The sequence below is a fragment of the Camelus dromedarius genome, chromosome 3, assembly GCF_036321535.1.
Source record: "Camelus dromedarius isolate mCamDro1 chromosome 3, mCamDro1.pat, whole genome shotgun sequence".
In the NCBI taxonomy this organism is placed as follows: domain Eukaryota; kingdom Metazoa; phylum Chordata; class Mammalia; order Artiodactyla; family Camelidae; genus Camelus; species Camelus dromedarius.
The window spans coordinates 60,827,615-61,404,330 of NC_087438.1; the positions used below are offsets into that span (position 1 = coordinate 60,827,615).

Below are 576,716 nucleotides of genomic sequence, written 5' to 3' on the forward strand. Positions count from 1 at the left end.
TTTGTAGAAAGTTTTCTGACCCCTGGCATAGAGGTTTAAAACTAGTTTTATATATGTTTCCTGTTGAGTGTGACACAGTCACAGGATGGTTAACTCAGGTCCAGAGGTCACTGGGAGCCCCTGGCTGTTCTGTGAGATAGGACAATAAGCAAGCCCTGGAAACCAGAGCAGGGTGAATGTGACAGATCTGTTAGAGCCAAGAAGAAAGCCATGTTGATGCAATCCAGTAATCTGGCCTCTCCCTTCTCTGAACCGTCTTTGTATCTCTCAGATGGTCACATTGTACTTTCTATGATCACGATTTATTGTCTTTCTCCTATTCGATATGGACTACATGAGGGCAGAGACCATGTTTTGTCCATGTTCATATTCTGAGGGTCTAGCCATACTTCTGGTTAAATAGATACTCATTTAGAAGATGTGTCATGGCTCGCAGGATTATGGTGTTATGAAAAGGAGAAAAAAGCAAGGTCCGACAGCTCAGAGGCAGAAGGCTTTTATGTATCAGTAAGCAAGAGATTAATTAAATGAAAATCAGTTTGGAGAAGAGTGTTCAAGGAAGTGGGAGCACCAAGGGATAGCTCTGTGTGGGAGAGAGTTTAGGGAATTGCTCAGATTTTCTGAGGCTTTTTATTTCCCAAAAGCCCAAGAGTATTATTTGTCTTTTACTGACCTGGGAGCAGAACCTCAAGCTTAAAGTATTCTCAGTGATTAAATGGATTCTCTGATCCTTTTGTGGCAGAGAATGATTTCCCTTGGCTCACAAAATGAAATCCTGGGTCTGACAGTGGGGCCTCCTTCTCACATATTTGTCCAGTCACATCACTCATTCAACAGACGTTTAATGAGCTACTACAATGCACCAGGCCCTTTGACAGCTTGGGTTTAAGCTCTGTTTGTTTTCTCATTATGAAGTGCTAAGATGATAAACACTAAAATTTATTGAGAACTCTATGATATATTGGGGTGAAAGAGAGGAAAGTCAGTTGACTAGATGCCTAGGTGGGTCCAAACCTAGGAATGGGGAGAGAAAGAGTCCAGGTGTAGGGCAAACTCCTGACAAGTCTTCATTTTTCCCTGTCTGGGCCCAAAGCCTCTGGCAGACAGATTGGGGTACTCTTTTTTTTGTTTGTTTTTTTGAGGGGGGAGGTAATTAGGTTTACTTATTTATTTTTAGAGGAAGTACCGGGGACGGAACCCAGGACCTGTGTATGCTAAGCATGCACTCCACTTGAGCTATACCCTCCCTCACCAGGGTAATCTTGAAGTAACATCTTGCATCTGCTTTTTTGGAGGGGAGGGGAAGTAGAGCCTGCTTATGCTTGGTTTTGTTCCTTTGAAGAAATTCCCTTATGCATACTTAAACTTAGATATCCAAACTCAGCATGTCAAGTATGAGAAATACCTTTTTCAAGGATCTAAAAAATCTTTAGAAAAGATTTATAAGGCTTACTTAGTATGCAAGACTAACTAAATTGGAGAAGGAAGAAAAATTGTGTGACATCAGTACTTTTCTTATAGGGCTTAAAAAAACTACTAAAGTGTGAAATTTAGAGTTATTGAATTGATTTCATCAAGATTACTATAGGGAAAAAGGTTTACACTCCATCAGTGCTGCATTTAGGCAGAATTGAGAATTAGGCCAGCTTGCTTTCAGAAGTTTCAACTTTCCTTTCAACAGCCCTCTCTCTCAGCGGCACCTGCCACCTCCCACCTCCAGATGCCTAGTAATCCTCTTCCTTTCTGTTTTCCTTATCAAAACATGACTTGAAGAACAAAGTCCCTCTAAGCTACAAATGATTGAAGAAGTTTAAAATCTCTCCGATTCAGGCATATTTGTATTTTAACATGGGATCAACTCATGTTTTCTAAAGTTGGATTTTGAATTATTAGGAAATAAGCTCTGGGAATCTTTTTGATATGAGAGCCTCCAGGTTCTTCACACAGTCTTCCTGTACAGGGCTTTTCCTCCCTCCCCACCGCCCTCCCATGTGCATTAACTTTCTACTATATTCCAGAGCCTATTCTAGCTACTGGGTATAGAGCAGCAAATGAGAGAGACATGGAAACTGCCTTCTTGGAGCTTTCATTCTTACAAGCAGACAAAAACACATAAAAAGCAAGTAAGACCTTTATTCGGGATAGGGCAGGGGGTGGGAAGGGACAGACTGGGATTTCAAAATGTAGAATAGATAAACAAGATTATACTGTATAGCACAGGGAAATATATACAAGATCTTATGGTAGCTCACAGCGAAAAAAAATGTGACAATGAATATATATATATGTTTATGTATAACTGAAAAATTGTGCTCTACACTGAAATTTGACACAACATTGTAAAATGACTATAACTCAATAAAAAAGAGATCTTTATTCGGGATAAATAAGAAAAAGAAAATCAAACAAGGTAATAGGTAAGAGTGCCCACAGAAATCATCAGACACCTCCAAGAAAGGGATAGTTGAGATACCCCTCAAATGAAGGTGATGGTAGAAGGAGCCAGCCTTATGCAGATCTCTAGCAACAGTGTGCCAGACAGAGAGGAAAGCTTGTGCAAAGGTTCTGAGGCAGGAATGATTTTGATGTGTTTGAACCAAAGAAAGAAGGTCAGTGTGATAGGAATACAGTGAAAAGAGGGAGAATGATCCAAGATGAGGCTTTAGAAGAAAAGAGGGAGAGAATCATGTGGTTCTTTTAGTTCACGTGAGGAGTTTGTATTTAAGTGCAATGGGCATTCAACGAATACATTCAACATTTGGTAACAGCTAACTTTGCTAAAAATACCAGCTATACTGTTTGCTGTGGTTTTTTTCAGCTCTTGGGAGAAGCTTTCAGCGCTTCCTATAATCTTTTCCTTTCAGAGCATCACTAATACTCTATGGGATGCTTTTTTTTTTTTTTTTTGCTTGGCATATTGTTTTTTGGTTCGTTAAACTTTCACCCCAGACAGCAAGTGCCACCTCAGTGAACTCAGGGTTGTGATTTAGAGATCGTTGTTTTTCTCACAGTGCCTTCCACTGTTTTCTGTTTCCTATTCAACATTAAATGTCCCTTTAGGAAAAGAACAAGACTCAATTACTGGGTTTTCTCCCCAAAAAGGAACAGTGGCATTTACAGTGGCGTACCTAGGGCGGAGTGCCCCGCTGTCTGGGGGAAGGAGAGGGGTTCCTTGTGCCCAAGACGATAAACTAGCAAGTTTAGTCGAAGCGGACGACCAGAAAGCGCAGACAGCGTACTGGATCCGAGACGCGCAGCAGCTGCTGGCCGCGCGTGTCCCGGCGCGCCGGCAGGTCAGCTCTGGCGCCTGGCTGATGGGAGAGTCCATTAGGGATGGCCAAGGCAGGGAGTTCCCGCCGCCGGAGCGCGGACCTGGCTGCCAGCTGCGCAGACGAGGGCGCGCTGTCTTGGACGACCACCCCCGCTCCGCCGGTCAGGTGAGCGCAGCGCGGAGAGTCGCGAGTCCTATTGGAGCAGACGGACGATGGGGGAGGAGGCAGGGGGCAGAGTGGGGGGGGGGCGGTGCGGCTGGAGCCACCTTCCAGACTAGACAGCGGGAGAAGGAATCCGCAACCCGGGCGAAGCGTGGGGACGCGAGCGAGAAGGCGGAGCGAGGCTGTGCGAGGGGAGAACCGGCGAGGACCGCAGGGCGCGCGCGGATGTCGGTGTCCGCGGGGCCAGGTAGGCTATGGCTGCGGGGTGGTAACGCGAGCTTCCCGGTGGCCCCGGGAGCGCTGCAGCGTCCCCCGCGGCGCGGAGTCGCTCTCCCGCACCTGTTGCTGGAGGTAGGCGGCGAGCGCGCGGCGGGCTGCAGCGAACCCCGCGGAGCTGCCCGCGTCCGCGCTGCCCTCGGCCGCGGCGGTGCGGGGAGCGTGTAGTTCCTGCCGCGCGCCCGTTCCGAAGCAGCCTGGTCTCAGAGGGGGTGAGAAGTGAAGGAGCAGAGGGAGAAGTTTCTTCTCTTTCTTCCTGTGTGAAACTCGAATCTTAGCTTTAATTTTAAAATGTCTGCCTGGAAAATAACCGATTAAGAAAGGCGCGCCGTAGATAATAAATAACGGGAAGTTGAGATAAATTTGAGTCTTATTTTCCTAAATAACGGCTACTTTGAAGAACTTTCAGGGAATTGATTTCACGGAATTTGGAATTAGCCTGGAGCTGTAGGATGTTACATATATATTTACATACGTATATATATGTTTATATAAAGTTTACACACTTTAAATGTTTTAAACACATTTTAAATGTTTTAAACTATTTTAAAATTGATTTTTTTCTTAAAACTAAAACTAAGAAATTATAGCGATGTTCATCGGGGGAAAACCGATTTTTAGGTGCAATGTTAGTTTATAATGTGTAATTTTTGTCTTAAACCAATTTCCACATTTCAAAAAATCCACAACCTTTAGAAACGTGTAATATGTTAGCTGCACCCTGTTTTAGAAATTACTGATATCGAGTCTTGAGGGTGCATAACTACTGATAATTAGGATAAAGCTAAAAAAAAGTACCTTAACTAATACATACAGCATTATATACAAATTCTTGTTGAAGTTATTACCTTAAATTACTAAAGTTCTTTTTTCTTTTCTCTGTGTCATTTATCAAAGAGCCAGATAGACCCCCCCCCCCAAAAAAAAGAAAAAGAAAAGAAAAAAAGATGTTCTATGGTCTAGTTACAATACAAATGAACACTAGCAGTTTATTTTGGGGTAATTTCCTAGGCTGCAGAGATGTGCCAAATACACCGTGAAATGTGTTTCAATAAAACATTTTAAATGCATGCAATTAGATATAACATCCTGATTCTGACATTAACTTATAGTGACTTTGGACGTTCACTCATCCTTCTTTGGCTTTTCTTCAGTCATAAAGTAAAGGGATTGGACTAACCGATTAAAAAGACTTATTACAGCTTGAAATGAAATGTCTCAAGATTACAACTTTTTTGAAAGAAGTAACCAAAATGTATACGCTAAAAAAAAAGTATGAGGGGGGAGGGTATATCTCAAGTGATAGAGTGTATGCTTAGCATGCACAAGGTCCTGGGTTCAATCCCCAGTACCTCCTCCAAAAATAAATAAGTAAACCTAATTACCCACTCCCCTCCACACACGAAAAGAGTATGATCGAAGCCTATCTCCATGTTCCTATTTCCATGGTGAATGACAGTTACCCAGTATTGAATGCCTGCTATGTAATCAAGTCTGAGAAACCCTTTATATAAAGGTTATTTTATTTAACACAACAGCACCATAAATTAAATAGTATCCCAATTTACAGATAATGACACTGAGGCATGGAAAGTTTAAGCTCCTTGTCCAAAGTTCCCCAGTTAGTAAGAGCTAATCAAGGATTTTTCCTAAGTACTCTGAGCATCTATGCTATACTAAATGTGATGATTAAAAACTGAAAACGCCCATAAACACCAGCTAAGAAATAATCTTAAACTGAAATATGAGTCCACAATGGAGTGAAGGTAAATTAGGCAACAACAGTGAGTCTTGATATCATCAGATATAGTATCAGTCAACATTTATCATATTTTAATATCAACAATTATAGTTAAATGTTGTATGTATTTTATCAAATATTGAATTCTAATTGTATTCATTGTTAGAAAATGATAAGATATATTTGGAACATAAATGCTTTTGTGGTAATAAAAATAATGATTAGAAATGATATAGGAAGTCAGAGGCTAATGTTAAGCAAAAATATTTTAGATATCTTTCCATTTGGAGATGTCCCTGCCTATGCTACGCCCAAAGAAAAAGACTGTTCACAGCAGAATCAGCTGTGACTAAACCCTTCTGTGCATATTCCCATGATGAATGATAATATTATGCCACATTTATTGAATGTCCTCTATTTATCAGAAATTCTCCTCAGGCCCTTTAAATAGAGTAGCTTTAGTTTTAATCATCAGACACTGTTACTCTGATTTGAAGGTGAAGAAACTGAGGTAGAAATATCTATGCTCTGGGAGGGTCCACAAAGAAAGTCTATTTTGATATAGATTAGGTGCATGATACTTTATTGTTCAGAAATTCATACGCTGTGAACACAGCACTGAAATCCTTAAGCCCTGGGAGGAGACTTGGAGCCAAACTAGACCAATCCTTTATTTTATATTTTGGAATCTGAAACTTAGAAACGTTAAGAGACTCCAAGTCACTTATTTCTATTTTCCCATTTATGACTTTAGTCACCTGCACATTTCAAGAAACTAGTAAGTGAAAAGCATATTAACAGGTTAACTTGGTCATTAAATGTTTGATTTATTGCCACTCAACCAAATGCTGCCTCATGTCCTTTTTAAAGTTACCCTTTTTTTGGTGGGGGAGGTAATTAAGTTTGTTTGTTTGTTTATTTAATGGAGGTAATGGAGGTATTGAACCCAGGACCTCATGCGTGCTAGGTATGCACTGTACCACTGAGCTATGCCTTCCCACTTTATGTCTTTTTTACATTGCTGTCCTACAATTCTTGAAATTTTCAAGTTGCCCCAATTAGGATACAAAATCTTTAAGGATGAGTGACTGTGTTATATATTTCTCTAGTATCTCTAGGGTTTAGCAAAGTGGTTAATACATTGAATAAATAGCTTTATTGCACATTTACCTGTAACAGGGAATTATTTTATGCACTGGGTCCAAAATCTGCACAGGGAAAGCACTGTGCCATCCCTACTTTTGACTTTATATAGAAGGTAGCTAGATAATTTATGCATAAATTATAAAGCATATTGAGCTCCTTAGATGATGATTGTGTAATTTCATTGTAAAATGTATGTTACCATGGAGAGATATGGATGGGCATTTCCCTGATTTTGTGAGAGAAAAATCACATAGCTAAGTATTACACACAGTTGAGTGTAGATTTCTTTCTCTCATTCTGACTTGCAAATAACTTTTCTTTTTCCTATTGTAAAGATAGTACAGAGGTATGTGGGAAATTCAAAAAGTCCAGAAAAAAAAAATTGACCAGGAATGCCATCGTCCAAAGGTTTTGTTGAACATCTAGCCAGAGAGATGTCTTTTTTCCCTTAACTCCTATTGAATCAGGGTGAGAGCTGAATTATTTATTGAAACAGTTTACAGTTTAAACCTCTATTTAGACTTAGTATTCTGCCACTCTCAGGCAGCTCAGACATTATATAAACAAAGATATTTGTTGAGAAATGGAAGATAAACTTACTACTAATAAGCCAGACTCTTTCCCTCTCATGCAGGATGAAGTGCACAGAAAGTTAATTTCCCCAAGCATGCATGCCTATTTTTTTCCTTCACAAGGCAGGACTGGAGGGACAGGAGGCATCTTTGCATGTATGGAGGGCTCCCTGATATGCCAGCATGTCAGGCCACACAGGAAGCCTCAGCACCCGAGCTCTTTCGCCCTGATAGAGGTGTGGCAGAGGAGGAGACGGGTGGAGCTGGGACCCAGGAGGCTGTGTTAATACAAAAGCTGTGTTTTCTGATTCCACTGTGACACACTATACACTAAAATATACCAGACCAAGTCCCTCCCCCAGCTGTTGGGCAGGTGGTCATGGAGCCCTTTCTGGTGCAGCCAGGCGTGAGTCTAGCTATACCTCAGATGATGGCAGGGTGCTGAGAGGGCATTTCTCATTCATTTATTCTGGATTCTGAAAACCCAGAAAGGATCCTCTTTCATATAAAGGGGGAAAACTGGCTGTTGAAATAGTTGTCCATAAATGAGTTTTGAACTAAGACAAAGTTATTAGTTATAAAGGGAGGCTGGGGGTCTCTTTGAGAGAGACAATGATAGCACCGTCCATATGCACTTGAATGTAATTACATTGAAAATATTCATGTTTTAACGATTATATGATTTGATTATTTTAATTTCATAGATTTATTTGTTATTCAAAATTCCTTTTCCCTAGGCACATTTTCTTGATCTGTACTATATATTTGGGAGTAGAATTCTTTCATGCTTTACTTTATTAGGGGCTTAAGATGGCTTAAATCCAACCATCTGTTCGCATCTTGGCACATCAGCACTTGGAGGTGCTGGTAGGGGCTAAATAAAGTTCCCACATCTTAAAGGTTAGGGAAAGAGCTACCTTTATGAATAGATTTCAAATGATTCTCAGCTAGACAATAGTGCAGAAGTGGAATAAAAATGCATTTCGTTCTTTGAAGCACAAGGTCCCCTGTCTATCTTTAGTTTTGCTGAAAGGCAATTAGCATTTCAACTAGCCAATTTGGTTACATGCAACGAAGTACTTGGGTTTATAATTTGCTGCTCTCTGTCAGAGGCTGTTGAGCTGCAGCTCTTATGCAGTCCTCTCCAAGTAGCCTTCTCTCCAGCATAGTTATTGTTGCTGGTCTTAAATAATCACCGGAGAGTTTTCCTTGCCTTCAACTGTAGGGTGCCATAGGGCAAGGAAAATGAAATGCCAAGCTAATAAGGGGATGATTGTCATTATTAAATAGTCATTATTGAAATGTGGCATAGGTTGAAAGATACTGAATAACTTCAAATCAAATGCAACTTCAAAAAGGTATTGTGTGGCACTCTTAATAGTTTATTTCTGCATGTAATATGTGCAGTAAATGGTGGGTATATATATTGGAATTAATTAAGATGACTCAGAAGTAACAAAGAAGAAGCAATTCTTAATTATTTATATTGACTTTCCTCCTTTCTGCAAGAGAGAATTCTGTGGGTAATAGGTGTAAAAGAAAATAATTTTTTTTAAAGTGTTATAACAAATGAACAAGTGCTCTGAGTCATATTGTGGAAATAATTCAAGGGATTGTATTTGTGTGCCAGTTGGAAATAAGATTTTGTTAGCTTCTTTAGTTATAAATTCTGACAATTAGGTAGTATTAGTACCCTTCATGTATATACTCATCCCTCTGAAGGAACCACTGTATGTTATGATAATCCATTTGTCAGGATAATTGGAATGATGTTATCCTTTAATCCATGTCATGGAGCAGTAATTCAATTTAGCTCATCTTTTAATGCAATCCTGTTTTTGCAAAGTTGTACTTATGTAATTATTTGGAAGTAAAATAATACATTTTCTCATTTTCAAATAATTTTTAACTGAAAGAAGGCATAATAGAGAGAAGTGTATTAGATACAAGCCTTGCAATTATCATTAAGCATTATAATTTTGAGAACATATATGAAAGGATTGCATTATCTTCTATATTTCCAATCTGTGATGTAAAGAGAAAGCCCTGCCTGTAGCTGTAGCTAGAATGGTTTGTGTATTCAACTAGATTCAACAGTATTGATGAGTAGGAATGAGATAAGTAGGCTTACCTGTCCTCTGGCAGACTAATCAACTAAAGATGGAAAGTGTTCTGGAAAATGTAGGACTTTATCTGGGCTTTGAAGAGAGGTAAAGCAGAGGATGTGGGGAGAGGTTGAGAGAAGGGCCTGGGGAGTATCTTGGATCAAAGCGGCAAAGGTAAGAATGATCTGGCTGTCTTGTCCCAGATGCGCATTAGATCTACTTGACTGGAACTGTTGACAGATGAGAAAAAGACAGCTGAACATGCAGGGTAGGTTGGATTTTTTTTTTAAATTGAGATATAATTCTCTTACCAAAAAAAAAAAAAATCACCTTTCAAAGTGGATAATTCAGTGGTATTTAATGTATTTACAAAGTTGTGCAATTTTCACCATTGTCAATTCCTTAATATTTTCATCACCTCAAAAAGAAATCCTGTACTTATTAGCTTTCACTTCCCATTCTCTCTGCACCCCCCTGCCCAAGCTCCTGGCAACCAGTCTACTTTCTATCCCTATAAATGTGCTTCTTCTGGAATCAACCAATACTTGGCCTTTTGTGTCTGCCTTCTGCCAGTTACTATGATGTTTTCAAGATTCATCATGTTGTAGCATGTATCACTACCTTGTTCTTTTTTATGGCTGAATAATATTCCATTGCATAAAGCTCTTCCAGTTAACTAAGACAGTTAATACAACTGACTGTGAGAAAACAAAATGAAGGAGCAATTTGCAGCTAACGACTTCTCCCTCACTGCTGGCTGTTGGTCTTCCTAAGAAGGGAAGTATGGTAGTGTCTGGCATGACTGACCTATCTAGTATATGCCAAAATCAGAAATGTGATTGAATATTATTATCTGAATTCCATTTTCCGATGACTTCTGTCTTTTTTGGTAGGGACTCATCTGAATAATGTTGGTTGAATTGGTAAAATTAGATAAATTTATTTTTTCTTCTAAGGCAAATTACAGAAGCTTTAACATTATTTTGTTAATGAGGGCAATTCAGTAAATCACTTGACTGAGAATCAGGCTTTAAGTAAAAGACTTGTCCAGTTTGCTAATATATGGTTAGTCAGATATCACTCATTCTGGTGTGTATATAGGTAGGTATATGTCTGTACATTTATGTATTTGTTTATCTGAATCCTTAACTAGTTTCTTGAAAGGGTCTGATTCACTTTATAAAATAAATTGACATTTGAACAAATTTGTCTAATTTTGCTAAAGGCAAAATATTTTAGGCTCCTTTGATAAAACCTAAAAAATACATTTGCTTAGTGCCTTATGGTATGCAATATATGTTCGTATAAATTAATTTATGTAATTTTAATAACCTCTTCATTTTTTTACTTTGTAGATGAAATGAAGACTCATAAAAATCAACAAAATTAATTAAAAACAACAACAAACCGAGGTTTTCAATTTAATGTCCAAAAATTGTCCACTCATTAATAATTTTGTTATTTTGGTGTCTCACAAGAATATTTCTATTAATTTTAGAATGAATTGACTTCCTATCTTAAATCTACTAGTATAAACAAATATGATTCATTGGGTAGCATTACATTGAAAACCTCACTATAATGAAAATATTTCCAAACCTCAGCCAGGACTGTAATTCTTTTGAACATTTGTTACCAAAATTATAAATAATTGGAAGTAATCTTTGAATACCAGTGTAAAGCAATTTGATCATTGTGTGGCAGTTTTACATAGTATTTAAATACCTTTCTTACAGAACGTCAGCAAATTTTGGAAATTATTCATGGTTTAGGTGACTAAAGTACACTAGCTTTTATGTCAGTGCTATCCCTACTACTTGAGACTTTGGAATAATATGATTAATAGAATTTCCAGAAGCTGTTTTTGCTTGCAGAGGATTTTACATCATCCTCTTTTTATTTCTCACTAATACTCATGAAAGCTGTTATATTGGAAGTTGGTCATTCATTCATTCCTTTTTAACTGAAGCTCTCTCCCATGGATTTGGAAAACACAATGATTTCTACTTACACATTTTATTATAGCTGCTGACCTTAAAATTTATTTAGATTTTAGAGTGATTTTTAATGATGTAAAATTCCAGTGATTTCATGGCACTGTATGTTCAGAAATCCTAACCCTACTCTACTGGGCAACCAACACCTTTTCCCTCCAGCCCCAGGCTCACTTCTTTCAACACAGGAGATGAATGTAGCCATGGAAAGAATTAGGGCTGCATACTTACTTCTTTCATTGCTTCTGCTCTTATTAATGTATCATGTCAGCTACAAATAAAATCTATATGACAACTAATTACCTTGCAAATGGCAAATCAGTCTGGGTGTGAAATGGTACATAATATGACTATTCTTATTACATCATTAAGCATTCGGTGTGGGGCTGTTTTATTCACCAGACTATGCCAGTGGGTAGGCTGTGCTGCCATTAAGAGGCTGAGTGTAGTAACAAACAGAATAAAGATGTGCACTTTTTATTTCATGGCATTTTTGTATGATAGGAGGTATGGAGTAGTGGCTTTTAAAATTATCTTCCCTATATGACTATTAGCAAGATTCTTTTGTTAATAAAAATTATTAATCTAGTATTTAGTTAAGAGCATAAGATCTGGACCTTGGGAGCTTGAATTTGTACTCTGGCTTTGCATTTCCACGGTGCTGTCTTGACAAATATATTTAATCCCTCCATATCTCAGGTTCCTCATCTGAAAATGAGCGTAATTATAGTACCTATCTTATATTTCACATGGGTGCTATGAGGATCAAATGAGTTAACACATGTAAAGCAATTAGAACAGCACCCAGCACTTAGTAAAGTTGGCTATTAGCTAATATTGTCACACATGAAGTCCGAATTACGGATGACTAAGGTGCCTAAGGATATCTTCTTCTTTAGCTCCTTTTGCCTCCTCTAGATCCCTGAAGAGGATTTAAATTTACCTCAAAGCTACAAGAGCTCAAGTTCCAACCTCCAATTTTTTTTTTTTTTTACTTTGTAGGTTGATTTTGGATCCTTAGCACATTAATCTTTAGCCTTTTTATTTTCTAATGTAAATACTTCCTTGACAAAGTCTTCCACGAACCCTCAAATTAGATTTTACATCATTCAGGTTCCTGTTTCCATGATTGCTGCTTTGACTTATGAGTTTTTCTAGGACTTGTTTTTTTAAAAATTTCTGAGTGACACTGTTTTAATTTTGGTTTTAGGTACTGTCAGTTTATCAATGAATTTTATTGTATTCAGAATGAAAGGTCTGTATGATATTCAATTTTTGGAATTAATTGTCAGTTTTTATAAACCTTTCCTGTGTGTTAAAAAGAACAGTGTATTCTCTGATTGTTGGGGATATATTCCGTATGCCCATCAGATCATCAGACAAAGCTTATTAACTGTGTGGTTAGAATCCTCCATATCCTTCCTGATTTTTGTGAATCTGGTATATCAACTACAGAGAGAGAGAGAAAGAGAATATGAATTTAAATTCCTCACTTCTCTTTGAGGTTCTAGCGATTTTTTTTGAAGGGGGAGGTAACTAGGTTTATTTATTTATTTATTTATTTACTTACTTACTTACTTACTTACTTACTTACTTACTTAATGGAGATGCTGGGGATTGAACCTAGGACCTCATGCATGCCGAGCATGCACTCTCCCAGTTGAGCTGTACCCTCCCCCTGGCAATTTTTGTTTTATATATTTTGAAGCTATGTTTTAGCTTATAGTATCTCCTGGTAAATTGATATTTTTGTTGTTGTATAATGACTGTCTTTATCTGTAGTAATGTTTTTTGCCTTGAAATCTATTTTGTCTGTTACTAACAGACATCAGTAATATTTCAGTAGTATTTTCCTATTATCTCATGAACTTCAGAAAGAAGGAAGTGACCCCAGAAGGGTATAAGATGTAAAGAATGTTGGTAAAAGTAGAGAGTACACTTTTGGATAAATGAAGAAAATGTGAATGCTTAAGTTCTGTAAGTCTAATGTTAAATACTGAGAGTTAAGTAAAACAAGCTGTAGCTTATGTTGTGAGCAAAATTAGCGTGATAATGGGGTTTGTGTGACAGATGATTGGGCTAAGTATTCTAAGATCCTTTCATTGTTTACCAGTAAGGTGAGGGTATTAACTTTAAACCTTTGAAAGTTTACAAGAAAAAATGAACTCTCTCAACAAAGGCATCCACAAGCACAGCAAAGGAAAGAAAGAAGAAAAAATAAAACTGTAAGAGCAGGGCAAAAAACCCTGCAAAATCATATGACAGAAAAAATTCTAAATGTAAGGTTAATTATAATAAGTGAATGAATATAAATTGAACTCTTCAGACAAGCACAGAGATTACCAGAAGAGACAAAAAAAAAATTAATTACATGCTGTTTATAAGACACACACGTTAAACATAAGGACATAGAAAGGCTGAAAGCCAGAGATTGCAAAGAGAGGTAACAGCCCCTAACAATTTTGTATTTAATTTGATGCTCTTCCTTAAAGAGGAGCCCCCAGTTATATATGCTTCAGTTATAACCAAGCACTCTAAAACTTAATGGCTTAAAATAACCACTTATTTTGCTAATGAGTCTGGAACTTGGGTGGGGCTTGGTGGGCACAGCTTGTCTCTGCTCCATGCAGTGTCTCCTGGGGCAGCTTGCCTGGGGTTGGGGATCCTCTCCCAAGGTGTTGCTTGTAATGGCTGGCAAGTTGATGCTGGCTGTGGGCTCCTTTCCATGTGGGCCACACCAAGGGGAGACTTGTACTTCCTCATAGTGTGGTGATCAGGTTCCCTGAGCAAGTGTTATTTAAGGGACAGGAGGTGGAAGCTGCCAGTGTGTTAAGGTTTGGACCTGGAAGCTAGTACTGTATTCACTTCCACTGAATTCTGTGGACAAGTGGCCACAGAGCTTAGATTTAAGAACAGGAGACATATAGCCCATCTGTCACTGGAAAAGTGTCAAAAAACTGTGGAGCCATATTTTAAAACCACTACACTGCTGTTGTTACTCATCAAAGTAGTAAGAAAAGTAGCTGTGACGAACTCCTTTGTTGAGGTGATGGCAGTTTGGCAGAGGGTGTGGTTTCTGAGTAACTTAAAAGGAAAAAAAGCCACTTCGACCTGCTGATGGCAATATATTCATGCATTTTTAAATAGGGATTTTCAACTGAGGCACCAAGAAATATGTATATCAAATGTTAAAATGAGCTGTAAGAAATTATCGAGACTCAGAATTTCAAAGAAAATAACAGAAACTAATTGCATAATTTAGGAATTTCTTCATGTAATATATATAAAAAATCCGAAAGAGTGAAGTCTGAGAGAGGGTTTTCCGAGCAGAATTTATATTGGGAGAACCGTGGAAGTGCTGTGACTAGCCCCTGTCCCATGGGTATCTGTGCCTTGTTTAAGTGTGATGAGGAGGGCTTCATTTCTCCTTGGGGAGTTTGATTTGTGGGTGAGGACCAGAGCGAAAATTTTCCTGAGTGATTCCCGAGAGAGCTAAGGTGGCCTGTGGCAGCAGGATGGAGGGATGTATCTGGGCTGACTGGCATCCCCTCCCACCGCTGCACAAAGAGAGTTGAGCCCCAGGGCCAGCTGTGGCTCTCACAATAGGGATGTCAGCCTGAGGTTGTGTTAAAGGGATCTTGCCTAAGAGGCGGCAAGGGGAGCCCAGTAATAATTTGCTGTGAGTATATTGCCGGGGCAGAAGCCAGCGGGGATCTGGATTAGCCAGCTGAAAGAGAAGCACCGCCTGCCTCTGGGGGATTTAGTTGATGGGGCTCAGCAGTGAAACCGCTGTGGAACCTGCAAAAGGATCCACAGGAAGAGCTCAGCTAGGCTGTGGAGACAAAGTCGTCTCATGACAGTCCCATCAAGTAAGAACCTGTCTCGTACCTCTCCTCAGTCCTGACTCCCGCCTTGCTCTGCCCACAGTGGGGATGGGAAACCAGTTGGCCAGCTGAGGGAGGGGTGAACTCTAGATGGACAAAGAGAAAAGGACACAGCCCCTTCACCCACTGTAAGCCACCAGCTTGCAGCAGGCCCTGGTCGGGGTAAAAGAGGAGTTAGTGTTAAATTAAGATTAAACCTTTGATTGTTATGTGGGTTTGCCAGTAAAAATGTATTATTATGAAAGCTTTCAAATATTCACATGAATGCAGAGAACAGTAAAATGAATCCCTTTATACTCACGACCCGAAATTGCCAATTTTCAAGATTTTGTTTCATGAATCTCAAAATTTCACAAAATGAAGCTGTAAAAAATATGAGTGTTTTCTTACATAACCAAAATGCTATTATCCTAACTAATAAAATTAACAATAATTCCATAGTCTCATTCAGTAATGAGTCTGTATTAACATTTCCTTGATTGTCTAAAATATATCTTTTTAGAATTTGACTCTTCTGATTAGGATATAAGTAATTCCTGATATTCTGTCTGACAGTCTCTCACAGTCTCCTTGAATCTCCCTTTTCCCCTGTACCATTGATTTGTTGAAGAAGCTCTAGGGGTAATTTGTCCCCTATAATGTCCATGTTCTGGATTTGATTGTTTCTTTCTCTTTGGACTACTTACTGTGTTTCTTTATCCTCTTTTTTTTGTCACTAGTAAATTGAGAGTTAGCTTTACAGCTGCTGTTGAATTCAGGTTTTGTTCCTTGGGCAAGAGTGCTATGAAGGTGGTGCTCTAAACTTCATGTGGTGTCACATCTGGCTCTCATGTGAGTGGCACGAGGAGTCATCAGCGAGTTCGAGTGGTGAAAGCCCAGTCCCTGCATTCACAGGTGTCCCACTGACAGCTCCCCGGACCCCAGCTTTATTGAGATACAATTGACATATAACATAGTGTTAGTTTAAGGTGTACAACATAATGATTTTATACATGTAGGTATCGCAGAATGATTATCACAGTAAATTGAGATAACATCCATCATCTCATATAGTTACAGTTTTTTTTCTTGTAATGAGAACTTTTAAGATTTACTCTCTTAGCAACTTTCAAGTATACAATACAGTATTGTTAACTATAGTCACCATGCTGTGCATGGCATCCCCAGGACTTATTTTATTACTGGGAGTTTATACTTTCTGTACACCTTCACCCATTTCTTACCTCTCCTCTCCCCTCTAGCAATCAACAATCTTCTCTGTTTCTGAGTTTGTTTCTTTACAATTCCACATATAAGTGAGATCGTATAGTATTTTTCTTTGTATGACTTATTTCACTTAACATAAAGTCCTAAAGGTCCATCTATATTGTCAAAATGACAGGATTTCCTTCTTTTTTTATGGCTGAATAATATTCCATTGTATATCTTATATTTTCTTTATCCATTCATTCATTGATGGGCACTTAGGGTGTTTCCATGTTTTGGCTAAATAATGCTGCAGTGAACATGGGAGGGAAGATATCTCTTGAGATAGTGATTTCATTTCCTTCAGATATATATATACACAGAAGTGGAATTCCTGGATTATTGGGTGATTCTATTTGTAATTTTTTTGAGGAACCTTTATCATGTTTTCTATAGTGGCTGCCCCGATTTACATTCTCACCAACAGTGCACAACTACTTTTCTCCACATCCCTGTCAACACTTATCTCTTGTCTTTTTGTTTACAGCTCTTCTAACAGTATGAGGTGATACTTCATTTTGGTTTTGATTTGCATTTCCCTGATGATTAATGATGTTGAGCACCTTTTCATGTAGTTGTTGGACATTTTTGTATCTTTGGAAAATGTCTATTCACTTCCTCTGCCTGTTTTTAATCAGATTGTCTTTTTGGTATTGAGTCATAAGAGTTCTTTATATATTTTGGATATTAACTCCCCATCAGATATATGATATGCAGATATTTTTTCCCATTCTGCAGGTTGCCTTTTCATTTTGTTGATGGTTTCTTTTGCTGAGCAGAAGCTTTTTAGTTTGATACGGTCCCATTTGCTTATTTTTGCTTTTGTTGCCTTTGCTTTTGATGTCATATCCAGAAAGACATTGCCAATACCATTGTCAAGGGGCTTACCCCTTATGTTTTCTTTTAGGAGTTTTATGGCTTCAGGTCTTAAACTTCAAGTCTTTAACCCATTTTTTGATTTTTACTAATTGCTTCATCCATGAATATCATTTCCTTAATTATTTTATTAGGAGTTGCAAACAGGTGCTTTTCTAATTCTTGCTGCATTAGTTGGAATTGGGTAAGGAAAGACTTTTTCCTTAACTAGGCTGTTTGGTTTTTCTGAAAAGGAATTTACCCAGGATATACGGGATAAATATTTAATTCTTCCCCTTTAAATGTTAATTTCAGAGTAAGGAGTTGATGCCCTAGTTGCTTTCAGTTACCCTAGTTGATCACCAATGAGATAGATTTTAGTACCCTTATAAACATAAGGATTTATACATTCATTGTGTTTCAGACAGTTGCAGTCATTACCCTTTTAGATGCCCAAAAAGCTTAGTCTTTGGCTTGTGGAACCCTTTCATGTTCCTCTTGTGCCCATTGAATGACTTCATTAATCTTCAGTGGTGTCCTTACTGGTATAAGATGTTGAGGTTCATTTTGCGTATTTCCTTCCCCTGACATCGGTTATCCCTCTGAGGAGCCCTGGCTCCTTCTAGTGGGGAATGGTGTTTAGAGACAAAAATCTGGGCACTACTGATGCTTGGTGTTACTGATTTGTCATTACTTTGAAGCATTTTTAATGGTCAGAGTCAGGGAATACTTATTTTTACAAAGAAAAAAAGTCATGAGGTGTTAGTGCTACTTCCAACGTAACTTTAACCTTATAGAGACCTTGCATAATTTCTTTGGCTTTATTGTCGTTTCTTAATTATTATTTGCTCTATCCTACAACATGGTTTCAAAATATATTCTCTACAACATATAAAATATGATCCCAAAATGTATACTCTACAGTATAAAATTTATTTTAAACATAATAATACTGATATTACCACTGACGATAAGAATATTGAATGAAGTATAAGCTTTCTTTGCAGCTGTATTTGTCCTTCGAATGTATTCTGCTAAGGGCGGACTGTCAAAATACTATGTTCTAAAGGCATTAGAAATAATTATTTTGTCTGTGTGATTGTATCACCACTTGATAATACAGTCACCTTGTTTCATTTTGTGTGCCTAGTGTATAGTTGTTTGCAAAAGAAACACTGGCAACATGATTTGAGGGCTGGTAAAAATGGTTATCTATAGGGGAAGAAAAGGAATAGGTGGATGGAAATGAGAATCCTCTAAATATGCCTTGTTATAATGTAAGTTTAAACCTGTATGCATGTAAGTGCACTATATATTCTGAAAATAAAAATTAGATTAAACAATTACCTACACCTGGAGATGTCTGTTGACTACATGAATTTGAAGTTGAGGGGAGAAGTTAGGCTGGAGATGTAAATCAGGAAGGTTGTGTTTAGAGCAGTGAGGTGAAGGAGTTCACAGTGGGAGCGAGTGCAGGTGGAGAAGAGGCCTGGGCCTGGGAACTGGAATATTCGCTCACGTAGACATTGGGAAGAAGACAGGGATCTAGCAAAGGAGGCTGAAGGGGACCTAGTGAGTATGAAGGAAAACCAGATGAATGTGGCATCAGGAAGCCACATGAGAAGGTGATTCAAGAAGCAGGAAGTTACCACTTGCCCTCTCAATCATGTTTTGTGTTGCAGTGCTTCCAGTATATTCTAAATCACAAGTGAATAAGGAGTTATGGGGGTAGCTGAACTTAGGGGAATGGGAGATATTTAGAGTGGGCAGGGATGTGCTATGATTATGGGAAAGCAAGTCCAAGTTAGAAGAGAAATTCAAGTAAGCCAGTTCTTGTAAAACTTTGACTCCTGATCTAACTAACTTCTCACGACCTCAACCCTTTCAGTTGATTTTGTAAGTTTAAATGGAAATCTGGATTTAAAATAGGATGAAGTTAAAATTTAAAGTTGGAAGAATAAGACTTCCCAATACAAAAATGGGCAGAAGAACTAAACAAGCACTTCTCCGATGAAGACATACAAATGGCTAATAGGCACACGAAAAAAATGCTCAGAATTGCTAATTATCAGAGAAATGCAAATCAAAACTACAATGAGGTATCATCTCACGCCAGTCAGAATGGCCATCATTCAAAAGTCCATGAATGATAAATAATGGAGAGGGTCTGAGTAAAAGGGAACCCTCCTACGCTGTTGGTGGGAATGTAATTTGATACAGCTGTTATGGAAAACAGTATGGTGAGTCCTCCAAAAACTGAAAATAAACTTACCATATGATCCAGCAATTCCATTCCTGGGCATATATCCAGAGGGAACCTTGATTCAAAAAGACACATGCATCCCAATGTTCATAGCAGCACTATTTACAATAGCCAAGACATGGGAACAACCAAAATGTCCATTGACAGATGGCTGGATAAAGAAGCTGTGGCATATTTGTACAATGGAATACTGCTGAGTCATAAACAATAATAAAATAATGCCATTTGCAGCAACATGGATGGACCTGGAGAATGTCATTCTAAGTGAAATAAGCCAGAAAGAGAAAGAAAAATACCATATAACATCACTTATATGTAGACTCTAAAAAAAAAAAAGACAAGTGAACTTATTTACAAAACAGAAACAGACTCACAGACATAGAGAACAAACTTATGGTTACCAGAGGGGGAAGGGGATAAGAAGGGATAAATTGCAAGTTCTAGATTTGAAGATACTACTAATACACATAAAATAGATAAACAACAAGTTTATACTGCATAGCACAGGGAACTATATTTAATAACTTGTATTAATCTATGGTGAAAAAGAATATGAAAACGAATATATGTACGTTCCTATATGACTGGAGTATTGTGCTGTACACCAGAAATTGACACAACATTGTAAACTTATTATACTTCAATAAAGAATATGTATATATATAAAATAAGACTTAAGAAACTTTGTTTTTCATGAATTGTAAGAAAACACAGAGAAAAATGATACATCTTTTTTAAAAAAAGCCAATTAATTAGATACATTTTATGATTGAAGGAAGGGACAATTATATGCTAGAAAGTGAGGGCAGAGTGGGTGGTATAACTTCAAAGTATTCTATACCCTGGACGCATTGATCAAAGGCAAAATAAAAAAAGAAGTAAGTCTGAGAGAGTCATTGCATTATCAGAAAAATCTCCCTGTATTTCAGTTCATGACACCAGATCTCCTCAGGCAAAATCAAGAGATGAAAGATACGGAAGTTTATACACACAGTGAATTCTATTGAAGACTTCCTTTTCACTCGTGAATTTTCTTCAAAGGGAAGTTTTGGGTATAAAGGATTTCATAGAAGGACGTGAAATACATGTGTGTGGGGGAAACTGTGTTCTCAAGTCATGCATTGCCCCTGGAAGAAGAAAATGGAGAATGGAAGATAAGGAAGAAAAGAGCTTAGGAAAAGTACAAAGATGATAAGAGATTTGTTTGTCGATATTCTTGTTCTACTTAAATGGTATTTCAACCTTTTTTATTTTATAAAAACACTTAGGTACTGAACATATCTAGAAGTTCCCTGTTTTGATACATTCATGTAATTCTGGGATTGTAATTCTTGGATTGTAGTTTATATCTACAGTTCTAGTGTTAGGTTGGGTGTGTTAAATGATCTTAGTTTTAGGGTTTAGTTTCAGACTTCTATTTCTTGGTATTTTGCTTTTCAAAAACAGAATCAGAAATGACCAAAGTAAAACATATTCAAATGCAATGACTTAGGAAAACATAGAAAAGGACAAAGAAACAGCACAATATCTTTAAACTTTTTTACTTAAAGTTCACCACTATACTTCCAGTACTTTTCTATGTGGACACTCACTTGTATACATAAATCTATTTGTATGGTTAGTATTTATTTTTTATGTAAAGTATTTTATTTTAGATTATCATATTACATCATAAAATTCATTTAAAATATGCTCTATGATATTTCATAATATATTCTTCATTATTTTAAATAATTATGTAATGAGAATTAAAATGACACACATTAGATTTGGGTAATTAATGTATATTAAAATGGTAGGATCATGAACAGAGATACTGAAGTTATTTATAGCTGTATACATGAATTGCCCCAAAACTTAGTGACTGAAACTAATTTATGATTATCTTGCACAACTCTGGGTTTTGAAGGGCTTAGGGGCTCTTCTTGCTTGGGGTCTACTGTAGAATTAAAGCTAGATAGTGGCTGAGGTCATTCACATGCTGGTCTGGGTTGTGATGTCATGTCTGGACATGACGGGTGGACAACTAGAAGTTGTCCAAGTATCTCTCCTTCCATGCAGCCTTTCTGTATGACTAGTTCGAGCTTCCTCAAAACATGCCATCCCCAATCAAGGGAGTCAGATGTCCTAAGTCATGGTTAGCTTCAAAAAGCATTTCAAAAAGACTGGGCAGAAGTTTCAAAACAGTTTATGACGTAGCCTCAGAAGATCCAGAATGTCACATTTCTGTTGCATTTTATTGGTCAAGCAAATCACTAAGGCCAAGATTCAAGAAAAGAGGAATTAGATTCCACTTTCAAGGAAGGAGTAGTAAAGACTTTGCATCTATCTATAACTTGTTGCAAGTGGCTTCATCCAATTTTAAAGTGGAATAATGCACTTTAATTCCAACTTGCTATAATAGTAGACTCATATCACCCATGTTATGTATTCATTTAACTACTGTTATTTGTGAAAATGGACACTTAAATATGCTATCATAATATGATATTGTATTTGTCCTACTTTTTATCTGGGAACATTTTCTCATGCCTATACATTTTTTTATAAAAGATTTTTAATGACTTCATATTGCTTTCATATATTACTTCTTAAAAAATGGGTCTTTGCACAAAGATTATCTACCATTGTTACTATATTGACAAAATAGTTTAAATTGTTCACCTTAAATTAGAGAGGGGTTAAGCAAACCAATATAAAGGGCCAAAATAACTAGAGACCTGCTGAAGGAAAGGCATACCTGCTAATGACTCATTACTTAACTAGCCATTTGGGAATTAGAAATGATTTAAAAAGTCAACTAATCAGTGACATTTAAAGTGAATTCCTGTCTTAGCTGCTAAAAATAATTTCAGTCTGAAGTCCTTCTTGATACATCCTTGTGGAGGTTATGACTTTGTTAATATGAATTGGGTGAATTAAAAATAATGCACAGTTACTGAGTAGGTACTCTCAGCTAAGCAGTGTGCTAAGAGTGTTACATATTATTTAATCTAATCCTCACTACTAGCCTTTGACATAAATGATGTAATCTCTCATTTTCATGAGAAGTCTGAGGTTTAGATACAACTGAGCTTCAGAGACACTAAGCCACTTGCCAAGCTATCGCAGAGAGTAAGGACTGAACTTGGATTTAACTTAAGCAGTGTGACCTTAAAACTAGTGTTTATAAATCTGTGTGATATACGGTTATCCCTTAGTATCGTGAGAAATTGGTTCCAGCACCCACCGCGGATCCTAAAATCTGCGGATACTCAAGTCCCCATCATCAGCCCTCTGTATTTGTGGTTCTGCAGCCATGGATTCAACCAGCCACAGGTTGTGTAGTACTGTAGTATTTATTGAAAAATCGCATATACGTGGACCCATGCCGTTTAAACCCATGTTGTTCAAGGATTATCTGTACTTTCTTCTTTTAAATATATATTAAAAAAGTATTGATCAATGATTTGAAATATGATTAGGCTCAGTGCAGAGGAGGATGCAAAGATAAATAAAGCATGACTTCCCTTAAGGAGACCAGAGAGTAGTAGATGACGGATTTCAAATCAAAGAATAATATTATAAGCGATTTATAAAAGAGAAGTGCTCAACTTGTCTCTGCTATGGGGATGCAGAGGCAGGGGACAGAGGGGGAAGGTTGGGAAGTGTAGCACTTATTTTTGATTTGAGACATGTTTGAGGGACTGGTAGGGCCTCTGTATGGAGATGCCCAGTAGTCATTTGAAAGTGTCTCAAGCTCACCATGTAGGATTGGGACTTTAACAAGGATTATTGCCTACTGTAGTCAAAACAGTTTACTGGAAACTGTGGGGTGGCTAGATGGAAGTGTCTAGGTAGTTGACAATATGAGTCTAGTTCTACAGGATGTACATAGATATCAATAGGGGAATATTGTTCTGTAGTTGTTATAGGCTTGGGAAATAATGTATTAAATAAAGTTAAGTCTCTGTTTAGGTCTTTTTGGTGCTTGTTATTTGCTTAAAGTATTTTAAATATTTAGGAAGGTATGTACAGTATCTGTACAAATTTATTTCTTACACATAATTCACAGCAAAATTCTTTAGTCTGGTCAAAATGTGGGCGTAGCATTGAGCAGAGCACACTTTGGGGAATATTGATTGGAGCTTATATGAGACTTTAGGAATTAGAATTGGGAATCTTTTATAGGAACTAGGAAACGTTGAGATCTTTCAGAGGGAAAGTTTAAATTTGATATTGAAGGAAAGGATAGAGTTGAGGGAGAAGCTTGAAGAGGAGGCAAGGCTGAGGATAGGGAATTATTTGTAGGTAAGAAGACTGCATTTGGGGCACAGGGAGGGCGGGAGAGAGGAAAGGAGAGGGGAAGGAAGAGGGGAGGTAGAGAGACTGTTAGGAGTAAGGTCTTAAAGAAACACCAAAGAATAGGGTCCAAACATATGTGTTGGATTATTCTTAGGAATATGGGCGTTCCATTTTGGGAATAGTCTGTGGTAATGAAGGAAGAGAGAATTTTGAGCAAAAGGAAATAAAACCCCTAAAGTGTTTGAAGTATAAAATTTTAAAGGTAGGCAGTTATTATTGATGGGCATTCAGATATAGTAATGAAAGCAAAGAAGAATAAACCTTACTCTAATTTTGAATTTACTAAGATGTATAATTCATTTTCCAGTGACTGTTTACACACTAGTGTAGAAGGTATAGTTGGGTGGCAAAAACTGATCTAATGAAGATTTACCTTTTCTTTACCTAGGAGAAAAATCCAAATGAAATTCTATTCTAATGTGTTGGTTTTGGTCATGTTTACTGCTGCGTGCTCAGGCCTTAGATGATGCCTGGTGCTTAGTAGAGACTCAGTAAGTGTTTTTTGAATGTTGTTGAAGGGTAAATGAATGTTAGACACACCTACAGCACATCAGTAGGGTCCACATGCCACACGTGGGTTTCCTTTAAGCTCTTTCAAACTTGTCTACGTGAATGAAAAGACTACACTCTTAAGAGGACTTGACACTAAGCCCTGTGGCTGGACGGAGCTGGTTAGGGACTCTGAGGGCTGAAGATAACACTGAAGAAGTGGTATAGTCAGCAGGTAACACTCCTCTGAAAATAATGCTGACCTGTGCCATGGCCAGGAGCTGGGGCCAACATGGCAGTAGGGCCACAGCCTGATGCAGCAGACCCAGCAGATGGAGGAGGACCAGGTGCAGACAGAGCACCAGGTTCTGAGGCTCAGGGGCAGCTGAAGCACTCGGGACTGGGAGACACCGGACCTCCTTTAAGAGTGCATAAGCACTGGAATTCTTGGAGCATATAAATAAAGGACCTCCAGGAGGTGAAACTGGACTTTTTTCCAATGTGGTACATGGAGTCTTGGATAGCATTTAACTTGGAGAAATAATGGCATGGTGATATATTTGCACACTGGGTGTTTTAAACTGGTTCATACTTGTTATATACTAAGGATCCCAAGGAATTAATAATTTTTGTCACATCAGAGCCATGAGAAAATTGTAATCACATCCAACTCCACATCCAACTCCGTTATCCTCCCAATCCCCAGCATAGTACTGAAACAAAGTTTGGGCTCCGTTTAAAACCACAAAAACAAACACTGTATTCTTTAAGAGGAAGAAAGAAGAGAACCATTTAATTTTGGAACGTGTAGGCAGTGGATCATGACCGTAAAAGCCCCAAAAGAGTGGAAATGTAAGGTAAGAGAAGAAAAAAATTAGATGAGCTAAAAAGAATGCTTTGAGAAAAGTACAGACACAGTTACACAGGATATTCATGAAAGCAATAAAGAGTAAAGTCAATATGTTATAAGGCATTTGCTTCTCTGTAAAGGTAAGTTTAAATCAGTCCTAACGAATACAGTATTTATAATTAAAAATCGGAAGACCTTGCAAAATGTTTTCTATAGCTCAGACCTATCTCACTGATCTATTAATGATAAACTTGTATAGACTTTTCCTGAATTGGACAAATTTCAGACTTTGACTTAGAATTTTGAAATGTTCTGGTAGATATTATTAACAATTTTGTCAGTAAAAATTCAGCTTGAAATGAGTTTATTCTGGCGTTAGTGGTGCTTCTGGAGGGTTCTTAACAGTGTTTAATGACCTCAGTGATGAGTATTTTAGCATTTGGAAATTTTGGTCTGCTTGATAGATATTTGTAATCTTACCAAGCATTATGGAACTTTATAAAAATGTATTTTCAGCTTTATCATGATGCTTTTTATTTGTAAACCATTCTGTGTAATTAGCCAGTGAAAGAAGCTTAATCTCATTGATTTCCTTTAGAAACAAATATATAGACAGAACATTGTAGCACACTGATGACATGAAATCTATTTCTCACGTGTTCAGTGTGGGTGAGACAGATGGAGAAATAAATTAATATTGTGAGGTCACTGGCTTCAGATTTCCTGGAATGGAGATGTTTGTCATCCAGTCTTAGGTTTTACATGTTTCAAAGTGTGGAGGATTATAGAAGTTGGGGGCAGAGTAGAAGGTGTTCGAATATTTTGGTCTCAAATTAAGCTTTTTACTTTCACATTAAAATTTTGTATAGTTCTTGAGGTGCTGTGGAAAATTTGAAAATTGTTAATTGAAGAGATTGAATATCTAAAGGGTAATTTGTTTAAATTAGAAAATGACTGCTGGAAGTGACAACAGACTGCATGTTACCTTACAAATGGGAAAGAGGAATTACTCAGCTGGTCCATAGGTAATCTTCTAGCATTTTACCTAATTTATCTGAACATTACATATTTAGACAGTGTAGTTACTTTAAAGAAACTACTTTATCTTAACAAAATTTGGGCGAGACCAAAGAACTAAATGTATTCCCCTGCCAGCTGTCGTTTCATTTTTCCTCCCTTTAGCAGTTGAGAGAACTCGAGGCCCAGAGAAGTGAGTTGATTTGTCCAAAGTCACATAGCTGGGAAGATGGCTGTGACTAGAGTGGAGCCCAAGTCTGACTCCTGAGGCAATACTAACCTTCTGCTTCAGAGGTGCCTCAGGGCTCAACACCCCCAGGGGCCCTGGCGGTGTTCAGCTAGAGGCTTCGTAGCATTTATGGCAGGAAGCCGAGGTATTCTAGGAATGCTTTCCCATTGTCCTGTAAAATAAAATTCCTGGGACTCTGCTGGGAGGCAGTCCACAATTTGCGTATGTGTGCATGCATAATATGTGTGGGCACACCCTTGTGCCTGTTTTTCCATATTTGAATGGCACAAATATAAGAAATATTTTACTTTCCTCTTTGACCCTAGTCTGAGGAGACATTGGCAGGTCCTGGAGAGCAAATACTCTAACGTTGCTGCTCAGATCCAGCCAGTTGAGGTCATGTAAAAATCTGGACTTAGATTTACCAGTTCCTTAATTTTTCAAAATAGTCTAGAAATCCATTTTTCTAAAAATGCAGAATTTTTACATTTTCAATCTTGGCAGAAATCATTTTAGTATCTTTAGAAACACAGTTTAGGCTGAAAAACACACATCCCTAGGTCTCTTTGAGTTGAAACCTCTGGATTCATAACATGAAGCTCTCTCCCTTACCTGCCACGAATGCAAATAATTCATTTAGAAAATAAAAGTGTCTCAATTCTCCATAAAAACAGGTGATATCCAGTAAGTAGGTACAGAATTGAAAGAAACCCACACAAAGTGACTGAGAGACCCCCTCTCTTTTTTTTAGGTAATACTGAATCTCAGAGGAAAGACTAGAACTAATTAGAGCTGTTTTTAGTGAGATCTCAATTTCAAGAAAGTTGCTTTTGTGATTTTTGTGTTTGAGTTCAATGGAGAATTAAAAATTGCATTTGTCTGCAAAGAGTTACAGGTGGCAAAAATCTGTCTTTAAATTCTTATGACCTCTTTTCACAATTTGAGAAATTGTTGTTTATTGATTGTTTTTGAAGATGGAGGGGTGCCATCTAATGGTGGTTCAAGAAACCTTCCTTTAGACACACGATTCTTTTATTTCAGAGGAGCGAAAAGCCAAGAGTGTCTTACTTCTTCTTGACGGAGATACCTTTCAGATCTGGCAGCTGCATGAACAAATCTTGACTTGATTTACTGCTTTTGAATTTTCTTCGAAGGATTTAGTATAGTGAATCTTTCATTTTGTGTTTTGCCAAAGTGGAGTTGAGAGAGCACGATTGAAACCCGTGATCTTTGAGAGCCCCACGTAGCTCTGGAATTGAAGCATCTGTATACTGTTCCTTCTTTTTCTCTGGTGGGCATTTTGTAGTCCGAATATGAGCATCTTGAGTGGTTTTTGTGGTCTGCTTATTTGGTGACTTATGAAAATGAGAGTACATGATCTCATGGAAAAATAAATAATTGAAAATAAGATAGAAATCAGATTTTATGTATTGTATCAGGTATTTACTTACCTCATTTGTGTTCAGTGACATGCTTCTTTTCCCGGAAATATTGGTCCAAACTGTAGGATTGTTTACTGATATGGTTATGGAACCAAAGTCCTATGTGTGTGCCAGGGTGACTTGTTCTGTCATGGTTACACTTCCGAAAAAAACAAAACAAAGCAGATTATTGTAGTAAAGTATGCTTCACAAAAGTTTATAAGCATAACTCATACAGATATAAAATAAGCATGTATCAAATATTTTATTCAACCGATTAATGAGGGAACCAGTAGGATGTTAATACTGGCTCAAAGAGCTTTTGAGGAGCTAAGTATGTAATAGAAAATTAACAAAGGAATGTTAAGATTTCTAGGTTACTTATAAAGCTGGTTAATGTCCTACTGGGCAAAAAAACTGTGACCTTTAGGTTATCTACTTCACTGGACAAAAATTATTGGCACCTTTACCGCATGAAAATTTCTGAATTTACATATAATTTCACCAAGTCTGAAACCTTTTATCAGTAGTAAACAATTGTTGAGTGAAACAAAGTACATTTCTTTAAATTTTGGGCAGATCTGTGCCCTGTATGATATTGAAAGTACAGGCCGCATGCATTTTTCCTTATCTTCAAGATTTGGATACTTTTAAAAATTATTAATATGGATAAGCCTCATGTCTGTTGCCATGCTATGAGTCTCACAGTCCAAGTTAAGACCACTGTGTTTGGTCCTGATAAAATTAAGTAAGGCAAGGGAGTTTGGAAGAGACTCTTGCTTTCCTTTACGACGCTGTATTTTCCCTGTCTTCCCACTACTCTAAAAAGATGGGTTAACTTATTCCTTCCTCGTTTTCTCATTGAATAAACATATCTTGATGACCTATTATATGCCAAGGACTGTGCTGGGTGCTGGGAATGCAAAGACATCCAAGATGGGCAAGTTCATTGTCCTGAAAGTGATTTTGTTGTAAGGAGAGAGACAGAATAAGTGCAAATTGTGATGAGTGCAATGAAAGACAAAAGGCTGAGAGGAGGATATCAGAGGACAAGTTTCTGTACGTACAGAGAATAGAAAGGTGGTGACATTTACTCAAAAAAGTAACAGATTTTAAAAAAGGGCCATGTAAATTACAGGTGGAAGAGAAGAGAGTCCTAGGCCTCAAGAGCAACCAGCCATGGCACAGATGTGGGAAAGGGCTTGGCTCATTCAAGGCTCTGCAGCACCAGTGTGGCTTAGTACGTAAGCAGGAGAGTGGTATTTGACAGAAAAGATAAGATGTGTTTATATTGGGTGTTGTGGTCCATGATAAGAAGTTTTTATTTTAAGTTCAGTTAGGAACCTTTAAAGATTTTTTTAATGAAAGCTTTTTTATTATGGAAAATTTTAAACACATGCAAAAGTAGGAGGAATAATACAGTGAACCCCCCTAAAACCATCACCCAATTGGGGACTAGATCCCAGGTACTTTGACTCCTAATGTATGATTAATGCAAAGGTAGGTGAATGATTAAGAAAATTAACTAGTTGAAAATATGAAAGTGATAAAAGTAAACCGTTGGTATCACTTAATGGGAGACTTTAGAATGTTTGGTTAAAACCATGACAGACAGGATTAAAGTCACTTTGAATATTTAAGAAAATTGGGGAAATATGAGCTTTAGGTATACACTTTTAATGCTGGGTCTATGTATATGACCTGAAACCTTATGGTAAAGGGCTTTTTTTTTTTTTTTTTGAAAAAAATTATATACACTTACACAGATAGAAGAGGAGAGATCAATAGCAGTGCAGTTTTTGAGCCAAAAGGCAGAATGGATAAGTAGTAAAAGGCAGTGGAAACTGTCGTTTTATTGATGAGATCTACAATGATGATGGTGTATAGTTAAAACAATAAACATGTTCCCCTCATGAGTGTCTACATGGACACCTAGTATCTATCTCTCTGTTAACCACTGGCTTGAAAAAATATGTTGATTCCTGTAGTCTATAGGTAGAAGAAAACAGAATTTGCTGCAGGAATTTTCTCCTATAGACATACTTCTTAATATAGGCATATAATCGTTCTTGAGAGACAGGTGAAGTTGGTTACTATAATGGACTGTGGGTGGAAGCAGCATATGGCAGGTGTGGACTGGTGGGAGAGAGACTTACTTTTTACTGTTTACTTTTTTCCTTTTTAATATTGTACCACAAGTATGTATGTTATTTAAAGATGACTAAAATAAAATATATTCCTTAAGATTATAAAGTAAGTAAAAAATATAGGTAAGAAACATTACTTATAGTCTGAATAAGGAGACCATTTTCTTTATCATTGAGAAGTATTTAGCATTTCCTCAGTTTGTAACATTAGATTATTTTGTTTTTGAGAGTTGCACATTTAAATTCTGTTTTGGTATGGAAGAAGGAAAAGGCCATTTTTTTGTTAGTACTTGCCAAATACAAATAACACAGATTAAGAATTCTTAGAAGCTGAATAATTGATGATATAAATGAAACTTCTCATGTTCCACAGGAGTAATTCTATAGTTTTAGAATGCCCTTTAGTAAATGTAATAGAATTCAAGTAATTCTAAACTTGAAAACCTTGCTCCATTAGGATCATATTTTCAGGATGAATTACCTGGTGGTTGCACCATGGGAAGATGCTTGCTGTGGCATTGGCAAGGCAACAGCTGAAGCTAAAAGGTCAATGTATCCTTTCAATAATGTTTGTCTTTTCACCTTGTCCTGTCATTCACAGAGGTTGTGCAACTGTTTATTGTGAAACTTAAAAAGACAAAGTTAACATTTAAATTGGTGAAAGTATTGTATGAAAGTTAATTACTGCAAAATCAGCAAAATCAATTGAATTCTCATGTTTTTCAATACATGTCATCTATTGGGTCCTTATTCTCATTTACTTATTTTATTCTGTTCTGTTTCTACAGACTTATTAAAAGTTAAAATAGAAGACTATCCCCTTTAATTCAGAATATACTATACTTTCTACTTTTCCTAGCGTACTTGTTAATAAGAGGCAAGATGTGAGGAAGGTAATATCCTAGATAAACAGGATTTAGAATTCAATGATTATTATAATGTATTGTTTTGGTGCATATTGTTTTATAAATGGAGTTTAGTATGTTTGTGTGCTAAGTAATACAAGTGAGGAATAAAATTAGCAAATACCACATTTTTAGAAGGGAAGAAAGCTAGGCATCCAGGAAAAAAGCAAGAGAAAGGAACTAATGCTAGGCTAATTTAAAAACGTATGATATTGAGATTCCTTATGACAATCAGATGGGCATTAACTTTTTCAGAACACTGAATCTTTGTGTTCTCCTGCCCTGCTTTGTTCTGTTGTGAAGACAGTTTTGGTTTGTCTGTGTGTCCTACATTTCCTCACTGGTCATTGTTCATTTCAAGGTACAGGGGAAAATATTATAGATGGTGGCAAAATTGCATGGAAACAGGAAAGAAAGCCAGTGTGGTGTCCTTTCACAAATGTTTAGAAAAGACTATGACTGTTTAATGTTAGAGCAGAGACAGAGGGACCTTCTACTTGGTATATCCTAACATGAGTTCACAATGTCACAGATTTCAATTTAGTGGATAAATATTGACGTTGAAAGTGACAGAATATCCAACCCAAGCTGGCTATAGCAAAAAAATTTAATTTATTGCCTTAGCAACTGAAAAGGCAAGGGTAAAGCTGGATTCTGGAACCTAAGCTTGGTTATCAAGACTTGGCTCCTCTCCACCTCTTGGCTCTGTCTTTGGCTGTGTTGGCTTCATTTTCAGGCTTCGCAGGAAACTGGCCCCAGTCAGCAAGATCCTGAATCCAGCAGTAGAGGGAATCAGCATCCTTATGTTTAAGCAAAATTCTCAGAATTGTGTCTTGTTGGCTTTGATTGGCCTGATCTGAATCATATGCCCATCCCTGTGAGTGCCCTGGAGCCAAGGACCATTTCTTGTGGATCTTTGTGTCCTCAGTGATTAAAACGAGTGTTAACACAGTGTATAGCAGGTGCTCAGTACACAGAAATTACACCAAACTGTAGGCTGCTCTTCTGAAAGCAACCAGTTTACATTGTAAGAGCTACTCTAATACATTCCTGGTTTTAATTTTGAAGTGTTTTTTTTTTTTTCTGCAGAATTATGTGTCTTGTTGCATAGGCTGAATATGATTACTAAAATCCAAGAACCCAAGACTGTGTACTATCAGAATTCTGTCAAAACTTCATAATATAATTCAGGAAACAAGAAGCAAGAGAGTAGCCTAAGTTTCTTATTAGTTTAACACGCTAAGAGATCTAAGAGATTAGAGCTCTACTGGCAAGAATAGTTTGTTTCCTTCCTTCCTTCCTTCCTTCCTTCCTTCCTTCCTCTCTTTTCTTTCTTTCTTTCTTTCTTTCTTTCTTTCTTTCTTTCTTTCTTTCTTTCTTTCTTTCTTTCTTTCTTTCTTTTTCTTTCTTTCTTTCTTTTTCTTTCTTTCTTTCTCTCTTTCTTTCTTTCTTTCTTTCTTTCTTTCTTTCTTTCTTTCTTTCTTTCTTTCTCTCTCTCTCTCTCTCTTTCTTTTTTTGAATCATACTGAAAGTGGGAGGTGTGAGGAGAATGTGGATAGCTGGAAATGAGAGGATTTGAATATTGGAATATGATGCTGTTACAGAGTAGAGGAATGACTGAGTAAAGCTAAAATTATTCTTTCACGATTGTGACAATGTGAATTAAGCACATTATGATCTTTAAACATGTGTTGTTTGAAATTCGTTTTATGGAGAAATTTTAAGTAGGTGATGGGTCATGTAAAGCATTCATTAAATCTAATAAGAGAAAAGTGACCTGAAATAGATGAATGACTTATGTTTTGTGTCAGTTACTAATACCTGGTCTTCTGAGTTTAATAAAGGGAGTTCGAAAGGCTAGTAGCTTTTTGGTATGATAGAGGAAAATGTACCTAGTTGCCCTAAAAAAGAAACTATTCAGCATTTGTGCAATTATGCCTGTCTTCTAATGCAAACTTCACTTTTAAAGATTTTTCTTTATTTTTTAACTTCTATTGAATGCCTACATTGCCTCAACAACTTTTCTTACAAGTTGAAAAGATGAAAGCAGAGGAGATTAAATTATCAATGATGTCACATAATTTGAGGCATTTCCAATCATGCTTGTTTGTTCATTTTGCATAATTTCAAAACACTGATGTGCTCCAATTTTAAATGGATTTACTGACTTAACCACAAGATCTAGGAGTTCTAATTGTCTGGGAAACTGCAAGAATGCACCATTTGAGCTCATAGGTCCTGACATTAAAAGATGCTGTTAAATATTTAAAGTAGTCAAGAGAACCATAGTTTTGGTTAAATAAATGTAATGTTTATCAGAATAATAAGGGGCAAACTTTTAGGAGACTTGTGATTGTGCAGTTTTATGGTAGTTTTGGTTATTGTGCATGAGTTTGAAATATTTAAATGCTTGGAAAAGTGTAGCATGTATAGGCTACCATATTAGTCAAGATGGGGATGTGTGACTTGTAGGAGTAAAATGTAAGAGGCAGTCTTGTGTGGTTACGGGTACAGAGTCTGGAGGGTGGATTCCTGGGTTCAAATCCTGCCTAGTTACTTAGCTAAATAACAGTGCAAATGTTAACTAATCTGTCTGTGCCTTAGTTCACTCAGCTATAAAATGGGGTTAATGATATAGCACCTTCTTCATAGAGATGTTGTGAAGATTAAATGTGTTATTGTGTGTCAGGTACCTAGAACAACACTATTTAAGCATCTGCTGTTATATAGTTATTTTCTATAGGTTATTACAGGTTTTCTTCAGGATACATGGAATCTTAAAACACTGTATAGTAATATGTAGAGAAGTGTCTGAGCAAGCCTACAGCAAGTTCAAGCATACTGCACTGAAAAACTCAGTGATTAACTTCAAGCTACCAGTGTGGTCTGTTGTGTGTCTACTCCAAGACACACCCCCCACACTTTCTCACACTCTTGGGTGGAGTATTTCAAAGGGCATCCCAAGGATCAGTTGTATTAGAATCAGTAGGACTGCCTGTTAAATGCAGATTCCTGGGCCCCACCCTAAACTCACCCGATCAGAGTTTCTGAGTTTGCGAATCAGCAGGTGAACAAATGTGGATGTTGCTCCTTATGCATAACACATTTTGAGAACTTGTGTTCCCAGTCGTTCATGATTTCCCCTTCTCATACTATAGCTCACACTCTCACTTAGAACTTCAAGTGTCTTCTTATTTCTTTCAGCTTAAGGAATTGAGATTTTGCTTTCAAAATCACGATAGACCAAAGTTGTCTTTTTTAATGCATCCAAGGCCTGGGCCTACCTCCTTCCCCCTTCCCCCTCTTCTATATTCTCTTTTTCTTCCCTAGTTTATTTCTTTCCCACTATTTGTTGTGAGATGTGAAATCATTCTGGCTTTAGAATTCCACAAAAGATCTTCTGTTGTCTCTGATTTAGCCCAGAATTCTTACTTTCCTGCTTCACCTAGGCGTTCCCGTTTTCCTTCTCTTTCTCACATCTTTTTTCTTTCCTTTCTCATAGTACACTTACCTGGCTAAGAAGTCGGGGAAGAGTTTGCAGTTGGTGAGGGAGAACTATTTTATTTCTTCTCCCAAGTCTTTTAGCTCCATGGCAGGCTTTCTTAGAGAGAGGGCCCCATCCTCCAGAATCTCTGTCCCTATTGGTCTCCATCTTTTTCCTACACTGTCTGAACTCTGCATCCCTGTCTACGGATTTTCCAGCCATAAACATGTGAGGCATCATTAAGCAATCCCAGACTGCATTGTTTGAATATACTTGACTGAGAAAATTGCCTTTTAACCCTAAAATATATCAAAACTCACAAAACTTTTGGTGGTTCCTAAATATAAAGCCATGTGAAGCCATGTGGAAATACCAGATACATGAAAATTTTATTACTTCTTGACCAAGGCAAAGATTAATAGGAAGCATTTTGGCTCATCGAGTACATAATGCAGCCGTTCTTTAAAACGCGTGAACTTGTTACGTTCGTGTGACTGATCACATAATCCTTTGGAATCTTAATGATCCGTGAGATAAATTGTTCACATTTTTAGAGGTGCATCTACATTACAAAACAGCAGATCTCTTAAAGGCCTCTGCACTGTTGTGCTTTTGAAAACATTTGAATCACGCAGTGCTGAAAGTGGGAACAATATTGACGACTCATAAACACACACACTGTACTAAGAAGAGCACAGTAGAAATTAGGAAAAGAAATAAAACACTTTGCCAAATTTGCTTAGTTTTAGAGCAATATGGACATTTTCTAAGAAGTGGTATTAGTGTTCTAGCCAGCAAAGTGGGAGAAGTCCTGGAAATTTTCTTTCAGTTTTCTGAAAGGATTAGCATTTCTTTGCAATATCTAAAAGTTTTTAAGAAGTACTCTCAAAGAAGACAAAATTAAGGAAAAAATAGAGATAACCAGGAAAGTTTTAGCTTCAGCTGCTTTATGTTTCAGGGGTTTCAGGGGTTCGCTCATGTTTGTATGATCATCAGATAGATAATCGCCCAGTAAGATTATTGATCCATTTGGTAACTTTCAGTTTTGGCTTGTATTTTACAGTTTCATTTGGGGGAAGGTGGGGCTTTAATTCAGTTTTTATGTTGCTGCTCAATTTTTTTTAAGAATAAATTGGAGGGACAAAATTTTTTAAAAACTGAATTTAATAAATAAGTTTAAGGCTCGTTATAACTACTATGTTAATGTGTTAAGTTATGGATAGTAAACAGAACCATAGAAGAGGATTGTGGTTTCTGACTTATTTCTGTGGTCACACATGTGAATTGGATGGCTTAATATTTGATGTGTTCATGTCTTAGTTGCTTATTAACTTTTCATCTGTGTTAATATCTGTAGACAGCGCAATTTAATGAAAATATATTGGGTATGTTTTGTGAAAAAAATCTTTTTTTTTTTTCCTATAGGGATGCCCTCTGCATCTTTATTAGTAAATCTTCTTTCAGCTTTATTCATCCCTTTTATGTTTGGAGAGACAGAAATAAGGTTTGCCGGACAAACAGAATTTGTAGTTAATGAAACAAGTACAACAGTTATTCGTCTTGTCATTGAAAGGATAGGAGACCCAGCAAATGTCACTGCAGTTGTATCGGTAAGAAATGACTGTGCTTCTGTTTTTATAGAAATAGATATGAAATTTCTTAGTTTCAGTGACAAGAATATTTTTAACTGTTTGAGATTCTGAGTAGTTCCATTATGATAAACAGTTTGCAGATACACTATTTATTCCTCTCATATTTCTTAGAGGTTTATAAAGTGCTCCAGGGTAGCACATATATTTGACAATAATAGCGTTTTAAAGATCTAGACTGATTATTTTAAAGTGTTCATGTATTTATTTTAAAACAAAACCCGAAAATATCAAGAAGTATTTCTAAGTAAAAGAACACGTCATTTTGGGTAATTTGGATTCTAGCTAACACTGCTCAAATTTATAATTGTGTCAAGTGGCTTAGAGACCGTATATGAAATATTTAAAAGTCGAAAAATGGCGATTAAAAAAACCCTTGGTTGTGTCAGAGAGCTCCTTTTTTAGGAGAAATTAACTTAAGTAGAAGTTAAGTAGAATTTGTTAAACTCTTGCTCTATCTTGCACACCACGTAGTTAGTGGATGGATAGTTTGAACATGTATTTGTGTCTGTGCTTAACCAGGAAGTCACGTCATATGCTGTATTTGAGGCCCAAACTACTTGGAATTTTTGTTTTAAAAAATAAGTTTTAGGGGGAAGGTATAGGTCAAGTGGCAGAGCTCAGGCTTAACATGTACGAGGCCCTGGGCTCAATCCCCGGTACCTCCTCTATAAATACACGAATAAACATAATTGCCCCCCTGCCAAAAAAATGTTTTTAAGCAATAGGTTAAATCATCACATTGGGAAACACTGTAAAAAGAGACAATGGAGAAAAACTACCTAAGAAAGAAATCCAGTATTACGATTTTGTGCATTGCATTTTTAGTTTGAGTGTATATTACATTTAACAAGCTTTTACGAATAGTTTTGATTGTATCCTAATAATTTTTTCAGGTTACACTATCATTTTCACAACTTTTCGGGATGGTGATGTCATTTCCCAATCATTTCTGAACAATTTTTCATTGAGGTTGCTTCTAATTTTTATTGTTGTAAATGTTGCTCTTATTAAACTGTTTACATACATATCAGTTTTTGCATATTTTGCATTGTTAAAGTTGTAAATGATTTTAGGGGTTGAATTATTGTGATTTTCTCTTTGTTTCAGTGGCTCTTGATATTTGATGCTTTCTGAAAGGCTTTGCCCCTTTTTATATTAAGGCATGAGTACAAGTTTTGCAACACCTTTGACAACTTACTTGTATTTCTCAAGTATTTAAAACTAAGTCTTTTTAGTAAATGAAAACTAGAAATTGACTACAGTGTCCCTATAGAGGTGCTTCATTTTTTATTTATACTAAATCATATTTTTTCTAATAGCTAAGTTATTCACTTTGAGTTCTTTGATGTAGGAAATCTCATTTGGATTTGCACAAGAAGTTGCTCCTTTAATAATTTCATAATTCCTGCCTCCTTGCGAGTCTTATCAGCAATGCTGATGTTACAGAGTGAGGTCTTAAAAAGTTTTAAGGAAAAGTTTGTAATGACTACTAAGTTTGGAATGCTAAAAGAATTGGGTCTTTATTGGTGGTGTGGGAGAATATAAATAAAACTTCAGGTTGAAAGTTTTGGAAAGAGCAGTTTCCTGGAAGCTGATAGGGAAAATCACTGATTTTCCTGATATATTTTGGCAGGCTACTTACACCTCTTCTTTGGGAGAGTTTCAGCTGCAATGTGCCTTCGTATGAGGTTTGCTGGAATCCACTTCAGATCCATCAAGAGGCAGAGAAAAAAAAATTCACATCATTACTTTCCTATATAATTATTACTTTTCTGTGTGATTCCTTTGCCTTCCAGAGCATGAACAAATATTTTTGTATAGAATCACTTTTTTAATAATGCTTTTAAAGGAGATTCTTATCAATTGTTAAATACTTGTTTTGTTCTTGCACATCTCATCTTGTAAGCATCAGTGTCACTTGACGAGTCATGTATTTTTTCTGTCGATTGCTCCAGTTAGCATCCATTTTGCTTATCCTAACATTGTGTCATGTAAGAACGAACTGTGTTTTGCATTGATAGCTGTATGGAGAAGACACCGGAGACTTTTTTGACACATATGCTGCAGCTTTTATACCTGTTGGAGAAACAAATAGAACAGTGTACATAGCAGTATGTGATGATGATTTGCCAGAGCCAGATGAAACTTTTATTTTTCACTTAACTTTACAGGTAAGTCCTCCTTTCCCTCTTAAACTTAAACTTATAAAAATCTTAGAATGCTTAAAAATCAATTTCTCTAGAGATAAGCCAGTTTAGGTGACTGGTGGTGATTTTCATAGAAGCCAGAATTGACAGTCTCTTTGGCAATTCCACGGTCTGGTTATTCCTTAGACAATCTTGTTTAGAAGATTCTACAGCTAGTTTTTGGATTAATTCAGTTTATTTAGGAATCGCCATGACAGATGCTCAGGAAAACCTTGTCTTCCCTTTGGCCCTTTTTCTCTTTTATCCCTCCTGTGCTATCAGATGCACAAAGAATGACCGTGACTTCTGAGTTCAAAGGAGAAGGATACAAAAAGCAGGCATGGAAGTGGGAGGTCCCAGTGCCTTAGAGTAGAGCGCCCCTGGGAAAAATGCTTGAATAGCCTAAGGTTTAATTGTTCTTTATGGCTTGATCTGTTAGGTTGAGGCTGCTAACACAGTGCTAGCTAATTTTTTTGAAGTGCATTGAGAAGTTTTTTAGAATGATTGTGTTGGTATGATTTTTATGAAAATGATACTTGAAGCAATCATGTTTTGCTTTTGTAAATCACTTTTTCATATTCATTTATGCTGCTGTTGAATATCAATAGAAATGCTGTAGCAAACTTTCCCCATATTTACTAGAAAAATTGTTTTAATATCTTAGGTTTAATTTTGCTCTGTGATTTATAGAATAACTAATTCTGAAGTTTCAGCACCTTCTATAGTATAAGAAAAGAATTACATTTGAATAGAATTTCATACTGTTACTTAATTCTCTGTTGTATTAGTAATGACACTAGAATAATTATATTACTCAGTGTTTACTTATTTTAACAGTCAGTGATTAATGGTTTTCAAAACTCTTTTGAAGAATTCTTGTTTGGGACTTCTTTACCATGTTGATTTAATTTGAATTTTTTTTTAATCTGTGCATTAAAAATATACTTGTATATTTATTCATATTCTGAATAATTATGTAACAACTGAAATTCTATTAAAATAATTTTTTTTATTATGTTTAATTTATTAATTTATTTTTTGGCTTTTATTTTAGAAAACTTCAGCAAATGTAAAGCTTGGCTGGCCAAGGACTGTTACTGTGACAATATTGTCAAATGACAATGCATTTGGTATTATTTCATTTAATATGGTATGGTTTCAATTTGATTAATCTTGTGGTTGCTAGATAATAGTTTATTAAATTTTCTGATTACATCTCATGTTACCTCGTATCATCCTGTCTTTTGATGTGTAAATAAAATTTGCTCTAACTCTATCCATATTCTACATTCTATAGACTGTCCTTTTGTTCTACCTAAAATGTCTCTGAAGTGAGGAGTCCTTTGAAGTGAGAATGGTCATCTCTTGCCCTGATCTTTTTCTGCTGATCATTCTACCTGATTCATTTGTTACCTCTTTTGATGGCCTCTAACCCTGATGTCCTGGTTCCATCTGCTGTAACAAAATACCATGGACTAGGTGGCTGAGAAACCACAGAAATTTATTTCTTATAGTTATGGCAGTTAAGAAGTCGAAGATCAGGGCATCAGCAGATTTGGTGTTTGGTGTAGGCCTACTTCCTGCTTCACAGACAGTTATCTTTTTATTGTGTTTTGTTATGGCAGAAGGGGCAGGAGAGGTCTCTGGGGTCTCTTTTAGAGGGTACTAATCTGGTTTAAGAAGGCAGAGTCCATGTGACCTAATCCCCTCCAAAATGCTTCCTAATACCATCACATTGGAGGTTAGGATTTGAACATGAATTTTGGTGGGAGGCACAAACGTTCAGTCTGCAGTAGATGTTGTAACCTAGTTCCTTCTGCTTGATGTCCCCAAATGCCACGTAAAAAAGCACTGTCTGTTTGTTAGCCTCCTCTGAAAATTTTGAATGACTCGAGACAAGAAAAATGTATTGAAAGAATACTGGAAAAACCAATTAAACTTACAATTGAATAGCAGACATTATAGCTCTTAAAAATTCTATAGTCAGTTCCTACCCTGAGATTTTCTTATTAATTAGTATTTCTTTTATTTGTTTTTTATGTGTTGTGGGGAGGTAATTAGGTTTCTTTATGGATTTTTAACTTAGTTTTTTATTTTATTTTATTTTTTAGTGGAGGTACTGGTAATTGAACCCAGGACCTTGTGCACGCTAAGCATGCAGTCTACCACTGAGCTATACCCTCCCCCCTTAGTATTTCTTAAAGATTAAAACTCTATGTCATCCCCCTCAGTTTTGCTCAGAAGTTTATTTTTTCTCCCTTATCACCATATTCACGTGTCACTGGCCAGACCTGTGTTCAGAGGATTTTATCTTTAGAAAAAAAACCACGCAAAATGGGTCCTTCCTTGAGATAAACTGTTTTTAGCTCTAAAATAAAACAAAATTTATCTCAAGTAAAATTGGATATTGCCAATATCTAAAGTAAGTTTTACTCTACAGTAACCTTCCTGATGTGGTCTTTTTGAATCATGTTACTAATTATCATTACTAAAAAATAATATGACACTCTCCAGTTATTTATTTTCCAGTTTCGGGTGGTGTATTTATGTCATTTTCTTAGTACCTTAAATTGTCTTTGAAACAAGGTAGGCCATAGATAAATATGATCTTTATAGTTGCAGTATCTTTATTGAAAAGGATACGTGGGTAATGACAATATCAGAGACATTTTGTAGCCTCCATTATATCAACATTTATAAAAATTAATCACTTCTATTTGAATGATAGGGGATTATTAGTTATTCATGAACCAGTCTCCCTAATTGCTTAATTTTTCTCCTTACTGCCTTTTCTCTAAACTTACTCCCAGCTTATCTCCAAACTCATGCTGATTGATTTAAAGCTTTCTTTCCTTCTTCCTTTTTTGGCATTAAATATCGTAGCTCCCTCGGAATCCTAGTCTCTCGCATTGGTCCCAGGTCCCTGATTCTTGTGTCCCAGAGCTGCCAGGCAGCCTCTGACTGAGCACCTGCCCTGTTTGATTAAAATTAAACTAAGTAACTGTTGAGCTCACTGTAGTTACTATATAGGCTGACTTTGGTACCTGGAAGGATGATGATTATACTGATGATGAAGATAACATTGATGATGATGATTGTAAGTACAGCCAACATTTGCTGGGCCCTTCCTGTGTGTCATGTACAAGGATAAGCTCTTAGACATGAATGATCTCATTGAAACCTCATCACAACCCTTTGAGACAGGCATTCCTGATCCTGTTTATGGACTGGGATACTGAGACTTAGTGCCACCTGGAGAGATGGGCCCTGCTGCCTTAGCTAGTGTGAATATGGCCACTTCCCCCTTGCACCCTGAGTTTCAGCCAGCCATGCCAGCACATTCCAGTATTTGAAGTCTTGGCTTTTTCTTCCCCTCAGTGGTCATGTCCTGAAAGTTGCTGGCAGTTGTCCGTTTTTCAGTGGCACTTTGACCAATGAGTGAATAGTGTTTGGGGGCAAGGCTGAGTGGGAGTCCCAGGGAGCTGCTCTGAGCTTAAGGCACAACTCATTTCTGTGACCTCCTGGACCACTGGGAGCATTTGAATGTTTCATCTTTGGACCAGATAACCTTTAAGATTCCTCAGTAGAACAGTTAGTTGTTGGTAGAAGTAGACCAAGAACCTACATCTTTTGCTTGACTAGTTTTGTTTCTTCTATACTATTACTTTAACCTTTTAAGCATTTACTAGCTACAGTTAATGAATGCTAGTAAACTCCACATTCTTAGTGTGCAATGTGGATTGATTTGTCTGTGGAAATTGAGTATTCCTATGTTATAGTTTGCATGACCTCCTACCTCTGATGGATCAGTGCCTGATGGTCTTTGCTCTTCCCAATAGCCTTTCTCAGTCACAGCGAGTGAACCCAGGGGCAGAAATGAATCTGTGCCTCTTATTCTCATCAGAGAAAAAGGAACCTATGGAATGGTCACTGTGACTTTTGAGGTAAGTTCGCTGTGAAATAATTTTATATGGTAACACTTTAGGGTTCATACCAGATGGCTACAAATTTAGAAATCAAGATCCTTTTATAATAAACATGACCCTTAATGAAAATGAAATAAAAGTAAATACTTCCATTATCTTTTAAATGTTATGTTTAGTATACGAATGTATTCCTTTCTACTTGAATATACTATGCTTACATGAAACACAAGCTATCATTTTAGGTACAGGATAGTAATAAACCACAAATTGAATAATAATAATCATAATAACAATAATAGTGTAAATTATATGAAATTCATAGAACTTTCATGATAAATCTTTTCAAGGATATAAATTTAAAAAATTCCCATGGGTTTCTTAGGCGTATATAAAATTACTTAATATGCAGTCTTCCCGCTTATATACATCCCACATTTAAAAAAATACACTTGATGGATGGTGTTAACAGGAGTTACCTCCAAAAACTGGAAAAAAAATTGGTGTAGAAACAATAAGACATCATCAGGTTATGGTGTTTTCAACTCTTTGTAGATGTCTGGAGTTATTTTATTGGGTCTTAAGGCTATTGTTTTGTTGAAATGATTACAGCTAACATTTGTGAAGCACTTAATACTGCCCGGTGCTGTTCTGAGTGCTTCATGCTGAATATCACTGCATGCAAACTGCACCTCTTCCCAGCACTCAGCCTCCCTCATGCCCTTTTAGATTTTTTCTCCATAGTACTTATCATCATTGGACACACATTTATTTATTTTCCATTTGTTCCCTTTCATTAAATGTAAGGTCCTGGTGATCAAGAAATTTGCCTTGTTCACTGCTATATCCTTAATACCAAGAAGAGGTCAGGCACAGAGTACTTAAAAAATACTTTTCAAAAAGTATATGATTTTATTAAATCTTCAGCTGTAGCCTGGGGAGTGGATATTATTATGCTCATTTTCAAGATAAGGGAAAAGCTGCACACAGTTGTTAAATACCTTACCCAAGATTATGCCGTCAGTGGTTGAACTGGTATTTGATTCCATTATGTAAGAGAATATACTAATTTTAAATACCTTCCTCTCAAGAAAAAGCATTTATGCTTTTCTTGAAAAGAAGTATTTTTTCCTCATTTAATATTATGGTTGAGAAGAAAAGAGAAAGCTCTTAGAAACCATGTAGTTTACTATAATTATAGTCAAGATTTATAATTATATTATAGGCCTTGACTGTCAATTAGAAAAGCAGACTTAATACAGGTTAGTATCATTCTTCTTGCAAAACCTTTTTAAGTAAATATGTCAGCTGGTATCACAATAACGCTTTCTTACTCTTGTGGAGTATTTTATATTTCTTGATGGCACTGTGTGTTTTCTTGCAGGTCGAGGGGGGCCCAAATCCACCTGAAGAAGATTTAAGTCCAGTTAAAGGAAATATCACGTTTCCTCCTGGCAGAGCAACAGTAGTTTATAACTTGACAGTACTTGATGATGAGGTACGATAGTGTTAAATGCTTGAAAGGAACAAGACGTGTTAGAGAACATTATGAAAAGTATTAAATTATGTTCACTATTTGAAATTATTCAAGAACACAGGCCTATGTAAAGTTAGTGTATTGTGGTCAATTATGCCTTAACTATTAATAGCTATTTTGGAATATATCTTGTTAATATTTACCTTATTTAATTCACATGAAATTGTGTATCTAAAGGGTGATGAACTTGAATGTAACTGGCAACCACCCTTAATACAAACATTGAAGCTTTCTGTAAACCTTGAGGATTGATTTTTGCTAGTGATTTCAGTTTTGAGCAGGTACAGTATTACTTACCCAGCGTAAATATTTTACTATAAAAGCAAAGAAAATTCTCTTACAGTTGATACTCTTTTGTTTGGATATTTTAAATGTTCACATTCATAGGAAGGCTTTTGTTCTTTTTGATTTCACATTGAAGCTACCAAGGAATGAAATCTATGACACAGCTAGTTTAACTGGTAAGGAAAGAATGAATTTGAACAATATGTACAAAGATGTCCCCCAAGAGCTAATCAAAAGAAAACTTGACTTTTAACGAAATAATCGCAGTAATATAACAGAAAAAAAGGGAATAGCTGGGAATTTATAATCATCCCTCTACCTTCCCACAAAATATCATGAAACCAAATTACAACAAATCCTAAGAGAAGAAAAAAATGAATTAGAAGACATTGTTAGAAAAGAGTATTTATCTTGAAAAAATGAAGTTATAGGTAGCATCGATAACTCAAGTTCATCTTCTGGAAGCTAACAAAAACCTTTTGTTTTTAGATCCCAGAACGTTGAACAGGTTATAATTTGGGGCAATGACTAATTATATATTTTAATTGTAAATTTAAAAGATCATCTTTTGAAGACCTGATGTGCAGCATGGTGGCTGTAGTTAATAATATGGTTTTGTATACTTAAAAGTTGCTGAGGGTAGGACTTAGGCAGTCTCCACATACAGACACAAAGAATTAACTATGGGAGGTGATGGGTGTGTTAATTATCTTGCTCTTGATAGTCACTAAGTATCTCTCTCTCTCTATATATATATGTGTATCTATATATCAAATCATCATGCTGTACCCCTTAAGTATATTAAAATTATATTTGTCAATTATTCCTTAGTAAAGTTGGGGGGAAAAGATCATCAAATATTACATTTCTTTTTTTGAGATAAATAGCTTTACTTTTTATATTGCTGTTGATGGAGGTAAACATACGTATTTTTTCACTTTCATTCATTTAGAGTGAAGGAAAAGCTCAAATAGCACAGTAAAGATTATCCCTAGGATTTCTGTGCAGTTAAAAAAAAGAAGTTTCATTTTAACGGTGTCATCATTTTGCCTAATAGTGACTCTTATGGCTTGTTCTCCAGAGAGCTGTGATGAGTATTTTGAAAATTGTATGATTTGTATCATATATTTAACTCTTGAGTTAGAAACCATTTAGAGAGAAGCAAGAATAATTCACATGATTGAAAACTAACGATTTGTGATGTTTAATGTAGTTTTTCAGATTCTTAGTTATTATTTGACCTTAATGCTGCTTCTGACCCTACCCACCTGATGAAACTATAAGAATTATGTCCATTTTAGTTATCTAAAGATTTATCAAGTTGAAAGACATTATACCAATACTTCAATACCTTTGCTTTATCTAAAACATGTTATTTACCTTTGGAAAATATTTTAGTAAATGGACACCAGATAAACCTCTTTATCTGTTTCCTTCAGTTAAAGAATCTTTATTTCTACGTATTTACATTGAAACATAGGGACTTTTTACACTATGGGTTTTTTTGCACATGTTTTGGCTATTGGTGTTTTGCCACTGTTTGTATTTCTTTGACAGGTTCCAGAAAATGATGAAATATTTTTGATTCAACTGAAAAATGTTGAAGGAGGAGCTGAGATCAACAATCCTAGGAGCTCAGTTGAGATCATCATTAAGAAAAATGACAGTCCTGTGAGATTCGTACAGAGTGTTTATTTGGTACCCGAAGAAGACCACATACTTACAATCCCAGTGGTTCGTGGAAAAGATGACAATGGAAATCTGATTGGATCTGATGAATATGAAGTTTTGATCAGTTATACTGTTATAACTGGGAATTCAACAGCACATGCAGTGCAGAATTTAGACTTCATTGATCTTCAGCCAAACACAACTATTGTTTTTCCGCCTTTTATTTATGAATCACACTTGAAATTTCAAATAGTTGATGATGCCATACCGGAGATTGCTGAATCATTTCATGTCATGTTACTGAAAGATACCTTACAGGGAGATGCTGTGCTCTTAGGCCCTTCTGTTGTCCAGGTCACCATTAAGCCAAACGACAAACCTTATGGAGTCCTCTCACTCAACAGTGTCTTGTTTGAAAGGACAGTTATAATTGATGAAGATACGACATCAAGGTAGGATTTAAATGTTGTGTTGCTACAAATACTTAAATATGTTATTCTAAGATTTAATGTTTGTGGTGTTGGATATAGTGATGAGCTGTCAAGAGTATGTGTCAATTCCTCGACTGTTGTTTCACTGTTTCCTTTCTTGTTTGAGGAGTGATTTAAAGATGCAAGTGAATTCATGTTATGGTAGTTTCCTAGGACACATCTACATCTCTACTCCTTCATATTAAAACGATCATTCTTTATGATTTGGATTCTGCTTTTACCAGTGTCTGATGGCCAACTTGATATGAAAATACCTATTTGAGGGAAGTAGAATGTATCGTGTGACTGTATATATTTCTTTAAAAAAATTCTAGATTTGAAGAAATAACAGTGGTTAGAAATGGTGGCACTCATGGGAATATTTCTGTGAACTGGGTGTTGACGCGGAATAGCAGTGATCCTTCACCGGTAACAGTGGATATCAGACCAAGTTCTGGAGTTCTCCGTTTTGCACAAGGGCAGATGTTGGCATCGATTCCTCTCACCGTTGTTAATGACGATCTTCCAGAAGAGGCGGAGGCTTACCTACTTCAGATTCTACCTCATACAATACGAGGAGGTGCAGAAGTGAGCGAACCAGCAGAGGTAGATCTCTTGTTACATTTTACTTGGGTGACTGTTTCTGTGCTATGAAATAGCCAAAGAATTTGATCACATAAATCACATTTCTGTTTAGTTCACTGTGACAGAAAGAACACTGATTTTAGAAATGATAGTTGCTTCCCTTTCTTGAGGTTTTTCCTTCTATAAATAAAAAGTTTGCTGTTAAAAAAATTCCACAAAGTTTGCTAATGTGTTTTTGATTCATCGTTTACTCTATTACATGTAAGAGTGATCATTTTTAGATGTGGTACATAAATAAATATTACAAATCAGAATAGTCTTAGAAAATAAACCATTTGGTAATCTCAGATGTGAGAATTCTATAACTTTAATATTTTATTCCTTTATCTGCAGCTTTTGTTCTATATTCAGGATAGTGATGATGTTTATGGCCTAATAACATTTTTTCCTATGGAAAATCAGAAGATTGAAAGCAGTCCAGGTGAACGATATTTATCCTTGAGTTTTACAAGACTAGGAGGAACTAAAGGAGATGTGAAGATGTTTTATTCTGCACTTTATATTCCTGCTGGAGCTGTGGACCCTTTGCGAGCAAAAGATGGCATCTTAAATATATCCAGGAGAAATAGCCTCATTTTTCCAGAACAAAAGACCCAAGTCACTATAAGATTACCAATAAGAAATGATGCATTCCTTCAAAATGGAGCTTACTTCTTAGTACAGGTACTTTAATGATGAAAATAATCTTAACTTTGGTTAAACTGTAAGTGTACCTATCTGTGTGAGAGAGTAACTAATCATTACCTTGCCCTCATCTATATTTTGGGTTCTGTTGCTCACTAGAAATTCTGTGGGAGTCCAAAGAGAGACTGTCTGCTCCTAAGACATAGAGGGATGGATGGAACAAAGGTTGTACTAAAGTCAGTATTTTAATCATGTGACAATAAAAGCAGATCAGACATGAAATGTGGGGCAGAATGTGATGGATGACATAATGGAGTGATTCATAAACTGTTTGTGGGGAAGGGCCGGGAGGGAGAGAGCAAGAGACCTGCCTTTCTTTTGAGTTGATTTGGGAAAATGCGATGTAGGGATGTGGTTTGTAGGGTAAATATGTTTTTCATGATGGATACTGCAGGGAAGGCATTTCAGAAGTAAAAAAGTATGAGAAAAAATGTATAGATACTTTAAAATAATATACTAAAAAATCTGTTGGTCTAGTAACTGTAGATAAAAATCTTTGGAGTTTTTCTACTTAAAAAGAAGAGATAAGGACCCTGTAATGTATTTTGCCATCTTATGTCTTTAATTTCTTAACTTTTATTAACCATATAATAACCAAAGCATTATTTTTATTGCCAAAGTTTGAAAATCTGCACTCACTTATGATACTGTGCTTATATTTTCCAAACGGTTGGTATTGGTTGATTCTGAAAATTAGAAAGCAAAAAAGGGTGCTTATCAAATTTTGGTTATATAAATAAATTTAATATGGAATCAGATAGTTTGAATGGATCAATAAAGGAAGAATGTGTAATCTGTGTCACCATGCATTTTGCTAACTGACATATATATCAAATGAAGTTTCATATTCCATTAATTTCTTTGACTCATGCTGCATTTAAATTTGTTTCATATTTTTGCCTAGATTGTATGTTTTATTATTGCCTTCTCTGGAGTGTCTAATTGCCCCTTTCCATATGCTGTCCTTACCACATTAGTCTAACAGCTGTCTTACATGCGTGGGATGTTGAGTTTAGCTGCAGTAATTACTTTCTCCACTTGCTTCACACCTGCTACTTGGAACTGTTTCTACTGAACTCCTGAATTTTCTTTATTTTGGACCTTTTACTTCTTGGATTGTGTTTTAGTTTTGTTGGAGTGTATCTGTCCTCTAAATACATGTGCAGGAAAGGTATGTGCAAGGTAAAATTTTGAACAACTGAAAATGAAATTTCATACTCACATTGATAGTTGGCTTGGTAGAAATTTCTAGATTAAAATAATTTCTTCTTCAGAACTTGAAAGATATTGTTGTTTAGCTTCCAGAGATGCTGATGAGAAATTGGAGTGGAAAGAAATTGTTTACCTTTGTGGTTTACTTGCTCTTTATCTCTGAAAGCTTTTAAAAAGCTTCTTGGCTTTCTGAATTTCACAGGACTGTGTCATACCTTACTCAGCATGGGGTGGGGTGGACCCTTTCATTCTGAAGACTTTTGTTTTTGAGCTGGGCCGCTGCTCAGGCTTGTATGGTTTGAGCATTAATTGAGGACTCCTAGCGGAGGTGTCTAGTCAATGACCTGTTCTCGGGATATGTGATTTGTCAGTACGTAGGGGTGCCTTTTTGCTGCGTGCCTGTCTATAGGGATACCTTTTATCAATGTCCCCAAAAGCTTTGTCCCTAGTGGTGAGAGATCTGTTCTTCATCTTTACTACTATTACTATTATTATTTTATTGTGTTTCCTCATATTGGGGAAATTATGATATGATGCATTCGCCTGTCTAGGAGGATAGCCCACTTTTGGAGGACCCTTGAATTTCTCTTTTTGGGGTGATGGGTGAACAGAACATGACATCATTCACAGTTGTGTCCGTTGCCCCTGCAGCTTGTGGAATGTTCTTGTGAGATAACTGGCTAGATGGTGGGGGATCTGGATCTGTGGAGTGGACTTGAGCAAGTGGTCAAGCCCATGGCTCTGGCCTTGTTGAGCAAGAAGTTAAAGCAATTAGAATGCTGCTGCCAGAGCACATTTAGAGATAAATTTAGAATTTTTGAAAAGCTTTCAGTTTGGCCTTATACAGAAATATGTCATAACTTACTTTTGAAAGTTGGTTCTTTTAATATATGGAAATACATACTAATTTCACCAGTTTGAACTCAGGGTAGCATATCCCAAACTTAGGAGTTCTCTGGTGCATCTGAGAGATAATAACTTGTCGAGTGGAGTTTCAGAATTTAATGGAGGTTTTTGTGTTTTGTTTTTATTTTTGGCATCAGTGCTCTCCTTCGCCTTCTCTGTTGTCAGTGTCCTCTGGCTTCAGAGCATTCTCATTAATACAAATCACTCAATCAGTTTGGGCTGCCGTAAAGACTGCCACAGACGGAGTCGCTTAAACAGCAGACGATTCCTTCTCGCAGTTCTGGAGGCTGGGAGTCTGAGATCATGGCGCTGGAATGGTGGGGTTCCAGGGAGAGTCCTCTTCCTGGTTTGCACACTTACATCTTCTTGTTGTGTCCTCACACGGTGGGGAGAAAGAGGAACAAGCCCTTCAGTGTCACTTCTCATAAGGGCACTAATCCCATCATGAGGGCTCTGCTCACATGACCTGATCACTTCCCAAAGGTCCCACCTCCAAGTGCCATCACATTGGGCATTAGGGTTTCAACATATGAATTCTGGAGGGGCGTGGGGGGAACACAAACATTCAACTTACAGCATATGTTTAAGGTTTTTTTTGTCCCTAGTATCTCAGTATTCATTTCTCCTTTGGTCTTCAGTCTTGTAGCTCACAACTCATATGAAGTGAAGGAAGGATTTCACAGGGTTTCCTTTGCTTTCATAGAAGCCCTGCATCCTGGCATTCGTGTCACAGTTGCAGCGACGTGACATGAGTTTGAGAACTGATGATGCAGAAGTGTTGATTTTGAGTTGTAGAGAATGTCTCTGTTTTCTGATTTCTTCTCTTCCTCTGCCTCAAAACAGGTCTTTACTGTAGAGACCTCCTGTATCTATGCCAATATTAGTAACCTTTGTATTAAACTTTCAGACTCTTGAAAATTTCCAATATCTATTCAAGTAGCTACAGAGAGTCCCTATGTAGACAAAACCTTATTAAGAACCTCTAGTGGGTCAGATATTAGCCTAGCTATTTTCTTTCAGCATTCTATGTGAACATGACAGAATTTACTTTTGATGACACTTGGTAAGTAAGGAAGAACTTGCAGAAGCATGTAATACCTGAATTTGGGTAATCCTGCGTTAGAAATCTGTTTATACCACTAATTCCAGACTCAGTTCTTTATCTCTCTTTGTATTCAGTTAAAAAACAAAGGTCTTGCAGTGCAGACAGTCAGTTTAACACAGTCGGAAAAAAGGGCACTATTAGTCACTGACACAGCTCCTTAAGGTTCAAAACAGCTGTAGGCTCTGGAAGGCTGGTTGGAGTCAGAAGGTTGTGTAGTTTGAATAGTACATAATGGATGAGCAGCTCACGAATAGGAGGCATCAGACTCTGCGCTGAATGAAACTGAAGAAAGGAGAATCCGAGACATGAGCTCCTCATTCTTCAGTAACTCTCTCGGCTAAATCCGTGAGTCTGAGATACAGCTTTTGGCAGGCCCGGGGTCACTAATGTGCTGTCCCAGTAGCAAACTGTCTGAAAGCAAAGAACGACTCTTTATGAATGGAGTGGTTTGATTTAGCAGATGCTTAAGGAACCCAGACAAAAAGGCTTAGAGACGAGGAAGTAAGCCATGGGAAATTAGCATTTTCCTTTTGATCAGGTCATTTCATAGCCTTCTATATCTTCTTTCTTTATGGTTTTTCAAAAATACTATACTTAGAATTAATTCTGTAACTGTTTTGATAAAAGTAAGTAAAATATGAATTTTTTTCCTTTCTTGTTGAAGAGTTTTGAACTAAAAATATATGGAGTTTTTTTCCTTGATGTTTTAAACAGTATTATCAGTTAGCTCTTTGTGAATATACAGGAATGAGAGGGTTCATTCACAAATACGTGTTTACTCACACAGGACCAGTGTCTTTTTAAAAAGTCTTCCCCTCCAGCCAATGCACACTTTATATTTATATGCCATTCACATATATATTTTTATTTTTAAATTTTTGTGCTATTTTAAAAGATAAATATATATGTATATAGGTATATATATTCTTTTTCTCTAGAAGGAATGACAGTTACACTTATGTGATTTTAATTATGTATCTTCACATTTTATTTATTTTACAAAGTAAATATGCAGTATCCTAAAGAACCACGTGTTTTATTTTACTTGCCTCAGTCTGCATACCAATATTTGGCAAAATCGACCAGTCTAATTTTTTTTTCTTTTACTCAAATGAATATTTACCAAATACGGAATTTTTGAAATCCTTCTCCTGTTTATGATTTTCAAAGCAAAGTGTGTTACTTTTAAGAAGGCATTTACTTTTACCCTTAAAATGAACATTGTTCATCACAAAATGTGAGCATCTGTGCAGGGTCAATACCAGTCCTGTCCCGCTGTGGAAAATCAACTTAAATCACAAGTCTCTAGTGATGCTTACTTAGTAGTGTTGTTTCTGTATTGCAGAGCTTAACAGAGGGAGGTTTCTAAAGAGTGGGAGGTCCATAATGTCCCATTAAGTTCACAGTTGCTTTTTAACTTAAAATCTCTGTCCTTTTTGCACTCCTGTAGTGATTATCTATTCCTACACTCGCATGAACACTGTGATATTGATAAGTTGGTTTTTGGAAAGTTAGAATATTAAGATGTTGAAGTTTTATGATGTGTCAGGATTCTTACGGTGCTTAATTTGTGTTGGAGGGATAAATCAACAAGTACTGTGTAGCTGCTGCACTTGCAGGTGTGTGCATGTTTCAGGAAAGTACTGAGAAGGACACAGACAGACCTGCAAGAGCTCTCTAGTCCTGTTGGAAGTAAAAGTCTGGAGCACATAAAATGATAATAAGCAAGCAGTAAGTGAAATTTAAGTTCTAAGTTTCGTGAGGATTCAGAAAGAGATAGGAGAAAGAAGGCTGGAGAATCCAAGGAAATCTTCACGGAAGAGATGGATGTTTAGTCTTTAAGAGCGGGTACATTTGGACTCGTAAGGTGATGAAGAGAGGCCACTCTACATGAGGAAGAACCATGAAAGTTACTCTGGAGGTCATGATTATAACAGGGACACTGTATGTTATATGTATGTTGCATTTCTTTAAAGACATATTTAGGCACATTTGGAGTTCTGAATAGTCTTCTGATAGTGACTTTTCTCTGTTAGAGAAGGGCAGTGGGTGATTTGATTGGAGGTGTGGGTCAGTGGATGAGAGGAAGGAGATGTGAGCAAGTCTCTGATATTTGGCTTTTAAGTCAGGGTAGTTGGATATCGGCAACAAGGAGGAAAAGTGGATGGTAGTATTGGTGAAGGTGGTGGTAAGAGGACATGGACCACAGCTGGTGATTTCTATTTGGTACATTCTGTTTGTAACGTGTCTCTGTGACATTTATGTCATATCCAGTGGCAGTTGATTATAAATATTTGGAATTTGAAGGAGAGATCCCAAAATGATTAGGGAGAGGGTATGAAATTATAAGATAAAGGTATTAGGAAGAACCCTGGGGAAGAATAATAATAATTGAGGAGCAGAAGGAGCCCAAGAAGCCAGTGCAGGAGGTCAAATCAGGATGACCAATGAAGAAAGAGGAAAAGGAAGTTGCCAAGTGACTGGTGGCCTTTAGCTGTGCTTTGTTGCCTCATGCAATTAAGGCTAAACATTTTTCCAAAAGCTTCTTTTCTGTCAGTTTTATGGTGTTTTCTTCGTTTATTATAGTTGGAAACTGTGGAGTTGGTGAATATAATTACCCCAATCCCACCTATAAGTCCTAGATTTGGGAAAATCTGGAATATTTCTTTAGTGGTTACTCCGGACATTGCAAATGGAGAAATCGGCTTTACTAGCAATCTTCCAATTATTTTGCACGAACCGGAAGATTTTGCTGCGGAAGTGGTAAGTAGGCTTTTTCTTATTGATGGGGTGTAATGAGTTTGAGATAATGTATAGATACTCTTTTTGGGGCAGGGTAGAATTAGTTTATAGAGTTAACAGATGTAGAAAAGCTTCATCATTTGCAGCTGAGTCTTCAGTATGTAATTTGACATATGTAACTGGTAAGTGTGTGATTTTCATCACCTTTTGCCATATTCGATGGAATAAAATTAGAATTAATTGCTTACAGCAAAAGGAGGATATTTTGATATGGCTACTTGCAGCTAGTGGCATGGCATTTGATAGAGTGAAAGCCAAGCACAATTTTTTTTATTGTCCAAGTGATATGTATCACAGGAATCCTTGACCTTTTCCATTTCTGAGCACTCCTCATACTTGCCTTGGAGGTCTTACTATGTTTTGGGGGTTTCTTTGGGTGGGTGGGTGGGTTAGATTTATTTATGTACTGCTTTATTTACCAGAGGTACTGAGGATTGAACCCAGGACCTCATGCATACTAGGCATGCACTCTACCACTAAGCTGTACCCTACCTGCCTCATGCTTGCCTTGGGCAGGGCTAGGGTGGTGTCCTGTGCATGGTGTGGAGGTGATATGGTTAAATTGTGAAACACCAAATCTTAGGAATTTTATTTTATGTATGTATTTACATATATATATAAATTTCTGCATACACACACGCACACACACACAGAGGCTTGTTCACATATATAGCACCCTTCCTGCCTCCCACCCTGACTGAATTTTCCTGCCATCTATCTAGGGACAGCTCTGACCTTTGGCCTTTCTATTCCCTGAGCCACAGTCTGTCCCTGAGACCCTCCCCAAGTCTCTCATACTTAGATTTGATTTAAATTGGCTTGTGTTTCACATCAGGAATGTGGAGAGTTGTTTTTGTTATCAAAGCCTCATGTCAAAATATAGTGACCACAACTTCCTTTGTTTGTATATTTGATTCTGTAAATTGGCAGAGAAGCTCCATTTTTCAAGATGGTTTTGATTTTTAAAATATTTTTTTTTGATACCCTGTTTTCTTCAGAAAAACTAAGAAGTATTTCATTTGTTCTGAAAGAATGGATTGTTTTAATTCATTTATCTTGCAAAGCTGTACATTTACGATTTCATGTTTTTCCCCAGAGGGAAATTAGATTCCAGGGAAAGTTTTGAGCTCTGTGAATCTGCATTCTTCCCCTCCTGGGAAATAGCAGAAGGAGTGAGAATTTCCCTTTGTTCTCTTTGTCCCATCCACAGCTTGGCCACGCCTTCTCCCTTGGGGTGATTTAAGGGCCCAGACCTTTCTTAATTTTTTTTTGTCTTTTCTAAGAATCTTACTTTGCTCACTAGTTTCCAGCCCTGACTGTTTCTAGCCAAATTAGAAGAATGGTTAGTGAGGAAAGTATCTTCCATTTTTTTCAAGATGGCCTGTGTTAAAAGGAAAAGAACAAAGAGGATTCCTTTTTTAGGAGCTTAAAAAGAATAGCATTATCTACTATTAAATATTTGTTTGAAAAAACTTCATTATGATTTACAGTGATCCTTGTATTATATATATTTAAAATGTGCTGCACTTTAATAAAACTACCAAATACAGTTTGTTTCAAAATTACTATAAAAACTTCCATTTATTTAGCTCATACTATGGAGAGACACTTTTATCTTCACCGCAAACTTGTAAAATAGGCAACTACTAGCTTCACTTCACATGTGGAAATTGAGGTCAGACAGGTTAAGTAACTTGCCCAAGGTAACACAGAGCTGTGATGTGAGTATCTGATTTTGTTTCTGCTGCATTTACTGTATTGGTTAGAAACATTTCTTATTCTTATTTATATTATTTTCTTATTTTGCCTCTTTAGGATACATTTTATGTAATTACCCTTTTCCAGATCTAATCACAGAAGTTTATTTTTCAGTTCGTATTAAATTAATTCTTTTTTCAGACAACCTCTGATGGAAATTTACTCTTTAACCAAATTGTTCTATGTTTTTCACAGTTCCTTGGCTTTTAAAATTAAGTCTTTTTCTTTAAGACAAATCCCAGGTTAGTCATATTTTTGGTTGGGGGAAATTTTTTAAATAAATTCGATTAGCAAAAACTAATATAAAATACTTTAAAATTATTGTCATGCTTAAAGAGAACCTTGTTCACTTCTCTATGCACACAGTACATAAACGAATTCATGTAACGTGTGTGCACTAACTGAAAAGCTTATATAATTTGTGAGCATATAGTTCAGAAGAAATTACTCTGTTTTTTTCTCTTTTTATGAGGTATGCATTCCCTTACATCGGGATGGAACTGATGGGCAGGCTACTGTCCATTGGAGTTTGAAGCCCTCTGGCTTTAATTCGAAAGCAGTGACCCTGGACGACATAGGACCTTTTAATGGCTCTGTTGTGCTTTTATCTGGGCAAAGTAACACAACAATCAACATTACCGTCAAAGCTGATGACATACCAGAAATGAATGAGACGGTAACACTTTCTTTAGACAGGTAATAGCCCATTTAGGTAATGTTTAGTGATGTTTATGTCTTCAAGTTCTCTGAAATAATTTTCTTTTTTGTCTTAATTCTTTCTTCCATATAAAGTAAAAACAAGAAACTAAGTAGGTAATGTTACGTTGACCTTCTGACTTTTCTGCTGTTTGTTGATGGCTTCTGGTTAGACCGTGAATATTATGACATAGTTAACTTTAACCTGGTGTTTATTGTGAAGAAACATTACATAGAGAATTTATGGAAGGTATTAGACAAATCTTAACCATAGCTTATATTTTGCTATATTCAAAAAGTAGGCAGCAAAAAATCTAAAATGTTAGGTTAGGCAAACGGCTCTGCTGGTTTCATTTTCAACAGGGGAGAGGATTAGAGCTTTTTTGTGTGAGTAGAAAGAAAGCGTTAATCTTCATATAATGAAATTCGCGCTTTACATGGAATTTAAACATTAAATAATACTTACGTTCCAGAGAATGAAAAATAATGCAGTCTTAAGAGGTATTTTTAAGTAATAATAAGGATTTACTTAACATTTCTCAGTAGGTAATTTATATTGAGAAAATATCATAGTCTCTCAAAGAGAAATTTTTTCAATAATTCAGAGAATTCTTTCCAAAAATGAAAAAAATACTGTGTTTAATTGATGTTAATTAATTTAAAAAATCGAAACCAAGATTGTCTACTACAGATACGTATTAGTAAAGGTCAGTGTGACTTGAGGGCTCTGCAGAACTCTTATTTTAGAAATGGTAAAATTCGTAGATGAATTTAATAGGTGCTATTTTGTATCATATTAATTAGGATGGAAGTAGTAATAATTATGTTTTATAACTCCCGGTCCTCTCCAGATTTTACTCTCAGACTCTTGCAGGTTTTTCTATAAAGGTGTATTGTGTAAACACATTTTATAAACCTTATAAGTAGTTTTTATTTTTATGTGAAAGAAAAATACAGAATGTAGGGAACAAATCTGTTGAATGTCTGCTGTTTGTTTTGTTTTCTATCAGAACCACATTGTGTTTTCTTCCTTTTTCTAACATAAAAATTAAAACAAAGCACAACAACAACAAAACAGGCAAAAAATCAAAAAGCAAAACCTAAATCGACACACACACAGTTTAAATGACTTACAGTTTAAATATATATTTTGCATTAAATCTTAAGAAAAAATATTTCATGTGTTGAAAAAATTTGTGAAATACAATGTAAGATAAACTGAAAATTATTATTTTTTCACTTATATGATTTTTTCCTTTAAATCAGATTTGACTACTTAATAAATCAATGGGCAATATTAAAAAAAACTTAAGAAAAAGGAACAGCAATTATAAACAAAAAATATAGCAATCTATAGAAACTTTGTTGCTCAGCTGAGAGTTTCTGTTCTGAACTGAATGTTTAAAGAATGATTTAAATTATACCTCTGCAAGTTTGTAATGACTATTCTTATTCTTTCAAAATAATCATTTTTTAACCATATGTAAACCTTTGAAATTAACTAAATATAATTTTTAAGTGTTTTTAATTTCTCTTTCTTTACTATGGGTAAAAGCTGTACACAAGTACAAACCATGGGGTAGAGAATTTCAGAAATTATCGGTTCCTCTCTTTTCAAATAGAGGAAATTAGTTCAAATTTATACTAAAATGTTTCAGTTCAATTAGTAACTAGTGCAAACTTGGATTATCTCAGTTGTGCCTGAACAAATTACATTAAAGTGTTCTAAGGCATGTTTAATTAAATAAATGTGAGAATCAAATGTATGGTTTAAAATAACATATTTTATAAAAACCTCCATCTCAATTTTGCAAATTTTTAACAAAACTAAAGGAAAGGATGAATGAATGCTAGTGTGATTAGCAAAAGTAACAGTAAAATATTGCAACAAAAAATAATTAACACTTTATTGTGGTACCATGTACAATTTTCTTTTAATGTCAAATTCGAATGAAAATTCCCTATATTTCAATTAAATATAGCTAAAAGTTGCCCTGGTACGAAACAGTTTATGATGCCGTACTAGTGAAAAATATTTTTGTTTCATTTTTCCCAGATCAGAAACAATTTCACGATGCCGATTTATTTCAGAAAAATTTGTGATGTATGTATGTAGAGAATAACTCCTTATTTATAATATTATTTGACTTTAGAAATGAAGTACTAGGACTATACATGCTGGTGCGTTTCTCGAGGCTGCTTGAAAATGTAACACATTGCGAATTTGGAAAAGTGCTTTAATTTCCTGATATAAAGTTATATTTAAGTAAGATTTGTCATAATTAAAAGATACCATGATATCATTTGGCTTCTTGAGTATATTCGTACACAAACGATGAAAGGTGTATGTTTCTTGGCTGATAGAGGTTTTAGTTTTTCAAAGAATAACTGGCTTTAGATCTGAGGATGTAGGTTTTTTATTTTTTTGAAACCTAATTAAAGCTGCTAAGTAATTATAAGTCGGGCTGAATGAAATTTGCTCAGCTGCTGTGGTTTTGTAAGCCTGCACAGTGCTTGGCAGGCTCCAGCGCCTTGAGGCAGGCCTGGAAAGGAATGTCTGCAACGGGGCTTGACATGCTGGCTAGCCATGGGGTCATCTTCCCTAAGTGGGAACTGCCAAACCTCTTGCTAGCATTTGTCAATAGCAAAGAACCGAGTGTGCAGAGTTCCCTTAAAGTGAACATGACTAGCTCGTAGGGGGTTGGGGGTGGGGAAGGCTTTCTTTAGCTTTATTTTTACCCTGCCGTTCACTTTCCAGCAGTATTGGTGAGATTTTGGCGAATAGTGTCTCTGCCTCTTTCCCCCCCTCCATACTTCTTTCTCTGTTGACAGGGTAGAAACCGAAAGGTTTGTCGTGTATTTTGGGTAAGTGTCCTAAAGAGTGCCTTGTTTTTGATGATCCAGCATTTTGCTTTGCAAGCCATTGTTTTGGACAAGGCTGCCTTTCTGCATGCCCACTGGTCTTGAGAAATTTTGCTTGTCCACCTGCCTGTGCATGCTTTTTTGTATCCTTTTATTTTCTAATGATAAGGGTAGCTTATCTGAAGGGTTTTTTGTATTAAGAGTTTTAAATTATGAATACATTTAAGTATTTGATAAAATTTTTGAGAATTTATGTAATTACATGTTTTGAAGAACTAAAAAGTTTGAACTTTCATTATAGTGTACATATAAGCAAGATAACAATTAGTGTACTTTGCTTGTGAGATTCTTAATGTCTTTTATCAATTTTGTAGCTTAACAGAGAATTCAGAACCAGTGCTCTCATCTTTTCCATTGGTTTTTGAGTTCATCTAAGCAATTTCTTGTCTATATTCTCTCAGTTTTTGTATAAAGAACTTACTAAAAATATGCTTTTTTTTAAAAGGGTGGCTTATTTTAAGAAATTTTAACAACAAATTCATTAGTTTAATGCTCAGAATGGATTTTTATATTTCACATCCTGATCCTGTTTTGTCTCCTAGTTTATATGGACATAGGAAATTTTAATTAATGAAAATATGGATGTAAATAAAATATGGGCAAACTTGCTATGAAAATCATATGACTGCATTAGTATGTAAAAAAGATAACCATCTTATTACTTGGACTATAACTTCTGTGGCCACTAGTGTGTTAGGTATTGATTATTAGAATTCTAAAAGCTGGGGAAGGGTGTTAATTCAGATTCTTTATTACACAGGATGTGTGCTCTTCTTTCTACATATTAATTGTGGCTACATTGTAGTTTTGAGGTCTGACCAGGGGTACTTCTTGATTCAATAGAAAGTGACATTTGGAAAGGTTTAGAGCAGCTTGCAGGATTGAGAATTCTCAGAGTATGCTGGCTTTTAAACCCTCAGAGCCTTACAGTCCCAGTCCCTTTGATCATTCTAATTATACACTGAACATAAAAACCAGAAATACAAAAACATATTGTTTTAATATGTTCTTTTGAGATGTTTATGGGAGTTGCTATAGCAGGTCATGTGTCTCAGGTCCATTCTTTTCCGTTTTTTTTTTTCTGTCTGTGTATGTCCCGCATTTTCTTTTATATGCATGCAGTTAAAATCAAGGTGAATAGAATCATATTAAAGATTACAAAATATTTCTAAAATCTAGTCACAATTTTGTTTATTTTCAGTCATTGTTAGTCCAAGCAGTTTTCCAACTTTTATTCAGTTAGTGTAATCTCATGTAATGAGTTTTTAAAAGAAATTCAAGTATATGCAAAGTTAAAAATTTTTTATTTAAATATATTTTTAAACTACATGTTTCAAATTAAAATTTTTTAAAACTGGAAATAGATCTATAAATTTGATGCTACTTTATAAAATATATTGAAATCTTGGATTAATGTATTTTTGATCTATGTATGTACTGTTTGGTTTCAGTCAAATATAAAAGTTACAATGAATTCAGATATAGTAGTTCTTCTATAAATGTTGTGAGTAAAACTGTTTTGATCTTCAGTGGTTTTAATACACTTAAATTCAATTAAAGTTTCAACTCCTCATAACTTTCATATTCATTATCTGGAGGTGTTATAAATATTGTAAATAAGGCTTCAGAATTCAGAAAACTATAGGTAGCTGGTGCCTTTTTTCCCTCTGACTTCTTCAGGGTCAATGTGGAAAACCAAGTGCTGAAATCTGGATACACCAGCCGTGACCTAATTATTTTGGAAAATGACGATCCTGGGGGAATTTTTGAGTTTTCTCCTGCTTCCAGAGGTCCCTATGTTATAAAAGTACGTATGAGAGAGACTTCAATCTGTTTGTACTCACAATTTAGAACAGTCTTGAAGAATTTGAACTTTGGTGTTTTTTTTTTAAGGAAGGAGATTCTGTGGAGCTCCACATCATCCGCTCCAGGGGTGCTCTGGTTAAGCAGTTTCTACACTACCGAGTAGAGCCAAGAGACAGCAATGAATTCTACGGAAACACGGGGGTACTAGAATTTAAACCCGGGGAAAGGGAGATCGTAATCACCTTGCTAACAAGATTGGATGGGATACCAGAGGTACGGGATTTTATTTTTCCCTTGTGTTTTGTGGAAAATTGATAGTACCTAGTATATTATAGATATAAATATTTTGAAGATTGGCAAGGAGATATAGGGAAGGAAGAGGGCAAGAAAGGATTGAGAAATATGTATGTTTGGAAAATTAAAAAAAAAAAAGAAGCTTAAGAAACAAAGTAAGACTCATTCCAATTTGAATGGTCCATGTTTGTCCTACATAAAGCAATAATAAACAATCTGAAACTTTCAGTGTGTAATCAGTTTTCCTCTCCTTTCAGCTTAATTTGTGTTAAAACCTTATTTTATGTATTGACTGAACTCTTAATGATAATGGTTTTGAGTTAAGGAAGTATTTGTAATACTACTCTTTTAAAGACAATAAATTTTAAGTTTTATATTAATGAAACTAGATACTAATTTTTTTTGCACACCAATGCATATACAGCTTTTTTTAAAATTAGTTTCCCAGAATGGAGAAGGTATATAAGATCATATATAACTTTTAAATTAATTTTATTAATTTATTTACTTTTCTTAGGTAAAATGACTAGATCGTCATGACAAGTTCCAGTCTTTCTATTTTAGTGTAGAATCATTGTTTACCTTTTTCTTTTATGTATAGTGTGTACTTATATCTGATATCTCTCTTAATTGATGGGAGAATGTTAAAAATTAAAAAAATGATAGTATCAGCTCTTTTGTCCTTTTAGTAAGTGGTATATTTGTAGAAAATTGGCAGTATTAATATTCTTGAATATATATATATATTTTACTTGCCCTGAAAATGTCAACTTTTCCTTTTTCCTAATTTGACATGTTCTTTTTAGTTGGATGAACATTATTGGGTGGTCCTCAGCAGCCATGGTGAGCGGGAGAGCAAGTTGGGAAGTGCTACAGTTGTCAACATAACGATTCTGAAAAATGATGATCCCCATGGGATTATAGAATTCATTTCTGATGATCTAATTGTTATGATAAATGAAAGTAAAGGGGACGATACCTATTGTGGTAATTTATTCTACTTCTTATATTCTGTTACTGTTTACTAAAAGAAGAAATCAGTCATTTTTAAATTTCTTTAGTAAATAGTTATTTTTATTTGTCTATCTGCTTTAGGGAATACATGTAGTGCAGAAATCGGTGTTTTTAAAAAGTCATATTTAAGATTGCTATTTTTATTTTTTATGTAGTATTGTGATGATACTGATGACTTCAGTTATATTTTGATTTCAATTAAATATATGCAGTGGAACTCAAACACTCAAAAGAATGAATTTAGTCTAATAGGAAGAACTTTAAAACTAAGAGTTACTGCTTGGGAACTCTTGCAGTGGCATGAAATGAGAATAGCTTCTTTTTAGAGCCATTTCTGTCTGGGTAAGGAAATCATTTTCGAGTGTGCAGTTTTCTCTAGCAAATATCCTTATAGGACTTTGTGATGAGTGTACCTAGTTAGTCACCACCATGTTCCCAATGCTAAATGACTTTTAAAATCGCAAATTGTAATAAAATAAATGGACTTGATCTTTCCTATCAATTGTATACCTACAGAGGGAAGACTAGGTTATTACATTTATATATATATATACACCTTGAGGCTGGACTAAGCAAATAATTGGCTTTTACTAGAAAAAAAACCCTTATTTTTACTTTTATTTGAGCAATTTCTTTAATCATCATTTTAAAATTATTTAATATATATTCATACGTGTTACACGCTTTTGTGTTTCACAGCTATTTATAATATAATAAGAAATCAAGGCAACTTTGGTGATGTTAACGTGTCATGGGTGGTTAGTCCAGACTTCACACAAGATGTATTTCCTGTGCAAGGGACTATTTTCTTTGGAGATCAGGAATTTTCAAAAAATATCACCATTTACTCGCTTCCAGATGAGGTAAATGTTACATGTATAACTCTCTCTTGTTGTTGTTTAATAATTATTTTTTATTGAATCATGAAGCATCTGGTAATTTATTTTGTTATGTGAGTATATGATAAAGAATTCAGGTGTAATAATGTCTGACTATGAGACAAAAGAGAAATATTATTTCTGGTTTCCTTGAAGGCATTTTTTCCTCTTAGAACTGATAGTCGCTGGTGACACCTTGTAGGTGTCAAATATCAGGGATTCAGTGGGGAGAGAGGTTAAGTGCTTGGCTTGTACTTAGGCTCTTTGAGAATAAGGCACCACCTACCAGATATCGTAGGTGCACTCTCAGAGGGATGATGGGTTCAGGGCAATAAAGAAAGGGAACTAAGTAACAGTTCTAAGTAACAAAGGGAACTGCGCTTTGAACAGGTGTGGAAGCCTGTCTTCTTTCCCTCAGACTCTTGCCTCGAGAAACGACAACACTCTTCCATTTTAGGGTGCGGAGAAGACGAGCTTACATGAATGAAGTAAGAGAGAAAGTGTCCATGGGGATTCATATAGACTCAGAGATATGGGGAACCTCACCTTATTAGGACATGGGAATGAGGTCTTTATGATGCACTTGGGTAACACTTAAATTAGGGTTTGTAAGGGGCCTTTGAGAGCTAGCTGAGCTTTTGTTACTATTATAAATTCTGTTCTAAATATGTCAAAAGTTCTTTTTCTGTTCTGTTTTTTTCCTTGAAAACAACATATATCCCATTTTTTTTTTACAGAAATAATATGAGCCATGTAGTGTTTCTATTTTTAACTTATATAAGACAAAATATCTATTTCCATTAAATTTTGTAGTGAGTCAAAATAAAGTAGCTGTTTGGGACCCGCAGACATAGTAAACAGTCTTATGGTTACTGAGGGGAAGGGGGTGAGAAGGGATAAATTTGAGAGTTTGAGATTTACAAATGATAACCACTATATATAAAAATAGATAAAAAAATAAGTTTCTTCTGTGTAATGCAGGGAGCTGTATTCAATATCTTGTGATGGCCTTTAATGAAAAAGAATGTGAAAACAAATATATGTATGTATATACATGACTAGGACACTATGCTGTACACCAGAAATTGAAACATTGTAGCTGACTATACTGAAATAAAAAAAATAAAGTAGCTGTTTGGATGAATGCACATTAAAATTTTGAGGGGATCTGAGTCCTACAGGAGTAGTTTAGCATGGTTATTGCCTTGGTAATGGAAATGAGTATTAGTACTATTATTAATAAAGCCATTCTTTTAAAAGAGAAAACTAATTTAGGAATATGTAATGGAATTATTTGTACAAATCGCCTGACTAAAACGTGTAACATTTTCCAAAAGATTCCAGAGGAAATGGAGGAATTTACCATTACCTTACTTAATGCCACTGGAGGAGCTAAAATAGGAAATAAAAGTACTGCAACTCTGAGGATTAGAAGAAATGATGACCCCATTTATTTTGCAGGTGGTATTGCTATCTTATTTAAGTGAGTTGAACAGTATAAAATATATTTTTTCAATAGTTGTTTTAAGTGAACGTTTTCTATAAACCACAATTGATGCTTGTTGAAATATGATTTCATAATTTGGGTGATCATTATTCAATCTCTTTGATAATTTAACAAATATTTTTAAGGTTCTTCTAAAGGAAAAAAAAGGGTAAGTACTATTTTGTTAGCTTTATTCTCCTCCTACCTTTAAATTCCAATGTATTTTCTTTCCTTTGTGCAAAAAGGAATACTCTTCCACATAACCTCTTCCAGGACACAGTGGAAGTCTGGGTATTATACTTAGTGAATGGTCCTATAATAACTAATATTTAATGGACATGTAATTAAGTTTTCCCCATTTTTGCCACTTTAATGCTTTCTTTAAAACTGTCTTTTGCCACATGAGACACCTTTTAGTTTTATTTGGGAGACTTAATTGGTGTCTAATTCTTTCTTAAACCATTTTTGCAAGCTATTCAATTTACAATCGTAGAAGGAATCTTTTAAACCTGTTGAATTTTTATTGATTTATATTCTTAACCTTCAGCTGACACTTACTTAGTGACTTACTCCGGTATTCAACTTTCTGCTAACTGCTGTGGCAAAAATAAAACCTAAGATATCCTATTCTCAAGGAATTCATGGTCTAAATTTGGAAATGAGGTGTATGAAACAATAGGTAGAGGATTCCAGATAGTATGTAATTCACTGACAAACTGAATGTTGAAAACAATGGATTCTGTGGGAATCAAGGCAGGAGGAAGGCCATTGACTGGAAGTAATCAGAGGAGACCTCGTGGAGGTGTTGGGAACGGAGCTGAGTGTTTAAGCAGAGACACAGTGGAGGGCATTTCTTGTTGGGGGCGGTGTGCAGAGAGAAACGTATGTGATCTGAAAATACGTAGATGGAATCAGAAAAGCTTACACGTTCCTTCTTTTCTTTGTGACTATTTCAGAACCTCGTGTAGTGAGGGTTCAAGAAGGTGAGACTGCTGACTTCACAGTTCTCAGAAATGGATCTGTTGATGTTGCCTGCGCCGTTCACTATGCTACCCTGGATGGGGAGGCAACTGCAGGAGAGGGAGACTTTGTTCCCATTGAAAAAGGAGAAATGCTTGTTTTTGCAGTTGGAAGTAGAGAGCAGAACATATCTGTACTCGTTAATGAAGATGATATCCCAGAAACAGATGAGCCCTTTTATATAATCCTCTTTAACTCAACAGGTAAATATATTTATGGCAGCTCTGTTTCAGTGCTTAAAAGATGATATTAAATACTTCACTGTCATCTGTGATTATTCAAGGGCAAGACTGTTTGTTTCATTGCTTTCTGAAGTGAAGGGGTGAAGAATATATGTGTTGAAACTTCATGTACCTGGTATGCATTGTGTCATCATTTTTAGTCTTTTTTTATAAGATAACACACATAGAAAATTACAATATTATATGAAGAATAAAAATGTTTTAGCTAAAGGTACCCTAAGGCTTTTCCAGGCACCCAAGGGCTTAGGGCATTCGCATTCTGTAGTCTCTTTCCTCCTGGCAGGGTGCTGGCCAGAGGGGCTGGGAAGCTGCCAACCTAAATAGGTGGCTGATCCCACCCGGCTGTTTGATAGTTCTCTGAAGCCACAGCCACAGTGAATGACAGTTTGCAAGGGGGCAAAGATCCACTCTTCCTTCTCCTACTACAAATGAAGCAGGATGTTTTGACTCCAATAAATGGGCCCTGAGAATGTTTTCACCCCATCTGTAGTAAATTGGAGGCGCTGTGGCTTCTTTTGATATTTGTTTTATTCTTTTAAGAGTACAAAGAGCTATTTTTTCCTTATTCTTTTTAGAGTGAGTTGAAGACATGATATTCTGTCACCCCTCAATACGAGTGACATTCTCCTACATAATGACAACATAACCATTAAAATCAGGAAGTTAACATTAATACAATCATTGCCTCAGGCCCCGTTCAAATTTCTCCAGTTTTATGAACAGTGTCCTTTCTAGCAAAATGATTTTTTCCCTCAAATTATGAATTGCATTTATTTGCTACATCTCTTTTAATCGCTTCAATCTGGACTAGTTCCTCAATCTTTCCTTGACTTTCATGACCTTCATAATATTGGTGATTACAGGGCAGTTATTTTGTAGAATGTCCCTCATTTTGGTTTGTTTGATGTCTCTTATTATTAGATTCAGGTCTTGCATCCTTGGCAGGAGTTTCACAGAAGCAATTCTGTGTTCTCATCACATCCCTTCGGTTGGCACATGAGTTTGTTTTGTCCCTTTCCTGCTGTGTTCACTTTGATCACAATTTAGGTGGTGACTGCCAGCCTTCTCTATTGTACTTTTTGTTCCTTTATAATTAATATTTTGTGGGGGAGATGCTTTAAAACTATCTGAATATCCTATTACTCATCAAACTTTAAAGTTTTTCTCTGATATCTTTTCCAGAATGGACTCGTGATTTCTGTTTAATGCAGTGGGTTATATTTTTATCATTATTTACTTTGATGGTCAGATTGTCCCAGATTTGACTCGTGGTAGCCTGTTCAGGATGATTTCTTCATCTTTTTGACATGTCCCTGTTATTCTTTGAGCATTTCCTTATTCCTGACACAGCAAGCTGTTCCATACTCGTCCTGTACTTCTCCTGGCACAACCCTGAAATCAGCCATTTCTTCAAGGAGCCCTGGTTCCTTTTAGTGAAGAATGTTCTTTGGAAACCAGGACCCTGGCACTAGGTGTGCTGATTGTTACTGAGGTTGTGACCCTCCAAGACCCTCTTACAGGGATAGGGACTGTATGTACGTATGTAGGCATTATGTACACACACACACGCGCTTTAACATCTGTAGTTCTCTATCCAGGTGTATATACTGAGGACGATAAGTTCATAACAATGTCTCTGTTTCTATCCAGTATCACAGGGTTCATTCTAGTTTTCTCCCTTTCTATATTTGTCCCTTCCTCCTCTGGTAATGGGAAATCCAGCTCCCATTAGCTTTAATATATTTACTTACTTGGTCAGTTCGCCATTTACGTGACCACTTTCTCATTGTTTCCTTTACCTTCTTCCCACATTGAGACTGCCTTCATTACTGCACTAGGGCTCTCACTTCCTGCTCTAGGCCAACCCTCTTCCCCTGTGTGGATGCCCTCCCACTCCAGCATCCATCACTGTTACCCTCAGATGAGATACTCTCTCACCCTTCGTGAGCTCTAGCCTTGCACTGGGTCCCTGTGATGCTCTGGCCCCCACTGGGGTGAAAGAAATTGTTACTGATAAAAATAACTTTGGTGAAGTGAAATTGGAAAACAGAAAGTTCTGCTGTGAGGTATAGGAAGTTGATGAAGAAATAACACTGTCTTAGAATCGTTTACTCTAGAAATAAATTCCTGATGTGGTTTATTACTTTGATATAATTATGGTGATAATTATGGTGATAATCTTTGGGGTCAAAATGTCACTGGAGTTAAACTATTGTTGATAACAAAATGTCACTATGATTAAAATAGTGGATCAAAACATCCTGAACCCCTTGTAAAGAGAATGGAAAATGACTGCAAGGAGAGGTTTAGTGAGTTTATTTTGTAAGAGGCATCACTGAGGAAATATGTATTTGATTTTGAGGGAGAATGAGAGAGAGAGAGCGGTATGTGTGTATATGTACTGCTGCTGCCTTTGACTCCAGTATTCTTCCAGAAATAGTGGCCTGTGAGGATTTAGTGACTTTAGCTGTGAAGGCGTGGCTGACAAAAATCTCTAGAATTTGTGCATTTAACATCCTTTCTTAGTTCTTTCTCTTCCTCTTCTATGATGTCAAAACACTGAGGGCTTGAGGGGATCAACCATGGGAGAGCCGGAGGGCCTGCGTCTCTGCGTGACCTGGTGCTGCCAGTGGTGTTTGCACCTGGTAGTTATTTTCACAGTCTGTGCCCTGAGACTGAGTTACTGGATCCCAGGATGTGGTCATCCCTAGAGCCCTTGTAAATACTGTCAGTTCCTCCTGTAGAAAAGCAGTATCAGTTTTTAGGACCACCTATGACATGCTGCATAACAAATGCACATGATAGCAGAACCCTCCCAGAATTAGGCTTTCTTGTTTTTTATTAGATTTGTGATATATTTTAAGTTATTTTCTTACTTTATATTGTTGGCATTTTCTATACAGCGATTTACCGCCTGTATTTTGTGTTTTTTTCCCTCTTTCCACTGGCTAGTTATCAAATAAGGTTGAGTACAACTGTCTATATACATAAATTGTTTTTAATGTGCTGGTTTGCCACATAGTTCTGTTTCTACAATTTTAGTTTTAGGTGCTGTCCTCATCTAATTTTGAAAGTTTTATTTGTATCAGTTCAGTTAACATTCATAAATAATTTCTGTGTACCAGTTACTTACAGTAAAGTTTCGTGTGTGTGTGTGTGTGTGTGTGTGTGTGTGTGTGTGTGTGTGTGTACTAATATAATGTGATCGCTATGCTAGACTGACAAAGTGTGAAGTGCTGTAGGGACACAGTGGAGATGCACTTAACTTGGGAATTCAAGGAAGGATTCCCGGAAGAGCTGGTGCTTAAGCTGGTTCCTGAAGAGTGGTAAGAGGTGAGAAAAGATGGGGAAGACTGGCTCGCAGACGGAGCAGCTGCAGCAAAGAGGAAGAGTTGTGGATCTCAGGGGAGTGATGAGAAGACACCTCATTTACAGGCTGTGATGGTGCTAACATGCTGTGGAAAGAATTGGAATGGAAAGGAATCAAGTTCAAACCATCAGGATTGCCGTGTTCCATGACCAGATCAAACTCTTCTGTCCGAAGGCAGAGATCTAAAGGGAATTGCTCAAGCCGGTGGTTCTAGTTAATATATCTTATGGAGCAATTCTTTCATTATTTTTTAATGAAATGAAGGAATCTACCTCAAAAATTTGAAATTTGATAAAGCTGTGTTTTAAATTTCTAATTAAATTATTGAAGTGATATTACTATTGCAAAGAAAAATACCTTGTACATTTTTCAGTAAAATAATTCTTCTGTAATTAAACAGTTCCTCAGAGACAACTCACATTAACCGTATTTAGACATCTCTCTCTTGCTCTCATCTATTGATAACCTTCAGTGAGGAGATTCTTGCTGGAATTTGAACTTTATTATAAATTGTTTCTTAATTTCAAAGTACAAGTTTAACAGTAAGTTAAGTGCTTTTTTGTTATTTTGACTTTTCCATTTTTAATTTAGGTGACACAGTAGTCTATCAGTATGGAATAGCTACAGTGATAATTGAAGCGAATGATGACCCAAATGGTATTTTTTCTTTGGAGCCTATAGACAAAGCAGTAGAAGAGGGAAAGACTAATTCATTTTGGTAAGCAAAGCTGAATAAGGCAAATTCAAAACTGGATAAAATAATATAAAATCTTTACATTGGCAAAAATTTGAAATTTTGTTAATCTTTCAAAATTAAAAAAATTGGTTAAGAATTGAATACTTTCAAAGTGGTAGAGTGAATGAATTGTAAACTTTTTTTTTATGCTGTTACCACTTGTTAAAAATCTTGACACTTTAGATGTTAAGCAGAAATTGTTCTCTCCACTCTCCTTACTCCAACTTCCATTCCTTGTCAGGACCAAGAGACTTGAATTCTCTGGGGTCTTCTGGACCTCTTCTCTTAAATGATGTGTGACTGCCCTCCCCTGTGCTTTGCTTTTGAAGAACTTTTGCCAGTTTTCATCTAAATATTTTTCAATTGAATTTGTCTTAAGCTTTATCTTTCATTTTGGACTTTGAAGCCAATGGTTTTTTAAAATTTGCTTCTCTTTATTATTTAAAGTTGCACTTCATTCTTCCTTTTCCATGAGATCCTTCGTGGTTGCTTAGTAAGAACTGGCTGGCTGGTTTATATTAAAGATGATAAATAGAAAAATTATATCTCTGAGATAGTACAGTAAATTCCCTTTAGAGTTAGATGCACTACTTATACATTTTTCATAAAAAGTAATTTTCTCTAATTTGTTATATAGGATTTTGAGGCACCGAGGACACTTTGGCAATGTTTCTGTGGCCTGGCAGCTGTTTCAGAATGACTCTGCTTTGCACCCTGGACAAGAGTTCTATGAAACTTCAGGGACTGTTAACTTTATGGATGGAGAAGGAGCCAAACCAGTAATCCTCCATGCTTTTCCAGATAAAATTCCTGAATTCAACGAGTTTTATATTCTAAAGCTTGTAAACATTTCAGGTGCTTTGTTTTCCCATCTATTTTATTTTACCACCAAAGTTTAATATTTTATGCTTAAATAATTAGACTGTATAGAAAATGCAGTTAATGAGATAGATTTGTGGACAGAGACTTACACCCATCCGCAAATTTGTAAATAGATTTTTCCACTCCAAATAGAGTGGGGAAACAAACAAACAGAACATTAATGGAAGTTAGCAAATACAGATTCATGGTAGCTTAAAGCTTGGTCTTTGTACCATAATTTAAACAATCAATTTTCCTAACACTTTTGGTTTTTAAGCACGGAGATTAAACCTTTCTAGTTAATAATCCTTTTTTCAGGCTCTACTGGTTATTAATGAATTTAGGCTGAACCAGAATACCTCTGAAAATGTGGTGAAAACCATGTAGTGACACTATTGTTCATTGATCAATGAGTAAATTATTTAATGAGGAGTTTGCTAAACAAATTCCCTTTGTCTTCACCTTACACTGGAAAGTATTTCAAATTCTGGTTTCTCATTCCTTATAAATTATCTCACTACAGGTGGGTCCCCAGGTCATGGAGGCCAACTAGCGGGAACCAACCTTCAGGTCACAGTAATGATTCCATTCAGTGATGATCCCTTTGGGGTCTTCATCTTGGATCCAGAGTGCCTAGACAGAGAAGTGGCAGACGATGTCCTCTCAGAAGATGATATGTCTTACATCACCAACTTTACCGTTTTGAGGCAGCAGGGTGTCTTTGGTGATGTACGAATAGGCTGGGAAATACTGTCCAGTGAGTTCACTGCTGGTTTGCCTCCAATGATAGACTTTTTGCTTGTTGGAATCTTTCCCAGCACTGTGCATTTACAGCCACACATGAGACGTCACCATAGTGGAACAGATGCTTTGTACTTCAGTGGAGTAGACGGTGCATTTGGAACTGTTAATCCAAAATATTTTCCCTCTAGGAACAACTCAATTGCCAACTTTACATTTTCAGCTTGGGTGATGCCCAATGCCAATACTAATGGATTTGTTATAGCAAAGGATGACGGTAATGGAAGCATCTACTATGGGATAAAAATTCAAACAAATGAATCCCATGTGACACTTTCCCTTCACTACAAAACTCTGGGTTCCAATGCTACGTATATTGCCAAGGCAACAGTCATGAAATATTTAGAAGAAAATGTTTGGCTTCATCTTCTAATTATCCTGGATGATGGAATTATTGAATTCTACCTTGATGGAAATGCAATGCCCAGAGGAATCAAGAGTCTGAAAGGAGAAGCCATTACTGATGGTGAGTGTCATCTTTACAATTAGGACCCTGCATTTTGAGTTTTAAAAAATTTTTGACTTTTTTTAATAATATCATTTTAAAATTTACTTACCTCTGTTATCTCACACATTCTTTTTTCTTTTCACCCATTTTTTAAATTGAAGTATAGTGACTTCTTAACAAGGCTAACAGGTATTTAAAAATCTGCTTGTGTATCGGTTTAATTTCTTTGAGTAAAACTGTGGCTACCAAGACCGTAAGTTCTGTGCTGAGTGTTGCAGAAATGGATCAGGCAAAGTGTCTGCCCTTGAAGTATCTGAAATAGGCTGTGGATCACTTCAGCACATCGTAGGAAGAAGGAAAAAAATGGTGAAGGAGGAACGTTTATGCTTGTGGTAGTAGGAGGGATGGGCATGATACTCCAGATAGAGAAGAGCAGAGGTGCAGAGATGGGAAACAGAGAATTGTATCTGGGGAATTGCTAGCTCAGGATTACGGAGGGTGGTGGGCGGTGAAGATCCTGTTAAAGAGGAATCAGAAAAGAAAATTACATTAAAAAACCCAACAATTAAAAGGGATTTATAGTTTCAGGAGTTAACCTGGTGAATTCTATGGTGTGCTTTGAAGAATCTTTGTTGTCTTCAGGCCATATCATGTGCTGTTTCCTTGAGAAACACACTGTGGGCATGTTTATACACAAATCTCAGTCATCTCTATTATGATCGCCAGTTCCCTCCCAGCTCCTCCATCTATGAAATGATTGCTTTTTATTTAGTAGGAAAGTAGAGCAGAGCTTTTATTGTTATAGCTTAACAGAGTATTTTCCTTCTGAACCTCCTGCAATAGATGTCTGGTTGTATTTCTTTCGAGTAGGAAAAAATATAGGCAAAAGAACAGCATACACATACTACTGATTGCAACCTCAAGAACTGTGCTTATAGCATTGTGTGGCATTAAGTTATTCACCTTTTCATCGTGTGAATATATACATATGTCTGTTAACATTGATTCCTTTGGTAATGACATGGTGGTAGAATGAGAATGGGAAAGACTGGGGAAAGTGAGAGCTGGTGTTTCTTTTCTCTGTTTGGCCTACTGCAAGGAACTTATATATTTTTGTCATTTGTAACTTGGAAATAAAATTGAAAAAGTATATATACTTATTTAGGTTATTAATGAAATAAAGGATATTTTATTATAAAATATATGAAAGTGTACCGATAGGTGAATTTTAAAAAAATTTAAGTTAACCATTTTTCAGCATCCCATTAAATCAGCTTCCAGATCAAGAAACAGTGTTCCAGAGGCCCCCTGGCTCTTCCCCAGTCACTCACTCACCACCATGCCCAACTACTATTGCCATTTCTAAGAGTGTAAGACTAGCTTTTAATGTTTTTAAAATTTTATGTAAGTAAAATTGAGCAGGGTGTACACTGAAGTGTCTGGATTTTGCTCGGTACTGTTTATGAGGTTCATCCACATTTTTAGATATTTCACTCTCATTGCTATATAGTCAGTCAAAAACCACTGTAGAAGGCATGGAAGCAATCCCAAATCACTGCCAAACACCCATCTTACATAAATATCTTAGCTGAGTTATTGGAGAAGGACAAAGTAAAGAAATAAGAATTGGGGAATTCCTGAAAAGGGTTATTATAATAGTAATGGAGCAATATGTTTGAGCTGCATGTTGTGATTATCATGAAAAAGTCCCTAAGACTCATACAGCGTTCCTGGGAAGGGATACTTCTTTTCCTACATGTATTACAGTAGTTGTTTAGATAAACACTTACACTTGGTCCACAAAAGCTTCTCACAACTTTATGTAACTCAAGATGAATTTGTAGCAGGTCAAGACTTGAAGTTCTCAAAGAATAGTAATACTAAAGTTTTAAAATTGTGAGTGAATTGAATTATTCCATCTGTAGATGTGGAGGGAAATTTTTAAATTTCCTGGAAGAAATGTCTATCCAAATATGAACACATACACGCATATACACAATACATACACATGGACAAAATATCCTTTGGTACAAAATATCTTAAATCCCAGTGATTACTGATTCAGTTTTCATCATAATAGAAAATAGCCTTTATTTGATTGTGTTCTAGTTATGTAAAAGTTGTACTTACCTAATAAAATCTTTCAATAAAGTCACTTTCTTAATCACAGTTGTAGTTTAGTACAAGCTAGTTGTGGATATTGTAGCATTTAAACTCATTTCTAATTTCAGGTCCAGGAACTCTGAGAATTGGGGCCGGAATGAATGGCAATGACAGATTTACAGGTCTGATGCAAGACGTGAGGTTCTATGAGCAGAAATTGACCCTTGAAGAAATTTACGAACTTCATGCCATGCCGGCAAAGAGTGATTTACACCCTGTTTCTGGATATCTGGAGTTCAGACAGGGAGAAACTAACAAATCATTCATTGTTTCTGCAAGAGATGACAATGAAGAGGAAGGAGAAGAATTATTCATTCTTAAACTAGTCTCTGTACAAGGAGGAGCTCGCATTTCTGAAGAGAATACTACAGCAAGATTGGTGATACAAAAAAGTGACAATGCCAATGGCTTGTTTGGTTTCACGGGAGCCTGCATACCAGAGGTAGGTAGTGAGCTTGCTGAATTTCAGAGTTAAAATATTCATCGTAGGTGGATTTGTTTGGGAGTGGAATTTCTTTCATTTGGTAAGGTTGCTTGAGTGTTGACTCTCGGCTCAGAAGTATGCTACAGCCAGTGGTTGCAAATGTAAGGTCTTTGCTCTTATAAGTTCACAGTTTGAATCAGAAGCTGAATGAGCTGAGAGAAGTAATAACAAGTTAGCAAATGAAACTTTAGCAGTTATCTTTAAAGTTAATGCATTTCACAGAATGCATAATTATATTCCATATGTAATTTACTTTTGGGCTAACAGCATAAGGAAATGAAAGAATATATATTGAAAGCTTCTGTGAATAATTTTAATTGAAACTCTATTAAAATATGACTTTTTGAGTTATTTTTTTACCCCACATGTGAAACGTCCTTAAGTAGTTAGTTACAACATTCTTCCATGTTGGGTGTAAATGCCTTTCTTATCACCCTTCTTGGCCAGCTTAATTCATTAAGTGGTTTTACTGTCCTTATCAGTTCTTTCCAAGTTTTCGTAATCATCTTGGTTTCCTGTTCAGTAATGTGAGAGCTCATGAAACGACTTCACAGGTGTTGTGTGTGACAGTAAGAGCTCAGTGTCCATGAAAGGATGCCAAGCAACCAGAGAGGCTTTCCCTTTGCAGGTTGATTCTTGTAGGTTTGGAGGGGTCTGTGTGTATATTGAAGCAAATTGAAGGGATTAAGAAAAACGTTAACGGGTAGAGCTTGAAAAAAATACCTAGGTCATAGGCCTCATTTTGTTCGTATTGGGGTGCTTGGCTCTCTCAAGTGTCTTATTGTGCCTTTTAGCTCTTTGGTGACAATCATAAGAGATCTTCAAATAGTGTTCTTTTTCTATACCAGAAATAGAGTATCTTAGACAAGGAAGAAAAATATTATACAAATCTATGACTTAAAAAAGAAATATGTTTATCTATATGGTACTTTCAGCTATTCAGTCATCAAAGAACTTTACATGTTAAATTTTTAATGCACCTTTCTGACAATTCATAATATAGTTGCAACTAATATTAATATTTAATCTTTCTACTTCATAGGGTTAGAAATGGCAGCTTGGAGACCTAAGAAAATAACTAACCCTAGTGGAATTAAATGGGATAGGATCAAATACCTGTTTCAAAGTGTGGCAGTTACTAGTGCTTAATAAATACTAATTCCAGCCCCCCGACTCAACCTTTTTTGCTCCTAAGATACAATGGGAAGAACTGGAATTTGAACTTACGTCCTGTGACTTCTAACCTGCTGTCTTTCCCCCCTCTATCTTTAATATTATCATCTCTTTTTTTCCCTTAAAGAGACAGGTGACTTCCTTCTCTCTCAGGTTGTGAGAACCCATTCTGGTGCCATGTAAAATAAGGTTCCCTTCTTATCCCTTCATGACCTGGCACTTGCCTATGGCTCTGACTTCCTGTGTAATTCTCCTCTTTGGTCAGTATGTTTCAGGCAGATTTGCCTTCAGTTCCAATCTCAGGCCGTCAGCACTTCTTAGCCTCTCTTATTCCAGATCTTCAGAATCAGTCATTCAAGTCTCAGCTCCAAAGACATCTTCTCAGTGAAGACTTTTTGTTTAAAGTAATCCCCCTACTTCTCCCAACTGGTCACTCTCCATCCCTTCTCCTATTTTTACATTTTTAGTAGCATTGTTCCCACTCTTAAATTTCTTATGTTATTTATAAGCCCACTTACACACTGTCTATCCCTTCCACCACAAAGATGAAAGAGCTCTGAGTATAAGAAGATTTTATTATTGCTCATTATTATATCTCTGGCACCTAGAATGCAACATAGAAGTTACTCAATAAATCTTTACTGAGCTTGTGAATGTATTTTAATATTGAGACATGAAAAGGCTCATAGTTCAGATAACAAAAACGTTATTCAGCTAAGCTGCATAAACAACCCAACTGAAAACAAAACAGAACAATACATGAAGTTTTAGAACTTGCCAAAAATGAGGAATAGTATCAAAGTGTTTCTCTGGCTTTTTGGGCCATTATAGTAAGTTCAGTGCTGGCTTGTCTCGTAAATTCCGTTGGTAGATTGTGTTGGTGTTGATTTAGCTTCACCTAGATATGCAACTTTGTTCCAGAAATCTTGGAATTAGAACAGAGCCAGTCAAGCCTTTGATTGCAGAAGAGAGCTTCCCTGTGAAAGCCACAGTACCAATACTAGTAGAACTGCTGGAAGATGAAAGAAAACATGGTTGGCTATTCTCCAAGCCCACATGAGAGAAAAATAAAATACATTTATATTGGAAAGAGTAAATTTGAGATGGTTAATATGGGAAAAGTACTATGTCTAGAAGATCAAACATTGGAATTTAATTGTCAGGAAGATTACAGAATTTTCATTCCTGAAAGTGTCAAGAATAGAAGTATAGAACTTTTACTTTCATCTTGGTGTGATTTGAAGACAGGAATAATAAGAGATAGTTGTGTCATGATGACCATCATCAATATTTATTAACTGCTTAGTGAAGTCATTCTCAAAGTGTAGCCCAAGAACTCCAAGGGGTTCCTGAGATCTTTCAGTAGATCTACAAAGGTCAAACCTAATTTTATAAAATACTGTGATGTCTTTGTCCTTTTATTGACATTTGCACTGTAAAAGCAGTGGTTGCCAAAACAGCTAGCTGCTGGTGCCTTTGTACGATTCAAAGTGGTGGCACCAAACTGTACCAGTTGTCATTGTTTTGTTTATCACAGCACACCCGTAGTTTAAAAGGTGAAAATTTCACTTCAGAGTATCTGTGATGAAGCAGTACAAAATATTAGTTTGATAAAATCTCGACTCTTGAATACCTGTCTTTCTAACATTCCATATCATGAAATGAGAAGCACAAATAAAGCACTTCTGCTAAGATAACAAAACATGGTAGTTATCATGAGGAAAAGTGCTTGTGCAGATACTAAGTTGTGAGGGAACTAGGTGCTTTTTCATGGAACACCATTTTTACTCAAAAAATGAGAAATGAAGTTTGTTTATTTGGACTTGGGTACCCTGCAGACATGTTCATGGAAACGAAGCGGGCCAGTGACTACAAGGAAAACAACTAGTAGTATTTGTTGCCAGTGATAAAAATTGAGCTTTTTCAAACAAAGTTAGAATTTTGGGTACATTTTACCTGTCAAAGTGAGCTTGTCTGTTTCCCAATATTTAAAGACTTTTCAAGTAAGATTGATAGTGATGTTAGCAAGTGTAATTTATTTATTTATTTAGTGTAATGATATGTGTCAGCATTTGGAAGATCTGTATAACTCAGTGTACCAATACTGTCCGTATAATCAATGCATATTGTTACAAAATCATGCATGGGTGACAGAATGATTCACAGTGTGAGATGGACCAGAGTATGATTTCACATTGCAACTAAACCCTAAGAAACTACCACTTGTCAAATTTTGATATAATATTGAGGAAGAGTACCCACAGCTATCTGAAAAGATGGCTATAGTCCTCCTCCTTTTCTAGTTAAATGTCTGCGTGAGGCTGGATATTCTTTATATACTTAAAATAACAAAGCAGCAGACAAATTGATTACAAAGGTGATAGGAGAATCTAGCTGTCTTCTGTTAAGCTAAACATTAAAGAGAATGCAAAAATGTAAACAATGCTCCCATCACTATTTTTTTGTTTTAGAAAATATAATTATTTTTCATAAAATACGTTGCTTATGTTAACATGTAATGAGTTTATTACTGCAGTTTTAAAATGAGTTAATGTATCAATATTTAATTTTTTTCAATTTTCATTCATAAAATGAATGAAATATCAACAGATTTCACCAACATAGCAAAAGCTCCTTGGGGTTCTCCATAGTTTTTATGAGTGTTTAGGAGTCCTGAAACTAAAATATTTGAGAACTGGTGGTTTACTTTATGCCTGGAATTATCTTCAGAGTTTAAAATATATGATTATTTGATTCATTTTCAGAAATAAAACCACTTTCACTTCTATAGATTCTTCTCCATTGTGTTGTTGCAGTGACATTGAAAAGTTAACTTTTTTTAATCCTTTCAAAAATACAGAAGGCAATGGAGATTCTTTAAAGACTTCTCTGTGAGTTATGTTACGCTTTTACATTTTCATAGATTCGTATGATGTTAATAGTAAGGTTAAAATGAAGGCATATCACATCTTAAATAATGAAAATATGCGGAAATACATAGTCTACTCCTTGTATATCACATAATTAAGTAGTGAGATTGCTTTTCATAATAATTCATAGAATTTGCTAGTCTTAACTATTTTACTTTCACAAATAATACTTAGATTATGTTTTATAAACTCATTGCTTAGGAATAAATCTAGAGATATTTTGAGAGGGTATTTGTAAAAATGAGAATATTATTTAACTTGGGCAATGTTTATTTTTAAGTGCCTGCCATATGCTGTGTGAATAGATTCCTTTAGATATAAGCGATATTGATCTAATCTGATATCACAGATCATCACCCAAGCATGAAACCAAATAAAAAATTAATTGGGTATGTAATTGTTCGACTTTAATCTTCTATTTCAGTAGAGAAAGCCAGTTCATGGCTTGGAATAATCCATTATTTTTCCTGGGGAAATTGTTAACCTTATAATTACTTTTCTGATGATCAGGGGGTCCTCACATTCCTGACTCAAAAGAGAAAACAGTTGTGGGTGCTGCTGTTTGTTGTGAAAAACTGAGTGAGGATGGTTCCGATGATTATTACTTGATGTTATGCTCCTTCATACACTGGCCTAAACTTTTGATTGTATTATGATTCTAAAGTCAATTACATAAATATTTTCATAGTAGAAAAGCATCTTTTAATTATTTATTCTCTCTGTCTTAATCATCTTCTGGTCATTACGAATTCCATCCTCTGGTCTTCTGTTTCTCTAAGTGCTGTGCGTAGACAGCCTTGGTTAGAAATGTCTAGTGCATGTTCCTGAACACCATTCCTGAATCAAGACCCCATTTCTGAGTCAGTACCTCTGACTGGGATGGGATGGGAGGCAAAATGCTGCCTTTAAAAAATCTTTTAAAGTGGAAAATATCATATGTACACAAAACAAATAAGTAGAATAGTGGAGCCCAGTGACCCATGGGCGTAGCTTCAACGTTTGTCAGCCTTTCACCAATCTTGTTTCTTCTTTTTGGGCTGAAGTAATTTTTAAAGCAAATCACAGGCATTGTGTCCAAAGTTGATAAGTATGAAAGGCAGATTTTCCAAGCATCCTATGTGACTTTTTTTATGGACCCTTGATACTTGAAGCATCTTCCCTAGTGAAAACTTTGTAGAATATACTTTATTGTATAAATTAATAATTTGTTAAATTTTCTATGAAATTTTGATAACATAGCCTGTATCTGCACACACTTGTATTGGATATGGATAGTTTTTTCCCACTTCTTTTTAAAACTGAAACTAGTTAGAAGGTGATAATTTTAGTGAAGGCTATACTAAATGAAAGTGTGGTGAGATAACTTCTCATATGATTCCTGCAAGCAAAATGCTTAGCCCCAGATGCTGCCTGGTAATGTCGTTGACTTGGTAAACAGCTGTAAGGAAACATCACATTCCTCAGTGTATCTTTGGATCTGTTTAAGCTATGCCTCTTGCATAAAGGGAAAGGTTGAACACTCACATATTGGGATTAATGGTTTATAATGTAACTCATGGAAAATATTCTGATTAAAATTTGGGGTAGGAAAGTAGAGCAGATTTTTCCCCATTGTGATAGGAATCTAAATACATGGGAATTAGTTTGTGTTTTTAATATGCAAGCATATAAATTTTTGATAAGATGAGGGAGTGTTTTATGTAGCATTTTTTGGTTATCATGTATGTGTGTCTGTATTTTAAGGGGAAGAAATTAAATTTTTTTAAAGCACTTACTGTATTAGTAGGTATCATGTAAAGTACTTATTTAATCTCCACCAAAATCCATTAGACGTTGTGATCGTCACTTGAAGAAGAGATAACTGAGACTGAGAAGGCTTGGTAAGTGATAGAGTGAAGGTGCTAAGGACTATTTGATCTTAAAGCCATACTCCTTTCACCCCACCACGGCTATGATGAAAATGCTGATGTAGATGTCTAGGTGGAAATTAAATTAGGTGCTGTATTGAGCACCTGTGTCTCTTTGCTGCTCCCTCTTCTCTCCAGCCTCTTAGGGTTGGCAGGCCCCACCTTCAGAACAGTCAGTTCTGCTGTAATGTGAAAGATGGGCTCCTAAAAGTCACCACATTATGCCAAATTGCATAATGGAAAACACAGTAAGTCAAAAAATTGGTCGGTGATAGAGAAAAATAAAAATAGGGACATAATAACAGTTTTACACAATAAGTGATTCTTAAATATGGTAATAACTATGTATATACCTTGAAAAAATCATTTGCTTGTAGAAGTGGGCATCAGAGGAAGGGCAGCTTGTATGTTATTGTGAAGTGATGAAAGGAGGGTTATCTGAAATCAGAGGGAAAGTTGAATTGAGAGACTGAGAATGTAAAGACCTATTCTAAAAGATTTTCCAGCTTCTTGCTCCATATAACTTTTAAACAGTATCTTAAAGTGTAGATAAAAATGTTTTCCACGTGAAAGAATGCACACAAGTATGTATGTATACTTACGTATATAGGACAAATACCAAAAAGATATTAAGCATGACAGCAGTGCCCTCCTTTACCTGACTGTTGTTTCCCCACCAGGAATTCCTCAAGGCTCTCCTGCTGGACACTTTATACCAGCCTCGGAATGATTTGACCAAATCCACTCTATTACTTCTTATGTCCATGCCTAGAAAGTTCTCCCTGATGTCGTGTTGCACTTTCTTCTTCTCACTTCTCTGCTGAACTCATCGTAAAATCATGAGTTTGTTTTTCTCTTTTGACTTATCCAGAGGAAGGAGTATGCTTGTTAAAAAATCTTTTGTAACCTTAATATCTAGCACAGTGCCTGACACACAGGACGTTTCAATAAATGAATTCCATGTATAGTTAATTATTATTGTTCTTGCTTTATTTATCCCTCTAAAGGAATGAGTGGGAAAACAAATGATTGTAAATACTTCTCAGCAGTCAGAGATATATCTGGAGAAATACAGAGGTCTCCTTAGAGAGTTAGAAAAGTTATAGAATTAAGTTTATGATAAAAGAATTTCATGAAAGCATTGTAGTAGTATCACGGATTTGAATCGGTACATACTTATACATAATTTATGTTCAATTTCAGATTGCAGAGGAGGGATCCACCATTTCATGTGTGGTGGAGCGAACCAGAGGAGCTCTGGGGTACGTGCATGTTTTTTACACCATCTCACAGATCGAATCTGATGGCGTTAATTACCTCGTTGATGATTTTGCTAATGCCAGTGGAACTATCACATTCCTCCCTTGGCAGAGATCAGAGGTAAACCCTTATCTTCTTTGTTTCTTTGAAAGCATCCTGGAAAGCTTTTCCTGGTCTGTTTATTCTGTAATTCATTTGCAGCTTCTTGCTTTTTAAGCAATTTAAAATTTTTAGGCGATTAGGTATATATCATATTAAATATTTTTGTATTTACTTATGCAAAATTAAGAATGTTGAATAATGTGTGTTATAGTTTTATCTGTTCTTTAACCTCAATGTAATAAAAATGGTATAGCGTGAACATTTGTCATTACGGGCTTTTTTGTTATTACTGATAGGAGAAACTGCAGAATTCTTAATGATACTCTTCCAATCAGCCAAGAGAAATTCTTATAACTGTAATCTCATTTTACTTTTAAATTTGGAAATTTTTCTTTCTTTTGAAAGTACAAGTGATAACTAGTTTTATCAAAAACTTTCTGGGAACCATAGTTGATTTCTGAATAGATGCTCCAGGAAAAAAATGATAGTTCTTATAAGTGAAATCGAGATGAGCCCTCCTCCTGTATCAGATTTTTTTTAAACATCCTTTTAGTCTATCATGTTGGAATATTCATGTCAATATAATTTTTATTAAAATATAAATAGCTTATAGATCATCAGGGATAAATACTAAAATAACATAAGATTACAAATACAATCTTTGAAGAAATTTCTAAGGGATTTAGTTAATTGGATGAAAAAGATAAAACTGAGGGAAGATTTAAAATATTCTTAAGATTTAAAGAGTTAAAGCTAAAGTAGTGTGATCAAATCTCTATAGTTTGGGGAAAGAAGGAAACAAGTTAATTTATAACAAAATTTCCTTAATAGCAGTCTGCAGATAGAGCCATGATAAATGTTCTACTGGTGTTTGGTAAAATGAGGACAATTAGGACAACTACTGAGTTTTTGTAAGGCTGAAAGCATTTAATTTAAAGGACTATATTTTATACTGATGCTGTCTTTTTCACTTCTTTTTTGGATTTAAAGTGCTCTTTCTTTTATCAAGTAATAATGATAGTGTGTGGTAATTTTTTTATGTTCCTGTTTGGGAAATGGAGTTGATTTTTAAAAATTTCTCTTGGAAAATGTACCACCTGTGAAATAAAAATATAACTGGGAACTACTGTTTTATAAAGTGGATTCATACAAATTTTGGAAGCGGTATGAGTTAATAAAATTTTGGTCAGGAAAATAGTTGTGTATACTCCTCCCAAGATTTATTTAAAATAATTTTCTTCATCATGAATAATTGACTTTTAAAGCAACAACGACATGAATATTGGGGTTGGATTATAACACGTTGCCAGCTGGATCTGTGCCAGCCTCTCAGTCTTATTAAGCCAGGGGCTGGATACAGAGATGTCTGCCAGTGCTCCGTGACTGCTTTATAACACAAACAGCAGTAAGGTGGCCTCCACTTTGCTTCTGCCTTCCACTTATACAGGGAGTGCATTTAATTAAATAGACTTAAATCACTTCTAGAAACCTAGCTGTAAGAGAGTCTGGAAAGTGTGTGTGTGTGGTGTATGTGTTGGTGCAGCACAGGAACCTACACTGGAAATGTGTTTCTCAAGTGTTTTTAAATGGCCCCTTAGTTATTAAATCAATTTAGTGAGTTATGATCAAGATTTTAAAAATAGAGTAAAAAATAGCAGAATGTAGTATGGTTAAGGTAAATATTGTCTTGTGTACTGAATCACCATGTAAAATATATTTGTGCCTTGATAGGGTCTTCAGTTTCAAATTCTTCATTTCACTGAAAGAGTCATTACTTTGGTATTTTTCAATGCTTTACAAATATTAATTGCTTCATTTTTAAAGTACATCTTGATGTTTTGGTGTTACTTTTCATAGCAACATTTGTCAGTTTACTTTCTAGGGGAAGACACTTTAAATCTTCAGACTGCTTATTATTGTTCACTTTAATTCAGCAATTAAAGTGAATTCGCTGTGCCATGTATTACTTCACTAATTAAAATTTTGATTAAAATGAACATTAAAACCAAATTCAGATTCTACCTTATGCCTATTTGAATCAAAATCTCTGGAAAAACTTCATTGAAAAGAAGCTCTTCAAATGCTTTTAGGTCCAATGACTAGTGTTTTGGATATTGAATTTGCAGTTACAATTTGTTTTCAGACTATTGTCACCCTCCTTTCTGGGAGAAACTGGGAAATCATACATCATTCCATCCTGTCCCTCACTCCCTATGTTGAGTCATTAGGCCTGGGTATTCTGTCTTCAGAACAAGTCTCAAGTCCATCCATCTTTCTTCATCTCCATTGTCACTGCATTAGTTCAGAATCTCATTATTTCTGGTCAGTCACCTCCTACCTCAACCCCTTGCATCTGTTCTTCCTGTGTCCACTCCGTTTACATTCTGCCGCTCTATTTATTCTAAAACAGAATTCTCATTTTGTGAGTCTCCTTATGATTCTTCAAGTTTTACTCTACTCCCTGTGGAATGAAGTTCATTTTAAAAATCATAGCATAAAAGGTCCCTGTGATCTTGATTCCTGATTATCTGTCCAGCCTCTTCTCCCACTCCAGCCTTAGTGGTCTATGTGCAGTTGCTCAGATGTCCTGTTCTTTCACGCTGTGGTTTCTTTTATTCCGAATGTTCTTCCTCATTATTAGTTACAACTGCAACTAATCCCTTAAGACTTGCTTCAACCGTGTCTGCTGTAAAACCTTTACCAGATAGGGTTGACTGTTTCTTTCTCCACTTTGTATGTCACTCTATTATGACATTTTTACATTGCATTTTAATGTTTTCCCATAGGTCTCTCTCCGTGGAAGACTGTGAGCCTTTTTGAGACTGGGTATTTCTAACCCTTGCAGGTTGTAGGTGTGAAAGCATGCTTGTTCAATTAATAAAAGAAGGGAGGATGTTTTTCCACTTCCGATTTTGACTTAAATTTGGAGAGCATGACTGAGTTACTGCTTCTTCTTTTCATAATTTTTTTTTACAGACTGTTTATGCCAGACTTCTAGGGCCCATTGTGAATCTGTTTTCTAGAATGCCGCTGCTAAGTGTGTCAGGCTTCCCTTAGGTAGGAACTAGACATGGATGTTCTGTCCTTTGCTACTATCCTGCCACGTCCTATCAGATACCCTGCAGTTCCTTAAATAGGAACTCTGCACCCTGAGGTTGCTGATACCACTGTCTTTGGTACAAAGAATATATGATATGGTATTGATATATCGGTATGTCATATGTGCTATTATATTTATACATGAACAGGGTATTTTTAGACAGAAAATATTACTGCTCAGCACCCATTATTTAAAGAATTAATTTCTCAGATCTCTCTCTCTCTACCTCTCTTTCTCCCTCACTCTCTGTTTTAGTGTTTCAGTTTGTGTAGAAATCTGTCATGTTAGATATTAACCTCAATGAGAAATAATTGTCTGTTTTGTTTTCTTCTGGTAGGTGGTAAACAATTTCCACATGCCTCATTGCTTAATGCCTCTGGGTTTTGTATTTATAGGTCCTGAATATTTATGTTCTTGATGATGATGTTCCTGAACTTAATGAATATTTTCGTGTGACACTGATTTCTGCAATTCCCGGAGATGGGAAACTAGGTTCTACTCCCACCAGTGGTGCAAGCGTAGATCCTGAGAAGGAAACGACAGATATCACCGTCAAAGCTAGTGATCATCCATATGGTAACCACGCCCTTTTGCAAGAATAAGCTTCCCTTCTCTGGGTGTACTTGATCCTTTTAGGAAATTAAGGGACTTTCTGCAAGTGATCGAAGTAAAACTCCTTCAGACCCTCTAACTTCCCGGCTCTTGAACTTCTAAGCTGCCTTGTTGAGGGAATGTTTATGAAAAAAATGTAAAGATCCATTTCTAAAGTTTAATAATATATTTTGAAAAGTATAAGCAGGGTTGTTTTAAATGAAAAAGTATTGTTATTCATGGCTATCATTTATTTTTAATTTTAAAAATTATCCTTCTATGATATGTTAACACCTAAGTGAAGTACTTTGTAATTTATGTTTTATTAAACTTCAAGAAGTAGAGTTATCACTGTCTATTTATATTAATTTCTTTTTTATCTTATGCTGGAAAGTGATAATTTTCTTAATTGGGGAACTATCACAGATGTCTGTCCTAGTAAGTCGAGACTGTTTTCTGCATTGAAAAGTAATAATTCTTTTGTAGGAATGAAGCAAGAACACCCAGTAAAAGCTCTGTGTAGGAAACTTGAGAGGTTCTTCAGATGTGATTTGCATAGTTAAATTTTTACAATATGTGTTGCCAAGTCCTTCAGGGTGGTGTTAATTTTATTCTGCTTCTAGTTTAAGAATCGGGGGAGGACATAGCTCAAATGGTAGAGCACATGCTTAGCATATATGAGGTCCTGGGTGTTAAACAATAAATAAACCTGATTACCTCCCCCACCCCCATCAAAATAAAAAACAATTAAATAATATGATGATAAATACATAAAATATTTTTAAAAAAGAATGAATTCTGGAGACTCAGATATGAGTAAATGTTTAACAATATGTATTTTTAAATGTCATCCATTTTCTTTTTATTGATGCTTCCATTTTAAAAAGCTTTCTTTGGACAGAGACAAGAAAAATTATCATTTTAATTTTTAACATCCTGAAAACTTACTAACATATTCCATGTCAAATGCATGTTAATCAAATCTTCACTGGGGTCTTTTCTAAATGAGAGCCCTTAGAATTTTATCCCGGTGATCAAAATAATTGTGCAGGATTGTTTCAAGTGAGTAGGAAATCCTTCCATGGATAATGGGGGCAAGAATGCTCTCTTCTCTTTGTATCGGCCAGGCTTGCTCCAGTTCTCCACAGACCTGCCTCCCCAGCCTGAGGACACAATGACGCTGCCTGCAAACAGTGTTCCACACGTCACTGTGCTGGAGGAGGATGGAGAAGTCAGGTTATTGGTCATCCGTGCACAAGGACTCCTGGGGAGGGTTATGGCAGAATTTAGAACAGTGTCATTGACAGCATTCAGTCCTGAGGACTACCAGGTAAAACACTTAATCCTTTTGAAGTGGTGTTTACACTTGTAAAAGAGACACAATCCTCTTGGAGGACTGGAAGGGACTTGGTACTGTACCTAGAACATGCTACACAAGGAAAAGAAGCACTGAGGGTGTTTCAACCTTTAAATTTACATAAATTAAAGTATTTCAGTCCATTGAAGCCTGACACTTAAGTAGCTCTCCTACGGATTCCTCTTATACCTAATTTTTGTCATAGGCTTCATTTGTATTATTTATTTTAATGTTACAGGTTTTGATCAGATATATTTAAAATTATGTTTCTTACACAATTTAAATCCTCTTGTCTGTACCCATCAAGCAAAACCATAATTGTAAAGAAATTGTATGTCCATGTCATTTCAGTTTTAACTTGTTTTCCTTTCAAGTGAGAACCAGTATGATACTGACAAAAAAAAAAAAAAATGCCTGGGATTTGGAACTGGAAAGAACTGGGTTTAAGCTCGTCTTTTAAATGTGTGGTTTTGGTAGACTCAGTCTTTCCTAACCTCAGTTTCCTTATCTGTAAGAGAGAGCTAATATCTGCTGGGCAGGATCACTCTGAGGATTGATGGCAGCTTTGTAAATGTTATGTACTGTGCATGCACACATGCAGTAACACTCAGCAAGTGTCACCTCATCATATTAAAACTAGTACTCAAATTAAATGAATGCTCATAATTTCTTCTCTGCTACACTTCTCAAGAATTATTTTATGTCCTTCAACATTTGTTTTCCCAAAGAATCTTTCTCTTTCTTTTTTAAAAAAATGTTTTATTTATTTATTATTTAATTATTTTATTTGGGGAGAGGTAATTAGATTTATTTATTTTTAGAGGCGGTACTGGGATTGAACCCAGGACCTCATGCATGCTAAGCATGCACTCTACCACTTGAGCTATACCCTCCCCCCAAGAATCTTTTTCTTTAAATTCAGTTTTTCTTGTTTTTCGTCTTCTTCCTAATAAGACCTGTACAAAGGTGTAGTGTTCAGTAATTTGTATTTTTTTCTCCTAAAGCCCAGAAACCTTGGCTAATTGAATTCAATTAATTTTGGCTGAATTTCAGTGAGAAAAATTTTCTCAGATTTCTCCTTTCTCAAACTTTTTTCTCCACATCCTTTCCAATACTTGTCATCTCTTGTCTTTTTAATAATACCCATTCTGACTGGTGTGAGGTGCTGTCTCATTGTGCTTTTGATTTGCGTTTCCCTGATGATTAGTGATGATTTGTATCTTTTCATATAGCTGTAGACTATTTGTATGTCTTCTTTTGAGAAATAACTATTCAGGTCCTTCATCTATTTAAAAATTTTTATACAATTTTTAAAGGTTACTTTCCATTTACAGTTATTATAAAATATTGACTATATTCCCCACGTTGTACAGTATACCCTTGAACCTATCTTACACCCATTAGTTTGTACCTCCCACTCCTTCAGTCCCTGTATTGCTCCCTCTCAACAGTAACCACTAGTTTGTTCTCTGTATCTGTGAGTCTACTTCTTTTTTGTTAGATTCACTAGTTGTAGTTTTTTAGATTCTACATTTAAGTGATATCATATGTTATTTATCGTTCTCTGTCTGACTTACTTCACTTAGCTTAATAATCTCCAAGTCCATTCATGTTGCAGCAAATGGCAAAATTTCATTCTTTTTAATGGCCGAGTAGTATTCCATTGTAGATATATACACCATATTGTCTTTATCTGTTCATCTGTTGATGGACTCTTAGGTTGCTTCCATATATTGGCAATTGTAAATAATGCTGCTATGAATATTGGGGTGCATGTATCTTTTCAAACTGGTTTTTGGGTGTTTTGGATATATACCCAGAAGTGGAATTGCAGATCATATAGTAGTTATATCTTTAGTTTTTTGCTAAACCTCCATACTGTTTTTCACCGTGGCTGCACTAATTTACATTTCCACCAACAGTGTACAAGGGTTCCCGTTTCTCCACATCCTCGCCAACATTTGTTATTTCTGCTCTTTTTGATGATAGCCATTCTGACAAGTGTGAGGTAATATCACATTGTGGTTTTAATTTGCATTTTCCTGATGGTTAGCAATGTGGAGCATCTTTTCTTGTGCCTATTGGCCATCTGCATTTTCTCTTTGGAGAAATGTGTAGTCAGTTCTTCTGCCCATTTTTTAATTGAGTTTGGGTTTTTTTGATGTTGAGATGTATGAGCTGATTATGTATGTTGGATGTTAATCCCTTATCAGTCATACCATTTGCAATTATTTTCTCCCATTCAGTAGGTTGTCTTTTTGTTTTGTTGATGGTTTCCTTTGCTGTACTAAAGCTTTTAAATTTAATTAGGTCCCATTTGTTTATTTTTGCTTTTATTTCCTTTACTTCAGGAGATAGATTAAAAAAAAACTGCTGCAATTTATGTTAAAGAATTTTCAGCCTATGTTTTCCTCTGGGTGTTTATAGTATCTGGTCTTACATTTAGGTCTTTAATCCATTTTGAATTTATTTTTGTGTATAGTGTTAGAGAATGTTCTAATTTGATTCTTTTACATGTAACTATCCAGTTTTCCTAGCTTATTGGAAGAGGCTGTCTTTTCTCCATTTATATTCTTGCCTCATTTGTCGTAGATTAACTGACCATAAGTGTGTGGGTTTATTTCTGGGCTCTCTGTGCCATTGATCTAAGTGTCTGTTTTTGTGCTAGTCCCATACTGTAGCTTTGGAGTATAGTCTGTAGTCAGGGAGCATGACTGTTCTCCCTTATCAAGATTGTTTTGGCTATTTGAGGTTTTTTGTGTTTCTATATAAATTTTAACATTGTTCTAGTTCTATGAAAAATGCCATTGGTATTTTGATAGGGATTGCACTGAATCTGTATATTGCCTTGGGTAATATGGTCATTTTAACAATATTGATTCTTCCAGTCTAGGAGCACAGTATATCTTTTTATCTGTTTGTATTGTCTTCAGTGTCTTTCATCATTGTCTTAAAGTTTTTGGATTACAGGTCTTTTGCCTCCTTAGGTAGGTTTATTCCTAGGTGTTTTCTTCTTCTTCTTATTTTTTTTGATGTGACGGTAAATGGGATTGTTTCCTTAATTTCTCTTTCTAATAATTTGTTTTTAGTGTATAGAAATGCAACAGATTTCTGTATATTAGTTTTGTATCCTGCAACTTTACCAAATGCATTGATGAGCTCTAGTGGTTCTCTGGTGACTTATTTAGGTTTTTTTTTTGTGTGTCATGTCACCTGCAAACAGTGACAGTTTTACTTCTTCCTTTCCAACTTGTATTCTTTTTATTTCTTTTTCTTTGATTGCTCTGGCTAAGACTTAACATAGCTATGTTGAATAAAAGTGGTGAAGAGAGGGCCTCCTTGTCATGTTCCTAATCTTAGAGGAAATACTTCCAGCTTTCCACCTTTGATGGAGTATGAGTATGATGTTAGCTGTGGGTTTGTCATATATGGCTATCCCTAATATCCAGTTGGATTATCATTTTCTTTAATAACTAAAACAAAATGAAACAAAACCTTTGTTCTTATTCTTTGTGGCTATCAGAAAGCTAATACCCTTGGGGACATTCCTGAAAATTTTCAGGGATGCTTCGATGTCTTGTTTGACAATTATTACCCCTTTGAACCATTGTCTTTGCTTATCAGTGAAAACCTGGTAACTTTCGCCTTTACCATTTCTCTATGATGCTTCTGCTCTCTCTGATCTGTGATAGCATGAATAAGATTTCCTAGGCTCTATATGTGAGTCTGTGTGTATAGGTATGCTGGAGAGGGGAGGACACAAGCTAGGAGTGATCAGGTATGGAAGAGATGGAAGAGGAGACAGCTGAGTATCAGACATCACTGTTCTTAACCTTATTCTGTATACCAAGAGGTGGTCCTCACCTACCAGGTGTTCATTTCTAGCTCTTGAGAGTGATATTAAACAACTAAGTAATGACTAAATCACAGTTACAGGAAATTTTCAGAGTTGATATTCTTGGAGAAAGGTGAGTGTTCACTTAGTCTGGGTAGTCGAGAAAGGCTTTTCTGGGAAAGTGATATCTAGGCTGAGTTCTGAAATTGAAGGAGAAACTAGCAGACTAGATGAAGTGGGGAAGAATTCCTTGAGACTGGTAAAATAGCATGAATAAATGGTAAAATGGCCCTAAAGTAAGGAAAAGCACAGGCTGTCAGAGGAACTGAAAGAAGACCAGTGTTTCTAGAATGTGGTGAGCTGGGTGTGATGATAAAACATAAGGTAGGCAAGGAGTAGATCATTCTAGGCCTTATGGGTCATGCTGCATGTTGTAACTTTTCTTTTAAAAGTAGAAAGAAGCAATTGAAAGGTATTATGCATTTATAAAAGATCATTAGACTGAACTGTGGAGAATGGATTAGAAGACACTGGATGCAACCAGTAAAGTGTCCATTTTGTGGAGCAAGGCAAGAGGTGATAATGTCTTGGACTAGGCAGCTAACGGTGTAGATTAAAAACAAGTAGGTGGGCCCAGAAAATATTTAAGAGTTAAAATGGCAGGATTTGAGGATGATTTAGGGTGGAGGATAAAGCAGAAGAGAGTGTCAAAAGTGACTTCCTTGTTCCTGGCATAAGAAACTTGCTACTCTACAATTTAGTGCTGTGGAGAGGGTTGGATAAGACGTAGATTTTAAGGGAAGATCATAAATTAAAAATTCTGACAGAACTTTGAAATAGACATTAAGATTTAAGTTTGGCTATCAATGGTTGGAGATACAATCAGACCTCAGAGATACTTCAGATTCAGTAAAGGAAATATCGCAGTAAAGACAGTCACATGAATTTTTTGGTTTCCCAGTGTGTATCAAAGTTTTATTTACTCTATACCGTAGTCTGTTAAGTGTGCAACAGCATTGTGTCTAAACAGACAATGTACATAGCTTAATTAAAAATCCTTTATTGTTGAAAAATGCTAGCTGTCATCTGAGCTTTCAGCAAGCCATAATCTTTTTCCTGATGGTGGGTCTTGTCTCAGTGTTAATGGCTGCTAACTCATCAGGATGGTGGTTGTTGCAGGTTGGGATGGCTGTGGGGATTTCTTAGAATAAGACAACGATGAAATTTGCCACATCAACTGACTCTTCCTTTCATAAGTGATTTCTCTATAGTATGCAGTGTTGTTTAATAGCATTTTACCAATAGTAGAACTTTTCCAAAATTGAAGTCAATCCTTTCACACCCTGCTGCTGCTTTATCAATTAAGTTTATATAATATTCTAAGTCCTTTTATTGTCATTTCCACAGTCTTCTTAGCATCTTCACCAGGAGTAGAATCTATCTCAATAAACTGCTTTTCTTTGCTTATCCATAAGAAGCGACTTCGCATCCACTAAAGTTTTACGCTGAGATTGCAGCGATTCAGTCACATCTTCAGGCTCCACTTCTAATACTACTGCTCTTGCTACTTCCACCACATCTGTAGTAACTTCCTTGAAGTCTTGAACCCTTCAAAGTCATCTGCGAGGGGTAGAATCAACTTCTTCCAGACTTCTGCTACTGTTGAAATTTGGACCTCCTCCAACGAGTCGTGAATCTTAATGACATCTAGAATGGTGACTCCATCAGAGCAATCACTATCTATGACAGCTATATCCTTACAAAATGTATTTCTTAAATAATAAGACTTGAAAGTCAAAATTGCTTCTTGATCTGTGAGCTGCAGAATGGACATTATGTTAGCAGCATGGAAACAATGTGAATCTCACTGTACATCTCCATCAGTGCTCTTGAGTGACCAGGTGCCTTGTCAATGAGCAGTAATGTTTTGAAAGGAATCTTTTTTTTTTCCTGAGAAGTAGTTCTCGACAGTAGGCTTAAAATATTCAGTAAACCATGTCGACAGAAGTGCTATTATTTCTGTCGGTAAGACTTGTGGAATTACTTCTCTGATGACTATACTCTAGGCAAAATTAACCACTCATTTTTCATGAGCTAACTGTGTGCCTTTTATAGCAGTTGTTTTCTATTCCATGCTGAATACTCCTTCTGGAATGTTTTCATGAAACTAGAGATTTGTCTTGGCTGTTTTTGAATCCCAAGTGTCTAAAATGGTGCCATGCATATGCTGTGTGAAGATATTGAAAAAAGTTAATAAATGAGTGATTAGTGATTGGTACTTGGGTTCCTCAATTTAGCTGTAGGATCATTAATTGCTCTACAAGATGAAATATAGTTGTCCACACAAGCTAACCCTAGAAACATTTAAACAGCTTTAAATTTCATTCTCATCACTTGAGGGCAAAATGCTTACATTCAATAATGGGAGAAAAAAAGGGCCTTAAGACTTTGAATTTAAATAATGTTTCATTTTCCTTAGAGTTGTGAACTTTTCTGATGAGGAATCTATATTGTGAATTGTGATTGCAAGTATAATCAAGGAAAGATTAATGCCCAATATATTGATATTTATTATTGCTAGGAGAAATTTTTAGAATGAAAATGCCATTATTATTGTGCACTGAGTATTTAAGTTTGTCAGTGATATAATTTGAATAGTTCTAAGTAAACTTGGTCAAGACAATTCTGTGCATCTCATTCAATCAATTCATTAGAAATTTGTGGATGTCACCTATTCAGGTTTCTCATTTTCCTTGACTGCTTTTTTGATGAATAGGCAAATAAGAGAGATAAAAATCCACCTACTTTATTTCATTGAAGAATATTTATTTAGAATTATATTGAACATTATTCATATCCACTTAAGTGTTTTCCATTTTATATTTTGCTTATGTTCATCTATTTCAGTATGTATACAATTTAGGACATAGTAAACATTCTCATTTTACACATTCATGTATAGAATAATTATAATCTAATGGATAAATCTTCTATTTATATTTCAGAGTGTTGCTGGCACCTTAGAATTTCAACCAGGAGAAAGATATAAGTACATTTCTGTTAACATCACTGATAATTCTATCCCTGAATTGGAGAAATCTTTTAAAGTTGAGTTGTTAAACTTGGAGGGAGGAGGTAAGACCAGTGACTCAAAAATATCAAATATTTGCTTGTCCATTCATCATGATAGTAGTAGATTCTATTAAAAATATGTTCCTTTGATTTAACCTATTGTTCTGGTTTCCCCCCTTTTATTACCCATTGGTCTTTTCATAAAGTAGATGTGCTTTTACGATGAAACAGTTTAAATATGCTAAATCACCAAATTATAGTTATTGTTCAGAGCAGGTGCCCCTAAATTCACCTCTCTCCCTTCTCCCTTATTTCAATTTCATGGTAGCTCCTCTAGAGCTAGCTCCAGGTGTAGCACAGGTACAGACAGGTAAAATTATTAGTCCCTTTAGGTGATCTTTTATGAGGTGGTTGTCAATAAAACAGTTAACAATACCTTATCCTCAATTCTGATATTCAGAAAGCTTCGATTATCAAAGATTTTTGGAGTCAAAAATCCGTTTTGTGGCAAAACTCACCTGCATTGAAGAATAGCTATTTATAATATTTATTTATCACTCTTAGGTTAACTATTATATATGTATTTTTGCAGAAGTATCACTGTGTTTGATTATCAGGTGCTACATGAGATGTGTGCCGTGCTACCTTTATAAATATAAGAAATTGAGCATTGGTATGGTATTCATTAGGGCAGTCTCTTCCATTACAAAACCTGATATTGTTACCTTATTATTATTTTCATGTTTTGGTGAAGAAAATCATAATACTCTATAAGCCATCCAGAGGGAGAAATTGGATAGGACAGAAACACTGTCTTCTGGTATGTAGTGAGACTTTGGAGTAAGCACGGCAAAATTTCTCCACATTTCCCTTCCCTGTGTTCCCACAGCCCAGGAGAAGGGAAAGGAGGCCAAGCCAGAGAAGTGATTATACAGCACCTCAGTATGGTGACTGCATAAAACAGTAGAAACATGCTGGACAACCTGTCTGGCAGGTGGCATGTCAAAATACCAGCCTTGCTTGTCTTCCGGAGACAAGTCTTCACATCTCCAAATCATTATTTTCATGACAAGATTTCATGAATCAAAGGTCACTATAAAATATATGAAAAGTTGTTCTTTGTATCACTTATAGCTAAAAATACCTGTGTAATAAATAACATGTTAGTGATCAGTATCTACTATTGATTAATAAGGAACATCAAATATTGTCCCAGAGTGATATTTGTGATCATGGTGATACTTGTGATTTTGTGAAGAAACTTCTTCCCATATCTCTAGAATATGCATTGTTAATTGGGCATGACTGCTCATTTGAAAACCAATCTTGCAGTTTCTAAAGTGGGCAATACTGGCAGAGAATCTGATCCTGCCCACCTTGAGTCGGGACTGGAGGTAAAGGAATCCAGACGCTGGCCTCTGGTCTTCGAGTCATAGCTGGGCCTGCCTAAGATGTGAAATGGTTTGTAGAGCTAAATTCTTTTGCGGGTCAGGGGAGAAACCCTTATTCCACACTGTTGTGTCTATAAAACCGATTTTACATATGACAGCCGCCTGAGTAGATGTTTTATGCTAACCAGAGCACTTTGGTGTTAAACCTCGCCTCTCTTTCTCACAACTTGTGGTTAATATGGAAGCAAAGCCATGCACTGGACAGTCCCTGAAATCCATTTTCCCTCTTGTAAGTCTCTAAGATAATTTCAGGTTTTGGGTGCCACAAATTCTCAAGTCTGATGTATCACAGTCCTTTTGAGGGGAGAGCAGGGCAGATCTTAAACAAGCATGTCAATCAGAGATCCCGTAGAAGGTGTGCATGTGGTCTCTCTTCTCTTAGCTCTTCTTTTCCACTGTGGCCTTTGCTGCCCTCCCTGTCTTCTTTGTTTGCAAACGCTTGGTGAAATAATGGTTGGCGTATGAGATGTATTGGAAGTGAAGTTAAAACCACTTTCTCTTTATTATAGTCTTTATGTATTGCCAGGGTACTTAATTTTCTACATTATTATTTATTTGATCTTTAGAGAATTTCTGTACAAGGCAGCAAGTGCCTTTTATAGGTAAGAAGAATGAGGCACCAAGAGGTTTAGTGATGTGCTGAAGGTTTTATAGCTGGTATCTCTTGCAGCCAGGGCTGAAGCAGGGTTTTTAGACTACTTGTCTAGGGTTCTTTCCAAAATGTCAGTGGCAAAAGGGTGATCAGATCTGAGAATGGTAAACATTGTGGGGATTTAAATGTGTGGCTGGAGGGAAACAAAGTTTTAGTTGGTTGTTGTCAGTGTTAAAGTGACTGTCACATGCGTACAGGCCTGAGTATAAGCTGTTATATGCACAAAAATATTAAAAATGTTAATACAATTTACATTGTTATAAGTGAAAATCTAAAAATAAAACCAGAGATAAATTGGCAGAAATTGGAAATGCCAGTTACAGCCTACCTGGAGTATTTCCTGAAGCTCTGAATGAAAGTTTCCTAAATTGGTTAACTTGACTAATATTGTACTGTCACCACTGAACCTGGTTTTTATGGAACAATGCATGTCATTTGGTGAATATTACTGTATTTTCCTCTTTGCTGGATATGTTTTAAGAGCTCTCAATTTTCTCTTTGTGTCAATGTATGTTGTGTGGGTTGTGTCTCTGTCTATTTTTCCTTGTGAAGGGACTGATCTCTTTAGGGCTGATGGCAGTGGTAGTGGTGATGGGGACATGGAATTCTTCCTTCCAACTATTCGCAAACATGGTAAGCAGCTGTTCCAAGGTCCTTTACTATTTTGCATTTTAACTTTTCTTTTTAGAGACAACAATACTAACCATTTATTGATACCTACTATGTGAAGGTCCATGATATATTTTCTCTCATTAACCAGTACAACAACTTTATGAAGTATTATTTGTTCCATGTTATCGTCACCCAGCTAGAAAGTGATAAAGTCAGAATGAAGTCCTTGCCTGCCTCCAAAGCCCAGACTCTTCTTTGTATGAATCTAATGCAGTTTCCTGATCCCAATTGTAATAGAAATTTTGCTTGGTATCATTTACAAAAGTGATTATTGAAAAACATTTTACATAGTTTTGAATACCTGAAAAGGAGATAAATAGAACATTTATATGTTGGTGTAAAATGTATCATACTGATTTTCTTTACAAAAACAAATGGGTCGGGTGGGAAGGGACAGACTGGGATTTCAAAATTTGTAGATACTGACAGGCATATGTAGAATAGATAAACAAGATTATAATGTATAGCACAGGGAAATATATACAAGATCTTGTGGTAGCTCACAGCGAAAAAAAATGTGACAATAAAAATATGCATTTTCATGTATAACTGAAAAACTGTGCTCTACACTGGAACTTGACACATCATTGTACAATGACTTTAACTCTATAAAAAAAATGTTAAAAAAACCCCCAAAACCCAAAAAACACAAATGGGTCTTTATATGCAGCTTTTAATCAAAACAAATGGGAAGGGAAATTAGAAAATAAATGGGGAGAATAAGTTGCCTATTAATGGGAGGAAATAGTAAAAAAAAAAGGGTGCCTTTTGAATTAGATTCATATACAAACCTGATTCAGCTTTTTATCGCAAATATTTTTTCGTATTAAGGGGGAATACATAGAATACTTATTCTCTTTAGGGAGAACTCTTTCAGACTCTCAAAAAGATTCTCTAAAAAGATTACCTAAGAGAATTCCTCTTTCCGAATGTCAGGTTTGATACTCTAGTTTCAGAACTCATGTTCCCACCCCTCTCATTCCTGACTTCCATCAGTGCCTCTTTTAACTTCGATATTTAATTACTCTCCTTCTTTTGGGATTGTTTATTTTCTTGTCTGCATCCATTAATACAACGGAAAAGTTGAACATACTTCTTAGGAAAAAGTAAAATACTTCTTTAAGTCTTGGCATCTTTTTAGTTAGAGGACTTGGACTCTTTGAGACCGGGAGATGTAGATCTATAATATAATATGATGAAAAATAGGCCTAGAATTAATGCACGCTTGGAAACCAAGAGTCTGTACAGTCAGGTTAAGGAAATCATAGGGAAACTACTGTTTCCTAAAGGTAAGAGTCATTTTGGCTCATGTTCTTCTGAGGTCAGTAAAGGTCGTGGGAGACTTTCCTCATAGACTTATGTGGGAGAATGTTCTCTTTCATAGAGAAGAAAAAGAAAAACAAGTTTTCCTTATTCATGTCCACTGCTTATGCAGCACTTGTGTATCACGTTGGTGCCAAAACAGAGAAAGGTCATAAAAGCATGAATATGTGTGACAGCCATTTGTGTCCGCCTTTTTTTCTAAAACAAATTAGAACCTTACCCAGTGAATGGTACAACTCTTTTCAGTAAGTTGTTCCTTGCTTTTTCCTTTGGTTTGTAAATTACTGATTAACATTTATTTGGAACTTACTCATGCAGCCAGTTTAGGAGTGGCTTCCCAAATTATTGTCACCATCGCGGCCTCTGACCACGCTCACGGTGTATTTGAATTTAGTCCTGAGTCACTCTTCGTCAATGGAACTGAACCAGAAGATGGGTACAGCACTGTTGTATTAAATGTGAGTACATTTTTTTCCTCCAGTCCTAGACACTTTCTGTTCTTTGAACATTGTATTATTGTGTTGTGTTGGGGTAGATTTTTTCTGTGTAAGTGGAGGGGAATGAGTCCAGTGGCACAGACAGTTCATTGATAATTGAACAGTGATTTGACATTTGTCTTTGTTTTGTTTTGCATACAAACTCATTTTATGATTTTGAGGGTTCCTGACTCTTAGGAATACAGTGGAGATGTACTGCATAGATTTATATAGTAATTCAGATAGGTGATGGGAAGAAACATTTCCAAAATCTCATTGGCTTACTACAACAGAGATTGATTTTTCACTCATGGTATACGTCCACCTTAAGGTGGCAGTCATCCATCACTCAGGGCTGAAGATTGCAGAGACTACATCTCAACTGGCTTCATGGAGAAGGGAGACGTGGATGTGGGAACTGCACACTGGCTCTTCAGCTTCTTTGTGGAAGTGATTCATAGCATTTCCATCTACCTTCTTTGGTCAAATCAAGTCACATAACCATGCTGATGTAACTGGGAAGAGAGATGAAATCCTGTCTTTTATCTCTCCCAGAGGGAAAGAAAATCCACAAAATTTGTTAACAGCAATAATGACACCCCTTTGTGGTATGTGTGTGTGTGTCTACTCTGCTTTGTTCCAGTGGAAGTTAAGTAGGAGTCGATTGTTAAATAATTCAGAGGAGCTAGAAGTTTGCTCAGCTTCCTCAGATTTTCTACAAATGATGAAGACAAATAACTCAAAATATATCCTTTCTGTACTCCTATGGCAGATCTTCTGTAAACTGTTGTGGAGTAAATTCAACACCTTTAGAAAGGATAACTAATTACTCAAGAAAGAAAAAAGAAGGATTAAGGGAAAGCATCAAGTTTTGTAAAATTCCTATCTTGAATTTTATTTTTAGCCAACACTCACATTTTAAGTATAAATAAAAATTACTTTTAGTCTGGACTTAACTTGAAGTGGTTTTTTTTTTAGGCTTTTCCTCCTTTAATATACTGTTGTTGAAAGCATTTCTTCCTTCTTAAATATATTTTATATAATCTTGGGTGAGGTTACATTTTTTGGTGAATTTGTTTTTCATATTATATTTTACATACTATTAAATATAATTTGTTTTAAAAGTGAGTTTTATGGCTAATTTTTCAGAAAACCATCATTCGTCTATTCCTTGCAATAAAGTATATACCTCTTTGCAGTAAATGTAGACATATTCATGAATGTGCTTAAATATAATATGTTGTTAATTATATTTGCTTTGTTACTAATGTATGTTATAGTTGCAGAAATGATACAGCTGTAGTTTAGTTAAAAGCTAAAAATAGTCCATATAGTAATCACTTTTTAAGTAATCACTTTTTAAGGGTCTTCAAAGATGGGTAGTACATTGTCTTTAAGAATGTTGGATTCTCGACAACAGCTTATATAAAACAATAAAAATTTAATATCCTGTTATCATTCTATATGTGCAAACCTCTTCCTTTAACATATTTTAATATTAAATATTTTAAAGATCATGAGAAGTCATGGAGCCCTGTCTCGGGTGACTTTGCTTTGGAGCATAGACTCTGATCCTGATGGTGATCTGGCCATCACCTCTGGCAACGTCACATTTGAGATGGGGCAGAAGAGCGCCAACATCACAGTGGAAATACTGCCTGATGAAGACCCAGAGCTGGATAAGGCATTCTCTGTGTCCATCCTCAGTGTCTCCAGTGGCACTCTGGGACTTCGTATTAATGCCACATTAACAGTTTTGGCTAGTGATGACCCGTGTGGGGTCTTCATCTTTTCTGAGAAAAACAGACCTATTAAAGTGGAGGAAGCCGCACAGAACATCACGTTGTTAATAGTAAGGTTAAAAGGCCTCTTGGGAAAAGTCATGGTCACGTATGCAACACTGGATGATATGGAAAAACTGCCTTATTTTCCACCTAATTTAGCCAGAGCAACTCAAGGGAAAGACTATATACCAGCTTCTGGATTTGCTCTTTTCAGAGCCAATCAGAGTGAGGCAACAATGACTATTTCAATTTTGGATGACGATGAACCAGAAAGGTCGGAGTCTTTGTTTATTGAACTACTCAACTCTGCTTTAATAGAGAAAGTACAGAATCGCCCAAGTAAGTAACCATTAGTGTGTTGCTATTATTATTAGGGGTAAGAATCCTGAAACAATAAATTAAGAATTTGGTATGGTAGAAAATTACACAAAGATAGTAAGCTCTAACTTTGAAAGCATCCTCTTACTAAAGTGTATGTATAAGGCAAATGGCAGTGGGACAGTTGAAAACATGAAATCATGTTTAAAAGTCTGTTGCATTCCCAGACTAAATTTTTAGAAGTGTCTATGTAATACAGTGTCATTGACCTCTAGTACTATTTACTGTATATCGTAGCTTCCAAAACATTCTGGAATCAACCTGGTGATTCCAAGGACAGTACTGGTAGCAAGATCCTGAGTCTTTCTTGTGCTGATCCACTCTGGAAGATTCCTTAACCAACAGTCTCTTTGTATGGGTGATGAGCACTAGATCTGGCAGCTGCATAAAGGAAGGGGGCCAGGGCCGTGTAGTAGTAAGAAGTCCTGGAAATTTTGTTGGTCATTGTGACAGCTGAGAAGAAGGCACTGGTTGGGGATAAGGATGAGGGATGGGGAAAGTAGCAGCCATTTCCACTGGGGTTGTGGCCCAGTAGCATTGTAGAGACTGGGGGGCTACTAGGAGAGAGCAGGGCCTGAGCTCGTGAAAATGAAAGCAGTGACTGCTCCACAGTTTATTCATTAGTCACATTTCTCTAAGAAGACAAAGAACTTTAGAAAGGAGTTTTTAAATAAAGAGAAAAATTTAGATTTCCTGGAATGAGATAACAAGAAAAGGAAGAAAGATTGGTGATATTAATTTAATATCAATTTAATATCAGTTTTAGAATAATATTTATAAATAAAATATATTAAATGAGTTTTATATATTGAATAATATAATAAAACCTTCTTAAAGAAATTGGAATTAAATAGTCCAAAGAGTAAGATTTTAAGATCTGCATGTGTTCTGTGTTCTGCCATATAGATTAAGGTTTCTTACAAGTAAATTTCTTTACCTTACTGTAACTGCTGGATGAATATATTGTATAGTGGGCAACGTTCTTGCCTGCAATGTAATTGTAGTCCATGGTTATAGAAGGAAATTTACTTTTTAGGACAATTGCTAACATTAAATTTTCGGGTTATAGTCCAGATTAAAATTCTTACACAATAACCCATCCATTTTTTTCTTAGCAAAATTTAGGATCAGTTATAATAATAAATAGATTGAAATAAAACCCAGTAATTAGTCTTATTAAGTAAAAAATTATAAAATATAGCCTAGTTTTCAGGGAACTCACAGTTTACTGAGTGAGCTAGAAATAAAACTGAAAGCGAGGATCACATAGAGCAGTGTCTGAGGGCTGTGGGTGCTGGTGTCAGATAACTTATGTTCACAGGTATAGTCATAAGCTGTTGCACATAAACTTTTAAAGCCCCAGTTTCCTTATCTATAATACAGAATTTATGGGACTTAAATACGATAATTATGTGTGAAAATGAATAGTGTCCTACATGTGGTAAGCATTCAATAAATGTGAACAATTATTATTAATAAAGTGGTATATGCAGAATATCAATGCACTGTGGGATGGGAGAAACAGTCCATGTGTATTTTATGCTTAATATGTTTCTAGAACCAGGCAGCATGCTTGGTGGAGTTCAGAATAGGCATAAGCTATGACGTGACATAATTAAAAAACAATTAAAAGCATTAGAAAGAAAATAATGTTAAAAATGAAAAAAAAAAAAAAGAAAAATTAAGCGCAAATTTGGGTGATATCATCTCACACTTTAAAAGGCCAGTGTAGGGCTGACAGGGTCTCTGTACTCTGTCATCACCAGCTTTCAGGAGAGCAGTGTGAGAAGACTGGTGATGAGCAGGCATGGGGCAGGAGGAGCAGTCATGGATAGATGGTTTTATCCCTGGTTTGATGAGGAATTGCATATTGGGAGCAAGGATTAGACAAACCCTTACAGAATGCATCTCAGTTGTGTCCACCAGGTCCTAGTATAATGCCTTAGCTGACCTCATCAACATCTTTGTGCCCCTGATTCCTAATCTGTGAAATGTGGACAGTGTTACCTACCACATAGAGATGCTGTGGGAAGCAAATGACTTAATGCAAGAAAGTACTGAGAATAATGCCTGTCAGATGGTGCACACTCACGAAATGTCATCTGCTTGCTCTGGGTTGCTGCTCTTTTTTTCTAATTTAGTTGAATTTAATTATGTTATATTGATTTATAGTTTATGGTTTTAACTGTGATATAATTTAGCACAGTCGGGGCCTCTGTCACTGAAATTAAATGGTGTCATTGCTTGTATTCAGATTAAATTGTCTGAAAAATGTTAAATTTTATTCATTATCACATACTTCCACATACCAACATTGTTAGAGATGTTCTAAATATGAACTCAGAATTGTGTACTTGTAATAAGAGTCTGTTGATGCTTCATTTGTGTTGAAAGTTTACTTTTTATATTGTTTTGACAAGGGTGCTGGTTGGAAATGAGTCTTGAGAATAAGTCAGGGAGAGTTTGTGAAAAGTCTTGTGAAATGACTTCAAAATAAGTTCTGCTTTCTCTACGATCAGTGGAAAGTAAGAAGGGAGTCTTAAAAGTAGGCTGTGTTGCAGGTACTCGAGGCCTGGCGGGTTCACAGACTTGGCGGGCGAGGAACACTGTTGGAGCCGTAGGTGCCTCTGACGTGTCTTTATTGCGGAGATTCCACAGGCTGCAGTGGCGGCAGCGGAGGCAGAAAGTCCCGCCCGCCAAAGCCGGCACCTAGCCAGCTACGTGAACCACGTGGGGTATCCACCGCGCTTGCGCAGCACAAGTGATTTCGTACCAATACATGGGGCCTGCGCATGCGGTATAGTATTGCTGCGTCACTGGGCACTGGACGTTCGGCGGCGGAGTCTGACCGACCCAACTTTCCTTGCACAGGCTTAAATGCATGCCCTCACAAGCTTAAGGGAGCGCATTCTATTCTGGCAGTGTTGAGGTCGCACTGAAGCCCATTCTGCTTTCTGGACAAGGTAGCTGAGTGACTTATTAACCCAAGTGGGGCAGGGAGAGAAGGTTATTGAGGGAGGGCCTTGAAGCAGGGAGAGGCAGTGATCGAATTAGTGTGTGGTGATTTGCAGCTGGCCTTTGGGGAACTAAATTACTTTCCTACTCACCTTTGTAACTGAAATGCTGTTTTAAAAATTTATAGCATGCTGGTAACTAATTAGAAGAGCATAATTTTGTAGGTTTCATCATTACCTGTTGTAATATTATGCAGAGTGATGACGAATTCTACTCTAATCATTTTTTACCTTTTGACAAATTTTCAGTGCTTATTAAAATTTGTTATCTTTGTAGGGTAATAAATACTTGTTTTAAATAAACAAACAAACAAATATTCTTTTGCTAAGGATTCTGTGATAAAAATCTCCGTAGAAGCTACCAGAGAGTTGGGACTTTCTCTTTAATCTATTTCTGTACCCCTAGTGTCTAGATTAGTGCTGGCTCATAGAAATGGATGGCTATTTTTTAATGTAAATAGTAGAGAGAAAGCACAAAATGATGATCCCATTTGGCTGCTGGATCTTGCTGAGGCTTCTTGATGACTTTTGGCCAGTTCTTAGAATTTGATATATTAGCTTTTCTTCTGTCTTTCAGTTCCAAATTCTCCACGCCTTGGGCCCAAGGTCGAAACTATTGCTCATCTAATTATCACTGCCAATGATGATGCGTTTGGAATTCTTCAGCTCTCCGTACCGGTGGTTCGAGTGGCAGAAAATCATGTTGGACCCATTATCAATGTGACTAGAACAGGAGGAACATTTGCAGATGTTTCTGTGAAGTTTAAAGCTGTGCCAGTAACTGCGATAGCTGGTGAGAAAGGACAGCTAAGGAGCAGTGGAGTGTTTAAGAGGGAAATTATATCCTTGATTAACAAAGCCACTCAAAGATGTAGTTAGAGAAGTCAACCAGAAAACAATAGTACTCTTGCATCTTTTTAAAGGCACAAATCTAGAGTTTTGTTTTGTATATTTGACATTGTTTTTGTAGAATTTGTGAAAGCTGTTGGCAAATTAAAAGCTATGATGACCCAGATATGCGCAAACCAGTGAAATTTAAAGCATTGTTAGGATTTCTCTTTTTGGAAGGAATTCATGTGTAAACTATACCAGGGAATGCAGGATAAAATGTGCAGCCATGATTGCAGTGCTTGGCAACAGTCTTGTCTCTCAGCCCATTTATCTGGATTGTTTATTTATGAAGGATGTGGTAGAGGTAATGATTAGCATTAACTGTTTTACCTTTAAGCAAAAGGATTTCATTGCCTAATGCAAACATTAGGAGACTGCCTTCTTTGGTGGTGCAGTTACAGCATGTAGAGGGAGATTTGCCTAGGAGCTGTTCAGTTAGAATCTTTCTAGTATGTACTCAAAGGACATAAGTGTGAATGGATGGGATAATATACTTGGTTTTTTGAAATAAATCATCTGCATATGATACTTGCTTGAAAACACAATAAACCAGACTCACCTAGTCTCTAAGTTGTGTGTGTGTGCGCGCGCATGCACGCACATGCAAATGCATTTGGGGTTGGAAGCCCAGAGGAATACCTATCTATAGGGGGCTTTATACACTGATAGATGGTGAGAATTGAACAGTGTTTTAGGAAATTAGCCCCCAAGCTCCTTAAGAAGCCTCTTTCCCTTTCATTTCACTGTTTGGCCAGAGACAAGACCACCCTGAGTGGTGTAGTAGCAGCTTTTAATTCAACTTTGTTGAAAAGTCCATAGTTTCCAGTTAATAGGATTGATGATGCTAACAGGTCCATCTCTGTGCAACAGTGTGATTTATCTCCTTAATGAGATCAGAATTCTAGTTCTGTTCTTTGTTTTAAAAGTATGGCATACATTTTTTTAGAATTCTGTAGATAATGGGCCATTTTGTGGTAATGAATGACACTCTGTGCATATCTGTATCCTTGTCTATGTGTCTGTGTCTATATTTGTATCATTTACATGTGTATGTAGCAGATAGAACAGATTATGTAAACGTCTTTCTAAAAATGAAGGCATGACTATATATAAAAACAGACTTTAAACCCCCTCAGATTTCTTCTGTATAGCACAGGGAACTGTGTTCAGTATCTTGTGATAATCTTTAATGAAAATATGAAAATGAATGTATATCTATGCATGACTGGGACATTGTGCTGTACACCAGAAATTGATACCTTGTAACTGACTACAATAAAAATAAATAAATTATAACAAGTTAAAAATATTTAAAAAAAAAGAAATGAAGGCATGAACTTGAATACTCAGGATGTCTTTTTCATTATTTTTGTCGTATCAAACCTATTTTTTCTTGCAAGAGAGATAAAATATTGTTTAGAATAAATCTAGTCAGTATCCTCAAAAAAGTCTTTTGAAGTATGTCCATGAAATGTAGTATGTCATAGTATTTCCCTCATATATGGGATGTTGATTGTCATATGTTAAAATAAGTCTTAGCATTTTGCTTTTTGTCTTTGTAGGTGAAGATTATAGTATAGCTTCATCAGATGTGGTCTTGCTAGAAGGGGAAACCAGTAAAGCCGTGCCAATATATATCATTAATGACATCTACCCTGAGTTGGAAGAATCTTTTCTTGTGCAACTGCTTAATGAGACAACAGGAGGAGCCAAACTAGGGGCGTTAACAGAGGCGGTCATTATCATTGAAGCCTCTGATGACCCCTATGGATTATTTGGTAATGAGACTAGTCTGTGTCTTTTACTTGTTTGCATAGATTCAGACAATGTATACTTGTCTGTGTACATTTCTTTATCTTTAGTGACTCAGAATTGATTTGATCATGTTTCCTTTTAACCTGTTGTCACTGACACATAGAACACTTGTGTACTAGCAGTGGTTAGTTGCCATTAAAAAAAGAAACCAACCTCCTAGCAAAAATCTGGAAATCACACTTAGGCTTTTAGGTCAGATCTGGCTCCTAGGTGTATTTGGTGAATCTTTAAAAAACTAATTTAATTCACAGAACTTTCTTAATTTCTGGGCTTTCTTCATAATAGAATAATCTGGCAACATCAAGCCCCCTTTCCTGCATACCATCAGTCATGGAAGCAAAATGCCAACTGCCAGGCTTGTACTATGCAGTTAGCCACAGAACTCACCAGACCCACTTCACGTTGACTGGTATATGCCTGGCCCCCGTGGGCATCTGAGTTTATGATTTCTGCTTCTGTCATAATGAAAAATAATTTGGAAGATTTGACAGGCCTGACCAACTTGTGTCACAGCATGTTTCCCTGATTTTGTGGAGTTTAGCTTCCTAGATTGCTCAGGGGACAAAAGAATCGACTATAGGATGGCAATTGGTTAGCTCTCCCTTGACTTGGTTTCACATTGTAATTGAAATTAACTCTGCTTTGCCCTTTAGGTTTTCAGACTACTAAACTTATTGTTGAGGAACCTGAGTTTAACTCAGTGAAGGTAAACCTGCCAATAATTCGAAATTCTGGGACACTCGGCAATGTTACTGTTCAGTGGGTTGCCACCATTAATGGACAGCTTGCTACTGGCGACCTGCGAGTTGTCTCAGGTAATGTGACCTTTGCCCCTGGGGAAACCATTCAAACCTTGTTGTTAGAGGTCCTGGCTGACGACGTTCCGGAGATTGAAGAGGTGAGAGGAATGGCTAGTCTAGAATGACACTGTGAATTATATCTTGTCTTATAGTGACTAGAACAGATGACTGTTACTGTGACATTTATAGAGGTGTCCAGTAAATTATTTTTGCAAGAATGTTCAAATTTGGTACTGTGAAAGTGATCCTTACAGACAACAAATGCAAGAATATTCTAGAAATAGATCTTGTACACATAACAGTTTACTAGTATAAGAATTTTTTTGGTTACGATTACATATTTTTCAATATTTTGCTTTAATGATTCAATATATATATAATCTGTCATAAGTTTTGCTGTATTGTTCCATATAAACTCTTAATTTGTTTATATTCAGACTCCCTTTTGGCTTGAGTGTGGGCCAGTCGGTCTTAATTAAGTGTAGATTTTGATTTTCCACTCATTTATTTATTCTTCAACAATTTTGAGAATTAACTATGTGACAAATACCATGCTAGATTTATCTTCCTGATATTTGCTTTTCAAGTTGAAGAAGCAAGGTGGCAGGTAGAGTCTTAGTGGGAAAATTGATTCATCACTAGCATATATTGGCTGAAGATCATTTTATTTTATGAAATTCAAGTATTATTAAAACCTAGATCTCATAAAATTATACTTAATAGCATATATTCTTTAAGAGTGTCAAATTTTCATAGAAGATAAGTCCATAAAATTTCATTTGAATGCTAATTGTGTCATTCACTTCTAAAATATTAGATATTAGTTAATACATACAAAACATTTTTCTTTTTTCTAAATTTAGGTGAATCATATTTTTTTGGTTTAAATTTTATCAGAGAATTTCCATTTATGAGAATGTGGGAAATAAAGCATAATAAATTAACTATTCACAAAACACGCATGCAGTATTTTCCCTAAGCGAAAAAAGGTATAGGATATAAAAGTGTATTATTGAAGTGATAAACATAAACAGGCATCTTAAAATTGATTGACAAGATTATATAACAGCATATTAAGAAACTTGAACAGCCTGTATTTCTTATGTGTAATCATGCTCTGTTATTAAAGTTGGTGGTGGATTATTCTGTTACATGCTGGGTTTGTAAATGTAATGGAGAGGTTTCTTTATATTGCACTCCATTTTGTTCTGTATTTGAATGGATATTATTGATTTTTTTCCTGCATCATTTTTATTCTAATTTCAGAGCCAAGATTCTGTTAAGGAAGTTTTCACTGTATTTTTAGGTTATCCAGATGCAACTAACTGATGCCTCTGGTGGAGGTACTGTTGGGTTAGATCGAGTGGCAAATATTATTATTCCTGCCAATGATAATCCTTACGGTACGGTAGCCTTTGTTCAGTCGGTTTATCGTGTTCAAGAGCCTCTGGAGAGAAGTTCCTGTGCTAACATAACTGTCAGGAGAAGGTATATGAGATGACTACTTGTGTCTGTGGGGATGATGGGAATTGTGGGGTGGTGGGCAAGGATCAGTTAAGTAATTTAAGTTTGGTAGTTTTTATGTAATGTGAATTATTTTATAGGTTATTATAGTTTGTTTAATTGAATCATGCCTCTTAATGTAAGAAGCTCATTGTGTTTATCATACCTATTATTAGTGAAATGGATTATACATCATAGGGCTTTCCAACCCCAGAAATTCATTGCTTTAATCTGTGATTTGTTTGAATTAGAGCTTAACTACAACTAGCTTCTAAGTTAAAGAACATTCAGATGCCATATAAAGTGGTTGATTTTCAGGTTCTGTTTTTTCTGCATTTCTTTTCTGAGGCAGCATACAGTTCACTGACCTCCTTCAGAAATAGAAAATATGTGGTCTTTTGACCTTGTGGCAAATAATTACATTTCCTTAAAATGTACTCCTGTTGTTATCATTGTTACTTTTTTCCAGTGAAATCTGGCAATGAAGATCCATTTTCTAATTCTGTTTGAAAATTCTGTAATGGTTATGATTTGCATATCTTCCAGAATACTTCTGTAGCTTGGTTAAAAATAAGTATTGTTTGATCAAAAACTAGCCAGGTATCCTTACATGAGAGAAAATAATGTGAAAGACAAATGTGATTAAGACACATAGTTATGCTTGTCCTAGTACTTGATACATTTAAAAAAAAAAGAGTGAAAACCACCATCAGCATTCTCTTCGCTATATGTAATCCCTAGATTGCTTTGAGTGCTTAACCTGTCTTTTAATTGTCGCTCCACGTTTTAGCGGAGGGCACTTTGGTCGGCTGCTGCTGTTCTACAGTACTTCCGACATTGATGTAGTGGCCCTTGCGGTTGAGGAAGGTCAAGATTTACTGTCCTACTATGAACCGCCAATTCAAGGGGTGCCTGATCTACATTGGAGGACGTGGGTGAATGTCTCTGCAGTGGGGGAACCCCAGTATACCTGTGCCACTTTGTGCCTCAAAGAACATGCATGCTCAGCGTTTTCCTTTTTTAGTGCTTCTGAAGGCCCCCAGTGTTTTTGGGTGACATCATGGATCACCCCAACTGTTAACGGCTCAGACTTTTGGACCTACAAGAAAAACATGACCAGGGTAGCATCTCTTTTTAGCGGTCAGGCTGTGGCTGGTAGTGACTATGAGCCCATGACAAGGCAGTGGGCCATAATGCTGGAAGGTGATGAATTTGCAAATCTCACAGTTTCTGTTCTTCCCGACGATTTCCCAGAGATGGATGAGAGTTTCCTAATTTCTCTCCTTGAAGTTCATCTCATGAACATCACAGCCAGTTTTAAAAACCTGCCAACCATAGGACAGCCAAATACTTCTACAGTTGTCATAGCATTAAATGGTGATGCCTTTGGAGTGTTTGTGATCTACAGTATTAGCCCCAATACCTCAGAAGATGGCTTATATGTCGAAGTTCAAGAGCAGCCCCAAGCCACAGTGGAGATGATGATCCACAGGACAGGGGGCAGCTTGGGTCAGGTGACAGTTGAATGGCGTATTGTTGGTGGAACAGCTACTGAAGGTTTAGATTTTATAGGTGCTGGAGACATTCTGACTTTTGCTGAAGGTGAGTGATGTTCTAAATGGATTTCAGTTCTCCCTGACAAAGTCATTATAGTCAGTTTTTATGACAATGTTCGTATGAATTCTAACTGTGTACACTCTTGCTGATATGTAAAAGTGCATGATAGTTTTGAAAAAAAATGGAAGTTAATTTGCTTGTTAATATGTATACTGATATATGTAGACTGATAGGGCCTGCCATGTGTATTTTGTAGTTTATTAAAAAGAGAAGATTTTTAGGGAATGTGTGAATTTTATCCTTTTTATTTGTGGTAGAGAGGCTTTAAGGAAATGTAGAGGCCATCTGTAAAGCAAGTTTTACTTTTGAAAAGGAAGTTACAAGAATGAGCCATGTATCTACAACCAGACATGTGGGTAAGAAGTATTGGTAGCTATGAAAATGAGTATTAACTGGGAAGCTTTTTCATATGCACTAGACAAATCAGGATAAACCTCCAAAGAGAATCATTTGTAAGTATAAATAGTATAAATTTGCTTACTTCATTCATGTTAAATTAGGCCTAGTGATAGATCAACTTATAATACTGTCCTTAGACTTGGATGGGAACACTGTTTTACATTTTCGTGAACAATTAAATTATAGAGAACTTGGACAATAGTTAGAATTAGGGTCAGATTCACTGATTCTTTTCCAAGGCTGTTTGAGTCATCTAATTCTTGAAAATTTCAAAATTTCATATATTTAATATAGTTTTCTTTGAGTAGGAGAAAGATATTTTTACTGAAATCATTGTTTAAATCCTGATTTGGGCAATTATAAATTTTATATATTTTTTTAACATACTGTTTTTCTGGTTGAAAAGTAATGTATACTCATAAAAACTTAAGGTTATTCAACAAAATGAGGAAGTAAATGTCATTCACAATTTTATATCTTAGAGCAATTCATGGCATCTTTTATCATTTAACTTTTTAATGCATATACTTTTTTGGAAACAGTAATTGGGGTCATGATGGATGTAGATTATACTTTTTGAAACATCTAATAAGCATTATATTTTACAGAAAAATTTAAAAATACTATAAAACTTTTCTATAATGGTTATTTTCTAGTAATTGGTTTTGGTAACAGTGGAATAATGATATGCTTGTTGTGGGGGAGGGATCCACAGATTGGTGATTGGTAACATTTCTCCCTATTTCAAAGGAAATAATGAAAATTTAATGAGGAGGGAGTGGAGATGAAAATTTAAAGTTAGGTTTTTTACTGACTTTGGTAACTACAAAGAAGTTATCATGTAAAATAATGGCATTATACAAATTAGTGTTACCATGAGTTGTAACTTTAGTCTCACACAAAATGGCCTATAGTTTATAGCCAACCTAAATTCTTAGATAATCCGTGCTCTCTGGAGGCACTCTTGGTCCTGCCTCTTTTCTTTAAGGTCCACAGCCTGCAAACTGGTATCTGATGGTGTCATCTCATCTGGCTTCTGGAAGACTTACCTCATTTAGGCGGGTTCTTTAGCTCAGAATTAATCATCCTGTTTCTGTTTCCCATTTTGACTGCTATTCCCTAAGCATTCCTGGTCTTTCAGGGAAGTATCAGCTTGATTACCTGAAAATCGTTCTCAGTTTTAACACCGAAATGAGAATGAGACTCCACTCTCCTAGAGGGAGCTGTTTCTAAACAGAAGATGCTTTAGAACCTCTTCCCCTACCTAGGTCATTGTTCTGGGCTAAAGACCAGGAAGTAAAACCATGATTCTTTGAAATAATTCTACCCTTTATATAATTCAAAATGTCCTTTTCACAGTCTATCCATATTAATGAAATTTTAGTGTCTTATATGTGAAAGAGGATAGAGATAAACATATAACATTTGCTTATGGTGGCAACTATATTGCTTATGATACTGAACTGTTGTAATTCACTCATGTATTTTTGCTTAACTTTTTTTTGAAAGAAGTTGTTTTGGGCCTTTATAAGTTCTCTGTTGATGATTTTTCTTACTTAGGTTTTATTCCATTAATTCTTTATAGGTGAAACCAAAAAGACAGCCATTTTAACCATTTTGGATGATACTGAGCCCGAGGATGATGAGAGCATCATCGTTGGTTTGGTGTACACCGAAGGCGGAAGTCGGATTTCGCCCAGCTCCGACACCGTCACAGTGAACATTTTGGCCAATGACAATGTGGCGGGCATTGTTAGCTTTCAGACAGCTTCCAGATCTGTCATAGGTCATGAAGGTGGGTTCCTTTTTTTGTTGTGCACATTCATTCTCTTTTCCATGGATGCCATTTTTTGTCTAGTCTTTTATAGTTTCCCATTTTAAAAATTCTTTCATTATTTTGTACAGCTGGGTTTGTTAATGTGCATGGAGCTTATTTGGGCTGGGGCTGTATGGTGAACTGTTTAACTAGATTTAGGAGCCTTGCAGATTGGTATTGTGTTCTAGCTTGCCACTCCCCACTAGTGTGATTTTGAGGAAATTAGTCAAACCTGGGATGCTCAGCTTTCTCATCTGTCAGCTGATAGGAAATACAACTTCCTTCATAGGTTTCTGTGTGTGGATTAAGTGAGCTAGTAAGTGTGACATGCTTAGCATAGTTCTGATCACATAGTGTGTGTGTGCTCAGTGGTAACTGTTGACATTAAATGGTGAAACACTGGCCCTCTGTTCAAAACAAACAGTAGTTTGTAATCAGTGAATGTATTAGCCTGGATTTTATGTTTATTTGTTTGTGTATTTTATGAACAAAGTGCCAAACTAGAAAAAATTATAAAATCTCCTTTTTTTCCCTTAAAGAAACAATAATTTCTTTGGCTCTTAATATTTTGCATCATATTTGGGTTTACATTTTTTAGGCTACTTTTTGTTTAAAACATTATAGCAGTGTTTTTGTCTTTGAATAAGTCAGTTTGAGATAAAACTCATATTTAGAGTCTGTGTTTCATTATAATTTCTGTTTAAAAAGATAATTGTACCTCAAAGAGGTAATAGATGAAAAGGACATAAATTCTGCATTTGGATTTTGATTTTACAGATGAGAAAACTGAGACACAGAGAGATTAAGTGACTGGACAAAATCACGTAGCTAGTTAGTGGCTGTGCTGGAAACTGAGTGCATTTTAGTGTGCGTCAGCTGTTACCTTACTGTACTTCCAACTTGCAAGTTTATTTAACTTAATGCAATGTCTGAGCCATTTTCCAACACTCTTTATTAATGATTTCTAATTTCATGTTGTCATAGCAATAGTGAGTAAAAGTGACTAACAAATTGCCCTAAGTCCAATCTAAAGACAGATCAGCAACTCTGAGAAAATTATTTGTAGTTTAATACAAGTAAAAAGTCACTGCCGGAGAGGTTAATCTTAATAATAATGACAACAGCAATAACATTTATTGAGTGTTTTCTGTGTGCCAGACATTTCACATCCATTATTTCACTTCATTTTAACAGCAGAGCTATGAAGTAGGTGTGATGATACACACCAGATTTTCACATAAGGAAACTGAATTTTAGAGGGACGACCTAGCATGTAGTTATTCATGGTAGAGTTTAAACCTAGTGCTGCCTGAATTCGAAGCTTATGCGCTAGGGCACCTTTTGAGAAGAAACTTTGTTTTGCCTTAGCTTGTCAACTGCAGAACCTGACAGTGCGGAAAGTTTGGGTAAATATTTCAGGATCTGAGTTGGAAGAATACTGAATTTGAGTAACAGTGTCCATGTGAGAGGAGAGCATTGGTGAGAGAACCTGACCCTATCTTCAGCTAGAGGTTAGAAACTGGATTTTTAGAGGTCATAGTTGAAATCAGGGAAATTAATAAGATCTAAGTGGAGAGAGGAAGCAAAGCAAGTTGTCAAGGGTGGAGCTGTGTGGAACACCAGACTAAGGTGCTGGGAAGGGCAGAAGGCGAAGAAGAGAGGAGCGAGGAGAGGAGGCTCTGCCAGAGAGGTGGGAAGAGACCAGAGTACGAGAGTGTTTTCATTAGTTATCAGAAGAGAAAATTAACTAGTGTATCTCGTACTAGAATAGGCAACAAGGGAGATTAGATTCCCAAATGGGCTAGAGGGAACAGTAGTAACTGCAGAGGAGTTTTAAAGGAGGACTTGGGATGGAGAGCAAATAACTAAGGATAACAAAATACAGGACCTCAAGGCCTTTGGGGCAGTGCTCCTCAGAATACTGTGCTCAAACTGACATCTGCATACTAAGTGTCTGCTCCTGGTTGGTGACAAGTTGAGCTCAAGAACGAAAGAATCTTTTCTAGAGACTTGTATAACGATCTCATTTTGCCGTGATCTCATTTTGCTGTGATCTCATTTTGCTGTGATATCCAAAAGTGATCTCTATGGGCTTATATTTTGTATGAGTTCTTTTTGCCATTTAAATTATGTAGTAATTTATTTTACTGTGTTTTACAAAAATGTCAGTCTATAATAGATCAAGAAAACAAAAAAACAAACAAAAACCCCTTGTCCTTCACTGCATTAAATGTGAGAGGCACTGCCTTAGGGGATATTCTGCTTATTGGCTACAAGAGCAAGGAAAGGAGAAAAACTGTAGAAAACAGATTAAAGCGTAGAGAACTTTGGACTTGTTTTCTTGAAGAGATACAGGGAAGAAAGTAATGTAGAAGAAGACAACAAAAGTGTTAGCGCCATGGATGGTATAAATAAATTCAGGGAGCAGAAAGGATTAGATTTAAGGAAGGACTTAAGAGCTAGACTAGGTATGTAATTTTCAGCAATAGGATGGGAGTTTTTTTTTTAAATACAAAAATATTTGAATGTCCAGGATTACTTTAAAGAGATTTTAACTGTAAAACAGCTAGTGTCATAAAGTGGATCCTGTGAGAGTCTGGGTGGTGACGGTGGTGGTGGATTGGAGGCTCTTCTGTCATCTTGGAGAAACTGCAGGCAGGGGTACCTGTGTTCTTCGCCTGAACGAATTTAACCTGCAAATCAGATTGTGGTCTTTAGTTTCCAACAGTCAAATAATCTTTAGGAAGTGTAAGGAGGGAAAATGATGAGTCATTAAAACACATGGTTAAAAATCTGCTTTATCATATCAGTCTATGAGCATGAGTTTGGTAAAGGAAATAAAACAGTGAATCGCTTTCATTAATTAGTACTCCCTAGACTCTTTACTTTTTCTAAATAAAAATTGAGAATAATTTCTATTTTTTTACTCACTTTTCTTTCCCTTTCCTCCTAAACCTTTTCCTAAAGTCTAAATTAATTTTCTTTTTTCAAAAATGTTATGTTGAACTTCAGAATTCAGTATTTTGTGTGTGTATTCTTTTATGTTGCTGCGACATTGCCCAGAGAAATGTCTATCAAGCACGTGTTTACAAAAATGAATTAATGAAAACTTCATGGTGATTCTTCACAGATAACTGCTAAACAAATGGGGTGGAAAAGTTCATGCCATGTCGCATTTTAACAATGTTAACATTGCTTTTGGCCTAGTGTTGGAGTTTCATTCATGTGATTAGATTTGAAATGTGGACTCTGCTGAACTTCTGGCTCTAGAATGCATTTTCAGTTCATGGGGAGAAATTGCCTTAATGTTTAATAATGTATTGAGTTTTCTGGAATCCTATTTCTACATTTTTGTCCAAAAGAAACTGGATAGATGCCCAGTGGTAAATATCACTTTCTTCCAAATGTAATGGGCAGAATTTAGAAATATGGGACAGTAGATTTTTACTGTGGTTACAAACTATGTATAGATGTGCTATTTCTAAATCTGTGTTGGATGTTTCACTCCACACAGCTCTGCAGCATCATAATCATTATGTCATGTTCAGTGGGTTTAAAAATTTTCCTTTTTTTGGAGGCAGCATAATTCTTTTCTAGGCAAAGATTTGAACAAGTGTGATTCTTTAATAAAATATATCAAACTGTTGTATTAGAAATACCTTTTTTTGTTAACTGTTCATATTGACAGTTTGTGCTTCACCTAATTCATATCTCTGTAATTGTTTTAAATTATTTTCTGTTGTAGAGCACAGTCCATTTGGATGTTACCTGTCTACCATGTATACATGAATCTGTTATAATATGTGTCCTGTGTTTATTTTCCATTATTTTTATACACATCATAGTTGATGTTTATCTTTGTAAAAAGAATCCTGATTTGTTTTAGAAACAAATAGACGAAACACTCTGGGTTATTAGAACGAATTTGATATTCATATTTCTTATTTGTGTTAGGCTAGACTTAGAGCCCACATGGTAGATCTTCTGCTTCGAGTTAAAATGTGCCACCACCTTTCGGTGAGCTCTAGATTTCATATCAAGGTAATCATCCAGGAGTTAGTCACACCCTCTGGTAGAGGAGGGTTCTCCTTAGGCCTTCATCCTGGGTAAAAACTAGAAGGCAGGTCAGTAAAAGTGTTTGTTACCTGAAAATTTTACCTTCCCTCTCTAGGATCTACCTTCTGTCCTTTCCTTATATTTAGAAAACTAAACATTTGTTTCTAATTTTTCCTTTTTCTTTGTTCTTTTACTCCTCCTCTAGGTAGAAGGTAGCTTTCTGGTAATTTTTCCTGGGAAGCATTTTAAATAGACCTGCTTCTTGGCAGTCGGCCTTAAAGGGGCAAAGTCAATACTCTGTTTTGACTGTTCGGAAAGTCTTCACGCTGTCCACACTGTTGACCTGATTTGCAGTGGGCTTACAAGATTTATGTGTTTAAGGAATACTTGCTGTACCTCTTATGTGTGTGTGTTGTGTTTCAAACTGTGCTTCTCGCAGTATATTCGTGCAAGTTACTTGGATGGTAACTTGTTAAATTTTCACAGGTGATACTAATTTGGTAGTATTAGACTGAGTATTTTTACATGTAATAAGTTTTTAGAAGGATTTTACTTTTTTCTCTCCTTGGCATTTTACTTTTAGTCTCACCTTTAATGGTGTAATTTTCCCAAATCTCTGTACCACCTTACAGCCACGTTTTTTACTGTGATGTTTACAGGTTCCCCTTCAACATGGATTCTTATTGACCTACACTTTTTTTTGCCGCTTGTATCCTCATTGCATTTTTAGTACTTGATCAAACTTCCATAATTTTCTTTTTGAAGTATACTTTTGTTTTGTGACTTTTTTTAAAATTCGAAAACCATGACTCTATATACCTTTTTATTTGTGTCACCAGATAGTAAAGTAGGTGAAACAGCTTAATGACTCCAAGGCTCTGTCTGTGCCTTTCAGTAATAAACGCTTGAGGAATTCTGCATGGTGTACAATAGAGACGCCAGGGTTTCCCTGTTGTGCCTTTGCCTTTGTTCATGTGAGCTGTACAAGTATAAAAACTTGAAATGGTCTGGCGATTATGGCTGCTTCTACCCATCTTTCGGTTAAATCCTAACTTTTGGACACTCTGATTCCTATTAGCAGTTCCTGTATGTTTCAAAAAAAAAAAAACCAAACCATCATCCAAGTCTCAGTCTACTAATGTAATGACAATTAAAAAAAATTTTTTTGAATTGAAACATTTAAAAATGTGTACATTAAACATTGAAGTATTTGAGGAAATCTTATTTAGAAATCTTTCTGATGTTTTTGCTTCCTTGTATTTTCTGCTGTCCCCAGATAATTTATTGCATTAAAATTATATGTGCTTATATTTAGTATGAAAATTTTATTTTGTTTTTTAGTAATTGAAATTAAGATAATCTCCAAATTAATTAATTTATGGTATTTTAATTTAAGAAACCTTTTTATTAGAAATAATTATTTAATTTTATTTTCTTCAAGAATAAAGAAAGTTCTAGCAGTTAAAAATACTTGGAAAGGGTGTTTATATTTCATTTTGTTTCTACTCTCCTTGTTTAAAAAGTGTCAGAAGTGTTTACTTATTTGGGTAACTAAGTAAAAGTGATATTTTTAATGACTATGCATGGATTTCAACTATATGTCTGTGCTCTAAAATTTGAATAAGGATGTGTTCTTTTCAGCCTTTTAAGCATCAATTCATTTATCTTTTTATAATAATTATTATTTTTAGTGATACAGTTTATTAGTATACCTTAACTTGTGCTCCTCATTGTGAAACTTTTGAATTCAGCATCTTTTCAGCAAGCCAGATGGCTACAGCAGTACTCTCTAGGAGCTTACTTTCCACTTTCAGCCATTTAGAAGAAATGACTACTAAGATTTTCTTCACTTTTACAAAGTATTACATGAGGATAAAAGCCAGGAATGGAAAGTATCTAAAATACCTCAATTACCCAGGAAGGTTAACTGTAACTTTGGAAAAGTTACAGAGGTTGATGTACAGATTTGACACCTTTCCTTTGTATTTCTTTTTATAAAACAAAATCATTGATGGTATATGTAAGTTACAATTTAAAGAAATGTGATTTTCAGGTATTTGCAAGCATTTTTATGCATGCATTGTGTAAAATCACATTGCATACCAGTGTAAGGAATTTGTGTCCTTTTGAGAAGTGAAGGAAGAATTTACTTATGTCATTACTAGTTTTGACCATGAGGACTTAATAATTTTCTTTACTTCACAGAACATTTGTGTTCTGGTGCATGTTTTGGAGTGTTTGTTTGTGTTTTCCATTTTAGCATGTGCCTTTGTAGCTTTTACATGTTGAACTTCCTGATGTTCTACTAAGTGGAAATATTTAGAAGTGGGTTAAACAATAATGTGTTAATAAACAGTAAGCATGTATAAAGCTTCTAGACAATTGCAAACAGAACACCTTTCTAATGTTTTTGGAAAAGGTGCTTCAATTGCATGTTTGGGATTTGGGTTTTGTTGGCTTCAGATGTTAAGTTCATGTTACATTAAACGTTTCTCAATCTGTACATTTCACCTGCAGGAGAAATTTTACAATTCCATGTGATAAGAACACCCCCTGGTCGAGGAAATGTTACTGTTAACTGGAAAGTTATCGGGCAAAACCTAGAACTCAATTTTGCTAACTTTACTGGACAACTCTTCTTTCCCGAGGTAATACCACCAAGAAAATGCTTTGCTGCAAATATCTGGAGGAAGCTGTGTTGTGAGGAAAATGGGAAAATTCTGATTATGTAATTCTAGGATGGAGAGAGATTGATGAGGGAGCTGCTTGCTTAGAAACCTAAAGGGAGACTTAAGGAGGGGGTTTATTTTTCTGTTAAGTACTTGGTAGGTCTCCTTTAAGGAAACAAGATGCTGACTTGGTATTTGAAGCAAGCCATCTTGCAGCCTTCCTGCCCTCCTCCCACTGTTGGTGTCACCTGTGTCATTCTGGAGATGATAAACACTGCTTGTCCCTCTTCTCTTACTCCTCTCTGTCTTGGAACTTTAAATGCACTTTGGACTTTAAATGTTTCACTCCTATGAAGCAGCAGATATAGCCCTAGAAACAAATGTCTTTTTACCTCCTGTTCACACAGTATTTTTGAAGTTATATTTAAAGGCTCTTTCTGATAGTTTGAAAGAAGACGGTTGGTGGAAAATAAGTATTTAAAAGCAGTTCTTGGATAGAAAATCAACACTACTTTATTGTAACTCTATCATCTCCTCTTCTCCACACTCACTTGATATGAATTCTTGTTTGATAATGTGTTTAATTCTTTTCTCTTCATTTCCACTGCCTTGATACTAAGCCAAACCCCTATAACCTTCTGTCTTGAGTACTACATTTGACTTCTAATAACTGGTTTCCCTTCAACACTGGTCTTATTTTCCAGACTCCAGTTTTTCCCATTCATGACTGCCTTTGAAATCTCTCTTATTTATTGCTTTGTCTGAAATTTTCAATAGTGCTATACTGCTCATTGGATAAAATCTGCATTCATTAGCTCAGCACTCAGAATCTTCCGCACTTAGTCTCTACCTATTATAAGCCTGGTTTCATGTGAGACAATAGTTTTTTATTTAATCTGTTTTTTTTAAGCCATGGAACTCTGTAAGTGAAAGTATATTTGGATGTACAATTTATAAGGCCAGTAAAAGCAGAAGGTAGTTTGTATTCAGTGACACAGAGGGATGAATTTCTTTCTGTTTGACGTAGGGGTCACTGAAAAAAACAATATCTGTGCATTTGTTGGATGACAGTATTCCTGAGGAGAAAGAAGTATACCAAGTTATTCTGTATGACATGAGGACACAAGGTAATGCAGAATTTAATTACATTTTTTCCTCTGGTATATTATTCTTTTCAGAAAAAAGATAATAGTTGCTATCTCTATATTTAACAATTAAATACATACTGATTTTTAAAATATTACTTATAGTATTGTCTGTCTCATAAAAATTTAGATCCAAAAAAAAAAAACAGCTCAGAATGGAAATACTTACCTTTATGAATTCAATTAAAGCCTTTAAAAATTTTGTTAAATATTTCTTTATGAAATAAAATACATTTCCAAAGGTAGAATTTTTCTGAAATTAATTTTATACTAGCAGATCAGTTTGAATTCTGGACCAGTTATATGGATAAATCAGATTTAATAATTGTGGGCAAATTATCTGGGTATTTTCTTCAGTTTCTACTCAGTTTCTGTAGTTCAGATGATCAGTATAGCAAATAATGATAATAATAGGCCAAGCAAAAATAAATTCATGATTTGCTGTCTAAGAAGAAGAAAACTATAAAGTAGGTACTGTTTGTCAACCTGAAGATTTCTGTTAGAGAAGTAAATGAAATAGAATACTTTCTGATTACTTTAATGTGTTTCAGAGAGCAGGGTTATAGTTTAAGTATTTAGAAGTTAATGCAAATCACTGTTTATTTCTTGTGGTCCCTGACATTCGTAGGAGTTCCACCAGCAGGAACCGCTCTGCTTGATGCTCAAGGATATGCATGTGTTCTGACTGTCGAAGCCAGCGATGAACCACATGGAGTTTTAAATTTTGCTCTTGCATCAAGATTTGTTTTGCTCCAAGAGGCTAACGTAACAGTTCAGCTTTTCGTCAACAGAGAATTTGGATCTCTAGGTTTGTGTTACTGAAGAATGAATGGCGTTTCCAGGAGGATGCTTTTTAAATGTTCTGTTTAGGGCGATGAAAGCCATTGCTAAAACAAATCAGAGACAGGAAAAAATTGTATTTATTAATTCAGAACAGGACTTTATAACTTCTTTATTTTTGAAAGATTAAAGGAATTATGTAGTTTCACAAAAGTGCTGTGTAAGAAACAATCAAAATCTCAGCAGCATGTGTAATAGGCTAGCTGTGGGTCCACTAACTGAGGCTGGGCTTGGTCAGGGATGGCTGTACTCCTATGCTTCTCATTCTTCTCGTGGAACCAGTAGAGACACAAGAAAGCAAGCAGAGACATGCCAGGCCCCCTGTGGTCCAGGCTCAGAACCACATCAGCACTTTTACCTTGTACTAGCAGCCAAAACAAGTCATGCAGCCAAACTCAGAAAGTCTGGAGGCAGGGCAGTATGCCTTGCCCACAAGGCGGCATCTCTCAGCCATTACCTATGACATGGTAAAGGCCAATGATTTAGAAAGGGGTGGGGAATTGGGGCCAGTAACACAGCTAGTGCAGGTGCTTCTAGGCAAAGTCAAAATGTTCATAATGAGATATTATTTTTAAATTTTAAATAATTATAAAATGTTTTCCCATCCAATTCAATTAGGAGCCATTAATGTTACATACACCACAGTTCCTGGAATGTTGAGCCTAAAGAACCAAACAGAAGGTAACCTAGCTGAGCCAGGTGTTGACTTTGTCCCGGTAGTTGGCTTTCTGATTTTAGAAGAAGGGGAAACAGCCGCAGCCATCAACATCACTATACTCGAGGTAAAACTCTTATTTCACTATTATTGTATTAAACCTGGATAACCAGATAAAGAGTAGATCGATTAAATATTCTGGTGCTTTTCAATCAGCCTTTTTCTTTTCGTGACTTTTTTAAAACCACATGGGGGATTCTGTTCTTGTCTAGATAGTCTGGTCTGCTGTTGTGTATTTTATTACAGAACATCTTGCTATACAGAGAATTTCCTTAGGGCAGTCTCTTTAAGATGGCATTGGCCTCATAGATTTCCAAAGGAGCATTTTGATTACTCCAAAGGATTCACTGGAATAGCAAAGCCATGTCGCTTAGCGTCTTAGTTGTTAGGACTGGTTAAATTAGAGATAGTGAGAGACTAACTAGAGGCCGATGGTATAAAATGTGATTATGGTCAAACTTAATCATTGGTGACTGAAATTGTGTTTTAAATGATTTTTCGTATTGTGAAATCTTGTTGCATTTTGAGACTTAGTGTTTCAACTATCTAAATACATTTCCAAGAGGTTTATGGAAATAGTACAAAATAGAGAAGGTAGGAGATGTTGTGTGTTTGGGGGGTTAGGGAGGGGAAGAGAGAGAGAATAAATATTGCCTTAGAAAAAAATTTTCAATTACTATGTATTTAGGGGGTTCTCTTTTTGAAAGAGATTTTTACTACAAAATTATGAGTACTGTAAACCATTTACCATCTGAAGTCAGTAATTCTTATTTTGTTGATTATCATGGCTCTGTGACCTAATATAATAATGTGAGAACTCTAAAGCTGTAAGATGAAAGGTAATACTATGTCAGTGTTTGACATAAAGATTTGATAAAACTTTAAGGTAAGTCTTCTTTCAACTATGTAGTCTATTAATGTAACTGAGTATAAATAAATGGATACTTACTCAGATATGTTAGTTTTTTTTAATAAACTTTTTTTTATTGAGTTATAGTCATTTTACAGTGTTGTGTCAAATTCCAGTGTAGAGCACAATTTTTCAGTTATACATGAACATACATACGTTCATTGTCACATTCTCTTTCACTGTGAGCTGCCACAAGATCCTGTATATATTTCCCTGTGCTACACAGTACAATCTTGTTTATCTATTCTACATTTTGAAATCCCAGTCCCTTCCCACCCCCAATCCCCTTGGCAACCACAAGTTTGTATTCTATGTTTATGAGTCTGTTTCTGTTTTGTATTTTTGTTTTTTGTTCTTTTTTTTTAGATTCTGCATATGAGTGATCTCATATGGTATTTTTCTTTCTCTTTCTGGCTTACTTCACTTAGAATGACATTTTCCAGGAGCATCCATGTTGCTGCAAATGGCGTTATGTTGTCAGTTTTTATGGTTGAATAGTTATTCCATTATGTAAATATACCACAACTTCTTTATCCAGTCATCTGTTGATGGACATTTAGGCTGTTTCCATGTCTTGGCTGTTGTAAATAGTGCTGCTATGAACATTGGGGTGCAGGTGTCTTTTTGAAGTAGGGTCTCTTCTGGATATATGCCAAGGAGCGGGATTCTTGGGTCATACGGTAAGTCTATTCCTAGTCTTTTGAGGAATCTCCACACTGTTTTCCATAGTGGCTGCACCAAACTGCATTCCCACCAGCAGTGTAGGAGGGTTCCCTTTTCTTCACAGCCTCTCCAGCATTTGTCATTTGTGGACTTTTGAATGATGGCCATTCTGACTGGTGTGAGGTGATACCTCATTGTAGTTTTGATTTGCATTTCTCTGATAATTAGTGATATTGAGCATTTTTTCATGTGCCTATTGATCATTTGTATGTCTTCCTTGGAGAATTGCTTGTTTAGGTCTTCTGCGCATTTTTGGATTGGGTTGTTTGTTTTTTTCTTACTGAGTCGTGTGAACTGCTTATATATCCTGGAGATCAAGCCTTTGTCAGTTTCATTTGCAAAAATTTTCTCCCATTCTGTAGGTTGTCGTATTGTTTTACTTACGTTTTCCTTTGCTGTGCAGAAACTTGTAAGTTTCATTAGGTCTCATTTGTTTATTCTTGCTTTTATTTCTATTGCTTCGGTAGACTGTTCTAGGAGAACATTTTTGAGATGCGTGTCAGGTAATGTTTTGCCTATATTTTCTTCTAGGAGGTTTATTGTATCTTGTCTTATGTTTTAGTCTTTGATCCATTTTGAGTTTCTTTTTGTGTATGGTGTAAGGGAGTGTTCTAGCTTCATTGCTTTACATGCTGCTGTCCAATTTTCCCAACACCATTTGTTGAAGAGACTGTCTTTATTCCATTGTATATTCTTTCCTCCTTTGTTGAAGATTAGTTGACCAAAAGTTTGTGGGTTCATTTCTGGGCTCTCTATTCTGTTCCATTGGTCCATATGTCTGTTTTTGTACCAATACCAGGCTGTCTTGATGACTGTAGCTCTGTAGTATTGTCTGAAGTCTGGGAGAGTTGTTCCTCCAGCCTCTTTCTTTCTCTTCAGTAATACTTTGGCAATTCTAGGTCTTTCGTGGTTCCATATAAATTTTATTATGATTTGTTCTAGTTCTGTGAAATATGTCCTGGGTAATTTGATAGAGATTGCATTAAATCTGTAGATTGCCTTGGGCAGTGTGACCATTTTAACAATATTGATTCTTCCAATTCATGAGCATGGGATATCTTTCCATTTTTTTAAGTCTTCTTTAATTTCCTTCATCAGTGTTTTATAGTTTTCCATGTATAAGTGTTTCACCTCATTGGTTAGATTTATTCCTAGGTATTTTATTACTTTGGGTGCTATTTTAAAGGGGATTGTTTCTTTACTTTCTTTTTCTGTTGATTCATCATTAGTGTAAAGAAATGCAACTGATTTTTCAACGTTAATCTTGTAACCTGCTACCTTGCTGAATTCTTTGATCAGCTCTAGTAGTTTTTGTGTGGATCTTTTAGGGTTTTCTATATATAGTATCATGTCATCTGCATATAGTGACACTTACCTCTTCTTTTCCAATTTGGATCCCTTTTATTTCTCTCTTTTGCCTGATTGCTGTGGCTAGGACTTCCAAGACTGTGTTGAATAGGAGTGGTGATAGTGGGCAGCCTTGTCTTGTCCCAGATTTTAGTGGGAAGCTTTTGAGTTTTTCACCGTTGAGTACTATGCCAGCTGTAGGTTTGTCATATATAGCTTTTATTATGTTGAGATATGTTCCCTCTATACCCACTTTGGTGAGAGGTGAGAGTTTTTATCATAAATGGGTGTTGAATTTTATCAAAAGCTTTTTCTGCATCTATTGAAATGATCATGCGGTTTTTGTCCTTTCTCTTGTTGATGTGTTGTATTACATTGATTAATTTGCATATGTTGGACCATCCTTGTGTCCCTGGGATGGGTTTTAAAGCAGAAAATATATAGCCACCCTTTAGGGGTCTAGTTTACAGAGTCTAGTTATATGAACACAGGGTTTTGAAGTTTCCTTTTTCTTCTCCCTTGAGCTTTGAAGCCCTTTCTGTTACAGAGTAGTGCAAGATTAAGAGGCTGCAAGCCTGGATATACAGAAATAAGCCAGGCTGGGGGTTGATAAGGGGAGAGTCACTGCACGGGGGTGGAGAACAGATGGGTTAGATGGGGGACAGTTCCTTTAACATAACTGATTCTGTAACTCACGTTAGTCCGTATGTTATATAAAATAGAGGCTGTGACCTTCATTTTCTAATTTTTTTTCACATGGGAACATATCTCCATTAAATAAAATGAAGAGACAAGTGTATGTTGTGATATTATATATTCATATAAATATATACATTGAGTTTCTATGTAAATATTGTTTGCTGTCTTGTCACTACTGATGTGGGTTTTGCTAGTCCTCATATTTTGAGTGCCCGCCTTATTGTCAGTGCTCTTGGATGGACTGGTGGTTAATAGTAATATTATATTAAAATTAACCATCACAAATATCTGTCACTTTGAAGGGACTCTTTCGAGGCCAGGCAATCCATACACATTATTTTTAATCATTATTGGAATCCCCAAAGTAGCTATTATTTCTCTCACTATAAAGATGGTAGAATTGAGGCCTTAAAGTTTAGGTACCTCACCTGAAGTTACAGAAATTTGGTAAATTTAAGGTAATTAAAATCTTTTCCTCTTATTATATTTAAGATATATTAGGTTTGTGTATTTATATATTTGGTTTACATATTATATTAGTCTAGGTCAAAAATGATATAATATTAGCAGTTTCACGTGGTTCAACCTAATAACTTACCATATATATAAGTTTAATAGTTTATTTTTTTAAATTTCAGCTTTATTGAAGTATAACTAACCAATTCTGCATGGCATCATGTAGAACCTAAAAAAATATGGAATTATAAGATATTTAAAGTGTATATTGTGTTGATGTGACATATGTACACATTGTGAAAGGATTCCCTGCATCTAGTTATTAACACGTCCATCCCCTCACTTATTTATCTTTTTGTGTGTGTGAGAACATTTAAGTTCTACCTCTCTAGCAAGTTTCAGTTTTACAGTACAGTGTTGTCAGCTGTAGTCACCATGTTTTACATTAGCTCCTCAGACCTTATTTATCTCATAGCTGAGTTTATACTCTTTTACCAATCCCTCTCAGTTTTCCCCACTGTCCAGCCCCAGCAACCAGTTTTCTACTCTTTCTTTCTGTGAGTTTGACTCTTTTTTTTTTTTTTTTTTTTTTTTTTTTTAGATTCTACATGTAAGTAATACCATGTAGTATTTGTCTTCCTCTATCTGGCTTATTTCATTTAGCATAATGCCCTCAAGGACCATCCATGCTGTTGAAAATGGAAGGATTTCCTTCTTTCTCATGGCTGAATAGTATTCCATTTTATATATATACCATGACATCTTTATCCATTCATTTGTTGATGGACACTTAGGTTGTTTCCATATCTTGGCTATTGTGAATAATGCTGCAGTGAACATGGGAGTGCAGATACCTCTTCTCTATCCTGTTTTCATTTCCTTTGGGTATATATACCCAGGTGTGGGTATGCTGGTAGTTCTATTTTTAACTTTCTGAGGAACCTTCATATTGCTTTGCACAATGGCTTCATCAGTTTACATTCCTACCAGCAGTGCACAAGGATTCGCTTTTCTCCACATTCTCACCTACACAAAAACACTTACGTTTTGTCTTTTTGATAATTGCCATTCTAACAGGTGTGAGGTGATATCTTATTGTGGTTTTGATTTGCATTTCTATGATGATTAATGATGTTGAGCATCTTTTCATGTACAGGTTGGTCATTTGTATATCTTCCTTGGAAAGATGTGTGTTCCTTTCTTCTGCATTGTAAATCAGATTATTAGTTGTTTTGCTGTTGAGTTACGTGATTTTTAAAATGTGTTTTGGATGTATATGATTTGAAAATATTTTCTCCCCTTCCATTAGTTGACTTTTTTTTGTTGATGGTTTCTTTTGCTGTGCAGAAGCTTTTTAGTTTGACATAGTTCCACTTGTTTATTTTTGCTTTTGGCATCAAATCTAAAAAAAATCTTTGCCAAGACATGTTTATTTTTTCTAATTTACATCTTTTCTACTCTATGTTTGCATTTTAAAATTTTCTGTATACTATTTAAGTACATATATTTATAAGATCATTTTAAAAAGCAGCTTGTGAGAGGTGATTACTTTGAGAGCATAATTATAGTGAATTTAATGGATGTAATTTTTGCAGGATGAAATACCAGAACTAGAAGAATATTTCCTCGTAAATTTAACTTACGTGGAACTTATCATGGCTCCTTTAACTTCATTTCCTCCTAGACTAGGTATGATGGGATTTTTGTTTGTCTCTGTTTACTCACTGCAAATGAAGTAGTTTCTTTCTTTCTTTTTTTTTTTTTGGTCAGAAGTGATCATTGTGATGTTTTTTAATCTCAGCTATATGTGAAAGTATGTTGGACTTTCAGATTTATTTTAATTTGGAGACCATAATATATTATCATTTTGTACACTGGACAGCATAAAGACATTTAAGAATTATTGTGTGATGCTTTTTAAGCATTGCAGTTTTTTTAGAACCTAATTTGTAATCTTCAAAATAGAATTAGTTCTTATGAAGGCATTTTCCTTTTAATATTTAATTTGCTAATTAATTAGCAATTAAATAATTCACTAATTTAATTTATTTTCGTTTGTTCTCCAACCTATCAGATGTTTTTATTTTCTCTTAGATTAAGCAAAACTTTTATTTGTTTATTGGTTGTGTTCTCTGCTTCTTTTTTGACTTTTTATGTTTTTCTTTTCATGCTTTAGAAAAGACTCAGTTAATTCATTACAGACTAAAAGGTAAAACTTGTACCTCAGTACAAATTTATGTAGATTACGTTAAAAAGATCTACTCCTGTTATTAAAAGACAAACTCTTGTTTATGATTTGGATGTTTGATATTGGAGATTTTGTCAGAAACTTGTAGATGTGATGGACCACTGGCGGCTGGTGGTGAATAGCACTGAGGTTGCCTGCTCCCCACCTCATGGTTAGAAGGGCTCCGGGCAGAGGGAAAATTAGTCTGGATTAAAGGGGGAGAAGCAGGGCCTAGAGCGGTGGCCTGAGCATAGAGGTTCCTCGTTTACTTCTGAGGCTCAATACAACAACTTTGAAAATAGCAGAAGGGAATCATCAGTTTTTAACTTATTATTATTATTATTATTAGGAAAGTTTCAGTTCTTTTGCAAAAGAAATATATGACTCTAATGACTAAACTGTTTACATCAAGCAGTTGTTACAAGGTAATTATTGTTCATACTAAGAAAACTAACAGAGTACATCATATTTCCCGATGCTCATATTAGAGGTAATTTGAATAGTTTAGCCATTGGTAAGTGCTGTCTAATGCCCCTGTTTCAGGTGCTTTGTATACTGGTACCAGTATTCCTTACATTTTCCCATTTTACAGATGCAGGAGCTGAGGCTAAGAGATGCTAAGTAACATGCTGAAGTCACACAGCTAGGAAATGGTGTAGCCTCTGGTTTGATGGGTACAGATACTGATTTTACATTCCTTCCTAGTCAATGTTGGTCTTTTCACTCAGAGAGAATTATACTCTCCTCACCCCTTCTTCGCCCAGGCAGCTGTCATGAGTATCGTAGAGTACAGTAGAGCCACTGAATTTAAAAAGAAAAAAAGACAAACATACTAAAAAAAAAGAACAAAACATTAACAGGCTTAGTTACTATTTCAAGACTGAATAATGAATATTGGTAACATACTGAGTGTGATGGACAGAATACAAAATAAAAAGGGAAAAGAGAAATTTAATCTTAGTTTTTATCGCACCTAACCTTCCCCCATCTTTCCCACTTTTCTCAGCTTCTGTTTGTATCCCTGTCTCTTTTTCACACCTGTTTTTCTCTGCAGTACCTCCTGCCTTTATCTCCCTCTTTCTTTTGTCTTCTCTTTCTACTCTTTGTGACCATCCCCATTTTCCTCTCCTCTTGAAATGGGTTGAAATAACAGAAATAAAACCATAACCTTAGTTGCTTGTTTTATACTGTTCTCGGTTCAGTATAGATTTCTATTAGTCAGTGGTTCTTGTTAGCAAAAAGTTTTTCATTTGAGTGTTATAAGTATTTATGTCTTATTTTCTTAAACATCTTTTGAATAACATCGACAGTACCTCTGTATTAGGAATTATATAATACCAAAGGGGTAGGCTTTAAAATTCTGAATCAAATAGTTCTCCATTAATCATTTACACTTATTTTAAAGTATGTTTCCACATTTCCTCAGATTCAGAGGGCTTGACGGCACAGATTATTATTGATGCCAATGATGGTGCTCGAGGCATGATCCAGTGGCAGCACAGCAGGTAAACCCAGGGCTGCGTGACTGCCCTTTTTTTAGGGGTTTAGATGCTTCACTGTCTACTGAATAAATGCTTATAAGGAAAAATGATGTATTCTCTTTATTATAGGTTTGAAGTAAATGAAACCCAAGAAAGTTTAACACTGGTAGCCCAGAGGAGCAAAGGGGCTCTTGGCCACGTTTCCCTGTTTGTGTATGCCCAGAATTTGGAAGCACAGCTGGGGCTGGATTACATCTTTACCCCAATGGTGAATTCATTGAGAATTATAGTGATTTAGGTTCTGTAAATAAATTAGTGTAAATATAATTAACTACTGTAATAGTCCACAGTAAATTAGAGCAAAGATTTTCAAGTGGAATAGCTCTCTTCACTATTTTAATAAAATATATAAATTGCATTTTTAGTACTGTCCTAAAGATTATTCTGTATTTCGTTTCATTCATTCACCATTTTATTGCAATATTTGATAGTGGAGAACATAGATTATTGTGTTAAAGAATTTATATCATTAGATGACCTTCCCAGAGTATTTCTTATGCTTCTTGAAAATGTTAACTCTTTCATTTCTTTGTTTTAATTTAGGGAAACACCTTTATTATTTGAAAATGCTTTTTATTTTGTCTCTTCATGTCCTTTACTGCTTAGTCAAATGTTTACTTTTCTTCCTGTAGAACTTTTACTGTTTAAACTTAATATTGTCAATTTAAATAAAAAGAGATCATGTGAAAAAATAAGGAAAAAATCCCTATAGACAGCTTATTTCATATTCACAACTACATTGTATTTGTTTCCAAGCATTTTCTAACGACTCAGAGTGTATTTAAATATAATACTGTCTACTTTACTTTTTTGACCAGATTCTACATTTTGCTGATGGAGAAGGGTATAAAAATGTTGACATCATGATTCTTGATGATGACATTCCAGAAGGAGATGAAACATTTCAGCTGATTTTAACAAATCCTTCTCCTGGGCTGGAGCTGGGGGAAAATATACTAGGTAATTGATCATTTCGTATACACAGCTCCCTCTCACTCCTTCATTTCTGCTGTTTTTGTAATATGGAGGCAGTTGTAGAGGGTTTAGAGAGACTTAAATGGATTTCTGTGCTCAGAGTGAAAAATATTTTAAGTTAATCATTTTAGAATTTCATGTCAGCGTAACAGTGCTTCTAGCCTGTATGTTTTGTGTGTGTGCGTGTATGTAAAAATGAAAAAAGTAGGTTGGTAGCAAAAATATTATTAAGTGATTTCTGCAATTATTGTACATTTTATTTAATTTGTAAATGTCTCCCCTTTGGAATTTGAATTCTGCTCTGATTTTCTGTTTAGTGGCAGAAGGAATGACAAGTTAGCAATTTCAGTGTCATCTAACTGCTGTAGTGTTTCCACATAAAGTTGAAGTGTATTGATACTTCAGACAGATGGTGGGAGCCAGAATTCTTTGGTTGGAGCAGTTTGACATTGTTAGGAAAAGTCATCCAAGGTCACTGCTTGTTAGATATCATGCTCACTGCTTAGAGAAGGTTAAAAAAAAGAGAGACAGAGGAGGAAACCTCGTAGAAGTACTGAACGTTAAGATTGAAACAGCTCTAAAAAAGCCACTTAATTCAATTCCCTGTGGTGATAGGTAAGTGGATTTAAAAGACTGAATGTTGACTGACTCTTCAGCCCCTTGTTTTAGCTATTGGCTGAGACTTTTTTGACATTCCTTTAATTTACCTTTGTATTCCTGAATTATTGACCTGTTTGTGAAAAAAATCTGATGTGTGTTAAAAAAAAAAAAAAGAAAGAATTGTGAGTAACCCAAGAACTGGTTTTTACTTTTATTGTCATACTGATAAAGTTAAGTGCTATTTCTAAGTTGCCAGAACTTTTTCTTGAGGCTGTGGCCATTGTTTCAAATTCAAAGAGGATGTTGAAAATAAACTCTTCTCATTGTTGGGGAACATAATAGGTTTGTATGTAAAGGGTTGTAGAAATGGACACTGCATTGGTTAAGAGTCTTCCGTATGGAAACAACAGAAAACCCAATTAAAACTGACTTAAATGGAGACAGTTTATTGGCTCATTTAATCTGGGAGTCGAGAGACATGTAGCTTTAGATGAGGTGGGACCAGAACTTAGCATGCCACCAGAGACACTGTTGTTTTCTGTCTCTTCTCCTTGCCTTTCGGAGTATTGGCCTCATTCCAAGGCTAACATTACTTGTACTGATGGTTGTCAGCATCATTCTTCTACATCCCGTGTAACAAAAAAAGAGAGAGTATTCAAAATCAAGCATTCCTGCAAAGTCCTAATATAATTCTGATTGGAATTATGTAGGTTACGTGCCCACTAGTATGAGTAGCAAGAAATAATATGTTGTGGGCTCTGTCAAGGTTACTTTACAGTTGTAATTTTCTATTTTTAAATATTAAAAAAATCTTCAAAACATTAAGTGCTTTGATACTAAGTAATTTCTTAAACTAGGCCCCACGAATTGACCTTTATACTATTTCCAAACTTCCATAAGTTTCGAGTAAATATCCTTGTGTACAAATCTTTGGATGTATGGGCAGTTAAGATTCTATCTGTTGAGTACCATGGGTGTTTAGTGGGAAGGACATCAGCTGCCCTCTATGTTACCTGCACTCCAAAGTGTCTGTATAAAATTGTTTATCCTTGTCTACACCAGGAATTTCTTTGGTCCTTAACATTAAAAAAAAAAAAAATCCCTATTCTAATGAATAGGAAATAGGTGATTATACTGTGTATTTTTTTCCTTTATTTCCTTGTTCATTAGTGAGTTTAATACTGGTTATTCGCTTGTTTGTTTGTTTGTTTAATTTGTGTGATTAGGTTTTTATATATCTGAATGTGCTTTTCTGTGGTTTATGCCTTTATTGGTTTATAGGAATACTTAATATATTCTGAAGTCAGTCTTCTTCTTGTGTTAAATATGCTGTATTTAACACATGTACATAATGCATGTTGTGTTATATATATTCTCCTACTCTCTCATTTATTGTTTAAGTTTAATATGGTCTCTTTTGTTATAAAATAGTTAAAATATCAAGTATTTTTGGATATACTTTCAAATTCTGTTTATTTAGATCTTTCCCACCCAAAAGCTATAAAATATTTTACTATTTTTTCTAATATTTTCATACTTTTTGTTTACATTTAATTATTTAGCATACCACGGATGTATTCACTGGTAGTAAGTGAGATAAGGATACTTTATTTTTCTTCTGAAATGTAAAATCAATATTCTGTTATCATATAGAGATGGGACATTCATTTGGTGTTGATTTTCAGTGTAAAATTTATTTTTATGTCTGTCCATTTGTCTGTGTCTGTCTGTCTGTCTATCTATCCTTCTGTCTGTCTATCTGTTTTTCCTTGGCTCTTTTCTTCTCTGTTTGCCTGTTCATGTGCTATAATAAAATAGTGTTTTATTTGCCATAGCTTTAAAGTACATTTTGTTATTTTGCAGGCCGAATGCTTTCTATTTTTCTGACTCTTAAATCATCTCATTTCAAATGGTCTCTTCCATATGAACTTTAGAGTCAAAAATTGAGTTCATTAAAAAAAACTATTTTGATTGAGTTTGAAATTTTAGATTAATTTGGATGGACTCAACATTGTTATAGTACTGTTTTTCTGTTTATAAATATATATACCTCTCCATTAATTGTCATCTTCTTTTAGATCATTGCCTTACTTTGTATTCATTCCCTCAAGAGCAAACCCTTAGACAAGAATTTGGATGGAAGTAGTTTATGTGGGAGGTGATCTCTGGAGACATAATGAGAATCAAAGACGTGAGACAGAGAGAGGAAAACTGATAGGAGATGTACCATCAGTGAATGGTACTGCTGTGGGCAACTGGGGCTCAGTCTTTCTGGGATCCTTCTTAGACACTGAGTTGAATAAAGCTCAGAGCTGTCCTACTGAGAAGGAAGGAAGCTGGGATATTCAGCCATCAATTCCTATTCCTCATTTTTTGAGGATCAGTCGTGGGTGTGTAGTCTCTGGCTTTCTGGCCTGATTCTTGCTTGAATTAATGCTCTTCTGGGGCAGACAGAAACCAGTGGGCAAACAGAGCTGCTGAAAGTGACTCAGGAGCGAGCTGAGGGTTTTGGGCGAGGCTCTGACAGCATCTGCCACAGTCACACATGAATGTTTTATAATTTTTATAAGTCTTATTTTTTTACTTTGATTCCTAGGTATTGTTGCTATTATGAACGAGGTCCCTTTTCTATTATATTTTATATAGTTATACCTGGTATATAGAGGTATTATAATAATCTTTCAGAAAGCATGCCCTGAAGCAGAATTCCTAGTGTTGAGCACCAGGCCTGCCAGGTCCTAACTTGTGAGCTTCCACAGATTGGCCCATCTGTGCTTCAGTCATCGGTTCTGTGAAATGAGAATAATAATAGAGTCAGCCCCGTAGGGTTAGAGTGAGAATTAAATGAGCTCATACAAGTTAAGCAGTTTGTAAGTTCTCAACAGTCTTAGTTGTTTCAGTTGTTATTCTTAACATTATTATTAGTGGTAGTAAAAAATAGAAAGCCCTTGATTTCTGAAGGTTACCCGGCCTATGTTTTGAACTCTTACTATATAATAGTTCTGATGATTTTTTTCTCTTGCCTTTTCTAAGAAGGCAGCCATGGTGTCTAGAAAATAATGACGGTGCTGACTCTTTCTTTTTGTTGCTTTTACACTTGTTACCTGGCTGTTAGCTCCAGGACAATGCTGAGTAATAATAGCATGATGACAGACTTTGTTTTGTTCTGTTTTTAGTGGCAACCCTTCTAATGTTTCAGTGTTAAGTTTGGTATTCGCTGTTGGCCTCTGAGAGATAACACTTCACCAGGTTGAGGAAGCTGCCTTTTATTTCAAGGTTACTATTTTTATTTATAGCATCAGTGAATATGGAATTCCATTAAATGCCTTTTAAAATTTCTCTTGTTTTTCAGATGATCTAGAAGAGAGTTGGCCTAGTTTACAATGAAACATCCACATGTTCCCCACTACTTATAACCCATTCTGTTTTCATTTATTGTTTTAATATTTTTATTTTGACAGCCTTAATTACTGTCCTTGCTAATGATGATGGCCCTGGAGTCCTGTCATTTAACAACAGTGAGCACTTTTTCGTACGAGAACCAACAGCTCTCTACATACAGGAGAGTGTTGCGATGCTGTACATTGTTCGGGAACCTGCACAAGGACTCTTTGGAACTGTTACAGTTCAGTTTGTTGTGACAGAAGTGAATTCTTTAGTGGAGTCTAAAGATCTGACTCCTTCCAAAGGCTACATTGTTTTAGAAGAAGGTGTTCCTTTCAAGGTACAGTATGAACCTTTAATAAGAATGAATGATTAATATTTACAAAATGAATTTCTCTTGGAGGAGCACCCTAGATCCTTGAAAGAAAAATCGCATCTTAAGTGGTAGGTTAAGGTATGATTAGATTACTGTGTGAAAGTGCTGTAGTGCTGTCTTGTTTGCATAACAGGCAGCTGGAGAAATTTGCTCCATTAACAGGATAGTGGAATGAGCAAATGATAAAGAAAATGTGCATGTTGCAGTTTTAAATGTTAAGTATATTCAAATGGCATACTTCACAGTATATTGTCTGTAAATCATAAACTTACAAGAAGCTCCAAACCATTCATTGCAGTTGTTAAACCGTAGCCATTCTTTTGCCACATTTTCCTGAAAGAAAATATAACTGTTTCCTTTACACTGCTTGTTTGATAAGCAAGTATCCTGTGTGAACAGGAATAGGTAATTGGAGGAAAAATGCTAGATTTGGGTTAATCATAAATATGAATTATACTTGCAGAAGTTTACCTTCTGAAACTTCTTTTTTCTGTATATTAATTTGTTTCTGCTACTAAAATTTATTTTTAAAACACAGTTTAAATTTAAAATAGCTAATTGCATTAGCTTAAGATATTTTTCAAGCCAGATATATAAAGTATAGTAATTTTAAAATTTTAAACTCAAAGTTTGAAAAAATTTTAAATTCTTTTATTTAAAAATAGTCCATCTAATAATTAAATAAGTTTGTTTATGATCAGTTTGTGTAAACTTTAGTATGTTTTAAAATTCATGTTCATTTGTCCAATTTATTCATGTTTTTTGAAGTTCAGAACCCTTAATTGATTTGTTCAAGAACACGTATCTTGATACAGATAAAAAGAATTCAGATTTGAAGTATTTTATGAATTTGCTATTGCTTTACATTCACATGCCTTTTAAAAATGTTTTGAATTTTATTTCATTTATTCAACTTTTTGTATATTTTTAGTTTATTATTATAATTTATTGTGGCTTTTTTTCCTTAAAAGACTCTTTTTCAAAGGTGCTTAAAAACTTTTCTGTTTATTATGCAAATTAAATATTAGAGCAAATTTGGATTAAATAGATTTTTCTCTCACCTACATAACTGTCTTTTTCCCACATGTTTTTATTTTGAGGTATAAAAAGTAAAATACAAAAAGTTAAGTGCATTGTCCAGTGACTTAAAAAATATGTATACACCAGTGTAACAGCCACTCAGATTAATATATGAAACATTACCATCACACGGAGGTTTCTTTCTTGTCCTTTGCCCTTCCCGGAGGAAAGGGCTTTCTGGTTTCTCTCACTGAAGCCTCATTTTGCTGATTCTTGAGCTTTTTATAAATAGAATCCTACAGTATGGATTCTTTTTGTGTCTGACTTCTTTTGGTCAGCGTCATTTTTGGTTACACATATGAGTAGTTGGTTCTTTTTTATTGCTCAGTAGCATTTCATTGAATAGGTTACTATTTATCCATTGGGTTGTTACTAATTTGTGCCTGCTATGGTATAACTGTTTTTTAAGAGTGAATCTTAGGTTAGAATGAGACTAGTGCAGTTATGTAGCTAGGGCAGGATAAAGAAGTAGCAAAATTGAAGACCTAAATTTAATTTTTCAGTCTCAGTGATATCTTCAAATGACATAAATACTTATTTTTAGACATTTCAGTGGAGTATGTCACAGTGTTGAAGATCTTGAAAGTTGTAACTTGAAACAGTTGTAACTATTACATTATAAGGACCAGTATTAACATAAAAAAGAGGTGATGTTTTCCAAACACGATGTTTTTTGTTGTCAGAAATGTTTAGCACATTACTCTATATGTGTGTTGCAAAAATACTGTATTCTAGTAACTTTATCTTTTGATTGTGTTTTCAGGCCCTGCATATATCTGCCATATTGGACACGGAACCAGAGATGGATGAGCATTTTGTCTGCACCTTGTTTAATCCGACTGGTGGTGCTAGACTAGGGGCGCGTGTTCAGACACTGATCACAGTTTTGCAAAACCAGGCCCCTTTGGGGCTGTTCAGCATCTCTGCACTTGCAAATAGGTATGGTTTGTTCAGAAAGAAATTATCACTGCTGAAGCTAAGTAGGAAATACCTTTTGACATGAAGACAATGCAAAAGCAAATTGATCTCTGACGATTGTAATGGGGACTTTTAAAACGAGCTCTGGCAGATAGATCCAGAGAGGCCATTTGCCCTTCCGTAACAGGGAGCATCAGAAACCTAAGCTTGTCCTGTGTATGCTGTCGCTAGAATTCTTACATTCTCAGAATCTACCCTTTCAGGTGAAAGCACTATTTTATGTTTTTAATATTAAAAAGTAAGGAATAATGTAAATTATATTTAGCTGCTCAAACCAAATGACTGACTCTTCAAACATATATTAACATGATTGTAGTTTTAAAATTCCTTGTGGAAACTGACAAATATTTATTTTTTAATATCTCAGAAATATTCCGATAGATCTAGTTTTATTAATATGTCAAGAATTTCCTGATTCATTTTTCCCTCTAAAATGTATTTAGTTTATGTGAGAGGAAACTTAGGAATGACAAAGCTTTATTTATTTTAGAATATGTAATGTGAATTTACTGAATTTCTGACTCGGTATTCTCTACAGTCATAGTATCAGATCATAGTGCTTTTTAAAATCTTTATAAATGAGTATTTTTGAGCTCTGGAGTCAAGTCTTGTTCCTGCATAAAATTTGTAGATGGTTCTCATCTAGACTTGTGTAAATTTAAAAATGTACTATACATACACTAGCAATGCTATATATATATATATATATATTTAATATATATTTAATATGTAGAAATTATATTCTTTTTCTGTTTTCTGCAACCATTTGTTTCTTTTAGAGCCACCTCTGTAGACACTGAAGAAGCCAACAGGACTGTGTATTTAAATGTGTCACGTACTAATGGCATTGATTTAGCCGTGACTGTGGAGTGGGAGACAGTTTCTGAAACAGCCTTTGGCATGAGTATGTTTAGTTTCTTATAACAGCAAAATTCTACAACCAAGAAAGATTACATGTATAAAATTTACATTTCCTCCATGAATTGTATCTTACAGATCTGTTGAAAATGTAGAACAGATATGTAGTTCTTTTATTGCATTCATAAATATTTATTGAATGCCTGTCCTGTGCCAGGCATGATACTGATCTCATGGAATTTAGAATTTAGGAGGAGATGGAAATAAATCAAATAAGTAAAAATCAGTGTGTAGTTTGAAGTATAATGTTTTAAAGGTGAACTAAGAGTGGTGAGACCATAAGGGAATGCTTACCAGGGTATTCATGTTTGAACTGAAACTGAATGATGAGTAGGGATTTTGCAAGGACCTGATTGGAGGAACATGGAGGAGAACGTGGAAAGCTATCAAAGCAGAAGTCTAGAAGCACAAAAAAGCATAAGTGAAGAACTGAAGAATAGACAATGGGTTTAGAAATAAAGGGGCATGTTGAGTTTGGAGAGCGAGGTAAGACCAGATCATTGAAGAACTTGAATATGTCACATGCATTAGACTTTATTCTAGGGTTATGGAAAGTCTCTGAGTAGGCCAAGTATGAGGGAAGATTACCATGTATATATATGTGGGTGGTGTGATCATATTTACATTTTGAAGATATCATTCTTGGTACCATATAAAGAACAGTTCGGCACAGGAGAAATGAGAGGATAAAGGAGACAAACAAAAGGGCAACAAATGATGGTAACTTGGACTGGGTGATGGATTGGATGTGAAGAAGTTACCTGAGATGTCTCCTAGGTTTCTGGCTTGTGCAGTTGGATGGAGAGTCATGCCATTCAGTAAGAAAGGGAGTACTGAATGGGAATGAGGTGTTATTTTGGTGAGGGGAGTAAACTATTTGCATTTGAGTTAATAACTTTTTTAAATTGAAATACAGTTAGTTTACAATGTTGTGTCAATTTCTGGTGTACAGCATAATAGTTCAGTCATACATGTATATACCTATATTCATTTTCATATTCTTTTTCATTATAGATTACTACAAGTTATTAAATATAGTTCCCTGTGCTACACACACAAACACACATATATACACATATATATAGTGGTTAGTATCTGCAGATCTCGAATCCCTAGTTTATCCCCTCCCATCCCCTTCTTCCCCTGGTAACCATAAGTTTATTTTCCATGTCTATGAGTCTGTCTAGGCTCAAAAAGATCTCTGCTGAAGAGAGAAATTTGGGAACCTTTAGCGTGCACATGGATTTTAAAGTCACAGAAATTGATGCAAACACTTGGAAAGTGAGACTGAAGATAGAGAAGGGAAGAGGGCCCAGACTGAGCTCTGAGAAGCCTCAAATTGAATGGCTAGGGAGAGAAGGAGACTTAGAAGATCTGGTGAGAAACTCAGGGAAAGGTGGGATTACGGCAGCAGCAGAAGAGCATTTTAAAAAGAAAGGAGGTAAATTGTGTCAGCTGCTGGTGAAAAATCCAGTAACAGGAGAACTGAAAAAAAAAATAACTGTTGTAATTAGCAATACAGTAGACATAAAATGGCAAGAGCTATTTGTATAGATGGATGCTAGCCGAATAACATTTTGAATGGAGGCGAGGAAATGGAGACCTCAAATATAGGCCACTAGTTCAAAAAGTTTGGCTGAGAAGGTAGGACCTAGCAAGAGTAGTGATGGAGTGTAGGATTCAGGATTTTTTGTTTATTTGTTTAGTTTGGAGAGGCCTAAGCACATGTAAATGCTGATGGAAAAGGCCTAGTAGATAGAGAAGGATGGAATATGTAGAAGAGAAAGAGGGTTAATTAATAATGGTACAATTGCCTGGAAGGCAGGAAGAGATGGAATGCAAAAAAGAAAGATTATGGTTTCTAATTTGGAGTTATCTCATTAGAGTTTGGACTCCGCATGTATTTTGTGGAAATGCTTGTGAAAGTATATGACATTTAAGAGATTCTTAAATGTCAGCAGGCATTGTTTGTTCTTCATTCACCGTCTTCCTGAATTAGAGTAGGGAAGGATTTGACCATATGGTCAGGACTTCACTGGAAAACATTCAGACTCTTAATGCAAAAGCTGTGATGTACCTTTAAAAGGTGGCAAAGCAGGAATTTAGAATAATGGGTTTCTGGGAAAGAAAATCACTAATGGATAGCACATAAAAGGCATAGACATTATGACTTTCTGAAGTGGTAATCTAAAAACGATCAGTAATTTACAAAGACCCTAGGTTTCAAGTGTGGCGTTTGTTCTTGTTGCATCATGTTCACACCACTGAAGTTGAAAAAGAACTTTCTATGGGAAACTGTCGTATAATAGAATATAGAAGATTTTTAAAAGGTGTTCTTTATTAGATAGAGTTTTTTTTTTTGTCTCCATTTAATTGTACAGAATTTTAGGACATGTACCTGTTATAGCAGGTGATAATACTTGAAAGCCATTTGTAGGAGATGAGTCTGCTTTGGCATTCATAAAATATATAACATGTAAAGCTAGAAATCATTGGATGGGGATAATTTCAAATGAATAGTGTTTAAGTTTTTAAAAGCTAACATTTAACATGTTTCCATAAAAGATATTTATTATTTTTAAATTTCTCAGTTATATTTTTGTCATCTTTATATGTATTTTAAAATTTCTCAGTTATATTTTCAAAGCTGATAAAAACCATTCTGAACATATTTTCCTGTAAGATACACATTTGCTATTTATTTATAAATATACTCTGGAAAAGTCTTTGTGAGTTTAGAGCAGGGTATTAACCATTTTTCTTGTCTTTTTAAATTGATATTTTTAGTTACTGTTTTGAAGTTCTCTAATTTGTCTCTTCTCTGTCTTTCTCATACACACATGCACATAGATCATGGAAGCATCTTTATTTGTAGTAACAAACTCACTTAATTTCAGTGTTTAAACAACAAACTTAGAATAGGTGAAGTTTGGAGAGGATTTTACACAAGCAAATCATGATTTATCTTTTCCAGGGGGAATGGATGTCGTGTTTTCTGTATTTCAAAGTTTCTTGGATTCATCTGCTTCTAGCTGGTGTTTCCTGACTTTGGAAGATTCAGTTTACGGTGTAATGTTAAGAAAATTGTCTTCTACTGTTTACCGATGGCAGGGGATTTTTGTTCCACTTGAGGTAAACATGACCTGTTTTACAGTACACAAACTAAAACACACATGTGGATTTTGGATGCCTCATGAATTACTGTTATTCCTTGTTTCCTAGGATTTAAGTATAGAAAATCCTAAAACCTGTGAGGCCTTTAATATTGGTCTTTCTCCCTACTTTGTGATTACTCATGAAGAAAGAAATGAAGAAAAGCCTTCTGTTAATAGTGTGTATACACTCACATCTGGATTCAGATTATTCCTGGTAAAAAAAAAAACAAACTTCACTTACTTTGTAGATTGCTTAATTTAAAGACAAATCAGATTCGTGAGATTGATCTGAATACAAGATAGTGTACATTCTCTGTTAATGTGAAAAGGGCTAAAAGGGCTTAAAAACAGGTTGATACACATTTTGGCAGAGTGTCTTAGTCCAGGGATATTTTTGTCTGTTTTGGAACGACACCTCAATAGGCATAGCTAGGGATCAGAAGGAGTTTTCACGTTTTGAACTTCAAATATTTACTTATACTGTTACTGTATTTAGAGCCTTTCTTAGTTAAATTTTCCTTTAAATTTTTATTCCCACTGTTCTGTCTTCCTTGCAGGTACAAACGATCATTATTTCACAGAGTTCTCAAGTAAGGTATTTTACTTCAGACAGTCAAGATTATTTAATTGTTGCAAGTCAAAGAGATGATTCTGAATTAACTCAGGTTTGATTCTTTTAAAAAGAATTTTTTTTCTTTTTGATATCACAATTGAAACACATCAAAGATGTAGTCTGTAGGTTTAGTGTAAAAGAAAACCATCATTTGATTGTGGTAAAGTAGTAAAGAAGAATATAGATATTGGTTAGTCACAGTCAGTTTTTAAATGATAGAAGTTATGAATATTATATTGTCTTCAAGAGCCAGAGCAAGTGTAATAATAAGCATGAACTTTTAATTTTAGAATTTAATTGCATTAGAAAACATTGTGGAGAAAAATCACACAACGGGATAGATGGAATCACTGATAATTCATGCTTAGCATTGCCAAAAGGGCACTCAGCATCACCCTGGAAATCCCATGTTTCTCTAGTAAACTGTATCTCACTATCCTAATGATGTTTATTTGATAATTTTTGTCATTCCTCAGACTCCCATACCTGCTTCTCATCTCTTCACTGTCAGCTCGTGACTTTGTTGAAAACTACCAGAAAGGAGCTTCCTCATCTTCCCAACACCAAATTCAGAAACCCTCTCAAAACCCAGTCTTACTCCTCCCGCCTGTTGTGCAGGAGGAAATGTTTCTCATGTGAAAGCCAGGCTCTTCACATAGGTGCCCCTCTCGTCCTCATAAGGGTTAGTTACTCTGTCTCATGCTGGCGTTCCCAGCACCTCTTTCTCGGTCAGGTTATTGCAGTCAGTGTAAATGCGGCCTCTCCAGGCTTAAAAAGTAATTTCTCTCCTGATCTCATCCCCCTTCGCTTGCTGTTTCATTTCTTTCTCCCCTCTGTAGTCAGAATCTTGAAAGAATTTTCTGCTTGCTTTGTAAACTTCCTCACAGTCACTGATGACGGCTGGCGAATATAGTGGGTGTTTTTCTGTCATTATTTTACGTTACTTCCCATCAGCACTTGACACTTGCCTCATCCTCAGATTTAAACCGTCTCTTCTCTTGATCATTGAGATACCACACAGGTTTTCATTCTGTCTCTCTGTGTCATCCTTCTCAGTCTCCTTTGCCACTTCCTTCTCCCTTTTCTGAACTTAGATACCTTGGACTTTTTCAGGTTCAGTTTTGGTTCAAAATTTTTTTTTCTTTCTCTTCACTCACTGAGTATTTTATCAGTCGTGTGGCTTTAAGTATCAGCTATAGGATGTCTTCCAGATTTACCTTTCCTCTGTATTCTAGGCTTCATAAAATAGAATGTCTCTTGGCATATCCACTTAGATATCTCTTAGGTATCTAAGATTTAACATATCCCAAACTAAACTTGAAATTGTCCCTGTGACACTTGTTTCAGGTGTTTGCTTTCATCTCGGGAAATAGCAGCCTTATAAATGCAATTGCTCAAGATAGAATGCTGGGTTACAACTTTCTTGATTTTTCTTTGTTACTCATTCACATCTAATTTATTATTAAGTGTTTCTCATTCTGTCTCCTGATGCTGCTTTGAGTACAGATGTTTCTTTTCACCTCTCCTTCTTCCTCCCTAATCTGGGTCTCCAGCACTTCCCACCGCACTAGCAGAGTACCTTCTGTTTGGTCTCTGAACTTCTCTGACATCTTCAGATCCATGTTCCATCAAGGAACTGGAGCAATCTTTTAAAAATATTAATTCATTGTTGTCCCTTATTAATTCATTGCTGTTCCTTATTTGAAAATTATTCAGTGATTTCTAATTATGTTTGGAATAGATTCCAAATTATTTAATTTGGACTGTAAATAGGATAACCCTGTCTTCTTATTGGCCCAGCACAGTACTGGATTATGCCTGTTGTCTTGACTCACTTGCTAAGGTTGTCTCCTTCACTCTCTCAAGGTTCCCTGTGGTAAATTACATGATCACCTTAACAAAAGGTACCTTGTAGTCTTACCTCTCCAGGTTTATCTTTGTTCCCCCAGTTCCCCGATGCCATCAACTTCATTCTAGCTGGACCAGTCTTCAGATTATGATACACGTCTTCTGCCTTAGAAACTGTCATGTTGTTCCTTCTAACTTTACTTCCCTAGTACACTCATAATTCCCTGTTATACCATCCTAACTGTTATCTTGAGCACTTGTCTCAATGTAATAATCAGGCATTTATTTAATTATTGGTGTGTTTATTGTTTACCTTTTCCTAGCTGTTAGTAAGATCCATAAAGGGAAAAGGCACTCTATCCGTAACTTCTAGCAAACTGCCTGGCTCATGCAAGTTTCCCAGTTACTGACTGAATAAATATAATTCTTTGGGAAATTGACCAGATTACATAAGAAATCAGACAGATTGGGGTTTTTTAAATTTTTAGTTTTAAATACACGAATACTCACCTGAAACCTTGTATGCATTGCCACCTTCAGGACTGAAACGTTAAGGTGTTTCTCTTTATATGGCTTGAGCAGTGTGTATTGATAATACAGCATTAGAATACAGCATTTCTTATCCAGTTCTAAAATTTTTGTATTTAAACTAATTCTGTCTTATTTTTGTCTTCCCTCTTCTCTTGCTGTCACCTACCCCTGCCCAGATGTATATTTGAAATTGATTTATTTCCAGATGACTTCTCTTCCACTCAGTCTGTGTGTGTGTACTCAGGCACACACACATATATGCACACACTGGCAGAGGGAGTGGGCGGTGAGAGGGAGGGTCAGTTTTGGTATTTTCTCATTGACAAAAGTATTTTTGTAACTGGAAGATAAACATCTGATATTGGCTAAATTCTCAGAAGTGCGAAGTCCCTAGTCCTGAGGGTTCTGTATTTGAACCTTCCCTGCAGGTCTTCAGATGGAATGGAGGAAGCTTCGTGTTGCATCAGATGCTCCCCGTCCGAGGTGTGCTGAGCATGGCCTTGTTCACCAGAGGAGGCGCTCTGTTCTTAGCTGTTACCCAGGCAAATGCCGGGCCAAACTCCCTGTTACTCAGGTGGTCTGGCAATGAGTTTATCAACTTTCAAGAAGTGCCCATCAGTGGGACAACACAAGTGGAAGCCTTGACTTTAGGCGATGATATTTACTTAATTTTTGCCAAAACTATCTTTCTAGGTGAGAAGATACAGTGCTTGCAAAGCATACATATCATTAAAATTATTTTGCATTATATAGTCTGTTCATATGAAAATGCTCTTGTAATAATTTTGCAGCTAATCCTTAGAATGTTTCTTGATGGACCTAAGTATTGACTGTCGGCTACAAATGGATTTTGGGAAAAAAGAAAAACATTTTATATGTTATGTCCATAATCTTGAGGTGTTCTGAACCACTACTTAAAAGATATTAAAATAAAGTTGGGGATGGGTGGGTAAAGTAAAAGATCTGTGATGATCTTACACCCAGAGTGCAAATAGGTAACTTTTTATATGACTATACTTGGAATGTCATTGATGATCTCTGGTGGTAAGAAGTAGCGCTAAGCAGCTTTTGATAAGACAGTTTAAAAGTATTCTCTGAAAACAAATATGCGTTTTTCTGTTTAGTAGAACTTTCATAGGTAAAATTTCAACATCCCTAAAAAGAAAATACCTGTTACTATTCTCTGTTTGGTATCAGGTCATGATTAGTGGCTAACCATGTATGTATTCCATGTTGTAAGTGCAAAAAGACTTTTGAAGTGCTTCCTAGTAAGTCATATTTTTGTTTAATTGAATGAATTTTGAGGAGTGTCCTACTAAATTTGTTTTTTAATTAAATTTAATATTTTAATTATAATTTTACTGTGTAATTTTGTCATTTTTCCCTGTAACTTTTGCCTTCAGATTTGACTTTTATTCTCTTATTGTAGGAGATCAGAATTCAATTGAAATTTTCATCTGGGAGATAGGAAAGGCTTCTTTCAGATATTTTCAATCCCTGGATTTTGCTGCTGTTAATAAGATCCACTCCTTCACACCAGCTTCAGGAATAGGTAAGGGCTTTTAAACTGATAAAAAATCCTAAAGGCAGAGTGGAAATCTAAGATTGTAATCTCATTGAATTAGCAGTATTGTCACATTGCCAGATTCTGGGTGTTTTAATAAGGATGTAAAATCAAGATCTTTATAATAGTATTTCCGGAAATACTAGAATTTCAAAAGGATAGATGCTTTTAAAATGGGCATTGTGCTTGAGAAGAATCAGAGTGACTAAAATATGGGTGAAAATATTAGTGAAAGTTAAATAAAGGTAATACGTTTCTTTTGTCTAGGGAATACATGAAGTGTGACATTGCAAATATATATTTAAATATGAAGGTGTTTATAAGGTGATAACAAGTATCTGCATCTGAGAATTTTTTTAAAAGTCAGAAAGTGATTGTGAAAATGCTGCTGTCCTCCTTCACTCTCCCCGCCTCCTCCTACAGTCTGAAATCCTTTCTTGGTCCTCTGTACTTTAGGTCCACATGTCAGAAATATAAGCAGTATTTTAAATCTTGATGGTTTCTGGAAACAAAGTCTATTACTGAGACCCCAAGGGGTTAATGCTATCTGGAGGCTGCAGGATTATTTCAGTGTTGGTAAGAAATTACTGGGTAGACTAGTGGCAGTAAGGTGAAGAAGCCAAGGGCAGTTGGCGTGGTGGGGTTGGTGGCTGCCTCCCAGAGCATTGATAATCAGTGTCTTCTGTTGAGGTGCCGAGAGAAACTTAGAAGCCAAGCCTGAGAGGCTCAGCAGACAAGTCTGGATGGATCAGAGTCCCACTTTTAAACTGAGGCACAGCAATTCAGCATGAATTGAACAACATTTATTAATTAGACGTTATATGTAAGTCGGTGTTTAAAGTTATGAAGAATTCCTTGCCTTCAAAGGTTTAATGTCTGATTGGAGAGGCAAGAAAAGTATTAAGATAATAATTCAAGGTGGAGTAGCAATACCATTTGCTGTGTGAGTGATAGAATTGGAGTGGTTAAGAGGTCTCAGAGGGGAGCTTGAGCTATGCTTGGGGAGATTGGTAGGAAATATTGTGGACAAGGGGGAAGGTGTGAGCAGAAGAGAAAGGCAGAAGTGTCTATGGCATTGAGTGTGCAATGAACAGACTGCAGTGAGAGGACAGAGGCTTGGACTTGGAATGTGGTGCTGGCAGGACTGGGAACCTAGGCAGAGCCTGTATGGGAAGGTCTGGAGTGTTGGGCTCTTGGGTTGAACTGTGTCCAGGGTTAGTCCAGTGGTTCCCAAACTTTTTGGTCTTAGAAACTTTTCACCCTCTTAAAAATTTGAGAACCTCAAAGAGTTTTTTGTTTGTGTGGATTCTATCTATTGATATTTATTATATTAGAAATTAAATCTGGGGAATTTAAAAGATATATATTAATTCATTTTAAAATGAAGCAATGAACTCATCACCTGTGCACATAATTAATAGGTGTTTTAATTAAAAAAAAAACCCTAGATTTTCCAAAATAAGAACTTTGTAGGAAGAGTGGCGTTGCTTTTTTGTTTTTACAAATCTCTTTGACGTCTGGTTTGATAGTTGGATCCCCATGTCTGCATCTCTGATTGAGCCCATTGCAGTAATACCAGTCATCTGGCCTGTGAGAAATCCCCCTGTGCACTCAGAGAGTGAGTGAACTGGGCAGCATCTTAGTATTGTTAAGAAAACAGTTTTGCCCTCACAGGCCCTCTAAAAGGGTCTCAGGAACTCTTAGAGATCCATGGACTATGCTCTGAGCATTACTGAGGTGGAGAAATCCTTGAAGGCATTTCAAAGGTCGGTGATGATCAAAGGCGTTTTATGCGTCCACCTGGCTTTAGTGTGTAGAATGCGCTGGGTGCAGTTTGTAGCTGCCCAGGCCAAAGTGATGTAGATCCCCTAGTGGGTGGTTAGAGGTGAGGAGCTGAGACCGGAAGATCAGTAAGAGGACAGGTCGACACATGGGGGTAGTTGAACTCACAGAAATTAAAAACCTAATATAGTTTCCTATGCTATACAGTATAAACTTGTTTGATATATTCGATATCTTGTAGTAGCTTATGGTGAAAAAGAATATGAAAACAAATATATGTATGTTCATGTATGACTGAAACATTGTGCTGTACACCAGAAATTGACACAACATTGTAAACTGACTATACTTCAATAAAAAAAAAAACCTACAGAGTAAATGCAGTTGAGGAGGGTAGAGGATTTGGCATGAATACAGGAATCTATTCTTGCATTTTTCTCTTTGGTGTCCTCCTGAGACAGGAAGAGGGCAGGGCACAGCCATTTAAGGAATAACACAGCAGTTAACACCAGAATGGCGAAATATTCAACCCTCAGTAGGCCTTGAGGCTCAAGATGGTGGGAGATTTGACTTGCAGTAGACCTTGAGCTTCATTATACGCCCATTGTAACATATTAACATAGTGAATAACATGCCCACAGGCACCCATGACAGTCCCAAGGCTAGCCACAAAAGGTCACAGTGGGAAATGGCCAACTTCCTGGGAATCCCAGCCCCTTCCCTAGGCTAGTTAGACTGGTCCTTCCACTTATTAGCATACGAAGCTACCAAGCCCATAAAAACTGGCAATACTGCCCCTCACGGCTGCCCTGCTCTCTCTCCCTCTTTGGAGACAGCCTGTGCTCTGTCTGTGGAGTGTGTACCTACTTTTACTCTAATCTGACCATCCAACCTCCACACCTTGTGGCCTTTTTCTTGCCTTTCAATATATCTCTGTAAATAAATCTACCTTTACTCAACTGTGGCTTGCTCTTGGATTCTTTCCTGTGCAAAGCCAAGGACCACACCTGGTGGGGCATGTCCCAGGGGCTCAACTGAGTCATGGGATACAGCCCTCCTCACGCCCCACATCCGTTTTCCTGCATTACTGCTGCTGCTTTCTCTCTCAGGCACTGTACCCTTTAGGCACTGCCACCTTCAGGCACTTTCACTGCTGACCAGGAATCAGAGGTTGTTCACCTCTCATTTTTAGTAGATTGTTTATCTCATTGTCCTTTGCTTCCCCATGTCCTACTCCCTCCTCCTCAGCCCTGCGTCCTCCCATACGTCCATGCCGTGTTCTCCCCACGTTCTGCGCACGTTTTCCAGCCTCCACACCAGTTCACGCTGCAGTCAGTCCTGGGTCTGTCTGCTTTGCTCATCCTCTTCTTAAATAACTTCTCTTTACATTGTCAGCCTCTGCCAGACCCGGTCTGTGATGTCACCCTATGATATACAACTCTGTGACTTATCATTCACTCAGCAGTTCATTAACTGAGTAAATCACATAGCTTTCATCAAGGATTTGTTTAGTTTTTGTCTACTTGTCTCTAATTTTGTGTCTTTAGAATTTTTGCTTCTTCTTACCTCAAGTTTTCAAGTGGACTAACTACGTCTACTTGAATCACTTATTATAATGCAAATAGTCCCTAATGAGTGTTTTTAAGGATGAAGAGTGCTGCCTGAATGGGCCATTAATTGAAGTTATAGAATTCCCTATAAAGACTTAAAAAAAAAGAGAATAGTCATACCTTCTAAAAGAATTTGTGAAAAATTCTGCCAGAGGCTTGTGACGGGACCCATTGTGAAGTCTCTATTTCTTTTGCTTCTGTGACTGGAGGATGTAGAAGTATGGAAAGATTATAGGTAATGATTTAGAATGGCTTATTATAGATCCCCTGAAAGCCAAAATTATGCATTAATAATATTCAAGGACTTTCTTATTTTGAGTGTGTCAAATATTTTATTAAAAGTGTTAGATTGGAGCCATGACTATGAGAATTACGTATTTACTCTGGTTAATGACTTGACAGAGATTTTTGGGTGGTGACTGAATTCTTTAAATGGAAGAGGAAGAATGATTATGACAAAGACTGCAGAGATGTATAAACCCATCTGTCCTTTCTCCCTTTTCTCCTTTATTATTTAATAGATATGTCTTAGTGCCAATTAGGTGCCAAGCACAATGGTAGACCCTGAGGAAACAAGGATAGGCAAAATCAGATATAGTTTCTGCCCTGAAGAAGTTAAACATCTGATAGGGAAGAGAACCATTATATATGATCACACATAAATTTTAAGCTACAAACAGATAACTGCTATGAAAGTATAAAATACTCCCATAATACAAAATGGAGAGGACATGACCTGGTCCAAGGGATGCTCAGGAAGCCTTCTAAGGAGGAAACATTTAATTGGGAACTACAAGGTGAGTAGGAGTTAATGGGGCACAGATTTGAGCACGAGGCAGCCTCCAGCAGCATGCAGAGGGCAGAGGGTGGCAGTGGGCATGTGCTTTTAGGAAAGAACCAGAAAGAGGCCAGTGTGGCAGTGAGAGGCGAGTGGTACGGGTATAACCGAAGGTGTAATCAGATGGGCAGATAGGGACTTACAGGGTTCTTGTCTTTATCCTTAAAGTATTAGGGTGCCTTTTGTGAGAATGTGATGAGGAGTTGGAGAAAGAGAAGGTTGCAGAGAGAGAAAGAGAGAGAGAGAGAAACAGACACAGAGACAGAGACTGTGTGCAGGTGTGAGTGAGTGTGAGTGTGAGTGTGTGTGTGTGTGTGTGTGTTTTAAAAAAGGAGCTTTGAGTGCCAATAGGAGAAAAACTTAGAGGCTGGTAAAAGAGAATGTCTGAACACAAGCTGGATCAGTGGACAGTTACATCACAATTCAAACCAAATATCTTGAATGTTTGAGCTTGGAAAGTGGTAGGTGATAGGGGTGCAAAATCATAGAAGTGGGTTAATTCAGAAGCTATTTCACAAGTCATAATCCAAGGGAACTGATGATAGATTAGACATGGGGGGTAGGTGAGAGAGAATGTCCGGGTTGACCCTAGTTTCTGCAACGAATGAATGGGTGATAGTCCTCTGGCCATTATGGTGATCACTGGGGGAAAAATCCAGGCTTTGGGGGACAGAGGTACTGAATTTGATTGGGATAAATTGAGATGCCTTTGAGTCATTCATGTGCAGATACTGAATAAGTGTTAACTGGTTGGAGCTTAAAAGGGAGTCCTCGACTGCAGCTGAACATTGGAGGTTTATGCATGAAGAGAGTCATTTTACTACAGACAGAGGTGAAATTGTCTACAAAGAGACTGTGCAGTATGAGAGAAGGGGCCTTCAAACCAACTTTTGCTGAATTCCACTTTTTAAAGGGCAGGTAAAGGAGAATATGTGATAAAAGGAGTCAGAAAGTATGGAAATCTGTGGCTAACGCTTGCTGAATGTTTATTATGTCCCAGGTCCTATTCTAGCGCCTCACTTTATCTCATTTAATCCTCAAAGCTCTGGATGCTGCTGGAAAAACTTACCCCTCCCTCCCTAGTACCTGAGCACTCTCAGTTTCATCAGAACTATCGCCTTTGGAAATCATGGCCTTTGGACATCACTTGTATTAATTCATCCCTTCCTTTATCCCTGTTTCATCACCCTTTAAGAAGACCAAATTCCTGGGGATAAAGAAACTGTTTTCTCCATGTGGTCTTAACATTCTTTGCACCATATGAGCCCTAATTTTCACATGAGATGCTCAACTCTAGCCTCCCCCAACTCTCCAAACCCTTCCATTATGCCCTGTGGAGCAGCTGCACTGTATGTCAAACCTTCCTCAGAATCTTCCCTTCATCTCCTTGCTCTGGAACTCAGCTCTCTCCTGAGGACGCTGCTTCCCATGCAGCCCTCCCTGGCTGCTCTGTCTCTTGCTGGTCCCTCTTTACATTCCCAGATCTCTGAACGTTAGGAATGCTTTATCTAGCACTTAGTCAGAGAAGTTCTCTTTATCTACACTTACTTTTTAAATAATCTTATCCAGTTGCCTTCCTTTGGCATATTTTTGTCTTTTTTAAATAGTTGTGCTAAATGGAAGAGAATTTTATAATCAGGACTAGTTAGAATCCTGTTCCCCAGAGTAGAGATTTAGGGAATTTTTTTCCCCGTGTAAATTCTGTGTCCCAATTTCATGATCTTGAACAAACATAAATGTCTATTTTCTGAGAAAGTAGTTTCTGCATACACATACGCAGCTCCGACATTTCCTACTCTGAATGTCTGATTGTCTATTCGCTGCCTTGTTATCCTAATATGATTGTGTGGAATCAAATAGGGTCTATCTCCAAGGGTTAAGATATATAGTCAGTGATGTTCAGAATACTTTAGTTTATGATTTTGATTTGGACTGTAGAATCAGTTAAACTTGAGAGATGCAGAGATTCATCTGAGGAGTCTGCTCTTTACTGATGTATACAGTTTCACAGAGCTTTTTGAAAACATTTGACTAGTTTTAAAAATGCAAGTTTACTAATAGCAGCCTTTCTTGATCCTTGCTATGTAACAGTTACTGAACTGAAATAGTACTTAAATTAATTACCATAAGTAAACATGATCAGTAGTTCTTGTTATTTAAGAGTAAGGATATGGACTATTCCATTTTAACCTATTGACTAAAATGTTAAAAGAGACTCATGAGTTCTGGTTCTGTGTACTCTTTTAATGCCTGGTTAATCTTATTTGATAACTTCCTATTCCGATGTGTTCTTCCAAGTACTGGAATTTGTGTATGTTTCTCTATGATTTCTCACCTTTCTTTCGAGTTTTAAGTCTGAAGATTGCTTAATGGTATGTACACAGTAAGCCCTCTTTCCCATCCTAATTTTTGTAAATACAAGTAATATGCCATTGCTTTGAATTATTGACAGCATGTTTTCCTACTAACATCTCAAAAAGCATTGACAGAATATACACCAAGATCATAAATTTGTTAATATCCTTGGACACCTTTAAGAATTTATCAAGTGAAAATAATTAAAATGATGAACCCTGTCTCTCACTAATATTGAAAAGTTAGTAAATAGCAGTAGACATCCAATGTAGGAGAATTATTAAATATATTTAAAGGTCAGCCCTAGGATTAGTGTCTATGCATTAAAATTATAAATCTGAATGTAGCAAAATATAAAACTATAATATATATACTAGAAATACAGCATTAAGCTTTTTAATTAACTTTTTAAATTTAGACTGTTTATAACTATGTCAGTTATAAATTCACGTGGATGATGACTGGAAAGAAAAATACAAAACTGAAACATTTAGTGGTGGGATTATGGGTATTTTTCAGTTTTAAAAACATCCTACCGTGGTCTCCAATAAATAAATAAATATTAAGATGAATACAAAAGAATCCAGAATCCGTTGGGTTTTATCATCCAGTGATTTTTTTTTTTTTTAAATTAAGTGGATTGTGGGTACATTGTCAGGCTGACTTGATTGTTCCACGGTATTTACAAATTATTATTTTTATCCAGTTGTTTCAGAAATTGAATCGTATTTAGTTACTTCAGCAATCAAAAAGGAACTTTGAGAGGTGGGAGGGTTTTGCTGAGCTACCCATGCAGGGAGTGTGGGATATGACATTCACATTTCATTCTCTCTGCCTTTTCTTTCCTTCCTGCAGTCCACATACTTCTTGTTGGTCAAGCTGTGTCTGCTCTTTACTGCTGGAATTCAGAGCTGAATCAGTTCTCTTTTATTCTGGAAGCACCTTCTGCACTTGAGGCAGCCTCTGTTACAGTAAAGTCCCTTAATTCAAGCAGGAATTTGATTGCTCTGGCGGGAGCCACCCACTCACACCTATACGAACTGGCCTACATCTCTGGCCAGTCTGACTTTATTCCCAGGTAGGTTCAACATTTTATGCTGAGTGTCTTTATCTCACCATAATTTTATATGATATCTAATTTCTAAGTCTCTCTTTAGTGACTGAAAAAAGATATAAAATATAAGAGTTATTTATAAGCCACAAGTTTGGTTATTATCCATTTTTAATATCTATTTTACTCAGTTAATCAGTATTATATGAACATTTTGTATGGAAATTTTACTTATGAAATGTGATTTCTGAAAACTTTCAGTAATAATGTTATGAGAGTGTTATGGTTAATCTACCATTTGTATGTCTTTAATTTGTTGTAGTTGACTTACTTATATATACTTCTTATGCTAGTTCAGGTGAATTGATATTTGAACCTGGAGACGAGGAAGCTGTAATAGTGGTGAATATCCTTGATGATATAGTTCCAGAGGAAGATGAATCCTTCAGAGTTCAGCTTAAAAATCCCAAAGGAGGAGCAGAGATTGATATTAATGGTTATGTAAAAATAACTATTCTGTCCAATGATGATGCCTATGGAGTTGTTGGATTTGCTCAGGTAAAGATCCCACACTTAGAAATCAAATGATTTATTCATTGTATTTATTTATTAGCTGCTATCAGCACTCAGTGAGTCACATTTTTAGTGTCTTAAGCCTCTCTTCTTTTCCTTTCCCTGCTTCACTCCCTACTCTGTATTATGTGGTGAATTCTATTGATGCTTGCAGTTTACAGACTTACACACTGGACCTTGGAGTCAACTTGTCTTAAACTTTTTTATTTGTACTGATCCCTTTTATAAGTTTAAGTTTGAAATATACCAGTTGGCCTTGGTCCAGGAGTTTGGCTCTGCTGTTACCCTTGTTTCCAGAGAGTAATAGTGAAGCAGATTGCAAATATAACGTACACTGCAAATATATTACTGTCGTTTGCCTTTGTTACTTCTGTGTATTGAGAAAAAGAGAGAGAGAGAGGTTTTGAAGGACAGCAGTTGACCTTGCTACCTAAACTCTTTCCCGTATGAGCCCTGTAGTGTGATCATGAAGTTGACCTATGAGGGAAATTGAAAGTGTTTGGAGAATTGGGGTGGAAGATCATTGTGCTCTAACTCGCACTTTAAACGGGCATTCTGTTCATAGAATTGACTCTAGGTTATAAGTGGGTAAGGACAGAAACAGACCAGTTGGAGACTGCTGCAATGATTCAGCAACAAATGATAGAACTGTGGGTGCAGAAATGTGCCTTTCACCAAGATACTGGCCACCGCTAGGAAGAGTAGTCTTGGGGGATAAGTGAGGAATTTTGGACTTACTAATGCCCTGATTCCATTGCTTGCAAGGTGTTGTAGGATCACAGTGTTAACTCAGTCTGTCCCATCTCTGGAGCCAAAGGCAAGTCAGCTTCCTCTGAGGCAGCTCTGCCCAACAGAAACGTAATGTGAGCCCCTGGGTAATTCTAAGTGTTATAGAAGCCACGTGAAAAAAGTGGAGAAAAAAAAAAAAAACAAAAACAAAGCCGGTGAAATCAGTTTTTATATTATATTTTATTTGACCCAGTGTATTTCATGAAGTATTATCGTTTCAGCATGCATTCAACATAGAATTATTGATGAAATATTTTCCATCCTTTTCTTCATGCTTTGTCTTCAAATCCAGTGTACATTTTTCCAGTCTCAGACAAGTCACATTTCAAATAGCACTTGAAATGGCCGGTGGCTACAATGTAGGACAGTTTAGCTCTCAGATATGAGCTGTGGGGGAGGGTTAGAAAGAGAGAAGCCTACCTCTGTCCCCACTAGGTATTCACATGACCTGTTTCCTCACTTTGTTTTCTCTCTGCTGAAATGCCATCTTACCAGAAAGCTCTTTTCTGATGAAAGATTGCAACTCCCACCATCCTACTGCAGCTTTTAATTTCTCCTTGCTCTTCCTACGGCACTTATAATGGCCTACTTTGTCTATTGTCAGTTTCTTTTTACTGAAATTGAGGAGTATGCTCCCTGGCATATTGCTTTCTTCACAGCTCTCCCTGGGCCAGAAAAGTACCTGGCACACAGTAGGTGCTTACTCTGAACCAGTCATTGTTCAGGAAAGGAAACAGAACACTCACATGGCCTTTTCAGGATCTCATACAGGTTCCTTGGGCAGGAACCCTCCTGCTCTGCTGGCTCGGCTTCACCTTCTCACCCAAAGCCTTACTGCAGATGGAGAGTACATTCTTTTCCTCAAGTATTTAAGCGTAGATCTCTCTTCATGAAGATTGTTTAATAATTGTTACGGAGCTGTGAAATCACTGTGGTTTGATCCTTGCCAATAAATGGTATCCTAGGGTCCTTCAATCCATTTGGTAAAATTCCTCAAGATAAGCCTCTTGTGTCTGGACAACCTCGTTTCAAGATGAGAGTCAGTAGATAATGAGTTTCTTGAGTATTTTCTGGCTGTGTTAAATCTTCATTTTACTAACCCTTGTTAATAGAGGGCATGAAGCCAGAGAGAGGCTTCTCATTTTAAAAGGCATTATCTTTTGTGAAAAAATTATATGCATATTTTAAAATCAAGACATTTTCTGTAGAAGTGTTTGATTGCCTTGAGCAAGATTTTATTACTATGTAACATCTGTAACAATGTGTTAAAATGCTGTGTAAAAATAGTGCTATAGGATTGGATAGATACTCAAATTAGCATTCTAACTAGAAGCTTTCATAAGCTTAAATGAAATTTTGTAATTTCATTTCAGAAATTGAGGGTATCTTTTTTTTCAGCTTAAGTAAAGGTAAGTAAAAAGAAGAGAAAAATCTTACTGGAAAGATTTTTAAACATCTTTATTGATTATACTTCAATATAAATAAATAAATCAAAAAATTTGATACTCCATATTCTTGCTTTTTTTACCTATGGATAAACCAGGGTTGTTGTAAGAAGAGATTCTCTGGAGTATTAATTTTGAGGAGAAGTTCATTAAATGGCTGGCAAGAGAAGTTGCAAGTGTTAGGCGAGGAATGTTTTAGTCACACAGAGGCAGAAATCAGTTTGGAACAAAGGAAAGAGACAAGGAAGTGTAGATGAGAAGAAGTGAGTAAGGAATTCTAACCTGAGGGAAGGGGATAGTTCTGGCAGGAAAAATAGTTGTAAAGACCACAAGCTAAGAATAAAACATCACCCATGGAAACATTACACCTGGAGAAATGTTTCAGAGGATGTGAATTTAAGGATAAGAGACATTTGTAAATAATCATAGAGAGCTCCCTGACTCTTATGATGTCTTTACATTTGGATGGGACCTTGGAGACCCCGTAGACCAAATAGTTATTTTATAAACAGGAAACAAAGACCTAGAGGGATTGCCGGAGCTTAACACAAAGGAAGAAAAAGACTTCTTTGTTCCCCTAACTCTGTCTATGACATTTCTCTTCTATGAGCTATTTACATGCTATGTATACTCCTTTAAAAAATGTGTGTGCTTTCTGAGTATAAAAATAATGTATGTTTATTGAAGAAAAATTGAAAAATACAGAACCTGGAAGAGAATAAAAATCCTGCAAGAATTTTCATTTACTCTTAGTCTTTTAGCTATTCAAATATGTTCTACTTATACGTACATGTTTAAAGTAAAATCATGGTCATTCTATATTACTGTTTTTTAAAATAGTTTTTCACTTAATATAATGTTGCTTAGTAGTGTGAAGTTTGTAAATGCATAATAGCACGAAATAGAAGTCTGCTTAGGTAATTTCAAACAACTGTTTATGACTTCCTGTGTATTTTTCAGAATTCGTTATATAAGCAAGTGGAAGAAATGGAGCAAGATAGCCTGGTAACCTTGAACGTTGAGCGCTTAAAGGGAACATATGGTCGTGTAACCGTAGCGTGGGAAGCCGCAGGAAGTATTAGTGATATATTTCCTACCTCAGGAGTGGTATGTAATTTTCAAAATTACAGGCGAGTCACTTTTAAATTATGGTTACTGTTGATGCATGGGACCAAACCCTGCCTTATGGATGAAGTATTTGAGTTTGAGATTCCTACTAATCAACATAGAGAGAGATACAATTTAAGGTTAATTTTATTGTTGTGATTCTTCTTTTTTTTCCCCCTATAATACCAGAATTATCCGTTAAAACATCATCCCTTTTGAGATTCAGTACACTGGTTAGCCAGATTATGGGTGTATTACACTGCCAGAAAGAGAAAACCAACTGTGGCTGGAAACGTGATTTCAATATTTGAGTAGCATAGAAGCAATAAATAGTGAATAAGTCCAAATAAAACAGCCTGGCATATGGAAAAGTTAACTGGGGTTGCTGAGTGATATAGGTTGAGGTTTCTATAAGTCGACTCTGAAATTGGGAGTTGTGGGCAGAAAGTTATTGGGAAGAACAGCTATAAGGAAGTGAGGAAAGCAAGCATGTGCAGAGAGAAGTTGATCCACAGGCAAGAACGCCTAAGGTTGAGGGAGTTCTGGAGCTGAGCTGATCCTTTGGAGTTGTTTCCAGTTCGGGTGAGGGGACTGTGATGTTGCATCCCTGTTTCAGCTGTCTTTCATTTCTGGTCACCTTCTGGTTGGGGCATAACCTTGGGAGAAACAGTTCTCTGCAGCTGAGGGCAGTTCCCAGTGAGAAATACAGAAGCTATTATTCCCAGCACCCAGGGGATGGGTTCATCAGCCCCAAGAAGGGGTCTGGGAAGATGACCACATTATCTACTGTTGGAGGATAGTACACAATTGTGGCACAGGTTCAAGAATGGATTCAGAATGGGCCAAAGAAGTAGATGATTCACAAAGAGGGTTCAAGTAGCCTTTAGAGCCTAACTGGAAGATGGGTTTTCTGCTTGACTTGTCTTAGGTTTCATAGATTAATCTGTGTGTTTTGCCCAAGTGCTTCTTTGAGGGATGCTTTTAAAAGACCTCTTGTGAAATTGTCTTTAAAAAAGACTGGTGTCATTCTTACTCATGTTTCTCTTCATAACTGTATGACGTTTTCTCCTTTTACTAAAAAAGACAGTTGTGTATTACGGTTCAACATTTTGAGGTTTCTGTATCATTTGAGAGGTGATTGGAGCTTCGTGTTTTTAAGAATATTATGGCAAATTTTATTGCATTTAGTATTTACTTTATTCAAGGTACCAAAACTGTAAGTTGTATTTCTCAGTTTCTGTGTGTTCTGAATTATATTTCTCCAATTAATATTTCTTATATAAGCCTGATTAAAATTATTTCTAATTTTAATGCATAATTGTACCTTAAGTGTACACTGTATTTTGGAGGAATTAATTATTTTATCCAAAGATCAGTAAATTCTGTTAAGGGCTGGACAAAAAATATTTTAGACATTGAGGGCTATATGGTCTCTTTCCCAGCTATCAACTTTGCCTTTGTAGCACAATAGCAGCAAAAGGTAATATGTTACTGAATGAGCTTTGTTGTGTTCCAATAAAACTTTATTTATAAAAACTGGATTTGGCCAAAGGGCAGTAGTTTTCTGACTCCTAATTTTATTAATAAAGCTCTTGAATTTCTGTCCTCAAGTGCCTTTCTTAGGTGGAGCGATGAGTGTCAAGAAAATAGTTCTGTAATGCTAGTTTGAATAGTTACAAATCGCTTGTAGCCATGTTACTGGATAATAAGGTATGAGATAGGGGACAGTGGGAAGTGGCATGGTCAAGAAACAGAAGCCCTATCAGAAAGGACTTCAGATGACTTTTAGCAAATTCAGATTTGACTCTTCAGGCAATGGAGACACAAAGGAGGAGAAAGATGCTGGGATTTCTATCTCTGCCTATCTTTCTCTCTCTATTTCTGCTTTAATTAATTCATTGTTAAATAATAAATCTGTTCAGAGTTTAGACAAGGGAAGTAGAATTTTTAGCAAAAATTTTTTAGAGAAAAATGTTTAAACTATGATACTTTTTTATGTTTATAGATTAAAAAAAATTTTTTTTTATTAATGGAGGTACTGGAGATGGAACCCAGGACCTTATGCATGCTAAGCATGCACGAGGTACCGGAGATTGAACCCAGGACCTTGTGCATGCTAAGCATGTACTTTACCACTGAGCTACGCCCTTCTCCCAGATTTTTTTTTTCCTGTGAATGTGAATTTATTTATTTATTTATTTCTCCCAGATTTTTATATATGGTACCTAGGACATACATTTCCAGAAAGAGATAGTATGTACTCAATATTTACTCAAATGTAGGCTTCAGGATAGGACATTTTAGCTACGTGTTTTATTAGCTTAAATTTTAGTAGTGGCTTACTTCTTTCTTTTTCCTAACAATCTTTCACTTCTCATATGAAAGACATTAGATGGACTTGTAAGCTCATATTATGTTGCTTAAATATCTCATTATGTAAGATATGGTCAGTATTAAAAGATAATCTAATCTTTGGATATTTTTACTGCACAGTGATAGCTAGAAAATAAATAAAATCTTCTTTCTTTAAAATTTTAGATTTCATTTTCTGAGGGCCAGGCACTGTCTACAATTACGCTGACTGTTCTTGCTGATGATCTACCAGAGTTATCAGAGATTGTGATTGTGACGCTCATTCGTATTATCACAGAAGGGGTTGAGGACCCATCAAAAGGTGCCACTATTGATCAGAAAAGAAATAAGTCTGTGTTAACCACTCTGCCCAATGACTCACCCTATGGCTTGGTGGGCTGGCATGCTGAGTCTCTCTTTGTTAGAGTGACAGAGCCTAAAGGTAAATCTTGTTAAATATTTTTCAGGTTCTAATAAGTTTTATTGGATAATATTTACTAGGGATGTAAACTTTTTTATATGACGTTTTTCAGTTTGACAGGTTGTACTCAATTCTTTTTACTTTTTGTTTTGTCTTTATTAAATTTTATGATCATGTTATCTATCACTCAGTGATACTACTATGTGAGATACTTCTGCTTTTTGAGACATTACTGTCATAACAGAAATGTTAATATTTTAGTATATCATTGTAGTAGAAGCTTTTGGTTTTTATTTTACTTTATTTTTTTTTATTCTTTATCTTTTCTCTTTCCTCACTCAGAATTCCCCCTTTGTAGATTTTTAGTAGTTACAGGAAACAACGAACAACACAGAAAAATTTATATGCTGCTTGAGGTGTTAATTATTAAACTCAAAGCAGTAACTAGAATAGTATTTTTTCTGTAAAGTGTAAGTGATCAGTCCCTATTTCTGTATTTCCTTTGAGTTTAGAGTTGAAATCTTTACCTAAAGAACCATTTTTATCAACTGAAGAATTAATAGATTTTTGTGGATTAAGGTCATTTGACTTATTTGAATAAAAGTTTATATAATATGTATGTGTTAAGAATATGTTATGCAAAGGCTCTATAATTTTCAGACAGGAACATGGACATCTTTCAAGGACCTCTCATTTAAATAGTTGATGGAAAAAATGACATGTAATTATACACCTGGGTCTGTCTGTCTTATATATGGGAACAGAAACAGTAGTCTTAAAATAAAATGATCTGTTCAGTTACCCATTCAACAGTTATTTCTGAAACACCTAATAAGTATCAGAAATTGTGCTACATGTTCTGAGAGCAAAGACACAATATTTGGTCACTAGGAACTTACAGACTGGTAGGGAAGATTAACAGTCATGTTTTTTTTTTCATTTATATGGCAAATCAAATTTAAAAAACCTAAGAAATGAAATAAAAAACAGATGCTTTGAAATACTTTGAGCTTTGTGATAGCCACCTCACTATAAGAATGAAATTGCTCTTTTAATGTTTAGTTATTAAACAATGACTTTTGTGTGTTTAATTTTTTATTTTCAAAGAATCGTCTTAGCATTTGTAATTATCACCTCTGCTCAACCTGCAGTTATGCACTTTCCTAATATTTTCAGTAATTTCTGTTAAGGTGCATGACTTGTGCAACATAGGAAAGTGAACTAGAGAACCAGAGGTGAGGGTTTAGAACTGGGATACGGTGCTAGCAGTGTACGGGGAGTCTCAACACAACTTTGGAGACAAGGCAGATGAAGCACAAAATACTCTTTCGGAGAGTGTATTGTTTTTATTTTACCTCTCTTTCCTTACCTGTCTAAATGCAGTAGTGCAGAGCATTCTACTCTGAGTGCTTGGAATAGCATCAGCAGCAAATAGAAAAGCTTATTTACTTGAGATGTGTCTGTCTCACAGAGAACATCACCACTCTTCAGTTACGAATTGTTCGAGATAAAGGACTTCTTGGAGACATAGCCGTTCAGTTGGTAGCTAAACCCAATTTCTCACTACATGTAAATAATCAAGCTACTGAGAATGAAGATTATTTACTACAAGAAACAATGATGGTAATGAAAGAAAACATAAAGGAAACTTATGTTAAAATTGCCATTTTGCCGGTGAGTCTTGGCTGCAGTAAATATGATGTAGAATAAAGGAAAATGCTCTTAGAGATAAAAATGTGATGCTCTTATAGGTAAAATCTTTTTTAAAAAGGATGCTCTTTAAATGTAAAAATGTGAGTCCTCTAATGTTTCTGGCCACCCTAATATTTAATAATGAATATTTTATAGCTGAAAGATAAAGATAGTAAGTGTATTGCTTGTTTTTAAACTGAAATATTGTTTGAAGGAACTTGAAGCATTGAATTTGGATTGATTATAGTGTAGTTGGATCCTCTATTCTGTTGGTTTGTTAGTTGTTTTAAACTAATGACTGAATTAATAAAATGGCCAAATCAATCTGGTTATTTTTGTTATTGGTTTCATAGGGCAATATTTTCATTTCTTGGTACGATTGCTTGAATTAAGATTAGTCTTCTGATGGTTTAGAGCTGGTTTTAGGGCTCTCGCTCTCCTGTGTCTAAGGAGAATGTGTATATGCATCTGTAATGATCCACAAGAAACTGAAATTGGTTAGTAGTATTTTAGTAATATTATATAATTAAACATTGTTTATATTACAGTACTGAATATAATAATATATATCATATACCATTAAATAAATATAATATTTTATAATGATGTTAAGTGTTACTAATAGCGATGTTAGTGGTATTAAATAATAGTGGCTTCTGGAGAGGACATTCTGGAAAGACAGGGATGGGGCAGAGCGGAGTTTTCTTTTCCTTTTCACTAGATACCCTTTTTATCTTTTGAAATTTTTACTACCTAGTGAAACGTAAGGTAACAATTTTTTGAAAAGTTAATTGAAGTGCAGGATTATAGTTAGATTTACAAGTCTAGAGCTTTCACTTCTAAGATGTATGTAGCATTTACCAGTTTCTCCTAAATTGAGAGGGTTTATATAGGTAAAATGTATTCAATAGGGTGTGATCAAAATTGCGGGATAGATTTTTAACAATTGTTTTAGTTGCTCATGAGTGTCAGGCTGCCATTGAAACATTGCTGGTAAGCTTGAATATCCCCTAAGATTCTGAAATTGTCAGTAGGAATGTATTAAAATATATAAAAGAATCTTTTCTATATTTGTAACAGAGCTGTCCATTCCCATGATCAGTCATTTATTCTTTACTGAAAAATATTATACTTCCAATGAGAAATTGAAAAATAAAATATCATCCCTCCCCTTCCCAGGATGATGCCCCTGAGCTGGAGGAAGGATTTATTGTCAACGTCACTGCAGTGTACTTGCTGAACTCTGGCTTCTCTGCTGGACAGCCAAGTGTGTGGAGGCCTGGAATGGAAATAGCAGAGATAATGATCGAAGAAAATGATGATCCTAGAGGAGTTTTTAAGTTTCATGTTACCAGAGTGAGATGAATTTTCATATATTTATAGTAATATATTCATATATTTGTAGTAATATAGTAATATAGCTTATACCTGTTGACTTGGCCAGTGTCATATTTTCTGAAAAATAATTGGCCTTACTTGTAGATATTTATAAATATCTGTCTGAAAATTTGTCTTACAGACTAATTCTTATTTCTCTTTGAACTAGACCAGATTAAGCAAGTTTATTTACATTACATTTAAATGTTAAGAGTTCTGAAGACCTATTATGCATGTTTATATCCAGCTATTGATTCCTGCTTTGAAGACAGAAATATAAGGACTTATGGAGAAATAATAAATTTAGACACTGATGGCTTATAAGAGTTACCACTGTCGTGCATTTTAACTTATATCCTTTACTTTAAGGATGTTGATGGAGTTATTACTGCCTATGAGGTACCTCCACCCCTGAACATTCTTCAAGTTCCTGTAGTCCGGCTGGCTGGAAGCTTTGGGGCAGTAAATGTTTATTGGAAAGCAATGCTGGACAGCGCTGGCCTGGAAGACTTTAAGCCATCTCATGGGATCCTTGAATTTGCAGACAGACAGGTATGCCAGTTATGGACATACTAGCATTTTTTGGTTGTACTGCAAACGTTTTATAGGCATCCATCAAATGAATGTGCAGTAGTGATTACTAAATGTATTATACTGTATAAATTTCCATGTTGAGCAAACAGAAAAATTGTTAGTTAATGTATAATTTATTAATGGATGTAGGAAGAGAACATAAATAGGCAAGAATTTCATCCTTTCCTGAACTTCCCCACCTTATTCTATTTTAAATAGGAGTTATAAAAGAAGATAATACTTGGCTTAGAGGTGCCTAAGAATGTATAAAAAACTACATGATGAACCAGACTATTCCTATGAATTGTAGGTTCTTTTATTCTTTTTATTTCTTAATGCTTATAGATATGAATATTTATTGAGGATTTGTACTAAAATTATGTACATTTATTACTAATACCCAAAACCCTTTTTACAATTAAAAAAAGACTAAAATGTTAGAAAAGAAGCCTAATAGTTAAAACTGGAAAAAATTGAAAAATGATATTGTAGATTTGGGCCAACCAATCTTAAAAACTACAAAATATTCCCTAAGAAGTGTTAAGTTTGTAAAACTGGGCATTTTGCAATATGTAAGAATAAAATATTTTCATAGATTTTTAAATCAGTAAGTGGAAAAAGCACATGAACAACCATGAAAATATTCGTAACTTCACATAGCAGTGTCTCTTTACTTGCAGTCTGATTTTGCCTGCACGGAGCTGCAGAGTGTGCATCAACATAGCAGTTGCCTTTAGGGGGTATGTGAATGCTGCTCAAAGATTAACATAGAGACCTAGATTTTCCTGCACATAAAGATCTATTATTAATATTTGAAATCATGAGTTTTTAACAAACTTAGAACTTTAAACATTTGCTACTAAAAGGAAGGGAAGTACAGATTTTTACATTAAAAATAGAAGCAGATAAATTGATTTTCATTGAAGTAGCCATCCAACTTGAGTTATGTCATCAGCGCTTTATTCTTTCCATGAAGTTCAGGCCCCATCCCATTTAGCACATCCTTAGGATCATCATTATCCTTAAAGTTAACATCCTATAGGGAAAGTATTCTGTATTCTGCAGTATAGATTTGGGGTGTAGACATTTTAATAATCTTACATTTTAGCATGTGCTTTTGTTTAGGTTTCTGTTTCTCTGAGTGTGATGTCCAGATGTCTCACTTTTTTTTCTCATTAAATTAAAGTGAATTTAGGTAGGAAAACTTTATTTTTTGATAAATGTCAGTATCATTTCCCTCTGGGTACAGAAAAAGATTTGAAATGTGGAGATACAGCTGGGATATTTTTATGACCAATAGTGAAATCACACGCTTGACCAAGTACTTATTTATAAGTTATAAAAAAACTTTTAACTTAGACCCAAAAGAATGAAGCCCTGATCATAAACGTCTAATAACAGCAAATTTGGCTTTTTTTCCTGCCTGTCTTTTTCCCTACATTAAAAGAACAATGATTTGAAACCAAGGGGTTTAGTCTAATTGCAGAAGACAAAAATAATTTGTAAGATACCATTTGATATCATACCACATTAACACAAGTATACTAAAATTTATGTTTGTTTAATGGTTATTAGAGCTTGCATGACATTTTAAATATTTTTGTTTAAGAATAAGTCTTCATTTTTTTGGTATCTATAAATAACCCTGTATTTTATTACATATATAATTTCCTTTATCTTGGAAATAGTAGACTAAATGTTTTACTTTGAAATACTGTAAATATATATATAACTTTAAAATAGTATTATGAGCATAACACATAAAAATTCCTGCTTTTTCCCTTGGTACTATGTATCTAAATTTCAACTAAAAAGTTGAAATGTATGCGATCAGAAATTGCTATTACATTATACCATCCCTCTTCTTTCTCTCCCTTCCTCCTTTCCTTCTCTTCTTTTATAGGTCACTGCAATGATAGAAATCACCATAATTGATGATGCTGAATTTGAACTCATGGAGACATTCAGTATTTCCTTAATCAGGGTGGCTGGAGGTGGCAGGCTTGGCGATGATGTTGTGGTAACCGTTGTTATTCCACAAAATGATTCTCCATTTGGAGTATTTGGATTTGAAGAAAAGACTGTAAGTGAAATATACCAGGAAGGAGGTGCCTTCCCCTAGGCTAATTTTTCTTGTAATTTATAGTAGAAAGGTATTTTTCTTTCTTTTTTTTTTTTAACTGTTCATTACTCTTCACTCATGATTTTTTCTCAAGGGTCTTTTGAGTTGGTGATTGAATTAGGGGCCAGTTCTCTCTCCTAGGCACACAGTTTGATAATTATGAGAGCGCTTAACATCAGGCAGTTACAAAGGGAAACAGATTTCTGTTACTGAGTGTAATAGACCAGGAGGTGCTTTGTGTCTGTACCTTCTGTTCTCTGCCTGCTCTGCTGCTAGACCTCCATCCTGGTCACAAGCCAGGACTCTGTCATACCCTGGTTTTACACCCCAGGATGGATTTCGCTGGGAAGGGATTTACATTATCCACCTTTCAAGTCCTCTGTCTTGATTTATATTGAACAAAACACCACAGTCACCGCCGCTCACGTCTGTCTCCTATTTCTTCTCTCTCACCTCTTACTTCTCACTGAATGCTTACTTCCAGGGCTCACAAGAGTGGGACCAGTTGTCACTGGTTCAAGCCCTGAGGGAGAAAAAAGCTTAATCATTTGTGCAGCCAGGTTTGATGACTAGTCCTAAATTATCTCTGCACCTTAAGTATAAAATATAGTGCTGTAAACTGTTTCATAATTATTATGACTTTACTTTTCAAAGGAAATTCCAAGGAGAAATAATCATAATATATAATTTCAGTAATAGGTAATTTCATATACAGCTTTTCTGGCTCCTATGTTACCATTTCCTTTATTTAATCACTTATAGATAATCAGTAATTCACCATAGATCATTTTAAATAGTAGCAAATTGTTCTAATGTCTGTTGTCTTTACTGTTCTGTGGATGCAAGGCTAGGCCTACAGTTTGCCTGTTAGGGCTGGAGTGGCCAGATGCTCCAAAATTTAAATAAACACTAATAACTGCGTAGTGATTTGATCATTGAAATACCAACTTCATAAGAAAATGGAAAACATAAAATGAACAGAGCACTTCTACTGCTGCAGCCTAATGAGACTTTTTCTTCCTTGGGAAATGAAAGAGCGAAAGTAGGTGTTTGGAAGTAGTGGTAGATTCGCAAAAGAGTAGCTGTCAGTGTTTCCAAGTCTGGGAAATACAAACTATATAAAGAAGAGAGTAAATACACCCATAATATTATCGTTCTGAGATAGAAATCATTAGCATTTTGTTGTATTTCTGTCCAGATCTTTTTTGCATATATGCAGAGAAATATTTTAATATATATGAATGTGTAACTTATTTTTAATAAAATTTATTAAATTATTAAAAATGTATTCTCTATTAACTTCTGAGGTTAAATAAAGTTTGGGGTTTAAGTAGTCAATTCTCAAATTGATGAAACTTTGTAATAATGTTTTTTGCTTTTAATTTTGTCACACATTTGGACTTAGCCATTGGCCAGTATATTTACAGGTTTCTCTCACTGTATGAAAAAATAAAGAGTTATGCTACTATTTATAAGTAATTTTTAGTTATTTATTTTATCTTAACTGCCATCATAAACTTCACTGCATAAACTTCAGTGTGTTCTTGGTCTGGGAACTACTGTATTCCAATAGCCTCAGATCTCCAACTTGTCTTGCAGTCTAAAAGGAAGATTTAAGTCACCCAAACCCTGCTGTGTTATTCTTCATAACCCTCATTGTGAGGAGTGAGTGAGTTGCTACATAAGGCATATATTAACTGGGCTTTCCACTCAATAGGTGTCAATTGCTGTTTTAATTGTTGATGATATTAGTGGTAGCTTTTTGCTCAGCCCTTTGTGGCTACTTTTCTTATATCCTATCTTTTTTTTTTACTGCCCAAGTCTCTTGATAACAGGGAGTTTATTTATTTATTTTTTAACATATATGTAAGATACACAGTATTGTGCATGTAGTGAACATTCTGTTAGCATTATTTGGCGATTCAGATTAGACTCAGAACTGAAGAACACTGAGAAACGATTTTTGGTATTAATCTGTCAAAATTAGTAAGCTGCTCACAGGGAAGTGTGCTAAGTATACCAAAGCACTGGGAATAGTAGAGACTCATGCAAATATACTTGTGAAACTGAAACTGGAATGTTACTGTCTATAGAAACAAAAAGGACTTATACATGTGGTTTGTTGATAATGGATTTCTTTTCTTTCTCACTTTGCTTTTTTCTTATTAAATATTTCTGGTCTCTGAGGAGTGGTATGAACAGCACTGGATGTGGAATCAGAACATCTGAACTAAATTCCAGGCTCCTTTTCTCCAAATATATGTATATCTGTGGCCCTCAGATTTCTTAAAGTGTCTGTGAGGCTTAAATAAGATAAAGAGAACTGACATATATTAGAAGCTCGCTAAGTATCAGTTGACTCCAAATTCCTACTCTTGGCACCAATGCAAAATCTCATGGGAAAGCAGAAAACAAAACAAGATTGTATTCTCTGCTTGTTAAGTGTCTGTCTTGAAAATGGAAAGCACTGTATTATATTTTTGTATTTACATAACAAGTATGCAGTATAAGCTCAGTTTGGACTTTGCTTCACAAAATCAGTATAGGTAACTCAGTTGAACCAGGTCTTTTAATAGTAAAAAATAAACAGTACAGGTAAATTAACAAACTGAATTTTCTTCTCTCCCTATGTTAGGTTAGTAAAGCCTCTTTTAAATTTGAAGTTGCTGAAGTTGTCAAACTGCAAATAATTCAGAGGGCAGTTTGGGTCTGTATTCTGTGAGGGGCCTGACTGCTGTAAAAAGAACCCTCACATCTCAGTTCCTTAATATAATAAGAATTTATTTCTTTTTTATGTGAAAGACTGCATCATTGTTCCTAATTGGGGTTTTATGGACATTTCTCCAACTGGCATCTCAGGCACCAGACTCTCTCCATCTTAGTCACCCAGCAGGTGGAGAAAGAGGGAATGTGGAAGATTATGTGGGAAGTTGATGGCCAGACTACGGTAACATACTTCACTTCTGCCTGTGTTCCTCTGGCCAGAATTCAGTTACAAGCTCCACCTGATCACAGGAGAGTTTAGGAAATGACAAGTAGCTGAGTGTCTAGGACAAAAAGGGAATGGGATTTGGTGAAATGTATTTTGGGGGGCATGTTTGTGACAGAGTTCTAAATTCAAACATTGCAGTGATTGTGAATAGAAGTAAGACTCTGTTTGTTTTTCCTGATTCTTTCTTTCTTCCTTTCTTTCTTCTTTTAACCTTACTGGGCTTTCTTTTTTTTCAGGTAATGATTGATGAATCCCTTTTGTCTGATGACCCTGATTCATATGTGACATTAACAGTTGTCCGGTCTCCAGGAGGAAAAGGAGCCGTTCGACTTCAGTGGACTGTGGATGAGATGGCCGAAGATGACCTCAGTCCTTTGAATGGGACACTCCATTTTGATGAGGTATAATCATCATCAGGACTTCTGTAGTTTAAATTTGTCCTTGTTTGATTTTCTTCTCCGTAGTATTGCTTATGAATTCATATGATAATATTCACTGTGTCTGGAATTTTTTGAAATCATGTGCACCGTGGGGAAAAAAATCACAAACACACACACACACACACACACACCCCTAAATATCTGAAATCAAATTTAGTTCATACGCTGTCTTCATGCTACCATTAAAACTACTCTTCTCTCAACATTTCCTCTCCTGATTGAAAGCAAAACCAGTCAGCCAAGCTGCATACCTGGTATCACCCCATCTCCACGCATTTTGTAACTCTTGCATGTATTTGATAACTGAGTTTGATCATTTTTCCCTTTTAAATACCCTTTCTGTTCCTCCTTCTCTGTCATGGCTGTGGCAGTGCATGCCTTCATCTTTCGTTTGGTGGAGTCTTTTAACTGATATTCCTATTCCAAATCTTTTCCCTTTTCTGTCCATTATCTGTGCCACTGATGAGGGTTATCTTTCCATAAGGAATATATTGTTATGCTACCCCATGCTTAAAATGATCCAGGGGCTTCCTCTTACCCACAGAAATTCAGACTCAGTAGCATGGAACACACAGCCTCTCAGAGGGAATCCTGGTGTACCTTCCTCCTTGTCTTTCTTAATTGCTTAGTTCTGTCTTTCGTGTGTTAGTAGTAGCAATCTCCGCCTTATCATCCCAGAAGAGTCTGGGTAGTTTCATAGCGCCCTCTTATCGAGTTGCTGTTTCCTCATTCTGTTGACTGCCTCTTCTCTATAGCCTTCTCTTCTGATGTTAAGCGGAGTTCAACACACTTGTGTGTATTATCACTATATCTGTTTACATGTTGAGAAGTGTACTTACCACAGGAGTTATTAGGTCAAATCATATGGAATTGGAACTGTCCGTTTTGTTGTACAAAATGGCAATTTCACATGATTAAAACTGATAGTAATTGTGTGTCTCTCCCCATACAGGAATGAGGTATCCTTTAGCTAAGGTTTACAAATAACCTACATATTTGAATCTCCATAGGCACCTTGGAGCTGTTGATTCTTGAGTATTACACACAACACGGGTTATTCTGATTCCCTTCTACAGACTCTTAACTTGCTTTTCTGGGAATAGGTGATATTAAGGAGACTTTCTTAAGGAGTGGCATATCTCTTACTAGAGTACTGAAGGTGAGAGATTTATCTCTAATAAGCTGATCTTTGCTTTATTAGGATAAAAATTCCCCTGAGTTGACGAAAACAATTTAATTTTTAGATCAGAATGACTGAGCCATCCCAGGCTAAAATAAATTTAAAAGACCCACAACTAATTTTATCTTGGGAAAAAACACATTAATTTCAAGGATAATGAGAAAAGGCCACAAGTAGTAAGACAGAAAAAAAGGATAAAGAAAAAAAAAAGATGACAAAATGATAAAATATTTCTCTTCTACAGTGAATAAAATAAGATGTTAAAAAAGTGTGATTCAGAACTTTCATACTGAGTCAAAATATCAATCACATACCATAATAACAGAAAGACAATCTCGAAATTACAAAGAGTATGAATTTTTGACAACCACATACACTTTGAAAAAATGATTAAGGTAGTGTTTCAGTCAGTCAGAAGACTGAATGAAAATAATTGAAGAATGGAAGGTGTATTAGGGTCCATCCACATGTGTCCCAGTGACAACTCTCACGGTGACAACTTTGAGGGAGGACCAAGCTCCCTTTGCCCAAGCACTTGGTTTTTATGATTCCTGAGGCTGACTTCTCCTTCCCAAGTCCTGTAGAGCAGGAGTATCAGTATTAGCTGGAGTATCAGTAAACTCTTCTGAGAATATGACTTTGCTAGTTTCCTGTGTCCACGCAGCTTCCTTCTCCTTGGCCAGCTTTACTAACCAAAAGAAGCTGGGGATGCAGCGTATGGTGCAGTTAATCTAAGCGTGAGGTTTCACTGTGAATCCAAGTAGTGTTTATCAGAGCCAACCAGAGCCAAGTAGTGTTTATCAGTCAAATTCTCAGTTCTTTTTTTCTGGAAGGAGGGATGGAGAGGTGGAGGAGAATTGACAAGCTGATTCTTAAATACGTATAGAAATGCAAAAGACCAGGAATAGTCAGAAACTCACAAAGAAGAATTGAGGGTGGTCTTCCATAACTAGATTAAATAACCTGTATCTAAGGTAAATATGACAGTGTGATATTGGGCTCTGGGATAGACCAAAGAGAAGAAAATGGGAGTCCAGATTTATCAGTCTTTTATGGTTTTTGCTTTCATGTGTGCATAAATCATTCCTAAATTAATAAAAGATGAAAGTGAGAGTGAATTAGTTAAGAACCAGAAAAACAGTAGAACTTATGAATAGGTTAAAAAAAACCCCAAAAATAACTTGACAAAATAAGAACTAACCAGAAAGAAAGAACCATTACTTTGCAAATCTAGACAAATAAATGTAAACATCTATGTGAAATTGACTCTAATATAGTAGATACAGAAAGTCTAAGCAGATGAATTTCTGTAAACAAAATAGAATAAGAAAAATTAAGGAATGGAGTAGAAGGTCCCTAAGGTGGCTTTCCAAAGGAATTTGACCAAACATTTAAAGAGAAAATAATCCCAGTGAAACATGGTCATTGTCTATTTTTTTTTTTTTTTGAGTCTGTTGACCTTTCATCTGAGCATTCAACACCAAACACACAGAGAAATGTATTTTTTTCTTTCAGTTTTCTCATAGGTAATCAAGAAATTAATCAGTGATGCCCTGTGGTAATTCATTTGCCACTTAGACATTCTGCCACTCTTTTTTTAATTGAATGAAAGATTCTTTAAATTCTGCAGTGCTTTACAGTTTTCAAGTTTCAGACGCGTGATTTCATATAATCCCATAATAACCCCCTTTTTTCTTCCCTACCCCTGGGTCCCCGTCTTCCCTTCCCTCTCCCCACTGTAACCACTAGTTTGTTCTTTGCATCTGTGAGTCTGCTTCATTATTTGTTTCATTCACTAGTTTTTTTGTATTTTTTAGATTCCACATATAAGTGATGTCACACAGTATTTGCCTTTCTCTGTCTGACTTATCTTACTTAGCATAATACCCTCCACATCCGTCCATGTTGCTGCAAATTCTGCCACCATTTTTGAGGTATTGGTTACTCTAATGGAACTAATGATCTTAAACCAGATGTTACAGATATTTCATCCACTCATTTCTTAGATTCTGATACATGATGGCTCAAGTAACATCTAGGTTGCATGCCCTAGCCCTCTGTAAGCTTCTCATTTGTCATGAGACGAATTTAGAAATTACTTTGAAATTTCTTTAAAGATTTTCCATAGTCATAATGAGCAATAATTTGCCTGGTTACTAGATTCTAATTGCTAGATCTAGTTTCCAGATGATTAGAAAGATTTTCTCGTGTTCAGCAGGACATGCATACCAAAATGACAAACAGTCTAATCTTCCCCCTACTCCGCCAGGAAGTAAGGCCATCCTTGGTCAGAGAACTGCATCAGGAGGGTGGGTTTGTGGATCCCCTTGGATTTGACCTTCTCCCTCTTCATTGCTCACCAGCCTGGTGCATTGCATGTACAACTGCATAACAGCTTTATTGTTCTTGTATCCTCAGCTCTGAAACACCTGTGTCTCCATTCTAACAAATGGTTTTGTGGCTAAGATATACAATTCAGAGCTGCTGATTCACAATGTGTGGAGAGTAAAAGGGTTGGGAGTGATTCACTGCATCCCAGGAATTATAGATTTTCCATGAGTATATTTAAAAAGGCCTTGAGGCAGGAAGTATACAGTCTCATATAAAATTTTTAAGAAGTACAGAAATAAGGGGCTATGAAGAGAGAATGGCTTGAGAGAAGAGATTAAAATAATGCTTTTTAATATTAAAACTCTCAAAAGATGCAGTTGCAGAACTGAGATGTACATGAGAAGCAATAAAACGCTGAATTCAAGCAATAGAAAGTTAATCAGTGATGCTTGGGGCAAACTGGAGTTTTGCTATCAGCATAGAGAGGAAAAAGTAAAGAGAAAAATGATTCTGTCATGGTTGTATCTCAAAGTATTAACCTAGTTGTCTTCTGTATATTTGCTTTTCCTCATTCTTTCTCTTCCAGTCTACACTGAAAGTTTAACACAAGTTGCAGGAAATTACTGAACTAAGTGTAAGACAAGAGAGGGAAGGAATACTAATCAGCACTCTTGAGACCAGCACCTATGGAAGGAAAGGGAAGGAAGCAGGAATGGGTAGACGGCAAAGTAAAAATGGGTAGCAGAAAGCTAACCTTTATAAGTATTGAACCTATGACCTTGATCTGTTTACATCATGCTGTGACCATTTAACTCTCTTTAAGTGATTGAACTTTCAATGGTTGAAAATTTTCAGTAAATTTAAAAGTTGTGTTAAAATTTCCCTCCTTTTTCCTATTAAGAACTTAAATGGGATTTATGCTCAGAGCTAATTTTAATATAGTAGTTCTCTCAAGAAGAAACCCATAATTCTAGGGGACAAAAAGGATACACTTTAAAAAATGCTTGTAAGTATAAATACTATTCTGCTAATGAGAACATTCAAAATTTAACTTTGGCCCATCTGGAAAATATGTTCCTCCTCTCATTTGACGTAGACCGAGTCCCAGAAGACCATTAAATTGCACACACTTCAAGGTACTGTGCTGGAGGAGGACAGGCATTTCACCATTCACCTGCTACCAGTTGATGAGGTAGAAATATCTCCAGTAAAAGGTGAGACAGATTGACACTTTTTGAAATTAAAAAGTAAATTTTCAGAGACAGGTAACCAAATAATCAATAGTTACAAAGATAGGTAGTGTTAGTTTTTATAATTCCTAAAATGTTTGCTTAAACATATATTATTTGCCACTCATATTACAGTTGAAGACTTTCAAAAACTAAAATTACAATTACCAGTGTTGGTAAGGTCATATGCCAAAGATTTCTACTACTTAACTGTGTGCTTTTTAAAAAATAAAGGTGTTTATTTTAGCAATGTTTATAAAGTAAACAATGAAAAATTTCCTGAACATTCAACAATAGGAGACTTGTTAAATTTAACAAAATACTATGCAACTATTCAAAACAATGTGCCAGAAAAAGCCTTACTGCATTAAAAATAAAGAATACTTAGGTGACATGAATAATTATGTTAATAAAGCAGGTTTCATAACAGCATGTTCAGTGTAATTCCTTTTTTGTCATATGCATGTCATAAATATGTTTGTAATTATTTACTTGAAATGTGGATAGTGGTTTTTGATTACTCGTATTTCTACACTATTTATGATGATCTTGTATTACTTTTGTAATAAGATGTTATTTAACTTAGCGCATGTCTCTTTCAGCCTACCTATACCTGTTTTCATCAGAAAGTAGTTACTTAGACATTTTGACATTTCAGAAACAGGCATCAGAATTCTCATTTGCCTGTGGTCCATGTGAAAATTTGTTTCTTAGATCTGGAAAGGATTAGTGGTCCTAAAATGGTTTCATTATGTTATGAAGAGTAGTAACCATAAAAAATGGCCCAGCAACTTTGATATGAAAGGTTAGTTACTGTTGACATATAGATAACAGTCTCTTTTTTGCCATGAAGAACTTCATCCTATGCAAGGGTCTCTGGCCAAAGGAGCAGAATTCTATGGCCAAGGAAATTGTCAAAATTGTAAAGAGCAGCACTGTACTCTTTACAGTTACCTAGGGTAGTTATTCTTTTTGTATTTTTATCTAGAGTGCTTTCCAGCAAGTCTGTGAATCATATCTTTGCACCATATCCTTCCATAAGTCTTAAGTCAGCTCAGTTGTCTACATTGTATTAAGTGTCAGGGTTGATGTTATGTAGACTAACTAAACACAAGAACAAGAAGATACCAGTGGGTCAAGGTAAATTGTTCATTAACATAAAAAATTCATAATATATTTCTAACTGGGATGTCCTTACACATGACAAACCACTCTTGGTCCCATTAATCCATTGCCAAAAAGTGATAGATGGTATAGTAATCCAGTCCTTTGTTTCGTGAAACCCTCATGTGTACTTCTGGAAGCAATTTTTTTTCAAGTTACTGCTAAATTATACTATGAGTCCTTGAGTTACTTGATACGGCTTTTATTTACATTTTAGCAGGAATATTTGATGCATTTTTATAAATGCTTAAAAGCAAACAGTAGAATCAGAAAATTAAAAATATAAAAGGGCCCCCACGAATTCTTGCTTTTGCCACGTAGCAAATAGTTACAGCCATGCAGCCAGTTGCAACGAGCTACCAAATGGTTACTGTAGAAGTGAATGAATGCAAATGGTAGAAGAGTACTTGCTTATCATGGGAATGATAGTGGAATTACTGTCCACTTTATCCTACCCTTTTCATGAAAATGTGTGATCTTGGGCAAGTAATTTACCTTGTGTCTTCAGTCCTCAATGTGCTTAAATGTCTTCAGTAAGATAAAGATACTATTGGTAGTTAATTTATATGATTGTCATGAGGATTAAGTCAAAAGATTAGTATGTGTAAAGCCCTTAGCACATTGCTAGGCACATACCAAGTGAACACATGTATTTTCTGCATAAGTGGTATACATATATCATCTTCCACTTAGGTAGCGCATCAATCGTCATTCGGGGAGATAAGGGAGGGTCAGGAGCAGTTGGGATAGCTGCGTCATCTCGGCACGTCCTCATTGGTGAACCCTCAGCAAAATACAATGGTACTGCTCTCATCAGGTAAGGGCTTCCTAGTTTTTGTTTGCCTAGGTGAGGGTCTTGATGTTTATTTTTATGCCCTAAATACTTTGTTCTCAACACAGACACATTCTTCAGGCATTGCCATTTTATGTATTGGTAATATCCTGTGGAGAACAGAACACATTTCTGGTGAAAACTGAAGATATACTCTGACCTGTCTCTTAGTTAGGTCATGAGATTTCTGACTGTTTCTTAGATGATTTGCACAACCCATGCCAAGGAAAGCATATTGAGTGACATCAGAAGATCTGTGCTTCCAGCCCTGTTCTGTCACTAACCATGTAAAGTGACAGTTATTTCGTCTCTGTAAGCTTGTGTGTCTTAGCTGCAGAATCACTCCTTAAAAAAATCATCTGGAGCAAAGATTTTATGAGTCTTTAAGTGTTCAAAAATTAGGGCCCATTATATATCTAAAGTAGTATGATTGTAGGCAGTTTTGATTGTCACAGGTTTTCTCATGAGGAGTGGGATAGCAGTTATCAATGCAGTAGCTGAATTTGTGTTGAGACGTTATCTTTTTGGTAGCTTTTCCATTAGCGTTACATGTAGGAAGTGTTACTGTTCTCTGGGGTATTCATATTTCATACCTTGTATATTAAGTGAAAAGTCTTTACAAACTTAAAAAAATCCTTTAAGCCTTCTCCTTGTGATGTTCAGCTTTTGCCAGTGTTCTGGTCGAGCAGATTGCACAAGTGCAGTTCTTTGGGTGTTACTCTTGGAATTGAAGACTTTCTTTTGCTTTACTGTTGATAGATGAGGCTATTTAAATCTTGAAGTAAATGAAAATTGTTTATTGTTGAAGGTTACAGCAAACATTTAGGAAAAGTTCCTTCAGTAAAAATGTGTTGAAATATACACTTGTGTATTGTTGTAGCCTCGTTCGTGGCCCAGCGATTTCGGGGGAGGTCACAGTGGACTGGAGGATACTCCCTCCTTCCGTGGGGGAATTCGCTGAAACGTCAGGAAAACTGACGATGCGCGATGGACAGTCTGCGGCAGTTGTAGTGATACAGGTACCAGTGTTCCTGATGACTGTCATGCCCTTTGCTCTGTGTGTGTGTGTGGCTGGGGTGGGGTGGTGGGAGGTGGTTAATATCACAGAGTTTGTTGTGGTTGCTTATGTGATACTTTCCTTCTAATGTTCAGATTCTGCTGCGCATGGCCCTTTTTGTCCTTCTCTAGGCTTTGAACGATGACATTCCTGAGGAAAAGCGTTCCTATGAGTTTCAGCTCACTGGAGTCAGTGAGGGGGGAGTGCTGAGTGAATCCAGCAGCACTGCCAACATCACGGTGGTGGCCAGTGACTTTCCCTACGGCCGATTCGCCTTTTCACAAGAGCAGCTTCGAGTGTCAGAAGAAGTACAAAAGGTAGAGAGTGAAGTGCTTAAAATCTTAAATATCATTTTTATTTTTGTATCGTGAGTGATCTTTAAAATGTGTTTCTTTGTTCATATTCCAAAGGTTTCACAGACTGGTTGATTTGTTCCTAATATCATTTGTACATAGAATTTATATAGTTTTAAAATTTTTATATAATTTCAGCATAATCCTAGTGAATAGAATTAGAGACATTCAAAATTAAGTCTTGTCTGGTAGGTGACTCATCCAAATCAAATGGAAAACTGCTTCTTGCGCAGGTTAACCTCACAGTCACCCGTTCGGGTGGCTCTTTTGGGCCCGTGAAGCTCTGGTGTGAGACCGTGAGCGGGACTGCAGAGGCTGGCTTGGACTTCATCCCTCCCCCCGGGCAGCTCCTCTTTGAAGCAGGGGAGGTGGTGAAAAGCCTGCATACTGAAATCCTTGATGACAGCCTTCCTGAGGGCCCTGAGGAATTTTCTCTGGTGATTACAAAGGTGGAACTCCTGGGAAGGTAAAGTGAAAAAGAGGATTAGGAAAAAGGAAAGAAAACAGAAAGAGAGAAAGGATGAGTCAAAGCTCGGGTGTGCAGGGATTACTATGGAATGTAAGACCCTCCTTTTTTGTGCTTTTTCTCGCATTTATAGGACACTAAAACAGGACATGGTGGCAAAGACTAACTTAACTGCACAATGTTCTAAATTACATTTTTTCCCTGAAAGTTGGAAGTCTGTGTTTCTGTTCTGTGCAGTCACTCTGGGCAGCAGGAGAATTGAACATGGTATGGGCTTGTAGTGATTTGGTGAGGAAAGAGAGTAACTGCTCTGTAGGTCAAAGGTCAGCTGGCGTGGCAGATTTCCGTTCTCCCATCTCTCTTTCCACATCTGTGAATGGGCTGGAGTGAGAGACTTCTTTCCCTGGTTTCTCTGAAGGCTGTATTGTCTTCCTTGTGAGTGAATGAGGAAGATGCAGATTTTAAAGCAGGGGAAAAGTTAGAGTCAAGTAGTTAATGCACCATGGTTTTGATGAAGATCAAGAATTAACCATATCGAGGCCCCCTCATTCTCTGATTTAGTGGGAGCGACTCGGTTAACAAGGGTGAGAAACACAGGTCGCCCGACGAACTACCCTCAGTTTGAGTGGCCCAAGGAGCACCTGCCCCTAGGCCTACACCAAACCTTCGACTGGAATGATGTTTGCATTTGTTTATGTCCTAAAGGAAGTTTTCTTGTGCATGAAATGAAAATGTTTTTGCATTTGTTCTGTTAATGCCATGCTTTAAAAGCTTTTTTTTTTTTAACTAAAATGTTTCACAGAGTGACTGAGGCTGAATATATATCATTCCCCCGGGAAAAATATTGTGGGCTCACAAACATTTCAAATCCTAAGTTTCCCAGACATAAATTCTGTGTCTGATGATGGGTATGAGTTTGTATTTATATTATATATTAAAATTTGAGCTGGTCACCAGCTATTTTAATCCAGTGAGTGAAGTTTGGTAAAAGTAACTCATCTTGTGTGAGATTCTGTCTGTGTTCTTAACTAAGTAGGGCTTGAAGCATTTGTCCTTTCTGCTGCCTTTTTAAAAAAGCAATTCCTACTTAAGCTTAACTCTGAGGAAACAAGTTTTTCTTCCAGATAAATTTCTAGGCTTCCTTTGATCTGAAAACGAAAGTACTATAAACCCATTTTGCCTAGTTGCTAGACAATTTACTGCTTTGGTATTAAGTTGTAGTAAGCAGCTAAACTACATCCATCTCAGGCTACTGATAACAGTTCCTCTTATCATTTAATATTTTAATCCCCAGTTTTCTAATTTTGCCTTCTATATAATCTCATTAACCAGCTTTCAACCTGTTCAAACTATGTAGGGTAAAAATACTAGGTAAATAGAATTTGGGAATTGAAGGAAGGGCTAAAATGGTTCAGTGCCATTTTTTTAGCCTGAGAGATTACAGCAGTATAAACCCTTTAAGTCAAACTTTTCTTTGATGGAAAGAATATCAACCTTAAAAAGTCTTTCTTAGCAGAAATATATTGCTGGATGAGTAAACTACCATCTGTATTTAAAGAATAGAGGCATTGATTTAATTGTCCACAGAAACTGAAATATTTTCTTGAATCTTGATGGTTTCGTTTGAAATTTCTTTAGTGGCTTCGCGCTCATGGTATCTTTAAAGTAATCTTCTCTTCCATAAAAAATAAAAAAATAAAAAATTAAGTAACCCTCTCAACCTAGCACTGGCATTCTCCCGCCCGGCTGGTTTCCATCCCTGGGTGCACTGCAGTTCACTGTGTATCCCCTTCCTTGACCGTTACTGTAGGATGTGTTCAGAGTTCATTTTACGACTTTTTCCCAGTTTCCCAATAGTTTTATTATCTTCCCACTGCCTGCGCTCCATAACTCTGTATTAATTTTGGTTTTATGAAGGCAGTGATAATTGGGAGCAGTCCAGAAACCTATTTCAAACATCTTTCAGGAAAAAAAATTTTTACTATTGGGATCTTGAAAAGGATTAAGAAGCCTAATAGAACTAAATCATAAGAACTAATAGGAGCCTTCTCTGATTCATGCCAAGCAATTATGTACTCAATTTATTTTATTTTTTATTTTATTTTTTATGACTTTGCAAGAGGGTATGATTTTACCATCCAGGAAAATGGACTTCAGGTAGATCAACCTCCCGAAATAGGAGACATCTCCATTGTCCGAATCGTAATAATGAAAAGTGATAATGCAGAGGGAATCATTGAATTTGATCCAAGGTATACTGACTTTGAAGGTAGGCTCAACAACCTTACTCGTAAATTTACCACCAGTTTCTGCATGAGAGTGCTTGAGCACGACATTGTCAGTGTAAATTCCCATATGTGATTTTTCTTGGTTTGGGATGTGTGCATGTGTATGCACATGTGTACACCTTTATGTGTATTTATAGAAGACTTTCCACGTATTTATATGTTTATCGTTAAAATATATTTTGAGTTACCGTTGGGCAGTCTTGAATCTCACTTGTGTATGGCAAAACTGTACGGTTAGGAGTGAGGCAATTAAAAACATAGGAGAACTTCTGCTTAACTTTATTGAAATGCTTATATTTCAAATGATTTGATGAATTTATTTCTAATTTATGCAATGCCTAATTTCCTTTGTGATTAGAGGTCAGTGAATATTCCCATGCTAATGAACAATCACCTTTGAAATAAATATTTTACTGGACTGCAGGTTCAGGTAGTATCTGGACTCCTCATCGTGCTTTCTTGAAACAGTTCCTAATAGCAGCTTGCCTGCTACTGTCAACTCTCCCCTCCTGTAGAAGCAAAATGCAGAATATATGGCTGTGTTTCTTCCTGTTTCCTCCTGGATAGAAGGAGGTGGCTGCCTGTCTGATTTTATTCAAAGGCAGAGTGTGAATATACATTTCAAAATAAACGTTATCTTCTTGTTGCAATTAATTTATCAGTTTCACTATCTCTGTCAAATTCTTTGGTTTTCTACCCATTTTTAAACTTCATCAGAGATCACTTTAGGAGCTGATTTATATTGATTTCATGGGTGAAGTCATGGAAGACATCACCATTTTGTGAATTTCAGCCTACAGCAAGTAAAATCAGGCTGCATTTTTACACTAAGAAAAAAAAATGAGACTTGGATTTTTTTTCTGTTTACTGATTTCTGTTTAATTCACCAAAACTTTGGAGGGTTTGGGGCAATGCATGTTTATAATTACAATGTAAGTTTGGTAATATTTAGCTCTGGCTGGTGTAAACTCAATTACGTGATGTTTTAATATACAGATCTTAACATGGCTTAAGAAGAAACGAATTTTTGAATAGAATTTTTAAGTGGAATCAAACATTGAAGATTTTTTTTGGATTTACAAGTCGGTTTTATAGGAACCAAAAGTGTAATAGAATCATATTTATATCTGGACTTTTAAAGCATTCATATGATAAAAATAACAAACAACTCAATTTTTATATTACTTATTTTTCAACTAAATATGCAGAAACAATCCAGAATGGTTTACTTTGAGTACACTTTTAAGTGTTTTTTATGTTCATCTAACATTGTCTTAAAAAGCAAGGGTTCTTTACTTGTATGTGGCACACAGGAAGAATGCCTGTTAATGATTAAATCAATGATTTAAATTCCAGCTTACACTGCTCACTATAACTTTCCACTTGTGACACACTATATTTCTTGTAAAAAATGTCATGAAATTTTCACTGATTGTTTTTTTAAAGCGATAAATGAACTATGGAAAAATTGAGTGCTTGTATTACACCGTTATATTCAGTTGTCAGTTTTGATTTGACTGAACCTTATGAAAGTTTGGTTGTTTGTCTGGTATACGACTTACATTCCGAATTCCTGTTACAGTGGAGGAAGATGTTGGGATGGTCATGGTTCCAGTGGTGAGGCTTCATGGAACGTACGGCCTTGTGACAGCCGATTTCATCTCTCAGAGCTCCTCTGCAGTTCCTGGTGGTGTCGATTATATGCTGCATGGTAGTTCAGTCACCTTTCAGCATGGGCAGAACTTAAGTTTCATAAATGTTTCCATCATTGATGACAATGAAAGGTAATTCTTTAGTGATAATTGGAAATAACGTGGACATGTGTAAAGAATGAATATCATGTTCCAGTTCATACCTGTCTTTTGCACTGATAATAGAATTTTAGATTACACATGTGCCCATTGAGAAACAAGTGAGAAACTTTAGAGGGTGCTGGAGTAGGGAAAAAGGGACTGGAAGATCATTGTGATTGAATGTCACTTTTTCTCAAATAGAGGAAGAAATAATCTTTGTTCCCCTAGATTAGAAAAGTCTAATCAGAATGTGGAAGCATCCTGCAAATCACTTTCTTTAATGCATTAAACAATTAAAAAGAGGGGAAGAAAGTCTGATAACTATCTCAGGTTGTGTATAATATGGAAGTTGATCATTTGTACCTTTAGCTAAGCACCCTCTTCCTACCAGTGGATGTGTGACTACTGTGCCTTGAATATGTATGCCCAATTTGGAAAATGAATGGTTATTTGGATTTTAGAAGCATTTTAGTATGTTTAGACTCACAGACTTGCTCCTTCTTGCTATGCAGTGAATTTGAGGAGCCGATTGAAATTCTGCTCATTGGAGCTTCTGGTGGAGCGGTCCTTGGGCGCCACCTAGTGTGCAGAATCACGATTGCCAAGAGTGACTCTCCCTTTGGTGTAGTAAGATTCCTCAATCAAAGCAAAATTTCTGTTCCTAATCCCAGTTCCACAATGATTATACCCTTGGTGCTGGAGCGGACTGGAGGACTCTTGGGAGAGATTCAGGTACAGTTATTCTTCCCATGGCTTTACAAATAATTTGATGGATTGAGTATGGTATTGGGTTTTCTTATTCCTCAAATATATTCATTTATTTATTCACATCCAATAATATTTATTAATTACCTAGTAGGTGTAGGTAGCTTCCAAACCTTAATAAGTACATGAAAATGTATAATGCATACAGCTGTCTTCAGGGAACTCTTTTAAGAGCAAGTTAAAAATTAAATGAAGGATTCCGGTAAGTAAACAAGTATTTGTTAAGTGCTTTCCATGTGCCAGGACCCTGTTGTAGGCCCTGAGAAGACACTGGTGAACAAGACAGACTTCATCTCTGTCCTCATAGAGTTTTCAGACAATAAGCAAATAAATAAGGAGAAAATGATCTGATAACACTAAGTGTTTAGCTGGAATGTAAAGTCAGGAGACATAATCAAAAGTGACCTCATGGCAACCCTTGATTGGATGGTAAGGGTGTGATATTTCAGCTGAAAGCTGAATGGTAAGAAAGAGGTGCTCTTGTAATTGTTAGAGGGATTGGCATTTGGGCAGAGGGATTAGCTAGTGCAGATCTGCAGACCTGGCATGTCTGAGGTATGGAGAGGTCTGTGTGCAGGAGTGTGGGAGGTTGGAGGTGAAGGGGTAACAGCACAACATAGGTCACAGCCAATAGCTGTGTGATCACAGAGAACTTTCTGAGCCAAGTGAAAGATGAGTCTAGGTGCACATAGGATGCCATTAGAGAGTTTTAAGCAGAGGAATGATGTCAATGTCACCAGCTTGTCAGCTCACTTACGACTTCTGTGAGAAAAATGGGTTGTCAGGAAGCTAGAGTAGAAGCAGGGAGGACAGTTAGAAAGCTCTTGCTCTCTATGGCCCAGGGCAAAGCTGATGGTGGCTCAGACAGAGGTGGAGTTGGAGATGGCTACTAGGCGCTTCAGGGGAAGGGTCAGGGAGGCAGGGGGATGTAGAGTGTGGGTTGTGGAAGTTCAGAGCTGCAGACACAGACTCAAAAGGTGTTGACACACTGGAGGCATTTGAAACTCTGCAGCCGAAGGAGTATGGACAGGGATGTGAAGGTTAGTGACCAAGCCCCGGGCTCCCAGCATTGAGAGATCTGAGGAAGGAGAGCCAGTCAAGAAGACTGAGAAGTAAAGAATAAAAACTAGGAAGGTATGTAGTGTGTAAGTATCAAGCCAAGGAAGACAGGACACAGTGTTTCAAGAGAAAGAACTGGTCAGCTGTGTCCACTGCTGATGAAAGATGAAAGAAGCAAAGAGAAGTGCCCAGTTTTCTTTCTTCATAGATCTAAAAAGTATACAATTTTAAAGCACAGAAACTTAAAAAAATGCATTTATTACAATATAAAGGTTTTGGTGCTTGTATCAATTTAGGAAAATTATTGTTCCTTTTACTCTAGGAATTTATGTAAGCCTATTTAGAAGAGGTTGCAGACCCAGCAAAGTTTTCACGTGATTTTATTGTCAGATTCAAATAGATTTTGTTTCACAGAACCTGTACACCAGCAAGACAGTTTATGCTTCTTTTTTTAAGTTTATATAAATGACCAGGTATTCAGATTTTTCTTGTTAGACATTGTTATTCATGAAAATGGATATTGTATAGGAATGGCTTATATTTGCAAATATCATTTTAAAACACATGAGTTGAAAACATAGAAATTTGTTGGAAATAATTCTAGAGTAGTTTTCACATGTATGTATGTATGTTTTTAATACTACATATCCTGCTAAATAATTCTTTGTTTAAAATTGATCATCTTTGTTTAAAATGGATCATCTCTATTGAAAAACAAACACTGTGCAGGTGAATTGGGAGATATTTGGACCCAATTCTCAGGAAGCCTTACCACCACAGAATAGAGACATTGCAGACCCAGTGAGCGGGTCCTTCTATTTTGGAGAGGGGGAAGGTGGAGTGAGAAGCATCATTCTGACAGTCTATCCTCATGACGACATTGAAGTTGAAAAGACTTTCATTATTAAACTTAAACTCGTGAAAGGAGAAGCTCAGTTAGACTCCAGAGCTAAAGATGTTACATTAACAGTAAGTCTGACTTTGTTTTTCCCGTAAAATTTTGGGGTTTTTTTTTCTGGGCTTGTATTTCTTTTGATCTGTTTTCCAATTCTTGTGACAGTATTAAGTGTCTTAATTGCTGTGGGTATAGCAATATCTTAGTAGTTGAGAGAGCAAGTCCTTCCTACCTGTTCTTCTAGTGCCTTTGCTATTTTGGGACCTTTTATTTCTACATAAATTTAAATTTTAAAAAATTTTGTGCTATTTTAATTGGTTACTTACCATTTAGCTATTACAAAATACTAGCTATATTTCCCATGTTGTGCAGTATGTCCTTGAGCCTGTCTTACACCCAGTGGTTTGTACCTTCTACTCGCCCACCCCTACATTGCCTCTTGCCCCTCCCCACTGGTAACCACTAGTTTGTTCTCTGTATCTGTGAGTCTGCTTTTTTTGTTGTGTTATATTTTGAATTTAATGGATTTTTCAGAAAATGCATTTACATTTGTTGAAACTGTATAGACTTACGATGAATTGAAAGTTATAAAACCAAATGAAGTCATAATAATTCCTGTGGGTCAGATGTTCTGGCTGTTAAATTAGTTTATTACATAGCCTGATTATTAGTAAATTTTAAAGGCTTTAATAGAGTGAGAAATACTTACTTTACACTTTTTGAGAAAGTTTGATGTTTGGGGAATATTTAGTACTTTTAGAGAAGAGGCATTTGTTACATCATTGGACATCTTTGCCATTAAAATGCATAAAAGTTAACAAGTAGTCACAAGTCAGATTGTTGGAAGGAAGGATGGTACTTGTTCCATTAGTGAGATGATGAAGTGGAACAGATCTGAATTCAGTGTATTTGGCATGAACCACCCAGTGCGTCGGAGCAGAACGTAGCTGGGGACCAAGGTTACTGAAAAAAGAAAGCCAAAAGATGCACTTTTTTTTTAAGTTTGGGAAATACTCTTGTCTGGGGTCTGTGTCAGTCAGGTGTATCCAGAGCACTGGAACTAATAGGAAATATATACATGGAGAAAGAGGAAGAGTTTTTAAGGAATTGGCTCACAAGATTGTGGGGGCTGGCCAGTCCAAAATCCATAAAGCAGTCTGCAGGCAGGAAGTCAGGAAAGAGCTGAAGCTGCAGTCCTGGGTTTGAATTTTGTGGTGCAGGCCAGCAGGCTGGAAACTCAAGCAGAATTCCTAAATTGCAGTCTTGAGGCGGAATTCCTTCTTCTCTGGGAAACCTCAGTGTTTGCTTTTTAAGGCTTTCAAGTGGTTGGATGAAGTCCCTCCACATTATCAAGGATAGTTTTCTTTACTTCAAATCAATGGGTTGTAAATATTAATCACATCTACAAGACACGTTTATAGCAACATCTAGACTAGTGTTTGACCAGACGACTAGGCACGGCAGCCTAGCCAGGCTAACCACTGCAGGGCCTTTGTCCCTCTCCATGTTATATTGTAACCAGTAGACAGAGGTTAGCTAAACTTAACTGATGCAAATATTAGATGAATAAAGCTAAATTCAGGCATTGAAGTACTATCCTTTTGAAATTCTACACATTGTAGTTTTCTGAACGCTTAATCCCATTATCCTTGGGGAATGAGAACCTCCTTGTTTTAGATAACAATCAGTATATTAAAGAAGGTTTTTCAAAATCAGGTAACCAAGTAGATTATATCTAAGTGTCATTGTTTTGTTTCTTTCGTCTCTGCAGCTTATCTGCGTATTGATGTATTGGACACTGTGATTTCCTCCATAGTTGTTCTGTATGTTTTCACTCTGCTCTCTGCTTCTGTTTCTAGGTACAAAAGTTTGGTGATCCAAATGGAGTGGTTCAGTTTGCTCCTGAGTCTTTATTTGAGGAGGCCTATTTGGAGCCGTCAGCTCTGGAAGGGCCCCTGGTCATTACTTTCTTCGTCAAAAGAGTCAAGGGCACTTCAGGAGAGATTATGGTATCATTTTGCATTTCATTTTTAAGTAGAGTAAATAAGTTGTGTAACAATTGTGGTTGAGAAGAACAGGGAAGTTGGGTGTTCTGGATAATTAAAGTTTTGATAAAATGAAATGACATATGAGTTTTCACAGAAGCTGAGCAGGTTCATCTAAGCACCTTTGGGCTCTCCCGCACCAAGCTCTAGCTGTCTTTCTAAATTCAGTTACAATTAGATGAAAAAGATCTTTCTCACACTTAATCATGAAGAGGAGTGTGACTGAACTATATTTATAATTTCTTGTTTACCATAATTTGAAGCTTTTCCTACTTAACAAGCTTGTTCCTGGTTTTTATAAATTGCTTAATATATTCTTAATATATTTCTCAATATAATTTTTCTGTTTAGCAGCTGTTCTTTAAGGGGTTGTATTTCCGTGTATATTGATACAGAACTTTGGGAGATTCTCTTGCAGATCAAGATATCTATCTAACAGATCAAGGTTTTCTGATTGCTAGCAAAACATTTTTTGTGCAATTTCTCTATAAACTTACCTCTTTTCCTATATTGAGGATTAATTGTTACTTCTTTGGTTGAAACTTTATGGTTTGAAGGAAAAAATTCTTGGAAAAATAAGGGGTTTAGGGAGGAAAATTCTTAATTCTTGAAATCTTAGATATTCTCTTTTTATTAAAAACAAACAAAAACAAATTCCAATGTGAACATCAGATTATCTACTCACTTTTTACCTTCATATACTGTCTATTGTTCACTATTGAATGTATTTGTAGAGCAGATACTTTAAAGTTAACTTGTTTTTATCTTTTCAAATTATGTTATTGTTTTAGAAGCAGGTGAAATGAGATTTCATAATCCTGTTCTGCAAATTGCATACAACAACCCAAAAGAGTTAGGATACTTCCTAAATTAACTAACTGCTTGGAGAGTTTGACTTTGAATATAATGATGCACACTTAAGGGATTTTTTTGGAGATAATGAGGAAAACTGATTTACAGGATTTTGAATCAAAATCCTGAACTATATAACTTTGTTGGATTTTTTTTCCCTTTTATTAGGTTTACTGGAAATTAACTAGTGAGTTTGATATTGCTGGAGACTTTCTTTCTACGAAAGGATTTTTCACCATTGCTGATGGAGCAAGTGAGGCACGCTTTGATGTTCTTCTGCTCCCAGATGACATACCTGAGATAGAGGAAGTTTATGTGGTCCAGCTTGTTTCTGTAAAGGGAGGAGCAGAACTGGATCCAGAAAAATGCATCACACGGTTCTCTGTTTCTGCAAATGATGATCCCCATGGGGTATTTGCTCTGTATTCAGATCACCAGTCAGTACTGATTGCACAGAATCTTAGTAGATTCATCCAAATTAACATAACCCGGCTTGCTGGAACATTTGGAGATGTGGCTGTTGGATATCGAATATCATCTGATCGTAAGGAGCAGTCTGTTGTTACTGAAAATGAAGAGAGGCAGCTGGTGGTCAAAGATGGTACCAGCTATAAAGTGGACACGGTGCCAGTAAAGAGTCAGGTTTGTGGCATTTCTTTAGTCTCCTGATTATTCCAGTAAAATTCCTTCAAGAAAGCCCTAGTTAATCTCATGATCAGTTTAAAATATTACTCAGATATTTAAGTGGAAGCATAAAAAATGCCTTATAAAATGCATAGTAATTATTGTATAATACATATACTGAAATACTTACCAGTAATAAGTAAATAAGTATATTCTTATTTAGAGATAAATATTTTTGTTTAGATAGTAGCAGGCACTTACTTAGATTACAGAGTTCCAGGAATTGTTCCAAATGCTACACACTCACACACCCCTGGTTGCTTGTTGACACACACACACACAACCCTGGTTGCTTATTGGAAGGAAGATATTTGTAGGCTTCCTTGAGTTCCTACCAAAGGGCGGTGCAATGAGAGACACTGATGTGTTCCCTGGAGTTTGGTGGAGGCTACATAGTATCTGCTTTTCTGTCCTTGAAATTCTGGAACGTGGGAAACTGGCTGTGGTTTTCTGTTGGTTTGGTAATGAGGAGAGAGGATAGCAGACTATTCTGCCAACCCTTTGGTGACAGTGATAGGAGTATACGGATTTCTGGTGGGTCATATAGATACCTAGCAGTCTTTCTCAGTCTGACCCAGTGATTTGAAAGTGATTTAAGTGACTCTTTGTCTTGATCCCCCCAGGAGGATAACTAGTGTCATTCCAGGTGCATAGGAGAGAAGGTAATTTACTTCATATGTGGGAAGCATTATAGCAATGGGGATTAGTTATCTCATGGTTGAGAAAGTCTGTACCAGAGGGTTGCCAGACTGGAGTCATCTTGATAAAGATCTGCAGGGTGGATTGTGAAGCTAGGAGACAGTCAAAAAGGGCATCAGAAGACTATATCGTTTCTGTGGAGGGATGGTGAAAACTTGAATTCTGAAGTCTTTGATGAACACCCGAATTGATTCCATGAAAGGTCAAACATTTGGATGCCTGTTGGTGTTCAGCCAGTGTTATTCAAGAAAGAGCTACAGCAGTGAGGCAAGATTTTTGTCATCCTGTCTCAAAGCCACCATCCTCTTCCCCTGCAAGTGCCAGAAGATGGATTGAAAGATCACAGGTGGGAGTGGAGGATTGAAAAATCACACCGTGATCCTTTTCCCAGCGTAGAACTTGACCCGTGGGTCGGGGAAAAACTGGGATAAACAGGGGAACTTTAACTGAATGTGAGATGTACGTTTTTATTGATACAGATCTGGTGTATACCTTCTTAAAAGTAGCAGAAGCTTTGAGATCTGCCCACAACATTGTCAAAAGGTGGTGCAAAGAAACCCCACAAAGCAGTGAGAGGAGAAAAATGAAGCAGTTTTCCTGTTATAGTCCACAAAGTTTAGCCTGCTCAGTAATTGATGATCCTACTTTCATGTAAGTGTAAGATCAATAGAAAATAGGCTGTCTTTTAGCACATTACACCAACTCGTACCTAGTATGCAACTTTTGATCTTTTGTGCACTGCGTTTTTACTTCTGCTGCTTAATAAATGGAAAACATGGAGCCATGGGTTCCATAGTTATTCTTATATCCCTAAAGCTCTTTGGGAAGTTGACTCAGTGCCATGACCTTGTTTCATCAGTTTCTGTATCCATTTCCTGTATCCCCACATTCTCAAGACTGGAATAAAGAGTGCAAACCTGGGGAAATGAGAGGTGGATTAAGGTAACCAGATTATCATTGTACTTACAAGTTAAAGGAGTTCTAAAAATACAGTTTGCTTTAAGTAGGTAACTTTTAAACATTTTCTCATACATGTCAAAATAGTATCAGCTTCTGAACACATTCAGGTTAAAATTTCTGCTAATGAACACTAGGAGGCATTCCTTTAATTTTTCTAGGAATAGTTTTGTACTATTTTATAGCAAGATTTCATTTGACAGTTAGGCATGCCACAGTGAAATTACACTATTATTTTACAAGGTAGATAATACAAATTAGTTTCAGACTGCGTATGAGAAAACTGAAGTATGTGATCACATGGAATAAGACCCGTGACCTGCCTAGCTTTTAGATTATCTCTTGCGGTGGTACCCGGGACGTTTTGAAGGTTGGTAGTCCTCTTTTCGTGTCGCTTAGAAAGCTTAGTGATATAGCTTATAAAGATACTTAGCTTTCTTACTTCCTGTTTGAGTTATCTTTGGATTTCTTTGTATCTGTTTTGAACCCTATTTTGTTTTTATCATTTCTATTTTTAACAGAGTAATAAAAGTTAACTAAGTTATGCATACATGAGACCTTCCTCTTATTTGCTCACATTAATATCTTCCATTAATATATTTAAATTTTGTGGGTTTCTTCTCTCTCTTGCATTTCAGGGTGTGTAGTCTAGACTGCACATAGATTATTAGGTGTTGCTGTGTGAATTAGTCTTCCAAGGTGGCTTTTTAGGGCAAGGTGTAGATTTTTCCAGTGGTCCCTTTCTCCCCTCACACCCTGGATATAACGCATTGCTCCTTAAAGTCTGGGGTATTAGTTATCTAAGTTACAGACAGTTCTGCCTGCTCTACCCTCCTGATAAAAGGTAAGACTTTGAACAAGTCAGCCACAGAGAAGGACCTTCAAGTGGGTCTTGAAACAGAATAGTTTCCATTAGGTTCTGAAAACTGGAAGACTCGAAGCTGGTTTAACGTTAGGACCAGGGAGTGAACAGTTACCCTCCCTGGTTAACACAGCCTTCTTTTATGAAGTACTCACTGACGATAAGGATCATTGGCATGCTAAAGAAACAAGTGTCTGCATTTAAAAGAATGTAAGTTAGAAAGCAAGATAAGATTATATTCGTGGTTGTCATTTATTCTGATATTTACTGAGCACTTACTATGTGTCAGCTGTTGTGAGAAGCCCAGCAGATGCAACGATGAAAAAGACAATCCCGGTTGTCGTGTTGTTGCTCCCGGTCGAGTGCAGGAGAAAGCCCTTTAACACCAGTTATAAAAGCAAGTGAAGGAGCAGTGTTTAAGATGTGCACAGGCTATTATGGGACTGTGAATTCTGTTTGTGCCCAGGCGCCATCAAGAATGACGGAAAATATGTAGAGTCGTATTGGTGATGTAGTCCTGGATCAGGGACATGGAAGGGCAGAACACAGGCTCAACTCCTGAAAACTTTTGTGTTCCTTTTCAGATTAGTCTGCCTGCTTTTCCTCTGTAGGCAAACCAGCGTTTCCCCAAATCCACGGTTATTCCTGTTCAATGTTAATGTTTATTTCCTGCACCCTGGGGTTCTGCCTCACCGCGCAAGTCTGTGTGCTGGATGGGTCTATGAACAGAGAAGCTGGGCAGGAAGGCAGAAATGACTGAGTGCTTTGAGCTGACATCTGGCCCTTTATGCTTTAGACAATAGGAACTAAAAAAAAAATCCTTAGCCGCCCAGCCAGTGAACCGCATGGGGATGGAGAGAAGGGAGGCACGTGATTGAAGTCAGGACACTGTGATTTGTTTCTGTTTCCTTAGCACTTGCTCTGTGCTTCATGTTCAGTGAATGTCATTTTGAAAAAAAATGAAGATTGATTGAAAAACATCTGTTCTCCTCATGTTGCATGTTTGAAACCACTATAGTACAGATTTTACACTTTCAGGAGTGTGATATGTGTTCCAGTACATTGTATTTAAAAGAAGAACAGATTTCACAGAAATGGTTGTTTTTATATTCAGTAAAGATACATGGAATCTTCAGTAATATTCCAGGTTATGGGATAACTGGGGGCCTCTCCATCATCAATAACAACATATCTGTGGAAAAACGTAATATAAGTGTCAAAAAAGTCGTTTAAAGCAAACGCAGGTTTTAGATTCAGGATTTCCTTATTTTACTGGATTCTAAAACTTTGAAAATATGGTAGTCTAATACATGGCGTTAGTAATTTTTACTTGTCCAAAATATTCAAAAAATCTGTATATCTAAATCATTATCCATTTTGAGTAAATGTCATTAGAGTTACTAGTACCTATTCCCTGAAAAGGAATGAAGTGAACTTTGCTGATTGCAGGAGCTGACACTGTTCACCAGTGAGCTCTTTTCATCCCTGTGGCGTGTGATTCCATCACTAACACTACTACGGGGGTTCCCATCATTCTTGAGGTCATTTGGGCACAGAGGGAGAATTTGCAAATTTGTGTTTTTTTTTTTAATACTCTACGACTGTCACTTTTAGCCCTGAAGTTTTCATGCTGGCTCTTTGTTTTATAACATGGGGGAAAAGTGCATATGTTGATGAAAGTGAAAAGAAGGCAAGAACTAATGACTCATGTGAAATGTCAATACTTCCCTTTGAAAATTATTTTTTACTACTAAAAAAGTTATTGATACTGTTTATTTATAGGTCTTCCTACCACTGGGCTCTAATTTCACCTTGCAACTCGTGGCTGTGATGCTTGTCAGTGAAAGTTTCTATGGCATGCCAAAAATTCTCCAGGAAGCAAAATCCGCTGTCCTTCCAGTCCCTGAGAAAGCTGCCAATTCCCAGGTAACTGGCCCTGGGTGTGGTACTATCCCAGAACCACTAGAGGGCAGCTTTTACAGGAAGGACTAAGATTCTTATAATTTCTTACGAGTCACAATTTCCTTAAACCTAAGTAATCCTGTGAATGTCAAGGGGAACATTATGGATACACTATATGAAAGTAATTTGTCAGTTTTTGACAGTGGGTGGAAAAATGTATTTCCTTTTTAACGTTTTAGAAAGTTTGGATCTTGCAGAATTTGAATGTAAGATGTAGATTTTTAAAAATAACATTCATCTAGAGTCAAAACTTGCAGGTTTTTTCTTGATAATGAATGTTTAATATTGAGGTATTTTATGCCAAATAGTTAAAATTAGAATGAAACGTCAATTAATATTTTTCATTTACTAACATTGTAAATGTTTAATTTGGGGGCTGTTTTTACAGTGGCAGGTTTGTGCTGATGTAGATGATCGCTAGTGGTGAGAGCCTGTGTCTTGGTCACACCTAAGTATTTGAATCTTCTATCTGAGTTCATTTTAGGAAAGATCGTTTCCTCCTCACTTGATAAATTCACGGGAGAAAAGCGAACACCTTGAGGGCCTGGCTTCTGGTGTAGGCCAATTCTGTCAATATATGAACAAGACAGGGCTGCCATCTCTGGCTGTGCTTATGTGTGTAATTTTTAAATCATAATGAGGTATCAGCATGCATCCTACTCCCTCAGGTGGGAGTTCCTTCAGCTTGACCAGGGCAGGCCTGGCCCAGGATGCCGGTGCCGAGTCTGTGCAGAGGAAGGGGCGGGAGTATGGGCAGACCTGGCCGCTAACGGAATGCTCTTCGGTTGCTCCCTCTGGGCTGCTTCTCCACAGGAAATGAACTTGCTTTGTCCCCTAAAGTGGAATCTACCAGCATGAAAAATAATTGAGAGGGATTGTTTTCTTCCTGTGCCCCTCTATTCAAGAGGGAATGAGGGTATAGAATTAATAATGCTCTGAAGTTTTGTTATCATCTTCTTGTTAACAGGTTGTTGTAAAAAGGATTCCTTTCAAACTGAACTATTCATTTGGTGTAGCAAACTGTTTTCTACTCCTTGTCCATACATGTTGTCATAACACTGTGTCACCTCAAAGGGCTGGATAAGGGCCAGTCACGATGTATCCCTGTCCTTGGAGTACCTCTCTGCTCCTTACCAGTATTTGTATGTGATGTGTGCGTGTGAGAGAGAGAGATGTGGCTAGGATACTTGCAAACAAGCTCTAGCCATGTAGCAGGCATGGTTTCAGATACACATTTTGGCACTTGCTAAGCAGAAATCTCACTTTAGTAGGAATCCAGGCTGGTGTCAAATGAAGTTTGTTTTGTTTTTTTTTTCTTCTTTGTGGCTTCAGAAGCTGTCCTGTGGCACCTTCTCACACTTTTCTGAAACTCTCCATCCCAATTTAAAATGGAGAGAGTGCATCTTAATAGAGAACTGTTGATCCCGTGATCTCCCAGATTTGTAGAAATTAGGACCAAAAGAGGTAAACTGAATTGTCTAAAGAACAATGTGAAGCCAGGAATCTGGTTTCATTCTTACTGTTTGACCAGAACTTATTTCGTCTATGAATCATCTGTGACTTCTAGGGTTCCCTGGGAAGGTTGCCCTTAAAACAAGATCTTGATGTGGATGAAAAAGATGTTTGAAGGTTTTTGATCCTCAATAAAAGTTATTAAATTGAATCAAATAACTGAAAAGAACCTTAATAGAAAATCTAGTTCATGGTGCTCACTTCATAAATGAAGAATTTATTATTATATCTTAGAAAGAAGTCAAATTTCAGTTATAGAGAAATCAAGTTCTATAAAGACCCATGAACAAATCATAATAAAATGTAATTTTAATCTTTGCTTTCATTTAATCATAATTACAGTTCTTTTTAGATATTGTTAATTCAAAGGTTTACATCTTGATAAAAAATAGAGCTATAAACTACAATCAGAATTATAAAGTAGAATACATTTTCAAATCTCAGATGTCGTTTCTTAAACATTACACTTTAATTGAATATATTTTAAAACAAGGAAATATATTGTGTAAATGAAGAGAGAGTTGATTTTTAACTCATTCTTCAGAAAACAAGAACCTTTAGAAAGAAAATATTCTAAGCATGTTTTTCCTTAGGTTGGATTTGAATCTACAGCTTTTCTACTCACGGACATCAGTGCTGGAACAAGCCAAGCCGTGGTTTCTAGGAGAGGCACGTATGGGTCTCTCGAGGTTTCCTGGGCGGCCGGATATGCTCTTGGGTTAGGAGTCCCCGAATTCGCTGTTGGCAACATGACCCCCAAACTGGGTGAGTTGTCGCTTTTCTAGGACTTGCCCCATAGGACTCAGAAATGTATCATTGTCCACTGATTTTCTTGGATCCTCTTACTCTGTCTGCACTCTGAACTATTTGCTTTCTAATACAATACTCTCATATATAAGTGGTCAGAATTGTACAGGCTGCTTGGTGAGAATGAGAGAAACTATTCAGTCAAATTAAAAACGTCATACCTCACCTGGAAATAGTGGCCACTAAGCAGACTAGTATGTTTATATATGAGGAGTTTGTTAAAATTATTTCTGAAAACCTAATGTGGTCCATGCAGTAATCAAAAGAGACAGACGTTTATATCCATTTGGGTCTTCATCTGGATATTTCTGACAGCAGAGCAATTGTTATTCCAGCTACTTTAGTTCTTAGTTATCCCATCAGCTCTGTGAGATGCAACTGTCAGATGGTTTGGCCTTTACCTTGTAAAGCAGACGGGGGTTGAAGGCACGGTTTGTGTGGTCTAGGGAGCCCCTCCTATAGGTTTATTTACCTCCCCCCTCCACTGACTTTAAATGTTTTACCTTTTGTAGACTGTCATAGAATTTTGGAAAAGAAAATATTTCACTACATTTTTAAGAGTTGAATCCCAGTTGAAGAGCTCAGAAATGAAACACTTCTCCCCTTTTCATGTTCCCTGTCAGGGAGTCTTTCCTTTTCCCATGGAGAAGAAAGTGAACGAGTCTTGCTGTGGACATTTCCTAGCCCTGGGCGACTAGAGGCTTTTGTTATTCACCTCTCAGGAGTGCAAAGCAGTGCCCCCGGTGGGGCTCAACTTCGGTAAGAACAGCTTGATTCTTAGCCAAGAAAGTCTCTGAGGAATATGCTGGAATTCACCAGTTGAAACAAAAAAACAAAAAAAAGAAGAGAGAGAAGCAGAAGCTTCTTGAAGCAGATGCAAAAACAGCTCTAGTGTAGAGCAACACATGGCCTGCATGCCAGAGATGCCACGGAGGGCTGACTTTCGCGAAGTCACCGCCCACTGCTTGCTTGAAGAGTTTATCACGACTGTTACCTCGAGAATGTTGGCCTGGAGTGACATCTCCTATGATAAGAACCATGATGTCTTCTGAAAGGCAGCCAGAAATACCTGATTTCCCCAAGGGATAAAGAGTAAGAATAAGACATCATAGGAGGATAATTACGTCATTTGTACCAGTAGTTCTGTTGAGTGTAATTTACGTCGGTATATTTGCAGATACACAGGTTCGGGCCAAAAGCAGTTGACCCTTCTCGTATGTGAGATGGGATTGATCAGAATACGGGGCAGATCTTAGAGCCAGACTCCTCAATTTAGTTCTGGCTCTGCCACTTACTTGCTGTGTGACTTTGGGAAAGTTCCTTGATTTTCTGTTCTTCAGTTTACTTATGGAAAATGGGAAAAATATGTTGGAAAAATCAGTGTGTGTTCAAGTATGTTTGTATACATGTTTACGTGTGGGAGATGTTGGTTGGCAGAATCAAATAAGGCTTTATACTGTACATATACCATTTAAAAAGTGTTTGGACACAGAACATATTTCAGGGTAGCAAATTCAAGTGCTTTTAACAATAGCAATAATAGCTAACAGTTTTACAGTGCTTACCCCATGCCAGGCATTGCAAAGGGTATAACAAATATATATATTTGTTTACTCTTACTCTTATTGTTCACAACATCCATATGACATAGATACGATTGCTAGTCCCACTTTATAGATGAAGAAAGTGAGTCACAGATAGATTATATAATGGACCCAGAGTCACATAGCTAATAAGTGTTGGATCCGTGATTTGAACCCAGGCTGTCTGGCCGCTATCAGAACTCTTAACCACTATTGACAGTAGAGAGTGATGAGCTCTGAGCTGTCCTCCTGAAAGATATTCAAATTTAGATGAAAAAAAATTGTTAGCCGGAGAAATTATGTCTATGGTCTGGATTAGGTTGATAGGCTACCATTGTTACTTCTAACATAACTAGTAACTCACAACAGAACTCCATACGAAAAAACTAAGAATAAATCACTCAGTCATCACCGATTCATGTATAAAATTTTAGCAAAACTTGTGTGAGAGAATAGTCCCATTACTGGCTGATAGAAAGAAACAAGGATTTTACGTCTAGTAGAGGCAACTATTGCTATTAGGTTAGATAAGAAATCTGGCTGACATCCAGAGCATCCTGAGAGTTTCTGGTTCCCGTGTGCTGATCATAAGAAAGAGCCTGGCGCTTCAGACCCTTCAGAGGGCTGCTGTGGGGTGACTGGAGAAGCAGACCAGAGCCCTGTGAGCTCTTCCCTTTGCTGACACTTGTGAGGACCCGCCACCTGCGATGACAGCTCCTGTTCTCGTGTTTCTCGTGTTCTGGTGTATTCATCAATAAGTGAGTAGGGCTTGACAGAATTTGAAAAGGCATGTCATTTTTAAGATGCCCTCACAAGCAGCGTCTTAACTGTGTGAAAGATGAATCTCTACAGTGGGATTCATGTTTTGCTTCGATTCTCTGATGGTTTAATTTTTTTTTCCAGGTCAGGTTTCACTGTTGCTGAAATTGAACCAATGGGAGTCTTTCAATTTTCCTCTAGTTCAAGAAATATCCTCGTGTCAGAGGATGCACAGATGATCAGATTACATGTACAAAGACTGTATGGGTTCCACGGGGATCTTATTAAAGTTTCCTATCAGACAACTGCAGGAAGGGCAAAGCCCCTGGAAGACTTTGAGCCTGTTCACAACGGGGAGCTGCTTTTTCAAAAATTCCAAGCTGAGGCTGATATTGAAATAATTCTGATTAATGATGAGCTTCCTGAGATAGAGGAAATTTTTTATGTTAATCTAACTTCCGTAGAAATTAGAGGATTACAAAAGTTCGATGCTGATTGGAGACCACGCCTAAATATAGATTTCAGTGTAGCAGTGGTCACAATATTGGACAATGATGACCTGGCAGGAATGGATGTTTCTTTCCCCAAGACAACTGTGGCCACAGCAGTTGACACAGCTCTCATTCCTCTAGAAGCCACCTCCTCCCCCGCATACCCTGACACCACCAAGGTACCTGCCATTCCACAGCCAACCGAAACAGAGGCATCTGGTGTATCTGCCGCCGCTGAGAGCCTTGTCACCCTTCCTGGTACATCTGCCACTTCTGAGAAGCCTGACGTGGCCACTGTAACTGCAGATGTGTCCGATCGGGGAACATTTAGTCTTGGGCCACCCGTTGTTTACGTTGAAGAGGAGGTGAAGAATGGCACGTTTAATGCTGCGGAAGTTCTTGTCCGAAGAACTGGTGGGTCTGCTGGCAATGTCAGTGTGACAGTTAAAACTTTTGGTGAAAGGTCTGCTCAGAAGGAACCAAATGCATTGCCCTTTCCTGACGCCTCTACGATTTCCAACCTAACATGGGCAACTGAAGAGGAAGATTTTCAAGAGCAAACCCTTATCCTTACATTTGTAGATGGAGAAAGAGAACATAATGTGTTGGTTCAAATTTTAGATGATGACGAGCCTGAGGGACAGGAATTCTTCTATGTGTTTCTCACAGACCCACGAGGGGGCGCGCGGATTGTGAAGGGAAAGGATGACGCGGGGTTTGCAGCTTTTGCCATGATCGTTATCACAGGTATATCTTTGGAATGATGGAGATAAAAATGAACTTTTGTGGTACAGGATTTGTAGTAAGATCATTCTGTCTTAAATTTAAGAGGGTGAATTACTTGAATCACTGATAGTAAAGCATTGAAACTGTTTTCCTATGTCTTGAACCCATGTTATGAACTCATGGTGTTGTTCTGAGGTGCCAGGCTAGAATTTAATGGGCTGTAAATGTCATGTAGCTCAGAGCCAGTGAACAATCTATAAATCTGTACTTTCACAATACAGGGTAAGCCTTGAAAATACTTAAGTTCATGTTTTTCCTCTGGAAAATAGTTAATCATCCACACATGATTGCCTATCCTGTTTAGAAACCTCATTTTGAATTTCCTAACCACTTTCGCTAAATCATCCCAAAATCTAAGATCGCATTGTCAGAAATTCTCTATATTTGTTGGAAAATAGATTTAAACTATTTTCTTCTGTTCTCCTTTTGAACCAGTGTGGTTTATATAACTTTTGTACGTGTGTATGGGTCAGTGATTTTTTTAAGAGTTCCTCATGTATGTTATAAAATTTTTTAGTGATAATTTGCAGTTTTCCTCTGAAATCATACTGTATTTCTTTAAGTGGATGAGCTCAACTTGTCAATACCTTATACTAATTAGAGTATTGACAAGGCATTGTCATGTAGGAGTCTTGCCTACTCTGCTCTTTTATGCAGACATTTATGAGTTCTACACAGTATTTTGGAGTTTCTGATGATGCTATTATAAAACAGTATAATGGAAAGAAAACTAAAAATTAGGAAGCCTATATTTTTGACCCAGCTCAGCCACTAATTAAGAGATGTTGATTAAATCATTTAGTATCTTTGCCTTATGTTTCTTTTTTTAAAAAAGGAAATTTTTAGAATAAATATGTTTATGATCCACTTTTAGGATTTGATACTTCCTAGAATTTTATTTTGGCCATTCAGTTACAATTCAGTCATAAGTTTACAATTGTGTAATTCCTTCTACACCTAGCAGTGTGCCATTTGTGTTACTCTGTAAATTTACACCAATTCGAATTTTCATTTATTTTTATTCCTCCAGTTTATCGAATATTGTGAATTCTGTTCTCCAAGTTATTTACTGATTTTGAGTCACAATAGCTTAACGCCGTCTTTGTATTTCTATTAAAATTGTTTTGGCACTGAGCAGCCTCCTCCCCCAATTCCATGACACAGATATTTCATTACAATAGCTTAAATAAGACCAGAGCTGACAGTCAAAATATTTAGCAGTTTGTTTGGCAGAGGCAGAGACCAATCACATTGGTTGCTGGAGGCTTTTGGCTGTCCCAAATATTACCCTGTTAGTTACTAGATCATAGGAAAATCTTACATTGGTTAGGATGGTGGCAGAGGGTTCTTTAGGGACTCAGGACAGCAGCTGTGGTCCAGCTGGAATGGAAGTGCTCCTCAGTCAGCTGGCATACCAGCACATACCAGTATGGCATGCCAGTACTATACCAGTACAGCATATCGGTGCCTACCCAGTTATCACCTCTGAGCCTAACTCTCCAGGCAAATTCCCATTTATCAGCTCTGAGCCTAACTCATCAGTCAGTTGAGCCTCGACGAAGTTCCCTAATGTTTACCTTCCCTACATAACACGTGGCATCACACACACAGCAAGTGATTGACTCCTCTTGGTGTCACGTGATATAATTTACCTGACAGTGTCACCAGCACTTTTGCATGTCGTGTACCCTGAGTTTCTTTACTCTGTCTGCAATGTTCCCATCATCTCACCTGGCTTTTCGTAGTGGTTCAGTGCTGAGGGTGAGGATGGGCAGTCTGGCTGAGACAGAACACACACGAGACCCCGGGATGAAAGCGGTCAGTCACGCGCACGACCCTGAGCTGCTGGCTCCATGTTGCTCACGCTTCAGACCTGTGAAGTAGGGGCTGGTGACCACTAGCTCTCCCTCTTTGGGACAGTTCAGTGGGTTTCTGTTTTCTTACAGAAGTACTGCCTACGTGAAACCTCAGGAGTTCCAGGGTGAGGGGTACAGGTGGGTTTTGAGGCTGATTGGTTTTAGGATCACTTTGCAAACCTGGGTCACTGAGAAATGAAAAGCAGCAGGAGCCGTTGACTGGTATTTCTCTCATGTGAGAAGCTCGCTTGTATGTTGGCAAGATTTTGGAGTGATTATTTCAGTGTAGTGTGGGCCCTAAGTTCATTCCAGCTTAAACTCATTGTTATACTTTCAAGTTTGTAATTCTCTATTTTTCTTTTCAGGGAGTGATCTTCACAATGGCATCATAGGATTCAGGGAGGAGTCCCAGAGTGGACTAGAGCTGGGTGAAGGAGCTGATATGAACACACTGCATCTTATTGTCTCAAGGCAGCCAAACAGGTATGTTTGAATATATATGGAAATGTAATATCCTGTGTGTCTATACAGTGTATAATTTGAATTCATAAAATGGTAGAGACAGGATGAAATGTTGATAGAAGAAGGTGGTGGGGAATTTGGCATGTCAGTGTTCAGATGCTCTAGTTCCTAATCTGTGACTTACACTTGGTTTATGAGCATAATGTAGGGTTACCTTGAACATTTTATACTTTATAAAGTGCCATACAGATGCCAGATTATGTAAGTCATCACTTCATCATATTTACTATTCTCTGATCATGCCACATATACAACCATTTTCTGTTAGGGAGAGCTGGATTACCAAAATTTCGCTTGCAACTTAGTACTGTATAGTACACATCTTCTGAATGTTCATCATGTACATGTACTTGGTATGCACACATGTACATGTATATATACTACCTTTTACAATATCTCTTGCCCTTTACTTGTAGAGTAGCAACCATTCCTAGCAGTAGTGTTTTTCATTTAGGATTCTTGTTAAAAGATAAAAGAATGTTTACTTGAAGGCAAGGTTTTCTATAATTTTTATTTTCATATTTATGTTGCATAATGAGCGTATTTCTGTTGCATAATAGGCAGAAAAATGTTAACTTCTTTTCACATTCCTGATACATAATATCAGGAATTATACCTCAATACATATTTAATCAGTATTGGATAGAATGTGGTCAAACAATGCCACGTAAACTCTGGCTTTAATTTCTTAGCTGCAATGGGGAGAATTGGTTATTTTCAGCATTATCAGTGAGAAAGTAAGTCCCGTGGTTTGGATGAAGAGGTACACTTGGGTACAGTGGTAACACATTCGGTCTTAGCTGCAGGAGTAATGCACTCTGTGACTGCATTTGCATAGGTTTTGATTTGTTCCTAGAGCTTTTGAAGATGTCAAGGTCTTTTGGCGAGTCACGTTTAACAAATCAGTCACTGTGCTCCAGAAAGATGGTGTGAACCTGATGGATGAACTTCTGTCTGTGTCAGGGGCCACGATCTGTACCAGGAGTCAAACAGAGTGCTTTATCACCATTGAGCTCAAACCAGGGAAGGTAAGAAACAATGAGACACAGTGTTGTCAACTTCTGATTATATTTCTTTAGAATTAGTAATTTTAAAGCCACTTTGTTGAAGCTTACACGTTGGTTATGTGGAGATTCTTTGTATCTCACCTAGCCATAGCATCTAAATCTCTTTGGTGGACAACAGACTTCACACTTAGAATTCATTACATTGTGAATTTTTGTAAATAAGCTCATCAAGTTGTACACCTAAAACTAATATGATGCTATACACCAACTATATCTCAATAGCAATAATAAAGAAGCTCATCAGTTTTCTCCTTTCTGTTCCTTGTCATTTCCAAGATTCTTCCTGGCCCACTTGCTCATTGTGTGAATGATCCTTTGAGTCATTTTCAGCCTAAATAGACTGAATGTTCAGTTTTTTGCTTTTATCATATCCATAGATTTGGCCACATCATGTTATATCCATAGATTTCATCCATAAAAAGAAAGTTCTCTCATTTACCATTCATTTAGAGTTTGTTTTAGTCTACCAAAAAAGTACAGAGCCCGTGCTTGGGGAGCCTTTGGATAAATTTCTGAGGGTTCATGTTGCACGTGGCACCCAGGAGCCAGGCGTGCCCCTCTCTTTCTAAGGGAATCTGCATTTTTCAAATGGTATTGGTCACCGATGACCTAGTAGAGCTTTAGTTATTTTGTAGTGGTGTGTGGTTTTTTTAAATGACTGTTCTATGATACTTTAATGCCTAAGGAGCACTCAGTAGTCCTCGTTCTTTGTCTACTGCTTAATTTCTTAAACTCAAACATTTAATACGAAAACTAGCCATTATATGATGAACGTTCAAAAGTATCATGGTTTCTTTGTACATGCCAAACACTTCAAACAGCAGAAAAATGTGTTGCACAGGTACAATTATTTCCAAACTTATGATTATATTTTAACCCATTCTAAATAACAACCCTGTAGATTTAACTCTTTTTTGAATTTTTTCTCTACTTGTTTTTTCACTTCTGAGAATTATTGAAACAGTTATATTGATCTTCTCTAAGGTTACAGTTATACATATTTTCATATGTTGCTGGAGTTGCAGTAATTTTATTGGTTCCAGAAGAGGAATAATACTGTTTCAGATCCCTGAGCTTACACGCCCTTGCTTATCACCACTTTGTTCTTTGTTGGGACCATGGGTCCTCTTTCTCTTCCTGAGCTGTTTCAAATGGGAATTACTGGTTGTCTGATTGGAATCCATTTTATGACTTCACTTGTTAGATCAGCGTGTTTTCTAAGTTCATGCTTTATAGGTTAGTTTTTTCAATACCTTGTGTTTTCCCCAGAATGAGTTGTTCTTTAAATTTTGCAGTGCCCACTTTACCTTAACCATTGCCCTGTTACTTTTGGAGCTGGTCTGTTAGTGGTATTGGAAAGACGTGCCTACCTTGTTACTATCTTGTTATATTTAGGAGGACAGCCTAGAGGCTTTTTCTCTTAAGAGATGAGATAACAAATCTGTGACCTTAGTGCAGCTCTGTGGCTCATTTCTTCTGTTACACTGGAACAAACATACAACTGCATCATCTTTCAGCTTGTGTGTGACCACCAGTACTCTCTAACTTCTGGCTTGTTTTCATCTTCATTTGTATGTGGTTTATAGGTCCTAATAATTTATTCCTATTCTTAGTACAATTCTTACTTTTTCTAGGAATAATTATCTTATGAATTTTTAAAATTAACCCTTTCCTACTTACAAAGAGAAGTTTTATCATTCCTTAGTAAATGAACATATACTTAATAAAAAACATACCTGTCTTGATATGTTAACGTTCTCCTACATATTAAAATTAATAAAATATTAAGTACACACTATTACAGTCACACTTTTGTTTCATTATAACCACTTTTTGATATACTACAATAACGTTTCTTCTTTAAGTACCATTATAGATGCAAATTCAACTAATTTTAAGTGCTTACTAAATCCTTTTCTCTTTGCCACTCAAATATTCATGTCATGGCCACTGAAAGACTTACTAAACTGATCTTTTGTCTTTTCATATTGCTTTATAAACCTCTGAAAGCTTAAGTGCTCCATAGCAATAACATGTTCTAGAGCCATCTTGATTTTTCTTGCTCTAAGACATCCAAACAACTGTTGGCTTAAGACTTGATTTCTTCTGCCAGCAAGCATTTCAGAGATCTGAATCTAGGTACTGGAGATATGCATGAAAGTTGGCAGTTCACACAGGTGGTGCTGCTATGAGCCATCTTGCTAGTGACGGAGCTAGAAAATGTGTTTTTTAAAATATTGAGTTCCCACTGATTTTTTGATAATGTGTTATATTATTTTATTTTACATTTCTTGAGTGGCAGTTTCATTAGCAACTAATACTTTCTATTGCACTGAAAAAAAGGAACTGAAATTTCAATATTTAAAAATATTTGGCTGTGTAATTCTACTTGAAAACACTTAAATCCTCCTCTCTGCATTTGTCCAAATAATCTTATGCCTTCCTCCACCTCCACAACTGCACATTTCTTAACTCTCCCTTAAAGACTGATCAAAATACCACTTCCTCCAGTATGTCTCCCATGATATCTTCAGTTAGAATTCTTAATTCTCTAAGTTTTTGAAGGAAGTGTCTGTACCTTTCTTGTGGGAGTTACTGGTTATATGCAGGGTTAAAACTAATTGTGCATATTTTATCTTGACTGTTGGACTCTCAGCTGCTTGAAAATTAGAACATAGCTTTGTTCATCTTTGCATTCTTTCTGTCATCCTCCATAAATGTGTTGCATACATGAGTAATTGAAAATTCTGTTGTTTTTGTTAGTGTTTATTAATTTATCTCAATTTTTGTTGAATTAGAATCTTGGACAGTTCTCACCAGACCTAACACATTTATCTCATACAATGGATGTTAACCTTAAAATTGTAGGAAGTCTTTTGAGGTCAAAGTCAGCTCAGTCCTATATTGCTAGTTGAGTAAATGTTTTTATCAATCTTTTGCTGACCTGGTTCTTGTAAAGTGAGACTTTATGTACGTATGTGTTAAGGGATGGAAACAATTTTCATAGAGTGGGAATACCTTATTGGTAGAGCAGCCAGGTACAGAGGGTAAAGATCCTGAAAGATAAGGAAGCTGCACATTGATACTGTGTGGAGGGGTCTCTACCTGCTGGAGAGAGAGAGAAAAGAGGAGAGCCAAACAGGGGTGCTCTTGGACAGGCTGGAAGGAAGGAAAGGAGGAAAGTTAGAGTGTAGGTGGGAGAAGAGATTGCTTCCTCTGAGCTCACTCTCCTTGCAGGAGACTACTAAGAATTCCCAGGTACCAGAGGTCTTATAATTAAAGAATAAGAGAATGTGGTAGGCAGTCAGAGGATGCTAACTGTGTATTTTCTTTCTCCTAACTAGGGAAATGCTACTGAGCCCACATCCCGATAGTTTCAGTTAGGCGGGAGAAAGAATTTGGTTTCATCTCTTTATTTCTCCTTCTAATTTAATGTTTAAATCAGAGAGTTGAGTTTTCTTCTGCATCATGAGAAACAGCTAATTTTCAAGGCTTTTTGCTCTCATTGTCTTCCCAGCTGTTAAAAGGTAAGGTATAGACTAGAGTTACCCACATTCCAGTTTTAGTAAGAGGAAATTTCAAAAGAGGCAAGAGATCGTAGTCTTCTTTTCATGTCTGATAAACTGGTACTTAGGGATACACCTGTGGCTGGTTCTGTGTCTGCATTCTTTTGTAGTGGAATTTGCGAGATTATTTGGACATCCCAGCAGAGCAGCACAACAGTGCTCTTTGACTTTTGACCTAAGAACCATCTCTTCATTTTTTTAATCAAAGGAAGGACTTCAAGGATACTGACCTTATTCTGGAAAATACAGTATGGTGGTTAAGAGCTTGGGCTCTGATGATAGAAGACCTGGGTGCAAATCTTAGCTCTTCCACTAATTAGCTGGGTGACATTAGACAAGTTGCTTAGCTTACCTGAGCTTTCCAGATTTGATGAGGTTGGTAACAGGGCTGTTAGATTAAATGAGATAATAAATGAGAGATGTTTTGCATGGTGCTTAGCGAGGAGTTGGTCCTTCCTAAGAAAGGGTTGGTATTAACTATTCAGAATGGGTGGGAATAGAGCCCAAGACGGTTCAGTGACTTGAGTAGTAGCACATCAGCAGCAGTGCTGGGGCGTTACAGCACAACAGCACAACACAGCAAACACAAGGCTTTTCGCCATAGACTTAACCACTGATAATATATGGTGGTTTCTCCTAAATTCAGTGCAGTCTCCAGATGCTCAACTTGAAGTTTTTCTACTGCCTCATGTCTTAAATTATCATCCCTATAGTTATTCAATACTTTTATTTTTTCCCCTTTTTAAATTGAGATATGTCAGTTACAGTGTGTCAATTTCTGGTGTACAGCATGATGTCCCAGTCATGCATATGTATACTTACATACATTTTCGTATTCTTTTTCATTAAAAGTTATTACAAGATATTGAATATAGTTCCCTGTGCTATACAGAAGAAATCTGTTTTTTTTTTCTATTTTTATATGTAGTGGTTAACATTTGCAAATCTTAAACTCCCAGGTTTATCCCCTCCTACCCCCTTTCCCCTGGTAACCATAAGATTGTTTACTATGTCTGCGAGTCTTTCTGTTTTGTAAATGAGTTCATTAGTGTCCTCTTTTCTTTTTCTTTTTATATTCCACATATGAGTGATATCATATGGTATTTTTCTTTCTCTTTTTGACTTACTTCACTTAGAATGACAATCTCCAGGTCCATCCATGTTGTTGCAAATGGCATTGTTTTATTCTTTTTTTTTTAATCACTGTGCAGTATTCCATTGTATAAATATACCACAGCTTCTTTATCCAGTTTTTATTTTCAAGTTAGGAAGAATTTAAGTAACTTTCCCAAGTCAATTACTCGGCAAAGATTAGAACTCGTCTTTTGAATTCCAGTCCATTTGCCCTTTCCGTGGTGGGGAATCTCATGGTTCTATGGGTTCTATCTTGCGGTTCTATATTAGCAAAATATATAAAGGTCATAGTTAATTAACTTAAGATGCACTTCTTAACCCACGAAGTCTGTTTACTAGACAAATTGTTTAAAATTTGTTGCAAATATTTTGAAAAAATATTAAAGATATTGTTTCATGATTACCTTGCTTCTGAGCAGATCCGGGCGCAAGAAATATCGTTTTATCTTGGGCAAAGATCATCTTGGAATGCTGCTGGCCTAACTAGGAAAGGAACTTGAATTCTTGTGAAGTCTACAGTCAGATTTAGATCTAGAGAGGTTCAGATGTGATCTGTAAGTTATGCCTTCCCAGGATACTTCAGGCATATTGTTTGAATAGAGTATTTTGTTGTGAGACTGGAAGATTCCTTTTGTCTCTTCTAATTATGTGTTGGCACCTAATCTACACACTGTTCAATTTTAAATGGTTCCTTTCTTAGATTATAACATATTCTTTTGACTCAAAGTGTTTAATGTTTTAATCATCATCACATTGAGAAGAAATATTATACTGAAAAATATAAGAATCTACGTTGGATTGTAATATACTGAAATCCTTAGTTAAATAAAACTACTGTGAATTCAGGCTCGTTGGTCATTAGGGAATAATAGTTCTTGAATATAGTTACCTACACTTCCCTAGTGCTTCAGTTCATTGTATTTGCCAAATTTAGCTTCTTAAAAGCAGAAAGAGTATGTTTACCTTTATTTCAATATTCACTGAGTGGTGATCAGCAAAAGTAAAGAATAATATATACCCCAGGAAAGCTAAGTATGTTTCTTCAGACAATAAAAGGAGATTAAATTCATTCACTGTGCTACTAAGATATGACTCATTTTTGAATAATAACAAAAGAGTTTGTTGGATTGCTTCAGGACATAAGAATTCTCATTAAAATGATCACAAAACAAGTAATGAATAAGGCCCCCTTGCTGATAGATTAAAAATGATGCATTGTATCACATTAGACAGTGACGCATGCAGTTGAAAAATCCATCAGCTTAGCTTCTTTGAGTTATGCTAGGAAGCTAACAGTGCTGCTAAATTCTTAGGTTATTGTGTCAGAGCAAACAAGTAGAAACAGGTGATTGAAAGTATTTTATAAATTTGAATTCAGGCTTCAGAAAATAAATTATTTGAGATTGTTGTGGAAGAACTGAGGTAAAACATGAGAAAATTATATCCAACAAACTAGATTTCTTTGATACTAAAATTCGGGAAATTTTGCAAAATACATAAAATTACTAAATTAACTGTTATCAATATTTGGTCATATTTATGGAAATCAAGCCTTTTGAAAATAAAACCTTACAAAGCTGAAGCTCCCTTCCCCTCTTATCCCCAGTGTTTCTCCAGCTGCATGCCCTGCCCTACCCTCACTGCCACCCCTTCACCTGAGATCACTTCTGTCATGTGTTTTGTTTTCTTTTCAACTTTTTAAATAAATATGTAGTCCATTAACAATATGTCATAAGCTTTATGTAATTAAAAATTTTACATTTATTATATCATGCCATTCATATCCTCATACAGCTTGAATTTTTTCACTCATTATGTTTTCAGATCCATCCATGTTGAAAAATATTGAAATAATTCATTCCTTTTGACTACTAGATAACATTTCACTGTGTGAATTTTATGTAGCCTTTTATTTATTTATTGACATATACAAAGATCATCTCCTGACACTGATTTTCTAATAAGCTCACCCAGAGAGTAAAGGTGTTCTTAAAGAGACCGAAAAAATAAATCTCATGGTAATCTATCAGAATTTAATTCTGTAATTATACAGAATGTATCTCTAGATGTATGTTTATTTCTATAATAATGCATATGAATAATACTATTTCTTGATAACAGAATTATCTTAAAATAGAAATCTGTTAGTAATCATCCTTTATTTTTTTCTGTTAGTAATCATCCTTTATTTTTTTCTTTTTCCTCGTTGTCAGATACCTCGAGTTGAAATGCATTTTTTTGTGGAACTGTATGAAGTAACTACTGGAGCAGCCATAAACAATAGTGCCAGATTTGCACAGATTAATTTCTCACAGAGTGATAAACCTCCAAGCCTCGTGTATTTCTCTGTGGGTTCTCGGCTGCCAGCTGCTCATAAGAAGGCCACTGTAATCAGTTTGCAGGTGGCCAGAGACTCTGGGACAGGACTCATGATGTCAGTTAACTTCAGTACCCAGGTAAGTGTGCACGATGTATTAACACACAGTAAGGTTTTCTTCTTTAACTATAGCATGTGTAATGAAGCAGAGAATAACTGATACATAGGGGGAGGGTATAGCTCAAGTGGTAGAGCACATGCTTAGCAAGCATGAGGTCCTGGGTTCAATCCCCAGCATCTCCTCTAAACATAAATAAATAAATAAACCTAATTACCTCCCCCCACCAAAAAAAAAATGACTTCAAACGAGAATAACTGATATATTATTTTCTGAGGATACCCTCATAAATCACATTATGTTTGTTACATTGAACTTTATCCTTGAAACAGTTCATTTTTTTAACTTAAATTATGTTTTAAAATGGTAGCTTTTTGTTTTTCTCTTCCTTTTGGAAAAGTTGATTATACAATGCAAAGTGTCTTACATAAATCTGTTGTATAAAATCTCTAGAGAGTTAAAATTTCTTCAGAATGTAGCTGTATAAGACCAGAAACAAAAAGCGTGGATCTTTGTTCTGGTTTATACTTGAACTAGTTGAAGATATTCTTCAGGACTTCAGACACTAACTGATTTTTATGTTTCTTTAAATCTGTGAGCTTATGAGGTCTCACTGCCCCTTTCATGTCCATTCTTTTGGGTGATATCAAGTGAAAGAGAGCGAGCAGGTGGGTATCCAGGGACTGAGCAGCAATACTACAAAACACTAAGTGACTAGAGCCTGGGGCTGGTCCACACAGCACCCTACACCTTCTCAGAATTGTGGCTTAAAGTTTGTTTAGTAGACAGACAATGTCTGTCTACTCTGCTTGAAGTATGATTGTAGAGATTGGAGCTTGCCCACCTAAGCCTTCTCTTTTTTCCCCTTGACTCATATCCTCCAAGAAACCCAGAGTTTGAAAACTCCCATTCTGAACCAGTGCTGCCATTTCCCCTGTTTCGAAATTTCAAACTTGGTGACACTCTAGGTCTCAAGGTTTCCAAGTTGTTTTTTATTTTTTAAGCAAAGTGCTGTTTAGTATGTGCTTGGTCATGTCGCTATTGAGTGGCTCAAACATATGGACCCATTTGTGCATAAAATACAACATATGTGCAGCCAATTTGCTGCAGCAATCATGTGAGTCAGGGATGGGAAGTTAGAACTGGAGCTGTGGGTCGTGAGCTGTCCGGAAGTTTGCCAGGCAGAAAGCTTATCCTTATGATCGAGTCCTCAGCTTGGCAAGCAAGAAGACCGAACTATCGTATGAGACTCTAGAAATAAACTCCTTCTGAATAGCCCTGAAATGGCATGAACATGGAAAGAAGTATTTTGATTCATGGTGGGGAGATTTTAGCATTTTTGCTTTTAAGCATTTGAGATGGTAAGAGAGATGGTAAGAGAAAATGTGTGCTTCCTCCCATGAAATATATATCATCATATGCTCGCTACTTTGTAGAATGGAAGAAGGAAGAAGTGATAAGAAGACTTGAGGCACATTTTAAACTAGTTCATATACTCAGTTGAAAGGGGAATTGAAGATGCCAAAATAAGAACCCGAATGCCAGTATCTGTGTCATAGTCATTTATATTCTTCCTGAATTATTCACACATGATTCCTTGCAAAACACATGCTGTCACCAGCCTGTAACTCATAGCATTTTTATAACACTATAAAATCAACATAGAGGAGACCCACAATGATGAAAATTTATCTTGACTGTATCAACATTGATATCCTAGTTGTGACATATTATAGGTATGCACAATATAACCAAGGAGAGATGTTGGGTAAAGGGTACAGAAGACCACTCTTTATTATTTCTTACAGTTGCATGTGAATCTGTAAAAATTATCTCAAAATAAAAAGTTTTATTTCAAAAATTAGAAATGAAAGTTTCCCCTCTCTGGTATGATTTTATTTTCCTGTTGCTTCATTGTCCCTGCATTTTCTCTCTCTGAATACTAGGCAAATTGCTGGAAGAGAAAGTCATACAATTCTATTTTCCAATAGCTGGCAAGGATGAGAAAATAATTATGGATCAAGTTGCTATTCTGTTGTAATGATACCAGTTTTGATTTTACTTAAAATAGAATTTAATGACATAGTTAAAACAGTAGCTGTAGCATACCTGTTGTTTGGTAAGTCAGCGTTCTCAGTACATAAATACTACAGTCTTAGCAGAAGTTCCCTTCTGCCTACGTGTTTGTGATCTAAAGGTAAGGGAGATAAGGATTTGATATAATGGAAATGTCGCTCATTCCAGTTATCTTTAAATTAAGCCTATAACTAAGCCAGATTTGAAAACCAATTCCAGATACTTTCATTTGTATATGTGCACACTAACCCAAAGCCCACAAGTTCAAGAAAGAACATGACTTTCCTTCCGATTCTCACATTGCTTATTCTGTCAAAGGCTGTTTCTATGTTAATCTTCATTGTTGCTTTTAAATTGCATAGTGCTTCTTGGTGTTTGTTATATGTATTTTATAAACACAATATTATCTCGATTATTCCATTTCCTTTAAATGTCTGAATTGTGAAATAAATTCCACCAGAAAAACAGTGACCAGAGTGTATATATGCACTTTACAGTAATAAAATCATCACCACCTAACTTTATCAGGATCCTAAAACTAGCTGCCGTAAACCCTTCTCTGATGCCATCTGGCTTTTTCCTTGCAGGATAACCTCTCCCCATCTTGCAGATAACTTCTATCCTGAATTTCATGTTGAATTATTACCTTGCTTTTATTTATAGTTTTGCCCCTAACCATAAGCTGTGTAGGTTTACCTGTTTTGGAAATTTTACAAATGAGATTCTTCCAATGGTAGTGTTTTATGGTGTGCTTTTTTTGCTCAACAATATGTTTTTGAGAAATACCTGTGCTGGTGTGTGTAGTTCTTTCACTTTTACTCTTGTGTGATATTCAAACTTTAATTTATCCATTCTGAAGCTAGTAGAATTTTGTGTTGTTTCCTTCAGTGAGGCTTTTTCTACCACTAGGCAGATGCTCATGAAACCCTTTATCTTCCTTGATTTTTCACTTTTTTGTCAGACTTGGTCCTCCTTCTGGAAGTGTGCTGTTCCCCTTTGGGTGTCTGGAACACCACCCTTTCCTGCTCTCAGCCTTACCTCTCTGGCAGCAACTTCTTGTTGCCCCTGTTGGTCGTCCTGACCAATGAATACTGGGGTCTCCCTGGACTCACTCTCTCTGCTAGACCGTCCACACATGTCCTCTTTGAATATCATCTATAAAATGCGAACTCCTGAATTTTTATCGCTAACCTCTTCACCACCCCTGATCCAGACTCATCTATCTGATTGCTGTTATTGATGTCTTCGTTTGAATGGTTTAAAAGGCATCTCAGGCTTAATGTATATGATAAATAACTGGATTTCTCCCGTAATGATATTTCCCTCAGTTCACTGCCATTCATCCAGAAAAACAGCTAGTAGTTTCCTCTTTCTCCTCTTCCTTTCCATCCAACACTGAATTAATCAGAAGGTCCTGCTGACCCTATGTTCAAAATATCTTCCCAGTCTGAGCGCTTCTCACTTTTCTGACTCATAAAACCTAAGCTATCATTTTTTTAATCAATTAATGTAAAAACCTCCTATCTTTTCTTCCTGCTTCCATCCTTATCCCCTGCTGTAGCCTAACAATCTACAAGGGCAGAAGTACTCATGAAAATATGAAATAACATGTGTCCTTCTGCTGGAATCCTGCAGTGTCTTCCTGTCATACTCTGTGTCGTGAATGTACATGATCTGACCTCTGGGCATATATGCCTCTGAATATCTTCACAGTTTTAGTATGCTCACAATTGAGAAATTCTGTGAGGCATTTCTTTCCTAACTCTCTTTCTTGGTCTGTTCTAAGGCATCAACCCTATCACTGTAAGATGTGTATTTTTCTCTCTAATTTATCTTAGGGGATTAGAAAAAAGTATAAAATGCCCCGTTTTAATAGTAATGTTGTTGTGGCCCATCAGATCGTTTAAGAGAAATAAAATTTGTTAGGATAGGATCAAGGTTTTATAGTTTCACTTAGATGGTGTTGTTTAATTTCTAGGAGTTGAGGAGCGCGGAAACAATTGGTCGTACTCTCATGTCTCCAGCTATTTCTGGGAAAGACTTCATGAGAACTGAAGGCACCTTAGTCTTTGAACCTGGCCAGAGAAGCACCGTATTGGATGTGATCCTAACGCCAGAGACAGGGTCTTTAAATCCATTTCCTAAACGCTTCCAGATTGTGCTTTTTGACCCAAAAGGTGGTGCCAGAATTGATAAAGTGTACGGGACGGCTAACATCACCCTTGTCTCTGATGCGGATTCGCAGGCCTTTTGGGGGCTTGCAGATCAGCTGCAGCAGCCCCTGGATGGCGACGTTCTCAACAGAGTGCTTCACAGCATCAGTGGGAAAGTGGCTACGGAGAACACGGACGAACAGCTCAGTGCTGTGATGTATTTGCTGGACAAGGTAAGAAGCCCTTGCAAAGTATTAGCAGTTGCAACATACATTTTTAGAGAACAATAAACCACATACAGTTATAATGTCAGTTATCATGGATGTATGATAGAGTTAAATTTCTGAACATAAGAATGAAATTCATCATGTCTGACACTGTGCTTTTGATTGGATATGACTGATGCCTGTTTGGAAACTTCAGTCTTACGCTGACAGAGTGATGAGTAATTTATTGCAGCAGTGAGGATAGTCCAGGGTCTGAAAGGAGACACCTAGTGTCAGAAGCTCCAAGCTCTTTCTGATTCTCCAGAAACTGGATAAATATCTTTTGAGATTCCATCTCAGTTTTTTGGAGTCCATAAAAAGAGGACTTGGACTGGATTACTTAGTTCTTCCAGCTTAAATGCCATGAAACAGGAGCTAGTGCCCTGTGCTTGTTCCCTAATCTGGATACTGAAAACTTCCACAGATAAAGAAAACTAAGGAATGACGTGATGATTTCAGGCATTCAAATTGGTGTGGACTCCGGCCAACTAGGTTTTGTTTTGAACCTATTTGTTTACATTTCTGTAAATTAAGAAATTAAATGGAGATAGGAGGTCCTAAGAATGTAAATGAAAGAAGATATCTAAAAAGAGTTTTACTGAAGGAAAAAACTTGTGGCAGTTTATTTTGGGCTTTCTTATCAAGATATTTCTTATCAACATATTCATACACAAAGGAAAAAAGTTTTGAATGCATCCACAGTAGTTTATAAATACTGTATTTCTTACACAAGATCTTTAAATACCTGAGGTGTTTATGGTGGGGTTTTAGATTATCATGCCTATTTTACTTCTTATGATATCTCTTAAAATGCAATGCCTAAAGGTTAGAAAAGAAAATTATACAGTACATGGTCAAGGAGAGGAGGCCTTGCCAAGTAGCTTGTAAAGCAATAAGAGGTGACTGCTGTTTCATGCAGAGAGAGTTCTAGGGGTGAGAATTTACTCTGGGAAATGATGTTAAAGTTTCTAATGATGAAATAGTATAGGACAAAAAAGTTTGATTTTGGCCGAGTAGAGTGAAAGACTGTACAGTAGCGACATTTTAGAAAAGAGAACTTCTTTTTGTGTAATTTATAAAAGATATAAGGACATTTTGTTGCTTTCTTATTTCTCAGCAAGTTATGTAAGAGATCATTAAAAAACATTCAGAAGTCATGAAGGAAATGGCTGATAAACTTGACCACATAAAGTGGTCAAACAAAATTTCTCTTTGCATATACCACAAGCAAAGTCAAAAGACAACAAATGATTGTATGTTGATTATATCTCAGTAAAACTGAGGGAGGCAAGAAAAAAAAAGACAGCTAAAAGGTCTGGGGAGTATTTGTGCAAATACATGTATAACAAGAATATTTCAGCATTACTTATAATAACAAAAATTGGAAAAAATAGCCATTAAGAAAGATCTGTTATATCCATAAAATGCAAAAAATTTTCATGATTTAGACAAATTTATAATAATGAGAATAAGACAGCAATAAAACAAGCATTGAAAATATAGATAATCATATGGTAGGGTTGATATTTTAACAATAAGATACAGGATGCCCAATTAACTTTGAATTTCAGATAAACTGAATATTTTTTAGTATATGACAAATAAAAAACAAATATTTTTATTTGCATGTGCTATTTGGGACATACTTATATCAAGCAATTATTGGCTGCTTACCTGAAATTCATACTTCATCTGGGCAGAGTCACCCATACTTCATCTGGCAACCACTCGTATGTCTCCTGTGTACTTCGTATGTTCTCTAAGATATCCTCAAAGTCAGGAGTGCAGAATAGAACTTCCAAATACTGAATAGAACGTCATTTTATAGGGTCTCGTATTTTAAGTGAGATTGTTTCTTATTTGTAAGTTTTAGTCTTCCCCAGATTCTAACTTCTTTGAAACAGAATCTGGTTTATACTGTATATTTCTTTATAGGAAGAGCTCAACAAATCTTAATTATTGTTGAGTTAGTAGTAGAAGTGACTGCTTATTTATGTTCAGAAGAAACAGATACTGTGCTAAGAGCAACAGCCTTAAATGACTCACTGTAAAGGTGGTCTGAATAAAACCCAGCTGTGTGGCTTTGGGCCAGTTTTTGCCATGACATAATATTCTGTCTTTTGATTTTCTTAGATAGAGGGCAATGAAAATTATTCAAAACACTGTCAGTTGCTTTTGTAACAGTGTCTGTCCTTTAAGACTGTTGGATTTGATATGCAAAATTTAAATTTCATTGGGTTTTGGTTTCCAGGTTATTGAAGCTTGGTGAAACACAGGTCAAGGGGCATTGCCTCTGATTTTGTGTCCTAGAACACTCAGAAGAGTACAGGAATAACTTCTGTGAAAGTTTGGTAGGCTCTCCTCCACCACAAAGTCCCCTTTTACTTTCTCTCATGACAGTTTTAAAGCTCTCCCTGTGGTCGATTCAGGTTTTCTACCTTTTTGTGAGCCAGGTTTGGTAATTTGAGGGGTTCTTTTTTATTGTTGTTTATGTAAAATGGCTTTTAGAGCCGGTATGTTTCTTTTCATCATGTACTTTTGAATATTGTATCTTATATTTCAGTAGTTATTTTTTTACATTTGATTAATTTTGTAATCATACTAACAATGATTTAAACTTAGCTCTGTATTTTCCTACCTGGTTCTGTATTTCATGCTTGCAATAATTTTGACTGACTTGTCTGCAGACTGAGTCAATCTGTGTTATTTTAGGACAAGCCAGTGGGAGGATGTTTTGAGTCAGGGCAGGATGGCTGTCACTTTTGCCTTGGAGGACTGGCTGTTCATCATCTCCTTCTCTGGAAAAGTTAGGCGTCCTCTTTCTGCCTCAGTTTCCTTACCTGGAAACAAAACAGAATAACAGTAACACCTCCTTGACAGAAATGTTGTGAGAATTAAGGAAGTTAGTATAGTGTGCTGCGAACAGTACCTTTACAAACCAAGGGTTATATGAATGGCCTTCTTGTTTTATTTTTTGTGTGCTTTACTAAAGGAAACTTTCTGTTGCCCTTGAATATGCATGAAAGGTTGGTTCTAGAATTCTTGGATCACTACCTTTAATTCTTAAAACTGCATATGTTGCTCTGCTGGCTTCTGGCATTTCATATGCAAAGAATTCTGACGTCAAACTGAATTTTTGATCCTCTGTTAGTAATTTTTTTTTCCTGTCTGATTTCTGATATGTTTTCTTTTAACTCTTGAAATAATATTTAAAAATCACCCAAATACTTCTGGTGGTGTTTCTTTTCCTAATTTTCTTTGCTATAAAGCAAGCTTGCATTTTAGACATGAGTTTTTCTTTAGCTTATCAAAGATCTGTGTTGCTTTTCTCTAATACTTGCTGTTTTATATGCTTGCTGTATCTTATGGGTTTGTCCTGTTTGTCTGTAATATTTTCTCTGGGTTCTGGGAGCATTTCTTGAGCTTCTTTTTCAATTAATGTATTCAGTTTAATTGTTTTAATAGCAGTGGGCTGTTCCCTGTCTCCATTGTAGTTTCATTTCATTAAATTTTAATTTTGTACCTTTTATCTTTTCCCTATGGATTATTCTCCATTCTCCCTTATTGTCTTTAGGATGGCTACTCTTATAAACTTAGATCTTGAGTTTAGGCATCAGCTTGACACTGTATAGATTACAAAGCTATTAAAAAATATGAGGAACATCGAGCCACTTCCTCAATGAGCTCTGCTAGTGGGAGTAACAGAAAAATCATTTCAACACTGCCATGAGTTCATTAGTAAAGGTATGTGCAAGTTGCAGAAGGAGTGATGATGCATGTCGGCAGGTGGGACATAGCATAGCAATCACAGTGATTACTAATTTGAATTCTGAAGAATTAGTGGGGACTTCTCAGGTGTCTAAGAGTGTAGTGGAATAATAAGTCAATGGCTTCACACCCGTGCGTAGTCTGACAGTAAAGATAGGGTTCCCATCATTCTGGCAAGGGGAAAATTAAATCATGAAGACGGCTTTTCCTCTTACTCTCCTTGTCCCTCAAACAACAAATAACCCAGTCCTTTCAGGTAGGAAGGTTCATACTTACCAGTAAAGGCAAGAGTGAGAGGAACTCTTGACTACTCTTGGTTGAAAAAGGATTTTCTCATTTGATATTTGAGAAAGTTAGTGATATGTGGTGGCTTCTGTCCAATGAAAAACAGATAATTAAAAAGGATTTTACTTCTATTACAGACAGATATTCTTGTGCTTATTCCCTTAGTTGTTGGTCAAAATAAAAAGAATCTTTGGGGTAGATGTAAAAGTGAGGTTAATTTTGACTCCTGATGTTAGATGTTGTTAAAATTAAGTGACCCATGCAACTGTTTTGGGCTTTATGTAGACACTAAATAGAAAATATTTTGGTGACTATGCCTTTCTTTATAAATGAGTATTTATGCTTTTAAAGTATAAATGTATTTGAAATATGATTTTGATACTTATTTCTCTTAAATTCTTAATAGATTCACCCTCATTTTGTTAATGTTACTAACTGATATACCATACATATCATTTAAGCAGTTTATTCTTGAAGATGTAATTTCATACTTGGATTTTTTTTTTCCAGATAACCATTGAAGGAAAAAAAGAGGCATTAAGCATCGTAAGCCGAAATCTTTTCTATGAGATTCTTTGTGCTCTTGTTAACCCAAAGCGCAAGGACACTAGGGGATTCAGTCACTTTACTCAAGTGACTGAGAATTTTGCCTTTTCTCTACTGACTGATGTTACCTGTGGCTCTCCTGCTGAAAAGTAAGTATCTTTTAATTTAGTAGTGGTACTTTATGTATATTCTTTCACAGTTTACAAACCAATATGCAATGCAAATTGACATTTAGATGATGTAACTAAGGATTATACAATCAATGCATTGCACCTAATGGACAAATTAAGTTAATTATTTGAAGGAAGCGTTGAAACTGCACCACAAAATCAGTTTATACTGTGAAGAATATATTCCTCTTGTTTTGCAGGCTCTTTTAAGAATAAAAAGTCTTATTGCTTACTTGTGTTTATATAATGAGTAGAAGATAAATTCTGAATAGAATAAAAGGAAGGCGATTCCCACGTTTAGACGTGTTTTAATGCACTGTTAATTGTGCTTCCCCCTGGAGTCCTGGTTCAGTTTCAGCCATTTGGAGGCAGCTCCCTGAATGTTGCTGAACTTCAGACTAGTTGTTTCATGACTGGAATTTCATGGCAGAAAGCAAGCAAGAAGAGAAGGAAAAAAATTAAATTCAGCTTGTGTTCATTATTAACTGTACAATTATTTTTGTACTTATATGTTAATATTCTCCAGAAGTCTGGTTAAAAGTGTTGTTCGGTGAAGTCAAATAGTTCATAGCTTTGCGTAGTCCCAGTTCTTTCTGTTTGTTTTTCTATATTTTGGCAAGAACTCTGGGATATCGAGATAGTGTCACATGTGAACCATCTACCCTGCTATGAATGTTGGTTCCCATATCTGCGCCCTCAAAGGCCTGGCGAGGACTCGGGAAAGTATAAGGTGCACAGAAGGAGTGGCTTTTTCTGTCTTGTTGCCTAATGTATACTCAGGATCAAGAGCAGTGTCTGGTACATGGTGGATAATCAGTAGTTACGGAATAATGAGTGAATAAAATGAGTAAGTGAATCATTGTGTTTTCTGCCATGTACATCCTCCCTATAGACTTATCTCTCCTTCTCAGTTGTTTAGGAAGAGGAAAACAGCATGTATAGTGGCAGTTTGGGGAAATTATCAATTGGAAAGATCTTCAACCATTAGAGATTGGATATAGAATAAGTTAGGTAGGGTGTGTGTGTACGAATCAGACTTAGAATTTTGGAGCCATCAAATTGAGGACACCGTTAAAGATTAAAGAACAGGATAAATCCATAAACACGATGACTACATAGGAGATAATTGTTCAGGGAAGAGAAGGTGTGGGCTAAAAGTGAGGCAAGGATGAGAGGAGGATGGCACCTTGAGAGTAATTAGGTGGTAGAATTTAACGTATAGGTGACAAATTAAAAATAGAAAATAAGAGAGATCAAGACTGATTCTTTCTTTACTCAGAAAACTCTGAAGATGTTGACCCTTCTCATATGCATTATTTATACATTGTCTTACACGGGATTCAAGGGCATCTACTGAGAGTGAAGGGTTTGAGAACAGAGCAGGGATGTTGAGAGAAATAACATCTAGAACAGTCATTTGGAAGCCAAGTGAAACCAGTGTCAAGGGGCATTGAGGGTCTGACTGAGGTTGGTCGCTGTGGATTTGTAGTGGTGCCAGTCTACATGTTAATATGGGTTTCCCCCACCTCACTTCAGTCTGGGTGTGAAGCAAATCTGGGGATTGATCATAGTGAGTACAATTGGAAGGACATGGATGTAGGAGGTTGAAGGTCAGGGAGAGTGTAGTCACCGTCAGGTAAGAGGGACCAGGAATTTGGCACACTGGTGTCATGGTTGGATAGAGTACCCCTATACGTGTTGTGTTGGTCTCAGAAGGCCAGCATAGTGAGTCCATGATGGTGCTGATGGGATAAATCTCAGTAGTGGGTATGCAGCTATATGGCTGAGGTTCGCTGGTCTCAGGTACATTGTACCTGGTAGGACTGGGCGAGGGGGAGATCTGCAGTGATAGCCTTTAGCTCAGAGTCACCAGTGAAGATACGGGAGTCTAGATGGGGAAATTAAGAAATGAGTTTCTCATAAACTGTTGTGAAGGTGCAAGTGGCCCATGAAGATTGAGGGGTTCTAACAGCAGTCTTGGACACAGGGGTCCAGAGCCTGTATGAAGGGCTGGACTAAATAGATGGATATTTGAAGGCACTAATTCAAATGTGGTAGTTAAAGATTGTTTTAGAAAGGGTATATTAACTAGAGGGAAAACTTAGCCCTTACCATTTCCTTTTCTTTCTGAAATCTTCTATTTAAAATTCTCAGCTCCATTTCCCAGGTTAGGGGTCTTGACAAGGTATTTGTCCCTACAGTACAATCATACATACTCAGCATCTCTTCTGGCCCATTTAACTTTTACATTTTAGTGCATAATTTTTACCCTAATATCCTAATAGTCTCCCTCCTTTTTCAGGCAGGTTTCAGTTTTGATTCATCTTTGTGTCTCTTCATTGTTTGCAAACATGATAGGTCCACAGGAAAAAAATGCATCAGATTTTTTGGAGGACTGGTTAACAAATAGTTTCATAGAACCTCCAGCCTCCCTCAGGCAAGGATTCTAATTTAGTAAGAATGGGATGTGATCTAGACATCTGTATTTTTAAACAAGCTTCAAAGTGATTTCAGTGCCCACTGAGGTTTGGAAGCAATTTCACTGAGCACAGGATCTTATGCCTGGGAGAATGTTCAAACCAGAATTGTTAAATGGATAAAGATCACTGTTCAGGGCTGTTTCTTTTACCAGTCACATGGCTGAATTTGAAATGCTCTGATGAGTTAGAAAGGAATGAGGTAACTTGATGAAAACATGGCTCTAGATATATAAGATTTATAATATTCTTAAATATAATGCAGAGTGCTTCAGTTTAGTGGTGCATCCTTTCCAGCCTAGACCACCAATGCTGATGTGACTGACGCAGAAAAATACATTTAACAGCCACTGATTCTACGTGGTGTCTGTGAAAAAGCTTTCAAAAACCCATGTTTTAGGTTATAAGGGGGATCAAGCAAGAGGACACAGAAAGTTGTGTGCCAAAAATCATGACAATTCACCATAAAAGCACTGAAAGCACATTCTCTTTACTGCTTCTAGGTGGGTAGTGTCATGTTTATACACAAAGAACAGAGCCCCAGTGTAATGAATTTTAACAAATATAAATGGATATACATATACAAGTACATGCCATTTTAGCAGAATCTGCTTTTCTGTCACAGAAGCAAAACCATCCTTGACAGTTGCCCATATTTGTCCATACTGGCTCTTCACTGGTATCCTCAGCAAATCAATGGGCACAAGTTTGAAGGAAAAGAAGGCGATTATATTCGAATTCCAGAGAGGTTATTGGATATTCCAGATACAGAAATAATGGCTGGGAAGAATACATGTGAATTAGTCCAGTTTACAGAGTATAGCAGCCAGCAGTGGTTTATAACTGGAAACAGTCTTCATGCCCTGAAAAATAAGGTAATCTATCATTTGAAAAATTATGTGGTTGGAATTTGATTTTTCCTTAGCAAACATTCTCCTCAGGATGCACTGAGTTGATCAGATTTGTGGTAAGTGCTACACGTGGTGAGCTAATTATGAAACATCCCATCTTAATGATCCATTTGTAGAATGTTTAGTCTTAAAAATAGTTAGAAATATTTTCTTCATGTTTTATTGAGTAACATATATATAAAAGTGGAGAAAGTGAAAAAATACAGCTTCTGCTAATACTGTGTGGTGTTACATATCCCACTCATGGTGAAGTCTGACAATGAAAGTGAGCATCGTCAGCTGCTCAGTAACTGAGGTGGAGGTAGTGCATTTACTGTGGAAAACCAATCAAAGGCCTTGCGTTCTTAACTCTGTATAGCTGACTGTACAGCCGCAGTCTGCAAGTGACTAGAAAAATGACATAAAGCTCAGATTGGGAGATTCAATCATGACATTAATTTGAAAATATCATTAAATTTTCTATTCTTTGTGGCGTTTTAGGTGTTATCTTTGAGTGTGAAAGGTCAGAGTTCACAACCCCTGACCCACAACAACGAGGTTCTCTACAGGATTTACGCTGCTGAGCCTAGAATTGTTCCCCAGACGTCTCTGTGTCTTCTCTGGAATCAGGCTGCTGCTAGGTACTTGTTAATAACTCTTAAAATCAGAATTTGCACCTTCCTCATTCCAGGACCATTGAGCCCAGTTTTTTGCACTGACCGTACTTGGTCTCAGGTTAGACTTTAGACTGGAGAACAACCTCTATAAAGAATGAGATAAAGCAGCATAGGAAGTGGTCTAGCAGGTGGCAGATGCAGCCAAACAATTTAAATATGGGTTTAACACATTATTTAGTCCTTCATTATTACTACTTCTATGGGACTTAGTCTGAGTTCTGCTCAATTCACATAACCTTCTTGTGGTTATTGGTTAATTTATTAAGCAGTGGAGGAAATTCTTTTGACCCCTTCCATCTGGGCTAGTCCACATATGGCTTGGGGTACCTTTTGGGATTAAAGCCATGCACAGGAATGGGAAGAGAGTGATTCTTTCTGTGAATCTTCTTGGCCTAAGACCTCATGTCTCTAAGCAGTACTGTCACTGGGAGCTCAGTCAGTGATGTAGGGTCAGGCATTGCTGGCCTAGAGGGTTTAGGGTTCAAATCAGTCACTAGATTCTGTTTATTACTGACTTTCAGCCACACAAACTAAATTCCAAGAAGGTTTAACAGCTTAGTTGAGTAACCAGCTGTCCTCCAAACACCAAAATTCTAGTTAGTCTTTTTGTGAGAAAGTAATTCTTAATTGAAATTCCTCATGCTTTAGGACAGTTCTTAAACCTAATATATAGATGCTCTACAGTCTTGAATATATAATTTATAATGAATATTTCAAGCTTGAATCTGGTTAAGAAGTTTTATGTCCTTAGGAAAGTAAAAGTATCAAAAGGAGCTAGAAGGCAAGAAGCTCAACCAGCAGTCACTGAGGAAGGTGTGACACTGTATTTGCTATAATTATGAGAAAGTTCTTATGCTAAAAAAAAGCCAGGTTTTATAGATGTAAACACCTGAAAGAACCCTGGAAAACGATTATGTAATATAACTGAATCAAAATCTAAAACAGATGAGGAAGGAAACTTAGAAAAGCATATAAGCAACTTACGTGGTTCAAAACACAAGAGGTGTGAAAAATGAGGAAGGGTGAACATTGCACATTTGATGTCTATGTTGACGTTTGGGCATTTTTGAATGCTTGGGAGGAGTACTGTCTGTTTAATTCCTTGGATGTGTTTGCTTGAGATTAGGTAGGGACTGGTACTGCTCTTTTGAGAGGACCAGCTTGTTTGGTATTGGAATGCTTTTGCAGGTTTGGTTCGTATTTTGGCTCTTTCCTAAGGTATCTGTGGGACCTGTTGTGTCAAGTCTTGGACAAGATGTTCCCACCATTGTTTCTTCTTGAAAATGTGGTCTGCTTAAGTCTTGAGTAAAGATCACTAGGTTCAATAAGTTGTTTTTTCTTTAAAAGCCATCTCAGCACCTTAAGTATTGATGAAAGAGGAGTACTGACAATTGTGTTTTGGCCCTAGCTGGTTGTCTGACAGTGAGTTTTGCAAAGTGGTTGAGGACGCTTCACGCTACGTGGAATGTGCCTGTTCATACATGTCCGTGTATGCCGTCTACGCCCAGACTGACAACTTGTCTTCATACAATGAAGCTTTCTTCTCTTCTGGATTTATATGTATTTCAGGTGAGTTATAGTATTTTTGAGTCAATAATTTAATATATGTATGAGAATAAAAGCCTGTTTTCCCATAGTCCTTTTATATATGCAAGATACAAACTTACTGTAATTCATCCGCACCAGCAGGAAGTAAACTTTCCCATGGTCTTACTCATTAATTCATATAGTGGTTATTTATGGAGGGTCAACTTTGTACTGAGGATAAGGAAAAAACCAGACATAGTTCCAACTCATCAGTAATATAAAGTACAGTGTAGGGTAGAAGCTAGATAAAAAGGGTGTAATTGATAAGGTTGTGGTTTAAAAAGCAGGTTCTGCAGTAGAACATCAAGACTGTGTGAGAAAATATAAACAAAGCATTTTGTGTTTTTGTTAAAAAAAAAACCTCTCTCATTGGATTTGTATTCTTCACTAGAAACCCTAAATATGCTCAACTACTGTGTTCAAAGAGAGGTTGTCTTTCGCCTTCCACGTCTAGGTCCTGTTTCTGGCAGGAATAGGAACTTAAATTGTATTGATGTCTGTCACGCTATTTACCTTTAACTTAACTTAGAATAACTATAGAATTATTCTCATCTGTTGTTTTGATTTTATGGTTGGGAGTCTGGGAATTCCTTAAATTATATTTCTGTCCCTGCCCTCACCCATTCTGTGCCCCGAGTCATCTTTTCTGGCTGCACAGCTGCTTCAGTGAACAATACGCTATACAGAGAACTGGGTAAAGGGTAACTCTGGAGCCAGGCTGCCTGGGTTCACATCCTGGTCCTGCCACTGGCTAGTTGTGAGACCTGGGACCAATACCTCAGTTTCCTCAGTTTAAAAACATAACATATGTTTTTAAATTGTGTTAACCTAACAGAGTGGTAGATATATTAACTCAGACAGTCTGCTTTAGTGATATTTGTATGTAAATGTGATTATCATTGAATTCATGTCTTTTATTTGGTGTGCGCACAGTCCCCTAATAGTCTTTATCTATTAGGAAAATTTCGTGGAGGTAGAAGCATGTAATTAATGACTCTTCTTAGTCCTGGTTGTTAAAATCTTTCCACTATAATTTCAATTTATAAACTTATACATTTTCCTTAATGCATCTTAATTCTGAACCTAACTTAGATTCAGTGGCAAAAGTTAATCTCTTATTCTTAATAATATCTTCCATAAGGATGGTGTTACTTGCTTAACAGATTCTTCTAGGTACACATAGTTCCAAAATCAAATGGAGACATCCTGTTTTACTTTGATGCTAATATATTTACAGAAATTTCATAGACTGATGAAAAGGAATCTAAAGGTAAAACATTGACATGAAATCTAGATGTCATTTTACATATTTCTATAGAGACATAAATCTAAGTGGTGATATGACCCACAAAAATCCCTTGCTTATTCTAAATACTGAACATCAAAGGAAAGAGTTTTAAAAACTAAAGCAAGAATGTTATGTGATTTTTTAGAAGACTTAAGCAGGACTATAAAATATTTCCTTAAAGAATTGTTAATAAATGTTTGTTTTTTGCAAATAGTTCTAGGATAGATTTGCTCGTGTATTTGAGAATCAACACTCAAGTATCAGTATCTACTTTTATTACTGTTGACTTGGCGTCACCTTTGAAATTATTGGTTTTTTTCCCTCTATCCAGGACACATTGTAATATGCATTGCATGTTCTGTAGATCGAGAGACTTAAAGTTTTTGTCTTTGTGCTCATTTTTAGCTTTAGGGGAGGATGAAGTCCCTCTAAAGGTCCCCAGGAATCAGAGAAGAGACTTTTATATATCTTATGTACATATTCTCTAATTTGTCAGTCCACGCCGAATATCCCTCTGAATTTGGAAGCAGTCTGACTAGCTTTTGTTGTAAAACGTGTTAACATACAAATATAGACTGGAATTAAACCTTTTAATTTAAATCAGGATAGATCACAGTGTATCTTTTCCAATTCTAGTTTTCAGTTCTGATTACTATACAGAGCAGAGCAACTAAAGTCATCCAAGTGTGTAAAATGGGCATGTAGGCCAAGAAGTTTAGTAATCCTCAGCTGAGAAAGGCGAAAGATTAAGGTGTGCACCTGTGACTTTTTAAAATTGTAAACCAGTTTATCAAATTCCAAGAAATTAAGCTAAGGTCATCCCTTGAAGCTAAAATGATGGAAAGAGAGGACAAGTAAAGTGTGCACATCGATGTAGCACTACGGAACTCACCTCAAAGGTGACTTGGAAGAAATACAGCCTAAAAGAACTTTAGATGATAATACCATAACGTTATAGTATAATTGTTAAGAAATCCAGGCATGGTTTGCGATACTAGTGCTGTGTGGAGGGTAGTGTCAAAGAAACCTACTTTGCTTCCCATAACTGTTGATACTGATGTATCAAAGGCTGAACACTGGATTGGAATCATCCTGATTTTGACTCTGAATACAGTCACTGTGAACTTACGAACTTAATGAGACCCTGTAACGTTCCGTAATCCACTTCAGTTTTAACATCAATACATGAACTGGGTCATGTTTGATGTACTTGTGGGTGAGTCTTCTATTTCGAAGTGCCTTTATGCTGAGATTGGAAATGGACCACAGCCTGCATATCTGTTTCATTTGTTCTTTTTTTGTTCTCTTATGGTGGAGTAATCCTTTAGTCAAACTAAAGCTTTGCCTTTTAAATGGCTAATGGTTTTATTTACTCTACAGATTACTGAGTCTATAAATGCCAAGACAATGTCATTTTTATAGTAAGTAACAGGAAATAATTGTCTATAAATTGGTAAATACTAAGACTTACAGGATAAGTAAATCAACGCAATCCAAATTCCTTTGAAGCATACTTATTCTTTTGTTCACATTTATTAAGCTGCAAGATTATTCCAGTTATGCCTTTTATATTTTACAAGCTGATGTTCTGATAGTTTTCCCAGGGAGAAAAGTCTTTATCAGATGCTACCCATTTATTTCAAATTATTTTTAAAGATAAGAGAAGTTTTCTAAAATTTTATGTCAGATTCTTCTAAAATATCAAGTTCATATTCACAGTAATCATTGCCTTAGATAGCCACTAAAATTATGGGGAAGGTTTATCAAAACAGTTTCTATCAAATGGGGAGTTGTTTACAAGAATAGGAGAAAATACGTAAGAACTTTTAAAAAAGTAGTTTGAAGGGATAACTGCAGGTGATAAAGGTGAGAGCTTAGACTAATTCTAACATGGCATAAAAATGTTAGATTTCTCTTGCTTTGTACATGTGGGTATATTGTTTAGGGAGGCCTTGGCTGCAAGTAACAAAAGACAAGTCAAATATCTTAAGTAAGCAGATTTAGTTCCAGGGTTTATTAATTCAGCACCTCAGTGGCATCATCAGGGGCCCAGCCTCTTCTCATTTTTCTGTTTTGCTCTTCTCAGAGGTTTTATGTTGTTTTCTCAGCCTTGCCCCTGCATGGTCTTGAGCTGGCTGCAGCGGCTCTAAGCATCCCTCAGCTATGTCCAGGCTTGCCAGTGGAAAGGCACTTACTTGGATCCTGTTTTAAGAGCAATGAAAACTTCCCTGAAAACCACCCAGAGTGTTTTCCTGCACTTCTCTTTGACCAGAATTGTCATAAACAGTCTCCGTCTGGGAAAAGATACAGATAGAAATACAGAGACAAATAAAGGGAGAGCAGCAAGTAACTCTCCTTTGAATATTGTGTCTCTGTCACCCAACACAGCCCCTGACATACAGTAGTTTTTCATTGGCTGCTTGTTAAATTAATAAATATATGAGTATACAGTGTTGATCTGACATCCTCCAATAATGAGATGTACCATTGGCTAGTTCAGGTTCATACTTTTAAGTCCTGAACCATCTCGTTTTAGCCATTTTTTATAAAAATTTTTCTGAGATACACTCTTTCTTGCTTTCAGTTTGGACAGTTTAACACAGCACTCTCCAATAAATCTTTTTTCGGTGATGGAAATGTTCTCCCCTCTTCAGTGTGGTGGCTACTAGCAGTGTCTTGTTGAACCCTTGAAATTGGGCTGGCACAATTGGGGCCCCAATTTTTAATTTTATTTAATTTTAATTAATTAAAACTTAAATAACCACTTGTGGCTATTGTATTGAACCTCACAAGTTACCTGGAGGCTGGTCTCCAGGCCACCTCGTCCCTCTGCAATCAACCCTTCTCTCTAAAACAGAACGTACATACTCTCAGGAGTTTCATGTTGACTTTTGTTTCACCTAGAAAACTTTTCAGGATTGACAATTTTGTTTCCCTGCCCTTGGCTCATTAGTAACTGTAATCAAGAGGCACGATACAGAGGGAAGAGTTTGCAGGAATATGGGAAGCAATAGAGATGAGAACAAAAAGTAGAAAAGGTGACGGTACGGCTAGCATTAGGTGGGAGAATAGGAAGAACCTAAGCTAAAAGGCAAACAACTGATTTACTAATGTGATCATTTGGTTTTGTTTAGGTTTATCTGTAGAGAAGACAGAGCTAGATATGTAGATAAAGAAATAAATTTATAAATATTTTAAGTATATTTTCATGGGAAAAAGTGTTAATGTTTGGCCTCTGGAGAGACAAACTTCAGTAATTTGAAAAGTAAGTTCCATTTTTAAAAGGATGTCAAACAATAGATTTTTTTTTTTACTGGATGTGCATATTCATATACAAATATTAGTATGTTTATATACATACACACATTCAAATATTACATAGATAAATAAGGTCTTTGGTCTGCTTTTATCATAGCAAAATAATCTAGCTGTTCTTTAGAGTTTTGCATATCTAAATCAAAGATTATTAGGTTATCATTTTGTCAAGGATGATTTCTTTTCCCTCTTGTTGTCTAATTGTATAGAAAAGTCATTCGTGTTAGTAAATGGATTAATTGCTTTTTTCCAGCAGAGTCTGACCTGCATAATGCTAGGGAAAAAAAGTAAAGTAAAATTATTCAATTAGTTACTTGTTTGTTTTTCTACATAATTGCTAAGGAATCAATTTTTATAAAACTGTTTAGAGTACACCTTTATGTAATACCTGGAATTGTTATACTTTATTTTTTTAAATTCTATTTATAGTTATAACTTTTTGTACTGTATGATTTGCATGTTAAGGGAATTTAAGCCAAAAAATTGTTACAATTTTTAAAAACCTGACATGTAAATTTAAATCATGTATGCTAAATACAGCCATTCCAGATCAGATAAGAAGGTAAATACTTAGCATATAGTGTTTTAGGAACTTGGTAACTGAAGTATTTATTTCTTTGAATCAAAGGTAATCAGTATATTTCCCAAGGCCATTTGGGGCTAGGGTTGACGTTTTTAGCCCCATTATTTGCCCCTAAATAAAAATGCATTTAGATAGCCATCAGTTTTAGGCTAATAGAATCTAGCTCATTTTCCTGCCACTGGCTTTGAATCCTGGACTGCCACCAGGTGTCATGCTAGCATTTTATTTTATGCTTGAGTTTTAATTGAAGCTTAGTGGACTTAATTATTCCTCATCTGGTCAAGTTTAACTGTGCTAAATTTATATCATGAAATGGAAGTGTATTGGAAAATTACCAAGTTAAGGGAAAAGGCTGTGAATAAACTCTTCTTTTGAATTGGAAGAAAACAGTTGACTCATGAGTGTTTCTGCTCAGCCCAGCACTCATTCCTTACCTCACATTGTTACCATCCGGCACGGTAAACCGACTGTAAAGCACGTATTTGTGATCCTGTGGCCTGCAATGAAATAAAACTTGCAGGACTCTGCCTTTAAGTCAGTGTATTACACACACACACACACACACACACACACACACACTCTCTCTCTCTCTCTCTCTCTCTCTCTCTCTTTCTCTCTCTCTCTCGTCTTGACTTTTAGGTGATTTTGACCATCATAGGAAATTAAAAGTATACATTAGTGAATTTGGAGCAACAGCTTCAATAATTTATAAGCTACCTAATAAAGGTGCAAAATCAGACAAGACTCTGCAGTGTCTGGCTATACCTCGTACCTGTGTGGGTGGATCTTGGAGGCAGCTCCAGGAACTGCACACCTGTCCCAGAACACCCCCATGGCAGCCTTCCTAACAATGGATTAGTCTGGATTTCTTGGCCAAATTTCTAGGCCAAAAGCCTTGGTGAATGCCAGGCCTCACTTCCTGTGTGGAATTTCGTCTACCTTATTCAGATCTAAACATATTGAAAGCTTTTCCCAGAAAGGAGTTATGGGAGGCACTCCTGTCCCGACAGTTAGTCACAGAACCCATGGGGGCCTTTTGCAGATGCCCAGTCCTTATGTACACATGTGGTGTACTTTAGAAGTTTGTTCCATAGCTTCAGAAAGAATAATGCGGAAGCGAAATGTTAAATAAATGCAGCGTCTCCTGTTTGTCAAGGAGGCGTTGATAAATGAGGCAGTGCATGCAAAGTACCCGGCCAAACGGCACACACAAGCCACTTGTTATGTTTCGGTAATTCTTAGACAAAATAACCCTGTTGAGGATGAGAGTGGAATACAAGGCTTAAGGAATAAAGCAAATGGGTTACCTTATGCGGCATATTTTTTATTTTAAAAGGCAGGAAATATTTAAAAAATACATGTACACTCTACATTTAAAACCTAGCATCAAAAGAAATTTATACAAATTGCAATATAAAAGATTTATATTGCCACTCTGTCATGGATGTAAAAGAATTATGGATTAGTCCTGAGGTTCTGATCTTCCCCTTGAAGTAGTATAAGTGAACTATAGGTGAAGTCAAGATTTTAAAAAAGTAATAATAATTTTCTTCACACCACTTAGAAATGTAGATGTTTAGGTTAAAAATCATCTCGGCGGGTAGAACACGTTTTGTTCCTAATTCTGGCACCCAGGAGCATACGTTGCCTTTGAAATTCATAATTACCACTGTTGTAATTACATAACTATTCCTAGTGGATAAAAAGGGTTAATTTCCAAACCTGAGTTTTGGTAGCAGCATTCACAGTTTTATGCCTGAAAAGTCCTATTCACTTCCCTTAATATCTCTTATTTAGCCAAACCACCTGTTCTTAGAAAATTAGATTGGAATTTGGTTCTTTTCTTAAACAGTAAACCTTGTCTAATGGAGACATAGGAAACCAATAGTTTAATGAAATGATTAATTTGCTTAATTTGTGCTTTTTATTTTATTTATTTTTTTAGTAGGGAAGTGGACAAGTGTATATTAGACATTTAAAGTTACCCTTTGGGCTTAAATGATAAGTGTGAAGATTTTATATGTCTTATAAAGTGGAGTAGATTAAAATTGCCGTATGACTGTTCCCAGCAATGCTGTGCTGTGTGGCATAGGCAGGCTTCAGGCTTTATGTGCTTAACATTTCTGGAGATTTTCTTGATGCTCCTGTTTGTTCACGGATTGTAAAACCACACATGGGCTTTTTTGTTCCTACAGGTCTCTGCCTGGCTGTCCTTTCCCATGTCTTCTGTGCCAGGTATTCCCTGTTTGCAGCTAAACTTCTGACTCACATGATGGCAGCCAGCTTAGGTACACAGGTAGGAGAGCTCTGGGGTTTCTAACTTTCGTGAGATGTTCATGTTTCTTCTTCTGTGGTCCTTGAACCAAATGTATCAGTAAAGTTTAATCTCCACTTGGTTGAAATAAGCTTGTTTAATTTTATAGTGGAAGAGGATGAGGAAGGAAAGCAGTAGAAGGAAATGAGAGCAGCAGGTCTAAAAAGTATATTTTATGAGCTTCTTTCTTTAGAGAAGTACTACTTATAAGAAAATGGCTGCTTCTTATCTGAAGCATCATCTTTTCAACTTCTATATGTGAAATATATTATTAGTGTGTATATATATTAAAATTAGCACATCTTAATCTGTTTGAATATAATATACTCTGTTACACATCCTTTATATGGAGGTCATTAAAATGATATCTACTGTGAGACATCCGGATAATATATTTTGCTTCATTTAATATTATAGAATACATTTTGGTAGAACATTCTTTTTTTAATGTTGTTCAGGTGTTCATGGCAGAAGAAATAGTGTGAAAAATGTTGTCATTCATTAGCATACAGTTTAAAGACCAGAAGGCAGATCAAATGCCTTTTCTGTCATGAGGTACTCAGAAATCTAGAACTATAGATGTCCATGTAGATCTAATTCAGTGTGGTAAGTGTGAACATGGATTATTTGTGAAAATAGATGAGGACTTAATTTTCTGTGAAGGTCAAGGAAGTCTTTATAGGGGAGGTGATATTTGGGCTGGGAATGAGAAGTTCATGCAATTTGTTGATTAGGGGAAAGATGGGCATAGATGTTTGTATAAGCAAACAGAAGAAAGCATGATCATGTCTGTATTAAGGCTGTAATTACAGATCCGGACGATAAGAATGTGCTATACAGTGTTATTATTGAGAAAACTCTGTAGTATTATTTTATAAAATAAAATTTCTACTTTTCTGAGTGGGCAGGGGCACTTTTGATGTGCAGAAAATGCTGGTTCCTGATTGGGTGCTGTTATATGTGTGTGTTAAGTTTACATAAATTTATTGTGTTTGCACTTAGGATTTATACACTGTCTTTTAGACTGCTAATGGCATTTTATTGAACAACATACAGAACTTTAAAAAATAATACTAGTAGAGGAGCTGAAATACTAAAAAGGAAAATTATCTGGGACATGGGACTCCTCTTGCCTTTTTTGGTCCCAGGAGTGAAAATAACATGTGTAAATTTCATAACTTTTTTTAGGGAACAATTAAGTGCTGAATTCTAAGTAGAAGATCCCAGATTGTGGTTTTAAAGTACCTATGAACTATGAGAGGTAACAGCTGTTTCCAAAGAGGGGCTTACATGGAGTTTGACAAAGCTATTTATACTGCCTTGGTAACTATCTTAGCTGTCTGATCTTGTCTTTGCTTCTTGTGTTTAAGATCTTAGAAAACCCGCCTTCCATAATTAGAGTTTACTTGGCTGTGTTCACCACCCACTCTGGTGATTTTTTGGCAGCAGAATTTGTACAAGTCTTAATTATAGAACCATAGAATTACAGACAACTCTTCAGTGTCCTAGCAGACAAATTTGCTCATGTCTAGGGATATGAAAAAGAGACTTAGGATTTATATCTTGGGACATTGCCTTCTGATTCACATTATACTTAACATTAATTTTGGAGAAAATGGTTAGTTAAATCCATGTTTTTCAGTATATTTTTAGAATAGATGAAGCAATGTGGCATGAAAAATCCTATAATGTATGACTTGTGACATGAAATAACTAAAAAATAACTTCCTTAGTTTATTTTTGGCAGGAGAATTATTGATATGCTGTTGACAGAAAGTACTGTTTCCTCAAAATTTTTGACCTATCTATTTTGATTTTTTAAAAATACTCTTTAAAGAGAATAATTTTCTCCCTCTAAGCTATTTAGCCCAGACTTAAAAATTCTTAGACTCTCCAAAAACAGAAATGAAGCTGACTGCAAGAACTTGGGCCCACCCTCTCATTTCTGAATATTGAAATCATGTTTATATCTCCATTTTACAGAATCTTGCCAAGGTTGAGGGGGATTCTAGTTTTAGTCTCAGATCTCTCACCTGGGATCCTCCATCAGTGTTACGTTCATATCTTTCGAGTTTAAGTTTCCTCTAGAGAAGTCTTCAAAAATACAGTTTGGCCTGTGGTTATTCCACTAAAAGAGTGAAAATCCTCTAGGTGACCTCAAGTATTTCAGTCGTGAATACGCTGCAGACAGGTCTGCTAAGACCATTCGGTTTCAGATCTTTATTGCTGACCCAGAACTAAGTTGAGTGACTTTTGTGGGAAAGGGAAGAATGGAAACGTGGTGGTCTCTGACGTCCTTTCAGGGCAGTGTGTCAGTGAGGCAGGCGGTCAGCATCAGGAGAATGTGCTCGTCTGCCTCTACTTCTAGAAATAGGTATTGTGTCTAATATTCCTGCTTTAAAAGGCAAAAGATTCTCCTTTAATCTGAAATTTATGCTATTCAGGCATCATTGAGAACCATCGACTATAAATTACCAGCAGGTGGCAGTAAAAGATTCTTTTTTCCTTTTTTGGGCAAAACCAGTTTTTAGTCTTTAGCAAAGATGGAGTTCAGTAGAAAACTTGCAGTGGTTTCGCAGCACTTCTCTCGCTGGGCTAGAGAGTATTCTTCTGCAACACAGCAAATACACATTTGTGATTTTCTACCTTTCTCTCTATCCCCGTTGTTCAGAATTGAACTAATGAGTCTGTGAGGTACTGTAAGAAAGCTATACATCACTGGCTTGGAATATATCTTTCTGTCATTTATCATTTATAGTTAGATTCAGGGGCATAATGTTCTTTTCATTATATCTATGTTATAAGCTTTAAGAGCTGTGTTGTTATAGAAAAATATGTTTATTGAAATGTCACAGAAGTTTTGAGATAAGATCTGTATTTTCAGTATTGTTTATTTTAGAAGTATGTATTTTTCTTCAGTGCCAAGTTAATGTTTCTCACTTACCTAAAAAAAGATGATTAAACATCGAAAATTGTGAGACCATTATTTTTAAATATGAAGTGAAAAACAGCAAACAGGTTTTCATGGCATTGGGTGATATTTCTCGGAACAACATCTAATTATATCTTTGGAATTTTTATCTTTGAATCGCATTGCCAGCCCATGTGTGCCCTGATAAGTCTGGTAAACAGCGAGGACAAAGGACAAGTTTGCAGTTCAGGGTTCTCGGTTTTGGGGGTTCTGTCAGGAAAAGCAATTCTCCAAATCTAAAAAAAGAACAGAGGTTTCTTCACAGAAAACATGATGATAAGATAGAACTACATTTACTCTGATTAATAAACTTAACCAGGGGAAAACATTTGGGTTTTTTCCCCCTCTGTTTTTTGTTTGTCTGCATGGCCTTAAACACATTTTCTGAAAGTGAAGAGCAAATTAGTCTAGAAAAAAAATCTATGTAAACGTATTATCTGAATTCAGATGACACCAAATATCTGAGAATTTGAAATACTTAAATATTAATTTTTGGTAGCCACTGGATGTGCAGGAGTTTTTGCTTACATGGGCCATCTCCTCATGAAAGGACAAGGAAAATGCCTTAAAATTCAGAGGACTGTTCTTTGGAATTTAGCATAAGTTGGACTGTCAGTGACTTGTAAGGTTTCCTCATTCTGTAACATTTTGGGATGTCATTCTGCAATGTTACTTTATTTCCCAGTTAGGATCCTGCTCAGATACTACTGCCAATAGATTCTGCTTTAATCTGCAGTTTATGTCGTTCTGGCTTTGAATATCCAGCACCTTCGAGATTCAGAATCATTGGCCGCACATGACTGAAGCCAGAAGCCGACTGTGACCTCTCCAGTAGTGATTCCTTCTGGCTACTCCAGGGCCTGGCTTCTCTCCTGCAGTTTGCACTGGTTTGTTGACAGTCAGCCCAAGAAAGTCATTGTGTGTGTAGGGTCTGAAATCATGTACCTAATGGGCATACTTTTGTGGGTTGAGCAGAGTGAGATAGAAATTGTGAAACGGTCATTTATCAGAAGAGATTTCTCATTAGTTGGAAACTTTAGTTAATTGCTTGTTGAGCAGAGTAGCCTTTGTTATTTCTGCTTTTGTTATTTAAGAGAAAGGAATTTAAGAGTTTAAGCGCAAAGATCAAAGTTAGACCTTGCTTTGAGGATTGGGAACTTGAGAAACACAAAGGGTCATTATTCAGTAGAACATTAATGATTATGTGTTAGTGCAGGTGTCAGTGGATTAGGAAAGTGTTTCCTAGAGTTAAAGGGAGGCATCTTGTTAAAATTTAAATACTAGATCATTAAGTCTGGGTGGGTTTCTGGATCCTGCTTGTTGAGAGATCAGGTTAGCTGTGTAAATGACCTGAGTGAATTCTGGCTGTTGCTGCTGCTGCTGCTGTTGTTAGTATCACTATTATTATTAAACCCATGGTATCAATCGATTTTCTTTACTATAAAAAATTATTTGTTGAAGAAAGTCTATTAATTAAATTTTTGTCTTCATTTAAAGTGTCATTGCCATGAAACCACTTACAACTATTTATCTTTCCTGAAGGGAAGACTTCTGCTGCTGCTTCCTTCTGGTTTTCTTTTTTTCCCCCGGGGTTACTTAGAAAAGACCCTCAGACAAGGGAACTAATGTACCACTGAGAGTACAAACTAGGCTTTTATTTTGGTCTTTCTAATAGCATTTCACACTTTGTAGAGCTTCTCAGTGTTGTGTTTGGATATAAACTGGTAGAGTGAAAGTAAAACCAACCCCACTGATTCTTTCCTATAAAGAGCTCGTAAGGGCCCCTCTTTAAATAGTATTGAGTATGTACGGCTTTTATTTTATTGTACAAAAATTTGAGATATTTAACTGTACCTGTTCTTCGTGTAGAGGTAGATTTGGTGAACATGAGTAAAGAGCATTCTGCACACAGATATGAATATACATGTGAGTTGAGCTTATTAAACCATTTGATTCTAATTTAGATGTGCTTGTTAATGTGGCCAAAGTATTGTCATGTTCATGACTCTGAATGCCCATTCAGCCATCCGGTAGTGAAATTAAAACAAAAAAAGTTGAATAAATTCTGCTTATTCCACATCAGAATCATCAGTCATCTATGAACTCGACCACTTCCACCTCGTCTGCCATATACACAGTATTGAGATTGAGCTAACGGGAAATACCAGGCAAGATACGCACACGCAGAGCATGTAAATAACAGTCTGAAAATGAACCTCATGGTAAGAGCCAAACTGTGTGTAGAAGAAGGCCTCCTCTTGCTGGTGTACCATGTGGTACTGCATAAGCTGTGGGTGGGGCCTCGGCTTTTCCACGGAGCAAATGGAATCTGACTTGGTTGTTGAAAACTGTCTAAGATTTAAAGAAATAGAATGTGGCACATCTTAAGCAGGGAAAAGAACGAGAATAAAGACCTGGAGGATGCCGTGACCCTGGGAGTTCTCCTTAGGTAAGGCCTGCGCCTGTGCATGAGAAAAAGATAAGCCGATGGCAGGGAGGTAGTTGTATACTATCTGGGAACTGTTGGGAGTTATCGATGGAGTTAGTCCAAAAGGGCACAGTATGAAAGGATTGCTTCAAAGAGTTAATCTGGCAATTAGGGAAGAAATTAAAAATGGATTAAAGTAGAAAAAAGGCTGGAATTTGGCAGATCAGTGTAGAGAGGCAGGGTGAGCAGCTTTTACCATCATCTGGTGATGATGGGTTGTGAGCTTGGACAGTGGTAGTGGCAATGAAAATCCAAAGGAAGGAGTAAGAACTCATAAAAACACTCCATTTTGCTCTATGAAAGTCTTTACTATTTCACTGTTCTGTTTAAATCAATACAAAAGTTGCAATGTAAATTTTATTTTATTTAATAAACATTACTATAATACCTACTAAGCATTATGTGAGGTAGGTACTGGCACTGTTCCTGTTCCACAGCTGCAGAAACTAAGGCACAGAGAGTTGTAAGTTACTTGTTGTCCCAGGTCACAGAGTGACGAGTCACAGAACTGGTAATTGAGCACCTGCAGCCTGTAACCACTATGTATGTATACTGCCTCGTAAATCACAAATCAGTGAGATTTACTCTGTCACCAAAGGGGTAGGTAGCCTCTTCCATTTAAGCCATAGGAGAGGCTGAACGTTTTAGTGGATGGAGAGGAATATGTGCGATTTGGGGCATCAGGGGTGCAGAGTTCCTATAGCATATTTCAGCTGGTGATTTAAATGGTAGCTACTAAACACAGTGGTCTCAACACTGTAAAATAGTTCTTTGAGATGGGTTGCGGAGAGACCCTGATTGTAGAACGCACGTGACTGGTGACACAGAGGCTTTGCGTTTATGGCACTGAAGTAAGTGAAAACTGCATGTATTGCTTTATTCACTCTTTATAACAACCAGATGAGGTGGGTACTTTAATCATCCCTATTTCACAGATGGGAAAAAAATGGGACTAAGAGAAGTTCGGTTACCTGCCCTAACCTTCATAGATTGAATGTGGCAGCTGGCACAGTTCTAACCCAAGTCCCTCTGGCTCCAGAACCTACGTGTTTAAAATGCTATGACGTGTGGAATGAGAAGGATCATTAGAAGCAACTAATTAAAGTGTTGTTAAAGGTTCTGAGGCCAAGGAAGGAAAAAAAGGTTTCAAATGGAAGGATTTAGCATCAGTTGAGAGATTAGTCCTCCAATTTGGCAAGAGCAAGGTCACTGGAGATCTTGGAGAGAGATGAGGAAAATAAGGCATAAGAAGTTAGGGGGTTCAGTGGGTGGGGAGGAAAAGGAAGGGGCTGTTTCCAACCACTCCTGAGAGAAGTTTGGTGGTGAAAGAAGGGGGCTGTGGGTGCACAGAAAGAGGGAACAGCTCTGGTGCCTCTTATATAAAAAGTTTGCTGAAGGGAAACTGGACCCTGGGGGTAGCAGCTACCACCTCCATTGGTCCTTTTCTTGAAGTGGAAGCTTCCATAGCAGCTCGATGAAAGGGTAATAGGAATTAGTAAATTTCTCTTTGGTCCATGGTTTTAGTTATACTTTTGATTACTTCAAAATTTTTTCTGCCTGAAGCAAGTGACTTCCTCCTAGTGTGCCTAACCTAATCATGTTATCTTTAGGAAAAGGTTAAAGTGCTAGTTTGAGCTCTTATTTTTTCCCAGTTCTTGAATCCAAATTTTCATTGATGACCTTACATCTTTGATATTACTAATTTCATGTGACCGTGTAATTAGTAATGAAGTAAATTTGTAACTAGTGATTATCAAATAATTTTACAATCCATTCTGTAACCAGAAATATTAATATGCTATTCACAAGTTTGTGCTTTGAGGGATTAAAATAATACTGGTATTTAAAATGGAGTAAAACTTGAATATTGATCAAAGTATTAAATTTCAGAAGAAGTAATACATTTTATTTTTGCTTTCTTAAGAACACATTTTCTTTACATATCAATTTTTTTTAATCCTTGAAATCTTTTAATAATAATATCCAGCTCCTTTTTTCAGCAAGCTTCAAAGTTCAGCTCCACCGTAGACTCACTAAATCGAAAATAAGTGAATGCCAAAGATACAAAAATAGTATCATGGTCACACTACTGGGAAATTCAAACTTTCCCAAATGCTGAAGTAGCAAAGCAACAGAAAGAGTGAGTAATATTCTGAATGAGGCTGCAGTGACATTATCATGTTTGCAACATGGCTTTTGTTACTAGGAAAAATTGTGAAGCAAATCCAGCCTTTACCAGAAAATACCAGTTTGGAATCTTCTATTACAGCCTCAAAAACATAAACTATCCTTGACTTTTAAAAGACTTCTTTTGATCTCCCTAAGTAGGGAAAATCAGCATCTGAGAAAAATTGTTTTTATGAATATTTAATGATAGCTCTAAGGGGCTTTAAGTAACAGATATGGAGTGCAGGAGGAAGAGTCCCAGGTTTAGAACTAGAGGGACAAATGGGCTGATAATCCATGAGCTGTATCCGAAAAATCATTAGAAAAATAACAACAAGGCCTGCCCGGCAGAGTTGTTAAGACGATAATAGGTCATGTTCAGAACACTCGAAACACAAGTTCTGGGGAACAAACGAGGGGCAAAGGCAGAGAGAGGCTGCAGGATGATTCTTGCTGCCACTGAGCACTGCAGAGGCCCCTTGGGTTCTGCACAGAGTCCAGAGATTCGAATGCCCTCTGGAGAGCAAGCCTGCTTTCCGCTTCTGGAGGTTTTCTTTCATCAACCGCGTGGGCAGTGGCCGTCTTTCCAACCCTGTGCCTTTTTAGATAACGGGCTCTGTTGTGCCTGTCAACCACACCTCCGCTCCACTGTTCCGAGAGTGCTTTTGCGCTGGTCTGCACTGTGTGTATACACTCTATTAATTTTGTTTATATTTTCTAAATGAGACTTTCCCCCCTAATCTTGAGTATTTTCTAAGAGTTTGTGTCTTTATTGCTTGTGTTGAATTGTTAGAAACTTAACAGCTGGAGAGATTATATAGATTGATTTGAAAAAACTATATATGTGAGTGTCTGTGTATGTGGTATGATCTTGTGGATGTGTTGTGTGTACATTTAAAATTTGAAATAGGCATATTTTTAATACAGAGACACTATTTAGTGAAACAGTATTGCTAAGGATACCATAAGCACTTGATCTGCAAAACGCCATGTAATCCTTACAACACACCGTGAGTCCATCAATGTTATTATTATTGCCTCTGCATTTCACATGAGAAATATGAGACTCCAGAAGATTTTTCATTTGCCCCAGGCCCCACACAAGTACATCTGTCAACTACAATGCCCTATCTCCCTTTCAGCCCCTCTGGGAAAGATACCTCAGAACCCCTCAATGATGCCTTTCCCCTCCACTTCCATGGAACATGATAGTATGGTCCCTTGCAGCTTTTTAAAATAGCCTTGTCAAAATAGAATTCATGTGCCATGTATTTCACCCATTTAAAGTATACAATTCAGTAGCTTTTAGTATATTCACAAGAGTTTAGCACCCATTTCCACAATTAGTTTTGTTTTTTTGTGGCTTTATTGAGGTTAACATTTGCTACCATACTCATCATGTTAGTAGACCTCTCTTTAATCCCTTTGGCTCCTCAACATCTTGTTTCCTTTTGTGGATCTTTTCAATCTGTGACCCTTATAAAATTATTTTTGACATTTCCATGTACATCTGTAAGTCCCAGGAAGTTATGTCTGGGTTTTAGCCACTTGCTCTACCAGCAGAGTGTCTTACATTTAACTGCCTATCGGCCTAACTGAGCTTTAACTTCCTAAGCAGAGATAGTTCTTTTTTCAAACCATGTACTCTGTGAAACGGTGTGTAAGAGGGCCAAATTAACAGCAGTTTTGTATTAAGGGAAAGTAGCCTTTTCTATAGGCTTCTTAGTTGTGTGAGTCCAGAACACCTTTCTTGCAGAGCCCCATTTGGATCGCATCCCCCAGGAACATATACTCTGTGTTCTGCCAGGGATGAGGAGGAATTTGGTTTGGGGCACTATGTTTTGGTTGTAAGGGGAAATGTTTTTGCCAACTTGAAATATTTACATGTCACATATGGACAACCAAGTGCATTTCTTGGCCAAGTTTTATGTGCATAAGATGGTGTGTACCAGTGATTTTATGGAGCATGGCCTGGAAACCGAGAAACTCCACAGCCACCCAGACCTCACCTCTAAGCTCCATTCCAAGCGAGTTTATGCCCTTACTCCTTCTGGAATACGGAAATCAAAGTTAAATGCAAGTCAGCTTCTGCATTCATATTCTCAAATTTTGCATATTGTAAAACTTTTTTTTAGTATGGGTGTCCCTTTTTAAATTTACATGTAGTATTAACCATATTTGGGAATTAAATTCATTTTCTCTCTCGGCTTCCAAAGTGTATCTCAATTGTGTTCTCTTCTATCGCTGTTTACCATTATCATGCTCGTCTAAGCCATCTGTCTTTTATGGTAGCTTCCAGATTATTACCCATGGTTTCCACTCTGGCCCCTTTCTTTATAGTTTGTTCTCTTCTCGGTAGCCAGAGAAGTCATTTTAAAGACTAAATTTACTCAAATCACACTCCCACATAAAATCCTTCAGTAACTTCCTACCGCACATAACAGAGAAACTTCTGACCTCCGTCCAGCAGACTTTTAGGATCGTCTCTGCATACTTGGACCTCATCTCCTCCCGTCTCCACCAGTCATCAAGCACCAGCGACACCGGACACTTTTTGGTTCCTGAGACATGCCACCTCCTTCTAGTCCTGGGCCCTGGGTTCCAGTTAAGCTCTGCGCTTGGGAGGCTCTGCACTAGTGCTTTGCTCATTCAGGTATTCATTCATCCATCCTTCATTCACAGTCAGCTCACATATTACACCTCAGAACAGCCTCCCTGAGTAGCTCTCCTGCCTCACAGTATCACATCGTTATGTTTGCTTCCTATCACACATCGATACGTGAATTCTCTTGCTCATTTATCGTACTCCGTCTCTTTCCTTGCTCCCTGTTTCCTGCCTCCTAGAATGTAAACTCCATTAGATCAGGAATCGCTTGCCTTGCTCATTGCAATGTTTCTAGCACCCATAAAAATCTTCTTGGAACATACTAAATTTCCAACAAAAATTGGAAACAATAAAAATAATTATTTCTTTAATAGTAAAATTCAGTAAAATAATGAAACAGTGAAGTGAAAGGAAGTTGTAGGCTTGAGCCTTATGAACATTCTTCAGCAATTTAAAACCTCACCTATCACCATTTTCTCATGAAAATAAACTTCCTATATTCTCAGTTCCTTAAAGAAAAATTAGAATTAAAAAGAAATTATTCATATTCTTAAAGAATTGTAATGTTGTAGTGATCTACAACTTATAAACAAATAGCAGTATAAATCTTGGTTTATAATTTAAATAGGTTCAATTCACAATTAGTTTTTCCACAAAAATAGTTATAGAGGTAAGTTGAGATCCCAAGCCAGCCACCAAAGGCTTTTAGCTCTTAATCTGACTATTCTGGGTTCTAATAGCAATTTTTCTTCACGTTAAAATACATTTTGATTTCTGGTTGGAAACATCAAGAAAACACTTGCTGCTCTCACAGCCTCTGTTACCTGGCTCTCTTTCCTTCAGAAATCTGCATAAGCAGACAGTGGGTGCTCAGAATGGGGTGGGGAGATGGGAGAGGGAATTAGCACAGAGACATAGACTTCTTGACACCAGCTTCCTGAGTCTGGGTAGATGTTCTGCAATTGAGTTGGATGGCAAATGTGAAGGTTTTCCAAAGCTTGTGGACATAGTATGGGGCTAGAGATTTGCCTCATAAAGCAGCTGTATTAAGTTCATGTTGTGGAGCAGGGGTAGAGATGAGAGAACCACTATAGGAGTACACAGAGAAAGTTGTATATTATTCCATAGTAAACTTTCTGTATTCCACAGGAATAACGTTTTGTGTTAAGACTGGGTGCAGACACTCAAGGTAGATAATAACTAATTATAACAGCCACTTCTAATAAATAGTTAAATAGTAAATGTCTTTAGTGCCAGAGGTTGTTGTCATATTGATAGTATTAGTGCTGGGATGAAGTACTCCAACGTACTGTAATATGTCTAGACGTAATGAACAATCCTGCCATGCTTAGGTCATGTTTATAATCGTGATGAAACCACTGTTAGTTTCTGAGTTTATAATCCCCAAAGCCTTTAACCTATGAGTAACTGAAAGCATTCATTATAATGCCTGGTATTACAAGTGAGTTAATGAGACAACCACCACAAAACGCAATTCCTTGCCCCAAAAGAATTTTTTAAAAATTAAAACCTTTGCATTTAAGGAGTGTGGTTTTATACCTTGGAAATCTTTAGATAAAGAAGTGAAAGTGTTGGTTAATTTTTTTTTTTTTTGGCCTCTTTGTATCTGCCCAGAGATGTGTTTAATAAGTATTTGTTTTAGAAGGGCAATTATAAGCATTTTAAATTATACAAATAGAGGCGTGTAGGTATTGCTTACACAGTTTTTTCACTCCACAGAGGTACAAAGGCTGGAGAGTTTAAAGAGATTAACCCCAGGAAGACAGAGTAGCTGAAGTGCCAATGTCAGCTCAGGTCATGGTTATCATTACTGTTAACTCACTAGGTACTTGTGAGACTCCATAAAAAATGGTCTTAATAGTGTACGGACAGTCCATACTTCAGCAAATTTTCAACTCTGAGGATTAGGAATTGCTCTTTGAAAATGTTTGTCAGGGTTAATTATTGAAGACTCTTGTGTGGATATAGAAAAGTCAAATGAGGGCAAGCAGGTCTGTCTGCTACCTCCTGTTTGAGTCTTAGAGCAGTGGAAAATATATTTATCCTTTCTGTAACAAAGAGAGGAGGACCTTTTCTGAAATGTTTGTGGCAGCCCAATTTATATTTGTCTCCTTAACTATACAACCACCATTCATTGTTCCCATTCTGTAAATATTTAGTGTCATAAAAAATATATCAAGCTCTTTGCTAGGAACTGTGGACATAAAATAAATAAGACATACTTTAGACCCTGGACCACTTATAGTCTACCAGGAAGGGGATAAATGTGTAAATAAATGAATGCAGGCGAGTGGGATAGGCATGTGGTAGTCAGTACAGCATGCAGTGGCCACCACAAAAAGGGGAGTTATTCTATCCAGGGTGAAGGGTGGGTTTAGGAAAATCTTTATAGAGATAAGAATGCTACAGTTGTCTTGAAAGATGAGAAGTCTTCACCAGGTAGAATGTACATATAATTAAAATACAGACATTAGTAAAGGCAGAGGAATGGGTTATGTCCGGCAGGATCTGTGATGCCAAAAGGATTGCTCCACATTGGATTTTATTCTGTTTATGTTGCAGGGCTTTATGTTTATGGTTCTTCTGGTTAAGGGTTGATGCTGAGGAAAGGAGAAATATTTCTGCTCCAGACCTGGAGGAGATGGAGAGTTAGTCTCCATACCCGAGCAGAACCGATATTTGGGGAAGGAACAGGAAACAAGAATTTTTTATAGATTTTTGTAGGATAAAAATTTGGGTGCTACAGATACATTTTTGTGTCTCATGAGCATTTTTCTTAGAAATGTGTTAACTTGTCTAACCTGAAAAGGCTGACATATCCAATTCTATACCACTCTTCATAAAAAATCAGAATTCTCTATTCTGTAAAGTGTCAGTAGGGGTTCAGGTTTTTTTTTTTTAATCTTTTACTAATGCATGAGGTAATACCTCTTAGAAATTGAAGCATTCATTATGCATGGAGTTAAAAAGCTATTTCATATTTTAAAGAATAATTCCAAAACAACTCTGACAAACTCTTTGTTATTAGTTCTAGTGAAGAAATAGGGAAAAGTTATCAGGTAAAAAATATTTTTCAGTGTTACTTCAAATATAATCTGCAGTCATGTGTTAAAGACCCATAAAGGCATAAATCATTAGAGCTTCATATATTGCAATATTTAAGCGTCTATAAAAAGTATTACTGTAATACTACATTTTATATACCCGTTAAGTAAGCCCTAGGAGCAAAATTCTGGGGGACAAAAAACCTACAATGAAATTATAATAACTCCAACTATAACGGTAGGAGATATATCCCATGTATATTTTCCATGACACTACCCTTTGTGAATTTACTATTCTTGAAGTGAAGATACAATTCAGAGCATAGAGAAATGCACTGAAAATACCCCAGGAGAATAGTTATGGTGGTGTTTTAAATTCAGCATGTGTAACTTTTTTCTAAGTTATTTATAGGCTATACAACAATATAAGCCATTCTTTCCTAAATAGAAGCTAGTCTGAGAGAATAGACTTCCGGCAGAAGTGGCTGCCGTTAGGGGAGAGGGGAAGCTGAATTCAGGCAGTTTTGTGAGAAACTAGAAAAGAGGAAGCAATTTGGCTTCACAATCGGCCACTGATGTTTGATTTACTCTCTGTGGAGTTTCCATGTAGCTGCCAAGTTACGTATAACGCACGCTGCCTAATCCTCGGAGGGCTCTCTCCCAGCCCGCGTCTGCGTCAGTGGTGCCGGGAGAGGGGAAGCAACTTGAGGAAAAGATTGTTTACCACTGGGGTTTAACATGGAATTAGAAGGCTGCAGTAGGTGGTTTGGAACACCATTGGAATACTGTTTTGTATAAATTTAAAAGATGTATTTAGTATCTAGCCCTAAATGTTAATTAGGATCTCATACTGAAGGGCACCTTCTTACCACTCCTTTGGGGGTAATTATGAAAAGTCAAAGACATATTTTTAATAAATACTTCCTATCTTTACAGTCATGTATCAATTCTGTGTGAGATTAAATAATCAAACTGACTAACAAACCCCAAAGCAGTCATATCATGTCCTTTGGAATATTATCATCTAGGAAATGCTGGGGGTGTTTACACAGATAGGAAACAAGAGAAAACAAGGAAAGCCTGAAATCGGCCGCATGAACGTGGTGTGGCTGTCACACGTTCTTTGTTGTTGGACATTTACACTTTTCCCCACTTACAGATGATCATTTATTTGAGGGGAAGGACTCTAACCACTTTTGTTTGTTAAATCTCCTTCTGTGGACAGACTGGAACAAATGGGAGAAAAAACCATTGACCAGCTGTGCATGAGTAATTCTTTCCCTAGAATAACCCTGCTTCAGCTTTCAAGTGGAGAAAGGCTTGGGGAAGGTGTTGTGGAAATAAGGTCCCAGACGCAGGCATGTTTGGAAGGAGGCTTTTGCTGCTCTTCTCCCCGTCTGCAGGCAGGAGGAAGGGAGCGGAGCAGCCACCAGCAGAAGCAGAGTGAGGACTCCAGATTCCCTTCCATGATTCACAACACAAGAATGGAGCCCCACATTCCCCCCTCCCACTGTCTTCCGGAAGTCATGTTGAGAGCCGCAGGAAAGATAGGCTTACACTCCCAAGTAAATCCACTTTTCATGTACGTTGGAAGAGGGATCCATGTGCACATTTTGAAATAGAGAAGTGTCCCTGAACAAGATGAGATATAAATTTTGAAATAAGATTTTGAAAGAAAAGAACAAATCAGTTTTCATTCAGATAAATAAGGTATAACATTATGGGAGTAAAATAATTAAGATTTTTTAAGTTTAGGTTTAAATTTTAAAATACGTGATACCTGGTTATTTTGAATATGGAAAAGCTGATTCTTCTCATCAAAGGAGGTTTGACTTTTTCACTGCTTCCTTCTAAGGTTTAGCTGTGTACCTTGAAGTTTCAGTTTTGTTTTGTTTTTTTTTATGATACTGCTTTGATTTGTTTGATTTTTTCCCCCCTTCGTTTTCCCAAATGATGTGACATTTAATTTTAAATTTTAATTCAATTAAAGTAAACTCTTTTAGGAATCTGTTTTTAGGATTTTTCATTTTATTTATGTAAGTTTTAGAGAGGTAATGGCATTGTAATTATATTCTCTTTCAGCTCCTATTATAATCCAGAGACTAAGTAGATGCTACTCCACTCTGTTCTCACAGTAGTGCTATCAATAGGCATTACCGTCTTCATTTTATAGCTGAGGAAACTGAGTCTCACAGAATATAATTACATTTTTCCAAGTTACCGTAACTACGAAGCAGACTAAGATTTGAACCCATGTGTGTCTGATTCCTTTTATCCACTAAACTACCCACAAAGGTGTGCATGCATGTCATGTGTATGTCACAAGTGCATGATGTACGTCTTACGTAGCAGTACTTTTCCCTTTTCCTGGAAATTAGTGAAGGCTTTAGCCAGATAGCTGAAGTTTGAACGGAGTTGGAGGGTGCCTTTCAATGGGGGTAAGGCATTTTGAGTGAAGAAACCAGGATCAGTGACACCTTGTGTTTAAGAAAGTGCAGAACATGTTTTTAAAATCCCCAGAGAAGGACACTGTGCATCATCTTTGAATGAGGGTGTTGGGGGAAAAGCTTGGAAAGGCAGATCCAGATGAGCTTATGTGAGACCTTGAAAGATCGATTTAGAGGTTTACTTTCTAGACATTGGAAGATTTCTGTCAGAAAAATGACATGATCAGAAAGTCCATCCCAGAGCCACCTCTCAACTCAGCTTCTTTGAGCAGCTGGAGTTAGACTTACACAGTTCTTTAGCTGTCAACACCAGCAGCCACCATCCTGATATGTCAGTCTTGTGGAGACTGTCGCTAGTGTATTAAGATATGGTAGTAATCTCAAATTTCCCATTCCTCTGTAGTCTCATACCCTTAAAAGTAAGCTTGCACTGAAAAGTGAACAGATTTTAGCAATGATCTTTTCTGACCAGTGACTTCTCTCTAGACCCCATGGTTCTGTGTGGCATACTTAGGTTAAAGTTCTTACATCCACTGCTTTCACTCTTTGGGGAAGTGTAAATTCTATCTCTTCGGTAATGCATCCTTTTCTTCATAGCTGCTTTTTAGCAAAGTTAGGCTCTGAGGGTAAATACCAGTGTCAGGACTTTGTTGTGCATCTCATCCCTAGTTGATAATTGATGGAATATTTTGTATTTCTTGGATCCTACCTCAGTATGCTGCCAAGAAACTGCTGGGTTCCACCTGTGCAATTTTTAAAAAGAAATTAAATGATGCGTTCCAGGAAGGGTTCACATTTGCTCATTATTTCTGACTTAATCAAGTTAAGGAGAAAGAATAAAAAACAGTTAAGACCAGAGCACCCATAACCAGTGTTGCCGGAAATTATGACCCTGTTACTTTGACACTTTTTTTTTGATGTGTGTGGCAAAGGGATCTAATTACTGGGCTGCTAATAACATTATTTAAGTACTCATTAAATGTGCTACCATTTAATAGACTTACCTGATCACAAACCTTCATTAAAAGTCTTAGAAAGTTTTTTTATTATCTTGTATTTTTCCATAAAATTCATGTCATTGGATAACTCAAGAGAGGTGGACTTTCACCAGTGGGTCACAGTAAAGGGCAAAGATTGGGTATTGTATGTGAAGGATGCTCAAAATTTGTACTGTTTCCTACGTTTTCTTGCAGTATTGTAGGGGGAAATCTGGAAAATGATTAGAGATTGGGAAAAAGAGACACTAAGAATAACATATGGGGCAATTTCATCTTTAACTTTTGACTATGAGCTAACTTTTACCGAGGATTAACTCAATGGAAGAACTTCTAAAATTCATGTTTGGAAGAAAATTGCAGATTTTCTCATAGATGTAAAGCAATTACTGTTAATATGTTCACCTCCAAACAGAAAGCTATTTCTGGATTTTAAAATTAAATTTGAATTTTTTCAAATTTTTTAAATTAAAATTAAATTTTTTTATTGAGTATAATTATTTTAAAAGAGATAGTTTTCTCATTTCTGAAACCAGTTTTACAAAGCTCTTGAATGCTCTTTTTGTATGTTTTTTCATTTTGGAGGTGAGGATGGGAAATAATATTGAATGTTTTGTTGGGAACCAGGTAGTTTTACCTTTTTTAAGTCCCCATTTTACAGATGTGGAGACAGACTTACCCATAGTCTCCTGCTAAGTAACTGATGAAGCTGTGACTGTAACTTGCATTGGGCTCATCTCAAAACCTGTTTATTCCATTACACAAATACTCGTATGTATTGTTTCATGATAGACTTTTAAGAACTTCTTTGTGATATTTCCTATTTAAATTTTTGAAGAAAGCTGTTGTTCTGGGTGGGAAATCTCCACCTGTGCCCAGACAGGCCTTTGGATGCCCTCACTGCTTACTTGCTTCAACGTGATAAGCTGCTCACTGTGTTTGCATTTCACATCTAAACAATAAGTGCCTTTTCTTTTTCTAAAGAATCTTGTATATATGGATTAAGTTCATGGAAGATTAGAGACAACATCCAAAAGTACCCCAATTTTTTAGTCAGTAAGTGCATAATGAATAAATATATAACAAATAAATAATTTTTAGCATGAATAGAATTCTGATTTCAAAATTCCAAAAATTCTGTCAATGTCCTTAAAATCTTGTTGAGTTAAAAAACCTCACTGTAAAAAAATGTTTGTGACTGTATTATATATTACGCTATTAGTATTTAGAAATCTGTAAGTTTAGGTCAATGTTTTTGGGTAGTAATATTTTCATCAAAATAGTAGTGCAAAAGAGAAAATTCCTTCTCTGCTTTAAAAGTTTAGGTTTTGAACGTAATCTTGGTGGGCAATGTTCCTAAAACTGCTGTTTGCCTTAATTATCTCTGAATTGATCTTGTTCAACAATATGATTTTAAAGAATCATGATTCTTTCTAAAATATTTTTAGAAGAATGCTAACGGGTTTTTAGTGATAGAGATATTTTACTAAAAATTACATGTTCATCCTTGGGAGCCAGGAGGAAGTTTTCTGTCTTCTAGAATAGCTACACAGTAGTTCAGGCCCTGAAGAAGAGAGGCAGCAAATATGTATTGATTCTTAGATAGTTGTCTGGTTTTCTTCCTCTTTTTCCTGTTATTTCAGTAGATATAAAGTCCAATATAAAGTTATGTAGAAAATGTTGATCTTCTTCAGATTCCTGCTTAGTACTTTGAACATTGCATTTTAAATGATGTTTCCCTTACCAGCTGGTCCTTTTCACGATATATGGTTCCCTGTGTATGATACACAGCTCCCAGATTTAACTGTGAGGAATATTTGTCCCCTGTCAACCTAGGAATCACACTCATAGACTAAAGGTACTTTTCATGCACTTTAGTCTCACTGGCATTAACCAAGTGGGTTTTTTGTAAAGGTTTTATGACCCTAAATGAAAATTTCTCAAACTAAGAATCTCAATTAAGATTTCTACACTATTGACATCTAGGCCAGAAAATTTGTTGTGAGAGGCTGTCCTGTGCATTGTAGAAAGTTTAGTGCCATGCCTGGCCCAGTAGCACCCTGCCACCCAACTATGATAACTAAAACATCATCTCCTGGAAGCCAAAGTTGCCCCTAGTTGAGAGCCAGTACTCTATAGACAGTCAGTCTATTCCTTTCCTCATTTTTATCTGCGTGCTTTGTGAAATATCTCCTGTTGTTTTTATTTTAGTTTTTCTTTCAATTTTATTGAGATATAATTGACACACAGTGCTGTATAAATTGGAGGTGTATAGCAAAATGATTTGACTTACATACATCATTATTAGAAAAAGTTTAGTGAACACCCATCATCTCATATAGACACAAAATAAAAGATAGAAAAAATATTTTCCATGTGATGAGAACCCTTAAGATTTACTCACTTAATAATGTTCATATATAGCATACAGCAGTTTAATTATGTTAATCATGTTGTATATTGCATCTTTAGTTCTTATTTATCTTATAACTGGATTTTTGTACCTCTTGACTACCTTCATCTAATTCCCCTTCCTCCCACCTCTGGTAACCACAGATCTGATCTCTTTTTCATGAGTTTTTTTTTGTTGGTTGGTTTTTGAAGTACAATTGACCTACAAACACTATGGCAGTTCCTGGTGCACAATATAGTGATTTGATATTTCTTTATATTTCAAAATGATCACCACAGTAAGTCTAGTTACCATCTGTTACCATACAAATATATTTCATAATTATTGACTGTATTCCCCACACTGTACACTTCATAGCTGTGGCTCATTTATTTTATAACTGAAAGTTTGTACCTCTTAATCTCCCTCACCTATTTCTCTCGTTCCCCTGTCCCCATCCCCTCAAACAACCTTCTGTTTGTCCCCTGTATCTATGGCTCTGTTGCTGTTTTGTTCTGATTGTTTATTTGTTTTGTTTTTTAGATTTGACACACAAGTGAAATAATACAGGATTTGTCTTTCTCTTTCTGACTTATTTCACATAGCATAATACCATCTAGATCTATCCAGGTTGTTGAAAATCGTAAGATTTCATTCTTTTTTACGGCTAAGTAATATTTCATCTTCTTTATCTATTTATCTGTTGATGAACACTTAAGTTGCTTCCATATCTTGGCTACTGTAAATACTGCTGCAGTGATCATAGGGATGCATATATCTTTTCTAATTAGTGTTTTCATTTTCTTCTGATAAGTACCCAGGACTGGAATTGCTGGATCATTTGGCAGTGAGGAACTTCCATACTGTTTTCCATAGTGGCTGCACCAGTTTACATTTCCAGTAACAGTTCATGAGTGTTCCCTTTTCTTCACATGTTAGCTAATACTTGCTATTTGTTGTCTTTTTGATAATAGCCATTCTGACAGATATGAGGTGATACCTCATTGTGATTTTGCTATGCATGTTCCTGATGATTAGTGATGTTGACCATCTTTTCATGTGCCTGTTGGGCATCTGTATCTTTTGTTTGGAAAAATGTCTGTTCAGGTCTCCTGCCCATTTTTAAGTGGGTTGTTTGGTTTTTTGTTGTTGAGTTGAATGAAGTCTTTGTATATTTTGGGTATTAATGACTTACTGAATGTATCATTTGCAAATATCTTCTCCCATTCAGTAGGCAGCCTTTTCATTTTGTTGATAGTTTTCCTTTGCTATACTAAACCTTTTTAGTTTGATATAGTCTATTTGTTCAATTTTGCATTTGTCTTCCCTGTTTGAGGAGACAGATCCAAAAAAATATTGCTAAGACCAGTGTCAGAGTGCATATTGCCTATGTTTTCTTATAGAAGCTTTATGGATTTGGGTCTTACATTTATGCCTCTAATCCATTTTGAGTTTATTTTTGTATATCATGTGATAAAGTAGTCCACTTGTTTCTTTTGCAGTTAACTGTTCAGTTTTCCCAACACCATTTACTGAAGAGGCTGTCTTTTCCCCACTGTGTATTCTTACCTCCTTTGTCATTGATTAATTGTCCATATAAGTGTGGATTCATTTCTGGGCACTCTGTTCTGTTCCACTGATCCATGTGTCCGTTTTTGTGCCAGTACCATACTGTTTTGATGACTGTAGATTTATAGTATAGTTTGAAACCAGGGACCATTATACCTCCAGCTTTGTTCTTCTTTCTCGTGATCAGTTTGACTATTTGGGGGTCTTTTGTATCTCCATACAAATTTCAGAATTATTTGTTCTAGTTCTGTGGAAAATGCCGTTGGTATTTTGGTAGCGATTTCATTGAATCTGTAGATTGCTTTTGGTAGTATAGCCATTTAATTCTTCCAATCTATGAGCATGGTATTTATTTCTATGTGTTAGTCACAGCTTTAATTTCTTTCATCATTGTCTTAAAGATTTTTGAGTACAGGTGTTTTATCTCCTTAGTTAGATTCATTCCTGTGTATTTTATTCTTTTTGATGCAGTTGTAAAGGGGATTGTTTTAATTTCTTATTCTGATAGTTAGTTGTTAGTGAATAAAAATGCAATAGATGTCTGTATATTAATTTTATATCCTGCAACTTTACTGAGTTTATTGATGAGTTCTAATAGTTCTTTGGTGGTATCTTTATGGTTTTCTCTATATATATCATGTCATCTACAAACAGTGACAGTTTTACTTCTTACTTTCCAATTTGGATTTCTTTTATTTCTTTTTCTTGTCTGACTGCTGTGTCTAGGACTTCCAATGCTATGTTGAATAAAAGTGGTGAGAGTGGGCATCATTGTCTTGTTCCTGATCTTAGGGAAAATTCTTTCAGCTCTTCACAATTTAGTACAATGTTAGCTATGAGCTTATCATACATGGCCTTTATAATGTTGGGGTGTGTTTCCTCTATACCCACTTTGTGAAGAATATTTATTTTGTGTGAATGTTGAATTTTGTCAAAAGAATTGCATCTGTTGAAATGATCATATGATTTTTATTCTTCAATTTGTTGTGGTGGTGTATCACATTGATTGATTTGTGGATATTGAACCATCTTGCATCCCTGAGTTAAATCTCACTTGATCATGGTGTGTGATTCTTTTAATGTATTGTTGTATTCAGTGTGCTGATATTTTGTTGAGTTTTACATCTGCATTCATCAGTGATATTGGCCTGTAATATTCTTTTTTTGTGGTATCTTTGTCTGGTTTTGGTATCAGGGTAATACTGGGTTTGTTATATGCATTCAGAAGCGTTCTTTCCTTTGCAATCTTTTAGAACAGTTTGAGAAGTATAAATAGTTACTCTTCTTGAAATGTTTGGTAGAATTGACTGGTGAAGTAACTGGTCCTGGACCTGTGTTTATCAGAAGTTTCTTACTGCAGATTCAGTTTTATTCCTGGTAATTAGTCTGTTCATATTTTCTATTTCTTTCTGATTCAGTCTTGAGAGATTGTATATTTCTAGGAATTTGTCCATTTCTTGAGGTTGTCCATCTCTTATTAGAGTGTAACTATTCATAATAATCTCTTAGACGATTTTTTTTGTTTGTTTTCTGTGATGTCAGATGTAACTTCTGCTTTTTCATTTCTGATTTTATTTATGTGGGTCTTCTTTTTTACTTAATGAGTCTGACTAAAGGTTTATCAATTTTGCATACCTTTTAACAAAAAGCAGCTCTTAGTTTCATTGGTCTTTTCTGTTTTTCTAAATTACACTGCATTTATTTCTGCGCTGGTCTTTATCATTTCTCTCCTTCTGCTAACTTTGGGTTTTATTTGTTCTTTTTATAGTCCCTTTAGGTGTAAGGTTAGGTTATTTATTTGAGATTTTCTTGTTTCTTGGGATAAACTTTGAGCATCTTTATGATCATTACCCTGCACTCTTTAATCAGGTTGATTGCTTATTACCACTTCACTTAGTCTTTTTTCTGTGGTTTTATCTTGTTCCTCTGTCTGGAACACATTCGTCGCCTAATTTTTCCTAATTCTCTGGTTTTATTTCTATGTATTAGGTAGGTCAGTTATATTTCCTGACCCTTATGTGTCTTTATGTAGGATATGTCCTATGGGGCCCAGCAGCACACTGCACCGTGGTCACCAGAGTTACATGCTCTAGTGGTCCCCTCTATGTGGGCTGCATGGGCACTTCTTCTGTGGTGGGGCTGACTACTGTAGGCACCCTGGTAGACGTGTCTGACTCCCAGTCCGGTTGGTAGTCAGGCCTCGCCTGGTGGGAAAAGCCACTGGCTGCTGGTGGACGGGGCCAGGTCCTGGTGCAGCTGGCTGCTCGGCCTGGGGAGTCACAGGTCCTGGTTCCAGCCTGCTGGTGGGCATGGCTGGGTCACAAGGTAGCTATCTGTGGGGCCGGGGGTCCTGAGCTGGTGTTGGCCTATTGGTGAACAGGCTAGGTCCCAACTTGGCAGGCTGTGGGGCCCAGAGGTCCTGGGGCTAATGTTGGCCCACTGGTCAGCAGGGCCTCATCCTGGGCCCTCTGGTGGATGGGGCCAAATCTCAGGGCACCTGAGGGGCTCAGAAGGGCCTCTGGCAGCTGGCCTGCTGGTGGGTGGGGCTTTGTTCCCCTGTAGTTAGCTCCTTGGCTTGGGGGTCCCAGGATTAGTGACTTCTGGCTGGTGGGCAAGGTCAGTTCCCTGGCACTAATACGCTAAAGGGAGGACTCCGAAACGGTGCTTGCTAGTCCCAGTTTCCTCCTGGTAGAGTGAGCTCTCCAAAACTGTTGCCACCAGCAGCTATCCGCAGGATGAGTCTCAGTTGCCTCCTGCCTCTCCAGGAGGCTCTCCAAGATCTGAAACCCTGACTCTTCTCAAACTACTGCTTCTGCCCTGGGCCTCAGATATTTTGTATGAGCCATTTAAGAGCAGAGTCCCTCTTCCTGCAGCCCTGTGGCTCTCCTGAAAGCAAGCCCTGCTGGCCTGCATAGCTAAACATTCTGGAGGCTCTTCTTCCTGGTACGAGACCGCCAGGCCGGGGAGCCTGATGTGGGCCACAGACCCCATGCTGCTTGGGGAGCACCTCTGAAATTGTGATTGTCTTCCTGTTTGTGGTTTGCCTACCCAGGGTTGTGGGTCTTGACTGTATTACATCTCGACCCCTTCTACCTGACTGGTTGTGGTTCTTTCTTCATATCTTAGTTATAGAAGATCTTTCCTCTTAGTCTTCAGGTTATTCTCATTGATAGTTGCTCTTGTATATTTACAGTCGTATATTGTAAATAGTTGTAATTTTGGTGTGCCCATGGGAGGAAGTTATCCCTACTCTGCCATCTTGGCCACTCCTCCATATCCTATAGGTTTTGAGTTCCAGAATAATTATTTCACTTAACTTAGGAATGTTGGATTCAACACTGCCAGGTGATTAAATTGCCTCTGGTTCCTTTTGTTTCTTATCATAGTCTCTTTAAGAACTGCTAATACATTTTCACCGTGTTGTTTTTGTGTGACATATTGAAAAGATAATCTCAGTGAACACATGCCTTGTGCCTGTGACAGTTAACTGCTTTATCACGCTAGCTACTGTTTGGAGAATATCTTAGTGATGACTCTGCCTTCCTCCCTATGTGCTGCCTCTACATTTTTTAAAAGCCAAGCTACCAATTTCAACTTTTTTGTGAAAACTAGACTCCACATTGTCATGATGATTTGTTCCCCCAGTAATTGTCTTGATTTAAGGTGAACAACTGTCCCTGTTTGCCCAGGGCTGTCCTGGTGTGGCAGTGAAAGTTCTGCTCCCTGGTACCCCTTTCAGTCCTGGGAAATCCAGGACAGTTGAAAACCCTACTTGGTATTACCTTTTATTTCCTGGGCAATCAGAGCAACTTAGTCTGCCTCCAATTTCTCTGCTACAGTGGCATGGGGAATTTAATGCAGAGGCCCTGAGATTCTGGGGCTTGTGTTTGGCCCAGATTTTTGATGGGTGTGGTCTCCCAGTGTTTCCCCAAAATTGAATTTGTATGTTTGCCATGGACCTCCTGCTACATGTTGTTCTATGTCTGGTTCCTCCACACATTTATGTTGATGGCCTTTTATCTGATTGTCTTTGGTTTGTAACCCTTCATTTAAAAACTGCTTCCAGCTTTATTATTTTGTAAAGGAAATTTTTGTCTTTGGCTCTTGTAGATTTTTCACAAGACAGAACCGTAGACCTATTTGTTGTTCAGGATTTCTTTCAGCTATCGCATGACGTGAAATCAGCTTTCCAAAGTGGTTTATAGTCTCTTGGCAGTCTTTTTAAGTGGTTGCTTGCTCCCAGGTAAGTAACTCAAAGACATCTCAAATTGTCTGTCAAGACTTTACATATAAAATAGATAGGAATCTGTGGGGTGTTGATTAAGGATTGTTAAAATTATCTTCCTGTACTTAGTATATCTTTGTAACAATATAGGAATGCTCCAACATTAGCTTAACTCCTTCAAATTAAAGTTTGTATCTGCAAAAGCTCTTGTTAAAATGCAGATTTGTGGGCACTAACAGTTCCATCAACATGTAATAATTGTATGGATCAACTGCTGATTGCACAAGCCTGGTTGAAATGTGACAAGCTTTGAAAGGTTATCAGAGGGAAAGTTCTGAAGCTTGGTTTGTCTGACAAAGGTAAGGACTGCATGATGACACTTCTAAGCAGATAAACTAGATCTAAAAACTAGTTCTAAGCAGGCAGGAGACATGGAGTTCTAGGAAAAGAGTCACTAACATAAAGTTGAGAAAGAGGTAGAAATGAATCTGCCTCCTAAACTGTCTGGCCCTACTTGTCTCAGCCTATTGTTTTAAGAAGTTAATAAATACTAGGGTTTGAGGCTAGTTGCGTACTAAAGAAAAGGATAAAAAGTAGTGCTGTTACTCATTTCTTATCCTCAGTAATGTTGAAGTAGTTTGGTGAAGATCTCATTAAGTCCATCATGGCCAGTGCTAATCCCAGGATAATCTCTCTTGATTTTACCATAGTAGTAGTCATACTTAGAAGGCATCAGTAATTGAGATTGTCCATATTTTCTTCTTAAAGTAACAAAGCACAAACTCACTGAGCAGCATTGAACGTTCACACCAGTGTATTATTCTGGAGGCCTGCTCTTGGAACTGTTTTACAGGAGCTTGCTGAAAGGAATCTGACCAGATTCTTTCTAGTAGTACCTAATAGGTGTGCTTTATTTTCCCATTGAAGACCGTGTAAATTGCATGGGCCACGCTGTCCTGGTTGGTCTGTGGCTTAAGCTTGTCAGACTCCTCCTCTTCTGTCCAGTTACCAGCTGCTAGAGTTTTTCAGCTTGCTGAGGGGCTCACTTATTTTCTGTCTCTCTAGCAGTATTTACTAAAATGGTGTGAGAATAAGACTCACTTAGAGAGTTTAAAAAAATGCAAATTCAGAGTCCCCATCTGAAATCTACCAAGTCAGAATCTCCCAGGAAATTTTCCCACACATTGAAATTATGGAAATGTTTCTCCACACTCTCTCCATCGGTGATCTCATCATTAGCCATAGCTCTAAGTGCCATTCTAGGTTTCATGACTCACAAATTTGTATCTCTACCGCAAGCTAGTCTTTGAAGGTCTGGTCTTAAGTATTTTGTTGCCCCTTGATATCTCCACTTGGACATCTCATAGGTGTCTCAAACTTAACATGTCCAAACAAAATTTCTAATATTCCCTCAAACCTGTTTCTCCAAAGTCTTCCTATCTCAGTAATTGGGGCCATCTTTCCCTGAGTTTCTCAAGAGTATTATTCATTCCTTTTTCTGATACATCAGCACAGTCTCTGATACATCAGCAAGTTCTATCGATTCTGCCTCCAAATTATACCATCACTTCATCTACTTTTTTCCAAATCTATCCCCTGCCTTGTGTCCAACCCACCACCCAAATTATGTGACTACTGAAATTGCCTTCTAACTGATCTGCCTACTTCTTCTCCAGCTCCCTTCCAATTTGTTGTCTCTTTAGGAGCCAGTGTCATCTTTTAAAAGTGTCACATGTATCCTTTCTTGAAACTCTTTAATGTTTACTATTCAGTGCTCTTCAAATTCAACTCAAACGTCTTAATATGGTTGGTAAGAGAGTAGACGGCTAGCTCAGTCTGCCTCACCAGTCTACGCCCACCCCCACCAGCATTGTGCCCCTTGCTCAGTGGGCTTCAGCCACACTGGCCTTCCTTGGTTCCCTGCAGGTCCCCTGTCTTGGAACCTTTGTGGGTGTGGTGGCCTCTTCCTGAAATGCTCTTTTTTCCCCTGGTCCTTGACTCCTCGTGTTGCAGATTCCATCACTCACTGCAGAGATCAGGTTGCATGTCACCTTTTTGTGGAGGTGTCACCTTCCTCCTCGCTCTACTTAGCTCTGTTTAATCCTCCCTCATCCTCAGCACACAGTATTCTCTCGGTTCATTTTTCCTTTCCTCTGTGCCTCTATATTGCAATTACTGATTTATTCATTTCTGTTTCCTTCATTATATTATAAACTCCATGAGGGCAAGAGCTGTGACTGTTTTCATCCCTGCTCTACACTCAGTACCTAGAACAATGCCTGGCTTGTAATAAACCCTCAGTGCATATTTATTAAGTGAATTCATTGCAGTTTAGGTTTTTTTGTTGTCTTTAATGTAGGGCCAAGAAATGTTAACTGGGGAATAGAATTTGGGTGAGATTTTAAAAAATTACTGTTTTCATGTTGACAGTGGAAACTTACAGACTAAAACTTAACATGAACTTGTAATCATTTAACTCTGCTTTATCTCATCCTTCATCTGTCATTCTTTTATGTAGTTTATGTATAAATATTTAACGACATTAACTAGCCAACACTTACTTCCTTTGTTTGTATAATTCACAGTAAGAGTCTTATACTACAATTTTTTTCCTGATCCAGCATTCCAGACGCAGTAACTAGTTTTTTTTTCATTTATATGGAAAAAGAACAAACACAGGATTGACCTTAAATAGAGGCAGAAAATGGCCATCTGCCTACCTACTCTGACTCAAGGGAAGTTACAAAAACCAAAATAACTAAATAGTATTCTTTACTTCTTGATTTTTGTGCCCCAAATTTTACCAATTTGAATAGTGTCTTCTCCCTGGGGTTCTATTAAAATCATATACACATGAGGAGTCATTACATTATCCAAGTTCATTGTGCATGAGATCTGTTGTATCACCTTTGTTTTGATTAGTGAAACTGCATAGCATTAAAAATCTTTTTTTTTTCCCTGTAGAAGGAATAATGAATTTTAAAAGCAAACTCATCTCCATGTACAGACATATCTCAGAGATATGGTAGGTTTGGTTCCAGACCACCACAATAAAAGTGAATATCACAATAAAGCGAGTCACACAAATATTTTGGTTTCCCAGTACATACAAAAGTTATGTTTACACTACAGTGTAGTCTGGGAAGTGTACAATAATAGCATTATGGCTAAAAAAAGGCATATAGCTTAATCAAAAATATTTTATTGTTAAAAAAAATGCTAACCATCATCTGACAATGCAGGTTTGCCACAGACCTTCAATTTGTTTAAAAAAAAAAAAAGGCAGTATCTGCATAGGCATACCTTGTTTTGTTGTACTTCAACTTACTGCTCTTTACAGGCACTGCATTTTGTACAAATTGAAGGTTATGGCAACCCCGCATTGAGCAAGTCTATTGGCATTATTTTTCAAAAAGCATTTGCTCACTTCATGTCTCTGTCACATTTTGGTGATTCTTGCAATATTTAAAATGTTTTCATTATTATTATATTTATTATGATGATCTGTAATCAGTGATCTTTGATGTTAGTATTGCAGAAAGATTATGACTCTCTGAAGGTTTAGAATATGATTAGTATTTTTTAGCAATAAAGTGTTTTTAATTAAGATACATATACTGTTTCTGTAGATGTAATGCTGTAGCGCACTTAATAGACTGCAGTATAGTGTAAACGTAACTTTGATATGCACTGGGAAACCAAAAAATTCATGTGACTCATTTTATTGCAGTATTTACTTTATCACTGTGATCTGGAACCAAACTTACAATAACTCCAAAGTATGCCTGTAAGTCATGGCAACTTCCTGTGGCTGTTGACAGTGTTTACAAAAAAAAAAAAAGTCTTGACAACAATTAGAATAATATAATAAAACTTGAATAAATGTGCTTATGGACTTTAGAGGAAGAAATGGCTCCAATGGCCTTCTTTCACAGTTTAAAAAATAAAGTATTTGATATTGGATATCATGTGTCAATCACTTGGTGTTTCTGATCATTGTAGTACATACAGATTTGCTTAGTCAACTGTTACATTACTAGTCTTTGTTTTCTCTTTTCTTATCTAGCCATTTTCACCTTCTATGCTTAGCTTATTTTTGTTAAGTAGTACAAATATTGAGTAACATTTATTGATGTTGGCACATTTTCACAGCCTCCTCCGACCCTCTCCCCCCAACCATGGCCTTTCTCCTCATTACCTTATCTGACACTCTTTAAGCTGTATTTTTACTATTCTTGCACAACTGGTTCAGGTTAGAGAAGCCATAGTTTTTAATCCCCGGTCTGCTCTTTTTTCTCATAGTAGAAGCTTTGGCTGCATCTCGGGTATCATTAGTGAGTTAAGTGCTGAATATCACATCTTGGATTGTGGCTTCATATGAGTCATTTGTCTTTTGAACAAGGTGTGCCCCGTGTTGGAAAGAAATCATAGCAAGGTCTGCACTGGGATGCCAACAAGTCTTTCAAAAGGTGTTGCCACTCCCAAACCTAAAGCATTTTTCAACAGCTAAAATTACGAGTAATTAACATGTAATGTATCTCCATTTATTTCTCCATTAATTTTCCATGAAAGCTCACATTTTAGCCGTGTATGTCAGCACTCACTTTAGCTTCTTGATCTTTCAAAGATTTGTCTTTATTAGATTGGTCGTTTCTCCACATATTTTTTTTTTTCATATTAACTGCTGTTCCATGAAGAGTAATCCTGCTCTGTGGAGGTTGATGGTCTAGATGGACTGACATCAACATTGTGGTCTCTTGAGTGGCCTTCCTTGTTCATTACACAGAGAAGGCTCATTTGGGGAGTGAGGAAGAAGAGCTCAGTGCTGTGACCTTGGACAGATCATTGTTTTCAGGGCTAGAACCTCCCTTCAGTATATATATTTGAAGAAAGTACTTTTTTGTTAATAGTCTATTTCAGTAAGAGGCAAATTCTTTGACAGGCCTATCTTATAAGACTATAAAGACTACTGAATTTTCTTTTTTCTCTTTTTTAATCTTTTTTTGTCATGGAAAGTAAGCAAAAAAAAATTTTTTTGCTATTAAATGGTTTTCTATGAATATTTTTATGTGTGCAATTTGCAATTTAAAACCTTTCTGTGTATTCGTGAAAACCGTATCTAATGTGTGTAAGTTTAGTGAAGACTGTTATACTATTTAATGTTTTGGATTTTGTATGAAGATTATTATTATTGTCTTAAGTCAAGAATATAAGCCTTATGGTAATTATGTACCCACACATTTGATGGCAAGCCTGTGGAGAGGGGATAGAGAATATTTTCCTTTCTTGCACATAAGCAGATTTATTTCATCATTTGAAAAACTTAGCATGCGTGCTCCAAACAGCTACAGAATCCTTTTCATCACTCCAGCTGCTCACTCCAAAACCTGATCTAGTTAATCAGTCGCGCAGTTCCCAGAACTGACACACTACTCGAGGTGTTATCAGTCCTTAACCCCCAGGGAAGGAAAAGGAAAGGAACCCTTTTATTTTTTTTGCTCTTGATTCTGTATTTTTATTAATATGTAGAGCTTAAGAGTGCTTTAGCTACCATAGCTATTAGAAATAAGTCATAAAGGTGAGTTTAGGTATTGTGCAGTACAAATCATTTTGCACCTTGCCGTTTCTCCCCATGTTGGGTGGCTGGAATGTATGCGAGCTGCTGTGTGCAGTCTGGCTGTTGCATTTTACTGGCTGGTCTCTATGGCTCTCTGTGCATGCCTGCTCCTTGTTTGTTCCTTCCTCATGGACCCTTGGAGGACTTCCACCCTTTCACGCTTCCATCCAGTTCTTCAGTGACCCATGCACAGAGGTTAACAGACTGCAGACTGGGCTGCTTGTGTTTGTGGTTCCACCACTACTAGTTGTGCGACGTTAGCAAGTTATAAACCTCAGTGCCTCAGTGTACTCATCTGTGAAATGTGGTGTGTTATTTCCTGTGAGGAAGGCGTGTTATGAGGATAATAGAGTAAAAACAAAGGAGGGTCTTAGAGCAGTGCCTGGAGCGTTAAGAGGCATTATGCAAGTGTTAGCTGTAACATTTATTAACATGATCCTTTTGCGTGCTTTCTGAGATCTAGGTGTGATACTTTCTCATGAGTAAGTGCCTAGAGGGGTAATTTCTGGCCCATAACATAGGAATATCTTTGCTTAAAAATTGTTGAATTTTTCTCTAAAGACATTGTACCAATTTACACTTCTACCTATGATATGTTGAGTTCCTGTTTATCCTCATCTTAACCGATACTTTCAGCCTGATGGGTGGCAGAGTAACTCTCTGTTATTTTAATTTGCATTTCTTGGTGAAGAGTGAAGTTGAAAATCTTTTCTAATTGGCCTTTCTGGGAATTGCCAATTAATATTCTTTGCTCAAAAACAATATATGTAATACTGGATACAAGCATATGAAATTAAAATATAAGGTAACTCACTTTTTACCTCTAGAAGGAGTAGGAGTGGAATGAGAGAACAGGATTTGAATATATCTGAACATTTTATTTCCCTAAACAACAAAAATTTGAAGAAAATTTGGGAGATTTTAATCTGTTATATCTTGGCGATGAGTAGCTGGTTATAGTTTACCTTATGTGTCATTTTTAATATTTTATAATTTTTCAAAGAGAAATCAATTTAGGTTTTATTATGAAGCCAGGTCATGACATGTTTGATATTCAGACCTCTTTATGATTAAACGTACCTTTGTACTTTCCTCACTTTTTTGGTGGTGGTGATGGGGACATTGATTTTCTTAGCATTTCAAGAGTAGTTAGCAATAGATGTGGTACAGGGGTGCTCATACGCTGTCATGTAACACAAACTGAAAGATACTATCTTCAAGTAGTCTTTGTATGAAATCACCTTCTTATAGATAACTGGATAATTAACTGATAGCAATATTCTAAGTATCATTGATAAAGAAAATTAGTACATACACGTTACTGGAAGAAAACCAATTACTTATAGTAAAATCTTAATTATAAAAGTATAAATAGTAAAATTAAAATCATAACATTCACTTTATTAAGAAATATGGAAAATAGGTCTGGAGACTAATAGGATCAGAAAAAGTAAAATCTTCAGCTTCTTGACAATAGAGGATGATTATTGTGTGATTAAATAATAAAATATCCTATAGAACATTGTATTTTAAATATTTTGTTGCATGTAAGTTACCAAAATTAACTATATCAGTATTTTACTTGGAGTTCATATAGAGGTAGTATTCTTAATTTCAGAATGAATTCTGTTGTAAATAACATCATTAAAGTAGGTTAAACGTTATTGCTGATGTAAGGAAGCAAATCATGTAAACCCACCTATTCTCATTGCTTATCTGTTCATCACGTTTCAAGACTCTTGTGTAATCAGCCCATAAAATCCACTTTACAGGATCCATTTGCCTAATATTTGTGGGCTGATTATGTAACAGTCTTACAACTTACTGAATACTAATTTTTAAAAGCTCATATTTTACTACCAGCCATTGAACATGACACCGTTGCATTTCCTTTAAATGTCCTCTGCATTTCAAAAACTTCTTGTTAAATCTGGTGTGAAATATCTCTTTGTGTTAGTTAAACTTGCAGTCTGTTATAAAAGAATTGGATTCTATTATTTCTATTATTGTATGATTTATAATCTGTATGATTTGTAATTTATATGATTATTATTTGTATTACTTTTAGTTTTACTCAGAAGGATTAATAATAAATGTTGAATTAGAAAGATTTGCTAATTCAATATTTATTTTCCCCAGACCCATTGTAGCAAAAAGTAGTTCATTTTGAAGATTGTTTTTGTATTGTTCACACTCTTCAGCATATTTTCTGTATCTTAGGTGTAGATACATTTAAAATTCCTTCTTAGTGTTACTTTGAAGACTGGTATGGGGAGAATTAAAGAGGAGGATTTGAGTGTAAAATTAAATCCCACTTAGAAATTCAGCATACTTTTAAAAGATCATCTAAAGTTAAATTATAGCTTATAGTTAAACTCTAATAAAGACTCAAAATATTAATAGATGTTCCCACATATTAATAGTAATAGAGTATATGACTCAAAATAAGCCCCCAAACGCAAACAATGAAACTAAATTGAGCACAGCATCAAAAAATCTGGCAGCAGCATCATTTTGCCCCGCCCTGTAGCTCATGCTGTTCCCAGGGAAGAAGCTGCAAGTTCTAAGGCCTAGGTTTTGGCAAAGGTTTTTATCATTCTCAGACCTCCTTCAAACTCCCAGATTTGTATTCAATTTCATTATTCTTTTCCTACACCTGTTCCGTGTCCTCATCATCCGCTCTTACCGATCACTTTATAAAACATCAGGGATACTTGCACAATTTCATGTAATTTTAAGTGCACCCCAAAACAGAGCAGCATCTAAAATGAGCAGGTGAAGGAGCTTGCCTTGGCTTAGCAAGTTGAAGTCTCACTTGTTGTGGGGTGTAGGGGGAGGGAGACTGTGTTTGTTGGCAAACTGACAAAACTGAGTAGCTAATACTTTTTGACTCTTCTATTCCCAGGATAATTCTTTATGTCACCAATGTTTTAGGACTTTGTTAAGAACGCTGCAGTCGCAGACTCTGCAAGGCATGTTGGGTTTCCAGACTCCAGCACAGAGTCACCAAGCAGGGCACATGGTAGAGCATGGGGCATGAAGTGTCTGTTTCCAAGAATGAATATGGAACCTAATTCATTCTTTGCCTTGATTTTCTTCAAGGTCAATTTTGGTGAAATGAGAAATGTCAGTATTAGGAAACTATGTCTTATTTTCTAAATTTGATCCTTAAGTCAAAATGCTTTTATGAGATCAATTTTAATCATTCGTTACATTAATCAGTATTTTTGAGTTTCTGATAAAGGCCAGATGACCACATTTACAGTGCTGAACAGAAAAGGACAAGGTCTCTCCTTTTTGGGTATAAATATCTTAACATCTGAGCCAGACATAAAGGGGTAACTAATCACACTTTACCTAGTGGTAAGTGTTACGGTGAAAACCAGTTGGTGGAGGGACATGGGGTCAAAGAAGGCATCACTGTAGAAGTGACAGGTGAACTGAGAGGAAATGTGAAGATTGGGACAAGAACATTCTTGACAGAAAAAAAAACAGCAAATGTAAAGAAATGCCCAGAAACTAGAACAAGGTTGGCATGCTGGAGCAACAGAACGGACAGTGTAAGCATTGCTTAGTGAGCAAGATGGAACGTCTTAGAAAATGTGATTGGGGGTGGCCAGGGCCTTGGTAGAGCATGTCTTTAAAATTTAACATTTTTTTTCTCAGTTTAGTAAATGCATAGACTATCTGTGTCTTTTTTCAGCAAATTTGAGGTTAGAAGATTAATTGATGAGAAAGTTAGCTACTGACAGATGAAATAACTTTTATTTTGCTGACAGCTCCAGCTTGGGTGATGTACTGTAACATGGAACTTACGCCCAAGATCATCCCAGACAGCTGAAAGCCTGCAGTCAAGAGGAGCATATTAAAAAGGATAGTTTTCACACTTTGCTTTAATTAAACAGTACATGTATCTATTAATTTTGTGCAAATAATTGAACTGAAATTTGTTTTATCTATAAATTTGTGCCATTCGTTAGACTGAGACGTGCCCTGATCTGTCTAGTCTCAGGAGTACCCACTGGGGTGCAGGTAACTCCTGGAACCCCAGCCTCTGAGACTGTTGACTATCAAATGGTCAAGCTAAGTGGACTTTAGTGCAGTTGAAAATGAAACTTGTTGGACCATATGTTTTTTATAAAACTGTCATGAATTAGTTTAAATGCAGTAGATCTGCTCTTTCTTTCTGAGCTATTTCAAAGTCTAAGGAAAGAAATTTATCTCTTTGTCACCTAAACTTGTAAGTTTAGCCTGAAGTGATCAAATTTAAAAACATGTAAATCTGATACTACAGTGAATTTTTTTGTTACTCATTGTGTAAGCACTGGGGTTTATTCTTAAGAACTGAGTAGAAAACAGTTGTATTGTTGTAGCTAGTATATCCAGCAGTTGATACTCGTGCAGTGTGTTTGGTCCCTGACTGCTGCGTTGCATTCTTATGGTTTCAATACTCATGTATTAAAAGTGAAACTGACAAAATAAATATCCCATGTGAGTGAAAAAATAAGCACTATGATTTCTCAAGGGAAAAAAGCTACTAAAAATAATCTTGTCATGAACTCCTTGATAACTGCACCAGCATAAAGCATAATTAAATGTCAAAGGAGGGGACCACCAGGGCTAGATGCACTCTTGTTATGGCGCCATCTAGTGGCGAGTGGACCAACAGGGTGTAGACTGTGAGGGGCCCAGGTGCTGAAGTTCCTTTGCAGACAAGGACAAAATAATGGATAGTGCTTTCTCTTCAGAACCAGAGCACAGAAGTCTCTGATGACTTTAATCAGTTTGCTTGAGCCAAGAAGTAGGGGACCCAGCAATTCAGTAGTCATTTCATTGCTTTCAATGGTTGATATAATTTAATTTAGCTCCTGCATTTCAAACTGGTCATAGAAATTAGTTTTTAAAGCTTGATAAGCAGACAAGTCCCAAGGTTTAGTTTGCTTAGTCAGTCTTGAGTCTTTGGTGTATTATCACTTTTGTAGCAGATGTCACCATTAGGACTTGTTATACTGAAGTACTTTCCTTCTGAATAAAAATGTAGGTTAGCGTTTTCAACGTGTCTGATTTTTCAAGCATGCTTGAATAAATTTAAATGCTGGTAACTAGTTGAAAGTAACTCAGCCAAAGGGACTGGGGATGGTGTCACTGATTCTTGGAAACAAGTTATGGTTAAAGATGAGAATGGACTCCGCTGCTGCCTGTCTTTCTTATCAGTCATGAAGACCGAAGATCACACATGACACTGAAAAGAATTACTTAGCTTCTGTAAAACTTTTTTTTTTTTTTTAACTCTTTCTTTATCATACCCTGCTTGGAAAGTCAACAAAACAGTTGAACTTCCTGGCTGCTGGGTTTTAGCAGAAATACAGCAGATGGTAGACTGGCTGGCCTTGTTCACCTGCAGTGGAGGAAGATGCACTGCTCTGTCCCAGGTCAGTCCAGACCTGCAGGACAGTTCTGGCCTCCAGTCTACTTGGGGAGCAGATCACCCCCATACCTCTCTGGGGTTAAGTTCCTTACCCCATCTGTCTCTTAGTAGATAAACATTCCTTACCTGGCCAAAAGCAGTAAAGTTGAAAAAACTTGGCTAAATCTGAAAATCTGTTGTGAGTCTGCCTCTTCCTGTACCAAGAGCCTGCATTCTTGCTTGTTTCCCGGGGTCTGACTTCAGGCCACTGTGTTTCCTCACTGGCATCTGTTATATGAATTTGGACTTTCTTCTCTCTGCCTCATTTCACCCTCTTTCTTTGTACCCTACCATTGATCTTTACATTCCAGATACTTGTGGTTTTCCTTCTTTCTCTGAACAGGCTTTCAGATTTCTCCAGACCTGATATGCCAATCCACTGCCTCTTCCAGACTGTCATGCCTCATTCTTCCCCCACTGTTCCCCCATCTACTCCACCTCACTTGAACAGTTTAGAATCAAAGCAGGAGCTTCCTGCATCTCAGTCTGAGAGAATTTTTGGCTAGCTGACATTCCCTCACCACCTAACGGACCTCACCAACTTGTCTTCCGTCCGCCAGGGGTCATGTCCCTTGCCCTGGTTCTTTGGGAGAGGGAGTTCTTACTATGGATTTGTCCTAACTGATCCCTCTGGTTTCCTTTCTTTGACTTACCTAAACCTTGCACTTCTTTTTTTAACCTTAAATTTCATGTTCAATGCACAATATAAGAAAGACACATGTACTTCTTTCATTTACTATTTTAGTAAAGTTTTACCACCTAGCTCTTGTTTTAGGTGTCACTCCGCTAGTCTGTTCACCCTGTTAACGTGTAGTAGAGACTTAATTATAAATAGAACGGAATAAATTTTACTAGCAGAAAGTAACACTTTAGAAGTGTCTACTGTTAGATAGGGAAGTCTCCATTTAGCTAGGGATTTAATAGTTTTCTTAGTCTGCATACTTTTCTTTAATCTAGAGCTGTGCTTCTCAGACTTAATGTGAATATGGGTTTGTATACAAAACAAATAAAGAAATATGTACCTTGTATTTTATAGGCAAAAATCACTGTCAAAAATCCCTTAAGTTTTTTGGGTCCCTCACAGAGTTGTATGTTTTTTGTTTCTTGTTTTTCTAATTTAAATAATTTGCCCAGATCCAAAAATCAGGAAATTTCAACAAAAATCCAGATTTCCTATGTTGAAAAAATTTTAAATCTGGCAGCACCACTACCTGCATTTCTCTGCAGCAGTTATGTCCAGGCATCTAGGAACATGCCTCTTTTTATTTTTAAGATTTAAAAATTCTTTTAATTAAAATACATATTTATTTATTTATTTTTTTATTGAATATAGTCAGTTTACAGTGTTGTGTCAGTTTCTGGTGTACAGCATAATGTTTCAGTCATCCATATACATACATATGTTCCTTTTCATATTCTTTTTCATTATAGATTACTAAAAGATATTGAGTATAGTTTCCTGTGCTATACAGTAGAAATTTGTTATTTAACTGTTTTTTACATAGTTATTAGTATCTGCAAATCTTGAACTCCCAGTTATCCCTTCCCATTCTCTTTCCCCACTGGTAACCATAAGTTTGTTTTCTATGTCTGTGAGTCTGTTTCTGTTTTGTAAGTAAGTTCATTTGGAACATGGCTCTTGACATGATGATATGCTCACTAGTTTGACACAATTCCCATCCTGCAGGCTTCACTCACTTATATCAGTTATTGGGCCTTGTAGACATTGGAGTTTGTAATCTTTGTCTTAAGAAAAGAAAAATTGGAGCCAAAGAGATAAAGCATAGATTTCCTCCCAATAGCACTTTGTTTTTTAGAGAATAAAACATACCAACAAATTACAAAGAATAAAATAACTATCTTTCATATTATCACCTCCCAGAGTGAGTCACTGTGAAGTTTTGGGAAATTTGCTTTCAAGTTTTTTCCCCCCTTCTCTCTTCCTATTTCTCTTTTCTTACCATTTTTCTCCTGTTTGTTCCCACACGTGCAGTGTTGGTGAATGTATCTCACACTTCAAAGGAACGTATTCACCCATAGCCATAGGCCATTTCTGTGTATCTTTCTGCTTATGGTTCTTATCTTAAAGATAAATTTGAAAATGCGTATGTTGTACTGCTTTGTTTGTTCTGGAATCAGGTAAATCACCACTGTTGTTACTCCCAAATGTAAATTTCTGTAACTCAATTCAGTAGCAGATTCTCCTAGCTAAGAGAAGGCTCATGGTTAAACAGTGTCTATACATGGTCAGGTTGCATGAAATAGCTGTTAACTGTTTTGAATTGAGTACCAGCAGGAAGTCCAGTATGGCTAGGCTGGAGAAAGCAGGGCAGAGAATGGAAGGAGTTGAATTTAAAAGAAGTAGGATCCAGATACTGTAAGTTCTAGTCAATTACGATAAACATGTGATGCAAAGTGATTACAAATTCTTTATAAAGTTTTGGCTGCTGAGTGGAGGAGAGATTGTGGTGAATAGTGGATGGTAGGGAATAGTGAAAACAAAGAGAACAGTTAAGAGGCCTTTATAAGAGTCCAGGAGAAGCGTAGTGATGGCTTGAGCTAAGGGATCCGTAGTGGGGAGAAGAGGTTTCAGGTTTGCGCTATATTTTGAAGGTAAAGCCAACAGGATTTGCTGCTGGATTATACATTGTGTGTAAGGAAAAACAAGGAGTCCGGGAAAACCCCTGGTTTGAGCCATTTAATCTTAATTCCTTTTCTTCAGCACACCAGTTACCCAGGTTATTACTCCTTTCCACGAGAAATCAGCTTTGAGCTAGACTCCGTTACTCAGTGGCTTCTCAGCACTTCTGTCACCGCCCACCTCAGGAAACTTACAGTCGGTACCTGTTTGGTGAACTTTCTTCCAGGTTTTGAAATCTTTGCTCTTTCATCAAACTCTTCCGACTGACCAAAGACCAGGCTGTTTCCACATAGTTTATTCAGTTGGGAGGAAGAGTGTCCATGGCGGTTCTGTCCTCCACCCACTTGCAGATGTTGCCTCCGTGCTGCGGTGCATACCGCTTGTAACTGAGGAATACTAATGCCTCGTTTCCTGCTCATATATTTGCTCTGCAAGTTTAATTCCATGTTTCAGTATATGTACATCCATGTAAGTGCCTGTCTTTGATGTTTAATGCCGAGAGGACACTTCTTGCCTTATGCTTGTGCAGTTGGGTTCTAAATAATTATTTTTTAAATGGTAACATTTTGATGCCATTGTAGTGGCTGTGTTTGGTAAGAATCACACTTTTGCCTAGCTCTTTTCCCCCCAACATATTAAAGTGATGATACACCTGTTTTTTCAGAAGCCAGCACTCTGCTTTCAGGTTTCAAAGGCCAATCTCTTCACCATACTGAGTTTACCATGCTCTCCCTTGTGCCAGCATCATACCTTTGCCAATCTACGCATACAACACACATTTCCCAACACTGGAAAGCCACTTTTGTGTTAGAAAATGTTTGGAAAGGGATGGAAAAAATGTCTTGTTTTATGGAAAAAAAATGACATCTCCTTTTAGTAATAAATCTAGATTTTTTACTGAGTTGACTTTAGTAATATGTTTTTCTCAATCATGTTTGGCAAAGGGAATTAATTTCCTTTGAGTATCACCATGGACTTTCAGAAACCAGGAATGATTTATTTGCTTTGTGTTTCAGATTAACCAAGTTAAGAATGGAAAAATCCTATTAGATCATAAGAGACTGTTCTTTTCCCCACTGCAGGGTTACTGCGACGGTATATTTCCTAATCTTTGTTCTTTTTAATAACATTCTTCCTGTATTCATTTGAAAGTCATTACCCCAAAATATTTCCATGAAATTGTAATACCGTGCGTGATTTCAGGTAGAGATAGATTCATTATGTTTGTTTTATAATACACACCAAAGATTTTTTAATTTTAATATTGAGCAATATTTATCTCTTTCAAATGGGGTGATTATATTAGCTTTCTACAAGTTTAAATAATAGCAGTATTTCCTTTTACTTGAGTAACTTTCACTATTGTTTTGGAATAGTGATATTTTGTTTGGAACATGCTATGGACTATGATCATTTGTCACATACGCTTTACAAAGAAATTGGAATGTACCGTAAGCTAAAAGGCAAGCAGGTCAGGGTTTGTCTTTTGGTCTTTTGGTCTTTTTGGTTTCCATTTTTCAGTCTAAAAAAGGCAGTATTGGTAGACTAATGATCCATTAGGACATGAGTAACTCAATAAAATTTGTATTACCCCATATATACAAATGTGTAAATAAATTATATATACTTATATAAACATAAATACCTGCATATATATCTCCCTGTGTCGAGATGCACATGTAGACCTACCAGACTCTCTGCAGGTGACTTCTGCTGTGGTTCGTGATTCTCAGGTGATAGTTCAGGTAGGGCTGAATTTTTTCAAAGTGAAGATACGTCTAGAAAATACAACCAGGAAGTAGTCTAAATTAAGTTAATTAGCAAATTATTAGATACATCATTATTAATACATTAAATGGTATCACTGTGGACATCTCTCTTTCAACCTAATAGTGGATACATTTTGAATTATTCTCAAAGATAGATTGGAAATCAGCTGGCTTTAAAAAAAAAAAAAAAAAGCTAACTTGGAAACAAAAGAAGAAGCCTGAATGTGATGTATCACTTTGGTTGGTTCATGGATTAGTAAGAGCCTGCAATTAAATAATCACTTAAATAAATATTAACTTTTGTTCACCAACCCAGATGAAATCTACTAATTTACTACTTAAAAACTGGCCATGGCTTATCTGTGCCTCCAGGATGAAGGTCACCTTCCATCCTTTCTCCTTCTCACATCCCCCTTCCCCACACCCACCCTCCAGTGGTCTCATCTCTCTACCCCTGTAGATGGTGCTGCCACCTGCAGCTTCTCTCCTTTCTTTGCCTAGTGATTACTCCTCATTCTTCATGCCCAGTATCAAATGCCTGGGCAGCCTTTCTGGGTGTGATTAGGTGGCCCTGAAATATTTTGTATTGTCTAGGTTTTTCTGAGGCTGTGATGATGCTTTATTCATCTCTGTATCCCTCTTTGCACCTAGCATCTACCCTAGTGTCTTCAAGGTATTCAATAGCAGGGATATTGTAGGTGTTTATGGAATATGTCAATATATTAATAAATGAATGTTATAGTTATCTGTCCCTGGATGGATAGTAATCAGTGCTTTAAAGACTAGAGTCCAATATTTCCTATTCTAATTCTTCATATTTCACACAGGTGAAGAGATCTCTATCTGTTATATTTTGGTACAGAAGCCTTTTTTATTTGCTCACCTTTGTTTTGAATTCAGTGGTAGAATTTTATTATAATTATCTCTGGTAAATTACCTGCTCTCATGTAATTATATACCACATATTGTGTACATGCCCCTCTGTGCATTTGTCTGGGTAAAGCCTGATATCACAGTATTCAGAAAACTCTCAGAAGCATTTAAGGAGCATTGACTACTAGAAATCAAAGTGTAAGGTGAATTCATAGCTCTCCAGGTGTTTGGAATCTCTTTGAAGATGCTGACACATGAAACAAGAAAAAAATGCAAGTCTTCACACAGTTGTATCAAAATGCTCAGAGGATAAAATAAATGCTATCAGAATTCAGAGTAGTGTGCTGAGATGGTTAAGAAGGGCTAAAGGAGCGGGTAAGAATTGAGTGTGATTTTAAGGATGAATAGGAGAGGGAGAGGGGTCTACTCCAGGGGCGGGGAGCATCGAGGCAGAGGTAAGACGAGGGAGGTTATTCCCTCGATCCCTCCTCCCTAGTCCACCTTTCCTCCAGACACTCGCACTAGCCTGCTGCTATGCACCGGGTCCCACTAGCCAAGTTCTGGGAAAGGATCCAGTAGGAAACGTGTAAGAAACTTCCTGGCCATCGCAAAATTGCTTCAGCATCAGATTGCTTTGTTGCTCGAGTCTCGCATCTGTTTCCTTGTCCTTTCACCAACCCCTGTGCTTGTTATAGTGGATCTCCTGATTCCGGACTCCTCGACCTTTTGACCATGCCCAGAGCCTTGCCATTGTGTCTCGGGTTCTCCTCTGCCTGCTTGATTTCTTTTCTGCCTTTGGTCTCTCAGCTCCTATGACCTGTGTGTGTTCTAATTTCTTCCTGGCCGACGCTCCTGACTTGCTGTTCTCACTCAGACCCTTGGCTTGTTAGTGTAGTTAGCTTACCATCTACCTAGTTGCTGGCTTATTATCTATCTAGTTGCTGACCTACTGCATAGACTATATTTCCAACTGAAGAATGTTGTAGTCTCATTTTTCCAGCCAGCTTTTTCTGTCATAGCAACCGGCTTGCTTACCCCCAGAGATTCATTTGTGGAAATACTTAAAGAAAAAAGATCAAGGTTGGGCTGTGAAGGAATTTTTGAGACAAGTTGGAGTTTATATTTCATTCTCTATGCCAGTGGTCTTCAGAGTCTGTAGTATGCACCTCAGAAATACGCAGAATGATCCATTGGGGTATGGACATAAATGATTATAATGATCAATTCAATGCATTTTTATCTTTAAAACTTTTAATGAATATTATTTTTAAAATAACGATAGAAATAAAAAAGAAAGTACTTAAAATAAAAATAAATCAAAAGTACAAATATTTAAAATATAGAGTGACCCAAGTTACTCTGTACGCTAGATAATCACATACCAAGTGTAGTAACTGGTTTCTGGAGGGAGGAGTATAACCTTGACCGCCTGGAAGGGTTGACGGTGGGGACTTTATGTGTTTATTTACTTTCAGAATTTTTGAGTTATTGTAATTTACGTGTGCCTGCCTAGATTTACAGATTGTGTTTCTAGCTTTAACCAAAATTGCACTCACAAAATGACCAAGTGCCTTAAAAAGATTCTTGCCGAGAACCTGCAGGTTGAAGCTACAACTCAGGAGGCAAACATGTTGAAGCTGATATTTACGCTCCTAACATAAACCCTTCCTTAACTACACTTGGAGCAAAAATCAGTGGTACTTTCGTCAGGTGTAACAGAAATCCCACCAACAAAAATAGATATTCCCAGGGAGGGGTGGTTTCAATCTGGGAGTGACAAGATGAATTTAGATTTTACTCAAGTTTATTCTGAAGAGAGAATATGCCACTTATTGAATCATTAGGTTCTCATTTGAAATCATAACTCAAAAGAATTTGGTTTTGTTGGAAAATTAAACTGTGTACCATTTTCCTGAATACACAGTCTACATACACTTAAGTGAACTAATTAGTTTTTGAGGAAGAGGTTATATGTGGATAGATAGATCAACTTTGACATGTAATTGCATTATGGCTGGTAGCGTCGGTCTTCAAATTCTTGGTGAGAATCTTTTTAAAAGATATATACCTTTTATATATATAAATATATATATAATGTCATAATTTTATTTTTATCTTCAATAGCAAACTGAATCCTGATGAAAAATCTGATTTTTGTGGGAATTAAGTTTTTGACAATGGTGATAGCAGGTTCTTCTTGTCATTGTTTCTATTTCCTATTACAATTGTGGTCAGGTAGTTGAACTTTGCAACTCAGAAAGAAGGATAACATTAACCTAGTCTGAGATGGTCCGTTTATTAACTAAATAGTGGCCATATCTTACTTAATATTGAAAAACAGAGTTCCAGTTAATGTGTTTTCTGTCTGTTCTACAATAAACCTAGTAAAGGAGTTTTAATAGAGAACTATAACAGCTTAAACACATTTGATAATGGATTTACCAAGGAAGGTAATTATGGCTGTAAAATCAGTGTAGCTCTATTTTAAGTGAAGTTCTTCAGGAAGAGGGGGTAACAGCAAAATGAGAATTCTATTTTTAACTTAGTTCTTTCATGTATTGACAACATGTGACCCTTTCAGACAGACAACTAGGCATTTGCCTTTTGAACTCTTATGTATTCTTTAAACATTAGGAAATATCATTTTGTCTCTTGATCCAACATTCTCATCTAGGCCTCATGTGCCGAATCTTTGATCAATTACCTTTGTTTATTCAAAATCTTTTAAAAGGTGTAATTTAGATCTGTTCTCTTAATGTTTCTGTAGAAACTAAAAAATTGGTTTATAACACTGTTTTATACACTGGTTTACCTAAAAGGAGAATAAAGTTTATTTTAATTTGTTATTAATATAAAATATATAAAATGAATCACACAGATGTTGACTTTGAAACTTCTCATTTGTCATATTAGTGGGTTTAATATTGCAGCTGAATTTCAAATAAGAAGTATTAAATGTTAAATATATAATTTTTCCTCCCTTTATTTATGTATTTATTTTGGCTTCTGCCTTGTTAGCTTTCTGCATCTCTAAAAGACTGTACATTTTTTGAATCAGAAACAGCACTGTGGATTTTCCCACTTTGTTGTCTCAGGAAATTAATTAAAATGGGAACTGTCTCAGGTCCCACGGAAAGTGTCTTCCTGTAGCTCAGGGTGAGGACACACTGTACATAAGTTGCAGTCTCCTGTGGGGGCAGCCCAGTAACGATGAGAGCACCCTATCTGCACTGTTACTCCCTGGGCCACACCTCAGCTCTGCCAGTTCTGAGCTGCATGCTGTGGGCAGTTGACTTAATGAGCCAGTCTCAGGGAGTTGTTAGGAGCATAAAATGGCCAAAAAAGTGTATAAGTGCCCTCACAAGGTGCCTAATACATGGTAAATACTTCACCAGTAAAAAGTTGTTATTAATGTCATTGTGAATGTGGAGAGGAGAGAACTTTGTTAACGGCTGTTAGAGGAGATACGTAACTTCTCAAGGAGACCAATGGGGAAAAACACAAAGCCTGTAGCAGCGCTGACACCATGTCCTCTTGTAATGGAGGGAAGGGGAGGGAAAGGAAGAGGGAAGTAGCTGAGCGGGCGGGCCTGAGTCGACTTGAGGTCCCAGTGGCCTTTATGATTTTAATGACAGTACCAAGCATTTCTTTTGACCCTTTGCCGGCATCAACTTTTACTCAAAGTTAATCAAGTCCAATTTTCAAATCTATGTCATCCACACTTACTGCTGTATAGTAGAAATTTGGGACCTTGATGTTCAGTTTGAAACATTATTTTCATTCTCCTTAACCCTCCAGGTTTATATTATATGAAAGACAAGACTAGATAGACATAGTAAGTCTTGAAAAAACTATTTTACAGATTGAATTGAGTGGGAAAAATTGTCGAAGCAAACCCTAAAATCGAAGGGAGGCCATTCCTACATTTGAAGAATAGAACTGGAATATTCACAAATGTATTGTTAGAAACACATATTAATGATTTATTAATTAGGCACTGTTCAGATCCCTTTAAACATATAAATATATCTAATCCTCACGATTATCCTAGGTATTTATTGCCATTTTACAAGATGAAGATACTGAGGCACAAAAATTTTAACTTTCCTGAGGTCAAACATCCATTAAACAGCCTAATAGGAGGCTCTGCTCCAGTGCTCATGCCTGGACTTCTGTGTCACATCATCTCTCTTAACCTTATTCTGTCTTAGTCAAGTGCACACGTATTTCTGATCATGATCAGGCTCACTGCAAAAATGATGTGCCCCATTTAACCAGAAGTTGGTGCTTTGGTCTGGGTAATTTGCGCCCCAGGCAAACTGTGTGCATTACAGACTGCAGAAATGAATGGCCAGGGCCTTCTCAATGCGTTACGACAGAGACAGGGCAAAAGCAGTGTCTGCATTGATCTGGGCCCACCTCTGGAATGGGAGTGTCATCTCCCACAGTGGCAGCAATTACACTAGCAATCAGAGAATTAGCGCTTTCACGAATTTCACTCCTCACCCAAAGCATAAGCCTGAATTTGTAGACTTTTTACTGCAAACATCCTGTTACATTGGTATTTATTATCTTCTTAGTGGGAATCCTTATTTTTATGATTTGGCAGAAGTTATCTAACCAGTTAGTCTAGTAGAAATTTTACTTCTAAAAGTGGTTGCATTTTAAATTGGATTTAATGATTGATATACTTATAGAATTGTAAAATGCCTTTAATAGTGTTGATTATAATACACTTTTAGGAAATGTCTTCAAGTTTTATTTTTTTCTCGATTCCAAGAAATGTAAATTTGATATGGAAACCTGAATTCTTCATTCAGAGTTTTTCAACTCTGTGCCTTATAAACCCTGTTTTTTCACAATTTAAGCATCTCTTTCCGTTGCAGAGTAGTTTTCTAAATATAATCACAAAGGGGAGCTTCCTTTCTGTAGAACCTCATTCTAAAATGAGTTCCACATGAGTGTCCACAGGGAAAACCAAGCTGACCAAAAGGCACTTTCAAGATGCATGTGTTCATTTTATTTGAACTTATTTAGAATTAGTTGTTCAAAGATATGTGATACTTTTGTCCTGCCTGAGTATCACCAATCTTTGCAGGTGAATATGCTATACTGTTTGTCACATGACATGGATCTTTAAGATTTAGTAAGACCCTCTTAGTACGGTTACACTGACAGTGGAAATCTAATCCTTTGTTCTGTTTGTGCGGTGGTGGATGGGACTGTGGTAATAGATCCAGGCTTAGCTGAATAATAATATAACCTTACTGAGGCTCTACTCTGTGCCAGCCACTGTGCTAAAGCTTTCGTGAAAACCATGTCATTCAATCACAGCAAATCTTTGAGTGGCCCACTCTTATTGTCCTTACTAAAGAATGATAAGCCTGGGGGGTTAGGTCTGGCTCAGTGGCAGAGCATGTGCTTACCATGCACAAAACCCAAGGTTCAATCTCCAGTACTTCTATTAAAAATAAGAAAAGTTCTCTGAATATTAAAAGTTTGGTGGGAAACCTATTAAAAAAAGAAAAAGAATGGTAAATAAACCTGAGGCTCAGAAAATTTATTTAGCTTGTCTAAGGTCACTTAACTATTAAGTGTTGATAAACTGCTTGGTTCTTAATCCCAGACCACAGAATTTGGATAGTATGCTTAGTGAAGCATAACTATGCAAGTATATTACTCAAAATAATCTAAGTAAAAATTTTGTAAATTTTATTATTTTATCTAATAATTAACCTTTAATAAAAGAGTTTTTCCCCCCATTTCTCATTGATTTTCATTTACCAGCAGTTGCTAGATTCTTTTTCACAAACTTTACAGGTCAAATGGTTAACAATCTTTAAACAGACCTTTAAATCTACCAGCTAAGTTTATTTATTAACAACAAGAAAAACAAAAACAGCCTGTTTTCAAAGAAACCTTTTCTAATTATCAGTAGTCATATGATCATGATATTTTAGTTACCTTCAAGCTCTCTTAAGGGACAAATTCTCTAAGTAACTTTTGAAACATTTATGAACAAGGAGAGTTAATAGTCTCTGCCTGTGTGCTCTCCTCAAAACTGGAAAAGTTGTGATTCCTTTTCAGTTTTTTATATATATATAAATATTCTTATATATATATATATATATATATATATATATATATTCTTTAGATTCTTTTCTCTTATAGGTTATTACAAGATATTGAATATTGTTCCCTGTATTATACAATAAATCCTTGTTTATTTTATATATAGTGATATATATCAGTTATTCCCATACTTCTAATTTATCCCTGCCCCCTCTTTTCCCCTTTGGTAACCATAAGTTTGTTTTCTATGTCTGTGAATCTGTTTCTCTTTTGTAAATAAGTTCATTTGTATTATTGTTTTAGATTCCACATATAAGTGATATCATATATTTGTCATTCTCTGTCTGACTTCCTTCACTTAGTATGATAATCTCTAGGTCCATCCATGTTGCTGCAAATGGCATTGTTTCATTCTTTTTTTTTTTTTTTTTACAGCTGAGTAGTATTCCATTACACACACACAGACACACACACAGACACCCCACATCTGCTTTTATCTATTCATATGTTGGTGGACACTTAGGTTGCTTCCAGATAAGTTACTATGTTTGTAATTTTTTCCTTTGCTTTTTTTTTCTTTTAACTTTGAGAAATTTAAACATAGTTAAACTTTTTAAAATATTCATTATCATTAATTAGTGGGGATTATTACCTAGGAAAGACTAATTATCAAGACAATATTCTTAAAGCAATCTTAGAAAATGTAATATATTCAGATGTAGTTTAGGATAACTTTTCAAAAATTATTATAAGGTACTATCATTTTTAAAAACAAATAAAACATTTAAGGTAATCAATATTCTTCTTTAAAAGAACTTTGATTTTAAAATATTATTTTGAAATTTGTTGTGTTCAGTGACTGTGGAGTTTGGCTTAAGAATTCTGTGGTTGTTTAATTCCTCTGACTTTAGTATTACTTATTAATCTCTGTGGCCTTTGGTCAGAAATCTGGGGAAAAGCCACATGAACTGAGCACGATGAAGTCCATGACCCTGTTTGTTTTTTCATTGTGACTGAAGGCTAAAGGAAGGCAAACGCACCCTGCAAAATGAATGCTGACTTTAAAATTGTTAGAGAGGGGGCGGGAACAAAGTAAAAAAAATACACATTAAGTTCTAAAATTAGCCACTGTTATCAATGCACTGCCCACCAAGGGCTGTTGGCTGGCTTGTGGTTGAGAGGACCCTCCCCCACCCCACTGGGATGCTCTAGGGAGGAGGAGCCCAGCCTCTTGGTCACAGGCTTTGCCCTTGTAAGTGTACTACATGGGCATGCCTCATCCTTAGACAGAAGAATTACCAGAATCACTTCAAAAGAGCAGACTGGTCGATTTTACTCATATATATGTATATATACACACACACACACACACATATATATATACAGACAGACAGACATAGCAAATAGGTCAGCATTTCCCAGTTCATATGTGTAAAAATTTGGACTCTAATGATAAGGCTTCTGGCCATACTTAACAATATCATTTGTTCATACTTTCAAGCACTTGAATGTTTTTGATGCTCCTTTATTTGAGGTGAGAGGTTGTGGTTTAGATGGGTATGGACTGGGAATCTTGACCTCCCTGTAGCATTGCCAGAAGGTTTCCTTTGGGCATGGACTAACACCAGCACTTGGAGAGCTCGAGAGACGCGGAGGCGAAATTTGGACGTGGGATGCTTTTGGTCTCCCCTCTGAGTATTCAGTGGAGCCACTTTATTATATTTTTATGAGATTGCTTCTAGAATCCTATTCCAGTGAGTTAATTGCAAGTAAGGATTCTTTTTAATAAGACAATGGCAATTTTTAAAACTATAGGTTTAATATAATAATTTTCATTGACTTCAAAGTGGTGCCTTAATAATTCAATAACATTTGAAAATATGAGGGGATGTTGAAATTGATAACATTATTACACTAAATAAAATCTAAAGGAAATGTAAATTTTCAACAATCCTGCCACCAATAGCTCAATTGATTAGGATCCCTTTGTGGTGGACCTTTGGCATTTAAATTTTTAAGAAATTCTGCAGATGGTCTCATATATACCCCAGGTGAAGAACCAATGTTTTATATAATTTTAACTACAATGTACACATTATTTTATATTCTATTTATATATTCTGTTTTCCTTAATATTACAGCAAATATTTCCAATGTTTCTTCATAGTCTTCAAATTTTCATTAAAATGTTCATATATTTGTGTATCATAATTTCTTAAAGGCATTTTTATAATGTCAAATGTTTCACGTGTAGGTCACTAGAAAACAGTGGTGCAGTATCATTTGATTTCTTTTGGATCACTTTCAGACCAAATCAGAGAGAATGAACAAACCTTGCTGTTCGTAGTTACCACACTGCTTTCATAAGGGATGTAGCAATCCCAACACTATCAGCACTGAATGCTGTTTCACCACAAATTTCCTGGAATTGGGAATTATCATTTATTTTCAGGACTCCAACAATGAGAAGAAGGGGGAAATGCTGCAAATAGCTACATTTGCTAACAGAACCACGGGCAGTTTTACCTGAAAGTAGGGAGTATACCTTGTGGTGTGTCTAGACTCAGATAGATATGGGCAGGTTATTCTAATTTAAAAATGACTTTCTCAATCATTATCAGCAAAAAAATTTTAAATGCAAGTAACCTACCAAGAATGGATAAAATTTAACTACCATGCTTATGCTAACTGTGTGTTGGCAGTTGGGATACTCAAAATGAGCAAACAAGATTGTGGTAAATCAAAACAAAATGAACAAGTGAAACTGGCTTCACATTCTTAAGGTTTATATCAAACTCTGACTCTGACTCATTGCTGAGGAAGTAAATTTCAGACCTGACCAACTGAGAGAACACATCTCTTTCCTTGAAAGAAAAACCAGCTCTAAAGAGTCTCATCTTATGTTGTGTATTACTCCTTGACTATAGAAAGCATGCTTCCAAGCAGAGAGGAGGTTATTGGATAACAGATACACAGAAATGAAGATGTTCGGAGGCTATCTGTGAACTTTTGAATTGGACTCCTTCTTCTTCCTCCTACTCATCCTCTGTCATTTTCTTCATCATCATCATTATTGTAAAAAGAGCATTTGTGAAGTACTATACTGAGTACTTTCTCTGCCTTATTTCACCTTTATCATAGCTCTCAGAAGATGGATTTCACTATTTCATTTTTCAGATGAGGAAACTGAGCACGGAGAGAATAAACACCCAAGTCAAGGTTATACGACCAATAAGAACAGAAGCTAGAATCTGAAGCATATCAGATCCCTTCCAACCCCTGCATCAAACATCTAAGTGGATTTTCTAAGACTGTTTGGCTCTTACAGACCCTGTGATTTGGGTGCTAGATCATTACAATCAGGTGGCCGTAGGAGGTGCCAATTCTTATGGGAAGTAGTCCCAGAATTTTGGGTCAACTCTGGCTCTAATGATCCTCCAGAAGCGTTCATTGACTTTCAGGAAGCCTGCAGTGGGTTTATGACAAGCCATGTCTACTAGACTCAACAAAGGCCCAGATCTAGAGAGAAATGATTGAAACATATTTCTTAGAGGCTAGTTCTCTCTTATTAACATTCACATCACTAGGTTCGAACCTTCGGGCTGTTTTCAGTGATTTTGTCTTTGGGTCTTCCATGTCTGTGAGTTACCAAGTTCAGTAGGAGAGGTAGGTACAAAGATTAGTGTGGAAAGATTGTAGATTTTGAATGTAGCTATATCCACGTTTGAAATCCAGCCCCCTCTACTTAATATTTTTGTAGCTTTGGACCACTTAGTTAACCTAATGTCTCTGTGCCTTGGCTTTTTGCTCTTTAAAATGTATACAACAATAATAAGTTACAGGGTTGTTACGGAGATAAAATGAGATACCTGTATATAAATATTTTATACAGTGTCTGGTGTGTATAGGCTCTTTATTTCTGGTATTTTTCACTCCACAATAATTATTTAAACCACCCTATTATTACATTTCCACTTCTAACATCACTACAGCCAAGGCTTCCATCTCTTTACTTCTTAGTTAGTGGAACACATACATATACTAGCCATCAGGATCTTCTCAAATAATTCTTTCATTGTGTCTTTCCTCAGTTTAGGAATTCAACCTTCATCTCCCAGGGACCTAATCAATCTGCCGCTAGGTCATACCACTGGACCATCCTGCTTAGTGCCTTTCTCTGATTTAGGGATATATACAGTGTCTAAAAGTACTAATCCCAACCCATTTTGTCAGTGTTAGGAAGCAAGGCACATTTCCCAACATAGTCACTGCGCCTTATTGTTGCAGTCCATGAATTTCTATAACTCTGTTGTTCTCCATACCACTTTTTTTGTGCCATAATGCAGGCTTCTCCAAAAGTTTACTATCTTTGAACTTAAAAAAAAAGTAGTATTCATTTTTAAAGTGAATCCTTAAGACTTTACTAATGTCCTGTATTTCCTCATTTCTGTTTGTTCTTATTCTCTCCATATTTATGATTTTATAGACTTTAGTTCTATCTCGTCTCAGTCTTCTCCTCCTTCTCCTCACCTTGTCAGGTAGTCACTGCAACACCACTTCCATCCACTTCAACATTTTATTTGATTGATTCCAGATATTATTGCACATCGACTTTGTACAAGCATAAGAACGTTTGCTTTCCAGGTGCATTACGATGCATATACTTTGCTTGGGCACTTTGTAGCAGTGTAGGGCTTTGAGGAAGTAAGCTTCAAGGCCCATAACATTTCATATTTATCTTCTAAATCTGGCAGAGAGCTCATTGTTTCATACACAGAGTTTGGGTTAAGTTTCTGTAAAAGTTTTTTTGTTTTAATTTGATCATCCCTCAGTTTTCTGGCTACTCATGAAGCATGGTGAACCTACCTGCTACCCCAGATATCAAATCAAAACCTCTTTTTTCTAGTTTTTAATGTTCTCTGGCTACTAATAGCATCCTTCCTGTCACTTATATTTAGAATGACAGAATCATGAAGGGCCATAGAACTCATCTGGTCCAATCATTTCCTCTTTGCCCAAATCTGCATCCTTATTCCTGTTTGATCTCCTACATACTTCTTGACAGTGTCTCTATATTCCCAAACAGTAGGTGGAATAGAAAATCTTGCCCAGTCATAATAACGGTTTTATTCTAATGATTAGATGGGTGGTATTTGGGATGGAATAAGAAATTTCAGAAAAGTTGGTAAGAGAAAATAATGTTGGAAAGTGTTATTGATATGTATAAAGTTCTGTTACTGCAAATTCAAATTAGTGGTTCACTTTCTTTTATGTTGCCAGGATCTTGTAGTGATTGTTATTTTAAACAAGAAGAAAAACAACTGGAGTTTGAAAAATTAAAGTTTTTCATGAAAGTAATCTCTTACCTTGCTAAAATATAGTATTATTTAATGTATTTGTCTGTGATTCAGGTGAGGTTTAGTTTAAGCTTTGAGTTCAGTTCCATTAGTGGGAATATAGGCAATAGCTTGATCCCATCACTGCTAGAATAAATAGGAACAATATTTTGAAAGAGGGTTATTTTGCAATACTCCTGAAAATTGTTTGTTGGCTTCTTGAATAAAAAAGATCTTTTTTCACTTCAGAGTCAGTTTTTACTTTCTATCAGTCTAAATTCTGCTGCCTCCGCTAATGTATATAATTTTATTAGATATGGGACTTAAAATTTTAATATGCTGATGGAAAGTGAGTAACACTTTATAGTTTCTTCCTATAATGAACTAAGCTAGTTAAGAAATTTGTTTTGTTAGATGAATTGAAGTTATCTCATGAGTATTTTCCCCTAATTATTGCAGAAATAGAATTTATTTATTTATCTCAAAATAGTTATATGATTTCCTGTAAACTGAAAAGCTCAATAGAAGTAGTGTAGTTAATGTTTAAAATATAACCATGGAAATTTACTCTTTTAATTAAAAAAAGTCTAACTCAACTTCTTCTGTACTTACTGAAATTCCTCTTATAAATGTGATTAGCAGACTCCAGTCTGCCAAATCCAGTGGTTGTTTCTCCATTTCTCATCTTTGATACTGTTTACAACATCCTACTTTGTCAAACTTTTTTTTAGCATTCTAATTAATTTCAAATTTTTATTATGAAACATGTAAACTGCTAAAAATACGAGCACTCATGTGCCTCCTCCCAGTTTAATAAATAAAATATTGTTAACAGAGTTCAAGTTCCCTGTGTGTTCCTCCCTGACTGGAATTTCCTCCCTGCCCAAACAGAAGTGTAATTGCTATCCAGAATTTGGTATTTCACGTTCTTATGCATTCTTTATACTCTTACTGTATATGTGTGTACTCCTAGTCAGTATATCATATGTCATATTTTTATGTTTTAACCTTTATAAAATCATATCAAAGTGTGTGAATGTGTTATTTAGCACCTGTTTTTGTAATTTTCACTTGACATGGTTTTATAAGATCTGTCTTCTCTTTTATTTTTCTAAAATTTCTGTGACACTATTTTCTATTTGTTCTATTAGTCCCCCTACTCATCTCCTTTGGTTGGACCCTACTCCTCCATTGGTTTTATTCCCTGGGCCCTGTAACTGACAGCTTTCTCTTCCTACTGCGCAGCCCCTCCCTTTGCCTTCCCCCACCTCCCGTGGCTTCTACAAAGCTCTTCTATTCTCCTGAGATCCAGGCCTGTTTGTCTAAAAACCTTCTGGATGTCTGCAACAGGATATCCTGCAAGTCCCATAAACTTCATCCCTCAAAAAGTGAGTTTAGTGTCTTCTTCCTATAACTGCAATTCCTTCTGCATTTCTTTAATTCGAATAAGAACACACCATCAACCCCGTGGTCTCTGCTGTTGAATTTAGTCATTCTGAAGTTCCTAGTGGTCTTTACTCCTCACAGCCACTTAAATGATTCAATCCTCTTGAGGCTGAAAGGAAAAACTAAGCTACTGGAACAAGACACATAATAATACCTATGCATAATAGTCATATTTGGCCAGTGAAGTTTTGTCTTGTGTTGGTTTTTCCCCCTAGAGCAGTCTGAGGTGCAGGCTCTGGTTCATGGGCAACTCTAACCTACACAGTTCTTTAGAGGCTCAGACTACAGCAGCTCTCTCATCTTCAGCATGTGGCTTCCAGTGTCACCACTCCACCATTACGAGATGGGTTAGTAGTGGAAAAGTCCAGGGTCGAAAATTGCCTCTTAAGCAGGTTCTGAGTTGTCACATCACTCCCACTCACATTCAGCTGACTGCAGAGCGTGGTCCAAGAAACACAATCCCTAAGTGAGCAGCCACTCCCTGGCCATCGTTCTGTGCCACGAAACACCAGAGAATGGATTTTGGTAGACAGTTCCATGTCTGTGCCATATGTAGCTTGATAAATGTCTTTTGCAGGATCCTCTTTCTCACTTCACTGAAATGCCACTGCAGTAGCCCAAGCCTTCAACATCTCTTGCTTAAACTATTTCAAATACCCCTTTGCCTGGTTGTGTTTATTTCTACCAGTCCATTCCCCATGCTAATGTCAGAATTATCCTTCTAAAATATTGGTGTCTAATGCACAGTATAATGAATACAGACAATGTTAATGTACTACAATCATCACACTTGGTAAGAGACTAAAGTTAAATTACCCCAACCACTAAAAAGAAAGGCTAGTTATGTAATATGACTGGCAGTGCTAAATTTGCTACAACAGCAGTAATATTGCAGTATATAAATGTATCAAGTTAACATATACACCTTAAATTTACACAAGGTTATGTGTCAAATATATTCAGTAAAAATTAAGGTAACAAAAAATGTCCAGTATCCCTCCGAGTCTCTACACTGCTTAATGGGATAAACTCCATGATGGTGACGGCTGTATAGACCAGTCACAGCCTGACCTCAGGTTAATTTTCTGACCTTGTTTTTTGCTACCCTTTCCCCTGTTCTACACTCTGCACATTTTTGCCTGCTCACTGTCACTTAACGCTGTTTTATATTTCCATAGCTGTACATCTTTATTTTTGAAGTTTCCTGTGACAAGAGCTCTTTCTCCCTTTATCCTGGACATTTGTCACGGCCTGTCAGTGGCCTTCCTGGGTACCTTCCATTGAAATTCAGCTTGTCATTGCTTTACCTGCGTTGCCAAGAATTTTAACCGTCACTACTCCGAACGTGATCTACAGACCAGCAGCACTAGCATCAGCTGGAAACTTCTTAGAAATTAGAATATTGGGCCCAGCCAGACTTGCTGAGTCAGCACCCGCATTCGTAAATAGCACCCGTGTATTCTGATACTGCGGGTGCTCAAGCTTTAGGAGTAGTACATATATTTGGTTCTTGATGCATTGTCTCTTGTAGATAGAAACTGCATCTTGTTCACTTTGGAGTCTTCAAAAACTTCTACAGACCATCTGTTCCATGGTGGCTCTCAGTACCTTTATACTGAGTGACCAGGTTTGTATTTCATCTTGTCTTCTCTGGAGATACACTGTCATAAGAAGTCATGCTTGGAATTTGGATGTTTTCAGCATTAAACCAACCAAATTATTTATCTGAATGAGAAATACAAGCATTTTTTGGCCCTCCCAGACCATGTCCTTTTAAACTTGTGAACATTACATGTATGTGTTGCATAAATTAGATAGCATAAATTGCAGTTTACATTCATAATTTTTGTTATGCCTGTCGGGCAGCTATTAGCTAAAAGGATATTTTCATAAACAAATGTTAGAGTAAGATGTAGTATAATGTATATAAAAGATGATTGTCTCCAATTTTATATGTGCTGCTATACAATTCTGTCACAAGTTACAGGTTTCCCATGAATTCAGTTTAAAAGGAATTAAAAAAAAAAAAAAAGAATATGCATGATGCTGGGTGCTAGGGCTAAACTACCTGGCTTTGAGCAGGAGAAACTTAAACAGATTGTTTTACTACAGGGTGTCAGTGCTGAGATGAGACTTACGAACAGCCATGAGAGCTCAGAGAAGGAGCTGCTTCATCCATTCCCAGGGTGACTTGGAATAGATAACATCTAAGCTGATCACTGAAAGATTAGATCAGTAGACTTTGACAGGTGATGTGAAGGAGAAGGGGAAGAGGAGCTACTGGCTGTAGTGTGTCTAGGTGGGCGAGTAATATTGGCAAGAACGGGCAGCTCGGACAGAACTTGTCATGTGTTGTTGGAAAAAGAGGATCAAACCTCAGTTTACGATGACTAGACTAAGTGTAAAGCAAAATTGGGCAAAAGTGGGAAATGAAGCTGGACTGGTAAGCAGGAGCTCGTCATCAAGGTCTGGGTATCGAAGAAGCATGTAATTTTACCATTGATTCAGTCTCCCATTGGGGAGACTGAAGATTTAGAGTAGAGGGGGAGTGTATGAAAGGAATTGTTACCCCCAAAGTTGGTCATGGATCCAAGAATATATCTAGCTTACTTAACGGAGCTTCTATAAAATAAATTTCTTTTTTAGTTCAATTCTATGTTGCTGCCCAAATTGATAAATTTCACTAGGCAAAAATGTTTAATTTCCTAAGAGTAATACAATGCTACTTAGAAATAAGTTGAATCTTTTAAAAACACAAATTGTAAGAATAACTTTTCCAGCTGTGCTGTTATCAGTTGTGTTAAATTTTATAGAATGATTAAATTGAAGTATGGAAAGTAAAGTATGATTTAACAACATGGAATTGACAACAGTTTCTTAAGAGAAATATTTTAATAATTTGTCCATTCCTTCTTCTTTGATTAATTCATAATTAGGCAAGTTTCTTAGCTGGTGGACAGATATGAAATAACTATCTCAGACAGGCATATGCTTGAAAACCTTTGCTATATATTGACTGAGAGAAAAATCACTGGCAATCTATTGCTGATCTAAATTTGATCACCTGAAATCTTCACACTTAATTGAATATTTAGTGGTCAATAAAATCAGTAATCCACAGGAGCAGAGCTACAAAGCTGCATCATCAAGACCCACAAAGAACTCTAGCTTTAGGTTTTTTACTTTACTCACCTTTGTTTTATTTTCCTTCCCCACATATATTGTTACAAATTTTCCACTTGCTAGTAAGGATTTCTCAAGCATTGCTGGACAATTTAGCCTATTTTCCTCTTTGATAAATGTGCATGCAGTCATTTTAACAGGTGAGAGAATTCAAGGAAGTGGTGACTTGCTAGGAAATGAGTTTGCAAGGCTGTGAATTTTTTTTTTTTGTTGTTATTGGTATGATTTTCCAAGTATCCCCTTTCATTTTCATGTAAAAGGTACTTTTCCATCTTGTTACTTCTACATTGAGCAAGTCTACCCACTAGGAGGCACTCTTTCCAAACTCTGCTTTTCAAAGCGCCCGGAAGACTTTTCTCCAATAAACTTTGTGGATACTTATTTATCTTTTCTGGTTTTGTTTTGAAGGTAAAGATTTTTGCACGCAGTCTCTATTTGCCAGTGGAGACAGGCTTTTTTGTTGTTATTAAGACAATAAAAACAACAATAAAAACTTCCAAGTGTTTTGATTGGTACCTGGTTTTCTAGGTACTATTTTGTGAAGAGACATATTTAATTTGTTAGAAAAACACAATCACATTTGGTATCAGATGTTCACTAAAAGTTCTACTAATACCTTTAAAATAGTGCTTCTCTCCCCCGTACTTTTTTCTCTTCGGTAAAAACATGTAATCTCTAAGTTTATCTCAGTTGTGGAGAGGTGATGATACTAAACTACAATAGAATGCAATGTTAAAAAAAGTTAACAGTGATTTGTGTTAAGACGAACTTCCTGATTCAAAGAAATCGTCAGAGACTGTAGGATTGGTATGTAGTATATATACACATACGTACATGCAGATGAGAATGACCAGCCCATAGAGAACATTTTCTTGGTGGCATGTGAAAGTCAGTCTTGTTATTGGTGGTCATACACTGATAGATGCAGGCACTCTGTAATAAAGATGCATATAAAATTAGACTAGAGCTATTAGTGATGTCAGAAAAAGTCACACTGCATTTTAGAGGTAGTAATTAGTACAGCTATTGAATTTTTAGATAATTTTAAATTTCTGTTATCCAAGATTATAACTGAACATTTAAGATGCATTTCAAATTGAATTTGGTTGGTTAACTTAAAAAGCATGATTTTTCGAATTTGTTCAATCAGAGTTAGAGACCCGGCTCCATGTATTCATTCATTTACTGAGTGCAGACTGTGTCAGGTCCTGTCCCTGACTCTGTTTAGAGCAGTAAGCATACAGACAAAATCCCTTTATTTGTCTTTATATTTGGCAGTGGTGGTGGCAGGGGACAAGGGTGCATGCTGGGTTGGGATGAAGTGCAATAAAAAAGGGTGAAGCAATTGTAAAAGGACTGAGAAAAATAGAAGCCGAGCTACCTTGTACAGAGAGGCCAAGGAAGGTCTCTCTGAGAAGTATTATTTGAGCAGAGATCTGAAGGAAATGAGAAAGTCATGCATGTAACTGGGGGAGAATGTTCCAGATAAAAGGAAAAGAAAGCACAGTCCTGGGGTTTATTCTGGGGACAGTCAGAAAGTGTAGGTTCTGGAGTGTGGAAGAGAGAAGTAGACGAAGTCAGGGAGATGTAAGAGGGCCTCGTAGAATTTTCCTCCAAATGAGGTGGACGTCATTGGTAGGATTGGTGCGCAAGAGTAGGTTGATCTGACCTAAGTTTTTCAGAGGCTCGCTCTAAGTCATTGTGCAGTTGTCTCGGCAAGAGATGATGGTTTTTCATGAATTTGAGGATGTTTCTTTTGTTGGGGCTGTTTCCTCATGGTAGCAGGGGATAATGAGACCTGTGTATTAACTTGTTTTGAGGATTAAATGACGGGACTTTGCCCACCTATCAGTTATGTGATGGCTTCTTTGAGTCTCAGTTTATTCATCTGAGAAATGGATATACTTCCAAAAAACGTGCCTGAAAGCATTCATAAAAATGTCTTGTTAACTGCTGCTGCTGCTGTTATTATTGTAAGTTCCAAGTGTTAAAGTCAATCACTCATACCCTTACTGGCACACTGAGATTGTGCAGATGTTTGCACTAAGGGTTATTGAGCACAGAGCATGTGCAGAGCTTAGTACTACAGACGAATGGGTTATTATGAAAGAGTCCTGCCGCCTTCATTTCGTCAAGGCTTTGTGATGCTGATTGATTCAGAAGATCATCTCTTGAGTTTTCCATGCATGTGCGTGCACACACACACCCATGTGTGTATACTGTATGTACATTTCACCCAACCAAAATCATGCCTTTGATTATTGCAAGAGTCAGTCTACTCACTCATGTCTCAGTCTCCTCTGTCAAATACATTTTCCACATTAACTGTGTTTCTCAACATATTTCTGAATGTGTGTTTCACTCCACCCCCAATTCTCAAACCTGTGATGGTTCCCTGTAACTTTAGCATGAAGTCAGAACCTTTGAATTTAGTATTTGAAAGCCTTCAGTATTCAGTTTCCTCCACCTACTGTTGCAGCAATGCCAGACTGCTTGCTGTTTCCTATAAATGCCCTGCTCGCCAATCCTCTTGTGTTTTATTTAGGGTCCTTCTGCCTGGAATGTCAAGGTATGAATCTCAGTCCAGCCAGAAAGATATGTGAGGAATATGACTCTGTTTGATCATAGCTGAATTGAGCCCCATTCTACTGGTGGTGGGAGCTTACTCTGGCAATTCTGGGCTCCCTTGGCCTTTTCCTGTGGCTGTACTTAGGTTCTTAGGGACTCTTGTCATTGTAAGCCATGTGGGGGAGGAAGGCAGGGACATCAGTCTGGTGGTCTGTGATGATCCCTTAGCAATAACACACTGACTGGCCTGCCTGAGACGTCTGCCATTCAGCTGCTCTCGATCGGAGACTAAGGTCTTCACTCTGCTCCCTCTGGGTGAGTAGTTCTAAGCACCAGTTCTCAAGGGTGAGTGGTTCTGGGACTTTGTGTCTCCCTACAACCCTCAGTCCCAATTTCTGTACCCTCTGGGCCCTGAATGGTAGCCGTGGGCTGAAGGGAATAGCTGTAACTTACGCGGGCAAGTTTTGCTCTCTGATCTAGACAGAAGTGGATTATGCTCTTGAAACTTACGGAAGTTTATAGTCTCTATGTTCATCAGGAAAACATAAGCATGTGATTTTTCAGTAGTTCTTTTGTTGTTGTTTTCAGTTACTAATCCTGTGGGTACCACAGAATTCATATCTTTACCACTCTACGCACACCACTGGTATGTGTTCACTACAGTTAGGAAGTTATCCCAAGCTTTATAGTTAGATGCCCAAATGTCTTAAGTCTTGAAGAGTGTTTCTCAGAATGTGGCTAGAGGGCCAGCTCTATCAGTTTACTAGGAGTGCTTGTTTAAAATGCAGTTATTCCAGAATTTTTGATCTAGAATCTCTCATGATGAAGACTGATAGTTTGCATTTGTAATAAATTTCCAAGATGATTCTTACGTACCGTAAACATTCTCAATCATTGCTGTAAGTTGTGGAGAAAGAATGGCCAAAGGACAGTGTTCTTTGAAACAACTTTTTGATTTCTTCTGGACCAAGATATTTTGGATTATGGATCAAATTTAGTTAATTACTACTGAATTATTAATTTTTCATTATATACTTATTTCTAGCATAGATTGTAGTTTTCTTATTCTATCTCCATCTAAATCTGTATTTATTTACATCTATAGCATTTAAATTTGTTACTATGAATTTTTGTATATCTTTATGATTTTTTAAAGTGATAACAATTTATCTATAAAAATCTTCCCCTTTTCATACCCAGTATTGTTTATTTGCACCTCTTTTCTTAATAAGCCTTTCTCAAGGTTTATCTATTTTATTTTTATTTTCAAAGAACAAGTTTATAGTTTTGCTTACTGCCTCAACTTTTTTCCAGTAAAATTTTTTTATTATTTTTTTATTTTTTCTACCTATTTACTTTTTAATTTTTAGCTTTTGACTTAAATTATCTTTTATTTTTAGTTTTGTTTTGAAACAAATCTTATCAATTTTTGTTTATAGATCTTTTCAACAAAAATTATATTTTTTTACTAAATTGATTAAAAATGTTGGCATATATAGTTACTTACTGTGTTTATCATCGTTTCTTGTATTATTATACCTCCCTGCTGAGTTTAATTTTCTTGTTCCAGAAGATGAGTCTTTTGGTAAAAAAGTATCTTAATCTTTGTATGTCTAAAATAAATTAATTTTGTCCTCAATTCTTGAATAGTAGTTTGGGCGGGTATGAATTTTTAGGTTAAGGGTTATATTTCCTTGGCACCTTGCAAATATCACTTCATTATTTCTTGCCATTTGTTTTCAGTCAGTCAGTGAGAAGTTATTTTCAGCCTATCCGTCATCTAATGTAGATAATTCATATTTTATCTCCTCTGGTAGTTTTTAAAGTTCTGCAATTTTGTTGCAGATATCTAATCCTAGATTTATCCTTATTTATTTTGCTTACAACATGTTTTTCCTTAGTTCTGATAAGTTCTCAGCAATTGCCTTATCACATACTTGTTTATCAGTTCTCTTTTTCTGTAAGTATGTTAGGATACTTTCTTATATCTTACATATTCTTTCATAATTTTAACCTTATCTTTCTGTGCTGCATTCTGGGAGAGTTCTTCATTATTTACTACCCTTTCATTAATTCACTCTTTGATCCCAGCTTAACATTAACCCATTCATGTCTTCATTTAATTTCAATAACTATATTTTTAAATTTTAAGGTTTTATGTTCTTTCATATTTGTCTTTTCTTATTTCATTTCTGACTGTGTATACTTGTGAACTCTTGCTATTTGTATTGATAATTTTGTCTGCACTAATTCTGGCCATCGTTAACCTACTCTTTTGCAATCTTTCTCGGATTGTTTCATGCAATTAATTTCATCTGGAGCACATTTATATTCAAATAGTTGATTTTATTGGTTGCCTTTTACTCACATTAGATTTATTCATCTGTTTTGAAATACTAGTTGTCAGACTCATTTTGAGTAGCAGGCTTTTTGTTTTCTCTCGTTTCTTCTCTTTTTTCCTCCCTCCATCACCTCTTCATGAATAATAGTAGCACAGTGACTTCCACCCAAAACTTAGAGCCCCCATTCTTGGAACTCAGACTTACAATAACAAAGTGTAATACTGGGGATATGGTCAGTCTAGTTTTGAAGCCAATGGATGACTTGTCTTTATTTCTGGTCAGGAGGCTGTGTTGGAGTTTTCACTTACCCTACAGTTCTCTAAAACACTAACTGAGGCAACAGTTGACAGAAACTGTTTCATTCTTTCTTTAGGAAGTTGAGATGAGGAGGCGTCAACCAAGTCACATGTGAAACATTTTGATTCCCCATCTCCTGTGAAACATTTTGATTTCTCTGTATCCCGCAGGAGCCAACACTTCTGATGTCTCAGCATACTTCCAGACCTGTAGCCCAGCATGATCACTGCTTCAGCACATGCCTAGTCTCTTGATTTTTGTTCCATTTCTGGTTCACTAAAGTACTTGATTATATTTGACCCTGGCTGTAATTTTTACTCTTCCCACCCTTATTGTTTTAAACTCCATCATTGGTGTGTATTTAGAGTGGACTTTCCTGTGGGAAGCCATTGTGCGTATTGAATTGGAAGTCCTGAACAGCTTGTTTAGGCAAAAGGAAGAAATTTAAAAAATAATTTTATTTGAGGTATTATTCAACAATTTTTTTAATGTCAGTTAGGGTAAAAGTAACTTTTTTATTTACTGGCTTTCATTCTAGTTGTAGAACTTGTTGCTCTGAAAAATTTACTTCGATTAACTTGAAGCTTTTCTTATTTTGATTGCCCCAATTTTAAAACTGCTTGGCTTTAACTTGTAATTTGTTGCCTAATTTAATACAGTACCATAAGTATTGAAGAGTATGCTTTTTGGAGAGAAAGCGTAACATCAAGGCTGGCAATATTTTACTTCCAAAGAGATATTATTTTATTAAAGGCTTCCCTGCTGAACACTTCTATTGAAGCTTTTTGTGATTTACTCTGGATAGTATTACTGTGCTTCCTCAGCCAGAACCTCCGCTTAATTCCCCACTTCCTTTCACTCAACACATAGTTTATTGAGTACCTGTTTTATGGCAGGCACTGTTCTGTGCACAACACGTGGGCATATGACAGCAGACAAATCATATAAAAAGTCTCTATCTTCTTGGAGCTTAAATTCTAGTTTATTATTAATTATAGCTTTGGTCAGGTAGTGTTTTTATTAACCAGTAAACACTGAGAAAAGTTATAATTCTGGGATTTGGTATTATGTACAGTATTGGTAGGAGAAGTACAGTTGGTGCTTCTGGGTTCACTTTTATTATCTTTCTACCCAGGAGTTAAATCCAGAGGAACTCAGTTGATTCTTCTTATCACATGCCTGGAACACTGACGCAAGAAATATGCCCCCAATCTGTACACGCTTGTTTCTCTGTTTTCTGTTGTTGATATACACTGGTAGAAGACTATCAGTTACTCTAATGCTATAGCTATGGACTTAAAATAAAGATAATCCAAGAAAAGACTGATAATGCATTTTATTTGTCTATAAATTAAATGTGCATTTTTTAGAAAACCACGTTCAAATCTTCCGGCTTGAATTACAAAGTTAAACCAAGGCAATAAAAGAAAAGCATGTTGTCACTTTAAGCCTTGGAATTTTGTTTTAAAACATAGTAGTCAAAGAAGGGGCCCGTTTTTAATGAGGTACAAGATGTGGGTTAGGATTTCTTTCATTAATTAGGTAGCTGTGTGAGGAACGTCACTTAAAAGCAGTGTTAGGGTATTCGTTTTCATTGACTTACTCATTTTTTTCAGATTTGCTGCTGTGATTAATGAATTTTTGAGCAATGACAATTAGTTTAATTTGAGTTCATTATTCAAATACCAGAACCTAACAGACGGAACACTAAAATGAAGGTCAGGAAACGTGGATTCCATTCCAGGCTCACTGCTGACTTCCCATGCAATTTGAATTTCTTCCTGCCTTGTGGAAATATTGTGGATTAATGTTTGTGTGAATGAAATGCTTTCTTTAAAGGACAAAGCTATAAAATACTATGAAAGTACGTGTGGGAAAAAAATGATAATAACTTAGAAAAAAATGTCTCGTGTTCACTTGGGAACAACATTTAGACTTGATGAACAAGTTTTCAGTGGAAATGGAGATACTGTGCTCTACAGATGGAAGCATAGCGTTTCCTTTACATTGGTTTAAATAATCACGATACCTAACATTTGAATAGTGAGTTCCAGATTTTTAAGCACTTTCTTGTTCTAGCTGCATATGCAACTTACAAAAGCCCTGTAAGTGAGAGCGTTTCTGTGTGGCCTCGTGAAAAGCAGACAGTAATCTTGGAAAGCTGAGGAGCGATCAGACACACTTACCTCCCCCTTCAGCGCTGATGCCGTAGTGGTTTCCTCACACAGGCGGGAGATCCTGTCCTTCCCGCCCCCCTTCACCTCACCTCTTTATGCGGTTCAGAAATAACTTCTTTCCCAAACATACAGCTTGATACCCTTATTTTCGTTAGGCCTTTAAGACGCCATTGTTGGCTGTTTTCTCTGAAGACTTGTTCCTGGAACTAGCTTCCGGCATTTATTGCCGACCAGCAGAGCAGCAAAGGAGCGGCAGTCATTTCAGAAAAGGAGTGTAAATGGGCTAAGAATCTACCACTCTCCACTAACTTCCTTTAAGGACTTGGATCTAAATCTGATCCTCTTACCCAAAATATGAGTTGCTCTTATTTTGTGACATGTGGAAGCACACCCAGTCTTCAAACGACTCCACAAAGGGAAGACACGTTATTTACATCATTTTCTAGTTTTCTCCAGGAATCCAACGTAATTCAGAAGGCCAAGTTTAGTTGGCGTTTAGTCTGAATTTATGAGTCATCCCTGATTTGAATGATGTTACTTCTTATTCCACGTTTGTCCGTTGCTGGCAAAGGGATGAGACACAGGTGAATTGGCTGAGTTTCAGCACAATGCTTTGTTTAATTGTAAGCGTGCACACTGGGGACAGTCTAGGATTTTGTATAGACTGCCATGTCTGTTGTCACAGTGAATTTGCTTCTGAGACAAAATTCCTAAAGGAGAGAGGAAAATACGTGCCCAGAGCTTGGAGGTAGGCTTTAACGTGTGGTCAGCGGAGATGTTGGGTCATAAGACACATCTTAGCGTCCGAAGTGGGGTCACAAACTCTAAGGCCTTCAGAGGCCAGTCACAGGAACAGAGACAATTATAAGGCAGTGGGGACACAAGAAGTACATGCCCTGCCTAGGGGAAGTCACATTCAAATTATTAAAAACACTGCACTGGCCAAGGTAAACACATGTCCAGGCAAAAGTTCTCTTTCCAGTGTGTGAAGCCTGCTGTGAGGTCAAGTTCATTTCTCCTAGCTGGTTTAGATTGGTAGATCCCATTATGTTTGTCAAATGTGTGTTAGCATTGAAGGGGGTTGTAAAGCCTTGACTCTATCAGCTCGCCCTTGCCTTTTCTCTGTTCCTCTTCTTCCTCCCACAGCACACACACGTACAGTTATACAGAAGTACAGAAGCCTGAGGCCAAAACTCCGCTCATAACAGGCTGGTGTATTAATCCTCAACACTAGAAGGGAAACTGCAGTTAATATGGGGTGGCAGCTGTTTGGTGTAACTAAGTCATGTTTATTTTTATTTCATCAGAATCTAATATTTCTGTGCTTTTGATTGCTTTTATTTCCTTTGAATTTTGATAATGACGTATGCTTATTCTAAAAACAAAAAATTGCTTTCAAATAGTTTCCTTCGCATAGATAGGTATTGTTACAGAAGGGACATATTCAGTGCTTCAGATAGTTGATTCTAAAACCAGTGCATTGCTTAAAATAATGCCATTGTATGGGTTATATTTTCCAGTTTTCCCTTTGTTGAATGAGTCAGGACTATTCTGTTTACTCTTCCCTGTCTGTCCAGCGGAAAAACAGAAAAAGTTAGGATATTTGAATGAACTTCCCTTGGATTCTTTACAAATTCTTTATATAAATATTTCTTTAGGACTTCATAAACAAACAAACAGAACAGTTAAACAGAATGACTTATGATTGGCCAAGGGTTAAAAGCAATTTAACTACCAGAAATCAAGAGAAGAGCTGAAATACAAATATATATGATAATAAATAGTAAACATGCAGCTATGTTTGCTTTAGATTAATGTTATCTTTTCAGGTAATTAAGTCATCAATAGGTTATTCCGTGATAGACCATGATGCTTTTCAGTTTGCGGGTTAATTGCACAAGCTGCGTGGAATGAAAAAGCCGTGCTCTGTTCTAACCCGAACAAAAGCCCAGAGAAAGAGAGGAAGGATGCTGCAAAGGCTGGAGCCAGCCAGTTTGAACCGGCACTAGTTAGTAATGACAGGGAGAGCAGGGGTGGGACTGGCAGAGAGGAGGAGCACTCGGAAGGGGAGTCGCGTTCAGCCAGTGCCTGGTTTCAGAGACTCACTGTGAAGGCCGCTTAGAAGCTCTCATTTGAATGTGTGGTTATGGGCATAATGTTCTCTCAAACTTCTTATTCTTCTGTGAGAGAAACACATAAATAGCTGTTTGTGCTACAGCAGAGGCTTCTACATTCTCCCCACCCCCCCGGGATTTGCCTTTTTTCCCCCTTTCCCATTTAGAGCAGAATATGAACAGTGATAAAACAGAATCCTTAGTTTTGATAATTTCCTAAGGAAAAAAATTAACAAAATATAAACAAAACCTGCTTCTAGAGAATTCCTAAGAAGATTTTGCCAACTGAAAGCACTTTTTAAAAAATATTGTAAGCAGATATCACCATCAAAAGTGAATGAAACTTTACTTCAGAACGATGTCTAATTACAATCTTGTAGAATGTGTATTAGGGACGTCCATTTGCTCTACATCAACAGAGACAGGAAATCACTTATAATCCTTTGTGAGGATTAAAGTCACAAAAGATTTTCTTAAGTAAAGGGAATTGAAATTGGTTGATAGTAAATGAGCAGTCTTGTGAAAATGTGTAATACAAATAGCTGTCTTTTAAAATGAGAGTGACCTTCAGGAATGAGTTAAATTGAGTGGGCAAGAGTGTGGATATGGGGCTTCTGGTATGTTTCAAACCCATCATTCTCAAATCAGTTCTGTCTCATTAATTTTGGTTTTACTACTACTAGGCAGCAGTCCAAAACCATTTAAAACCTGCTAGATGGTTTTCACTCCAGGAGTCACTGCCAGCCTGGTCCCCTGTCTGAAAATACAGGGGTTGGAGATGGAACTGGGAGAGCAGTCTGAGGGCTAACCCAAATTCTCAGCCACACAAATACATTAGGAATTTAAGGATTCAGCTTCAGGGTAGACTCTTGTGCAGAACAGGGTTAGTCTAAATTCAGATGCATGTGAAATAAAACCCATAGTTAACCTTACATTTATTTCATTTAGTAGAAGCCATCCAGGATTAACTCTTAGTTTTATAATGATTTTGAAAGTCAAAATATGATGATGCAATTGATTTTTAATTTTCTGTGGTAATTGTGATCACAAAAATCCTAGGAAACCTAATAATCTTATTTTAGCCATTGATTTCAATCTTTCTTCTCATAAAGCCTTATGTTGGAGCATTCACAAGAAAAATCATACCCTTCTTTATTCTCCCCAGTCTTTGCTAGATACCCATCAGGTAAGGAATTGTCTAGAAGTAAGAGGGTGAAGCCAAAAGCCTAGCTAATATAATCAAAAGTGTGAATAATTAGAATTATTACCTAGCCAGCCTTTCTGTGGTGATTAGTCATTGATACCATTCACTTGTCACTTTACGAAACTAACCATGAGTATTTTAAGTGTTAAGTGCGAAGATGATGGCAAAAACGTTCGTGACAACCCCACATAATCTTTGGCTTAAATATGTGTACTTGACTGTTAACTAACAATGCCAGTCAGCATTCAATTCAGGTAACTAAGTAGCAGACACAGTAAGAAGTTAGTTCTGGAAAAATAGTGGGCCAGGTATGTTCGGAGAAAGTGCCACACTTGTGTTGTTCCCTGGAGCAGGGGTAGATTTGACTGAAAGAGAAATGAGGTGGAGAAATGAGTATGAAATATGAAACACTTATAGAAGAGTGAGGAGTTTCTCCAAGTTAATAGTGAGAGGTTTAAGTGTACAGATAAAGTAGGGTCAAGTTGAAGACTGTAAAGTCAGCTTTTATAGACCAAGCTCACAAACCCAAACGCCTGCAATAGGCCAGAAAAGCTATTTAAGTGAGGCTCTAGGGACCGTGGTTATGGGTAAATGCACGCCCTTTCTAAGTGGAAGCCGTTATCCAGCACTGACTAGTCATTCCCTGAGGCATGGACTTCTTAGTTTTTAAGAAAAATTGAGTATCTAAACTATTACGTGAAATACCTGGGTTTTTAAAACACTAAGCAGATCAAACAAAACCTATTTGGAAGCTGATTTCAGCCTATGACACTAAAGCTACAATTAGTAGAGGAAAAGGTGAGCCTTGAAGCTTTTTCATCAGGCCAGAGACATGGTGGGTTTTTTACCAAGGTTTCACATGGTTGCCTATAGGTGAGTTTTGAATGGAAGAGAGCTGCAGCCTCCAGGAAGCCTTTTCCGCCCCTTCTTTTAAGAAGGAGCTACAAGTGATCACCAAGACTTAGAGGCTGAGTAAGCTGGCCCTCACTTGTGCTTCTGTAGGGTGCTTTGGCTAGGAGGGAAGATTATAGAGTAGCTCTTTAATACTGTCCTTGCCTTTCCCCTGTCTCTCATAAAAATGTCCTTTGTCAGCAGTATCTGCTCTGCCTGCCTCTAGCCATGCTTCACTTTTAATTGCCAAGAAAATTGAACGTGTGGTTGGGTGGATGGGTGGATTGGTTGGTTGCTTGGTTGTTTTGAAAATCTTCTGAGATCTAGACATAGTAGGAAAGCTTTAACCCTTGGTTTAACCCTTGGTCTTTGAATCAGAAGTCTTGGGCCCAAGACTCAGTTATTCAATTTCCTGGTCTTATGACCTTGGATAAATCACGCAGCTTCTTGAACCTGACAGCATCTTCTCCCTCATGGCACCTTCAAAACCTCTCTTCTCTCAGCTACCTGACTGTCTCTTTCTTGTCCTTAAGGTGACAGCTGAGATGTCCCTTTTTCCAAGGGGTCTCCCATGACCTTCCCATCTGAAGTGGAACCTGTACTCGTTCCCTAGGGCTGCTGTACCAAGGACCACAAACTGGGCGGTGTAAAACGAGAGAAGTTTACTCCCACGGTTCTGGAGGCCAGATACCGGAAATCACAGTGTTGGCGGGACTGTGCTCCCTCTAAAGGCTCTGGGGAGGAATCCTTTATAGTTCTTAGTGACTTCCGGTGATCCTTGGCATTCCTTGGCTTGCAGCTGCCCTACTCCAGTGGGTGTCTCTCTCGTCATATGGGCTTCTTCCCCATATGTGAGTCTGTTTGTCTTCACACGACTTTCTTTATCAGGACACCAGTCATTGGATTTAGGGCCCACCCTAAGCCAGTATGTCCTCTTCTAAGCTAATAACATCTACAAAGACCCTCTTTCCAAATAAAGTCAACTTCTGAGGTTCCAGGTAGACATGAATTTGGGGGTGACACAACTCAAACTAGGACAAGCTCCCCCTTTATTTTTAAAAATGCAATTCCAATATTCCTAAGCAAAACAAACAAGGCCTTTGGTGGCCAATGAACTGAATTTCTTTCCTTTCAAAAGACAGATTTTTCGTCTTTCTTTTTTTCTTTAGTATTCTAAAAAGGCCTAAAATACCAATATTTAAGAGAGGGAGGTGGAAGAGAATGCAGGTTCTGAAACAGCATGGAGAAGGTTATGAGAACAGCTACTCTTGCCACAAATTTGGGTAGTCTATTCTGTCACAAGTATATTTTTCCCCCAGGCAAGGAGGACAGTGTTGCAGATGCTGGAGAACCCATGTGTCTGTCCTGTCTTCCTGCATCATCAGTTACCAATGTTAGTTTACAGCTTAATAAAATTAATATATAGATGAAGTTAAATAAGCAGGATGATACTAAGCAGCATGTAAAATTCACACAGAATTTAAAGATTAAGTCTGACATACTCACACACAAGAAGTCTCCATCAAGGATACAGCCCCAGACTTCCCAGGAGGAGTCAGAGATGCATATTCTTCTCCCACAGAAGTACTTGAGTAGAAAAGTTTGAGATACGCTAAATGTGTTATAACTTATTCTACACAACTACCCAACAAGATAAATATAACTAGCTTGATTTTAAAGTTATAGATCTGAAGTTCAAAAGGTTTAGTAACTTTCCTGACATCACTGTTAGTTGCTGGAAATAATTCAAATTTGAGTCCAGGACTCTGATTTAGAAGAATGAAATCTTGGGGGAGGGTATAGCTCAAGTGGTAGAGCACAAGCTTAGCATACAAAAGGTCCTAGGTTCAATCCCCAGTACCTCCTCTAAAAATAAATAAATAAATCTAACTACCTCCCCCCACCAATAGAAAGAAAGAAAGAAAGAAAGAAAGAAAGAAAGAAAGAAAGAAAGAAAGAAAGAAAGAAAGAGAAATATATAAAAGAAATTTTTTAAAAAGTTGTGTAATAGAAGAATGAAACCTTTATGTTATATAAGGAAGAGTGTTAGAAGCAAGCAAGTGTGAAGACGGAGGACACACTATTAACATAAAATATCAAACACATCAAGTTGGATGAGGACTGAAAGTAGTCTTTGGCGTTTGGCCCTTGGTAGCCATGAAACCTAGATTTTAGAAGACTGAAAGATGAACGTGAACCAGAAATTAGTTAAGGAAATTAGTAAGAAGCATTATGGAGCTTAGATGGTGGAGGTAATAAATGGGAGAGCGGAGTCCCAGAACAGGTTAGCAGAAGAGGGATTTGGTTACTAGCACAAGCGTAGAAAAAAGAGGGGATTTGCCTTTCCCTGTTATAAGGGAACTCTAGGGGTTCTCTGCATAATAGAGTGCCTGTGCACATAATGACTGGATTTGGTTTAGAGTCTCTGAGATGCTTTTGAAAGATGTCAGAACAAAGCCAAAAAATTATGGTATTTTACAGTGGTATGATAATGTACATTAGCTTTCATCCAGTCCAATCCTGTTAATTTTTAAATGGATTGTGTTCCATTGACTGATAAGTGACTCAGTAAAGTACATGGTGCTCTGATGTGGAGTTTCTTTGACAAAGGAGGGATGACTTCACTCATGTTTGATTAACCATTTCCAGAATAATGCACTGTTAAACACGAGCTTTGTACGATGGTTGGTAAACGTTTCCTGTCAGTATCTTAACAATTGAATGTTCCTGAGTATAGGAGAACTGGCAGTATATTTATTCATAACTATGGTTGTTACTTCAATGAAAAAAATACAGTAATGAGTAGATTTTAAAGTTTCATGCTTCGTTTTAAAATGTATTTATCTCCTGGATCAAATTATATATGGGGGGGTGCATATATTGCTGTACATTAAAGTAATTACATCATACTGTTCACTGTGGAGAGGAAGTAGTCCAGGTGAAAGATAATGATGGAAAGTGGGGAGAGATTGACATATTCGAGAGGTATTTGAAAAGTATAACTAATAGGATTTGAGAATTAGTTACACAGGATGAAAAATAAAAGGAATCAAGTTCTTGAATAACTGGATAGATGGTGGAGCCTTTGACTGGGACACAAAACACTGGAGTAGTAGGAGTACTTTTGATGGAGAGGGCCAAAATTTTAGAGTGGAGCCTTGTAGAAAGAGGTTATGCCTGAGTATATATCTCTATTTCATAATTATAAGTAATTTATAAATAACGTTCTGTTATCTGTATTTCTCTTTCTTCTTACGGTTGATAGGGCTAACTGAATAAAACGTTGATGCTTATAATTTAATTTTGCTGCCATCGACAGAAATAAGCCTCAGTCTTCTTTTATATCCTTATTCCTACTTTGCAGAAGAAAGAATAATCACTTTATAAAGTTTGTGGTTAAAACATAAAAATAGTAGGAGAGAGGAGATCTGGTGTGTGACTTAGCCTTGATAGAGATTAGCTCATCTTTGCATTTAGGTGGTCCACTTTTCCCAGCTAGGAAACATTTCTTCTGCTCCTGTGTCTTCCATAGAGCCCACCTCAGTGCTAGATATTCTCTGCCTACTGGGTAGAATCTTAATATCTGCTGCCAAGGTAGTGCCTCCACTTCTAACCTCTGCGCAGCTGCTGCCGTCTCCACCCCCACGCTTTCTCTCTGCCTTTCTTTCGGTTTCTGCCTCTTCTCCAGAGAATCTTCACTTTAATTCAAAGTTGGCTGACTCTTTACAGACATCATTTGGCAGTTGACATGCTCTTTTCCTTCTGATCAGATTGTGGGCTACCGTTTATTCTCTCCGAGCTCTTTCTATTTGAATTGCTACATTCTATTCAAGTGTGGTACATTGTGTACAATCTCATTTTTGCCTAAGGGTGGGGACATGAGAAAGATTAGGGTGTTTGGAAAGGTGGGCTACTTTGAAATTTGGAGAATTGTGGATGCTTGAAGCTGCCATATGCCGATCTGTAGCTACCCCACATGTATAATATGGTCAAGTACAATTCAGCTTCCGTGAGTCTTTGTCTTCTTCCAAATAGTGTTATATAATCCTCTCGGAAGAATCAGATTTTCGCCTTTGGGACACGAACTCAGGTTAGCTCTCTATGTAGATAATAATAAGAGGAAATACCAGAATATCCCCTCAGATAGCTACTATTTAGATACAAGGGTAATCGTTTATGTATATCTTGACTTATTTATGTTGACTTGCCCTGTTCTCTTGTATATAGCCTTTTATTTCCTAGATGCTGGTGAGTTATCTATAGAAGGAATTTTTCATTTTTAAAAATTTTAAAAGAGAGGCATTTGGGTTTTATGTTGATAATTGTTGTGTCACCTATTTTTCCAGTTCAAGAATATAAATTTTAATATTAATAATGAATTTAAAAGCAGTTTAATAAAATGTAATCATTGAAAAGAACAGTTTGAATCACTTGTGAGAGTCACCAGCTTTGACCAAGTAGATGGGAACACTGGTATTATCAGAAATACTCTTTAAAGCCACATGGCAAATCTCAGTTGTTTCTCCATATTCAAAGAACTAGTGACAATCCTTGCCTAAACTTCAGCCGTTGTCCTGAAAACAGCAGAGAACAGCAAAAAAAGAATCAAGTTAGCAGTCAGATAAGCCCAGTTCAAGCTCTGTCACTGGCGAGCTGTAAAGCCTTTGAGTTTCTGCTTCCTTAGCTATCACACAGGGGTGATAACCTTATAGGACTATTATGAGGATTAAAATGAAATAACCTGTCTACAGAAACCACAGAAAGCCTGCCACACCTTAGGACCCCAATAAATGTTGATTACTTTCTTCCCCATTTGAGTCAAGGCATTGCCCATTGTGCCCATAATACTCAGTGTTTTCGGACAGTCCTGGGAATCATATACTCAGTTTTACAGTTCCAGGAATACTGGGTCTTCTTGGAGGAACTAATTTATTTTTAGTTCAGTTATTGGTTCTGTTTTTGTTTTAACTGACCTACTCAGATAATGATGACTCTTGACAGTTCATAAACATCCTGATATTTCTACTTCAAGAACAGTTATGCAGAATTATTACACAATTCAAATTGAGCAAAGTCTGAGAAACTCATAGAAACTGTGACTTCATTTGTACCATAGAATTCCCTATTTTTATAAATATAGTTTTATTATACTTTTATTTATAGATTTTTATTCATTTATTTTAATATGTATATATAATACATATAAATAATATATATTATTTTTAATATATATATTTAATCATATAGAATTTTTCTATACAACTAACTATATAACTATTATATAACTAACAAGTTATTTACCAACTGGTAATAACTAGAGTCTTTATTCGTTAGCTGTTCATCATCCTGTCCAGTGTCATGCAAATAATTAAACCTATTTGAACAAATTACCCATGCTTACTTTATGACAGATACTGACATAAAATTTACACTTACTAATACCTTTGATCTTCACAGCAGTCCTATGAGGTAGGTAGTGTACTCATCATCTCTGTTTTACAGATGAGAAAAGAGAGGCACAAAGAGGTAATTTTCCAAAGTTCAAAAACTAGTAAGGATTGGAGTTAAGATTAAAGTTAAGTATTTCTAGCTCAGAGTTCATGATCTCAATCACTGTACATTATTGTTATTTTTGTTTTTGTTTTGTGTGTGTGTGTGAAATGATTGGGGGATTTGAAATTTTGAGACTTTAATTTCAATTTTTAAAAAAGTATATAGAAATTTAGCTATTTGATTTGCAGTAAAATATGGATTAAAATTAATAAACTGAAAATAACGTGTGCTTTTCCTTTATAATAATTGTTATAACTTTCTTGCATAATTCTAAAAGGGCAAATGGTGCAAAGAATAACATAAGGAGTATGGTAATGGTTGTGGAAAATGTATTCAATTTTTTATTCCTTAAAAATCTAGATGAAAGATAAAAGCTTCTTTCTTTAAAGGCTTTTAGAAATGTGTTTAGTTTCTGCTATGCTCATTTAATTTTGACTATGCCATTAGATTGATCAAATAATTATCAATAGTAATTAAAAAGTACTTTGTATATTTAAACAAATACTGAGATAACTAAATGTTAAGTTGACATTGATTTTTAATGATAAATGAATATATTAGATATCCATGTACTGTGTAAAATCCTATGTAAAACAGGGCTTCTTTTCCAAGTTATTTTAAACTTTCATTAAGCCTCAGTGTCCTCCTCTATAAAATGGTGGCAGTGACATCTAAATTGCATGGATTATTTAGGAATAAGATGAAATAATATCTTGGAAGGCATTTAGCATAGTACCTGGCACATGATAACCACTCATTAAATGGAAATTATTATTATTGTTATTACTGATAAAAATAAGTTAGTACTTCTTTGTGTATCAGGTCAAAAAGACTAGTCTTGGTGTTAATGAATGATTCATTTCTTTAAAGAAAAATGAAGAAATAAAAGCAATAAAATACATCAAAAAATCTGAAATCAGGGTAAGAGATTATTTTTTTTTTTGTAAATAACTGTTGTCTTTCACAGAATGGCCTTCTAAAATGTCTTTACCTCTGTGTGGTAGATTATCGCAAGCAATCTACTTTACCGAAGATAAACTGAGACCAAAATTGAGATGTGTATAGACAAGACATGAAGTTTTTATCTTTTAATGATAATTAGCATTTTATAGACTGATTTATTTTGTCATATACTTAAACAGATAATTTAATCTGACTGCATATACAATCTAAGTGAACACTTCGAATCTCCATCTGCTTCTGATTAATAGCTGCAGATTCACTTCTGTTCTTACGGTATCATGTAGCATGAGCGGGGTGTCTGTGCCCTGTGTTGTTTACAGCAGTAGGGACGAGGGTACAGTGAAGACAGAGCATGTATAGAATGTGCCACTTGAAAACTGAAGGTGTGTTGATTGATTTTTTTACTGTGTTTTCACTATGGCAACTATAATAATGTAATAATTATAAAAAACCTGTTCAGGCTGGTTTCTGACATTCAGTAGTTGCCAAAAACTTGCATAAAGCACCTTCCTGACACACCTAAGACATTCAGAGGCATATTTAGTTTAGCAAGGATCTTTGATTCCATACGTTTTATATAATAGCTGAAGTAACTATAAAATATAAGGAGTTGAGATTGATTTGCGATGGAAGGAAGGAAGGGAGGGAAGAAGGAAGGGAGGGAAGAAAAGTGAGCATAATAGATTTTGCATTCTTTAACATGAAGACCATAGGAAAGCTATCCAAGAATATTTAAAGTCTTATAGCCAATGTAGCAAAAGAATAGCTGTGTGAAATTGGTGAAAAAATTATAATGTTAAGTAAGATGCTTTTAATAATAGTGAAAATTAAGATTTGGTATTGACAGAATGTTTCTGACATGTAAACATTCTCTTAAAGGATAGGGTAGAAATACAAGGGAAAAGATACTAACCCAGAAAAAAAAAAATACTAGTAAACATACTGTGTGATCACAAGGTAATGAAGAAAAGATAAGAAAAATAGGTATGGCTTTATTTCAAGTACTGTGTTTATAGGAACATGCTCCAGGCAATCTCTTTTGGGCATAGTCAGGCAGGAACAAAAAAATGATAGATTTTGCTCAGAGTTACTTTCCCATTTCTGGCTTCCGCACTACTGCATAAGGAATTAAAGATTATCACTAAGTTCTGGTGTTTTATGTTTAATATTGTGTTATAGGTCTTCAGACAATTTTAAATGTTTTTTCAAATAATTTTAAAATTGCATGGATAATGGTGGTAAGAAGTTAAACAAAAGGGAGTCTGTCACCACAGAATGCATTACTGTCATGAAAATGTCATTACACTTGTGATGACGTTACACTTGGCAATGCCACCGTGGCCAGTGCAGCAGCAGCATGCAAAGATCTCTTTGTCGTTAGCATCAGATTAAAGTTATACACAATTTTCTACTGAGAGGAATTTTGCAGACATAAATGAGTAGCAGAGGTAATTTAGAGCTCAGCATTTTGTGGGTTTTTTTTTTAACTTAAAATATCTTGTTTTTGTCACTGAAATTAATGTTTAAAATAGCTTACCAGCTAACTTTGAAAGAAGAGAGTGTAAAACTTGTGGTCAAGAAAAGAGAAGTAGATCAGAAAAAAATGAGCTATAAAAATTCACAAAGGAAAGTATAAGGATAATTTAGATTTAAGTTCTTTTTAGTTGAGCTTAGGACAGAGCACCATCATAATAGAAAAATTTTAATTAAAAAATATTAAAAACAGGATCTAAAAGGTATTGAATACTTACTAGATTCTACCTCGAGTCAGGATAAAATGACAGGGGCTAGATTTATCCTTAAATCTGCAACAAATACATTTTTTTCTTTCCTTACTTTATAGATACCCATCTTCTTCCTTTGGCTTCATATGATTTTTCCTCTATATGTGTGCATTTCTATATCCAAAATTTTATCTTCTTATAAGGACACCAGTCAGATTAGGTCCCACATAAAGACCTCATTTTAACTCAATTACCTCTTTAATGACATCATATTCTAATACAGTTATATTTTGAGGTGCTGGACTTTAGTACTTCAACATACGAATTTTAGGAGGACATAGTTTAGTTCATAAAAATACTTAATGGTGAGAAACCAAATGTTTCTCCTTAAGATCAGAAGTAAAAGAAGGATGCTCATTTTCACTACCTCTGTGTATATACAGTATACCTACATTTCTATCTATCTATCTATCTACCTACCTACCTACCTACCTATTTATCTATCTCCAGTAAGTATGGCAGGAAGAAGGAATTAAAGCTATTCTGATTTTAAAAGTAGGTAAAATTTCCTTTATTTAGAGATCACATGATCCTTTACATAGAAAATGTAATGTTTTCTACTGAAGAGCCATTCAAACGTGTGTTCTGAGTTTGCAGAATACAAGATCAATATACAAAAATCAACTTTTATTTCTGTACTAGCAGTGAACAATAAGAAATTAAATTTTAATGAAATATCAATTAAAATAACAGCCAAAATAGAAAATACTAAGGGGTTAATCTTTTAATATGTGAAGGACCTATACATGGGCAGTTCTGGAAAAATTGGTTATCTACCTGCCAAACAGAAAGCTTTGGATCGTAATTTTCATCATATTTTAAATAACTCAAAATTAATCAAAGTTCTAATTTTAAAACCTGAAACTATAAAACTACTAGAAAAACATAAGTGAAAACTTCTGTGAATTTGAATTAGGCAAAATTTCCTTAGATATGTTACCAAAAATGTAATCAATAAAAGGTCAAAAATGTATGACCCAGTCCATAATTGGGTTTCATCAATGTTAAAAACTTGTTTTTCAAAAGACACTGTTAAAGAGAATGAGAACGCAAGTCACAGACTTGGAAAAAATATTTGCACACAAGTATCTGATTAAATACTTTTGTCATGAATATGGAAAGAACTTAAAAAACTCAAACCAATTTTAAAAGTGGGCAAAAGAGTTAAGTGGGCATTTCTTCAAAGAGAGATATGGATTGCAAATAAACACTGAAAAAATGATCAACATCATTGCTGATTAGGAAAATGCAAATTAAAACCACACTAAGGAACTACGGTATACTTATTAGAAAGGCTAAAATTTTAAAAACTACCCATAACAAGTTTTAGTGAAAATGTGGAGTAACTAGATATATACATTTCTGACGAGAATGTAAAATGTTACAACCACCTTGGGAAAATAATCAGTTTTTTAAAAGATAAAGTACCCACTTACCATATGATCCAACCATTCCTCTCCTAGATATTTACTCAAGGTAAATGAAAGCATATGTCCATACAAAGACTTGTACATTCAGAGCAGCTTTACTTATAAAAGCCAAAATCATGAAACAACCCAAATATCCATCAACAAGTGAAAGGATACATAATTAGAATATTATTCAACAATAAAAAGAGAATGAACCATTGATACATTATTTTGGATGAATCTCAAAATAATTTTGCTGAGTGAAATACACTAGAGAAAAAAAAGTACATATGATTCCACTTACATGCAATTCTAGTAAATGCAAACTAATGGGTAGTGACAGAAAACAGGTTGCCTGGGGATGTGAGAAGTGGTGCTGGTGCAGGAAGGTACTATGAAGGTCATGAGGAAACCTTTGGGGATGGTGTATATGTTAATTATCTTGATTGTGATGATGGTTTCACAGGTGTATGTATGTGTCAAAACTTATTAACTCATACACTTTAAATATGTGCCGTTTATTGTCTGTCAGTCAGACTTCATTAAAGCTGTTTAAAAAAACACTGCTCAAAATTGTGATAGGGTCTGTACAGGATACTGAATACTTGCTATGTTTTCCTTTGTAAAAAATGTGTTTCAAAATAATTATAATGGAGAATATGATCAAATTGTTGCCCTTAAGGAGTTGACAGTTTTCCAAGAGATTAAGGCTGATTTTTATCTAAGATTTGGGAGAATTGGATAGGAAAATCAATCCTTATGTTAATAAAATCCTATTTTAAAATCCAGAAGAGGAAATGGTTGTTTATGATTGAAAAAAAAAAGCTGTATCTTCATGATAACATAGACATTTCAACCATACCTTGAAAAATGGACGTGATTTCAACAGAGAAAGATAGGAAACAAATTCTAGCTACAAGGAAGACAAAGAACAAAGGCAAAGAGTTAAGAGACGATGGAACATGTTTTAGGGAAGAGCAATCAATGCAGTGAGAGTAGCAGGTTTGGAACATGAAGGGTCCTTTGGAAGATAAGCTTAGGAAGGGGAGGTGGGGCAGATGGGACTTGCAGGGCAAGCCGCCGTAATTCTGTTTCCTCTTTGAATATTTCTTCGACTTCCGCAAGCAGAACTAATGGGTCTTGACTTTGCACTCCCCTGATATTTCACCCCATACCCTGTTATAACACCTGTCACATTTTATTGTGTCATGTGTGTGTCTGGCTTCACCCATAGGCACTCTCCTAGTAGAAAGGACATTTGGCTCAATAACAAGTGCTGGAAACACTCGAAAAAATAGGAAAGTCTAGGAGTCTATCATGATCAGAGTAGGCAGGTAGTATTTGACTTCTCCTGTAAAAACTGAGTAGTTTTTAGAAAGATGGAGAGTAGAGAGAGAGGCATTTCAGAGAGGGAGAAGTGAGAATGTCCAAAGTAAAGTGTAGGGGTCGGGGTGGGGAGTAATATATTAAGGAATACTGAGAAGTGAGGTTTACAGGAAAACCAGTTTTTATGAATCGTTATTGTTTAGCTCAAGGAAGAAGAGATGCATGCAATTTATTTAAAGTGAAAAAGTTGGTATTTCTCTACATTTCCTCCCTTGGCTGTTAAAGTAGAGCTCTAATCAACCAGAATAAGAAACGATTTTATAAGTTAAAACAAAATATATCAGATACTCTCTTTGGAGAATTTATTTATTTTTCTTTTAGTTAAGATGTGTTATATCAATATAGAATTAAGAATAGCATTATATTTTTCATGGGCATTATTTCTTTTGCCATTGTGAACCTGTGGTGGCCCATGGATTAAAAAAGATTGAGAAACAGTGAACTTGAATTTCAGCATTTTGAGATGACTCGTGCTTGATTTAGCTTGGTGGGCGGCAGCGTGGTGTTCTAGAAAGAACGCAGACCTTACAAGTCGGAACACCAGGATTTGAATCCCACTTTAAAACTTGTTCAGTACTCTTAAACCAGTTAGTTCCCCTATCAGATCCTCTTTTATCATTTATGAAATTGGGATAAAAACAATAATGACTTCACATCAGTAATATGTGGCTTACACATACACACACACACACACACACAAACCACGGAGAGAAAATGTGTAGCACTTTGCTGGTACACAGTTTCCTGCCATCATATTCTTACATAGATGACACAATGCTTTGTAGATAGTAGGTACTCCAGCACTTAATTACTAAATGAAGCAATACATGACTGATTGAGAACCATTGAAAAATTCCTTGATTCCTCTTATGGTCTTCAACTTAGTGTATCCAGAGAACTGACTGTGAAAATAACCTTTTTCCTGTTCATCCCAATGTGTTTGAGTAAAAAAAAGCAATGGTAAAACGTCATCTTTTCTTAGGTTACCCCTAAAGATATGTGAGCTAAATATGCTAGTAGATTTTATTTTACTTTAATCATTTAATTTGTATTTTAATTCAACTTAATTTAATTTTAGGTAGGCTCAGTGACCTGTAATTGCTGATTCTCCAAGTAGTCTTACCTTGTCCCTATTGTAGCAGTGTGTTCATGTTCAATGGTAGTGTTTTGGAGAAGGTATTCAATGAATATTTGTGGAATTTAGGAAGGTTAAATTTACAACATGTTACAATTCAGAAGTTAGGAAGCTAAAATCTAGGAAAATCTAAGCATGTTTTTAAAGTAATCTCTAATACAAAAGCTATTTGTGATGTGTTCTGGAAAGGCAAGCTTGTTGACTTTTTTTTAAGGAAACTCAGTTGTACCAGATTGTTAGGAAATAGTGAGACATACATTTCTAGCATCTGCTTTTTTTAAAATTGTGTGTTACAAATACTCCAAATCTAGGGCTAAATAAACAGAAAGTTGAGTCAAGAATACTTCTCATTTAAAAAATAATCCTGGAATTTTGGAATAGAAAGGGACTTGAGAGTTTATCTTTTCCACCTTCTTCCTACTACTGATGAGGGAATTAGTCCCAGAAGGGTAAACTGACTTGTTTACTGTCCATAGCTTTAAAAAAAAAAAAAAAGGATTCTTTTTCTCCTATCCTTGGTCCAGAAAGTACTCAGTAAATAATTCCATGAGGGAAGAGTTAAACTTCAGTGTGGCACAAGATACATATTATTGCAAATTTAATAGTTAGCATTTGGGTTCTGTAATTGACTGAGGAGACTGGTTAAGGTGAGTCTTACCCCATAAAACAGAGATATTGGGAGCATGCAAGGCCTGACCCAGAGGCTGACATTCACCAGAGCGATGCCACCCTGGGAGCACTGTTGGGCAGAACTTTTCAGGGAGTTGTAATGTATACATTTCAGGGACAAAAAGATTGAGGAGGGGCATATTCCATTTGAAAAATAAAAACCACACTTTGTTGCATTGCTCTGATTTGGTTTTGAGTACATTATTCATTTTTTTTTAAATTGAAGCAGCACTAAAGGTATTTGTGCTTCCTTTTTAGAAGTTGAGAGTTTTTGAGGCGTATGTCAGCTAGTTTTTTTCTTCACACTCCTCTGTCTTTCTGGAATTAACCATTCTTTCTTTTAACAATCATTTATTGAACATTTCTATATTCCAGGCAGAGTGGTAACCTGTGAAAATGTTAAGTTGAGAAGACTTGGTCTCTATCCTAAAGAGAAAGGGAGTTTATGCCTTGAGAGGTTACAGTATACTGTTATTGCTCCAAACTTTCTCTTGCCGGCTATAGTACACCTTTCAGTACAAAATTTGACACAGTAGTCATTTTATCGTAGAGAAATTACAGAATGATAGAAATCACAAGAGTTTCGCTTCATTATTTATCCATTTATTCGACAAGCGTGTATTGAATACCTCCAGTAGGAACTTTGAGAGTACCTACTGGGGGCCAGACTTTGGGCTGTGTGACTGGGATATACCAGTGAGTGAAACATTCAGTAATCCTGCCTTCATAGGGCTTACATTCTAGTGGGTGAGACAAACTTTGACCAAGAAACATAATAAATGAACAACTACAGAGAGTGTTAGAAAGTGATAAGTGCTGTTTAAAAAAATAGAAGAGTAGGGAGGGGGATCATGTGTGTGGGAAAGAAAGAAGAAAAGGGGGTGTAATATTAAATAATGTGGTCAGGAAAGGTCTCGTTGTTTGTAAAGGTTATGTTTGAACAGTTGTGAAAATTATGTTGTGAAGACTTGAGGGCAGTTGACATGAAAACCCAAGAATTAAGGTAACCATAGGGTTTGGATTTTTAACTTTAAGTCTGTTTTGTTATATATGTTACTTCCTGACAATAGGATGCAGATGATGGTGAAGTCAGAGCTTTTGCTTCTTTCTTTTCTCTCTTATTAGCTTTGACTTAAACAAGGAATGATATTTCCTCTCTATTTTCTCTTTTGTACTTAAATAAATGTATTTCATAGGATTTTTGTCCACCCATGATAAAAACAAGGTTTACTTTGAGAATTCCTCTTGACAATCCAAAGCAGCATGTAGCATAATTTCATATAATTCATTATTTCTTAGAAACAAAAAAATCTGTGAATTGCCATTTTTAGAATGACTTAGTCATCTCAGTTTGGGCAATAAACCAACTTATTTTCCCTTTGAATCATTGAATCATAGATTCAGTATCTATGATTTAATAAATTATAAGAAAATAGTTTATTTTCTTAATATTTTTGATTGAAGTTAACATGATTTGAAAATAAAAGTATGTGTTTCTTACAGATTGTGTTCCTGGCATCTGCATATGCAAGTCCCCAACTCACAGAGGAGAGCTGTTCGGCTGTGGCTGCTGTCACACATTACCTGTATCTTTGCCAGTTTAGCTGGATGTTCATCCAGGTTGGTACCTCGTTTTCTCCCCTGCCCCCTTCAACTCTCCAGTGCATCTGGATGGAGTGGACTTGGTATCTGATCTTCTTTATTCTGAAATGGAGTTAATTCCATACATTTATCACTACATTCCCAGGAGATCAATGCAAGAAAATCCTTATACAACTGTACAACATTAGAAGGCATGGTGAACTTGAGGAAATGAGAAGAAATCTAGTGGAATTGGAAATAAGGGAGTAGTAGGAAGTGAGGCTTGTGATGTGGGCTTTTTAGGCACAGTAAGAAATTTTAACTTTTTTTTTAACTGAAGTATAGTTTTGTGTTTTTTTTGAGGAAGTCATAGAATTATTTTCAAGCCAGAGAGTGACATAAGATTTAGATTTTAGAAAGAACTTCCTGTTTGTGGTGAATTGAGCTCAGAAAAGAGTTGACATGGGAGCCAATTAAGTAGCTTAGTAGTTGTATTCAGGGAAAAGAATTCATGGTGATGTGAACCAAGGAGGTAACAGAAGAGGCAAAGGGAGTGAACAGCTTCTCAAAATTGGTGTTTTTTTTTTTAAGTAGAACTATAGGCTGTAGAGATGGGTTATAAAGAATGCAGAAGGTGGAACCAAGGGTGTTACCCAGGTTTCAGGCATGAGTGGATGGGTACATAGTGGAGCTTTGGACTGAAATAATGGTGACTGGAGCTTGGGGGTGGGGTATAGCTCAAGTGGTAGAGCGTATGCTTAGCATATACAAGGTCCTGGGTTCAATCCTCAGTACCTCCTCCAAAAATAAATGAATAAGTAAACCTAATTACCTCCCCTGCCCCCAAAAAATTACAAAAAAGACATGCTGAGTGTGAAGTTCTTTTGTGATCTCCTTCCAATGGGGACTTTGAGATAAGTGGGATACTCAGAACTAAATCTCAGAACAGAGGGCCATAATATAGAAATACATTAGAAAATTACTGACTTAGAGTTGGAAAATGGGACCATTGCTTTGGGAGAGAATACAGAGTGAGACCCAGAGAGTCCTAACATACTTTCCTAAGGAACTAGTAAGTGTTGGGGAGAGATCTGAACTCTCTTTTTCTGACTAAAATTCCAAATTCTCTCTGTAGTCCAGTGCTGATCTGCTTGATAAAGAGGCTAATGTGAGAGCTGGATCCACTTCATAAGTATTAATGTCACTAGTTAAATAGCGCAACTAAAATACTGCCTTTGAAAACGATTTCTACATAATGATATTGTTTAGTCTTTCACGTGATAGCAACACTTTCATATGTGTTTCTGAGTGTGTGTGTCAATTGTTTTACGTAAACAGGTGCATTCAGACTATTGCATATTCTTTGTTCTTGTTGAATAAGAATTATGTGGGATTTCCACCATCTAGCAATATTTGAGGAAAGTGAGGTGATACTATTATGAGAAAATACCATACAGATTCAAGGAAAGGATATTTTCCCAGGTATGATAGGAGCAGAGAACGGAACTATTTAGTTGACAGAAATAGTTGGAACAATTGGAGGCCTACATCTGAGTTTGAATTCTGGCTCTGTCATTATCTTTGTAACCTTTTTAATCAAGTTATTGACTCTCTCCTAGGTTTGTTTCTAAATCTGCATATGGGGATAATCCTACCTCACAAAATTCTTTTTTATAGCAGCTCTATTTATGGAAAGTTTATGGTGTTCTCCAACCCCCCAACAATTAGAAAATAAATCTAAACCATATGACATAAAACAAATATTTGCTGAAATTAAGATAGCATTTGCTATATTCTCTAATTCTCTTTAGCAGTCTGTCTAAGCTGAGATTTTTATGTGCACCCTGTGTATGATGTCATTTATCTGCCTGAACTGAGGTTCATAGCAGTTTGCTGAAGGTCTTTGTCCATGTCCCTGACCTATTCAGTTTTTGATGAATGACCTAGATGAAGACATAGGAAGCTGTCTTATCAGGTATGCAGACGATGCAGAGCTGAAAAGATAGCTAAAACAGCAAGCTGCCCATGTTAGGAGTATAAGTAGAGCGAATATAGAGAAATTGCACTGTGACAGATTGAAAATGAGAGTGAAAGAGACATTATCTGACGGAGGTTACTGTAAACAACGTGAAATGTTCATTTAACTCAAACTCAATGGCAATCAAATGTGTTAACAGATTGCTTAAAACATAGCAACTATAGTAACTACAAAAACAACACAGACCTGGCTTAGATTAATAACACTATGGAGGCAGCTGAGGGAGCCATGTTTACATTGTTATCTACAGTATTCAGACAGCCTTGGGGCCCTGTAACCACTGTTAGCAGGAACATTAACCAGCCAATGAGAAGTTGGGAAACAGTCCTATAGGAAACTTGGAGGCAGCTAGAGGTAACTAACCTGGAAAGAACTTAGGAAGATGTGATAACTGCCTGCAAATACTGGGAGGGCTGCTATAGGAGAGAAAGAATGGATTATATTTGGAAGAACCAGAACAAATGGGTCAAAAATTAGGGAAGCAAATTTTGATTCGCATTAAGATTTTTAGAGCCAATAAAAATGTCAAAGTTGATGAAGCTGTTTCTAAAAGTAGAGAGCATCCAGTCACTGCAGTATATTCAAACAGGGAAAAGACCAACTTTCCAACATGTTTTAGACGGATTTAGATGGAGGGTGTTAGCAGGATGGCATATAAAATTTCACCCAACTTAATAGAGACTGGTGTATTCTATATCTCTTCTTCAAGTCTGGAATAAATATGATTGTGGCTGATGCATATTTAGTAAACTAATTAGATTTCTCTATGGCTAATGGTTTAGGCAAACTATTTAAAGTACCAGTGAAGTTTAATATGTTTCAGATGGTAAACCACACATTTTTCATGGTTTGTGGTGTGACCACAAAGGAAAAACTCAATAACTTCTGATTCTAGGTAGGTTACCTCTAATGAGTTACTTTGTGGTCAGAGGCTGTCACTTTACTAACCTGTGTTTTCCCATTTATAAAATACAGTCTGCTAAAGTCTTTTTTTAAAAACTGAAATTCATTTTTAAAACATTATGTAGAAGGTTAGACCACTATTAATCCAGTCTTGAACAAAGTTGAAAAAAGTTGAACAAAGTTGAAAAAAATTGAGAGAATATTAACATTTTAATAATTCTACTTAAAAATGTTTAGCAGTATAGGAAAGAATTTGATATGTGTATGTGTGTGCATAGCTTATAATGACAAAAAGTTGATCACTGGCTTTTAATCATTGGGCTAATAAGCATGTCAGAATTATCATTTATTTTGGTCTGCATTATATATTCAATCTTAGAATAAATGTATTTAAATGAATTTATCTTGAAAAGTTATTTTACTTTTATGTCAGACTTTTAATACATTATAGTGAAATTGGATTCTATTTTAGAGGAGGTAAAGAACAGTTTTGTTGGTAAAGATGCTATGTAACTTCTCCAAGTCTGGATTTTCTTACCTGAATGATCAGATTTGTGATAATGGTACCTCTCTGAGGACTGTGGAAAGACAAAATGAATTAACACATGGAAAGAGCTTGGAATGGATCCTGGTACAGACTGCACACTCCATATATATTTAGCCTTATTTTTATCTAAGTAAATATGTAGACTAATAATTCATAGATTTTGAAACATGTTAAATGCTTTTTTCCAATATGATTTACATCTTTTTTTTTTTTTTTTTTTTTACAAAAGAGAATTAGCTAGATATAGTGGAAAGAGTGGGCTAAAAGTGTGAGTCAGGCACTAACGAGCTGCAAAGCCTTAGCAAGCTGATAACCTCTGAACTCTTTACTGAAGTACTCAGTAAAGTGGCTCAGAGCGACCTCCAGAGCTAGTGCCTTGACTGTTTCTTTAGGCTTCCCCTTTCTTTGACAGGGAAGTCATATTGTGCATGATGGAAACAGTGTAACAAATTATTTTGCTTATTTTTTTAGAAGTATAAAATTCATGAAGTCCCTTCTTGGCCAAGGAAATTGAGTTACCCTTCTGTTTGTGCTTCACGTAGGATCCCTCTGTGAAATTACTGAAGCAACTTCCCACTTCCTTCAAACAGCAGGGTTATGTCCACTGCAAGAAAAATTGACACTGAGAACTTAAACTCTTGTAATGCTTTACTCTATTTTCCTAGTTGTTATTGTTCTGTTTTTCTCTCTTTTTCTGTTTTGATTTGCTTTCATTTTAGAAATGGCATATACTAATGGTACAAAACATAGTCATACACTGTAGAGAAATGTAAAATGGAAAGTACATCCGTTTCTCTCTATTTTATATACTCTCCACCCTCTGCTCTACTGTCTACCCTACTCCCAAAGGTAAACTGTTAATGGTTTCCTGTGTATGCTTCCAGATATAGTCCACAAATATATAAATATTTACAAATAGATGAAAAAGCACGTATGTGCACGTCATGAGTATATGTTCGTGAATGCATATATATTTATATATAGTGTAAATATATATTTTGTTTATATATATAAACTTACCCCATACAACTGCTTTTTTTCCATTCTATAATATAGCTATTCCATAATTTATTTTTCTAGTCTCCTATTAATGAAATGCTGCATATTTCTAGGTATTTTTCCTATTGTAAACAACGTTCCCTGGAACATCCTTGCACTCTGAACATTTGTTTACTTATAGAATATACATAGAATAAATTCCTAGAACTAATGTCTTTGCTGTTAACGTCTATGTGAAACATGCTACCAGGTGGATTGCCAGACCATGAGTTAATCTGTGAAGGAAATAAGTCACAAGTAAATTATTTGAGATATCAGTATATAATATAGGTAAATAGAAACTTCATTTTACCTGTATATTCATTTGGCCCAGTTTTATGATCATTTCCTGTCACCACATTAAATTATCTAACAATCTGCTTCAATTATGATCAACATCCAAACTTGAGTTGTCCTTGGAGTCTGTTCATTTCATGCCAAAGGACATAGCTTACTCAAAAATATAATGTTTAATTTTGAAACTAAAGCTTACTTGAGGAATGTATTTTTAAAATGGGAATAAAATTAGGAATCATTTCACAATGGTACTTGAACATTCTCCTCTTGTGCCTTAATTTCTCTGTAAAATTAGGCTCCGAAGAAGCAAATGTACCTCTGATTTATTCTTTGGTAGAAAGGCTACTTGGTGCCAGAGCATAGCAACAGGAAGGGAAATGCTAATATTAGCTGTGTTTTTCCTTCGTCATTGATTTGATTTGGGGGGACATCAAAGGTATTGAGGACAACAGGCTGGTAATTACCAAGATAAAAATGACATACTCAGGAAATGCTGAATTCTCTATTCCTCAAAAAGCCCTGCAAAGATTGCTAAGAGGGAGACTAACAGGAGCAAGGGCGAGTGGTAACATTTCTTAGACCCTCTGCTGAAGTGAATGACTAAGAACGTATGGTAATGACAGAATTAATAGCATCCGTGATCTCTGACTAAACTTGATGCTATATTTCAGTCCAGGGCCTCTGGTGACACAACTAATAGCCAAATATTAAACAACAGGCTAGATACTGATCTTATTCACATACTTTGAAAATTTATGGGACTTAAGCAGCCTATTTGAACTTAAGAAAATGCATTTATCTTTTATATTTTATAAATATAATAATATGTATTACATTAGTATATATTATATGAGCAAAGTAATAAATATGTGCTCATGGAGCATATGAAAGCATTGCATTTATGACCTGTGATAATCCAACAAGTAAAGTATATCTTCAGTTTTCCTGCGCGGACACTTAAAAAGTAGTAATGGTAGTCACTAAAAATGTTCCTGTAAAGATAAATAGACATGTCCATATAGGAATGTAAGTAAATATGCTTACAGACACACAATCTTGTAGTTTATTCCCATATATTTGAATAGGTATATCTGGGTATTTCAGTTGGTTAGTTTGCATCTTAATCAGAATCAATTTAAATTCTAACAGCCTCGGTTCCTGATTATGGGAAATGTACTTCTCCCATCCCCAGTGTCCTTCTGTGTAAAAGAGAAAACAAAACAAAAACATACGCATAATAAAACTTAGAAAAGCAGCTTTCTTGATTAAATGAGGTATAGTTTAATGTGGAGTCTACATTTATTACCCAATTAGTAAGTATTTGTTCCATTCTTCCTCACTTAAGCTGTTGCATTTAACGTTTTTAAGTTTCCACTGGTTAACTTTGACCCCCTTCATTAGGAGTTCAATCCAATCAGTTCTAAAATTCTTTCTTGCAAGGTAGTATGTGAGTGAATAAACTCAATAACTAAAGCAAATTATGAAATAGTTGTTACATTCAACAAAAAGTGTTAAATACTGAAATTATGTACATTTTCATTTGTTTGATATTTCTCAGTAGAGGTTGCATGCAGAGCATTTTGCTGGGTACTACAATGTGTATACAAAAATTAATCTAACACAGCTCCCAGGTATGTTTCAGCCATTTTTTTCTGATTAACCTTTAAAATTTTTCATTTAGTGTGAGCAAGAAGTGAAGAGGGAGAGAGAACGACTTATATCCGTACTCGAACCAGGAATATGCATCTCCACTGGCACATAAAATGAGTAGGGGAAAACGAGGACAAGAAATAAGTCCTTGTGCAAATAATAATATTGTCAGTATCTGCGTGAATTTCTATGGAAATAAGTCTTAACTATAGTCTTCATGTGATGCTTTGGACTTGTGTTCTGTTCCAAGTTCTATCACTAACCCAAATATGGAAAAGCTGTTTTTCTCTCACTGTCTCACCTTTCTTATTTCTAAATAAGATGTCTTGAGATGGTCCATAAGATGGTTCTTATTTTTAAAGCTTAGAGATAGAAATGAAACTAGGGACCTAGATACTGAGATTTCAGTTCACATTTAGTCTTTAGCGGAAAATCTGTTAAATGTGGTAAGCCGTGGTCAGTTGGTATGAAGCATATTGGTGAGAGTGACACCCTTAAACTTGTACTGAATTTTCATAATTCTTTTGGTTCTAATATTGGACAAATACACAGATAACTGAGACACGCAGATCACATTTGCTAGATATCTGTCAACATAAAAGTAATTATGCAAACAATGATCTCTTAATACTCTTGCCTTCAATTACAAAAGAGGAGCCATGATTACAGGGAAAGGAATATAGTCACATGCTCCACTGCCTTCTTACTGCAGAAGAATGGCAAAAACTGGAGATTTTATCCCAAGTGCTTCCAAATAACAGTGTATGTCTCAGCTTTTTTTTAGAACAGTGAAGAAAAACTAGGTGAAGTTCATTTAAGCAATTCAAATTATAAAAGGATAATATTCAAACAAGCATATAGAATAACTCATTGAACCCAAGTGCCATAAGTCAAGGGACTGTGAGCAAGAATGGACGGCTTAGTCTTCAAACACACTTTCTCTCTTCACTGTACTTTTGGCTGCCTTCGCCATTAAAGTTTATATGTTTATCTTTTGTCATTTGACCAGCTTCGACTATCACAAAATTGCAGGGAATTTCATGGTAAATGGTTGGTCCGGCCTGGGTCAGTCAGGCTTCTCCTCCAGATCAACAGCTATGGGCAGAGGTGCGGAGTCCTGAGTCACTGTGATATGTTGGCAGGGGTTGGGGGAGTGGGAGTAGGGAGCCAGAGTTCAAAGAGAGTGAGCTGATGACTTAGGCATATATCCCCAAATGTATCTACTGTGCAGAATAACATACACATTAAAATATTTTAAAATTCAAGTAACACTTGAAGTGAATCAGTCAAAACAAATCTTAGGTTTGGGGCATATAGTATTGCTAAAATAATTAAATGTTGTTTCATTACATAATGTTTCATTCTATAGCAAAAAAAATAAAAGTCATATAATGGTAAATACTGTCCTCAGAGTATACCTCAGTGATTGGATTCTCTTGAGAAGAAAAGAGTTTTGTTTTGTTTTGTTTTTTTAATTGACAAAAACATATGGCATTTGGAGCTCATTTTGTTTGACTGAGTATATTGTACCTTGAACTCTTTGGAGCAGAAGCATTGCGTGTATAAATCTAACAGGCAGTTACATTTGTCTCAGTCTTATCTGAGCCTGTGGTAAAGGTCAGACAGCTGCTGAAAGGCTCAGTGACTCTAACTGACGGAACTAAAGTCCGTCTGTGTACAAGTCGACATTTTGGAAATGCCCAGATCTTTATCATGACGAATCAACTTAAAAGTCATTTACCAACCTGTATTCTCCTTCTTGGTTCTTCCACTGAGTTACCATGTTATGTGGATACACACAAACATCTGTTTCAAATAAATAATCAGTACTTTTATTCTGGTAAATAGTTAATCATCCTTACTTTGCATGGATTTTCATTCTCTAAAAAGGCAGTATTGATCACCCCAGCATCAGACACTTGATACAGCCCCACCTATTTGGGTCATGTCTCTATACTAATGGTAGGAAGGAGGAAAAAAAGTCTTCTTGGATCTAATAATTTGTAAAAAAGAAGTTAGAACAAATTTACATAAGCAACAACTCAAAACATGCTTCATAATTACAGATATAAGGAGATGTACATAAAGATATGGAGTGCTGACAGAAAATAAAATTCAGAGACAAAAATCTCCAAGTAACCCAACATTTTTATTCTTTCTTGGTTTAGGCCAATCAGTACTAATTCCTCAAGGCAAATTTGGTCCAGATAGAATCTTACTTGGAAGCCTCAGTAAACAGTATCTGAAAACCTTCCCACAAATATTAGGTGTGCTGTTTTTCCCATAGAAGAGTTTCTGTTGTATCACTACTTACTTTTGGTCTAAACTTTTTATCTTTTGTCTTTCACACTGTCTGACATCCTGTTAAGAGATCTAAGGGAGGTGGTAACATTTTCCAGTGGTAGTTACGTGCTTAGCACCTTATATGTAAATGTTTTCTGTAATGTTTATAATAACTTTGTTGTACGCATTTAGAAACGGGCTCTGGGATTGTTGTCACTTGCCCAAAGTTATCCCAGTGCCGTATAAAAATATACATATATAATTCATTGTACTCAAAATTGAGAAAGGAGATTTATCTAGTAAATAAGTATCACTGTGTGAAATACGTATGATATGACATTTAATGTTTCTGTAATAAATGGTAATTAAACATCAGTGCTTTTATGAGAAAGGAACACTAGAAGGCAGAATATGTAAGTTCTAGATTTGGCTTATATACACAATAGGTGTGATTTGGGGCCAATAATAACATTTCCAGGCCTAAAGTTCCTTCTGATACGTCCCTTCATCCCACTCACTGTCTATACACTTGTCCCTTTTATATTTTTATCTTAATAGGATAAGAAATAATAGATATAAAGTATGATATAAATGTAAGTATTTTTCTTAATGATTTCTTTCCCATTTGTTCGGAAACTAAAAGTCAAGAAAGTAAATACCTCTACCATCTCTGTTATTGCTATATCCCCAGTGCCTAGACTGGCCTTTGAGATTCAGTAAGCATTTAATAAATATTTGTCAAGTGAATCAATGAAAAGGGAGAGTATAAATTGAGAGAGAAAAATGGCCACAACACCTACCTGATCTCAGTACATTTTTCTCTGTGCAGTCAGCTTCTGTTTACTTGTCTATATCTCCCACTGGAGATTGAGACTGGGGCTGCTGTCATATCTGTATCCCCATTCCCTGAAACGGTGTCTGGACTTACCATGTGATAAGCCCTGAATAAGTCAAAGTTGTTTAAAAGTCTGGAACATAGGGCTTTTTACCTCATCATCATCATGAAGTTGTCCACGTGGGAAGTAGGTTTGAATACCAGTGCGTATTTCTTCAAAGACACATTGACAGAACAATCAGATGATTATGACTGAGTAAATCAAAACAAATTAAGAAAAATAAAAAGTACAATAAATAAACTCAGTATTTCCCAATGTTTCCGGACTTTTGAGGTGTCCTGAATTTCTTGGGTATATGAAAGAATGAATGTGTGAACTAACTTAAAAAAAATCAAATCAAAACTATAGTTATTGAGTAGATCCTGGCCCTTTGGTCAGTAATATGTCTAAGCCAGGTGAGTGTGTGTCCTGTGCCATTAGACCAGAGCCTGTTCATTTCATGTTCTGTTTCTTTCCTTAGTCTGTGAATTTCTGGTATGTGCTGGTGATGAATGATGAACACACAGAAAGGCGCTATCTGCTGTTTTTCCTTCTGAGTTGGGGACTTCCAGTTTTTGTGGTGATTCTCCTCATAGTTATTTTGAGAGGAATCTATCATCAGAGCATGCCACAGATCTACGGACTCATCCACGGCGACCTGTAAGTACATTCAGGCAGAGCACACTGCCTCCTTAGCCATTGTGTTCCCAGGCAGCTTGACTGGTAGATGGTGGAAGCAGTTGACTAAGAGGTCTGACTGAAGGAGTACCACGAAGACTTGTGCCTTCCTGCCACACCATCTAAATCTCTACTTCCACTTATTCTCTCTTTAAGTGAGAAACTACTGCCTCCCCAGTTCCGTTGATAGATGCAGTTTTCTCAGTTGAGTTCATATATCAAACAATTCAGAGCAATTTATACCTTCCCATAGTTTAACTTGTTAGATTAAGACAAACAAATACCTAGTGAAATCAAGGAGCTGTGAAAATGTTAATGAGTAAAATCTGTGAAAAGTTTGGAGTGTGGCATGTTATCTGAAGAGTCTGATCTTTGGTGGGGTGGGGAGCATAGCAGGCTGCACCATCGTTCATAAGATTCCTAAATACCAGGAGACTGTATCAGAATGAATGGAGAGTGTCAGCAAAAGTGCATGGGAAGGAGACAAGGTCAACTAGGTCCTTTTAATGGATTGTTATTAAAGTGCACTAGTCTTGAAATCTAACAGATTTTTGTACACACACATATAGACATGGCTTAATCCTGAATCTGGTATCTCAAAGCTTTGAGGACCATTCAGCCCCTTTTATTGACTCCACCAAAACAAAACAAGACTTTTTATAATAATTAAGCTTGAGGATTTAGAGGAAAAAATAACAATGCTAAATAAGAAAGAGTAGTCTATTCACAATCTTACGAGGATGATATCTACAATTATCAAATATTTTACAGGTTATTGTGAAGAAAAAAATGAGTTAATAGATGTGAAAATCTTTGAAAGTAAAAGTACTACATAAGCAGAAGTTATTTTAATATCAATTGCCACTGATCAGTTATGATCATCCATTATGTTCTTAATAAATACTTGTTATTGATGTGTGCAGATGTATTTCAGACATGGGCAGCCAGACTCATATCCCATTCCCCATTCAACCAGAGGAGGCTAGCCATATGATACACACACACCCCCACTGAGATATCATATATACTAGTTTTGTCTTTTTATTGAGATCAATAAGATTCCCTCAACCTGATTAATTTGTAGTAGTACAACAACAGTATTAAAATGTAGTATTACATTTTGTCCATATAAAATTCTAAAAATCTTCTAGAAAAGACCGATTGTGTCTTTTCAAAATTATATGACGACATTTTACTGCTCTTGGCATTAATTTAATTCTTGGGCTGCCAGGATTAATTTCAGAAAGTTCTTCATCATTCTTTGTCAAGTACAAAGTAACCATGAGACAGGTCCTGGTGGCCAGCAGCCATCCCTTTCATGAGCTCCCTGGCAGGACAGGCGGCAGTTTTTAGCATCACATGTATGCACACCCAGCTTTCATAAGTGGGACCCGATGAAAGTGATGCTAATTAGAAGAAACTCTCTTGATGCTTCTAAAAGGATTTTCAGAGAGAGAAATAAACTATTATATAAGAATGTCCAAATCAACTGACTCATAAAATAAAAAGCCCTCTGAGGCTTTCGCAAAAAGTTCTTTGTTACCAGATCAGTTATAATAAATGAAATATAAAATATATTAACCTTTAGCTGGTTTTAATATTATAGAATTATTAGACCAAAACTGACTAATCTTTGTAAGTAAGTATAGGTTACTTTTCTCCTTTGTTCACATAGAATATTTATGTGAATTTATTCCAGTTTTTAAAAAAAAATCTGTATTTTTAATATTGCTTTAATCTCAATATAAGAATAAATAAATAGATCTCTAATGCATTAATATTCGCAAGCTATTATTTTTACAATATTTTTGTCAAAATTTAGAACCAAGATTTTGATAATTTCATAAAAATGGGAAATGATGTCTCTTTTCCTATTAGCTAACAAAGTTTGCAAGTTGAGTGTTATTTCTTCTTTATTATTTTTGAAGATGTCACACATGAAGCCACCTAGGCCTCAGGTTTTCTTTGCAGGAAGACTTAATTATAGCTCCATTCTCTTTTAAACATATAGAAGTATTCATATTTTTTATCTGCAGTTCTTTCTTTGTCTTTTTTTCTAGGAATGCTCCCATTTCATTTAACTATTCAAATTTTTCAATGTCTGTAAGATCTGTAGTGATGAATCTTTTTCATTCTTGATACTGACAATGTGTATCTTCTCTTGATCAGTCTTGCTGGGGGGTTTATGAATATTATTGTTCTTTCTCAAATTCAACTTTTGACTTCTTGATATTCTCTATTGTGCATTTATTTCCAGTTCATTTCAGTTTCATCAATTTCTACACTTGTTTTTTAAATTTACTTTTACTTTTGAGTTTTAATCTGATTTTTCTTTCTCTTTTAATTTATTCTGTTTGTTTCCTTTCCTTTTCTGTGTGCCAAGTACTCTGCATTTATTTTATTTATTTTTTAAAATTCCCCAGCTTTATTGAAATATAATTCACATACATAATTGAGTAAGTTTAAGGTATACAGTGTGATGATTTGATACATACATCTGTTGTGAACTAATTACCACAATAGGGTTAGTTAACACCTTAGTCACCTCACATAATTACATTTTACATGTTTCGGGGCAGGGTGTAAAAGCATTTAAGATTTCTTCTCTTAGCAGCTTGCAAGTGTATAATACAGTATTGTTAATGATAGTCACCATGCTGCACACTGGATCCCCAGAACTCATTTACCTTATAACTAGAAGTTTGTACCTCTTAACCAACATCTCGCCGTTTCCCCCATCCTCAGGTCATGCAACCACTGTTCTAATATGTTTCAATGAGTTCAGCTTTTTAGATTCCTCATGCAAGTGAGATTATACAATATCTATCTTTCTTTGTCAGAATTACTTTATTTAACATAATGCCCTTGAGGTTTATCCATGTCATTTAACATAGCAAGATTTCCTTCTTTCTTGTGGCTTAATAATATTGTATTGTATTGTATATATGGCAATATATGTCTCACATCTGCTTTATCCATTCACCCACGCACAGATGCGTAGGTTGTTTCCATATCTTGGCTATTGTGAATAATGCTGCTGTGAACATGGAGGTGCAAATATCTCTTCAAGATCCTGATTTCATTTCCTTTGTGTATATACCCAGAGGTGGGATTGCTGAGTCATATGATAATTATATTTTTAATTTTTTGAGGAACCTCCATACTATTTTCTGTAGTAGTTGTAACAATTTACATTCCCGCAACAGTCTGTGATCTTTATTATTTCCTACCTTCTGCTAACTTTGGGCTTAGTTTGTTCTTCTAGTTCCTTGAGGTGTGAAGTTAGCTTCTTTACTTGAGATCTTTCTTTGTTCTTAATGTTGGCTTTTATAACTATAAACTTCATCTTAGAACTGCTTTTGCTGCATCCTACTAGTTTTGGTATATTGTGTTCCATTTTTGTTTGTTTCAAGACTTTTTTTATTTTCCTTTTGATTCCTTCTTTGATCCATTGGTTGCTCAGGAGTATATTGTTTAATTTCCACATATTTGTGAATTTTTCAGTTTTCTTCCTGTAATTGGTTTCTACTTTCATACTGTTGTGGTTGGGAAAGATACTTGGTATGATTTTAGTCTTTTTAAATTTGTTAAGACTTGTTTGTAGCCCAATATTTATGATATATCCTAGAGAATGTTCTGTATGTACTTGAGAACACTTGTATTGTGTTGCTGTTGGATGGCATGTTCCGTTGTCTGTTAGGCCCACTTGGTCAAGAGAATAGTTCAAGTCCAACATTTCCTTATTGGTTATCTGACTGGATGGCACATCTATTGCTGAAAGTGGGCTGTTGAAGTCCCCTACTATTATATTCTTGTCTGTTTCTCCCTTCAGATTGGTTAATATTTGTTTAATATATTCGAGTGCTTTGATGTTGGGTGCATATATATTTGTGATTATTATATCATCTTGATGAATTTACCCTTTATCTTTATATAGTGGTCTCCTTTATCTCTTGCTACACCTTTTGATTTAAAGTCTATTTGTTGGGTATAAGTATAGCTACCCCTGCTCACTTTTGGTTTTCACTTGATGGATCGTCTTTTTCCATTCCTTCTCTGAGCCCATATGGGTCCATAAAGCTGAAGTGAGTCTCTTGTAAGTGGCGTGTATAGTTGGTTTTTTTTTTTTAATCCATCCAGCCATTCCATTGGAGAATTTAATCCATTTCCATTGAGAGTAGTTATGGATAAGGACTTGCTAATACATCTTATTATTTTTTGGCTATTTTATGGTTCTTTTGTTTTCTCTCTTATCCTATCTTCCTCTTTGAATTGATGATTTTCCATAGTGATAAACTTTGATTCCCTCCTCTTTATCTTTTGTATATCTACTATAGGTTTTTGCTTTGTGGGTGTCATGAGGTTTATGTAAAATATCTTATTGATTAAACAGTCTATTTTATGCTGATAATAACTTACCTTCGTTTGCATACAAAGACTACTCTTTCACTCCTTGCGTTTTGTTTTTGAGGTCACAATTTACTTTTTATATTGTGTATTCATTAACAAATTGATGTCATTATAATTATTTTTAATTCTTATGTCCTTTAACGTTTTTAATAGTGTAAAGTGGTCAACACTGTGTAATTACTGTATTAGAATATTCTGAATTTGACCATATACTTAGCTTTTCCAGTGTGTTGTATATTTTCATGTTTTCCTGTGACTCATTAGTATCCTTCCATTTCAGCTTAAAGAACACCTTTCAGCTTTTCTTGCTTGTAAGGCAGGTCTAGTGGTGATGAATTTCTTCAGTTGTTGTCTGGAAAAGTCTTTATTTCTCCTTAATTTCTAAAGGACAGCTTTGCCAGGTAGAGTATTGGTAGGTTTTTCTTTCAGCACTTTGAATATATCATCCCACTCTTTTCTGGACTGTAAGATTCCTACTGAGAAATCCACTGATGGCATTATGGAGCTTGTCTTGTAAGTTACAAGTATTTTTTCTCTTGCTGCATGTAAGATTCTTTCTTTGTTCTTGATTTTTGACAGTTTTATTAGAGTGTGTTTTTTGGAGAAGATCTCTGTAAGTTGAGTTTATTTAGGGACTGCTATTATTTATTCAGGAGTTCAGTAAACATTTTTACTGGAATGATATGCAGCTGTCATATTTAGCGGGTTTAAAATTAATCTTTTAAATGTGTGTTTTGACTTACATTCCTTGTGAGAAGCCCACCATCCCCCCAGGTACCCAGGCTGTTAACTTGAAAGCTTTTCTACTTTTTTTCCCTTACACTTTATATCCTGTTGATCACTAATTATTTCCTAGTCTAACTCCTAAATGTCTTCCTTACCCACTTTATCATTTTCATCTTCATCTCTTATTTCACCACCATTTCTTCAGTTCAGCTGTGTTATCCTTGTCTGGCCTATTGAGTTGCCTCTTAACTTGTGTTCTTATTTCTGGTTTCTTCCTTTTACAGTCCAGCCACTAAATTTTGAAATGCAGAGATGATCATATCAGGCTGAGGCTTAAAACCCAGGAGTTGCTTTTCATTACCTTTCAGGCCATAAATTGTGAGGTTATCCATAATTTGACACTAAACTGTTGAATCAGCTTCTTTTAGCATCCTTCCCACCATCCTCTCCATTTACCATTTGTAATTGAATCACTTGAGATTTCCCATGGTCTCTTATGCCTGTAAGTTTGAATGTATCTTCTATGTTTTTCTATTTTTCCAATGCTTTTCTTCCCTTTTGTCTCCCCCAAAATACCTATTTTTCCCCCTCTAAACATCAATTTAAATATCAACTCTTTAAAGTATCTATTTTCCGATTAAAACACTACCTCCTGTATATATAGCCTTGGTAGACTCAGAACCCTTTATAAATCCTATGATTGTACCAATCATACTATGTTATGAATATTTGGTTAAGTTAGCTTGTAAATTGGAATTCAGCCTGGAGGTCAGTGATTAATTACAGAATTTATGGTAAAAGTTAATAAATGAAGAATGCACAGCTTTACTTACCTCTTAATGGAAATATGTGAACTGGAAAAAAGAAAAGTCTTAACAACTAAAATAAGTTTACACAAATGTGGGTTCAGAGAAAACTTTCACACTTTCTCTATGCAATAGCATAAAATTATACACAATAATATGATTAGCAAAATATCTGAATTACCTGGAAGTCATCAAATAATACTAATGTCTCAGCATTTTAAATACTGCATGAGGCATGTCATATCTCATGAGAAAAAAATTTTCTTACACATGTATAAAATATCAAATGCTTTTTACCAAGACTAATGGATTTTTGAATTTAGATTTAAATCACACAGCATGATTTGAAGAAAGGTCTTAAAGAGCCTGTCAAATTAAAAATGTACTTTTGTCTATGAAGCAGAACACCCAACATAGACTTGTTACTGCTACTTTGTCACTGAGCCAGATTATCCTATGAGTCTATGAGAAATTATGATACTCAAAGTTAACAAAAGAAGGCTTCTTATACCTTTAAATTTTTAAAAACATTTTCGTCACTTTTTCAAATTTGTGCTAGAAATTCTTCCAGCTTTCTTGTTTATCTTATAACTGAACAGTGCTTAACTAAAGGTAAGCTAAAGTAAACAGTGAAATCTGTCCTTGATTGATTTCATTGGTTACCAGAAGTAACTCTATTTAGAGTACTGAGAGGTAGTCTCTATTGAGTGATTTACATTGAATGTAATAATCACCTATTTTTCTTGGATTGGCTTCTCAGCTGTTTCAGGAAAAGGAAGCAAGCTGAAGGAGAATCCCTAGTCTTATTATGCCAAGTGCAGAGGAAAGAGAATTTAGCAGAGTCAAGAGCCAGCGTGGAAGCAAAGGGAAAATAGCCCTGAGAATTGTCCCTAAACAGATAATGTGCTTTAATATGGGGCTACAGTTATGTGACTATGGAAGGATAGACTGATTGAGAATGAGTGTCAGAGAGTCGTGCCATACGGAGCATGGGACAATGAAGACTGACTTAACTCAATATTCCTACCTCTGAGCTGTAAGATCCAGACCCATTAATAAATGTCAGTAATAGTAAAAATCACATACCAATGATGATAGGTTGTTTTGTACTTCTAAAACACTTGCTTTTTTCTTTCTTGCTATTTCATATGAATTCAAACTTAAAGAAAATCAGCAAATTACTTATTGATTAACTATTACGTGCTAAGGCCTAAGTGAATTCTTTTCTATTTAAGCTAAGAATTTGTTTCCTCATAATGAAAAAAGTGCATAACTTAATTTTAAAATTGATTACAATGTTTTTAGTTTTTCAGTATTTTAGTTTTGTAGTATTTCAGCATTATGTTTTACTTTAGATGTTAACAAATCCTAATTATAACCCATTCTGATTATCCTGCTCCTGAAGTGAACTAACCCTTTTATAAATGACTCAGTCTTCTGAAAACAGTCTAATTTTTCTAGCTATATTAGAAGTGCTGTTAATATCGAGGACAAATATGTGTATTCTAATTAAAACTAAGTAGAAGTAATGGCACCGTATTGGAAGTATGATATGATGAGAGTCTTCATTTTCATTGAATTACTTAAAAAGAAACTCATGAAAAGATATTAATAAATATAGGGAGCTTGTTTTCCTATTGTCTAAGGATTAGAGAAAATAGAGAAAATTAACATAAACCTATGGGAGAGAGATGTCAGTTTCTCTTCATGGATTATCTCAAGTAGGTGGTACATGACTGCACATGAGTGTGTGCACAGCACACACACACACACACACAAATATGTGACTAGAAATAGCAGCTTTCAACTAGCATTTTCTGCTTATTCAGAGCTCCAAAGTAAAGAGATATTGAGACTATACTTCCCCACAAGGTCATAGAATCATGGAGTGGAAGGTTTGAAAATACCTCACTTGCCTTAATAAACTTCCAGGCCTGTCCTCAAAGCATATCATGATTCAAACCCCTGTCCAAAGACTTGTCAGCTTCTTGAACTTCTTATTCTAAACATACTCAGCTTATTTGACCTTTTATAGCTACTGATTATATGACCCCTTCTCCTACTCTTACCTCATTCCCTTAGCTGAGGTTAGCTTTAGCTCTTCTAGGACCAACCTCAGCTTTTCTGACCACTGCTGTGTCTCTGAGAAAAATTCCAGCTTCTGCATTGAATTACACCCCTCATGGCTTCTCTTAAGTCTGTTGATCCTCTTCTTCACACAGAAGGTGGAACCTAAGCGAGAGGGGAACTTTATAAAGCATTGAATCCAGCCTCCGTCTAATCCTTGAGTAATTTTTACAGCACCACTGATGAATGTTCATTCACTTTATATTTGAACTCCTCCATGAGAATGCATGTATTTCCTCCCAGGATTTTTCACATAGAGTAGAAGTCTTTTAGATTCTGACTCAGAATCTTATTGCTGGGTTCATACAGGAAAAAAATAATAATTCAATTTAATAATCCTACAGTTTGTCACTGTTCTTTTTTTCCAAGTTAAACATTTCTGATTTGTTCAAATATTTCCACACATAGCATGCCCTTGCATCTTTTCACTGTCTTAGTAGCCCTCCTCTAAAGTTGTTCTGTCCTCTGTCAATCTCCCTCTTCTTTTACATTTTATTTTTGAAAGGATTTTAAACATAAATTTTGAAAAATTGTCAGGGTTTACATATACCCTTCACCCAAGGGCACATACATACAAACTTACATAACCATAGTACAATAATCAAAGTCAGGAAATTAACTTTGATAAAATGCTATTAACTAAATGACAAACCTTGTTCAAATTTGGTTCACATTTACTGGCTTTCTCCATCTTTGGAGACAAGCATATAACTTTATTCATGTATCTCAATACATTAATATGATACATATTATTAAATAGAGCATACGTACCATTCCTGGAAGAAAACGCTGTTGGTCACTGTATTATTTCTTATGTGGACTTTGATTCTCTTTATTTACTTTTCATTTAGTATTACTGTATCACCATTCATGAGTGATACTGGTCTATATTTTTTTCCCTTTGGACTGCCTTTATTTTTTTAGGCAACAATGTTTTACTTATTTTATTAAAGGACTTAGGAAGCACATGAGACTATCTGATGTCAGAAGATTTGGTAGATTTCCTCTGTGAAATCATCTGGGCCTATTACTTTTTTGGAGTTGTCTCTTAACAACTTTTTCTAGTTTTCTATAGAAATTGATCTTTTTAAGCTTCCTAAATCAAATGGGAACAATTTTGGTAGTCTGTATTTAACTAGGAATTTATCCGTTTTGCTAGGTTTTCAAATTCGTTTGCATGCAGGACTGCAAATCCTCGTCACTTCTTTATGACATATCCACAAATAGGAAATTCTGTTCTCCACAAGTGATCTCACTATACTGACCTGGTTTGGCTAATATCAAACAGCATGACTAAGTTCTTTGTAAACTGCTCATAGCTGTGGATAGTGAAGGGAAGGCATATAAGAGCTTTAAAATGTGTCTAGCATATATTTGCCATTATTCAGTGTAATTTGAATGATGATTATGGGTTTTTTTTTTTTTTAATTCTATAGCTGTGTCCCTATGATGTGGTGTATTACTTCAGACACACAAGCATAATACTCAAGTAAGAAGAGTTTAGAGGACAAAGATGAGAATTTCCTGTGATCAGTTTAATATTCTAAGTTAAAGGAGCCTCAGGATCATTTTACTTGTCATAATTACTAGAGAAATTCATAGATATATTACCTCCCTTCCTCTTTCTCTCCATAAATAGCATTCATTGAGCACTGTATAGGGTGTCCAATAAACCAGTTCTACCATGTCTTGTATTTGAGTAAAAATTAGACATTATTTAACAGTCATTCAAACTTCACCTCTGATATCCTTCTATTTAAAGATGTAGCATCACCAAATAGTGTTGTAAGAATATTTACTTATTGAGCCAGACATTTATAAATAAGCACCCACGGCCAGATGCAACTCTGACTCTTATTTCTAGTATGTAGGCATCCAGCTCTTAGTATATGTGCTTAATATTTACAACACCCACATACAGAAATACAGGGACCTAAAAAAGTGTACTTTATCAAATTTATTGTACAACTGATAGCCTAAGAGGTGGCTGTGAAATTTTTGTTGATTGGAATACAGCGAAAAGAGCAGAGGCTTTATAGGTAGACAGACTAGAAGTCAAATACCAGCTCTGCCATATTCTAGTTCTGTGACCCAGCCCGAGTTATTCTCTGAGAACTTGCAGTTCCCCATCTGTGGAACAGGTATAATAAAACCTGTGTCATAGGGGTGTGACGTGGGTAGAGTGAGACAGTGCATGTAGAGAAAATGCATGCTCAGTGCCTGGCACAGAGGAGGGGTCAGTTCACGACAGCCCTGTGTATGGGTCTGTGAATGTGTGTCTCATATGAAGGAATAATTACATGCAATCTATCAGGCAAGCCTGACAAGCCTGACTAAACGTTATTGACCATATGAATTCCTGAAGGGCCGCTTACCATTTTACTCCCTCCAGTTATTCTGAAACTATTATTTAAACTATTTTTGTCCTTTTCTTTTGTATCATCGACATTAGGATTGCAAACCATACACTCTTTAATATTTGTGAAACTCAGAAGCTTTTATTAACCTAAGTTAGGAGTTTGGTTTGTTTTGCTTTGTGTTATTTGTTGTCATAAATGAGAAAACTGCCACTAAACCTTGCATTCTTCTATGATACTATTTCATTTCAGGCTGATAGAACAGAATACCATTGACTCTTCTGTGACTTTAACAATAAACATTTATTTCTCACAGTTGTGGAGGCGAGAAGTCGAGATCGGAGTGACAGCAGGGTCAGGCTTTTGGTGAGGGCCCTCTAGGTGGTCTTGTCCTCACGTGGCCTTCCTTGGTGTGTGCAGAGAGAGACCCTGTGTTTCTTCCTATTTTTATAGGGTCGTTAATCCCATCATTAATCACCCTTATGACCTAATCTAACAGTAGTTTCTTCCCAAAGGTGCCACCTCCAGATACATCCCATTGGGGGTTAGAGTTTCCACATACAAATTTGAGGGGAGGGGAGACACAAGCATTCAGTCCATAACTGGTATTTTTATAGTTTATCTAAATATAAATACAATCTGAAGTGAAAGATTAAGTAGCCATTCAGTTCTGTGGAGTCCTTTTTGGTATTTTTACAAGTTGTGAAAAATAATAGAACATTAGTTTTCATTTATGTTGAAAGATGAGGAACTGTATTTTTCTATTTCCAGAAACAACTAGGTTTATACTAATATTATCCTCAGAGAGTAGTGTCATATAAATATATTTATTTATGATGACTTCAGTAATATCAATAGTAGGTTTTTCCAAGCCTCAGTACTTAGTAGAATAACAATATTATAATAATATTTAATCTCAGCTATAACTTCACATTAAAGATATTTGGCACTTATTCTTCTACCTTTTTTCTGTGTATTCTAATACATGTGTATGCACACAGTCATACACATATACACACACAACAAAAACAGGATATGTACTATTTTGCAATCTACTTTTCATTTACGGGGCAGTTTTCTATGTCAGTGTGTATCAGTCGCATTTCATACTATAATTTCTATTATATTTATTTCACCAACCCTCTATTGGTAGACTTTTGGACTATTTCCAGGGTTTCTTCATAACATTATTATTATAAATATCCCTGTATAGGCATCTTTGTATACTTGTGTTAATGTTTTCCACAGGATGAATTTTGAGCAGTGGAATGGCTCTTTCAAAAGATACATATATAATTTTTCACTTTAAAAGATATTATCAAAGCATTTCCCAAAACGGATACACCTGTTTATACTCAAATCACAAAATATGACAGGGCCTGTTGTCCCACATTGTTGACAACTCTCGGCATTGTAAGTTTTTTTCCAGCATTTGCCATTATGAGATATACAGATATATACATATATATTTAGTGTATATATACATATGTATCCATGTATGTATATATGGTATGCTTTAATAGCTTTATTTATTATGCATCAAACATTATACTAAGTACTTGTCCCATTTATATATCTTTGCATACATTTATTTAGCATTTCCTTTTGTGAATTGCTTATTCATCTCCCTCTATTAATTTTTCTGATTATTTGTTCATTTTTTCCAATAATTTGAAGAGTGCTTTTTTCTTGTTTTCTTTTTAACTTTTCTTGGAGGTGAGGTGCACTGTAATAGGGCTATTAGCTTTTGTCTCCCTTGAATTGTTATTTCTCTATTAACACATCTTTCTCCTGTCCATTTTTAAGGAAAATCTACATTTTAATGTATGAGATGAGCTTTGTGTGATACCAGGTTATTTCAGAAAATTATTTTAAGTGTTGTGTATGCTAATTAAATTTTCCAAGTCTAATAAAAGCATGGTTAACATGTAGAGAACATTTAAATTGATTTACTCAGGGTCAAAATGGTGAAAACGTATTGTCACAAGAACCTCAGTCTGTGTTCATAATAATTTATTAACTAGAGCCAGAATCAGGAAGAATAATGATTACTTCTTAATGTGAAGTGCTAAGAACTTAGGCATTTGCAGTATCAAGCTGAATAAAGCATTAGGATAGAGGTAATTGTAAAACTGCAGGAAGTGGAGTTGTAATGAGAGATGCTTGTGAATTGCATTTCATCTTGCTTATTTAAGAATTTTAGGGATAAAATGAAAAAGTTGGTCCACTTCATTTTCAGATGCTCTACATTACAAGATATTTTGCAATATCTCAAAAACTCTCGTTTGAAAAACTAAGGAAACTCATACAACCACAAACGGTCAAGTGTGTATTAGTTCAGGAAACAAAGTGGTTATTTATAGAGGAAGTTTGTTGGGAAAAGTCTCTAATGGAAAAGGAAATGCCCACATATATAAACAGTTTGTCCAACAGGATCCTTGGTGTGACTTAGAAAAACCCTCCCTGGCTCAAAAGGATTTTCTGGCAGTTGATTTTAGGATTATATTTTCTACTTTTGTAGCTTATCAGGAGCAAAGAATCTTCCTGCTATTTTTTATTCTTAAAATAAAATAATATTTTTTCTTTCTTATTATAACTTAAATCATTGTTTTAAGAAGTTATGTAAAACAGAAACTATAATTTTAAAAATAAAAAACAGATATATCCCCATCATTCAAATATAAACACTTCTGCTTGTTTATATGTTTCTGTTTATGTCTAGATTTATATACTTTGGTTTTCATAATAAAATTGAGATCATGCAATTTTATCTCATTTCACTTAATGTTATATCATTAGAATTTTCCATGCCATTTAGTTTACCTCAATATTTTTTTAATGGCATCACAATATCTGTCTCAAGATAGAATTTATCATAGTGTGTTTACTATTCCCCAGCGGTGGACATTTAAGTTCTTCCCTGTCCCCATTTTTTATATTTAAAAAGTCTACAGTGCATAGGCTGTGTCACGTTTCCACATCATAGATTCTTTGAAATGAAATTACTAGATAAAAAAAATAAAATTTGAAAGAGGGTATAGCTCAGTGGTTAAGTGCATGCTTAGCATCCATCCATGTAGCATCCAGTACCTTCATTAATAAATAAGTAAAATAAACCTAATTACCTCCTCCCCCCCAAAAATGAAATTTTTAGAAATATTGCCAAACTATCATCCAGAAAGGTTGAAAATTTAGTCTTAATGATATTCATTGAAAGTACAAGTCTCCCAACACCAGTGCTAGTCCTGATTGTGAGCTTTATGGTTTTGATAGGTAAATGCAATGTAATAGGCTTCTCTAGGACTAATAGGATGTAGGTAGGTAGGTAGGTAGGTAGGTAGGTAGATATAAATTTGTTGTAAGGAATTGGCTCAAGAGGTTATGGAGGCTAGCAATTTCCAAGATCAGCAGAGAAAGTCAGCAAGCTGGAGATCTAGGAAAACCAGTGGGATAATTCCAGTCCAAAAATTAGCAGACTTGAGACCTAGGAGGAGGCAAAGTTTCATTGGAATCTGAAGGCAAGAGAAAAGCCAGTGTCCCAGTTCAAAGACCATAAGGTAGGATGGTCTTTGATCCTCTTACTCAGGGAAGGATCAGTTTCTTGTTTTATTTAGGCCTTCAACTGATTGAGTGAGGCCCACCCATTTTAGGGAACACAATCTGCTTTACTCAGTTTATTTACCAGTTTAAATATTAATCTCATCCAAAAACACCCTCAGAAACACATGCAGAATGATATTTGACCAAATATCTGGGCATCCCATGGCCCAGTCAAGTGAACAAATAAAATTAATGATCACATGCCATGATTTATTGTTTCTATTGCTATTTCTTTAATGAGATCAGGGAGTTTGAATACACTTTTATATATTTAGGTCATTTGTACTTCTCTTAAAAATGGTTCATGTTTTTTGCTTTTCTGTTTTTTTTTATAGATTTGTGAGAGCTTTGTTCCTGTTAAAGATGTCCTTTGTAGTATTTGATGAAATATTTGTCACATGGCACTTGGGCTCTTAACTCCATAGACATGGTGTGTTCTGTTCAGTTGAGTTTTCCAATCATATATACATTCTTTGCTATTTTTCCCATTGTTCTAGTATCAGAGGATTCTAAAGTATAGTGAATACTTACTACTGTACCTTGTCTTCTGTCATCATAATAATCATACTTTAAAAAAATGATTTCCACTCTTCAGCTTTTCCCCAGGCATCCTGCCACAGCTTTTCGAATTAGTCTGCCCCGTCAGTCAGCTTTCTGAATTGTCCTTCTGCTCATCACTGCTTCCAACGCCGATTTCAGTTGTTACCGCTTTTCTCCCTCATTTCTTTTGCTTCTTGGATAGTTCCTTCAGATAGTTTTGTCTGGGCCTTATTTTGCTTCTTTTCCTCAGACTTTGCCTTCTTATATTCTACTTAGATTCTCAGGAATTTTTAATTCTTTTTCTGGCACCTTAATAATTTTCAAAATCATGATTTTTTTTTTTGATTTTGGGGATTTCACTGTCTCTTCTCATGTATCCCATGTTGTTTTTTTAAAATTATTTACTCATTCTGGAATGAGATCTCCATGGAGCCTTGTGTTGTCCCAACACATGAAGCTATGGTGGCTCGCTCCACTCACTTTATTCTTAGTTAGAATCTTCTTTTTAAATATCAAGGTTGATTTAAGGTCTCCGTACATAGTAATAGCCTGATTAACAGTGATTGACAGCCTACATCTACTGCAGGTCTGTAGGACAGAAGTGGCATTTTCATCTGCCTACATAGCCTTGTTGTCTTACACTTCAAACTGAAGGAATACATGAAGAATGTCAGCCCCCAGGAGATGTTGCTGCCAGGGATTTTCCTATCTCCATTCCAGTGAAATATATCTTTCCGAGGAACCGTACCTGTCAGAGTACCATGCCCAACACAGCCCCCTTTATTTCTACCACTCCTGCAAATTTGGTGAACTGCCGGCTTGGAAACAATGGATAAAAGTCAGTAGTATCAGTTGGAGGGGTGGACTGCTAGCAGAAGGAAAAGAACTCTGGCTGTCTCACAGAGAAATCCCTGTGAGTTGCTTAGCTTTCTAGTTGATAGAGATTCTGGCCCTCGTTAGTTAATGAATGTCATGTGAATCATTAGGTTTCTTCATAGGAGTTCAAGGTGCAAAGAGGTGCAAAGTCAGAAGAAGTACGGTTAGCACAGCCTGAACTAAACCCGGTGGGTCTGACTTACCCACAGGCCCACAGCTGCTCTCTCACACACGCTGGACATCCTATTCTGCTTAAAACACAGTGACTGATGATATTTTATTTGAATATCTGACAATTTCTCAGAAGGTAGAGGAAGCAGCAAGGCAAACATGACATAATTCTGTTCAATTCTAGAAACAGAAACAGTAAGATCCAGCAGAAATCAACCCTTGCCCAATAGAGCCCTTGGTAAGCAGAGAGGGAAATCCTGAACATAATTCTACATGTGTGCATGTTAAAATTTAGGAAGCTCAGTTTTGAAACACTCAGATAAAAATTGGATAATATTTCATGACCAGGGACCCTGGAAGGAAAGAAAGTATTAGAGGAATGAACGTTTTAAAACTTAAATTCAAGTGGAATGATTGAAATAATTTTAAAGTGGGGAAAAAAGGAAAGATAGTCATCAAAATCAACAGGGTGCATGTGTTCTTCCTGGTGGGCTCAGATGTAACACGGACAGGCAGAGTGAAACCAAGTAGGAACACATCATTGATAGAAAAAGAATGACTAGTGTAACAAAGAGGGAAGCTTAAACTTCAAATGATACAAGACTTGCTAAAAAGTGATAAAATGGCAACTAGAGGAAAGGAGGGGCCATTTAAAGTTACTGTTCAGATTAAAGATGTGAGGAAGTTTTCTACTATAGGAAGGCATTTAATATTAGAAAGATGATTAAGGTAGATTGTGCTTTAACTTTCTCTGTCAAAGAATCTCTAGATTCTTTCTCTGAAGACATCTCGCTAGAAGGAGGAAAAAAAGACTGCTGGTAAAAGACTTGAAATCTCAAAGAAGTGAACTGATTATGTGAGCACCTAATTGTTGTAAGTCACTTCATATTTCTCTTCCTGCATTAATGATACTATTCATATATGAGAGAATTTGGTGACTTGACCCTGAAGAATACAGGACAGTTAGGTAACAGAAAACAAATGGAGAATAAGCAAATACTGTCCCCAGTTTCATAAACTGGATGCTCAGTCTTCTGGATCCTGAAAAATGTTCCCAAAATATCTTATTAAATCAATTCCTTAGAATCACTTAGGAAAAGGAAGTGGTGATAAACTGAAAGATAACGTATGAACAGACCAGTTTCCTTTAGAAGGGGTGTATCAGCATACCCGGAGAATGCTGTGAACATTGTACCTATGACATATTTTCCTGTGGTTTTCTAAAGGACAAGATGGCAAAATATGGACTGGATATAGTTGACTTATTTTATGCTTGCTTACATAAATACATCCAAAGAGTATTGACTTAACAATTTGTTTTAGATTTGAAGGTAAAGAGACGTGCTGAAAAACTACGGTCTATCAGGAGAGGAATGGCTGTGATGGTTAGGAGGATGTCAGATGACAGCATGCAGAGGTCATGGGTAGAAGCAGGGCCTTGTAAAGGAGAATTCTTAGGGGCACAATACAGCTTTCTTCACGTGTGGCATGACAAAATAGGAGACCAGGAGAGTCAACTGGGAGAGTCAGGCATTGGTGGGAAGTTAATTAAATGACCTCTAAAGTTCTTCTCCCCTCAGTGTTTTATAATTTTATTCTCTTTTGTAAACCTGAAATACTGATTTGTATTTTTTTAATTGCTTTTATATATAACATACTACGTTCAGTCCTGCATTAAAAGAGCATACTTTGTATGCTTTTTCAGAATTCACTTTTAACTTTATAATTTATCTGTGCTGATTTTAGGGTGAACACTCAGAAAATACTCAGTCAATAAATGTGGTTGACTGATTTGCTTCAACAGTCTAGTTGAGTGGGAAGGGATAAATTGGGAGTTCGAGATTTGCAGATACTAACTACTATATATAAAATAGATAAGCAACAGGTTTCTACTGTACACCACAGGGAACTATATTCAGTGTCTTGTAGTAACCTATAATGTGAAAGAATATGAAAACAAATACACGTACATCCATGTCTGACTGAACTATTACACTGTACACCAGGAATTGACACAGCATTGTAAACTGACTATACTTCAATTAAAAAAAAAAAAGAGTCTAGTTGGTAGTTGATACTAAACACCTACGATATAACTGAAAACCCAAAAATTGACTTCTCCAAAGGGGAAAAGATATCCCAAGATAACTCATATAAAAAAGAGTTTAACTGTATTTTAAAACTCTGTTTTAAAAGTCTATCAAAACTTTTTTAAGGCAACAATTCCAATCGGTTTGCCATTATTATTTATGTTGTGAAGATCTGCTTATGTTGCATTCTCCACCTTCTTATGCGCAGTATTACTGCTCTGGTTGCTCAAGCAAGAAAATTGAGAGTCATCTCTGGCAGCTCTCTCTCACCCACTTTCCACATCCTGTTAGTCACAGGGCTGTTGATCCTTTTGATAATGCTTAAACCTGTTCCCTCCTGTCTTTTTCCATTTCATTGGCCTAACTCAGGGCCTCATGGTCTTGAACAGCGTCTACTGCAATAGCTTCAAAGTTGGTTATCGTATTATTTACTCCCCTTTTTAATTCTTTTCTTGTACTATAACCAAAGTTCATTCTAAAACAATATCTGCTTAAAAAGCTTCAGCAACTCTCTGGGAAAAAAATCCAACTCGTATAAACAGCAGGCAATACCTTTACTGCTTGGGACCTTAATATTGGTCCCAACCTATATTTTTTCAGCCCTCCATAGCCACTTGTGTATCTAAGCCTTGGATATGTGTATTTCCAAACTAGGGTACTCATAGAACACCTCTGAGTTGTAGACAGAGCCTCAGGATAGACACGGCTCATCTTCCTGACATATAATTTAATTTAAATATCTAAGCTAAAAGTAATTTACTTGTTAAGTTAAAATGTTATTTTTATGCTAGACTCATAATACTCTGGTCTGTGACGTTTGAGTGGGAGCACATGCACAGGGCCTTACAGGGGCAGGTTCAGATGCTAGGCAAACTGTGGAGGGACACAAAAGATCAGTGGTTGCCAGGGGTTGGGGGAGGGAGCAGCATAGGTTGGGCACAAAGGATTTCTTGGGGCAGTCGAACTATTCTGTAGGATACTATAATGCTGGAAACATCATTATTCATTTGTCCAAACCCATACCATGTACAACACCAAGAGTGAACCGTGATATAAACTATGGGCTTAGGGTGATTACGATGCGCCAGTGTGGGTTCACCAGTTATAATGAATGTACCACTCCCACCGGGGAGGTTGACTATGGGGGAGGCTGTGCATGTGTACCTTCCTCTCAGTTTTGCTGTGAACCCAAAACTGCTCTAAAAAAATTAAGTCTTAGTGTAACAAAAGTAAGTATATAAAATATTTATCATTTTTTTTCATTGGCTACATTTCTGGCAGAAGAGAAATGGGAGTCTGATAATAATTGGAAGCATTTTCCACAGACCACCTTCAAAGTACATCCACTCTAAACCTTGTTCCTCCTCCATGCTCTTCTTAGGCTGGACTCAGATGCACATTTTCGTACTTCTGTAGAACCTCTGACCCTCCATGTCCTCGCCACTGATGCCCAGTGAGGTGGTACAGTGGATGATGTCTGACAACTTCGTGCTACATTGACGTCGCTCTCAGCCATATAAGTACATCCCACACATTCCAGCAAAATGTATCCCCATCTGAACTTCCCCTTAGCCACATCCCAAATTATCAGTCATTCCAGGATCACCTAACTCAGCAGGCAGTAGGGCAAAAGGGGAGTTGGGACTGAAAAGACCGCAGTCTTAACTGATTGCAATTAAATAATCTTAGTTTTATAAATTTTACATAAACTCTTGACAGGATGAACATACTGCTAGGGCCACTCCCAGGCCTTTGAAAAGGGTCGGTGCAGATGAGTGGCCCTCGAGCTTCATTAGCTTCCTGTGCATCCACCTCTGGTTCATTATAAGAAAGATCACAGGCTACTGATACCCGATCATACATATATTTGGGGTCTTGGGAATGGTTTGAAAACGTATCTCTGCAGCGTAGCTTTCAGTGCTTAGAGCCATTCCGAGACACTTTCCCTCCTTGATCTCTCTCTCTGCCTCCTTTTCTGTCTCCTTGGCCCTGCTCCATCCTTCTCCTGCATCTTTGCCCATTTCTGTCTCCATCCTGGGAGTTTATTGGTGGACATGTACACCCTCAGAGCACAGCATATAGAAGAACTACTACTGTTTCCCTTGATAATACTGATTTCCCCTCATGTCTTTAAGTACCTGAAAGACCTTTCCCCTCCTAGTGAAGAGGTCAAAATGAGAGAAAGAAGGTGAAGAAGACAAACCTTATCCCAAGTGAAAATGCATAAAGATAAGGGGAAATTCTGATGAATTTTAAAGGTAAAATAGGTAAAATTAAAGAAGTTTCTCTTAGCCGTGAGCCTTTTTTTTTTTTTTGGTGTGTGTGAGGGGAGAAGTAATTAGGTTTGTTTGTTTGTTTGTTTGTTTAATATATTTATGTGGATGTACTGGGGATTGAACCCAGGACATCATATGTGCTAAGCAAGCACTCTACCACTGAGACACAACCTCCCATGAGCCTTCTCAAGCTGCAACTTCAGATCCCCATAATTACCCATTCATTCTTTGTCATTTATGGCTCTAAGTGGAAAAGTCTAAGAAACACTGCTCTCAACATATTCAATAGTCAACCCTTTGCAGAACATGCCAAGGGCATTTCATGCTTTACCCTTTGTTCTTTTTTAGAAGAGCATTTTCCTTCTTCTCTGCCAGTGAATTTTAACTCAGTGTTTAAGGTCTAGTCAGAAGTTGTTTACTCTGTGAGACCTTCTAAGAATACTTCAGGCAATCTATGAAGGTAGTCTTATTCTTTGAAATCCTGGAACTTACCCTGCAGGTGTCGTTCTGGTAGATGTTTAACAAGTGGCCCATGGGACCAGGGAACAACAGATCTGTAGCATTAGTTAATTTCCATGTTGTCAGTGCTCTCACTGTGGCTCGGTTCAAGCTGCCAACGTGACATCCCTGAAAACAAGAGATGTAAAGGGTTGCATAATAAGACACCATTATGTGACATTTTCACCACACAGATCATTTAGATGCATGGGTAATAATAAAATGTAGTAAAATCATTTAAAAGTAGTGAGGTTTGAGTATCTTTTACCTTTGCTTTTAATGTAATTAACTTAATTGTAAGTCTATGTAATTTCACTTTTAAAAATAATGACTGTGTTTAACAACTGGTTCACAAAACTCTTGAAAATTTAACAATCAGTTCTCATGAGTGTGTACGAGCCAGCCTCAGTGCCGCACTGTTTGTAGCTCCTTAGAAGCAAATGTTGACAAATCATAACAATCATTTTCAGAGAATTTTATTAAAAAATCATGTTGGTGGTGGAGTAGGGACACTGATACTCCCCCCAAGTTGATACTAATGTTATCCTCCTAATCTTTTGTCTTCGTATGTGACTTGCTGTCTCTTCAATTCATAAAAGTCTTCAAAATGTGTAGTCCATAGGAGCAAATCAGAGATAGAGTAGTGTGAAGACTATTGACCATTTCCTAAGTTTCCTCCAAGTGTAACGTTTTCCCTCGTAGAGATAGGAGATGATAGGAAGCCACTCTGACCTTCCACTCCCAGAATCTCTGCAAAATGATCTTTCATCAGGAAATGATGAAGAGAATAGATGTGGTATCCAGAACTGTCAGTATTTCCCCTGATAAGATTTTTGCTAGCCCTGCACTGCAGTCAGGACACACGTTCTCAGATCATACCGCCCAGTTATGTTGGACGGAACTGAAACAAGACTAAGCAAATCATACAGGTCTGGCAAGTCCCAAGAATGACTTCCTTCTGGTTTCCCTTAAAGTGAAATAAAATGTTCCTGGGAGATTTCAGAATGATTTTTTTTTTGTTCCAGGTATTCACACTGCTGATGTTTGCTTCTTCATAAGAAATATCTGTGACAGATAATTAGAGCCAAATAATGAAAAATAATTACAAATTTCCTTTTGTTAAAGCTGTAACTTCTGAGTATAATTTTAATAAAAAGGATCCCATATAAGTTTTATATGCCCATTTTCTAATGGCTGAAGAGAGACCAGTCAGTCATGTCATGGACCAAAGTTAGATAATATGTGTTTAATAAGTTGTGCTGTACGTGCGTACAGCACTAAATTGGGTGGCTTTCAAAACACTGTATCACAGCCCATCAGGTCTTTAGAGTCAAAAAAAGAGACTAAAAGTATCAGAAAATTAAGACCATACATTTAAATATGTTCCGTTAAAGTGTTAACAAAAACAAAAGGTCATTGTCCAGATCAGGGTCACCCTAATAAAACTGCCCTCATCTTAGCATGTCATTGACAAAAATTAGTCTACAGTAGGTCACAAACGAAATAGTCTTTAAATATGAGTTACTGAAAGCTGGCCAGGGTAGGAAGTGGATGTTAGTAGGGGAACAAAATGAATGGGAGTGCATAAAAGCTAAATGCAACATGACACACGGGCTTCCTAAGTAATGAATAATGATCTCATTCAGCGTTTCTGAGAAGCGGTAGTTTCATACGCAGTTCCTAGGGTGGATCAAAGGACCACGCAAATATGAGCACACATCTGTCCATCTTCTAAAGTAGGGGAAATGCTTGACTGAACACAAAGGCTGAGTTAAAACACCAATCTTGTTCTCAGAGATCAGACTTTTCACTGACTCTTGTTTGCCCTTGTACAGACATAGTTATGAATAGTCAGTGTTGTTTTTCTCTGAGTTCTAAACTATTTGGAAGTAGGGAAATGAGTATTCACAGTTGTTCAAATGGGTTTTCGATGAGGCAAAAATTAAATGAAAAATTTTAGGTCACAGGTATTTTCAGTTATTGTAACCACTGGAAAAATGAGCACTCTAAGTGATAGTCACTCCATAGTAAAGAAACTTTGCCTGACTTATCTGGAAATGTCTGGCTAACTCTTGCACTACTTGCACTAGAAACCTCCTGAAAATCTAGATTTTGCATCCTAGAAATCACCTTTCATTCAACTGAAATATAGTAGTCTTAATTGCTAGAAATTTTCTGAAATTTTTTGAAATATTCAATAAGCATTAGACAAAGTAATGATTCTCAAACTAAGTTCTGTATTGTAATAATTGACTGACTTCTCTCTCTTTCCCAATAGGTAATAGATTCCTTGAAAGTAAAATCCAGACATTATTTGACTTTGGATTCTTAGCATAGTGCACAATTACTATTTGTTAAATGAGTGATTTCTTGGAAAGAGATAGCAACATATTTTATTGAATTCAATTTATGTTGCAAATGTCAGCGTGCACAGAACAAGTCTGTAACAGTGGACAGCAAACCACTAACAGGTTTTTTTTCTCTAGGGAATAAGATGAGGAATGGGGTCAGGAGGCCTTTACTTTCTGCTTGTTTTTCTGGTTGTTTTTATCACCAACTTGCTTTACTGCTTTTATATAAAAATGGCTAAACATATGTGGCACCTTAAAATTTTGTAGAAAGGAATATCTCTTGTCAAATATCTCTTTTACATTTATATTGGAGTCTTCACTAAGTTTTGTTACCATTCATTTTCAAAGGAAGAAAATTTTAATTAGAATATTTTTGTAATTAAGAACATGTCATTTGTAGTTCTCTTCTGATTTCTGGGATTCAGCTTCTCTTCATAGTTCTGTGTCCATTTCCCTTTCTTCCACTTTCCTCATTTAGTCATTGTCTCCTTACGAAGTGGCAAAAAACATTAGCCTAGATCTTAGGAGATTTCACTGCACATTTTTCCTCATTCATTTAGAACACTATTAAGTTCAAATTATTTACTTTTATGGACTCTTTAGATGTATTAGCATATTAGCATCTTGTGTACATACATAGCATCACTCATCTATGAAACTAGAATATGATGAATTTTAAATTTCTCTATTCTTCCTCTTATATCCCCTTATCATTATCAGTTTATCTGTTAACAAAATGGTTTATGCTTTCCTTTCACAAAATTTATTTAGATTTAGTACGGCAAGAAAAAAAAAGTGGTGCTAAAAAGACTTGGTTTCACACCTAATAAAGCTATCTTATTAGCTTCAAATGGCATTGCATTGATAATAGTAGCAATTAAGTGATGTATCCATTTAAACTAAAACACTTTCCTCCCTGGGAAATGAGCCATGATCTCTATTCTGAGAAGTTTCCCAGGTATCTGAACTTACCTCAACTCCATTCCCCTCCTCCATTCTTCTCTGTAAATAAAATCTCCCTGGCTTTCTGGTTCTTCCTTTGCAGGACACCTCACAGCTGACCTTTTGTTTCCATTCCTACTTCTCCCACTTGAATCCATGACCTGAAATACTGAAATAAAATCAGCCTTAGGAGCCCGCTGGTCCCCTTTCATCTCTCTTTACGTTAGGGCCAGGCTGGTCTACCTTCCTTTACGTTCTTCTGGTAAGTGGTTTCCTAATTCCTAAATAAAAAGTGATTTCCCTTCGCCTGACTTGCAGTGTCCTTGGACACCTTTTCAGCTTGCTCTGTGACTGTTAGACATGCCACTTGTTCCAGTCTAGTTGGAATACTTGTTATCCTCCTCCGAATAATGTACTTCTTCTTTTCTCTATCCGTTAGCTTGTACTGTTTGTTTTACTAAGTCACCTTCAGTCTTCCTATCCTACTTCTCTGTTAGAATCTTGTGTATACTTTGGGGTTAAATTCCGTGACTTCCAGGAGCCTTACTTCATTTTCACGGTACACCGGTAGGCAGGCTCTCTCTCCTGTGAACAGCTTTCTATTTATTTAAACGCTCTTGTGGCACTAATCACGTATTTTCTTGTATCGTTTATGTAGCTTTTTCTCTCCTTATTAATTTACTCACCTACTGTGTATCAAGTAGTGTTGCTCATGTGGATGTTTTCCATGGAAAACAAGAAACAGTTGCTCCCTGCCAGACACTGGGTCAGGTTCACAGATGCTTAAAACATGTTTAAAATTGAGATGGCAAAATATACATTTGTTTGTCATTTTTAATCAGCCTTTACCTGACTAATTTAGGCCATACTTTGCCTTTACAACAAAAAAATATATTTTGTTCATTCAGGAAAGACTTACTGAATATCTATTTAGATCGAGGCAATGTGTGTGTGGTGGGAAGTTCTACAGAAATTTCCATACCCTGGAGGGTTATTGCTCTTAAATAGTCCGGTTACCACCTCAGCTCCTGCAAGCTTCACACACAAATCAGAGATAAATTCCCACATACGTAGCTCCAGACTTTTGACCCAGGTCTCTTTCTTGGCCTCTTTTTGTGTCTGAATTTCCTTAAGCTGAGTATTGATTAAAGAAGAGTTAACCTTGGGACTTAGCCGGGAGGGGGAATGCTGGCCAGTATTCCATGAAAACCATTCTCTGTTCTTCAGGATCATCAGTTGAGGAAGCAGATGTCAATCCTGTAAGCTTGCCAAGGGCAAGGTTGATGGATTTTAGGTATCCTGTGTCAAATGTTAAGAATGAGAGATTATTCTCACCCACTCCAGTTTGAGTAGATAGACTGAGTAAAGTTAAGATGGAATAAAAAATAATGTGACCCAAAAAAGAAAGCCATTTAATTCATTTATTCATTCATCAGTTTATTCATTCAAGAAGTGTTCAAGATTCTTTTTTGTGCCAAGCACTCTAGTAGATACTGGAGATAGGAGATATTAGTAATAAAAATGGTCTCTGACATTATTCCCAGTGATAGTGAAAAGAGAGGGTGTGGCACTGATAATGGGAGGGTAAGGAGAGAAGAGGACTTGGATGTTCAAGACTGTCACATAATTATAAAACCTAGGGATGTTTAGGCTGTAATTTGAGGAGTTCCAGTGGGAGAACCATTTATGAAACTGTTGTCCCATTGCATTCAGTAATACCCAGCAGGCCACAAGAATTAACGCATATTTCAGACATGACTTACTGTAAATGTGGCTTTCAAAATGGATATATGCAACTCGGGAGGAGCCTTATTCTGTATGCTGGTGCTAAACTTTCAATTTTTTGTATATGTTTTTTCTTATTGCAATGTCCTCTCTTGCAGTGTTGATGGACCAGCTACTGAACCATGTAAACTGCATTTAGACCACAATTGGCAGAATGTGTCCTAGTGTAAAGTATGAAATATCAGATACTTTCCTATAATTCCATGTTAAAATTTAGAGTAAAAAAAATAAGCACAACCCCAAAATGTCAACTTTTCAAGTTATAATGCATCAATGGATCCATGGGAGTCTATGAAATGTCTTTTTCTGTGTCACTGAAGGAGGACTGAAGCTGTTTGTTTCAATCATGCTGCCATTGGAGCAGTGAGTCAGGAACACTTTATCCTCCCATGGCATGAATAAAGGGAGTGATTACAGAGAAAATAACCAATCAAAGCAATATTATACTCAAATTTTTAACTCTGTGGCTCTGGATAAATAAGATATTATGCTAAAAGCATCACGGCACCCATGATGTGAATTGCTGTGGTTCTTAGGTGACTTGTGTCACCTGAAAATTCAGATCTCTAGGCTCTGCCTGCAGAGATTGAGGTTTCTCAAGTCTGGAGTAGGCCCTGGGGGTCTGCACTTTGAGCAAGTCCTCAGAGGATTCTAATGCGAGTTAAAGTTTGAAAGCTAGGAAACTAGAAGGAAAAGCATCTCTTCCTGTCAGTCAGTATAACTAAATTGTTCATAGAAATAAAACTCTAATTATTACATGTTCAAAAGTACAGAATATATATCATACACTGAAAGACAATGTAAAACACAATGATTTTATTGAAAGTATTCATAATCAGCCCTACCCAGTTTTTACCAAGAAAATGCTGGGTTTTCCATATTGTCTTAGAAAAAGAAAGCAACATACAGACACCCAAAAAAGAATCCGGTCCTGAAAGGGAAAGGAAATCCTTTTCTGCAAGTTTCTGAGCATCTCCTTCCCCCTCTGACCTTGTGTTTTAAGGGCTGGTCTCCTGCAAGAAGTCCCAGGTGAGTTTCCTGGAATGCAATCTCCTACTCTGCCAGCAATCCCTGCCCTTAAATACTGGGAGTCAATTGAAGTTCCAGACAGCTCTGGTAGCCAGCTGGGTTTCTCGAACAGTTCCCTCTGCCGTCCTAGGCCCTGGACAGAGATGCCATTGGAGATGCCATCAGTAAACTTGATACGGGAGATTTACATAGCAGCGTTGTAGGACGGAGTTTTTGGCAGAGCCTCTTTAAGAGAGGTGTTGATAGAAAAGATGAGATTTATGTTACTCAGTATCTTGACCTCAGATAGATTTTGCTTTGGGTTCTTAGGTGTGAAAGGCAACTTTTGCCCTTCTAAGAAGTTACAGACACTCTTAAGTCTTGCATCTCATGTTTGCTTTAAATCAGCTCATGGAAAAAACATGCTGTATATTCATGCAAATAAATTAAGAAGTGAATTTAAAATCCTTTTATGGAATAGCCCCGTTGATACTCCTTTCAAAAGCAGTGTCCTAAAGCACATTAATACTGATTCAATAAAAATCCGCACATTTTATGAAGCAAGATTTAATTACTTAGAATTTGTGCTAATACAAAAGGCAGAAACCCAATGCAAACTGGCAGGGCGTCAGCCTTAAAGATTATGTACGTTCATTGCTGTGAATGAATGGCTCTAGGCATTGCTGAATCCGAGCGTTCAGTCGACATAGCACTGTCACCATCCAGGGGTTGGTGTCATGGCAATCAATCTCATTTTATCACTGCAAGATGCTTCCCTCAGGGTGGCAACATGATAACTGGTGGCTTCAGACTCTCATCCTACCATTTTAGATCAAAGAGTATTTTTTCTTTTCAAGAATACCACCAAAAGTCTTAAATGTGAATCTCATCGGCTTCATGAAGTCAGTGTCCATCTCTGAGCTTATCTCTGTGGGTTGGGGAGCAAATTGCATTAATTGGCCAGGTCGGTGGCCCATTCTTAGAGCAAAGAAGAGTGAGGTCAATTTCCTCTCAAAGGAAATTCTGAAGTGCTATTACCAGAAAAAGGAACAATAAATGCTGGATGGGCAGCTAGCATCTATGTCTATTACATAAGTACATCATAAGTAATAGTGTGTAAAAAATCTACATGAAGTTAATCCTAGGGGTTAGGAAATGTAAATGGCAGTGGGCTTGTTGACATCCACTCTTCTGGTTACTGTCTACTTTGATCTAGTATAGATGACCATTCTTAGCTAGAATACTTTTAATCACCTCTTCTTGCCTTGAACTACTGGGCAACATGTTACATTTTAGAATAAGATGACACCAGTTTAGGGTTGCTCTTTTGTACCCTTACCTAATGGTAATAGATGAGGTAGCTTGACCATCACTATGCCATTAATTTACTTATGCTTTTTTTCTCATTCTCTGGGAAAAAATTGGAAATGATGCCATTAGATCTTTACTTGTTTCGTGGGAGTCTGATGATTAGGAAACTGCTTTGTTATTTTTTTAATTATAAAATTTCTAGGATTCTTTGTGGTAAATATCATCCAAGTGAAATGGTTGTCAGTGAAAATACCATCATCCAAGTACATGTTTTTTAAAAATGAATATTTTTAGTTCTTTACATTTTAACTCTTTAGATTTGCATAGCTGTTTAAATATATATGGAGAGAAATACAATTCTTCTTTCTCAGAGAATTTCCTTATTCATTTGTCTGACAGTTTCCAACTCTCTGCACCTCTTCTAATACTTCCTTCTTGTATAATTATCATTTGAGCAGCTGAAACTTTAAAATTCTCATCAAATAATTGGACTTGTCTACGCCTTGGTGATCAAAATAGGTCATGTTTAAAAAAAATGTAGACAAAATATGATAATGTTTCTAAAATTTCTTTATGGCTCCTAGTAATGGCCGAATGGTGATGATTTCTTCCCCATAGATTGCACGTGATGCTACTGTCTGTGTAATGTTTGCTGGTTTATGTTATTTCTGCGCAGGTCCCAGTAATCCTCCTTGTCAGGCCACCACAGGTGTGTGCTTTTGAAAGATGGCCTTGCTCTTAAGGAGTGGGACTAGGAATCCAGCATGTGTCCAGTTCTGTTCTCAGCCCTCTGAACTGTGTGACTTTCTTAGTGCTGACATAGGCACTGGCCTGCATTACCTAATCAGCAAGAAAAAAGAACTTACCAGGCAGTATGTGACTTTTCATTTCAGAAATTGTTCTCATATATAATAGCCCACTTGATTCTCATAATAAGTGAGGTATCATTATCCTCTGTTTTCAAGTAGATTAGAGTTTGAGGACCTTTAGTAACTTGCACCAAGTTATATCAGAAGGAAATGACAAATTCGAGGCTGTGACTGTGGACTGAGTGTGTATTCTTTCCATCACAACATTGCCTGGAATCCCTTCTGGCATTTGTAGACTGTGAGGCAGAGCTAAGCACAAGGGAAAGACTCATTGCCGTTGTGCATGTTCATCAGGAAGGGTGCAGGGCTGGGCAATTTCAGTTGGAAGGCACAGGGGCTTGACAGAAGTTGAGACACTGGGGAGACACTGGAAAGAGGATAAACCAGTACGAGGCATTTTAGAGGACACTAAACCTACTGAATGCCAGTGCCTTGCTGTCTAAATTTCTGAAATATTATTTAAGAGGTACTGATTTTGGGTTAAAGTTAGTTCTTGTGCTGCATGTATCACAATTCAAATAAAAGAGATATTTTCATTGAATGTCACTTAATTTGAAATAGGTAATGTTTAACTTTGAATTCTTTCAAGCTTATTTGAGCTCCAGTTTACTAGTATACAAAAAGAGAAAGCATGCTAGACTAAGCATGCTTTTTCTTTTAAGTCTTTTTTATATTTTTTTTCAAATTTTAATGTAAATTTAAAGCAAATATTTCCATGTCAGAAAGAGACACAAATCAATGATTTGGATCCCTAAGGGCAAATATTTTATGTCAGTTAATTTATTGTTGGGACTTTGAATTGCAGAAAGAAAATAATTTATCTAACCTCATTTTTATCTTGTTTTTAAAATGTCAATTACAACTGTCACGACTGATTTTTTTGAAGGGCTATAATGCAAAACGGCATAAGGGTTGTCAGTTTCATTCGTTGGTAAATAAGAAATGACTTGAATTCTAACCGAGGCCTACTGTCTTTCCCTCGGTGGTATTATTTTTCTGTTGATTTCCTCACGATATTGTATTTACAAAGTACATAAAATCCAATTTGAGTGGCTAGAAGCAGATCAGATGGTTTAATGAACTCAGCTTTATTTGTATTAGGTGGGGAAATCAAAGCTGAGACTGATTATTTCTGTGCTCGTGAAAGAATCAGAGATCTAATTAAGCCCACACAGAGAACCAGGTTAGAAGCTGCTTATCTTCCACATTTCCTGTGTGAAATAAATAGTCCTGTGCCATCTCATCATCTTTTATGTGAGTCTTTACCAAAGGAGGGTAGAGGTAAGCATAAATCACACTGGCCGTCATCAAAGGCTTGCAGCTGGTAGATAACGTGTGGTTGTACCTGAAGTCATTACATTTGTGTGGCACAGACTCATGGTAACCCTTGTCCTGGTTTTTCAGAAAATACCAGGCAGTTCTGAATTTTATTTTAAAAGATGGGTAGTGTCTAGGTAGAAAGCCTAATATGATCTGTACCTGGGGCAACTGAAACACTTGGAATTCAGATTTAGATGCTTCATGTGATCTGAGATACCGTACATCAAGGGAAGAGCCGGTGATCATTTTTTACATGATTGCCTACCAGTGAGAATGGGTCAGCTCCGTTGTTAGTGTGCTCTTCAGTCAGCCACGATGGCAGGTGAGGATGTGTTTTTCTTCCAGCCTCATGTGCCTGATTCAGCCGTCCACTGTATATATCGATGCAACCTCTGCTCTGTGATAACGATCTTTATAGTAGACGTTATAGCCAAGTAAACACGGTAACATTTACCTTTCTGCTAAAGCTAGCCTAAGCTTAGTTACATCCAGCTGCTTGTAGCGTGTCCATGGAGCCCAACTGGGAAGAACCACTAGACTTACCATCAAGGAGAGTTGAACAGTTGAGCTATAGAAATTTTCTGTGCTCCTAAGAACTCTTTTTTTCCTGCCATGAAAATAGGCAGCAGGAAAGAAAATCTGACTGAAAGATGTGATTCAGATGCTCAGTATAGAGTACCCCTGTGCTTTAAGATTTATGGAAAGGAATGCCTCTAAGCAATTTTCTAAGTCCTGGATACATTGGGTTCTTATTTGTGTAACCCCTGTAATCAAGGCTAAATATAGACAGCTAAGAGTTTGGCTTGGCCTCTGCTTTCTTGAAATGGCTGACATCCATTTATAGGCTCACAAGTCCTTCAAGTGTTTTCCACTGTGGCATTTGCAGAACCCCACACCCATTTATGAGCAACTAAAATTGGGTCACAGATAAGCTTGATTTCTTGTGGAGATACAGTTTGGGGGCGATGAATATGGTGATTTGGTTTCCCTTTATATGAGAGATAGACTTGTTCCAACGGGTTTAATAAGTTAGTTTTAGCCTACAGCTTTCTGTATTGCTGTTTTAAGATGTCACATTTAAAGGAGACAGAAGAGCTAAAAATAACTAAATATAGGTGTGAAATCCTCGGGTCTTTGAAAGGAAATTTGGGATCCTCGGGATGTTTCTATAATTTTTGAGCTCCCTGTTGTCTCAGGTCTGACTTTCTTCTTTCTGTGTGGGTTAAATTAGAAATGATTTCTTTTTCCCTACTGAAGATCCTGCAGATAAACTTAAGGCCTAGTGATTTTAAAAGGAGGTGGGTGTTTAAACAGAAACCCTTACTTACAAGCAAACTTATATATTACAGTTGTACCGTTAATAGGGCCAGTGTTTAAATATTAAAAACACTCTTGTGATTAAAACACTATAACATGTAGCTAAACTATGACTTTAATATCAGCACTATATACTCGGAGCATCAAAATTAATCTGCAGATGTTCACAGGTTGAATTAAGGGTGGCACACCAGAGCCCAGTGGAGAAGGTGTGATAGTCTAAAGAATAAAGGTGAGGTGATAAAGACTTAGAGATGCAGTGGGAATGGAATGGAAAACAAAGACCTGACACCAGAAATACAATTATTATTGTACACTCCAATTAAAAGGTGTATGTTTCCTCTCCCTATCTTTGGTTTCGTTTTTGAGTTAGAGTTGTTAATTTTCTTGAACTGTTTCAGGTTTAGTTGTCTAAGAATAGTGGGTGAAGGCTATTTGGAAATACTTTCTGGTATCTGGTTCAAAAATATAAATCAGTCCCCACCCATGATTTCTATCTCATCATCTCAAAAGGATCCTGGGTCACCTCAAAGCTCCAGGGGTGGCTAAGGGGTCAAAGGACTCAGACTCCTAGCAGAACTTCCCCCTGGAGCCCTGAGTGAGGCTGTTAAAACTACATTTCCCTTTTGGAAAAGGCAGGTGTTTGTACTGACAGAAGTGGAGTGAAAAGCATAGAATGTTATTTAAATGATTTTCATATATTATTTTTGTTTATTTTTAGAACCTAATTGTAATAATTAACATATAGCAACTAGTAACTGCCCTTACTAGACCTTCACAGATTAAAGTTTATCCCTTCATGTTTTTCATCCTATAGTCCACTGGTTCTCAGCCTTTGACTACACATTAGAATCACCAGAAAGCTTTTTGAAACTAGGGCTTAAACCAGTTTCTGCACCTAAGACCTAGGGCCCAGATGTAAGTAGGTTCTAAAAACTCCCTTGCTGATTCAAATGTGCAGCCAGAGTTGAATTCTTCCTCCTGAGATGCCCAACCATGTAGCATCACTTTGTCTCACCTGCTTGTTCTCTTGGTGATCTTAACCATTTCCCCCACTGTATCCCTAGCCTTGTCCACTGTGTGATGACTTTGAGACAGAGAAGAATGACAATGACACTGAAGGTTTGAGCATTTTCAGTCTAGATGAAGAAAGTAAGTTCATGTTAATAGTATCCTGTTTCAAAAAGAGAAGCCATCTCTGAATATTCCCTGAATTATTTGATTAGATTAATAAACCCTAAGTTAATGCTCTGTTAACTCCTTACTTTGCCAACATTTAGGATTTTAAAACATTAAACCTTTGTTTACATCCTCTAAATCAGTACTGATTTCTTTCTCTCCTTGCATTTTACTAAAAGCAGTGCTCAGTTCCACACAGACTTTTAAAAACCGAGCAACTACACGAAATGATTATAAGTTATAAAATTAAATTCCTAATCCCTAGGCAATGCCGCTGAATGTTTGCATATTTCATAATGAGGGGAACTAGTTTCCACTAAAACTCTTCCTTTTTGGTTAAAAAAAACCCAGTTTGTCCTCACAGAGATAAAGTAAATCGTGAACGCTTCTTTAGGGTTTAGAATGCTGCCTCTTGCACGATGGGCTAAAGAGGTTAGATCTTTCATTTAAGAGAGAACGGCCTTTCAGTTTCTTGCCAGGTGACAGATGAGACAGTTTACATCCACTAAGATTTCAGTAACTTGATGCAATAGCCTTGGCAACAAAATTCTACCAAATGAAGAGCGTCAAATTGCACAGAATGGTGTTCATAGTCAGTGGGTCTCCACATCGACTTCCCTGGGAATTGTGCCAAGGTAGAAGGCTTTAAAGTTTCCATTGCTGCTTCTGAGTTATAAACTGCAGCTTTTTGAGTTCTCATTAGACTAGGAAGGTTGAATGCCCATAACAGGCTTTTCAGACCAACCCTGGCAACCTTGAGACCCTTCCCTGTCCGTCGCAGTAGAAGGCCTGCTGCACAATTAAATAACATGTCCCTCCTATTCTGCATAATTCTCCCTCTCTTCTCTCTAAAATCCCCTTGCTTTTCTGTTCTCCTTTCCTGTTTACTCCTCCCATTCACAGCTCCCCATCTCCTCCCCCATGCAGAATTACATAAAAATCACACAATTAGGGACGAAATCTGGAGCTAGCATATTGCAAAGACAGTAAAGTTGCTCAAGGGCAGGAGGAGGATTCTTGAGGCCATGTCTTACCTGAGCCTGACAGGTAAGCATTTTAATACCAATTATCAAAATGATGCCTAAATACCTTAAGAATTTGGGATTGATTTAGGATAAAAGTGAAAGACCTTTGTGGACACAGAGTTGGAACAATGGATTTAATTACTTGTGAATAGGTGGGCTCTTTTTGATTGTGAGAGACCCCGGGGAAAAGCAAGCTCTCATCTAAGATGGTTTGTTTCACCGGATCTCTCAGGGGACTGCCACAGGCGAAAGACGAAGCCCCCTCTCTTCTGCCACCACGTTCAGAATGGCAGCCTGTGAACCCTGGCCACCACCTGTCAGTAGCAGTGAAAAGAGCGCACACAAACCCTTAGTTTTTGTTTCCGTGGTGGGCCGCTGCATTTATGCCAGTACCTCTGTTGACAGCCCAAACAGGGAATGGAAGCAACACTGCCTTAGTGTGTTACCCCGCTGTGGTTGGCCCAGGAGCTCTGGACACACTGCTAACAAATAAGGCAGAGTACATAGAAAAGCTCAGCAGGTGCTTCAACACATGAAAGCACCTCAATTCTCAAGGCAGAGGTGACAAATTTGAAGAACTGGTCACATTATATTAATGAGCTGAGAACCAAGAAAATGCCACCTGAAAGTAGTAATAATACTTACTGCATACTTACTACAAAATGCTGCATTGAAATACGTGCTGTTATCATCATCTCCACCTTGGAAATGAGAACACTGCGGCACAAAGTAACTTTGTAAAACTTGTACAAGTGACACAGCTAGCAAGTGGCTCAGCTGGGATGTGAACCTGCTCCCAGGTCAAGGCTTTAAACCACTAGCCAGCAGTTCTGCTAACCGTTAGGAAACTTCTGGGACTTAAAAACAAGATTAAATGTTTGCAAATGCTTTAAAGCAGAATAGGTATGATGCCAGCAATTGAAATGTAAAATATTTCATTGGAGCAGAGCATAAAACAATGTCTTTTAAAAATACAGCAGTCGAAGATCATTTGACCGCTTTGTTGCTTTGGAAACAGTAAGCAAGCTACTATTCAAAAATCCTGAAATTTAATTATTATATAATATATATATATTTTCTATCTTCGTACAATTCCCTTTCCCTATGTTGGAACGCAGGTCTTCAAAAATGAAAAATATCACAATGAAACCTCTGCGTTTGATGTTGAGGAGTGGAAGGAAATAAGTATGTACTTACTGTTAACTCGGGATGACTTTGGATTAGTGCCTCCTTGGATCTAAGTTAATAGAAGGAATGAGTTCAATGCTGAAGCTCTTAGGGAGGTTTAATAGCACTTTGAACATGAACATTCCTGAACTCATAGGTGACAGACACAGCCGTCTGTGCTGTGAGTGGATTTTAGAGGTGTACCAAAAAGACTTGGCAGGTGAGAGATGGGAACACCGAAAGCCTAGTAAAATGCCTCTTCTATCAATAAGAATGAATGTTTTCATAAAGTGAAGTTAATGTTGGCTCTCACAGTGTGATGAGGATAGGACCAAAAGTCCACAGGACTAGAAACCAGTCCTCTCTCTGCCTGCCATTAATGAGCTGCCTAACTAGAGGGAAGAAAAGGAACAATCCCTCAGTTATCATTTTCCAATCCATATAATAATGAATGGACTAAATAATGGTTGCTAATCTCTGATAATCTAATAAAAGCTCAGAACTCCCTGTCTTCAGAAATGGTAAGCATTCAGGGGTTTCTTGGGCCCCTAAACCTCATCATAGAACCCAAGTTACAAACAAATAGATTAAATCTCTCACATTCTTTACAATGCCTATTTGGTTGTATTGTGGGGAAGCTGAGATACAGTGGGTGTGCTTCCTTGTTTGGGAACAAGGCAAGGCCAGCCCAGAATATGGAAAGATACCAGAACAGATGAGAAAGGGCATCAAGAAGGGTGTTGAGTGACTTGAGGCAAACACTCAGTGAACCGAGCGAGGGAGGTCATTGAAGTGCGAAGGCTCTGCTCTGGGCTGAAGATAAACTGCAGTGACTTGACCGTTTTGCTTGCAGGGGTGAGATTTTAATTTTGCTCTGCTGCTTTGGTAGACTGTGCTTTATACCTTGGTCCAGACTGTCTGTAATCAAGATCTCATTAAGGAAAAGCTTAGCATTGTTTGAGTTCTCTTTCCCACAGCAGACTAAAAGTAAACAGCAGCCAAAGATAAACAAGGAACATTGCTCTTTTCCTGTGTTGTACAATAGTAAGTCTAATTTATTGACAGTTTTGTTGGTGGTGTAAATACTAAATCTTACAATGAACTTTTTGAAGAGCCTGCTGGTTTCTAAGCTTTACCAAGCCAGCAGACTTTCTTTTGTTGTTAAGGGAATTTGTTTTCTAAATCAGGATTTCTTAAATAACAGGCTTTGTGTGCTAGAAGACACTAGAGACCCACTTGCTATTCAGGTCCAGTGGTTGGTTTTGTTTTGCTTTAATTCCTTAAACCAATGAATGGCTGAATTTCAGCTTTTCTCTGCTTTTGTTTCTGGTAAAAAGAGTAGAAAGACAGATTTATGAGTAAAGAATAGAGTTCTACATCCCTGCTGCTGAATCTGTCTTGTGTTTATTTTTTTTATTTTTGTATTTTCCTTAACAGAGGCACTGAGGGTTAAACCCAGGACCTTATGCATGCCGAGCACGCACTCTGCCGCTGAGCTGTACCCCCCACCAGACTGAGTCTGTCTTGAGGTGTCTGGATGGTGGTGTAGGGGAGGATTCCGAACAAAATCCGTTCCTCCCAGAAGTCCTCTTCTCCCGCATACCCAGTTATTTACATAAACCTAGAGGACCTGGCCTCATTGAACCCAGGGTTCTAAAGAGAGCCAAGCCAGGTCTGGGTTACAGGCCTGGTTTGCACCAGAAAATTCTATTTACCGAGGTCTGCTTCATCATTCCTTCTTGATTGCTTGCTTATTTACTTGTGGCTGTATTTTCAAAATAACCTTTGCTGACTTTGATATTCCTAAAGTCCATCCTGGTATCCTTTTCCTTTGAACTCTGTTTGTCTGACCCAACTGATATCCTGCCTCTAGGCTTATGCTCCCAGCAGTAAGGCCCATTTGTACATGACCAGATTTATCTAACACACTGGAAATATCCTAGTCATCTGGTGATGCCTTGCCCGGCCCCAGGGTTTAGACATCGCTACCATCAAGGACCAGCCTCTTTAAATACAACGTCCAGACTCACCAGACTCATTGAACATGACAGAACTGAAGTCCAACAGATGAAAACATTAGACTTTTTTTTCCCTTAGTTTTCTTTTTTAAAGAAACACTCCCTAGGTACAGTTCAACTTTTTCCCTTCCCTATGATTTGAAAATTATTGTATATCCTTTATTTCTTCAATTTATTAGCTATCAATAGATAAACATGTAGATTTTCCGGATTTTTCCATTGTTATAAGTAGTGGTTCACTGAACACATTTGCATATGGAAAAATAAGCAAAAATTTCTCTGGGACATAAAACTAGAAATCAAAGTGCTGGTCTCATGGAGGCACATCTCAAATATTAGTGGATGTTGACAAATTGCCCTTGAAAATGGTTGCAGCAACTTATACCCCATCAGATACATAGGAGTGTGTCCCCACAGCTGCGTTGACACTTGGTGCTTGGTCCTTTTCAGTAATTGCCCATTTTCCCAGTAGATAGTTTGTCTTTTTCTCATTGATTTGTAGGAGTTGTATATAACTTTTTTCATGATAATAACAGTTTATCAATTAAATATGTTGCAAACTTCTGCTTCTAGTCTATACCTTATCTTTTTAATTGTGTACCAAATGAATATTCAAATTGATGTCATCATATTAACCAAAAATCTATCCCAATATCACAAAGTAATCTCTTAGATTTTCTTCTAAAATACTTGTTTTACTTTTTACATTTAGATATTTTATTTATCTGGTATGTATTTTTATAAGTGATGTCAAGTGGGGATTTATTTTTAAAAAATCATCAATTGTCTCAATACCATTTATTGAGTAATTTATTCTTCCCCCATTTATTTGTCTTATACTAAAATTCCCCTTCCCATGTGGGTGGGCTCTTCTGTTCTTTTTCTTATCCCTATACAAAGATCATATTCTTTTTCTTACTGTATGATATTTCTCCTATAATCTGTGAGTGATAAGATACCCTTATATCAAGCTATCTTTGAAATCCTTGTCTAAACCTTGCTTTGTTTTGGTCCACTCTGGGATTCAGATTACTGATATTTAATTTAGATTTTTCACATGAATGTTTATAAGCAAGACTGGTTTATTATGATACTTCCCATATTTCTGGCCTTTTGAAATCCAGGTTTTGATAGCATCAAAAAATTAGATGGAGAACTTTCTGTTTTATAATATTATTGGTGTAAGATGGAGTCATCCATTCCATAAAGGTTTATTTAACACTTGTAAAACCTTAATTACCTGAAAATGTGGGGTGAGTTTTGACTCTAACATCTTTAACAGTTTTTAGTCTATTTATGTTTTCTATTTTTATTGTCACTTTCATTTTTTTTTCTAGAAAAGTTTATTTCACCTAAGTGTTCAAATTTGTTGGCATAGAATGCTTTGTATTATTTTCTTATATCTAAAGTTATATCCCCTTTTCACTTTTAACATTGTCTTCTGTGCTGTCTTTCTTTCTAGTGATCAATAATGCCAGTGATTATTATTGTCTTTTCAAAAAAGTAGCTTTTCAAACAGTTACACTTTATTAATGTAACCAATAAACTCCATTGATTAACTGCTGTATGCCAGACTCTGTTCTGAATCATTGGGATGGGGGTAAAAAGAGAGCCGTGAAAAATAAGCAGATTCTAGATCCTTGCTTTTGTGGAGTTTATGAGGCAAAGATAAAAAAGCAAACATAAAATTTAAGTAATTATATGGGTTATCATAACGATAAGAAATGTTATGGGGAAAAATGGAGCAGGGTAAACAGGATCAGAAGTGCTGCAAGGTGAGGGGGGCATGTGGGTTGCAATTTTAAAGAAGGTGGGCAGTGAGGTATCGTTGAGAAGATGAGAACTGAGCAGATATTTAAAGGGGTCAGGGAAGTTTACCATGTGGGTATCTGGGAAGAAATATTTCTGGCAGAAGAAACAGCCAGTGCAAAGGCACTGAGGCAGGAGCATTCCTGGTATGGCTGGAGATTGCAAAGAGACCAGTGTGGCCCAAGTAGAGTGACTGAGAGAAAGAGGAAAGGAGAAGTTAGGGAAATAGGTCAATGTACTCACTCTGGTTTTACACTGAGACAGCTATATGGGAGGAATGACATGATCTGATTTCCAGTTTCAAATGTAAGTGGAAGTGGAGTGAAGTTAGGAAGCTATTGCAATAATACAGGCAAGAGATAATGGCCACTTAACCCAGGGTGGTAGCGTTGGAGATGCAGAGGTGAAGTTGGAACCACCTCTCTCTGCTGTTTGTTTCCATTTCAGCAGTGTTGGCTGATATCTTTATTAGCGTCTTCCTTCTACTTTCTTTAGCTGAATAATTAAACATCTTTTTAAATCTTTTTTGTTCTACTAATTATAATTAAATGTTGTATTTGGCCAAGTCCCTTCATTATGTAGTTTATTCTTTCATTGTTTTCCTAATATTTTTGTTTTTGTTAACTTGATCTCGGTTTCTGAAAAACTGAAAATTCCCAATGTGATTATAGAGGATTGATGTTACCTTATATCAGTGTTTGCCTTATATATTTCAAGACTATCTTGTTAGGTACATACAGGATTCACACTGTTAAATGTTCCAGGAGGGACTGTTCTTTTTATTATTAAACAGTATATCTTTTTTATCTCTAGCAATGCTTATGACATTCTATTTGGTTTTGTATAAGTATTACCATCCCAGCTTTCTATTTTGCTGTGACATTTCCTGACCCTTTACTTTAAACTTTATGCATCATTATTTTTAGGTAAATCTCATGTGGCATATATCTGGATTTGCTTAAATCAAATCTGAAGCCCTATTAGCTAGTGGTGTTTAATACATCTACATTTCATGGTTGTTGGTAAACTTTGAGTTATTTCTACTAACTCATTTTGTATTTTCTATAAATCTGAGCTTTTTGTTAGCTTTTCTTTTTACTGTTCTTTCATTGGTTTGATTTAAGCAATTCAATTTTTTGCTTATATGTTTGTATACTTTTTAAATATATATATATACTTGACAAAATTTTTAGTTAATAATGTCTTTAACCTTTTTTTGAATGATACAAGGACCTTTATTTCCTTGTATAGTTGACGATTTTTTAATTTTAAGTTTAGCTAGACGAGGGTTGTTTTCCACAAGAATTCCCTGTACTCTTTGATGGAGCCTATACAATTAACAGGTTCCAGACCAGTTTTATGTTAATTTCTCAGGTTGATGTTCCTGATTATATGAATATGTGAATTTGGATGTCGCATCTACATGGGAGTTCAAACTTCTGGCTAGCAGCTATTTTCCACTTCCTCAGGGCAGTGAGCAAAAAGACTTCTGGTTCCGCTCTCATGATCTTGGCAGCCATTCATGGCACCTAGGCTTCTGCACATAACTCAGTCCTATGACTTGCAGGCAGAGCCCTGCCACCGCCACACAGGCATGAAACCCAGGCCTCCCTGGTTCTGGTTGCTCTGTGAGTCACAGGTCTGCCCCCATTGACCAATGTGTGGCTTTCTTTTTGGAACGTAAAAATCTGTTGTTTTATATGGTGAGTTAGATTGTATGTTTACATTTTTAGTATTCTTGTTTATTGTTAAGTAATTTGTTTGGAGCAGAGGGTAATTCAGTATAGTCAACCATATTGACTTGAAGTCCAACCCCTACATTTTATTTTAAACTAATATTCAAAATATTAGTGATATATTGTTTCATATTTCTTATGCTGCCTTATTCAAATACATTGTTCTTTAAGATTTATTTTTTATTGTTTTGGGTCACTAAGTATTTCAATTCCTTTAAAAAGGGAAATAAAGTACAGTATATAGAAATTTTCAGCCTGCTGTTTTGCAATAACTTGATTTTATACGTGAATCCCAAAATTTTAAAAATTTTAAACTTTTTACTTAATGTTTGGTTGAACATTCCTAAAAACATGGTAACAGTGATTGCTTTCTCTAAATCTTCCAAAATGTAGCTGGAAGTCCAAGTCCAGGGTAAACCAGGATGCTACACACACATTTTTCTGAGGCTTCTGAAAACCAGTCAAGGTCAGTCTAAATACAAAATACATTACATTTCAATCCAATAAGACCTGCATGCAAACTTTAAGCAGGTTAAAATCTGAATAACACAAAACTCGTGGGAAAGTAACACAGACTCATAGGTGGCAGCACTGCAACAAGTTTTTATAAACATTTGAAGAGAGATTCAAGAAGGGTGGGGTTATTAACATCAATTAATCTGTTTTGTTTTGGGAAAAGGATCCTTTTAGAGCTTTTATCACGTACTCCATCCTCTCAGGATCACCCTTCCATATAATGGTTTTGAGAGCTTGGCCTGGTTCCCCATCACAGGAAAGGTGAGGAGTACAGAGTCCTCACCTGTAGCTCCGTGCTTGGATTCCTGCATTTCTTGTATTTTCCCTCTCCACTCTGCATTAGCTTTCATGAGTTTTCTTCTCTGTCTCTTATCAATAAAGATGGGGAACATAGCCATCTTTTGCTTTTTTGTGTCCTGCTAAATTCTGAAAGCAACGAGTCAGTGTGAAGAGGAAATGAAACAGTATAATGGGCATCTTGCTTGACATCCTTATTTTTAATGCTTCTTCTGTCATCTGCACCATAGTGACTTTCTCAGTGGCTCTGTTTCAGCTCATTCCTTCTTCCATCATTCAGCTTGTCATATCTTCTCTATCCTTCACCCTCTTTTGTGTCCTCAACTCTCTCTTATCTCCCTCTTGGGCTGCCCCTGAAAAACGAACCAGTTTTTTTCTCACTTTCTTTGAAAAGCAAATCAGCCTTTCCTTGGTCTCATCTCTTCTTTCTCTTGAGGCCCACACCTTTACTTCCCAATGGCCTGTTAGGAAGTTTTACTAACCAAATTATATTCCTAAGAAGAATTATATTTATCAGATTTTGGAATAATATTTTTTTCTTCCCCAACATGTTTTAGAATCATTTTACACTTTTTCCTTAACCTCAGTTTTCTGAACTGCTTTGACTCTGATTTTGTCAAATAATACAAATTTTAAGAATGTACTCTCCAAGGATGTGATGGGTAAGCTATTATTATTTTATAATTGTATTATTAACTAGCCCAATTTAGTTAAATTGAATCAGGTAGCACATGTAGGCCAACATGTAAAAGCAGAAGGAATCCAAAAAGTTCTTGAATTTTTAGTGAAATTTAGAAGCCAATAATATAGCTTCTGCATCAGGAGCAAAGATAAATTCATGTATCTACCTGTCTGGTTTCACATCTTCCACACTTGCTAGCTATGCGACTTTGGACAAGTGATTTAACCTCTCTGCTCTTCAGTTTTCTCAGCTGTAACAGCTAATATTAATAATAATAATAATAATAATAATAATAATAATAATAATAATAATAATAATAATAATAATACCTACCTCATATGGATGTTGTAAGTAATAAATGAGTTAGTACATGTTAAGCTCTTAGAACAATGCCAGGCACTTTATTAGCTAACATTCACATACCCTGATCACACACATTTTATCAAGTACTTGAGAACAAAAACGTGATTTAAAGAAAGAGGTTGACCAGTTGGAGTTTTAGATTAAGTATCGCAGATAGCTGACATTTGAAATAGATTTAATGAAGAAACTGTTGTTTTCCAACTTACTCTAATATACTCCAAATAAATCTAAAATATTCATAAGGAGGTAAGACATGCATGTACCCTTAAATGGTTCTTAGTATTTTTCCTGGCCTTTTGGAAAATATGATAAAAGCAATTTACTCATTTCAGGAACTATATTAAAACAATAGTGCTTGCATGCTGGATTCACAATTTCCATGAAGCCCATCCTGGTACCTCAGCTTAAGAATTCATGGCTTAAATATTTTCTTGGATCAGTCTCCTAAGGCAAAAGAAATATAAGCAAAAATAAACAAATGGGACCTAATTAAACTTAAAAGTGTTTATAAGCAAAATAAACCATCAACAAAACAAAAAGGCAACCTACAGAATGGGATAAAATATTTGCAAATGCTGTGACTGACATGGAGTTAATATCTAAAATTTGTAAATAGTTCATACAATTCAATATCAAAAAAAAAAAAAAAAACCCAATCAAAAAATGGGTGGAAGACCTAAATAGACATTTCTCCAAAGGCATACAGTTCGTCAGTGGGCTCATGAAAAGATGCTCAACATCGCTAATTATTAAAGAAATACAAATCAAAACTACAATGTGGTATTACTTCACACCAGTCAGAATGGCCTTCATCCAAAAGTCTACACCTGCTGGAGAGGGTGCGGAGAAAAAGGAACCCTGAACCCTCCTACACTTTTGATGGGAATGTAAATTGGTACAGCCACATGGAGAAACAGTATGGAGTTTCCTTAAAAAAACTAAAAACAGAGTTACAACATGATCCAGCAATTCCACTCCTGTGCATGTATCTGGAGAAAATTCTAATTAGAAAAGATATATGCACCCCAGTGTTCACAGCAGCACTATTTACAATAGCCAAGACATGGAAGCAACTTAAGTGTTGCACACACACGCACACAGTGCAATATTACTCAACCATAAAGAGAATGAAATAATGCCATTTGCAGCAATGTAAGTGGACTTAGAGATTATCATACTAAGTGAAGTAAGTCAGAAAGAGAAATGTAAATATCATATGATATCACTTATGTGTGGAATCTGAAAAAAAAAATGGTACTTATTTACAAACAGAAAAAGACTCACAGACATAGAAAACAAATTTAGGGCTACCAAAGGGGAAAGCAGGATGAGGTGGGGGAGGGACAAATTAGAAGTATGGGTGTAACAGATAGAAACTCCTATATATAAAATGAGTAAGCAACAAGGATATACTTTATAGCACATGCAGAAAGAGAGAGACCCATGGAAAACTGTCTCTCAAAATGTGTCCCATCAAGTCTGGGGGAGGGGAACAATATTGTCATATGTTAGTTGGAGAAAGAGGAATAAAGTTAAGTATGTGGATTAATAGATAATCAATGATCTCTTCAGTATAATAGGGGGAATGTGAGAGGAACAAGATACACATAGTGTTTGCCTTCAGGAAGCTTACAGGTTTTAAACAGATAAGCTTTAAACTGGTTAATTGCAATGTGGATAAATTGCACCAGAGAAAATTAAATTAATATGTGAAATTATATATTGGGAGGATTTGTTCTAGTTCCTGATGTCGAAGAATGTGTCCCTGAGGAAGTAACAGTGTAGTAGAAATCATAAGGTTAAGAGTAAGGGATGCAGTGTTCCAGGTAGAAGGAAGAGCCTACTGCATGAAGGAAGCTGAGGTTATTTGAGGAACTGCAAGAAGACCAGGATTATCAGATAAAACAAGCAGGGGCTAGACTGGATTCCGGACTTGATCTACATGACAATGCAAAGTTACTGAAGGGTTAAGAGAGAGAATATCGTTATTATATTTGTGATTTTAAAAGCTTCCCCTTCACAACAGTTTGTTGCATAAGGAACAGGTTGTAGGGGAATAGGTGAATGCAGACAGTGGAGATAAAAGCTTATTTCCATAAGCCAGGCAAGAGGTGGTAGTGTTCTGCTCTGTAGACAGTGGCAATGTAGATGAAAAGACATGAATGGATTCAAAAACTTTAAAGTATAGTTGTCAGGCCTGGCTGATTGATTTGATTTAGAGGAAGAAAAAGTCATGGATGATTCTTAGATTTCTGGCGTGGGCGACTGCACAGGCAGAGTGCCTAGAAAGAATTAACTAGCCTCTTGAGGATTTATCTCATAAATTCACTTCTATTTCAGTGACAGCAAGCATTTTAGATTATATACACATAAGGAACCTGATTCCCTTCAGAGCTCTAAGAACTGACTTTGGTGCAGATAAAAGATGAGTGGTAGGGAATTCAGATGTTCCATACCTCCTAACCTCAATATGTAGCTCTTCTTTGCTTAAATTCACTGAAGGAAGAATACCTTTATGCTATCAGTTGACAAAAAATTATGCCTCAGATTTTCCTACCAGTGTGATCCTTTCCAAGCTGTATAATTTAAATTAGGGTATAATGCCATCATTAATGCTCCCTAAATTCCCAGGGTGTTAACTCTGAGGCTTAAATCCTTTTCTCATATTGTCCTACTGTTCACAGACATTTTGACTGTATCTACAACCATATCAAATGTGTTTTGAGCCTGATTTTCATGATGTGTAAATTACTTCTTAAGATTAAGGAACTCCTAGAAGCATATTCTTGGAATATTTAAAGTGTAATTGACAAAAAATCCAACTCAAACTAACATAAGAAAACATAGCTCATGTATGTTAAAACCTTTAGAGCAGAGTAGGATTCAGGCAGCGCTGAATAAAGCAGATGTCATCAGGTTTCTATCTCACTCCATGACTCACCTCTGGATTTTTTAGTTACTTTCAGTATTGGCAGGCTTTCTCCAGGAGGCAGGAAAAGAGGCCACTGGCAGGTCCTAGCCTACGTGATCCTTCTGGTTTCTTCAGTTTCCCAATGGAAAAGTGTATTGTTTTCCCACAATGAAAATAGAAGACTGAGTCACGTCCCCATCCCTAAACCAATCACTGTGGCCAGAGGATGAAGCACTGACTGTCCAACTCAAGTCACCTGTTTGCTTTGGCCAGTTTAACCAGAGCTGTATGTAATCTCTTCTCTATAAGAAAAGGGAGATGTGATTCCAGACCACAAGGAAGAGGTGATGAATATGCATACAAACTGGCAAACAATAGATATCATTTCAGGGAGGAAAATTAGAAAAATGCTGAAACATCACTGAATGATTTCAGTAAGAGTAAAATTAGAGTTACAGACCTGAAAGAGTAAAACAAGGAGTATAAATGTAAGATGAAGAGAAAATAAGTTTGCAATAATACAGATAAAAAGATGAAAAGACTACATTGTGAATCAATAGGTGCCAAAGTTTTAAAATCAAGAAAATAGAAGGATGAATAAAACTATGTAGAGAGTATGGAAATGATGATTTAGTTTCACTATCTTACTACCCTTAAATGAGTTGCTTTTATCTAAGCTGGGAGTTTTCAACTTAAAAAAAAAAAGGCTGAAAACAAATTGGAAAGGATTTGGAAGAGTTCTCCAAGGATGCATAGTGGGTAGAAAATGAAATGTTAAAATCAATAAGTATGAATGTAGTGCTTTGTCTATGCGAAATAAAGCCTTTTGAGATGGAGACAAGATGCAAATGTATTGCAATAGTAAAAGACAAATTGAATGCTTTTACATATACATGGTTCTAATTCAGAAAAAAATGACTCTTTCTGCATCTGTATTCAAGATAAAACAGAATAAAAGAAGTATGAGCAGAAGCATTAAACATTTGGATTTGAGGTAGAGGAATTTTTAGCTGGAAGTTAGTAAGAGTTGAAATGCATTCAAAGCTTTCTCTGAAATCTTGTAAAATACAGCTCCTTGTTATACTTTTGACTAGCGGGGATCCTGTGCTGCTTAGAGGCAAAGAGTTAGCTGAGTATAGGCTTCATGAGGGGCAGGAATCATGTGTTCTACAAATTTGCATCTTAGGGGCTGGAACATAACAGACCCTAAAATATTTGCTGAGTAAATGTGTGTTGATGCTAATTTGTGTAATACACTCAGTTCTTAATTATCTGTGTATGCAGTCTTTGTTGTGAATCTACCAAACAAATATTATGCTTGTGCTGGTGTTGTCAGCATGCATAGCAGACTCCTAGACTGCCAACTTTCTAGCTACTGTGTTTTCAGTGAATAGAAGCAAGATATGCTTTTTTTCCATGCAGGGAGGTGGTTAGATTTGTTTGTTTGTTTGTTTGATGGAAGTACTGGGGATTGAACCCACTGAGCTATACCCTCACCTCCAAGACACGCTTTTAAGCCAAGTAAAAGATTAATGACAATGTGAAACTGATACAATTTCTAATTATCTGCATTGTTGGATCATCTGGTCTATTGTCTCCGTCTCTTATTGTCATCAACCAAGAGTTCATTTTAACAATCATTATGAAAGGATAGAGTTTATTAATATCATAAATTAATACTAAATAAAAAGCACATGCTCATAGCACCTTTATAAATAGATTCAATGTTGAATCCAGGTTAAAATGGAGTTGAATGATAGAATATAGGTTCAGCAAAGAAACTGAAGGCCCATCTTCTACATAACTTCTTCTGTAGTCGTCTCATTTATTTAAGTGATAATAAGTAATAACATCTGACTATGTTAAATGACTTGCCCAATGTGAAATAATCTCTTTCTGGCAGAACCTCGACTAGAGTCTGCTTAAAAGACAAAAATTTTCTGAAGCCAGAGGAAAGTTTTCAGAGACTGTATGTTAATAGAAATAATTCATTTCAATTGGTTAATATAATCTATACCTTAATCCCATCATAAGATTTCATTGATTTGTAATTTTCTTTTTCATGATGCTCTGAAAACAGATTGAACACATGCAGATAAATACAGGCTTAATGTATTTTCCTTTCTCTTTAGGTATAAGGAACATCTTAGATTTAAGAACTGTGTATTTAAAATTAGGTCTCCATTAGGAGGTAATTTTAAGGGTAAAGAGATGAGAAAGTTATTTAGGCTTCGTGGAGGTTTTAAGCTTGAGGTTCTTCGTTTTATTGATTTGCCTTCAGTCTGATTACTCTGATCCATACACCATTGGCCCAGGAAGACATGCTTTCAGTTCAAAGATCTCCCCAAGCTCTGCCTGAACTTCTCTGGAATCAGTTGAGTAGTTAATGCATTATGGAAAGATTGTGCTTTGCTACAGACAGTTGTTTTTATTTTGAATAATAGAAAACTGCAATAGTCATGCTGTTAGGAGTCACGGTAAGTAATAATGGATTATAAGTATCACAGTACAGTTGGTGTATTAAGAAAAAGCACCTTTCTTACAGCCACAAAGTAAACTGTTTTATTTCATTCACATTTGGGCCAGAGCTGTCCATTTGGATATCACAAGATGTGTCTACTACCTTGGATATTAAAACAATTGTCATACTGCTTCAGTATGATACACCTTTTGATTTTTAGCCAGTCACATTGTAGAGGACTATCTATTAAATCAGGATAATGTGATCTGAATAAAATGTCAGTATTAGAAAATACAGCAGTCTTAAAAAAATAGTAATACCCTACACATTAGCAAACAATCTCTGTCCTGTTTCTTTCATGCATTTCTAAAGTTCTGTATGTCAGGGCTTTAACAAAACTGTGCTCGTAGACCCATAAATGGGAGGCACCCGAGAAGGCAGCCTCCATCATGGTTTTACATGGGATCATGAGCACTGAAAGCATTCACTGTTTTGCTCCGGCTCTTTATTGAGACCCTTAAAACTTGATTTCTGGCTTTTTTTTTTCCCTTCCCAAGAGAACAAACAAGCTATAGTTTGAGCTAGTAGTAACCCACAACAATTTTATTAATGTGTGCTCAGCGACAGCCTGAACCTTCTGTGGTTGCTTTATCCTCAGTCCAGTGTTTATCTGCAATTTCCTGTTCACCATTTGGGAAAATTAGATGTAACCCTTTTAAGAAGCACCAAAGTTCCATCTCTGCTTCATTATTTCAGATGTAATCAAAGAAATAAACCTATGGAGTGTTTTTGGCTATAATAAGGTAGAGCTGGCCATAGCCTGGACCCAAATCCATCTGTGTCCATTATTCTTCCAAAGGAATTTTTATTCCAGGTATAGCTATATTAAGTGTTATGTTGGTTCAAGCTGATAAATCTTAATTTTTTAAATTAAAGGTGGTATCTTGTATCTTGATGACGATACTCTTTGGAGCTCTAGAAGTTCTTGCTAAAACTTTTTAAGGAGACTTAGCTCAGTGCCCAGCCCCAGCAGCCCCCTTGTTTAGAGAGGCAGTGTGGTGCAGTGGTTAGAGAAGGGACTCTGGAGGCAGACCACGTGATTGGTTTCAAACTCTGATTCTGCCTCCTCCTAGAGTTTAACGCAGAACAAGTTATTTAACCTTTCTGTGCCTTGATTCCCTGACTTACAGACTGGAGATGATAAATATTAGTAACTACCTCTTGAGATTGTTGTGAAGATTAAATGCTGTTCCACTGATTCTGCTCTTATACTGAGGAGAGTGCCTGGCATTTAGTAAATAACACGTATGTGTGTTACGCAGTTTTACAGCTGCTCTTATCTCGAGACCTTTACTCCTGGTGTTCCTTCGGTCTGGAATGTTCTTCTTCCAGGTACTCGCATAGCATGCTCTTTCACTTCAAGTGGCGCTCCTCAGAGAAGCCTTTCCTGACCATCTTTTTCACTGTTTATCTCTGTTCGCTGCTTTATTTTTTTTATAGCCCTAATCACCATCCAATCCTATATTTCTTATTTATTCCATCTTTCTAACTCTGTTTCTTTAAAAAGTATGTAATCTCAGTAAGTTTGATTTGTTTTGTTTTTTGGTTTTTTGGTTTTGGTAGCACTGTCTCCCTAGAGTCTAGAACAGTGTCTGACATATACCTAGTAGGTGCTTAACAAATATTTGGGGAGTAAATAAATGAAGAAATTATGATAAAAAGATATTTAGAGTACATTTCTACAGATATATGGATCTTTCTGTCAGAATGCCCTAAAGCGCAAAATAATCAGAATTACTCCAGAATGAACTAGATCCTGGTTTTAGGTTATGCTTGCAGTGAATCGAAGAACCTATCTCATACCCCACACTTGAGTGTTCTTAGTGATTCACATCGTAAGCCTGACCTTTTAGTTTGACGTCTCAAAGTCATTTTGTTTTCAGGATACATGAAATTTAATATACATTTGAATGAGGAAAGAAAATGGTAGAGATTTAAAGATTTAAGACATTTCTTCACACACAAAGATGGCAATATTTTCGATCACTGATAAGGAAAGTTTTTTATGTAATAATCACTTAGTGTGCATTTTTCTCAGTATTACGATCGAAAGTACTTTCTCATTTTCAGTTCTGAATAATTCAACAAGCTTTTTTGTTGAACTTTTGCTTTGCTTTAGAACATACCTCAGGGTAGAGGAGGCTCTTTAAGCAAGTTAAGTAAAAATGGAGATGTGCAGAAAATGAAAGACTCTGTAAACCTGCATGAGATTTGTGCTTGCTTTAATATTGTGATTTCAGTATTTTTGAATGAGAATAAATTGACTTTGCCTTTTGAAATCTCATTTAAATACATACTGGCAGTGCCATAAGGCTAGAAGAACAAACATTTCTTGTTTCTTGAACCTTTATCATGTTTAGTATTGAGCAGCATATAAAAACAAATAAATTGTAACTCTTGTTTTGGGAAATCTTACAGTCTGTTTAGAGCAATAAGACAAAAAAATAATAAGAGGTCAGTACAAACAGTAAATTATTGGTGATTCAGAAATTCAGTTGAAGGAAAGATCATTGTGGGTAGATACGGTTAGAGAAGGACTTGAAGAGAGGTTATTGGAAGGAGGTTAGGACATTCCGTGCATAGATTTCAGGCTGCCTGAGCAAAGATAAAAATGGGCCAGTTAGCATGAGTGGAAGACTGGAGCAAACGGTTTGAACCTGGAATCATCCAATGGCCAGAACATATTTTAACAGTTTATTGATACCTTATAAATGTAAATATCACCTTTCTCTAACTGGATCCCTACTCTTGTCTGTTCAAGTTTTCCAGTGAATGCTAGACATGCATTTTAGTAAGTTAGCAAGTACTTAACTTAAAAAAAAAATACCATATATTTCTACTCACATTTAGCTAAGTCTTTTGATTAAAAATAAAAGCAATCCACCCCAAGGTAAAACTATAAAGAAAGATATTCTTGTGAGGGTACAACGAGAAACTTCTGGAAATTAAAGGCAAAGCAACCAAAATATAAATGCGTTTATGGCCATATCTCTTTTAGTAGAATTCAGTATGAGAAAGACTCAACTTAGACCTCATCAGTCAAAATTTGGTGACCCTAGTAGAGTAAAATTAACATCTGTCTGTGATTCAAAGATCTGTACTTGAGCTCTAGTTCCCAGAGTACCTAATAACTGTAGGCAAATTTCTTAGCCAAGAAAATAGTTCCCTTGTCATTATAAGAGGAATCATGGTATCTGCTGTGACTGTCTAAAAGGGAGATAAGGTGTGTGACAGTGCTTTGCAAACACTTTACAAGAATGTGGTTCTAAGATATCACCTAAACTAAACCCCCCTATTAAGACCTTGCATGAAACCAAGTGATAATCTTTGACATACACTGATCTGATAAATAGGCAATTTATTTGACCACTGGCCATAGCTATCAAGATCTTTTTTTTTCCCTATACATGTAACTAGTATGTTAGGGCTCTTGAAATCTGATCAGAAAGTACGACCATCTGCCACTCATTCTTGCTTTATAATTTGTTCAGTGGAATAGAAGTCTTCTGCCCCTTGGCAAACCATGTGACACTTATAATCACTCTTAGGAAATAGAAAGTCCTGTGGTTACTTTAAATCACAAAAAAGATGGTCTTGATTAAATTATGTAAACATTCCAGTCCCATGGAACGGTCAAAGTTGCTAATTTTATTCAGTTTGAACTACTGCTTTTCCATCAACAAGGGCTAACTGTAAAAGCAGGTCTTTTTGAAAGACCTTGTAAGTTTGTTTTCTGTTTTTGATGCTTATAAAATAATTGAGATGGTACCCTAAATAAGGGAAACTTTAATCATTTGATCTGTATTCAAAGCAGTAATAACAAATAGTGTATAATTAATTTCTATTTATTGTTTGTATCAAGATGGTTTTTCGAGATGGTAATGATACATTATTTATAATAGCAGTAGAGATGGAAGTTGGATTTTTCTAGGAAGTGGAGTGCTCAGGACTTCATTTTTTCCAGCTGATGTATTTCCACATGCTCAGTGTTTTTGGAGAGTGATTCTCAAAATTCATGTGTTTGCTTATGAATTTGTCAGGCCTACCCTCTTTTTAAATGCAGTCCGAAATCTAGGATGTTTCTTCCATTCTTTCAGAGAAAATATGAAGTCTGGGCTAAATGGACTTTTCACTCTTAGGTGCAAATTATTCCAGCATTTTTTAAGTCTTATTTTTGTATTTTCCTTATGATGGTCCATTTGGAATGAGGCAGCCCAGGTGGAATAAATAAATTAAGTTAAATAATTAAATACATGCATGTCACATCAAATGACCACACGTGGACACTTGTTACCCTGTATTAATGCAGACTTGTAGTAAATATTATTCAGTGTCTTTACTGGATAGCTTGTGCTCAGGCAAATACTGCGATTTAAGGGATGACTATAATCAAATGAATTGGATTCTATTAAGATAGGAAAAAAATATATCATTCTCAGGCTAATCTAAGATTCAAATCACCAGGGTCTTTTGATTATTTTTGAGGGGAGAATGCTTTAGGCAAAAGAAAGAAACTGAGTGTAAGTGAGAAAAACAATATAGCTTATGAGGTCTAGAAATATCTCATATAAATCTGTAGGCTTATCAGATATCCAGTGCAACTATTTTACGGACGTGAGTCACGTGCTGGCCTGCCCGGGACACCTGGCGTTCCAGGTGTCCTCCTCCAGATCCTGCTGATGAAGAATTAGAAAAAATGATTAACCATACCTATTTGGGTACACATGGTGACAGTGAGGATCTGTGTGTTTTAGAAATAACGTGATAGGATTTTTTTCCCTAGCAGAGTAAGGTATTCATTAGGTGGTATTCTGCCATTCCAAGACTAGCATTAATTTATTTGGGACAACATGTTGGTGATAATACTGGAATTTACTATCGTTTCGTATTGTTTGAAAGAGATATTTGTTGTCAACTTCACTGATTTGGTCATAGAAAAATCTCATATCTCAGCTTTGCTTCTTAATGGGAGACTTTGTATCTCTCTGACAGTTTTGTGTAATATTAGTAATTCCCAGACCTCCATAGTGACCTTATCCGATTTTATTTTCCATCATGGCATTATCACCATCAGATGTAGTATGTGTTTATTTATTTGAATTTTTTTTCGTATTTTCTGCCTCTCAGGTATCGGTCAGATTCCAGTTGTGGTCTAAGAGAAAGTTTTTACGTTTTAACTTCTTTCTGAGAATTTAGCTCAGGACAAGGTTAGATTACAAAGAATGAAGACAAAGAAGTATCCTCTAGAAAGTAAGCTCCAGGAGGGCAAGGACTTTCTGTTGTGAGGTTGTTCACTGCTCTGGCCCTGGAGCCTTGAACAGTCTCTGGCGTTTAAAAGGTGCTCAGTAAATACTCATTAAATGAAAGAATGGAGAAAACAATGCTTGTCTTATGGATTTGTCACGAGGATTAAACTGATGATTGTGTGCAAAAGTACCTAACACAGTATCTAGTGCAGGAGATGGAATTCAGAAATCCTAAAAGAACTCACACGGCACCCAGAAATGGCCAACCTGACTTTTAAATGGATGTAAACTGAGAGATACTGATTAAATGAATGTTTTAAATATAGTTGGCTTCTGAAAATTATATCCAGCATCCTGGTTTTTTATATTGAGTGAATTTTTTTTAATAATGATAAGTTCATTATGATTTCATTAGCAATTGGCTTTATGTTTGGCTTATAAAAGCTTCTTTCTTATAAAAGATGGAATAACATCCTAAACATTTTACCAAACCATGGGCTGAGAACTACTCGTGACTTTATTTGACCGGTACCTTGGCACTGTTTATTTGGTGATGATTACACCTTAACTGTAGAACGAACTTTCTAGCGTTTCTTTTCTGTTTTATTAAATTAATGTGAAGGAAGGCCAGAAACAGTACTCCACTTGCAACTCCAAGCAAAGGCAAGTATTAACATCAGGATCTCTGCTGTGTGTTTTTACGAGGATTATAGAAAAGGAGTTACAAAAAATAAGACATTTGATATTAGCGTATGTGATAGCCTAAAAACCTCTCTATTTTCTTGATCCTTTCTCGAAAAGATGCATCTTAGAATGTAACTTTCCAAAATTGCATAGTAGTAGCATTTATTAGATGGATTATAGTGTTTTGTACTCTTTCTGGTTGAAAGCGTTGCACTACAGGAGAATCTCCGCTGTATTTCTTTTAAGACTGCTACATGCTGATGGCTACACTGCTTGTAAGCTATCAGGAGAGTCCAGCTTTAGACCTAGCATTTTATATACCCTGTGTCTTGTTAAGGATGTCTATGTCAGACTCCAGTTATACTTTAGGAAGGATTTTTATTTATCAATAAAGAACAAATTTACATTGAAAAGATCAGGGGCAGTACAAAGGCCTCTTCTCCCTCCAGAAATATTGTTTCTTCAGTATTCTTCAGTTCATTGCTTTTATCTAATAGTAGTACTTTCTTCAGTTGTTAAGTTTGACCAGTTTCCAGCTAACAAAGGAAAGTGTAATTTTTCAAGGGTGGTGAATTACACCTCTACTCCACCCCGAGCCCCCTCCACGCAGCTGTGATCTAATGGATCACATCTTGTTGTGTTCACTGGGTTGAAGGGTCCTGAGAAGAGAGCATTGATTCAGTAACTGCTTCCTTCCTGGTGCAGCTGCAATTTCTGAATCGTCTGGCTTCTTTTGAACTTCTTATATGGCTGCTCTCTTGAACTTTCCTCCATAATTATGCTTCACACAGACAGTAGCGGAGGGGGTGTGAAAAGACGGGTCTCTCTTTCACTCCAGGTCTTTTCTCTGAATTAGTAAAATACACAGTCCGTATATCCTTGGACCAATCAAGCCTATGTTTTAATTCTATGTAGTCATTAATTCTGGTCCCTGTCCCAAGTCATAGGCCCCAAATCAGAGCATACACACAAATCCTTGGCCTTGAAAGTTTTATAGCCCCAGAGGAACAAAGATTAATCATAATTATGTTATCTTCCTGAAAATCTCAGACTGTGCTTCCTTCTCAAGAGCACAGGTGATTCCTGAAGCAACAGGAAACAAAGCTGAGAAATTTTTGAGCCTTGCCTTTTCTTTGCCCTTGTCCGGGAAAGGGAGTCTGGCTTTTCCAAGGCTGTCCACATCATTTTCCTATCAGGTCACTTAAATAACAAATGTCCTTCTTGATTCTCATGTCATTTCTTTCTTGGCAAATATGATTTCACCATCCAGCTCCCCTGCACACAATAACTCTCTCCTGCCTTTGAGGTCCCGCCACGCTCCAGGTGGCTGTGTATCACTCATAACACGTTCCAGTAAGATTTAGCACAAGCCTCTCCTCCACAGGAGACTCCGGTCTTCTCTGGGTCAGGGGCCATGTATGATTCATCATTGATGAATAGCATGGCAAATCTCGTGCACAAAATCTCATGCACGTAGTTGGTACTTCATAGATGCACATTAAATGAATAAATAGCAGTCATGTAAAAGTCGATACTGTAGTTCTCATGGATATAAGATCAAGAGTATTGTCTGTTATATGACACAATAACCATGTTGCTCTCCAACTGGAAAGAGTTGTGCTTCTCTTGAACCACTGAGTGTGTGTGTTCGCCCCTAAACATATGCTAGAGAAAGCACACCAGGATGAATGTACAGCCCATTTTTAGCAAATAGCTCTTCAGTACCCCACTCCTGATTCAATCTTAGTTTATTTTTTATTTGCTCCATTTCTCTCATTCTTATTTTATGTTGAGGATATGTCTTTATAAGCTACTTAAAACCCTTTTAGGAACATTAGTTAAACTTTAGTAGTTTATAGAAATAATACAGAAATGAAAAGAGGGTCAATTACCCCTTTGCTGAGGAGGAAAGTAGGGGGAAAAAATCCCCGAGGATACTATTTATTATTACTCAGATACTGAAATAACATGATAGGAGCCTTTAACACAGCTGCCTTAACTGCCAAAGGAAATGTCTTCTGAGGACATTAACATAGCTGTGAAAATAACAGCGTAGTCACAGTAAAGGAGACCATGGTGTTGGCCTGCGCTCCTTTAGCTTCAGAACAGCAACCACAGAGAAGCGCATCCCTGAGCAGTTAGGTGATCTACATCCCAGTGTAAAGACTTCATCACCCCTCACCTTTCTGTGGGTTCAAATCTAGGATTTAGTATAGACAATTTTGGGTCACCGTGGCAGAACCAAATAAAGATTTAAACATACATATTTTCAAAGATTGTATGTCTATCTTGCTTTCAAATGACTGAACATTGACCCACAGCCTTACCTTTTTTTCATTTGTTTGATTTTAATTGAAATATAATTGACTTACAGTATTATAGTAGTTTCAGGTATACTGTGCATAGTGATTCAATGGTTTTATATATTACAAAGTGATCACCACAGTGAGTCTAACAACCATCTGTCACCATACAAAGTTACCAGTATTAATGCCTATATTCCCTATGCTGTACATTGCATCCTTGTGAGTTATTTACTTTATAAGTGGAGTTTGTACACCTTAATCCCTTTTCCCTATTTCACCCACCCACTCCCTCTTCCTGAAAGCCAGTTTGTTCTCTGTATCTATGAGCCTTTTTCTGTTTTATTATGTTTATTCATTTGTTTTCTTAGGTTCCATGTATGAGTGAAATCATATAGTATTTGTCTTTGTCTGACTTATTTCACTTAACGTAGTACCCTCTGTGTCTACCCGTGTTGTCATAAATGGCAGGGTTTCTTTCTTTTTTATGGCTGAGTAGTAGTCCATCATGTATGTATACCACATCTTTATCCATTCATCTGTCAATGGACACTTAGGTGGCTTCCCTATCTTACCTATTGTAAATAATGCTGTAATGAACATTGGGGTGCATATATCATTTGGAATCACTATTTTCATTTTCTTGGGATAAATATCCAGAAGTGGAATCACTGGATTATATGGTAGCACTACTTTTAATTTTTTGATTTAAGTCATTGTTGTAGGTGCTGAAGGAAATGTTTGCTCTTCTGAGAAATGGTGTTGGACACTGGATTAGAGGTGATGATGACTTTGCAGATAAGCTTGCTATTGCAAAAAAAAATTATGATATTTACCAAATATATGAAATAGAGTATTAAATGCCATGTATAATTTCCATCCATGAGTTAGCATTATTAAGTTTTAGCAAATAATTAAATCAGTTCACATGCTAAAGTGAATGGTGATGGCTGTCCTTTATTGAGTCTTTACCACATGCTAGGCACTATGCTAAGCACTTTAATCAAGTTAATCTCATTTAATTCTCACAACGCATTTATGAAAAAAATAGATTTTATTCATATTTTATCAACAAGGATACTGAAGCTCAGAGAGGTAAATTCACTTGCCCGTAGTCACATAACTATTAGAAAGCAGTGCCAAGGTTCACAGCCAGGGCCATCTGATTCAGAGTCCACATCTGTAAGGACTTCACTTTTTCACTCCCTGTTTTGTGAAATCATCATTTCCTTCTTGTCTTCCATTTAGAACATCCCAGACAAGTATGGGTTTTGATGCATTTTCCTTCATAATCAAACCCAGCTAGATTAGTCTCTATTCTTGGCGATAACAGGCAGCAGAATCTTCAAGCAAGTGTTTGATTTAGAGGAGATGGTATCTTCTGACTTCTCCCCACACACCCGAGTGATAGGCTTTCAAATGAGTTATGACAAGCAGTCTCAACATTTGGTGATATTTTATCATTTAAAAGTATCAATTACAAGATTTTATCATTTGAAATGATAAAGAGGCATGCATATCACACTCTTGAACTTTCAGCATGTTCTAAAAATTATTTCCACTTTGTGGCCCATGAGCTTTTATTTAAAGAAAGAGAGAAAGAGAAATAAAGAAAACAACAAACTTGTGTACCATCATAAAGGGAAATTTCTGAAGATGTTAGCTGGCCTGTCCCAGCTCTACATTGAAGAAGTTTGGCTACAGTTAAAAAGGGAAGAACTTCAGCCAAAAAATCTTTACTGCATGTTAGATCGTGATTTTTTTTAATTAAAAGAATTCAGAAAATTCATGAAGGAGATAGCCCTAAATTTTTTATGGCAGGTTTTGGACTATTTGGGGTTTTCTTACCCATTTATGATTAGACTCAGAAATTAATATTACTCTACTCTTCTGATTTCATTTCACTGCCCTGAAATCCTGTTGTTGAAATTACAGGACTTGAAAATAACAGGAACATCCTGTTGTCAAAAATAAATTCCTTAGGATAAAACGTTAATTCAACTGAAGCCAAATTTTTTTGGAGGGTAGAAAGGACCTCAGCGGGAGGGGAGTTTATGAATGACAGGCTGCCTTTTGGAATTCACTGCTCTTTCTTCATATTTTTCCTATATCAATTTATTGTTTCGTGTGAATTTTTATATTTAGCAAAAATTTAGTCTGTGGTGTCGTTAAGAACTTTCATGAGAGGAATAAGTAAGGTCTGAGATGTTGGGGTCGAGAGGTTCTTGTCTTATTTGCAGAAAGAATTCAGAGACAAGACACAGAGGTTAAGAAAGCAAAGCAAGGATTTATTAAGGGGTAGGTAGTCCGCTCTCAAGGCAAGAGCGAGCTGACCCAGGTGTGTGGCTGCCCCAAGTTCCTTGGCAAGCTCATTATATGAGTGTAAAAATGAATGGGCAAAATACTCATTGGTGGGGAGGGGTTTGGGGTCATCTTTCCTGATCTTCATCCCAACTCCACCTTTCCACGTGGGGAGGAGGGATTTTTCATTCTTACTTAGTCTTGACTGGGAAGTTGGATGAGGTCATAATGAACAAAAGGTTACATTTGGATGGGGGTATCATAAGCGAAAGGTTACATTTGGACAGAGGTCATAATGATCGAAAGGTTACATTCGGATAGTGGGGATTCCTCTCCTGTCCCACCCTTCTGCCTCCAGGACACTTATCAACCCAGAAGGTGTGGTTTTTCATTAGTGCAAAGGATCCTGTTTTTCTTGGTCTGCCCCAGGATCCCTGTTGTTTACAAGACGTATGGTTTTCTGCTATTTGCCTGTGTCCCCCTTTCTCTGCTCATATCTAGCTACCTGCCTGCTCTAACAATTACTGTTGAGTATTATATTCAGAAATGTATGTGTTTATTGTTTCATTCTATGATTTACTCAATAGTTCCCTAGCTCCTGGGAATTTCATGTGCAAAGTAAAATAAAACACTGGGGATACTTTCTTTAAAAAGGGATTTTGGGATTATTAGGAGAATATGACCCCTGGAAACATTTTGGGTTATTTTTCTTGAGTCTGACTTATGCTTTGGACCCTCACTTGGATTACTGACTTAGGAGTTTAGACAGTCAGGTCCTGGGCAAGCTCAGAAATCCTTGAGTCTTGGTTTCTTCACCCATAAAGCTAGAGGGAGGGTGGGATGGCCCTAGCTATTCCTTCTAGTTCTAAGATTCTATGAAGAAAAAATGTTTTCACAAAGTCTTGCTTTCTGATAGTCAACATTGGGAATTGTCCAGCAGTCACCCCATTCAGAGTGCAGGCTTCCAAGAGGCTAGAAATTCTCCCTCTTTTAGAAAACCCTCAGCTAATTGGCCTTTTCCCTCCAGCACCCTTGGCCCTCTCTTCGGAGGTTTGGGTGGGAATGGTGGTTGGGAGGGGGACAGGAGGACAGCGGGTAGGAAACCATCAGTGCAAAGGCCTGGAGAGGCCGCTGCAACCAGCTCCATCTCCTGCTGCTGACGCTTCTGGACCAGGCCTGCTGTTATTTACGTCTGACTTCCTTGAGTATTACCTGCCTCTTGCCGAATGACCCGTAATACCGTTGACTTTTCGAGCTGGAACCAGGTTTCGACAACTGATTTTGCAGAAACACACATGAGTCATGGGGAAAAGCTGCAAAGGGAAAGTTTTCCTTCTTCCCCTCTTGCAGAGCCTTTGTGGACACAGGCAAAACATCTTATTTGCATGACTAACTCTCACTAAGTATCTGCTGACTGGTAAGGAATCCCAGGGGGAAAGAGCTGGAATCAAACCCCACCTCTTTCATGAAGTCTTCCCTGATTCCCTCAGTTTAAAGATTTTTCTATCACTGGATTCATACTGTTGAGCACTTTTCTCTAACACATAAAAAAGTTGACAGATGTTCACACTTCCCTACACTGCTATTTGGTATTGTCTCTTTATTTAAATACAGGTTAAGTCTTGTAGACATAAGAGGAGTTGGGACTTAGTAACAGGTGATAGCAATCATCATAAATACCTTTTTTGAGCCCCTGCAGCAGGCCAGGCTCTGAGCGGGGAACTTTACGTGCATCAACTCATCCAGTCCTCACTCCGCAGTCCTCACTCCACAGTCCTCACTCTACTCTCAGGAGCTGGATGCCATTGTTCTCCCCATTCTAATTTTTAGGAAAGTGAGGTGTGGAGAAGCTCGATACTGGCCCAAGTCACAGAGTCAGTAAAAGGTGGACCTAGGATTGACTCAAGACAGCCTGGTTCCAGTGTCTTCATTCATACCTTATCTACTCACGTTATCCTTGTTTTCTCAAGAGTTGAAAGTTAACACTGTTGTTTTCAGGATTAAAATTTTACTAATAGCACAAAGAAGTATGTAGTGTTTTTTAAACAAAGCATGACTAACTTCCATTAACAATTTCTTAGTGATTTTAAGTCACCATTCAGGAACATTAGTTCTTGCAATGTGCTGTAAATGTTAATGTGAATTAGAGGATACAAGATATGGGTATGTGAGCATTCACTCCTACAGGGAACACTGTGGAAGGTTTTTCTTGGAATATTTGCAACTTGCACATAAAGCCACAGAAATGTGTGGGCCTGATCTTCAGGACAATGTAATGTGGTTGCTGTTTAGTAATATGTAGTTGATTAAAATCACTTCTACTAAGTGATTCTTGCCCCGTTGAGAAATGATTACCATTGCTGTCAGGATTTTTTGCCACTTAAAGCATCCACATCATTAACAGAGTGGCCACAGTGTCACTTTTGTAGACATATAGCTACACTTTTACTTCTCTTGTGTTTCCCATGGGCTCTAAATGAAGCACAGGTAAGTGTATTTTAAGAGTATTTGCGGAGAGAGCAGTACTTCAAAGCCTACGGAGTCTTAATCAGAGGAAGGATGGAATATTTATACTGACATGAAATACAGTCTCTAATTTCTTCTGACTATTTCTAAGTGCTTTGAGTTTATTGAAATCTCACATTTAAAGCACAAAAAGTCACATCTCCAGCATCAACCTGAGATCAGAAAGTACTTCATCCTGCCTGTGTGATGGGAGATTTGCCTTACCTGAAGCTGCTTTCCTGCTAACAGTCATATCTGAGTATCGTTGTCCACAAGTGCAATTGTGATTGGAGATGGGGGGTACAAAAAGATAAATTTTTTTGGACATTAATCTTGTATTCCCACAGTCACCTCTGTAAATTTAGTTTTAAACTCAGAAAGCCATATAATTTTACTATCTTCAGAAACAAGAAAGCCATAGGATTCGTCAGAAAAAGACTTTTTTGCCATCCATTCAGGGGCTTGGTGAACAAGAGGTAAGGGCAGGACACCTTTGAATGCTCGGGGACAATGACATTTTCCAGTACCTAACAATTTTGTATTATGAGAACAGAGCATTAGTACATGCAAAAAAATAGCAAGTCAGCCTGACCTTATTATGATTAAATTCTGAAGGGGCTTAATTCACTGGAACCTACCTAGAGCACAGTTGGCAACCACTGTCCAATAGACCAATTTCAGCAGTATCATCCAGTTGTTCAGGGAACAGATGGCTCAGAATTGAGTTTCTTGGAAAAGGGGGAAAAAAAGAAAAGGTCATTTGAGAGGGTATCATGATTTTCAGACTTTTTTTTTTAATGTGTAACTTGATCTTTTTTTAAATTTTTATTTTATTGAGTTATAGTCAGCAGACTGTTTTTCAGTGACTATCTCTATCCTGTTTAAACCTTGAGTATTTAATGAGCTAAGGATGTGGGCAACTATTGTCTCATTCAAAATTGGTATTCAGTGAATTAAAATATCTGCTCTTTTTGAAGTAGATGAAACAATATTGCTCCAATCTGTCCACAGTTTTCTTTGCTCAGTCTTTTCAAGTAATATAAGCATATGGGCGCTTTTTAAGTACTAAAAGGTGAGCCTGAGTCTTACTCTTTGAGGCAATTGTCAGTACATCGAGTTAGATAGGAATGCTCATCGTGGTGCGGAGTAAACTCTAAAACTATTAGACATGGCAATGGTAGCCTCCTACGTCTTTAAGAGCAACGTTGTTTTAAAAATAGCTGTGTGTTGGCTCCCCCTTTATCACTCACTAACTCTGAAATAAGGCCATTATTCATAGTTTAACCATGGCCATGCGAGTGGCATGTAAAACCTACTACAGATATTTGAAGTAAAGGAAGTGGGGTTATAGAAGTATGTGTACCCCAGTGGCACTCTCATGGACATTCCAAAGTGGGAAACGAGGTATAACTGGACCTCAGAGAACCTGGAATTAAAACGCTGAAAACCAGTACTGCGGTCTTCATCTGTCAGGGACCACAGAGTCTCTCGTTCTTCTTGTTGTGAGCATCTGAATGCTCCTCCCAACCCTTCCTTCCTCCTCGCTTTTTTTCTGTCCATTTATTTTGTATATTCATTGTGTATTTACTCCAACATGGCTGTTTGCCCTGAATTTATAACAGCTCTAGTGCCTGCTGCTAACTGGCAGTTATCCATGTCAAATTCTCAAGAGCAAATAGCTGATGGGCTCAGCTCACCTCTTAGAGCTAAGTCACCAAGTTATAAATCAGGAGCAAGGCAGAAGAATGGCTGTCTTTGGGTCAGGTATCCATCTCAGAGCTAGTCACCTGTGTCTGGGTGACCTGGGGCTGGGGCTGGGGGATAGAGGCATATGGCCCATGGGGTCACCTCTTCCAGAAACTGTGAGCAGTGTGGGCAATTATGGAGTACGTCTAGTGCTCACAAGTGACGGAATCCTTACTCTTTCAGGAGTTCTTTAGATACAGTGAGATTGAATATTTACCTTCCATCCACACCCATCATAGCCCGGCACTCCCCTTCTTGTTTCATTCTACCAGTCTGCAGATCTGTTGTGTCCTCTCACTTTATTTAATAACTCCCTTCTTTTCTGCAGTGAGACAGCTCAGATTGCTAATCCCAAGCTCCAAAATATGACAGATCTCTGCTTCGCTATCCTTTTTGCTTCCTGTTGCTTTTCTTTATTTCTGGTTCTTCAGGCTGCTTTGACCATCACGTGTTACAAAATCTCGAGGCCTGATTTTCCCTGGGATTATGTAATCCCTTGTCTTCACTGCCAAAGAGATGTAAGGATTAATTTGTTAATTACATTAAGCTACTTTATGTCGCACGTGTGTGCGAGAAGAGTGCTTCTCAAACTTTCAGTGTGTACATGAAACGCCTGGGGATCTTGTTAAAATGCAGTTTCAGGAGCTCTGTCACAGGGTGCAAGATCCTGCGTTTTTCACAGGCTCCCAGGTAGTGCTGTTGTTGTTGATGAAACAACAACTTTGAATAGAAGGCTAGGTTCACTTGTTGTCACTATAATCTTCTTGATGGGAAAGGACTGTGCCTTAGGCATCTTTATATGCCCTTCCATGTCCAGCACTGTTCCTGGTACATGGTAGATACTCAGCTGTCATTTGGATTATGATTAAACTGAACACACAGGAAATACTGGATTTTCTATGCCTACTTTTTTTTAAGTGAGTGGTTTTCAAAGAGTGCTATAAATCAGTGAAATCAATAGACATTTATTAAGGGTCTAATTATGCAAAGGACTAGGAGAAATATGAAAAAAAATTGTAGTCTCTGTCCTCAAGGAGAACACTGGCATGTTTCCTACTTACTTTAATATGTCTTTGCTAGAATTCTGAAATAATTTTAGAATTGTAGGGGTAGCAGAATGACCCTATTTATGCTTCTAGCATTTGACCTCATATGCTTTATTTTTAAAATTTTTTATTAAAGTATAGTTGATTTACAGTGTTAGTTTCACATGTACAGCAAAGTGATTCAGTTATACATACACATATTTTTTCCTTTCAGATTATTTTCCATTACATGTTGTTACAAGAAATTGAATATAGTTCCCTGTGCCATACAGTAGGTCCTTGTTATTTATCTGTTTTATAAACAGTAATGTGTCTCTGTTAATCTCCAACCCCTAATTTATCTCTCCCCTCCTCTTTCCTCTTAGGTAACCATAGTTTGTTTTCAGTCTGTGAATCTGTTCTTGGTTTGTAAACAGAATTTGTGTCATTTTTTTTAGACTCCTCATATAACTGAAAGCATATGATAGTTGTCATTCTCTGTCTGACCTCATATACTTTGTCATTTTTCCTCATGTACAGTGAGGCTGATGGGACTCTTGTGATGTTTATGTGTAGAGATGCACGTAAGTACCGAGTTTCGTGCCTGGCACATGGTAAATGATCACTGCCAGTGTTAGTGGTAGTGGCGGTAGAAGTAGGAATAGTAGGAGTAATAGTTGTGATTGTTTTCATTATCAGGCTAATCCAGTTTAGGGAAATACTCTGCTCTTCCCCTTCGTCTCTAAGTCCATATGTTATCCTACTATGAGACTTCACTTTGTAGGGCTTATCTGAAATGTAATCTTAATATTGTTCTTGTTTAAAGTTAAAGGAAAATGAATTTAGAGTTCAGCCATATGCACTACTACAACAGAAGGACAGAGAGAATACATTTTCCTACCTTGCAGCGGTTTAGCCTATACTGTTACTTTCTCTTCACTCCAATGTCTTCATAAATTTATTTATTAGAGAAAAATTAGTATGCTTAAAGGATCCCTCTTAACCTCTCCAGCCATTTTGAATGGAACAAGAAATACACACAGAAATACATGTATACATACATACATAAGTCCACAGGTGGATTTAGAATGTACGTTAAATAATGACATCATCTTTGGAAAGAAAGTAAATTGACTATGCAAGGAAAGGACTATTGAACTCATAGGTATTGGCTTTGGTGTATTTATAAATGATAAGCATCTACATAATGAATAACATCTGTATTCTTTAATAGAGCCAATAAATTGTTCTATTGTACTTTCTACGTAAAGTAGAAATCGGTTCGCAATAAATAATGAATTCCTGATTCATCATACATTTAAACATTTTTAGGATAAAACTGGCAGACCATCTCCTTATCCCCAAATAAAGTAGGGCATCACCATGCGTTTCCACGTAGAAAAGAAAAAGTTGGCTGCAGCAACAAATATAACTGTGACGTAGATGCCATTGGTAAAGAAAATCTTAAGGAGACTTACCAGGGGGAGCCTATGAGTCATAACTATTATCATTGTCTTGTTGAGGAGAAGCACTTAACAAGGAAGACCTTTGAAACAAACATTTATTATCCTTTCATTCCCTAGTTGCTTTTTCATTACCTGTGTAACCCAGATGTAATCCACATGTCAGCTGCTTGGATCTCTGCAGGTCCTCCCGTTTGCCAGGTTCAGCTTGTTCTTGAAAATATAATTTAAATGGAGTCAAATTACAGTCTCATGTACAGGGAGTTCCCAACATCCCTTCCAATATTTTCAGCAGTTTCAAGTGGCGCTTTTGTCTCTCCGGGACTCTGTTTCTGAGCTCCACCTTATGCTGATCTCATACAGGAATAAAGAAACTGCGGTACCCCATGCCACCCACATAATTTTTTAATCAAGTTGGGTAATGCAAGTGGAAACACTTCAGTAAATATGAAGTGCCACCTAGGGGAGTAATAATCTGACTAAATTAGAAAGTGACATAAGGCATGGTGAATGGCCCAGTGCGGGGGAGGGGGCCTGAAAGAGGGAAACTTGAAGATAATGAAACAGCATTCACTTGTTTCATCTGGCTGAAAACCAAGAAAAGGATGAAGTCCTCACAAGATTTTGAAATAAAGTAGGATTGTCTGTGGGTCATAATAAGAAAGAAAATTTACCCAAGAAATGTTAAAAGGGAACAGCAAAAGTTACTCACATGATTACAAGAACCCAAAAGAGCATTCACCACCCAGAGAGAAGGGTCACCAGAGTGCTATGAAGTTGGATGAGCTGGTAATTACAAGGAGTTCTTTCCTCGCCCCTTCTCAGAAAGCAAATCCCCATGGTCTTTGTCTCATTTTCTGGTAACTGCCAGATCTGTCCTGGAAGCAGTAGCCACCAGCACGTTAATCAGCTGTTTCCACAGCCCTGCGTGTGCATGGCATTCAGTCTGCTCATTTCTTCCATTACATTCAGTTTTTCCAAGAATTTGTTCCCAGCCTTATTTCAGAGATGATTTCTAACGTAATATTCACAGTTTCCTAACTCCCCACATCACTTTCCTGTGCTCTAATCCCCAAACTACCTGGATGTACTGTACATCTTATTTGGTTGGACTTTAGAAAATTCTGGTTGGTGAGGGTTTTTTTTGTTTGTTTCTTTCTTTTAAGGGTAAGATATAGTTCATTTATCTTGGGAACTTTTCAGTGTATGTGGCAAGTTTTATTCTACATCAGTAGAAATCCCATCCAGACAATAGTGATTAGAAAGTAAGAATACCTATTAGCTCTAGAAGAAAAGCTGAGTGAGAATTTACAACAAGAAAGCTTTAGTCTACGAGATACAATGTGGAATGACGTCGCCTGCCCCACTCGCTTTCCATGGACCGAGTCACGGGAGTGGCGGCCCTGTCTGCTGTATGTGCTTGTGGGTTATCCTTTCCACCCCATCTCATTTGCCAATGATAATGTTTCCGGACAGTTGGGTGACCCCCCTAATCCCTAAGAGAGGTAGTACACAAGGCAGATAGTTTTTGTTGGAGGGAGACTGGGATGGAGTCACTGCTGGACAGGAGTGGGCAAGGGAGGCCCCTGGCAGGACTGCAGGGCTCGAAGTAGTGGGGAAGGCAGGAGGGGCTGCCAACAGAGCAGGTGTGCTGTGGGCCAAAGCCCTGTTCACTCATGATCTGGCCCATGTCGACCATGTGGAGGGCAAACTTAGGGCGCTGTCAGCAGCCTCGTTAGTGAGACATCACGACCTGCAGAAGCAGAGGGGAAAGGGGTTGCTTCAGGACTGGATAATTTTTCTGCCCCTTTCTCTGAAAGAATTGGCCCCCCTGGCCACCTCGTTGTACAAGCAGGGAGAATTGCAAATGAGATTTTGAAGAGTGGTGACTCTTAGGGAATTCCCCTCTCTTCCCAAAGCCACTGCAGGCATGCCTGGTTACTTCTGACCTTCCAGAGGTCGGCTTGGCCCAATTTATTTTTTGACCAGGATGGTGCGCCATTAAGTGGGGTTCTGCTTTCAAAGGTTTTCCCCTGAAATAAAGGAAAGTTTTCAGAAAAGCACTTCAAATAGAGAGGTGAGAACCAAACGTGGCCAGGCCCAGGCAAGTATAGATAGAAAGCTGGACCTGGTACCACAGCACTGTGTAGAAACGTCGATTACTCGTCGAGCAGCTCACAGTAGCTTCTTCAGTCATCATCCCCATTTTACAGCCTGAAATTGAATTGTGACAATATTTTTCATAATAAAAATAAAGCATTGAAGCCTGTGTGAGTTCCTTGTCAGTGTCTGTATTTGTCTAAGCCCCTTGAAGCCAAATCTGCGGCAGTGAATCCATAATTCAGATGAAAACAATAAGAAATCATGTAGAGGCAATGTACATAGACATGAGTAGCCAACATGATCTCTATTTTTAGTGCAGAAATCTCTTCAAGATCAAAGTCATTAGTGTTTGCCTGTTTTATTTAATTGTACGCCTTTTACCTGGAAGATGCGGGTCTCATGGCATACAAATGAGAGTACAGGGAAGGATTCAGGCTTCCTGCTGTCCAAATTAAATTCTAAAAGCCAGAAAATTCATCATTCTGACATTTCTTTGCAGATGCAGAATGTGTCTTGAAATATCTCTTGAAATGTGTCTTGTTTCCTTGAGGAATACATTTAGCAGCTCATGTTAGTTAGAAACAGTATCTAAGTAAAGTCTTTAATAATGTGTGTCTTTTTAAATAGGAAATTGAGGGACTAATTTCCCAAATTGCATGAATGGGTGTTTCTCCTGACTTATCTATATTTTTAATTTTAAGATTTCCTTCTAAACAGGTAATTTTTTTTTCGTTGAGTTTTCAGCAACCATTATGTTTGGCTACATTGTAATCTTGGTTTACAGATATTATGTATTAAAAATGGAGAAGTTGGGGAAATATTTGAAAAGAGGCACCATCTACTATTAAGATTTCTTGTAATTTAAAGTATTGTTGTCTTGAAAGTTGTAGGACATGGGTCCTTTATAAGAATACCTCAAAAGCACAATTCTAGATATTGAGAACCTATTTAACAGTTGTTCATTTTGAGATTGTTTGTGAAAGATTTTATTTGAACAAGAGGATTTTTATGACCCATGAGTAAAAACTTCCAATTACATCTCTGAAACCATTTCCCGTGGTTTCAGTGTTACCAAAATAAATAAATAATGTTAAGTTAACCTTAAACCTCATTGATCTAAATAAAACCCTGTAATAATAGATACAGTTATGCAGTATAGCTTCTGAATGGAAAATTGTCATCCTTTTCAAAAGAATTAATGGCTCTGGGGAAATGTACGGCTTAGGAATGACAAGACTGTCATTCACTCAAAAAACAAAATTGTGTAAATGACAAGAGCTGAGCCCTGGGAATCCTCAAATTTGCCTTTAAATAATACTTCTTTCATGAAGTCCTTAGTGAGACCCTGGTCTCATTAGGCCAAGAAGATAGAGCTGGAAAAGCAAGGATGCCTTTCTCACATTTATTTGGCTATCACCTTTTTTTTTTTTTTTTTTTTTGAAGTTTTCTGAGCACCTCAGGATTTGCATGTTCCATGGAATCTACTGTGAAGCAGTGGATTCGATTTAATCACGGAGCCTCTATTCTAACAAAGCTCCAATTTGGCAAAGCAGAAAATTGCTTTTGCCAACTTTGGGATAAAAAGTGCTAGTATAACGTGATGATGTCATACATGGTGCATTTAGAAGTGTTTGTATTGAAGTCGTTTTGAGTTATCTCGTTTCTTCCCTCTACCAGGTGTTTCATCCCAAACGTGTATGCGGCTCTGTTCACTGCCGCTCTTGTTCCTTTAATGTGCCTCGTGGTGGTATTTGTGGTGTTCATCCATGCCTACCAGGTGAAGCCTCAGTGGAAAGCATATGACGATGTCTTCAGAGGAAGAACGAACGCAGCAGGTTTGGAACAAACTGTTTTCACTTTGGAGATGGGATTCTTTAATGGTGGGAAAGTGTCACTGTATGTTCTTTGTCAAAAAAAGGAGTCAAGTGAGACTCAGCTCTGAAGCCACAGGTTAAGTTCTAGCTCTCTGCTTTATCCTGCTCCTTGTTACTTCTGACATCTCTCTGTCTTCAGGACTCTGGAGATTTTATTGCCAGTTCCAGTTTTGTCCCTAGGATGTTAATGTTCAAGTAAGTGACTCACAGCCTTTGGGAGCTGCTTCCCCAAGCAGTCTTCAACTCGAGCGATAACAACCTGTGTTCAATCTGCGAAATCTATGCATTTCTTTCAGATTCTAAGGCTTTCTCACACACAAACCTCCGTAATGCTTGTGAGTGCTACGTTGTGCATGTGGAGCTCTGATTGTGCTGACAGATGTTTAAAAACATATGTGACCAGACAGCTTCATAAGTGGCTACACATGTCTGTGGTTACTTAAGCGTGCAAGTCTTTCCAGCTCAAGTTGGCTTTCACTGCAGCTCATTTTTTCCCTTTGAATCATACTTAACACGGGTTTTTATGATCTGATTCTTTTTCTGTGGTTAGATTAGAGTCTCTTAGGAATTTTGTTTAACTAGGAACAATAACCAAACACCTCCATAGAGAAAACTCACTCTAACATAGTTTGAGTGACTAGGATATTAGGGAGATTCTTACGAGCTGGGGTGGGGGATCCCTCTTGGGCCAAAAGCTTTTCTAAGCTTTTACAAATCTAAAGCCAAATGAATGAGAGAAATTCTAAACATCTTAGGTGTTTTTTGGAGTTTAGGCAAGATACCCTATATGAAGTACCTAGAATAGTGTCTAATACATTATTGGAAGCTCGGTAGATATTGGCACTTCCAAGATAAAAAAAAGATTCATTCTAATACAAGATGAGCCTCTAGTTCCTGAGCTGGCTTAGGGAAGATGCAAAGCGATTTTCCTAGCGGTGTAAAGAGAAGGGACTTTTATACTGGTTCGCTGGGTAGGTTGTGGGGTCTCTTGTCTAGCCAGCTCTTCCCTCTTCCCTCTCATTTAGCATGCAATTAACATGTGGGCCAAAAGATTATTTAAAGTTATGATTAATCTTAAATTCTTCAATTAAAAAAGCAATATTCGTTGTAGATCTCCTACTTTTTCATGGACATAGAATTTATCCAGAAGCTATGCTTTCATTCAACTTGAGATTCCCATTATTAAAATGCATAATCTCTTTTGAAAGGAAAGTTTGCTTTCTATATAATATAAATGTGCCAATGTTGACACATTTTCAATAGTGACAACATCATAACACATAACCTAATGTGTTAATCCTTTTCATACCTAAATCACCCCTATGCCTTTTGTATCATGGATACAGCAGATAAATGATGCTCTGATTACCTGCAAAATGTAGCCCTCAAGCCTTGAACATAATGGTAAAAGCTCTAGCCCACATGTATCTCAACTAGCAAAACCTCTCTTGCAACGAAATATTAATAGAAACATGGCTCTTAGTGTAGCTTTTCAAATTTAAAAAAAAAATTGTGGTATTTCCGATTCCCCTATTCCCATGGCAATCCAATCTAATAGTTGTTATCTCACTTGAACTCTCACGGTGTTTTCCTGGTTGGTCACTTTTTCTAGTCTTTTTCTTCTTCATTTCATCTTCTCAGATATCTGTATTTCAAAAGTGTGACATGAATTCTCTCACTCTCTAGCATTACAGTCATGCAGTGTCTCACTGCCCAGAAGAACATCCAGTCTCTCACTTTTATAACACAAGAGTCTCTCTAGTCCACCCCGGCCCATCTTTCTCATCCCCAAGTGAGTTACTATTTAGCCTGCATTCTGACCACGGCATCAATTTACTCCTTCCTAAAATTACCTGATACTGCCATTTTGCTCATGTCAGAAGCCCTCTACAAACTCCTTACCGTTACCATTAGTTGATAAAACCCATGTGCTTAGTAAGTCATGTGAGAAAATGTGGATGAAAGAATGGGAGAAGGGGCTTATTACCCTCCCATAATCTTCATTATCTCCCCAAAGCCATCTTAAATAAACCAGTAATCTAAGTAAAAATCATATGCTGGACAAACACAAGTTAATCCCTAGGACCCCCGTCCAACAAGATGCTGCTCACTCTTTTTATAGAAATTCTGGCAGCTCCCAGGATACTGCCTCTTCTGTGAAACCTTTGGAATTGCCTCTTTACAGAACCACACCAGCCAAGAATTACCCCTGCCTCCATCTACGCCTTTAAAGCATTTTGTCCCTACAGCCATCATAGCACTTAGCACTTGCATGAGAACGGAATGGTGACTTTTTTTTGGTGTGTGTGGCTGGTTTCCTTAAATAAATTATGAATTCCTTGAGGGCAAGGACCATTTATTATTCATCTGTAACACCAGAGCACTGTAGAATGCTCAAGGGATAGCAGGAGCACAATTAATATTTCTTGACTAAATGAATAAATTAATAATCATCAATGCACCATAAACTCTTATAATTGTAGAAACAGATCTGCAAGCTAAAACAGCATTAAGAAGAAGAGGATTCTGTTATATCATCAACAGTAGAAATTACAGAATTTACCTCATTGATCTGTTCATAGGTGTCCCTTTGGAAGTTATTGTCAGGACTATTATTTTTTACTTGACTTCTGTGATTCCTAGCACTTTGTGTTCAGCTTTCAGCTCTGACCTGATATTTCGTATTTTATTTGAAACCTCCTTTGACTTTCCTCCACTTGAATATGTTTCACTTTCCTCAAATTCAAAATTGCAAGAAAAAAACAGTCTGTCTATTCTACCAAGGAGCATTTGATACTCTGAGTTTTTCTGCTAAAATCCCATTGCACTGCCCTGGAAAGTATCCTGTCAAGATGGGACTATAAATTCATGGGTTGCCCACTCCCCTGCTCCGTGTACATATATAGCAGTTAACAACAAGCTATAATAAGAGAAAATTAAAAAGAAGATGAACTGTGGATCAGAAATAAAGCAGAAACATGGAGTCTTAGCTGGGCTGCAGCCAACGACCTGATGTTCCCTGGGTCCACAAGCCTGTGGATGCAGGAGTATCTCAGCTGCTGTGGTGACAAGTTGGGAATTAAGGGTCTCACCCAAGGCAGGTAGCCCAGAGCAATAGCACCTGCAAGATGCCTGAAACAGAGCTGCCACAGTAACTTGGGCTTTAGGTTAGGAATCTGGGAGCCCACGGGCAAGGCAGATGAAGCATCTTATCAAGTTCCGAGACCAAGCTCTCTAGAGTTCACAGCGTTTATCTGCCATATTCATGTATCATTATGGGGGCAGAAGACCCAAGGCATCAAACTAGTCCTCTTTGGACAGGAGGGTTAAGTGGGAGGCCACCACAGAGCCATTAGACAGAGAAAGGGAGACAGAGACAGAGACAGAGACAGAGAGAAGGAGGGAGGGAGGAAGAGAGAGAGAGAGAGAGAGAGAGGGAGAGAGAGAACAAGCAAAGAAACAATGCTTCCCACTCAAGATGAGCTACAACATAAAAGTCTCAAATATGGGAGGAAAACTAACAAAGACAGTCCTTAAAAATCAGCAATCAGAAAGATGAATTTAATCCAGAAAGAAAATATAAAAATAGGATAAACTATAAATAACTAAGTATGTTAGGCTCCTCAAAAATATAAAGCAGGAATCATCAAACTGTGGCCCTACCAGCCACTCACCTGTTTCCTCACTTTATTTTTTTAACAGCTTCATTGAGATATAATTTACATGCCATAAAGCTCATCTGTTTAAATTGGTCTTTATTCATTGATCTTTATTAGATTTATATGGTTGCATAACTATCACCATAAATCTAATTTTAGAATATTTTCATCATCCCAACAAAGAAACCCCATGCCATTAGCAGTCACTCCCCATTCTCCACTTCCGTGAACCTTAGGTAACCGCTAATCAGCTTTCTGTCTCAATAGATTTGTTTATTCTAGACATTTCATATAATGGGATCATAGAATATGCAGTGTTTTATATCTGACTTCCTTCACTTAGCGTAGTGGTTTCAAAGTTCATTCATATTAGAGCATATATCCATGCTTAGTTCTTTTTATTGCCAAATAATATTGCACTGTATGAATACACTACCTTTTGCATATCTGTTCATCAGCTGATGGACATTTGGTTGTTTTCACCTTTTGACTATTATGAAGAAGGCTGCTGTGGATATTCATATACAAGTTTTTGTATTAAAATATGTTTTCATTTCTCTTGGGCATATACCTAGTATTGGAATTTGTGGGCCATACAGTAGCTTTATATTTAACTTTTTGAAGAACTACTAAACTGTTTTCCAAAGTAGCTTCAGTGACCTGTTTTAGTAAGTTTTTTTTTGGCAAACACCCATTTGTTTACAAATATTCTATGGCTGCTTTCACAATACAGAATTGAGTATATGCAGTTGCAACAAAAATCACATGGCCTGAAAAACCTAACATAGTTGGTATCTGGCCCTGTACAGAAATAGTATGACCATCGACCCCTGATGTAAAGGAAAATATGTCCACGGAAAGAACTTAAACATAAAGAACAAAAATAGATACAAACAGCTAAATAAAAACAGACAAATATGAAAATGAAAAAAAATTTTAAATCTTGGCAATGAAAAATATACTAGTTGAAAATTTTAAATATCTTAATATTTGAGATAAACTATAAATGAAACACAGCGAAGAGGGAATTAATTGATTAGAATCTGAAGCTAAGATTAAGGAATTCATCAGTGAAACATATTAAGAAAGGAGAAAATATGAAAACAAAGCTGAGAAGTATGAGAACATATTGCCAGAAGAAAAGAATACAGGGAACTGACACAAATCAAGATTTGAAGAGATAATGGTTGAGAATTTTCTAGAATTAAAAAAAAATTAACATAACTACATATAAATATCTACATTGTTAAAAAGCGGGGGTGGGGGTGATGGGAGAATGCTGTAAGGTCTAGTGTATTAGTAAAGTTCCCAAGTCTATATTTTTGAAAAACAATAGTAAGTACCTTTTCCTTACTTCTAATATACTTTATTGTTAGAATAAGTGGCACAGACCCCATTTACGGGTTCAGAGTCCACGGTGCAAGCAGATGCCACTAAGTTGTCTAAAACCTAAGCATCAAAGACAACACAGACTGGTACCCAGCCTCTTCTCTTTCCTCTCAGATACCTGCACTTTTTATTTCCCGTGTATACTTTGTACCTGAGAAGGAGGGTGGTTCTAATTACATCCGGCCCTTTGTTTCACCAGATTCTGCAACTGCAAATTCAACCAACCATGGATTGAAAATATTTTGGAAAAAAAATTCCAAAAAGTTCCAAAAAGCAAAACTTGGATTTGCTGCACACCGGCAACTCCTTACATAGCATTTACATTGTATTAAGTATTGTAAGCGATTTAGAGGTTAAGTATTCTGGAGGATGTACATAGGTTATATGCAAATACTATGCTATTTTATATAAGGGACTTGAGCATCCTTGGATTTTGGCATCCTGCAAGGTCCTGGAACTAATTCCCCACAGATACAGAGGGAAGACTATAATCTCTAACAGGTCCAGCTTGGTTCTCTACAATTCCAAGCATGCAAAAGTAGCCCTTTTTCCTAAGGCAGCAGATATGGTTTATAGTTTAGTTATGTTTTGTCCTGCATTTTTTAATTGGATGAGCATTTTCAGATATTACAGCTGACCCTTGAACAGCAGTGGTTTGAACTGTACAGAATATGTATATGCTTAACTGTAACATTACAGGTGGAATTTTTTCTGTGAGGGGGTTTAGCTTCTCTCTAACCTTTATGTTGTTCAGGGGTCAACTATATTAGATCGTGTCATGAGAAATATATCCTCAAATAATAAGTCAAGAGTTAAAAGTAAGTCCCCTTTTCTTACAGTAGAAGCAGTTTCCTAGTTCTCCAAATTATGCTAAATTTTGAATATTCTTGGTGAAATCTTGTCAAGAGCTTTCTTTATCTATAAATTACTTTTAGTAATGAGTAAGATGCATTATGAGAAGGAAAGGTCAATTTATAGTTTCCTTATAGCCAAGCTGGTTTTTGTTTTTAGTAATTAGAATGATTAGGATTATTTGTTTACCTTAGAGTTTTAGGTTTGGTAAACAGATGTGATCAGTTGACACCAGCATCAGGCCTATTTGAATAATTGAGGAGCTTGCATCAATCATTTTGCTAGGCCTAGACTCTTCCATATTTCTGTAGAACTTTTCTCCAGACGAATCACTCTTGTGCAGATTAATGTGCACAAGACATCAATTATGAGCAATTTGATGTTAACACTTGCGTTGGTTATGTCTATTCAGTACCAACCCCTTTATAGTCTATATGTTGAGTGACTTTTTTTCTCCTGACATCCCTTAATTTCAGGGTTTAAATAAACTCACTGAAGTTTAAAGGAAAGGGCACACAGAGGAAGAGCTGCTAGTAAATAAAATACACTCTGTGCTGTAGTCTCCAACGGTGGCCATTGTCAGTCCCACCCCTTCTGAGCGTGGCTGGGACAGTGATGGCACTGCTCCCCTCTTGCTGCTGGGCTGCTATGAACCAAATTTTCAAAGGTCAGTGGCCCCTAATGAAATTCACTGGCCTCCTCCTCCTTCAGTAGGGTGATCATGCAGTGAGAATGAGTCAGGATAAAGGTATGTTCCCTGAACTAAATTTCAGTGTCTCAAATGGCATTTTAAATGAAACCTGTAATTTTAGGGTTTGGTTTTGATCTCTGGCAATGATAAGCTTGTCTCTCCTTTAGGCTCATTAGAATTTACTGACTCCCTTCTGATTCATCATCCAGTTCTTATGTGAGGAATGATTCCCGGATCAGGGAAGGAAAATTAATTTGAATAAAAAGAGGAAGTAGGTGATTACATATCCCTTTCTTATAAAAACCCCACACACGTGTTTCAATATGATACATAAAAATATGTAAAGATGGCTGGATCCAGCTAGCCACGTATAACACGGACCTCGCAGTTCATACAGAATCTCCCGGTTCTGTCATGGCCACTTCTCTGCTTCGTTATATATCTGAAGATGAATGCTCCCATTTCTTCTGAGGCTCCATTTCTTCATATTTACAGTGAACAGCAATACATCAAAATTCCATTGCTATTATGAAAATCATTGAAAACTTGTTATAATTAATATTACAAAGTATCATCCCTTACATCCTAAAATTGAGTGACTTTTTTTTCTCCTGACATCGTAGAAATTTCAAAAAGAGTTTCAAGAAACTCAGTGAAAGCCAAAGGAAAAAGAAGAAAAGGAAATTGCTCCTGGTGAATGCAGCACACTCTGTGTTGTGGTCTCCAGAGATGCCGCTATCAGTTATTTCCCTCCCTTTGCACATGAGCTTCTCCTCACATAAAGCAGGGGAGTCTCTTTCCCCGTCCTTTCACTCTGGACTGACTTTGGACCTGCTTAGACCAATATTATCTGATGGAAAAGTGATACTGCCCCATAAATGGGTCTAGCCTTTAAGAGGACCAGCAGTTTCAGCTTCCTTTCTCTTGGAAGCAAGCCACCAAGTAAGAAGTGCAGTTACCCTGAGACCACCATGATATTAGAAACTCCGAGCTAGTCGTGTGGAGTGGCCGTGTGAATGAGCATGCTTGGCCGATCTCCATTTGTTGCAGGCATCCCAACTCTGACTCCAGACATGGGAGTGAAGAAGCCTCCTTACAGGCCAGCCTGAGGAGACACCACACAGAGCAGAAGACTGCCCAGCCCAGATCGTAGGACTGTGAAAAATAATAGATTATTTTAAGCCACCAAGCCTTGTGGTGGTTTATTCTGTAGTTCTCAATAGCCGAACTGCTCTGATTCTACTATCCTTACTGTTCTCACTTCAAAATTCTAAGTATGTCATTGTCATTTTAAATTTTGTCACTTTTATTTTTTTGCATTTAAGTTTTATTTTAAATTTGTGTTTCTTGTCATTTCAGATACGTATTACAAAATTATAAGTATGTGTCACTGGCATTTTAAATTTTACATGGTTCATAGATAAAAGAAAAACACAATATGATTTTTTTCCTAAACCAAAATTGAGGCTTCCACTAAAGCAGAGTAAAAGTAATCTTACCTAGTAACAGTGCGTGCTTGAATCAGATCCAGAATGACCAATATAACAGGTTTCACATGTCCTTGGCTTGTTTGCAGTCTATTCCCAGTTCCATTGCTGAAAAGAAAATAAAAAACAATGCCTAGGGACCTAAGGAAAACCCCAAAGCTTCTCACTAGACAATGAACAATTTCTGCTGCTGGAGCTTAAAAAAATCTTTCTGAGCACAGTTCAGTCTCCCCACATGTGGCCAATAGTGGTGGGGGAAATCCAAAATATTTAAAGAAACATTATGGATGTTCATTCCCTGCTTAGATTTATATTTATGACTTCAATCTTTGAAGATTCAAGTCAGAAATCTTTGTGCCTGGAAGATGATGTGTAGTCATTCAGTGTGTGTTGGTTTTTTCATTTTTGTTTTGAAAAAATTCAAGATTTGCTATTCCTCATTAAAAACTCTTAGAACAAGCTTCCTTAAAAAACTAAAAACAGACTTACCATAGGATCCAGCAATCCCACTTGTGGGCATACATCCAGAGGAAAATATAATTCAAAAATACACATGCACCTCAGTGTTCATAGCAGCACTATTTACAATAACCAAGGTATGGAAACAACCCAAATGTCCATTAACAGGTGACTGGATAAAAATGATGTAATACACACACACACACACACACACACACACACATACACACACACACACAGACAATTAAATACTACTCAGCCATAAAAAAGAATAAAAGAATGCCATTTGCAGCAATATGGATGGACCTGGAGATCATCATTCAAAGTGAAATAAACCAGAAAGAGAAAGAAAAAAATGCCATGTGATACTGCTTTTATGTGGAATCTAAAAAAAAAGAAAAAAGGACAGAAATGAACTTATCTACAAAGCAGAAACAGACTCACAGACGTAGAGAACAAACTTAATGGTTACCAGCGTATAAAGGGAGTGGGAAGGGATAAACGGGGAATTCAAAAATTGCACCTCTTGGGGAGTGATGGGAGTGTTAGCTAATTGATTGTGGTAATGGTTTCATTGGTGTATACATTTATCAAAATTCATCAAACTGTACATTTGAAATAATGTGTGGTTTACTGTACCAGAACCATACCACAATAAAGGTGTTAAAAAATGAAAAGTCCTAGAACAGTTACATCAGGGATTAGTCTCCTAAGACTTAGAACATAGAGATAAAAAGTAAAAAAAAAATCAAATCCAATCAAAGAATTGAGAGAAAGCTTAAGTTTCTGTTTAAACTCCTGACTTGCACATGTAACCAAAGAAGAAATGGGACTGGTAATTTGTGGCAGAGCTGGGTCTCTCTAAAATTCAAGTTTCCTGAACATCTATACCTCAGTGACTGTCTTTTACTTAGTTTCAGCTGAATACCGATGAGGACAAGGATAGCTCTCTGTTCAGGCTATACTGAGTACTAAACTGTTAAATTCAATCTGCATTTGTTTCCTAGGTGGGCAGAGGGCATAGAGCATGGATGTGGTAGAGCTGGAAGAGTAAAGGACTGGACCACATATAAGAGGAAGCTGTGAAGGTGCTTGGGCCCTGGTGGTCACCATCATTATCATCTTCACCACTACCAATTAAGACTCACCATATGCTATTTACAGTTTTATTTTTCTGGCATACTCCACTGTGCTAAGCATTTTATATATACTATCTCACTTTTTACAGTATCAAACCTTTCATTGAGAAAAATAACAAGTAAACATTAAATTAAACCTAGCAAACTCTAATTCCATAAAAGTAATTATTAGACTCCATTCCCCAGAAAGAATTTGAAGTGATCCGGCTAGCAAATTATTCCTTCATCTTCTGATTTCCAAGAAAGACTGCCCCCTGTCCTTACATTGAAACATGCCTAATTTTCCTCACTATTCTCATATGTAGTACAGGCATAATAATAATATTTAACTTTATAGAGCTGTATGAAAGATTAAATGTTAATTTATATAAAGTCTTTAGTACACTCTCTGGAATATGCTAAGATTCAGTATGCCTTTGTATTCTTGTTAGCGTAACAACTCTTTCCATATGTAATTGGTATAGAATACAGTCAGATATATATAACCACTTTGTTCTGTATACTTCCTAAATGTCTCTCAGATACACCTCTTTTCCTTTCTTCATGGCTATGACTGGTGTATTAATGAGCTTGAGCTGTCGTAACAAAATGCCATGGACTAGGTGGTTTAAACAATAGGAATTTATTTCTCAGTTCTGGAGGCTATGTCCTATAATTTGGGTGCTGGCCAATTTGGTTCCTGATGAGAGCCCCCTTCCTGGCTTGTAGATGGCCATCTTCTTGCTGTGTTCTCACATGGTGGGGAGGAGAGAGAGAGATAGAGAGACAGAGAGTGGGAGGGAGAAAGTAAAGGCACTAATCCCTTCATGAAGGCTCTACCCTCATGACTTAATTAACTCCTTAAGTCCCCATTTCCACATACCATCACACTGAGGGTTAGGGCTTCAACACATGAATTTTGGAGGGATGCAATTCAGTCTACAGCACCTGGGTTATATCCCCATCATCTCATACTTGTCTTAAGATTGATACTCCATGATTCTTGTCTGTCCCCATTCCACGTTGAACCCATCTACAAGGTGAAATTGATCACACGATTAAAGTCATTCAACAGCAACCCTCAGACTGTAGAATAAAAGGAAAATTCCACCCATGTAAACTCTCTATATGCATAGCCATGTTGAACTAGTGCTGTTGCCTCAAAGTGACACGATGTCTGATGAGTCTGGACTTAAATAATACAACTGAATTCACTCTCACTTACTGAGTTCATTGTTTATGGTGGCTGGGGAGAAGAAGGAATGGCATTGAAGCTGAATTCTTGATACCCATGATGAATAGGCTTCAGTGGGGTGTTAGTGGAAGACAGGGTACACATTTAGAGCCAGTGCCTTAGCATCACTTTGGCACTGCTGCCTTAGCGCACCACACACTCTGACCTTCAGCGTGGCTGGCAACTCTTGTTGACATAAGCATACGACTGCCAATGCCCCAGCCTGATCCAGAGAATCAGTGAAACTTTCCCAATTGTTTATATTTTGGATATGTAGGTTGAGTTTCCCATGTATTTCCTTGGTAGTTTTTCTCCAAGTTAATAAAAAGTTTACATTTTAATTTTCCTGGCATATTCCATTCTTTTAAAGGACGTTTCCCCTCTCAAATCCTTCTTTAGTTATCTTAGAAAAATTAGCAACGAGGCATTACTTTTTACTCTTTTGAAAGCTACATAAAGCAGCTATTCATGTTTATTGCTTTGATCTAAGAGCACATTCATTTTTTTTAATGCGTGACTGAAGTCTTCCATTCAACCCTTGGCTGATGAAAATATAATTTCTAATCTTTTTAATGTGTCTCTCTAAAATTTGTATTCAGACCATTGCCAAAGAATGTATATAAACTCTACTAAAGAGTAGAAAAATAAGTTTTTCAAGACTGCTTTATCTTAGAATATTTATGGCATTGAAAACACTGTATTCCCCTTGACCTGGTCTATGAGGAACCTCATTTGGTGTCAACATAGTGATCCTATAATACACCATGGTTCTTTCTAATCAGGCAGATCCCCAGTTGTAAGATGTCAATTCCATTATTGATTTGCAACTTTTCCCATGTATTACTAATTGCTATTCTCATTATTTAGAGAGATTTTCAATTTATGATTCAGTGCCTACACAATTCTTTAAAAAATACAAATAGTCACAAAAATAATTGATCACATTTTAATTAATCAACTGGTACTGGTACAATTTTATTTATTTTTTAATTTATTTTTATTTTTTATTTTTTAACATTTTTTATTGATTTATAATCATTTTACAATGTTGTGTCAAATTCCAGTGTAGAGCACAATTTTTCAGTTATACATGAACATATATATATTCATTGTCACATTCCTTTCTCTGTGAGCTACCATAAGATCTTGTATATATTTCCCTGTGCTATACAGTATAATCTTGTTTATCTATTCTACAGTTTTGAAATCCCAGTCTATCTCTTCCCACCCCCCACCCCCTTGGCAGCCACAAATCTGTATTCTATGTCTATGAGTCTATTTCTGTTATGTATTTATGCTTTGTTTGTTTGTTTGTTTGTTTAGATTCCACATATGAGCGATCTCATGTGGTATTTTTCTTTCTCTTTCTGGCTTACTTCACTTAGAATGACATTCTCCAGGAGCATCCATGTTGCTGCAAATGGCGTTATGTTGTTGATTTTTATGACTGAGTAGTATTCCATTGTATAAATATACCACGTCTTCTTTATCCAGTCAGGTACTGGTACAGTTTTAAAGAGAAGATTCAGAAATAAAGGAAAATAGGATTGTTAGGACTAGGGAAATAGGAAGTGGGGACAAGTCATCTGGGGAATTAGCAATTGCTCATGAATTTCTTTAAAACTGTACAGTTGGCTCAATGTCCTTTATCACACGGTGATACTTAATAGTTTCTACATTATAAAACTCAGAAAGTTAGAGAAAAATGACTTTTTTATAATAAGTTTTTTCCTTATAGTGGGAAAGGACACCATGTCAAAGGTGAAGTTTGAATTTCATTGGGCCAGAGAGCAGTAACAGACTTGGTCTGATCCTTTCATAAAAGTACTCTTTCAGTTGCATTATCATAACCAAAGTGGCAGCCTCATAAAAAATTTACTTTTCTTACAACCAGCTGCAAGAGGCTACTCCAAATAATAGGACATCAAAAATACTTTCGTTCCGTCTTACACATCAAGGTCAGTATGTCCCTGCATAATAATTTTCCCTATTTTTAAATTTCTGCTTTCTGCTTACACCCTTTTCCTGTTCATATCACTGTGGTTACCATTTCTTATGATATTTTCCCTTCCTGGGTCACCACTTCCCTCTTCACATCTCTCTCTGAACACAGTCTCTCTCTGTCTTCCTCTCCCAGTTCCTCACTCCTACTGGTTCTTTATCTTCACCGTGACCTTGTGATTGAACATCCAAGGATATTTTCACTAGCTCCCCTGATGTCCTCACCAACTTGGCTCCCTCCTTAAAGAATATTGCCAACCATCATTCAAGTCTCTGTCACACACTTCTCTACTTTATCAGCCAATTAGTGCTACTCTGTAATAGATACTAATTGATCCTAACTGACCTTAACTGAGCCATCTCTGCTTCTCAGTAATCCTTTGGATTATCTTTAATTAATTCTTAGGTAATCTTTGAAACAGATTCCACTGCTCTTAAGTCATTTGCTTAATACTATCTATTCTCACTCTCTATATAAGATGTGAAAACGACATGATGTTAGTTACCTCACTCAACTTTCCTCATTTTCTTTGATTATTTATTTTTTTCTCCCTTCTTTGCCACTCTTCCTCCCATTTTAGGTAAAGAGGTAAATCATTCTCACTCAAGGCAACCCTCCCAATCATGCTCTTCATCTATTTGTCCTTCTCTTGGAACTTATTTCATTAAATTTTCCACAGTTGCCTCACATCTTAAATAGTTCTCTATCCTGGGTCTTTCCTCTCCATCTATATACATGCATCACTTTTCAGTGTCTCAAAGAGCTTATTCAAAATGCTGCTGCCTTATCAAGTTACTTCCCTGCCTTTCTCCTTCAACAGACTTTTTTTAATGAATCTGTTCATGACTGTTGACTATTACAGTTGGCTTCAGATTCTTTTCTTACCCACAAACTTCTTGAAGAGTAGTCCATATGGAGCTATCTATACTCAACACTTTCACTGCTATGCCTTGAGAGTACCTTGCTTATTCCCTTCCATTCTTCACCCATAACCTTGGACACCAAGTCAACTGACCAGTCTTCTCCGTGTCCTTATCTTTAAACTCTTCTGCATAAATCAGTACTGCCAACCTCCCTTCCTTGAATAGTCTTATCTGCCTTAGTTTTCATGATACACTTTTTTTTTTCCTGCTAAATCCCAGTCCATGACTCAAGCTTCTTATGACTCATCACTCTGGAGTATATGTGTTTTCCAGGGATTGCCTTTGTCTTTTTCAAATTATGGTGATAATTTTCAAATCTATCAATTTGAGCTCAACTTCTCTTCCTAACTTCCTCTGTCCTCTTCCTGAGCAGTCGTATCTTGTCCTCAGGAAGTACAAAAATTGTCAACAACTTGCCTGCCCCAGTTGCTCTGATTTCTGTGTTGTTCTTTCTTCCTCTTCCTTCTCTTCTTCCTCTGAATCCTTTTCTTATCTTCCTGACCTTGAAGCCAGTGTAACTTCTTTTACTTCGTAGTCAGGGACTTTCCAGTCAGTAGTTGTCAAACTAACGGATTATCAGAATCACACTTTCAGGAATTAGACGTCTTTCTAAAGTCTTACTGAATTGGAATCTCCAGGGATGAAGTCCCAATATCTGTATAATGTTAAAGTTTCTCATTGTTTTCTGATTTGAGGGTACTTCTTTAAATTCTACCTCTGTAATATTTTCATGTCCATCCCCTTCTTTCCAATGTGAGAGTCACTCCTCTGCCATTTTCTCGGCCCAGACCTTCATTGTCTCTCACTCTGACCAGTTACCTGCCTGGCACCCCTGCCTTCAGCATTCTCTCCACCAATCAGTGTACTTTCCTGTGACATTAAGGACGTTTCTGTTTTGATTGGGCATCTTAGACATTTTAAATGTCTTTCCATTTCCTGTAAAATAATTCTGTATTGCTTAACTTGGTCCTCAGGATCCCTTAGTGGCCTGGTGCCACAGATATTCTTAGTCTTCAGCTTCTTGAACCTTCAGCACCAATCAGAAGGACAATTTTACACCAATTTGTGCATTTGCCTTTTTGCCTCTCTTTATGCTGTTTCCACTACCTTAAGCTCAAAGTTCACATGTGCAAATATAGCTCACTTTAAAGCCTAGCTGAAATTCCTTCTTCCTCACAAAGGCCTCTCTGCTTCCACTGACAGGAGGTAACTGCTGCTTTCCCTGAATTTTTATATAACTTGATCCCTCTGTTCTCATATTTATCTTCTCCCTTTTATTATAGTGTTTGTGTGTGTGTATACATAGTGAATGTATGTATGTATGTGTGTCTTTGAAAGAAGGCCCATATGTTACTCATTCTTTTACTTATCAAATTTTATCAAATACATTTTTAATATTAAATAAATAAATTTTTTGAATAATAAGCAATAGCCAAAATAGATATAAAACTGTTCTAAGTATTCTGCGTTTCAACCATTAAATCTTCACTGAACCCAGAATACCTTATTTAGAAGGTACTAATGTTATCCTTGTTGTACAGATGAAATTGTACATCAGACCAATCAAGTAAGTCACCAAGGTCACACAGCTAGTAAGTGGTCCTCAAAGAATCTGGCTCTGGAGTCCATACTCATAACCACTCTAGTATTCTGCCTTTTTTATGAATAAATCCCACTCAGCTGACCTCAGTGCATGCTTTTTAAAAAAGTTTATTTGGCTGAGGGCCCGTATTCAAAACCAATCTTTTTCTTTTCATTGAATTTCCAGAAGGAAATTATAAAATTTAGTATAAGTAACTATCAGGAAAGCAAATGATGTGATTTATAATTAGGATACGTCAACTTCAAAAAAGAAGGAGGAAGTGGGTTGCAGGAAAGACTAAGAGTGTTGAAGAATAATCTGAAGCTCTGCTGTGCAGTTTAATAAGACAGCATAAATGGTGTGCCTGTAAATTAACAAGTGATTGAAATGAACAATGTTTGATACTTAACACTCATTTAATTATATGGTTTCCAAGCAGTGTGGTGATTTCCCTCTCTCCATCATTTTCCCTCCCTGACTCCAAAGTGTTTGCAAATAGACACTTAATCTGTGGTTATAGTAAAGCTGCTTTGCCACCATAAAAAAAGTTGTTTTTCACAAATGTGGTTCACAAGCTTTATAATAGAATAAACTTCACCTGGTTAAAAAAAAATAGGATAGAAACAAAAAATATAGCAGAATCTGTGTAGCCTATTAAAGATGGAATTGAATAGTATAAATAGCTCCTTGTGGGGGGTTGGGAAGCAAAGTGACCCCAAAAATTGCATGGCTATTCATTCGTTAATCTTACGTACTAATGCCAAACTCAGGGTACCCAGAGTTAAGTAAAATTCCAATGCTCTCACTCTTTAAAAAAAAAAAAGAAGAAGAAGGAGGAGGAGGAGGAGGAAATGGGAAACATACAGTTTTGAACCTGGGGCAAAAAATAAGCTCTAGTATCTACCTTACATTTGCTTATAATACCTGACACCTGTGAAACAACCTACCTTTAACAATTTTAATTCCACATGAAAGAGGAGAAAAAGTTGGAATGAAAATCTCACAGATTTTCAGGTCTACGTAAGACATTGACAGATACAGAAAGAACATTTTAAAGGTTTATCATTGGGTACAAATACGTTTCAATGTAGATTTGGGGGTGGTGGTGGGCAGCCTCCTTTTCCCATAGATCATATACATGGCATTCAATCTGGGGATTGCCTTTCTTTCTTAACACAATGGTGTCTCTTTCTTTTCTGTAAGGGCTTGATCCAGGGTTGTTAGTGAGAATGAGCGATAAAGTGTTAGTTCATTCCCTTATGCATAGACATTCCTGGCACACCTGTGAGGACTGTACCAGTGTTTAAGTGGATAATGTAAGCCTTTATACAACACAGGTATTATGCCACTTTATGGTCTGTTACTATACACTCTGGAAAACCACTCTCTGTGTGGGTTTGGTATTAGTTTTCTGTATTTACAGATACAGTTATTTAACAACAGAGAGTAAGTAATATCGCCAAAGCTTTTGGGAAATACATAACGTTATTTTTAAGACCAGAGAATACCCTGATAATCTAATATCAGATTATCTCTCTGCTGGGAGAAGGGATGCAATTAATCACACTGACAGGGAGGAACCAAAGGATTTCACTCAGGTAGACTTTTTAGAATAGCAACATAGCAAAGGAAGTAAAAATAAAATAAAATAAAATATTAAATTGGTGTTACAGTTTTGTAACGTGATGTCTGGCTAGGGAACCAAATTAAGGAACGGAAATAAGCATTGAGGTCAATTGGCATCTGTCCAGATGGAGAGTCTACCAGGAAACTGTTCTGGGAACTGACATATTTAACACACTGTAAAAATATTATCTTGAACACATAGAGTTATTTTTAGTGTAAATTTTTTGAGACATTGTGTCAGGATTGACTCAAGACTTCAGTGTTGAATTTGAGCCTATTAAATCTTAATGACTGCTATGTGATGTACTATCAGACTATCTTTAAACGTAACAGGTTATTTTAGGCCAAAAACATAGTAACCTAATTTCCAACAATTATGAGGCTATCTAGTAAGATTTAAAATCTAGATGTAGCAGGTTGAAAGATGCATTGTACATTTTCGTTGTGTTATGAAAGCTGAGTGTGTTGGGAATTGCTCCTAGGTGCCTGAGCATGCCTGCAGATGACTGGAACTCCTTAACGGCTGAGTAACCGGTAATGAAGTTAGGAAACTAGGTTAAGCCAGTCTTCGATTGTTGGTTGGTTAACTTCATGTTTGTTTTAGAACTCTGATCTTCTAAAAACATTTGTTATAATGTCATTTATGAAACATTTATGAAATGTGTATAAAATGACTGTGTTGTTTGTGAACCCCTATGATAATTCTCCTTCCCGTAGTTCCAAGACATTTTTTCTCACAAGAGGAAAACAGATCATTTAACTTTTTCCTTAAGAATCACAGACCTATTTGATCCCTCCCCCCAGTAGAATATTATCTGGCAACTTTGAAGTACATGGAATTATCCTAATAACAGTGCATACAAGGTCCATGTGGGTATGTCTCATCTAACTTGATTATTCTCCTTAGATTCAAAATTATAGCCTGCAAATTGAAAATTATATATAGCTTTTGCAAGGCGAGACCATAATTCTAGGCTTGTACCATTTTTTTTCAATCCCAATAAATCACACTCAAAGTAGTCCTGACACTCAGCTGTCCTCTAGCATCCAGGAGCACCCTAAGTCAGTCACTGACAGAGTACAGCTGTTTAGGTTCCCAGCAGACTTGAGACTCCTCTGAGGATTTACTCACATTCCTCCTCTTTACCCCTGGAAAATATGCTCTAGGCCAGTATTGACTCTCTTCTCTGCCTGCAGATCCAATATCTCACCTGTAAAGATCTCTCCAAATTACACTTGCCTCCTTCATATTTCAGGAAAGGTCAGGGTAAATCTGGGTCAGAACATGGTAGCTGTAGGAGTCCACTGTAGTTACGTTTACTGTACCCACCTTATGTCTAAGACATTCTAAGAGCTACTTAAATTACCTTTTAGAGCAGAGGTTTGCACATTGTGGGTCACAGTACAATACATTGATGAGTCTGATTGCAAGCAATTTTTTAGTGGGATGGGGTGAGATGGATGAGATGGGATGGGATGAGATGGGATAGGATGGGATGAAACAGAATGGAATGGAATGGAATAGAAAAGAAAAAATATCAAAGGGAGACAGAGGAGAATAGAAGACACTGAGAGGTCCATTTTAAATAGATTGATCAGTGAGAATTTGGATGTGATGGAACTTAAGCGTCTGCACACTGAAAGCAAGCCTCCTCTGTGTGCGATCTTCGTATTATGTCAAGGTAAACAGAAGGGTTCTAACACCAAATAGGCTTGGAAAATCGAGGTACCAGAAAATTTAAACATGTTTCTTTATTACAAGATGTTTTGGCACTTAAAAGATGCGAGAGAGGGCTGTCTATAGCCATGCGCTATTTCTCTAACTTGACTAAAGTCGTGATGGTGATGGAAATAAGGATGATAGCAGGTAAGGCTTTTTGAGCATGTGCCTTGTGCCAGGCTCTGTGCCGACCATGTGCATGGTTTCTCTTCCCCTCCCCCTGCCCATTTGGTGCAGTGTATGAGGGAAAATGAATCATAGATAAATCTATATGGGTGGCAGTACTAATCAGAAGGAAGAGAAAGTCTGAGGGGAAGGATAGCAAATCTAGCTTTGGATGAACTGCGTTTGAGATGTTTTTGAGGATCTCCAGGCCTGAAGGTCTGGAGCTCAGGAGAGAGAGAGAGATACATATTTGGAAATTGTTGGCCCTTAAATTGCTCATTGAAAGAAGGTGACACTAGAGATTATGAATCCGATAAGGAAGGCTAATTAAAGTGAAGCGCCTGGCGCATCATCAAGTTGAGATACACGAAGTCGAGCCTGCTGCAACAAACGTTTGCAACTCTGTCTGGAGACAAGAACCACAGGACTTAGAGCGGGTTCCCTATTATCCACATGGGTTCTCACGAGCTCTTTTATGAATGTGTTGAAGTACTGAAGCAAGACAGGAATTCTAAAACTAGAACCGTGTATAGGAGTAGTGAGCAAAGGTTAGGAATGCAAGCTACTCAAATGAAGTATGGAGTGTTTCTTTGAACAGTTTGCAAATCCAATCCATAAGTTTTTTGTTATCCGTTCCACCTGCAGTATCCTAATGCTGATTTGACTTCTGTGAAATATGTGTGTGTCTTCTTCTGCGACATCAGATTTATTTACTGAGAACACTAGTGGGTGACTATGCATTGTGTGTTAACCCTTGTTAAGAAAGCTCAAGAGGACAGTTAATACTTTCTCACCAGAAAGTGGATCATATCAGTGGAACTTCTTTGCCTTTGAGTCTGTTAATTTCAGAATATAAGCCCATATTTTAGAAATAAGACCCTTTGATGCCTTTTTTTAATTACCTGTTTTTCTCATTTAAAAATAATGCATGCTTATTGTCGGAAACAGACCCATAAATATCTTAAGCCCACATTATTTCACAGTTGTGCTACGTTGATGAGTTTGTTTCAGTAGCACATCCAAATTGTTAGAATCAGGAGGTCAGTGAGGTAAAATTAAAACAAGTGCTTTAGAAGATTGTAAACACAGAATAAATTTCAGCCGCATGTAAATGAGGTGTGATTTCCATAATAAAGCCATTATTGTTGTCACTGGTGCATAGCAATAAAGCAAAGGCTGCAATTACAAAGGAAAGAGATAATACAGCACCATACTTTCTTTAAAAATGGCAGTGAAATTCATTGAAATCATATTCCCCCCCTAAAAATAAAGAGATTTTATGTATTCTCAGTAGAATCTACAAATTCCCATAAGTAGAGTATCTTAATGATAGCAGTACTAAGTGACATATCCACTTGCTGGTTTGTGTTTGTTTTTTTTTTTTCTCTGAAGTAATTTGTTTCACTAAAACCTTTCAGACTACTTTGTTTTTCTCATTAGTGACTCCTTGCTCATGTAAATATTTAAATTAAGTACTTGGAAGATTTGATTTTTTTCCCTCCCTGTTACGGAACTTCATCTTGACATGGGCCTGCCTTTTTTAACATGGACTTAAAAAAACAACACTAGTAAAATATACATAACATAAAATTGACCATTTTAACTATTTTTAAGTGTACAATTCAGTGGCAGTAAATACATTCACAGTGTTGTGCAACCATCAGCACTATCCATTTTCAGACTGTTTTCATCATCCCAAATACGAACTCTGTACCCGTTAAGCAATAACTCTCTCTTTCCCCTCCTCCCGGCCTCTTGTGACCTCTGTTCTACTTTCTGCCTCTGAATTTGCCTATTCTCGGTGCCTCACATAAGTGGAACCATATATTTGTCCTCTTGTGTCTGGCTTATTTTACTTAACAGAATTTTTCACAGTTCATCCACATTGTAGCACATGTCAGAATTTCATTTCCGTTTAAGGCTGAGCTATATTCCATTGTATGTACGCATCATATTTTGTTGATCCATTCATCTCTTGAGGGACATTTGGGTTGTTTCCACCTTCAGGCTACTGTGAAGGATGTTGCCATGAACATTGATGTATAAGTCTCTGAGTCCCTTCTTTCAATTATTTTGAGTATATACCTAGAAGTGAGAGTTCTGGATCATATGGTCATCCTGCTTAACTTTTTGAGGTACCGACAAACTGTTTTCCACAGCAGCTGCCCCATTTTACATTCCCACCAGTAAGGCACAAGGGTTCCAGTTTCTCCACATCTTTACCGACATTTGTAGTTTTTTAGTTTTTTGGCAATAGCCATCTTAGAGGGTGTGAAATAGTACCTCACTGTGGGTTTGGTTTGAATTTCCCTAGTGAGCAGTGTTGCTGGGCATCTTTTCATGTGCTCTTTGGCTATTTGTGTATCTTCTTTAGAGAAATGTCTATTCAAGTCCTTTGCCCATTTCTGGTTTGGATTGTTTGATTTTTGCTCAGTGGTAGGAGTTCCTTATGTATTCTGGACAACACAGTCCTTTATATAGAAGCCCTTATTCCTTGGACTCCATGCTGTGTTTTTAGGGCTTCCTTTTATTGAGAACATTGAAATGATTCTGTTTCCTCTTAACTAATTCACAGCTAAACATAAGTTTCTGACATTGCCAATTTTATAAATGCCTGCTTTGATAAGCGATGACTTAGATAGCCAACAGAAAAGTTACTAGTAGTTCACCAAATGTGGCCTATCAGCTTAGGAGACATGAAACTAACACAGTTTTCATTAAATAAAGCTTAAGTTTCAGTTTGCCAAATGGAATTTCTAGTAGCTGTTAAACGACAACACCCACCCTCCTCCGACTTTCATCACCCCCCACCCCACCCCGTCACTGTTACTCTCGGCCCCAAAGAGGTAGGAGATACCTCCTCAGGTAGGGTAACCAGAAAGCTCATGAAACATGGGTTTTAGGGCCTTTTACGTGCATGAGCCCCTTCCAAGATCTTAGGCCTAATTATGCTTTTGCAGTTTTTATTTTTTAAAGAAGCCTTGCTAAGTTTTGTAAACTTCAGGCTCACAAAATCCAGATGTTCCCCTGGGTGTGTTTATTCCATCTGAAATCACGTCTCAATCATTGTTGCACTGCTGGAAAACCAGCCCGGGGTTTCTTGTTCAGGATACTGAATTATTTATGACTGGCTTTCTTTCCTTGCAGTTTCTGATCTGGGGTGCCAAGCGACCACACTTTTCTGCAGAGTTCCAGAAAAACATGAGCCCTGGGTGTTTCTAGTCAGCCCCAGAATGCTCTCTTGGCTTCCGCACTCAGCTTTGTCAGCACACTGTCTGGCTCTAAGCTCTCAGAGGAACATGCAGGCCAAATTTTGAAAATTTGGTTCCTCGCTGTTCATGCAAAATATGCATGTCCTTTTGTACTGTGCACAGAGCCATAAATAGAATTCTGTACTTACACAGTGAGAGCAAAGAATGCAATTGCCAGGCTGATACCTAATTTTGAAAACTTCCATGAGCGTAGCTTAGGCAGTTTCCTAAATATTAGGGATCTTGTCAGAAGTGAAAATAAGCCTTCTGGACCTTTATCCAACTGCATGATGTCATTAAACAAAAATGAATTTTTAAAAAAAATTAAATCTTAATAGATTCTCTCTTGTCCTCAGGTAAGGCATTAGTGACAAAGAAACTGTTCATCTGTATAAACTGTGTTTTATATTATTCTTATTTTCTCTGTGCAGTTATGACAATTCAGACAGTGGACATGTTTCTGTGAAGGGGATCTCTGACAAGATACCAGCCTGGTCTCCTCCTAAAGCCTTTTTTTTTCTTTTTCAAAAAAGGAAAAAATGCTCTGATTCCCTCTTCCCCTCTTTCTATGCTTTCTCTTCCAGTTCTTTCCTTGCTCTTCCTTTCCAAAGCAATTCTATCCTAAGGCCATTAGTTGATGCTGAGCAAGATGTGCACCTACAGGGAGTTGTCGAGCATGGAGTGTCCCAACCCAGTCATTACGAGAGGGCGTCCCTGTGCAGGGTGAGGTGTCCTCATGAGGTTCATGAGAACCTGAGTGAGTCTGGGAGGCCATCTGTAGAAGGGAGAGATGACTGCAATGGAAGATTGGTTACCATCCAATACAGTTGATCAAACAGGTGAATATATTAACAATAATGAGAAGTACATTTCTTAACAACAGAGAAGGGAATTACAAATACAAAAAGGGAGAAAATAAACCCTGTGGCATTGGATGGGAATTTGAAGTATTGCTGTGAGCTAATGGTTTTCATTATGTAGAGGTAGATATAGAAATATAGATACAGGAGAGGGTATAGCTCAGTGGTAGAGCACGTGCTTAGCATGCATGAGGTCCTGGGTTCAATCCCCAGCGCTCCCGTTAAAAAAAATAAAAATAAATTAAATAAGTAAGTCTAATTACCTCCCCGCTCCACTGCTGCCAAAAAAAGAAATATAGCTATAAATGTGTGTGTGAGCTTGTGCTTACACATGCGTGTTCCCCAGCTGTGTCTACAGAGAGGGCTGAGGAGCAGCAGCCCCCTCAGGAGCCGCGATCATGCCCAGCCCCCGATCTTGGTCTCTGAATGCCATTCTACCCTAAAAGAAACCAGGACTGGGGCAGAGAAGGTACAAGATGAGCTTGAAACATCTTGTTGGGCCAAAGAGCCACGGAAGTGCTCACAGGATGACGAGGACGTACCAGAAAGCGCAGAAACCATCCTGAAGGGACTCCCACTGATCAAACTTAGGGCGATCTGAACATCAAAATCAATGATAGCAATCAGTAGTAACCCATTAAATTGGAATCTGTGGGTCCATATTATAAAAAACACATGAATAAATCAAACATTTGATAAGTAAAAGGATATTTACCTAGTTTCAAAATAATGCCATACACAATTCATATTAGTTATAAAGGGGAAAAGACTAACTTTACAGTTTGTCTGCTGTCTTAATCAAGTAACCAAAATGAACATTTTAATAATGGGACAAAGTGAATTATTGTGGCATAAATGCTAAAAAAGAACCCAGCATCACTTCTGTGATTTCTGGCCAACTTTACCATCTAAATCATGAGAAAATATCAAATTCAAATTTAAGGACACCCTACAAGAAAAACTGGCTGGTAATCTTCAAAAATGCTAGAGTCATGAAAGTCAAGGACACTCAAAAGAACCATTTCAGACTAAAGAAAATTATAGAGAATGTCAACTGGATTTTTCTGCTACAACAGAAATTATTGGGATAATTTACAGATACTGAATGGGATCCGAGGAGGGTTGTAACCTATCAATGTCAATTTTCTGATTTGATGGTTGTATTGTGGTTATGTAGGAGGCATGTCTTTGTAGAAAATACACACTCCAGTGTTCAGAGGGTGATGAGGGATCAGGTTGGCAACTCTGAAATGGTTCAGGGGAAAAAAACAACCGCAAAACTTTGTAGCCATACTATACTTGCAACTTTTTATAAGTTTGAGATTGTTTCAAAACAACTGAAGTTTTAAAATTTGCTGAAGTTGTAAATAATTCCACAGTGCAAGTAGATTTTAGGCCTTTGTTGATGGTGAGGATATATGGACTTTGAGGTCTGTCATGAGAGTTGTGTCAGTGATGTGGTCCATCCTCATCTTTCAGTAGCTTGAAAGTGTGTTTATTTGCAGCTGCAGAGATCAGATTCACTTTCTAATTCTTACATAGCCTGCCATTTAAATATTAATAATCCCCTTTTAAGATTATTATTCTAATTCCCAAATATCAGAGATAAGTAGAAAGAGTAATGAAGTCCTTTGGCCCTGAAGAAAGCTGTTCTGGAAACTATTAAAACAAATTGCATGATAAAATGATGGGTAGAATAAGCTTAGTGTTGACAGTAGTGAATCCATCCCTTCATCTTTGTTCTTAACCATAGCTATAAATAAAGTTTGGTGTCTACTCAGTCAGAAAAAGAGATGAATGCCTATTTTTCCATTACATACAAACAAGTTATATCATTTATGTTTCAAATGTGGGATTGGACTACAGTAATTTTGGGAGCACGCTGCTGTCTACCATTTTCTGGTGGGGAGCTCTTTTAAGGAGATTTATATGCCCTGTCTTCCCTGGGATTGAAATGTGATTGCATATCTGCGGTTCTCAGTGGCACTTCCTGAACAGTCCAGCAGGTGGTAGTCTAGGAGAGGAACAGTTCTCACCCTTCTCCAACCCCCTGCCTACCAGCAAAACAGAAGGAATGTGGACTCAGCAATGTGCCTTCTCTTCTCTGGCATAAGAATGGGATTTCCAAGGTTGTTGTTTCAAAATGGGTACTTAGGCATAGGGAGTATTTTCCAGAAAGGAGCTAAAAATAATTTTGCATATATGTGTTACTATGAGGTATTCTGAAGTTCAAAAATTTTTTCTTTTCTTTTTTTCTTTTTTCTTTTTTTTTTTTTTTTATGATTTCTAGAAATTCCACTGGTTTTGTATCTTTTTGCCCTGATTTCGATGACATGGCTTTGGGGAGGCCTGCACATGGCTTACAGACACTTCTGGATGTTGGTCCTCTTTGTCATTTTCAACAGTCTGCAGGTAAGCCTTACAGTTTGGTTATAGACAGCACACATGCCTCCTAATGAACACAAGGCATGGAGTTTCAGTGTAAAGGTACCAAGTGTCCACACGTAGGTGTATTCGTGCACACAAAAACATCAGTCAGAACTTTAGAATAAAGTGATAAAAACTATGTTAAAAATATTTAGCACCTGAAGTATGGCTGACTGGGCTTCAAACTTGCTGATTATACAGATAAGGAAAATATAAAGTATTTACTCTACTTCGTTTTGACAGCATCTAAGTAACTACAAAAACATACTTTTTCAACAGGATTGATGTTCATAAACTTTGCTGATGGCAGCCGTCTAGGATCTATGCACATACATGGCTGTGTCTAAAACTTAGATCAACTGAGCAGTGAAGTAACAGTGATGTTCACACAGTCCCCTCTTAAGTCTGGAGCTTAATATTTTGATTGACTGATGAATGATTGACGTCCTCCAAGTCTGGCAATGCCTAGCTTAAATTAGTTTTGTGAGCATGTTTGGATAGCATAACTAGAAATGATATAACTGTAACAAAAATTAAAGCTGACTTTTTTAGCTTTTGTTAAAAATGGGGGAAAGTTGCACCGTGAAATTGACAAATGGAACAATTGAACTCATTTTTCTTATTTTCCCAAGTGGAAAGATCTGTCCTAGACTCAAATAGTTTCTTGAATTTACCAAAACTATCTCAAAACAGCCCTGGCTTTGACCACCATCTTGCAAGAAACCTCTGTAGGAAAACATATTAGGGTGATAGCACACACCTGAAATAGGACTCAAAACGTATTTAGGTTTGCTTTTGGGGAGACAGATTCTTTAGTGAGATCATATCTAAGAGCAGGGTGCCTAATCAAAACATAGTGTCGATTTAGGGAGGGAAAAATACAAAGTAATTTAAAAGTTTGGAACCAAGTTGATACAAGTTATGTAGATAATCAATGTGTACCCATTGCTAGTACAGGGCGCCAGTGCTGTCAGTACCAGGATGAAGATGACAGCCTGCTCCTCTAGGACCTGGTGATTCAGGGAGTAAGCAAACAATTGGGCTATAAGGGTATATATATGGCAGATGCCATGTAAACAGAGTGTTACGAGAGCAGAGTGAAGGACTTGTTTACTCCTGCCTGTCCTAGTGTTTGAGCTGAGCCCCAAAGGTGAACTGCTCAGGTCAGACATTGTGTCACTTTTGAATCCCAGGGCTTAGCAGAACTAACACCAAAACCAAAGTCCACACTGACAGCCTACAGATGTATTTTGTTTGGTGGACACACAATGGTACATGGAACAGGGTTTTAGATTTTTTTTTTTAATATTTTTGCAAACTTTTAAAATTGAGAAATTTCACATAAAATGAATATCTGGCTTCTCTTTAATGGCAGTACTTGCAGGGCAGCAGTTTTTAAGTCCTGAGTAGACGCTGCCCTCTTTGGATGGGACAGGTGCCGTCATTATGCTCGGTAGATTTAATTCACTCATTTTACCTGCCCCTGACTGTGTTGCCTTTAATGTTTACTAATTAAGTGATGAATAGGTGGTTAGAGATGGGTATTTCAAGCAAAGTACACAAGGTTAGCCTAGGCTGCAGAAAGAAAGCTTGATTAATCTTGCCTACATTAAGCAGGGGGTTGCAGGAGGAGGAAAGGTTTTGCAGTTACAAAGGGTGTGATGGGAGTGGAGACAGATAGCAAGGCTGGCTTCAGCGCCATCGTCAATGTTCCGTATGGGATGTTAAACTTCAGCCTTTAGGTAGGGGGAAGCCATTAAAGTTGGTTTTTTTGTTGCTGTGTTCTAATTTGTTTTTTAAATTTTGGGGTTTTTTGAATTTTTTAAATTCTAAATGAGAATGATACACTCATACTTACTTTTTAGAAGGATAGCTGGAAATGTTTAGGACGGTGTTTAAAAGAGCAGCTCCAGGCAGGTACGTTGTCATATTCCAGCCCTTCATGTTGGGGAGTACACCTGGGAATAGAGACCAGGTGACGGGTTTGAGAATATTATAGAGACAAATACTGACGAAATTTGGTTAACCAGGAATGTTGTGGTGAGAGAGCAGCACCACCTAGAGATGCAGGCTCGGGTGAATGGCTAGGCACTGACTCCTCTGGTCAGCATGGAGATCACATCAGGAGAGGGCCTTAGGGAATATGCAGCCAAGTTGGTGAATTGGTGAAATTTGGGAGACATTGGTCAAGCCACCAATGTTTTAGTGACTAGGTATGAGGAGAAGGCTAGTGAAAGAGATCGTTAGTGAAAGGCAATCAAGATACGGTGGTTTGGAATTGCTGGGAGAAAAGAAAGCTTCAAAAGAAAACAGCATCCAGCCCTACCCAGTGCAGCAGAGAAGTTAGATGGGATGGGAGCTGTGGGGCAGTGCAGTCTAGGGCAGCGGTCCCCGAACCGCAGTGTCGTCAGACTCGCGTGAAGGACTTGCCATAACCCCACACCCAGAGTTTCTGATACGGTAAATCAGGCGGGATCCGAGAATTTGCATTTCTAACAAGTTCCAGGTAATGCTGATGCAGCTGCTCTAGGGACCCCAGCTTGAGAACCACTGGCTGAAGTGAAGCATGATCTCAACTCCACCAGCCTGCTCTCTGGTTTACTTCAGCTGAGTCATGGATCCTGACTCAGTTCTACTGTCTTCATCCGTGATTTGGGAAGAAATGTTATTTAGGATTACAGTGGGATTTAATTAAATGGTATAATGAACATAAAGCAAATTGTACAGTACCTCACACATAAATAACACTTTCTGTCTTTAATTCAAGAAGTGTAATGGAGAATGCAAAGAGAGAGAAGGGGCAATGGCTTAAGAAGGAACGTTGCTTGGTTCAAAGGAAATTTAGGGGTTTTGTTTTCTTTATTTGTGAAAAGAACCGACACAGGAGAAACGAGCAGAGGAAAGACTCATTGCCTTGGCAAAATCACGGACAGGGCAGGAAGAACAGAAGAGATAGAGGGCTTATCTGAGGGAGAAGAGGGGGTTCTTTCTCTCGAGGCTTGGAAAAGAAGGATTAGGTATGTACGAAAAACTATTCTGGAGCTAAAGGTGTGGAAAGTTGGAGTTTGCATCTAATGTCCTCTCTTATCTCCAAAAGGCAAAAGGCAAGGACGTTTGTTGAAAGGAATCTGTTCAAAGCTTGAGCTAAAAATGGTAAAAGGTAAGGAGCAATCTTCAGGCAGAAAGCAAAGAACATAAAAATTATGGTGCTTTCAAAGACGGTGAAGAAATGACTGGAGAGAAATCGGTAGGACTCAGTGGAGGTTGGACCCCCAAAATCTGTAATTGTAATTCAGCAGTAATTTAAAAAATTAAGCCTTATGATTAAAATGGTAGCAGTGTATGCTATCAAACCACAGACACAGGAAAAAGGTTTTTTGAGCTCTTATGGAGGATGGAGGCTTGGTAATAAAGGAGGGTTGTTGAGCATTTAGCTATATTTCATGGGGAGATACAAAAAGAAGTGCTGTGAACTTTTTCTTTGAGGAACTGAAAACAAGCTAAGTATAAGTCAAAACTAAATATTTCAAACTCATGTTTAATGAGCTTAATTCCCTCTGTGTGGCGCTGTTGAAGCAATGACTGTATCACTGCTGCGTGGCATCTGGAGCACTGGCCCACTCCTCGTACCAGCGCTCAGTGAGTCAGTCCTAAAAAGAACGCCTCTTAAGAAACACTTGGAAAATATGATTTCTCTAGGGCTTATTAGCGTTCATTTAATTTATAAACTGCCTTATGTCTTCAGGTTGAGCGTTTCCATGGAATATGGGTACATCCTAGTAAGATCTTCCAAGTATATTCCATGAAAACTTAACAGTTTTGTTTGTTTTTGTTTTTGTTTTTTTACTGGCTTTGTGTTTCTTTTCGGCTTTTGTGAACATGATTGACCGTAAATGTGTATTAGGTGTCTCATGCTTGGCTTCTATATTTTACTCAGAGGTAGTTACTGTCTCACTTTTTATCCAGATTGTTATGTCATAGGTGCTCTGAGACTCACAGATGAAAGGTATATTTTTTATATTTATTATTGGATGCAGTTTTTAAAAGGAAATTTTGATCCCTTGAAATATTTTCAGCAGTTTCCAGATCACTTTCTAAGGAATCAGGGTTGAGCTACCAAACTTAATTCATTTGCGCATTCAAGAAAATGTATATGAAAAACTTTCTAAAAAGCACAAATGGATGCAAACACAAAAGTGAGGCCAAAAAAAATTATCATTCTAAATACGTCTGCTACTACTTTATTGAGTCTTCCTTGAAAAACACGTGACTTTTTTCCCCAAGAGCTGAACTTCAATTCAGAATTTTATTGATCTGTATTATTTATATCTTCTTGATTGCTTAAAAAAGTGTTTAACTGGTGGATATCAAGAGTGAGGAGAAGGTAGAGAATGAAGGGTGAAATGTCCTTTAAGTTTATTCCCTGGGAATTTGTGTTTTTAATTCTAGGAGTCGCTTGCCAACGTGTCGGCAAGTTCATGTTACCTGTGTCTTTGCCACTTCCCTGTGATGCAGTTGATTTGTGGTTGTGAGGTGAAAACATCCTGATTTTTCTTGCGCTTTGTTTCATGTCAAAAAGACTCTGAAACTTCCAAAATGAAAACAGTAGTTCCATACATTCTTGATTAGTGATCCCAAACCCCAGAGGCCTCAGGGCACTGTCTTACTTTTTGCTGAAGGGGTTTTCTGAGTGCACTAAGCAAGGGAGCCACCACCAGTTTTAATTCCTATCAGCTTTCCAGCCCCAGCAGAGAAAGAACTTACACCTCAATAGGAAAATGCTGTGAAGGACTTAAATTCCCCTCACTTTGGATCACTGATCATCCAGAAACAAATCACAGAGTGACAGGGACTCTGGCCAGGTCTGGGTCGTAAGCAGACTCCAGAGGTGGAAAGAGTTGAGTCGATCTCACCAAAAGCACGCGGAATGGGGTTCCCCCAGAAGAAAAGACTCTCTTACCCATAGAATGGTCGCAGTGCCAGGCAGACCAAAGTAACAGGCGATCGCTATACATGTTTTCTAAATTTTCTTGTTCATTGATACAAGTTTGGACCAGGCCAAGGGCAGTTATGGTCAAACTACCTGGAAACTTCATCATTGTGACACGGTTTATTATGAATATCTTTGGGATCCAGCGTATAACCAAATGTCTCTGTATTGTCCACAAGGAAGGCATAAGGGATTACATTTAATATTTTTCTTAATCCTTCTATCCATACATTCAACAACCTCTATTTAAAAAAAAAAGTTGTCTTTTATTTCTAAGTAGATTTATGCTAATACTTATAGATCACAACTTTCTTAAAATGTTTAGTCCAAGGTATATCCGCATTTGTGTAACAATTAAAGGGAGTAATCACTAAGCCCAGTACCCAGCTAGTGGGCACTGGTAGAACCAGTCATTTCATACCAGTCATTATAATACTGAAGTAACTACCATCTAAACCCCCTGCGTGCGTATCTGGCTTCTAACCATTTAAGCTAGAAGCATCTGCAGACCGCCAGCAGCTAAAAGGCTAATGTTTGGCTAGACAGGAAGCCTCCAAGTCCCAATTCCAGCACTAGATCTGCAGTCTGATGGATCAATGCCTGTGCCACACTTTTTCATGTTTTTCACATCACTCCTAGCTTAATTGTGTTCTAAAATATAGTTACATTTTTAACCTCAACCACTCAGATTCATACTTAAATACAGCATTTATTTCAGGTTTCTCTAGGGCTCTCTCACATTTACTAAGTCAAAATTTCACTGACTGACAATCTTCTCACATGTAGGGAATCCCACATAAGATAATGAGGGTAGCCGGCAGTAAATAGGCTTAAGATTCTTAGTGATGCTGAAAAATAAGTTTTTGGAGAAGATTCATATACACAGAAGAATTGTTCCAAAAGCTGAAATGAATTCTTCTTGGAGTACACAAGCTGGCAAGGGAGTGGAACTTTACATAGTATTGGGAAATGACATGTCTCAGAATGTGAGTTATGAGACCACATTCTTCAGAATCTTATTTAACTGTCTCTGTAATTGACTTCTGCTTATTCGTTTGTGCAAGCATCTGGTCTCGAGATGTTCCCTGGCAGTTTTTGGATCATTCCCTATTTCAGAGAAGGGAGTTACAACATGGAATTTGTAGCTAAAAATATAAAGCCTGTATTCAAATTTAAGGTCAGCTGGTTAAAATCCTTGTCATTTCTAGCCTCATGTCTTAAACAGCTAAATAGCTAGGGAAATAAGTGACTCAAAGGTGGGAACAGTTTCTGCTACTTTAAAAAAAAAATTATGGTTCTTTGGTGTCCACTATAGTGCCTTGAAAACAAAGTATTTTTCTTCTACTAAAAAATTGGGTTTCTTTTTTACTCCTTTTTTTCACCTCCCTCCCTCTTTCCTTCCCTCTCTTTCTTCCTTCTTTCCACCTATCTCTTGTTAATACGTTGAGTTTCAGCTTTAAAACTAAAGCCATCTTTCAGGAAAAGATTTTCCCAGTAAAAATAGTCCTTGAGGTATCATAAGAAATGGAATATGTTTCCTTGCTCACAAAAAGTTACAGAGTTCATTGCAATGGAATAGAGAAGAAAATTAATAATCCTCCTTTAATTTTGTTCTGTGAGAATTTCCATTTAGCATCCAGAGGGCTTCAGTGCAAGTGTCTGCTTAGATACAGTACATATTTAGTCTTGGCTGCTCCCTTTTGAGGATAAACAGCTCTTGGGAAATACACATTGTTAAATAATCAGTTACAGAGGACTAATTGTTTCAAGGCACTCCCTTTGCGATTGCTTTCCAACAGCCAGCAGTAATAAGAAATGTCACTTTGTTTCCATTGGAGACTAGCACATGAACTATTCATGAAGAGTGGAAAAGCAGTCTTCCCAGAAAACCCTGTAATAAACATGCAGAAGCCAGGGGAGGTTGGGACTCTATCACTGATTTGTCCCAGAACCATGTCAAGTTCAGTGGAAAAAAATCACTGCACTTGTTTTGGAGAGTGAAATTCAGAAACTAACCAATACCTCATGTGCACTTCACAACGTCCCAGAGCATTTCTATAACTTTACAAATAAATATACAGAAGCTCAGACAAGGAGATGTATTTAAATTGTCTTGATTAGATTGTGCCATTCTGTTCAATGTTCAGTAGCATCTGGGCTGGTGAAATATCTTTGTGTCCTTGCGCAATAAACCTCTTACTCCATTTGACAATGAATGACAGCATCTAACATTACCTTCACGTTAGCCTGTTGATTGGCCAAGCAGCGCTCTTCAGAGGCTGCCGGATTTTTGCTTTTGTTTGTGCTGGGTTCTCTAAATAAAAGTGTCAGGATCTGATCTGCCAGTGAGTGTCTTCTGTGAATACAATTTCAGTAATGATGGGCTTGAATAGACTGTGTTTTGATACCTGGCTCTATCCTTGCAAAAGAGGTTCCTCCATTTCTCCTGCTCTGATCCTATCTTAGTTTCTCACTCCGTGGTTTTTCTATTTCAGTGTTCTTTCCTGTGCCTCCATGACCACATGCTTTGCATTTTAACCATGTGGCATGCTTTTGGGCTCTGTGGACCTTTACTTTACATGTGAAAACATTTTAGAACACTCTGATTCTTGAAATAGCAAACCTATAAGAATTAGAGTAAGCAAGACACATGCCTCCCCTTGTTAAAAACAGTTTTGGGAGAACAAATCAAACAGTTAACATTTGAGACTCGTTTTCACCGAGTCATTCAGATTCTTTGACTTGCTGTTAATTTATAATTTTTCCAGGGTCTAAAATTTTCTTCTTATCTCATGTCTTAACGCAGATATTGGGATGAGGAGAATACATTTTCCATGAGTACATTTGTATGCGTATTTTATGACCTTCTGTAATACCGAGCTGTCAAGTGTACTAGAAGGAGCGTTGTGCAGTCTCCGTTCTTCCAGGGACTTGGCCTCTCTGAGCCTTAGTTATCTGCTTTCCAAACAGAGGTGTGATTCTTGCCCTAAGTTTTGTCCTAAGTAGCGTATAAAAACATAATTTGTAAACTATGTAATGTTTTACAAATGTAAAGTACTATAAATGAATACGTGGACAAGAAGAAGTGTTTGTCTCAGAAGCCACATAAAGGCAAATTAGAGGCTACACAAGGATTTGTAAACTCCGTCCTTAAATCCTCTCTTCCGCCACCGGCCCTCCCTCTTAGTGATGTCCGCCACCCACCGATGCTCCCCTCATGCAGCCTCCTGTGATCACTGACATAGTGCTTGGTTTAGAACATAGATCTGTGGTCCTCACTCATCTGCTTTCCAGGGTGTAGGAAATGCCTTCAGTTTCCAGTCAGTAACTTTAGGTGGGCAAAATGGGCCTCTTGTGAGACCACAGAGATTGGTGGGGACTGTGGAAGAACCAGACAGTACAGACTCCTCCCAAAAGCATGCGGATGAGAAAAGCGAACATCGTGTGGGCCAGACAAAAGCTTTAGCAAGTAAATTCTCAGAGGTGGCAGTCCGTGTGCCAACCCTATATAAAAATTACTTCAAATTTCTTCCTCTGAAGAGGATTTCACTTTCTCTTGGAAGCCAAATTGAATATGAGCTATCACCCTGGTCTAGTAGAAACTGGGTTTCAGGTATAGTGATGGTTAATCCAGTTATGGTTTGCCTCCTCTCTTGGGGCAAACTAAGTTTGATTCAGGTGATCCAGGGGACTCACCTGAAAGCCCGTTGTGTCTTCTGGAACTCCTCCTCCTCGGCAGGCTCTGGACTCTTGTCTTTTCGTTCCCTGGTACGTGCAGCTGCTGAAGTGTCTGCTTAGCTGTTGAGCCTCTGAGCAGCTGCTTTCTGCTTGGTTTCTGAGCCTTTCAACCCGCACAGGCAGCTTCAGAAGTGGCAAATGCCTTTACAGTTCCCTTTTTCTTTGGGGTCTTGGCCCCTCAAGTCCTGGTTGCTTTAGTAGATTTCAGTCCTATTTTTTGTCTCCCCAGCCTCGTTAGATTCCTGCAGGTCCCAGGCTACAACTTTCTGTTTGGCCCCTAGGCATCTCACTTTGAGGAAAAGTCCCTTTAAAAAAAAAAACAAAAAAAAACCCAGCAATGAATATAGGGCTTCCCACTCAGTGGATTTTGCTTCTCTCCACGATCTTGGCCTCTCAGATACTAGCTGGTTTTTAGGTTTTTAATTTTTTTTTCATTGCAGTTGATTTACAATGTTGTGTTAGTTTCAGGCATACAGTAAAGTGATGCAGTTTTACATGTATATATTCTTTTTCCTATCTTTTCCATTGTGGTTTATTGCAGGATATTGAATATAGTTCCCTGTGCTATACAGTGGAACCGTCATGTTTATTTTATATATATTAGTTTGTATCTGCTAATCCCATACTTCTAATATATCCCTCCTCCACCCCCTTTTGCCTTGGATAACCATAAACTTGTTTTCTGTCTGTGAGTCTGTTTCTGTTTTATAAACAAGCTCATTAGTATCATATATTTTACTTATCCCACGGAACCTTAGCAGAAGGTTGTACTTAGAGTAGTTGTTCAACAAATGCTTGTCGAATTAGAACTTCTGCTAAATTAAAATGCATAAAGAGGCAAAGTGAATTAAAATGAATACATAAGCATAATTAACATATGAGTTACTGTTTTCTTGTGTTTCACTTGTAAAAATTAATTTGTTTCAACAAATGTTTATCTATTTTAACACTGATGTTCCCTATAAAGTCATGTCCTCTCAAAGAAGAGTCTCTTTTTGTCTTAGTTGAAGATCTTCACTGAGGGGTCTGTCGGGCAGCAGTGTCGCCCAACAGACTCCAGATGAGACAGAGGGTCCACAGGGAATGTGCTGCCCACAAGCTATCTGACATCCTTCCTTTCCCTAGTTCTGTAATTTAGCCAGTCTAAATAGAAGTGACCTTGAACATCAAGTCAGTTTAGCAAGTCAGGTTCCTGTTGCTTGCTTAGGACATTTGTAAGCACTGAGAAAGCTGAAACAGAAATAAAAAAACATGACCCCTGCCCTCAAAAGCTCTAAAAAAAAAAGTGTGAAGTTTGTGGTATGTCTGTGGCTCCCTTAGAAATCCCTTACTTTCTCTTCCCATTTCTCATTGTCCCCACCACTCTCTAAAGCCCATGCTCTTACCTGCTGCTGCAACTGAACTACCTGTCACCTGGACCAGCTGCCTGTCAGTCTTTTTAAATATCATATAGAAAAACCTACATCTGAGACACAAAGACTAAGACAGAGCTAGAAAACATCAAACATTGGATGTTTTTTGCCCAGGTGCAAAGCATCCAGGAGGAGGCTTGTTAAAGGAAGCCCGAAAGCCGTACGCATTGAGCTAAACAGGCCAGGTAGAGTGGGTTTCCCAAACCTCTGGTAACAGCCCCGTCCGTGAATCCAGTGTTTTCTGGAATCCCTAACACACTTTACTTTTCAGGGAATATCAACTAAGTTTAAACATGGCAGCAAAAGCACAGTGCAGTTAACATTTTTCTAGGAAAACACTGAGTCTCTAGCTTTATTGTTCTCCACTTCATTGCTAGTTGCCGGGTGAAGACAAACACTTGGTACGCTTAGCACTAACTAGGACTAAACAGGCCGTCTGAAAGCATAGAACAGCCAGCAACAACAACAACAGCAACAACAGCGGAATGGAAACTTTGGATTCACTGACTGTATTCAGTCCAGGGAGCAATGTCCCCAGTGTGTCTGTGACTCTTAAAATGAAGTCAGGGAATTTGGTGCTTGAGAAGCCATTGTCTCCGTTTTGCTTCGCTGCGTTCTTTCCGCTTTGAGGTCGTATCCGGCCTCTGGTCCGCCGATGGGGCGGCAGCACTTTGTACTGAAGATGTGCTGTGTTGTCACTGAGTGCCCACTCCACCCTCGATGTTAGGAAGAGCTGGAGAATTTTGAGTGGCGTAGTGCAGAAAAAAAGATCGCTAGAGCTGTGTAACCTGACCACTAGAGCTACGTCAGTGACCTGAGCATTCGCTCAAAGGAAGTTTTTCAAAGGCATTTTTTTCTTTCTTCAGTGAAGACTGAGAAGCAAAATAAAAACTGAATAAATTTACCCATGATTCTCTATCAGAAAGCCTTCAAATACTTTTCCCCTTAGAAGTCTAGCAGATTAACAGCCCGTGGGGTAACAGAGCTAACAGTGAGTCTTACTAAATGAATTTCGTAACGGTTATAAATGTTACCGAATTACAGATGCTATGCTTTTAAGTTAACCACTTTTCATAAAGAATTCACTATAAAAATTAAAGGGAATTTGTACAGGGAGACGTCCCTTTTTATTCTTCCCAAGTATGAAAATTTAGTTAGATGTTTCTGAGTCTGTGAGAAATCTGCTTTTTCTTAGTTTTTCTTATAATAATTCTATATTAGTACTAAGTTTATTCATAGTAATATTCCAATTAATAATAATGCATTTACATTTCTCTGGGTCTTTTAGAAATGTTCATGCTTGAAACAAATGTAAGAAAAGTGGTCATCCCTGCGGACGTTTTTCAGTATCTTATTCCTATGAGATACTTTTATGAAATTTCACTTTCTGTCATAGCCTTTTGCTTTTCTTTTATTCAGAAAGTCTCATTCATCCTCTTTTAAAGGTTTGCTTTCTTCTGAAGAAGAAGCCAACTAAGTAGTCATTGTAGAAAAAAAATCTGCAAAAGCTTTTCACATCTACTTGAATTTTATCCATTTGCAAATTTAGTTGTTTCCAAACTAGTCTCAGTGATTTGAGGAAACATCCAAGAAAATACTTGCTACTTCCAAATACATACTAGCTTAATGGAGAGTGTTTGGATGTCTCTCATCATTGGCAGTATGATTTTTCGTGTGTACGATCTTCAGTGAAATGAAACACTGTGCTACATACAAGTGAACGAGGACTTACAAGTCCCTGCTGACTCTAGCAAGTTCTGTGCTAGAACCCCTTCTCAGTTCTGCCCATTACCCATGAGCTCCACTTCAAAATTAAATTATCAGAAAAATGTTAGACTACTATAATACAGACATGAGCTGCAAATGCAGGAATTATCTTGAAGAATTGTTGCCTTTTAATCATTGCTGCAAATTTTCTGGACTTGCTATATTTATCACCCAAGTTTTTGTAAGTTTTAATAATGTGTACTTTTAAAATACTCCTTTTGTCCTCTTCCTCCATGCTTCAGTATGTTATTTACGTATAATTGATAAAAGCCACAGTGTTTTGCAACTGGTAGGTTTCTCTTAGTACACTGTAATTTAGTACTTTGGTCTTTGGACAGAGTCCACAGTGTTTGTTTTTTTATGCCTCTAAACCATATAAATCAAATGTTTTATTAGGAAAAGTAGAGTCAGAGAAACAGAAAGGTCATCTCTACCAAAACAAAACCACATTTCGCTCATCCTAGATCCTTAATTTCATCGTGTACTCTTCTCTCTCAAGCATGGAATGCATATTTTTAATGCAAAAATGACTAGAAGCCAAATATAAAATCTATTTGAAATCTGGCTTTGTTTGAATCACCAACTGGGCTGATTAATCGATGGGAATTAGCAAATTCATATACACCCCTGACTTCGATGCTCGCATTGTTCCTTTCTCCTGCCTCACTTTGCTGACCTGAGGGCAAGAGGCCATGCTGTGGCTACGGCTATGCTCACCCCTCTGCCTGCCACTGTGCGTGTTCCAAGAATCCTCCTGGGCTGCCACCACTGCCCCTCACGTCTGTAGGGTTCATTCCAGCTGTTTCTTGAAGACCTCATTTTGTACATCCAGAATTCTGGGAGGCTCTGCACTGTCCTCTGTTGGTACACTCACTGCTTATAATTCCCTTCCTCTCCTTACAGTGGTCACGTGCCCCTGCCTAACCTTCTTTGTTTTCTGCTCCTCTGGGTTATCATCTCCTATGGCATATATTGCCTTTTTTGCTCCTTTCCCTATAACAGCTTGGGTAATTCTTGGGCACCAAAAGTAGTTTTATCCTTCTGTCAGATCCTCACTGACTTTGTGATCTTGAATCAACTACTTTACCTTATGGATGAAGGAGCCCAGGTTGGAATGGTTGACTTGCTATGTCCCTACATTTTCTTTTTAAGACCTCCACTTTTCCTATTCCTTTACATTTGGGGCCAAAACAGTCTTTGAAGAATACGATTGTACAAAGAAATCAATTACAAGTGTATGACTCTGTAACCCACGTATAAACAGACATGTATGGACTTGTACGCCTATGAAATAAGCTGTATTTGAGTCACGATGACCTGTGAAAACAGCTTTGAACTTAGGAAGCACAGATACGTCACTAGCTAATTGTGTGACTCTGACAAGTCATGAGGCTGGAATCCTTCATCTATAAAATGAATGGAATCGGACAATATCTTGACTAGCTCTAGAACTTTACAGTTTTTTTTTAACTTTTTTTTATTGAGCTATAGTCATTTTACAATCTAGTGTCAAATTCCAGTGTAGAGCACAATTTTTCAGTTATACATGAACATACATATATTCATTGTCACATTTTTTTCACTGTGAGCTACCGCAAGATCTTGTATATATTTCCCTGTGCTATAATCTTGTTTATCTATTCTGCATATGCCTGTCAGTATCTACATAGAACTTTACGATTCTATTCCATAACTTTATAAAGATGAATAGTGCTCTGTGTAGGGAACCAGAAAAGTTTTGGGGACATTGCTTTTGCCATTCATTCTTTTTATAGCTTTCACAAGTACACATGTTTTCTGCTATTCTTTTGTTTCAAATTGGAAAAGCAAAACCTGAGAGAGATGATGGTCTGGGAAGTGAGCCTGGATTTCCAACAAATAGTCACCTATCCCAGATGACATCCCAGTGCTCTTGTGGGCTCTCACTCTTCTTCCTTCACTTGTAGGTGCTATTCAAGCTTCTCTTTGCTCAGTCTCAGGTATCTCATAAGTCTCCCAGAACCCTGAAATAGAAATCATGGGATTAACGGAAGAGTACATTTTGTATTGACACCTCAGTTGTACTTTTTACTAAAACACCTGGCCCAAACAGTACATTTTAAATATTTCAATAACTGTGCAATAAATAGACACAAATGATGACTCCATAGTTAAATGCTAAATTGATGACACTGATCAAGAATTCTCTACCACTTACTAGATATCATTGGAAACGTACTTGATTTCTCTAAGCATCAGTTTCTCTCTCTGAAAATGGGGATAATAATAGTACTTAGGATTGAGTAATATGAGCAAAATAATATACATGAAGCATGGCCAAGTTTGTGGAGTGGAAAGAATGCTCAGAAGTATGAGTTATTCTTACTGTGATGGTGATGGTTGTGATCTAGTGTTATTTGTAATTATTCTTAGCAATAATAATAATAATTAGAGAAGTTCACTGAAAAGTCTGAAAAAGACAGAGGTGGCTTCATGAAACATGTGGCCCTAGAGCTGATCTGTGAAGGATTCCAGATCTGAATGAGTTTGGAAAACAGGAAAGACTCTTCAGGTTCTTTGGATAGAAGAAAGAGGTGGGCAAAGGTACGAGACGGGAAAGCTTCGTGCTGGAAAGACGTTTATGAAGGAGAATAAAAGGGAATAGCACTGAGAAGGTCCTGGGGTGGGGCAGGGAGGTGACATGAATGCAGTCTTTTCACCACATTGTTATGAGATCGCGTAGAACAGTTTCGAGAACTTTTTTTAAAAAACTTCTAAAAAAAAAACATTCTTTTGTAGATACCTTAACCATTGCAAATATTTGATTCTGTTCTCTTGCATTCCATCTTTGAAGACAAGTTCAAAGACAGCCACCAGGGAGTTTATTTGGCTGGAACACAGAACCAACATCATGGATGCTCTTGCCCCTCCCACTGTCACTGACTCAGAGAGTGAGCTCTGAACAGCATAAAAGGAATTTACTATAAATAAATAATACGTAAATGCATAAAATAAAATTGTAATCCAGAGCATAATCTTGAAATCTGGGGCCACGATTTATAAATCTTCCATGTGTCTCCCAATCACAGCCCCTCCCACGGTGCTGAGAACCTGCTAAACTGAATCCACAAAGCACTTGCAGTTCCAGGTGCTGCACAGACAAGCCCTGCAGTGAAAGAACGTTGTCTCATCCTTATACCATCCCAGAGAAGGTACCATCCAGGGGCCCTCTGAACGCAGCACCATTTGTATTCATCTAAAACCACTGGTAGTTCCCTTTTTTCTCTTCCTGTCTCCATCTCTGTGTCATCAGCTGGAATTTCTTATCATTTTTCTTTCCCTTTCAACATCTGGTTTCGATTGCAGCCCATTCTCTCTCTCCCTCTCTTTTTTTTTTAATCTATCTTGATCATTCTCACGCATTCAGGACTCAGTCGGTAATCCTCATGATAACTGTGTACATTATGCTCTGAGATAGCATGACTTCCACACACAAGGACCCATCTCTGCATTGAAAAAACAAAGCCCCAAAATCCACTTAAGTAGTGTTCAGCAGGGCATTTGGGGTTTTGTTTGTTTTAGGAGACCTGGTGAATTTCCCAGTTCAGACAGGGCGAAAAGAAAGAATAAAACATCCAGAGTTGTACGATTTCAGAAAGCCAGCGCACATTCCTAGAGGCAGTTCATCATGGCAGGTGCTGTGAGGAATCATAGGCAGGCCACTGGATTCCTGAAGTCAGCCAAGAGTTGATTGCTTGTGTTTTTCGAGCTGTGTGAACAGGAGAAATGTAGCTGGACCGCTGCTATGTAGTCAACAGGCGTCTTACAGCTGTGGGCCCCGAAGCGCTTTGAAAATCACCCCTCATTGTACTTTGCCTCTGTGTTACCAACTTATCGCCTGGCCCTGCAGCCGGTGTTATGCTGCGTGTCACCAGAAGCTAGCCTCTGCTGCTTTATGAGAGAACTGGCAACTGTCCTGAATCTGGAGTCTAAATGTAATCTCTCTAGTTTCAGGTTGAAGCAAAGACTTACCTTGACTTCAGACATCATGCCTTATATTTATCAACTGTGCACTCCAATTTAAAGCCTGCATTAGTAGATAAAACACACACGCACACACACACGCACACACTTCTCCTTTGGCCCTTGGAACTCTTTCCCTTGGCCTGGCGTTGTAAATAGTTGATTCAATTATATGACTTCGAGATTTTCCTCACTAATAAATCTTTTCCAGCCAGACCAATTGGCTTCCCATACACAAGGCCATCAGAGAGTGGTGGCATTATGGCTTTGCTGAGACTTCGGACCTTTCAGCAAGGGCAGTGTTATTACTAGTAAGTGCCCAGGCGTCCTCAGCGGCAGGTTGAAAGGGGATGGAAAAGGTTAGAGAAATGTAAGTCAAACTCTGCCAAATGTTTACTGACAAGAACACAGTGCTGAGGGGGAGGGTATAGCTCAGTGGTAGAGTGCATGCCTAGCATGCACAAGGTCATGGGTTCAACCCCCAGTACCTCCATTAAAAAAAAAAATAAGTAAACCTAATTACCTCCCCCCCCAAAAAAAACACTCAAAAAAACCCCCAAAACAATAACAAGAACACAATGCTGAGACCAGGTTCTCTGCTAGTCACTGAGGATGCTTTTACCAGCGGCTGCACAGTTCCCGCGCCTGCAGGGCTGCAGGCAGATGGGGCCGGGGCCTGTGGTCAGGAGCCGGCGTGCCTTGTCTAAAGGGGCAGCCACTGCTTGGCTCCAGTTAAGCATTTACTAGACAGGAGCAGATGTAGTATCAGTCAGACCTTCTGATTTTTCTAGAGAAGCCAGAAACCCAATTTTTATGTGAAAGCTCCTAATTTGTTAATGTTGGCAACTATTTAAAGACAACCTTTAAATATTCTGCAGACCAATCAAAACCTGTCGGCAGGCAGTGTTCAGGCTGCCAGCTTTGGGCCTCCGGCCTAACTGGTAGGCACTCACTGAAGGGTCCCCTCCCTCATAGTCTGCTCGGATCAGGGAAGAGAAACTCCTCCGGCCTTTCTGTCATTTACACATTTTTTAATACCAAACATTTTTTAAAAATCAGAGTTGTTTGAAGAATTCTTGGACTCTTTTTCTGAACATTGTCTGTATTGAACCCCAGCTCCTAGGGTGGCCTCAGGAGGATTCATCCCCTCAAGTTACCTCCAGTCCATGACTGATCTGAGAGGGGAGAGGCTGGCCATTCTGGATGTTCTGGGTGACTGCAGAACACTGGGTTCAACCTTGCTCAGATCTGCAGCCCCAGAGCAGGCACAGATCCAGATATCCTTGACAGATGGGGGAAAGCACGTGCCTGGCAAATCAGGCCAGAACCCCCTCAGCTGTGCTTGGCAACTTGCAGTATGTGAGACGGGAGGGGAGGGGGCGGGGCACAACACTGAAGGAATGACACAGCAGTTGAGGACAGGACAAACTGGTTAGAACCAAGATGGCGGAAGATCTGGCTTCCAGTAGACCTTGAGCCTCATGGCACTCCCACAGGCACTGTGACAGTTCCTAGGCTGACCATAAAAGGTCAAAAGGAGGTGGGGCCTAATTCCTGGAAATCCCCACCCCTTTCCAAAGTAGTTGGAATAATCCTCCTGCTCATTAGCATATGAAACTACCAAGCCCATAAAAACTAACCACCCTGCATCTCTTGGTCCTCTCTGTTGCCTTCTGAGACAGCCTGCAGGCCCACATTCTTCCTATAGCCTGTGTATTTTACCTTTACTAAATGTCCCTGCACCTCTCAGCCTCTCCCCCTCTCGCCCTCTGAGATGGCCCTCACTCTGCCTGTGGAGTGTGCCGTTTTGGCCGACAGCTCCCCAGTCGAGCACCTTTTCCCCACTGGAGTGCTTCCTTTCCTTCTCCCTGCTCAATCACTTTCCTTCCATTTCCCTTTCTGAGCAATAAAACAGCTGTTCACTTCCTCCCTCTGCCTCTACTGTGTGAATTCTTTCACAGCCAGAGGCAAGAACCCACAATTTGGTGGGCTTCCTATTTAGGGGTCCCTCCATCTGCGAATATATGTCCATGCAGAAGGGAATAGGGTGCTGCGGGAGACAGAAGAGCTAAAGGAGGCATCGAATCGGGAATGTTGGGGAATGGTGCTCATTCCTATTCCACAACTGGAACTAAAAACAAGCCATGGAAATCAAGAGTAGAGGAGCTCAGTACTCAGACCACAGGAGATGCTTTGTGTTCTTTCCTTCCTTTTTCATTGAATGTGCCCATCCATTCACCAGACTCTTGGAAATCTTCACTGAAAATGGAAGCAGTGCCAGTGGTCCAGGGGCTGGAATGGAGACAGCAGACAATTTTTGTTCCAGGTGGAGGAATAGGCCATGTGAGCAGATGACATGGGCCAAGGCAACAGAAAAGTCAGCCCCCGAGCTCATGGGGTGTTTGTTCTTTGTGGTGGGAGAGTTGGGTCAGAAGTCTGAATAACTGAGTCAGGACCTGCAGTTGTGGCTTTCTCGAGTTGCACTTCAGAAAGTCAGTGTCATCTGTATCTTGTGTTTTTTTCTTTTCTTTTTTTTTAATTGTTTTTTTTTCCCCCAGAGAAGAGAGGATGACATCAGCCAAATATGCAAGGCAGGCTCATCTAATCAAACTTGTGTTTATTTACTTGTGATTTTAAAAAGAATATGAAGCCTACTTGTGAGACGTTTGTGTCTGGAAAGAGTTGAGCAACTCTAAAGCTGTAGCGTGCGGCAACTGGTTAAAAATTGCTAAATTATGTTTCTTTATTTTCCACGAAATGTCAAATGTTGTTCTTTTGCTTCTATAAAGGTCAGTATGGCTTAAGAAGGGAAGAAAAAAAATGAACCTTGGACCATTAACTTGTTATTGAACTTCAGAAGTGTTTTATTTACCAGTAAAATGAAATCTTAAAAATGTTTTCGTGGCTCTGAAACAAGAGAGACTAGATCGCAATAAAGTTAATGGCTTTGTTTTACTTCCCTCTTTTTTTCTGGGCCTTTCAGTGAAAAAACAAGGAGAAAACTAGTTTGACAGGGAAAATTGTTCATGATTATTCTGTGAGTACATAGATGTGGAATACATATTATATTGAGTGGATGAGGTGTCAAAGTTTTCCTTTATGCTTTTCTGCCCTTTGATGTTCTTGAACAGATTATAGTTTTGGAAATAAAAGTCTTTTAATATAGGCACTGCATAGTGGCATTTACCAAATGCTAACCAGGGACTTGCTCCTCAAGCAGAGTCGTCTCCTTGTAACTGATGATGAACTAGTGAGTACACACTCACAGCCAGAAGAAGAGAAGGCACTTTTGTTCTTGGTTATTTCCAAATAACCATTGTTATTTATTAGCACTGTTTGATCTGGTCACAACACACTACCACCTCAAGTGTCTTTTTGGGGAAAAAAGTGAAAATCGTAAAACAGCATTACTTAACAATGCGAAACCAAAATTGCTATTGAGTTGCTGCGTCTAATCCTATTACAAAGCCTGAGAGTGGTCTGGCAAAATGCAGATCAGGAAACGACAGTTGCTGTCAGTGACAGAACACATACTAGTAACATCTCCAAAATGAAGCATGCAAAAATTTGTCTTTAGTAGCTCCCCATTCAGCTTTCCACATCTTTTTGCTTCTCTTGCCCCATCTGCTCACTACCCCATAATCCTGCTCTTTTGCTGACCGTGGCTCACTGTCACTTAATCTCCCCCCCAACCCCACCCCATGATGATCTCACCGGGTTAGTTTCAGGTGTACCTCTTGCCAGGATATTGGCATTTAAAAAGGGACTCCCAGACCTCCTCTCGTTTCTCCTACTCCCGGAGAGAAAGTGAACAGAGTAAAACCCATTTTCCTCAATTATCCACCTTCCAGGATATGCAGATAGCAAACACAAGCTGTCCACCACACTTCCTAGGTTCAAATCCTGGCTTGCCATTCGCTAGTTCTGTGATCTTAGATGAGTTACTACACATCCCTGTGCCTCAGCTTCCTCATCTGTAAAGTGAGAGTGATGATGATACCAATCTTAGAGTGGTGTTGTGAGGATGGAGTGAGACAGTATATGTAAAGCATGAAAGAGTGGTAGTCCTTAGTAAGCATTCAATAAATGTTATTTACTTTTGTTATTACTGTTATTCTCAGTGTTACCATTCTTGTTTTACAAATCTCACTGGCAGAATTGACTTATAATTACTTCTCTGTTCTTCAGCTATGAATTTTCCACAGTTAACACTAGAAGATGTTTTACTTTCGTTAGTTAATTGATTGATTAAATAATTTGTTTCAGGAATTGTTTTGTATACTTTGGATAAATCAGTTAACAAAACAGAAATGCCTGCCCTCGAGAAACTTGTATTTAAGGGTAGGAATGGGGGTAAGGGGATAGATAGATAGTACAAATAAATATAATAAGGACATTATGTAGCATGTTAGAAGGTGATAAATGTCAGGTTCAGGAAAGTGAGGGGCAGGCAGGTGGGTTTCAATTTTAAGTAAGTGGTCAGGAAAGCTCATTGAGAAGGCAAGTAATGACCACATGGAAAAGGAAACGAGGAAGGTCTCAGAGTCCAGCTTCAGTTGCTTTTACTTCCTTGTCTATTTATTTTTAAAAATTTTTCCTGAATAGAATTTTTTGTTTGTATTATTTCTGAGTAGCCATCAGTGAGTACCATTACATTACTAGTATCACAAAGGGGGTAGTATCTCTTAGACTAGACCTTTTGGTCTATTTTTGGAATTTATCCTAAAATTTCCCATTGCATTTATTTTCTGGTATATTTTGAGTTCATCCATCCAAAAGCAACCAGAAAATTAATTTATTTTAATGTTTATCTTGTTTTTTTCTCTCACAGGTAAGTGGGGTTAGTATTAGGTTCATTAAGTAAAGTATCATTTTCACTTTAGGCCCATCTAGTATTGCTGCATCAAAAGGAAGTTAAAACTTATTTGCTTAACATCACGTATTAAGGTAGTGTGATACCTTTTGCCCCCAAAGTAGGCATTGCTGTACTTCTCTGAATGGATCGGGAGGGAGTGCAGGCAGAAGACACAGGCGAGCTGTAATCGGGAGCATCTCATCGCAGCATTCTCCAGGTGAATAACCTGATCCATGGGAATGCCTTGCAAATCCCGAAGGTCCAGAGGGAATCCAGGCAACGCTAGTCTTGATAAATTACAGCCGAGAGTTAGGGACCTGGAATCAGGCCCAAGTTTGAACTCCAGATACAGCGCCATCCCTAAGTCCCAGTAAATGAAGTAACACACGTGAAGTGCTTGGCCCAGCGTGTGGCACATAAATAAACACTCAATAAGGGGTAGTTTGACTATTTAAAAAAAATAAAAGGATAAAAGGAAAGAAGAGTGGTATGGCCTTAAATAATCCTCCAAATTTTTTTGAGTAAATGCATTGTGTGCTTGAGCTTTTTGTGGTAACCAGATCATCCAAAGCATGGCAAACACCACTGCTAGGACGTGTTGGCTGCAGTGAACAAATACAGCAATTATGGTCGTTTACAGGGGACCTTTATTTCATTCCCATCTCCTTTGCCTCCGACCATGCTGTTATGTTTATGTGTAATTCTGTTCCCCTTTAAAACTTTTTTCCAAATCTTACCTTGCTTCAGGATCCAGCTTTAAATGTACCACTTCCCTGAAACCACCTCTGCCTCGTGAGTCTACTGTGATCTCTTGTGCGGCCAGCCCCCACATTGTGTTCTGTGTTTTCACTCACTCGACACATCCTACACCACCTGAGGCTGTTCTCCAGCCCATTCCCTGAAGACCCCCTCTCCCACTTCTTTTGGACTGCTCGGAATGCTTAATTCCAGGGCTGGCACAAGGTCCTCCGTAAATTCTTGTCGAATTAAATCGTATTTGAAAATTTCAATGTCTCCACTCCTCTCCCACAAATCTCCTCAATTTAGGGAAGTCTCTTGAAATGACTCACAAGTTTTAGCACCTCATCCCAAGCTGACCTTTTCAGATTATTTACATGTTTCATAGTTTTCCAGCCTGTACTACCAAAACATTTATATACAAAGAACATATTTAATTATCAGACATTCTCCCCGAGAACTGTGTGATAGCCAGCAGGATGGTTCCACTTAAGAGCTGAAACAGCTAAAGGTTACATGCTGTGCCTCGAATAATAGACTTCGTGGTGGGGTTAGCAGTAGAAGTAAGCTTAGCCTCCCGGAGCAGTCTGGTGGCCTTCAGCAACCAGGAAGGTGAAGTTGGTGCCTCAGTTAACTCGCTGAGTTTACTGGAAGTGCATGTTTCCCTTGTGCCAAATTCAGTAAGTCATGGAGCAAATGTTTATTTTACTGTGCTTTGAAAAGTTGCTTTGCTTCTTGTAAGTTTTCTCGGTGGAAGAAATCCAAGATATGACTTAATCTGTGTTTGCAGCATTGAACTGGAAACGGGATTTGTTATGTGACTTGGCTCTGTCATTTATGGCCCAGTTCTGCAGGGAAGGTGTGTGGAAGCAACAGGGGAAATGCCTGGTGTTTGAACAGTTGTGCCTCCCACAGAGGCAACAAGCCACATGCCCCTAATACCAAGTTTTTGATTGTCTACCATCTGAAAGCAGGTATCCAGCCTTACAGAATGGCCATGTGTCCCTCTTGTGGCTTATTGTCACTTGTCTCCAGAATTACAGTAACCAGATTATACCTGGGATCACCTCATTGGACTTGCCAATAACCTGGACAGAGAACACGCCCTCACGCTGGAGAGGGCCTGGCCAGTACCAGGAGGCAAGCCCGCCACCAAGTGGGGCTTCTCGCATCCCCTGAACTTACTCTGCAGGCGTTCAGTGAAGCATTTGAGACTTTGTTTAACTGATAATAATCTTATTAGTGATTTCATTTATTACAAAAGGGGCTACTGAACAGTTACGCCTTAGAAAAATCTCTCTTCAGTTGGATAAATAGTCCATGTCATCACACAGTAGATAAAGCAAAAGACTTACTGACAACTTGAGCTCTGGGTAAGAAATTAGGGAGCTAGTACCATAGGTGACACCAGCACTTGGCCTGGACCATTTCAAGTTTTTTTTGTTTTCATAATACAAATTTGGATTGTTTTCAAAATCAGCCAACTCTCTTGCTGTTGATTCACCACCTAAACAACTTTGCTAACCCTTTCTTAAAGTCAGTCTGATTCTTGCACTCATGAGAAGTAGCCTAGCTTTACAGGTCTTCAGAGTTCCTCACGTCCCCCTCAAAGCAGCATTCTACAGTCTAGTTTAAAATCTCATCACCCCTCTTGGTACTGTCATTTTGAACAGTCAGTAGGATCCATTTGGGGTTTGTGATGTACTCACTGGGGACCATAAGACATTTAGTAAACGTCTGAGATTCCCTTTCATTGTACGCTGAAAATGATGTGCTCCATGAAGACTTGATTCAGTCCGATGTCAGAAGCTTCACTGCCCTTCTTCACTGGTTGTTTCAGCCTGGACATGTTGTCTGGTCCTTCTGAGTGTCATCTTCCACTGCCCTTTCCTCCTTCCTCCTTCCTCCTGCCTGCTGCCTGGTTTCCCAGTTGTTGTTGTTGTTGTTGTTGTTGTTGTTGTTGTTGTTGTTGTTGTTGTTTAACTCACTTAGAAGTCTTACAAAGAGTCTTCTCTGCTATGCCCCAATGACTTTTCAGTGTATTTCCTCTGAGTTCCTGCAATGTGACTGTTTTCCTGATTATGGCATTCTTCTGCTAGAATATCATTACTTTTGTTTCTCTCTCACTCACCTGTTGGCACTTGAAGACAGGTATTATGTATTTTATCTCCGTTCCCAACTCTCACAACGCCTATGCTCAGTAAATGTTGAATGAATGAATGGATCCATGAATGAACAAATACTTGAATGAATGCTAAGAATAATGGAAGGTTTACTGTACCTTTCCAACATGTTGACTTATATTGGTGAATCCTAAATTTAAATGACCCTCTTCCAGCACCCGCACTCTCCCCACTGCACCCCCACATATACCCACACTGGGAAAAAAGAGTAAAGGCATGAAGCCCCGTTCTCTGTTCCTGCAGTAAACTGATAAAGACCACACTAAGTCCAGAATGGTCTGTCCTGAGTTACCTGTGCTTAGCACTTGATTCATCACCATTGTTCAGTCCTAGGCAAATCTGAAAGGATTCACTGGGAAATAAAAGTTCTGTTTAAGTTCCTAAAGGATTATTATAAAAAACAGTGAGGCAAGGATTCTTTAATGATAGAAAACAGGAAACAAGACTTCTGTAATTAAAACCAAAAGCTATAGTATAAATGAGGAAAAATGGTAATCAGCCTAAAATAGGAAAAGCCTGAGTTTAGAATATTTATTTTTTTCTGGACTGAGAGATTGATGCAGACTGTTGTGGGTGTTTTAAGATCAAAATTATTTAGACACATCTGTGTAAAATGTTTTGCTATTTCACTTGTGGGTTAGAATTAACTCTGAAGTTCATTTCCTTTCTTTATAAACAAATATGGTTGACATTTACTAGAGATGCTCTTTCTTCTCTGACACATAAAATTGTCATCTATGCAACAAGAAGAACAAAGAGTCACTATTAAAGCCCTGTTTCTTAATCTTCCCCATTACCACTCTCAGTCACGCAGACCACCAGCCAGGCTAAATTAGGAAGCACTTTCCGAAGAAGGTGGAGTTCTTTCCTACCTATAAATTCTATCGTCACTTGCCATGGTTGGATTCACCAGAATTTTTATGATGTGTAGGATGTGGTATTGTTTTTTTCTCAAGTTTATTGTAGAGGTCAGCTTTATCTTTGGGGACGCCATAGATCAAAGTTTGGTCCGTAACTTTGCAGGCTCAAAAACTCAGACTTGACAAGGCTCCAGAAAGCTGATTCACTACGCAGGTATTCATGGTGTATTAATTTACAGTGAGATTTGTGTAGGGCTGGAGGACAGACCAGCTGTCTACAGAAAGTAAATTCGTAGGTTTAACCTTCTTTGTGATAAGCCCCAAGAGAAGACAAAATACCTGCAGCTGTTATGTTCTGTAATTATTAAAAACAAGCAAACTTTAATTCTGTAAAGGCTCATATAGAATACAGTCTGCAGCACACCTTGATTTTACAGATGAGAAATTGGAACCCTGGGTTTTGAACACTGTTTAGTGACAGAGCTGAGACTAGAATCCAGGTTTCCCAGAAGAAGATCTGTGTACTTTTTACAACCCCTGCTGCCTCCCTGATTTTGGAGTAAGATGGGTGGTCAGAAGTCAGACCTAGAGATGGTGCAAATTCTTTAGTGACTATAAAATTAAACAGGAAAAAATGCTCAAAAGGAATAGTTTCATTAAGCAGAAGTCATCTGATAAAGTACTTGTCTCCACTTGGGGTGGGGGGGGACTGGTAAATTTCTAAATTTGAAGAAATTAAATGGAAGAGGACATAAGTAAAGCATCTGGTCACTGATTAGTGATGAGTCTTCTGACAGGTTCTTGACTCTCACTGGCTACCTAAATGATCATTATGTCATTGGCTTCCTGAATGTTTTGTCTTTGTAAAACAAATTGTTCAGTTGGTTTTAACTATTTACATTGAAGATCAATGTGTCTTTCAATTAGAAGGTCCTCTAGAGTTCCTGATACATTTGAGTTTTGTTATGACCTTCATCAGTAATACACTTCCAAATCATATTTTATGTTATATCTGAAAAATTTCAACAGGTAGCCTCTCTCAGCATTTATTCATTCAAAGTTATTTATTAAGTAAGTCACTACATCAGGTTCTGGGGGCATAATGGAGAACCAAACAGGAATGGTCCCAAGCAGAATGCATAAAATCAGAGGCTGCTTCTACTGTGGGAAACAGATTTTAATAAAGTAATCCCACAGACATTGGTTTTTGGTTTTTGGTTTTTTGAAGTATAGTCAGTTACAATGTGTTGATTTCTGGTATATGGCATAATGTTTCAGCCATACACTTACATACATATATTTGTTTTCATATTCTTTTTATTATAGGTTATTACAAGATATTGAATATAGTTCCCTGTGCTATACAGAAGAAATTTGTTTTTTATCTGTTTTATACATAGTAGTTAGTATTTGCATATCTCGAACTCCCAATTTATCCCTTCCCACCCTGTTTTCCCCCAGTAATCATAAGTTTGTTTACTACGTCTGTGAGTCTGTTTCTGTTTTGTAGATAGGTTCATTAGTGTCTTCTTTTTTTCTTTCTTTTCTTTTTTTTTTTTTTTTAAATTCCACATATGAGTAATATCATATGGTATTTTTTTCTCCTCTGGCTTACTTCACTTAGAATGATGATCTCCAGGTCCATCCATGTTGCTGCAAATGGCATTATTTTATTTTATTATTTTTTATGGCTGAGTAGTAGTATTCCATCATATAAATATACCACAACTTCTTTATCCAGTCATCTGTTGATGGACATTTAGGTTATTTCCATGTCTTAGGTATTGTAAATAGGGCTGCTGTGAACATTGGGGGTGCATGTGTCTTTTCAAGTTAGAGTTCCCTCCAGATATATGCCCAGGAGTGGGATTGCTGGATCATAGGGTCAGTCTATTTTCAGTTTTTTAAGGAGTCTGCATACTGTTTTCCATAATGGCTGCACCAAACTACATTCCCACCAACAGTGTAGGAGGGTTCCCTTTTCTCTGGTTCTGTGAAAAATGTCCTAGGTAATTTGATAGGGATCACATTAAATCTGTAGGTTGCTTTGGGTAGTATGGCCATTTTAACAATATTAATTCTTACAATCCAAGAGCCTGGGATATCTTTTCATTTCTTTAAGACATCTTTAATTTCCTTAATCAATGTTTTGTAGTTCTCTGTACGTAAGTCTTTCACCTCCTTGGTCAGATTTATTCCTAAGTATTTTATTGTTTTGGATTAAAGGAACTCGTTTTTTGTTGTTGTTTTGTTTTTTTGGGGGGGCAGGTAATTAGATTTTAGAAATGTATTTTTTTTTTAATGGAGGTACTGGGGATCAAACCCAGGACTTAGTGCATGCTAAGCGCTCACTCTACCACTGAGCCATACCCTCCCCCCTGACATTGTTAAAAACTGGGATAAGTTCTATGAGAGATCAGTACAGGGTGCTATAAAAAAGCATAAACAGAGGAAAGTCATCTAATTTGGGTGATTCCTGAGGAAGTGAGATCAGATGTCTGAGTAAGGAGTGCTGGGCCCAAGAGGTATCGTGCGGTTTAGGAGAATTTTCCAGAGGGAGCAGCACATAGCAGGGCAGCACTTAGAACCATGCCTGGCATCCTGCCTGCATAATAGACATTCGTGGAATGATTGAGAGAATGACTATGCAAAGGCCTTGAGGTGGGGGACTTGAAATCAGACTAGTGTAGCTGGTTGTGGAGGATGCAGGCAGAGTGGTGACAGTGAGCTTGGAAAAGTGGGTAGAAGGTCCTGCAAAGGCTTATAAAACAGGTTAGGATTGGGGCCTTTCTCTTATAAGTAGTGGTAAGCATTAAAATGTTACAAGGAGTGGAATGACGTTTTCTATGATGGAGAATTAATTATTGTAGGAGAGTAGAAACAAGAGGAGGGGCAAGTTGATACAGAGCTTCTTGCCTTGACGAAGGTGTGAGATCGTGGTGACTTTGACTAGCATATGAGCAGTGGATTTGGAAAGAAGTCCAAAGTTCAAGGAATATTTTGGAGGTGAAATTGACTGGGCTTGGTGATGGGTTGGACTGAAGGTAGGGAGGAGGAAAGAGAGAGGGTCATCCCGAGTGTCCCACCCCATCCTCGGGACGTCAGTATGTGTAGTTGATCCACCCTATGCAGCTCTTGGTGGCCTCCAGCGCCACTAACGCTGCCTGGTCCCACCCGGGTTTTGCCATTGCCCTGAACTGCTTCGCTGCTGCAGTGTAAGGGAAACGCACACTACTGTGCTTCCAGGCACTTCACACCTAGATTTCCCAGCCTGCTGAAGAGAACTTGAAGAAGTTACTGAGCCCCTCTGAGGGAAGGCTTCCTAGAATCGTTAAATGTTTGAAGGACAGTGTTTGCAAATCTCCTAATACAGTGCATGGTATATACAGAGTGCAGTAAGGTAGAAATTACCTTTCCTCTTTTCTGTGCTGATTCTTGTATCTAATACTTCTGTGAACCCCATAACCTTGTCTGATTTGCTACTATAGTGAATGTGTTTTTGATACAGCATGTATTTGATCAGGGTCTTGTACAGAGGTTAACTCCACCACACAGCTTATTAAAGACACAAACTTACTGTCTACTAGGCAGCAATGGATGGTCTGAGGCTAGATTCCGTTATGTGAGGGGAGTGTTTTTTTTCCCATACCACCAACAAGCACCTCTTAGGGACACCAGCTGGATGTCCTACCATTCAACTCACTTCTGATACTACCTGGAGAGAGCATGAGATTCCATCAGTAAGGATCCAGTCCTACAAGACTGCCTGTTCCAGCCCTCCACCCCCCACTCCTACTTCAGAGGCCAGTTTCAAATCCAGATTGTTACCTGTGCTTCTGACAGACTGGCTATAAATCAGAGGTAGCCAAGAACACCCCCCTCAGGTTCAGTTAATTTGCTGGAGCCACTCACAGAACTCAGACCTTTACTTACTAGATTACTAGTTTATTATAAAGGGATGTAAGTCAGGAAGAGCCAGATGGAAGAGATGCACAGGGCAAGGGATGGGGAAAGGACGAGGAGCTGCCCTGCCTGCCCCAGGTGTACCACTCTCCCTGCATCTCCATGTGTTTGCCAACCTGAAAACGCTCCAAACCCAGAGCTTTTGGGTTTTTATGGAGAGTTCATTCCGTAGGCATGATTGATTAAATCATTGGCCACTGGCAACTGATTCAGCCACCAGCTCTTCTCCCATCCCTGGAGGTCAGAAAGTGGGACTGAAAGCTCCAAGCTTCTAATTACAAGGTTGGCTCTGCTGGCTTCCAGGCCCCATCCTTAGGTGCTTCCCAAAAGTCACCTCACTAACCTAACAAAAGACACCTTGATTGCTCTCCTCACTAAAGGAATTTCCAAGGGTTTTAAGAGCTCTATGTGAGAAATGGTGGTGAAGACCAAATATATATATATATCTTACTATAAATCACAATAACTGCTTGTAGCACCAAGTGAGTGTGCCTTTCCTAAAGTGTAGCTACCATTAAAAAAAAAAAAAGATAAATTCTAAGGATGCCACTGACTTCAGCTTTCTATGTTAAAGATTTAATAAAATGGAAAGACCCAACTACTGTTTTCAGCCTATTGATTTCACATATAGGCATAAAATATGTAGGAAAGAGGAAACAATATATAAACTACAAACATACATGTCCAGAATTCCCGAGAGGAAAAAATAGGCAAGCATAGAGCAGTCTGTTTTATCCCATGTAATGTTTCTTCAAGGAACGGCCTGCTGCTTCTCTGTGTCCAGACTTTGTTATTATTGACAAATAATGTGAAAGATCACAGTCATTCTTTTGCCATGTGGTGGAATACATAGATTCACTATTTTTTATCAAAAACATGTAAATAAATATTATTGATTGTTTTTATTAACTGGACAAACATTTCCTTATACATACGTAGAATGTTTTCTTATATTTTTAAGATGTTTTTTCCTAGAGAATATGGGATTTCATTTCTTTGTGTTCTAAATCCCACATTTTCATTTGTTCTAAAAATTACAAGCTGGGTTAGAGTAATGTTGTAAAAAAATGCATTCTCTTATAAGTGTGGTAAAATTTAAAGTCGAGGTATAAACCACTATCTGCATTGCAAGTTTTGCAAAACTACATAAAGTAAAGCAAAATTTGGTGTTTGGAGTTTAGTTCCTTAATTTTAGCAAGTTTTCTTTTTAGATGTAGCTATTACTTCATATACTTAAGTTAAAATTATTTTTAAACCAATAAAATAGTAAAATGTGTCATGTTTTCACATATATTCCCAACACACACACACACACACACACACGCATGGTTCAGCTTTTATTTCCTTTCTCATAACATGCCTTTCATCCCCTCCCACTAGAGGTGGTTTTGGTTCCAACTTCACAGCCTATAAAGATTTGTGATTACATACCCTCCTACTCTTACTGCCTTGGGATCTGAGTCATGGGAGCAACTGTCAAAGAGAGCACCCTAATTTGTCTTCTAGAATTTCTGGAAGACGTAGTAAAGAAAGGGCACGGATGGTACACCTGTACCCATTTCTTAGTTAAGAGTAAGCCCTTCAGGAATAGAAGCTGTCTATTGAGGAATCCTGATTTTTCTCGCCCTTATTTTTCAAGGCCCCTGGTAATACAGGTTTTCAGAGACTTCATATATTCACTCATCCACTCAACAAATATCTGTGGGGACTTGGTCTCTGCAGGGCACTGTGCTGGGCTTAGGGCAGTGAAGAAATCCAGGTGTCTTGCTTTAAGAAGTTTACGGTCTGCAGTGTGATGAAGGAGCCCAACTAGAAAGCTGGCAATTGGGACAGAGCATAATAAATGCTGTGAAAGGAGGTGCACAGGGTGCGGGGACAGAGTGTTGGGCTACTTACTCCAGCACGGCTTGTCCTGGAGGGAGCTGATACCGACCTGAAGAGCAGGGTCAGCTGGGCTGGGGGAGGAAGAGCAGCAGAGGGAGCAGCAGGTCCACAGGGCAAACCAGAGGAGAAGCGCAGCCCACTTGGAGGAACTGAAAGTGTCTGGTGGCTCATTACGCCTGGAGTGTGGAGTCTGAGGCGGAGACTTGTGACAGACAGGACCAAACTGCAGAAGGCTTTATTAGCTAAGTTACAAATGCTATTCTCTACTCTGAAGGTACTAGGGACCATTGATGCATTAATACTTCCCCACTAACACCTCCCCGCTACCTTCACATTTTTTGTGAAAAGACTCAATAAAGGATAAACCCTTTATCAGCGAAGAAACTGATGCCCAGGCCTTAAGAAAGATGGGCAAGAATTGTGTTTACAATCACACTAAGGCAGAACAGCACCTTGGTTTGTATTCTCTCCCATTCTGGGAAAGAAGTGGTTCTTAGCCATGTAAAATACTCAGCCGCAAAGATCCTGCTTGGCTTACATTATTTCTCGGAACACAACCTTGTGGCGAGCCACCTCAACTGGTAGGAATGTGCTGTACAAAGAAAGAAACCAACCAGGTTAAGGATGAGACTTTGTACAGCATAAAAACAATATCTCCTTATATTTATAAAGCAGGCTTGCAGTTTACAAATATATAGCTTGCACTTATTTTATCTGAGTCTTAAAATAATCCATTGAGGTAACAGGTATTGATTCCCATTTTAAAGATGAAAAAACTGAGGCTTACATAAAGTATAGCTCAATATAGCAGTATTTAGCAAGTGGCAAAGCAACTTACGTTATAACTTACTTAGTATCATTATACTAATTAGTATATACTTATACTTATTATACTAATACTATCTTTTAGTATATTCCAAGGTATATGACTTTAAATCACATTCTCTACAAGAGAATGGCAATAAGCAGTAAAGAAAATTAGGTTTAGGGCTAGACTAAAATCCTTATTTAGGTTTTTTGTTAAATTATCAGTCCCAAGAATTGAACGCTCCACTTCTTTAAAGAGTAGAAGATAATAAATAAGGTCCTTGGACTCCAAGTGTAAAACAATATAATACCCATTTTGCGGATTTTTGTATTTGTTTTGGTCTAGAGGAAACAAACATTCTATTTGAAATGTTCTTTTTAAAAAAAAAAGAAAAGAAAAGAAAGGAAGATGATTGACTCACTTGAGGTCCTGGTCATTGAGAGAGGCAAACTAGAAAATCTGTCTTTTGCTCCCAGTATGATCTGTATGTAAATTGTGTTCTGAGAAAGTGGCTATGGAGTCAGTACATGAAACTAAATCTTTTGCTTTTCCTTTTGCTTTCATCATAGGAGCTAAAACATGCCCTCATATGAAACTTACCTGCTATCACAAAGTTGAAAAATTCTATTGTTAAAGTTAAGTTTGGGAGTGTGGACCCAGATCATAGGAGGCATTTTAGGCCACATGACTTAATTTTATTTCTATGTCTCATATAATTTACTCTCGTGTAAGCTCTTTGAAACAAGTACTACATAATTTTTATTGTTTTATGAATTTTCCATGTACTAGACACTCAAAAACTTTTCACAGAATAGCATATATTATTTTGTTGAAGAAAGATAAAATATTTGGTAGAGTATCCCCAAATTTAGGTAAAGCCAGTCACTGGACCCATCTTCCACTTTACTGATTTCCACTCCAGGCAGCGATCTGAGATTTGGGAAGCAGAGAAACTGCTGGTGGAGCTCCAAGCATTGAACCACACAAGGGGTTATGAAATAACTCAGGAAAGCACTGAGCCTGTCTATTCAGTGCCTGCGTGGAACCTGAGTGCACTGCTAGGTAGACACTCAGCTATTATGATTTAATGAATGAATCAAAGATGGTCAGGAGAAAATTTAAATTGCAGACCATCCTCTCATAAAGAGGGTTGGTTAGAATCTGGGTTTTTGTTAGGATACACCCAATGCTCTTTTAAATAGGATAGCTTCCACTGTGCTGGGTCCTTCTGGAGCCCTGTCTAGCCCTACGAAATTGCCATGTAATTCACTGTCGTTGACGCTTGAGTGAAAGAGAGTGATGTTAATAAAAATGCTGAGACAGCAGGGTAAACCAGGAATCCTAAGGAAACCAGGAGTGTCCCAAAGAAACCAGGATCTGAGGTTTTTTCAGCTATTGCCCAAGTGTAAATCCAGTCTTCAGCTCTTTTTCTCCAAAAATGCTTGCGTATGACTTGTCCTTGTATAATTAACGGGTTGAGGAAAATAAACCTTCTCTAGAAATTGTAATTTTTAAAAAGTTCATATCCAAGATAGAGTGGTTATTTCTGGGTGTTAAGATTTGGTATAAATTTCAGGGAGTTGGGGCTTCTCTGCCTCTTTTTTCTTATTTTCCCCTTCTACAATGAACTGGGGCTGCTTTAAATTTTTGCTCTTTAAAATTAAAATATCCATACATTTTTTAGAGCTTTGTTAGTAAATTAATTCTTCCATAGAGCATTCTTGGAGAAATCTCAGTGTCCTTGTTTCACTGACTAAAAGATTGCAACACAGAGATCCTAAATGGTTCCTCCCTACGAAGTAGCTCATTAATTACCAGGAAAGGGGCATTTGAAAATAATACCAAATAATATTTTGACAATATACAGTCTGGTTCTTAATATCTGGAATTAGTATTGATTTCTGTTTAGATGCTATCTTATCTCAAATTTATAAATGCAAAGATTCCCAGAAATGTGATAATTCAGAGTTTTTATCTGTTGGTGCGATGTCTCAGAATTTGCCAGTTTTGCCAGTTGTAATGAGAAATCTCTTTCTGTCTTCCCAGTGCATGATTTATACCTGTGTGTTTCAGCACAGCAAGTCATAGGAAGTTGAGCTCCACATTTTTATAAAAGTCTACACCGATTGTCATTATTTTGGAATTGACTCATTCAAGAATGTTTCTGAAACAAGGTCATTTAGATCATCTTTCATATTTGATTAACCACATTATGATGAAATTAATAATTTCATAAAAGTTTATTAAATATTTTAACCTTTTAAAAGCAGTATAAAAGATGAAGAAGCCCAGTAGTTATGTGTCATTGGCTGGCTGACTGCCGTCAGCAACTTGTGGGAGAGGAGTAAGTCAGGAGTACAAAAATTGGCCATCTCCTGAAGGGACTTTTGTGTCAGAGATGATGTAAAATTGGCAAGAAGGTGCACCCATGTTAATCCAGCATTATAGAAAATGCGAAATATTTAATGTTCATTCAGTATCTTCTGGTGGAACATCTGAAGTTTGTTTGCAGTTGAAAGGACTTAAACTCTGTGCTTTGTAGTCTTTTGCTCTGAATAAGAATAACAATAAAGTAGATGGAATGGAGGGAAGAAAACACCTCATCCAGTGTGAACATGAAGTTATCAGACTGGCTGATCTCACATTGTGAGTCAGATCAGTCCCTACCCTGAGGGTACCTTTTTCTTGCCAACTCTATGTATTAAATTATATATTTCAGTCTTTTCTCACTGCTCTCTGGATGGGGATGACAATAGACTGAAATATGTAATATATGGTGCTGTCAAGGAAAAGGTACCCTCAGGTTAGGGAATGATCTGGTTGTGCTTTTCCCAAAGGCATCGGTTACATCTGCAGTGAAGCAGCGCCTCCTTTGGCTTCTTCTTAGTGTCTGTCTGTGATGCTGTGGACCACCTCTCTCCTGGAACAGAGCCTGCTCTTAGGGTCCCTGACATAGCTCTTTGAGGCTGTCCTCCCATCTGACCTGCCTGACTAGCCGGCTGTTCCTTGTTTATTCACTGGTTCCTCTTCCTGTTCGTGTCCTCCAGCTGTGCTTAACCCCAAGCACTCAGCACTTTGCTCTACGAGTGTCTTCCTTAAAAAAGTGGTACATCCGTATGGCTTCAGCTTTTACCACCGCGCAGCTGTTCCCACACTTCTGTCTCCAACCTTCCTTCTCTCCTGATCTCCCGTCTAGTACCTAAAATAACCTTACTTCTTTTCACTTCAACATGGGTGATATTTAATTTAGTTTCCACAACAAAATGATTTCTCTTCTTTCATTTTTATTAGCACCGGGTCATCCAGTTTTCTCTTTTTGTACACCATCAACACTATTCTTTAGTCACCTATCACTGCCCGAACAATTAAGATTCATCCATAGACTTGTTAATTGATATCTGAATGCTAGAATTTTAAGGCCTTGCAAAAAGGCAGTTTAAAGGATGCTGACCAAAACTATGTCGAAAAGTACTTACAGAGTTAAGCATGGTTTTTGCATTATAAATGTTGGGAAAAATAGAAAGGAGAATCATATTTTGGGACATGTGAAAATTGTGTGAAATTCAAATTTCAGTTTAGCTTTGACAGAGACCATATGTCCTCCTATATCTAAAATATTTACTATTGACTTTTCAGGAAAAGTTTGCTGACCCTTAATTTAAAAGATTAGTGTTCACTTTATTAAAACAACAAATTCAAAACCCTAGTTTGTTATTAAGCTTTTAGAAAAGCAGGTGATTACACACCCATGAAACCCACAATCAAGGTATAAAACATTTCCATCACCCTCAAAGGATTCCCTAGATCCCCCTGGAGAACATTCCTCGCTTTGCTTGCAGAGCCAAGCAACCACTGATCTGCTTTCTGTCATTGTATATTAGTTTGTAATTTCTAGAATTTTGTGAAAATACAATCATACAGTAAGTACTGTTTTGTGCCTGGCTTCTTTTTCCCAGCATACTGATTTTGAGATTCATTCATGTTGTTATATGTGTCAGTAGTTCATCCTTTTTATTGTTACAGGTTTTTTTTCAGCTTTATTGAGGTACGACTGGCAAATGAAATTGTAAGATATTTGAAGTGTACATCGTGGGGATTTGCTCCAAGTATACAAGTTGGCGGTGAGCCGATTTGACCCATCGCCATAGTTTGCTGGACACTGCAGACTTTTTACTGTTAGACAGAACTGAAAGTGCCCTTTTGAATAATCTTTTCAGCATAGAAAAACCACCCCAGAGGGCATGAAAACAACTCACGTTAACTGTTTTATTATTTTAATTGTTGTTATTATTAGTAGTAGTATTTCAGTCTACAGACTTTGGGAATGTCTAGTGCCTGTGGCAGAGATTTCTCAGAATAAACCAAAAATGATTTCAAATTATTTTTTAAAAGGACTTCTAAATATAATAATATTTAAATAAACAGTCATGATAAAGTTTGGCATTTTTGTAATTTCAATTAAAATATTTTTATATTCAGAGCTTAATCCAACTTGAATCTCTTCTACTTTTTATGAAAACCTTTAAAAAATTATTCTCAGGTTCCAAACCTCTTCTACATTATTTAGTTCCATCTCAGTACTGTTATGACCACCTCCAGTCCTCTCTGCCCCTCAGTCCTACCACCCAACTTGATTTGTACTTCTGAAATTTTTCTAATCTAGGAACTCTCAAAACAGGGTTTGGGTGGGGGTCAGGGGTTAGTGCTGTTGTAACTTAAGACAAAAACAGCTTAATTTTCAGTTCCTTCTATTTTGTCAGAAATAGTCTGGCCCCTGATAAGTAGTGTCATGACTGATCAGCACTGCGTGCCTTGAAACCTATCAGAAGCATGAAGAACACTGACCTGAGAGGCTCCAAGATGAAGCCCTGTAGAACAGGGTGCAAGAGGAAAGGCTGAAGGAACAGGGACCATATAATCTGGAGGTGAAATTGTTGAGGCGTGACTTAATAATTATCTTTTGATTCACGAGTATTAACAACAAGGAAGACGAAAGGTTTCTCTTGTCCATAAGTGACACGCAGAGAAATACATTCTTAAATTACAGATAGAAACTTTGGTTGTATAAAAGAAAAAATACCTTGTCTATACTCTGGATATTTATGATGAAAAAATACAGAATTGTTGCTCCTAGGAATTACACAATTTGAAACAGACATCTTTCTAAGCCCAAGCCTTGAAAGTAAAGGCCTGCTACTCAGATACGTTAGTCATAGACGTACCTGAAGCCAGCACACTAAGGTAACTGAACTTCATTGACTTTCCCTTTTCTGAATAGTGTCCCTTAAATTAGTAAAAAAATTTTAGAAGAACTTGACATAATCCATGGTGTACACTAGGCAATTACCAACCCCATCCAAATATTTTTAAGAGTGTTTAGGTAATAATTGTTCCCAAAGAGTTCTAAATGTTTCAGTTGTGCTGATAACCAATGATCAGCTCTTGTTTCCTTTCTCTGTATATTTAATGAACATGTTAGATTGCAGACTCTTATTATAAATAAGAACATTAACAAAACCAACTAAAACGGTGAAAAGTAAGAACAGTTCAAAAAATTTGAAGCAGTGGAAGATGGAATCCCTGCTTTTCTCACACCTGAAAAAAGGGTACAAATGCATAAAACCTGTATTTGTCTTTTCAATCCTGTCACTGGCATGAAATCCAGTGTCTTTGCTGCCAAGTCACTGATGATGCAGAGCAGCAGTAGGTCAGCAGCCCAAGAGCAGTGAGAAGCCAGAAAGAAGAAATCACAAAGACTTCATTAGGGAGCCTGCCAAGGGGAGAGCAAAAGCAGAAAGCTGTGAAGCCCTTTAAGGAGAAGCAGTCACCAAAAAAAAAAAAAAAGCAGCAGCAGCAGCATGCAAACCCACTCCAAGCAGAGAAGCCAGAGACAGCCAGGAAGGTACCTGGGGGCTCAGTGCCAAGCAAGCCCACCACCAGAGGGGCATAGACCCAGGAGAACAGAGACCCAGTCAAGGGCGGATGCTTCATTCTCCCGTAAGAGTCTTGGCACATGTAACATGTGAAACACAAAGAATGAGCCAAAACAAAATTTTCTTGAGCAACTACCGAATTACCTAACGTTAATGAGAAAATTAGAGGACTAAAACCAACACATGCCACTCCCCACTCCATCCTACTCTCTCCTACTGATGAAACATAAAAACTATAATCTATTTAACGAATATTTCTTGTGTGCTAGGGGCCATGCTATAAACTAAAAAATACAACTGTGAATTGGACAGTCTCTTGCTTTCTAGGAGGTTACAATTTATTGAAAGATATTCTTTGCATAATCCCAAATTTGTAATTTTTGAGCTGAAAGAAAGCCAAATTTTAAAGAAGATTTCATTCTTCTAAGTCCTTTATCCTGTACTTTCTTCCTCTATCTAATAGGTAGGTGGTTTTGATTAGGCCACTTGTAGGATTCCACTACCTATTTCTTAACTATTTTCATAACAGAATTAACATATATCTGGAGGTTCTGAAATTGCACATTTTCCCTATGTCTCCAAAAATATTATTCCTGTTATTTAACACCTTTCTGCTTCAAAGTTTTAAAAATATAGAACAGAAAAACAATAATAATAAATGGTCCCTGTGTCCATGTTCCCATTGTACAGAATTGGTCATTCCTAATATGCTAACAAATTTGCTTGGAGGTTTTTTTTTTTAATCATTGTAATTTTGGGGAAAATGATAAATAGTTATTATAAAGAATTAAATAATAAAAGTATAAAGTTTAAAAACTTTTAAAGTCACTTCAAACTTCATCCATAAATAATCCTCATAAACATTAAGTGACTATAATAGAAACAATCATGGCCAGGAATTTTCCAAATTTGATAGCATAAACCACAGACCCAGAAAGCTTAGAGAATCCCAAAAAAGAAAAATATGCCTCAGTGAATCATAGTCAAACTCTTGAAAATCTAAATAGGAAATCATGAAAGCAGCTTGAGGAAGTGAAGGGAGCATTGTATACAAGAAAATAATGATAAAAAATAATACTATTTTCATCAGAAACTCTGGAAACCAGAAGACAGTGTAATGACTCCTTTCCCTAACCAACAAGAAATCAAGACCTGTTAACCTAGATTTCTATATCCCGTGAAAATATGCCTCTAACAGGCAGGGCAGTAAAGACATTTTCAGGCAAAAGCTGAAAGAATTTACTTCCAAAAGCTCTGAACTACAAGAAATACCAAAAAGAGGTTATGCGGGCTGACGGGAAAGGAAATGATGTAAGAGAAATACAGTTTTACGGAAATTAATGGAGAACACCAGAAAGAGCAAATTATGTCATTAAATATAAAAGATCATTAAAAAAATCGTTCCTACTTTATACATATGTATGTCATCTTGTCTCAAAGACTATTGACTGTTTTAAAGTAAAAATAATAACATTAAGTGAACATCATTTCAGACATCTTTCTAGACATACTGAATATGACTGAATGCCTAATTATAATTAAGTTTTAAATATGACCATATTATAGTTGCTGTAATATACAAAATTTAATTTTAATTTATTTGAATTTGTCACAAGAAAAACTAAAATGGAAAAGAAATAATTGTTAAATATCAAAAAGTGCTTCCACACCATAGATATTGTAATCACCACAAGAGAAATAAGAGGTCTCTCTTAGATTAAGAAGTTACAAGTACATTCAAGGATTGGAATCACTGTTTTTTTATCACCTAGGTATTTCAGTTTTATAGTATCAACTGACCACATGCCATGAAAGATGATAAAATCATCAATACTCAGATCTCCTCCTAATTCTACTCTTCTCAACCTTAGGAAATTTTTTAGTTAATATTATGCTTTTTACATTATCTAGATACTTACCATTTACATTTGAATTTATAATTTTCATATTTTTTTTCAATATTGGTCCTTTATCTAAATGCATAGCTACAGGTCCTTTTACATGATATTTTTGCCATCTTCATTTCTGAATTGTTTTTCCCTAGGTGTTGACAATTCGTATCTTTATTGGTTATATTTTATTATGTAGTTTGGGTTGTAGTTTTTTTTTTTTTCCCCAAGAAAATTTATGAATGCTGCACTTATAGCATTTTTTTATGTTTGATAATTTCAAATACTATGTTGGCTGGGTAAAATGTTCTTAAGCCACTTTCTCTCACAGAATGAAACAGATACTGCTTCATTGTCTTTTAACCCTAAAAATTGACATAAAGTCTGAAGGCAGCCTAAAATTTACCACTTATTAAGAGATTGGCTTTTTTCTACTGTAATCTCATAAAGTTTAAAACTTAATAAGGCTACAATGCGGTTTTAAAGAATCTATACCAAAATTTCCCTGGTACATAGTATTATACTTTCAATTCACAGATTAAGTTTTATTTGGGGTTTTTTCCAGGGAACTTTCTTGTACTAGTATCATATATTTTTATTCATCTTCACTTACATTCATTGGATTCCCTATTTCAAGAATAGCAGTTAACAATTCTTGAGTATTTTTCTTATCTCTTAGTTTCTGTAATCCCTTTAATCTCTCTGTCTTTTTCCATCTTAATTCACTGGAAGTTTACATTAGCAAAATCTCTTTATTTTCAAATTCTCTGAGTTATGATATGCTTCATCCATAACCTGTTCCTGCTACTGATAGTGCAGCTTTTCATCAACTCTCACAGCACACCATGAGATAGATTGTGTCTGTCAGACCAATCCCTCGTTGCTCGTACATCTCTAGCTTTTTATTCCTCAAATATTTAAGTGCTGGCACCACTACAAAATCTGCATTTTAATACCTAGACTGATTCAGTTCTTCGTGCTCTAGTGACAGGGCAGGCACTATCACCTTCATGTTTTTTTTTTAATCATACGTAACAACTCTTTGCCAGAATCTGAAATAAATATTAGAAACAGAGGCCGTATGGAGTCAACATGTCAAGATGCTGAACACATTTAGCTCGGGCTTGCTGAGTACTCTTGCTGTCTGGGTGTGAATTCTCACTAGTGCAGGACAGAGTGGGAGGTGTGTCACACTAGCTCCAACTGGCCGTCGTGCAAGGCCAGCATTCAGAATGCAGACAAAATAATGAATTCATGTTTCACTTTACTTAGAGACAAAATTAAAAGAATGAGCCTGGGCAGCTACTAAGTACGTTTATTTAATGCATTTGATATTTTAACCACTTGTCTGTAACCTGAAGAAATTGAGATTGGAGAGGCGGAGACAAAAAGGACTGCTGACTAAGACAGCGTGCCTGTAGTTATGGTTTGAATACTTGGTTTTACCCTCTTCTGAGATCTTTTTACAATTCCTCCAAAGCTTAACTGCTCCTAATTGAGGGCTGTATCTCAGTCCTCAGAGGGGGCACACTCAGGTTTCAGATGAGTTCTCCGAATCAGCATGAAACTGAGACTTCACTTCCTTCAAAGACAGGCAGCTTGATCAACTTCCTGTGTTACCCACTTCTCCTCTGCCGCCACTGCTCAGGTAGATTTGTCAGATGGCAGTGTTGATTCTTTCCCAGCTCATGTGGAACCAACGTAAACTACTAGATAAGCAGCTAAAATCTTCTGTACTTACTTGCGCCTTGATGAGGTTAAGAGCATTTACTAACTCCTTTAGGTTGTTGTGGTCTCATCTGTGTCTCACTGAACATTTGCTAATGAGTTTAAATTCCTAAATCAAAAGAAATCCAAAATTGGCCAAAGTAGGTAGAGTCAATTCAGATACAATCTGAAGACTTTTGAAAGCATTTTTCTTTTTTTCTTTTCTTTTCTTTTCTTTTCTTTTCTTTTCTTTTCTTTTCTTTTCTTTTCTTTTCTTTTCTTTTCTTTTCTTTTCTTTCTTTTTTTATTTTTGGCAGCTTTATTCATAATTGCCCAAAATTGGAAATATCCAATATGGCCTTCAATAGGTGAATGGATAAACTGTATTACATTCACACAATGGAATACTATTCAGCAATATAAACAAATTTTTTAAAATGAGCTATCAAATCACGAAAAGGCATGGAAGAACCTCGAATACATATTGCTAAGTGAAAGAAGCCAGTCTGAAAAGGCTGCATACTGTATGATTCCAACTATATGATATTCTGGAAAAGGCCAAGATAACAATAATAGAAGAAGGTAGGGGTGGGAGGTGGGAGATAAGATACGTAAGAACTCTTTTTCATCATTGCAGTGGATCCAGCAAAATCATCAAAAGAGCAATGCACAGAAAGAATTCCCTTCTCGGTAAGCCTCCACTAAGTAAAGAACAGGAAGAGCAGATGAATTACTATGTCCTGCTTCAGGAACAGTTAGCCTGTTATTTTGCAGGATTTTGTCTTTGTGAGCAGCTTGGGATAGAAACCAAATGTTCTATCCTTGCATCTCATCGCCTGGCAGTGCACATAGAGGGTGGTCAGCATATTGGATTGAGTACTCGAGATTCTAGATTCTCTCTTAAAATTCTTTTACAGAACACCGTACAGAGGAGAGCCTGAGATGTAATATAGTGTTTGGAATAGGCACTTGTTTTCACTCTGAGGTCAGAAACCTCCACAGCTGAGTACTTTGGGATAATGAAGGTCCTTTTTCTATATTTGCCCAGCCTGGGCTGGACACAGGCAAATGTCATCAATCTACATTCTTTTCTTTCCATTTTAACAGTGTTTATGTTTCCTGAGGCACATCTAAAAGATTCAGAGTATTTACTGTGTATGTAAATATGCTTTTAAAAAAAAATACACAGTTTGCACATGCAAGTTATTTTCAGCAGGCAGTTGCTTTGCTGGAGCACAAAAGGCTAGAGGTAAAAACAAACAAGAGAGAATGTGCTGTTTTAACAAATGAGTCCTTAGAGATGGATTCTAAGGCATGGTTTTCGTTTCCTGATCTAGCTTTTACCCTATCGCTTAGTAACACTTAGAGAAATCCTGAAATAAATCAACAGCATTCTCAGTTTTCAAGGCTGACAGTTTAATTTTTTTCCTGTTTTGTCTATTGCTGTGGCCAATGTAATTAGGTCATACCCATGTGAAAAATTACTGGTACAAGAAAAATTTTGGATGTGTGTGTGCGTTTTCAGGAAGATTTAATTCTGCTAATATTCATGACATCATTTGCATGTGAGACTCGTTTGCTTATCACATGCAATTTAGACTATGAATATTGTTTCCAAAAAAAAAAAAAACCCAAATTCAAAAGGAAATGTTTCTGTTACTAATTTTATATCATGGTTAGAGTAATTATATTAAAAATATTTTTAGCAGATAAACCACTGATTTTAAAACATATTTGTTAATTATATAGACTGGATGCCAACCCAGAATGGGGTCATTCTGGTAGAAAGAGGAGAAAGACCTAATTTATAACAGTATTCCAGAAATGGCAACACAGATCAAATGCTAGCATTCCCATCTTGCAGACTGTCCTCTAATTTCATTTTACATTAGAAGTTAGTTGTAGTTCTTGTGCCTTGAGTATATTCTAATAGACTTTTTACTGTTTATACCAGCAGATATAAGCTTCAAGCCCATAGTATTTGCTTTATTGCTTCTACACTTCCAGAAATATTAGGAACCAGGGGAGAATGCAAATTTCAAATTTCACAGAATGATGATACTTATTTGTATTTTATGAAAAATCTTGGCATTAACTCCTTTGCCTCTTTAACAAGCTGAGTGTCTTGCTTTCGTTTTTGTGGACTAATTTAAGAATTTTAGTAACAAAGACGATTCTTATTTGCACCAGGATTAACAGACACAAAAGGCACGATTTAACATATTTTATTGGCTGAATGTAAAGGTCAAAATTACCAAGCCTTATAGAAGCACCATTAGAAGTAGACAGTAGACCCCTTGTAGAAATCAGAAGGAAAGCCAGTGTAGGCAGCATCTGGGACACAACTGCAAAATGTGAGTCGCTCTCTGTGACGGAAGCAGAGCAATTGTCAAGAGTTTGACTAGATTGCAAAAGAATTTAAAGGGCCGGCAGATATTTAAGAATACACAAGACAGCTTTGTTGTTCTCATGTAACACTGAGGAGCAAAGCATGCTAAATATTAAGCAATCCATAGAAGCCCTCTTGAGTCCCTGCCCAGTGATTTTATTTCCAAATGAGGGAAGTAGGTGAGCTATATACACAAAATCAGAAGGCTTACTTAGTTCTTCTCCATCCGCCAGACTCCAAGGTGGCTGGAGCATGTGTGCCTCACTAGAAAATTAAGGTAACCAATTTGCTAAGAAAAAAATGAAAATTAAGTGAGATAGGTGGGAAAAGACAGTAATTTTTTGGAAGATAAGAGGTTTGCCCTCTATAACAAAATGTCCACAGCCAATCAGATACGCCTCTGCAAAGAGCTAGATATCAGAGTTACTTATGTTTTAACCAAGAGAAAAAAAAATGACTTGTTAGCGAGAAGGCAGTCTTGCCAAGTGATATTGAATGACTTTCCCAGCTTTGGGTAGAACTTGGAGAACACGTGTAGCAAATCGGCTGTGCCTGCCCTCACGTGTATTGTTTAGCGGTGGTCGCAGGTCACCCTTTTACATGCTGGTGTTCTTTTCTTTTACAGGGACTTTACGTTTTTGTGGTTTATTTCATTCTACACAACCAGACGTGTTGCCCTATGAAGGCCAGCTACACAGTGGAAATGAATGGGCACCCAGGACCCAGCACAGCCTTCTTCACCCCCGGGAGCGGAATGCTTCCTGCAGGAGGGGAGATCAGCAAGTCCACCCAGAATCTTATCAGTGCGATGGAGGAGGTGCCTGCCCTGACCCTTCTCCTTCTCCCCCTCTGTCTCTGTCACTGCTTCTCTCTGAATCTCTCTCTGTCACTCTCTTTCATGTACAACCTTTCCATTTTACAAAGAGCACAAGTTAGACGGTGCCATGTACTTTTTAGACCCTTTTCCTCCTGATGTTCTCTGACCTGTAGTGTTGGATGTGCTCACAGTGGTATCATGTCCATTATCTAATTCTTCTTCCCCCTTGCCCTGTGAGCTCCACCAACCAGCAGTTTGTACTGGGAAATCAGACAGAACATACTTTTTCATCTCTTTCTTCAGAAGCTTCCTAATTTGACATGATAATGACTGAATCTGCTTCAGAAATTTTTCTTTAAATACTGTTTCTTGGGTTGGGGGCAGCATCTAGCTCAGTGATAGAGCGCATGCTTAGCATGCACGAGGTCCTGGGTTCAATCCCCAGTACCTCCATTAAGGAAAAAAAAAATCAGTGTTTCTTCCTAAAAATATTTTCACAGCTTTCTTTGTTTACTCATCCCAAACTCACTGCTTCAATCCCAACAAACGTTCTGAAACAAACCTCCCATTGTTCTCTGTCCACACATTTGGGGTTCCTGTGTCTAAATCACGTTGCCCCCAACCTATCAGTAGTGCCGCCCATAGCATGGGCACCACTGCTCATCTTTTAAAACATACCTGAAGACATTTGTCCAGGAAGAGACAGTAAACAGGTCCCTGACAACTTCTGCGGTGCCTGAGATGTGCTTGCTACCATTCCTTACATAGCTCGTATTGGTGTGTCTGTATTAAAGAGTCAAGAGGAGCAGTATTTGTTTGGATCCTGAAAAATAGCAGGAAATGAAGGTGCATCTGTCTGAAAAGAAAACAGTTTATAGACAGTTAAGTAGGGAGGGAGAGAGCGGGAGAATCTACCTGCTCAATAATATTTTTTGGCCTCCATGTTAATGTAGAAAGTAATTTGATTCATGTCAGGTGAAAATTAAGGTAAGTGATCACAAATAAATTACCATATTTAAAAACTGGGATATGTGTTTAGTACCCTTAACTGTTTAGAAGTCTGGTACCATTTTTATAACCTAAAAGTTCTTGAAACTGAATTGTTTCCGCATCACAGTTGATAACAATAGAAATGGGCATTTTTAGGATCAGCAGTTCAGAAGTGAGACTTAAAACTTTTTTTTTTTTGTCTTTTTGATTGGCTACCCAATCTAGCACTTATGTAAATCTGAACTATACAGTACGTTAGCCATTAGCCACGTGTGGTGGTTTAAATTGAAATGAATCAAAATTAAATAACATTACAAATTCAGCTCATCAGTCACCCTGGCCATGTTCAAGTGCTCAATGGCTGCATGTGTCTGGTAGCTACTCTAGTGGGGAACACAGATATAAAATGTTTGTGGCATCACAGAGCTACATCAAGCTGTATTGAACAGTGAGTGCTAGTCTAGTTGTTCAACTTCCTGGTGAAATTTTCTCAGGTTTCATCTTCTCTCAGATTTATTTCTCCAGTCGTTAGATCACTTTTCTCAGTTCTCAGAGAACCTTATATGGGAGGCAGCAGCTGTGACAGTGCAGTTCCTGGCCTGAGCACTACTCGAATGTTCATTTGGGGTGTAGCACAGTGGTATATCCTACAGTGTGCTCTGCATTCCTCAGAGGCTTAAAACTGGCCTTGATCCAGCTGTCCGTGAGGGACTAGCAGAGACATTCTTGAAAGCCATGCAGAGAAGGGAAAGCGTTAGGAAAGGAAGGATTAAGGGGGTGTTTACCAGTAACCGAAAGGAAAGCAAATATATTTAACCGTTTCAGGATAGAACTGTCTCTTTAAACATTTAATTTTAGAAAAGGAGGAGTTTAGAATTCTATCAAAGAACTTTTTTTTCCAACTCACTATGTCCTTAATCGGTAGCTACTATATTTAGAATTCTATATTGTATCTTAAAGACTAGAAGTGTTCCTCTCCAGGTCTTATTTTTCAGCAGTTTTCTTTGCACATATCCTATGAAAAAATGTAATGTATTTATTGGCTTTAAAAATAATCCTCTTTCTCCACATGTGACGGCATAGAAATCTACAAGTAATTCTAATAGAGAAGTTGTTTAGAATTATCAGATTAGATTGTCTGATGGAGAGACATACTAAAGAAAAAATGTAAAATTAAAAGTCTTAATTCTAATTCACTTGGTCTTTCTAACTGAGATACAGAGATAAATTGTTCATATAGATTTTAGAGTAAATATGTGTGTACTCATATTATGGTTCCCTTTTCTCCCAACCCCGACCCTAAAAGGTGCCACCTGACTGGGAGAGAGCATCCTTCCAGCACGCGAGTCAGGCCAGCCCTGACTTAAAGCCAAGCCCGCAGAATGGCGCCACGTTCCCGTCCTCTGGAGGATACGGCCAGGGGTCATTAATAGCTGATGAGGAGTCCCAGGAGTTTGATGACTTGATATTTGCATTAAAAACTGGTATGTGTGAACCCACAAACCCCATTAGACGTAGGCGCTCTTGCTGTGCTAAGATTTACATCTTCTTCCCATGAAGCTGTAGAAGTTCAGTCACCCTTAGCTCATCCTGATTCTCATGACCCCATCCTAATCCCAGCCAAATTCTAGGATATTTTATTCTTGGCACCAAATATAAGACAGCCTAAGAATAATGTAAAACTTACTTTTAAGGAAAAGGCATACTCTAACTAAATGTAAGTATCTCTGCACTGGAGTCTTGCTAGCACACCAGGAACCCATTGAGACAAGTTCAGCTTTGTAAGAATCTGGTGGGGGTTTCACTGAGAGAGTTTTGCCTTTGACCTGCCAGATAGAATTTCTTGTGGGGTATCTTTGCAGCAGAAACTTTCAAAGGCAACCCAACAGGCCTCATATAGTTTTACAGTTTTCAAGGAGCTATCACAAATAGAATTTCCTTGGCTCTTCCTGTATGTTCAACTCTACTCAACCTATGTCCCCAGTGGATAGTTGTTTTCAAATCAAATATGCAATTTTTTCTTTTTTTTCCTCAGAAAATTGTTAAACTGTCACTGTTATAAAAACTTCAGTGAACCTTTCATTTTTAGATATACAAGCAAACTAGAAGAGATATGACTGTGTTCAGACGAACCTATTGTACTGATTACTGCATTCTACTGTATATATTCCTGTGTTCAGATTAGTGCTTGGTGCTTGGTAAACCTTTTGTAGATGTTTTTGGAGAATGAATGAATGAATGAGTGAATGAAAAGTGAAACAAAGTTTGTTTGGAGGAATAGACATTCACACAAACATGACATAAAGAAGAGTAAAATAAGTAGTGGAAAGAGTTATTCAAAGAAACTTTTTTTAGAACCTTCTCAGTTGAGCCTTGAAGAATATGTAAGGCTGAAGTAAGTAAAGAGTGGAGGAAAGACAGTGCAGACTGAGGGAAAAGAATTAGCCAAAGCCCTGGGCTGCACGGGGTGGGGGGCATGGCCTGCCTGGGGAGAAGCAGCACGCAGTGTGGCTGGGGTGGAGGCGGGGTGAAGCCAGGCGGCGGGAGAAAAACCTGGAAGGCAGGTCACCTGCATTGTTAGCAAGTTACTAGAGTTCCTCAACTGGGTTTCAGTGAGCACCCTCCTGGAGATATTCATAGTCACCCTCGGTGAAAGGATCCCCTGACCGAATCCACTTGGGAAACTGCAGAGGTTCACAATTCCCCTAGCGTTTTAGCAGCCCTAAAAAGCCCTAGGATAAAGAAAGCCACTTCACTTCATTTAACCTGGGGCTTCCAGAACACAGTTCCTGGTAGATTCACTTTGGGGGAGCAGAGTACTTACCGACGTCCTGCATGGTATTAAGATGCTCTGCGCATGCCATGCTAGGCAGTGGGATGTTTATAGAGCCCAGTGAGCCACGGAGGTTTTCCAGGAGAGGAACAGCATGTTCTCACTGGTTTTGAGGCAAAATAACTCTTGTGAAAGTCTGGAGGATAAATTTGGAAGCAGTCAGAAAGGCTGGGAGGTGATTACAGTGGCCCAGGGTTTAGGCCTCAGATCTGGGGAGTGGAAAGAAAAAGGACAAGGGGAGAGCTGAGGAAGCACAGAGGACAGGCGAGTCAGCAAAGGCTCGCGCTTCTCACCTGAGTGAGGAATCGCGTCTAAAGAGCATTTGTGTGTTGATTGCTTTCAGCAAGAAACTGATGAGTTCCGATTTGGATATTTTGATCATTCAGCCTGGGGGCTCTTAAATATTCAAGTTGGGATCTTTGGTGAGAGATGCAGGGTTGGAGGTAATGATGTGCAATGCCTCATGCAGCAATTACGTTTGAAGCTATGGGGGTGAGTAAGTTGAGTCTGGGAGAGTGGAAGCTAAGAGATGAGAACAAAAGAGGTGAGGAAGGGAGGGAAAAGGAGAAAGGGAAAACATGAGAAAGGAAAGAAATAGGAAGAACATCCTAGATAATACCTACATTTAAAGAGTGAGTGGAAGAGGGTCCCACAGAGGCTGTGTGGTGAGCACAAGAATAGAGAGAGAAGAGTTTCATGACGGAGGGAAGGAACAACTTTATTAAACGCTCCTCAGAGTTAGGACTGAAAAGGGTCTTTCACATTACAAATAATCCTGAGGGAAGATTATGTTCCCAGCGCTAGAGAACAGTCAGTTGATATTACGGCACTGCGAACACGAATTCTTGTAACATAATTAAATTAGACTGGATCCTATATATATAACAAGTATTGAATGCATTCCATTCAGGAATGCATGGAATGACTTGCTTACTTATAGATGGAGTTGAGCATTGCTTAGAGTTCACTAAACACATTGGGAAGTAAATACTTAAAAAGACCAGAATAGTAGCCTCTAACACAGGCTCCTTTTATTTTTGGAAAAGGTACCAAGCACCACTCCCTAGACACTTTCCATCTTAGAATACGGTGGAAACAAAGGAGCAGGCCACTTGCCACTCCATCTACAGCAGAATTCACAGTCAACACATGGGCCAGATTTGGACCAACAGGGAATTTTTTTGGCCTTCATTGCATTTTAACATTTTTGAACCAAAATTTAAAAATTTAGAAATAACCCATAAAACCCCAGAAATTCCTAAAAAAAAAAATCTAGCGATAAGAGTGCTTAAAATCTAGCAGAACACTGATTGGAGCTGAGTAACAGCTGCCCCTTTAGACAGCTTTGTCCAGTGCCCACCAGACCTGTGTCACTGATTTACTCTGGTGTCCCTAGGCTCTGTGACATTTGAGTTTGCAAATCTTGATCTGTCTCAGATCCCGCCTAACTGTGAGCCACTCTAGGTCAAGTACTAGGAACAGTGGATCTTCAAAGTTTTTTTCATTTGAACCCCTAAACAACTTTGAAAAGCTATATTACTGTTTGCATATATCTAAATAAACATCTAAAATTTTTCATCATAAGTTTAAGTAGTATCAAGAAACATAATTTCCACTAAATTATAAATTTTAGATTTTTTAAATTTACATTATTCTTTCAAACTAATTTAAAGAAGTCTAAGTACCAGAGCAGTTTGATACCCACAGTTATTCATTTGCTTTTAAATAGCTATGAGCAGGCTTTTCTTTTCCAGTTGGAAATTTTCCACCATTCTCTTCTCTCTTTGAACTTGCATTACCATTCCACTCCCAACACAGAATTTTATCCAGATGTAATGTATCTTACTCATTTAATTGGTATAAAATAGAAGCCCTTGCCCCAAAGCCAGTCTTGGACTTGTTTTTTCATTTGAATTTTAACCATATTGCATTTCTTAAAACACATACACACGCAAAGAAAAAGAAAACACTATTGACCTTTTTCATTTTTTAAATAAATTATTTGTTTTTCTACGAGAAATCTAAAAATTTCACTCTAAAAAGAGGACATAATCTTCAATTAGTTGTTCATGAAGTACATTAGCCTCTCCACAGGCAAGTGAGACACTCAGTCCTAGACTAGTGGTGTCGTGGTTATTATTAGTTATTTTAATAGAACTTTCTCAGGGATCATCCGTGTTCCCAGCCAGGACTTTGGGAGAAAGAGAACAGTCACCCTGGGACAGCCTCCATTTTCGGAAAGAGGAGAAGGTCTGAGCTAACTCACCAGAACGGACTCCGCCTGCACAGAGGGCGAGGCCGGCATGGAAGGGCATGTGCTCTGTTTACATCCCTCACAAGTGTTTTGAGAACTGGCATTTTTATGTTGATTCAGAACTGACGTGATTCTAGAAAATGTCAAGCTGGGAACATCTTGGGCTTAGAAACAGGGTCATTCCTCACAGGGATCTTCTCCCAGAGACTAATCTGATTCCCCGTCACCCCAGCCCCTTAACTTCCTGATTTTGCCTCAGGCTAATGACACAAGTGTCCTGATAAACAGTTCCCTGTTGGAAATCTTTAAATGATTTCTTTTTTCAGTCAGAAGAAAATAAATAACAAGTCCTTGAACACACATGAAAACATTCAGAATCGAGGTCCAAATACACAAACTCCTCGAACTCATTAATACGTTTCTCCTTCAGAGACATCACATCACTACAACTTATTTGACTTCAAGAACTTCTGCAGCCCAGTGTACTAAACAAAGTTGGGTGGGCATCAAAGTGGAAGAGTAAAATGTGGAAAGATTTTTATTTTTTTTCCTTCAGAAGAAGATTGAAGGAGTATGACCTCTGTCTCATTATTTTAAAAGGCCATAGGATGGGGAGGGTATAGCTCAAGTGGTAGAGTGTGTGCTTAGCATGCATAAAGTCCTGGGTTCAGTCCCCCCGTATCTCCTCTAAAAATAAATAAATAGATAGATAAATAAGTGAATTAATTAAATAAGTTACCTCCCCTCCCCCCAAAATAAGATAAAATTAAAAATGGAAAAAAAATTAAAAATAAATAAATAAAAGGCCATAGGAAATAAGAATGGGCTTTGGGGTCCATGAACCCTGTGTCGGAATCCTGGTTCTGCAGTGTACTGTCTGTGTGACTTTGAGCAAGCAGCTCAACCTTTCAGTTTCCTCCTTTAGCAGATAAAGGTGATTATAACTAGCTTGTAAGTTTTCATGGAGTATGGAGATTGCCTATGTAAAGAATCTATCACAGTGTCTGGCAGAATTTAAATTCAGCACATGTGTGGTATAAGTTATTTGTTGGGTTCAATTTCTTGTTATGCTTAAAAACAGTTTTAAATGTTCATACTGTTTTCTGTAACACCTGGGTGTTCACTGCCCCATAGCTATTGAGCCAGGTAGTTTGGTGCTTGAGTATGTGACAAGGAGTTTGAAATTTATTCTATAGACACATGTGAACACTTGAAACCTGGGGAACAAAGAAGTTACATGATTTAGAGCTGCCCGCACACGAAGCAGTTGGGTGTGGAAGACAGCCCCGTACATTTGGGGTCAGAAGGCCCATTGAATTCCATGACTTCCCTGCTGTGTGACGTGGGCAACTCATTGGGTACTTCTGATCCTTACTCAGTCCCCATGTCTGTAAAACAGGACTAATAATCATGCTTCCTAACTAATAACTAAAGTATGTTGAAATGTTGAGGAAATGAGGGACACGAGATGAATGTAAGTTGTTACTTGGAGTTCCTTTGACATTGCCTGTTTAGTTAATCACAGTGGAAAGTTATTACTATCAGAGATACTGGATTTTTCGTGAATTTTTGGCTTAAAATTTAAGCACTAAGATACTTTTCATAAAATCAGGATTCTTACTGCCAAATGCCTTCCTAGACCATTGAATGAATTACAGCAAGACGAGAAACACACTTTGTCCTGGGCCGTGCTCCCAGTCCTGCCGCGTGCGTGTGTGTGTGCGCGCGTGTGTGTGTGTGATACTTGTCCTGTCTGAGTCTCAGGAGGGATTAGGATTTGGATACCGTGCATCTGTGTCAACTGAGAGGAAACTGAAAAGGAGGATGAGGTGGGTCACAGTCAGGGTGAGGAGGAGGACATGGTGACTCAAGGGGAGGCTGTATCTAGAACCTGCTGACGTCTCCTGGGGCTCTGGGCTGCTCAGCAAGCTGGTGGCACCCCTTCGCTTGTGAAGCTGCATTGCACGTTGGACCTCCCAGCCCAGTCTGCTCTGTCCCTCACAGGCTTCTCTGCAGGCTGTCAGTACAGAACTTCTTTGTAGTGTGCTTTGTCCCCACGTGGGCAAACGCTGATGCATTCCTAGTGGCCTTCAGAGCAGACCAACCCTGAAATCAGAGGGAGGCAATGCTAGTTCATTCATTATGCCTCACTCTTCCCTGATGCTGATCCTGGGGGCCCCTCTGTCTCTCCATGGTTGATCCCATATCGGGCAGCTCTGTTGCTGAGCACCTGAATTCCGCACCCAGATCAAGCTGCTGTAGGCTCAGGACCTCAGTCACCTTCTGTCTTACTGTTCCGCTTCGAGGTTCTTCCAGGTCGGATAGTTCCCTGCTTCTGTGACAGAAAAATATGGGCCCTCTGCCCTTCAAAAGCAGTATGGCAAACTCAAATGTTACCTCAGGGCCAGACATATATCATAAGTGATCCAAAAAGGCTGATGAAAACATTCACAAACCAGAAAGTAGTTCCTGGTCTATGTTTTTGCCTTTTTTTTCCAAAACAATTCACAAATATAAGCCCAGCGTTCACTTATCTTCTGCTTTTTAAAAGAGAAACCCAAATTCTGTTTTTTTAATGTTAAATATATATTTTTTGAACTATGGCAACTAAATTTTGAAAAACATTGTCATTGGCAATATTCTAGTTCTTAACTTGAGGACAGAGTTCACGGGTGTTTGTTACACATTTTGTTTCATGACTTACATGTCCACTATATATAGAGGTACCATCCAATTTATCATCCACACTAGGGCAATTGGAGTGTAAAAGGATGTGATTAATAATTTTTTCAAGTATAAACGGGTTTTTCAGACAGTTCACTCTCCAGCTCCCTGCTGTGAAGGAGTAGTGAAAGAAGAATTTATGAAAGGGTGTGGAAATGGGCCTTAATGGACAGGCAGGAAGATGCTCAGGCTGAAAAGAATGTGGCTGGTTGCAGGACCAATCAAAAGAACTGATCACTTTGAGAAAGCTCTCCAGTGGGCAAAGGTTGAACTCTTGTCCGTTTGGCAAGGTACAGCCAGGTTAGGAGTGTCTTAAAAGACATTGCAGATGGTTTCAAGCTTGATGCCATTGGCAAGAGGAGCTCACATTTGTTCTTGAGAAGGAAAGTGCAGTGGAGTGCAGAATGGATCAGAGGAACAGCTCAGGCAATAAAGAGGGAGGAGGCATTTTCAAGAATCAGGATGCAGAACACAGTTTATTAATACATTCAACAAACATTTCCTGAATACCCACAAGGAGCTGGGCACTGTCCTAGGAACTAGGAGACATAATCTAGCAGGAGAATCAGAAATTTAACAAGAGAAACATCATGTTCCCATGAGTAGCAGAGGTGATACTACCTGAATTGATACTTACAGGATGAGTGGAAGCAGCCAGATTAAGGAGTGGGGCAGAGGGAAAGAGCATCCTAGGCAGAAATGCCCACATAATAACATGGTGAAGAAAGGCAGTGACCAGTGGCCCTAGTGAGACATTAGGTGAGAGAGCAGACAAGGGTCTGGTCTGGCAGATCGTGTGGACCCTGAAACTGGGCTGAAGACAAGCCCTCCAGACCGCAGACCACAGCCCATCAGACCCCAGAGGTGCTGTGCAGGAAAGCAGAAGAGCTTTGGAAAGAGCCAGCAGATCAGAGGGTGCGATGGGCAAGGGCAGCGTCACAGAAGCAAAGGGAGGAAGTGAGGTTTCAACAGCAGCCTGTAATAGAGAGAGGGTGGGAAGAACAGAGACTCAAAAGAGGGGGGGCTTGGTTAGAAGGAAGTCATTAGTGGACTTCTGCTTCTGTCTCCAAATAGGTTAAGAAGAAGCTAATTCACCATCTTCCCTTAGCTACCAACTCTGCAGAATCGCCTTTCCTGTATCAGATGGAAAGGGAAGTCTCAGCTGCCCAGGCAACTGATTTTTCACTTTCCTTCTTATTTTCAGTCTTGTGCCTGGCAGAGGGGGGTGGGGCTGGGAGCTGTAATCTCTGGTGATTCAGCCAACAACACGCCCTGTGACCACATCCCTATTCTCTGTCTGTGTGTTTGTGTGTGTGTGTGTGTGTGTGTGAGAGAGAGAGAGAGAGAGGATGTTTATCTGTTCCTCTGCACCTTATAAAAGAAAATAACAAGGTGTTAGCCTAGCATAGTGTCGAGTTTTCTGAGTTGTGAATAAAGTAGTAAATAGTAGAGCTTCCTCAACAGAGATTCTGGTGCTAGCTGCAATTAACAGCTAGCTTTGTGGGATTCTTGTGTGGATCCGTTCTGGCCTGTGTTACATCATTATTTTTACCTTGGGAACAGATCTGAGTCATTCAGAGCCAGTGCCTTCTGGGCACTGATATGATACCAGGTGTGGTCAGTGGTTTCTTTCTCAGATCCCTGCCCACGCTGAGTCTCAGCTGAAAGATCGACTAGGTTCAGTAAATGTGGGGTTGGAGGTTGTATGTTTTCCAACAGCAAATCCTATCCCCCTGCTAAAAAATTCCAATCAACTGTCTGATTGGTTTTATTTCAGTAAGCCCCCTTTTGAGAAATGCTGTTCTTACGAGTACGTTATACCTGTCAACCATGTGGGAACAGAAAAAAGATTAAGAACCCAAATTTGTGTCTTTAGAAATTAATTTTTACTTATAAAGGCTACCAAAAGGAATTTGAAATATAGTTTTATAACTGTTAGATGTTAATAATATTTATTCTAAGTACATAGCTCACTTTTTGTTAACATCAGAGAAATAAATGTGTGTTGACTTAATGTAACTTGACCCTTAATTTGCTGAACTAATAGCTGGGAGTTTTTTGTTTTCTGTTGCAGGTGCTGGTCTCAGTGTCAGTGACAATGAATCTGGTCAAGGCAGCCAGGAGGGAGGCACCTTGCCTGACTCCCAGATCGTGGAACTTAGAAGAATTCCAATCGCAGACACCCACCTCTAGCACTCAGTAACCATTAGGAGGAGACTACTTTCGTATTTGTGTTGACTCTGCTAAAACTCTATAAGTACATGAGGCCATGTAATAGGATTCTTAATTATACTGGATGATTAACCCAGAAGTGATGATTATGTTTGAAATATAAATTGCTTATCCTTGTGCAACCTGAAAATTAACAGCTATAATGAAAGACTAGATCAATTTATATCAGTTAATAGGATTAATTTATATCACTTAATGGGGTGTCCATATTCCAAAATATTAGTTGTTTTTTAATCATCCTACATGGCTACTAACATTGTTTAATAAAAGTAATAATAATCAATAAAAACTGTAGAATCCACTTGGTATCACCCAGGCTCATTATTTATGAAAAAATACTGTGCCTGAGCAAAGAAACCTCGATGATGTCAAGCACCCTGTTTCTTCCAGCCCTGGTACAGGTGATCCAGATTTAAGACTTCACGACATCTAGAAGATTTTCTTTCCTAAAAACCACAAAACATATTGTCTGTTGATGATTTTGCACCTGTGTGTTGGCAGGGTGCTGTGGTTTGCACAGTCTTTCATCTAAAGTATGTATTTCTGCTTGTTATAAAATTAGGTGTCTGAAGATTTTCCAGAATGAATGTTCTGTTCCCAGTTAAAAATAACTCCATCAAGCATTTTAGCACAGCTAAGAGGATCATTCACACAGTGCAGTTTGTTTGGGAGAGATATTTCTTGGTTTGGGGTTTTTCAGTCTTTCTTTGCCTTGGAATGAGAAGGTCTATCCTAGAACAAACCCTGTTGTGTTCAAGATGATTTCATTGACTCTGGTTCCAGAAGAATGATTAGGAACAGAACAAGTTTGTTCTAAGAAAGCCTTTTTGGCCTTTTATTTTTGAATTCTTAAGGACTTTGGGGGGAAATTAGTATCATTTCAAGAAACAATTATAATTTTAAAAAATCTGTCTAAGAGGAAATTTTGTTCTGTTAATAATTTCCCTTAAAACACCCAAGTGTTCTATCATCACTGTTAAGCATGGCTTTGCTTTTTTTTTAAAACCTGAGGAGGCATTATTGATCTTGATCATTTATAAAATTCCTCTCCTCTCTTCTTCCTCTTAGCTCCCCCATTTCCATCTCCTCCTCTTACATTGAGTTTTGATCATTGGATTGCCATGTAAGTACAAAACAAAAACTGCACAGGAAAATCAAACAGCAATAAAAACAAAGGCAGCATCATGATAATCCCTTTTAGGGACTTTAGAAATGGCGGTGATAAGATTGAGTTTACCTTAAGTGACAAACAAGTTAGTCATCTCAAAGCCTACAGCATCGCCCTGTAGTCAGTTACATGATAAGGTAGGAGGAATTGATGAAATTGGTTATAAAATATAAAATTTAAGGTGAAAAGTTTGAAGTTGGTAAGCATTTTTAAATTGTTAATAGGTTTTAATGAATTTGAGGCTTAGATAATTATTACAGAAATGTAAGATTTTGTTGTGTGGAGTCATAATTACTGTAACTTTTTTTTACAGATAACTGGATTCTTATTTATCACTTAAGGTAAATTTAATCTTATTACCAGCATTTTTTGTTTATTGAAGTATAGCTGATTTACAATGTTGTGTTAGTTTCAGGTGTATGGCAAAGTGATTCAGTTTTATGTATATTATTTTTCAGATTCTTTTCCATTATAGGCTATTACAAGATATTGAATATAGTTCCCTGTACTACGCAGTAGGTCCTTGTTTATCTATTTTATATGTAGTAGTATGTATCTGTTAATCCCAAACTCCTAATTTATCCCACCCCTCAATTTCCTCTTTGGTAACCGTAAGTTTGTTTTCTATGTCTCTGAGTCTGTTTCTGTTTTGTAAATATGTTCTTTCGTATCACTCTTTTAATCTAAAAGATTCCACATATAAGTGATATCATATGATATTTGTCTTTCTCTATCTGACTTACTTCCACTTAGTATCATCTCTAGGTCCATCCATTTTGCTGCAAATGGCAGTATTTCATTCTTTTTTTATGGCATATATATATATACCACAACTTCTTTATCCATTTATGTGTCAATGGACAGTTAGGTTGCTTCCATGTCCTGGCTATTGTAAATAGTGCTGCTGTGAACATTGGGGTGCATGGATCTTTTTGAATTAGTTTTTGTCTTTTCTGGGTATACGCCCAGGAGTGGGATCGCGGGACATATGCTAACTCTATTTTCAATTTTTTAAGAAACCTCCATACTGTTCTCCCTAGTGGCTGCACTAATTTACATTTCCATTAACAGCGTCAGAAGGTTCCCTTTTCTCAACACCCTCTCTAACATTTATTATGTGTAGACTTTTTGATGATGTTTATTATCAGCATTTTTAAAGTTCCTAAAGGGGTTAATACTCCACCATGATGAATTCTCTAGCAAAGGCAATTGTCAATAGCTGTGTTCATTTCTACATGTTGTCAGAATTTGGAAAAATGTGGCCAGATAACAGACCAATCAGGGACACCTTTCTTACTTCAGATTACTGAATTTCTATTGTTGTCCAAAACTCCATCTTGATAAGGAATCAAAAGATCTGCCTGCCACTGATCAGCATGATTCTTTAAATATTAGAAGGAAAGAGCAAGATTCCTAGAAGCCACAGTGCTAAAACAAATAAGCTTCATATTCCAATAGCAGCAACATTTTGCCAGCTGGTTTCCTCTCAATGTAGATTAGAATGGGACATCTGCCAGGGAAGTATAGTACCATGTAGGAAGAGGCAAATCAAATCGAATTCTTAAAAATGAAAACTCAGGGACTAGAACAGTAACACTTCAACTGTGGTCTTTCTCTGTCAGGAGGTTTGCTACTCCTTTTATCCATGACATTTTTAAAGTAACTTTATTAAGATATAATTCACGTTCACCCATTTAAACTGTGCAATTCAATAGCATTTGATTATATTACATTGTTGGGGTTTTTTTTTTAATTGTGGTGAAATATGTGTGACACCAAGTTTGCCATGGTAACCATTTGTAAATGTACTTTTTCAATTCAGTGGTATTAACTATACTCAGTGTTGGTGCAGTCATTACCTCTATTTCCAAAACTTCTTTCTTGCCCCCGAACAGAAGCCCTGTATCCCCCATCTCCATGGCATTTTCTTTTCTCTGTTGGTAGACACCTAATATTTCCACGGGAAATGTCTGTGCTTCAGCATTTTTGTGATTTTTTAAAAATTTGTTTCTGTTTTAGTTTTTTTTTTTTCCCCAACTTTTTTTTCCCCAAGAATGTTAAATCCTAATTTGGATGCAAGTGCAAACAGGTGTACAGTTGAGGCATGGTGGAGCAGCAGGGCTCGTGGAATTCCAACCAAGACGGGAGACCAGGCACATGAAAATCTTAGTAAGCAAAACACAGAAAAAAATTCACTCTGAAACTGTAGCTTTGAGTTGGTTTTCAGTCTCTCGAGGTGTTTTAGGGTTTAACTAATACTGCCATGTTTCCCAAATTTGACCTGAGAAGTTTAAACACATAATGGGAGTAGGACTGGGAAAAGAAAATGCCATTCAAGAATATAACTGCCAAACAACTTGGCCTTGTGTTTACCAGCACTTAAGATCTGCCTTGAGTTTAGCCTTTGGACCTCTGGGTAGATCTGTTTGAGGGTAGGTCTCAATCAGATAAGTAGGGGATGTTGACTTTTTCAAAGCAGCCGGATGCCAGAGTGGATTTCCTCTTAGACAGCCTGACCTTGGTGGGAACAGAGAAAGCAACAAGGGCATTCCTGTGTTTCATGTGGTTTTTAATTAATGGCACAGACCCAGTTCCCCAGTACTGCTCTAGCAGGATGTGAGTTGAAGGACCATGTGGCCTGTAAGTATCACTTAAAGAGTGGATCAAGTGACTGAGGCTAGGAACTCTTCCATTATCTTAAATTTCTTCCAGTCTTGTTGACTGACTAGTAAAATAAAGCTGAGTGATATTCTTATTGATAAGATTTAGTTGGTACATTGATGTTATTATCCAATACATCTCATCTACCCAAACTTTTCTCTCATAAAAGTAATTTCAATACTACAATAGAAAACCAAACTCACCTTTACAAAAATTTTGAAAACCCCAGACAATTTATTGAAGTATAACACGTACTAGCTAGCATGTACAATGAATAGATGCACAACGTTTTTAAGAAAATAATCCATTTTTTTTATTGTGGTCAGTAACTATTCAAATCACCTGACAAGTTTGGCAACCCCCTTAATTACAAAATTACTACACTGAAGATAAAAGAGTTTAACAATTATAGTTAATAAACATCTTTTACTGAAGCAATTACATGGTTTCAGGAAAAGAAGCAAATGGAGAATAACCCTGCTTCCCACCATCTATGACAGTGGGGTGCAGTTGTCAGGCACTGCTGCCATGGTTCCTGGGAGCACTGCCCCCGCCAGGGACTTAGCGGTGGGGCCCAACAGCTTGGACTGTGCTGTGAGCACCAAGGTTAGAGCTGAAGTCCCTAAAAAGGACTCAACTCAAGGAAACTGTGAGCACTTTCAGGGCAGGAAAAGGTATGTTAATCTTGTGAGAAAAAGTAAGACTCACTGTTTTCTAACAGATAAAAGGATTCCCACTTAAGCGGGGTAGACTATGCTTTTTCCTGCAATTAGCCTTTAGGAGTCTATGAGCAAAAGCGCAAATTTGATAATTTTTTAAATTTAGGAATGTATTGATAGCATTTGTTTTGTAACAAGAAGGAAGATAAAAGGCAATGCAAATCATTTCAATTTCACTTATTTGATTATATGTATTTTCAAGGTTAAGGTATATATATGAGTGTGAGAGAATGAAAAGGAGAGAGATTGATAAAAAGAATTCTGGGGACTAAAAGCACCGAAAAGCATGATAATAACAATTTCTATTACAGCTTACAATACATGGTAAAAAGATATTTTGAAAAGCTGATTCATACAACATGTGACACTGTCCATCATTCTGCCCCACAGTACATATCCCTAGTCTGCACATCCATCAAAATCGTGTTGAAGACTTGGCTGCATTACAGGAGGGTAGTAGTAATTGTTTAATAAATGACCTGCAGGAGGTGAGGACACTAAAACAAATGAGAAAGCTGCTCAAGAACCACCAAAGGCATTATGGTTCCTTTCCTGAGTGTTCGATCCTATCAGATAGCAGACAGATATTGTCTAGTAGATGACGGTTTCTTCTTTTAAAACATTATCTTTGTCCTCAGGGTTCGTCCACGGGGTCACATATTGCAGAATTTTCTTCTTTTTTTTAAGGCTGAATAGTATTTCATTGTACGGACACCACATGTTCTTTATCCAGTCATCTGCTGATGGACATTTGGGTTGTTTCCGTGTCTTGGCTATTGTGGATGATGCTACAGTGAACATGGGATTGCACTATCTTTGAGGTACTGACTTCAGTCCTTTTGGGTAAATACCCAGAAGTGAGATTGCTGCATCATAGGTTTGTTCTTTTTTTTTTTTTTTTTTTTTTTGAGGAACCTTCATAGTGTTTTCCATAGTGGCTGTGCTAGTTTGCATTCCCACTAACAGTGTGCAAGGGTTCTGATTTCTCCACATCCTCGTCAACACTTATTTTTTGTTTTTTTAATAATAACCATTCTGACAAGTGTGAGGTGATATTTCATTGTGGTCTTGATTTGCATTTTCCTGATGATTAGTGACATTCAGCATTTTTGCATATACCTGTTGGCCATTTGTATGTCTTCTTTGGAGAAACATCTGTTTAAGTCCTTAGCCCATTTTTTTTAACCACGTTATTAGGTTTTTTTGCTGTTGAGTTGTAGGAGTTCCTTATATTTTGAAGATTAATTTTTTATCAGATACATGGTTTGTAAATATTTTCTCCCATCCCATTGGTTGCCTTTTCATTCTCTTGTAGGTAAAATAAGCCAGTGACAGAAAGACAAATACTGCATGACTCCACTTATGGGGTATCTAAAATAGTCAAATTTATAGAATCCAAGTGTGGAATGGTGGCTGCCTGGGGCTGAGGGCAGGGAGAAATGGAAAGTTATTAATCAGTGAACATAAAGCTTCAGTTAAGCAAGATGAACAAGCTCTTCAGTATTGTACCTGTAGCCAACAATACCAGATTGTGCACTTAAAATTTTGTCAAGAGGGTAGGTCTCATCTGAAGTGTTCTTAACCACAATAAAATGAAACAGTTTTTTAAATTGTTAACAGGATTGTTTGATCACTCATCTTCCCTGCAAATGCTGGCATTGCATGGAGAAGGAAGTTGAAACAGTTTTTTAAATGTTTTACCATCTCTTCTGGAACTTCTGCTTAACCCTTGCAGAACCTCAGATGTCATCTGTAGACCCCCAAATGAGAACTCTCCACTAGACTGTAAGCTCCTGGAGAGTAACAACTCTGTCTTACTCCTTCTGGTGTCCTGAGCACCTAAGACAATGCCTGGAACAAAACTGATGCCCAGTAAATACTTGTTCAACTGAAAAAAAAAAAATCATCTTCATCCTCTTAGCTAAATCAGAGCGTGTTTTTTCTTGATCTTTTGTAGATTTAGTTACAGTTGTTTGGCCCTTAAAAATCCAAGTGAATGGCAATATTGCACAAATCAGATGTCGTAGCATCCTCACGTTACCAACAGCTTTCAGTTCCAAAGCTGTAATTTGTTGAATTATATATGTAATTCATTCTGCTTCCTAGTCATCCAAGGAGGCTTGAAAGCCACTGAAGACCCATGAAAAACTTGTTATTTTCATTTTGGCAGTATTCTATATAGCAGGTTTCAAACTAGGATGGCTTTTTCTAAGGATTACTGGGCAAGGAGGAGGCCAAACCAGGAGGAAATAGACAATAAGAGGTGATATTTACTCTCCATATCTCATTATTATTCCATGACCTGCTAGTCATAAGGGTTTTTGTGGGAAATTACATATGCATGAGTATTTTGTAACCAAAGGGTTATAATCTACAATCTTTCTCATACTTATCTGGTTCTACAGGAGGAAGTTAAAGAAGTATGTATTTGTCATTTCATGGTTGATTCATGATGCCTGTACTAAATATATTTAAAATAACAGTATGCATTGTAACACTCAAACCTAGATAACATATGATTTCTAATCTTCGTGAGCCAAGTGAAGAAGACTAATTGTACTCTGAAGCTAAGAAGTCAGTGTCTACCAGATTAAATGTTAGTGTCCAAGGTTCAGAAGAACACACTATCATCTTCATAACTGAGCAGTGCCTCTCTATTCCACACTGCTAGGGACTAATTACTGATAAGAGTCAAGACCTTTCCAGCCATATTGTACTTTGTCAAGACAAGCCAAAGAATTATGGGTCAAAGTTGTTCCTTCTTGCCAGTCTCCAAGATAAAGACTGAACTGTGGAAAGTAGACTCTCTCTGGCAAAGGACAAAAAATATGTTTGAAAAAGCAACTAATTTTTTAAAGGAATAAACATTTTAAAGGGAGCAAAAAATAATTGATAGATTGCTTAAAATCACAATTTGCCAAGGTAGATGCTATAGAATATACAACAGAATTGCCAGATTGGAAGGATGAACAGAGGAACAGATTTTATTTGGATTTATCTTTGGTCTAGGTATTTTAAAACTCTATAAACTAGAACAGTATAAAATATTTTGAAAGAGGGAAAAAGCATTTGTTGACTTCTACAAAATCTCCCTTTGTGTCTTACTGTGTGAGAACGATCCCGTAGTAAAGAAGGTTTTGGCTCTTTCCCCTTCATCTTCCTATTTACCGTTTCCCCTTTTCCTCATACAGGCACACTTATTTTGTATAAGGAAGTATTTCTGAACATTTAGATTAAAACCATGTATTTAGATAAAGTATGTCACATTTTCCACTCTTATGTTGGAAAGTCTGATTATAAATAAGCATTCTATAAAAGATTGGCTTACAGTAAGATGAGGTGCACCTGCCCGCTCATCAAAAAGAAAGAAGAAATAGACAAAACAATGGAGATGTGTGATGTTCAGCAAGTTCTCCTCACCACCTGATAATGATTGAGCTGCTGGAGATGATACGTAGACTCGGGTGCCACGGCATGGATGAGAGGCTACACAGAGCCAAGCAAGGAGAGCGGAGCAGTAAAAAAAAAAATAGGTTTCTCTTTGTGTTTTTATCCCATTATCAGGGTTTGCTTAAGACTAATAGCAGCTCTAGAATGTTGCAGTTACTCCTTAACCCAGAGATGTTGACACTGAGATCAGAGTAGCCGCTGGATTGGAGGCACTGTTAAGAGTTTGCAGTCACTCTGAGTAATTCACAGAGTAAGGTCGTCAGTCCCCAGAGACCAGGTTGAGGTTGGAGATCCACAGCCCAGAACGAGAATCTCTCCCCTCCCACCTCAGCCCCGCCCCCGTGCCAGCACCTGTGTTTGTGCATCCCTTGCTTGGGGATATTCAAGAACCAGAAGGTCCCCACTTCTGAGTGCTGATCCTGGTCACAGCAAGTAAAGAGCCAAAATGATCAGCATATTCTTCTCACCTCACGAGTTGTTTTCATACACACTTTGTACATGGAAATACCAGATAACTTTTTCCTAACACAATTCCTTCCTATACCCTCCCCACTGAGAGTTGAAATATAGGTTATATATTCAATTCTGGATTTTTAGAAAATCATTTAATAAATACCCATTCATTACTGCCTTCAGGGAAGTGGAGAGCAATGGGTCTTTTCTGTCTTCTAGGATTTTCACCCACGTTAAATTTAGTTTCAGCGTAGATGAGGTAGAAAGACACTCAAAGGTAAGTGTTCCCAATATAATTTGTATTTTTGGCAAAATGGGAAAGTTTTTTTTAAATTGTCATGTGGCTTTTTAAAAAATTGAAGTACAGTCAGTTACAATGTGTCAACTTCTGGTGAACAGCACGATGTCCCAGTCATGCATATACATATGTATATTCATTTTCATATTCACTGAAGGTTATTACAAGATATTGAATATAGTTCCCTGTGCTATATAGAAGAAATTTATTTTTAATATATTTTTATATATAGTTGAGGCAAGAGGCAAGATGGGATGAATATTTTTGGTCTCTCCTCAAGACAGGAAGTTTTGTGATACTCTCCCCGCCTTCCCCTCTTCCTCTCCCCCCTCCCTCCCTTCTCCTCCTCTTCTCTTTTCCCTCTTTCTCATAAACACAAAACCTGCAAACTATAGGTAGTCTGAAGTAGTTGTTAGAGGTTAACAAGTTTACAAGTCCAAACAATTATTCATGGTAGTTTAAGAATATTTTATTTACACAGTGATCAGTTTCCTTTGACATTCAGACCAGTAGACTCTGCTTGCTAATAGCTAGAAAACTCTATAAAGGAAATTACTTTCCTGAATATGAAAGAACTTATGCAAATAAATATGACCAACTCTATACTCTACAACTAAAGAAAAATGTATAGAACATATACTGGATTTTTATAATAGAGCAAACAATAAAAGAAATGAGTGAAAACATTAAGAGCAAACAATAAAAGGAATGAATCCCAGTCAGGTGGAGAAATGTATTTTTTGAAGGATCACAAGCAAATGCAGTTATTAGAAATAAGGTAGGAATTGAACATGTCTTAAAGATAAGATAAATTGGATTTCTTTTGAAATGCAAATATTTAAGTCAAGGATTAAAAGACACAAGCACTGTAAGACACTTGACAAATCTGGAACTCAAAAGATTTACTGAAGGGTTGGAAAATGGTACAACTCTAGATTAATGTCGGCCTATTTTGCTTACAGGTCATCTTACTAAGAAGTAGAATTATTCACTAAATGATTGTTCTGAAAAGCTTCCTTTGCAAATGCCCAATATTTTCTAAAACTCTATTGGATTTAGCATGCGGTGATTCCACGTAAGTCAACTCAGATGCTCTTCGTTTCTACAAAGAGAGTAGCTTATCTTTTCTATTAAAACACATACAACTATACACTTTTCTGGGTTTCATGGTCCCACACTTGAGATGATATATTTCCTGTCTCATCAGAACAACAGAAGTTTATAGGCAAAGTTCAGTGGATTTTGTATTTTGCTCAAATACTATCTCTAGAATACAAGGTTGTCCATTTGGAATTAAATGATTCCTTCACTTTCTGCATTTAAACTATCTGACTGCTTTTGTTGTCCTTGGAGAACAATTCTTCGCAGGATTTACATCACAATAAATAACACTGAGACCACAAATTAGAGACTTTAAAGATGACAAGCCTTTTAACTTCAGTGATTTGTACTTCTCTTTGCTTCCACATTTTCTCCTAATCATGGTTACTGAAGACTTAGACCTTCAGAGCAGAAAAATGCCGACTGGATATATAATAAATTTCATGCGTTTCATCAACTCGATTCCAGCTGTCATACGGTATAGTCTGGAGAAACCGAGATCTGTATGGCTTTTGGAATAAACAACAGTTGCTTTCTGTTGTAGGACTAAACAGTGTAACATGAAGCAGAGTGGGGAGTTGCTCACACTCTGCCTGCTTCAAGGAAAAGTAAAAACTAAGCCCAGCGTGTCATCACATATTTACAAGTGACTGATGTGAGCATTCTTTATAAATAGATTTTGAGAGCACCAAGGTTTCCAATGAAATAGGAAACCACTGAAATGGTTTATCATTTATCATTTTTGTTATAGGAAAAACAGAGAGACCACTGATTCCCCTCAGGTAATAATTGACCCTTCAAGGACTGTAAAAGAATCAGACAGTGGCCCAAACTATTAAATTTACTACCAAATAGGTAGACTTCTTAAAATATGGCTTCTAAAATGACCCCTGCCCCATGGCAGTACAGATGCTCACGGTAGGCGAAAAATACACACAATTAAAGATTTAATAAGCTTCCTTTCCGTGATGTTGACGGTTTATAGTTCACAGTTCTCCCTGCTAATGCTAAAGCTTCATTTCAAAGAAGGGGATATCATTTATTTTAAAGAAAAATGTAAAAGTGGTAAAATTAGAAATTTACACAGTATACACGCCTTTCTATGGTTCAGATTTTTTGGAGAGTGAAATAAATGTAGGAAGAAAGCTCTTATGAAGTCACTTGAGAGAATATTTTTAGAGTGTCTTAAAAATAGTAGTGAATAAATAAGACAACTTTTATAATACAAACCAAAGTTTATGGCTAACAAAGTTATACAGTAAAATTCTATATATTTACATATATGCAAATACATAATATAAATATGTAAATATACATTTATATATTAAGTGTATATAAATACATAACATATACATTTATATATTACATTTGGAATGTAAATATATCTTTACACACATCTTTACAGATGCACAAATACACAGATATACATATATAAAAAGTTGTTAATAGTGTCCAGAGATTTTCAACTTTTTCTTTGGTTTTTGTGTTTTTCAAGTTTTCTACAAAGAATATGTGTTATCTTTAAAGTCAGAAAAAATATACAGCTTGCTGGAAATTATTTCAGCCCTGAATTTAGCACAGGTGGTGTTTAAGACACCTTTTTTTTTTTTTTTTTGCTCAATTTCTAGTAAAATAATTATAGCTAGTGAGTGCTTCTTAAAGACAATTTTTAGAGCAGTTTTAGTTTACAACAAAATTGAGAGGAAGGCACAGAGATTTCCATGTATCTCCTGCTCTGACAGTGCACAGCCTCCCCCATTATCAGTATCACTTTCCAGAATGGTACATTTGTTACAATTGATGAACCTACTTTGACACATCATAACCATTCAATATCTGAAGTTTACCTTAGCGCTCCCTCTTGGTGTTGTCAATCTCTGAGTTTGGACAAATATATAATGTTGTAATCACCATTATTAAATCATACATAGTATTTCACTGCCCTGGAAATCCTCTGTGCTCTACCTGTTTCTCTCTTCCCCACCTACCCCAACCCTTGGCTAGTGAGATTTTTAGTCTGAGGATCTTGAACACCCTGTTCCTCGTGGCAATGACATGCTTTCAGTCTGCTCCATAGATAATATTAGGCGACCACAGTGATTGACTCACAGTGACCACCAGGAGCCTTGGGACCGCTGGAGCCATGGGCACGCGAGCCTGCAGGATCTCTATTCATAAATTCTTAGACTTCCCTCTCAGCCAAGCAAATCTTGAACTGGGGTGTGGAAAAGAAGTGGGGAAAGGAAAGGGAAGCCTCAATCCATAGGAAAGGTCTGTCACTGGCAGTTTTTAGAAGAAACAAAGGAGTCCTTTTATCTCAAGCAATGGGTGCCACCAAGTTAGCATACTTTGAAGATACATCTATTTGGTGGTCATTCACTGATGAGTGAACATTTTGGGTATTATTTCAGACTTTGGAATTTATTCCATGTTTCAGGAAAAAAAAAAAAAAACTCTGCTGTATTTCAAAGGAAATGTTAGCTTTAATTTTTTACCCCTTCAGATGCTTGGAAATTTCAAGTAACTGTTCCAAATCTGATCACTAAATATTTTTGTTGCATAGAAACTGACTTACAAGTCACTGTATTTAAGTACTAAAAAGCAAAGGGAAAAACTAACCTCTCCTGCCACTTTCTCCAGACTCCCAGGCCCAACATGCTTCATATTTAATTGCACACGATCCAAACATTCTCCACATACAGTGCCCATCCTCACAGCACGCTCCACTCAGCAAACCCAGAGCCTCCCTCCTCTCCTGTGTCTCTCCATGGAGTTTTGAAATACATGTAGCACACTTCAGCATTCTAAAAAATGTTTTCAATATATATTTAAGAATTTTATACTTGTTCTTTGATGTTTCCTATTTTATATTTTTAAATAAACAGTATATGTGCTTCACTTACAGTTGTATGAAATACACATTGTTTTAATTATAGTTGTCAGAAATATGTCAGTCTACTTTTACAAATGGAGGTCCATTTAGAGGGGTCCTGCTCAGTTCTACAGTTAGGTCAGTACATCCACAAAATGTTTTCTGTCTCTGGAGGCCCTCCATGCCCACTGCCATCTGCTTTCTCCTGTTCCTCGTCCCACCCGCCTCAGATACTCTCTCTCTGAGCAGTATTTTCCTGCTTTTTTCTTTCTTTCTTTATTCTCTGGCTGTGACAACATCAAAGACAGTATCATAACCAAAGAGACACTACATTAGCCAGGATAATTAATGCTAGCTACTGTAAGAAACAAATCCCAACTTTCAGTGGCTTAACAGAATTTAAGTTTATTTCTTGTTTTGCAAGATCCAATACGTCCCCTCCAAGCAATGACTCAGGAGTCCCAGCTCCTTCTAGCCTATGGTAGCATCATCTTTCAGACCATCAGAATCCTTCCTTTTTAGCAGGATGGCCTGAGAAATAGAGTGGAAATCTTCATGGGGTGTGTCGTGATCAGAACTAGAAATTCATTGGCCAGAACTCAGTCACATGACCCTTTCTAGGTACAAGAGGAGTTAGGAAATATGCTGAATTGTGTGCCATGAGGAGCAGATATAGGTAAACACCAAGAGCCTACACCATGTAGAGAACCTCTCAGTTCTTTCTGTAATCACACCACCCCAGGCGACCAACCCTTACCTAGGGCATGTTTTCATGCACACACTCCTCCTGCCGTCCCAGCCACCCTGATGCCCTCTCTGTCTCACCTCTCTGGCACCATCATTTTAACTCACCCAGCGCTATTCTTCCCACAATCCCAGTACATTATTTCCTGCCAGCCCTCACTACTGTACTTCACGTTCCAGGTAGGAATCAAATGCTTCCAAAGTTAATATCCTTGCTGCAGATTGTGCTGATCCCCTCAGTGTTTGTAACGACTGAATAATGAGGGAGAAATAAGCCAATAGAATCACCAGCCACCATGGGGAACCATTAATATGAAGAGTAAGAAACAATGAAAATGGCTGTAATGAAAATTCTAGAGAAGCTAGAAGTTGAAATAAGAACTTAAAAGTTTTCCATAAAAGACTAACATGATAATTCTCGATACCCTGGTACATGTTTACAGTCCTTCAAAACTCCCTGAGAGGAGGAGGTAAATCCGCGGTGCTGCAACAGGTGGCCTGGGGCTAAGCACGAGTTGTAAAAGAGGCGCCGCAAAGCGCGAGCTGCACGAGGAAAGGGCAGTTTTCAAACCTGAGGTCAATGACCCAAAGACGAGTTGAAATACTCCGAAAAACAATCTGATACATTGGACGTCACTACTAAACCAGATAGATATGTTTCTTCCCCTGAAACAAAAGAAAGAAAAAAAAAAACTCATGATGAAAAGACCTCACTGCTCTTCTGGAATTCAGAATCACCCAAAACAAACACTGCTGGAAAAATAAACGGTGGGAGGCACTGCTCAGCTTCCTGGGCTTTGCTTGTATCCATCAAATTTACTATGTACAGTCAAATTTAAATGTTCCTATTTCACGTAATTATAATCATACTGATACATTTTCTTCATATGGCATGTTATTGCTTTTCAAACTTTGGGTTTATCTTACTAACTTCTTTATCTGTATCTCTTCAATAACTTACGGGAATTTAACAGTCCTTTTGATTTAAATTGGTTTATTGTTGCTATTGATAATTTTTTTAATCAACATTATTCTAAAGCTTTACACCAAGTCAGACTTTTCTTGGCTGAATGGGGCAATAGCAGGTATTATAATTAAAAGTGAAGAAACAACTTAGATCAGAATGAAAAATTTTCCCTGGCTCTTTTACTTACAGGAAATCATATTCTTTTCCAAAGGGTAAAAAAGAAAAAATCTTGCGTGAGTAATAAGACAAATTTTTACACAAATAACCAATAACATGAGCTAGACAGATGTTGTTTATAAATTCTTTCTCTTGTGCCATTTTTCTGGGAAGTTATTCAATTTAGGAAAAAAAATCATTTAAAGTGAAAAAGAATAGATGCTCTACCACTGGGACCTTGTTATAATATGCAATAGAGAAAGTTCAAATCATTTTTAATGTTAATAAATCTAAACTGTAACATGAATTGTGTGATAGATTTTTTTTTTTTTTTTGGTTGCAGAAATGTCCACCTGTAACCAGCTTCAGTGATAAGGGGAAATTGACAATTTATTATAAAATTCCAGGTCGTGCTATGGAACTCTCTGTCTCTCCCTCTTCAGACTAGATTTCTGTGCTGCCTGAGTAGAAGTGGAAGAAAATGTGGCTGACAATATATGCCAACCTGTCCTCCATTTAAGAAAGTACCTCAACCAAGTCCCAGTTCTTAATGCCTGCTCATGAATCTCAGGTTGCTCCAGTCTGAATCAGGTTGTCAACTTCTAATGCAATCAGCTTTGGCAGGGGTCATTTCATACAAATCGGGATTTAAGTTTCCCTCCTAGGACAGTTCAAGGAAAATACAATACATGGTAATAAACAATGGCAAGAACAATGTTAGCATGAATGCCTGGGAGAGTAAGCTTGCACAATGATCAATCAACCACCTTAACTAAAATTTTTTATTAATCTGACTGTAAGCTTTAGTAGCATGTTATGTATAATCACAATGAGCTACGTAAAGATCCAGGTTAATGTACTAGTTGTATCATTGGCCTCCTCAAACAAGTCACAACCACGAGGAAGGTAGGTGTGCCAAAGACGTGGCTCATCTATCTACTTAAATATCCGTCTATCTATAGCTCCCTAAATCTGTCTGTCTGTCTGTCTGTCTGTCTGTCTATCTATCTATCTATCTATCTATCTATCTATCTAATCCACTGTTCTGTGCTGCTACACAAGCTCTGAATTGTGTAGCTTTTAAGGCACTCAATTCAGAAAAACTATGATGTGGATATCATCCTCTGGTTCTACTGTATAGCAGTCCTCTTCTTATGATAGAATATTTAGAGCCTTTACTGGTTTGTAACGTTTTTTGTGCTGCAACCTACTTCTCCAACTGCATTGCAAACTTGTGGAGGCCAGGGATCACGTATTACCATAATAGTTACCTGTTGCCACATAACAAATTACACAAAAGCTTAGCATCTTAAAACAATGCACATCTATTATCTCACACAATTTCTGAGGGTCAGGAATCTGGGAGCAGCTTAGCAAGGAGCTTCTGGCTCAAGGAATCTCCAGAGGTTACAGTCAAGCTGTCAGTGAGAGCTGCAATTTCATGAGAAGTCATCTGATGGGTTAACTGGACCTATGGGATCCACTTTCAAGGTGGCTCCCTCAGATTGCAGTTGGCAGACGGCCTCAGTTCATCACAATGTGGGCTGTGCAGGGCTGCCTGAGTGTCCTAATGGATTTCAACTCTTCTCCCTGGTGTGAGTGGTGTGCACTCATGAGGCGGAAAGAGCGAGAGCACCACAGTGCTTTTGTATGACCTACGTCTCCAAAGTCTCACATCACAACTTCTGCTTTATTTTGTTGGTTAGAAGCAAGTCATTAAAACTGTCCTCAAGAGGAGGGAAATTAGGGTCCACCTCATAAAAGAAGAAATATCAAAGAATTTGTGAACGTGTTTTTAAAGCTGCCATTAATTTTTTTAATGACATCTTCAGATTTACCTTTGAGCCAGTACTCAATTCTTACTCTTTGATTGATTGCATTATACAATTCATCAAAGTGAGGTAGAGTGATATTGTGATTTATAATAAGAAATATATATATTTGGTCTTCATCCCATTTCCAGCACAGAGCTCCTTTAGTGAGAAGAGTGAAATGTGTCTTTTGTTATGTTAACGACGCACTTGACCGACCCACCCCCACCCCCAACTAAGGATGAAGTCAGGGAGGGGTAAGGGTTTACAGGTTGAGCTAATCACTATCTGCTGATGATTTAATCAATCTTGCCTGTGTAATGAAGCCTACTTTAAAAGCCCAAAAGGCGAGTGTTCGAATTGCATTCTGCGTTGGTGAGAGTAGGAGAAGGGGAGAATGGGTGCTCCTGGAGAGAGTGTGGAAGTTCCATGCCCTTTCTGCATACCTTTCCCTGTGCGTCTCTCCATCTGGCTGTTCCTGACTTTTATCCTTTTATCATAAACCTGTGACCCAGTAAGTAAAATGTTTCTCTGAATCCTTTGAGCCACTCGAGCAAATTAATTTTACCCAAAGGAGAGGATCGTAGGAACTCTAGTCTATAGCCCGTTAGTCAGAAGCAGAGGTGACAACTTGGGCTTGCTATGCTGTCTGAGGTGGAGTCCCGGGCGGGGGCAGATTTGAGGGGAAGGGGCTTTGAACTGAACTCTTAACCAGTGGAATCAGATACTATCTCCGGGTAAAGTGTCAGAATTTAGTTGAATTGTAGGACGCCACCTGGTATCCCCAGACAATTGGTGGTGGTATAGAGAAACCCCTACCCCCATTGTAAATTGGGTGCTCAGAACCCCAAAAGGAGTAAACCAAGATCATAGCTCAAAATATTTACTTTTGTTTCTAACTTTCTAGGAAAGTGTTTTATTTATGTGTGTTATTTATTAATGCATTAAATAATCAAAAGCATTGATTATTTAATGCGCTTATTAATATATTTGTTATTTCCTTTAACAGTCATCATCTGCTTGGTATTGGTAGTTTTGTATAATTCCTCCGGTGATTCTACTGGACAGCTAGCAACAAGAACTACTGAACTAGATAACTTTGGATGTCTCTTTCAGCTCTAATTTTCCATGATTTATTATTTTCCATAATGGCCTTCTGGCATTATAGTAGATCCCTGATGCAAGACCAATGCAATAGTGGATGTATGCAGTGCCCAGGGAGGTCCAGGAGACCATCCAGGAAAAGGAAATAGGCATTTCTCCTCCTCCTGGCACATGGTGTGTCTTTAGCTTTTTGGGTGTATGAACATACTAGATTGTGACTAAGATTATAACTAAAGGCATAGAATTTCCCTCAACTGGGGTAGGAACTGGTATTCAAGAAACTGGAGAGGACCCCTCAGAGATTCATTGTAAGGGAGGACCTGGTATGGCTTAGATATATTTCTTGTAGTTTGCTGGCTCAACTTATAACTAGATAATTGCCTGCTTCATATAAACCCTGCACCTGAGGGTAAAGAAAGAAAATCAGCTTCCTTCTTCCTCATTTCTATAGGCAGAACTTTAACAAAGTCATTTCTCTTTGACTGGCAGACCTGTCTCCTCTTTGGGTGGAACTGAGCTCACTGAAAACAGGGTTATTTTAAAAACACCACACCTATAATTGAAAAGGATTTCTTAAGGCCTTTTATGATTTATCTCTTTCTATGGCCTCTTACCCCATCCAAAATCAAACCAGCTGAATCCAGAACCCAGGTGGCAACTGTTGAGACTTGGTTTCCACCACTCCCCCAGCAACCCTTGGGACTCAGGGTGTGACTCTGCAGTGAGATCAGACGTAAGCCATGAGGCATCTCTGGCTACTTTCTAATTATTTCCATTACAAAAGGCCCCTAGTTATTTGATGAATCATGGCTTTTTTTAATTGAAAAGTAAACCAAGGGTGATAAAAGACCTATGGCCACACATGAGAAAAACCATAGGTTCACAACGGGGATCCAGAGGAAGAAAATCTGTACATATTCACTGTATATTTGGGTTTGGGGCACGGAGGATAGTTGACCAGAAGGCAAGGGTCAGATCATCCCTACCACACATAACAGCAAGAGTAGGGATTATGGTTTGTTTCTCAAAAAAAGTTATCTGGAGTTATCTTTGACCAAAGATGGATTGATGCACATGTGACTTTTAAAAATATCTTAACAGGGAGGAGGGTATAGCTCAGTGGTAGAGTGTATGCCTAGCGTGCACAAGGTCCTGGGTTCACTTCCCAGTACTTCCACCAAAAATAAATAAAACCTGATTACCCCCCCCCCAAAAAGCCGAAAAGAAACAAACAAACAAAAAAGATACCTTATATTCCAAGTCTCTTATTATAATATTATAATAATATTATAACAATTTTTGATTACTAGTGATATACCAGGCACTGTTTCATGGCCTTTGCATACTTGATCTTAGAGAATCCTCCCAAGTTTCCTAGAAGCTGTTTACTCGATTATCCCTGTGTTGAAGAAGAGGAAACTGAAGCCCAGAACAATTGAGATCTTTACCCAATAGTAATTTCCATCTCAATCTTTTCCTTTCTACTCTCTTCCAGCTTTCCTTCTGTTCCATCTTCATTTTTCTGTCTTTTTTTTTTCTTGATTTTTTTTCCTTTTCACTTACCTCTCTGGGCTTTAGGAGCAAGAAGTTCAATTTTAGAAGCATAAATGTTGAAATCAAGAAAAGGTAAGTACAACCCAAGTTGAAGTGAAATTGCTGTGTAAAGAGGGGAAAAACGTCAGGTCAATAGAACAGGATTTACTCCTGACCCAACCCCTCCTCTGCTTACTGTCTTAGGAAGAATTTGGCTAGTTCACCTGACTGCCAAAACAAGTTTACAAAGGAGAGAGAAGTGAACACTCTAGCCTTGCAGCAACACCTGCCCCACCTCCCACCCACTTACTCTGAGCAGGAGGATAAACATCACGTCCACTGGTGTAGTTGCATTTCAGCTCTGCACACTGTGCTATCCTGGGGCCAAGCACCCCAGGGAATCTGGAGGACTCAGACATGTGAGATTTTAACATCATAATGTCTTCCATTTGTATAACCTCTTTACAAAGAATGTTCGCACGTGTCATCTCATGTAATCGCTTAGATACTCTGTTCATTGAAGTGCATGTGAAGTTTGAGATTAAAATGAGGATGTTATTTCTCTAAAATAGCTTGAGACTTAGGTTTTATGAAACACAGAAAGGACTTGCTGGCACAAACTAGAGCAGTCTCTGAGACATCTGTCTAAGAGCCAGGGATCGTTCCCCCATATATGCAAGTCAGCAATATTCCACTAAAATATTTAACTCTACTGGCTCTAAGCCCTTTCCCTATAGCCTCCCAGAAATCTCTACTGATTTTCTAAATAGCTCATGAGTGGGAGAGATCTTAAAGTTACAAGGACTTGGAAAGACTTCTATGGAAAAGTGGGGATTTGGACTGAGAGAACTAACCTAAAGGTTTAATTAATCTTCACAGTTGGCTTGTGGCCTTTCAATACATCGATCTCTCCAGGATTTGTGAAGGGCACTGGTATGAGATTAATACACTCCCCTTCATCCCTCCCTCAAGGGGACGGCTGTTAGCCTCCCGTTTCCAGGAGCCCTGTCCCTCTGCAGAAGCCCTAGCCTTTCCCAGAGGTCTTTTAGAGGTGCTTTATCAAATGGAAAGAACAAAATGATCTTTTCTACCAGACTCTTGGATTTCCACATCCACACAGAATTGTTATCATTATATATGAAACAAAATTGCAAAGCCCTGACACCTCCTAGAAGCAACACCCATTTAGAAAGGTAATTGGCCTGTTTCTAACCCAAGCAGGTAGTTTCAGTTAGAGCTCTGCTTATATATATCAGGGTAATAAGCATTTTAATAAGTCAACATATAAAATATATAACAATATAAGCAATGAATATGATACAGTTAAATTTATAGAGTGAATATAAAATTTATCATTTAAAGCAAGACACTTTCAAGATCAAGGGGGCCACCACTAACAATTACACTAGGACAACAGAAAAACCTGGACTGTCCAGGGCAAAATAGGACATTTGGTCAACCCACCCATGGTGAATATTTAAAACAGTTTTTCTATGTCTCTTAATACTTTTATTACATTAGTGTGGCAAGGGTATTGTTCACTTCCTTTTTATATCGAGAAGTAGATTTGTTCTACTCTAAGCCTCAGCTAATCTGTTTTGAACCTCATCATATAATTTACTTCTGTGAAACTGAGATGTAGCTTCCCCGCACATCTACATTTCTGTGAACCTTTCAGATTATTTTAAAATACCTGCAGTCCTTCCCACTATTTCAACATTTATTCAAAGGCACTTAGTTTTATTTTGAACAACTTCAAAGTTTATTTAGGAAGCAAAGTGTCAGTTTTCCCCTGAAATTCTCCAATTTTTGGTAGAGCAATGGACTCACCTTTGGAAAGAACTTTGAGTACCTGAATAGATCCACAATTGACTGGTCATTATCAGACGTCATAAACTGAATCTCCAGGCCCCACCCCATGGGTCATTGCCTGCCTAATTTATATATAGCTATTGATGTGGAAATAGAGAGACAGATATGTGAGTAGGTTAGTCAGACAGACAGATGCATTTCATTGGGCCTAGTTCAAACACATGCATAGGGAAGACTGGTTTGAACATTCTAGATTTTAAGAGGGCTCATTTGTCTACATTGTAAATTTAAATTTTATTTATGTATTTGTAATACATGAATACATTTTTTATTTTAATACATAAATTTTATTTATATATTTTTTTCTCCTGCTATACACATTTTTGTAAGCTTTCTCAAATTCTTTGGAACTAGATAAAGTACAAAAAAAAAAAAAACCAGTCACATACAAGGTTGTAATGGGTGGCGGGCACTGAGGGGGTTTAAAGTGGTAAACTCAGAGGTTTAAGCAATGGTCGGCTGGGGGCAGAGAGGAAACAGCACCTGCAAGAAATGGGGAGGATTCTCAGCACACGGGTCCCCCTGGTTGGAGTATGAGGTGTTTTTGATTTACCTATTTTTCTCCCCTATATTAGCATCCAAATACTAGCTTCCCTTTCTGCACTAGTTGACATGGTTGCTTAAGGTAAGGGTACTACTCTAAGGGATTTCTGGAATACCTGTTTTTCAATAAAATCATCAGCCACTTACGAACATCCTGAAATCCTGAAAGCTGTTCTGGATTTTGAGTGAGCAATGACATAGAATATGCTTTAGTAAGACTGGGCAATGGATAAAAAACAAACTAGCATTTAGATAGTGCTTGTTCTGAACTAAGTATGATAAGTATTTTATATTGATTATATCGCTGAATTTTCCAAACAATATCTGTAAATACCCAGTTTTCAGATGAAAAGATAGGTGTTAACTTGTGTTGAATAAACTTGTCCAAGTTCATGTAACTATGAAAAGGTAGAATAAGTCAAACCTACGCAAGTTGTTCTAAAGGTTGTCTGGTCACCCATCATACTATCAAGACAAAATGGACTAGTAAAAGATACCGAAAGCAGGAAAATTATGCAACTACTGTAATAGTCCAGAGACAAGAGGATGAGGCAAAGGGAGGGGACTGGGCGTAAAGGAAGATGTTACAAAAGGAAAAGAGTAGGACTGTGATGTTCCTTGGATTTGTCAGGTTGTTAAGGGGGTACTAAGTACGCTTAGCTTGATTAATAGAAATTAAATGCTGATGACCTGGTAAACACTCCTTTTGTGTTTCCTTGGTGATCAATAATTATAAGTCAGAATGCTCATCACCAGTGGTGATTTTCAGTCCCCTAGGCAAGAACTCCAAGTGTGAAAAGGGTGAAAGAAGGAATAAACAAGTGAGAGACTGATGAATGCATTGTATAAAGATGAGAAGAAGGAAGAAATTCTCGCCACTTGGAATTTATCTACTTTTCCACTAAACCACGTATTAAAATTTAACCTTTGTTTCTTAAAAAAATCTTTCTAAATGGAAAATCATTTGCCTCAAATCCCTTTGTTGTTGCTGATCAGCCCTTCAAACACAGGAGTGTAATCTCAAGCTATTTCTACCTAGAGCCTACATTGATGTTGGGTTTGGTCTCCTTTAGGAAATTCTGCTGTCCCAGGGGATGGGGCAGCAATTTTCAGTCTTCACTTAGTTCAGAAATCCATGCTTGGCCATGTTTTATGGTTCGACAGGCAAACATATCTTGGACATTGGCTGCGTCTTTGTATTTGTACGCCGGTTCGCTTATCTTTTAGCTTGTAAAGCACTAGCTGTGGGGACAGAGGTTGCTTTCTGTTAACTGCATCTTGACAGGTGAATGCCTCCTTGTTTGGAGGTATTTTAATCCCTTCCAAATAGAGAGTAATTTATCTAGCTGGTGGACTGGAGTTACAAGGCAACTGAAAATGAGAGCAACTTGTTCTCTTCCTTCTGACAGATTCATGTCCAGTGGAGTACATCGTCTTCAACAAAAGATGACCAACCCACGAGGTGGATTAACAAGGCTTGGTAAAGTGTATACAACTTTTTAAGCTCTTACTGGAAAAGTGCTTCGGTGACCATAAAAAGTTGATCTTAATCTGTCAATGTTCCGAATAAGAATCCTCGTTCATGAAATCAGCTTGTTTCCAAGGGTTGTGAGGGTTAGTCACTAGCTGTTTTCCAAAAAGGTCAACCTGTGTTTGAGACCAGTTTAAATTATAGCTGGTGTGAGTTACTCCCTGGAACAGAGCTCCTCAAATGTTAGCATGCCTCAGAATCACCTGGAAGGCTGGCCCCGGGCCCCTGACCTTCTGATTTAGCGGGTCTGGGATAAGGCCCAAGAATGTACATTTCTATCAAGTTCCCAGGTGAAGTGGCTTCTCCTGGTACCACACTTTGAGAACCACTACCCTGGGAATTGCATGCTCTCACCACGGGAGAAGTTGTGTAAACCTCTCCAGAGAGCTTCAGATGTGGTTATTTTAAATTAGATCTGGTTTTTGTTTGTTTTCTTATTGTTTGTGTATTATTTGTTTTGGAAAGGAGCTATGTAGAAAAAAAGAGACGGCTTCTAATACTCATGTCTAGACCTAGTGTTACTTGATTAAATTTCTATCAATGCCTGCTGCTAAATCCTGTACCTCTACTCAAATCCTTGCTCTCCACCCAAAACAAAACAAAGCAAAAATCTAAATTGAGGATTGTCTCTTACCAGCACTTAAAAAGTTAACAACAGTGCCAAACAGAATTGCTCAGGTCAGTGGAGGGTAAAACCAGCATTTGGAAATGCTGTGAGAACACAAATAGTTTAAACTGTAGAAGAGGCTTGAGGAAATTACAGAGGGAAAACTTTCCGTCCAAGGTTCCAGTTGCCAAGGAGTTTGTGTAGGTTTCTGGAGACCTCACCCCTCCATGGCTCCTCTGTGACTCACTGTGTCCCTGGGAAGCCTCAGATTCAGCAAGCAGAGAAAAAAATTCTGCTTTTGATCTCACTGGGGCGAAATGCACCAGAGAGCTTGGTTTCTAAACCATGGATGTTTCTGATCAAATAGATGGTAGCAGAGCTGATACTCTGATTCCTAGAAATCAGTCTGGTTCTGGCCCAGGTGCAGAGGTTGAAATGACAGAAAGGTGTGTAAAGGACCCATTGCAGCAGCAGAAGAGAGGGTGGGCAGGGTTAGAACACATATGGACCCAGTTGAGATGTCTGGTTGGGTTTGGTGCATCAAAGTCACTCCTATTACATTCTTGAAATCCAGTTCTCAGAATCCCCTTTTTTGAAGCTAGATGGCCTCCTACAGGTAGAAACTCCCACCCATGACATATCTTTTCCTTCTGGACATATTTTATTCTTTGCTGTTTCACATTTTATCCCCTCAGATTCAAATCCAATGCTAGTCAGAGGCAAATATGTGAATTCTCCTTTCGCTGACAACAGGGAGAATATAACCTAATGCTGTAGTGCTTAAATAAACTTTTTCTGGGTTTAGATCGGTGCTTCTGACAATTTAATGTGCATGTAAATTAGCTGGGGATCTTGTAAAAAGAGCAGAATCTGATTGAGTAGGTCTGGGTTGATTCTGCATTTCTAACAAACTCCCAAGTGTTGATGCTGTTGTTGTGAAACCAGGCTTTGAGTAGCGAGGTGACAAGTTCTCAGCTTGGGCTCCTCAATAAGATTGTTCTGAGAGGCTGTTTTGTTTGTTTGTTCATTTTTTTTTTTTTAAGACAACACCCACGTGCCCAGAGATGTTGATTTGGCTGGTCTGAAGCAGGGCCTAGTAGTTTTTTAAGAACTTCCTAGGTGATTTATTATGCAACCAGGATTGAGAAAACAAATGCAAATTAATCTTTCTGAAACTATGAGTAGCAATTATTAATGGGTCAGAATCAGAAATAACACTGAGAATGTTGTTTAAATGAAATAGAATGGAGCAGGGAACAGTAGACACGCTGTTTGTGAAACTTCTCACTCTGCATCTGTGAGTACACAGCTCTCAGTGTAAAATACATTAATGAGGATTACACCCGAAAATGCCATGGCTGCTACTTGACCCTGCATTGGAGTGTCAAAGAAGACACAGACAACATGTAAATGAATGGGCATAGTGATGGGAAATTTGTATTTCATTCCGTTTTTACACATCACAAGATGTTTTCTATTGTGCTTTTCAACCATTCAAATACAACAGTCATTAGTCCATGAGCCCTGGGCAGACGGCCTTCCTAGATTGAGGTATCTTCTTGGTTTTGACTGTCAACTTGATTTAATCAGTTGTGATGACTGGCCTCATGCTTGGTCCCAGAATTGTCTCTGACTATGGGGTTGGCTGCTTTATCTTTTGCATTTTGATTAAAAACACCTGGATTTAGAGGTGTGGCCTTTAGTAGTTGTTAGTAAAAATAATAATTGTTGTTACAACAATAGTATTGGGGGTTTTAAAAATCTTTGTCAAAGCCCTGTGTTATATATGGCAAAATAGTTTTGGCAAAAAAGAACTGAATCACTGGATAAGACACATGTGTCTTCACACTTTGGTGTAGCTGCATTTCACTTTGATAATAAAACCCCAATGCTTCTGTTTATAATTAGCAGTTCATAATAAGGAACAGGTTTAAAAGATGTGCTTTGCAAATGAACAATTGATGACAAATGACTAAACGCAAGTAAGTTCCTTACCTGAAAACATGATTCTTTCATACGATTTACAGGAAACTTTTGTTCTTGAACAGAAAATGAAACAATTTCAAGGAAAGCTCTGGTTGAAACACTCCTCTCTTTTCTTAGCTATTAGGTATATTGTACATTTTGGTGTTGGGCAGTTACAGATAAATCTGTAATTACCAACTGTGATAAAACTGATTGAAAGTGCTGTGAAAGGAATGTATTGGGGGACTCAGTTTGACTAGGTGTTTCACGGGAGGTATCTTTGAAGAATGACATTTTAGTCAAGGCCTAAAGGAAGTAGTGGTTACTTAGGACATCAGTGGCTGTTCACTAGACACAGAAGATCCTGTATGAAAACTCTGAAGGGCAGGCAGGTGGCAGTTTCAAAGAGCTCTGAGGCTGTTAGAACCAGAACCCAGAGAGGTGGGAGAAGAGTCACCCAAGCTGAGACCAGAGAGGTAGCAGGGCCAGACCACATGGGGCCCAGTGGCCGGGTAAGGATATTGTCCTTTATTCTAAGGGCAATGAGAGATAATTTTTAAGGATTTTATATAGAATAGTTACATGAGCAGATGAGCATTTCTGATCTCCAGGGGAGCCCAAACTCCTGTTTAGTTGATCATCTTGCAGTATCAACAGAGTAGCACACAATAGAACCAAATACCCATTCACTACTGCTTTTAAAGTAAACACCCAGCATCACTCTGGCTACTGCTTAGAAAATAGATGGGAAGGTGGGCCAAGAACGTAAGTGGGTTGATCTGTTGGAAGATGCTGTGCTCCAGGTAGGAGATGGTGACATTTTTGGACAAGGATGGCAGGGGAAAAAATGGAGCAAAAAGGATCGAATCATGGTGTGTAGAAGATAGAATAATAAGACTGGTAATTGACTGGATGTAAGGAGGTGAGGAAGGAGGAAAAATGAAAGAGAACTTTCAGATTTTGCTTGAACCACTATAGGAAAGGGAACATGAGGGAAGATAGGGGTTTTGTGGGTTAGAGGACTCAATTTGGAAATGTTTAATTTGAGATGTCTCTGAAATAGTCAAGCAGGCACAGCAAATAGGCAGTTGGGTTACACGGCTGGGAAGCACAAGGGTGGATGAGGAGGACAACATATGTGGAAGTCATGGGCATGGGCGCATATTTAATATCTTTTTTGTAATAAATGCTCATTCAGTACCTACATTCAGTACCAGGCACTGTTCCAGTCACTGAGAGTATAAAGAAAAACAAAAAGTGTCATATACAAAGTGCTTTGAAGACACCATACTTACATTGACCAGAATACATAGTTAGAGAGAATGAGAGAAAGAGGAGTACCTCGAGGCGGCAGTTAAGAAGATGAGAATGAAGACATGAAACAAGCCATTCAAAGATCTGGAAAAGTGTGCTCCAGACCAAGGAGACAGTAGCTGCAAAGTCCCTGAAGGAGAAGTGCGTCGCTCCGTCTGAGGAACGGCCAGGGACGTGGTGTGGCAGGAGTGATGTGAACAGTGAGGAACTAGAAAGGGGAAGAGGGCTCTGAATCCCATGGAAACTTGTAGCCCATGGAGTAGCTTTTTTCTAAGTGCGACTGGAAGTCATCAGAGGATTCTGAACAGGGGAGTGTTGTTATCTGATCTATATTTTTCAAAAATCTGTCTTTGTTGAGAATAGGTGACAGGCTTTAGCGAAGAAAGGGAGATGCATCAGGAAACTACTGGAATATTCCTATTTGTGTATTGTGTAGGTGTCATAGGCTGATTTGTGTCCTGCTCCAGATTCATATGTTGAGGCCCTAACTCTCACTGTGATGGTGTTTGGAGATGGGCCTTGTGGCGGTAACTAGGTTTAGAAGAGGTCATGAGGGTAGGGCCCTTAGGAGAATGAAGAACTAGGAATTATATGCCTTAGAAGTGTAGGCAGTAGAGAGCTTGCTAGGTGCCTGTCTCTCTGCCTGTGAGACACAGCAGGAAGGCAGCATCTGCAAGCCGGGGGGAGGGCCCTGACCAGGATCCTGACCGCATCAGCGCCCTGATCTCACACTTGAGCCTTCAGAACTGTGAGAAAATAATCAGAAAGCCAAAAATGATCTGTAGAGGGTGGTAGGGACCAGAAATAGCCCTTTAGGAGTTAGCAAACCTGGGCACTGTGCAGAGTTGTAACTTCCAATGTGAACAAAAGTCATGAGTTCTCATGGTGTGGGAAAGAAATGATTATGGTTTGGAATGAGATTCAGCTCCTGAACAGTACAGACAAAAGAAGAGCTTCTAAGCTCTGGCAGCTAGTTTTCCTTCCATCAGCTTCCCTGTCATGTTCATTTTCTGTCTCTGAAAAAGGCCAAGCCATAAATGTAAAGACAGCAGTTCGACAGGTTGTAGGATTAGTCAGGTCTCCGAGGAGACTCAGAACCCCGTCTGCCGCTGTTTATTTGATCACTGCGAGCTACAGAAGCCTGCTGACGAGAGGTAGCCAATGCTGTGCCATTAGAACAATAGAGAAAACGCAACAGCCGTGTCGTAAAGCGGTTGCCCGTCATCACAGTTATGTTTCAGTTGTTTCTCAACGCACCGAGCGCATTAAAGGGTGCTATTTCTAACGACCAAACAGAATTCTGGTTGCTGGAGCTCCTCAGAGACCCCTGCTGTGAGTGAATGGTAGTATTGCGATGATTATTGCTGCCTGGAGAGCGATTGCCGACACACGTGCCAGCTGCCTGTCCCTAAGCTGGACCGTGTAAGCTGGGTTTAAATCAGACTGAAAATGAAATCAGTTAACTTGAAGTTATTTAAATTTCCCAACGAAGCAAAACTGCAGGTAGGCTAATAGACTGTCTAATTTTGTGACCATACTTTGGGGAACAGGCTGCAACAAGGCTGCAGTTAGGCATAGATAAATTACTACTCTAGACTATTCCTAGGATACCTGTTTCACAGTAGTTGATTCAGTCTCTAATTTTCCTTCAGATGAGTGCAGAGGCCTGAAAAAAAAAAGGCATATTTTTGGTTAGATGTTTGAATCTATTCAGTCTTACTTCTCAGTCCGGATCACTGAAAAAAAAGCATGCTACCCTGGCCATATTAAGGGAATCATAACCAATTCTAATCATGGTCCCAGGCCTGCATCAAAGCCCCACTTTGACCTCAAGAGTGAGAGGTTATCACAACTGCAGCCAAGATTCACTGGCTAACTGATCGTAGGTCTGGAACAGCTGAGAAGCCGACAAGCAGCCCCAAGTCTAGGATTCGACCCCAGCCCATGCTCTCCTAGTACAACGTCCACAAAGCCTGTGGGAGCCCTAAAATGCAGAGCCCCAGATGCCGTCCACACAGTTGTCACCTGTGATTGAAACCCTGCACCACTGGGTCTGTTACCTCCCATGACCTTTGCCACGGAGACAAACAGTGACCTTTCTTAAGGCTGTTCAGTCTTAGAGGAGAGACAATGGGAAAATTCCTAAGGTTTTCCCCAGTTTTAGTTAAAAAAAAAAAAAAGAGACCATAGGCTTCAACACATTCACGTGCTTCTCTCATGGCCCAGCTTCCCTGACGGCTAAACCTGGGCCACATGACTAGCTTTGCCCATAGGATGAACACTTCCAGGCCTGGCTCCTTAAGACATGCCAGCTCTTCCCTGCCTTCCCCCTTGGAGGGACTGGTACAAGCGTATGACTAGAAGACAGTGAAGCCACCAGATCTGTATCGGACCAGAAAGTCAGGGAGAAACGAGATGCTGGCAGTCTGTGTATTAGGCTCACCAGCGTTGGTAATCCTGGTTAAGACAAGGCTGTCTTCTGCCTGCCGCATTGAATTGGAATTCAGGCACCGTACCTTGTAGTTCAGCCTGTCTTAACAAGTAGTAGTGATCTTACCATGCTCAAGTAGCAGTAGTCTTAAGGCTTGTACTAATGGGCAGGAAGAGAGTTAAATACTTACAGTTAAATGCATTAAGTCTTGCTGACTATACATAGAGAGCAGTCAGCTGAAAACTGGGTAATACCAAAAAAAAATAGAAGCTACATTCAAGGAGATAATGTGAGAGGCAAGAATAAAACAGTTAATGGGTAAAACAGATAAAAATGACTCTTAGGAAGAAAGCAGGGAAAGATCAATGTGGGCTAGATTTATCTGTCATCAAAGGCACAGCCCCAATAAAACAAAACAAAAACAGTAAATAGCTAAATGATTCGGAAAAAGGTATTTTTCTTGGAATCCAGTTGTGTTGGGTGCTGCAACTTTCAAAGCTGCTAAACATGGGGCTTGCTGTCTTCCATGTCCTTCAGGCTTACAGTTCTATTATAAGTCAAGAGCCTACCTTTCAATCAAAAATCCTTCATACCACAGCCTAACAAATCTAGTAATATAAAAACAGTACACAGCATGTAACCAGGGCAACTCAAAGAGCAAAATACTAATGGTAAATTGAAAAAAGGGCAAACAGTGTATAAGAGACCACTTTGGGAAAGATAAGCAGACCAATTCAAGAAGATGAATATGACTACAGTGTGCAATGTATATTGGAAAAGATGAAGTACACTAATTATTGCTCCAATAAAAATCTGACAGATAATTTCCCAGGAAACTTGGGCAAGCTTGTGGAATATGTAAAGGTCTGTTAAAAAAAAACAGAGTAAGTGCATCATAGAAGTGCAAGAAAGCCCAAAATTGGCAATGTGTCAGTATGAGTTCATTTTAGTTCAAGAAAAGATTGTTCCTAAACATTGAAAACCTGGAGAGATGCCCTGTGTACTGTTTTAATTTTATATTATTATAATAATCAGTCATTATTTAACTGAGTCATAAATGTGAACATTTCCAACAGAGCAAATAAAATGGATCAAAAGGTGTTCATTAAGGTGCTGTAATATATCAAACTTACAGCACAGATCGTGCCTTGCCCTCTGAGAAAACAACACAATTCTAGGCAGCGAAAGAAAAACAGATAATAAGTAGATAATATATAGGTGAGATTAAGCATATATATGGTTTAAAGATCAAAGTTTAACTGAGCTCTAGGGCAGCCAGTGTAATAGAGTCAAGAATTACATTTATATGAGAAAAATAAAGGCAATCTGCAAATTAAATTTTTGTTTATGTAAAATATTCATATAATAATATGAGATGCCAAGCCACAAAGACACCTAATTTTGGATCAGGTGTGTCCATTTTCTGTCTTTGGACTTGAAATTCCCACTGGTGTCAGTATTTTACTCCGAAGGATAGACCCTATTTGTTCAAGTCATACTTTCCTTATATTTGCCCAGATATCAGCAATCCCTGGGGTAAATTTCAAAGGACGTTTTCTTAAAACCCACTTAACTCTGCTGGTTGACTTTTGTTGTTTACCTAATGAAATCTATATCATCTGTAGAAATGAGGTTATTTCATGTCTATTAAGGGTATTATTGCACTACTTATTTTAGAATTTAGAAGTCCAAGTTAATTTATAATCCCATGGGCTTTTTTCACAGATAATCTCACTATCCCCGAATAAGGAAGTTTATTTGTTCCTGTGATACAGACAGGGAACCTATTCATGTTTAGTATCAGATAGAGCTGGGACTCAAACCCGGATTCTCTGACTCTAGATCCCCTGCCTCCTCTTGCTCTAGGAAGCACTCAAAACTAGAATAAAACCATCTGATTAAGTGTCTACTTTAGCAAAGCAGGGAAGTAGCAGAAACTTATTTTAAGCACACAGAAGACACAAAATAGGAAAAGTTAGTTTATTTATTGACTTGGCTGAAGTGGCACAAAATTAGTGGCATTGAAATACAAAATATTTTCTTTAAATGATGAATTACAATACAAAGTTCTTAGAGAACCCATTCAAAAGTAGGAATGAAGCAACATGTAACCACAGATAGTCTAAAAACATTTTTTCCCATGAGAAAAGGCTTGTATTCTCCACCATTAATTCCCAAGACAAAACAAATAAAATACGCTCGGTTTGTACCTCGGATACATATCTTTTGGGATTTGAGGGAATTAAAGAAAACAAAGTAAAACAAAGCAAAACAATAACAACAACAACCAAAAAGAAACTGTGCTGTTTGGCCTCTAAAACAGTCCTTTCAACATTAATTTCTCCTAAGATTATTTCTGCTAATGAAACTCATTTAACTTCAAACTTCCGAAATTATGTGTGTTTTCTGATACGTCAGGTATATACAAGTCAAAGTTTAATGCATATGTTGAATTTACAGCTCTGTCTGCATTGAGTGTTTCCTCTCTTTCAGTTTAATGCTAGTGGTCCCACTGGCTCTGAAGGTCACAGAATAGTTAGTGCAGAAGGGACAGTCTGTGTGGAACCCTTTGTTAGAAATGGTTCCATTTCAGAGCCAAAGTACTGGAAGCTCCAAAAGGATTCTGAGCAATGGAAAGAGAGGTCTCTCATACACCTCACGGCTTATTTAAGAGGTTGCCTCTTAACCGCAGGCTTTTTTGTCTTCAGTGCCTTGGCCTTCATTACTACCATCCTCCATTCTTAGAGGTATTTTCAAATGTTTCTTCTTGCTAAGAGAATGTTTCCTTTATCCTACATTTCTTTCCATCTCCAGCTGTTTTGCGAAATATCTAGAAAGAATAGTGATCTTTGATGCTTCTGCATCTCTACTTCCCTCTCGTTCACCCTAGTCTAGCTTTCCCCCGTTCTACTAAACGTTTCCCTGAAGGATCTCCAAGGACTTTTGTATTAGCAAGTACTGAAGTCTCTCTCTGGTCCTTACTGTTGTAGCATTCCAAGTGCTCGATTGCTTGTCCTAACAGCATTGCTCTGGACTCAGGGTCTTGCCTCAGTGGATTTTCTCCTCCTCCCTTAGTCTCTCTATTTAACTGGGTGCTGAAATGTAAGTGGCCCTTAAGCCTCCATACTTAGCCCTCTTTTCTGCTCACCCTGGACAATCTCTCTTGCCTTCATTCAGGCTTCTGCTGGGACTTCCATACTCTGCAGACATGCCACAATTTATGCTCCCTTTCTCTGATCTTTGTGAGCCTGTATTTCTTTCCAGAGGAAAGCTCAACATTTCCACTTGGATGTGCTTTGGTCACCTCAGAATCAGTATTCCAAAAACCAAATTTTCTGTCCCGTCCCCATTTTTCTTTTTCCTTTTTCTTGGGTGTTTCTTGGGTGAATAGCATTGCCATCTCCCTGTTCATCGAAGATAAAGAACTTAAGTCATCTCCAATACTTGCTTCCACCTAAGGTCCCTCTTTAAATTATTTAATCTGTATGTTGAATTCTTCCCGTCTTCTCTTTTGCCTCTGACTTCGCCCTAGCTCACACTCTGACTACCAACGTTCTGAACAATATCGATACCCTCTTAACTTGTCCCCACAAATCCCATCTTTCCCAATCCTAATGATGATCCAGGAGCATTGAAACTATTCCTTAGCAAATGATAAGGTAAAATTCAATGGGAAAACTCATCACAGTAACATTTGGGGGAGCAAAACAAAAAAAACGCCATGTTGAAAGACTACCTAAACCCTAATGTTTTCAACATGACGTCCTGCCAGAGGAATATTGTAAGGTGAACATACCTTCCATTACTTCCCTGCTTAAATCTCTTTAATAGCACTTTGTCTTCAAAACCAGGGTAAGGAGAACAGGGTCTCATCTTCCACTCCAGGCTCATCTTCTTACCTATCTTATTTTCCACTCCTACTTCACTCCATCTCTGCTAATTTGTATTTAAATTTCCAGAGATCGCTATGCTTTCTAATAACCCTGGGTTTGGTACTTTCTATTTTTCCTGCCCAGAATGCCATCTTCCCACCTGATCTTTGCCTGTCCTCCTTCATTAGCTGGCTCCTCTTCACCTCTCCAGGCTCCTGTCTCACCAGTCTCCTTAGAGTAAGTCAGCATTTAACCTACCCCAAACATCTTCTAACCCTTTGACATTACTCTTTCTTGCCTAGGGGCCTTGTACATACAAGTTTGTCTTGAACACTCTTTCCCTATTTAGCTTGCCTGACATTTACTTAGCCCTCAAAATTCAGCTCAGATGTTACCTCCTTTATCCTGGAATCCCCAGGCCATCCTCTGTACTTGGATCAGAGCATGTTTTACCATCAAAGCACTGTACTATATGGTGGTTTTTAAATGTATTTTCCTGTTTGCTTTTAAGTGCAGTGTGTTAACGAGGGCATGACTAGCTATTGGAAGAGAGAAGCTCCTACATCTAAGCAGTTTAATGCCACAGAGGTTTGTTTTTTGCCCATAAGAAGTCCCCAAACAGGTGACACCCATGGTCAAGTGGCTCTTCTCCAAGCAGGAATCGGGGAGTCAAGTTCTATCTTGCGGCTCAGCTGGTTTCAATACATGTTTACTCTGAGAAAGAGGAAGGAAGTGTGATGGGTCAGGCCTGCCAGTGTCACACATGACTGCCCACCAGCCCCTGGGCTTGGGCACATGGCCACACCTAAAGAGAGGGCTGGGAAAAGTGATCAAGCTGTGCACCCAGGAGGAAGAGCAAATCACTTGGGGGAACAGTCACCCAGGCTCTGCTAGAGTTAGACACTGCTTTTCATCTTTATCACCAGGGCCCATCATAGGCCTGACAGAGAAGGCTGAATGGGGGAGTGAATGAAAGGTAACAGAGCTTCCAGTTCTCAGCCCTGAGCAGACTAGTACAATAATCATGCATACAAGCCCATGGAGAGTCTAGAGAGGTTCAGAGAAGAGCCAGTAGAGATTATTAAGCAATTGGAAAATCGGTATGTGTAGAACAATGAAAAGTTCTGAGTTGTTCTTCTTGAAATAAAATAACCTGAGGAAAAACAGATTCATCATATTCCTAAAAGTTATCAAGTCTGATAAATATACTTCAAATATTACGCTTAATCATTCCACCACCAAGCTGTGTTTGTTGGTTATTAAAGGGTTTTGAGAGAGTATAACTAAGATTTCTAACAAGAGATACTATCTTTGGTAATTTTTAAAAATTTGCAGGTTCTATGAGATTTGCCAAAAGGAAGGTCATGATATATATAAATCTCAAGTAACATGTGATCTATGGATCAAAATTTGGAAACTCCAGGCAGGGAGATATTTAGCTTTTTTTTAAATTGTGGAAGAGAAAGTTAACTTTTCAGATTAAAAAATAAAATCTGAAATAGGAATTTACATCGCTTCTCGGCCTTTTGGCTAAGATCAAGTGTGAAATAGGAATTTACTCTGTTGCTGCTATGTAATGGTCTTCTGCTTACTTCTACCGTGTGCAATAAGGAGTAGAAAAGTTAGGTATAATGAACTAGGGTACGATTTCTTGCTAGTGGTCCTTTCTCTGGGATGAGAGAGAGGGGGAAAAAATAAACAGACTGCTGATAACTTTGGTGGGTCTTAAGTTCTGAGGTTGAGGTCTTAGTTCCAGAAGATGTCTTTCTTTAAGATCACGATCAGTGTTTTAGGAAGGAGCACTTTCAAAAATCAGCCTCCTGTTAACCATATAAGACAAACTTTAACAAGGAATATTTTTTTTTTTGAAATTTTTGGTATATACACCCTCTTGAAACACAAAGCCCAGTAATACTGCTTTAGTTTAGGTTACAACTCAAGTGTATGTGAATAAGCTGTATAACTGGAAGTAGCGTAATATCATGGGGAAAAACATTGGGATGGAAATCAGGACACCCGAGTTCTTCTCTCAGTTCTGGCACAAGCAGTGTAATCCTACTAAGTACAAAATTGAATTCATCTAGGGGCGTGGGTATAGCTCGGCGGTAGAGTGTTTGCTTAGCATGTAGGAGAATCCTGGGCTCAATCCCTAGTACCTTCATTAAAAAAAAATTACAATAAATCAATATTCACCTTTCTACTTACTTATAGATTAATTCAATTTTTTTAAAGTATCGTAGTTATAAATTTCATGTACATGAATAGTAGGTGATATAGAGCTTTTTATATACAAGCACTGAAGTGTAGTGGTTAAAAATGGGGCTTTGGAATCAAATAAACTGAGTTTGCTTCCAGACTCTAACATACACTAAATGTCTGACGTTTGGAAAGTTACTTAATCTCTCCAAGCTTCAGGAAATGAGGGATAATGAAGGTATAATAAAAAGACCCACTGCGCTGCAAACTGTTTGAGAGTAAGATGAGATAATTGAGGGAAAGCTTTAAATTCAGGACCTGGCCCTTTGTTGACTATCTTATACACTTAAGATGACATGCATTAAAAACTCCTGCACTCCTCTGGTTGCTGATGCTAATCTGTGGGCAAATAACTTAGCATGAAACAGTCTACACGAATGCTGACTTGTAAACGGTCTCAGGAACATCACTAGCGTACTGAACGGGATGGAGGTTACTTGATTCTCACTTACACAAAGAAAAAACTATTACATTGAGAAAACAGGTTATTTATATGCTGAAGAATGTCTTTTGCATTAATTATAATTATTAAACATGAAACTGCCTTATTTAATTCCAAAGCTCACTTGACATGCATTCAGCTTCTGTTTCTGTAGGATTGTTTCTTCCATTGTCACTAGTTTTAAAGATCTCAAATCTTCTATCTGAATTGATAAAATAAGAGGACTATAGACAAGGGAAATCCTTAGTAAATTAGGCTGTGCTAGATCGGGGAGCTGGTCACATGCGTGCACACACACACGTAAAATTTGTTTATAATGCAAAAATTAATGTTTCAAATACAACCACGCACTTGCTTCAGGTAAAGATAAAGTCAATTGTATTAACCACAACCACTAGCCAGAGAAAAACCTAAATAATTAAATTTACTTATGTATTTGGACTGATACTCTCTCATGATAATTTTAAACAAGAGCTTAAAATTATAGGTCCCTGGCAACAATTAGAAGTATGTGAAGTATATTGCCCTGGGTATTTCTTTCAAATTGCAGCAGAGTAATAAAATTTTGTCAGGATGTGTGAAGTAAAACTTCTTTATATAGGCATTGTAAGAAAGGCTAAAAGAAAACTTGTTAACAGGCTGATACTACTCTTAAAATCTTTAGTGGGTGAAATATAAGGAGTGAGGTGGAGAGAAGTTAATATTAATTCTACTCTTACGTGTATATAGGTCATTCCCTCGACATATTTTTAATCATCTGTGGAAGATACCATACTAGGTTCAGGGAATATTATAGAAATAAGGTAGATACAGTCCCTCCCTTCATGGAGATTAAATTGTAGCAGGAGAGACATTTATGAAACTATGAAATCCTAAATTATTTATTGAATTGGAATTATGACAAACACTAGGAAGAAGTACAGGAAACTGATAGAATATAATCAAGGGAGTCTCTTGGTTTGGGACGATCAGGGAAAGGCTCTAAAATGATGTGTCATTGAGTAGAGCTCTGAAGGATGAGTTGGAATTAACTAAGAAAGGTGGGGCAGGAGAGAGCAGAGTGGGGTATGTCTTGAGCAGAGGAATCTCTTTGCTCTGAGTCCTAAAGAAAACCAGTATAACTGGAATCTGGCTATGCTGGAGGGGTAGACTGGGCCATAAGATTTTGGTCTTTATTCTAATAGCAATGGCAGATCCTAGAAGGGATTTAAACAGGGAAATTAATTGATTTTGTTTGTATTTTGAAATTTACATTAAAAAATTTTAGCTCATTCTGGCTGCAAGTAGGTGAGTGGTTTGGAGGAGGTGAGAGTTGTTAGGGGAGATGGGACCTTTTACAGTGGTCCAGAGTAAAAGATGGTGGTGGCTTGACAGAGGCATGCAGGGGAGACAGAAAGCAGTGGATGGATCCACAAGTTCTTTCTGAACCCTGGAGATTTATCTTATTTTCCTATGAGATCAGCTATGCATTTTAAAGGATATTTATTATATTTTTAACCTAGTACCTCTAGTGGTTTTTTAAGAATACTTAGACCACAAGTCCACATAAAAGTCTTCTATCCAATTATCTTTAAAAAAATTGTTTTTTACATTTAAGAAAAATGTAAAATAAATAATAACAGTGTATGCTATCATAGCAAAAGTCATGAAAATATCATTAAAATGATTCTCAAAACTGTTGTAAGTGGGGCCTGTGCACTTGGTGTCAGGGCTGCCTTCCATCCCATCGTCCCTCTTCAGCTGGTAAGGGCCTTTGGGATCAGAATTTGGTCTTTAACAGAAGAGAGTCTAATCCAAATAAGGAGATTATTTCTAAGTGTTTCCTCGAAATAAGGCTAAATTGGGAGGCTAACTCATCTGAACTCCACAAATACTGCTGTTATCGGTTGAATTATGTCCTTTAAAAATTCAAAGGATGAAGTCCTTACCCCAGGTACCTCAGAGTGTGACCTTATTTGAAAATAAGGTCATTGGTTGCAGATGTAATTAGTTAAGATGAGGTCATGTTGGAGTAGGGTGGGCCTGACCCAGTAGGACTAGTGTCCCTATTAAGAGGGACATCTGGCCAAAGGCACACAGGGAGAATGATATGCAAAGATGAAGACAGAGATTAGGATGATGCAGAAGTCAAGGAATGCCAAAGAGGGCCAGCAAGCAAGCCACCAGAGCTAGAGAGGAGGCATGGAACAGATTCTCCCTCACAGCCCTCAGAAGGAACCAGCACTGCCAAACCTTCACCTCAGACTTCTAACCTCCAAAACTGTGAGACTATTTTTTTGTTTGTTTAAGCTACTCATTTGGTAGCACTTTGTTACAGCAGTGCCAGCAAATGAATACAACTACCATCACTGCGAATTTTCTAGAGAGGTGTTTCTTAATTGCAATCACCTTCCCAGCAACTGCTACTGAACTCTTAGAAGAGACATATCTGTCAATTAAGGTAGAGTACTTGGCTTTGACTGGAAAGTCAATGTCAACTGTTTATGAGTACATTCTTTTCCCCTGAAGTTCCATCTAAATGCAAATATGTGAGGGATCTTCTCTTCTCAACAAACACATACACAATGTGATTTCTAGCAATTAAAATGGCAGCTTCAAGCAAAATCTGATTTCCCACATCATCTGGTCCTTTAAATCACAACTATCATCGTCATCAGAGAGCCTTGACAAACACTAAGTGGAGCAAAAGACTTGTTTTTCTCTTCTCCTGTAGAGTTTTCATTAAAACCTCACAGAGCTGGAGAATTAGTGAGCTTGAAGCAATTGTGGGGATTATGTAGTCTGGGGAATTTCCATGTGTGCTCCACAAAACCCTCAGAGTTCGTGGGAGTCCCCAGGGGTGGAGGCAGGTTGGGTGGGCTGGGTGGAGTAGTGGGGCAAGGGGAGGGGAGGTGGGGGGGGGGGGAAGGTGGGAGATGGGGGAGGGGGGAAGGGAGGAATTCTGGCCTTGTGCACCCGGCCTGGAGCAGTCTACCTTCATCATATCCACAAAGTACCAATTGTGGCTTTGTTTGTAGAAAGGATTTTACATTTTATAAAAGGAGAAAATTTAGACCCAGAAGAATCATGAATTATTCTGACTCCCCCCCAGCCAGTGAGCAGCAGAGCTGAGGTAGCTTCAAAGTTGTTTTCTATGCTGGCTTCTATTTAACTACATTTTTCCTGTTCCCACACAAAAGCAGGGAGGGAAACCTGCCCCAGGTCCTTCTAAGGCAAATATGTTGTCAGCCTTCATCAGGTGAGATTACGACTCAGCCCAAGGCTTCATAAAAATAACCCAAGCCAAAACTGGAGCATTTTTAGCTCAGCCCTCATAGCCTGGTGAGGATCTTTATGATATCAAGTCATAAATCTTATGTATGACCTATTATACTTCAAGTTAATAACAAATCTAGACCTTTATTCTTCATCTGCAATTCTTTTTCTCTCAGTTCAATGAAGAGCATCTAATTTTTAAAGGCCGGTTGGTGTAACTGAAGCTGATTGAGCCAGAGAAGGGTTTCATCGAGTAAAACATTACAAAAGGTTAAATTTCAAAGAGAGTAATAAGCGTTTTTTATTTGTTACATATAAATACTGTCAAGGCAGCCTGAAGCTGCTTCTTAAATTCAGTGTACTTAGAGAGTGGGCTAATTTTTCTTCCACATATGATATTTCAGTGCAAGTGGCCACCTTCTTATGTGTGTGCAGGTGGTCCTAGGAGTGTCCCTCTGCTCTGTTCCCCTCCATCCTAGCCATTTGTTTCTATTTAGGGCAGAAAATGATCAAGACTCGGAGAGGAACAGAGGTGGGAAAAGGAAAGGAGGTCCTCTTCTTCTTTGGAGGGAAGGATGTTAAAAGCAGAAAAGGAAGAGCATCAAAAGGATCAAGGGGGGAAAAAGGATCAAGGAATTGGAGAAAAGAGGAAAGAGAGTGGGGAAGGAAAGATGCAGGGGAGAGAATAAGATACATCTCATGTCTTGTCCTCTCCCAGACTCTTGGTTGTCCCCTCACTCAGGAACACATTCACATTAGCTTAAGTGAAAAAGAGGAATTACTTGGAAGGACATAGAAAATATCTCAGAAAACACAGACCACAGGAGGGACTGGTAGCTACAGCAGCCAATTGACAGGCTCCAAGGAAAATTCTCTCCTTCTGGTTATCTTGTTTGCTTTTGCTCTGTCTCTCTCCCTCTCCACCCTCAACACATGGTTCCTCATCTCTTCTCTCTGTCTCTCTCTTTCTCTCTCTCTCTCTCTCTCTCTCTCTGTCTCTCTCTGTGGTTCTCCTTCTTTTTCTATGTATGCCAGCCCACTGCTTGTCCATTTCCTTGACAGGACTGGCTCCCTGTAGCCCCTGGAAATATCTTCATTTCAAATAACCAACAGGGTTAACTGGTGCTTCTGTCCCCATTTGCAAATTCTTAAGTTAAAATATCTGGTTGACCTACTTTAGGTCAGGTGTCCACCCACGGTTCCATCAGTTTTCACCTAATTGCCAAATAACTTACCTTGTTGGATGTGTGGAGAGGCACCAGGTAGCAGAGAGGGCAGTTAACTAAATATATTTCTGCACCCCTTTGGAACACTGCCCCAGGCTTTCAGCCATGGTCCCCAGTCTCCTGTACTTATCCCAAAAATCTTCAACCTCTCATAATAGTGTTTCTCACAGTATTGGTCAGATCACTTGCATCAAACTGTGCTTATGAAAAAAGTGCTGATACTCAGGTCCTTACCCCTTACCTATTCCAAATTCTTTCAGTGTTAAATACACTTTGGGGACTGGCATGAAAAATTCACTGCTAATAAGACTCTTTCTATTAGAAAGCATGCTTTGAGTTTCAAATAACCTGTAGACAAATTAACCTCTAGAATGAATATATTCCAGATAATAAATATAAAACACTAGTGATAAAAAATATATATAGCACTTTTAAGATAATACATAGTTACTTTAAAATTTCAGAAAGGAAACAGAAGATGCTATCATGCAAAAGTTAATTTGAATTTTCTTCCTTATTTATTTGCCATGCCATTTACTTTGTGCATCCACAGTTGCTATAGGTGTATATGGTACTTAGGACATGTGTGCTGGTTGAATCACGTTTCTGCCTCTTCCCCATCCATCTTGAAGACTCTGTATTTTGAATGTACTCTCTCTTCAGCTCCATTGCTATCTAGACACTTCTAACATCTCAAGTTTCAACTATGCACTAGATCTTATCATCAAAAGGCCCTGTTTCCCTGAGAGTGGCATCCATAACAAAACTCCTTACCAGCTGATTGACCATTAATAGATGCATTCTTCCCTGACTAGATCCTCTCCCTCATGCTTCTTCTGAGTTCGTCCTTCTCCAATTTGATTACATAGAACTCTGGGGATACACAGTTTTAAATCAGGAGCCACAAGTTAAAGGTGATACTTATTACTGGATCATTTATTTAACTGAAGATTGAATTACTTATCTGGAAAGCAACCTACATGTTGTTTTTGTCTTAAACATGAATATGTTAAAGAGAAAGATGGAAAATTCACGTTACGTTTTAAGAAAAAAAGTGAGTCTTCAAAAAATTGATGCTGTTTTCTACATACCCAGTCTCAGGCACATTATTCACTTGGTAATATGTTATGAATTTAGCTGATCTTCATGAAACATGTGCATTGAACAGCTATGAAAATACCAGCTTAAACAATGAGAAAGTTTAAAAAGCAGAGCAGGCCCAGCCCTCATCTCTTCTCTTTCTCCTTCTAACTGAGCCCCAAGGGTCTCTGGTGTTCAGGGCGCTAGGTGGGGACCAAAAGAAAGCAATTTCATTTTCAAGCAAGTGCATCTTTCAGTAGATCTTCAACAAAGTAAATATTCTCTGGTGCTGGTTTCATAATAGGTTCCTCTTATGAAGACTGGCTCTAACCAGTTCTTGGGAAATGTGCTTACAGACAGGGATTGCCCAACTGATTTCAGTAGACAAGAAAGGACACAGGGCAACAGAGGTCATGCCAATGAATATATTCTCTCTACACATCTTTATGGACAAACTAATCTACCAAACAATGCCATATACTTAACTGTTACTAGGATTTAGACAGTACCCTCTAAAAGAGCTCAAGGCATTCTTCATAAAAACTTAAAAGTAAATAATGTTGTAAAAAAAAAAAAATGTTGTTCATTCTTTTCCTGTTAGTAGAATGAAAATTATCTCCATGGGGGTGGACCATGTAGATAGCTAAAGTAGACAGCTGCCCACACAGTTTAATTTTAGGTAAGCTGTTAGGTCTTGCCTGTTGGAAAATATTTTCCCCTTTGATTTCTCAGAGCGCAGCCTTCCCCATATGCCAGGCCTCCATTCCTACCATTGAATTAGACTAAGTAGAAGTGTTATCTCTACAAAGTCACTGTGGAAATGTAAGTTTAAGTGATCTGGAAAGAGTGTTGTTTTTTTCCCATTTATACAATAAAATACATTACTTGTTGACAGCTATTAATTGTCAGCTTGGAAAACAAATGCTAGGATTCTGATGATATGTGACATAAAAAGATGTTTTTAATGGGCATTGAAGCATGGGCTTCATGGGCTATTGGCCAGAATCAGAATTCCTGGTTGGAGCCCAGCAGAGGGCACCCTAGGAAACCAACACAAGGAAACTAGATCCATAATAGGGGAGACAAATTTACTAAACCGGAAGTTTCTCTCCTCTGTAATTCTTGCTAGGCCAGTCCTGATCACCACAAAGCAAACTGGACAACTTCAAGGTTAAATGGTCATACGTAAAATGGACAGGAGGCAGCCAATTACTTCTGAATTCTGTAAAATGCTAAGATAACAAGATCAGCAATCATCACCATCATCACCGTCACCCCTGTGAACCATACATAACTTCCCAAATTGCCTCTGGTAGAATCAGTCATTTTCATTCCTCCGGTAGGTAATATAAAGCTGCTGGCAGCCACAGAAAACACAAAGACAGACAATTAGGAAGGCACAGAGGAGAGTCAGGACTGATAAGCACAGCCAAGGGAAGATGGTACAAGTGTAGCTGAGATAACATTCTCACTGATTGCTCCATAATGCAGATTGCTGGATAGGCCATCAAATTCTTTTGCTCTTTGAGACTTGTTTGCACACATACCTGTACGGGCTTTATCAAAGATGACAGATGGAGCTAGATTCGTTAGTTCTTAGAGAGCCAAAGGACACCTCATCTACACAGCATACAAAATTGTTTCTAAGGAAAAATAAGGTGTTCACTTTACATTCATCAAGATGATCCCAAAATAGCATTGAGAGTGTGCTTGCACTGTGCCAAGGAGTATGAAATGAACTGTGTAAAATTATCACAACAAAATTAATAGTTCAAATCCTTCAAGTTGTGTGGGGCAAAACACGAGTATCCAACAAACTTAATGTAGTCCGTAACCATCTTCCATGCCACCCTCCCCCAAATTAAAACATTTTAAACAATGATCCTGCTTTGTGACATAAACAAATATCAAAGTGTTAAGCTTTAATGAGAAAAGAGGATACAGGGAGGATCACAGCCTCGGACTGCTGCTGTCACTGCACTTATCACACCCTTTCTTCTCCCCCTTCCCAGGTGTTCTGTAAATTGTGAGGACAGAGACACAGTTGTTGGATTTGGTGATTGCTCCACAAATACTGATTTAATGGATAAGCCTGATACATACAGTTAGGGCAGTATTTGGGGTGAGAGTCCAATTAGAAGTACTAGGAAGTCTAGTCAGGTGGGTGGAACTTTGTGCCCAATATGTGTATTTAGAGTCAACAGGTGTCAAGGATATCCAGAAAAAAGTTCTGGGATATGCTAGTGGTTAGGTGGCAGGAGCCCAGGGACAAGAAGTCTAAAAAGGGCAGCACACAAATGTAATATGTGCATGGCAAAATAAGATCAGGGCGGTCCGTCAGCAAAATCTCACCATCAGGCTGGTGTCAAGGAGAGATTATAGTCATTGAGAAGGCATACATACAGTCAAGGCAGAGGCTAAGTCCTAGAATATAAGGTAATCAAGACAGGCTTCTTGATATTTCTAGGAATGGAAGCTTCCTAATCTAGGGTAAATGGGAGAGGAGGTTTGGTTTCATTAACAAGGAAAACAAGTCAACAGCAAGTCAGCAACAGGTGTTACTGGTCCATTTTACAGATGAGGAGGCTGAGGCTCAATGAGAATAAGTAACGTGACCAAAGACAACTAATTTAAGTAGCTAGCTGATCCTGGGTTTAAAAATAAAGCCTACCTAAGTCCAAAGCTAATTATCCCTCTTTTTCTTACTTTGCCTGCAACTCTAGATCATTTCCTGGAACCAGTAAGTCACACTAGCTGTGTAAGATAATTTTGTCTTCTCCAGACTCCTTAGAGCACTGGGTTTAAAACTCCTCAAATCAGCCCTTAAATGATTCGAGAGCTGGGGCTGCAACCTTACCTGAATGTTGGAGTCATCTGTAGTGTTTACTGATGCCTGGGTTCTGCCACCAGAGATGATTATTTAATTGATCTGAGTGAGGTGTGGCCTGGGCATCAGGATTTCTGAACAGCCCTCCAGGTAATTCTGATGTGCAGCCAAGCTGGAAACTACCAGCTCCAAGCAAAAGTCAAGAGGCCTCAGCTGTTTGTTGAAGAGAACCATGGCTGCTCAGCTTGTATATTTCAGTGAGATAGGAAAAATACTAGAAGACTCATAGGCTTTTTTTTTTCTTGGACAAGTGGACCATAACTTACTCTTTGCTTTTACAGTTTGACCTCTTAAAAATATTCCAAAAGTAAACAGGTGTACGATTAACCTTGCAAATCAAAAGGTTCCATGTTTTTAGATTCTAAGTGCTAGCTGTATGTGACCAAAGGCAAGGTTTTAGAACTGGATCTCCCAAAATGCTCATTACTATTCTATGCTTGGTTAAAACTCTTACATCATCCCAGAATGGAATGTGACCCAAGTCAAGAAGAAAACAAAAACATCTGTATTGCTTTCATAATTAGTAATGGTATTGGAGAGGGGTTGAGGTATCTCAAAACAACTTGTACTTTTCCCAACCCATTTGAGACCTGATTCATTTTATAGTTACTAACTTTGATGCTTCCAAAGGATACAGAAAATGTATAATTTCTGGGTGTATAAAGTCTAGATGTGAATTTGCGTGGACTAAATCAAAATCCTGAAACTCATTTATTATTTAAGATATATTCTTATTTTTTTAATTGAAGTACCATCAGTTACAATGTGTCAATTTCTGGTGTACAGCACAATGTCCCAGTCATGTATATACATACATATATTTGTTTTCATATTTTTTTCAAGATATATTATTAATACAGCAAATATAACAAAGCCCCTACTCCTGACTTCCATTATCAGAATTCTTGTCCACAGCTCCCTAATAGAAAGCAATTAACAACAAAACAAGTACACATTTGTCTATGGTGACAATAAATCCTGGTTCACCCAGGACAGTCCTAATTTATGCCTGTTGTTCTAGCATAATTGTTAATAACACCCTCTCTCATTCTCAGAAATGTTTCTGTTTGAGTGCTGATATATCTAGCCACACTACATATAGCTCACTCAATCTGCATTCCCTCTACAACTGCAATAGGGAAACTTCATGATTGGAATGTGGTCCCTTTATATTTAGAATGCTCCTGTAGCTATCCACGAAAATAAGGTCATTGAAATATCAGTCAGCTGATCAACGTTTCTTCTTTAAAGACAAAATAATGGTGAATTCTAAAATATTTTTCTGTTTAACTCCATTAACATAGAAAATCCCATTAAACAAAAGTAAAAAAAACCCTACTTTCCCACTTAAGACCTGCGTTCTTTATCTTTCTACTAGTAACTAACCATGTGGCCTTGAAGAAGTCTTTTCTTTGTGATCAAGTTTTCTCCTTTGCAAAAAGAGTAGATTAAACTAAGTGGTCTCCATTATTTTTTCGAATGGCAATTCTGAGAGTCTCAATTGCCACTTTCTCTTTAATCAGCATTTTGCCAATTCTACACTTACTGCACATTAAACTAAACTTGTATCAGAGATCAAATCTATTGGATTCACTCTATTCAGTATCTACTTTACCATCATAATCTATAGGTGTGATTATTAAATATTTTTGAAGTTCTAACAATATTTATTTAATATTTGCTATCTGAAAAACTCTGTCCAGGGCACATGGATAACTAGTTACATTTCATTTATTTGGCCATTGTTCACTGTCTATGTTACCATCTATGAAACATTTGGGGCTATTTTGAAAAATATGTAGAGAACTGTTTTTAGGCATTTAAACATGTCAAAGCATATCACTTGTTGTAAAAGCATGCATCTGCCAGTTAATACATGTATTTTTAAGGACAAATGCAAAGTTTTGTGTTTGAGCTTAAAACCACATGATTGGATTTATTCATCTCCTTATTCAAGAAGCATGTATTAAATATCCACTATGTCCTGGAATTGAGTGAAGTTCTGGGAATATGAAGTCAAATAAAACATAGTCTCTCAAGTTGTTCACATCCTAGTGCACCTGTACCTGTGGAATAACCTGTCATATCAGCAGATAGTGGTTTACTAGGGTGACCAGAATGGGACTTTGAAAGTGAAAAGGACGCCATTAATAATTACACTGGCCCAAAAGGCATTACTGGGGCTGTTCTAGGCAATGCAGACCACAGTCACTCCATTCAGGACAGAATATGAAGTGGCCTATTGCATCCATTTTACATCTAAATCCAAGGTTTATCCTAAGCAAATTGGACTGCTTGTAGCAAGGTGGGCCACAGTTAAAAAATGAGTCTGTATCTCATAGTGTAATCTTGACTCCCTGTTGATTTATTTATGCCTCCCTCCACCAAATACTCTTCTATAGAAGCATATTTTTATGATACCTTAGTAACAGGAACAGAGACAAATGAGAAAATGTCTTGAGGAAAAGTAAGACAATAAAGGTCATGGAAAATGTACCATTCGAGAAATGGCTGAGGAAACGAGAATACTGGATGGCAAGCCTGATTTGCATGATATCTGACCTCATGCACTTGAAAGAACAGCATTTTTAAGTAGGAAGGGGGAAATACTACACTCCAGAGAGCAGAGCATAGATAGATTGATGTTTTTAAAATCCAGGGAAGCAAATTTTAATTCAATACCTGGAAGAACTTTAACACTTACTGGCAACAGAATAGATTGCCAAGTAAGAGAAAAAAAATGTATCAGCACCAGGAGTGTACAAATGGAGGCTCAGTGACGATCAGTGGTGTTTAAAGGAGCCTGTGGCTCCAGGTGTTGCTGGGAATTCAAGTTCTTCTAGTGAAAGGGTTGTTGCTTCTGTCTGGCCAGCATCCCACTCCTTCTTCTGCTAAGATCACCCCCACTTTCTTTGTTGAAGCACTTCTCTTCCACTTCTTTGAGGTGTAAGGTTTGACAGAACTGAAGTCATCCTCAGATTCCAGCAATGGGACGGTGACCTGACATAGGCATTCCATGTCTTCCATATTCTTGGCCAAGAAAGGCACGTAGTCATGCTGGGCAAATCTGAGTCAGTCCTAAGACTTTTAAAGAAACTGTTGGGAATTTTTTCTTTTTAAACAGGATTGCTGAAAGGATAGGACGCAGGCCCAGAACTTCTGGCAGCCGTCTTGGTAGCAATAGGGGATGGCTTGCTGAGAACGGATCCAATACAGAAGAAAGCACAACCCAGCAGTGGCGAGAGGTAGACCGAGTCCTGGTGCTTTTTTTAGCCCCTACATCTAGCAATGCCTCAAGTCAGACTAACTGGATTTTTCAATTCTGGCTTTTTAAGTTTAAGCCAATTGAATTGAGTTTCTATTACCTGAAACAGAAAGAATTCTGAATAATATACAGGTCCCTTCCAACAAAACTTGGTTGTATGATTATAAATCTATCTTGGCACATTTCTAGTAAGTTCTAGCAGGTTTCTATCATTTCTAGTAATGCTTTGTTGGTATTCAGATGCAGCTACTTACTGTAAGGACTTGGAAATTACAAAACTTCATTGCTTTAAAATTTGGTTTTTTACATTGATGTAGAAAGTCCTCCTTCCTGTTTAATTTGAATTGATGAGGTTTTACTGCACAGTGTGCATTTTATCTCAACCCAGTGATTCTCAATCTAAAAGTAATGATGAAGGCATATATCTTATTTTTAGGATTTTTAAATTGAGGAATGGTGTAAGTTTACCTGAGCTAAAGTTGCACAGACTTAACAAATACATTTTGCTTAATATTAAAACAGTTTAAAATATGAGGTCTCTGACTTTTAAAAACAGATTTTTTTAAAGGGATGGTTTAAAAGTTATTTTTAAAAGATGATTCATAACATTGACAAAATGTTGGAAACTACCTCAACAGATGCTGTATTAGTTAGGGATTCTTGACTTCTAACAATTCTGGCTAGAGTTAAGTAGAAAAGGAATTTATTAAAAGGACATTGAATAGTTTACAGACACACTGGGAGGGCTTGAGAGCCCAATTTCAGATGAAGAATCCAAAGGAAAATCTTCAAGCTAAGTCTCAGCCTTGTTTTTCATAAGGAAATGATTGCTGTCATTGCCACGGTCACACATACACACACAAGTCACCTGTTCTTGGTTTCTTGCATCACTAACTACTTGGTCAAAGTCCAGCTATGAATATTAAGTCTCACGAGAATGTTCTGTCTTTAAGAGAAACTGCTAAGTATCTAGCATTCTCAGCTTCTATAGCAATAAACTCTCTTTGCCCCACACCAAGACTCTTAAGTAGAGAACTCCCCAAATATAGAAAGGGACTTGGTTGCTATGTGGCCAAAATGAATCACAAATGTCCTCTTTAAGTCAAACCTTTGGCAACCCAACATGAATTTACACACTTCTTCTTGCACTTAGTCTAAAGTAACTGTTTTTCCTCATACAAAGGGAATTAGCTTCAGTCTTACCCAGACTGAAATCCAGACTTTCTGGAAGATGTCCAATTCTTTTGGAGTTGTGCCATGGTCTTGTCTCAATATTCTATAAATTATCTACTAATATTTAAATTAACCACCACTAACATACACTATATAAATCAGGAGAAATGAAGGGAAAATGTAGGAAAACCTGATAAAATATATAAATATACACTTGAAAGAATATATGCATAGATTCCACAATCCTTATTTCTGCAACTCATCTTTGGTGCTGTATTTGTGTTGTTGACTTGTCTCCCCTACTGTCAATTTCATTTTTCTTTTGCCCTCAGCCAAGGGGTTACCTATTTCCTTCATCCCTGAGAAAACTGACCCTTTGACCATCTTTCCCATATTGAGTTGTTGTGGATTTCCTTTTAACTTCTAACACTGAAACAGAAGATCACTGGGTTTCCATTAACACTTTTTTGATCCCACTGTATAATAACGACACTGTTTCCCCATGATAGCTATGATCAGTCATTCCTGTCACACTCTAATCTTTTTGACTCTTCATCCTGTGGTTTCAGGATCAGAAACAGAAAGGTGGCGCTATCAGCTTCCAATTCAATCAGTCTTGATTCCCTGTGGCAGCAGCCCCTCTTTGCTACTGCAACCCCTAAACCTGTGGAACCTAAAGGGACAGGAATTTGATGCAAAATTTCTGTAAGTGGGCCACTAGGTGAATTAAATGCAACTCCCATTCTGCCCCTTGCTTACCAGATTCATGTCTTCTACCTGTGGAAGTGTCATAATGGTTATGGGATTCAGAGCACATACCAGATCTTATATACTAGCACCCCAACTTCACGGAATGTTGTCTCCAAGCTAACATAAGAACTGAATATTTCATGTGCCATTCCAAAATTCTGTAGGGTCAACTGCTTCTGGGTAATGGGAATACATGGTAAAGCCAGTAATTCCATAAACACCATAAAGTAAGTTTCTCAATTGAAAGTTATGTTGTCTGGCTCTTCATGATGGAGAATGTATATAATAAATCTATGAATCTATGAGCAGGGAAAGCAGACATAAGCACAAAATAATCATCTAATCATTTATTCCCAAATAATTGTGCTCTTCATTATGGAAAGAGTCCAATATAATTAACAAGCCACCAAGAGGCTGGCTGGCCTCCAGACAGCATGGAAATTGAAATGTTGGTGGTTCAAGACCAGCTGGGGCAGTATCATCCTAAATATATATTTAGCAGTTTTCTTCCCAGAGCCAGTTCTAATGTGGGTTGTTTTGGGGAGACTTCCTTGATTAGTTTGCCAAATTCTGGTTCTTTTGCTCTCCCAGTGATGCTACGAGGTACCCAATATGCTACCATGACTGTCTAATTCAACTAGAGTTAATTTCAAGTGCTTATAACTAGGTAATAAGTAACCTTCCTGAAATAGAAGCTTTTATGAAAGTTGGTTATGAATCAACATTCCACAGATGGAATAGTCATCTAACAGCTTCCTCTAAGTCACCAAATGACTGTCTAATAGGTACTTCAATTGTGTTTTTTTTAAATTGAAGTATAGTCCGTGTACAGTGTTGTGTTAATTTCTGGTGTACAGCATAGTGATTCAGTTATATATATATATATATTCTTTTTCATTATAGGTTACTACAAGGTATTGTATATATTTCCTGTGCTATACAGTAAGACCTTGTTTTTTATCTATTTTATATATAGTAATTAGTATCTGCAAATCTAGAACTCCCACTTTATCCCTCCATGACCCCCTTTCCCCCCGATAACCATAAATTGTCTGTGAGTGTTTTTCTGCTTTGTAAATAAGTTCATCTGTCTAATTTTTTAAAATTCCACGCGTAAGTGATATCATATGGTATTTTTCTTTCTCTTTCTGGCTTACTCAGTACAACAATCTCCACATCCATCCATGTTGCTGCAAATGGCATTATTTTATTTTTTTATGGCTGAGTAGTAGTCCATTGTATATATATACCACATCTTCTTATCCAATCATCAGTCAATGGACATTTAGGTTGCTTCCATGTCCTGGCTATTGTAAATAGTGCTGCTATGAAAATTAGGGTGTATGTATCTTTTTGAATTAGAGTTTCCTCAGGATATATGCCCAGGAGTGGGATTGCTAGATCATAGGGTAAGTCTATTTTTACTTTAAAGAATCTCCATATGATTTTCCATAATGGTTGCATCAAACTATATTCCCACCAACAATGTGGGAAGGTTCCCTTTTCTCCACACTTTCTCCAGTATTTATTGCTTGTGGACTTTTTTTAATGTGGCCATTCTGACAGGTGTGAGGTGACACCTCATGGTAGTTTTGATTTGCATTTCTCTGATAATTAGTGATATTGAACACTTTTTTCATGTACCTATTGGTCATTTGCATATCTTCATTGGAGAAATGTTTGTTTAGGTCTTCTGCACATTTTTTAATTGGATTGTTAGGTTTTTTAGCTATTGAGTTGCATAAGCTGTTTGAATATTCTGGAAATTAAACCCTTATCAGTTGCATGGTTTGCAAATATTTTCTCTCATTCTGTAGGTTGTCTTTTCATTTTGTTTATAGTTTCCTTTGCTATGCAAAAGCTTATAGTTAATTAGGCCCCATTTGTTTATTTTTGCTTTTATTTCTATTGCCTTGGTTGACTGCCATAGGAGAACATTGCTAATATTTATGTCAGAGAATGTTTTGCCTATGTTTTCTTCTAGGAAGTTTATAGTGTCTTGTCTTATGTTTACATCTTTAAGCCATTTTTAGTTTATTTTTGTGTATAGTGTGAGGGAGTGTTCTAGCTTCATTTATTTACATGTGGCTGTCCAGCTTTCCCAACACTACTTGTCAAAGAGGCTGTCTTTTCTATTGACCATGTGGGTTTATTTCTGTGCTCTCTATTCTGTTCCATTGATCCGTATGTCTGTTTTTGTAGGTACCTCAATCTTAACACATTTAAAATGTAGCTATTGATTTTTCCACCTTTCCTCCCGTAGTCCTCTCTATCTTAGGTTATGACGTTACCATACACCCTGATGCTCAGACCTCAAACCATGGTCTTTTTCTTCCTTATTTCTTCTCATTCTTTTATCCACCCACATTTAGCACGCTTTTACAGCTCTGCTTTCAAAACATAATCTGAATCTACATATTGTTCTAATTTCCATCACTGCCATCCTATTCAGAGCTTTTATCATCTCTTACCTGGACCATTGCCTTAGACTTATAACTATTCTCTCTGTTTTCACTTTTTCTCCCATGTAGTCTGTTCAGCACACAGCAGCCAATGTGATATTTTAAAAGTTTAAGTTAGATCATATCATGCCTGTTATGGACTTAATTTTCGTGTTCCCCCAAAATTCATAAGCTAAAGACTAACACAGCATGGTTACCCTGTAGATGGGGCCTGTAAAAAGTAATTGATGTTAAATGAAGTCAGAAGGATGAGGGCCCTGCTCCAATGTAATTAGTATCTTTAAAAGAAGAGCTATTACTAACAATAAAATATCTGAAAAAGAAATAAAAGAAAATAATCTCATTTACAATAGCATCAAAAACAATAAAATAATTAGGAATAAGTTTAACCAAGTAGGTGAAAGATCTGTACACTGAAAACTGTAAGACTTTGATGAAAGAAACTGAAGGCACAAACAAATGGAAGAATATCCCATGTTCATGGATTGGAAGAATTTAATATTGTTAAAATGTTCATTCTACTCAAAGACAGATTGACTGCAATCCCTATCAAAATTTTAGTGGCATTTTTCACAGAGATAGGAAAAAAATCCTAAAATCCATACAGGACTGAAAAAGACCACAAATAGCCAAAGCAATCCTAAGAAAGAACAAAGCTGGATGCATCATACCTCCTGGTCCCAAATTACAGAAATCAAAACAGTGTGGTACTGGCAGAAAACAGAAACATAGGCCAATAGAATAGAATCAAGAGCCCAGAAATAAACACTTGCATATATAGCCAACTAATATTTGATAAGGGAGCCAAGACTACTCAATGGGGAAAAGATAGTTTCTTCAATAAATGATGTTGGGAAAACTGGATAATCAAATGCAGAAGAATTAAACTGACCCCATCTTACACTGCTCACAAAAATTAACTCAAAATGGATTAAAGACAAAGGTAAGACCTGACATTGTAAAACTTGTAGAAGAAAATAGGGGAGAAAAAGTTCTACGTTGGTCTGGCAATGAGTTTTTGGATATGACACCAAAATCACAAGCAACAAAAGCAAAATAAACAAATGTAACTACAACAAACTAAAAAGCTTCTGTACAGCAAAAGTAATAATCAACAAAATGAAAAGACAACCTCCAGAATGGAAGAAAATATTTGCAAATCACCTATTTGATAAGGGGTTAATATCAAAAATATATAAGGAACAAAAACCCTAAAAATTTGATTTAAAAATGGGCAGAACATCTGAGATACACAAATGGCCAGTAGGCACATGAAGAGGTACTTGGTAATATTACTTATCAGGGAAATGCAAATCAAAACCACAATGAGATACCACTCACATCTGTTAGAGTAGCTATTATCAAAAGGACAAGAAATCATAAATGTTGGTGAAGATACAAAGAAAAGGAAACCCTTGAGCACTGTTGGTGGGAATGTAAATTTGTATAGCCACTATGGAAAACAGTATAGAGGTTCCTCAAAAAATTTAAAATGGAACTATTAGCAATGACCCATCAACTATACTTTTGAGTATTTATACAAAGGCAATTAAAAATAGGATCCTAAAGAGATATCCACACCCCCATGTTCATTACATTATTCACAATAACTAGGACATGGAAATAACCTAAGTGTTTGTCAACAGATGAATGGACAAAGATGCTGGTGTGTATGTATGTATATAATATATATACGTGTATATAATATATATAAACATGTATATATGTATGTATATATATATGAATGTATATAATATATATATTATTATTCAGCCACAAGAAAGAAGGAAATTTTGCCATTTTCAACAACATGGATGGACTTTGGGGCATCATGCTAAGTGAAATAAGCCAGACAGAGGAAGACAAATACTGTATGATCTAACCTATATCTTGAATCTAAAAAAGCAGAACTTATAGAAACAGAGTAGAATGGTAGTTGCCAGGGGCTGAGGGGTAGGGAAAATGAGATGTCAGTCAAATAGTGCAAACTTGCAATTAGAAAATAAACTCTGGAGATCTAATGTATAATGTGATGACTAAAATTAACAGTACTGTATAATACACTTGAAAATTGCTAAAAGAGTAGATCTTAAATGTTCTTGCCACAAAAAGATGATAATTATGTGACATGATAGAGGTGTTAGCTACCCTATTGTGGTAATCGTTTTGCAACATGTAAGTGTATCAAATCATGAAATTGTACACCTTAAACCCACACAATGTTATATGTCAATTATATCTCAGCAAAGCTGGGAAAATATAGAAAAAGAGCAGAGCTTGCTCATGTGCTGACTCTCTCACTTGCTGGCTTGCTCTCTCTCCCCTGTGCAAGCACATATGGAGGAAAGGCCATATGAGGACGTAGTGAGAAGGTGGCTGTCTGCAAGCCAGGAAGAGAGTCCTTACCAGAAACTGACCATGCTGGCAACCTGATCTCAAATTTTCAGCTTCCAGAACTGTCAGAAACTAAATCTATGTTGTTTAAGCCACTCAGTTTATAGTATTTTATTATGGCAGTCCCAGCTGACTAATACAATTCCCCACTTTTATATGGAGAACAAAATCCAGAATTCTCAGTGTTACCTAAAGAGCCCAACATTATCCTAACACATCTGTGACTAGTCTGTCTGGCATTCACTTAGCACCAGGCACACTGGCCCTCCTATCTATCTATTATCTATCTTTCTGTCTTTCTGTCTTTCTTTTGATCTATCCATCTTATTTTTTAATATTTTTTTTGGTGAGATGGTTAGATTTATTTATTTATTTAAAAAAAATTTAATGGAGGTACTGGGGATTGAACCCAGGACTTCATGCACGCTAAGCATGTGCTCTCCTGCTGAGCTATACCCTCCCCCCGACACTGGCCCTCTTGATGGTGTTTAAAAAAGCCATGCCCAGTTCAGGCCCATCTCACAGGCTGTGAACTTGCTTTCGCCCTGCTGAGTCAGCTTCCCCAAGACTTCTGACATCTCACTTCCTTACTTCCTCACATGGTCTTTGCATAAAATCTCTTCACAAAAATCTTCTATGATCACCCGATCTGAAACAACAATTCCATTTTCACTCATAAGCTCTACCCTCTTACTCTGCTTTATTCATCTTCAAAATGCTAATCCCCCCTAAATTATATATTTATCACTTTACTTGTTTTTCTAAAGAATCTTCCCCAGTGGAAGATAAAGTCCATTAAGGCAAGAATCAAGTCTGTCTTGTATACTACTGTATTAGAGGAACATACATAATGCCACTCAAAATTCTAGAAAGTTACTGAGATCAAGTTGCTACTTTCACACCTTCCAGGTACTGTTTTTAAAAAGCCACACATAATTAAAAAAAAAATAACTTTACATGAGACAGCAGGCAAAATTTAAAAAACTACACATTAAACAGTAATAAAAACTTTCTAGGAAAAACCAATAATACTTGAAGTAAAATATTGTGCTAAAAATACAACACTGCAAAGTAATGCACAGCGTGGCTTCTCAGAAATACATGGAAAGGAAAAGTCCTTGCTTTCTATTTATGATAGACAAACCTAAAAAATTCTTTTTAAGGGCCAGTAAAAAAGAAGTGTTCAAAAATAGTTGCCTTGAACAATAATTCCTTATCCTGTGGTTATACCTTTAACCCATTGGTCTCTTCCCAAGAATTTTTGTTTGTGGTAATGAAGCTATAGTTAAAAAAAAAAGAAAGAAAGAAAAGAAAAAAAGAAATGGTATGTACCTGTGATACCTTTAGGTTGACAGTGTAATTAAGATTAGCAGCTGGAGACAAAGAGAATCCCAGCTAGAGATTCCTGTACTTTAGTAAATTCTCCCTCCTACGCTCCTAGCAGCAATAGCACTGCCATTGTGAGCAATGCTGCAAAGCAGGTTGCTTACACGGGCGGCTTAGCCAAGAATGGGTGGCTTGAAGCAACTGGGGAGACAGGTTTAAATTGGCAACACCATTTTCCTGATTTGACCCCGTGACTGAAGCATCCTGACAGGATGTGGGTCGGTCAATCAGCAGGTATTTATCCAATGCTTATTTTGTATCCAGACGCTGTTAACTCAGCTGGCTAACACAGGCTAAAGCAAAAAGTTAGAGGCAAGAAAGCAAAAAAGCAAAAGAACAAAAACTGAGAATAAAAAATTCTGTTACACTGAAGAATGTGTAAGTATCACCAGAAGTAGGAGGTAATTTTGCTCATAAATCTATGAACTAAAGAATTATCTACAGCTATAATCTATTGGTTTACACAAATGTGCTTGTCAAATGATGATAAAAAACACTAGAGAAATACATATTTTAAAATGTTTTGACTGCTATCTCCCAGTGAGTACCGTAGGAATGGCATAGCTATTTTAATGATGGGAAATTCCATGTATCACCCCTCCCCCCCAAGTTCTCGTTCCTCTCAAAATTAAATGATTATTTGAAAACACTCAAAAGCTCAAATATGAGTACAGTCAGGCATGATCAGATAACGCCTCAGACTGTAGTGATCCCCAAATGCACTCTGATGGCAGACTGAAGGTGGTGTCAAGGCCTGCATCGGTGACAAAAGAGGTGCTGTGAAGATTTGCTGTTCACTCTCACAGGGGAGCTCACCTGCTGCCCCTGTGGCCTTCACGTTCCTGACCTTGAAACCTCCTCCTCTGGCTTTACATCCTGATTTCTGGTCCAGGAGAGACGAGACCAGGCCATGGGTACCTGTCTGCAGAAATGTCACAGCCTTAGATATTTTGTTTCATGTGTTGGTCAAGTCCTCATAACCATGAACCTTTCACATGTAAAACCACTCTGTTTTAGCACCATCAGACAAATCAGGAAAGTTACTGAGATCAAGTTGCTACTTTCACATCCTCTGGCTTCTTGGCAGGGACCACATCTCCTTCCTCACAGAGAGGAGTTGCAGTGTACAGACAGGTGAAGCAGCCCATGACTTCATTCCTCTTGTATTACCATTTCAACTGTTTGCTTCCACACTAAAAGTTAACTCTGCTTGATTCAAAAGCAGATCCCCTATTCTCTCTTGCAGTGTTTTGTTTCATAAATTGTTTCCTTGGAAACTGTATTTCAGTATCATCGTCCTTTCCCCTGTAAAACAGATTTAGTCTCACTACTATAAAAATAAACAATTAAAACACTCTTCCTCAACTCTGCACCCACTCCACAGCTGGTTGCCCTGTTCCTCTACCCCTCCCCTCCCTTTCACAGCCCAGCTCCACAAAAGAATGGATTTCAATCTCTGGCTGCATTTCTTTTTTTTAAATTGAAATATAATTGATTTATAATGCTGTGTTTCAGGTGTACAGCAAAGTGATTAAGTTATACACATATATACATATATATATTCATATATATATTCTTTTTCAGATTCTTTTCCATTATAGGTTATTACAAGATATTGAATACAGTGACCTATGCTATACATTAGGTCCTTGTTGTTTATTTTATATTTGTTGTAACTTGCGTCTGTTAACCTCAAACCACTAATTTATCCCTACCCCCTCCTTTCCCCGTTGATAACCGTAAGTTTGTTTTCTATGTCTGTGAGTCTGTTGCTGTTTTGGTTCCATTTCATTATATCCCGATTTCTCTTCAACTTCTAGTTACTTTCCTTATGATTCAGTTTCTCATATTTCCTGGGTAAAACTCATCAAAGACTTTCCTATTTCCAAATTCCTGGGACTTTTTTGTCCTCAGCTGAATTAAATTATCATCTATGTTTCTGCAGGAAGAAGTAGACCACTTCTTGAAATCCTCACCTCCCGTTTGCAGGAGATAATTTCTCTGACCACTTCTTTATTTTCTTTACTGGTGCCTATTAATTAAATGTTTGCATTTCTTCATTACTGTACAATTTCCTAATTTTCCTAGGAAATTCTATGTACCGATAAATCCTAGATCTATATTTCCTTCCCTGCCTTTTCTCTCTCCATCTCATATTCTTCCCCACATACCCAGTAGCCTATTCTCTGTCCATCTCCATCCTGCGGTCCCAGATAAGTCAAACTCAACATGTCTGAAGCAGAGATCATCTTTCTCTCGAAACTCCATCCTCCATCTTATTTTAAGAAATGTCATTGCTGGTTCTATGCCAAACAGTTTCTTGCCCTCTGCATTTTTATACACTCTGTTACTTCTGCTGAGATGACATTTTTGCCCCATGTATCTGCCTAGGAATGCTTCCTCATTTTCAAGATTGAGAATCACTTCTCTCATGAAGCATGACCAGCCTAGCCCAGTGAAAGTAACCATTGACGTCTAACCCTTAAAGAGATATCTAGAATAGTACATGCAGCATTAAGTTGTGAATGAGAAGCATGTTCCAGGGAGAGGGAAGAGAACAGAGGAAAGCCTTAAGATAAGGAGGGATTTGAGCTTTTTGAGGGACCACAAGAGCTCTGTGTGGCTGGAGTCCAAGGGACAGTGGCAGGAGAAACAGCTGAAGAAGGTGGGGTCCTAATCAAGCAGGGCCTCACAGATTATGGTAAAGATTTTTGCATTCTAACCTAACCTCAATGGGAAGGCAAAAACTTTTCAAAGGCTGGAAATAACAAGATCCAAATTAAGTTTTAAAATGATCTTGATGTCTAGGGTGTGAACAGATTTCAGGGAGGCAAGATTACTAAAGAGACAACCAGTTAGTAAGTCATCGTAATAATCCAGCTGAAAAACAATGCTCACTTAGCCTGGGGTGGTAGTAGGAATGAAAGAGAACAGAGTCAACATTTCCGACAAATTCTCTCTTAGAAGCAAACAAATGAGACTATGTTGCTTGATTAAACTCATAATCAGTTTCAGGATGTTCCATGGTCATTATTGGCTGCATCCTGTGACCATCTGGAGATTAGAATGACCAGCCAAGCCCTGTGTCTTCGCATACACACAAAAACAACTTTTACAAAATTCACTGGCATGTTCCTCAAAGTTTGCTGTGTTCTTTGAACTCTCCTGACCTTGGGAAAATGCTTTGCCCACAGAAAACTTTTCAGCTAATGGAGCTTGGACTCTTCTTAAAAGTCACATGGACTCTTGTATTAAAAATGCTGTTTAGTACATTTCTGTTTCTTTTGTTGACTCTGGATTCTACATTTCTCTTATGGAACAAGCAAAGAATAGAGGAAGATCAATCAAGAAAACGGGTTTTAGGGATCACAGTATCTGATCCAGCTCTCAATTCCAAACTATAGACCTGGTTGCAAAAATACTTCTTTATTAAATCAATAATGCAATGTCCATTCCATAAATATTTATTGAGAACTGATTATGGCCTCAGATCTCTGCTGGATGTTAAGGATGACAAAGCCATTGCCCTCCAAGGAACTCACTATCAGACCATCAGATAGAGACTTGTTGAAAAGTGTCACTTGTTGAAAAGTGATCTCTGGGGCTTTGAGGGATGACTGAGTTTGTTCTTTAAAATCATGTTAGTTACTGGTAACCTCACCCAGCTCTCTGGAAAATTATCATTTCTTAGCTAAAATGCTAGCAAGATATTTTCTTAGTTATTTGTACTAAATCAACACATGACTTCTGAAACATACATTCAGTGCTTAACAAACTGTGCAAGTGAGTAACATTTTCATGCCAGATTTCTCTATGTATCTTCTCTGTTTCTGAGTTCAGAAGTCAGATTACTGTGGACTCTCAAATAGAGTAGAATCCTGAAAGTTTTCAGTCATTGGAACTTCTTCATCAATCTTTGTGTTTAATTAATTCATCCATTTATTCAGCAAATATTTTATTATCTATCATGTGCCAGTTGGTGAAAGAACATAGCAGTGGCGATGGTGAAAGTAATGAAGAAACAGAAAAGGCCCTTGTCTATATAGACCTGCACATTCTAGTGGATAGAAACACGTAGTAAAAGAACAGTTAGAAAAATACAGGGTGATAAGTGTGTGGAGAAAAATAATCCAAGAAAGGGGATATAGTATGTTGATTATTAATAAAATGATCATTACAAGAACAGGCTCACTTATCTGGATATCACGATGCCTTCACATGCTTGAATATACATCTGTTTCTTACTTGTAAACATTTATAATAGCGAGGATGTCCTAGGGGCTCATATTATATTCAGAATAACTAGTTTTATATTTGGTATATAATCAAATTACATATTGAAAGTGAGCTATAAAACAATAAGAATGAGTTTTTCTTTATAAATTTCCACTGTGGAACTCAGCTGGGGTCAAATTATAATGCTTAGAACTTTGTTTACATTGCTCTTGAGTCAAAGTTGGCTTTTGCTGGCTCTACAAAATGGAGAATATAGTTACCTGGTCCCTACCAATACGTATGCATTTATTTTCAAGTGTATGCCAACCTACACCCTATTTTTGAGGGAGTTCTTGTCCTTTCCATCAAGTTTGGCTGAGGGTCTAGGGAAGACTGTTCTTGTTTCAAATCAGGATAACCTGGAAGAGACCAGAACCAAGGTGTTTGGTACGGCACTGATGTGATCACATTGCCCATCCCTTTTACAAACATACTGGATTCCTCAGGACTTTCCATAACTTAAAATTCCTAGTAGGCTGCCTCCGGATTTTCCCAAACTGATTGAGCTCACAAAAAGCTGATAATATTCTGTAAACACATGGCATTTTGAATATTATTTTCCAATTCTAAATCTGACTAGTCGCTCTGAACTCTACTTCCAAATTCCATTGCCCTCTTACAACTAAGCCCAAATCCATGTTTCCTTTTCTTTTTTTCCCCCACGCAGTGATGTGCTGATAAGTGTGTAACAGCTGGCTGTCCAGGGTAAGAAGACCTGATCTGTAGAGTTTTGCCGTTTCTGTGGTGTAACTACTACTGCCGTGGCTGATTTTGAACTTACCAGTATGACATCATTGAATGTGGAGTTGGAAAACACTCAGATTGGTTCTCAGAAGTCAGTTTATACCAGCTCTAGCATGCCATTGACACAATATTCTTTACATCCCGCTGGAAGGTACACAAAATTTGACCTGTGAAACTTTTAACTGTTTCGGGCAGCTTTTGCAGTTGTAGTTGAAAAGACTGAGCATAATATATTTGGATCTAGAATCCAGCCAGACAGCTGCGAAGTACAGTCTTTTTTAGTATCAATTATAGTGATTATTAACAATAATTTTATACCTCAAAAGAAAGAACTGAAGATTTATTTGAATTATAAATTCCTCATGTTTAAATCTCCCAAAATATATTCTTAATTGATTAAAAAAAAACCATTATTTTTCATTGAGAGGTAAAGGTTTTATGAAATTTTGTTCTTGGCATCCTCACATAGAAATACTAGCCAGTTCACTATCAGCTGGCCAACATATGATTAACATAAGAAGTATTATAAACATAGCAATATTTAATTACCATGACGTTGGGTTATTTCCATTGTTGAAGGAAAAAAATGTGTTTTACTTGAAGATAATTCAAAATGAGCTCTTTTGAAATTTTTACAAAATCCCCAATAACAAGTGTTTTGACAATTCTGGCAAGATGAATTTAGAAATAGCAACATTTTAAACTTCCAGAATATTACACAAGATGTTAAATTCCATTTCATGCTTGTAAATTACACATGAAATCACACAAACAATTTTTTGTCACTGACCAGATACGCATGACCTTCCAATTGCTGGCCCTGTGCACACCTGGGAGAGAGTGGATAATTCACAGTGGCCTTTGAATCAGCATCCCTGAGGAGCCTGCAAACACAAGCACTTCACACATACAGAATGTTGCATGTGCTGAGCTGGCAGTGAAGAAACTATTCCCAAAATATTTGTTACTCAGTATCACACTTATTAGAAATATATGAGATAATTTTATTTCAACAATTAATTACCTGAACTATGAATTGAAGATACACCAAAACACAATACTTTTCCATGCTTTCCATTACATTTTTAGACAGGCATTAATTTGCTTAGTAATTTCCATCTACCCAGGTTCTATAAAACTATCTGAAAATGGACATTTTTTTGCATTTAATTTTATTGGCCTGTCACCCCCTCCCAAAAGTTTAAGGTTTTTCTCACAAACTAGCCAAAATTTTCCATCAAAGTCACTAGTTTAAAACTCTTATCTGTCTTATCTCAAAGGAGACTAAGCTTAGTAATAATAATACTTTTCACTTTAGAGATGTTTGCTCCATTGATTCTAGAATTATTATCCTCATCTTACACATGTAGGAAGAAAAGAAGCTTGTGATGTGTGATGAGTTAGAACTGAAATGCTGGTTGTTTTTAACTACAAATTCAAAACATTTTATAATCATTTGCTGGAAATAACATATATTCAGAACTTATTACTAGAGCCTTCCCCCAAATGTTATGGGTACAATATGAAGTTTCCTTTGAATGATTTTCTCCTTTAACCTTCTTAAATGTTATTTTGAAGGTTCTCCCTTCTTATATTCTATTTTTTTTCTTGTGTGATATGTGATGGACTCTTCCCTTGTTCTCCAGATGTGGCTTAGTTACACTTGGCCTTTTTGCATTTTCTTAGAAATTACAGGCTCAGCTTATCAAGTTATACATACACTAGAATTTGGAATGGGAGGCGGAGAAGTGTGCTAGAGAAGGAGAATAGGGAGAGAAACTGGGTGGTTTTGTGGGGTGTGGCAAGTACAGTGGTCAATAGATCCACATCTATAAACTTGGGCTTCTCTGCTAAGTTGTATCAAGCAAAAGAAAAAAAAAAGATACCTTTTTCCTTCTAATAATTCAGCTCCTCTATAGATAAAGTCCTTTCCCTGCAAGCAGTTAACTCCATCACTGTACCTCCAAAGATGGCGATGCTGTTCCCCATCATTTGGGGTCATTGAAAGAGAGAGTAACATGAGAGTTAATGGAAAAATTCATGCTTAGCACCGTGTAATTTCAAGACTGTATGGTAGTGGAATGCAGTTGAATAACATTGGCTGGAAAAAGAACCAATACATTTCGCTTTTTAATTCTTTCTGATGAGACATTAGATTCATCAATGACCACGTTGCCAGAGATTTCCATTTCAGGGACTGTCAATCAAGAGCAGAGTTGAGGAGCTAAATGTGTACATGTCTGGCCTCCGAGACTGCTAAAAATGTTCCAGCTGCCAAACAGAGCAAGTGAATGTTTTGTCAGCATGCAGCTGAGGGGTAAATGAGGACAGCCAGGCTGGGTACATGGCCACTGTATGTTCAGCTCACGTCATAGGCTTCCTTCCCTCCCCCACTACCTTCCCGGTCAGTTCCGTCTTTCCCTCCTTTGTGCTTAGTAGGTACTCATATATTTAAATTTGAATGTAACTTCTTTATGTATTTGTGTATGTATTTAGATGTGTTTTTTACCTCTTTTTGAGACAAAGCTTGTTAAGATTAGAGATCATCTCTTATTCCTCCCTTATAACTCATGTGATCCAATTCATAATAATGTGAACTATGGAAGAGGGCTGTAATGCAAAAAAGTTTGTTCATTTCCTCCACTCTTGGGGGTGGGGCAGGGCATGGCAGACTGTGATCTACTAATTCTAAAGAGTCTAGAGCTTCAGATTTAATAGTTTAAGATAAATGATAAAAGACAAACTTGAGGACCTATTTGGTATAGAAATTCTTATATGAGACTTTCCCCCAACAACAAATTTGTTCCTTTCGGTAGGACAACTAAGAAAAAAGGAAATAGTCAAGAAACTTTCTTTCCTTGGTCTTAACTCTTGATGAGGGTGGGAATTATTCCTTGATAATATTTAACCTCAAGCTAGCCCTCAACCTGAGTTTAGGGTCAGAACTTATGCTCAAAATGCCCAACCTAAATATTCACACTAAAGTGATCCTAGGTTGGCAATGTTCCCAGGTAGCGCTGATAGAAGAAAATTGAGATGTTTTAAATCCAAGTCTCAGAGAGTTCTCTTACATAAATTTCCAAGGAACAGGAGTACAGAATGAAAAACGTCTCAAAGCATACAACAAAACAAGTCACTGTGAGCAGGAGAAACAATAAGAAAACAAAAGGGCAACACCACACCAAAATCAAAATGTTAAAGATCAAAGGTACTGAAATTATAGGCTACAGAATATAAGATAATAAGCATGTTTAATGTGTTTCGTTATTTTTAGAAGAACTAAATATATTCTAGAAATAACATATATAATAATTAAAATGAGAAACTCTACATACAGCTTAAAAGCAGTCTTTAGACATGGCCAAAGGGTGAATTAGTGGGCTAAATGATGAATCTAAAGGAATTGTCAAGAATTGTGCACAGCAATGTGTACACTGAAACTGCTAGTGGAAGATAATTTTTTAAAATGTAAATGAGAATATTCTGGGATTGAGAAAAGATGCAAATCTTCACATCCAGGAACATAAGGAACCCTAAGCAAGATAAATGAAATCCACACCTAAACTCATAGTTAAACTGCAGAACACCAAGAAAAAAAAGAATGGGAGGTGTATAAAATAATGCCAATTGCAGCAATATGGATGGACCTGAAGATGGTCATTCTAAGTGAAGACAGCCAGAAAGAGAAAGAAAAATATTGCATAATATCACTTATATGTGGAATCTAAAAAAAGAGAGAGAGATACAAATGAACTTATTTACAAAACAGAAACAGACTCAGACATAAAACAAACCTCTGGTTACCAGCAGGGGAAGGAAGTGGGAAGGGATAAATTGGGAGTTAGAGATTTACAGATACTAACTATTATTCATAAAATAGATAAACAACAAGTTTCTATTATATAGCACAGGAAACTATATTCAATATCTTGTAGTAACCTATAATGAAAAAGAATCTGAAAAGGAGCATATGTATGTATATGTATGACTGAAACATTACACTGTACATCAGAAATTGATGCAACATTGTAAACTAACTATACTTCAACTAAAAAAAATGGAAAAAGAATGGGAGGTAAAAATAGGGTTCTGAAAACTAGGTGAATTTAGCAGAACTCAAGAAGCTTCCTACTAAAAATGACAGTAGAGAAAGTTAAAAAAGCAACCCATTGTATACCCACAAGCCCACTAATATCTCAGCATTGCTAGTATCTGATAATTTTGAAGTGGGAGTAAAGTTAGGACTAAAAAAGGAGGTGTTAGATACTCAGAGCCTTGCAGCTCTTTGTAGCCAGGGGGTTGCCATTTTCCTATTCCAGCAGAACACTGGAGGTTTAGCCCCTGGAGAGACTAGAACAGAGTGTTTCTTGACTGGAGGGCTCAGGGCTCAGCTGAGGGCAGACCTGGCTACCACCCCGAAAAGAGAGGGATTAAATGAAATGTTTACTAACTGGCTAACCCCCTACCATCATCCTGACTCTGAAATATTAGCAATCAGGTTTTACAGGCAAGGAAGGCAAAAGGAAAAATCTCTTCTGGGGAATTTTCCAGCTCTCATAAAAGTACCGATAGGCAAGATGTCAGAGATTCCCCAATAAAATGGCTTAGCCAAAACATCTTAAAAGAAGCTTGTGGTCAGTAAGCCCTGGGCAGGAATATGGAATTTCAAACACCTTTTCAGTGCCCCATTCTTACATGACAGTGAACAGCCCAGGATCACTAGGAGATACTGAAGAGTAGAGAAAGAGACATCACAACAAAGAAACAGAAAAAATAAAAGTTTTCCAGAAAACAGTGACCACACAAAAAGGGGAAAAATATTTTAAAGTTATATATATATTCAGAGAAATAAATAAGATAGTGCAGCCATAAAAGAATATGAGGCTTTAGTAAAAGAACAGATGAGAAAAGGGAGCTGTGTCAGAAAAATCACCCCATTTCTTCCCTCCTGTGTCTTTCTCCTTTACTACTCATATGATGACATTCTGGTCACCAAATGTGTAGAGGTTTTTTTTTTTTTTCCCCACATCAAGCAATTCTCCATGACACCCGGTGGGTATCCTGCAATTTAACTCAGTTCCACCTGGAGATAGTGTCAGATGCCACTAGTTGAAGGCTCAGTCCCACAAGACTACCCCCACCCCACTTCAGATGCCAGTCGCAAGTAGTAGGTCCCCAAGTTACCCACAACCTCTGTTCATTTTGGCTACTAATTGGAGGTTTCCATGACCCCCTCTTCAGGTTTGATTATTTCGCTGGAGTAACTTACAGAACTCAGGGAAACACTTATGTTTACCAGTTTATTAAAGGATGCGATAAAGGATACAGATGAACAGCCAGATGAAGAGACACACAGGGTGAGGTCTGGGAGAGTCTGAGAGCAGGAGCTTCTGTCCACATGGAGTTGGGGTATGCTACTCTCTTGGCATGTTCAGCAACTTGGAAGCTCTCTGAACTCTGTACCACTGGGATTTTTATGGAGGCTTCTACTCATGGCTTGGTCTTTCCTAGAGTCCCCTCATTAGAACAAGAGATGCTCCTAGTGCTCTTAGCACTTAGGAAATGACAAGGGCTTTAGGAGCTTGGTGCCACGAACCAGGGGCAGAGATCAGTACATACATTTTCTATTATCTCACAGGAGCCACTGGAAATTATAAACATGACAGAAAGAAATTAGAAGGGCTTAAAGATAGAACTAGGTGGGAGGGTATAGCTCAGTGTCAGAGTGTGTGCTTAGCATGCATGAGGTGCTGGGTTCCATCCCTAGTAGTGTTAAAAATACATACATACGTACATACATAAAAACGTACTTCCCTCCTTCACCCGAAAAAAATTAAAATAAAAAAGATAGAACTAAGAACATTTCTGAGAAAGTAGAGCAAAAAGACAGAGATAAAAGATGGGAGTAATTTTTTTTAAAGTTAGGATACCAACGCATCACATCCAAAATTCAAATTAAGAGCAGGGAACAGAGACAATCATCAAAAAAGTACTCCAATAACATTCCATAGAGCAGACGTTCATGAATTTCCAAACTGAAAGGGCTCACAGACTGCTCAGCACATGGATAAAAACAAACCCACACCAAGAGACATTGTTGTGAAATTTCGAAACACTGAGGACAAAGAGCTTCCACAGAGGGTGAAAAGTGGGTTGCATGCAAAGGATCAAGAGTCAGAATGGCATCAGGTGTCTGAATAGCAATGCTGGAAGCCAGAAGGCAATGGAATAGTGCCTTCAAAAGCCTGAGGTAAAAATTATTTCCAACCTAGAATTCTATATTCTGTCAAACTATCACCATTAGAGAGGGAAACATAGGGGCTCCTAAGATAGGAGTAATGCTTTATCTTTCAGGCATGCTGGAGAGTGCACAGGTAGTCATGCCATTACTGTTTAAGTCATACAGGTGTGTTCTCTTATACTATTTAAACCGTCTAATCTATCACATAATTTAAAAGAATAATTTTTTAAAAATCAGTAAGTATGGCAAAATGTTAGAACTCGATGGAGTTGAATAATGGGTACATGTAAGTTTGTTGTGTTATTCTTTGTACTTTTGTATACTTAATAAACATTATGATAAAATACTTTAAAAAGGTTTGTTTCAAAGAAAAAGGTTGGCGGGGGGGAGATGTGGAGAATGAGAGAGAGGATGAGTGACATCACACTAAAAGAGCATCCTCTCTTGCTAGTATTAGAAAAAGACTGTCCTTCCCAGGGGGCTCTGATCCTTACCAACTCTATCATTTTTATAGGTATAGTCCTAAGCGTTTGGACTCAGGGAGCAGTCTCTTCCACTTAAACACAACTACAACAAGACCCTTTCCGTCAAATTACCGAACTCTTGGCTTTTTACATTTGCCTTCCAAAATGCATGTTGGTGTCTTTCTTCTTCAGATGTTCTCCACGGGAAATAGGCAGGCTGTCACGAGCTGTCCAATGCTGTCATTATGTTCTGACAGTTTATTACCTCATGTCATCTAGCTGGGCTCTAACCGTTTAGTGGTAAATTTCTTAGCAAGTTTCTGTCTCCTTTTTAACTATCCTCATCAGTGTACTTAGAATAATAACAGCATCTGACTTGTAGGAGTTTTGGTGGGATTAATGTTAGCTACTGTTATTATCACTATTTACAAATGGCAGAGTTGTATTGTCATAAACGAAAAATGGTCATCATAGTTCTCTAACATTTAAATGCAGAAAGAGCATTTTTACTTGTAAGGTTAGATATAAACATAGTCACACTGCAGAGAGATAATAAGAGAATCCTAAAACAAATATAAATATGACAGCACTAAAGATCAATATACAACAGTACTAAAAAGGTCTCTGAACTATGGAGCTATTCATAGTTTTGGAAATAATTTTGTTAGTGTGGAGTTTTTTTCCTCCCCCAAATCAACACCCAAATCTTACAGTGCAAGGTATTTGAAGTACAACTAAGGACTTTTGGTTTGCTAAAAAATATATATATTACCAAAAAAAGAGGGAACAAATGAAGATAGTCTATGTCCTCGGAAACCAAAATTGTAATTATTTCTACTGATCAGAAATTGTTGGGCTAAAGTTTAAAAAAATTGTAGTCTAGCCTAAATACTAAATTTCATATAGCCAGTGGTTGTCTCGCTCAACAATAGTCATCAAAAATAATATTAAATACAACACTTAAAAGATCAAGTAAACTGCATATAAACGTTGTAATATTAAAATCTGTCATAAATTCATAGTCTTAATTTTGACTTATATAACGATTTCTGCCCTTTGACTCTCAGCACAAAATCCCTGAATTACCTCTAAAATCATAATGCTGTTTAAACTTGAAAACTTATAGAGTATTTCCTCAACCCCAAGGCATCAATTATAGAACTCCATTAGTGAATTTTGATGCTAAATCTGGAATAACTGGTTATGATCCTGTTTACATCAGAGGAAAAGATTAAATGAACCCTTGTCCTTTCTAGCCTGTGCAATTCGAAGCTTGTTCTCATCTTTGTCTTTCACACAGAGGCTCCTCTCAGATATTGAATGGCCTTTGTTTTTCTAGGAGTGGGAGGAAAGACTGGAAAGCTGATGGGAAGCTCTGAGCACCTCTGGGCACAGTATGTTGAGGAGGGCTTTGCTCTTTGTGGGTGATTTGGGTGGCCCATTTCATTGAAGGAACCTGGTGTCAGGATCTTTAAGCTGATCAGATTCCCCAGAGGTGACTTTTCCATTCCGAGGCCTAGGAGTAAAGGGTGGAAGTGAGCATTCTAGGGACCGAGTATGAAAAGACAAGATGGCTGTTCTTAGAATTCTGTATGTTAAAATTCATTTAATTCTACTGTTTTTAGCATGGTACCACTAGCTTCAATTTTGCCTAGTATCCTCCTTTTCAAAAATCCTCTTTAGAATGAACCTGAAATCCTCTGTCATAACTGGGGATGTACAAGTGGTCCACTGTACAGAGTAGGGGGATTGCTCCATGGTGAGGAGGTGTCCACCTGTATCCTATCAACTCATTCTCCTATTTATAGCCTCACATTTAATACAGTTCAAAGGCACCTGGTGCCAACAATTGTGAGCCCTCAGGGAATCTGAAATTTAAAAATAATTTGCTTTCTGACTTTTCCCGAAGTTTCTTTCTAAAGTTTTAATTGACAGTTACCGTTTCTGAGTCTGCTTCTCAGTGTCTAGAATTTTCTTGTATTGACACCTCTTCTGTCCTCTTTGTCTTTATGGATTTGTTCTTTTTAAATCACTTTCTATCATTTTGACAATATTATAGAAAGAAATCACAAGTACCTACATTTGATCTTTTATCTTTACCTAGATGTCTAATCTTAATTTTTCATTATTTTAGCTATTACAGCAAGCACCCTAAAGCTATAGGTATTAGGTTTACATAAAATATCTGAAGATGGATATCTTTTAAATAGTTTAGATTGAGCAGATTTAGGCAAATCATGAAAACTACCATTTGGCTCTCAAAATTTTATTGAGTATTATTAGCTTTTATAGCAGTTTATGCATTTCCTAAATTGACTCAGAAAAAGCTCTCCTCCCATTTTCCAGGTCCTAAAACTGCATTATTCTAGTAATTTACTCCATATTTTGAATTCAATGAGATTGTTTCACTAATGTAAGATAATTTATTTTCAAATCTATTTTCACCAAACAATAAAAATAGTATTAGCTTATTTACTTTGACAGTAACATAGTCAAAGGTACAGCTTTCAGGTACACCTAACCAGTATAAATTCAACTTGATAGAATTTATGGAGTTATTTCTGCCAGGTAGTAAGCATCTGGACATCAAATATTGGTTAATGTTTATGTTTATGTGTTTCTCTCCATGTGTAGCACAGTGAATTGTACTTTGAACTTTCACAATAAATGATTATTGAATTGGAGTGCAATTGGTATTCAGCATAATGATCATGTATCAGGATTACATATAAGAAATCTAATAGATTAAACTAGTCTTCAGGTAATTTTTACCAAAAACCTGGCACCAAAAAATGATTTTTTTTTCTTCTCAAAAACTCCCAAGAGGAAGTAGTTTGGACTATGTAGGGAATAGTCCAATGATGGGGCAGAATGTCCAACAAGATTGTGTAACTAGTCAAATTTTATTTTTAAGCTGTTTTCCTAAAATGTAACTGGTTTGTTTAAATGCTTGCCTCTTTGTTGCTTTGGAAATCGGTTTATAAATGACGCTGGAATCCTCGGTGTGCACTTGCATGTCGTCTCATTCCTCGTTAGCACCAGGAAGCAGGACTAGGATTACTTTTCCTTTCTGAGGGTGGAGAAGTTCACAGAGGTCACCTGGCTGGTCAGGGTTTCTTCCACACTGTGATATTTCAAACAGGTGCATAGAATGTTTACTCACTGAATAACATAAGGACCTTGTTTGAAGCAAATGTTTTCATTATTGTTTATTTACTCCGTGGCACCGTCCAGAGGAGAAATGTGATTCTGCCAAAATTTGACTCTCTAAAGAAGGATACCAAGAAACACCTAAAACTTTTATCTATCAATCTGAAACAATATTGTCACTAAGAACTAGATTATAAATCCTTTGAGGGCAAAGACCATTTCATTTTCTCTCTAATATTTCTTCATCACTCATCACTCTAAACCACTGATGGACATAAAATAGATGTTCAGTGCCCTTGTTGGTTGAATAATGAACATCAAGCTCCAAATGGCCTTATTTTTTCCAATTTTAAATGGATTTTATTGAAATTCACTACCTGGGCAATGTTAATTTATTACTGCACTGAGTAAGAACTGTAATTCACATTTCTGCTGGGTAGTAAGTTTTCCATAGTTGTTTAGCAAAATGAATTTAATACTCAATCAGCCACAAAGGTTAGAAAAGTCATCAAGAAATTCTGCTTATTATTTTATTTATTCTGCCTATTCTGATGTTCGAGAATTACATGAATCCCAATTTTGCTTGCTTTTTTAAGGCCTGCATTTTTGGGGGGGAAATGGTGATCCTTCCCACTGACAATTTATTCTTCTCTCAATATATACCAGTATAAGATGCACACCTGGAATCTCTCTTTCAGCGAACACAGCAAACATCTTTGCGAGAAGAACAGCCCAGAAACAGAGATGTTTGGGGCTCACTGATCTGTAAATATAAAATTAATGAATCACATGGTCTGGTATTCATTCTACTGCTCATGTGATTTTTTTTTGCCCATTGTACCACATTTAAATATTTATACCTTTGTCAGTAAAGTAGAAAAACTACCTCCTGAATAGTTTCAAGGAAGAAATAACTAAGGAAGTCAATTTTGATACTAAAATATGTGTGTGTGTGTGTAGAGATATAATGAGTCATGATTGATTACCAAGAAAAAAATGATCAAGTATCAAATTGTATGTGGCACATTATTAAGCTCTACAAAAAAAAAAAAAAGTGAAAATTTCAGCCTTAGAAAGAAACATTCTTTATTTTTCCCCAAAGTTAGGTAAAAAGCTTTCTTTATAAAATTTTAAACTGTGCAGTCTTCAATATTTAATAAAATAAGTTTATGTCATATCAAGTAAATAATAAGAGTCTTGCTGGCCATCTTTGCTATGGTAAACAAGGCTCCCAGAATTACTGGACAATCTAGTTGTCCTTAATCTTTCCAAATACACACAGCTATTGTGTTGAAGAGTGACACATTACCAATATGGCCTAATTATTGGTGCTTGCTCTGGATGTATGCAAAATATCTATCATGGAATAGAAGAATCTACATGTCCTAAATAGATTCTACAGCCCTCTCTTTTAATTTTAATTTTAATTTTAATTTTTTATTTTAGGGGAAATGTCTGCTCAGCATCAAGGAAGTAAAAATTACAGTTCCCAGCCCTGCTTTGTTTAAATGTGTTTGCACATGTTCTTTCTGTGTAGATTTCTAAATATCTCCCTCACTCCCCTACCTGCAACACACACATATTTGAACAGATTTTGCCACTGCAAAATAAATCTACACAATTATAGCAGCATTAGATGTTTCAAAATGCTCAAGATACAGATAATAATTTTCCTAGAAATTGGTTTGTCCAAGGTCTTTGTAATTCACTGTGCTATCATTTGGTAGAACCTACTAAATGTGCTAACATCACACAGAGTCTTCTCATAGTCATCTATTGGTGTTTCAGGAAGTATGCCATGAGAATTAAAGGTATTGATATGTGATATCTTTCATTACAATAGGCAGAAAAGATAGACAGCAGGCAGCACTGAGCAGGACTTGGCAACTGATCAAAGAGTATATCTGAGCTAGAATTTGAATCAGTAGACTCTGATCCTAGTCTCTGATTCATTAGATTTGACCCAATGGGGTCATTTATTTATCTGGATTTTAAATTTATAAGCTAAAGAATAGTAGGACTAATAGTTGTCCATCTTATATTTCAAAGGATTGCTATGATTCTCACTTTACCTTATTATTATTTTCCAAACTTTGAAGTATTTTTATATGCTCAGAATTCTAAAGCATTCCCAAATTGACATACAGTCTATATATTGCATTTTTCCACAGCATTGAATTTACTTTATGCAGACACATTGAGCCACTTAGATTGAAAATATTTGGAGTGATTAAAATGGTTTGAATTTGCTAGTGACCATGTTTCAACTTAGTTTCTTACCAGCTTTTAACCATGCAAACTGTGTGTCATTCATTCCAAAGTTCACTAGCCTAAAAGCCCATGAGCTGCGCTTCCGACATTTTTGACCTCATTTCCTATTCTCCTCTCTCACTCCACTGCAGGCCCTTGGCCTTCTTGTTATTCTGCAAACACACCAAGAAATATTCTTCTGTACACGCTGTCCTCTGCCTTCTGAATGCTGTTCCCCCAGATATCTTCACAGTATTCTCCATCACTTCCTCTAGGTCTTGGCTCAAATGTCTTTTTATCTAGGAAGCATTTTCTGACCATCTTCTATAAATAATATAAATAATAATGTTTCACTTCCTTGCCCCTTTTTTCCCCTAACTTTTACTATTTCTCCATAGCATTTATTCCCAATGAATGTTTATTAGTTTATAATATGATTTCCCGTTATAACGTAAGTTCAATAAGGCCAAGGACCATGTGACAATTTCAGTAGATGCAGAAGAGGCATTTCAGAAAAAAATGATTTGCACTTATAGTAAAGTTCTCAGCAAATAGACTAGAAAGGAGCATCCTCAATCTGATGAAGGGCACCTATAAAAAACCTACAGTTAACCTCATACTTCATTTTGAAATATGGAGTATTTCCCCCTAAAAACTAGGAACAATGCAAGAATGTCTGCTTTTATCACATCCATTCAATCTTGTACTAGAGGGCCTAGCCTTTCCAATAAGGCAAGGAAAAGAAAAGGCAAGATTGGAAAGAAAGAAGTAAATCTATATTTACTTATAAACAACATGATTATACAAATAGAAAGTTATAATGAATCCATAAATAAGCTACTGTGACAAGTGAACTTGGCAGAGTTATAGAATATAAGGTCAACATAAAAATCAATTGTATGTCTACATCCCAATCATGATCCCTTGGAAGTGAAATTAAATAAACAATTATATTCATAGCAGCACTGAAAACATGAAATACTAAGGAATAAATTTAACAAAATATGTATGATACCTGTACATTAAAAAATTCAAGATGCTAATGAGAGAAGTTTTAAGAGACTTAAATAAATGGAAAGATATACTGGATTCATAGATTGGTAAGCTCAATATTGTTAAGATGGAAATTCTCCTCAAATTAATTGAATGCAGTCTGAGTCAGTAGCTCAGTAGGCTCTCTGTAGAGATTGACAAGTCAATTTTTAAGTTTACATGAGGTTGTGAACAACATTTTTGTAAAAGAAACACAAGTTTGCAAGACTTCTGTTGACAATATAATCAACAGTAAATTTTTTAAAAAATTGGCCTAAACGTACGTTGTCAATTGATTTTCAACAAAGTTTATCTTTTAATCACACACTACTTGAAATGAACTTCAACACTTACCTTCCACCATAATGTAACTGGATATTGATCAGAGACTTAAATATAAGACCTAAAATCATAAAACTTCTAGAAGAAATGATAAATGTTCATTGCAGCCTTATGGTAGGCAATGCTTTCTTAGGGTATAAAGTATACAAATCATAAAAGACTGAAATTGATAAATTAGACTTTCCCCAAATTAATAACTTTTGATCTTTGAAAGACACCATTAGAAAAATGAAATGGCAAGCCAAAAGGTGGGAAAAAGTATTTGTAATACATATATCTAATGAAGGACTGGTATTCCAAATATACAAAGAACTTCTGCAACTCAGTAAGAAAATAACAATCCAAAACAATATTGGCAAAAGATCTGAAGAGACATTTTACAAAAGAAGCTATCCAAAGGGGCAATAAGCACATGAAAAATTGTTTGATGTCCTTGGTCTTCACAAAACTGCAAATTAAAATCACAGTGAGACAACTCTATAATCCCAATAGAATGGCTAAAATTTTAAAAAGCTGACAAAGCCAAGTGTTGAAGATGTGGAGCCACTTGAATTCTCATATATTACTTGTGAGAATTTAAAATGATGCAATCACTCTAGAAGACAGCTTGTAGTTCCTTAAAAGTGTACACAGGTACCAATAATGCAGCTCAGCCATCTGCTCTTAGATCTTTGCCCAGGAGAAAGGAATGCTACACAGAAACTTCTACACAAATATCCATAGTAGCTTTCCTCATAACAGTCCCCAAATGGAGACAATCCAAATGCCCATCAACAGGCAAATGGATAAACAAATGGTGGCATATCCATAAAATGAAATACTACTCAGAGGGGAAAAGAAAGAACAAGTTATGGATACATGCAACAACAGTGATATGTCTCAAAAAGTTTATGCCAAGTAAAAAAACCAGACCCAAAAGAACACATGCTGTTTGTAGGAAATTCTGGAAAAAGTAAAACTAATCTGTTGTGTTAGAAAGCAGATCAATTGCCTGAGACTGGGAGTGGAGGAAGGACTGACAGGAAAAAGGGCATTAGAAAGGCTTTGAGGGGGAGATGCTCTTTATCTTGTAGTGATGGTTTACTCAAGTATGTACATTTGTCAAGACTGTACGCTTAGAATGAGTGCATTTTATTCTATGTAAATTATAACTCAATATAGGATCTTTTCAAAAAAGAAGTTTCATAAGAAAAAGAATGTAATTCATGGCTAAAAACAGTATTTTTAATTGTCCATCTCAAAAAGGGAGGATCTGTGGTACATCATTAAAAAAATTATATTGTTTTTCAAATGTAATTCCACTGTGTGTTATAACTTAAGATGGCTGGTAAAAGCATCTTGGTTGACATGATAAGAAAGGTGAAGAAGTCACCATGAAATCAAAACTATGATTCCTGTTAAGCTTCTGAGTTAGTACAGAAGTTCTGGCCCTTGTGAACATAAAAAGTAGCGTCCTGGAGATGCAATGTCACAAAAAATAAAACCCAAAAGGCTAGGGAGGTGGTGAGAGGTGGATGGTGCTGATACCAACCTGACTCCTTTGCTGGGAACTCTTGTTAGCTTGTTCTGTATTTACCCAGTGCTGTATTTAGAAAAGATTAAATCAAAACTGTGAAATTAAAACATGATGACTGACAGCTGTGAGAGACAACAGCTGTGGTGTTAGATTTTCATCATGTCAGGCCTGAGACCTGTATTTCAGGTCACTTTTTTCCATTGGCACCAATCCCGAAGGACAAGAATTGTCTTTCTATTGGCTATTTTCTAACCCACCTGTTGCCTCCATGGGGTAAAAGATTAACAGGGTTTCAATGGGAAGTGAGCCATTTCAGAAATCTGCATTGAACAGGGTCTTTATAGAGCACTTATCCTCAGAAGTTTAAGTAAAACATTATCTAATGTTATCAGCAATAATAATCATATATGTTGTATTCCCATTCTAGGTGGAGAAAACTCTTAGAATCACAGCACACACTTCAAATGTACATCCATAGAGGTTGAACAAATACATATACTTTTTTCAGTTATACAAAAAATACATTTTTTGAAATAGCTATACCTAACATATAGTCAAATCTGAAGTAACCAGAGAATTCAAGGCATAAAGGAAACTTATTTTTCCCCTTCTTTATAAATACATAATTTCATAGTGATGAAACCATCCTCTTTTACAAAATAATTGATAAATGGTTAAATATCAATATTTGGATAAACTAACTATGGTACATCCATACAACGGAATATTATCAGCAATAAAAAGGAACAAACTAATGATACATTCAAGAAAATGAGTGACTCTGAAATGCATTATGCTAAATGCTAAATGCTAAAAGAAAGAAGCCAAATTCAAAAGGCTATGTACTGCCTGATGGTATTTATATGGCATTCTGGAAGAGGCAAAACTATATGTAGAGAAAGCAGATCAGTCATTGTCAGGGGCTGGAGGGGAGGATAGGATTTGACTTTAAATGAATTTGAGTGGACTTTGAGAAGTGATGAAATTGTTCTGTATTTTGATTGTGATGGTGCTTTTCTGTCTGCATGCATTTGTCAAATATCATAGAACTGTGCACTAAAAAGGCTAAAAATTACTGTGTGCAAATTATACCCTAATTTTTAACAAGAAGAAAACCACTATTTTCATAGAACTATCTCCAAAAAAAAAAAAAAAAAAAGTGAAGGAACTATTAATGGCCGTCACAGGTATTGCAGATCTAAAAATTCTCATTAGACTCAGTGTACAAAATGAGTCATCAAACTGTCCTATTAATAGAAATTGAACTGTGAACAGCAATATTTTAGTAAGTCTTATAAAGAGCTGTAGATACGATTGTGGGTTTTGTTTTGTTCTATTTGCTTCTGCATTTGTGTTCAGACGTAGTAACTATAAGAGGTATTGTATATTTGAGTTTTGCTCTTTTACATTTATGAAATTAAGACACTTGATTGAAAGGAGATCAGGAATTCCCACCAGATTACTCACATTTAGTTTTAGAATGCTATTTAAATGTTTTTTAATTGTCTTCATAAATTGTTTAAAGTGGATAGATTGTTTTGTTTGTGCATATAAATACTAGTTCCCCAGCCTTAAAATGTATTTCCACATCTACCTATTCATCATTCTATTGTAATCTAACATCATTCTTATTAGTAATCTCTCTACAAAAGGAGCACTTTAGTACTATTTCGTGAGGGTGACATTTAGTATAATATCTGGAAGTAAAAATCAGGAAGAAAGTAAAACCTACCCCTCCTGACCACTTTCCTTTTCATGCTAATGGCACCATCACTCTCGGAGTCAGCTCAGGCTTCAAACCTAGTAGATGGTTTTGAGTCCTTCTTCTTTGTTCTTCCCATACCTAGTCATTTGCCAACTTATAAATCTCCTACATCTTCTTTAGCTTATACATTTACCTCTTCCTCAAGTAACTAGTAACCTCTTGGTGGTACTCAAAACTGACTGTGTGCATGAGCCAGGGAAGGTATTTTAAAAAAATAAATAGGCCCACCCCGGAGGTACTGAATCAGGATCCCTAGGGAGAGCCCTGGAATGTGTACTTTTTGAGAGCTTCCTAGGAAAATGCAGAAGGCTGCCTATTTGTAGCACCCAGAGTCTCTCTTCTCAAATACTGAGAGATGCAAGAAAGGGTAAGTGAAAAGTGGGACAAAAACATCCAGAAGAATTGAAGGTTCTATGGAGAACAATGAACAACAGTGAACAGTATTCCCCATTTCCAGCCATCTAGGTCAAACCATGTAACAATTAAGCATTCGCCCCAATCCAGAAAAACAAAAAACATTTTAAAAAACTGAAGATTTTCATTTAGGGGCATTGAAAATGCAGTCTGGGAGAACTGTGGTTCTCTGGGAGAAGCAACCTGATTGTTGATGCCTGAGAATAAGGTCATGTTAGAATTTGAGGATCTAGGAGTTTATATACCCTAAATTGGTGCATTTCTGGTGTTTCTTTACAAATATAAAAACACAATCAAGAATTCCTAGACATTTAAAGAAAACTTGCAATGTGAAAGAAATTCATCAATAGAAAACCTAGCGTAAGGAAACACAAATAATTCAGGGAACAAAGAACTCTTAAACTTAGTAGAGCTTTTTTTTTTTTTTTTTTTTTTGTCTCAGAAATTCAAGCAGGTAAGATGCTATAATAAAAGAATAATCAGACACTAAGTAAAAATCCTGGGAAATCAAAAATGTATTTGCCAAAATGAAAATACAATTGGAAGAATTTGAAGATAAAATTAAGGAAATTCTTCAAAATATAAAGAATCAAGAAAATATAAAATAGAAGAAAAATAGTTGACCCAGAGATTCTAAGACCTAATTGACAACACTTCCATAAAGAAACGTCAGAGAAAATGGAGGAAGAAAATATTTAAAGAACTGAAGGGAGCCATGAATCTTCAAATGGAAAGTTCGTACTAAGTAATAAGTAGAACAAATGAGAAAACACCTACAAACACCATGAAATTACAGAAAGCTGAAAATAAAGAGAAAAGACTCAAAGGTTGGAGAAGAGAAAATAAAGGACTGAGATTCAGGTTTTCATATGATTTCTCACCTACAGTATTGTTAAAAAGAAAATAATGCTCTCAAGCTTTTTCAAGAAAAATTATTTTCAGCCAAGAATTTTATACCCAGCTTAAAGGCAAAATAGAAACATTTTCAGGTATTCAAAAATTAGTACATTTATTTCCTAAGCACTCTCCCTTTAAAAGATATCGGAGTGTGAAGGGAGTAAGTTAAGACTTAAGAGGCCTGGAAGCAGTGGCTTTAACCTAGTATTGCAGTGCCTGGGAGTCTCAGAGGGATCGCTGTGCAACACGCCCAGAGGGCAATCAGTTCAGAGGCTGAAGGGGTACCAGAGGCTCGAGGTGTCCTAGAAAAAGAGGTTTTCATAGACCAGGTAGTATGTTTGACAATTTTGGAAAAAATTATGGGTGATAATGGGGGCAGGGGGAGGGGGAAAGCAGAGGGAAAGACAATTAGAAACTTTAGGGGAAGCAACAGATTATAGAAAAGGACATGTTATCATACTATAGTATTTTCTCTTCTGTGAAGAATATTCCTAGAGTCTTAATATAATGCAAATGTTGTTTAAGAAAGTTTTTTAGTTCAGGGTCAAACCTATAGACAAACCTCAGAATAGTTAGATATCTAAATGTTCTCAATCCCAATAAAGTAAAAGGAAATATACAGGTAGATGACAGAATTTAACAGGTACAAAGAGAAAAGAAAGGTGAAGGGAAAGATGGGGAGCATATACCCTCTTCTAACAAAGTAAATATTCATATTGTCTGTCATAGATTTTTTTTTTTAATTTGAAGGTGAAGTATTTTACTTAAAGTAATAGCTGGTATGACAGTTTAATGTACCTATCGTAAGGAGGAAATCAATGGATAATGTAATTCTAGGCATATAATATGCACTCAATAAATATCACTCCTTTTTCTTGATCAAAAGCCATTAAAGACTTATGTTTAAGTACAAAGTCCTCACCATGATATTCATGGTTCACTGTAATTTCAAAATAGCTACTTTTGTGGCTTATTCTCCCCATATACTTCCTATTTCAGCCAAATCAAACCATACCACCATGCAACCATTGACACAATGGGAAAATTGGTGAGAGTCAAGAGTAAGGACTCTGAGAAGCAGATATACCTTGATCAAAGTAAATTTCATCAGTAGAACTCAGAAGACACACATTCACTGCTGGCCAATATGAAGGCTTTAGGCTAATCTTTGCTTGCAAAGAAAAGATTAGATTTAGCTTGGCATAACAAAGTCTCCATTTCAATTTTGAAAAGCTCCCTGCTAAAGTAGTTCTAATTAGAAACTTTGGAGTATTTTTCTTAAATCTTGTTAATATTGTGAATACTATGAAAACCACAATGAGGAATTGGAGGCAACATAAAGAAGATTATTGGTGTCTACAGGTAGCATAACAAGAGTGATTCTTCTGCACCCCTGGGCAATTTGGACAGTTTGGAAGGGAAGAATGACTTAGCTTGAAATACAGGGCAGTAATGAGAGCTGGAAAAAAATCAATTGAAATAAACTGAAAATAACTTTGTTGCATTTCAAGACACATTTTTTTTATCATGAATGCAGACTACTATTTCAGGTTATCTGAGTAGGGTGGCTGTAGGCAATATGTGTTCTCCCCATCAGTATATTCATAGTAGTTATGTTCCTTTGGTTGTAAGCAATAGAAACCAACTAGGGCTAACTTTTGGTCCCATAAAAAAGAATTTAAAAGAATAAGTTAAAAAATATTGGAGAGGATAGTGAGAGCTTTCTCAAAAGAAAGAGAGAAAATGAATGCTGTGCAAACCAAATCAGGTGCCCACTACAAACTGTCAAGAGCTTTTAAAAAGACATTACTCTCTTGGAGCTGCCTCTCTGGTCCTATTCTTTCTTATCCTTTCCTGTGGTTAAAAGGGTTCCCTTCACTTTCTTGCCCTGGTCCTAAGATATTTTCAGTTTGCCCGTCAGTATGGTTATAGTTTTAGCTGTAATTATTTTTTCCTTTATTTTAGGGCTTAATTTTTATGGTCAAACTAATCTTTGTGGCAGAATTTCCTCTTACCCTGTACCATCGATAGATTAATACATGTGAGATTTTGTATATTTGTCTAATGGTATTTCACAGCTTGATTGTCATAATTAGTAACTACTAGGTTCTTACTAGGAACTCAGCATCATGTTGTAAGGGATGCAAAGAAAGTTGCCCTTGGAAAGAGTTCATTATCTAGCTGCAAGGATACAGGATAAAAATTGTGAACTAACGGCTAATGGGAGAGAATAGTACATAATTATTTTATAAAATTAATCAGGTCTTTGAAAAACAGAATGCTTATTTTTAATGTTATTTTTTTACATAATGCGTTTCTACTTACTGAAAATAGAATTTCCAATCTCCCTATTATGGGTTGAATTGGCAAAGAGATGTGTTGAAGCCCTAACCCCTAGTGCCTGTGAGTGTGGCCTTATTTGGAAACAGTCTTTGTAGATGTAATCAATGTAACATGAGTTTATTAGGGTGGGCTGTAATCTTGTAAGGACTGGGGTCCTTATAAGAAGAAATGTAAAGACAGAGACACACAGGAAGAATGCCACGTAATAGCAGAGGCAAAGATGGGAGTAATGCATCTGTAAGTTTGTATGTAAACACCAAGGATCCATGACTATCACTAGAAGCTAAGAAGGGTTCCATTCAGTCTCAGGGAGAGCACAGCCCTGCTGATGCCTTGATTTTGACTTCTAGCCTCCAGAACTGTGGAAGAATACACTTCTGTTGTTTTAAACCGAGTTTGTGGTACTTTGTTACAGCAGCCCTAGGAAACACACCCCACTTCCTGTTTCTTCTCTTTTCCTCCACCAGCCCCAGATTACAACTCTTACCATTACTATAAGGCAGCACTTCCCAAATTTTAATATATATACAAATCACTTGGGGAATCTTCCTGAAGTATTTGTCCTGATTCACTAGTTCTGGTTGGGGCCGGAGAGTCTGCATTTCTTACAAGTTCCCAGGTGATGTCCAAAGACCACACTTGGAGAAGCAAGGCTATATCAGAGAGTCAGCAAGGACACGTCCCTGTCAGGTGTGTGTCACATCTAGGCTTTTTGCCACAGTGCTAACAATGACAACGTGAAAAAACTTACCCAGCGAGATGAAAAGAAAAGCAGAAAACAAATCATCCAAAGAGAAAGAATAAGGAAAATTTCAAAATAAACTCCCAGATTACTGTCCGAACACCCACCATCCTCCCCACCCTTCCCCTAAAAAGATTTAGAATACAAAGCTTTCAAACTTGCTTTCTGAAGAAGTGAATTTATCAGTCTAACAACTGATATTTTATGTGATCCTTTTTAACTTTATTTTTTAAACAGTGGTTTTAAAAGCAAACAGTGCAGGCTAAGAGATGAGTGAGTACCTTAATAGAACAACACAGGCCAACTACTGTGCAGTTAATGTTTCTATTGTTCTTGGGAATAGCGGCCTTTTGCAAAGGTACAGAGACTAACTTTCAGAGCTTTTCAAACTGCCTGTTCTTGGACTTCACCTTCAGAGAGAGTGTTTCTTTAGGCCTAGGGTCTGGCCTAGGAATTAGAGTATTAGAAGATTCTGTGCATAATTCCAAGGCAAAGTCAGATTTGGGAAATACTGGTCTGAAATAAGAAAATTGATTCAATAGGTACTTCATTTTATTCTATATCTGAATTCCTAATTAGCAAGGAAAAAATCTGTCATTAATATACAGTTAAAGCAAACACAATATTATATGTAGAACCAATTTTAGAAATATGGTTGCCTGGCATGAGAACTTCAGTATCAGTTTTAGAACTAAGTGTTCTGGACTTGAAGGATTTCTCATACTTTTCGCAAAAATAATGTCTCACACCCTTATCCTCTGGCTAGTAGTTTGCAAACCGAAGTGTACACAGGAATCCCTGATGGGCGCTTCGTAAGACTGATTTCCAGGCCCCAGCCCAGGACATTCTAAGTCTGCAGTTTGGAGTGCGGTGGAAGAACCTGATTTTTTTTTTGCCAAATATCGCGGGCACTCCCTACACAGGTGGTCCCTCGGCTACAGCTGGAGCGGTACTGCCTTACTATTGCTGTCTGCGTTGAACTCGGGAGAGGAAGAAAGGAGCATGACCGCTCAGGATATTTGGGTATTAACAATCTAAGTCCATCCCAGGAGCTTTCAGAGGGTAAGTGACAGACTGAAATTGAGCGTGGCATCTAATCAGCAATCGCGATGGCAGATAAGGACGTCTTTAAGAAGTGTTCCCTGGTTTTTACAGTAAGTCACTCAAGGACAGCTTGATTTGCGTCACCACAATTGTGGGTTTGTGCCAAGGCTAGTCATCAAACACACTGAAAAGATAACCTCCCAAAATGTGGGACAAAGTAAGATGCGAGCTTGGTACGACCGACAGAAGCAAACTGAGTGGAGGTCATGTCAAAGTCACTGTGAAAGCACGACGTGAGGGATTTATTTCAACAAGCCTTTGAAGGACTTTGATTAGTGAACTCTTTAGCTCTTAAAGTCAAAGAACACTAGCCCAGTTAATTCCCTCCTTGATCGGGATTCAAAAGCTGTAAAATCTGTCCTGCTCGGTTTAAAGCGACGAGACTGGTCGGGCGTGCAGGAAAGGACCCGGGAGCGCGAGCGCTGACCGGGAAATCCAGTGGCAGCGGCTGCGGTGAGTCAGCGCTGAGTCACGCCGGGCGCTACGTGCCGGCCAAGGCGCCCCGGCCCCACGGGCAGCCGCTCGGTCAGCCGAGCGCCTCCGGGCTTCCTGGAAGACCCTCCCCGCGCCGGGAGGGCGCGTCAGTCCCCGGGCCCCCGCGGTCGCATACTCGCCTGCACGCACGGCCTCCTCGCCCCAGTCTGGTGACATCCAGGAGCCAGGATTCAGCGCCGAGGGAAAGTCACATGTGACAGCTGGTTACGGAGCTCTGGCCGATGCTTCAATCCCATGTGTTTCCTCAAGACCGAGATTCCTGTTGCTCTGGCTTTTTTCGTGTTTGTTAGGTTTTTTTCATTTCATTTTTATTTTTTAAATTAAAAAAAAAAAAACTTTTCCAGGCAGGGGACTAACACGCTGATTTTTTTTTTATAGTTTCCAGGATTTTAAATGGAGCACAGGAAGAATGGATGAATAAAACGTGTTGAAAATTATGCGTCAGATCGTCACACTGCTTTGGGGGTCTAAGATGATTATAATGTGACTACAGTTATAGCGTTGAATGCTGGGTAACTGGAGAAAAAGACGAACTCTCTTCTGATTTGCTTTTTGTTAGTTAAAAATATTTTTTTTTTTGCTGGTTTGTCCAATCACCTTTCTAATAACTAAATTATTTTGGAGATGAAAGATATTTGATAGTAATTTGATGTGAGATTACCAAAGAACAAGGAGCCATGTCCTTGTGTGTCCTTTTAACTAATATCCCACTGTCTTAGGTACAAATGATACTTTGTTGGTCTTACAAAATATTGTGGCAATGATTGCATCTGTGCTGAAAGTTGACAGCAGGTATTATGTCATTAAGTGCAGCTAGTCAGTGAGATGGTCCTGGTGCATGTCGGGTAATTATTATTTAGGGGTAGTTTGAGGCGGAGTTTCAAGACAGTCAGATTGGGTCTAGAAGTTGTTGTGGCCAGCTGTTGTCAGTTGTTCTGCTTCTTCCGGAAAATTATATCCCTCCTTATCCCTGTGTGCGTGTGAGATGATACAAAACATTCGAGTGTTCTTGGATTTTGACAGCTTTTCTTACAAGGGAGGGGACTGAAGTAATTAGAGGTTGAACTGACTCACCAAGATTACAGAGAAGCATGACTATGCAGTTTTTTAAAAGCAAGGGAAAGCCACCAAACTGAAAAAAAAAAAAAAATCAGGAAACATGAAAATGGGAGAGATGGTGAGAGCCCAGAAAAGCAAAATGAGTACTATGGACCAGAAATGGAATTTAGTATACTTGAACTGTTCATAACCAGAGATATACTTATGTGCTGTGCTTTTTCAAAAACATATTTAATTATTCTTATGTAAAATATCTAAAATTTTAATCAAGTATATACAGATCTTCCTTGACTTACAATGGAGTTATGTCCCAGATAAACCCAGTGTAAGTTGAAAATATTAAGTCAAAAGTGCATTTAATACACCCAACCTACCAAACATCATAGCTTAGCCCGGCCTACCTTAAACGTGCTTAGAACACTTACATGAGCCTACAGTTGGGCAAAATCATGTAACACAAAGCCTATTTTATAAAAAAGTGCTGAATATCTCATGTAATTTATTGACTGCTTTACTGAAGGTGAAGAACAGAATGGTTGTGTGGGTACAGGATGGTTGTAGTGTATTGGTCGTTCAGTCTCGTGATTGTACTGCTGACTGGGAACTGTGGCTTGCTCCCTTTGCCCAGCAGCGCAAGAGAGTACGTACCTCATAGCTCAAATGCTCAGGAAAAGATCAACATTTAAAAATTCAAAGTACAGTTTCTATTGAATGTGTATCACTTTCTCACCATTTTAAAGTCAAAAAATCGTAAGTTGAACCATCATAGGTAAGGGACCGTCTATACATTGTTTGATGTTTAAAAAACTGCTTGGTTCTGATTCTTTAGTATTATATTATCCATACTGAGACTACTTTGGCCATTTATGGAGTCATACCAACTGCAGTGTGAAGCCCAAGTTCACTTTATAGCAGTGTGAACTTGGGCTATTTACTTAGCTTCACTAAACTTCAGTTTCCTCCTCTGTGAAAGGAAGATGGAAATCACTATTTTGTGGGCTTCTTAGGCAGGATTAGAAGAGATGATGCTTATAAAAGGTTTAGCACAACGCCAGGCACATTAAAAAACAACCAAACAGTACCTTATTAAATGAATGCTTATATCCTGTTATTGAATTTGATTAAACTATGGATTAAGTCACAAAGAGGTAGTGTTTTATCCAGATCATAGAACTAATAAAGGCTTTGGAAATATACATTACCAACATGCTGGTTCAGTGACCTTAGTCAAGACCTTTGGGTAAGGTTGTAAAACAGCTGGGTGTTTAATGTTCTTTGATTATGAGGAGAGAGCTGGAAGAGAAATAAGGAAAACCTAAATCAAGAGAATGCCTACAATTATCGGTTGGTCAGAAAGGTGGTAAATGATGTAAAATAGCCAAGCAAGAGCCCTTTTCTTCTGTCTTCAGAGAGGACAACTTGACAAAGTAATATGGTAGTCAGTAGGCAGAGAGACCTTAACATTTACCCTTTAAATTATATATCATCTCTCTTGACATTCGTTATTTTGTGGAGACAGAAATTTCATTCTTGTCAGGTGTAAAGTAATGAGCTTAGCTATAAATGGAGGTTAGTGACCAATCTCCCATCAACTGCTAAAATCAGCTCTGAACCCCCTACTCACAAGAGGTAACAGTCATTCTCCTGAAATAATAAAGTAAATATTTATTTTAGAATTAACCGCAAAATAAAGCAACTGCTTTGTAAGTGATTGTAGTGTCATATTCACAGAATCAAGAGGTGAACATGGTCACAACTGCATTTTATGACAAATACTTGCTATACTGATTTTCCATTTATTTCCTTTCATGACTCCGTATTCAGTGTTCTCTGCGATCTTCAGTACTAGATTCTTGAGACTGCAAAATGAATAAGACAGACAAGGCCTAATAGCAGAGGTTATGTTTTTGGTAGGGTAAACAAATATTTAAAAATGTTTACAATCTAACAAATGCAGTAAGTAACAAAAATTCTCAAAAACTTGATAAGTGTGAGAGAGGAAAATTCGTAGGCTGCCATCTAGAATCCCAGAGGAAAGTTATTTAGAGCGTGAGATCAAAGAAGACCTCTCAGACAAGGTGACATGAAAACTGAAGCTTGAAGGGTAAGAAGGCTGTACAAAGCAGGGGGAATAACAGCTCAGGCAGAGGGCACAGACCTTGCGTCTGGAGTCACCTTGTCTAGTTCAGAGAAGAACAAGTGAGGGGACTGGCAATGTGACATGAGGTCTGAGAGGCCAGATGCTTCAGAGCCTTGGAGGCCAAAGCAAACAGATTGGACTATATGCTTAGTAAAGTAGGTATGCCTTCAAAGGTTTCCAGCAGGGGGGTCCACGATGTGATTTACATTGTGAAAAGACTGCCCTGTGGAAAACTGCAGGGATCAGGAATGGAATGGGGGTGCCTTTAGCATCAGGACAACCATAGATAATGAAAACTGTTATTGGGGCAGTGGAAATAAAGAGAAGTGGAGGAATTTAAGTTATATGCTAGAGGGAGGAGAGCTAGGATGACCTGATAGATTAGAGAGAGAGTCAAGAGCAAGAGGAATTTTGATAACTCTACTTTTCTGGGTGCTGAGCATTTGGGGAGTCACAAGGGTCTTGGTGTTGTTTCCCTGCCGATATTGAAAGTTGAGAGTTCTGAAACATGTGTGCTCATATGTATACACCCCCCCCCACGAAAACCCCCATTGCCACTTATAAAAATAGAAGTTCATACTGAGAGGACTGAGTTGGACATAGGAATGGTGGAGCGAGTGCTTAAGTGAATGCCCCACACAAATGGCATTTGTCTCGACCTCCGTACTTGCCCAGGCACATAACATTGCAGGGCACAGAATGCTCTCCCCTCTTCACTCTGGGTATTCAAATCCAGCTCAGTATGCATGCCCAGGTAAAGTCCTGTGTTCTCTATGAAGTCATCACTAACACCCAAGATCTAACTGTCCATGTCCAGTCCACTAGGCACTTGAACTTTGGCCTTGTCAAGTGGCTATCCCAATGGTTTTCATGTCTCATAAATGTTTATATAAATGTCTCTCCAATTAAACTTTAAACCCTTTTGAGACCAGAGACAGATACTCATATGCCCATTATAGCCCCCACAATATCCAGAAGCAAGTTCTGAACACAGGAGGGGCTCAGGAACAATGCTGTCACTGGCATTTTTACATGGATGGAAGCTTGGTGATCACCTAGTTTAATAGTCCACATATTTGGTAACTAGATGAGGTCACAAAGAGAGTACTCTGTCCAGATCATAGAATTCATAAAATCGTTGAGAATATACATCACAAACACGTGGGCTCAGTGACCTTAAGTAAGATCCTTTACTTCTGGGCCTCCATTTCTTATTTTAAAAAATTAAGGAGTTTATACTTTGTGATCCCAAAAGTTCTTTCAGGATTTCTTTTTTTTTTTTAACCCATAGTTTACAGCCTTTTTTTTTTTTTTTAACTGCCTAGTGTTAATGAGCCAGGTACTGAATTAAGCACTATAGACATTCTTTTATTTAATTCTTGTAAAAGCAACTTTGTTGTTAGGTGAGTTGGTATTAGTCCCATTTTCACAGATAAAGAAATTAAGAAATAGAAAGTTTAAGTAACTTGCCAAAGGTACTCAGCTAGTAAGCAGCAGAATAGAAGTGTATTGGAATCTAGGCCTGGCCAACTGCAAAGACTGAGCTCTTCATCATAATGCTGTCCCGATTCATTTCTAAACTCTACATGTTTCCAGAGACTGAGAAAAGTTAGGTATTTTACCCAGAACTTTATATCTAGGAATTGGTAGAGATAGGCCTGGATTCCAACACCAGCTCTCTTTCCCTTCTGCTTCAAGGTGTCTGTTTTATCAAAGACTATTCAGAGTGGGGTTGTTTTAGCCTATTTCAATGAGTATCTATAATATAATTCAGCAATGAACACAGTCGATTGTGTGTGTTGAATAAATAAATGAGTTTATCTTTAGTTCAGAAAAGTTTTCCGAAATACCTCTATGATTCACCAGTTCTAAGTAAAAGTCACTGAAAAAGCAAGTGCCAGGTGGATTCCAGTAACGTAACTGTGGGAACACCCTGGGATGTGAGGGGTGGTGATCATAACTATAGTATAGGAACCAGCCTCTGTAGGCAGTTTTTTGAGAAAAGTTGGAGAATATAAAGTATATTTCCTCTTAATCACATCAACAAATGGCGCAGTTCATGTCATCTCTATCTCCAAGGAAGAATACACATGGCTCCCTGGCCTGAGTTCAAATTATGATTTGAATTGCACCAGAAACCAATTTTCCTCAGGGGCGGAGAATCTCTGAGGGTGTAGCCCATGAAACACATAAAAGAATAGCATGGACCTCCAAGGAAACAATTTTGAAAGGAGGGAATCTACACTAGAAGGATGAAGATACGGATGATCTAACCACACGTCCCAACAAGATATTCCTAGATGTGCTCTGGGATTTTCCACAGCCAGACCCGAGCAGAAAGCTGGCATTCATCCCAGTAGACCAGAGCTTGAATCTCCTCAGCAACTCCACAGGCCCTGAGGAGACTTGAGTAATAGAAAAAAAAAAAAAAAAACCCGACTCTCCCATGGCTTCAAAGGTCAGAGATTTGCCCTTCAAGTTAAAAATTATCATTTACAACTTTGTGTGTATGTTTTCCACAAGTGTACACAATGTATGTTTTGTAAGTGTGACTGCAGAATGATTCACCAATGTTTATAGATGGGTTCTAAAGAATACAGGGACTTCTGGGTAGCTTTAATAACATGTATTTGCCAAAGAACATGTATTCTTATTAATGATTGTAAGAAAGCACAGTTCTGCTTATTAAATTACTTGCCAATCGTTGATCAATATACAACTTTTCTTGTATATTTCTCTGTCACCAGTGTAATCAGATGAAGTAAAAGATCTACGTGTGAGGGCAGGCCTCATTCAACTGACTTCTGGCCACTTGCGTTTGACCTCTTTCATAAGGCCAAGCCGTTGCCTAAAGTAGAATAGAACCTTTCTAATGGAGAAGATTGGTTTTTTGTTTGTTTGTTTGTTTTTTCAGAATCTAGATGAGAGACTCTGAGACCCATACGTTAATACTGAGGATGGATGTAGGAAACAATAAACAGACTGATTCACCATATGAATCAAACCAGTGCCGGTTAATGATAATCACAGTATTTGCATAGTGCTTTGTTTTAGTTTTGCATAAACCCCTTCGAGGCAAACTGGCACGGTATCTTTATCCCCCTTTTGTAAATAAGTTAACTGAGTCAAGAGATTAGAAGCTTGGGGACCACACAGAGACCAAGCAAAGTCTTTAAGATGCCTCTTCTGCCAAATGCAGACTACTAGCCCCTGCGGCTATGTTGTTTTATTGCCAGGGATCTGAAGGCTTTGCAGTTGGATAGCATTAGGGGGAGGAACTAGGGTTGCCCTCCCACTCTTGAATGAGACGTGTCAGATGCTTAGGCCAGAGGTGTGGTGAGGCATCTCAAATGCTTTGTCTGATGAAATCACTCAAATTCGAAGGGAGCCCCAGAGATGTGGATAGTGCCACCACATGAAAAATATTGAAGTATAGTAAATGCCTGGTTTACCATAAAGGGCAATACATTAAAAAACCCCTGTGTGACCGAATCTCCTGAAGGAGGCTTCAGGATGCCACGCACAATCGGTGTTCTTATTCATGTGCTGGGGTGAGATTCAAGGGCGCTGTGTCGCTTATGAGCTTGGCAAAGAGGAAACTAAATGTGTATCTTTGAGCCACCCACCATACTGCCACCTAAGCAATGCGGGGGTTGGGGGTGTGGGGGTGGAGCTGGTAAACAAACTTCCCTCGTTTATAATTTAGATTTCTGACTTGGCGCAAAAGGAATTTTACCTTAGATTTCCCCAAATCTAGAGGCTCACATCCTTCTCTCAGGACAAAGTTTCAGAATTAAACAAACATTTAAAAGGGGGCGCACTTGTCAGCAAATACCTGTACGTGAATGTCCCCTTAACCTCAAAGCATTTACAATCTTAGTAGCTGTGTTGCCGGAGAGTAGCTTCTTGTCAGGCACCGTGAAGAATTCAAAAGTGAGGCATAGTAAAATGCAAGTAAGTTTATTTAGGGAGTTATACTCTCCAAAGATAGAATGCTGGCCATCTTGGAAGGCAAGAGAGGTGGCCCCAGGGTATGGGGTTGATAGTTTTTATGGGCCAGGTAATTTCATACTCTGACAAGTGGGAGGATTATTCCAACTATGTTGGGGATGAGGTGGAGATTTCCAGGAATTGGCCCCACCCATTTTAGGCCACACCCACTTTATGGTGAGCCTGGCAACTGTCATGGCATCTATGAGTGTCTCATTTAGCATGCTAATATATTACAATGAGCTTGTAATGAGGCTCAAGTTCTACTGGAAGTCCAATCTTCCACCTCTTGGTTCTAACCAGTTTATGCCCTGTTCCCTTCCCTCCTGTCTCATCTGGAATGCATTACTGTGTGTACAATAGGTAATTATATCCTACCAATTAAAAGTTCAGACTCACAGTCAAAATGAGCAGTACACAATGATAGTTATTATTTTCATGATCATGATAAATAACATTTATTAAGGGCTTTCTATATGCTAGATGTAGGGTAAGCTCTGTATCTCATTTAATCCTCACAATAAGCCTACAAGACACAATAGTTTGCAGAAGCAGAATCTTGGATAAAAAACTTGCCCAAAGTCATCCAGCTATTGTTTGCCTCTAGGGTCTATGATACTATGAAAAAAGCCACAGATACAAATACCTGTGTAGTCGTGCACATATGTAATGTGTGTATCCATGGTGGGCAAGAAAATTCCAGGCAGAGACTCAGGTATGTAGCATTGCTACTGAATTGGTCGTTTAGACCCCCGCTGGGGCCCCAGCCCCACCAAAGCCCCCTGCCCTGGTAAGGAAGGTTCTCTTTCCTTTCAGGTTATCATAGCCAATAGTGAAACCAATGCTAAGACTGAAACAGCGTGAGCTGTATTTAATGGCCAGAGAATGGAGAAGTGGGAACTTAATTAGAAATCAGCTTCTCTGCCTGACTGAGACACCATATATGTAGGAGTGTCAAGTCAAAAGGGAGGGAACTGAGTAAAGAGAGGGAGGAATATTCATGACTTAGCTGAGAACAGGGGTGTAGTATGCTCAGAGATGCAACAACATCCCTTTCAGTCCCTCTGTGGGCTTGGCTGGTTGTTGCCATGGCAGGTGTCAACTATCATGGTGCTGGTGGTGTGTTAGTTAGCATGCTAATGTATTATTACAATGAGCGTATCTGGAGGCTCAAGCTCTGCTGGAGGTCAGGACTTCTGCCATCTTGGGCCTGACTGGTTCTAACCAGCTCTGGTGAGCTCTTGTTTGTCTCTTCTGGTGGTAAAACAAGGATAACTCTTCTCCACAGCTTACAGGAGGAAGGGTTAGAGCTGGAAGCTATGAGCCACAGTAACAGCATGTAACTTTGTTTCTCTGTCACTGATCTTACCTAACCCTATTTCCTCTGCCAGTGGAAAACTGCATTTTGCTAATTCAAAACTCATTTTCTTTTGAGTCATTCTCACTTAATTTGGGATTACTCTTTATCTTTTCCCATCCCCTTTACTGGAAATGAGATAGCGAAGGGAAGAGAGTAAAGCACATACCTCATCCTGACATCGGGTGGGAATGGGGCCCTTGGTCTTCCATCATCCTCTAGCCCAGCTGGCCTTGACTGAAGTGGAACCCAGTCTGCTTGGTCTCTGCTGCTGCTGCTGCTCACAGTCCATATACTGAGGGTGGCCTGCCCAGCATTCTGTATCCTCTGCATCCTACCCCTGGCTCCTTTGGGTCCCCTGGCTATTCTCAGCCACCCCAGTGCTCTTCTTGAGAATTGTGGGATCTGATGGACCCTCTCCTGCCTGTGTGGGGTGAGGCTCCCCTCAGTTCTGACCACCCAGATCCTCCCTCACCCACTGTGCTCTGTTGCCCCGCTGTACGTGACATTTCTCTGAAATGTCTGGAGCCTCTTCTGGCCATGCTCTAATAGAGGTAAAATTTCCCACCTTCTCCAGTCGTCGTTATGGGTCTTATACTGCCCCCTCTCAGGGGCCCAGGCACTAACCAGGTCTCTCTTTGAATTTCTCACTCCTTCAAGTTGAAGAAACATTTATCTCCTCTCTTAATTGTGAGGAAAATAGCCATTTTACCCACTTCATGGCTTATAATAGGAACTCTCTGGGGCTCTAGCTCCTTCAGGCTCTAAGTCTTATGGAACTTAAAACACCCTTTATTCTCTTAAGTGTTGGCTTTCAAGACGATTCTGTCTACCTTAGCCTTCAGAAAAGCTACTGAGTAATTGACTTTTTTACTCTAGTCTGTATCCTTCTTCTTTCCGAGGCAATTTCCCCTTAAGCTACTGGTTGATGTGGGCAAACAAGAGAAATAAAAAAAAAAAAAAAACACCCAAAAACCTTAAACATTACTTCAAAATGGTAACTCATGATATTTCTGTACAGAGATATTGTGAGTGTGTATTGTGAGTGTGAACACTAATATTTTTTAATTGTCTTCTATGACAGCAGTGTCTTAAACTTCAGCTTTCCCTGCAAATATGTGTTTTTTTGGTCACTTTTCAACAATACTTAGGATATTTACCTGTTAATAAAATGGAATTAACCTGAAGAGAATGCTACACTTTTTTGATTTGCAGTTTTACTTCTCTTAGCAGAAAAGCAATTAAGATGTGTGAAACGTATTGTATTTGTGAGTGTGTGTGTGGACAACTAATCAGGCTACCATTTTACACATATATCATAATTGCCTTTTGTGCTAAAAGATATGCAAAGGTGAACCACAAAATTTTAGCCACTGGGAAGCTGCATTCCAGTTTCATTACATTCAAATCATGGACAGTATCAGCTGAATCATGTACCACAAATTCATTCACATGTTTCCTTCTGGTTGGTTAAAGTCAGTCTGATGCTGGATTGTGCTAGACCCTGAAACACAAGTACCTGACTCTTGGCTGTATGACTTGTATTTGAAAAGCAGATGTTCTTTGTGCCAGTGGCCATGCCTCTGCTGCATGGTCCAGGTCCTGGATGCCACACCAGCAAGCTCTCCTCTGTCATGAGGTCACACAGAGCCAGCACACAGAGAAGGAGGGGAGGATGGCAAATTGTACCAGCATCTCCTTTAGCTGCCGGCCATGCACACATTTTAGCATGTAAAGAGAACATTGAGAGCACATTTTGATAAAAATAAAACCCAAAAAGCACAAACTTACAGAAACACCTACATACATATATATTTGCATATGTTTAGAGAAAGGTCCAGAAAAACACCTCAAAAAGTTACCATTAATTATCTCCAGAGAGGTGGGGTACAGACAGGTAGTGAGGTGGACTTCTGCTTTCAATTTATACAACTCTGAGCTGATTTGATTTTTTTCCCCCATAAGCACAGCCTACATTGTAGTTTTTTTTTTTTTAATTATTTTTTATGAAAGAGAACATCAAAGCCAGCATTATGAGAGAATGGGTTACACCAGAAGGAGAGGTAGGGAGGTGTTTCCTTCCTTCTAGTACAGAGTCAGCTCCGGGAACCACTGTTGCAGAAGCACTTGCTTATGCCAAAGGAACACGGGAGAAACAGCAGCGCTTTACTCCTAAGACTGAAGAAACGTAGGGTCCAGGAGAAACATTCTGGTGGAGAGGTGGGCTGAAGTCTACAGGCTACAGCCTGGCTCTTCTCCAATACATGCCTCCCAAAGCTGAGGTAACAGGCTCAGCAGTAGGTCACATCTTGATTCTGTCTCACCAGAGTCTCTGCCCAGTTGCCCAGAAATTCAGTATATTAACGAAGTGAGGGATGTGTGGCAAGCCCAGCTCTGTGGCTGGGACACAACCCTGGCACACCTCCTGCTGACTTGTGCCACTCCTGGAATGCTGGACCACTCCACCCTCAAACTAACTTCTGGCTGAACTGGGGATGTCCTGGCTCCAGCCGAGAAGATGTTTCAGTCCTGGTTTTCACACTTGAACTTTTGGTTCAGGAGCAAAAGCCAAAAAATGCAACCTACCCTGAGCAACAGCCAGGATGCTGATGCTGCCAGGCAATTCCTGGCTCCCTGGACCACCGCCTCCCACTTTCTGGACCAAGAGGATACATCAGAGACCAACCTCCTGTGATTCAGGCCTTGCTGACAAATCATTGATCTCGGCAGATTGTTTCTTTTGCTTGAGTTACTACCTGCTAATGAATTGTGCACTTTGCAAAGTGTATTAATACTCACGTTCGTCAGATACAGAAGAAATTCATGAAGCATTTATTTAAAAACAGTATCCTTGGGGACTAGAAGAGTTGTAGGGGAGGTGGGATTTTATTTTTTCTATCATATTTGCTCTAACAAGTTTAAAACATATAAGTTGCTATTGAGTGATTCATCATATCATCATAATTCTAGTGTGGTGGTATATTTTTTACACAGGAATGTTAAATGCATGGGACTTAAAGTGCTGTGATCAGGCCACAACTCTATGGGAGGATAATTCTTAATCTCTACGGAAAAGCTGACTGTGACTTAAACTAAATAAACACAGCTGTGGTACCCATTAATACAATGTGGTATAGTAAAGAGGAGAAAAATGTAAAAATACTGAAAGAATCTGCAGTGAAGGATTCTGCAATTATAATAAAGAAGATTGTCTCAAGGCCTTGCTTCTGATCTGGCCATAAAACACTTAGTTTGCATTTTATTTCCATATAATCTATTCGTACCACTTTATATTTAATTGGCAACTTTACTTTTTTTTTTTTTCCATCCAGCCTTCCTGTCCCTATCCATCCAAATCCCTCCATCTCTTCCAGACCCAGATCAAGTCAATCTCTTCCATGAAACTGTTCACCCATTTCTGTTCCCAATGCATAAAGAAGAGGAGAGGACCAAAGGCCTCCATAAAGCATCGTGTTTTCAGCCAGGCAAAAAGTAGAGAAGGAATGTAGGAAAGAGAGGAACAGGAGAGGATGATGTCCCTGATCCCAAGAGAGAAGAGAATGTCTAATAGGGAATATCAACAGCTTTAAAAACTGCGCAAACGCAGAGTGGGCTGAGAACAAAGGGTTTTCTACTTGGAGATCACCATTGATCAAGTTCCAAGACAAATACTGTATAATCTCACTTACATGTGAAATTAAAAAAAACAGAAACAAAAAACAAGCTCTATGGATACAGAGAATACATTTGTGGTTGCCAGAGGTGGGTCACAAGGTCCAAACTTCAAATTATAAAATAAATAATTCATGGGGATGTAATGTACAGCATGATAACTGTAGTTAATAAAACTGTAGGCAACTTTACTTTTGAAAATAAATTCATATCTTCATTTTCTTTTAGCTTTATTTTGAAAATCAAATCACAAAACTTTGACTAAAGTTTACCAAATAATTTAGCTCAAATAGAGGCAAATTTCAATCATCTTCTGACTCTGAATCAAATACCATGCGTTTTATTTGACGAACCTGCCTCTAGGGCTGTCAATTCCACACAATTATATTTTATTGCTACTATTCTTAATGCCATTTCTAAACTTTAATTTTTTTTCTTTCCTCTTCATTTACTTATTGTCACGGAGGCATCTACATTGTTCCAGAAATGCTCAACAGAGTTGGGAAAAACACATAGAACCTTGGAAAGCATGAGTAGGTTAACATCTTAAGTACTCAAGTACCAGCAGAGATTGTCATAGATGCTCAGACTAGTAGTCTATGAGAAGACAAGAATTTGTTTTGTTTTCTCATTTATGGTTACACTGACATTGTCTTAACAATGAGAGCACAGAGTTCAAACTTTAATTCTGGAAGACGTTAATAAGTATACTTTTATATCTTTCCAATTTCATCAGTTTATTTTTTAGCTCTGAAAAGTTGCTGTATCTTTGTACTAACTGTAAGAGGTTTGCATTCTTTATGAGCAAACTGACTGCAAGAATAATGAATAATGTCAAGGAAGGAAAACTGAATTCCCTCTCCTTGTTCCAACTTTGACCTTGGAGAAGACAGAAAGTTTTCTTACTAGGCATTGTTTATGGTTCATGTGTTCAGAGAAAGCAAGCTAGTAAATCTGTCAGAGAAAAATTAACATTTCCCAGGAGATCAAACAGTAATGCCAGCCAACATCCCATCAAACAATATGACCATATGTATTCCTGTATTTGAAACTCTGTAGTTTTGTTTCTAGCATTTTAAGCTTCAGTTCATGAGCTTGTTGACATATGAGAATCTTCCTTTTCGGAAGTCCAAAGAGATTGAAAAACAAATTGTGAAATCACATGACACTCAAATATTGCATCACTCTATTCCCACTTTCTGTCTCAAGAGATTTCCTAACATCTGAGAGCATCATCAGTGTGAGTAAAGTGACATTTAAAAAGATGAAGAGATGTTTTTCAAAGCCCCCAGAGCATTTACTCTTAAAAAGCACGGATAGAATGAATTTACCATTGAAAGTTATTCTCAGATATGCTCGTGTTTTATTCCATCTCAAGCACAGTTGAAAGAATGCTGTTGTTTTGTGTGAAAACAATATTAAGATGACATTTCTTTTATTTTACATAGCTCTTGCAGTATTTAAGTAAGTCAGAAACAAAGAAGTAGAGTCAGAAGAGCTGGCTCCAGTCATTTAAAAAAATTCATGAAAGAAATCACAGTGCTCTCAGTTTCAGTTGCCTTTCCGAAGACAGTGAGCATAAATTCGTTTTCACTGGTTGACACATCACTACCAAGAAGCAGGCCCAACAACAGCTCCTTCTGATAGAGAGGCCCAGAGCTGGAGAATTTCAAAGCAGATTAGCTGTCTTATAGTCAATGGATGCAGCCCCAAAGAGAATGCTAGTTCATCCTGAGTTGTGACATTTTATTCAACAATTATTATATATTACTATGTTATTAGCACTTGCTGCATTAGCTGTTGTTGTTGTTATTATTATTATCACTGTCATCATCGTCTGCTTTTGGTCATTGTTACATTTCCAGTACAGGGATGAATACTTGGCACATAAAAGGCAATCAAAAAGTATTTATTGAATGAGTGAATGACTCAATCTATTAATTAAGAGATAACTACTACTTAAAGAAGAGTAATTTTGCCCTTGTTTTACTGTGTAAAAACAGCACTTGAAAATCAGCTACATTTATTTTCTTTCAGACTCTTCTTTGCCAAAATTTTACAACTCTTCTGTCTCTTCTTCTGAGAGTCAGCTTAGACACTCAGCTTTAATTTGATTTTCCTCCTGCTTGGGGATGTCACCCATATATAGGCCTTTTCAGCCAGTATAACCTTTCCAAAAGTCCTTGTTGACTACAAGAACTTAAAAGCTCTTTATTGTTGAAGGGATGAGAAGACTGGTATCCATTGTGTCTCATTTGGTGACTGAAATGTGTGACACATAACAAGGCCTTTCTCCTCTGTTTATCCATCTGGAAAATGAGAACAATAATGCTCACTAGTCTGGTATGGAAGTGACTGCCAAGGACTTTGTGATCCACGCAGGGAAGGTGACATTTTAGTCGGTACATATTAATTGGGTGTTTAAGGACTGAAGCACGTATAGAGATGTTAAGCAAAACAACAAAAACAACAACAAAGCAGATTGACTTACAGATTTTTAATACTATTTACATGCTTCTTTAACATACTAACTTTATATTCAATAATTCCTCAATCTACAGTTGCAGATTTGAGACCACTAAGTCTGATGCATCTTAGCCAGGGTGTGCCCATGCTCCTCAGTGAAATATTTAAATCTACACGTGCCTTTTCCTAACCTTATTTTCCTGTGGTTAAGAACTGGGGAATCCAGTCTCTTTTTTTGTGTGTGAAATAGCACATTAAGGGCCAGCTGGTAAATGTAACACCAGGACTAAAATCCTCATTTGCTGACTTCTGATGGGTTTTCACTTCCATATATGTGAGATCTCTAATCTGTGTCTGTGCTATACCCTTGAACAGCACAGAACTGAACTGTGAGGGGCCACTTCTGTGTGAATTTTTTTCAGTAGTAAATACTATAGTACTACGAGATCCTGGGTAGGCTGAATCTGAGGATGTGGAACCATGTTTCTGGAGGGCCAAATGTAAGTTATACACGGATCTTTGAGCAGAGGGTCAACTGTATTTAAGTTAACTTTCTAGATGTAACTGCTGTGAGCTCTGGAAGTTTAATTATCTGTGCTGTTGTTAGTTCATAGCTTCTTTTTTTCTCTTTCTGTTTCTTATCTATTCTATAAAGCCGTCTGAGATTCATCTTGTTAGAAATAAATTCAACCCCTTACGAGCTTTCAAAGTGAGTTAAACCTCTATCAGAGCATTTGTCAAACAGTATGGTCCTGTATTAAAGAACTTCATAAAGAACTCTGTCTTTCTTTCCCTAGACTGTGAACTCTTGGAGACAGAAGTCAATATCCTCATTGTCTTTAGAACAATAACAAATAAAATCTTAGGCACCAGGCAATGTGTTAGACCAGCGGTTCTCAAATTTTAGCAACCATCAGAATCACCTGGAGGGCTTGTTAAAGCACATATTGCTGGACCCTGCCCCCAGAGCTTCTGACTAAGTGGGTCTGGAGTAGGGCAAAGAATCTGCATTTCAAACAAGTTCCCAAGTGATGCCACTCTTCTGCCCGGTTTCTATCTGAATATTTGCCACTACTCCAGTAAGTAGTTTTATCATTCTCACTTTTAAAGAAGTTATATAGCAGGATTGTAATCTCATCTCTTGATGGCTAGTGCTGTGGTCGTTCTCTTAATTGCTCCTGTACATCATAAGCTTTCAAGAAATGCACAGAGAAGAAAAATTAATTGTTAGAATGGAGATAGACTTCTAAGGCCCAGTTATGTTCTTGGGCAAATTAATTGATCTTTCTCCCTCATGCCTCAGTTTTCTCATTTGTAAATTGGGAATTAGCAGTATTTTCCTGTAATGTATATTATAGTTGGCTCCCCAAATTTGCTCAATTCCTTTTCCATTGTGTAGTAGGCAGTGTCGTCCAGAAAATCGCCCCACCTTCAGGAGTAAATTCTAATTCATCCAAATCAATCAGGATAATTGGATTCAGGAATATGAGTTAATTATACCATGATATTCCTCCTTCCTCTAACTTCCATCCCCAGGAGCTGCTGTCTCAGAGCTAAGCAGCTGACTAAAGTTAGGTAGACCATGAGGAGGAGAAGCCTTTTTTTTTTTTTTTTTTTTTTTGCTTTTTTCACTGTGGGGGTACTCACTCTCCTTTGCTAGATATATGTAAGTAAGCAAGTTTCCTGTTGATGGCCATCCTATAGAGGGAAATTGGTACAAGAGGGGGTCCAACAGTGGATATCAGGACAGAGACAGAACCTGGGGAGCTGGTGACATTTTGGAGCCACTGGATCCATAAACCAACCCTGAAGCTACCCTCTCTAGACTACCAGTTATGTGGGCCAACAAAGGCCCTACTGCTTAAGTTAGCTGGAGGCTGGGGTTTTTTTTTCCCCCATAACTATAGTCAAACACCCTGATACCTTATTTCAAGGAGGACTGTAAGAATTAAATGAGGTGATGGATTTTCTAAAAAGCTTGGCATTAATTAGGACATAACAAATATGAGCTAAATATCATTATCAGGGAAGTTACTAGGTCCAAATTAAATATATATGTATTATTGGTGGTTAGATACTGGTGTCCTTTCAAATCTCCTTCTCTACCAACAGCACAAGTGACCTTAAATGCCATTGTCAGCTCCTGACCGAAAGCTCCCTTGGAGGTGTTCTCAGCAGCAGGATTAGAGAAGCCAAAATAACCAGGTGAATTTCTCTGTCAATGATAGAGAATGTGGCTATAACAGGAAAAGATTAATCTGAGAATTGAAGACTCACAGAACAACAGATACAGTTAACTTTAGTAAGGAGAGTTACAAAGTAAGGAGACAAGTATATCAATACTTGAGTTATAGCTGAAGAAACTAAGGCTTATCTTGAGTGAATTGTCCCCAGTCTCACAGCAGAGATAGGTCTCACCCAAACCTGGTACTCATATTACTTGTAGTGGATGTCTGTTCTTTTGGCTGTCTAGCGTGCCACTCTTTCCTTCAGGGCACTGCCCCTCCTCTACAACATGTGTTTAATAACATGTGATTCTTTGGGGGCTGCCAAAAATACTTAGTTCCTCTTTTATTGGGCTAAAGCAAAATGATCGTTTCTCCAGTAATTACATTTATAGTCATTGATTCACTCACAAGCATATTGAAAATCCAACTTTTAAAAGGAAGCAAGAAAGGATAAGTAGAGGACACATTATCTTTGGTCAATAGATGATTCCATTATGATAGCTTATAGGGTCTGGAAGACCCTGATCAGTGGATTAGACAAAAAAAGGTCATTAAGAATTGGCTAGGGAGAGAGGGAATAGATCCATTTGAAATTTAAAAGCATGATTTTGAGAGTAACTTTTAGAGGGGAGAAGCCTGCAAGTCAGCAGAACATGCCCTGGACTCTGGGGTGTGTGTGTGTGTGTGTGTGTGTGTGTGTGTGTGTCTTGGTAGTGATGTTGTGTCATTGCCTCATTCTTGGCACCCAGGCTGTACTCAAGAAAACCAGATTGAAAATTTGGAATCTGTGCTTTAGTGGATTGAAATTGACCTCCAGTCACTAAGGAAAAATCAAAACAAAACATACAAGAATTTAGTGAGGACATTTTTCTGCCAAAAAAATAATTTTTCCTTGATGTTATTTCTCAGTCAGGCCAATATTCCAATGGAAAAAATAGATTGGTTAAGAGTTCAATATCATTTTTTGTAACATTTGACCTAAAATGACATAATAAAAAAAGTAATGACAGAAAATTGTATCCTCTTCTATGGAGGCATGCATGTGTGACAACTTGTCTCACACAAAACATTTGAGAAAAACTGTAGAAAAGATATCTTGAAATGCTAATTCTCTAACTATTTATTTATTCAATAAATATTTATGCCAAGTGTTCTTATGGGCACTTGCTATACATCAGTGAGCAGAACAAAAACAGTAGCAAAACTGTACCTGGAGATGAAGATTTAAATTACTGTTGGGTTTCTGAGACTCTTGTGAACTAATTTATTTGCTTGCTGTAAATTGCTCTAAGAATGGTTGGCTACCTGAATGTCTCGATTTGGGGAAGTTTCACTTAGCATCTAACTTCCTGTCCTTTGTTGAGCCAGATGTCGTGATAGGTGAGGGGACCTAAGGAGGCTGAGAAGAGGTTAAACTGATCTTTCTGAAAACAGAGGGGCCACCTCTGGGATAATCTGGAGGATGCGAGGTGAGAAAAGAGCCATCCAAGTCAGGAAGAAGCTATATGAAGGGAGATGTTGGGATTTCTATAGAAAGAGAAACTCTTTTCAGCAAGACAGTAGTTACATTTGTGGTGTGCGCTACAGTACAGGTGCCTCAGCAGTACTTGAGAGAGCTTCAATAAAACCTCCATTTCTCTTCAGTGTTTTTGATGGGGATGTTTTTTCCCCCTTT

At 37.2% G+C, this 576,716-nt stretch overlaps 1 protein-coding gene and 3 long non-coding RNA genes across 7 annotated transcripts in view; 1 reads left to right on the forward strand and 3 right to left on the reverse strand.

Annotated features, from left to right (window-relative positions):
- The first annotated feature begins 3,549 nt into the window (after positions 1-3,549).
- ADGRV1 (adhesion G protein-coupled receptor V1) lies at positions 3,550-474,908 on the forward strand. Of its 2 annotated transcripts, XM_064482395.1 has the most exons (91): positions 3,550-3,681; positions 35,827-36,011; positions 38,075-38,224; positions 39,294-39,389; positions 42,079-42,183; positions 43,547-43,660; positions 45,542-46,107; positions 46,461-46,731; positions 47,104-47,433; positions 53,264-53,440; positions 55,710-55,933; positions 58,766-58,798; positions 60,536-60,662; positions 60,749-60,934; positions 61,762-61,942; positions 62,669-62,832; positions 64,185-64,308; positions 65,290-65,556; positions 69,557-69,683; positions 70,339-70,556; positions 71,086-71,829; positions 74,043-74,416; positions 81,672-81,848; positions 85,326-85,506; positions 86,649-86,851; positions 93,719-93,848; positions 96,441-96,521; positions 98,202-98,341; positions 99,873-100,482; positions 104,113-104,328; positions 105,989-106,204; positions 106,895-107,139; positions 108,348-108,529; positions 109,335-110,146; positions 112,146-112,355; positions 118,950-119,080; positions 120,129-120,228; positions 120,875-121,054; positions 121,705-121,868; positions 127,532-127,625; positions 129,590-129,668; positions 129,774-129,912; positions 130,523-130,664; positions 134,741-135,003; positions 136,883-137,058; positions 137,877-138,001; positions 140,990-141,147; positions 141,238-141,384; positions 141,728-141,835; positions 144,591-144,855; positions 145,592-145,714; positions 153,167-153,389; positions 153,716-153,920; positions 157,130-157,276; positions 159,815-160,070; positions 161,521-161,723; positions 162,921-163,097; positions 163,488-163,670; positions 165,595-165,774; positions 169,042-169,206; positions 173,853-173,970; positions 175,843-175,966; positions 176,862-177,000; positions 177,170-177,355; positions 177,625-177,857; positions 179,978-180,126; positions 181,728-181,929; positions 182,451-182,670; positions 184,492-184,731; positions 186,517-186,666; positions 187,723-188,196; positions 192,539-192,682; positions 194,824-194,995; positions 195,661-195,796; positions 197,524-198,617; positions 200,878-200,995; positions 201,891-202,062; positions 209,015-209,257; positions 213,291-213,698; positions 218,295-218,479; positions 221,603-221,852; positions 222,369-222,508; positions 223,953-224,113; positions 231,513-231,613; positions 314,954-315,070; positions 325,144-325,322; positions 393,998-394,155; positions 419,503-419,624; positions 463,383-463,574; positions 465,871-466,048; positions 474,450-474,908. In XM_064482395.1, exons 1-91 carry the CDS (start codon positions 3,660-3,662, stop codon positions 474,566-474,568), a joined length of 18,945 nt encoding a protein of 6,314 aa, XP_064338465.1. In that variant the 5' UTR covers positions 3,550-3,659; the 3' UTR covers positions 474,569-474,908. The 2 variants fall into 2 exon arrangements, with proteins under 2 accessions (XP_064338465.1, XP_064338466.1); XM_064482396.1 differs by lacking the exon at positions 58,766-58,798.
- Positions 365,995-390,735, reverse strand: LOC135321063 (uncharacterized). The gene is made up of 3 exons (XR_010380482.1): positions 390,353-390,735; positions 386,622-386,711; positions 365,995-366,820 (listed from the first exon to the last, which is right to left on the reverse strand). It is a non-coding gene; the product is annotated as an uncharacterized LOC135321063 (long non-coding RNA).
- Positions 474,909-486,036: 11,128 nt separating the features above from the next.
- On the reverse strand, positions 486,037-519,110 carry LOC135319984 (uncharacterized). The gene is made up of 4 exons (XR_010379131.1): positions 518,896-519,110; positions 503,088-503,142; positions 493,675-493,767; positions 486,037-488,739 (listed from the first exon to the last, which is right to left on the reverse strand). It is a non-coding gene; the product is annotated as an uncharacterized LOC135319984 (long non-coding RNA).
- A 51,993-nt stretch (positions 519,111-571,103) lies between these two features.
- The window catches only part of LOC105103626 (uncharacterized), a 10,665-nt gene continuing 5,052 nt past the window's right edge, over positions 571,104-576,716 (reverse strand). Inside the window, exon 5 of one of the 3 annotated variants that reach the window (XR_010379142.1) lies at positions 571,104-576,716. This exon is cut by the window's right edge and continues 1,149 nt beyond it. This is a non-coding gene — a long non-coding RNA (uncharacterized LOC105103626). The other 2 variants (XR_010379136.1, XR_838513.3) reach the window with 2 other exon arrangements.

Excerpts from the sequence above, each read along its gene's own strand:
- ADGRV1 (XM_064482395.1), top strand. The coding sequence starts at position 3,660 with ATGTCGGTGTCCGCGGGGCCAG. Across the intron at positions 86,852-93,718 it reads TCAGTCCTGAGGACTACCAG|AGTGTTGCTGGCACCTTAGA; the intron begins GTAAAACACTTA and ends TTTATATTTCAG. Across the intron at positions 169,207-173,852 it reads GGACACTCCATTTTGATGAG|ACCGAGTCCCAGAAGACCAT; the intron begins GTATAATCATCA and ends CATTTGACGTAG.